Genomic DNA, 576,716 nt, shown 5'->3' with positions numbered 1-576,716 from the left:
AGTAATGTTTTTGATAAATACAGACCTAAATGTCTCCCAGCTCACAGTTAGAAGATGGATGAAGATTTACAATGTAAAATTGACTAATACTGTACATTTATCTTAGCCAGATACACTGTAATAATGTTAGTGCAGAATTTTGATATTTGGTAGAAAGGATAAAAAGACTAAGAAGACCAATTCTGTTTGACAAATATTAAGTCAAAATGGGCAGTCACAGACAGCAGTTTGTCATATTCCTCTTCTATAGGAAAAAGCATAAGCTGTTTGAGACAGTTTAGGGACAATATGTTTATATATGTATATATAAATGTGCAACCTAGAAACAGATTTTCTTAGATTTCCAAATAATACTTGTATGACTTCCCTGATTTATAATACAGTCTTCTCAACATTGCAGGCCCATGTCCTTGTCCATTGTATCATGGTCTATTTGAGGGGAAGATTATGTTTGTTAAAGGGTATTTTATGTGCTGTGTGATTCAGCAGAGAAGGTGACATGTTGAAGCAACAGAACTGTTGTCGTGTTTGTGTTGGATGATTACTCACATCGCCCAGCTTAATGGGCCCTGGAGATCCTACCTTTCGGCTTCTTTATGTCAAGCAACGTTAAAGCCTCCTTCATGCGCAGACAGTGAAATAGGGGAAGACATGTGGTGAAATACACTAAGCAATGCACTGAGGGATATGTTAAAAAATAAAACTGCTGGAATCAGGTTGGCATAAGCCTCCGTTCCCATGCTGATATGAAAGTATAAACTGCAATGAACAGAAACAAAAGATAAATGTTATAAAAAGTTTATACTGAGAACTGGCCTTTTATTGACCTTATTACGACATCTGTTATAATGTATTGTGGCATGAAATATGATTATTTCAGTCACAGGAACGTTTCTGTAAATTTTAGAAGGATACATTAAACGTCTTAGATCCTCAACAGGTGAGACCTCTTGGTTGATTTGTATGGTCCAGAAGTCACTGGTTGAAGTCCGGAACATGTTCAAGATTCCCCGAATAGCAGGGACTTTGGTGGCCTTGAGTCAGCCAGGTCCTCTCAGTTTCTAGTTAAGGCCTGTAGCTGAGGAGACTTGTAAGATACTGGCTGCACCTACAGGCTTGATGCAGTGAGGTCAGTGACAGTGGTTGCTTGCTCAGCATGTTAAATGGCAAAGGGCTCTGACAAATGACCATGTTGGAGGAGCATGCCTAGGGAACCTCATCTTCCCTGCATAGAACAGAAAGAGCACCCTGTTTAGCTAAATGAAACAGCCAAGTTTTCAAAACAATAATTACCCACTTTTTTTTTAAATCGCAGCACATTGTACTTATTATTAGACCGTAATGAACTGCATTACGGCATCAATTTTTTGTTTTATAACATTACAATATTAAAAGTATTGATCAATCAGACTGGAGTTTCTGAAACCCGTATCCTGTAAAAGACATCACAAATATATGTACTTTAACTTTAAGAACTGTGACGAATATATGCACTGTTCTTGGAATGAAAATTCTTTCATTTCCTGAAGCATTTTCATCCTGATAGAGCATGCCAAAGCAGACTTATGGAGGTAGATTGCAACAGCAAAGGGACAGAATGCAGATCACAGAGAAAAGAAATAGTGTTTCTATATGACGTATGAGCTGAGCTTCTTCAAGGGCAGTGTCAGCTGTTCAAAATCACTTCACAAAGGCAAATGCACTAATGCATTAGGCATCACAGGAAAAAAATAGCGTTTATGATGTATCAGAGGCACTCAGTGGTTAAAAGCTTAAAGTTAGCACTCAAGAGTTGGAAAAATGGTATTGAGCAGAAAACAAGTATTTGACATGCCGTAATCTGTTTATAGAATCGTTTAAGAGCAAGCACACAAAAAGAGGACAACTTCTATTGTAACATAAATAGCTCTAATGTAATCGACTTTGACGACTCACCCGCATGTTAAATGGAATTAGAGATTCTGTTTTTTGGCAAGAATCTTTTTTTTTTTTTTAAATCAGATTCTTTTCTGTGAAAGGAGGCATAGTACTGGCAATTTAGGAACGATGTTGGCTGTGACCAATCCAATTTACAATGCCAGTGGCTAACAAATCCCACTTGCCTTTGAGTGGCTGTCCTCGATTAGGGAGCTTGACTGCATTATCCCCAGTGGAAAATTGGATTTCATTAAACCCCTTCTCTGTCAACCACTAAGAAAATATATATTTTTCATTTTCAATTTTACTGCGGCCAAACCAATAAGCTTCCTTTATGAAAGTGAAAACATTTCTTTATCTGCTATCAATAAATGTCATCAAACACGCTTAAAAGGTTTGAGGTTCTTGTGCTTTTATTAATAGTATATCTACCTGATGATCTCTAATATTTTTTTACATCACATAAGTTTGAATTGGTTCAGATATACAGTACAACAACCAATCCGCTAGTCACTCCCAATATATTGCACCCAGCAAAGTCTTGATATTTATCATTGGCAGTAACAGTAATGTACGAACTGTGACTTCCACTTAAAAAAAATCACACTAAGAGTGGCTCACAAAAAAATATAATAACAAAAATGCAAACAATATTTGAATACTATTTGCAAAAAGCACATAATATGCTCTGGCATTCTGATGCAACATAATGCAAAATTAATACATTAATAATACATTAATAACAAAACCATGAAAATCTAAAACCTAAGTTGTACTTCAAATAGAAATGTGTCTAAATGATACAGCACAGGGAAAAGATGCTATCCAGTGAATGTAGATGCAGTTGTTTTGAATATTATGTCTCGGTTTGTCTTATTTTATTTGGAATATATATTAAGTAACATCAGCAGGATAAAAGCAATGTGAGGATGAAGTCACTTTAATTGCTAATTAAGGTGATGGATGAAGTAAGTGATTAATTCCACTGTGTTTGCTTCAGTGTGCTTTTTTAATTTGTTCTGAGTCACAGCCTGTGGAGTTATAAACAGATGCCCTGGACTGGCAGGAGAGTGTAATTCTTCTGAGAGATGAAATGCAATACTGCAATAACAGTGACTTGACCAATTGTGCTGCAGAGGTCTAACTGTATGGCACACGAGCCAGAACAGAGGAAGGAGATTTGAAATGGGCGAGATTAGCATTGGCACACTGGAACAGAACAGATGTGCTTCCCACTTCTGATTATTCCTTTCTCCTTGACAGCAGTGCAAGCACGGGGGATTGTTGTCATTAAACAGGCAGATTTTTTTGTCTCTTGCCTGTATATCTTAATTCCACGCCCACAAGTTCCAACTTCAACACGTGTATTGCCTCCCAAAGGTGCCTTCTTCTTGGTTTTTGCTTTTTTGGGGGGTTTGTTCCCACACGATCGCAAAGCCAATCAAGAACAGTGGAAACAGAACCGTACAATGGGCGCACTTTGGTCATGCAGTCCAGAGTGCACAATGAAGGGACGCCCGCCGTAACTTTTCATGTTTTAACAACAAAACATCCCAGTGTGACAAGATTAAATATGTTAATTCAGATTAAGATTAAACAGGAATACGGTCTAGAAAAAATAAAGGAGTAGATGGAATTCCGTCTGGAGTCTTTAATCAGACAAAGAAAGGGATGAGCAGTCCTGATGGAGTGGACAGATATAGTGGATCGGGGAGAATTCAGTGTTCAGGGTCATCGATGGCAGGGAGATTCTGAGCAGGAGTAGGGGGAAGGGCATTAGATAAAAACAGTTATTTAAATGGTTTCCTGTTTTCAACCATCATTCAAACGCTCAGCCTTTCACTTAGCTGAGCCTCAGAAAGGCTTTCTTGCTGAAATATTTAATAGTCTCATTTCCGTTTTGGATTTCAGTTTGCTTTTACCATCTGTGTACAGAAGGATGAAAGTATTTAGCAATCTTATGTCATGGGTATATCCAATTATAGCAAAAAAAGTACAACACATACAAATCCGAGTTGTGAAAGTCATCCACAGATAAGTCCTGGATATGACTAATAATGAGTATATCCCTTTAATTTGTATGCTAAGTGTTCTTGTTGCTCTAAAATATAACAAGCTCAATATGCATTTATTTGTTTCATACATATGTATTTCTAAATAAAAAGCATCACTTACAACTATCAACATATCATGCATCTTTTAGAAACTTTTCTTTTGAAATGCCAGCAGCGTGTTCATGCATCAGTTCCTGAACAATGCATGCTGTTCTTCATACTTTAAACTGTCAAACCTCCACTGTATGAAGCATTTAATTATTATCTGAACTTTGACAGGGAGAATGTAATTCCATTAGGTGATTTTGAAAAGATTCAGGAGGGGCGGAGGATACATTTCCTCAGCGGCAAGGGTGCAAGTCATTTATGCAATCCATTAATTAGATCTTTTCCCCATTTGTAATCCACAAATGAACCTTTGAAATATCACAATTCCATTAACCATGTTTTCTCCCATTGTAATGACTGCCGAGTCATGCATGGAGTGTTCTGCAGCAGATGAAAGTACGAGGAGATTAAAAACAGCAATCACATCAGAGAGGACCTGTCAGAGATGGTGAGCCGGCAGTCAAATTAAGAGCCCCTCAGCATCAGAATGGAGCTGTATTCCAGACTAGGGTGTCAATGAAGACGAGCCTAATTCATCTTTTACGTTCTTTGATAGGTGTTCTACAGATCCCTCACCAAGTGCTTGCATTGTGGATATTGTTAGTGGTATGGAAACATTGGCCTGTGTGGCTCAGAAGCAAAAGCAAACCACAAATTCAGATTATTCTGCACTGTGTTGTAATTGACAGGTTAAGAGGAGAGCATGGAGGTTTAGTGCTGCTGACTCCCATCCTGGGGCTCAGGTCTTATGTGTGAGGTGAACTTGATCTCCCTGTTCCCTGAGATTTCTTCAAGTGCCACTGTTTCTTCCCACATGCCAACGATGTGTTGACTAGGTTACTCAATCGTCTGTGTGTTTGTGCTCTGCAAGGGACTGCTTACAGTCCAGATGCCAGGCTTCCACAACCCTTGCTCTTGTAGCGGGCTTTGTAACAACAGTTAGTGGTGCACATTATCCTAGTGAGTTCTGTCTATGTTCCAAATCTTTCTTTACTGACTTAACACTCCACTTCATTTTTATCATTTTAAAACTTTTATATTTTATCTAATGCATGTATATACGGTATATGCAGAATTTATAGACTCTAGGACTGAGGGAACTAAAAACAGTGAAAGAATGCCTAATAATACTGTGATTGCACTATTCAAAATAAATATTTCTGAGAACAAAGTAATTTAAAAAATTTAAATTAAGTTGAGACAACGTCCTGTTATAACCATGCTAATCTGAACCCTTTGGCATTGTAAGTGAAAAAAAAAACATTAATCAGCGAGAAACAGAAGATTATGACATACATCAGATATTCTTGTCAGTTGCAAGCAAGCAGTGATTTTATCATAATGCACATTCTGAAGAGAGACCCTTTGATTTTGCTCCTGCTTTAAAGTATATCTCTTCTGTAAATGAACCTGTCTTTTAAGACTCACAAAAGCATAGTGCTACTAAGACAATGTCATTGGCTTTGACAAATTCTTGCCTGTCCCCTGTTTTACTCTTAATTGTATCTCTAATCTGCATGAGGCCATTTTTTCATTCAGAATTCAGTAGAGTAAAGTAGGCTTTACAATTAACTGCAGAATGCTTCAAACTCCAAGGTGAATACAACCCCACTTATAAAAGGACAAGGGCCTAGGACAAGTCGTTAGGGTAAATGAACTCTAGAATATGTATGACATATGATCATACTTGTTATTACAACATGATGCTACATAAACAAAATGAAGATCTTTTAACTCTGAGAATCTGACACTCTAAGGCCCAAATGCCATCTACAGAAGATTAGTAAATGACTTTCCTTATTCATACCAATCAGTAACATGATGTAAAAAACTGACGAGTGACTTTTAAGCTTTCAGCCACTGTGTTCTATTAGGAAAGTCCTTACTGAAAGCCCAAGGAGAAGGAGAGATTAATGATTATTCCTTAAAATGCCCTTTTTTTTGTATTGGATTAAAAAAAAACAGCAAAACAAATAAACTGTTCCCCCTTTCTGTGCTGCTGTTGGCTTGGTTGTTTTTTTTTTTTTAATACAAGCCTACGATTTCTCCAAACCCTGAGGAAAATAACAGTAACTCAAGGCTCCTGAGGCAATTCTGGAAAAAAAAAAAAAACTTTTTTCAACACATAAATAAGCAAATGCATGAAGAAATGAATAAGAATAAAAGATTAGAAAGGGTAGAGACCGAGCAAAGCAATATTTCAGGGAAATGTTGGAGCTTGCCAGCGGTGCCTTGTATTCACACCACACACTTTACTGATTGTGCCATTTTAATCTGAACTATCTGTCCTGTGTCGTTGAACCATGAACGACTAGGGAAAATCATTTTATGCATTTCTCTACACCTAATCTCTGGGCACTTCTACACCTCTTTCCCCCCACAAGAATAAATCAACAAAGAGCCTTCAATGCCTTGTCCTCACGGCACCTTCAAGGTGATGTCAGGTGTCCGTGCATGGTACAAACCTGGCATGGATGGATAACAATAATCTACAGGCGACAAATACATTTTTAACTTCCAGAGGATAATGGAACAGGCACTGTCTGCTAGCCCACACCTAATCAAGATCAGAAAATTATTTATATGCTACGCAGCATGACTTTTTCATAGTGGGAACAGCATCTGTGTGCAGATGTATTCGTGATTGTTTTTTTCAAAGCTATTCAGTAATTTCACAGTTCAGGGTTTCAAAGGCACATTAAAAATAGAATAAACAGCCTGTGCCCTTTTTGCAGGCATCATGCATGGCGAATAATTATTAAACACATGACAAATTAATCTTAGGACGCTGCAAGTATTATAAGTGGAAATACCCTTTTTAGTTGTTTGTCATTTTTAGTTGCTTTCTTGAAAAGGCCATGATTTTTTTTTTTAAATCACACATCGAGTGTTTATAATTTAGTTTGTAGCCTATCAATCTAACATGAACTAATTACACATGAAGCAAATCTGCCTGAATGAAACTGCAATGCACAATATTTTGTTTCTGTCTTAATGTGTTTGGTGTCACAGTTAAAACTTACAAACGATCCCGGCATTACAATTTATTCTGTTTTCTTTAAGCTCACTCACAAAATGCTTTAATAACCTTAACTGGATTCTGCCCCAGTCACCTCAGCATCGATCCTATAACCACATTAACCAATCATGTCATATGTACTGCAGAGATCTGTGACATTGACTTAGATCTCAGTCTATAGCCATACTGTCAATAATTTCTTGTCTGCTTTCATTAGCAGGAAGTTGTTTCATGAAACTATGGAATTTATTTCAGTGCTTTGCTTAAAGAATGCAGGAAAAGAGGGTGGAATTTCTGCTCAGTTTCAAAAAATAAAATGCTGTTTCCTAGGCAGACAGAAAAGGCTGTTTAATGTACCTATTATGCTAGTCCAAACTCTTCTAGTAGTCTATGTTTGTCAAACACCTCTTCTGGCAATCTGAGTATCTATGGGCAAGAAAAAGGGGTAAACTGTTACAATCTCATATGTGCAGTGCAAACCGATTTTGTTAGCAAGTAGGATTACCAATGACTATGATATTGCATGCGATAGTTGGAAAAATGTCTAAACTGCAACATTGAGTTATGACATCCCACATAAAGGAATGGAGTATTGCCTTTGTGACACCCTGTCTGAATGGCCAAGAATGTCCTTCAGAGCCGCAAATGACAATTTAAAGCAACACAGAAAAGTAACAAGACAATTGCAAAGTGCAAATGAGCTCCAGAACTTTCCCAAAAGTTGCGAGTTTACCCGGAATTTGTTTTGGCAGTATAACTGCTCAAGATCAGTTTGTGCTGGTGTCTACATCTGGAGATTTCTTGAGTCCTCAGGAGCAAATATCCAACACACCTCACTCATGTATTCTCCAGTATCCAGAGACAATATAGTGCTATTTACCATAAACCACTTCTCAGGAGCATATAGCTGCTTGAAATGGAAACCGTAAGGAAATAAGCAATGTGAAGCTGATTAATAGATTACCATAATTAATTTGACTGTCATAATGATATTCTGTCTCATCAGCGCTTCTGGATTAACAAGATAAGAGTTTAATTGATTAATTTTTCATTACAACTAGACTCATGTCACCCTATTTAGCTAAAACGAACAGCTAATATGCAACATCATATTGGTAAAAAGGAGACCAAGCAGCTACAGCAGTGGTTTGAATAAATCACAGTCATAAAGCAAAAAAACAGGGCTCTAATTAAAACATAACACATCATAAAAATAAAGTAAGTGTTCTCCCTCCAATATCACTAACGCTGACAACATTTCTTGACAGAAGCACTCAGCTGTGACTGACAGTTCCTTAGGAGTAATTTATGCAGATGTTTAATCTTTGACCACTGTTTAGGTCTACACTTTTGCTTGTGTAACATTTTATTACGTTGGACAGAGCCTGCCAGTTCTTTATCTATGAAGGTCTATGCAAGGGCAGTGAAATGAACAACTGCCAGAAAAGACACGACTCTTTAATGCAAGTTGTTACCTTGTTGTTTCCTTCTGCCAAATTATGAAGATAGAGGGGCCAAGCTCACTAAAATGAAACAGAAGCACTTTTGGAATCGGCAAATATGTTTTAGATTATTAACACACACACGCCCGTGTGGGATTGCTAATTGTTTCAAAGTCCTACTCTCTAGCAACGACTCCCATACAACCTGGGAGATACAATGAGACATTTGCTCTAACAGACCCACTGATAGAGACTTTGACCAGTTAAACTGGCTTAATGAATCTTTGAAGACACACTCTTCAGAATTAAAGTGTTTTCAATCTAGATACTGTTCCCAACCATCCCTCACATATTTACACAGCTCTTATATAACCAATTATGAAGCCTTATGTGAATTCACAAATTGATGGAAATGAACTAAATCAACAACCAGTGAAGACAGACTGATATACTGTACTTCAATGGCACGCTCATGAGTTCAAGGCCTTTCAAAAGAGATGCAATTATTGAACATTGCAGCATGAGTAACAGTTTATTTTCTGAGCAACTGCACCCAAGCCGGGCCACTGTTTGATAGTGGATACAGATTCCTGAGAATTACAACATAAATTAAATTGTTTCCAATAAAGCACAGAATACCATTCCCACAGGGTACTTTATTGTTCCGCAAAACTCATCACTCTAACAGATCTGGCAGTCCATTAATTTCCCTTGGAAATTATATTACTTCAATCAGCCAAGAAATTGCTTCATTTTCAAGAGATTATGAAAATCTATGATAGATTTTCACCGCAACCCACATCAGTAAAGCAAACTTTGCCTCCTCTGAAAAGTAATAAGGAATTGGCTGCCGATATTCAGTGTCGCTGAGCGCTGGGTTTTTATTCTGGATCAGAACAAGCCGCAGGGCAGACAATGGCAAGATAACAAATTATCTAAACAGGGGACTGATGGGTGCCAGTATTCAATTAACTGTGGCAAAATACCCACAAGGAAAAGCTAAAAACCATACAGAAAAAAATCAGAACTCACAATACTTGCTGAGTAATAACTAAAAGACTTTGCACATATGACAACAACCATTCAGTATGGTTTTACACTGATGGTAAAAATCTGTACAACAACATTTAGAAGCTAAATTGGATTATCTGTTTGTATACTCTGTTGTTGAGCTTCTGTACAATAAAAAAACCTATTGACTGCTGTGCAAATACAGGGATGCAACATCAAAGCTTTGCACAACCCTCATAGGCCCTTCATGCCCTTTTATTTGTTGTGAGATACAATTGTCATTTTAACATTTTACTACATTTTACTACAAAGTGAAAGATAATCTTATTCTAAACTGGTTGCCTGTAAAAGTAAAATAAATACTGAATGGTTGTTTTTTATACAATACAAAAACAAAATTTTATTTTAAAACATGGTGATGTCTGAAGAGTATCCAGTAATTCTAATATACAATGTAGAAAGTGTTAGTAATGCTTGAAACAAACTGGTCAGATATCAGTTTGCTTATTTTATCTTCATTGCGACCTGTACGTCTCTCATACAGCAATGTATTATCTTAAGAGAGCAAGAAGTCAACATTATGTGACAGGACAATGGTTGAACCCATCTTATATTCTCTATCACAATATAAGATTTATTTAATCATCTGTGATTAATTATTTTCATTACACGTACCGGTTATCCTAATTATTATTTTATTGACGTCTCAATTCTTACAAAAACAATCCAATAAACTGCTCAATAATGATTCAACAAAACTACAGCGGGGAATGATTTTCTTGAAGTGATATTTTATTTGAAGCAAACCTAAAGCTTCAAGGTAGGGCTAAACTCTGTGCAGATACATATTTCAAACATACTTACTAATAAAAGGTTGGGTTTTTTTTAAAGTTATTCTAGCATCAATTGTTCCTTTCAGGGCAAAATAAAATGTAGCCTTTAACACCTACAGAACATTCAACATGAAATATAAAAATATATACATATTGTAAAACTTCTCTTAAATGTTGTTTATGAAACATTTTAAAGCTGGATCACTTCTCCTCCCTGAAGCCTTCCCATCAAACCACTCTCTGTGTGGCAGTGCTTATCATAATGAAATACCATTAGTTCTGATGAACGTAATGTACTCATTTCCCTGGCTGTCATCAATAACAGAGTTGCAACACAACTCCCTACTCACTTTCTGTCTAATGAATCTCACAGAAGTGCATCAATGCTCCTAAGAAAAGCTATTTTGTATTCTGCAGGATTATATTATCATTTGTATTATTTTATATACTGTACTAGCAAAATATTAGAGAATGGTATGCTCGATAGTTGTGTCTAAACTAGAGGGAAAAACTCATCTTGTGGAATATCTGGCGTCACCTGGGGACTGTGAACTAGAAGCACATTCTTCATCGTGCTGTGTTATGGCAAAGCTGGTTCATCACAATATAGGTGACTTTACAAGAGGCTTTGGCTGTTGGGGCCATGGACCCCTGCTGAATCAAGAAAGGTAACAGAAGACCTGGCTAATTTGTCAATTCAGTGGTTTGCCTCGATGGTTTATCCCATATAATATATATCTTTTGTAAGTAGTTAGCAAATAACACAAAAATAATACTTGAAGTACAATTGAGGTTGAAAGAAGTCACTGGATTTCTCAACACAGCCTTGTCAACTGCCATGTCTTTCTATGGACATCTGAGAATATCAAGGGGAGTTGTGACAAACTGCAACTGTAATCAATACTGGTGCATCACCCACATTACTGTAGGTGTATTGTCTTTTCTCGCGGATCACTAAGTCATTATACTGTAAGTGGAGTTCTATAGTGACCAGACACTCCCCCATCAATCTCGGAAAGTATCATGACTTGTGGTCTCCCAGATTGAGTCCTGTCCTTGACAGACTATTTTTGGCTATATCGTTTCACCAGTTTAGACATTGCTTACTGTGAGCATCCCAGACAATAACAGTGGGAAGACTAAGTCCAGCATCCAACATAAAATTGACACAAAATTGGCATTTTTCTCCTGAGAAGTGTCAAGCTCAGCCGGACCTCGGTAGATTGGGATCCTATGCGAGGCACCTCTGATAGCGAAGGTTAGGAGTTGAGTCTGTAGGCAAAGACGAGGTCGAGTACAAGAGCTGGGGTCCAAAATCCGGGAAGGCGTCGGGAGTTCGCCGGTTCCAAACCGGGAGGCGAAGACGTGGTCGATGGAAGGCGTTGAGTCAGAATTCCAGGGATCAAACAACAAGCAAAGCAGGGTAGGTAACGTATGAGGACGCAGCTCAGGGAGGAGACCTCAATTGTGAGCGAGGAAGGGAAGACTAGTGAGGGTTTAAATAGTGCTGAGAAGATTGGTGCGTGGACATTTAGGGAGAGAAGAGCTCGTGGGAATGTGGGAGCGCTAACATGGCCATGTGCAATTCGTGACAAGAAGTGGGGCATTTTGGCTTGACATTCAACAGTCTGGAGCTTATCAATTTACCTACATCAGATATTCTGTGGATCATACCTGTAGAATGTGCCAGATTTACTGTAGGATTCAGTTCTCTGAAGCAGATTTTACATACATACATCAGATTCAATTGCCCACATATATCATATTTGCTACCAATTCGTTATATTGGGAGAAGTATCTCCCTCCCACGTTACTGCATGAAAAGCTGTGGCTGATCAAAGCAATACAGAATGAAAGTAAACTTACAACAGAAGGAATGCAGCTGCTCGTCAAGGCATCATTAATGAGCATCACTTCATGATGGAAAATCACCTCTGAAAAAAACCCCACAAGATTAACACAGCAGGCAGAGCACCAGACCACAGACTGAAGTCCATGTGCCTAGTCTGACACACATATTGAAATGCAAGGACAAAATACTAACATAATTACTATGTTCCACCTTTTCAATGCTGAAACAAGAAATAGTTAACATATCTTGTCGCATTTCTTCGTTTCCAGTCGTATTAGAAGTTAATTGCTTTTTGATGGTGTAAACTTATTTGTCCCGGCTAACAAAGCAAAATCCTCACGGACACTGGCTACTGATAGAGTCAAAGGGCTTTGATTTAATAAGATAAATGCTACGCAGGTTTAATAACACTGTTTGTGGAGGTGGTGAAATAATGCTATTGAATTATACAATAATGACGTGCCTTGTAATCAACATAAAAACCCAGAAAAAATCAATTACATCAAAAAGTGTTACTCAGCAGTGATTTATCATTCTTGGGTACTGTAGCAAAATGACAGAGTATTTAAAAAAAATTGGTAGTTATACTGTATGACACAAGTTGTTTGTCATATACAGTGCATTGTAATATACATCTGTAATATAGATCTTTACATATCTAAGATCCAGCCAAGAATTACATGTATACATGTAGAGTATATGAGCATTAATAATTTACTCAAAACCTGCAATCGTGATCTCTATTATTATTACAGGTTTAACTGTTATTAAAACATATTAAAATGGGTGAGAAGAAACCAAACTTGGAATTTAGAAAAACATATACAGGTATGGGCAGCCAATATGAAATGATATAGTAGCTAATCCATCACTTTTACCAAATCTAATGGACTCATTGTCAAATGTTGTTATACCATTTGTACTACACTGGACACTGCTCTTCTTCCACATCCAAGACCTTCCCAATGGTTTTCAATGTCAAGCCGGAGAAGACTGGGGAATCAGTGATGCCGCATGTACGTTAAGCACACTCTAGCCTCAAAGATCTGAGATCTGTCACGGTGAAAAGTGCGCTGCATATAATCAAGTGTGAGAAAAACACATCCATAATCCCAATCAAAACACCAGTAAGGAAGGCTTCTCTTTAGCACATCATATACAAATGTGAGGAGGTGTCTGATGGTAGTAATTATCCAGCCCCACAATTTCATCCTTCTGCCTCCTGACCCGTATACGGGTCATATTTATACCTCGTCGGAACCGTCTTGTCCCATAAACGTTATTCAGTATGGGATTGGTAATACTGTATAATAGCACTGCACAATTCGCAGATCCTCAAATCAAATCTCAGCATTCCGGTTAAAAAAAAAAGTTTAATCCTTATTCTGATGCGAGTACTAGAATTCTGGGACCTCATGTCTAAAACAAAAATATTAAACCAACCAAAATTGTACAATGGCTTTAAAAGCAGTCTGCCTTTAGTTTTCACTTGCACGGAGAAAACATCCCCGCTTACTCATCCTGTGGAAGACACGCCTGGCCGACCTTTGTGCTTAAGCGAAGAACTTGCAGAACCGCAAGCATTTGAACACAACGTAGTGTTTTTATTAATTCTGACCTAATATTTTGGGGGAGAATACGCGCAACTTTTCAGCACTGTTTATTTCATGTATAACTGCATATACTGAATGAATTAATCGCTATATTTTGATACATATCTGGAAAACACGGTAGGCAACAACTCTGCGAGGTTTGCAGTTGGCACGGCTTGAACGACGGAGAGTAAAGGGGAGAGTCAGTTTCTGTACAAGGGTATTGTTTCTCACCTAATTCAGTGTTGCGAGTATGTTCTGAAAGGTCACTAGTGCCCTCTAGCAAAAGATGTTCAAACTTCAGGAATTTTGGTGATGAGGTTCGTTTTTTCAAATTGTACTGATCAGAAATTAACAGAATCACTCTTACATAATTAAAGCACATATTGTTATGACGTAAGGCAAATAAAGGGAATATTTAATACCTCCTTAACACCTTCTCACATAGCTGTTTCAGAAAACTGCTAGAGCACATGCCTCTGAGTACTGTGTAAGAGGTAGTCAAGTCATAGCTCAACAGAATGAATGGGTTGAAATTTAAAAAAGCACTCTTTCTCACCATCTCCACGCCTACTTCAATCGTACAAATCTACTTGTAAACAAAGGGCTGAGTCTTCTGACTTCCTTAGTTCTGCAGATGTTCAAGAGACTATGAAGAATGAGTCAGTCATTTCACTGTATCTTTTTTTTCCAATCAAAGCACCAGCGACGCAGTTAAAATGAGCATGATCGTTTTGTTACATCTGAACGATTAAAGCACAACGAAGAATAATGAAAGGCGCATGCTAGTCACCAATGTGAGCCCTGTAGCGAGGATGAAAAAAAAAACGTACAAAGCTTAGAAAAAAAAGTCTGTGATTAATATTCTAAGTAATTTATTGCAGTGCAGCTACATTGGCAGACTCTCTTGATTCAGTACTGGGGAAAAGAGAAACCCTTTCTAAATTAAGCCATGGCAAATACTTTACTCAAAATGATATTATAATAGATATATATATATACACTGTTTCATTCTTCAGTGGAAATGAAACACAAACGGTCCCTACAATCATCATTTTCAATTTTTTTTACTTTGTTTATTTTGTGTTTGTGGTTATCACCACCACATTTTGCCAGTCACACGGGATAAGGAATCGGGTATTTAAGCAGCGCGTTCAACAAATCTGAAAACATATATTTAACAGGATGTCCTGTTCCTGCTCACCCAAGCCCACAAAGAAGCAGTATCTCCTGTCTATGCAAGAACTGACACACGCATGCTAATTAAACGGGGTGAGATGAGTCTGAGTAACTAGATCAGTAATTTTGCTAGATAATAAAGCTAAGAAGAGACCCAGTTACATGGAGCTGCGATCCTAAGTCTGATCCTTGAGGTTTCCCAGCGAGTAGCTTCTCATAATAGGATGCAGTGTTCTCAGAGAACGGATAAAATACTATTCGATTACTTTCCAATGGTGAGAAAATAATTAAATCGTGTCACTCGTTTAAATTTCAGTTACAGAGATTTTTTTTCTAGTTCCTAGCATCCAACGAACCTAAGAATTTAAAATACTGTAAACTCTTGGTCATGTCCTTTTTTTAAAAACAAAATGTATTTTAATACTACATCACTTTTCATGCCTATTCTTTTCCACACAGTCTGTGGTGATTATAGAATATGGTTCCTAATTAAAATCGTAAGTACATTGTATTACCATATAAACTGTTTTTGATAACTCCATCTTGTTTTCCACCTCGGGAGATTCTATAACCTCAGATTTTTTTTTAAAAAAAAGCATAAAAAATATTAAGCGACTTCCTCATGAGATTCAGCCTCTTTCTTTCTGATACACGTGTCTACAGATGGGTAAGAAGTGGATGTTTAAACAGCTATATTTTTCATTTTAATTTGTGGGGAGATCATTCAATACATAACAAAGAAACATAAAACTGATCACAGCAAATAATTACGAGTACAACCGGTTTCGTTGGGAGATTAAAAAATAGATTAAACGACAGATCGACGAGAGATTTGCTAATTAATACGAAACAGGTAACAGCTACGAGGATCTCCGTGCTGTTCTGACACTGGCTGCCCATGTTGCCGAGTACCTGAAAGATCGTTGCTAGGAAACGATAAAAACTTCCCTCTCGCGAGAGTCGGAATACGTAGAAAGCCATTAACCGGAGGCTCTGAGACCCTCCCATTTACTCGGTTTTCTCAGGGGCACGAAACCACGCCTATGCATATGCGCGAGGAAGCGTCCTTTAGTTGCCACGGAGACAGGGCAACCCGGAAAACGTGTTCCCGAAAGTTTTAAAGGGACAGTAACTAGGAGTTTCAGTTAAACCGTCCGCTCCTGGTATCATCATCATCACCATCACCACCACCACCACCACCACCACCGCTGTTGTATATTCTAACTTTTAACTTTACTCCGTAACGTTTTATCTGCTAGATACAATAGTTTTCTCACATTTTGGCAGTCTTCGTCCAGTTGTTGGAAGTTGGGGCTCTGTGAGCTGTCAGTTAAGGTTCCTAGTGGAAAGCGTCGCATCTGCCACAATGTAAACAATACAAGGTAAGATTACGTCTCGTCGTGGCCTGTGTGTGTTTATTCTTCTGGAAGGGTTTTGAACAGGGCGAGAGTCTCGGCAACCAGGCAGCATCGGGAAGCAATACAGTATATTGACCTGGGAGGAAATGTTTGAGAGAGCCAACTGTCAAACCCGGTAAATGTCACATGGCCTCACACATACAGTATGAGAGATGTTCTGATTTTATGATCGTTCAGCGTCACAAACTCAGCTATGTTGATTTTGACATTGTCAGTTTCCGTCCTACTCAACACCCGAGTCCTCACGCCTCACATCTGACTGAATTACAATCCCAGCAACAGTAACGCAGCAGTGGCGTTGATGCTATCGAAATGTCTTCGATCTAGCTTGCTCTTTCCTTATTCTTCAGAGAAATAATGTGTTTAAAACGGCATAAACCGTAGATCAGAAACTAGTGGTAGCTGACTAAAGGGAAAGCAGAGTGAAAATGGGAAGTTCAAATCCTGGGAATTTTTCAAAGCCTATCCATGGAAAATACCCAAATTTTCATTTCGTCTCGACGACTGGGATTTTTTTTAAAGTCCTGTCTCGACGAGTTATTTTGCTTATACAATTGTTTTTTTTTTTGTGTGTGTGCGTATGTGTTGTTGGTAAACACGCTGTCTCGATTCCAGTACTGCGTTATTTGCAGTTTAAACGTACCACACGGTGGCAGTATAATAGCAATGTTATAGCACAGGGGCATACTGTCAGACTCAGATCATAGTCCCCTGAGCGCACTTGTTTTGTTCTACAAATTAATAGTAGCGTTTTCTTTATGACCACATACTGTAGCTTCTGGGAATATTCTTTCTTTCCCCAAAGAGTCACTTGTGCTACGTTTTACAGTGGAAACACAGGGACGCTGTTGAGTATCACGTCTAGTACTGCCCGTTCACTGTGAGAAACTACAAGACTGAGTAAAAAACCAAGATGAGTTTCTTTGATCTTTTTTTTTACTGTAATAACGCTTTAATCATATTTCAGTTTCGATATTTGCATGGGTAAGCTGTGTTACTGTCATGACTGAAAAAAAGAGAAGGAAGTTTTTATATTGTACACGAGGATTAAATGAGTTTAGGGCAGCATATCTTTCATGACGTTGCGGACAAAAATCGGGTGTTTGTGTAAAACGTGTGAGGATGACGCGATCACGACGTCAGAATACAATGCAGAATCCAAGAAGATCTATAGTTCCCTGGTCAGCTGTGCCTAACCACTTAGGAAATCTTATCTGGGCCACTAAATCCACATTGACAGAAAGTAAACAAAAATACCTAACTGTAGATCTCACTCAGTTTTATGGGCGAGATCTCAGTGTTTACTGACAATTTCTAAATGCGCTTTAGGCATATCTGGTGTGGCATACAGAACGATTTTATTTTATTTCCTTTCTCTGCCTACTAAAGGCTTTTGTTTGTTTTTAACACCACTTTTAATGCCTTCATAGTGAAGTCACTTCCATTGGTGACATCAGGGTTGAGCATGCTCTTATGTGCTAATGCATAGCCTTATAAATAAATCTACTTTTTGTGTGAAGATTGTAAAGATTTGGGTAATGAGCTCTTTATTTTCTGTCCAACCCATATTTTTGGCAGGAAACAGCTTTCTCCTGCAAATTGTTTCAGGTGATTTCCATCTTTCTGTATAAACATTTCCTGTTTAAAGTGCAGTGATGGCTGTAGAGCTTTGAGGTTCGCTGTAGCTGTGCTTGTGAGCTGAGTTTCGTATCGCTGTCCTTCATTCCCTCAACAGGAAGCTTCAAAAATATCCAGCCACATATTCTTCGATTCACTGAAATTAATTGTGTGGGCGTTAGAAGCGTTCATTTGTTTCTGAGGTTTAAGTTTTTTTTTTTCAGAGAGAACTAAAAGATGGGTTAATGACAATACTGTATCTGCTCATGGTACGGATTTTAAATGTCAGAGAAATAAAAAAATACAGGCATATGCAACAGTTAAAAGGCGGAGAGGTTGTGGTCTGTCTCTTATTGGTGGTTGCATATATTATTTTGCTAAATTTGTATACCTCAGTGTTTAATAAAGAAATATTTGTGCCAAGTTAAATCACCGCACTGACCCAGATAAAATGCTTTTCAGAAAGTTCAAGGAGCTGTTTATTGTTGTACATTCCAAAAGCAAGGATACAAGTGGTTTAAATAACTGGGCATGAATAATCACATCATTATCCAACATCCATAATCCAACCATGAAATGTTAATATGGAATCCAGCATTGTGCAGATGTTGCACATTAACATTAGGTTTTGGGGAATGAATAAATCTAAATCTAAATCTATAACTGCCTATGGGTACTGTTATCACATAACAACTACTGTTCCGGTGTCTGGAATCTGGAAAAACTGGATTTGGGGAAAATCTGGATTTGGGGAAAAGGCATGTGGCAAAGTACCATATTATATGTATACTGTATATTATATATATGTAGTTTCTATATTGTATTATTTATTTGTACTACATGTTGGGAGTGGTAAGCCATCTCTTATACTGTACATCACATTCCTGTGCGTAAAGTTTCTTCTGGAATTACCCAAAACAGGGAATTGCCAACTTAATGACAAACCAGAGAGAAAGTACAGTTTAGGTCATCCTATTTGTAAGTGATTACAAAGAGCAATAGAAAATGAGTCACAGAGCTGGAATTGGAACATGAAAACAAGAAGACAAGCTATAAAAATACTAATCACACAGAGCAGTGGAGAGTGATGCTTGATGGACTAGTGTCACAATGGATTTGAGGTGTTTTCATACTAAACTAAAAAGAATTGGAGAAGAGGAAGGATATCAAAAAGGCAATTCTACAAGAATTAGTCAGGCACTACTAAATTTATTCTTCTTTTGTAGTCTTTTGAATTGAATGTGTCTGTAGCAAAATAACATCAACTTCAATGCATTTTGAATGTGTGTGATTATCAGAGAAGCAATAGACATTTCCTTCCATTCTAATAGATTTGTAAACATGCGTGGCGCATTATAAATTTCTCCCAGATGCTGTATATGCCTCTAGGTCTTTTTTAGGTAGGAACTTTCTTACAAATACTGACCTACAGTAGCCCACTTACTGCATCCTCAGCATAATTCTCTGTTCTTGTTCCCCTGTGTTTGTACAAGGTCCCCAGCACCTGAAGGTGTTGTACGTGCCTTAACTTTAACTTGGCATCCATGCTAGTGATGGACTGCAGGCTCTAGTCTTTGATGTGATACACCGACTGTCTCCACATCAACACTACCACTGGAACAGAAAAAGAGCTCTGGCTTCTTGGTGTCAAGTGCTCTGATAAAGGTCTTCTTTCCAGCAGCCTCGTCAATGAATCCTCTCTCTTTTCTTCTTTTCTTACTACTTGTGCTTACACCTTAACACAGAGGTTTTTAAGTGCTATGGTAACTGTAATACATGCAACAAATACATATTTCTTTTTTAAAATACCATGCAGTAGAAACTGTACCTGGAATGTACTGTATATAGATAAAAACAAATATGTTTTTTTCTATGAAAAATTAGGTGAAATGTCATATTGATTTACTTTATGTACATAGAAAATAGATATGCAATTACTCATATTTACAATGATATCATAAATAGTTGTTCTGTAATTGACGTCAGGGTATACACCACTGTAAAAAAAGACATTTAGCATTGCCCAGCTCTTTTTTCAACACTTAATCTGGATAGATCTGTATTTGTAGTACAAAAAGTAGCCATTTAGCTTTACAGGTGCATAGAGAAGACAACATCCTGCTAATGAAGAGGAACACCTCACAATCAATCAGTCTGATCTGATGGTAAATGTGATGAATACTCATGACGCTTTTGTTATAATAGTAGAAAACACTACTGGAAGCTTTGAGTAAATTGTCAAACTCCTGATTATGTCCAAGGTACCCAAAGACATTTACATAGCAGTGTATTTACTCTGTAGTTTATATTCCATTACAAAATTAACCAATAATTACACTTATACACAATACCATAGTAATATACAGTAGTTAGTACTTATTATTAGTTATTATTAATATTTGTATACTTAGAGCTTGAAGTGTTCGGCGTTTATTTTCAAGAAACACACCTTCCCTTTGAACCAATTACTGCTTTTTAAGCAATATGTGTGGCTCAATTAGGAAGGAAGTCTGTAAACATGCACCACATGCATTTCAGAAAAGTAATTAAAATCTTATATCCAACAAATTGGAGTTTTGAATAACGTTCAAGTACATGGCTTTATTTATGCTGACATAAATGTCAGCATAAATTGTACAACACTTCATAAAAATAATCAAAAGCTCAAAAATACACTAAATTAAGTGACTAGAAGAATATAAGGAGTGATCAGTACCTCCTGTCACTCATGTTCCTGTTACAAAAAAAGGGATATTTGACCAGCAGTTCAATCAATACCCAAAGCAAACCTTATTTCAGAATTGTTTAACTGTTGTGCTTTTGTTTCATTATCAAACCAAATTTTCAAATCAAACCAAATCACTTAGCAATAATTTTGAATGAGTTTCGCATTAAACAACAATAAAAACAAACGCCCCTGTATACTTAAAGAGCAAGTGTATATTTAATATTATATTTAATGTTAAAGGTCACCAAGGTTTTTATTAAGATTCTGTCCAAAAATATGGAATGTTTCTTTTTCCCCAACCTTGAAATATACATTGATTTGTTCCATAAAAGATTAGTTTTTCCATAAAAAATATACATTTAAAAAAATGCAAAATGAAACAAAACCAAAGAGTAGCACATGTTAAAGAAAGCCAAAAGCATTAAAATTGGATGATGGGGTTGTAAGTAAGTAGCTCATCACACAATGGGAGTCTACTGATGTCTGCTGAGTTTCAATAACATCACTGAAATAAGCCATTGTTCATAAAATTGTCTTTAACCTGATTAGCTAGATAACCTCTAGTACAGTATGTCATATATCTGTGTGCCACAGCATGTTTTTTTGGTATTGTTGTAAAAGAAACAGGCTTAACAAAGACAATTCCCTCTCTGTCCAGGGCTTCCTCAACCTTCCACATAGCCACAAGAGGGATTTCTGCTCAATTCAAAGATCACATCACAGTAGATGAATTTCAAGAGCTTCCTGTCTGAACCACTGCTGAGCTCTATTGTAGACCCAGCATTTTTATGTGCTGTGAGTTATAAGCATGAAGAGCCAGGGGCAGCTGTTCTTCAGATACAGTGCAAGACATTGAATGAGGTGATACTGTATACATAATCACAAAGTTCCTAAAATCACTTAGTAAGGACATATATTTTTTCATATACTGCAGTTACATCTGAGGCAAATGTGAAGATGGTTCACTGCACAATTGAGCAACTGTTGCAATTAACTTTCATCACCATACTGAAATTAAACTGAACCTGTTCAATCTGATTTTTCCCAGATATGTATAGTATAATATATCAAAATACTGAGCATATATGCACATTTTCAGATTATATATAGATCACCTTTTTAAAGACTTGTGTGCATTGAGAAAAGTGTATTATCATTTATCAAAACCTAGTGGGAAGTTTTAAAATCTTTGCTTGATAAGTTAATTTTTCATATAAAAATAAATGTTTGTTGTATTATATGTTATGATTCCTAGATTGTGTGGATTATTAAAGACTACCTGCCATAGTATATGCATTTTCACAATAGCTGTAAATATTGAGAAAAAAATGACCATAACACTAAAAAGATGCCTGTGGAGATTAAGTAGATCTTCAATTAAATATGAAATATATGTGATCTTGGAATCTTTTTTCTTTATTTGCTACATCTTGTTCACATGGCTCAAGCAATATATGTCACAGACTGCTTATATTTTAATATTCTATATTATTTATTAATTACATCAGTTATGTAAGGATCAGTTATCTGCAATACTACAATGGCTACGAAGGAATAAATATCTAATGCCAGAATGTGTATCATGCAATTACTGCACAAGTAAACATTGTTAACGGTACATTAATGGTTAATGCAAGTTAATTTTATGGAAAAGCCATAGGAATAGAATGTTGGAAATAAAAAGAAAGCTTATGTCTTATTCAAAGCTGTTTATTTGATATTTTCTTTTGTTTAGGAAAATAGGTCTGCTATTTTTAACTATTTACAGGTGCAAAACTGAGTGAAGAAGGAAAAAAATAATTTGCTTGTTTTTCTCCTTGGTGTAAATAAAGTGGTTTAGTAGTTTGTTTTTTTCTCCTATAGTACTGAAAGCCTAGAAACCCTTCTGACCTTTTCACTGTAACAGGTTTCACACAGGGCAGTGCACTCTGCAGAACATTCATGGAAAATGCTTTTTCTGTACCTATACATCTCTGCACGCGTTTGCTGCCTGCAAGCGACGCAAAGCTGATACTGTGGTAAGGGAAGCTCTAGACAAGAGCCTTTGACCTGTGCAAAATGCATAGAACTGTGTGTATGAAGTCAGGCACCTGCTGACCTCTGCATGTTAGATGAAGCTGAATGTTAAACCCTTTTGTGCAGTGGTTAAAGAATACCCTCCGAGACTGTAAGAACACCACAGACTCCTGGGGTTCCACACGCCATGACTTGACTGTCTCAGCAGTAATTCTGTGGATGGAGAATCCGAATTCTTGCTGAGCACAACCTCAATATGAATGTTTTTTTCAAAACACATTTTATTGTTCTCCTGTTAGCTGTTGTACAACAGGGGTTCACGTTAATAGACATTTGATAATGCTGGTACAATTGAAACATAAAGCTAAAATAAAGCACAGAACATCGGGTTGTTTTAAATTCCCTGGCTATGCATGACAATATCATATCAATTTTCGTTTTTTATGTTGCAGAGTCAAAGAATAAAACGTATCAAAATGAAAAATTGTACTTTCACAAGAAAATGGAACTATAAAATTGAGGTAATGTTCATCTCTTTAGTGTTTGCAAAATTCTGTGTATTTATTTTGTCCTGTTTGAGTGATTTAGATATTTATATCACTGTGAAAATGAATTTCTGAGATCCTGGGCAGTGATGACGGTGCCCTGAGATACACAGTTCTCCACGTTATAACCACAGCTAAATATGGACAAAGAAATAATAGCACATTGCAGCATAAAGCAATTGCAGCTTTCCAGCAATGTTTCTTGCCATTTCATTCCTAACCTTTCCATGTCCCCTTTCCGTGCTGTAAACACGTTTTAGCCCTAACTACTGTCGTGGTTTGGATAATTGGTGAAACCTTGTTTAAAAAGCGTAAAATCCTTTAAGATTTAAGAGAGTGCGACAAGCGTTTAGTTAAAATAAAACAATGAGTAAACTCATCTGTCATGATGACCCAAAAGATTATATAATATTACAGCTACAGTGCTAGTACTGTAACAGATTGCAGAGCGGTTTCAACACGCATCATTTCCTTTTTCCTAAATCGTGTCGAGATGTATATTTCAATGGAAAGCATGCATGCTATGAAAAGGATCTCTGGTTTGGCGTAGGAGGGAAGACTAACACCTTAAAGGCTGCCCAGGTGGCTTTTGTAGGGTTAATGCCTCTCAGTACAGTTGTATGGAAAAACCCTGTGCAGCCCTGAAGAGAGAAACCACAGTGCACTGTTGCTGCTGGTGCTAGTGGTGAGGAGGGAGGGAGAGAGGGAGGGAGGGGGCTTGTAACGGTTTTCCTTCACCTTCAAACAGAGTCATGTCTCTGCAACCAACAGCTTACAGTGGAAACTTCTTCACTTGAAAGAGAATGCTCTCTGCAAATGAGTCCTGTCAATTGTGATCACTGCTTTGATGGTCCAAATTCACAACATATTCAGGGGCAATGCAGTGTGCATGTGTGTGTGGATCCACCCAGCTCCGCTGGGAGATGTGTCTGTCAGTCGGCTGGGAGATTCCAGCACTTCGAGTCACAGAAGAGCCATGAACCAAAAGGAAAGAGCAAAGGGCAGCGGTTTGAAAATCTTGTCATCTGCGCCATGTTAGACAAAAACTCACGTAGTCTTATCGGGGCAATTTAAATACTGTAGAAGTAGAAGGGATTTCCTGAGATTCCCAAGAGGAGTCCTAAGGGAATCCAGCCATACAGCTCATCCAGAAAGGGTATTTCCCAATCAAACCTCCCCACCTCCCACCACTGTTTCTTCTTTGTGATTGGACCTTTTTAGGAACTTTTGTGCTGACATCTTTGCCACTGTATTCTAGTTTTGCTTTGGAATGAGTAAGGACTGGATGAAAAGGTTTGCACTCTCTTCTTTGTCTTTAGTTTACTGACGTGCAGCACAATTTTCAAATCAATACGAGTATAGTGTATCGCATTATCTCTGTTTACCTGATTAACAAGCCTTCAAATAAGTGCCTTCAAATAAATGTATTTTGTTTTTCAATGAATTTTTCAAATATGTAATAATAGGGCCACTCTGACATTTTTGAACCTGAGAACGGGCTTTGTTCTTAAGAACAATCTTTAAAAAAAAAATCTTTCAATTTCAGAGTAACAAGTACTATCGATATTTTATCGTGAACATGGAATGTGCTGTTGCAATTACTTCATCATCTGATAATAAGGTTCCACTTCAAATAGTAAGCACTAAAGCTTTGTGGCGTTAACTATAAGAAACACTTACATTTTTATTTTTATAACAGAGTCCAAGAATCTTGAGGTAAGGACATCTGAAGAAAAATATAAACCCAACAAGGAGAAAACTCAGCCACAAGGTAATAAATTCTACTCCTAAAATATTTGGCTAAAGCAAGCTGATGGAAAATGCTAAATAGTATTAGGTTATTGAAAAGAAGTAGACCTATAAAATATTTTGACTGCTACAGTATATCAGAACACAACTCTAAGTAATTGCAAAAAAAAGTTGAAGAATTAGTTAACTAGTTTTCATTTCGTGTTTTATGTAGTTTCAAATGAATTCACTGAAGCTCCGTTGATCATCAAAATTTAAATACAGCTGTTGAAATGCCTTCTAAAAAATCACTAGCAACAGACTTTGAATTCTTCTCATTTTTCCTGGTTTGGGCTTTATTGATTTTATTGAAAATAAATATAGTTTTGCTCAACACATTAGTACTACATTCTGCATTCTTTTTACATCCTGTTTTAATCCACGCCTGAGTTACTTTGCTTGTGTACTGCATTGTGCACCTGCAATGAATATGTTGGGTAAACGGACAGATACATTGATAATCAAACATTCTATAGCATTTTAGCAATTCAATCCAGTGATCACTGGGTAAAAGATCCAGCTGTTACAAAGTACCACATGTATGTCTTTTGGATCCCATAACTTAACATTTGAATTAGACTTCAATATAATGTGACAAATTCTAATCAGCATACTTAGAATATTTGGTAACTCTTTATACTACAGGTACTTTGTCTTCACATTAATAGTTCCACCATAACAAGACTTATTCATTACCTTTATTGTGAACAAAATTCTATGCTCATGGTTTATCGTACTATAAGGTTACTGTATATTGAGCAACCTGTAATTTTGTTGTTCATACGCTACGTATAATATAGTCTTTAACTTCTGTTTTGCTCAATATTTATGAAGAAATACATTTCTAACTCCAAACAGATGTGCCTCGGCTATCATGTTCATTTACACATTTCTGTTAGAAACTACAGTATATTGTCTGAAATGTTTTTCAGTGTACGTGGCTGGTAAATACAGTATGTACTCTATAAAGCACATCTATAGATATTACAATTAAAATCTACTGATACTATAATATTTACCACTTTCCTTTTATTGTTGTTGCTTGTTTTTCCATACTTATAAAAAACATTTAAAAACAAATAAAGTTTTATTTTATGCATTGATCATCATATATCATACTGTACTGTATAATTCATTTCTATTGAGTATACAGTACGTACCTTCTAGAGGGTAGTTATTGGAGCTCTGATCTTTAATACTGTATGTACCAGGTCATTGCTATTCAGACTGCTGATGGTTTATGTAGAGAGTACTCATTCAAATAGACTGTAATTACATAAATATTTATTTAAGATACAGTAACTCTCCCATAGATCAATTTCTCTGGTTCAATCCTTCATTGTGTGCAAGAGCTGATGACACAATGACTGCTTTTTCTTTTTTTTTATTTCACTATTCAATTGATTTGCTTGTTATGTCAGAAAACTAATTTGTTTTTCAAAATCTCCTGAACTCTTAATTTGAAATAAAAATGTTATTTTAATTTCCTGTATGCGGGAACATACAGTATCTCTTTTACAACGTGCTACAGTAAAGTACAAGAAAGTAAAACAACGTGCTACAGTAAAATACAAGAAAGTAAAATTCTTCTTTGCAAAAGGCAAAGGGTTTACCCCTTTAAAACCAGACGCATTTTCTTTTATCATCCACTATGATTTGAAACCAGACATTTTTTTTTTACTTGGAGGGTTACAATAAGTAAGAAAGTCAGCAACATAACCAGAATAATGTCAGTTTTATCTCACTTCACTACTACCCTGTACATCATGTCCCTAAAACAGTGACACAGATTCAAGTGGAACTCAGATCTTGAAGATTGTAGCTTGTCATTCAATGGAACTGGCTCAGCTGTTGTCATTTGTGCCCGCATCTAATGAGTCATTATTCTTAAAAAAAAAAAAACATTTTATCAGCTGGTATTCAAAGCATGATTACTGCACATAGAAATGCGGTGATCTGAACACAAACATTTCCTACCAGGTGGTCAGCACACTACGTCGTGTGCTACTTACGACAAGGTCTTACAGCTCTTCACCTGACATGATTGAGCTACTTTATGTCCCGACTCTAAAAAGCCTCCTGCATGGTTCCAAATAGAAAAAGTTTTAAAAACCTCACAGATGTCACACAAATAGATACACCAAGAGCACAAGGAAAGACCCACAGAAGCACTCCCCTTCAGCGTTTTTCACTGTGGCTATGAGGCACTGCTCAGTAAAGCCTGTTTTTTTTTAAAAAACGGCAAATCTTTGATTGGAATATGACAATCTCGGGAAAGACTGATGACCCAACTCCCATTTATCCAGGTACCCTTCTTATGGCATCTGTGCCTGCCAGGAGTGTAAAGGAATTGCATGGAGGCCACACACACCCGGCTTGGTTGTGCACTAGAATTGGGGTAAAAACCTTTCTTTCCCCACCCCAGCTTCTTCAGTGCTTGAATTTCCGTAGTTAATCAGCAACTGAGCTAAAAAGAAAAAGTATAAAAGAATGTTTGACACCTAGGTGCTATTCTGTTTAATAGAGACCTGCTAAAGAGTGCACATCCTTAATTATGATTTAGGCATCATGGGTAGTTCCTGTCATATAAGCGAAAGGATTTTCCTATCATAGAACTGACGTTACTTTCTGGTAGAAATTTAGTTTCTTCCCTTAAATGTGGGTGTAGCACCCAAATGGGTCAACTGAAGAATATGACATGCAGGCCTGTAACCACAAGAGGGAGCCAAAGACACAAACTGGGAGGTGGGGGGGGTGTCATTGCATAGTCCTTGTAAAAGGGTTTGCAAGACAATCTAAACTCGTCTGAAACTGCGTACGGAAGGATTTCCTCTTTTTTCCTTCTAAAAAGCTTTTTTAAATACTATGTTCTTCACAAAAGTTGTTATTTTTGAGCATGTAAACCTCTACCGTTTGCCTCAACTAATATTTCAGCATAGATGAAATTTACTGTCCCTGACTTTGTGAAAGGTTTGGTGCAGTATGTTGTGGTCTATCTGCTTCGTTCACATTTTCAGCGACTAGAAATTACCTGTGCCCCTTTTCAGTATATTTTTGGAAGTGGGGGCAAGTTCATCCTCCTCCATCATCTTGACAGGCAAAGCTGATATACTGTATATACTGTCATTGTACTTGTCATATTCCAAGATCATCATCTGTTCCCCTGCTTCTCTCTCTGATCACGATCTAGAATAAAATCCAGAAAAATAACACTGGATTATTACCGTCTTGAAATAATCGTTTTCCGAAATTAGATTTAGGTACATAAAACTTACAACCTTACAGGTGACCCTTAATGAACATTTTATAAAGACTTAACAAATGTAAACTTTTCATCATTTTTTTTTAATGTTCCAGGATCCAGATCCATTTTTTGTCATTCGTTTTTTTGTCCACGCAAGGCTGCATTTCATTCCAAGTAAATGTCATGAAATTTTACAACAAAAGACTTATAAGTAATAAGTAAATGATTTAATAAGTAAATTATTTACGGTGATCTCCTGTACAAATCCTGCTATATGGCCACTACAGGCCACCCATCATAGTGCTTAGATTTGAGCTGTTATAAATATGTGTGGGTTTTCTCTCTGTTTCTTTAATATGTGATTATTTTTATTTTTTATTTTTCACATTGAAGACAGGAATGTTTGATCTCCTTTACAATTTCTGACAGATGGAATGGGTATATTTCCCTTGTAACCTATCAATCCAGCAAAAAAGAAACCAGTTTATACTATATATTAACCACATGTTTTTTCAGTACTGTATATTGCATGTGGGCACTCGCAAATTTATAATAATTAAGAATCATAGTTACAAATACATTAGTTTGAAGCTGAACAAAATGTAATAGCAAAATCAGCTGTGTATGGTTTGAAGAAATCATAGGACGCCGTGGTCATTGTTTTTAACACTCTAGAACTGCAATATAATTAAGTAATATAGGAGAGCACAAATTAGTAACTTGGATTTTAAAATAGTAATGAGAGCACAGAGAGGAAATAATGGACTGGGAATTCTTAAATTGCGTTTTTCTTTTTTTTATTTGTGATGGTCATTACATAGAAGGTGGCATCATGTGTTAACTCCTTACAGTATAAATGATTTGTGCACAATATCAGTTTTAAAAAACAATTCAAATAATTTAATTTCTTGCTCTTTCTTGAACAGTGGCTAGAGATGTATGATGATGCTTGTGCATTATCGAATGCACCCTGAGTAAGAACTACAGTAAATACAGTAAAATGAGTAATCTTAATAAAGTTGTAGAAATTCCATTGCATGAATTGCAGCGCATCAAGCATCGGTTTGTTTTTGCGTTATTCAACTTGTGGTTTTCCGTGTCTTTCTAAAAAAAAAACATGCATACAGGCTCGCTGCTGTATGACCGCTCTTGTCTTTCAAATAATAATTGTTGTCAAACAGCATAAAACACGCGTATCGTGTATTTCTAGTCTCGGCTGTGAAGTCCTGTCTGTAATCGATTGCCGAGTACACGACGGCCGCTCTGGGGGATCCGTTTCTCTGCGTTAGACCAGTTTCCCAGAATAGCCACTGCTCGTTCGCCTGCCTGGCTTGGAAGATGGAGGAAGTGCAAACAGGATTAACTATTGTTATAGATGTGTTATCTTTCAAAAAATAGTTTTCTTTTGTGCAACAACAGTAAAAAAAAAAGGAAACTGGCGCAATGTCTAGATCTAAAGCAAAGGTAATGGGACTGTTTCACCTCCTGCCTTGTTAAGGTAAAAAAAAAGAATATAACAGCGTTATAACAATATATTCCAGGAGGTATCTGTCTTAAATGAAATACTCCAGCGTTAACAATGGTGCAGAATTTACAGGACAACACAACCTTTCTGCTGTCACTCTGATCAGTCACATCGCGAAAGAGTCTTGCATCACCAAGACTGAATTTCTCTTGTGATATGTCGCCTCGCTCATCGTCGATCGTCACACTTGTTGCTGACCCGTAGAAAGAGGTACCGATATGCCTTAGGAGCCGGGATCGTGTTGTAGAGTAAGACGCAAAAGTTGTGCTATTGCATTGGTTCACCGTTGCTAATATGAGGTCGTATGCCTCCGGCTTGTCATTCCTAATCAATCAGTTAAACCGGTGCTATCGGCGGGCTAATTTCTACAGCACATCCACATATCCCAGAGCTTTAAGCACTGACGTATGTCGAGCGCTGATGCATACTGTACAGTACGTTCAGTGGGAATGGAGACGCGATACAAGTGAAGATATCGCTGTCTGAGTGGGTCCAAAAATCTGTCTATTTGTGATCTGGGGCCACAGAACCCAAGAAGTTAGCCTTGACTCGTTGGCTTCAGTTTTAACATATAGGCTGCTCCCCTTTTTCTTTTTCTGGGCTGATTCCTTAGAAACCGGTGGATCCTGTTTTTCCTTGGTTAATCGCTTTCTTATGCACAGCTGCGAATGACCTTCCCTTCTCCTATTTAATAGCCATCCCTTAAAAGTTCGTTTTCTGTCTTCTTCCTCCTCCTCCGTGCGTCTATGACATGATTTATTCATACAAGTCTAATCTCAGGGGGAAAAAAAAGGACACCCAACTTCTACAGGTGCGGTGAACGGACAGAGCTTTTTCAGGTTTTCGGGTACAGTGGAAATGTTGACAGGCTAGTTTAGTTCGGAGGAAGTAACCTAAAAGATTTTGTTGAGGTGTTTTCTGTTGCTGTGCACTTAACCATTTAGTTGGTGAACAGGCTCTCTTCCTGTTCCTTCTGACGCATGTGGTACTTTGCCAGAGTTTAAAGAAAGCTTCATTTTTTTTTCTTCAAAGATTTTCAAGCAGGAAAAACATATAAAGAAGACTTCCAGTCGTTTAAACAGATGCCTCTTCTATGAGCTGGTAGCCGCGTTCCCCCTGTTGTGCGTTTTTTTTAACTTATTTAAATACATGATTATAATTTTCATATTAGGATCATCAGTAGTAATTTACAAGGGAGGGGGCGTGTTGTCATTGTTTCCTTTGGGGGGGTTATCGTTGAACAACTCGGGAAACGAGGCGGGGTGAAAGTTTTTTAATTTTTTTTTTCTTATTGAGAATAGCAAGAAAAAACGAAGCAATCTTACCTGCCTACTCAAATAAACAGAAATCGGAACTTTTCAGAGGGGACAGACTACAGCTTTTAACCTGGGACCTGTTCGTTCTGACTCGAAGAACTGACGTTGCTTTTTTTAAAAGTAAGTAGAAGGCAAATCCCAGACAACGCGTTATCTTCAGGGCTCTGGTCAGAGGCTGACAGTCACAGGCTAATCCCGACAGAGCTACGCAGCAAGAAAGATATCCTTAACCTGTTGATTTACTTGGTGCAGTTTCGTGTGCTATCGTTTTTAAGAAATTATCAATTGTTACGTGTGAAGTATCAGCAGAGGATTTTCTACCAATGAAATTATCTCAAGTATTTTCGGTACTGTATGTGGTGGCATCTAGGGTCATGACTCTGCTTATAGTTAAAAAAAAGGCGAATAGTAGTACCAGATGGAGATTGTATATATTTATTATGCGTTTGAACAGCCCAAGGGTATAGGCTATGTTGATAGACTCAGGTCTGAGAGGCATTTGTGCTTGCCAGCATACAGTGACTGAGCTAACTGATGATAATGTACGTGGGCACTCTGTTTGTAGAAACCGATGCCTAGAGACAAGAACTAGGCAAGAGCAGGTCTGCCTCCTCAGTCCTCTCTTTTCGGACATGTTATTTTGTGACAGTTTTATTTTATTTACAGGAACTCTTTTTGTGGAAATTCTCCCAGAAAAATGTTGGTCCCTCGACAAACTCGAACACGTACAAAATACGCAATATGTTAGGCAAGAGCCGAGTTTGGATGGTTTTAAGTGACATTTTACAGGATGGCGTGTTGATAAAAAAAAAGAAACAAGCTGTTCAGGATTTATCATGAAGCAAGTCCAGTAGTGTATTAATTTGTTAATACTTCTAGAAATCCATTGCTAGTACAGTAGCTGTTGTTACTGTTATTGAAATCAGGACTTTAAACATTGTCTGTTTGAAGAGTTTTTTTAGTTTTTTGGTTGCAAGCGTACCATCTTTAATTTGGCTATTTTGGAAAACCATTTGAAAGTACAGTACATACTTAAATATTTAACATTATACTAGAATTTGTTGATTTCACTGAAGCAAAGGTTGCTTAATCTTTTCACCAGCATGCTCATTTGTTACAGTGTGAGTGTATGTTTGTGTGCTGTGCACCTGTTAGCTGGTACAATTTGTGTGTGTGGGGTTCGTGCTGTGTTACTATGGATATTCACAATCTGATTTACAAACTCTTTTGTTATTAAAGGGCTGAACGGTATGATTCTGGATAGGCAGACGTTTATAAGCCTGGCTTTTAAAAACGTTTTAAAGCTCGTTGCATTTAATACTTAAGATTTCTGAAAACAACAACGAAAGTGGCCATATTTCAAATGTGATTTGTGTAGTAAGTATGCATGTGAAGAACAAAATGGTGCACATATTTTAACACCAAAATGAGCAAAGCAATATTCTAATTCAATCTTTTCACACTTCACAAAACATTGTTTGAAATGCTACAAATTAATTGTCCCATTTTGAACTGTTAAACTCGAAAGTTAAATAAATACAGATTTCAGAAGAACAACAGAGGATACAGTGTGTTTATATAAATTATGACAGACGCAGAGCTAGAATGTTGGGTCCATGAAATGTAAAGCAAAGGATTTCTTCTAGAGCTTAATTGGAAAGGATTTCAGTAGGGTTGAAACACAACAATTTCCTCTTGATCGTTTTTTAATTTAAATCGCTTCATTGTATGAACTGAGTTAGGAATGACTACACAGGTAATGCCATACTTTGGATAGATCGCACTATCTTGAGTACACATCTAACACACATTTCAGTCCGTCTTCAGGTGATTTGTCTGTCATCACAAGAAGAGGAAATGATTTTTGTGTTCCCCCTCCCCCAACAGGGTCCAATTTGGTATATCCTTTTATGTCTACCTAATTTGGTAGAAAAGGCTTAAGGCACGTTAAGTGAATCTGTCTGATTGCTCTGGCCAGCCAGGGCTTCTGTTTCTCCAGCAGTTCATAATCGGCATGTGTTGCAAAACTAATGAGTGACCTATGGGTCACAGCAATTTCCAATTTCCTAATGGGCATCCACTCGGGGAAGAGTTATTGTGGGAATCAGAAAGCTAGCAAATGTTTTCCCTGTAATACCTGGCAGAATTAGAGCAAGAGCAGTTTGGGGATCTTGGGGTGGTACCCATATGAAAAGCTTCAGGCATCGAGGTCCCACTTCATTGATGGGCATTGAGATACCCGACTTCATTGATGGGCACTTTTAGTGCTTTTGTGTGCTCCAGTTGTGTCTACGGTAGTGTGTCTAGATTGATATAAATATATGCTGCTTTTGTTCAGAGGAAAAATTCAAAGAAACTGAAGTTGTAAACAGAATCTTCTGCCCACGGTTGTTGAACAAAATCCCGTGTAATTCTCACTTTGCAAAAACTTCCGGCTGCAGCAATGAAATACAACACGTGATTTTTAATTATTATTATTCGATGTATTCTGAACTGCAAAGGAGTGGAATAATATGTTAACCTGTTTTTGATTCTTGGTGGAAATTGCCGGCCCACTTCGCATAGCATCCTATGGAAAGAAAAAAACGTCGTTTCATCCCCACTCACAGAGTGAGGGCCTTTGAGTATAGAGAGCCGTGGCATGTGTGTTCACCCTTGACAGTTTCTTCAAGTCACAACACCCATCGTTACTCAAAGGCAAACCTGAAAGATTGAATCAGTTCAGAGGACGAAATGTTAATGGCTTTCAGATCATTTCTGCTTTCTCGTGCCTTATTCAATAGTAATCCTCTTGGATTTCCTGCAAAGAGAACCCCAAATACTACAGTACATCCACGATTCTGCGTCAATCTTACAATCTTGTTTTTCCATCAGGAATACAGTCTCAAAGCCGGCAGCATTAATATTTAAAATAGAATTTGCAAGGTCATCAGCTTTCATCATCCTTTTTGATTGGTCTATCTGAAGTAAATAGTCAGTGTCTCCTTCCCTTGTTCAATCAAAACTTCCTCCACAGGTGAGTTGTTCCTGCCAGGTCCCGTATAATAGTTTATTCGAGTTTTGGTGGTTTTAAATAATGTTCTACAGCATAGTGTTGTAAAAAAAGAAACAGAAAAGAGCAGGAGCAGGTGAATATTTGTTCATACTTCTAAGAAATGCTTCACTGTGCTCATGTGATTACATTTTAAATTGTGAAAAGGCTCATGACATCCTAAAGGAAGTGGGACATTTTACTGATTGATGCATGAAGTCTGTTATATATTTTTTATTTATGGTTTTTACCAAAGAAAATTTGTCTTTCTTTCTGTGCAGTTACTAAGTGGATGTTTTAACTAAATGTAAAAAATAATCATACAATTCCAGAAAACGTTCCTGTTTAGTCCATATTATGCATTGTATGTAATGGCCAACGATTTATTTTGTTTTTACTATTACCATGAGTTTATTACATGCATAATACATGGAAATTGTTTCCAGACTGACATATTATTTCATAACATTAGGAAAAAATCTGTCAGCATCCTATAAGACCGATTACCTTAATACAGGAGTACAGTATCCATTTGAGTGGGATTGCTGTAAGTGCTTCAAGGTAAATACCATATTATTGTTGCTCCTCCCTTACTGAAATGGTTGTAGTGAAGTGAAGAAAGAAAAACATGATGTGTTTGACTACTTTTGGCCCAGCTAAAATTAATGACTTCGATGTCCGCTCTTCCTATCGTTGAGAAACAGAATTAACCAAATATTGGATTGTTCATCCCCTCACGGGGAACACGAGCTGGGTTAATTTGCTGTGAGACGGGTTCATTTTACCCCACCAATGATGAGTTATCGCGATTGTAATCCTACTGAGTATAAGAGAACCGCAGGTTCAGACATTTGGTGTCTGTGCTTGGCTGAGGAGCCAATGGTGCAAAACCACCATCTGTGGGATTATGACTGAATGCCTGTAAAGGAGAATTCCCCTTAAAAGAGGGTGATTTAACGAGACAGGTTTATTTAAGGGAAATTGTATTGATGGAGCAATAAAGGACAGAGTGCTGAAGTCACACATTTGGGTGATTGGCGGTTCAGAACCTTTATCTCTTTGCTGTTTGGTTGAGTGTGTTGAAACATGTTAAACCAAGAGGTGAAACTGTTGGTGCACTTGTCAGTTTTGACATTAATGTCCAGAGTGGGAGGATACCTTAACTAGCCAGTCAGTGTGATCCGAATCTATTTACCTGTAAAACAGGAATACTATATTTTCAATTTCTGAAGAAAAAGAAAACGAAGAGGACAGGATTTTTTTTTTTACCTGTAATGGAAAACAAGTTTTTTTTTTGTAACAAATATTTACATTCAGCCAAGTTTTCCAAGGTTGCCTGGGATTAAAATTATGTTTACGCTGTTTTATAGCCTTAGGTTCCTTCAAGAACACTTAGACTGACCGCCTTCAGAAGAATTCAAAACCAGTTAGTTGAGAATAAATCTGCATTCATAAATATTTTTTTATTTTATTGATTTATTTGTTTGGTTTAGTGAGAAAGTAATTTCAGAAAATATGATGTACATCTTTCTGACTAGGACTCCATTAATGTGTAATATATTTACTGACCAAAAATAAAAACCCAAGGTCCATATGATTTTTTTTATTAAAGGTGCTTTAAATACATTGAGGAAGTTGTGTAACTCAGTGCTAAAGTCCTGAGTCTTCAAACCAAAGTGGTTAATTCGTAGTTCACCAGTACTTTCAGAAAGATTTAATTTTGGTATTTAACCTACATTAAAAGGACCTGAAACTACGAGGATTCTTACATTCAGTTTAGAATCCTGTTTCCAAAGATATTTAATCTCCCTTGAGAGAGTTTGTCCATTCTTAAATAATGGAGTAAAGTCTCCTTGGATTATCCTGTATCCTTTATTTTGTCCATAGTGATGGAACACATGTATTGTAAATAGGATGTTCCTGGAAACTGCTCTAAATTATTATCTGTTGCTATATCCATCATATTGCGAAATGTCTGAGTGTTGATGGTTTTGTATAGTTGTGTTGCATAGGGTAATGCAGTCTTGTGCTCATCCTGTAAACTGGTCTGTAGTTGACAATGCATGAAGAATTACTGTCACTGATGTGAATGTGCAGTATATAGGGTAGTGCAAAGTTTTTAATTGCAAATCTCTTCATTATCTGATATTGTAATGGGCTTAATGTGACTGATTAGCCTAGATTTTATCTTTGTTGCTTCACATATGCAACTTTTAATTACAGCATATTAAAAGTGACATGTCCTTGGATTAAATTTGAGCTGTAATAAAAATGGCATAAAAACAATATGGGTTATTTTTTTAAATGAGACATGGTTATCTAAGCATGATTTATGTGAAGTTACCAGAACTAACAAATCACACCACAGTAGTAGTTAATAATAAAATTGTTCACTTTTATTTGCTTGAAACCTAAAACCCTTTGTCTTAACACCAGTGGAGGTGGAGATTTGGAGATAAAGTACATTAAAAAAACTGTCGACATAATCATCATAGATTTCTTATACACACTATTAATTATTGCTATGAAATCAGTATTATAATTGTATTAATTGTAGAGTTATTTAAAAAATCAGCTCCTTTTCAAATCAGTGACATTCAGATTCCACTGAAGTGAGATTTCAATAGTGAGTTGCTTATCTGATATGTAAGAAACTGCTGCAGTAGTGAACGAAAGTGTGGTTAAAATCTTTTTAATAAATACTGTCATGTTGGTAAAATGATGAAAAGTTTGTTTTACTCTTTACTGGGTCATTGGCTTGAAACGTGTCGACAATTAATATTGTCTACATTCTACTTGATTTTGTTACCTTGACAATTCAGTCATGTCAGGACACTTAACACTGCTGATATCCTATCATACATTATTAATATTTGGAAAGGTTTAAAAAGGTGCAGTGGGATCCTTCTGAATTCTGATTTTAAAATAGTACATTCCTTGATGAAATGCATTCTATTTCTGGTAGAATAATTCTTTTCTTACAGCTGTAGAGCTCTTTTTAGAATCAATTGTCTAGTATAGTGTAGATGGATAAAGTCGCATATTGTACATTTTAATCAGGTTTGACCAAATCTCTGTGAAGATCTAATTTTAAACCTCACTACAGGGAAGAAAGACCAGCCCTTTTGTTTTTAAGAGCCGCCAGTAAACTTTTTTTTATAATAGTTTAACACATTGCTAAAGCTTTAACAAAGTCCACGTTCCAGCTGAAAGAAATCATTCTTTTGTTTAGGGTTAAATTTGAGAGTACTGTATCTTTAGAAAACACTTCATACTTAATTCACATTATCAAAGATATGACAGATTACAAAATATTTTTTCTAATGAGATTTTTCGCTTTGATTTCTACAGTTCTGATCCCTGAATATGGAAACAGAGGCTACAGATGGCTATCTCGCTAGTAAGTTTAAATTTAATAATCTATATGTAATTTAACTCATGTAATTGGTGGTGGTGGAGGGGAGTCCCCATTACATGTAAAAGCGCTTTGAGTCGAGTGTCCAGAAAAGCGCTATATAAATGTAAGCACTTATTTTATTTTTATTATTATTATTATTATTATTATTATTATTAACTCACTGAACTAAAAGTATATTAGCATGATATTACGTTTAATATTAAAAACACGTGTGAACTTTTAAATTCTGAAATGTTATAAAAATAGATTACATTGGAGATTATATTATGTGGTCTTAGAAATATCCTTTCACGTAAAAAAGGAACATATTTTATGGGCTATTCGGTTCTTTACTTGCACAATTATAATGATTAGCTTTCTGTGTTTTAGAATTAAAAGGTTAAGCTTCTGAATGTCTTTGTGATATTCTTATCTTTGTTACATAGAATGATTGTTGCTCATCCAGGCTTGATAATGGTGTTGCTCAAATGACCCCTAATTGTAGTGTTTTCCTTTGATATCCATTGTTGTTACAGCTGTCAGGCACTGTAGACTGAGTGAGTCCTTCATTCATTTACAGATTCATTCATACCACTGGGTCTCTAGCTGCCTGCTAGTATCACAAAACCAAATGAGCTATAAATTTTCCTATAAAAACTGAACATTAACAGTTGACAAAGGTTAGGATAAAGCTCAGATATGCTGTTTTCTCATTCCCTTCCTGTTTATATACTGTATATAAATTGATTTTATACAATAAAATTTATAGTGACTCCATTAGAACACCTTTCAGAAATGTTCATGCGACATACTCAGTTCTAATTATACTGTAAATGCAGTATATATGTACAGTAACTGCTGTACGATATTGTGTTTTTTCCTTTGGGTAGAGGGGTTGCTATCTCACACCCCATCTACACTACATGTTTCCTTCTCTGGTTTTCTGTAGGCGCCCAGCATTGTGAAGGTATCAATAAACAGTTTTGATCAGATAATGTTTGTTTGTGAAAACACAAGGGATTTTCCGATTCCTAATAGAAGAATTGACCTGCAGTGCAGGTGGCTTAGACGGAGAAGGAGAGGTTCATTCCAAGAGCAGAGTCTGTGAGCAGAATGAGTCAGCGAGGACAGAGGCCATCTGTGACTTCTATACAGACTCCAGTTTGGAGATGAGTTTTCTGTTACAGTGTTCTTGAAAATTTTTCATCGTGTTAGCTTCAGCATTTCAGAAGAGACCTGGAACGTTCCTGAACAGTCACGTCGCAAAACTCGCCGGATAATAAAATCTGACCGGGTTTCCAAGTTCCAAAATTGTGCCTGACAGGGCCCAGTGAAAGAAAGTGACCCCCGTTCAATTTTCAGTGTTGTCCCGAGCTGTGTTTGTTTTAACAGCTTTTAAGACAAAAACGATGCATCACATTAAAACAATGAGCTTATGATTTGCATGTCAGCATACTGTATATTAATATAGATTGCACTAAATAGAATGGTTATCATATGTCCATGGGGTGTCCAGTCAAGGGTATATAAATGTGAAACTTTTGCCACTCAGGTTTTTACATGGATCTGAGAAAAACCCTAATTAAAATTCTGAATTAAAATTAATTGTAATAAAATCCTTTTGCGGATTTGAAGGATCTTAAGTTCCAGCTCCCTGGTGGGCTGTTTCCCAGTTACCCCGGAAAAAATATTTGGGACTAATTACAGTCGTATTACAGTCGGACGCTTGACTATTATTGTAGCTCCGAATGTCAGAAAAAAGGCTGCTGGAAGACTCTTCTGGCCAAAGGAATCACTTGACATTTAATAACATGTTCGACTCTTGACAGTTAGTTATATGTCCAGGAAAACAATATCCTGTATCATGTTATTTACTACTGTACTTGGTACAGAATGATCACAAAGGGATCACAAAGCCTTCTCTCGTTTGTAACCTTAATGTTCTTCATGTTACTGTTGCTATAGACATGTATACTCTCCCGTAAGCCCTTAGATATCCAAGCCCTGGTTTCAATTCCTCTGCAGAAGAGGTTTCCTGACAACCTTTCGCAGGGCTTTCTTGCTTTTGTCCTAATCCTTCCGTAGAAATACTGTGTGCTTTCCATTGAAGGTGCCACCATTTGGATGTTTTCTGTATAATATATTGCTCTTCACTGTGTGATTGATAATGAAGATCAAAGCCAAAGGTGATAAGTAATTCTGTTTCGATCTCATAGCTAGGTGATAACCCTGGGACTGCTGTCCGATTTATTGTGCAGCTTTAGTGCTTCGATTTTTTTGTTTATTTCTGTTTCTAACTTTAATAAGGTAAATGAACTATTCATCTGGTTGAAAATAGTGGCTGCATTTTAGTTACAGAAGAAAAAGATGTATCGTATTTAGATTCAAAAGTGCTATCTTGTGTTTTCCTGTAAAAGTTATAATCTGAAGGGTGGTACTGTACCAGGTGTGAAGAGGTACCATCCTTGCTCTTTGCTTTGCTTTCAGAACCATCAGTTCAGAACGTACAGTACTGAGTTTGCCTTCAGAGCACTAAATCCTGATGATATTTGTATAAGAGGTTCTCTCTTTCCATAAGTAGAAAAAAACAGGGTGTCTCAGGGTGTCTTGTTTTTCTAAATTTCATTTCCTTTTTTTTTGTTAAGATAAAACAACTCTGAGCTTAAGCTGACACATTAAAATTTTAGTCCATGGGGAGAAGAATGATCTCCTATTAAATATTCACGGATCTAACTAAAGTCATAGCTTAAAAACAGTTTATGCATTTGCTGACAATAGACTACAGTCTGTGACATTTGCAATAGTGGATAAAGATGTTAAGTACAGTATGCTTCATTTTAAATTCAGTCAAACAACCTTTCTTGTTTTTTTGTGCAGGAAATTTTTAAGTCAGAGTTAATGTGCCAAGGGTACCCTGAATGAATGCATCAAATGAAAAATGAAAACACCTGTAATTCTAACAAATCTTTTATTAGGAATACAAAGTTCCAAAAATAAGCTATGCAGAAGTTTAGTATACTAATACTGTAGGCATGTACTGTAGCAGGAATTTTTATATGTGACAACAGGCATTCATGTACAGTATCATTATTGTTATTGTTTGTCTATGTAAAATACATAGAAACCATTACAGTACTGTATGTCTTATAAAATATCCTTAGAAAGGTGTGTTATAGGTTCATAGTATATTCATCTAAGAGATAAAAACATTTTTAAAATAGTAATAGTAATAATTGAATACTGAATGGGTTCTGGACAGACACACTTTTTAATTTATTGTACTGTCATGGTATTTGTCATCCTTATTAATTCAACTCATTAACATTCATTTAAGTAATGAGAATGCTGGCCATAAAGATGTTTATTTTTCTCTTAAATCTAAAATATTGAAAATTATTTTATTTTAAAGCCTGTTATGGATAACAACTAGCCAAATGTAGCCAAATATCCAAATTATCTTATATGTTCTTGGGATATGACTTAACAATACAGAGATTATCCTAATAAAAGACAGTCTAACTCCTTAATGTAGCCTTAATAATTCCCAATACCACTGCACTACCCCATTCAAAGCAATGCCATTGTGATACACAGAGCATAATAAACCTTGTGTGGTTTCTTCTGTGCACACATTCTAGCATTGCTAAATGAGACACAGAGCTAAATTTCATCAGACAGTACTCTGTTCTAATATTGAGTAAATTGTCATCAGCTTTGATATGGTAACGACCGTCAGGCAGCTTGATGTGATGGCTTTATGTTGGGGGGAGGGTCTGTTTTGGCTATTGGCAGCAGATTTATCAAGTGGCTGCAACTGGGTTAAAGAATCTTCACCGTTTATGTTACCAGCTGCAGATAATGCTGTGACTAAGTGATCCCTCAGGTGGTCTCTCCATTGTTATTGCACACAGTTGACCAGGTCTAAGTCAATCACAGGTGTTTCCTGTCAGTTGGTGTTGCTGTGGGGGGGGGGGGGGGGGGGTTAATGATGTTAATGACAGATCCTGATTGTCTTAGTGACTTGATATTGTGATGTTCATGACGGCAACAATCCCAGAGCATGATCCTTCTGGTGGCATTGTTTTAGGGTGATTTAAACCACTAAACCTGTGTATCTTTTGCACATGCAACCATCCAAATGGGAAAGTGAGCCGTGACATATTCTGTAGCATATTGCAATACTGTATAGTGCTCAAATGCTGTGACCGTTTAGTACTGCAGAATTAATCAATAGTAGTAAAAACACATGCTGCATTTCTGAAGAGTTTCAGTGTAGGCTTTCTTCTGAAATTAGCATAGATGACTCAGGAGATACCATAAATGAAAATACATCTTCAACTCTTCGCAGGTAATCGTGCAAAATGCATCTAGTCTGCGGAAAAACATCAGAAGCACAAATCCTTTTTTTTGTCTGTTCCCTACAGCAGTAGCGTCCACAGCAGGCATTACCTGCCTGACAACTGAACTGGTCTTTTGTTGTCTGTGTTGTTTTTCTTTCTAAAATCTGAGAACCTCGGGAGAAAATAATAAAATTGTAGATCTCCACCGTTCGGTTCAGGAGAGGATCTTACTAGTCAGCCTTGTTGAGGTTAGGGACCTACTGTACCTGATGAGGGCTGGGAGATTAATTATTGAAATCTGAAGACTCATTGTAACTTCAGTCTTCAGTCATTTAAAAAAAAAAATCGGAATTTCCTGCAAGGAATGTGCGCTCTATAGACACGCTGAGGGATGGTCAGGAAGAATGACACTTGGTGGGACAGGAAAAACCAGATCCATGATCACTCTGTATTTTGAACTTGCGAAGACTAGGTGTTGTTTGTTTGGGGATAACTCCTGAATATTTCAGCGGCTGTTTGTTACGCCCCATTGTCCTGACTAGGCAGCAGCGCTGAGCTGTGGTTAGAGGTTCTGGATGACGCTGCTGTTGTACCTGTGAGCAAGACACTGCAGCTGAGCTGTCCAGTAAAGGACCCAGCTACATGAATGGGTGCAGATTTAAGTAGGTTTAAATAAAAGCATCAGCCAGATATGTTAGTAATATTGTAAAGTTTCAGCTCCTGGCTTCTGTCCCATCTAGCTCTGGGTTTATTCAATGCCAATGACTTTGTATAATACATTTCACATTTTCTTTCTTCTTATTTAATTAGCAGTTTTAGTGGGAAGCCCTTTACTTTTACCGTACTGGTCTGATATTGGCTTAAATGGACGATACATTTAATTTAGTATCTTTTTGTTGATGTAATGTCCTAGGGCAAAATGCAGTAAACTCATTGGTACCATGACAAGTAACTGCAAGTCGTGAGTGGGTCATTTGCATAGACTTAGCATATTTACAGTGCGATTACATCCACATTCTTCTTGCACAGATTTTTGGAGTACACCAAAAAGTATAGACATTAGGACAGAGCAGTTATTTTCTCAAACATATTCTCAAACATCTGGAGTGCTCACTGAAGCTACTTATGCATCAATGTAATAGAAGAAAATCCATTATTAACACTCTAAAAGAGAGTTTAGTCTACCCTATATAAACTTTGATAAATATGATGTTTATAGAATATTTACAACAGTGTAGTTGTATAAGTTGTGCATAAAAACTAACAACAATTATTGTCCTGGCCAAAAAGTCACATTGATTAATTGTGAAGTTGGATATTAGTGGCATTATTTGATTAGAATTGTTATTAAAGTCTGGACAATTGTGCCAATAGCCTTTTGGTGTGAATGCTAGAAGAAATACTAAATAAGATTTTGGTAAAACTGTGTATACAGTTATATGAACCTTAATTAAGAGGTTTTTACTCTCTGTGCCTTCGAAATCAAAGAGTTTCTAAGTACAATGCTGTGTGAATTATCCAAGTTCATTGTGGATGTTAAGTACATAAAAGTCTCCATCATCTTTTCAAGCTCCTAATACTGACCTCCATAGTGAGCACTAAGCATGAGATGAAAAGAGATTGCTAAAAGTGCTTGAATGACTCAGGATAACACAGTCTGATTCAGTGTTTTCATATCACTCATACGGTCTTTTACAAATCCACCTAAATACAGCAGAACCACAATTTCGGAATTAATACTGACCCCCACATCACCACCACACCCACTGAAAAGAGTGGGAAGAGTCTTGAATTCTCCTAAACACAGCCCAGCTTACAGTCAGTAAATGCATCTAGGGTTCTAGGGATTCTGAGCTCAGCTGTGTGGTCATGGAAAATGAGCTGAGCCGCTGCTACTGAAATCTGGACTGTGACATTGCTGTTGCCAGGGGAGGTCTGTTACCTGAGATTTCCTACATATCCGCTGTCACCCCTTCTGTTCACTGTCAGCGTTTCCAGTCTTACTAATACCAACTTCAATTGACTAAAAACGATAAAGATAATCACGATATAAAAATAATATTGTCTAAGTCTTAATGAGAGCATAAGATAAATAGCTGCTTTTAAAAGAGCGCCGTAAAATGCACTAAGGTTTGAAGTCTTTATTTTAGCAAAGCAGTGCAGTTGAAGCGAAATCTGGGGAATATTCTTTTACTGCCTTAGTGGAAGGATGGTGGTTGTCTTTTACTTTAAGGATGCCTATATTGATCAGCAGACAACAATACAAGAAGGTCCCAAACTAAATAGTTCAGGAAAAATGAATGTATAGTTTTATTGGTGATTTTGTGCCATAGTCACTTCTTCAACACAATTGACTTATCTGTAATAAAGTGAGATGATTTGTGTTGATGTGTAAGATGATGTGTAAGCTATATATCACCATGATCATGCGTGTAAGCATGCTAACCTCATGTACAAAGCTGGGAGGCCATTATAATCGTTCATCTTGTTTGGTTCCCAGTAGCACATGGATCTGAGAAAGATGAAAGGAGGCAGGATATTTGTTTCAACAACATGGCTGAATGGATTGTTGTTCCAGACATCCACAAGTCTTTTAGTAATGAACTGTCTTTTATTCTCAGTTTTAAATACTTCCATGCAGAGTCCTGTGGTTTGTTTTTCGCTGTTGGTCCTGAAGAAGTTTAACAGGTTTATACCTGTCATTGTTTGGAATACTTGGATTGGTTGCTTCGTAGTCTTCTCTTATGAAGATGAAAAAGATTGCGTTCTTTTAGTTTGTTGCTTTAGGACATACCTTTAAGCCAGGGATGTATTTGTTTGGTCTTTCCTGGAGTGATTACAAAGCAGCAACATCTTTCTTGTTCCTTGGTGAACACAGTTGTGAGTTTTCCTAGCACATTATACAATTTTAACATTACATCATCCATCCATTCAATTTTGGAACTGCTTCTTCCAATTCAGGATCTCGGCAATTAGCGGGTGCAAGGCAGGGTACACCCTGGACAGGACACCAGTCCATTGCAGGGAAAAATGCAGAGAAACACACACACACACACGAACACACACACACACACACACACACACACACACACACACACACACACACACACACACACACACAAGCTCAAACTCACAGCAGGGCCAATTTTCCCAGAAGCCGATTTAACTATTTAGTTAGTGCCCTGGGCCTGGAACTGAACCCTGCATTGCCCTAGCACTGCAAGACAGTAATGTTAACCCGTGTGTCACCATGCATTACATCGCTTAGTTTGAATTCTGAGGCCCTTAAGTGTTTCTGATTCCATCTTGTTTATGCATCCCTACATTGTCTGGAACAGTGGCTCACAATCCTGGTCCTGGACTACTCCTGAGTCCTGGAGTGTCTGCGGGTGTTTGTTTCCACTTGACCCTCAATCCCAAATCGACACCCGTTATTTAGATGTTTTTCAGGATAAAAATTCTGTTGCGACAGTGAAAATAAACTGTCACAGACGTTCTGAGGTTCATAGTGCTGCTACTGTAGTAAACCTGTCTGGACAACTAATCAGTTGTGTGAGACTAGAAGTGTACTTTGGAGGGGGATATTTGAAAGGACAGGTTTTGCCAGGGTGATCTGAGTACCAGTGATTTGAAGGCAGCGCCAGAGCAACGTTTTGAGTAGTTTTGCTTTTGCAGAGAATCTTCAGTGTGTATAATGGAAAGTGACTTTAAGGTTGTGTGGGGCAGGTAGCCCCTGCCCAGCTGTGATTTCATCCAACGTCTCTCAGACTTCTGCCATCCCGACAAGCTAGATAGACAGCATCACCCCTGACAGACAGCGGAGGGCAGCCTTCTTGTCATGAGAGAATTTAACACTATAATTCACTGTAACAAGTGTTTGTACAAGATCTGTTACACTTGTGGAATGTGAACGTGCTGTGAAACGGAGTGTGGATTTCCAGTTTTTATGGATGATTTACCTTCTAAATTGTTTATCATACTAAAGTTACTGGATTATAGCCATGTGTAATAGTCAGAGAATTAAAGAAACACCCAGTATACTGTACAGTATATACATATATTGGCCAGGCTGGTCTCTAGTAGGGCATTTAGTAACAGTGTTTAGCAAGCATTGTTGCCAGCACCCTGTGCTTACACATTTGTATTGCACTAGACCCCAACCCCTCCTACCAGCTTGGGGTAAGTTTTATTGCTCAGGAGCCCTTCATCCTGCTATAGGATTAAATAAGGCTTGATATTCACTTTTATACACACACATATATACAGTACAAGCTGGAATCATATGTAGTGCAACATAAAGAAACAATATATAGATGCTGGGAGAGCAAAGAATATATTGCCTTCATAATTTATGTGTTTCCTGTTTTTACTACTTTCTTTACATTTCTGAGAATGGAAAAGTCTTGCCTTTCATAATTCAGTGCAGATAGTTTCATAATAGGGCAATGTAGACTCCTACAGGTAAGAATGCTGTTATATAATATGAAGTGTGGTAATGCAAATTTGCTGATCAGTCACGGGGAGTTGATGTTGGATATAGGTTTTTTATTTTTAAATGTGCTAATACTGCAGCCTTTTTTGTTCCCTGCCAGTTTGGAATTGACAGTTGATGATCAGCTCTGCATATGAATATGACTCTAGTAGAGCTTTGACTTAATTATATTTGAAATGAAATATGGGATAGTTGTCTCACTCATCTTGCTGCAAGCCTGCTCGAACCCATAGACGTAAGCCACATGGATCACTGCTGAAAAGAATTTGAGCAATATCCTGTCAAGCCCAATCATACTTAAGAGATTGTAGTGAATCCCAGTCACAGTTATCTTTGACCAGAGTGATTGCAGTATTAATGTTTGTTATGGGTTGGTGCACATTGGAAATGTGTACAATAGTGTACATTGAAAATCTTCTTGGTGTTTCATTAAATAATGAGGTACAAGAATGTAAACTACATTTTCACCACACTTACTGGGGAGTATCCAGTAGGAACAATAGTAAAAGTATAGCAGTAAAATAGCTTTACTAAAGGCATATATTTGACATATAAAATGCAATTCCAAATCTTACAAAAGCTGTTCTCTTCTTATGTGCTTTCTGGCTCTTCAGTTTATTGCAGAATATAACTTTTTCTCATGATCAGTTCTGTGGAATGGCAAATTACTTCTTTCTGCTTACAGTTAACTCACATGAGAGCTGCTACACTTAGCATGAACTCCTTTTAATAAAGACTCAGTCACAACTCAGAACCAATTTGGCAATTGGCTTCTTTTCCAAACAGGGCTCTTTATAATACTTGACGGATTTGCTGAGAAAGCTGCAGGATTCATGTCTGATGTATGCACCTTATATTGCCTAGTGGAACACTAGATAGTTCCATTACTGAGTTCTGCAATTATATAGAAAAGCACATTTGATGTAGATTCCAGACAACAATGTTGTGGAATACTGTACTCTTATATATTGGAAGCAATGTTTTACATATCTTGAACTAGCTCTTAATTCTAAGTTTAAAATATTCAATTCATAACAAGAATGATTTGTATAAATTAAAACTATGAAAAAAAAACTTTGGCATGTGTATTGTCCAGAAAGAATATTCTGTCTACAAAGTTTGTTAGGGTTGTGGTCAGCGGGTTAACTTAAAGAGGGCTGGCATGCAAAAGGCATGCTATTGGAAAGGTCTTAGCAAGTTAGCACAAGGATAATACTTTTTGTTCCCCTGGCTGTCATTTTTCACCAGGGGATTGAAAACGAGAGCTCTCCGCGTTCCTCTGGGTATCAGGTTAATGCCTGAAACTCCGCAGAAAGGTGGAGTTTTCCCTGGGGCAGCATACCGAGATCCATCATCTCATGACCATAAGACCTCTGGAAACCTGTTCTTTACATTTGAAAAGCACAAACACAGTAAGGGCTGCTCTGGAATGTTTTACTAGTTTATGCATATGTGTTCCTGCGAAGGTCTGGGGTCCTATTCAGAGTGTATCCTGCTTGCTGGGATAGGCTCTTGCTCCTTGGCGTACTGTATTGGATAAAGCAGTTTAGAAAATGGATGGATGTATAGATGTTCATTTGATGCACTGTACAGCTGTACACTGTACACATACTTTTCCTTTCCAAGAGGACAAGTCACATTTTTTTCATGTAACCAAATAAGTTAATTGATAGCATATCTTCATTTCCCTTAACTGCTTGGAGATCCACTTACATCAGGAATTGAGAGACTCTCAAATGTAGTCCATTTAGGAGTCCAGTGCACTGGACCACCTGTTCTATGCTGCTGCGCAAAGGACCAGTGAGGACCCCGTTAGGTTTTGAAAGAAAGATGTTAATGCTACCAGTCTTTGAGCTGTTTCACCAACCTCAGTAATAATTATAATAAAACATGAATTAACATTACAAAGATGGAGTTTTTCATCTATAGATTTGGAATAGTATTTTTCGATTATCAAAAAAGAACTACCAAAACAAGATATTGTAGGTTGTGTATGAGATGTTAATCCTTCTTGCTCCTTGTTTATTTTATTTAATAATTTCTAACAGGGAATTCTGTGTTATTCTGTATCTTATTCTCTGCTTCTTGGGTCACACATCGTGCTGTAAACAGGACAGCCCCAATATGTTACTCTGTTATTAATATAACCCAGTAACTTATTAATAACAATATAATAGCTGGGTTATTATCACTCTCACATGTGGAATGTGGAAGGAGTTCTGCCAAACCCTGCCAAAGTAACTTTTTTACTAATAACCTATGCATTAATTCAGTATTCTGGTTTTCTGATGCTTTTTTTATTTATATTACAGTATGTTTATTAATCTGTGTTATAATACAGATGTGGTACAGATACAGTCTAAAGTATACAGAAAATACAAACAGTATCATTCTCAGGAGGTTCTTATATCATAATTCATCACTCCCATACAGTAATTACCTCTCTTATCTCTTGCTGGTGGGTTTTTTTTCAGTTTCAAATTCATCTGTGAACGAAATGTACATATGATGTTTGTACTGTATGTGATGCCCAGAATTTTAGACGAATTGTTACATTGTTAAAGTTTTTAAGGGTTGGTCAGTACGTTCAGTTAATTTAGACAATGTTTAAAACAATTCAAAACAGATACAGATTACACAGAAAACAGTCTGGTATACACAAGGTCTGAATTGTTTATGCAAATATTGTTTGGATGAGAGATTATTAATGCTACACTTTGAAAGGCAGTCATTTTACTCTTAAATAAGTGCCCTTTCTCTTGTCTCTCAGGTAATGGTGACTGTTCTCCCAGGAAAGACCACTCCAGGATGGTGGTGGACCTCTCTTCAAATACACCCAATGGGCGACACTCTCCTCTAGGACTCCACACCAAGAGTGAGTTCATTTTCCTTCATATAACCTCTGTGAGTACTCATATGTATATGTACACGTATATATATGAGACTCTATGTTAAAAATATTCCAGGTTAGGAGAAATAATATATACACAAAGTGCCCTGCAATGTTTTAGGACAATAAAATCAACTATGTTATATTTGTTTGCAGTCAAACATTTCTGTTTGAGATTAATATGAATGAGAGGATGATACATTTGTTTTTGATTGGTCACCACTGGAACTATCTCACATCTTTAATGATGATGTAACTAATGATGGCTGCAGCAGAATGAATTCTGACATTTGCGGAAGCATTTTGTCTGCTTATGTAGAGGAAATTGCTTCCATTCCTGTTGGGCGGCACTTCTTCATGCAGCATAGCAGTGGTCCAAAACATAACGTACAATGCAACCAAGGTGGTCAACAGGAGAAAATGTATAAAAACCAAGTCAATCTTCAGACTTAAATCCAATTGAGGATGTATTTTACATGCTGAAGAACATACTGAAGTCAGAGCACCGCAGGAATGGGCAAGAACTCATGCTGACTGCAGCAAATCATTTCAAATGATTCTACAAGTTCGGTGAACTCTGTGGCTTACAAACTTGTTGCAGTTCTTGGCACAGGTAACGAAAAACTGACTTTTACACTCAGAAATGTGCTTAAAGGGAATGTGTCCCAATACTTCAAGCCACTCAAGATCACTGTATTGAACCAAATTGGTTTTGTTCAAATATCATGAATTGTAACCATGGATTTAACCAAATATACAATGGCTGTTATGTAATGCGTTCATATTAGCTAATGCAGTACAGTGGAAGGAGCCAGCAAAATAATCGGTGCAGAACACCTTCAGCTGGCAGACATCTACATCAAACAAATAGTGTGGAAGGCCAGTATAATCACTGACTCTCATGACCACCACCTGCACTGAACTTGAGCTTCTTCCATCAGAGCATCAATTTAGACTACATAAATTTAAGTGCTATGTCCTTTTTAATTTTATTTTTTCATCATGCATGTGATGATCCAGTTTCTATGTTTTTTATTTGTGAAGGTTACAGTACTTAAGCTGCTAACCTTTTTTCTGCTCGTATCCACGTATGTTTCTTAGTTGTTAATGGGTTCATGTTGTGTTAACTATATTGTGTATTGTGTTGTCTTCTATACCTGCCTGTAGGATAATCGCCAGTCTAAAAAATAAAAGTTTAGACTTTGCTGTCCCAGTGAAAGGAATCATCTTCAGTTTTCTTTAATTGAAACCTGTGTTTTTTTGTGTATCCCTTGTTGTTTTCTGGTAGTCCACATAAGCGCATGACAATTCTGAACAAAGAAATGAAATGTAATTCATCTCTGAAGTTGCACTGTTGTGCATGTGAACGGAGCAGACATTTTTGAGGCCAACACAGCTGGCTTTAATTTCATGTCATAACCTTTTTTTTCCCCTTACCCGTTATCTGATTGTATAACCTCCAGTTCCAAAATATCTCATCCCTAAAGTGAACTGAAAAACAAAGAACTGATAGGCAGTACCAGCCATCTGATAATGTTGAGCATGTCATCGTGAGATGGTCCAATGAAAAAGGGAAGCACAGCATTCGTTATTAATCAGCATCTTGCAGGGACAATAAAAGCAGGACTCTGATCCTGCGATTGATATTCTAATACTGTTATTCACATTTCTAGAGAATGGAGGTTTCTTACAAAAACACCTACTGTGTCAACTTCTGTGGAAGAAACATATTTTGTCATATGAGAGGAAGGTGCTGGTGTACCTTCATGGCAGGAGTTGTTGATCGTTGCCTAATAAAGACGATTTCATCTTCCAGGCAAGATGGCGTGCCCCGAGAAATGGGTACTGATAATTGCTGCACGGTCCTCTGATAAAACATGCTGGGACAGCACGTTCATAGATTTTCAAAGGTGAAAAAATGTCTTCAATGGAACCAGTACTGAAAAACAGCCAGCAGTTTAAAACGTGACTCACAAGTCCCATGTTCTCTTTTGTCTGTTGAGCCCTGTGACGTTCGAAGCTTGCGCAGTGTTGCTCTTAAAGGGAGTGACATATTGTGCTTTTTGCTGATTTCATGCAATTCCCCTACTGTACGTGACATACAGTCGATGGCTCGGGCTGGTGTCAGGTACTGTACGTACTGTAAATCCATCTCAGAACTAGCATTGTTGTGCATTCAGCTATTAATTGGGACATACAGTAAGTACAGTATACAAGTTCATGCATGCTATGTAAGATTTCTAAATAGACCCCAACATGATTTAAGCTGTGGGATGCGGTGAATTAAATATATCTCATGTAAGTACTTAGCATTTATGTACAATCTGGACTTTACTGAGAAAAATGTATATGGCTATTGACTGTGTATTTTTTAAAATCCCATAAGGAAGGTAAACACAATGATTGATTTATTCACATGTACATAACTCCATATATTAATATTAAGGTCTGTTATAGTAGGATACAGTATTTTCTTGCTGTGTGCACCATGCTAGTTACACATGCTGGTGAAAATGCACCCTTTAGGAATGAGCGTGAATTCAATGTAAGGTTAAAAAAACTAAATGTGCAAATCCGGGTATTTGCCTTTGTAGCTTTTGAGTTGTAATTGCTTTTGAAGTGTGAATTTCGTTCACTGGCAGGTACTGTTGCAGCTCCTCTGCAAAAATGTGTAAATGGGGTGCACCTACTGTAGGCTTCAATCACACTGTTCTCTTTTTTCTTTTGCTCTTTTGAGCTGGGTTCCATAGGCACTCCCACTCGAAGGTATGTGCGTGTTTCTGGCTCAGGAGGCTGTACTGTTTGGCTGCAGGCCACTGGTGTCAGGAAGGGGCTGGATGGCCCTGCAGGCAGGCTGGGAACAGGTTTCTCAATACTAGGGTTGGGGACTAGGCTAATGGAGCCCTCTTATCTGTGCATGGCACAAATTGTTGCTTCCAGCCTAGACTTTTATGTCAGCTGGTATTGGTCTGCCTTTTTTCTGCACCTAACTTTATAAAAGTGATAGGAAAGTGAAAGACTGCATCTTCTGAGAAAGGTTATGAATCATCTTTTGATCCAAATCTGACTTTTGAATTAGTTTATTTCTGTAAGAATATAGCCATTCGTGTGGGAAACAAAGGTGATATACCTACATGAAAAAAAAAACAAGTAGCTGTTTGATATGTAGGCTAATTGTCTAATTTTTACACTCAGTATGTAAGTAAGATTAAATAAAAATGTCTTTGATATCTATCTGATAGACGCTACAAGGCAATACAAAAATTCAAATGCAAGGGCTCTTTTAACTTTCTCTAAGCTCTTTGTTGGGATAGTGTTGTCTGCAGGTATATTTGCATCACATTAAGAAAAAGACATAGATTTTTCTGTGTGGCACATTCTCCACATGCGTACTGGCATTGTGATCTTCAGGCCTTAATTTGATCCTTGGGAGAGATGTTCTTTACTTGGATTTGTCTCTGTGTTCCCATGGAAACCATTTCAAGTTCTGTTAGTACAAACACTGTAACACTTCATGAAGTGCACTGCCCTACAGAACCTCTAAATTTTCTGCACTGTTGCCAGGATACAAAAACAGGTTTAGAAATCTATTCTTTCTTGAGAAAAGTTAAACAGGATGTAATATACATCTGGTCACATAAATCCCTTGTATTTGTGCATTACCATTTGTTAGTGCATGCCACTTGTGAGGTGGGCAGCATTAGGAAAAGCCTCAGAAGGGCTTTTCTTTCCTTTCCACATTTTCTTTCTTTTCCCAATTTAGTGTGAAATGTTTGCTTTGAGTTTTACACATGCGTGATGAACTACAGTTTAGTTAACAATGAAAATATGGTTCTCCTTCTAGTTGACAAATAACAATCTGAAAAAAATTACTGCTCATTTTGCTTGGTGGTTGTCTTTAAATATTTATCTTATTTAGTTGATCTTCACACAGACAGTGTACAGTATATGTGGTGTGGGGGTGGAGAGAGAGAGTTTCTGCGACAGCCTAGGTTTGCCAGTGCAGAAATTTCGCCATCAGTACAAAGACTCTTAAACTGCCATGTTTAACAAAAACAAAAAAGGCAGGTTTGATTGAACAGTAGGGGTTTAATTATCATGTCACAAAGAATGTACAGATAATTTAGTATGATCAAAGATGAATGCCTTTAAGTGGTACATAACTTGATTCCTGAAATTTGCTAAAAGGTTTATCTTAAAAGGAAACAGGAATTGCTAGATTTCGAAGTGTTCAAGGTAGGTATGTTCAGTTTTATGATCAGGTAAGAATGCAAAAATGTACGTGTGACTCCTTTTCGTGGTACAGGTGTTCCAGGAGGAATTAGCTTTCATCTCCAATTTGTTTTTTAGAGGATTTTATTAGAAGTATGTTTGGGGTCATCTTCATGGACGTTTAATATTGAGAGGATTAGATCCTGCCTTTGTCAGCTTTACATAGGGTAACGTTATTTTTTATTAATGAATAGTAAAGTGCTCAAAGTAAATTTCAACATCAGTCTTGTCTGAGCTCTTCATGATTTCAAAAGAAAACTCAAACTTGAGTTTAGTAATAAGTGCACTCTTTGGTTTTGGAAACATCACACAAAAATGTCACCTGATTTTTGGGGGTATGTGTGTCTTCACTTCTGCCACACAGGATGATATAGAAGCAGAGTTTAATAAGGTGCTCAGATCTAAAATTAGCTAATAAACTCTAGCATTTTAACTATCACTTTCTTGAATTGAGTGTTCAATACTTTCAGTAGAGAAAATATTAGACAAAAAGGCCAAGCTAGAGTTTAATAAAAATAAGAAATGCATAACCTTATTGTTTTATTATTATTATTTTTAGATGGAAGGGGATAATATTTATGTCTGCAGATGAATCTCTTGAATTTAAGTCATGAAAGGTAATATTTTTAGAGAAGGAAATGTATATCCTATTTGTGCTGTAGTGTAGTTTAGGAACCCGGCTTTGTATATTGTTTCAGCATTAGCAATAGTGACAGTAGTCAACACAACTTTTTAGTCATGAGTTCATGAACGTTACCCAGTGAATTTGGCTTTGAAGATGGCACAAAGGGTATAAGTGTCATGTTTGCTTTTTATAAGAAGCCTTTTCTCAGCACAATCCACAGGGCAAACAAGTCTGCAGACCACACACAGGGCCATTGAACAGGAACTGCAAAGTTCCAAGTCAAGAACATAAGTTGCACAAAAATGAAAAGTCACAGAAGGAAGACAACACAGAGAAAAAAGAAATTCATAGAACTTAAGTGAGGATTGTGTGTGCGCAAGTGTTGATATTTGTATATCAGTTTGTAAATACTGTACATAAGAGTCTGATCAGCTATTGACAGACACTAATTTTAGTGGTATTCACTTTTGATTAGACTAACAATGTAGTGATTTGGCTAATGTTTTAATCCAATGCAATAAGAGATTTACATTTGTACGCATTTCAAGGTTTTACTGTACCCATCTCAGGTTCCTTGTTCAGTGCTACAACAGCAGTGCTCCACCTGAGATTTGACCTACAGCCTTGCCCGTGTGTGAGACTAATCCAGTGCTGCAAAAAGATACATAGCATACTCATCGTTTATCAATAATAAATACTAGACTAGAAAATACTACTAATATTAGACATACACAGTAATAGGTTGTTTAAAGGGGAAAAAAAGCTTATTTGTTGAAGAAGCTGATATCATAATCACATAGTCTTTTTTCTAATCACAGGGCATTTGTAAGCTGCCTTCAATTTTGAAGAAGAAAATTATATTCAGTATTCTGAAGAAGGCAGTAATTGTACTTGTCTCAATCATAAAGCTGTCATTCAGTTAATACTGCTACCAAATTATTATGACATTAAATAATTATTAGATGGATTCTTTCAATATTAAACATCTGTTGTTTAAATATTACAGCCCGGAGAGTTGACTAATTATATTTTAATTAATTTTTGATGAATGTTATACCATGAAATAAAGTCAATTAAGGTGCAGATGCTGCTAATAATGGGAATATCTAAAGTGCATTTATGATTGATTAATTGTACAAAGTAATAAAATCTTCATGGCGGTTTCATATATTTAAGAATTTCACATCTATAGTGTTTATCGTGAGCAAAACAGAAAAGAGAAGAAGCAACGCTCATACATACTCAGAGGTGTTAAAAATGATTCCGGCTCTCTTTTGTTGCATATTTATTGCTTCTCAGTATCTGCCAATCAGACATACAAATTAGTGTTTAGAAAAATTACAACAGAAATATGGAGGGTGTTTAACAATTTTCTCCCTTTCCTGCTGAGGATGGGCAGTGTTAATCACATGCCTTGAATCTCTGATTTCCTTGCCCCCTGCCTCCTGTAGACACAGCTCTGGCAAATGTTTTCCAAGCCACTCTTTAAGTTGATTTGGAAGATGTGAGCCTGTGCTTCTTGCAGCCCTGATAGTGTGTCCTCAGCTTTTCTGTAGGATGCAGTAGGCACTGTGAAACCAGCATTTTTTTCCTTTCCTACTTGCCTAATGCCCAATCAGTGTAGGAAGCGGGCTCTTAAAGGGTATGGCAGCAAATCATGGTCGGCTACCAAATTTCACCTCCTACTCTGCAGTGATTTGTTTATTGCAAACTCATTTCACTCTCTTTCCTTTGTGATTGGAATTACCTACAGTATGTTCAAAGACACTTGGTACAAGCCTCTCCCTCTGGCACTAAGACGACACAGTTGGTGCCCACGCCCTTGTATGCAGTTGTCAAATTCAAGCCGATTTCATTTGTTCGTTTGTTGGCCTACATTATCAGGACTTCACACGACAGAGCAATGTAGCCCTCCCAAAAGACCTATAGTTTATTCTAAGAGAAAAACAGATTATGAAATAATTTAATACATATAAGATAAATAGCCTGACTGCTTAACAGTATTAAATGTTTCCAAGCTATTTACTTTAAAACACTTCTACCTGATGTATGAGGTTAAGCAATCAGATAATCCTTTAATATACATCTTTATATCAATCTTCGAAGATAACACTATTGCAAAACAAATGACTGGCGACACCAAACCGATCTTTAGGCTTGACAGGATTCTTTAAAGGGAAAGACTGTTTTACCATCGTATGTCTAGTCCATCAAGAAAAAGTAAAAAGTTTAATATGATAATAATAGATTCAGAAGGAGAATCGACTTGCAATAATACAGTTACAAGGTATAGTGTAAGCTGCATTTGTTAGCTTTTATTCATGGCACCCAGATCACGGCTGCCTCCCTGACTCTTAACATGATTTCTTAACATGTCAAAAGTGTGTCATGTTGCTGTGCTTGGTCCCTTTTGGTGTTCATGCACAGTTTTTGTGGTGTGGCTGTACATAACCTCCTGTTGATAGTCTCCATTTCTAGGCTTTAGCTGACACTGCACCTTCTCACCCATGAGTGAGAAATAGTGAGAGTGCTGAGGCACAAGAGCAATTCTTTCAAGTGTCCTATTAAGCTCCGCTGTGGCCGTACAGTTCTTACTCACAGGCTCCTAGGACCTGAGTTAAGAGAGCTGTGAAATGAGCCACCAGTGTTTTCTACTAAATCTCCCATTTTTGCGAAGAAGCAGTCAAGTGGAAACCTTGTGAGGCTGACACCTGTCTCACTCTCCCACGTGTGCTAAGAGGCTCCCCACTCAAGTGTGACAGGAACAAGATGTTTGTGTGAAGGAGGACTGATAGATCGTGAGACAGCCCAGGCTGGGATTTCACACCAGGGTCTCTGAGGACTGCGGGTGTTTATCGGTCTTACTGGTCAATCTGTTTTCTTGGTTACGTCAACTTTATGACTTCAGTGTTCATTTTGTTATACTATGTAGCTCTGAACATGAGCTCTTGTGGGGTGAGCATGCTATTCATCTCATCGGTATTCTCATCCTTCCTATGATTGTCACAGGGTCATGCTGAGTTCTGAATGCTCCAAGTATATAGGCCTCCAGCAATCATTAATAGTAGGTGTAAATGAGAAGAAATTCTGCATGCATTAGAGAAGAAAAAAAGTTGCTTGGGATGAGTAATTTATTTGAGCAAATTCAGTTCTTAGTAACTTAGTTACTATTAAGGTCAATAAATAGTTATGACCAACCCTACACTGGTGTTGTTTTACAGCACAGATCAAGCAGGAGGCTGGGACAGAAGAAGAGGTGGAGAGGCAAGCTCTGGGCCTTGAGGAGGTGGTCCCAGGCGGGGAGGAAGGAGCTGGATTGGAGGATCCCATGATTGACAGCCCCAATGGCCTGCAAGACAGCGGCCAGGGAGGGGAAGGGCCGGGTGACGCAGGGATCCGACTGCCCAACGGTAAACAGAAATGTGATGTGTTTGGGATAGAATGTTTTGAGCCCAGTGTCCTTAAGAAACACTGGAATGATCACTGTTGGTAAGCAGCCAGGAAAAACGACCTATCAACCTATCCTTTTCCTATCAACTATACCCTGAATGTGCCTCAACACTAATTTTAAGACAGTCCTTGTCTTATTAGTTTTGTTCAGGCGGCAAAACCCTTTTAAATGTTGGTCCACTTCATCCACATTGGTGTCTACAATGACTTTATCCACATTGATATTGTCTCAGTTGACCAAGTATAGTCAGCTGGCCATGACACCTTCAAAAGTAGTTTTCTATGTATCTATAGTGCTCCTCCCATTTACATTTCCTGACAACCTAGAGTTGCTCTTACAATTTTATGCAAAAGTTTGGGCACCCCTTGCCATATTACGTTTTGTTGATTTTCTAAGTGAAAGAAGTTAACACAACCTTAGCACTGAATAACCTTAAATAATAATAATAATAATAATTAATAATTGCTTACATTTATATAGCGCTTTTCTGGACACTCCACTCAAAGCGCTTTACAGGCAATGGGGACTCCCCTCCACCACCACCAATGTGCAGCATCCACCTGGATGATGCGACGGCAGCCATAGTGCGCCAGAACACATCAGCGATCAGTGGGGAGGAGAGCAGAGTAATTAAGCCAATTTATAGAGGGGATTGTTAGGAGGCCATGATTGATAAAGGCCGATGGGAAATTTGGCCAGGACACAGGACACCCTTCTCTTTTCGAGAAACACCCTGGGATTTTTAATGACCACAGAGAGTCAGGACCTCGGTTTTACATCTCATCCGAAGGACGGCGCCTGTTTACAGTATAGTGTCCCCGTCACTACACTGGGGCATTAGGACCCACATGAGCCGCAGGGTTAGCGCCCCCTGCTGGCCCCACTAACGCCTCTTCCAGCAGCAACCTTAGTTTTTCCCCAGGAGGTCTCCCATCCAGGTACTGACCAGGCTCACACCTGCTTAGCTTCAGTGGGTTGCCAGTTGTGAGTTGCAGGGTGATATGGCTGAATTTGACATGTTTCTGTAAATATTAATGCACAGTTACTATTTCTTTGCTAAGTTAAAGGATTGAAAAAAATAAAACAGTAAATGTGGCATGTGCAAAAGTTTGGGCACTCTTCCACTAGTGTTATTTTTTTGTGAGGTCTCAGAACTTAATTGACTCATTAGGCCTTAATCTAAGTCAGGTGATGACAATTCCAGAGCTTCATAAATTCTCTGACTCTTCAAACCTCTCAGGTTACACTCAACAACCATGGGCTCCTCTAAGCAGCTGATCAGAAAATAAAGATAATTGACTCTTACAAAGCAGGGGATAGCTCTAAAAATATATCTAAACGCTTCCTGCTTGCAATTTCCACTGTCCGAAATGTCATTAAGAAATGGAAGTTAAGGGGAAATCTTGAAGTCAAGACAAGATCTGGAAAACCAAGAAAAATCTCCAATAGAACTACTCATAGACAGGTCAGGAATGCAAAGCAAAACCCCCATATCACTGCAAAGGACCTGCAGGAAGGTTTAGGTGGCACGGGAGTACTGGTCCACTGGTCCACTGTGCCGCGTTGCTGGCAAAAACATGATCTGCATGGAAGAGTCATCAGAAGGAAACCTAACCTGCGATCTCATCACAAAAGTCAATGTCTGAAGTGTGCAACTAAAAATTGAGCTCTTTGGCTACAATCACCAAAGGTACATTTGGAGAAAAAAAGGAGAAGCATTTGAAGAAAAGAACACCTTGCCAACTGTTAAGCATGGGGGTGGATCTATTATGCTTTGGGGTTGTGTGGCAGCCAGCGACACAGGAAATATTGTGCGGGTAGAGGGAAGAATGGATTCTACTAAGTGTCAACAAATCCTGGGAAATATTTCCTAAAGCAAGAATAGAAGGACTGTTAGCTGGCTACAAAAAATATTTGGAGGCTTTGGTTTCTGCCAAAGGGGGTGTTACTAAGTACTGACTGCACATGCCACATTTACTGTTTTATTTTTTTTCAACCTGTTAAAATCAGCAAATAAATAGCAACTGTGCATTAAAATTTGTAGAAATGTGTCAAGTTTAAGTTTGTTTGCTGCAAAGTGCTGTTATTAACCTTGTGCATTATAAGTGTTTTTACATAAACGTTACATGTTTTTCATGATTGCTTGTGGTCTTGCTATGATTGCTATGATCCTTGTAAAATTCTCAAAACAGTAGTTTAAAGGGACAAGGGGATGGCTGATATTCAGGATAAAATTAATCCTGCTTTGGATGTATTATCAAGGAGAACATTCATGGTGTCTTCCCTATCTCGTTATTGTCTTACGGTATTCTTGAGTGTCATGCTTTAGCAATGGGAGATCATTTAGTTTTCAAATGCCACCAGTTTAAACAAGATTTATACAAGTAAATATCATGTTATTTATTTTAGTAGCAGTCTCATCCTGCGACTCCCTCTGGTTTAGCTCTATAGTTTAACCACATTACAACGTAGATTTTGTGCTCCTTATTACGAATTAATTTTGCCTGATGCATTTATCCAATGCAACTCAAGTTTGCACCCATTTATACAGCTGTGTATTTTACAGGAATGCTTTGGGTAAAGTATCTTGCTCAAAACAGCGTCTGACCCACAACCTTTCAGTTAACAGTCCAGAGCCCTACCCACTGCTCGACACTTCTGCCTGCCTAGCTCTCGTCTGGGCTCGGATTTTACTTAAAGGAAACCGCCGCATACTGTATGTCTGGCTTAACCTTAGTCACGTTTTACTTCAGACATTTTGGATATATAATGAAAACGGACATTTAATGGAAAATCCTAAGAAGGTCCATTATATTTGAGTGTACAGCATTGCCTCTACAGCTATTATATTGTCTTTGACATTACTAGAAAAATAATTACTTAGAAAAACAATTATTTAAATTTACAACTAGTAGTCCAAGATAATTACCTACTCGGATCTGGGAAACTACTGTTTAACTAAAATGGGAGGACTATGTATATAAAGGGCTGTGATTCCTATATGGTTCACCCAGTATAGACGTAAATACCCATGAAGTAAAGCTGACATTCTGCACTTTAACCTTATAGTCTTCGTTTCGTTTCAAATCAACGTTTCAAATGTGCTGGAGTACAGAGCCAAAACAGCAAAAATGTTGTCACTGTCCAGATACTTATGGACTGCACTGTATGTCACTTTTTACAGCTCATACATGAACTGGCTATGTGGGAGGAATGTACATTATATTAAAGAGATTGTCAAGAAAGGCATTTCAGAGTATTGTGTCTGTTTTTGAGCAATAAGGAAAATTAATCTCAAAAGGCTTGTTTACTCATGCAGAAACAAATCTATTTATGAGTTGGTATAAAATTGATTGTGGCTCTTTTTTCAAACCATAATTAAAAGACTTGCATTAATTGACTTATTAATTAATTCGCTATTAAATTACCATATGCTTTCTTACAGTAGCCTTTTTGTTAAAGAGTATAACGTCAATGCAGCTCAATATTGACAAAAAGCAACAAGTGAAAGTTGTGGCATTCATCCGGACGTTTGTACATAACAGTATACTGTAGTTCTTTACTTTGCACAGATTGCAAATTTCTTCTCCATCTTTGGCTTAAATATCAGATTCTACTTCGAAAGAGTTTCCGTTTCAGTATGTCCTGTCAGAAACAATGTCCTGTTAACCATGTGATTGCTCTAACATTAGCTAAAATCTCATTGTTTCTTTATTGCCAGTGTGGTTATTTATTACCGATAACAGTTCTTGAGGATTGCTGTAGTGTTGAAATGCAATATGGTGTCTCTTGACACACTTTTTTCCCAAGTAAATCTACTTATTGGTCATTGTATGGTCATTCCTAAATGTAGGACTGCATTTCATGAGTTTCATGTGTTTGCTCAAGTCTGAGATGTGCATTGTTGTGATGCTTTTACCTTGTAGAATATGTTTCTAGCCCATTTTCATGCTGACATATCATGGTTCCTTATCAAAATCCAGGTCACTTAGGACACAGTCCCTTTGATGAGAAATTCTTCTCATTTATAAAGATCATAAGAGGACCCTGCTGAAATAGAACAAAATTCATTCAGAATCCTGCTCCAATAAAGGATGGAAATATCCTCCTTTGAAGAACTATGTACCATGCAGCATTTTAGAGTATTCAAACTCTGCATACAGTTTGTATGCTCATATATTCATTAAATGGTATTTGAATGTTTATATATAAACCCATTAAGCATGTAGTATTTCAGACTCAATGGTTTTGAGCACTAGCTCCATACAGAAGTAAGTGTGTTAACTAGTCTTTGGTTTGCCCTGGGGGACCCATGGAACAGAGCGAATGAACTATGTACTTTTCTAATGAGAGCCTCCTCTGTTTCAGGTGAACGGCCTTTCCTGTGCAACCAATGTGGTGCCTCTTTTACCCAGAAGGGCAATCTGCTGAGACACATCAAACTGCACACGGGGGAGAAGCCATTTAAGTGTCCCTTCTGCAGCTATGCCTGCCGCCGGCGTGATGCTCTGACCGGACACCTCCGGACACACTCTGGTTAGTCCTCCCTGAGCCCTCCAGCCTACATTCAAACCCCGACCCCATGTTTCCCAGTCCTGTAAAATGTTTATCACTGTTCGTATCATATTACTGCTTTCATATGTGCCAAGAATTTCCTTGAAGAGGGTGTGGCTGGTCCCATACCAGTTTGGATTTAGTCAGTAAGTGCTGTATCACCCTTCTCCGGACGGAAATAATTAGAAAAGGAATAGCTCATTTTAGGTTCCTATGACTAATATAAAGTTATATACGGTAGTACAGAGAATAGCCACTAGCAACATTGAACCCTTCAGCTCAGAGCAAGCAGGATAGAGGTTAGAATATTTTGTTGTGCCATCTATACACAGTTCCGGTGCCCTAGTCTTCTTAACAAGAAGTCACCAGGCCCATTCCTGGAATAACACGTGAAAGAAGCGACATTTAAATACCGCACTTGGTTATTAGTATAGTGGTGAGGAGGTAATTTTTCTTTTTTTTTTCAACTGAATCATTGAACTTTTTTTACATTTCCTGTTGAAGTTTTTGACAGAAACCAGAGTTTATTAACTACAGTTTCTCTGTTGAAAATATGTATATACATGGAACGTATCTGTATCCATGAACATTCATGTATTTATATGTGTTATGCTGGTGTAACCGTTCTCCCATTAGTCTAGAGAATAAAGAGAATGAGCATTTTATGAAGAGGAATATCAGCAGCAAGCCAATTGTAACAGTAGGGGACAAATGTCAAAAACATGAAACTGACATCTGAAAGCGAAACACCTTTATAGAAATATTCAGTACCACCCACTTTATTATCCTCAGATAAAATGTATTTTTTTCTTAACATTAAGGCTGTTGTTAGCGCTGAGATACTCTGTTCATTCAGTCATCACAAAAGCAGTTTCCAAACGTACAGAGAGGCACAAAACACGAGGATCAAAATTTCCTGCGTCTCTGTCTCTCACCCCCTGACTGTCTACCACCTGAAAGAGACTGGAATGTTAGGAACTCTCTAGCTGCTGGAGAAACTGGTGCGTCTCACAGTGTACTTACGCAACACCCTGAACATAAAAGCCTGGTCTACACTCCCTTTTTCTGGGAGTGTGGTGGCACTCATCCCAGATAACAGGTGTAACACAGAAAAAAAACAAACCCGCACAAGCTTTTAAAGTGCCAATTTTGTGTACGAAGGATTGTATTTCACCACGGTGACAGCAAAAGTTCTTTTTTCCTCCTTCTTCCTCATAGAGCAACTTGTGTCAAGGGAAATTGTGAGGTAGGAGGACAGAGGTAAATTTTAGAAAAACTGTTTTGCACTTTGTCCTTGTCAAAAGTTTTCACCCACTTCTGTCTGTCATGCAGCATAACAAGAGAAGTTGTGTAATAAAGATCAAAGCTTCATTCTTTTGTTATATTTTTAAAAAATACAATAAAATAAACGAGTTTGCATGTTTACCCTGAAGACACCCTTTGTGTGTACTGTAGCAAATCCTTGCTGAACTTCTTAACAGAATTGATTTTTTTACCTTGATTTCATTTGCGTTTATATTTTAGTTTGTATACTGCGTAACTCTTTTCTTCTATTGTACATTTAAGTGAAGAAGCTTAAACAGTCCTTTTATTCTGAAAGTGTGATATGTGTTGTTGCACATAGCCCAAGCTCTTTCTCTTTCTGCTGAGAAAAAGTTAGTGTCTTTGTGAAACAAGGGAAGGTCTTTTGGTAATGGATCAAGCTGCTTCAGAAATGATTGAACTGGTGAAACGTAACCTAAAATTTCACTTTAATATTTAAAACATTTGGACAGGATTACATTTAATCTGTGTTTATGTTCTATAGATGACATGTTGCCTTTATTCATTAGAATTCTTGCTTGAAGCCTTTTTTCTTTTGCCATCTAATGACCAGTCATCCCAAGACCCCCTATTAAAGAGGAGTTCTAGTATTTATAGTGTGCCTTACACATACAGAAAGCTGATGTGGGTTTGCAGTTTTTAGGTTGAAGAAAAAAACACAAGTGTTTTACCTTTTTCATTTGAGAACAAAGCCTGTGAAAAACAAAAACGACTCAGTGACAGTGAAAGTGAAGTTACAACTCATCTTAGCTTTGTTGAAGACATTTTTGGATAGGTATATTTTTGTATTTATTTGTCGTAGATATCAAAGATTTCATTGTTTTTGACATTAAGAGGTCTTAGGAGGTGTTGCGTGTAACATATGCTATCTCTTGTGTGATTTCTAAAATAAGAAAAAATCTTTCCATAGTAGAAATCTATGGGTTATTTTGGTTGCTTCTTAAGATGAGATGCGTCTCTGCTTATTCCAATATTCGTATTAATTTGTAACCAGAATTCATCATTCAAACAGCTTGCAGATACTTAAGAGAAACAACTTCTTTTATAAATACTAATACTGACTGTAAAATAATATTGTATGTATAACGTATACCATGGAAAAAAAAAACAAATTGGGGTGGTATGAGCAGTGCTTTTTGATGTATTTTAAAGAAATCATGCATGAAAGGTCAAAAAAGAGGCTGATAGATTTTCTCACTTTCACTTAATGCATCAAACTGAAAATAGGTTTTGGCTTTGAACATAGCTTTTGAAAATCACCGAAGCTATGTGGTTAAAATGCCGGGATTATTTTCATAATCGTCAATTTTTACAGATAATCACATCTGTTTCTAGTAATTGGAATCCTAATGATGAGCTCATGTGTTGTATAAGGTATGTTGCGTGTGCCTAGAAAGTTCCTCATTGATTCAAGCATTTCTGAGCTTAAAGCTTCAGAGTTGCTTTTGCTAGGCTAGCAATGTCAAAGGACGACATTAACAATAGATGTTTTAAGTCTTTAAAGCGTGTTCACTATGCAGCGTTCATAAGCAACCTGTGGACTCACGGGGAGTGATATTCACAGTTTCACCAACCATTCATTGATTCATAATCTTAGAACTCAGAACATACTGTAAGAGAGGATACAAATAAGAGGAGGCCATTTGGTCCATCTAACTCATTTGGCAATTAGTAGCTAATTGGTCTGAGCAGCTCATATGGCTGTTTTTTATAAGAGGCCAGGTATCGGCTTCAACAACATGACTGTGTAGCCTGTTCCAATTGAACAGAGGCAGAGAAGGCTGAGAGCAAGTCGAGTCCTTTTCTCCAGTGTCTTGGAGGTTGAAGCCAGTGAACGTTGCACTGTGCGAAGGTGAACCATTATGAATTTGTTTCAGCTGAGATAATGAGCAGTGACCTTCTTTCTTCCTTTTTTGGAATCGGCTGGTCTTTGTTCCTATAAGGAAGCCACAAAGTCCACACTAACATTGAATTATGCAATAAAGTTGGGTGGTTACCTGAAATTTCTTCTCCACATTGAGCCCCCATTGGAAACATGTGGCACAATCAGCATCTTTTTTTTGCACAATCGCCCTAACGTTAACAATGTATAATGTGGTGCTGAGAGTATGAATCACTGGAAAGTAGAAAGGAAATCAGAAAAACCTACAGGTTTGCAGAGAGAGAGAGAGAGAGCTAGAGACAGCACTGCTACGAAGAAACACTGCTATGACCCACATGAGGTTATGACAAGACCTTTTATTTTCCTGTTGCCACTGAAGTTTTCATTCTGAGCGAAAGAGTTAATTGGTGGTTTCATACTGTAGTAGTGAGCCCTGAGTTGATCTCAACAAAAGTGGGTTTTCCTTAGCTTGTCACCCACTTATTATGTCACCAGCTGAGTTAGGAGTAACCCTACGGGATTGTTGAGTCATTGAATCGTTGAACCAGACACCACCAACGCAACTCCTACTAGATTTTTTTTCTTAAATAGTCTCGCTGCTTGTATCTACTAAATTTATTCTGTCAATCAGCTCTTCTGTTATGATCTTTTCCAAACATTCTGAATGACTGCTGGCAATTCACTGCTCTTTGAAGCTTATCTTAGCCACTGTCTGGTGCTGTGGCCCTCAGCCGATTTAAGATAATGCAGAACAGGTACAACATGGATTGAAATGACTGGGCTTTGGCTTCTTCCACAGTGGGCAAGCCACATAAGTGCAACTACTGTGGGCGGAGCTACAAACAGCGCACGTCATTGGAGGAGCACAAAGAGCGCTGTCACAACTACCTACAGAGTGTCAGTATGGACGCTGTGCCCCACGCTGGACTACAACAAGGTATGCTGACACATCACAGTGGAATGGGTATCAAAGCTGATTTTTGGATATCTTGGTAGCTGATAAAGTCTCACACTTCAGCTAGCTTAAGACATGCTTGATTCCAGCAAGATATACATTTGTTTTTAATGCAGCACATTAATACATTTTGTATTTGATTATATATTATAATATATATATTTGAATATATGTTACTTCTTCTCATTTTTGCATTAAAGATGCTTAAGTCTACAAGACTTGCTTTGCGAAAAGTTCACTTTAAAATGAAAAGTTGCATCTGTGTTGAAGTCTTAAATCATTATCTGAGTGTAGCTTGAAAGATGCAATAATGAGACATTATTGCTTCATCAAATACAGAATGTTTTTAAGATCTACAGAAGGAATAACACTAGTTGTGACTTTCCATTGAAACCTGATATTTGGAGAAGGTTCAGGATTGTTCCAGATCAGTAAATGTGAAATTTGTTTTACTTGAAACCTAGGTGACACAGGAAAGGAGCAGCAGTCCATGATGGAAGGGATGTCGATAGTGCCTTTTGACAGGCCACCTGTGATCGAAAGGCTGCAGAGCAATGTGGGTAAAAGAAAGAGCACCACACCACAGAAATTTGTGGGTAAGTGTGGCCATGATGTTCAGTCTTGGTACCTATATGATAAATGCTATTGTAGAGGTTTACAGAGATGACGGTCTTGTTGAATAGTGGACTGTCAACAAAAGCTTAAGCTTGCTATTGTGTTTCATGTGGGTGACTGAAAAAACAGGTCCCTTTTAATTTCAAAGTGGATGAGTAACGTATACAGGCAATACTTGTAATATTTGGAGAATATCATCACCGCAACATGAGTAATTGAATGATGGAAGTTTCAGGCTCCAGTACCACATACACTTAGTCACACAGCGTTAGTCTTTCGTTTTTACCATATTTATGGTTTTTATCTTCCTATACAACTCTGCGATCACATGTATGTTTTCAAAGCATAATTGTGCATAACATAATAATAATAATAAGTAATAATAATTGCTTACACTTATATAGCGCTTTTCTGGACACTCCACTCAAAGCGCTTTACAGGTAATGGGGTCTCCCCTCCACCACCACCAATGTGCAGCATCCACCTGGATGATGCGACGGCAGCCATAGTGCGCCAGAACGCTCACCACACATCAGCTATTAGTGGGGAGGAGAGCAGAGAGTAATGAAGCCAATTCATAGATGGGGATTATTAGGAGGCCATGATTGGTTAAGGCCAATGGGAAATTTGCCCAGGACGCCGGGGTTACACCCCTACTCTTTTCGAGAAACGTCCTGGGATTTTTAATGACCACAGAGAGTCAGGACCTCGGTTTTACGTCTCATCCGAAGGACGGCACCTGTTTACAGTATAGTGTCCCCATCACTATACTGGGGCATTAGGACCCACGTGGACCACAGGGTGAGCGCCCCCTGCTGGCCCCACTAACACCTCTTCCAGCAGCAACCTTAGTTTTTCCCAGGAGGTCTCCCATCCAGGTACTGACCAGGCTCACACCTGCTTAGCTTCAGTGGGTTGCCAGTTGTGAGTTGCAGGCTGACATGGCTGCTGTAACATAAATATACATACAGTACAGGTATATATATTCTAATGAAAAATGGCTTCTGAGAAACAGTGAGTAGTTTTGAAATCAAGGTTTATTTTTTGTTCCACTGATGTTTAAATGTTTGAAAAGCTATTTTGCTGGTCTTGTGCTGTGCAGGAAATTTCACTATGAACAAATTCTATTTAATTCTGTCACTTATGGGTTAGTGATGTCAGAACATTTGATGTGTTCTGCACATTGCTGTGTGAAGTTTCTGTTTCACTAATGAATGGCTGAGGCAAAGTGAAGCAGGCTGAACGGCCCATTTCCTTCTGATTTATAAAAACAGGATTATTTCACATTTTCATGATTTACTCTCATAATGTATCATATCATCTGTATTTTTAACTGTAAATCTGAAATGGAGAGAAATATCTCATGTTTTTTAAATGACTTGCTGCAGAGAACGGTTTCTCTGCGACACTGCACATTTGAGTTTCTCTCGGCCCCAGTGGCCAATCTTGTCTGAGGGCTCTAAGCACTGAGGAGGGGAAGGAAATTTGACTTGTTGAGCAACATAGCTGAATGCACGATCAGGATAAGAAAAACGTGGGAGGGAGAACGATGAATATCCAAATTAAAAAATAAGAAATTATTCTTAAAAAATGGAAGCAAATACTAAGTAAAACTAACAAGCTAATGCAAAAGACATCCTTATTTTAATTTTTTTGTTAATGATAAACAAGTGTGGAAAATCCACCAGAAATGGCAAACAGTGTAAAGAGTGCATTTCAGTATTTCCAACTGAAATTAAGAGAGAAATACAGTATTCTGTTTTTGCAATCACAGAAATGAAGCTAGAATCAACCAGAGAGAAATGTTCTCTGTTTTATATATTTCTGATATTTAATTTTAATAACATATATATATATTCTTTAGATACAGAGGGGCATTACAAATGCAGCAAGTGTTATTGGACTCAGTTCTCTTTTGTCACATTTTTAGTGTCCTTCTGTGTATACGGTATGTACTTGTAAAGGTTTCTGTTTAAATTATTTTTTTAAGTCTGAATGGAGATATTTTTCATCGGTCAATACTTAGTAGAGCTTTGCCCTTGTAGCGCAAAGATAGAGTTTAGTGCTTGCTGGTCCCAGTTCACCAGCCTGCCTCCTGACCAGTGTGGAGTGGGCAGCTGCCTCGGTCAGACTGAAAGGGGTTAGTCATTTTTTTAAATTGATTTGCTTAGTAGGATGTTTGAGATTGTCATGCTTTAATTTGTCAAATGTTCCTGGTTGACATCCCCACAAACCAAGTGCATTCTAAATGCTTGTATTATGATACATTCAGTCAATGAGAATGTTTCCTCGTGTGTCATTATGTACATTGTTTTATTTTATTTATCTAATGTTGACAAAAGTATTGTAGACGTGTAAAAGACAGGCTTCACCGTTTTAAATGGACAAAGTATACAAAATAAGTCGAAGAAACAGAGAGCAGTAGTTTAAGAATAGGACCGATTGATCCATAAATGTGAGTTTGCTTTTATGCAGGGTGGGGACAAGTCAGGACATTTTTGCCCTTCTTTCCCTGTCCCCCGTTGTACGTATTCTCTGTTTCCTTTCTTGTTTATTAGAGTTCTGTTTCTTATCTCGTTACCAAGTTCTTTGCTGAAAGAGAAAAAGAAGCAGAGCTGAAAAAAAGACCTGTTTTTCACTTTATTGTGGTTTGGCACACCTGTAGCATTGCCATTGCAGCCTGTACTTTGAGAAAAGCAAAACATCTTACCGCATCCACGTTTTGCAAGGGTTAAACACTTCTTTTGGGCTATTTTGCTCACACGGGGCTTTCCACCATTATAACCCCATGGCCAATAAAATGCACAATAAAGGCACAAATATAAAAGCACGATGTGTATTAAACGACTAAATGTATTAAACGTTAAATAGCACCGCCATAACTCCATGCAACTTCATAATTTAAGAAAATGTAATAAATCGATACCGAAATTATGGTTTTCATAAGTCAATTAATAACACAGTGCTACAAGCCTTTATGAATAGCTATGCACCTGTAATGGCATTTGCACAAATGGTTATAAAGCATTGTGCATGTTGTTATTTTGTGTGTTTGAAGCAGTTATAGTGGTGTTATTCATTGTAATTCGAGTAAACATAAAAAACAACAAAACACAATAAAGAACGTATTCTCGCACTGCTCTTCTTGCACCCCATGAACATTCCTTCACTTAAAATATTGCCAAAACAGCTTTCCTGATATGTTGTGTTTTTTATACTGATATCCAGGGATTTCAGTCTCCCGATGTCTGAAAGGAAGGAACTGCCTGATTTCAGTCATCACACATATATTTAAAAAATGCATATGGGATTTTAAAAATTAGGGAAGAAGTTATGGCTTTACATTGTGTCATAAAGTTGCCTAAATGGTTTAGAAATTAAAATTAAAATTAATTGTGGTAAAGGAGGCATATTTTGATAAGAAAATTGATTTATCTGTATTGCCTGTCACTTGACTTTGAACTAATCTCAGTAGAAAGGACATTATTGCACCACTATGAAAAGGAAAAAAGAAAATAACATATTTATAAATCCCTTTTAATATTTTTATCTCTTCCACTAAGGAGGATAGAATCTACTTCTGTTACAGCTTTAATGTTTGAAATAAAGAAGTTTAAGTTTTAAACTTTTTTGTATTTTTTTTAAATTGAATACCCATATTACATCTTATCCATAAAGCCTTTTGGAGTCTTTTGGAATGTATAGAAATGCAATGTCTGGAGTGTTATTTATTATAATCATAACTGTTTACATTTTTTAGGTTATTTTTAAGAAACACTGTGACAGTGAAGAGTGATATTTGGTGCAATATTTCCATTTTAGAACTCTGATCGGAATGACAGATATCAATGTAGAGTTGGTAATTGTGCTAAAATAAAGTGCTGTTGCAGAACACCGTTCCAGATTTTGAATCAGCCTCCTGAAATTGTGTGTTATGTGATGAAAGTCATGGTTTTCCTGTTTTCTCTCTTTCTTTGATTCAGTATAGTTGATTTTTATCTGCCCAGTCCATCCTGCACATTGTGGTATTTAAAGGATTTATTTGTATAAGAGGCTCATTTCCGTTAAAGTTTATGCTAATTTTATTTTATTTTTTTACGTACAAAATAGTTTGTATAAATACATAGCCTTCTCTTTAATAAATGTCTAGCAGATAATAAAGCACTGAATGGCAGCTTTTCCGAACAGATTTACCATAAAATAACTATCACATCTATTCCTTATTATAAAATGATATTTTATATATATCATTATATATATATCATTTTATAATATGAAATTCACCATTTTACATGGAAGGAAACTTGCAAACTCTGTAGCGATTAAAAAAATAACCATGCATTCAAATTCATTAGTTTAGAAGCCCTGGAATAGATATTTTGCCCCTTTCCTCCTCCAAAAGATGGTCCAAAATGATTTTCCATCTTATTTCAGGTGAGAAGCTGGTTCGGTACAGTTACCCAGAGATGCGCTATGATATCGGAATGAAGTACGAGAAGGACGCGGAGCTCATGCAGGCACATATGATGGACCAGGCCATCAACAACGCCATCTCCTACTTGGGGGCCGACTCCCTGCGCCCCCTTATGCACCCTCAGCACCTCTCGATGGCCGATGTGGTTCCTATGATGAACCCACTCTTCTCTCAGGTCTACCCCCCGGGCCGTCTGGAGAGGCCCAGCAGCCGAGAAGCCCCATCAGCGAACCACGACTTCTCTACAGATGGCCCCATCTCTCTCATCAGACCAAAGAACCCCCCAGCTGAGCGTGAGGGGTCGCCTAGCAACAGTGGCCTAGACTCCATTGACTCGGAGAGCAGCAGTCCGGAGGAGCGCCACGTGTATCCTGGAAACCAGGCCTCCCAGGCCAGGACCAAGTCCATCCCAGGCTACAGCAAGGATGATGCCCGGGGTCTGGAAGCCATCAGCAAGGCCGCAGTGGAGGCAGCGGCGGCGGCCGCAGCAGGTGCTGCCTCTTCTCTAGGCCCCTCCAAACACTCCTTCCGGGTGTTCACCGGGGAGGGCGTGGAGGTGAAGGCCTTCAAGTGTGAGCACTGTCGGGTTCTCTTCCTCGACCACGTCATGTACACCATCCATATGGGCTGCCATGGATACAGGGACCCTCTGGAGTGCAACATCTGTGGCTATCGCAGCCAAGACCGCTATGAATTCTCCTCGCACATTGTCAGAGGGGAACACACCTTTCACTAGGTGCGCAGCCAGTGGAGAAATAAGAAGACGTCTGTGCATGTCTGTGTTTGCTCATGTGCGTATTAGAGAACTTTGAAATCCTCCCAGCCCAGGAGGAGGTGGACCAACCACTTTTGGTGCTGCAGTTTTAAAGGTCTTTAGTACATATAGGTACTCGTATATATGGATACGTGTATATGCATTTATACGCACCAGTTTATGAAGGCATAGGTCAGTGACTTATCCGTACGTTGTATGAAATTCTGTTGTATGAAAGACTTTTGAAATTGGGGAAGGGACAGGGATGGGTATGGGAAGCAAGCTGGGTTTGCTAGTTCATTCATCCTCTTTATTTCCAAAAAGCAATTTTTCAGTGAACTTGTTGAAGTCCTCTTACACTTGCACCTAATGTCTGTTATTGCCAGAGCAGCTATAAACAGGAATTTCTGTTGCATTCATTCTCTTATTACACTCTAAAAACACTTCTCCTCGATAAAATGGTGTCCTTTCGAGTTTGCAGTTTACAGCTTAAAATTTCGGGTATATGTAAGAATTCCTTGTGGAGCTTCCAGATGATGTTAGCAGAGCGTGATGTCATCATTGTGTCAAATATTGAAGCACATGCGGACCTCAGGCATGCCTGCTGAAGAGCTGTAGAAACAGCCATTGACTGTGTTTTTTAGAGGCATTTTCATGCTTATTACATGGTAGGCTTTATATGCTAACACATGATAGGCTGTTGTGCTATGGAAGTTGTATCACTTATCTTTACCTATTGCTATTTTTATATTTATGTAGAACTGGCGAACTGTTGCTGTGGTAACATCCTTAAAAGTGCCTTGAAGCAATATTAAAGCCATGTCAGGTACACTGTCAGCAGGGAGTTGATAATGTTACTAGGCAGTTATATTTTGATACAAAAATAGACAAGGAAACATATTTGTTAACATTTGGTGGTATTCAAGCTGCTAACCCTCACACCTAGAAATTCTCCCCAGGCAAGTTTGAAAACAATGGGGTGATAAAACTGTAGAGTTAGGTTTGGTAAAGTTGGGTATTTCTTCCTTCATGGTATGATCTATTTTCTTGCTGTCCTAGAGCATTATTATGAATCAGGGGTCTTTCATAAGTAACATGGTGCTTCCTTTTTAATTTAAAACAAACTCGCTTTCATGGAAATGGGATTTTTCCCCTATACTGTATGTCACTCAACAACGGCATACGGTATGTGTTATGTAGAACTATTTTCCAAAATGTACCTGGATTGACACACTTGGCTGCTGGCAGTGTCATTTAAAAAACGACTCCGTTGGTAGCTCTCCCTAGGCTGCTGTTGGGTCAAAACGTGAGAAACCACAATCTCTCATCGACAGGATTCTTAACCCTAGATAAGCCTAGGGTTTTCTTTTTTATTGTAAATATATATGTGTGATATTGGAGGAGGTAGTCTTTTTGGATGACACTGGTCTATGGGTACTACTTGCAATAAATAGATTATTTAACAACAGGTACTTAGCTGTTTTTATTTTGTCGAGAACACTTGGAGCATGAATGTTACCATATTGTTCTGTCTGTTCTTCCTAGTTGATAATAGGTAAATTTCCATCAAGACAGTTTTCAGAGTTACACATTAACAGTTGCTTTCCATAATAATTGTTAATTGCTTAACACATTCAAGGAAACAACAAAACATCAAGCTAGAGATCAGTGCTCTTTGCTTTCTCTTTCAGCCCCAAATTAATCACTGTTTTCTTTTTTTCTTATATCCAAATCATCAGTTTTATATTTAAATGCAAAACCTTCCTTAACAACAGAATGAAGAAAAATCTTTTCAGTGTGCACACATCTAAACATAGCAGAGTAAGTCTTACCTCACCTTCAGTGGCAACTCTTTCCAATTCCAGAATTTAATCATAACTGATTTCTTTATATTGACTTTTATAGTGAAGTTCATATTCCACGTCAAGAACATACCCTTTACAGATTTTGATTTATATTGTTATTGTACCCTGTCAATGAACAAAGTGTTTTCATAGTGATAGATTAAAAAGAATGGGAGTTAATCTCATGGCTACGGAAGACTTTTAGACTTTTTAGAATTTTTCTAAAATATATTTTCCACTTACCTCACTCTCTTGGAGAATCAGCTACTGTGAAACCTCATTTCTAAGAAACCAACTGGAACCTTATACCCAGGTTGTAGTGATGAGTAGTGAGGGAGGAGTAGATTTACTCAATGAAGGTGAATCTGATCACTAAGCTAAACTGAGCCAAACTGAACTGTTCAGACTCTCAGAACTACATCATCAGCCCTCAGAGAATATATAAAGTACAAGAACAGTGGTGACATTCAGCCCATCTTTCCTATTTAGTTGCTAATGTAGTTGCTAGTTGTGGTCAACATCTCTTGGAGAACATGGCTGGGTAGATTGTCCCAGCATCTCACAACCCTTTGGATTATTTTCAGCACCTGTAGTTATGAATTATTGAGTTCAGAATAGACTGTATATACGATCGTAAAAATGAAATTAGAAAATGATATGAATGTCAAAAAAGGAAGGCAAGAAATATCTCAACAACACTTGGAAAGCATCGCTTTTCGTTTCCTTTCCTACATTTATTTGAAAGTTCTATCAAACCTTAAATTGTTAAATGCAGTAAAGTCACTTAATTTGTTTAATCCCAGTATACCTATAGACTAAGTTCGAGCAGCTGCGTCAGCATGTGTAGGCTGCAGAGGAACAAAGAAAAGAAAAGAGACACAACGTTTTGACGGTGGGTCCTTCTTCAGGCGTCATTAAGAAGGCTCCTCAGCCGAAAAGTTGAACCTCTTTTCTTTTGCTTCAGCATGGAGTAGACCTTTACCTGTTCCTTTGCTACCTGTAGACTAGCCATTTATACTGTATGAACTGGGGTTCCATGTAAAATCTCCTTCCAGTGCACTTAATAAACACAGGGCTGGGCATTTATCTTTGGAATAGGAATAGGAATAGTTTGTCTAGAAACAAATTGCCTAGAAAACTGTTGAGTGAGCCTAGACTTGATCCATTGCTTCCTGGGAAGATATTTACATTAAGGATTAGAATACTATGAAGTGGCACTAAGAGAGCCCTTTTATTATGCTCCTTGTAGATCAGACTACAGCCAAGCAAAGAACCTGGATATCTAGTCGACAATATTGTCCTTGTTTGGAACTTTGACCAATCTGAATAGTTTATTGTTGTTTTGATGTGTCTTTGTCAATCGCGGAGATGACTGACACAGAAAGCTTGTAGCATACTGGGCAAAAAACGAGCTGGAAAGTACACTAGTTATTCAGAGGAGTTTGAATATGCAAGGCTAAATATGCCTTTGAATATAATCAATTAGCTTCAAGGGGATTACTGTCCTAGATCATGATTAGTTAATTAGACTAAAGATAGAAAAAAAAACATTAAAATGGTAAAAATAGGAAAGACTTTTAATGATGTAGGAAAGGGGTGTGTTCATACTGACTAACACATAACCCTTTAACCACTTTAAGCTGCTTAGTAGCCATGTGCAGGGATTTGGCATTGTTTTGTAACGGAGCATTATGGATGAAATACATCAGCATCTGGCATATCGTTATACCCATGATATCGTTTCTACTCATAATAGATTGCACTTTATGCCAGGCACTTCTTCTGGTTAATGGAAGGTGAATAATCAGGGTAGTTTAGTGTTCAAACTCAGTAGGCGTGTATGGGAATGTAGTGCACAGTCTGGCAGGTAAGGCACACATTAATTGCCTTTGCCCGTTGCCCAGCTTTCTTTAGCTCTTTTTTGTAGTTTTATCTATGGGTTTACCTGCGTCTCTTGTGTAGGTATCTCTGTCTTTGACATTGGCATTATTTCCAATAAAATTCAGTGTATAGGCCATGTGTTCATTTATACAGTGTGATTAATGTATTTGTTTTCCAGACCACAGTTATCTAGCAAACCACCAGCATTTCTCCTTCGAACCTTTTCTCTGCTCACTTGATGCACAAGTAGAGGCTGGTGTTTTCTCCGAGGCTAAATGATGCGCACAGTTAGGCAGTTCGTTATACACTGAATTTATCAGTATTCACACTTTGCATGATGTGGGAAGGGCTTGTCTTGTTGCTAATATACTGGCTTAAAAACCTGTTTACAACTTTTTTAAAAATGTAGTTTTGTACGTTATTAATGTAAGAGCGCGAAAAACAACTGAAAAGGTACTGTTATTCATCAGAAGGAAGGGGACCATGGTATCATTGCCTGTTTCCTGTGCTTTCTAAATGATGCAGATATATGTGTTTTTATTTTGTACATATTCTTAAATTAATAATAATATATATCGCATATTGCAAATGTTGTTTTTTTATGGTAGGCTGAAAGTTTTGGTTAGGTATGTAATTATTAAGATGCATCATATTATTTTTTAAAAAAAGGTTTGTTTTACATTTTAACATGTAACCAGAAGTAACATTTGGGGTTTCAAAAACTCCTGTGTAGACATTACAAAAAGGAAAATGCCATGCATTCTCTTAATTTTTAAGGTTGTTAGATGTAGGATTCATGAGGCATTTTACACTTTTATTGAAGTATACAACAGCGTCAGCTTAGTGGGGAGCAAACTAGTTTTTAAGTAAACACAGTAGCTTTGGCTCTGTGGAGAGGGCATTGATGATTTAAGAAGCACTGATAAAAGGTTAATATTTTATTGATCAATGTAATTCCTATCATTTCTGTCTGTGTATGGTATGTGGGTTATTGGATTAAAAGTACATTTTGTCTGTACAGAGACAAAGATGGAGATAGTCTTCATTTTTATGGTCATTACATATTTTTATTCCTCCAGTAATTCACTGTTAATACTTAGAGGTTTTCAGAGAACTATAGTAAGTCAACACCCTCCCTCAACATGCTCCCATCAGTCCTGAAAGGTATAGTCTTTGCCTCCCTTCTTTTTGAAGAATAAAAAGCATTTTTAAGGAGTACAGGGCTTCTTTCATTATTTTTACTTTTTTAATTTGAATGCTCACATACCTTCAGTTGCAGCTTTGACTCCCCTCCATTTAAATGTAACACTCCAACTTTGCATAACTTTTTTTTTCTCATTCCTGGACTCATTATAGTACTGGCAAAACAGAGGAGAAAATGAATAAGGGATTTTTTTGTTTAAATACATTGACTGGCTTTAAAATCCCATTTGGTATTTGCATCTCATTTCATCAGGAAAAAGATGAAAAAACAGTTTAAAACATTGCAAAAACATTATCACCCCAGATTATATGGGCATAAAAAAATAATACACACCAATTAATTTCTAGAAAAAGCATAGTCGAAACTGTGAATTCAGCACAGCATGTATGTAAATAAAGAGTTTTTTTAGTTTCTAAATTTACAAGGACGTGCACTCTTGTGTAATATTTGGTTACTCTGATTGGAAGAACACTTCCTGTGTTATATTAATTATTTCACCTTTAAGTAATAGTTTTACAAATCAACCTGGTAAAATGTTAGAGGCACAAAAGAGTGCCTCACTTAGTGAATTGATTACAAAGCACAACAAGAAAAGTTTTATTTTATTTAGAGGAGGATTAATGTTAAAAGTTAAACTCAATAAAAATGTTCTAGATGATACAGTATTCTTTTCAATACAAGTTATTGAAGTCACAATGTTAGTTTTTTTTTCTTTCTGTAACAATGTAAAATGAAATAAATCCACAGTTCTGACGTTCAGGTTTAAGATTTTAACATTTTGTCTTTGTGCAACAGGGTTAAGGAAATTGTGAAACAGAAGAAAAAGCAGGTTGTTTGCACTGTGTTTTGCAGCTACAAAAAATCATTTCTGATAACAGATAATGGGAAGCATATTCATGTACCGAGAAAGATGACCACATCTATTAATAAAATTACTATTGTTGGCTGAGTACACTTAAAGTGGAGACTCTCACAAAGAATCAAAGAAGTGCATTTTTATTTTTTTTTTAAGTGCAATAGATCACTATTTTTGCTTCATAATTAAATGTACATAGTTTGTGGAAATTGAAGTAAATAACTTTTGAAATCCATTAACGACTGCGGACTAATGAAATAGTAAAAGAAGTTGAGTAATTTTTTAAAAAATATATATATATATTTTTGGTACCAATTTAAATGTGGGATTTGCTGTTACATTGTTGTTCCGAATGAGCCGTTTACTGAAATAAATTTCGGGATCTCAGGTACATTTGCCTTCAAAGGTGTGTTTGTCATTTATTTCGTAAAATGGGTGCCTTCTTTTGTAAAGACAGTTATAGTACAGTCATACCATAGCAGTGACATTGACTTCAGGCATGTGTAAAACGGACATTTACAAAGAGAGAAACATTGAAATTCTTCCGTAAACTGTTATTAATAATAATTTAAACCTTGCTGCAAAACTATTCGTGTTTTTGTAAAAAAACAATCAAAACCCAGATTTTCTGCAGACTTACATACTGTAATTTATGTTATCTAAACTTTTATGGACAACACATTTGAAGTCCAACTGCATAGACAGATTTTATGTGAGTGGCAGGCTATAAATACACATTTATATTAATAAAGAAAAAAGTTCAGATATGCACGATACCATTATATCATTTCATGTTTACGATCAGGAGAGAGTTTGTTTTAGATTCCTGTTTATCCCAAGTGAATAAGCACCTTTACTTACACAAATTGCATATTTTGATTCCTTTTCTATGAAAAACTTAATTCCACATCTGAAACTTCAGTGTTTTTACAAGCAAGTACTGTAGCTGTAGGAAATATGTTTCATTTAAACAACCTATTTCTGAATATTACTTTTTATCACAGTCCTAAACGGGATGCACTTTTTAAAAATATTTGCAAGTGCAAGTGCGTACAAAGGCAAAGGGAGGTGTTTCCGAAAAAGCCTGATTCTGCAGTTTGATGATCTAAGTAAAATCCCATAGGTTCTTAAAAACAACTGCAAGTTTTTTTAGAGTAGTTTAGGTGCTTCAGCTGTCCTGTAGAAGTGACACCTTAGCCCAAAGCCCTTTCAAAAAGAAAGACTTTCAGACTAAGTGACAAAACCTCTACTTTACTTGACTGTGTTGTCCCCCTGTTTCGTCTTTGCTTTGAAAACCAGATATTTTGCATGAAGCACCGTTATGTCCCTGCTCATTAAACAAGAAACCTCATTGACTGAAAACACAGAAACATGCTTAGTCTGCGCTTGTGTTTTCACTGTTTTTCTGCCTGAAAAAAATAAAACACTGAAAAAAAGACAGTGTTGTCAGTGAATCGCTACATCAGTCTGAAAGTTGATATGAGTGATTTTCTTACCCATGTTTTACTTTAACTGATAAAACATTTACCATCACATGTAGAAAACACAGATTGAAATGACTGTAATTAGTTTTTTTCCCATAGCTTAAGTCAAAATGCAAAAACATTGCAAAAGAATGACTAGTGTTACAAAGCCTGCTTTACTTTCTATTGTGTACTTTCTAACATTTGAGAACACTAAGCTCGGCTTACCACAGTTTTCTGCATACTTTTCAGAATGCATACGCGAAAAGAGAGCTTGAAATCTCTCACATTTGTCTTTGTTTATATGTGCCATTAAGGCTTGATAGAATCCAATTATACCTCATAAATTCTTCACATACTCTGGTTATATATCCGGGATTATGTTTGAATTTTCCATTTTTCCTTACATTATATTTTTAACTGTAAAATCAAAGGTGGGTGCCATCAAAAATTTCCCTGCAATGCCTCAAGAAAAGAGCTCTAGAAAGAAAGACTTAAGACCCATGTGAATTTTAAAACAATGAGACTTTTCTGAGTTCTACCTGGTTAATTCTGGTCATGGCTCAACGTTCTCTGACTCACTGTGACTGTAATAAAAGCATTACACAACAACATTACCTAGAAGTACACATTTATGAAAATTCAACTCATAGTTTGTTTCCATTTTTTTTTAAGCACAGTCTAAAAAATTCTCCCAATTAACTTGGTATCTGAAATTAGGGCTAGCAGAATTACGTGTATAAAGCAAAGATGAATAATAGCCCTTTATGTTCCAAATATCTGCACTTTTTGTACCAGGTGGTGAAGTCTCACACCTGTGAATGCCATTGTTTTTTGCAAATACCCTATGTGGAATGGAGATAATACAAAGATGATATCGCCAGCATGTGCGTTACTAAAATACGAGAAGCCTAAGAGATAAGCAGGTTTCCTAAGTGATGAAACTTTTGTAATCAAATGTGCTGAAAAAAAGGGTTTCCACAGAATTGTGCAAAAGCACTGTATTTTGAATGGATATTATTACAGAGGTCCTTCCTTGCACCCCATGCTTGCCAGGATAGGCTCCAGCAACCCTGCATTGGATAAAGGGGTTAGAAAATGGATGGAGGGATTATTACAAAAGAGAAACTTTGTTATTGATAAAAGCAGAAATACAAAGGACAGGGATTTCTTTCCTGTGTTTCCAATCCTATATAGTGGCTGGGGGACTCTGGCTTTTGGTTATCTTCAGTGCACAGTCCATGCAGTGATTCAATCAACCATCTCTCCAGCAGCACAAGTGCTGGCTTCTGTGTCCCTCGCTGTGGTGCTGTATCTCTGGTCTGTGAGAGAAGTATCCTCCTTTCCCTTCATCCACATTCTTGTGAAAAGGTCTTCCTGCTGGGTCTTTACAGATTGAACAATGTGGATCTGTACTCAGTTTGTCCTTGATGTAAATTAATTTTGAATGAAATTAATTACATTTAATGAGACACCAAGCTTCTAATTTTAGCCCAGATGAGCAATATTGTAACATCAAAGTCAGTGGTTTTCAAATCTGAATGTTTTGTCACTAGAACACTTTATACTGATATACAGTACCAGGATGCTTGAGGTAGTGGTCATGTTGTAGCATGTCCTTGAGTTGATTTTGTTTCAGATTAATAATCCAGGCTGACATGCAGTCTGCTATGCAGGGGAGTCCTTGTCATTGTGCTATAATTTGTCGTGACACTGACAGCCCTTGACCAGTCATGGGTGCCCCACGGATTGTTTGAGGTAATCCTTGTTGAAGCATTGTCTTTAACCGTTCTCATGTAGGAAGGGTGGCTATGTCAGTGTCTCTTGTTGGTGTGTGCCAGGACTCTGTGCGAAATGTGTGCAACTTGTCCACAGTCCTTTGGTTAACACATATCGGGCTAGCTACTTCTCCAATCTGAAACCTTTATCTAGATGGAAACAATGTCAGGAACTGCATCCCCTGATAAAGAAGAGTTTCACTTCCAACTGCCAGCTGCCTTATCTCAACCTCTGCAGGTCTAACTAAAATCCCTGTCTCAAGGACTCTTGATGCTGCTGACCTGACAAGCTACCTTCTACAGAATCAACACATCAATGCAGCATTTTAAAATGCTGAAGATACACCGGAAGTCCAATTTTGCAGTCTGGGGAATAATGTCATTTCAATGCTTTATTGAAGTTTGGGCTACACTTACAAACTATGTGTGATTTTTAGTAAATCAACAGTCAAAGCATTCATCAACTACTGTTCAGTTCCACCCCCAGCTGGGACTGTAGTGTTAAGCATTTGACAGCTTGTTCACAGACAATTCTAAACACTGTGTACCCAGAATCTTAAACGGCAGTTCAATACAATATTAAAAATACTGCACCAGCATGTTCATTAAGGTACAAAAAAGTTACGTGGGATATATACTTGTACTTAAACACAGAGCTTTCAAATTGTGTTGCTCTTGTGAGCATGTGTAATTAAAAAAATGATTTTTACTGATATTTTCCCTTAATCTCAGAGCACCAAGCCCCTAAAAACAAAAGTCCTGTAATAAAATAATCTGTCTTGCTGTTCAGAAATAGTGGACTTCAAGGCATTGTTGTACAATGGCAAAACATCTGGCATTTTCCATGGTTTACCCAGGTAAGCCAGCAAGTCAAACCAATATTGACCAGAGATTGCAGGGACTGCAGTTTCGCTCGGCATGCGATTGCTTAGCAGAACCCCTGTTGAATAGGTTACTGTCCAGACTCTCGGCAGGTGAAGATATGCAGAGCCTCTGGGCAGTGGAGGGGCCTTGTGTTTCTATTGCACTGATGCAGTCTTGGTCTTGGGGTCACAGATTCTCTCCCATTTTCAAAAACACATGACAAAGCTAAGTAAGTGTATTTCTAAGATGAGTCAGGTTACTAGTGGGATATGAAAACCTGTATGGAAGTCACCAGCGGTCTCTCAGTCTGTACGGGAATTCTGAAATGGGACTCCCAATCATTTATAAATAGTATTTTCCTAACTAACTATACTGACTATACATTCAAATAATTAAAATACAGAAACATACTTGTAGATTTTTGTGTGACACCTCGGAACAGTACTTCAATCTAGATAAGACTGTTCTGGCATTTCTGGCTGTTTCCGGCAAGACTTGTTTAGCTGTCAGGCTTTAAACCCATACCTTGTGTAACGGTTCTTTGTTCTTTCTTCCAGCCTTGCCACTCCTGCCCTGCCAGTTCGTCCCTCACTGCCTGGGCTCGAACGCAGGTCTCCGGAGTCACGCAACAGGGAACTTGCCGGCTGAGCTAAAGGAGACCTCCCTCGGCCCGGGAGGCTGAGATCCCTATTATGCGCGGGGGCGTATTCGTTACGCTTGCCTACGAACTGCAGAGAAACAGGTTGCTCATGGATTCCCTACCTGGCAGGTGATCCTGTGGAAGAGATGGGTGGGTGTCACTTGGCGGCTATGGAGGTGCTTCCTAGACCCGCCATTCTGGTTTTCAGCGAGGGATCCTTTCCCTCACCATGGTGGACGAGTTGGGAGTTCTGTCTGGCTATGCCCTGCGGTTCTTGCGAAGCGTAAAGCCATTTTTCCAAGCATGCAGCTATGCGTTCTCGGACACAGACTGAACGAAGCTGACTTTACCGAAATGACAAAAGTATATTTAAACAAATAAACTGAAACACTTTAAGATTCTCGTACTTTTCAACTTAAAACAATAGCCTACATTGTTTCTTTTGTTTGTTTGTTCTTCTGTGGTTTTCTGCCAGGTATTATTAAAAACAGCATGTGTGGACATGTTGCAGGTTGACAAATTCCTTGCTAGAGCAGTATAGGTCATGCCCGGGTTTAAGGAAAGTAGTGATGACAGAGTTCAGTGCCTGGGAGCGTGCTGTCGTCGCCCACTTCAGTGTGGATTGTGAATAAGTAAGAAGAGTTAGATCTTCCCCAAGTCTGTGAATGAAATCCAAGCCATCAATCCACACAAAAATTATTAGTCATTATCCACTAAACATTACTCGTCTCTACCACACGTTCCCTGCAACACACAGAAACCAACACAGTTGTCCTTATTAATGCTGGGACACCCAAGCACACAGGTTACAAAGGAGAGGAGGCCGTTCAGTCCATCTGGCCTGTTTCATAGTCAGTAGCTTATTGATCCAAGGATATTTTTCAGCTGTTATTTGTAGGTTGTTAGTTATCTTATATAGGGGGTCCTGTATACATCAGGGTTAGGAAACAGATGATGTAAATAAGAGAATTTCCTCCATAAAAACAATGTAAATAGAGAGATTAGGAACCAAAATAGTGTAAATTTAGCAAAAGGAAGGGAAACTTTTCCTATTGGAAAAGGTTGGTATAGAGCAGGATTTAAGGACTATAAATTAGATAAGTGTGTGTTTCACTTGTAGCTACCAAGACATGGTACGTGGCATAGCATTTTTAAGATGTTTTTTCTCTAACCTGTCACTTTTATCTTGACTTAACCAAGCATTTTAATGTAACATCATTTTAAACATTCTATTTTTTAAACTTAACAATTTCCTAAACACTTTATTTGTGTGCTGTGTGCCCTTTCTTCTAATGATGTGTGTCGAAAACACTCTGTAGTAGCAGTGCTCTGTAAACCCAGTATCGAACTGGTTGGTGGCGAGAGAGGTTATTTCCAGAGAGGAGCTTTTCGATCTGGAAACATGTGATCTTTCTTTCAACAAGCCAGCAGAAGCCTTTCTCGTGGAATCAGGAAACAGCACTGGCTTAAATGCGATTGTCCCTCAGCAGGTTCTATGTTAATAAAACTTCAGTGGAACAGAATCTCCTTTTCTCCCAGATTATTGTGCAATCCACACCCTGCTGTGACATTTGTCTTGTTTTTCCTGAATAACAGAGGCAGAGAGCAGTGTACTGTACCTGTCAATGGACACGTTCCTTTTGCCCTTGGTTTTGTGTGGTTATACGAGGTCTGTGTTCTGCGAGTCTCTGCTTTGTTATTTTTCTTGTAGGACTTTAACTGAACAGCCATTGCCCTTCTTCCTCAAAGTTTCCAAGGCACTTTTGGGAAGGACCGTCTTGAACTTTCTCCTCATTTTTCTGCCTGTAATACTTTGCTACAGTAGTTTTTCTAACCATTTTGCAAACATCGGGAAGTCTGTAAAATCACTTTCCAGCATAAATCACTGATGAATTACATTTCCTCTTTCCTCTTTCCACCCAGTACCAAAGTATTTCTTGAATCAAAGAAAAGGATGAAGGAAATGCATTGGTACCAGTGTGGGAATGATTATGAACAAAGCAGAATTTTATCAAAAGCCATCAAACTGTTTCGGGTCTGCGTGAAAAACTTTCTATCTGGCTCAGAGTTTGAATGCAATGGAGGCAGAGTTCAGTGAGGCGTGTTCCTTTCTTTCACCAGGGAGTTACATGCTAAGCACCATGTATTGTCTGGATTGGGGAAAGGGCGGAGGCGTTGCACCAGGAAACAGGGAATCCAGCTCTACCTGTGTGTGCGGTTGGCTCTCCCTCCATTGGAATCAGGATAATTACTGCTGTTGCTTCAGAAAAAAAGACACTTCTTCACTTACCACGCAAACACAATGGAAGCCTGACTTTGATTGTCCAAATGATCCAGGCTGCCTCTCAGCTGACGTAGAGACGTTTCTGAGATTCCTGCACCAAAGACTCGGCAGAGAGTATTGCTGCATACCAGTGTATGAAATGAATAGAAGCTACAGTGTATTTTTTAGAACAAGAGGCACTTCTTTACACCAGGAGTTGTGTCACAATATGGAATAATAATAATAATTATTATTAATAATTGCTTACCCTTATATAGTACTTTTCTGGACACTCCACTCAAAGCGCTTTATAATGTATGTAGTTGGGATTTATGCTGCCATTCAACACAAAATACTCTATAATATCAAAGTGAAAACAAAATTCTATAGATTCTAATTCTAATTATGAAACTGAAAATAACTGATGGCATCAATAACTGCACTTATGATTGCCTAGTGTACTATATGGTGTGACCCAGTCTCAGAGCTGAAAGGTGGAAATGGTTACAATGGTTACTCATGAAGTTCTATCCAGGATTCCACTCTGCTGTAGGGGGCTGCTGGCGACAGCAGCAGAAGAAGCCACAAAAAAAAGAGCTAGCACTGCTGCAAAGACCTCTGGGTAAGGAAGCCTGGTTTGTGGTTGAGCAATGCAGAGAAATGGCCTGTGATCCGCTCAGTGAGGGGGTGAGTGCTGAAGACCTCCATCTTCCTTCCTTCCCCTTATCAAGGGATGCATCTATTTCTTTTTCTCTTTCAAGGTCCAAGACTACCGGAAACCTAAATAGCAATGCGATGCAGATTACATACTGTATATTCTCAGCACCTCAGCTTTTAAGGTCAGAGATTAATGCAACATGGTCGTCGAGTATAGAGGTTGAAATGCCCGTTCCCCTTTTTTCTGGTTGATGATACTCCATTCTGAGTTAACAAATAACTCTTTCATTAAGACACAGAACATTTTGTCTTCAATATGACACTAGCTTTTACAGCAAGCACGTTTAACACCTTTCTTCTAGCTAGTTCTAGCTTTAATTGGGTTAAAATATTCAAAAAAGAGTTATCTATAAAGTGCTTTTTACTCGCCTACACTGCCAAAGTAAGGCGTGTGAAAAGAAGTGTGTTAAAGTTATTTTATTACTCAAAAGAGCAACACAGGCCAAACCGTGACACTTTTTTCCTAGCAATTTTATAACGGGGTTCAGGTGAGGAAGCTATTTCTTTGGTATTGACAGACATCAACTGGATCTGTGAGCCAGGAGAGGACTCTCCTTCATGGAAACTCCACTTATATCCCGCCCCTGTACCAAACAGGGAATTGCACTGATTCAGCTAAAAAGATACCCATCATCTGCACAGGTTTGTGCTGTTTTCAAGCACCATGAATAGACCAGATTGATTGGTTTGCAGAAATTTTTAATTTAAGTCTTATTTTCCAATTCACAACTATGTGACTTGTCATGTATAAAAAAGAACAAGCTTAAGGACACTAACAGTGATCTTAATAGATCTTTTGCTCCAGAGCAAATTCACTACTATAGTAATTTTGACACCCTTTTTGAACCCCCCTGGCTTTGCTTTGTCCTCTCCTCATGCCCAGACTGAATGAGGTCACACACTGCCAGGCACATGGCCTGAAAAGAGGTCAGAGCATGAGTTTGCACAGCTCTGGTACCAGACTGATGTTCTGTGGCACAGATTTCTTGAATTCCATTTCACAATCCAACCCTTGTCTTTGAAGCAGGCTGAATCAGATCTCACACAGACAACGGTGCACTTTTTTAATTTTAGGGACAATCCCAGACATCAATGGGCACCCACTACATGTAGCCAGTGATCACACTTCACATTTTTGTCAGCAGCAAAGTATTTGTCATATTCCCTTATAGAGAACTACGAATTATGCACTGTGGCAAGTCAGTTACATAAAGCATCCTTGATGGTTTGGGGACATCATTCCTAACAATTTATACAGTATAGAAAGGCTTTGTGATGCTGCAAAGGTGCAATATAAGAATACATGGAGCTTCAAGCCTCAGTTAAGCTGCATGTTGAATGAGCAAGATATTGTGATGCTTAGATTGTATGCTAACACTTTGAACGATTAAAAAATGGTGAAACTGTTCCGAATACAAGTACTAATATACTAACACTAATAGAGGATGACATTCCAACCTTTATTTCAGAGAACATTTCTCCATGTTTTGCAGCTCCAAATCAGCTCCAATTCATTTTCCACATTTTCCCCTATAACAAGCTTCATTTGTTTCTACCCCTGGCCTCATCTTCCATTTTATCCAGTCTTTAGAAAACGGGCAGTTAATTTTGCCTGGAAGCAAAAGAGCTCTTTGCCCAGAAGCAGACACTATCTGTGCTTTGTGAAACAGCAATGGAAAACAACTTTCTGACAGATCGAAGTGGGGGTTAGTGTGCGGCAGAAACAAGAGCAGCGAGCAGCGCAGGGCAGGTGCGCTTGGAGAGAGAACACCTGCTCTGAAGGAGAGACGGAGACGACAGACTGGGAAACGAGAACTGGCCTGGGAGGGGAACCCCACTTCCCGGAGAGGGAGACAGACACTGATGTGGTTTACGCGAATGGGTACACAGCTGGCTCTGGTTGAACTGAAAACGCAGTCAGACAAACTGAAAAAATAAGTGCTTTCCAAGCTTAAAGCCATGTCGGTATTTTTTTTAAGTGATATCATGTGAACTTTTATCGCCCTACTCCCCACCTCGCAACCTCCGCTCTTCAAATTCTGCTCTCCTTACTGTCCCCCAAGCCCGTCTACATTGTATGGGCGACAGGGCCTTCTCCTGCTATGCCCCCAAGCTCTGGAACTCCTTGCCCAAGGATATTAGAGAGTCACCTTCTCTAAACTCCTTCAAATCCAGACTCAAAACCCTCCTTTTCAGAAAAGCCTTTACTTAACTGGTTCCATTCTTCACCCCTCTGGTCTTCTTAATACCATCTTCCACGGTCTCCTCTATTGTTATTGTTGTATTGATGTAATTATAATTGTGTCCTGTCTTGTGAAATTTTCTTATTTATTGTTGTAGTCTTCTTATTTATTGTTATTGTCATCCTGTAAAGCGCTTTGAGAAGCCACCTTTAAAGGCGCTATATAAAATAAAGTTTATTATTATTATTATTATTATTATTATTATTATGTGATAAAGGTAGACATTCAATGACAGGTATTTGTAAACGTTAATCATTCTCTTTGCACCCACAGTTTGGTGCTTAATTCCTTTGTACCTATTAGAATGGTATTGAATAGCTATCAAGATCTGGATTTCTCCACAATTTTATTTTTGCATAAAATGGAAGCTATGTGTGCATGAGCTGTATCCACCGCATCCACTCATTTAAACCCACGGTAACGAATTTTGTACCGGTTTGGAAAGAATCAAAATAAAATCTGGAAGATTTCTTTTGTCCATCTGTGGTAGCTGCTTGACTGAGGCTGTTACAATAAGACATCCTGAGCATGACAGCATATTGCTTTTCAGCTCTGCAAAGGTCGCAGAGTGTATCCGACCAACATCCTGGAGTTCAAACATTACATACCACAACGCTGAAATGCAAAAACACCCTACTGTCCTGTCTCGTGTGCCTCAGCCACTGCTCAGACTCGGCGATGAGCGTTTCTGTAGTGGCGTTTCTGTAGTGGCCTGCCTGAGTTTGCAGAAGATATGGGCTGATCTCCCTCCCAAGCACTCATTCACCATTACCCCTGTCATCCACCCTTCACTCAGGCAAATGCTAAACCCTAAACACTTCAGCTTCATTTCAAAAGCCTTTGGCCTATATTAACCAAGGCAGAGCCCAAACAGAGCTGTGGTTTATGTGCTGCGTGTCTCATGAAAAGCCTGTCAAGAGAGTAATTTCTGAAGAAGTCTGAAGCTTTTTGGCTTTTTCCCCTTTGAAATGTCAACAGTTTCATTGTCCTTAACCTCTTCATCACTTCACAGTGCACCTTCGCTGTGGCTGTAACACTCTTATAATCACGAGGCAGTAACTTCATCAGCATGTAAAAACACTGTAAATGCAGAAGAAAGAAATATTAAAAGTTAATACTTAATAAAGCATATCATTTGTTATATTTTAATTAAAACGCTCCATAAATCCTGAATGGATATTAAGTCAGGTATTTTATTATAATGTGACCTGTACAGACAGTACACTTCCTAGGTATCAGCAGTGACATTAGAATAAAAAATGTCTAAATGTCCAACAAGAACAGTCATAAATTCACACAGGTGTGAATGTCTTTTTTTCTGGACTGGAGTAGCTATGCCAAGCAGGAAGAGAAATTTGAAGGTCTTAAAAATATGTGAAAATCATTATTTTCTGGTCTCATGCAATTTGTAGTTTTACAGCTGTATAAAGGTTTCTATATTTATTGCAATACATATTTCAAATCAGTTCTTGATATCCGAAATGACCCTATACCAGTTGCCATAGGATACCCACACCCACCCTCTAAATTTGTCAAATGTACTAAATAAACCATAATTAAATGGCTGAAGGACCACAGATGCTGCTTAAATGAGCAACATTTAAAACATTAAAATCCAGAAATATAGCTTAAGGTCAAAGGTTACTGTGTACTGTATTATGAAGTAGGAAATAACTTCTGCATTCTATAGTTCAGGCTACATGGAATTAGGCTACGTCTAATTCCAGTTCCCATGTAAACCTATTTTTGATATGTAAAACTGTGTTTCTAGTACAGGATTCTGCATCAGTGATTTCTATTACATAGCTCACAGCTTAACCTAGAGTTTGCCGTTATAAATAACCCAGCCAGCTTCTTCAGCAAGTATTTAACTATCAATTTTAGATCAGTAGGAATCTTGGCTCACATTATAATATTTAACATGATCTCTAGATCCTGCCTTAGATGAGGGTGAGGCTCTGGCGTCCACTGTGACCTTGCATTGATAAAGAGGTCAAAATAGAATGGATGGATGATCCCTAGTGGAACTGTACCTCAGTACTAATGGAACCTTAGCTTACGTGTATATAAAAAGAAAAAAATATAAATTCATTTGCTTCACAAATTCAGGCATATGTACTATTTTATTGAAAGGTTTAAGAAGTCATTGCAATTTATGTTATGTTCTTTTACAAAATATATTTTGTGTATATTAGATAGTTTTGGAGGTGACACAAGGCAATGAGAAAAGGTTGCTTGGGGCAGTACATTGTGCTTGTTAAGTGAGTGCAACTTGGGTCAAAATAGTAAATATTTGAATAAAAAGGTTCTTGGAACATTATTTGCCACTGAAGACTCTTTGATCAATACTTGGTGCACTTCAATATTTGAAGAAAACTGCATTAAGAATTAACAACTGGTGTCAGTAGTGGGATTTTTCTATTATTTTGTTTTTCATAAGCCTGATGTAAGGATTGTGAGACTTGGAATTGGTGGGTGAACTGTTACTATTTCCATGTTACATCTCTATCTAAGTCTAGCAAGTACAGTATGACAAACAATGGAAAATGCATTAAGTCAGGATGAATTTTCCAAGTTAGTAGCAGTAGGTGAAAATAAAATTATTGATGAGCCCATTCATGCAGAAAGACACACATGTAATACAAGTAGAGACTATTACTGTGTTGCGTTAACTCCATAATTTTATGTAGATGGGAAGATAACATTTGTGGAAGTCTAATCTGGGATTTATTGTTAAAATCCTCCGGTCAGACATGGACTACGATCTTATAACAATCCTACTCGCACATTTAATTGAGGATGCTTGCTTATAGTGTTTCTTTACCCCTTGAAATAGACAGTAAAGCTATGGTGAAACTGTAAATAAATTAAAGTGTTTGCAAGAAGAGACCACTTACTGCATTTTTAGACTTTTATGAATTCAAGAAGTGTTTTATGGATGGTCTAGGTCCTGCACTACAGACTAAGAGTCACGAACATTGTTCAGGCAGTTAGGAAGAAGCCCTAGATAGTTTTGTGCACGTGTTAACAGGCATACGGAGCTATACCTCCAAATTTCTCAAGCATAACACAGGAGCAGATTCTGTGAAGAGATTCTAAAGGTTTAACAGAAAAAATGTTATCTGAGCTGGTGCTAAGTAATTCATTTTCATCTGTTGCTGAACATGCCCCCAAACTGTTCCAAGGTAGTGTTGACTTATCAGCAGATGGCAAAGATTTTAATCGGTCAGTTAAATGAGAGACAAACTGGTCTTAGACAAGACCGCTCCCTTGTGGATATACTTTTGTATGTACTTTATAAAGATAGTTATCTCCATGCCAAGCACATTTATAGATTCATGACTCCTGGAGCAATATCAAGACAACACTCTTCCTCTACGTCTTTTTCTCCATACATTTATCAAAAGGAAAGGCGGTTTCCTTAACCAGACAGCTGCATTATCAAAGATATATCAGTCCTGGTCATTGCTGTCACTATTCTTACATAGAGTGGTGCGGCAAAATCTAACTGCTCATCTGCGTCCTACTCTAGTCAAAGCTAAACACATTCAAGAAAAAAACATAGTCCCCATAACAATGAATATCATTCTGCTTTGATTATGAAGACAACACACAAGGAGTCAAATGGTAGCAGGTACAGTACAATAGGCCAGGTATTTGCTACAGTTAATAACAAGGGGCCAGAGTTCTACATCAGTTCTACAAAACTCTCTAACACTTTCCATTATTGAGAGTACAACAGTTCATGCTTTAATTCATATCTGTAAATACATTTTAAGAATGTTAAAAACACCATCATATGTGTAGAAATGATCTGAAACTTTTGGGACTGTAACCATTACCACTTGACTTGGGGAAGAGATGTTTCAATATGAAATGATTCAAGTAATTCTATGTTCCAATGAAAGCTGTCATCTTTGGCTGGGACATTCTGTGAAAACACCATTTTGCTAAAGAAGATGGACACCAATCACTGCAGAAGTGGTCATATCCAGTGTTGTTTTCCAAATAAATCATGTTTTTTTTCATGCTGAGTTTTTATTTCATTTATGATCATTTTCATTTAATTTATTTATTCCGATATCCTGGTCCCTAGTAACACAGCACTGGGGCAACTTGAACTCCCTTATAGACCAAGTACAGTAAGCAACTGAAACGTCAACCAGCCAAAAGTGATAACCAAGCCCTAAGTGGACCTTAGCCTTTCTAACCTCTGAACAGAACAAAAGGATCAGTTGGGAAAATTATTTTCCAAGTTGGGAGATGTATTCAGAACATGGCTATGGATCACATGGACAGGTATTTAAAACTTTCTTTGGTCTTTCCAAGTGGAGAAACAAGTGCTGCAGTTTCTGCCCCTTCATGTCTTTAGCGAAAGCTTCAGTTCTTGTACTTTTTTCCATCGTGTTGGTTATGTAGAACGATGACAGTTCCGGTTATCCTAGACTCCCATCTATTGTCATGGACATCAGGGGCATTGGACAGCCTGTATGTTTAGTTTTGCTTCCCACATTCAGGAATATACATAATTTCATAAAGGAGTATAAGTACATACATATTGTATTGCTTTTACCCTGATGTGTTCATACATACATTAAGGAAAAAACATTGTACGTCTTCGTGTTAGCTGGATAGTTTTGGAGGTGATTTGATAGAAGTAGATTGCACAGCTGGCCTGGTGTCGTGTGTTGTTCTAGTTTAATAGCTGCAACTGGACTGAAATCAATAAAAATGCTTCTCTGAAAATTACTCAAAGGATTCCTTGATCAATACCCAACATGCACTCAAAGTCCCCAAAGAAAGCAAAATTCAGGGTAATGCCATAAAGTATTCCTGAGAAGACACTATTTTCTGAAACTACTGATACTACAATGCTGTATAGCCTTCAGAATAATCACTTCTGTTGATTACAGGTTTTAGTGAAATGTATTTTGATTAGTTCCTTATCAGACCAGATTCTATGAAGAGATTCTAAAGGTGCAACAGAAGCAATGTCATCTGATCTTGTGTTAAACGTCATTTACCACTACAATGGCTGTAATTAGAACAGACATGCCACTAGAGGCCACTATACAGCCTCTTAATTGCTTGCAAATAGCTACCATAGGAATTAAGTAAATATCAATTAATAGATTAAGGGTTTAGGAATTCACATTCTCACATGGGTGTAATTAAGGCTTGGTTTGGTATATAAAGGATGTCCACAGGTGTGGTGATGTTGAATGTTTGTTATGTTATATGGTAAATCCTTGTAAAGAATGTCCTTTTGTCATCATTGTGAGTTTGTGACTGCAGACACTGGGGCCTGCTGAAGTAAGGTCTGTCTCTCATTCCTACTATAGATATAGCTATGGCATATGTGGTTCCATTCATGAGTTGAACTGGATTGTTCATTTCTCTGGCTTAAGCATATTCCACCCTGAAAGCTGTCCAGTACACAGGCAGGCAACAGGGTGGATGAAAAGAATGGTCATGTGACCCAGCTGGTTTCCCATGTCCATCAACCACCAGAGGGTTACCTCATTGCAATGAGCCCACAGTGAGGGAGTCCTGGTACATAACAATATTAGTTACCAAGTGTTCTTAAATTTCCCCTATTGTGCTCTCGGCTCAAGTAAAGATCTCAGTGTGATCACAACTTGCAAATAAAAGTAATTTAACTTATTTAATATGAAATGGTAAAACCAGACCAGTTTTATTCACCTTATTCCCTCTAGAATGTATTCTGTGGATGAATGGGTAGATAGAGAAGTGTAGGTTCCTTCCATGCTGACAATAAAAACTCACCACATGATGTTTCAGGTATGGAGCCTTCTTCAGGAGAGTCAAGGAGGGAGATCAAAAATGAGGCAATGTCAGTGAAGCAGGGAAGACAAAAGAATGAAAATGGGTAGGGGAAATGAAAAGGGAGCTAAAGAGAAGAACATTGGTTAATAAATACTAGAGAAGATGTGGAAGGGAGCAATCTATAAATGAGACTCTTCTACAATTGAGTGCTGGTGAAATGTGACCCACGTTTAAGGATAATTTGGGCTTTTGATGTCTTTTGAGTACAGGAATCATTGAATTCTTGTGGCTGGATACAGAAAGATCAGAGTAATCATGGTTGGGAGAGGTAAAATGCAAAACTAGGGGCTTGAAGAGATCTCACCGCCTTAAATAGTCCATTTTCTTCCTATTCCATCAAAGTAAGTGGTAGGACATGCCCTGCAAGAAATACAATGAATGAGATTGCTAGAAAACAATATTCCCCTTTGGGTGGATTTGAAATAGCCAGAGCAGCTGCATACTATTGGGTACTGTATGTGTTTGTAGGTGGAACAGTGGCCTCTGTTGCAATAGAAAGTGTCTGGTGTGGATGGTGACTTTGGACAGCTAAGGGAACTGAGGACAGGAAGGCTGTGCAGATTAGATGTTTGACAGTAAATGATAATTGGTGCATCTGGAAAGTTTTTAGAATGGAGATGGTTGATTTGATGACTTGGGGAATAGCAAGGATTTCAAGAGGGAGCCTTGGATGTGTGCACTCCTGGTGGGAATGATCCTCTGAAGCCTGTTTTTGTCCCAGGTGAGGGTCCTGTCAAGTGCTGCATGAAAGATAACTGTACACAAGGATGGCTTTTTTAAGGATTTGTTTTTTGCATTTCATCACTGCATTGCCAAGGATGTCCAAGGATCTGTGAGAAATGGAGAGCTTTTTGTGTGTTTGTGATGGATGGAGCAATGAGGGAGGGAGATAGCTGTGCATCAGGGTGTTTGTAACACACAGAAGGTTTCAATAGTCGAGATAGTCAATAGAGAGGTTAATGTCCAGGAAAAGGAGAGTGGTGTAGGATACATAAACAGTGAATTTGAGAGATGCAGGAACAGTGATGAATCGCTGTAGAGCGTGCTGTAGTTGATTGCTAGTGCAGGTGGTGGCATCAACAGAGTCATTGACCTATGAACCACAGAGTTCAGGGATGATGCCACTGTAAGGAAGACGAGAGCTCTTCTACCCAGATGAAAACATATTAGCATAGTTTGGTTCCACACACTCACTTCTGATGGCTCATTGGGAGGAAGGGTTGTTGAATGAAAATATATTCCTGGTTCAAGTCAAGTCTGATAAATGACTATGTGCACATTGGGGGACCACGTACTGCATGTTTGTTCCATGTGTGTTTGAGAACTGTGACCGTCCAATACAGATCCAGTACGGTCCAGGCACTCATCAAGCCATGATGATGACGAATCATTTGTTGACCCTGAAATTCAGGATTGACACAGCTAGGGAGTGATCTCATTAAGGTGTTCCTAATTTCTCTATACATTTACACATATCTGTCTTCCACATTTCCCCTGCAAACCTGTCGCTCAGAATTTCATCTTTTTACCCCCCTTTTTCACCTCCCCCTGTCCACATTCACATTTATTTTGTCTTTTGCCTTCCCTACTTGAGCATTTTTCTTCTTTCTTCTCCCTCTCTCTGTCTCCCACACCTGTAGAAGGCTCCACAGCCAAAATGTAACATTGTTTTTTCTTTCCTTTTCAGAAATCAGTCTTTGCAGCTTAGATGCAGCAAACCACTTTTAACTGCATTGAGTAGGATACATCATTTTGAAAAGGCACATATGCATATAAAAGGATTTGGTTTTCCAAATCGGTTTTTAATCAGTGTTTACAGACCTCAGATTGTTGACTTTCTTACTGTGCCTTTGTTACAGTAAACGTGAGTAAAGATTCACGGCAAAGTAATAGTCATCTGGTCTCATAATTTGAACATTAGATACAAAACGACAAGAGTACACATGTTTTCTTCCTATCGTGAATCTGCTGTATAAGCCCAGTGACGTTGCCTTCTCTGTTTTACTGTAGTAATTATTTTATTCAGCTGCCTACCCACATTTCCCCTGCCTTTGTCCACATTTTTCCGAGCAAGTCAAACTTCACATCTGATTGGGCTTATTTTCAGTGAGCTCAAACCCTCTCTTATCAAGGAACACAACCCCCTGAAGCTCCATCTGATAAACTCCAGGCAAAAACGGGGTGTTCCGAATCACAGCTGAGGTCATGAAGGGGGTGGAAGAGGGTGGCTTTCCTTTGTGTCTGGACACCACTAAAGATTGACAGATAATTATTGTTATTACTGATTGTTCCCGTTACTGGTATTTGCTGATAAAGTTCCACTCAATGCAATGATTCAATGTGATAGACACTCTGAAGATATTGCATACAGCAGCTCATTGCTTGTACAAAAGGCTAAGACCTGTGTCACTGGGCTGAAAGAACGTGTCTCAGGTCACAGAGTATATTTTGCCTGTGTGGTTACTTTCCAGATTAAAATGATGAGATAACTGTATTAATGAACAATAAACTCTGATAGAACTTCAAAATTCAAACAACAAAAGAACATGTATGCAGAGAAAATACACTTTTATTATGTGAATAAAAATGTGAATTTGAATTTAACCACCAGCGCGTAATTTGCTTTTGTCTTTTCACTTAAAAATACCTTGAACAAACTCACCCTCTGGTGGTAGATTTTCAGAACATTTTATTTAACTTGTTTTCTGTAATTTGTATCTATCATCCATCATTTATATCAAACAATATATTATATTCCAGTATATAGTTAAAGGTCTATTTGTAATGATATTTACAAAACTGGATTGATGTTTAATAGTCCATGAAAATATCAATATATCTGTGAATTAAAAGCATTTGTAAATAATTTGGGCTATATATATAGTATATTAATATATTTACACCACTACAGATATAATAACCAAGTCTAAAGTAAAATCCTTACAGATACTACCAACTACATAATACAGTATATAGCATCTGCACTAGATACAAGCATTTTTTTAATATTGTGGTATAAAACCAGAATTCCAGTAAACACAAAAAACATTTAAGAACATAAAAAGGTAAGAAATGAGGAGTCCCGTCTAGTCCCTTTGGAACTTAGTAGCTAAATAATCCTTCCGTTTCATTAAGCTGTTTTGTAAATGAAACCCAGGGTATTTGATTCACAGATTCAACTGGGTGCTTGTTCCATACTCCCACCACTCTTTGGATAAAGAACTGCCTCCTGTTCTTTATTTTAAATGTATGATGAAGTTTCTGATTGCATCCTCTGGTCCATGTTTTACTTTACTGAGCACTGAGGATTTATATATTTGGATAAAGTACCCTGGAAGTCTTCTCTGTTCTGAACTTAAAAGGTTCAGTTCTTTTAGCCTATCAGTATTGGGTATTATTATACACCTGAAATATATCTGAGAGAGTGCTCTTATCTAGAATGCTTCCAGCACAGCAATATTGTTTTTGTAATGTTAACTAAAACTGTGTACGATAATCTAAACAGGGTCTTAATACTGACTTATTTAAATTTACCATAAAAAGTCCTTTAATTTAAATTCTATGCTTTGAACACTATATTCTCAGTTTATGTTTCCTCATGTATTCCCCACATTGCCTAGAAAATGTCAAACTGTCAATGTCGATACCCAAGTCTTTATCTCTTCAGACTTGGTGTTCATTTTGTAATTATAGTTTGCTTTTTCATGTTTTGGAAGAGCAGTGGTCCAGGAACAGATCCCTGTGGCACTCCACCAGTTACATTGCCCCAGTGTGAGCATTCATACCTAATCTGTTTTCTCTCAACCAATTCACAATCCAAACGAGCTTTCCCCTGAATGCCTAAACCCTGTAATTTGAGAATCAGTTTTTTTTTGTGTGAGGTACTTTCTGGAAAGCCTTCTAAAAATCAAAATACATTACATGATAAGCTCAGTGTCCATCGCTGTTGTTAGTTGTGATTGTATTTGAGCCACTGTAGGTTATAAAACATTAAATAATAAGTAACAGTTTATTCCATGCTGAAAAGAAAAGAAACACAATGTTTTGGCTTTTGTGCCTTCTTCGCCAAAACATTGTCTTTCTTTACTTCTCTTTTTAGCATCGAATAAACCTTTACTTGTTCCTTTGCAGCCTATGCATGCTGACACAGCTACCTACTTGAACATTCAAAAAAACTATAAATATTGATGATGTTTAGTTTAACTTTTTTGAAGAACTTGACCGAGTACTTTTACTTGAAAATGCAATGTTTCATCAAAGTGAATTGAAGACTTATAAAACTTAATTTAAATTCATGCTGGATACCTTGTTGCTATATATAGCACAGACGCACAGTATGTTCATGTACTTGAAAGCTCTAATTCTAGAATTATTTTTAGTTATTTTTCTCTTGTTTCTCTCATTCTGCAACAAATAAGCCTTTTTTTGACTTACCATTAATTTTCCCTTTGATTTTGAAATATTATGCCACAGATATTTAAATAAGAAAGTGTCTTGTGTGTCACCAAGAAACCAACACATTGTTGTGGTGGGATAGTTAGACACATACCTTCAGTCACTTAAGTAAGTTTGTAATCGTGTTTTCTTACTGGTGTGCATTTGCTGAGTAAATCCACTGAATTACACAGCTGAGATCTGCTGAGACATTTTTTGTAAAAGTCACAATTCAAAGAAATCCTCTGGCCCTAGTTTCACCACATCATCACCAAGCAAAGTACCATATCTGACTTTCTAAAGATGTCACACCCCTTTCACTTATCTGAATTCAGAAGCACCTGGCCTCCACCACCACAAAGATCATCTTTATCACAAACAACACACAGAAAATCCCTTCACCTTTTTTCAGCTTTGCTGACTGACCTTGACAAGATGTGTGTCACCAACAAGCTTTTCATTTTAGATTGTCTTATCCTATTTTTTATTCTCATCTTTGAATTAACTTTTTTCTTCATTTTTGCTTTGAATGGCTAGCCTGTCCCCATTTGCTCCAGGAGAAAGTAGGCTGTGTGAATGAAAGGAAATACAGTAAGAAAAGGGTTAAATTCAGTCAACCAGTCATGCAAAGTGCCACTGATGAGAAGGGGAAACAACAAGTCATAATGGAATCCACACCGGAGACAGACTCATTCTGTCACTCCCACTCTGAAAAAAAAAAAGCCCTTAAATGAGATTGAGAAACATTTGATAATGAGTGTCTTTCCCTCTCTCTCTCATCCCATAGTGGATGTGACAGACACTAGCTCTAACCACAGGTTGACCCACACGTACACACGCATACAGTACATGCGCACTCATACACCCTAGATATTTACATCCACTGACTAATACACACTTTGAGGAGGAAACCAAGATCTTGAGCAGGTTCTTTGCAGTAGTTCCACTGGAAAGTGTAAAGATTTCCTTTAAATCTAGAAGGCACATCCTGCAGGGTGCTGTAACAAGATAACACTATTTCCTCACCTACTAGTCAAATGAAGGTCAGGGTCAGGTTCTTCAGTATCAGTGCAAGCTGAAAGTTGTTTCTGAGAAGCACCATGTATTTCTCAGCAAAAGGTGTACCGCTGCTCAGTTGACGGTTACTCACAGGGCTGTGCAGAAGAGTTAATTAAAAATGAGTGTTTAGAAGGACCATCAAATCATTTTGTGAGTTTGTCAGGAAAAAAATCTGTTTTAAAAGTGCAATAGCTAAATTATTAGTATAATTTAGGACAGGGCCTACAGGTAGATAATTTTACAGGTATGATTATATTTGTTTTAACAGTTTATTTTATGCACCATTGGTAAAAATGCAGTAAATCTGGGGCTTCCTGAGTGAATATACCAGTAAAGCACCAAGCATAGACTGACTTCTGTAAGCATGGGTTTGAGCCTGGGTCCTGTCACTAGCTGACCATGACTGGGATTTCTCATACCGTGGAGCACAACAGGTTAAGCACTTCTGAGTCAAGGGGGTGTTGCAACCCCTGTGGCCTCCTGGGTACGTCGCCTGTACTGTATGACTACAGCACAGGGCGGCGCTGCCTGTGACGCGTTAGGAGACAAGTGGCTCAAAGGTGGGCGGGGCAGAGAAGTCTCGTTCTCCCTTGTGTGCGCTGTGCTGGAGTGCATGACTGTGAGACGTGAGCACAGATGTTCAAAATTGCACAGCTGGTGATTCCAAAATAACTGGGTATAAATAACCCCAAAAATGGCCATTCAGAAATGAAAGCAAAAACATAAAAGTGTTGGAAAGCACACAGTACAATCTTATAAGTATAGAGAAGAGGGAGAATGCAGAAGAGAAGTAGATGACAAGATGCAATGGCAGCCCCAGCATATGAGAACTAAAAACACCATGTAGATTCACCAAGGCAAACTGGCAGATGGGGTTACACTTCAGGAGAGAACAAGTGACTATCTGGCTTCATTCTCCCCACAAAAATATGTGTAACCACAAACCACTCGATTCCAGTTGCCTACAGATGAAGACCGTTCCCCCCCATCAACTCCTAAGAGATTGCAAGCACAAAGATAAGATAAATACTTAGGCATTTGCAACATTTCATTTCAGTGCACTGAATTTTGGAAGCTTTAAAAAGCTATTTCAAAACAACAGGAAGCCCTTTTCTCAACCAGTCTTGTACCTTGCAAGAGTTGTGCCAGTATGATTGGAGCTCTTTATCTCTGAAACCGCATGTGACAAGCCCTTGTTAGCCACAGTGCCACCCTGCCTTCAATGACAAAGTGAAGGAGTGTTATCTGCACAAAGGTTATCGGCACTGAGGACTCTGACATCTCTCACTGTCTGCCCTCTCAATCAGCAGCAGTTTAAAAAAACTACCCCAGCTCTCCACACCCCCCACCACTACACAGACTCACTTACCTCCCCAGCAGCCTGCCTGTCTTTCCACACGCTTGTCTGTCTGGCTACACTTTACGCCATAACCACAGGATCCTTAACATTTTATCCAGCTTCCCCCTGAACTGTTTAGCTGAACTTAGTTTTTGCTTAGTTCTCTGCTTGTGCCTTAGAGATCAGTTGATTTTACAGCATCACCTGCTTACGGATCCTTTGCAACACCCCATGCTTGGATTTCAAGGGGCATGTATAACTAAAAATGACACTCTATTCATTGGCTGTCCCTCACAGTTGTCTTTCCTGAACCCAAAGATGGGCGATACGGGGCTATACACACTCGCTAGGCAGTTTGAGGAGATGTTATCTCAGGAAATGTCAAAGTAATGCATTGTGAAGTCCGGTCACGATGAACTGTCTTCAACTCTGCTTTGCTTCGTATTCCTCTGTCAACTTTGGGTCTCAAAATCCTGGTCCCCTTCAAAGATATTCTTACTCCATCTGGTTGGATGGGAAGACTGTAATTGCCCTGGACGAGTTATCCGTGTCACAGTTCTTTGTGTTTAGTTTTTACCACACCTTTGAAACCCTTACTCTGTCCTTCTTCTGGCCAAGCTGTGAAGCTGGAGCCTCACATCTGGATAATAGGAGAAACCAAAGGTGGCTGGCAGCAGATGATTATTGCTTCAGTCATTGTGGTGAGTGGAAGAGAACAGCGATGTGGACGTCTCTGTCCTCCCATTTTAGAAGACAAACCTTCTGCAAACAGCACTGGTGATGCTGCTCCAGTCCTTTACAGTGTCTCCTGAATGTCGTTCGTGTTTCAGAGTAAAGCACGCATGATGTGTCACTAGGTACCTGCAGACAGAAAATCCACATGGCTATGGCTGCAGTTCTCAATTTATTAATCATTTAGTATCAGGGCCTGTAAGGGCACTGAGGTACAACAGTCACATGGCTGAGGCGTGGCAGCCCTACAGCCCCACTGCCCCACAGATTGGATGAAGAAGTCAGAAATTGCTTCACTACATGAATTAAGGGGTAATTAAGTAGATCAGGTTGTGCAAGCACAGAGTGCTATTTAGCTACTGTACTACACAAGTGCTAACATCCCAACTCTTATGATAAGCATCATATGATCTTTAATGACCAGCTAGTCAGAAACTAGATTTCAAATGTCATCTGAAAGACAGCATCTCCTTTCGCACAGAAATAACAACAAGGCCAGTACAAGTAATATCTTTATTTTATTGCACTTTTCTGTGGTTCTCTCTTTTAAAGTCTCTATAAAGTTCTTTATTAAAATGGCAAACCCCACCTATTAATCTGCTGTCTAACAGTGTCATCTAGTGGTGCATTTGTTTGGGAGCTTATATTTGTCTATAGCTCCTGGAGATTCCCCCAGATTATAATGCAGTGCTGTATTTCCTTTTCAAATCTCTCGCGCCCTCTAGCAGTGATCTTGTATGCAGACATCAAAATGAACAAAAGGTTCATAATTTGTAATAAGGTAAGAATAACTCATTTGGTCACCAGGATAACATGGCTTACAATAAGGCCAGGCAATAGATTATAGACACATTACAATGAATGTCAGGTTATTACACAGTAAATACAAAATGAAGACATAAGAGTGCAACACAAATTCAATACCGTTAAAGTACAGTGAAAATAAGAGCAGTAATGCAGAGCAATGAAACAGACAAGATGTGTGGAACAGGAGTGGAGAACCTATAATTTCATTAGTAACAGATGTGGTGCTGCAGTGTGCAGAGAAATTAATTTGTGTTGTTATAGCAGGGTCTTAAGATAGAATCACTTTATTGGCCATATACAATTTCTTGTATTAGGAATTTGTCATTTTGCAGACCCCAGCTTGCTCTCCATGAGACACACAGACAGGGAGAGAAGCTTTGGGGTCAGAGCGCAAGGTCAGCCATTCATACGGCGCCCCTGGAGCAGCTGGGGTTAAGGGCCTTGCTCAGGGGCCCAACGGAGTAGGATTCCTCTGCTGGCCGCAAGCCGCTACAGCAAGCAAGGGGTTCGAGCGGAAGGAAAAGACACAAGGGGTCGATTGCCAGATGAGAAGCTGAGAAAGCAGGACTGGATGGATAGAGGGAGAGATGAGTGGCAAACAGACCAGGATCCTTGAACTGTACTCAGGCTTAGCTGTGATGCCACCGCAGAATGGCTTGTTTTTCTTTTCTAAAAGAAATTGGCACAACATGAACCTAATTGAATGTAAACAGCAAAGGGTGTTAACAATTAAAAGTCAAAACCAGTTAAATAATCTCTCTCACTACCGTGGTTTGTTTAGACCTCAAAGTCACGAATCCTGTACGCAACTCTCCTCTCACTGTGCTCTGAAACTACAAAGTACACAGTGTGAAGTGGAATGGAGTCTGTTCTGCAGAAAATATCTCACCACCCATTGACACAAGCTGTCAGTATTTGTAATTAAACGGACATTTATAGGGTTTCAATGCTGCATGTATGAAATAAACCATTTGTCCATGCCTTATGAAAGACATTTCACACAACTGTATCTCACACCCCCAGCATACGTGTCACATAATTATAAGATTATTTGTGTATTTTAACTACAAAATACAAACTTGTAAAAAACACTTTCACCATTGTTAGACTTTTGAAAACAGGCTGAAACGGTCGACACCTTACCGAAAACAGAAATTGCAAGAAACCACAGAAATCGGATTTTCTTTTTGTTTTTTTTCTAGAAACTGTCTCTGACTGCAAATTTGAAAATACTGGGTTGCTAGTGATTTCATTATTGATGAGGCTTTGTAGAACCATTATGCAACAGACGTTTGCCAAGCCAACGAATGATGTGAGAAATAGCGCACTGCTGGTTATTTCTCTGTTACAAAAGTGACAAAACTAATGTGAGATGTGATTAGACTCATCCGGCTGATATTTTCAAATGGTTTGTTTTTCCCTTTTTTAACAAACAGCATAGAAAGGTTATTACAGGATCATTCCCTGAAAATTAGTACACTCCTGGCTGCTAACCTTATCATGTACTGTACTGTACTGTATGTAAATCCAAGAACTTGGAAAAATGGGACAGGATTAAAAGCAGTCTTGTTGCTTGTTTATAGATTTTCTCTCTTCAGTCACATCTAAGAAAGATGTCTCACTCAGAACAGAACTGGCAGTAGAAGGGCATACAAATATAAATCAATTTTCCCAGCAAAATGCAGACTAACATCTGCATGGCCTAAGACAAGACAACCTTCTTTCAAGACACTGCAGGACAAGATCAAGATCCTCAGATTGAACAAATATTATGAACCAAATTGTGAAAATGGGCTAAATTCTCTCATTTGTAACCTGTCTCCTGTCCGTATGATGAAGGTCTCATTCATGGGCTGGAATAGCGCGATTTCTTCATGGGGCTTGCAGTCACACCTCTTCCACCTCTAGGCCAAGAACTGTCCTGGAAAATGAGAATATTGTGGAGAAGGCAGAGTACACAAGCATGGGGGAACAGAAAACCACCACTCTCGTCACCAGAGCATGGTGGAAAGCCAGATCAGCCCAAACAGTGACAAAAGTTGTGAGCTCTTTTCAGTCCAGCATGTCCTTGTTTAGCCAAGGCGACTGATTGTGCAATTCGCCCATTAGGACCACCCTGTGAATGCGACACAGGCTTTGGATAGCGGCTATAGGCCCCCTATTGTGAGATGGCAGCACGCACTGCTCTATACTTTTCAGGGCACATCCATGGTGACACACCACCAGGAGGCATTTCGGTTGCACTTTGGTGAAGAGGAAGCCTGCCTCAAGATTGAACAGGTGTTTATCTGTAGAAAAGCTGACATGGAAAGTGTTGTCATTCTCTGTAAACAGAACGGGACAGAGTGAGTTTGTGCCACGAGAAGGTTTAGTGATGTCGCCTTCGCAGAACCTGCGTGACTCAATCCAGGCAGGAGCAGAGCTGCACTCAACATGTGCTCATAGGACAGGAGTCTGAATCATTCACAACATCTCTTACAGAAATAAGGAGAATACCGCCACAGCCACTGAGCAATTCTGCGTTGCTTTTGTTTATGTATTGGTCAGATGAAACATTACAACCACACTGCAGTAGTAAGGTGATCCTGGTAGGTGTCATTCTTCATTATATCATCATAGGGGAAATTATGAATAACGTTCAAATACCTTGGTGTATATTGCAACTGAGAAGATGTACAGTAGATTGAGTAGGGAGGAAAAAAATGGCCATTTCTTCAGTTGTGATGTCTTTCATATGAAGGTAGATGTCATTACAGACCTTTTCTACAATCTCTTCTCTGGTAGTTCACCACTTTGGTCATCTTACTGTATGTACAAATCATTTCAATCCTGAAACCAATTCTGAAGTACGCAGAAATGTCCCAGACCACGACCAGAGTCATAGCTTGACGACCACCCACTATGCATGACTCTGTACGTGTACTACTATATATAACTGTATGATTAATAATATAGGTTTGAATCACCAAGTCAAGCCACACAATAGAAAGACGAAGCGTATCAGATTTGGTTATATACTGTACAGTATTTGCCAGCCCGCCTGTCGTCATTGACGAGCATTGCAGAGGTCAGGAGCCTTTGGCTTCAAATAAATTAGCACTAGTTTTCCCGCGGACGCTTTTATCCAAAGGGACTTAAATTCGCAACCATTTACCGGAATAAATCGGTTGAAGTACCATACCCAAAAGTGCCTCATACTCAGCAGTGCCTCACAAAGGATTTAACGCCACAACCCTCCAGGTACGAAAGCCGAGAGTCCTGATCAGAGCTCCAAGCGAAGTAATTTCAAACGTCAAACTCTCTTCACCCCGCTGCTTGCGACTGCGGCCGAGAGCCACGGTTCCGGTCAACACTCGTCTTTCTCCCTTTCATTATTGATCACTTCCTTTTGGGGCACAATGTTAGCCAGTATTGAAAGAGTGAGACATTATGGCGTTTGTGTTTATTCAGGTGGAAAGTTATTAAACAGAACGATCCCCGATCGTTAGCAACAGCTATACACTGTATTTCTGCAAAGCCGCGTGGCACGTATTACAGTGATATAACTGTTGCAGAGGAACCGTGAACATTGCTTAAAACGTATTTTGTATTGAAACTCATAAAATGCATGATTAGTTTAGCTAATGAGTACTCGGTTTCGCTATTTGCCTTAACAAAATTGATTATTCTGCCAATAGTCTCAGGAATTTTGCTTTCAACGCTGATCATTGTGCAATTACGCCACAAGGTGGAAGCATTACCCTGATAAATGTGGGTCCCACTATACACTAAAAACAGATCCTCAAACGTGTGTGACATACACTTTTGTGAAGTGTTACTTTTAAAAATGCAATTCATTACAGTTACAAATTACCTGTAGGAGGGATTACTTTTTAATTAAAAGAAGTTTTGGAGGAAGTGCATGACTTTACAGAGTGAGTATGAACTCACTGCATAGATCACTGTAATTGATAACTTTTTAGAATTATTCTCCGCCACCAGCTTATTGTTAATTAAAAAAAAAGTCATTCTTTACGCAAGTGACTTGTAACTTGTCCACTTCACCTGGCTGTGCACAGCTGGGCTTATTCAATAATGTTCACAAGTCCACTCGTTTCAGTATGCAGAAGTTAGCGAACTCTCCAGCCAGTCTGCACCAGTCGTTTCCTCTCCGGAGTGGAGAGGACGGGTATACGTGTTTACAGGGGAAATGGACACAAGCACCGTGGACAGAACCTAATGTATTTTGAAAGCATTTTGCAGTTACCTACGTTAGAGCCACTTAGCTGAGACAAGGACACTTATGTCAGCTTCACTATTTTGTTGGTTGTGATGGGTCATTTCTAATAGCACATATACTGCAGCATGGGGACATTGTCTGACACAGTCTGTAACTCGGTGAGGAATTAAATTGACATGCTTTGCTCATCAGATTGCTCTCCCCAGAGAAGCATCTCCACAGGCCAGCAGCAAGACTTGTTAGACCCATAGCAAGCATGGCTAGCTCAGAATGAAAGGTTTAAGGAGCTTCTCTGCCCAGACACAAAATCACCTTGGAGATTGTGCTATGGTATGTTATTGACAGTTCATTTCCGAAGTACTCCTCTTGCACAGTTTTTGGACTGGAGATAAACAGTTTTCCTCCATCCATCTTCTAACTGCTTCATCCAATAGGAGGTCGCAGGGGAGCCCGTGCCCATTCTGGGAAGCAGAAGGTGCAAGGTAGGACACACCCCGGATGGGACACCAGTCGCAGGGCCCACACACACACTCACACCAGGGGCCAATTTTCCCACCTTGGACTGCGGGGAGAAATCCATGCTAACACAGGGAGAACATACAAACTCCACACAGACAGCACCCCAGGTCTGGAACTGAACACAGCTCTCCAACCCTGGCAACGCAAAAATACTACCTGCCAACTGACTTTCCTTCCAGAAGAAGAAAATACCAGGTTGTGTCACAAAACTGACACAAGTCGCTGTTTTCATGGGGAACCTCCTGTGTTCTTGGGTGTCAATACAGACCCTATAAAAACAGGCTGTAACAAATATTTCCTGGATCCTGTTTAAGAATATCATATTTATGTTTTTCTCAGCAGAAAGGGATTGGTGTGTTTAATTTGCAAAGGTGTGACAATTTTGGTTAGAAGCGACTTGATAATTAACCTTTTTAATTATGCTGGGTCTTTCTAAATGAAACTCCAACAGATGGCATGACAACATCATATTCTGATATGATTTGATATTCATTCAAAGATTTGCTTCATTTCCGTCAGACTGTGCCATGAATGTTGTTCTCTCCCAAATTTCAATTTAAGACAAGGTGGCATTTCTTAGAGAGCAATGTTCAGCTGAGCACCTCTGGGACATAAGAAAACAAGCAGCTGCTCCTGTTTCCCAGAACATTTTGGAACAAGTATAACTGTCATACTCCTGTCGTTCACAACTGTGACTGAAAAGAAAAAGGAATTCATTGTGACGTTCTGCTCTGTTGGCATCTAATAATTTCAAAGGGAACATGAAATATACAAATTCCCTGTGAAACTGGTACAGCCTTCCTGATATTTATTTCAATCATCCTCTATTACTTTTTATTTTGGGTGACGCTTGGTGCTGCTGTCTTGTGGCTCTTTCTCCCGTATTCAGTTCCAGGCTGAGGCTCGTTCTGCACGAGTGTGCAAGTTCTCCCAGCGTTCACGGAGGATGTGAAAAATCTTTGAATCCCATGATCCTCAAAGCACAGCTTAATTAAGTTCATATTCTTTTGTTTTTTTTTTTCTTGGAGACGAGCTGAATCTTCGATATTTTCACATTGTCTGGTTTGGAATTATTATTTTCTTTTTTGGGGGGGAGCACCTCAAGAGGTTCAAGTCCATATGTCTAGATGGGCCCAGTGCCCCGTGCTAGGAAAGGCTGAAGTATGGAGGGTTTGGCTGATGTAGGCTGAGGTTCACTGAAGAGGGTCTTAATTATTCAAAAGCTTTGTTATCTTGATAGTGGCAGTGCTGACAGATGAAAATGTTACGTGTCTCCCTCAGGCTAGGCACAGGTTAAGAAAGAGAAATGTGCCTGGAATAGTTTTGTACAGCAAAGGCTTGTGTTCAAATGGGCCATGGCATTTGACACTGCAGCCAGGAAAACAACAGTGCAAGGGAACAATGTTTTCTGGGGTGATTTTAATGCTAACAGGTTCTACCCCACCTCCACAAAACACCAAAAAAGGGGGAATGTATATGTGTCTGCTGCTACTGAAGGGTTTGAAAAAAAGGCAAAAGGAGCTCCTGTTTTCTTTTTAATCGAAAATACAAAGCCTGTTATTAACTTGCCATGTCTTCATCAATTCACTATGAGTCATTAAAGGGAATAGAAAATTGTTCAGCTCTTTCTGCTACTCACTTTAGATTCTTGGCAGTCACATTCAAGAGGCTGGCTTGAACTCATGTTCTTCAAATCATCTCCTTCAAAATCTTGTTTTTCAAAAATCCCTGCACGACTGCAAAAAGATTTAAAAAAAATTAATAGATATGCAAATGTGGGGTGGTTTACACCAAGAACCATCCTTTCTGGAACTCTTTGTCCTTGGAGTCCCAGTCTTATCTCGCTCTTTTATTGGGGAACCCTTTCAAAAACAAGTCTTTCATGAAGAATAAAAGGAGAGCAGCTCAATTGGTCCAACTTTGTTTTTAAACTACTGTTGGTGCAGCTCTTTAAAGGGAAGGCCTGCTTTTTTACAGAGCTGGAAGACTCGGCATCCTTCTTCCTTCTTCAAGGCAAAGAAACAATAATGTCTGTCCTTTCCCAGACAAACTGGGGGAATGAGCCATCAGAGGAAGCAAAGCCACTACCAAGTCCAACACCATCCCCTCCCTCACACCCGCCAACAGTTATAATGAACTCATCCCCTGCAGCCAATGCTTACTAATATAATATTTTATATGTGGCTGATTTGGTCTGTGGAATCTATTTGTTCATTTTGGTAGTCAGTAATACATAATAATTATTAACAAATGAAGCATAATAATAAGTAAAAACATGCAAGTAAGAAAGGTTCCAAACAAGAGGAGAACATCTAGAAGATCAAACATGTCTGGTAGTTAGTAGCTAATTTAACTTCTTTGGTTGAGACTAAAAAGGTTCAGTTCTTGAGCCTGTCAGTGTTGGACATTCCTTAAGCCTTTAATTCCTTTAATGTGTCTAGTTGCTCTTCTATGGACTGATTCCTTAGATAACGTTTTTATGACACTGTGACCAGAATTGTGCACAGTATTCTAAATGGAGTCTCACTTGTACATGAATATCAGGTTAATAATATGATATAACACTGAATAATTATCGGTCATTAGTAATGGCCATTACTGCTAAATATGGTATAATTACAGGGAATGGTCCTGTTAGGAACACTTAATTGCTTAACATTATGACACTGTAACTGCATTGCAGTCTGGTTTCCTGTGAGTGGCAGGCAGAGGCCAGGGAGCAGACAGCACTGAGATTCAAACTTGTGACTTCAGCACTACAAGCAAGTCTAAAACAGCTATTGTAAAGTGGCCTCCTTCTCTTTATTCATAGTGTAAGACATATTTTTCAGCAATGTTGAGCAAGGAGACAGTTCATCACTAGCTTGAGTAATATCTCTTTATGACTCAAGGGCATGTAATATTGTAAATCTGCAAAAAGAATTGTGAATTATGCATGTTTAGAATTAACCTGAGACTATATATAAGCATATTAAACGCATTTTAATATAAAACTTCTTCAGAACTGTCTTTGAAGAGTACAGTATGTTTCATGCTGGTTGCCTGTGGATGGCTAATTGAAGAGTTGAAGTGTTTACAATTACTATTGTGTTGCTGCAACTGTGTTATTAAAAACAACACCTCATTTTTATCTCTGCTCACAGAGACTATTTCGACTCCAATGCTGCATCTCTGCCTTATGTTCAAATCTGGGTTGAGCTGTCTGCTATTTGGATATCATGAAAATGTTCAAAGAGAAAAGAGACAATCGGTGCTGTCTTGTAAAACATATTTGTATGTATCTCAATCAGTCTAACTTTAAGTGGGTTTTCACAGTATTTCACAAAATCATACTACCATGGGACAGAATAACCCCAATACAAAAGACAGGGTTGTGGGAGTGTGGAACAGGCGATGCAGACGTTGCTGAAGCAGACACTGGCCTCTTTCAAGAAACGGCAGGGTGAGATCATGAGATCAGTTAGCTACTAACTGCTGTACCTGTCTGACTACTTGGGCTGAAAGGCCTTCTCTTGTTTGCAACCTTTCTTACGTTCTAAAACAAAATAACTGAAGATCTGGAAAAGTACACGTAATATAAAAGTCAATAAAAACAGGCCCGGTTTTTATAAGGCCTTAAACCAGCAGGTAGAGGGTTCAATTCATGGTGTTCGACTTTTGAAAGTGGATGGAAACATTCTATAGGGAGGCATACATCTGAGCTCGTTCAGTGCATGAAGAGGATGTAAGTGAGGAGCTGATGACAGGACCCTTGTGTCAAACCATACATGTTATTTATGTACATGTTATTATGTTATTTATGTTATGTTATTACATGTTACTATTATTGCTATTGTGTAACTGTCTATTGTCTTATCTTCTGTCCTATTTATATACTGCACCTGAGTGACTAATGAGAAACACTTTTCATTATACTACGCACCTGTGTAAGTTTAATGACAATAAAGTTGAATTGAATTGAATTGAAGCCAGCCTGTGCCCAGCTCTAGGGCTGTACAGGCACCTGCACAGGTGGACTGTGTTTCTGAAGCATGTCAATCTTGCACAACCTGAAGGGATTTCTTCCTGGGATCGAAGGGGTGGTTTAAACTCTTTCTGCATCCTCATCTCCTTTTTTCATTAGGTGTCAAGTGCTCACAGATTGTATTTCTAAATGCCTTCTTCCAAAACCCCCCTGTCCATTTTATTTCTCCTTCGCCCCTTGAAAGAGCTGTTAGGTCACTCGTTTTACTTTAAGGAAATATAGTTTTAGAAATTAAAATACATTTTTAGCCCATGCTGCGATTCTTTATGGGATGGATGGGTGTCTTGATGTGCATCAGAAAATCTGGATTTTTGTAGGGTCGGTCACCCGGGGGAACTCTGGGTATTCATCCTGGGGTAAAGCTTTTCAGAACTCCTACAGTATGAGATGCTTTTTCCTATTATGTGCCTGAAAATGTGCACGTTTCCTGTGGCAGATCGAGCCAGAGTGCAGGGGATTCATAGGAGTGAGTTATGCAAAATGTAATAAAGCAGTTTTATCATTTGCATTGTGTTTCTGAATATATTATGATAGCCAGAGATTCTCAAGGTTTCCTGTTATTAATGCTTCTGCTTCGCTGCACGCTCATCCATTAAACAGGCTCTGACTCTCCCGCTGAAATTATAAACACATCCACCTTCACAGAGCTTGCTTATAAACTACAGTAATTCTGTGTAGTTAATTTTTGTATTCTGAAAATATACAATGTTTAATTGACGGTTTGAGAGAGGTACTATCTAAGCAGCACTCTATTAAAAAGCTATTGCGTTAAAATTAAATTTGTTATTACGTTAATCAAGTCTGGACACGTGGGGTGCACTTACTAAAACCCTATTAAATATGACTTCTTCCTTTGATATTTTGATAATCACCCACACGTTACATTATTAAAAGCACATTACATTAAACATTTAATGTGTCTTAATAATAAAAGGCCAGTATCCGAATCATCATAGTTTTCAACACGGTATGAAATCCGCATCGTCCTTTACTCTTTTCTTGACCCCAGAGGTACTCAAAGGCTCCCCCATCTGGATTAGGGACGGCATTACAACAACGCTAACTGACTGCAAGTTTTAATAGCTGCGGAGGGCGTTTCATTTGACACACAAGTACACGCACACATGGCCTTCGAATGTCAGACAGGACCCTAAAAAAATCTACCTCTTTTGGCTGCCAGGCCAGTGGGTCACTTTGATGAGAGTAATTTTACCCTTCAATGTGTAACCTCTTCCTCCTCCTTTCTAAATAATAAATATAATTAAAATAATTACACGTTGAAAGTACACCAGCAGACGGCAGTGGGTTTGAAAAGCACGGGATAACAGAACAATGCTCTCTTATTTTAAACACAAAACTGTTTAATTAAAAACCGAAACTGAAAACTAAAGAAAACTAAATTATCTATATTATAAATAGTAGACCCACATTCCAGCGCTGAACAAAACATTAGTTCAAATATGAGTTACCACCCTCAGAACAGTCGGCAGGAACCCTTGCATTCAAATCTATAATATTTTCTGGTGTTAGAGCAAATAATCTAACTACACAAACAAAATTAAAAAAAAAACATTAACATCTGTGCCCAAGTGATTAGTAAGTATTTTCCAGCCAGCACTAGCCTGGCTGAAGCACAAATGTTGCTAAATTGAAATGATAACTCAAGACAAGTCTCACTGTTCACTCTCGCAGTGTAAAGTACTGCACCGTGACTGTCCACACAGCACATTGTTCTTTAAGGTACAAAATCTTTTATTTTTGTTTAAAGGCAATTCCAGTCATAGTGCGAAACACAAACTTAGACAATGATGGATAATGTTATTTCCTCCCTGAAGCTGAGGTTGTTTTTTTTAATTATAATTCCAAGAATAAGAAGATACGAATACAAGAAAGACTGCAAATGAGAGGAGGTAGGTAGCATCTGATCTAGGGGTCTCACAAATTCCACAATATTATAATCATCATCATCATCATCATCATCATCATCATCATCTTTTGAGAGTCTGTTTATGTCTTTGTGCCCTGTGATAGTCTAGGGTGTATGCTGCTTTGTGCCAGTTGCTTGCCAGAATAATAGTAATCCTTAGATTTATATCGTGCCTTTCCAGACACTACACTCAATCATCATATCATCATCACCTTCATCACAGACCCCATGTGAAGTTCATCCACTAGCGAAGTGTAGCCCTCACCAAGCAGGACACTGGGAGTGCCACAGCACTGCAGTGGGAACTCTGCTGACCACATAGCCAGACACTCAGCTGAACATCTCATCCAAGGGACAGCATCTCCTACAGCACAATGTCCCTGGTTTACATTTCTGGAGACCAGAATTTGAATTGGACATTCGAATCCAAACAGAAGAACACCACCTAATGTTCCACACACAAAAACACACACTTGCAGCAATTGAAACTAGAAGGTTAAAAGTTTATTTAAAATCTCATATTGGTATTTTACATATTTATTTTGCCTTTCATGAACAACAGTTACAGGTCCCCCAACCGAATACTGACCAGGTTCAGCCTTACTTACTGTACCTTCTAACATCTGACAAGAGTTGTTTTTTAGATGTTTTACTAATATTTTGATTTCTACACAAATGTGATTTTTAAGAATGCTAAGAAATGCAACTAGTGTAAAAAGAAAGAGACTTAATTTATCTTCTTCTTTGGAATCTTTATAATAAAAGTTCATCTGTTACATACTGTATGCTCTGTATTTATTAAATGTATCTAATGATGTGTTTCTGAGCATGATTTATGCATATGCAGCAGAAACATGCAACTGCTTGTGCTAAATTTTCTGAAATGCAAACAAACTGTCTTCTCATGCTGAATGTCTTCTGTGAGTCATTTTAGGATTATCGTGGATGTTAACACTCATGATACTGCAGAGGGTTAGGCCAGCCAAAAGGCAGAGTTTGGGCCAGATGTTCCAGCATATTGTGATTCAAAGCTGTGTGTATCCCCCTGGCAGGGACTGAATGGCAGGTGATGGTGAGAATTATTGGGAGGACATGTTTCTGGGATTTTAAGGACACAAGTGAGCCTAATGCCAGTGGCTTATCTTTTGTGGTTTCTTCCACTAAATCTTTTTCATGTTTCTGAAGAGAGGAACCTGGAATCACTTACTAGTGGTCTGAACAACTTACCAACAAAGGACACAACACAAAAACAATTGGAGAGTGACACCAATTGGACTTACCAGCAGCCATATCACCCTGCAACTCACAACTGGCAACCCACTGAAGCTAAGCAGGTGTGAGCCTGGTCAGTACCTGGATGGGAGACCTCCTGGGACAAACTAAGGTTGCTGCTGGAAGAGGTGTTAGTGGGGCCAGCAGGGGGCGCTCACCCTGCGGTCCATGTGGGTCCTAATGCCCCAGTATAGTGACGGGGACACTATACTGTAAACAGGCGCCGTCCTTCGGATGAGACGTAAAACCGAGGTCCTGACTCTCTGTGGTCATTAAAAATCCCAGGGCGCTTCTCGAAAAGAGTAGGGGTGTAACCCCGGTGTCCTGGCCAAATTTCCCCCCTGGCCTTTACCCCATCATGGCCTCCTAATAATCCCCCTCTATGAATTGGCTACATTACTCTGCTCTCCTCCCCACTGATAGCTGATGTGTGGTGAGCGTTCTGGCGCACTATGGCTGCCGTCGCATCATCCAGGTGGATGCTGCACATTGGTGGTGGTGGAGGGGATCCCCATTACCTGTAAAGCGCTTTGAGTGGAGTGTCCAGAAAAGCGCTATATAAGTGTAAGCAATTATTATTATTATTACTTACTGTACACACGCAGATACACCGTGCATAATAAATGCGAAATCAGCAGGACTTGCCTTGTAGGAGTGTAAGAGAAGTACAAAAGAAGCACTTTTGTAAAGAATTATAAGTAATATAAAAGAATCGTAAGTGGGTTTTAAAATCCACCTGTGTACTTAGTGTCATATACGAACTATTATGGACAATTGCGTTTGGCTTGATTACAGCCGTCAGTATAAATAGTTCAATTTAAAATTGTTCTAAATAGTCCACCGTGCTCGTTGTATCACTTTTGCAATCAATTTCTAATAACTGTTACACGTAGGACTCTTACTTTAGTATGGCTTATGATATCTTCACCCATAAAGGTGTTCTTTGAAATCGTCCTTCTTCCGTGATAAGACAACGTTTTTTTGTTTAATCTACAGTATTACTGTATTTATCAGAAAGCTTTTTAAAGGTCAAATAATGCGCTTCTTAAATGCTACGTTCCGATTATTCCAAGTCTGGGAAACAAAATTGTATCTCTGATAATAGTATTATTAGAAAACACTACCAGGTTGACGCCAGAGACCCCAAGAAATAACACATTAAATCGCGCCGACAGTTGCGCGTTCACCTGACTCGGTTCTGCCTTTGAGACAGGTGTTTGCGCTGAATAAAACAGCAATTTTTGGGAAGGCCTGAAGACCCAATGGGAGCGCAGGAAGGCGTGGTTAAAGGCGGGGACCAATTGTACCAGCCGCCTTTGGAGCCAATGCACGGGGCGATGGGCGGGGAAACTCCCTCAGGGGGCGTGTCTCCAGCTTTCGAGCGGACGCTGTGTGCTGAACTCTGCAGAGAGTAATGGCATGAGCTTAGCACTGCAATCAGGGCAAGCTATACCACGCTGTGGAAAGTACATTACTACTGTGCGAACTTCGGCAAATCTTTTCAAGGCATAAACAGGACTAAGACACACCTGGAGGAGACATATTTACGTTTCAAACCGTGCATCGAAACCCTGTCATCAGCTCAAGATTTCTTTTGTCCATTAAAAAATAAATAAATAAACGGGATATGTTGCTGGACATGTGAATTTAAGGAGTAACTGCTACCCCCCAAAAAATGAAGCCAACCACTCTGTACTGCTTCGGCTTGCTGTTCAGTTTTGTGATCGTCAGGATCAGCTCATCGCAGTCAGGTGGGTAGGATATATTTGTTCTCGTATCGTGCGCAAGGTGTATTGTTAAATGTCATGCTCCAGCGTGTGTCGTTATTGGGCTGTGAGGTACTGTTGTTTCTCACTAGTCGGGCTAGTAGTTTCTGCGCCGTGTGGACTCTACAGTTGCTAGTAACGCTGGTCACAGTCTTTTATTTCTCATAATCGCCAAATGTGTGATATTGTACATTGTGGACCACAAGTTATGAATGGAATGACAGTCAGTAAATGAGAGCAGGGATGTGTTGTTTTTAAGGCTCTTTCGGCTCCGACACTCCTCTTTCACTACGATGTCGATCTTGATACTGTTTATGCTGTACCTGTTTTTGAGAGACTGCGGGATTGTGTTATCGCGCCTTGATTCCTAGGGGTATGTTAAAGTGCGTCTCGGAGACTCAAGAGAATCAGGATGGTTGGGTTTTTAGAGAATTGGACATGGAGTTCACGCCGCACGTGTCCCGGACACACCGGAGAACTATTGTCCACTCACTCACGTTTCCCCCCCGTGTTTTTTCGTCCCTTGAGCAAAAAGAGGCTTAACCAGTTCGTTTGTGTTTCTTCCCGCTGCCTTCTTGAGCGATTGCACCTGACCTACTGCCTTTCCCGTCGTCAGTGATTTAAAAAATGCCAGCAATTTAAGAAGGACGAATGGAGGTGCTAAAAATACGCGATTTTAATAATCGATGCGGTGTGAACGATTTCAATATCTGCGGACTTACTATCAGCATCCTTAACGCCGTTTGGTGTTTTACTAGAATTAATTTAGATTTTCTTCACATTGTATGGCATCTTCAGATGTTGTTCGTTGTCATATGGTTAATCTGCGTAATGAAACGTAAACATGTATAAAGAACATCTAATTAGTCGTTAACGCCAGTTATTATTATTAATAATTATTAGCTCATAGCTTTCTCGCGTTTCGATTGACGAAGCTATAGTTCCCGTTCAAAGACACCGAGCCTCGACTTGCGCATCTGAAACATTATTTACAGAGCACAACAAAAACTTCTTCGTTCTTTGGGTGTTCAATGGTGTTTATGAGAAGTAAATAAACTAAATTTCGGAAGTAATGTGGCAGTCTGTTCATAACATAATGAACAGATTGGGAAACATTCGAAGTACCCACACAGGACCTGTAACATGCGAGTAATAACTACTGTACATTTTTTTAAAATAAATTAGCAAGTAATACACTAATTAGCACTCATTACTTATTACTCATTTAATGGTTTTGCACCTGAGTGGTGGCATATCTTATCTTACGCGTCTCCAAACGTTTGGGATCACAAAGGGTTTTGATACTTTGTTCTGTATTTTCTTTACTGTAGTCTCTGTAGGCACAATGAAATGCACCGTCTGTGCCATATACAGAATTTTGGCTGACTGTTAGCTTGGTCTATTGGAGGACTGGGCATTATTACGCTGCAAGAGATCGGGCTGTGCTGTTTAAACAAGTTGAGATATAGTTTTGATTGCTTGGGAGAAACAACCGCATCTCCACACGGTGGTGGTATGATCCGGAGACTCGCAGTCCTTTCGCGCTGTGTACAATCTGAACTCTGCAGCCTGTGGCGTCTCTTGTCTTATACTGTATGTTTCGCAGCTGATAGGATTCAGGCTAAAGGGCAGCCGAGCCTCGCCGAGTGTCATAGGTGTGTGTTTCCCTTGAGATCGTGCGCCGGAGGGTTATTCGCGAATGTGTGTAACTGCAAGGTGTGGAAATCTTGCGTGGGTCAGAAAGTGGAGAAGTTTCAGGTTCTAGCGAAAAGTGCGTCTTACTCACTTCTCAGACAGTGGTATATGCCAGTTCATAATTCTCCCTTATACTCATCTATCTACATTATTATGCAAAGGTGTACTGTATATATGTATTCAAAACATTCCTCGGAGAACTTCTAGAAAGGAGTTCTTCAATACTTCAGTGAGATTTTGCATCAGTTTACTGTACGTTCAATATTACGAGTTAGCGTTCCGTTGTCTCAAGAATTGTTTAATGAAAAGTAGGCGAAGCGTTCTCCTTTTAATTAAATGGCAGTTCTGCTGTTTCACCCCCTCACGAAAAACAAATCCTCACATTAAGCGAACGTCCTTTTAAAGCGTACTGAACTCTAGAAATGGGTTACAAACGTTGTTAATGATAATAGTAATACTATACTTCTAGCCAAGGACATATTCTGCACGTGTACAATTGGAGCCTTGGTACGTGGTTCATTAGAAATCTCTCCCAAGTCCGCAGCAGGCTCTTTCGGTGTTGTGACTGTCCCTGGACTTAACAGGACTTCACTGTCATAAAGGACATGAGATGACGGGTAACACATTTACAATGTGCCCTTTCGTCTTCTTTATTAATGTTCAGTTCATAAACTGAAACAGAGATAATCTTCGGGATTCCCTGAATTGCTTCTAACTTTATGATTACATTATGATGGGTACTGTTTTAGTAGTGACAGTAAAAATCCATAGACTCAGACGTCTGGGTCTTTCCTTACGTTGCTTTAATGCGTTCACCCTGGCACGTCTTCGCTGGCTCCCCATCACACAGCGCATTCGGTTCAGAATTTTACTCTTAACTTATTAAGCCCTACACACCGAATGCCTGCATTGCTTAGCATCTCTCGTTACTCCCCATGTACCAAGCAGGGCTCCTGTACCTTCTGAGAGGCACGAGGGTCTCGGAGCGCGCGCGTTCAGCCGCCTTGCTCCGCTACTCCGGTGCTCAAATCTGAGAAGTGAGACATTTAAAACCTCTTGAACAGGTTTTCAATCCAGACTAAAGACTTACCCCTTTAGTTAGGCTTTTAATCAGTGTTTGCCTTTTCTCCGTCGTCCAACTTTTTATCTTTGTCTTTAATGCTTTGATTCCGTTTAGACGATATATCTTTTTGTTGTTGTTTTACCCAGTAAAGTGGTCCAAACACTGCCGGTGTACACGAGCACTGAAATACATCCTCGAAATCCCTGAACTGTATATGCTTACGTTCGGTATGCATTTTGCTTTACAGCCGTGGCTTCAGATCCCTGATATGAATATGAAGAAATAAAAATGTTGAAACGCACTGCGCGCAGTTACGCAAACTTAGGCTGGGATTTGAATTTAATCGTGTGGGTGCTAAACGTTCCCCCCCCGTGGATGTTCAATCCGTTCTCCAAAGTTTCTCCGTGAGCGCTTGAGCCCGGAGTCGTTGCCCATGGCGGTAGCAGAACCTGTCAAAACCCTGTGGTAGTAGCGGTAACTGAGAGACTGCTTCCTCATCTTCTTCGTTTCCCATACAGATGTAGTGGAGGGCGTTTGACAGAAGTCTGTTCGGATGCTTGCTCGTTTCCTTCACGAACCATTCGCGCATTATCGCAGGCTAAGCTGAGACGAGCTCTCTCCGGCATTCGTTTGAACTGAATTAAATGAGCTAATATAGGTTTAATATAACACGCTGCAAAAAAAAAAAAGGCAGTATCTATGTTATAGAAAACTTGACCCCTTGTCTGTTCGGATTAATATTTTTTTTTGCCGAACAGAGCTCTTCATAATATAATAATGCGCTTCAATAGTATGACTACATTTATTTCTGATAGCCGAATTCGAATTTGTTATGCTGGTGAAGTTATGGAAATCACGGCTTGATTTACGAACTGCATCAAACCTGTCATGCAAATACGTTATGAAAAAAAAGTTTTTTTAAAACGTGTAGTCGGATTTTAAGAGAAAGAGCACGTTTGTGGTAGTTAAGGTCAGTATTATCAGTTTTTAGCTGATGCAGGACATGCGGAATACGCCTATATTAAATTCGATCGTGCGTTAGTCTAACTCTCAAGACCGTAACACAAGTATCTTTAAAGTTGTTACGGTTTAATTTGTTACCGAAAAACGCACTGCACAATCTTAATACCCATTTCCCTTATCCAGTCGCTTCTCTGCCCAAATACACCAGATACCGTATGCAGAAGCCAAAGGTCAAAGGTAACGCAAAATGTTTACAATACTGGGTGTTAAGCGTCGGTTGAGTGTGCGTTCGTCAGGAATTATCGACTAAACATGATCGATTGCATTTTCCATTCGTAAAATGCAGAAGCGTCAGACATTTTAACATGGATTCACATTGGTAATAAGCAAGGAAACGTGTCTTTTCAACCGATATTTAGGTACGTTTGAGCTTTCTTGTTTTACGTAAGGCGTTCTTGATTAATTTTAAAGCATGCTATATAAATGACTGAAGTCACATTTTCAAGTGTAGGTTAAATATAAACGACTAGCTAATGCAAAGAAAGTTTAGCAATGCTTTGAGATGGCATTTTAACTCGGTTAATGACTGCACCACTAATCTGTGTTGTTGTGTGCTGCTGGCCAGATTCTCTCCTGTCTTCAACAATGCGATTCACCCTCATGCTCTGTGCAGTATCTGATAGTCATGCCCTTTCCTATTATTCAGAGTGGCCCTATCCCAAAGGCCGCAGGAATACACCAGGCGACAGATATCGCATGTTACCCAACGAGGCTGTGCAGTACATGTATACCGTTAGATACATGTACTGTAAGTGCTGTTTTTGCAAAGACGGTCATCGCACAAAACTAATATCTCTCTAAAGCACTGCTTCACACGTGAACGACCCTCTCCACAGCAGAGCACAGCAGGATAGGGAACAAAGCGTCGCTTGAGACGGCAGTGTTCCCGGGGGGGAATACCACCAAGGCAGTATAAAACAGTTACACGTATTTTAAATTGCAACGTAGGAAGTTGTCTGCCCTCACCAGCAGGTACACATCAGTACAGGAATGCGGGCAGACGAAATCGATTTATTTTAAAAATCAAAATATCCTGATAATCGGAGCACAGCCGTCATCTTTGCCCGATAGTCCCAGTGCGCGTGTAGTCTGAATATATAGTACGGTGTGGTTTCACTTTCCAAAAAAGTCTGGGCTTCAGATCAAGGAAGAGGCGTGTGATGATTTATACTGTATATACCCATACTTCAGTGGAAAATTGTAGGCTTACTGTAATCAGGCTTCATTTATACAATCAATTAAGTTACTAATGATTGAGACAGTTAAAGACAGAATAGAACAATTGTTTTTTTATTTCCTTTTTTTCTGTCGCGTGTTTAATTTTAAAATCCACTGACGGGAGCGATTTGTTTTTATTAAGCTGACACTTGCTGTATACATCAGCAGCTGTAAAACTGCGGCCTTTTGTTATCTCAATATTTTTGATTGTGTGCTTTGCCTGCTTAACTAGTTCAGCCTTTTCCGTGCGCCGAGAAAAAAAAAAAAGGTTTCGTCGTTTTCCCGAGAGGTGCAATTAGGAAAGTATTAAGAGGGATAATTAATAGATTGCAAAACGTGCCAATCAGCAGAACACCTGCACCCTCCACCTCAAAATACTCCTGACAGGCAAACACCTCGAATCGGATGTACAAAACTCCAAATGAGAAATTAAGCGCACAGAAGTTAACCCGGAGTGCCAGAGGGCGACAAGATGTTGAGTGAATTGCTTTTAGATGAAGCAAATTAAGAAAAAATAGGCTGAGAGAGACACCAATCCGCTGCTTACATTATTAGACACGCTTTGAGTTCAGACAAAGCAGAATAAGTGAGATGCTAATTTTCTTAAGAATCTGAGCTGTGCACCTCATTTAGCGATCTGTGTGCGCGGAATAGAAATGAAACGTATCGCCCCATGCACTACGTCGAATGGGTTACTTTAGAAACTTCCTCCAAACCAGAGGTCGTTGTTCACACGATGGCGACGATCGTGGTTGATATTATTAACCTTTCTCACCACTCCTTTATTTTGAAACCAGTTGCCTGCTGCAGATGTATTCTGCGCCGTGTTCCACGCCATATAATCGTGGACAAAACACCATGAGCTGTCACAGCCCCCAGTATTTGGCTGGCCTTAACTGGAGAGAAGGAGATCAGGTGACATGACCTACTGTAGCCACCTCTGTAAATAGTTTTTTTTGTAAATCGTTGCAACATTCTGTCAGGTTTCTTGATAGCGTCTGGTTTTTACAGAACAAAGCTCCCTTGATTATTCTTCCACTTTAAAGACCGGTGGGAGGCGGTTACAAATGTTTAAACCTGTATGTATCACCCCCTTTTAAGAAAAATATTTTTTTATGATAAACGACGATGGCTTCGTAGACGATAATCTCACATAAATCAATAAAAAATTGTAATAAATTACAGTACCTCTTGTGACTATACCATGAGCCCACTAGCACACAAAAACGGGTTCTTTATTTGTGACCTTTCAACAACCAGAGTTGTCGGGTGATTACCGTCTGACTCATCGGAGAACAGCAGCACTTGTCTTACCGATTGTAATTTGTTGCACACCCCCACTACCACTCTTCACGTAAAGAAGTGCCATCGGCCATCCATTAAGACTTGATTTCTAAGGAAGCTTCTAATTTTGCCTCTCAGTGTCTAGGATGATGGGCAGTGCGCGTCCTTTGTCATATCCTACCGGAGTGTTTGTGCCATTAGTCAGTTCTTCCACGTCGTCCTTTTCACAAAAGAAATTACATTAACCCAAATGCTCCCCCCCACCCCCGCTCGCTCCCAAACAAAGAAAAAAAACCGTGCACGGAAAAATATGGAGTGTCTAGAATGATTTGAACTGAAATGTTTAATGTGGAGTGACCTCGGTTTGTGTAATTTTGCCATTTTATGTTAATTCGAGCACATACAATACAAAAAGGGGGGAAAACATTTTGCAGGTAGTATCTGTTTTCTTGAAGCCAGGGAGGAAAGAGGAGGGAGAGCGGGGTCGTCGCTAATTGACTCCGGTGCTTCATTTGTGCGTGTTTAATGCGGAGCGTGGCCAAATGTCCCCCGCCCAAAAGCCCGTGTACAGAGGCGGTTTAGAAGAGCTTTGGATATCCTCACCGTAATCCTCTCTAGCAATCTGTGACACCGGTGATGGCTTTCAAGTGCCCGTCAGCTCAGTTACAGAATAAAATGAGTGTAATTAAGCCATTTCGCTATTATTCCCCGAGATCCAATTCCTCTATTCTTTATGCATATTAGCACAGTTCTTTTGTTTCTTAATCTAGATGAATATTTAACGCACTGATCAGCAAAAGCCATATTTTTTTTTTTGCTCTTCTTCAGTGCCGTGTGGTCTCTGAAGTGCGGAGCGCTTGGTTTAGTATGATTTTGATTTGCCAAGGTCTAGAAATGATTTTTCATAAGTTGGCCACTGTTGTGAGTTTCTTAATTTTCTTTTACTTTAAAATACCAAATACCATGAAATTTCCCGGAGGTTTGAGCCTTCAGAACCCATTTCAGCCTTTTCTTATGTCTTCCATTAAGAGCAACATACTTTTTAAGCGAATGCAGTGAGTTTCAAAGATTTTTTTTACTTAAGATATAAATTGACACTGCTTCAATAAATACAAAGTGAAAGGATTCTTAAGAGACATTTTATTTGCACTGCCACATAAATGGACCTATTATGAAGATGCTTTTCAGAACCACAGACTGACCTTTTTATTCATTTCTTGTAAAGTCACACTGCTTTCTCATCACTAAGAATCTGAAGGCGGCAGAGCTAAAAATGCATGTACTTACACTGGTACAGTTTTTATTAAGTTTAGCCCCGAAGGTTGCATCATAGAGTTAAAAAAATCATTATTTACTAAATGTGTTGCTTCACATACTTCATAATCAACGGACTGTCAATGCGGTGTGAATCAACAAACACATAAAGCAAAAACCGAGGTTCTCCAAATTTTGGATTCTTTGTTTTTGTCTAGTGAAAAATAAATTGTGAATTTTGTCATATGTACAAAACTGTAGCCAGCATTTACTTTGCAAAAGGTAATACTTTCTTATAATATCGGCAAAAACGATAATCGATCACAGTGTCTCATCTCTATAATGGATAGAATAGGAGCATTGATTTCAGCGAGCAGCCTTTTTTTTTTAGCAAAGCTCGTCATTCTCAGCTGTGCAGGAATGTCTCGTTCAAAGGCAACAGGACCCTTCTTTTTTAACAACAAGAATACTGACAGCATCTTTAAACATCAGCTTGGAAAAAAAGCAATAAACTCGTCTGTAAGCCTCCTGTCTGCCGCGCTGTCTTTGAAGGAATTCGGCGAGAAAGCGAAAGGCCAGAGGATTTCTTTTCAGCAAGTGGAGGGTTTGTTTTTGTACCCACTTGTAATTCCTCTCAGAAACAAATATTCTGGCCTCGGAGTCTGGGTCTGTGCCGCTGACCTTCTCTCTGGAGCAGGGCTGGCTCCATTCACCAATCGCTGCTTTAACTCTTCCGGGGCCATGTTGAAGCACAACAAGTGGGGAAGATATTCGCGCAGATCAACGTAGGACGGAAACATTTGAACTGCATACTGTATAGGCAGTTCCTGCATTTATTATTAGAATTAATTTCGATACTCATATATATATAGGTACAGTATAAAATGCTATCATGGAGGTTCTTTAATTGAGCTCTTTGTACAAATAAGGGAAAAGTGCCGATAAAAATGGCTTATGAGTTTTAGTATTTTTGCTGTGTCAGTATGAGTTACCATTTACTCCCTTTCAAGGGGAGGCTAATATATCAGAGATGAGAGCCTTGATGTGTAAGGTTGCCATGTAAAAAGAAATACCATAGCTGTTTTTCAAATTGTGTCAACTGGTAAGGAGGAGATTAAACTAATCTTCCTTCAAAAACAGAATTAGTAACATTTGTAAAAAAAAAAAGTATTTCAATAAGCAGAAGATGGAAGTTCTTCCAGAGTGATTTTTGGAATAGAGTTAACACCTTGCCTGGTATGACAGTTTGACATCTGTGGGCTGGACTTAAGGACAATTCTTTTTTCTACTGGGCTTGAAATGTGCTTTAAAACTGTGCTGCTCAGAACTGCGTTTAGAGATCTCTCCAGAGAAGACAAACATAACATTGTGTTTTTGATGTCCTTTATTTGCTTTGATTGGGTGAAAACAGACTCACCAAGGAGGGTTGGACAGGAACCACTAAGAATGTCACTGCATTCATTTTATCGAGCTTGATAATTTTTTTTCCGTTTATAAATGACATTTAATTTCTTGAAAGGCATTCTGAATTAAGGAATGTGGAGGCACAATGGGATATTTAGAATTAAATATGCATCTTTGACATAAATTGCCATAGTCTTTTGTGAAAATGAGGTGTGGGCTCTGTTATGATGTATAGATGCTTTTCCTTAGGAGGCGGTGTATAAATAAACAAGTGGAACAGAGACAGGCCGGGTCTGATCTGCTTCTTTGTGGGAGTGGAAAGGCAACTTAATTAGATCTAAGACTTGGCCCACTTTCTGAGAGAGCTTTGATTGGGCTAATTTTTAATTTCAATTAGTCTAACTAAAGATGTGAGGTCCCACTTTGCGATAGTGCAGACAGAGCAGTGTAGTCACCCTGTGGGAATGCAGCTCAATTTGTTTAATTGGGCCTTAGTTTATTGTTTTTACTCTTATTGAATGTTGTCATTCTTTGTGCGTTAGTCGTGTAGATCTCCCTGTACTTTTGGATTATGCTTAAGTGAAGCTCGTTATTTTTATTTATGATCTGTGCTTACTGGTGGAGTAGAGGTTAGCGCTACTGTCTTACAGCTCTAGCATCTTACAGCTTTAGATTTGAGGCCTTTGAGGGTCTATCTGTGAGGAGTTTGCATGTTGCATCACCCCTCTCATGTTCATGTGGGTGTTTATCATGGGCTCCTCCCTCCTCCCTCCTCCCAAATACATGCTGGCTAGGTGTGATTGGTGATTTGGAGACTCTGACTCACATCAGCTCTCACCAGGATTGAGTCTCTTTCTGATTATGGCTCAGCCTCTTTGTCTGTACTTAAAGACCATTGATTTGTTTCTGGTGAAATGACAAAATATCTTTCTAGGCATGAAACAATATCTACGGGTACATGCCTTTCAGAACAAGTACCTGTTGAGCTTTTATTCCAATAAAATGTACAAAAGTAAATGTACATAAGTAGAAGCCTAAGTCCCATCCTTTAAGTGAGACAAGATTTTTTCCTTTTTTCCTTCTTTCTTCTTTTCTTTAGAACATTTTTTTAAATTATCTAAATATTTTTTTGGGGTGGGGGATATGCTACCGTCAATTTTATGCTTTTCATGCAGAATGCTTAAACAAACCTTTGAAAAGTTTCAAACACGTGTCTGTTTTTTAAAGAAGAATATACAGTAAGTTGCAAAGGACCAAGTCAAGGTTTATTCCATGCTGAAAAGAAACACAACATGGAGTGGGGTGGCCGAAGAAGGCTCCACAGCCGAAATGTTGTGTTTCCTTTCTTCTCTTTTCAGCATGGAATAAACCTGTTACTTGTTCCTTTGCAGCCTACATATGCTAACGCAGCTCCCTACCTGAACTAAACAGTAAGTCACTAATTAATATACCTTCAGTTGTACAAAGTGCTTTTTTGTGTTTAAATAAAAAATACTGGTGTGTGTTCCAGGAATCTTTCCTGCAGCTCTTTTGTTGTTGATGTCCGACTAATTTTATATTTCTTCATTTGAACCAAAAAAAGGCTACAATTGTTTTTTGAACAGTTTTACATCCTTAATATGTCAAGGTCACTCCCCGCTAAAAGCCAGAATTAAAGCTTGATTTGTGATTAAAAACCTATAATTTGACAATTTATTACACCCGCTGTCTCGTTAAAATTGCACTAAAATGAAATGGCTGCTCTGTCTGGCGCTTTAGAAAGATGTTGAAAGAAGTCCGTTCCGTAAGTACGAATTGCCAAATGTTGAGGTGTTAACAGAGCTGAAAAACGCAGGAGACCTAATATTGCTTATTTCTTTACATTTGTAGGTTTGATCCCAGAAGTATCTTTTAAATTGTTTAAGTAAAGTAAGTGCTTTAACATTTTGTCCTATATAGGGTAGATTATTGTTTTCTAGACTGTATTAATTAATAACATCATATAATAAATAATAACATCATAAAATATTACCACATATTATTCTTTAAGAGAGAAAGATATTTCATTTTGTGTACCACCATTTTTAGCCAGTGCCGTTTGACAAATGTAGCTCAAGTGAAAGTCTCTTTTTGACAGCCATGGGCAGAGCCAAGCTTGTATTGGAAAAACAGAGATGGAGAGATCAGCACTACCAGAGAAAGAGGAGGCAGAAAATGCACAGTGACCCTGACATGAGGACTCAGGGTCCGTAGCCAATGAAAGAAATAGATCATGAAAGAGGGATTCTGTAGGAAGGGTAAAGCTGATAAGAAACTTGAGAGAGAGAAAGACTTGGGCAGGTCTCCAAAAGAAGCTAGGAAAAGTAAGAGCCCATCAAGAATTCTTGACGCTCTGCCTGTGGGTGCAGATAATCAGACTGATGCCACTAAGCTGAGACAGGAGCTCCCAGTTAGAGCAAAAACATGCAGAACGCTTTCTCATGAAATAAAAATTCGACAAGGGTCAACTGGAGTAAGTGTAGGAAAAGTAGAAAAAGAAAGCATCATACAGTAAACTTGCAAAGAAGCTTGCAAAGTACAGCACAGGAAGTTCTTAATAGGTCAAGGACTTGACCCAGATCCATTATTGCTGTGCCTCTCAGTGCTGGTCCTGGGTAAATCCTTTGTCTCCTGCTTTTAACCTAAATGATCATTGTGTTTTGTTTTCCAGTAGGTTTGGGTGTATGTGCATAAATTCATATTTTGTTTTATTTTGAAAGTTGATGCCTAACTTTCTGTTTTTTCCAAGACATGTTTCATTTGTGGGAAGATTTAAGGAACCTTTCGAACAGCTTATACCTCTGGATAGAGGATCAAAGCAAGAGATTTCATTGTTCAGTGGTCTGTTGTTGTCCACAAAATATTTATAATCTCAGACCCCAAGTAATATGTGTGATTTGATCTAAAGCTTCTTAATAAACCGCTGCTGTGTTTTAATAAGAAAATCTTTGTGTTCCTTGAAGCAACTGTTGCTGGACAAGTACTTGGCATCACCCCCATGCTAATATTAGAAGTATTTTTGGATGAAATAATTTACACTTCTGTTTAAAAACTATCACAAATTGTTAAATGGGTACTCAATTTGTAACATTTAAAATGTTTCTTATTGGATCAGAAAAAAGAAAAAAAGTCCCTTAAAGACATTGAGTTTTACATTCGATAAAAATAAGAACATTTTTTGCAAGAAAGGTTGCAAATGAGAGAAAGCCATTCAGCTCATTTAGTCTGTTGGTAAAAAGTAGCTGACTGATGTGTGGATCTCATCCAACCGTTACATGAAAGATGCCAAGGTATCAACCTAAACTACATGGCTGGGTAGCTTGTTCCATTCTCCTACCACCCTTTGCGTAAAGAAGTGCATCCTGTTCTCAGTTCTAACTGCACTAACCACTTGTGCCCTTTGGTTCATGTTCTGAATACTTAGTGAAACATACAGCAAATCAGTATTGGGTGTGTTCTGCATATGGGCTCAGAAATAAAAAGGCCTCCAACTTTTCAGTTCTCGTGTGGAACTCAATATGTTATTCATCTTCATGAAAATCCCTTGAGCAAACCCCTGATTAAAAAATAAAAGAAGTGCACAAAATCTGTTATCAGTTGCATTACCTGTTTTTCTTAAATATGATCGAATTCTGAACATCAACCAAAAATGTTTAGTTTGTGTTGTGGCATACTTAAATCCATTTATATAATTTGATAAATATTACGTTTGGATTTAATTTCTATAAAAATTGTCTTTGTGATTCCATGAGGTATCACACACAGTGTAATGCTGTAGTGTCAATACAACATAAGCCCTGATGGATGTTATTTGCTCACAAAGGTACAGATGATAAAGCTATTTATTCATTAGGGCACAGTTGATAAGTCATATCAAACGTCTGCAGTGAGGCGATAAATGTACACAGAGCTCAGGCTTCTGGGAGCTAGTGCCAAATCTTGGGTTTCACTTTGCTGTTCAGCTGAAACTCCAGAGAAGGGCTAGGAAACTTCTGATCCACCAATCTTTGGGGACTGGTTCAGGTGGTCCCTGGAGTCACTATTTTTGTTTCTTTGAGGATTTTTTTTTTAAAAAAAAACTGCTTTAGGAAATGTGATCTGAAGAGTATTTTTTAATTGGTGTTTTTAAAATGAGATGAATTTGTAAGGATGACTTTTAAAAGGGAAGGCATGGTGGTGCAGGGGTCAGCATTGCACCCTCACAGCGCTAGGATCTTGAATTCAATTTCAGACCTGGGGTTCTGTAATGCATGGAGTTTGTATGTTACCCTCATGTTCCTACTGGTTTTCTCCAGGTGCTCAGGCTTGCCTCAACAGTCCAAAGGCACAGTGGTAGTTTAATTGGCTTCTGGGAAATAATGGTCCAGGAGTTGATTGTATTCAATTTCTATTGCATTATTATCTATTATTTTGTAACTTTAATTTTGTGATTGTTTGTGTAAGAAAAGACATTCCATTGCCAGCAACTACTGCTGCATGCTGTATTGTTGTGCATTTGATAAATAAACTTTGATTGATTGATTGATTGGTGTGAGTATGTGCATGTTTGTGTGTGCCCTGTGACATCCAGAGTGTATCCTACCTTGCTCCCATCGCTTGCCAGGATAGGCTCCGGCTCCCCCACAACCCTGAATTGGATGGAGCAGTTACAAGACAGAAGGGCTTTTAAAAGCTTCTGATCTGGGCTTTTGCATTAGCTGCCTGTGACTGCAGTGATGCATGGGAATCCCACAGCTGACTGAGTGCCATGAGGGTTGGGTCAGAGGTACCCTGTGCTTGGCGTGCAGAAGAGGCCCTGTGGTCTTCTGGGCACCTGTGAGCTGACGTCACTACTGGGCAGAGCTGTATCTGTTCTCTTCTCAATTTTCCCGCAGTGTTGTTTGGCGTTGTGACCTCAAAGAGTGAGAATAGGTGGACGTCCTAGTGCACATTTCAGAGGATGCAGCAAGATGCCACATATGTTATAAGGGTTTCCTAGTGTCTTTTTAAGCTGGAGGATTGTGAGAAACAGAAACTAAAATGCTCCAACTAAAAGGCCATTTCTGTTTTTTTAGGAAGTCAGTTTCCTTTTTCTGTTGCTTGTTAGTAATGTCGTCTCATTCCAGATAGCGCCTTCTGACTTTACCCTATGAAATCTGGGACCAAAAATGCTCCAACACAAAGATAAAAAATATTGTTGTGAGTGTTTTCCATGTTCTACAGTATACACAGTTTTTCTTGATCAAAACCGCAGAGGCTAGTGGGGCAGATGTCCTGGCACATGGGAATTTTCAGGGAATAATACTGTGTGGTGTCCCAGATTCCCCTTCCCTAGTGTTCAAGTTTGGTGAATTTCTCCAATTGAGGGAGCCCTCGATTTACTGCTGTTTGCTAAGAAGCAGAACCATTGATTTCGTTGGCCGCCTCCTTCAACACAGCCAGCAGACAAGGCCAGTACAGCAGCAGTATTTATGGCTTCGGCTTTGGAGATCTACTTCGTGTTTATCAACTCACTTTTTAGAGGGCTTATTATAACCAGTGCCTGGGGAGCTGTAGCACCAAGCCAAGAGGTGGAGAACACTGCAATTCGATTCTAATAGATCACAGGCTAGTGTTGTCAGAGTCTCTTTAATTCTTGAGGAGTTTCGCTTATAATTCAGTTTGCTAAACAGCAGCCTGCGATCAATGAAAGTCTCTCGCTGGGAAAGACTGTCTTTTTTAAACAGCTTTAACTAATTTATTGGTTTTCTAACTGCTATATAAAACACTTCTTTACCAGTTTCAGTGCATGGGGTCTATTATATTTCTCTACCCACACGTTATTACATCACCATGCATAAAACGATAAAATGTAACATTGCTGCAGATGGATTGTACATTCCTTACTACTATAGTCAAGTGTACTGTACTGTTCCTGTAAATACACTGAGTTCAGCCATTTTAAAATGAGCACCCCTGAGCTCACTATGCCACTTCTTCTGATTCTTGTCTCTCAACGCAGCCACTACAGTGGTGACAGTGCAAATGCGAATTAAGAACTTAACATGTCTTAGTAAGGATCAATTCAAAACCTGTCAAGTGTGTCTGTGCAAAGGCATGTTTATCCTAACAAACTTTTCAACGCGTGGGTGTTTAGTTTAGTTTAGATTGTTTAGTTGGGCTGTGGATGGCCAGCACATGTCCTTCCCTTTTCGTCCGACCAGTGTGAATTACAATGTGTGTGTTTTGCTGTTTAAAACTCTCTGGTTTTGAACTTAATGCCCCCGTTACTGCATAAATTCTTGAGGAGTCGGAGAAAAGAAATCAGGCCAGTCTTGCCATCAGGGGTTGATGGTAGTTGGCGGTGAAAGAAAGAATTGGTTCCTTTTCCTGCATTGGCAGCCTATCAAAGAAAAGAGTTGCTTGCGGGCTCTTTCTTGGATGACTTCAATTATTCCCCTCCTAGAGCACTAAAGGGTCAATTGTGCCACTCTGAACTCAGAATTCAGCTCAAATCAGAACTAAACTGTCCCTTTGGCGAAGCGAAAGCTAAAGATAACATGAGCTGGGTTGGTTCGATAAAGGTTTCTCACAGGTTGCGAGTGTGAAATTATTTGATATTTGTGTTTCACTCAGAAACGGAGAATTCGATTTTTTCTGTCCAGGAGAAGCTCTTAATAACACTGTTATTAACACTGTCCCTTGTGCCTTTCACTTTGGGTGTAGGAGTCACAGGCTATGGCTGGGGCTCTCGAAGCTCATTCCTCCGAACTTAAGGACAGGAAAGCCGGTTCTGTGGGCTGCATTTAAAATAGCTGCCCGTGAGCCCTGCTCTACACTGCAGCTTGCTGGAATGCAGTCCAGTATGTGTGCTATTGTTGTGCCGTTTGCAGCCTTTGTCCGCCTTGTCTCGGCAAAGAGGAACTTGTTTTCAACCTGCCTGAGATTTCTGTTAATCAAAGATTGAAGGCTGTAATTGAGTCACCCTGATAATAATAAAAATAATGTTGCTTTATTAGCCCCTATACAATTTCTTGCATTAGGAATTTGTCTTTTCGCATACCCTAGCTTGCTCTCCATGAGACACAGACACACAGACAGGGAGAGAAGCTGGGGGTCAGAGCGCAGGGTCAGCCATTGTACAGCGCCCTTGGAGCAGTTGGGGTGAAGGGCCTTGCTCAGGGGCCCAACGGAGTAGGATTCCTCTGCCGGCCACGGGATTTCCGGTCACAGGCACAGATCCTTAGCCACAGAGCCACCACTCTGCCCCTTTAGTAAGAGTCACTCTGGGGGACAGGTTCTGAACGCTGCCAGGGTGGGAAGGTCAGGGGGGTCTAGTAACACCCAGTAACACCCAGTAAAGATCAGTGAACACCAGAGGCAAGGACCTGGACTTGATTAACTGTGATTACAAGATCAAGTGGAAGAGTGGGTGGACGCTGTGTGGTCTGATAAACATTACAGTCTTCTCTACACCTGAGACATGCTGGCAATCCTGGGTTGCATTCCTGCTATCGCACTTTTTCGGCTGACTGAAGTTATTGCCTGAGCAGTTTGTATGAAGAAAGGCCTGGGCCTGAAAATATTGAGAGAAAAAAGAAATATGGCCTGTGATTGACAGTGTCATTTCAGTAATCCACAATGTACCAGTTTACCGCGTTACTCATTCTGAATGTAAGACCTTTTTATTTTCCTTCTTTATTCTTCCCTTTTGTGTGCAATACAAAGGAATGAATTAAAATAACAATAAAATTGTCTAATCTCAACAAAGGCACACTCATTACTTGAATATAAAGAATTAAAAGAAGATAATTGTGGGACTGTAATTCCTTGTCTATAGCTGTTATTTCACTGCAAAGGGGGGTGACATCTCAAAGAAGTTTTTTTCTTCCTTTCACTAATTAAATGAATAAATGAAGGAATAAATATTAGGCTGGCAAACTTGTAAAAGCAATCAGTGTTGAACTTTTGAAAACGTGTTTGTGTTGGATGCACTAAGGAGGAGAGAAAAAAAATATGTTTCTTTGTTAAAACTGTACTGAATTGAATTGTGTGCATTTGCAGTGCCATAACAGTACATTTGATATTGATCCCTTACATTGACGTGAAAAACTTTTTTTGTATGCATGCCAGTTTGCATAAGCTATAATAGCTGACGTTAAAAGAGTTGTGCTTTCTTTTCACATATCTTAGAGGAAAAGAGTTGATTTACCTCGGAAATGTGCCTGTAATGCTATTATAATAACGTATAATTTCATTTAAGCAGCCCTCTCCATGTAACATTCTTACTGACTGCATGATAAAGCTCCACACTCCCGCGTCCAAATCAGGCTCGGAGTTCTGACAGCACAAGTGGGCTGTTATTCCTTCTTTGCACTAGAAGCAGTCAAGTTTTACTTGTGTTCTACTCCCCTATTTTAGCTTCTATTATTATAATTATGCCACACACAAAGAAAAACTCTACGGTAACCCCAAAGTTAAATAATGGGTCTTGCATTTAAAATACTTAAAGCCCCATAGGAAGCAGTGTGGATTTAAGCGCCTACTTGTTTTGAACGGAGGGCTGAAGCGTTTTTAATCATTTTTTTTTATTTTGACCCAACAGACTGTGGCACGTAACGGTGATGTCACGGTTTTGTCGCGTACCAGAGGTGAAAACAAGCGTAAGATAAAAAAAAAATGTAATTTGGCTGATGCTTTAAACCAAAGCAAATTATGGTTGTACCAATTTATACCGCTGCGTGTTTTACTGGAGCCATCTGGGTGACGTGCCTTCCTCAAGGGTACGAGGACAGTGCCCAACCTGACATTAGAACCTACAACCTTCAGAGCCCTGGCCACTCTTCCACGCTGCTGCCCTGCGTGTTGTTTTCTCCTCCAGTGCGGAGGTGAACCTTCTTACCAGCCTCCTAGTGTGTGCACAGGTGACCAGGGGGGACACGTGAGCTCCCTGTGAACCCGGAACCGAGGAACCTGTCAGCCACGTATTCGATGCCCTTTAATTGAGCTCAGGCAAACACTGATATTTCCCATTCTACATGTAGGTCAAGCGGGTTTTGTCATTCGTGTGACATGCGAAAATACCAATGTCTGTCTTGTTTTGGAGGAGGGTGAGCTGGCCGTTAGTCGTCTCCATCCCTGCTCAATTTCTGGAATAAATCATGAAATTTTTAGTCCAGTTCCGAAATACTGGCGTTAATGGATAATGCTTAAAAAGGCATTTCGGCGTTCATTTTCTGAACGCGGGGAGCCGACTGAGGTATTGCTGGAACAGCACTTTGTCGTCTGTCCCCGTTCTCGTTTTCTCTTGGTGACCTGTAATAAATGAACGTGCTGCAAGAAGCGGTAGCTGTGAAGGGGAGAGCGACGGCGAGCGAGGGAGGAGGGAGAAGAGGGAGGTTTTGCCTGTGGACGCCATGCAGGTCTGCGGGTATGTGTGTGTTTGATCTGAAGCCCCCAAGTGAAAGCCCCAGATACACGGGCGGCCTGCGGTGTTTCCTTGGGCTTGAGTGACTGTGTGCGCTGGCTGGCTTTGCAGTCAAGTAGGGGCAACAGCTCTCCCTTCCTGGGGGGGGGGGGAAGGCATTTGACCTTGGCTGGCAATCTGTTACACACCAGCTCAGAACCCCACAAGCTGCAGGGGACTATCTGTGACGGTGGCACGTATCGAGGCGCCTCTCCTCAGAAGTGTGCCTGTGGGACGGCAGAGTTGCAATCTCAGAAGGATCTGAGACGCACAGGCCTGGAGCTGACCGAATTCTGAGGTTCAAGGGGTGACGAGCGTCATCGAGAGCAGGAATGGTGAAGCCAGGCTGGTGGAATTCATTCGGGTTCTGTTCTAAAGCTCATCAGAATCGGGAAGGATCCAGATGCTGACAAGTGCAGTCCAGCTGCTCATCTGGTTGTTTCCTGTACTTTGGCTGTGTTCTGAAGGGGTTTTGGGGTTATCCTTACTCCCAGCTCCTGGCTCTCTCACTTTTCCTTGCAGTCTCGGCGTTCTGCACAAAATTCTATTTTAAGAATTAAAAAAGAAAAATTCTAGCACGAGTCCAATGTCAACATCAATGCGTTTTTCCCAATGTAGTCGTTTACCGTTGACAGTAGCACTTAATCTCAGGGTAATGGCCAGTGCCTGCTGCTCCATCTGAGGGTTAGAGAACAGGTGCAATCGCACAACACTCTCTGCTCTGCTGGTGAAGGAGATAAATTGGAAATGCCTTCCTGCCATGCCTAAATGTTGTGTTTGCTTAGGAAATCTATGATGATTGCCCTTTTCAGAGCTCTGCTTTCTGTTCTATCCCTCTGTTTCTTTGCTCGCTGCGGTTTCCTTCTGTGACTTTCTTCCGTGATGAAACACCATCCCCTTTGGCAAGGTGAGCTGGTGCTGATGCAGGTTCAGTCAGGAGGCAAAAAAGTCTCTAATTTTAGCATTAAGTACTTGGAGGTAGGGGGGTGGGGTTAGCAAAAAAAGAAATGGCAGTGGAGAGTTTCTCTGAGGCTCTGGTGCTGTCCCCATATTACTGCTTCCCTGTGCCTATTAATCACACCTCTCCAGGGATTCGTCCTCCACAATGGAGAGAGCTGTTGAGCTGTGGCCACACAAATCCGGGACTTTCGTCCACATCCGTGCAGGCGTGCTGAAGACTTCGGTTTCTTTTTTAATACTTTGTGTTCTAGTGGAAAAGAAGACGGGTTGCTGTGTTCCTCTCACACGAGCGTAAACGCTTTCTGACTTTTGAAATGTCTTTTTTTTTCTCAAAGCAAAAGGCAAATTTGTGTGATTAGAGTCCCCGTGTTAATTACATAGCACTAAACGCTGAAACCTCCCTCATCTGCGCATTTATCAGTTCATTCGTTTTAAGGAAAGCGGCTCTTTTGTGAGATTGGTAGTCTGGGCAACTGGAGGAGATTACACCTGCGCTTGTGAAATCTGTATACCTTCACCTGAGGTCTGAAACGGTGGGGGATTTGGAGTCGAATTTCACGGCAGAAGGAAAAACAAACACTTTTTCTCCCTGTCCCCTGTCTAATTCTCAATTTAGCAGAATGGAGACGTGAAATATCTCTGCAGTTTCCTTTCTCAGGTTGTTAGTGGGTCCTATTCCCTCAGTTGAGGAAAGTGATTGATTGATTTTCTGCTGACATGCCCAGCTTCACAGGTGCAGAGCAAGGACGACAGTGAAATTTATGACAAAGGGGAGACTTTAAACTTTCTGAGTTGATGCACTGAACAGGGCACAGCGTACAGGCCTGAGTGGAGCAGAGATTAAATACAGTTGCCAAAGTTTGTTGTGAGGCAGACGGCAAACCCACAGCTGGCTCGGTTTTCACACCAGAGCTCCTTTTTTTTTTCCCTGACACCCCTGGTATAATAACATAATCAATTCAGAAGTGTCAGGGGCAAGAGCTAACAGGAACACCTGAGCAAGGGCCACGCACCTTATCAGCGCGGAGGGCTGTTACATCGAGAGGCATTAACAATGCCTGCCAGCAGGAACACAGCTCTCCTCCATGAGTTTTGTGGCTTTCCTTTCACAGTGAAGTACTGTATTCCCCCGGGGGGGCAGGCCTGGCTTGTCAGACAAGATCTCTCATAAGTAGGGGGGCAGGGGTGAGCAACAGAAACAGTGTTTAAGTGCTAAATGAGTGGTGTCCCACCAGTACAGGCAAACTGGTGTGTTTGAAGTACAATGTTGGAGAGGATGTCACTGCCCCTTACTCTCAGCCAGTTTGAGCGTTAGTCTCAGGGCTTGTGGCTGTCTTGAGCACTGTGTGTGTGTGTTTGTGTGTGTTTTCTCCAGTTTGTGATTTGGTTGAGACCTTTCAATGGCTCTGGGGGGGGGGGGTGTGTGGAATTTTTATTGCGTCAGGATGTTTTTTTTTTCGGGGTTAGGGAAACGTTCACTCCACAGCCTTGCAAATAACAAAGAGCTGTTTGTGTGTCCGAGCTGAACAATTCCAAGGCCGGACTCATCAGGTTTTGTGCCAAACGTTTATTGATTAGCCTCAGTTCTGTTCGATAAAAGGAAATCTGAATATTTAACTAAAGTTAGTTTATCAGAATCATTTTTAAGCTTCATTGATGACCATACAGTACATTTCACTTTTTAATGAGGGTTTTTGGAGCTCTGTCCTTTTTGAAAATACGGTGCAGACAAGATGTCCGGGTACTAAACTTCATCCTTTAATAACTGCATGTGTAGAGCAGGACATAAACGAGCATAAATCATCCACCTCTCTGCCTCTCTTCTCTATCTATCATTCTGTCAGTCAGGTTTTGTTTGTCAAGGTTTAAACTTTAGGACAAATCAAGTGCAGGAAGAATGAAATCCTTTCATTTTTCTTGTCCAGAACCACATAGTCCCCTGCTGGACTTGCACCAGGCACGTAAAGACTTCTACAGACTCCCTCCGGAAAGCGAAGACCGAATTGTGGAACCTCGTGAACTTATTTGTTTTTCTGCTTTTGGTGCAGTGTGGCAGTTTTTCAACACGAGGCAGATTGCAGACCATATTCACATTATGATGAGGCCAGACCCTGAGCCAAAAAGCTCCACCATTTATTTTCAATTAGCCCACCTCTTCAATTACAGTGGCTGGGATTCTTTTAATTAGCTTGACATTAAGATGGGATAGGTGTTAACCAAGCAGTGCACAGCTGCCAGTTCCAATCAGCCTAATAGGAGCTCATAGTGACTGCCTGCAGGGTCTGAGCAGGTTGGGCGATTTACCCAACAAGGGGCTGTGAATCCATTAAAAGCAGGGATATGCCAGAGTTGTTTTATGCTGATGAACACTGGGAAGATTCAACTTTTTAGAACGTGCTGTGTTATTCTGGAGTTTTCTTTGTATGTTTTTCTTTGATATTAGAGCACTAAAACTTTTAGACTAGACATTAAGTTCTCATCTCCCCAGGTAAGACTACTTCAGTTTGAAATATATATATAGTACATTTTAAATATGTCAGTAAATAATAATCATTTAGGGAATTTCGGTTTCATGTTCTTGTTATAACACTTGGTAAAAAATGAAAACGTTAAATAATTTCTTGCATTTGTGCAGCTTTTTCATCTTAAAGGGTCACAATTCACTTTACACATATAATAGTGTAATACAGAGGGACTCTACTTCATTCACCTGAGTGATGTGCATCAACCATCACCTGTCATATGCTCCTGTCTTTGTGCAAGCTGGGTTAGCACTCCTACTCTCTCATATATAGGAGCTGCACGAGTTTTTAATGAACAAGGAGTCACAACCTCAGTTTGATGTCTGATCCAAAGAATAGCAGATCCTACAGGACAGTGTCCCCACTTACCATACTGGTTTGTAAATTGGCATTTGTTTGTAAATTCTTATTCAGATGTCCAGAGGGAAAAACATCACCTACTGGTCCAACAACAGCATGTACAAAAGCATCCTGGTTTTCCTCTGAGATCCCCCATCCCAGTAAAAACTTGCATAATTGCTCAGGTCTGATGAGATCAGGTTACTAGGTGGTAATGGCAGTAGCTGCTGTAACACATATGTTATTTATAAAACACCTTAAGTAAATTTGACATTAAGAAGGGACAGATGCTAAGCACATTTTAAAATTATTTTAAAATATCTTTCTAGCTAGCTTCAGAATTAAAAGTTCGTTCTTCCCGTCTGTCTCTGTCTTATCTACTCTACAGTGTTATGAAATAAAATGTTTGGTTTTTATTGAGCCTGCTTTATGTTTTAAATTCAGACTAGTCAGGTGTGTATCTAAGTTTCTAAGTGAGGAACTGAGAAGTCTTGGTGCTTCTATATCACTGTCAGCATCTGTGTCTTGTCATTTTACACTTTAGAAATGTTTTATTTGCTATATATAAAAAAAATGACTCATGTGTTGTATCGATAGGTTGATTTGTTTTTTACACTCTAAAAGTTAATGCTGACAATACAGATTGCAAGTTTTATTGACATGTTCTTCTAATGTTGACATTAGTTTGACAGCTCTCCTCACATTACTGTTTTAATCGAAGCTCTTTTGTTGACACATGTCTTGTACATTAATTGCATTATTCATAATTACTGGGCCCTTGTAAATAGGGAAGAAAATCTGTTTTGCTGCCCAAAAGTGGAGTCAAAAGTGATCAGCAATTTTTATATAAATATAAATATTAACTTTTTTTTACAGAAACAGTACCCAGTTATTCTTTTGAGACCGAAGTGCTTGGGTTATAGGTATGCAAAAAGCAGACAAAAAAGTGTCAGTTTGTAGAAAACAAAGCTATTTAATTGATAGTTTTAATACGTACTCAGCTTAGATATCTGACTGATTTGAGAATATAGTTAATTAACATTTTATTTACTAAATGTGTTCTAATAGTGTTATGGGTAAAGTTGACCTTTTACCAGATTCCAGTTACTCTATTCAATGTTTATAGATTATGCAGAAATCAATACATCTTCATTTTAATTAGCCCGTGTGCTTATTCACTTTTATTTCTATTTGAACAGTTTCTTTAATTATATTTGTGAGATGTACATTTTCGCTTCTGCTGCTATTTACCTTCACAGTGTTAGATTTTATTTGTTGACAGGACTAGACGTCTCCAATCACATTAAATCCGCAAGATCACTTATAATGTATATACTGGTGTACTGTAATGGATACAAGATTATTAGTGCAGGATTGCCTAACATTAGAACCAGTAAGCTCTTTTTGAAAGGCTTATCATCTGTTTTTTAAGGATTTAATCAGGAACAATGATTAAGATAGAAACATACTGTACATGTGGTGTAATGTTAAAACACAAAAAAGTAAAGGTATGTTATGCCTTGAGTAGGTTGTCCCTCCCTTAACTTCTCTTTTCTTCTAGGATTGTGCATCAGTAACCCTGCTATCCTTTTTAAAATCTTGGAAGAGTGTGACTCCGGTACCAATAACCTGCTTGCGTTCAAAATGTAAAATGAAAATTGTGCTCCGATTGACAGAATGACGGAAAACACAGGGATATATACATAAAAATATGTAGAAAGCTACTGATAAGACAAAGAAGATTCATCATGTGTATTTATCTGTGCAGGTTTATATACTGTATTTATTTCCCTGTTTCCATACTTTCAATCCACCCACAGTGCCCGCTACTGAATGGGACTCATTTACAATAAAGCTATACTGTATCCCAGTGTCAAGATTACATCTGCTTTGCTCTCTTTGGAGGGAGTGCGAGCCTGAATACGTTATCGCGAAAGCAGAGTGACATGTCAAGCCCAGCTCTGAGACCCTGAGGGAGGCTGGGTGGTCCTCTGTGCTCGACTGGACCAAGGAGATTTTCGGGCAAGACCAGAAGAACCAGCTCCATTCCTATCCCCACCTAAGGGGGCCACGCATGGCTAGAGTGTGGGAAAACAGATAGGGGAAATCTGCCGTTGACACTCCGTAATGAAAGCAATTTCCTTTAACGGCTTTGTCATTCCATACAGTGGCTTTGATTCATCTCGCCCTGCATTATGTTTTACTGCATCCATGGTCAGAGGGATTTTTCATCAGCCGCGAATTGCATTTGTTTCCTTCCACTTCTCCCTGCTGAATTATCTATGCGCCAACAGCAGTGCGGTCTGCAAGGAGAGCTAAATATTAATGTAGTGTCATGAAGTCTATAAGATCCGGCTCGGCTCTCGGCTGCTCAGAGAGTGGGGCTGCATAATTAATCTTAATAAGCACAGCTAAGAATGTATAATCGGGAGAAAACACCTGGCCTTTCGGGCCTGCTCTTCCACACTAGCGGGCCCCGTCGTGTAGGGGGAGCACTTCAGTTCGGAGGCCAGGAGGGGTGTTCTGAGACTCATGCCGGCATCGACGAAATTGAGCTGCCCCGACACTGAAATGGCAACTTCAGCCAAAATGGAGCCAACGCTAAGTCCATCGCTCACAGCTGGAGCCAGGTGTATCTTTTTCATGATACGCAGCGCTTTTCCAGATGCATCTGGGTTCAGCCAGTCACCAGTTTCACCTAAAAAAGCGATGAGTGGGATGGAGGATTACTTTGAAAGGGATTTTAGGAGTTGAATAAGGAGTTGAAAGGAGTACAATGTATTAAAGAACGTGAACCATTGATAATGACATTGCCTGGCAAAGAATAGAGGAGTGTGCTAAGACTTAAGAGAGAGTCTTCACATAGGTGGAGGAATTATAAGGGTAATTAGCTGTGAAACCGAGAACACAGTGAAGGGGAACAGCAGACTTAAGCAAGCCGGGACAGGTAGAAGCTGCAATTAAAGTAATTACACCTCCTCCTCTATAAGCCTTCCGAAAAGAGCAGGAGAAGCCAGTTTCTGTGCCTGCCAATCTCCCAGTGTTACTGTGTGCAGACTCTCTGAAGCCTCTCCAGCCGTTTGCTGGGGGTAGAGTGCGTACAGTCCAGTGTACCTTGCAAGGGTTCCTTCCCCCCTCTGCAGTTTCTTCCTGGGCTACTTCGCTGTCTGTTCTGCACGCCATTCCACAGCTCCGCGGACATCTGTGACTGGAGCGCTCCGAGCGGCTCCCAGCTCCGGAATATTCCTGGGCTAATCAAGAGGAGAAGAGAGCGTAATAATTTCACCCATCTCTGTGCCATCTGCCTCCGCATTTCCCTAATTAAGTCAATTAGAACAACAAATATGACAACAACTCTTTGTAAGTCTGCTCATCTGGGGCTCCAGCTTGCCATTAGGGGAGCCTGGTGTTGGAGATGACTCTGCTGTCAGGAGAGCTGGTGGGTGACAGGTGGAGGCTCGCCTCACCTTATTCTTCAGAGAGAGGAGCTCATCTGTCAAAGGTCCTGCACTTTCAACCATGCTAGAGGGGGGCAGCAGGACTCACTGTTGTTTTTTTCCCCCCTTTTAATCTTGTGAACTTTTGTCATGAGTCTGTTTATTCAAGTGTTTCACACAGGCTTTTCAAGTCTCATTTTGGGACATGGAAAATATTTAGAATCGAACTTTAGGACAAAATAAGTGTACACCAAGATGAAATGAATGCACTTGCTGTCCTTTGTACCTTTTACTGTACATTTTTTTTCGAAAGTGCTATATTGGAGAGCCGAAGTGGGAATTTCACTGCCAGCCTCCTAAAACTCTGGCCTGGATTTCCCTAAATTTCGCTGTGAAGTTCTGAATGAGGCCATGATTTCACAGAGACTTAATAGATTGTTTTTGGAGGTTGATGGAAGGAAGACAAAGTAATACTGAGCAAAACATGGTGCTGTTATGGCTATTGGTAAGCTGAGACATAGTGAGCATTGCCTTGCAGCACTTCCAGGGGAGAAGCCCTTGTACATGTACAGTACCTGCTAATTTGCCATGAAACGAGGGTGATCAGCTGCACTCCTCCAGTATCCAGTCGGTTTACTTCAGCTCCTGTGTCATAGTGGAATTACACTTCCTTTAGCTCTACAGCCCTGCCTCAGTTCACAGCTCCATGGTGCCTGTGCTGAATGAGCACAGCACTGCAGGGATTGAAATAAAAATCCCATTGCATAGCAGGTGTCCTGCCTCTTACCTTATTGTGAGACCTCATAAGACAGACAAGGAATCAAATCAGCATTATAATATTACATGCAAAAAATACACTTTTGCTCTTTTCTGCTTCACCTGTTCGATTTACTTTAGAGCTTGAAATTTGGAAAGCCTAAAATGGATCGTACAACTGTGTAATACAGTAGGAGTCTTATTTCCATTTCTGCCCTGCGATTAGAGCTGACAAGCACATATTTTATATCAGGAGTCTTTTATTCAGGGTTTTCTGTAGTGGTCTGTGCACTCACTGGGGTTTTGGAAGTCAGCAGCTGGGTGAAAGGGTTATCTGTATATTAAGATGTGCCTTCATTTTATCTCCATGGATCACAAACAGGAGAGAAAGTTCTTGTTGAATTGTACCCAGTATAGCTCACCTGCGACAGAAGTCAGCAGTAAATATTTCTTTCATAAAAATAAAGACTTGTCTCTGGCTCCTAATATAGGTGTTGGTGTTGTTCTGCTTGCTAGTAATCTGAGGACTGGCAGTGCCAAATTGGTTGCAATGTCAAGATTCTTTGCCTCTGTAGCTAAAAATGTCATCAGAGTTCACATCTCACATCAACCTGGCATCTTTGACAGAAGCTTCAGCTAAAAGACCATGCTTGGATTGGCATGGGATCTTTTCACTGTACAGTGTCAGTCAGTTGCATTTTTTTCATTATTATAATTCATGCTTTTGGGGTTTATATTGAACTGTATTCAAAACTGAGTCTTTTAGATAAGCTCTGCCTTGCTGCCTGGAGCCGAATGTACTATACAGTATGTGTGTGTGAGTGAATGCAATTGTATTTTTTTTATCCATTATGGGATTACAAATATCAAAGTAGGAGAACAAAACTAAATAAGGTCTTGTCTTGTAACTCTTTTGAACTTCTTTCTTTTTTGTGTTTCTTAATGCCTCGGGTCAGTAAAGTTGAGAAAATAAATAAGCAGATCAAACCTACGCAAAGGGATAAATTGAAGTATGAAGTTAGCTGTGGACATTGCAAACATCTCAGGCTGTTCTGTAATGTTAAAGCAGAGGGTTTTGATCCAGTGAAAGCTAGCCTTAAATAGCAGGGGAAATCAAATTGGGTTTGAATTGTTTTCCTTTCACTTTAAAGGAGAATATACCTAAACATCTCCTTGATGAATGCCATAAAGGATGAGATCGACTATGTGTCTCAGTTTACAAGCTCTATAATTAGAAATTTGTCACTATTAACTGGCCAACACCTTCTGTGAGAAGGTATGGATGGGAATTTTGATTTTAACACATACTGTACACTGAGGATTCACTTACAGTTTTGTTCGATAGATAACATAAAAATTCAGAATAGAAGAAGTCCAGAACAGAGAAAGGCCTTTTTCGACTGATCACCCCGCTGTCATGGATCAGCTGTCATGGATTAAAACATGTAAGTGATTCAAAATGGAGAATTAATGACTTTCATTGCACTGGATCTAAATAAGGACAAATTAGAAGTTGAGTTTTCTTTGTTTTTCTGCTGGGCTCCCGCAGGTTTTACTCTATTATATGAGAGGTCTCACACAGGTCAGCTTGTGAGACAAAGTTCATGCCAGGGTCATCCTGACCTACAGTTCATTACTGAACCCAATAAAACAACAAAGGCCCATGTGGAACAGGGCCACAGCCTTCAAGACAGAGCAGCTACAGTTAAAGCAGCATTCAAAAGTGTCTTCTCCCACGTTTTCACTTTCCTCCCCTCTCTTTAAGGTCCACAATAAACCCGCCATGAATACATTTATCAGAGGAACCTAATTGTGGTTACGTGTCTTTTCAAGAGTGACAGTCTCTAATGTACAGTGCCTGATTGATCATGTAAAGTATCAAGTGACGCTCTGAGGTGAAGACACCAGTGTGCTGCAAGTTGCTACTCTGTTCCTGAAGATGCAGGAGTATAATTTTCAACCACTTTGGAGTGCCTGCCCTTCCAGTCCACAAACCCCCATTTCGGCCATGGTCTTACCACAAAAAGCAGTGTAATTTTTTTTAGTCAAAATCAAAATCAATGGTGCACTCTGGCTGCCCTTGCATCATCCAGGTGGGGCTGCACTCCACTCAAAGCACTTTATGGTATTGGGGACTCCCCTCTGCAACCACAAATGTGCAGCCCCACTTGGATGATGTGATGGCAGCCAGGGTGCAACAGTCCGCTCCCCACACACCAGCTCTCAGTGGGGAGGAGAGCAGAGTGATGAAGCCAGTTCATACACAGGGATTATTAGGAGGCCAGGATTGGTAAAGGCCAGGAAAAAAAAACAAAACAGGATGCCAGAATAGCACCTCTACTCTTTCCGATTTGATCCAGGCCACATTGTTTTACTGATTAAACAAATCCCTTTCTCTTGGGGTGATCCTGAGGCAGATGCCCAGTGGAAACACTAAGATGAACAATGCAATTGAGCCAGAAGTTTGACCTCTTATCTACTGGGACCTGATGTGGCTTTTGTTCACCTGTTTTTGTTGCAGTTCCACACCGTTATTCCAACAAACCTATTTTACGTTGCACAGAAGCCCGCTGCTGCGGTCTGAAAAGTGCAATTTTATTAATCGCAGTTTCCAACAGTTTCATATGCAAACACAAAGCACAATCAGTGAGGACTAATTTAGCAATTTCAGTGATTCATTTTTTCCTGATAAAATGCTGGCCACCTGCCAGTACTTCATGCTACAGCAGAAAGAGGAAATTATTTCAATATGTATTTTAGTATAGGGTTTTCCTTTGGAATTTGGTGGGTAGCATAGTGTTGTTACAATATGTTTATGCAAACATATGCATGCTAAATACTAACAGTGGAAAGCAAGGCGATTAGTGAAGTGGAAATATCTATACTGTTTTGAGTGGCTGAGTGTCAGCTTGAAACCTAGGTGTTGTTGTGCTTCCACGAATGAATACGTGAATAAATAAGTAGGTACACTAAGATGGGTTAATAAACTCAAAAAAGGAAGAACCTGAATCTGGCATAGTAACAGTTTGAATTGTAATAGACCTATAGTCTCGAACGGAAAATAATAATAAATAAAGTGGGCATTCATATTTAACAAACTTGCCTGGGGATAGCCTAGAGCCTTAGGACACTGCTGACTGGAGCAGGGCTGTAATAATAGGTTTGGTTTGTGTGTGGGGACTAGAGAGAGCAGTTGTGATTATGTTTCAGTTTGTAGAGTATTTCTGTGTTTGTGAGTATGTTTTTGTATTCATGTTTTTGGTCTGCTTATGTAGAATATGTCAGAATGTGCATGTGTTTATAGACAGTGCCTTGCAAAAGTGTTCAGCTCCTTGCATAGTTTTCACATCTTTCACATCACATCTGTGTTACTTTGAAATAGTAATTAATATTTGTTATGTACACAACCTACTGAACACATTCAATACAAAACTAAATAAGTAAATATGAAAGAAAAATGTAAAAGGCATGATTGCATAAGTATTCAAACCCTTAATCTACAGTAGGTGAACAAAAAAACAGCACTTTAATGAGTCACACAGTACGCTGAGTGGCCCCAGTCTGTGTGGAATAACAGTGATTCACATGATTTCAGAATAAATACAGTACATCTATCTCTGTAAGGTCTTCAAGCACAAATTTAACCACGACGACGAACGAGCGTTCGAAAAAACTCAGGGATAAAATTGTTTAAAGGCAAGGAGCCTCCTAGACTACAGTCCCAAAACATTCCCCCAGGACTTTGAGGGAGCTTCAACAAATCTTCCATGAAGAATTGGAATAAAATGTATCCATCTTTTGTGTGAAGTTGGTAGAGACTCACCAAATTACAGTAGGTGCGCAACTTTAAACACTACTAAACACTACTAAAAGTGCTCCCACCAATTCCAGTTCACAGGTCTGAACACTCATACAGTTAACATATTTCAGTTTATTTCTCTTTAGTTTGTGCTGAGATTTATTGTAACTTATCTTACCCTCAGAAGTCATTAGTTTTAAAATTCCAGTTTTGTATCAAATATTAAGGTTAAAAATGTGTATGAATGGTTTTGTAGTTTCATGTAAGTGGACATCATAGGAAAGGTCTGAATACATTTGCAAGACACTGTATACTTCGCAGTGTGTGGTTTAAACCCAGGCAGAAGGGGTAAGTTAGCTGGGGAGAAAGGAAGTGCACGACTTTGAAATTGGGCTCTAATTAGCTGAATTAGCCTTAGATCAGACAATTAAGAGTTGTGTTTCTTGTTGGGAGGCGAGTCGGGGCCTAATTTGCATCACAACACATGTTCTCAGCGGCCAGTGAAGTGATGAGCAGCTCATTAAGGGAAAAGGGAACAATATGGCCTCCGAGATTGGCCAGATTGTTTGTCATTCCGAGGCCTGGTGTACAATTCCTGCTGGAAGGAGGCACAGAAGGCTCTCTCCTATTGTTTTTATTAGCAGGCCCGGGCAGATTTCACTTTCATTTTTAATTTAACTTAATTAAGGTGGGAATAAATTCTTCACCATTGCTTTTGTACATTTTGCTACCTCCAAGGTGCGTTCACCATTTATTTTCCTTGTTAGGAGAGGAGTATCAAGAACAAGTCTTGATTTGTAGAACTTTTGAATAGTGTAATAAGAAATAATTGAACGCCATAAGGAAAAACAAGGATTTAGGACGAAACTGTAGGCAGAGAAGCAGTGGTCTTGGGTCTCATCAATTTAATCCAGTGAAACATGCAGTCTGATCTCTTCTTACAAATGAAATGAGAAAGAAAGAGTGAAATCCTCAGTTCTGGCTCGATTTGTCTTGGAAAGTTTTTGCACAAGTTGCGTAATTTTTAACATAACTTGTCTACAAAATGAAATGTGCCCATCTTACATGCCATCATCTGTCAGTGGCAGAAAGATATAGAAGAGAATTGAAGGTGTGCCAAAACACAGTGAGTGACATGGCATGGCAGCTAAATTCATCAGATTTGTTTCTCCGAGCTGTAGTTTGTCTTGGCTGTACACTAGCTTGTACAGTACATACAGTACACACACTACATTCATACAGTACCTTAACAGGATATGTTAAGGTAGTACTGATATTGCAGTCCATCCTAACTCACCCCCCCCCCCCACTCTAGAGCTCTTCTGGCATCTTTCCCCTATTCTGTGCTAGTGCCTAAGAGGTCGTGTGTTAAATGAATGTGTCTGGAGCTAGTTGCAGGGCCATTTATCAACTTCACACCCGTTAGTCCAAGGTTCCGATAAATAACTCGTACCTCCTATCATGCTAGTGTTCCCTTCAACAGCCCAGATTACTTGTCTCAGCCTCTTAATTATCTGAGTATGTGTAATGTCTGTGAGACTGAGTTAATTTATTTAAAACACACTGCTAATTGTGATAAGGAGAGGCAATAATTGCTTTGCATTTAATGCCTCCCATTCTCTCGCGAATAATGCATTATGATCTTGCAAAATGTGACTCGCAGTATCGGCGTCGAACTTTCGACTGGGATTGTAATGTCTGCCGAACAGAGTCTTCAAAGGAAGCTCAATCTGGGCACTCTCTTTACTTCAGTAATGTTTTTATCCCCAGCACCACTGTAAACATACAAACAAGGGACGGCCCTTCTAATGCAGGCAGTGTTAGATATGAATACTGTGTGGCATTAAAAAATTACCTGCAGTTTTGTTTTCACTTCAGCAGTGTACAGATAGCTAAGGCTGTAGGAGAACAGAACTAGAAAGCAGTTAAGAGGAGGAAGGAGCAGAGGCTTGGAGGACTGCTGGACCTGCAAGCTGGCTGTTCCTGGAGCTGACAGCTTGAGCCCCACGACCTTACAACACCTGCAGTGTCTGAGAAATCTGTCGCAGGTGTGCAGTAGTTAAATGCTGATTGAGTTCCAGTTCGTTTTCTGCGTTCCTGTGGAATTACATGATTGGCGTCAAAATTTGTTAAATCCACTTGCATGCAGCTGCTGACGTATTGCAAGGGAGGGCGAGACAGAGTGCCTGAAAGTGGCTAAGGGCAAGAGGCTCACTCAGACAGAGAAGATGACTTTAAGACATTCAGCAGACTAATGGGAGATTTAAAGCACAATTCTGCTCACACTGCTCATTTTCATACAGTATGTCAGTCCTTAGAACCTAAGAACATTAGAACATAAAAAGATTATAAATAGAGAGTCCTTTCGGCTCATCTGGCTCGTGTAATTATAAGCAGGCAGTTGACCTGAGAAGCTTAATCAGCCTTTTCTTAAGAGAAGTCAGGGTATTGGCATGCGTATCTTGTTCCATACTCCCACCAAGCTTTATGCAAAAAAGTGCCTCCTGTTCTCTATTTTACATGCATGTTCCCAAGGTTTACATTTGTATCCACTGGTTTGTCTGAATCTTGAGTCAGGCGCTATGGTGTTCCTTGCTGTTATGTAAGGACAAAAATGACAAACACACAATTCTTTTAGCAGGAAACCCATTAATCCTGGGACTCCCCTGAACTGATTTGACATTCAAACAATTTTTGTAATGTGACCGATATTGTACATATTGTTTTCTAAAGGTATTACCTGCGCATCATATTAACGTACATTCCATTTATTTAAATTATTTTGACTATAAATCCTTTCATTGCGTTCTTTCTGTTTTTGTATCATCTACAAACTTGAGATGTGTTCTATCTATGCCAAATTTTAGACTACTGATGCAATTTAGAAATATTTCTAATACTAACCCCTGTGGCACTCCACTAATTACATCCCTCCAATTTGAGCGTTCATCCCTTACCTATACTCTGGTTGCTATCCACCTATCAATTGTCAATCAAGATACATGCATTACTTTAAATATTTATCACCTTATTTAAGAATTATGAAGCAATTTGTAATTTAATAATTGATCTTTCGTGATTATTATCATGATATGTATCATTTCTTTTGAAAATCATATTATCACATGTCATAAGATGTTTGCATTTAACTGTAGGAAGGAGATCCTCCATTTTCTAAATATCCCTTTTTATGGTGCATTTAAGGGCTGCATTAGACCATATAACAGCAGTAGAAAGATGATACTCAGTAAATCAGACATTGTTCAGACAGGCGAGGCGGAGAATGCCAGGCGCCCTGTAGCACACCTTAATATCCTGAATTAAAAGGTAGACATGAGGTACAGATAATCTAACCGATCTGCTATTGTTTCCGCGCTGTAGTTGGCCTGCTCCCAGGCTTATGTCTTGAACGTATTCAGGTCTTTGCTGCTGGTTTCCTGGTGAACAGGGAGAGAAAATAATCACCCAGTTCACGTACTAATATATTGCACAGTTCATATGCAAAATTGTTTTGTGTAGCTTATATGATAAAGCTCCTACTTGGTTCAGGGTAAAGTGACCTCTGATGTCTCTGCACCTTGGGCATGTATTATGGCTGGCTCTTATTACCTATTTTTCCCTTGCAAGGTGGTGAGATGTGTTTTCTATGCAAAGCTCTTAATTGCATTTCTGTTTGGCTCTAGGGAGAGGTGCTGCTGAGTGATATGATTAATAATCAAATTAATGGTTGTGCACGAGTCATCTGTAGGTCAGTTGTTGTATTATTATATGTATTATATTTTATTGGCTTATTTATTTATTTTTAAAATTGCTTTATTTAAAAATAGTTAATCTGAATTCACCTTTTCACAGGGGCCTATGTCTGATTGCCCTACACTTTAATTGTTTTGTAATTGTTTCTTTTTCTTATTATTTTATTGTATTTTTTGTCTATGTCTTTCTTTATCATTTTGTTCAACATCCTGTTTGGAAAAGCGCTTTATTAATGAAAAATATGGTTATCTAATTCTGTCATTTCCCTAGTTGTAAACTATTTATAACTGGTAAAAAAAGTGGATATCAATATCACGTTAATTGTTGCTGCAGAGGCTATACAAATTTTTTTTTCTGAAAGGAGCAAACTTGATGATAGAGATCACAAGGACATGACCTTGTGATCTCTTTTATAGATGCGACCAATTTAATTAAACAGCTGTTTAGAAAAAATATATACATTTTCAATAAAGGAACCCATTGCACCTGAGCACCATGTGCAGTGTACGAATACCTAGGTGAGCTATAATAAAGAATGTTTTGCTTTCTTCCTTTAATGATTGCTCTGTGGGTGGAACTGAGGGTTGCATCAAGGTCATGTCCTATGACATATTTCATACTTTAAAAGAAGAACGAGTGCCTGTAGCCTCAGAAATGACAGGTGCGTGTTTCCATTTAGAAATAATTTAAAAGCCCCCTCCAGACAATGTCTGGAAAATGACCAAATCAGATTGAATCATTTGTGGATCCTGACAAGTGAGTACAGGTATTTAGTAGTATATTTAATGTTTTATTCATGTGGGCTTGAATAAACTCCAGCCCAGTAAAGTGTTAATTTTTGGGGGTGAAATTCAGCTTCTACCATGCGCGCATTCATTTTTTAATTCCCAGTAATAAGAGTTGTACATTGCAGCACATCATCAGTTTCACAGGCTAAAAAATGCCTTTTTCAAGTGGATGTATTAATGTGCTTTCAACACTGTAATAAGACTCTCACGCCAGCCTTGTCACCAATGCCACATATGATCCAGCTCTAAAATGTTTTACAGTTTCTCTCTTAGTTGGCGGTTTTATTTGGCAGGTAAGTTAAATTTGTTAAATAAGTTACATCATTATTCTGTTGTCCAGTCATACTGAAAAATGATTTGTAGGAAGTGACCTGGAATGACAAGCCAGGGAAGAATATAACAAGAGTCTTTAACAGATGTAACTGGCTAAGCCGCTGAAAATTGGCTTGTAAATCACACAGGGCTCGGCTCACTGAAGCTGACAACCCCTCTTCCTTCATTTAACGACTGCTATTTGCTTGGAACAAGGGGAGTGCTCGCAGTGTGTCTGTCTAACTGCAGGAGGCGCTGTGCTGCTCCCTGGACAACACTGCCTAGAGAGCAGACACAGTGAGAGAGAAGGACATAGTAGAGAGAGTCAGGCGTTTTGCTCCTTACAGTCCCTCGTTTCTGAGGTGCTTCAAATCTTCTGTACTTCATTTTTCTGTTTTTACCCTTTTCCTTTCCTGCCTTTCTCCTTCTTTTGATTTGTGAAAGATATGATGAGAAGTGCCAATCTATTGCCGTGTTATCGTTACTGAAATCAGCCATATCAGTCGAGGTGGAACTGCTGTAAGTACAGTACCTTGAATTTATAGAGTGCTTTTGATCCCCAAGAATGAATCCGAACTTCTCTAAGGGCTGAGGCTTTGCATGGTGATGACTGAGCTACTGTACATGTAGAGAAAAGACATGGAGGAGAAGAGGAGAACCAGATCGAAACCCATGCAGGCCTTCACACTTATTTGAATGGCTTTGCCAGGTTACTCGTTAACCAAATCAAACCAAATGTATGGTACAGTGGTATTTTGTTAGGGATACATTTTACATAAGGGATGTTTAAAGGAGTATTAAGTGTCCTGTCGTTGTATTTTTTTTTCGGAAGAATCGAATGCAAACAAGACACGTGATGAAAAGGCGCTGTGTTAAACAAACAAAAAAAACAACAAAGAAATACTGCTCTGAAATACGGCGTGCTTTGTCAGTAACGTCTGTTTCAAGGTAGATTATGTTGTGTGAACAATGGAAGTCCAGGATACATTGCTTACGTTGACATAGAATGAAGAACTCTGGAGAGCAGGTACTTCCCAAACATTTCTTCTTAATTTAAAATAACAGAAAGGCTTTCAACATACTAAGGTTGAAAATCAATGTTTTCAGCAGTTTCGCGGCTCAGGGCCTTCCCTTCCAGACTCAGTAGCTTACCACCAGCAGTGGCCTCTAATTAGGGCTGTGTTGCCTAATTGTATTCCTGCTGCAGATACATCCCCAGGGAGGGCGTGATGCTAATTTCAATAAAAATAAACATGTAATGCTGCTCTTTCGCTCGACACATCTTTAATTAGACACAGCCCACGAACGGCCGGAATCCAGAGAGAGAACAAAGTGCAGGAATGAGACGGAGAAGGCAAAAAAACGGTTATCTGGAGCCATCGAAGCGCTGATGTTTCCTGTATTCGTGTTGCCGTTTTTAATTTAATCGTGCGGGGATCGACACACAGAGCCGCCTCATTTGCAGCGAGGAACGGGAGAAGTAACAGGGGAAAACGGACACTTAATGAAGCAACACTTTCAATCCACGGGCAGGTTCTTTTGTCTAATTTATTTATGAGACTTCAGTTTTAGACGGGTATAATGTTCATGAAACATTTATTTGAATTAATTGCTGGCCTGTTGTTGTAAGGGTATTTAGCATCTTGGGGGATGCAGGGCACCTCTTGCGTGACTAATTCTGCTAGCCACTCTCTCCCTGGTCAGTTACTATGCTGTCCCTAAACCCCAGCCAGTAGCATGCTCCTCTGTGCCGGCTTCAGTGAGCAGGCCTCTCCACCCGTCAGAGGCAAACTGGAATTTAATTGCGCTGTAGCAGACGAGCCTTGACTGCCAACTACACTGATTTAATATTTAGTTATGCCAGTGTCTTGCAGATTTAAAAAAAAGTCTTGGGTAGTGGGGAACGGGAAAATGAACTTTCTCCCTTACTCTTTCCTTATTCACATTTTTAAGTGTCCATTCTGCAGGCCGGTCTAATCGTGATTTTATTGATGGAACAGATTTTTTTCCTTCACCAAAATTAACAAAAATTTGGAGTAGAAAATGGTTTGAAATCCAACTGCACGTGCTTATATCTTAGGGAATTCGGTTTAACTGAAAGTATTAAAGCCGGAATATTTCTAGGAATGCAAAATGATGTGGGATTCGATCATGGAAAAAGCAGCAGTAACTACAGGCACTCAATGCACTACCTATACAACAAACAGTTTAACATGTAGTCTAATTGCTATGTATTATAATTTTTTCCTCTGCGGTTTTAAATCAATTATCTAACCAGACTGGATTAATCTCATTAAGAGGAAGCTTTATCAGCTGGTTCAATAGAATGTGTGTGCCTATAGTGTTCTCCGATTAAAAAAAAACATCTACTGTTTTCCGGTTCTCATACAATGTAAATCCCCAGATTATAATCCATATCTTTGACTATCTTTTAATTAAAACCTTAGCCATCTTTATTGTGCGCGTTCATGATTAACTGCATGTTGATCATTCCCTTCTCTGGTGCCTGATTATTAGTCTTTCACTGGAGCAGTCAGAGAGGCCCACCCACTGCAGATTAATGGCATTTTATTAGGGCCATTGTTGTGTCGGTCTCATTGCGCTGGCAGAGAGGACATTCTTTTTGTGCACTGCCTGTCTGCCCTCCCGTTTCACTGTTTGAATTATTGGACAGGCACAGTGCTACCAAGCTGCTTGCTTTCACATTAGAAGTTGAGTTATTCAAAGAGGGGTTTGTTGTACAGTACAGGATAGCAGTCCAGGATCAAGCTGCTATAAAAGTCTGGTAACTAAGAATTTGCATTTGCTTGCATCTGTAAGAAGCCCAAACCTGAATTTTTTATACCTGAAGCGCAAAGAGGATTCTATTTGTATCAGAGAGAGTTCTACTATAAACCTGCTAGAGCAGAGACAACTAGAAGATGTAAAGAAAAAAACACACAAAGTGGCAGGTTAGACCAAAGCAATTCCTAGACTTGTTTTCTGTGGCATTGACCAGAATTGCCTTTATTCCAGTTAGGAGGCAGTTGCTGTATATGTATATTAAAGGAGTCAAAAATAGAAAGAGATGCACAGCAGAAAATATTGTGAGTTGAGGTGGGTTTAGGTCAGGGGGAGACGGATCATCTCAGTGGTGGGAGGTGAAAGAGGAGGAGACATATTGAAATCCAGGAACAGTAGTGCGTCGGGGAAGGACAAAATCATGCAAATGATGTACCTTGAGTGCAGAGGAGAAAATCATTAAGCATTCGTTCTCCTCAAACCTTAATGGATAAGTCACTATCAGGTGTTTCCAAGCCAGAGAATGTCTGTAACTGTCCATCTTTCTACACAGTTTAGGACTTGTTGCTGGAAGATGCGTGATTTTGAGCGTTTCGGGGCAAACGAAACCGATCACAATGGGAAGCTCTAGCACAGCAGTAGGTCTTCATTGTAGGTGGAGAGGAGAGGATGAGAGGAAGGAACCGGGGAAAAGCGTGTCTGAGCCTGGGGCCGACAGGGCGAACAGGCCTGACAGTGACTGCAGCAGCCCCAGTGGAGCGGGGCCTTCGCCGAGGCCTTCGGCACCCACCCACCCAGCACCAACATTATAATTCCTGTCAGAGGTGTCCCGAACAAAACTGTTATAGTCTAAACAGCCCGGCCCCTCTCAGCCGGTCTCCGGTGGTCTCCCGGAAAGGAGCAGGCGGCTGGAGGGGTTCCTTTTGTGCCTGAAGCAGCAGCCGAAAAAAAAAAAACAGCATCTAAATTCCCCCTTTTTCTCCTTCACTTCCCTGCACATCAAAGCCGTCTCTCTTCACACGGTACAGCAAGAAACAAGGCCCCTTACAGCGCCTGTGTACTGAATTTTGCCTGCCTCTGTTTTTAGTCCCAGCTGCCTGTCAATAACTACCTCTTTTTCCTTCTTAATGTAGCCCTCCTGTGAATAGTGGCATTCATACTGTCGTCCGTGTGTCCCTGGCCCTGCTGCACTGAGCATCAGCACTTTCTCTGCTCCTTTCGAAACGCCCATCAAGGATGCGAGGCAGGGCCGTTAATGAGCGCTGGCATTCTGTTCCCCTCTTTCTCTGCCCGTTTCCTTTCAGAAAAGGCAGTGCTCTTCCCTCCGCTCCCTACCTCTCTCGAACTTCTTTTTCCTCCTTCCAAAAGTAATTAGTCCATCTTAATTGCAGAATTACCAACTGTAAAACCTGTTAAATATTTACTGCCAGCTGGAGCAGATGCTAGAATTGACAACAACAAGAACAACTGTGACCAAAAAAAAAAACCCCAACAAAAACACAGAAAAGAAGAAGCAGGGGAGCTCCTGGAGAAAGGCGCTGGAAAAGGAACACAGGCCTAGCCAAGTGAAAACAACGACAACAACGACAAAGAGGAAAAAGGGTTTGTTCCAAGTTTCAGCCAATTAGGCAGCAAAGCCTCAAATGATTAGCACTCCCAGGAACTCTGAAAACAGTCGCTGGCTTAGTTCATATAATGAGGAGGAGCTCTATTTTTGGTTCACTTTGGTCAAACTGCTATGCTTTCATATACCTCTCAACCAACTTTTTTTCACCCCAGTTTATAAAGCTGCTGGTTTTGTTATTTCTCTAGGGAGGCAGACAGGCCAATATTCTTGTTCTGCACTAAATTAAACTGAGTGGAACAGAAAATATTAAAGACGCTCATCCGACGTGTTCTGGAGAAGGGTTTTGCTGGTTTTTACTTCTTTTATCTTGTGCATTGTATGGCGGTGGAAAGAGACGAGAGTCTTCTGCCTGCAGATACTGTACATTTCTAATGTTGGGAGATGCTGCTCAGTTGATTCCATGTGTTTTGTGAGGGCAGGTGGGTGGCACAGATGAGCAGGGGCTTTGCTGTCTGGTTTCCTGCTCCAGCCTTGCCTTTGATAGACTCTGAATTGCAAATGCTACTTCAAGGTCTAGAATTGCATCTTCTTTTTTTGCAGGACTTGTGCTAATACCTAACGAAAAGCATTCATAATTGTCCATGCATATTTATGGTAATCCCCTTAGTTTCTTTGTTTCTTTCTTGTACAGTGCAGATTACCAATTCCCATTCCTTAGCAAGCCGTATACTTACAATACTTTAAATAATACGTTTCCTTTTAAAAGCCTAGTGTAATCTTAGTCAGGTACATCACCTGTCTAATGTGTTAGAAGGCAAGCTCTTATTCTTTCTAAGCCTTTTGCTAGTGTGGGATTTTGGCAGCTATGAGATCCCAAAGGCCAGTATGTGTTATGATTTCCAATAACTTTAAAAACACAAATTTATCTTCCTAGAACCAATAAATGTCACATTAAAAGTGTTTTTTAAAATAATTTGTTTCTGTCCTGTTTAGCATTTTTGTGGTACGCATATAACATTTTTTATGCACACACTGCTCTGATTTAGAAAGTAAACGATCAGCATACAAAATTTCTATTTAGGTTATATAGAGGAGATCACTTTTTTTTCTGCTTGTTGCTTTGGTGGTAACATCAGAAATTAGCTTGTGTCCTTTCTTCTTTTACATAGAAAGATGACTCAGTGCAGTTCATAGGCATTGCTGACCTTGTGTCTGTGATCTTTCTTCCTGGATACACAAAAGGAGACGATGGATCAGTGCCCCAAGGAAGGGGTTCTATTCAGGGAATGGCTTTTTTCGTCTTTGCTGACTGATAAGTGCCAAATGCTGGAGTATCCTGAATATTTAAGTGCATGTGCAGTTTTTATTTAAACTCTACGGAAGGAGAAGATTTTGTTCTGTAAGGCAGGCAGGGCAATTAATGCCCAGATTAGTGGAGTAATTAGCTGCTTAGTCACGGGCATTTGGACTAGATTTCCATTCAGAGTCTTCTCAATTGCCAGTTGTAGACTGTCATTGCTCTACTTTAATTCTGAACATGGAAACTCCCTTAGTGACACATTAAGAGTTAGAATTAAAAAGATTGGTTTGTTGTTATTATCTTTTTATCGTTTTTTATAGCCTCCAAATGTATTCTTACTCTTGATAAACTGGATCCAAAAGTTCATTTAGCAAAGACAATGCAAGTGTATATCAGGTCTATTTCATTTATGAGTTAAATCGTGATAAAATGTTTAAAAAGCAGTACTGGACGTGTCAAAAGTATAACATTGTAATCTGAATATGGTACTCATACCCTAAATGCGTTGAAAATAAAGTCTATACATTCGATTATTCCAAAATTCACAAAGCTGCAGAAAGTTCAAGAATTTATGAAATATCCATGAAGTTCAAAGATAGTTCTGGAAGTCAACATCATTGCCCACTGACTTATTAAAGGATGCTGAACACAGAAGCATAACACTTAGTACCTCATCATCATGGGCAGAGAGTTACCCAAAGAGATTATTTACCTTAATGGCTGATAATAGCTGTAAAAAATCATAAGACAACCGTATTTCAATTCTGGTGTCTATCATGAAGAAGTTCAAGATGACTGCTACTCTACCAGGAAGAGGTCAAGTAGCTTTTACCCAAATGTAGATCTCTGAAAACTGTTGCATCCCAAAGCACAACCATTACAGTAGAACTACTGTGTCTACAAGACTGTCACTGGAGGCCGGCCTCATGAATCTGGTGTGTGTCATCAAAGCTGCATGACAACATAAAACAAAACACCATCAATCTGGCACATACAGTATCAACTCATTGATCGCCCAACTCAAGTGGGAGGACATGACGTAGATGGATGAAACAAAATCTCAGAATTTTTGGCCACTCTTTCCACTGGTATGTTTAGCACAAACAAAGCTCATGTTGCAAAAGAATGAATTATCTTCTGTAAAGAGGAGCAATGGTATTGTTTCAGGATTTTGTCACATTCTTTGCTTCTGATGCCTTTGTTAGAAATGAGAGACAGACAAAGTTTACTAGGCTAATTTTGTCCAAAATCTGATACTCTCCGTAAAGTATCAAGTTTCTGTCAAGTGCAGGCTATTACAAAAATGTGCTTTACTTTTGAACAAACAATATAAAGCCTGCCTCAAACTCAATGACCTAATGTGAACAGCAAAATCTGTGCTCTCGATTGGTCATCAAAAGTTTAGTTGAGTACAATGCTTATGGTATGAGCTGAAAGAAGCAGATCACAAGTGCAGACCAAACAACCTGGAGAGGCTGGATAGGAATCTGTAAGGGGGAGAGGCTGAATATCTCTCATGAGGAGCTCCAGAACCTCTTAAAAGGCAATGAAGAGCAAGTCCTCAAGGTTATCAAAAGGAAGTTCACAAAGTCCTGATTTCCATGGTGTGAATACATCCAAATATCCTGCATTTAGAAATTCCTATTTGAAATTAATTTCCTATTTTATAATAAGTGTATAATATTGCAAGTATTTTTTTTTAGTTAACAAATTGTGAGTGTACATCTGGAGTAAGGGTTAATGCTAAATCAACATTTAGTTACTGTTCATGGAGGGTAATAATAAATGAAGTGCACTATTGTAATTCGACTTCTCCAACTTCTCTTGCTTTTAAAAATGAAATGTTTAAATATTCCTACGCGCAGAGGTACAACTCACAAGGGAGCCTCTAGTTAAATGTTACATTAGCGCTAGCAGAGAAAAGAACTTGTTTGATAATTGATCTTTGCTTAAGTCTTCATTAAAACACACATGCTGTTAAGTCTGAAACCAGACCAGATCAGCTGTTGTCATTCCTGGGGTCTTTTTGTTCACAATTATTTTTAAATAGCCTACTGCTTTCTCTGAACCACATCTATGTCTATAAATCTGAATTTGTAGTGGCATTGCTACCATGAATCTTGGAAATTTCACATTATGTTATTGAAGTTCACAGGCTGTATGGGTCTCCCTCCTCCTATAAATGTAATATTTATATACAAACTGTAAATCGTTTTTATTTGCAACATTAACTCAGAAGGTATGTAATGAATGTTGAGAGGCTTTTAGTCACGCTGACGTTGATTGCGCAAGGTGTCATGAAAGAGGGTTGTCAGGATTCCTGACAGTGCTGTGTCATTACAAATCTCCTGCCTAATTCTGTTGAAATATTACATCTGCTGTTTTGAAAGGCAGCGTTGCAGCCTCCTTGTCTTTTTCCAACCTGCAGCAGTGGCCATTTTAGCTTTCTTTGTTTAACCTTGAGTTGGGTTTCTTCCTGTGGTATCTCCAGGCCTTGTGGGGTTGCCACAGCAAATAGTTCTGGAGGCTCTGCTAAGATGGGCTGTGGGTGTCTTCTGAGAGGATCGATGATGATCCCTCCCAGCGCCTTGGGTCTTCAGTCTGTCAGCTGATGAGAAGGCCATGAGAGAAAGGGTGCCAGCCCCTAGTGATGAGAGCTCTATTAATCGTCCAGCAGACAGGCAGAGAAATGGGGTTAATGGCCCTTGTTTTAATCTGCTGAATAGGATCGGTAATGGTTCAGGGGAACGCTGGGACAGGAGTATGAAAGAGGAATGGAGAGAGAGCCCGTTGATGCTTTCTCTGTTTTGCCACGTTGAGGAAAAAAAAAGGACAGACTGCCATTGAATCCTTTTTCAGGAGTGTGTGAACGCATAGTAAAGACTCGAGATCACTAAAGGAGAACAAAGCAGATTTGCACAGAACAGAGCATTTGTATATAAGCTTTTTATTAATTGCCATTCCCTGTAATGTTTTGTAGGGGGAGGGAGTGCACAATGTTGATTAAATGTGTATGTAAAGAAAATAACAAAACCATACCTCTTTTGAAATAATCATTTACCATTAAATTATTTACCAATAATCATTATTATTTTGTATACAGTATAGTACTTTTTTTACGTTAGACCTGTCAGTAGCTGTGCAAGAGATGACGAATGGTGAGTAAAAGTAGATAGTCACAGGGCTAGATCAAGATGTGATGTATGCATGGACCTTAGACCTTGCTGCCTTTTCAATGAACAATGAGTCTGCCATCATGTAAGTGTGTGATTTTCTAAGACAAGTACTGTTTATAAAGCAGTAACATTGTTAGGAGATGTCAGAAACAATGAAAATAATTCAAAGCTCTGTGAAACAAACAAAAAAGATTTTGTGACTCTTGACCAGTGGCTCTCTCCGATGCACCTTATAATTTGAGCAGAACTTGTGCATTTTGTTTTCCAGGAGCCAGAGTAACTTTTTCGCTGCATTTCATTTTGCCATACAAGGCAAGTCTGTTAAATGTCAGAGACTCAGAATGTTCGCCTGCTCTTTTGAACAATTATGCTATTAATATCCAGAGGCACTGTACACTTGAGGCTTTGTAGACCTGCTCACACCTCTGGGGTCAGACAGTCTGCTTGGGGCCATGAGCAAGGGGCTGCCAGCAGGCAGTGTGTGTGTTGGGGGCTGGGATGGAGGGTCAGTAGCTTCTATGTCACAGAAACAGACAGGGCAATTTATATAGTAAGTCTCTTATGAGCCCTCAATCCTGCCCCATGAAGGAATTGGACATTATTAATATCTGAGTAATATTTTTTAACCTAGATGAAGAAGAATGTCTAAGCACGCTCCTTAGAGGCTCAGTGAAAGAACTGAAACTTTTTAGCCTGAAACAGAGGAGAATACTAGGGGGCCCGATGCAAGTATTCAAAATCCTTAAAGGCACTGCGAAGTCAACCCAGTGGACTTCTTCAAAATGAGCAGTGAAACACGAACCCAGGAGATACAAGAGAAAATTAAGGGGAAGTGCATTTAAAACATAAAACTACTGTTAATTTCTTTCTTAGTTTTTGTGCCAAACTCTAACAATACAATTTAGGTCTATGTGTTAGCACGGCAATGCTTCTCTTTGGAGATGCTCAGTCCTTGTTTTAATTCAGATTGACTTGGAATGGTCAGGTTTTAATTGGTCTAACTTGTGGTCCCCATCCCTTGTGGCAGTGTGGAAGATGGCACCAGAGCCTGTGCATATCTTCCTCTAACTTGACCACCTTTGAGCCACTCACCATTTCCCACATGGTGAGCTGCACAGTGCTGAGAGGAGGAGTGATTCGCCAGTGTTTGGTTGGTACCACGATGGTGCTGTTGCATAAAAGGACTCTAGCCCGCTATCCCAACAACTCTCCTTGCAAGGAGTGGTGCTTCTGGGGAGACCCTGGCCATCTTGTCATGCTTGCCCCTGCCGGAGCGCTACGGAGTAATCTACAGTAGCATTAGCCTGGCACCAGGCCATGCCTCTACTCACCTGTCAGTCATTGTCGGTTGCCTTGGTTACGCAATTTTTCAGGAAGCCTGTTTCACCTGTGGGCAATTATTACCTTGTGCCCTCAGGTTTGTGTTTCACATTATAGTGAATAGATCTAATCCACTGGATTACCCCACAGTAAAACCCATTATCACACTTCCTAAACAATTAACTTCATCCCTGAAATCAGTTACAGAGGTGATTGTAGATAAACATGTACAGTAGACCAATGGTAGATTCCTTTTTTTTCAGCCACTTTTTACATCCCTTTTTTACCTTCTATTACATATAGTGGTTGTTAAAGGCACGCACGTGCGTACTATGAGTCCCTACCAAAATTGACCTGCCTCTGCAGTTCCCATGCAAATATTGATAACACTAACAAATACATGAACGAGTAGCATAATTTCCACTTTCCTCACTTGTATTGTGTTAGTCCTCCACGATAAAGAAAAAAATGTAGAGATCCAAACAAAACAACATAAAGCCTCCTCAGTCTGTGTCTGAGAAGACGAGACTCCAGGAGTCTTTTGTGTTGATATTTATAATGGAGATTTCTGCTTTGACATCATGCTCAAAAGGGGAGCCTCAGTCTCTCTGTGGAACAATGTTCAGTTATTTCTGTTTGTGTTGGCATTTTCTCAGCTAACATGCTGTTTGCGTTTCAGGCCAAGTATTACTGCATTCTGGTTGGTTGTTTTATTTGTCTGAAGCTTGCCTTGAGTCTGTGTTTTTAAGGCAACTGTGATATAAGTGTCTCTTTCTGAGAGTGTGTCAGGCTAGATAGGCCATCACAGGCAGTTGCTGAAGGGCACTGGAGGATTGCAGGTTATAAAGGAGAGGAAGGGAATAGGGAATAAACTTAAATACTTAAAAAGACAGCCAGGACATGGACATGTTTTTGTTGCTTATATGTAAAAGTGTTTAAAGATTTTTTTTCAGAAAGGTTAAAATATGTAGCTTTTTACTATAAAAAGACAAAATTGTCAGTTGTGCGAATGTTGGTTGTAGAAAAAGAAGTCGTTTTAAAATGGTTATCCCAAAATACTGTGCTATAAAGCCTTCCGTCTGTGTGTCTCTTCCACTGGTGAGAACACCGGCTGTAGGCTACAGGTGGGCTGGGAGCTGTGTTTCCCAGCTCCCCCAGTGGCAGCGCCTGCTCTCCCCACACACACATGGTCTCCCTCTCCCTGGCTGCACACAGGAATGCGCCTGCCTCCTTGTTTATACACAAACACTGTCAGCTGGCCTCACCCCCTCCTCTTCACCATAGCGGTGAGAAGGAAAGCTCTTTTACTTTCCATATGGCATGTTCATGCTTAGGTGTTCAGCTCTCAATTGGCACCTACTGTACAAGCATAGCACCACAGTTACACGGATGTACTGTGCACCAGAGGTGCCTTATCTAACGAATGCACTGACGTTTGCTAAAATTCCTGTTAATAATAATAAACGCTGGCACAGTAACGGTTCTGTAAGATAAAACAGTAGAAACAATGTTATTCTATTTTATTTTACAGGGATGGAAGGTATTATGTCAAAATAATATTATAACAATAGATTGTATACTAAAAACCTTTTAGTATACAGAGCAACAAAAACCTGGTGTGCCTACTGTGTTGATTCTTACATTGGAGAACAGCACTTGCAGTGCAAGTTCTCGGAGTCAGATCATGGTGTTCACTGAGGAAACTTCAGTGGCTGTTTGTAGCTTGCCCCTCTCTGTTTTCTGAAGAGACTGAAAAAGAAAAGCAGATAACCTTCCACAATCATGCCACTTGAAGAAAGGGAAGACCTCAGGTGAATCAGAAACTTCTGCCTCCCCTGCCAGTCTCAGAATTTTAACTTCACTCAATAGTGACTGTCTGCTCTCTGGGGGATTCTTGCTCGCACCCAGTGGAATTCGTGGATTTTGAAATTTTGTCTATTGCCTTGGAAGATGAAGGTTTTATTCAGGGAATATGTTTATAGAATGATACTTGTGTGCCTAGGAAGCAATGTAGTGGGAGAAAAAAATATATTTTCACAACATAAAAAGAAGAAATCGAAGTGTCACAACGAAGGATTTGGGATAAAATATACCTATTGGCTTTATTTCCCATTCTGGCTGCAAGCCCTTAATATGGCTTGTATAATTCATATTAGTCCTATTTAGATTTTCTGTCAATGTCATTAGCTGTCAATATCTTATTCATCCTCACCCCTTATCTCAGGTGTTTTTTTATCTTATCATCTTAGCATCTCCAGTCCCAGGAGCCTAATCTGCAAACAGTTTTAGCAATTACGAATCCTGTAGCAAACACCTGTGATGGTTTCAACGTTATTCCTCTCTATGAAAAAGTCATTATTTCTTGCTGAAGCCATGCAGCATTGTGTTATAGGTGCAGAGCTTGGTTCTGATTAGGCAGCTAAGCTGTTTCCCTCACTAATGAAGAGTTACTTCATGGGTTGAAACCCCTTGAGATCAAGGGATGGATGGACAGCTTTCTCATTTGTTTTAGAATTAACCACCTCCGTCTTGCAGAACTGAACTCTTTCTTTGTACTTGTAAGGTCGGGGACAAGGAAAGAGGAATAAAGTAAATGCAAATTGATTCTGTTTGGTGAACAACAAACAGGATTAAACGTCGGCTCATTGCATGACTTCTTGTGTATCCTTTTTTCCTTCGCGGTGAGATGAAGCAGCTTCCTATTGGTTCACGGATTGATGGGTATCAGGGTGTACCTGTCTTTTATATTCAGTGGGGTGGCTGATTGTTGGGTGTAAAGGTGCCATTAAACCACGTCATAAGACTATAAAAATAATTACAAATGGATGGAGGCCTTTTGCCTCATCTATCCCTGTTGGTAGGTAGTAGCAAAGGATCTCATTTAGTTGTTTCTCAAAAGAACTTTGCTGGGTACCTCATTCAAGCCCAAGTCGAGAAAAAAAAAAACTCCAATAGATGAGCATCATCATACATAATCGTAAGAACAATGCACTCCACTTGATCCAAAGCAAATCCTCAAAGGCTCTGACAAAATCAATACACTGCACTTCATATTGAAAATGATAGGGAAACACATACTGGAGGACTAAGTAGAAACTGTGTGATAGTGTATTTAAAGGTACAGTAAGTGCAGAAGACATATCTTTACTCTAGGTTACAGGAGCACAAAACAAGATGTCTAGCCACTTTGTTGAAGCAGATGCCCTGGCTTTATTAGGAAACAGCTGGATGTGATCTTGAGATCAGTTATTGAAGAAAGACAGGCTAGATGGGCTGAATGGCCTCTTCTTGTTTCCTAACTGTTCTTAAATTCTCTTATGTTCTTAATTCAGCCGAGCAACAAAAAGCTACAAGGTATGGCGCAGACCAGTCAGAGCCCTTCAGTCGGTAGGCCGAGCTGCATCATCTTTTTAAAGTGGCTGAGTAAATTCTCAAGCTTGTATGGCAACATGCTTGAAGTTGCTCAAGTAGCAGCGGGCTTAGTGAAAGAATAGCGCACAATGGGGTATTCACAAGGGACGCCGGAGCTAAATTCATTGCTTAAGTGACGGGAACAGGAGTCACGGTTGGCAACTCGTTTTGGGCAGAAAGAAAGCAGGATAGAGCCTGGCACGGTCCCAAGGTGCAGTCTGTTTTTAGAAAGTTATTCTTCAACTGTGAGGAGTTGTACCCTCTTGTTTCCAGTGGGGTCCTGTGACTCCTGCCCTGCAGTACAACTGTAGCCAGAGCTGAAGAGCTCAGAGTCCAATCAGTCATTGCCTGTATTTATTCAGGAGGGAAGGCCATCTGAAATTCTCTGAGTGGTCGATAGGGCAAAGAGTAGATGAGTGGGAAAAAAAAAGTGAATTCACAAATTTCAGATTTCCAAGCAGGAATGCTAGCTTGGATGAGGAATTGAAGCAATTTTTTTAAATGCAAAGCATGCACGAAATCCATGCTTATTCATGCAGTATGTCACCAATGGGCTTTTTTTCTCAGCTGTTTAGCCTGTCTCTTACTGCCCTTACTAGTGCACATTGTTGTTGGCTCTGACAACACACACCAGAAGCCATGAATGCTTGTTAAAAGAAAGAATTTGAGCCTTTTAGAAAGAGCCTGGTACACAGTCTTTTGTTGAATAACACTGGGGATTGCTGCAAATAGAAACACAGTAAGAGTCGGACAGGCTTTGTGCACTGTTCTGTTTGTGGTGCCTTCAGTTTATATTCTGATAGATTTCACTTTGCGCTATCAATGCAATGTCATCTCTTTTCTGCAGTTCTGCCAGATATTTGAACGATAATAGAAGATAACCATCTTTCTTTCCATTTTGGAAAATGCTTCTGTTCAAAGCAAAGAGCTGTTACAATCTGAACATTAAAAATCACAGTAACCAGCATTATTGTGACAAAACAGTTTCTTTCAACAAATTGGTACTGCATTTCAGTGTGTGGTTGATGTTGTTCACTTTACCAGCAATGTGATCTCTGTTTCCAAGTGTCTCTGAAACTACTCAGTTCAGTGTTGATAGAGTTTAAGAAATGAAAGAAAAATATATTAGCATCTCTGCCCAGGGTCATGCTCGGACCAAATATTTAACAATGAAAGTAAGAACAGCACGAGGACCACCTATCACTTTTGCTGATAGCCTTAAGGCAGGACTTTCATGGTGATTAAGTGTGTTTTTTTCATGAATATTGTTGTACTTGTCTGTGTAATAAATTGGTACTAGGCTGTGAAAAAGAGAATTAAAGAATAGTGTTTTGTTTCTTGTACGAGTGTGATAAAATAGGATGGAGTATGGAGCATCCCAGGAATTGATTATTGACCCATGCAGAGATTAATGCCTGAGCTCCAGCACGATCATATGGAGTGCCTGACAATGGGATAAATGCACTAGGTGATTGAGTTTAGTTGATGGCTTCTCTCCCTGGCAGGGGCTGTTGGGGGATGCTGTGGGAAAACGCGGTATGGTTGGGCTTTATCAACTCAAATGATCGATCAGCAATTTTAATTTTGCAGACATTCCTTTTTCGTGGCAAGCACCAATGCCACCCACGTCCACGCGAGCCCTTTCGCATGACCTCGCCGGGCAAGAGCATGTCACGGGTTACAGGTGCTCTCAGAAATTGTGCAATGCACAATGAGTGTGAGTAAATGACAAGGTGCGGGGCGATCCAGTTTCCGAAGCCGAAGACGATCCTGTGGCGCTGCCCTCTCACGACGTGCTCCACTGCGCGCTGCAGCAGGAGTGGGTTCGTGCGGCATTCTGCTCCCCCTCCTCTCTCACAGGATGCTCTTGAAAAATGAGTCTCTCTCTGCATCTCGCTGCGACTCATCCCTGGTGAACTGATTTTAATAAACAAAATGAATAACCAAAATAACACAGGCGTTAAGGCACAAATTTAGCAGAGGTTAAACACCGTCAAGCTGAGATTTTCCCAGATGTCCTGAAAATGCAGTCACTGTCATATTATTCATTAAGGCTTGGAAGGCAATGCAGAAACCTTTAACTCTGTGGAAGAGGACATAAGCTGCCCCTCTTAATATTTTGGACTGAGTTTATCTGCTGTGTAATGTGGAATGAATTCAGGAGTAAACTGATTATTAACCTGTAGAGTATCCTATGCCTTGGGAAGTCATTTGTGTGTGTTCAATACATCGTATTATTAACAGCTGATACATTTTGAATAAATGTACAGGGCACATCATGTCAGTAAACAGCAGGGATACAGATGTGTGTTGAGGTGTGGGTGTAAACTAAACTGTAAAACCAGTGACCCTTACAACACATTGTCCAGAAAGGTGCTGTGATTGACTGATCGCAGACTAGAAGAGCACCAACTGGGTATTCTGTGTGTGTGTGCGTTTGCCTATGTGGGGGATGTTCAGCCTAGGGTACAGATGAAGAATAAAGGAGGCAGCTCATATGGGTTTCAAGCAGTAAGACAATCTGTTACATAGGAACTACATCCCTCACCTTGCCTTGGAACACCACATGATGGGTAGGTTCTCATGTGGAGTGAAAACATGGTATGCAATTCTTTTTAATATCTTGTGACAGTTTTTGGCTCTTGCTATTGCTTGCATGCAGAACTGAGATGCAGTGTTTGCACCATTTCCGTAGCATGTTGCGAAAAGATGAGGGTACCCTGTTGTGTGGAAACTGAAGGCTTGGATGGTGATGGCAAACATGAATACAGTCTGCCTTTACATGCAAAAAATAACTTACTGTGTTTGAGTCAGAAAAGGCTTACAGAAGAAGGATAACATACTCAATTCATCTGACTCATCTGATTGCTATTATCTCATTTGACCAGGAACCCCATCAATGCACATCTTGAAGGCCCATAGTGACCAAACACCCTCAGTATAATGAGAATCGTCCCATACGCAGGCAACATTTTTGAGTACAGGAGTGTGTCCCGTTTTCATTCTTTGATTTAGCCTGACTTTATTTCCATTTGTACCCTGTGGTGCTCGCCTTTGTGTTGAATTGGAGGAATAGGTTGCAGCTGATTATGTTTCACTTCTTCTTTGTACTTTCAACACCCTGATCAAATCTTCTAAAAATCTCCTTTCTTCCAGGCCATGGAAAGATTTGATTTTTAAAATCTGTTCTGGTAGGATTATATCATTTATATAGATTGACAGTAGCTGCCTATTTTCAAAGCCCTGAGGTTCTCCAGAAGGCACAGGTTAAATAGCAACGGCAATGAAATCTGCAGAGACAGCTGAGAATTCAAGAAGGCTTAGGCTGGTTACGTTTATTTCAGGTGTTTTTTGTTTCTACAGTTCTTTCCATAGATCTAATCTCTAGTGTCACAATGGAACTGTACAGTTTTGTACAGAATTTTCCAAACAGTAATATTTTGACTTAATTGGGAGAGGCTCAGTTGCCTTGGGGTTAATGTGCTGGATAACAGAAAATAAAACTTTTGGAACAGCAGCTACTTTTCTGCGTGTGTGGTTATGGTTTTTATTTTACCACATGATTGTTTTATACAAGGTGTGCATACACCTTTATACAATTATAAGTTTGATACATGTTTTCAAGGAGAATGAGTGAGAGCATAGGAAAATGATTCAACTACAAACAAGGACATAAGAGTTCAATAAACAGAAATATTACATTACTGTATGTTTGGTACAACTAAAAAAAGAAGCATTTCTTTTTTCACGCACAAGATTGAAAACTTTGCAGTGTTCACCTTGAAAGTGGCCAAAATTCCATTTTCACACAATTCCAGTCACACAATTCCATTCTGTCTATCCAAGAGCTGAAATCAGGCCAATGTCCATCTCAACTCTGCAGTCTAATGGCTGCCAGGGCTGAAGTCCAGATTCAGAGTTCCTAGAATTTTTTCTACTGGTAGGACTTTCAAGTCCGAACAGGTCATAATGGTTTTTTATCCTAATAACATATTCAACACAGATATATTCCACGTACAGTAGAGAGAGACCAGGTATGACTCCTATGTCCTGGTGCCTGTCAATATTCTTGTACCACAATGAAAATGTTTTTGAGTTATATTTTTTATTAAATGAAGCCTTCTTGCAATATAAAAGCACTTCTTCCTCTTTTATATAGAAAAACAAAAATCAGGCCATTAAGGGTTAAAATGGAGCTACTGTATTTCTTACAGTCTGCAACCAGCACCTGAACATTCACTTGACATAAGAAATGTTGCTGTGAATGTGGGCTTCTGGCCTGGCAGGACTGCGGGTAAAGTCAAAAGACATTAGACTGCAGAGCGGTGAAGGACACTGGCCTGCGTAAGTAACTAAGATACTGGCCTTTGGTAAGGGTGTTCAGTATTTGACAGTGTATCATGGAGTGTGGATTTTAAGAGACTCTCCAGGACTGTACCAGGAGAGAAAGGACAGTGGGAACAGGTGGTTTCAGCCCTGTGTTGTGAAAAACAATAGAAGAAGAGTTGCTGCCTCATTTTTCCCTCATGACACCCCCCCAAACCAGGTCCAGTGTGGGGTAACTGCATAACTGAGGGGTCATGCACCATGTGACATCTGGTCTGATAATGAGGCAGAGAGCTGGAGTTCGCCAGGCTGTTGACAGCTCTTGTCTGTCATGGCACTGACTTGTTGCCCGTTTCCTATTAGTCAGTTAATCCATTTTCTTTCATTTCTTTTTTAGCCAGCTGGAGCTGCATAGCCTTCTTATGACCATGAATTGTGTCTACAGCTCTTCTGATATAATCTTGCTTTTTTTCAAGTTTTTCTGTTTGAATACCTTGAACAGGAGAATGCTGTCTCTTGTCCTTGTCCAGGTTTTAAATGAACAACAATGTACAATGGCTTCGCTTCAATGCTTAACACCGTCACTGTGGTTTGCTCTCTGAATTCTGCTTTGTTCCCTTGTCTGGTGCTTTGGTTCACAGTCAAAGCCATTGATGGGTGATGAGAAAGAAGGCCACAGTATCGCATTAAGCGGTGACCTGGCTTTGAAGTGCTGGCCTTCCTGGTCTTATTTTTGACTTTGCCTCCAAAGTGTTATTGTTCTAGAAAGTTGTTGACAGTTGATCCCCTGCTATATTCACCAATATAAAATATTGGACTATTGGACTAATGTTGGAGAAGAAAGAAAGTAAAATTGATGAGTTAGTCTCTAATGAAAACACATTTTTTCATTCTGATGGATCAAGGACATTGATTTAATCAATGGGGTGATATGGTGATGATGAATTGTTTCATTTAATGTTCTGGGCAGTATTTCAAATTCTCAGGCTTATGTAATGGTTTCTATTCTTTCTATAATGTCACTAATATTAAAAAATGTGTTTTTCAGTGCAGCGTTAACATAATGTTGTTGTGTGTATTTCACTAGCTTATGTAGTTCAATCATTGTAGGTTGGCAGTGGTTCAGATTCTGCTATAAAAAAACAGAGCAATATCCCCTTTCTTTCCCTGTGTACATTAGTTTGGTACGGTAGTTCCAGTTCCCAAAAAAGTATCCATTCTCAAAGAGTTTCACCAATTTTGAAGTGCTGTTACTTTGGGTGTGTACTTTTAAAGGGGGAGTGGCAGCATAGTGTGATTGGGAAGTCTCTGGGATCGTGCAGTAACAGGTGGGTTGTGGGTTCGAGTCCACCCATCTGTATAAGTGGAGAGCTGCATTGCTTTGGGATGTGTGGACTGAGGTGCTTTTCAGGGAAGAAAACATTACAAAAACAGGGGTGTTCTCTGGCCCAGTGGGCTGATGTAAACATTGGCCACCTGCTTTTAAAGGGGAGATTGGGATTTCACTTTTTATTTACACCAACAGACACAGAGTTTACAGAGCTCCCTTCCTTTGTGTTGTTGTTGTTGTGATGACAATGCCTCTCCTTCCCCTTGTTTTCTGTGCTTTTGGAGAAAGAAACAGAAAATGTCATAATCGTTTCCCACTGAGCCAAACAGGCCATCGGGAACTTGCTGAGATGGCGAGTAACTGTTCTGTGGAGGTCATTCGTTAAATATATTGACCAATTTCAAACTCCGCTGGGTTTTAATGAACCGAAAACCAGAGTGCTGAAATGGAAGTCAATACTGGGAAATAAATAATTAAGCGCAATGAGATTTTTATTAGCTAATTCGTGTTGTATTGGAGAGTGAGAGGGCAGAGGGGAAGTGAGGTGGTTTAAGGGAAGACTGAGCCACAAACCCTGAAGTGAACTGGAGTCCAGTTCCAGTCCTGCTTCGCCATGCTTCTTTATTTCTTCACAGAAATGCTGTGAAAATACGTTCCTTCAGCTAGTCTTTGATGCCGAATTTGAATCACCTCAGTCGGGGGACAGGGGGAGTGCAAAGCAGTATAGATATCAATAGGTACAAGAGGGGGATCACACTGGAAGGTCAGGGAGATTTTGTGTGTGCACAAGTGTTCTGAGGTTCCCCAACAAACACATGCATTGGTTTTCTTTTCAATTCAGCTGTAATTATAGAACCAGCCATTAATCAAGAAAAACACTCTCATGTTGTATTATCAGTACAAGTTCCATAAATGGTTCAAAGAGGATTGTTATTATTGCTGTTAACATGATTATGTAATGGAATGCCGTGTTACTGTACCTGCGTAGTGTAATGGTAAGAATACTCTGACAAAAGAGCTAATTCTGCTGTCTCTCTGTACCCCATTAGTTGTTTTGTTCTCGATTTCTACGTTGGCTACAAAGAACTTCAGGCACCGTCAGTGAGCCCTGTTCCTTCTTTACCATTGTACTGTCATTGTGAGATTATATTCTTTTCTTCCTTCAACAAGTGGAAGACAGCAGATTTGAGAGTGAGGTTCAAAAGTCTGTGGTTTATATAAATAAAGGAAACAAGGCACAATTCAACTGCTTGCAACATTTCTTTTTACCTTGACCTTGTTGGTGAATGGGCTCAGAAATTAAATGCATTCAATGCGCTGTGGCTTTCGATAACAAGACAGTTCAGCTGAAGTGGTGCTGAGGCTAGGTCTTTTGAAACCCCAGATTGTTATGCACTTAAACCCCTGGCAACCACATTTTGCTTTTGAGTACAGAGCATTCAGCGCTTTTTATCTTGTAGGGTTCATGGTAAAATTAGGATGTACATTCGCAGTTTATCACACTGTCAGACTTGTTTTGGGCATCCGTCATAGTTCATGCAAAATATTTGTTATATGCACTTCTTAGGTAATTATTCTTGCATGTGACTTGCTTAGCCTTTACTGTGTTGTAAGTACCTTTATATTAGATATTAACAACAGCTTGTACAGGAATTATTATTCCTGATGCTTAATACCTAGAGAGTTGAAATGACAAGTATTATTATTTCTGTAAAGAAGGCTCAGTTTGAGGTGAAAACATGAAATGTAAATGTGGGCCCACTTATTGTGAAGACCTGACAGCTGTCAGTGGCTGTGAGGCAACTGGTGTCATTGTGTTATATTATTGCGGTGCTGCCTGACGCTGTATCAAGTGCTATTACATTGTAGAGATAGTGGTACCAGGGCACATTTTGAACAAGATTACCTAGTAAAGACCCTTCGTCTTGCAGAGAGGATTTTATTGCACAACTCCATCATATTTTGGCTGCCACCTGATCTGGAGGGCTTACAGCATCTTTGTGGTGGTTTAACTCAGCAGTGTGGCGTATTAGCTCTGGAATCTGGACTGTGGGGTTGTGGGAAAGATAGAAACATGATAATTATACATAGGTAGTCAGAAATGGGCTTAATTAGGCCTTGATTGATCTCCTCCTGAACTTTCATATAAAACTCAATTTCTGTCTTTCAGTCAAAATGTAATTTAGATGGAGTAAAGGCATGATGTGAATTACTTTGCTTTTTAGGATTATATTGTCTGGCTGAGGGAATGGCAACTTTGCAGTGAAGAGGCTATGGAGCCCTCAAAAGAAGGGAGAGGGACCCCATGACACTGATGCATGATTCTTATGTAGGTTAAAATAGAACACAAATGAGGATATTGTTAGCGGATTGATGGAAAAAGAGGATATGAAAATTCCAGTTAATAACCTCAATGACATGTCCACGTCAACTAGGGAGTTCAGTGGTAAGACAACAAGTCTGAAGAGTATTGTTTTGGTGACAAAACCGTTACTATGGTATAACTTTCAAATGAGGAGGGAATGAAGTCAGAGTGTTTGGCCCCACGTAGAGCCTCCCTAAAAAAAGGCAGAGATACAGATGGCAAAAGTCTGATCAGGGATCAGAAAGGAGAACTGGAGAGGTTTCACAAAGTCCTCGAGCTGTAGATTATTTCTTCTGTAGCCAAGTTATCTGCACACTGGTGAGCTGGGTTCGCAAGTGGAAAAGGTTGGGGAAGAGGAGGTCAGGGGCTGAGGCTGCACTATGTAGGACACCAGCAGGGGAAGGGAGGGGAGACCCGTCTCCACCACTGCCTGGGACCAGACCTGATGTGTTCTCACCTGCAGGCGAGAGCGCCTGCTAAGAGACTTCCGACCAGGCTGGTGATCTGAAGGAGACGTAGGGCAGGAGGAGGAGGATTCTTGGCCAGGAGAAAAGCTCAGGTGTGGGAGATGGAGAAATGGATGAGAAGAGCTCGAGGTCTAGCACAGGCCATAGCGGATTGGAGTTCTAGGGAGCAGTTCAGCTTCCCAGTCTGGTTGGAGGTCTATGGCTTGCCGAGTCCACAGGAGTGCCGCGGTTTGGTGTCCTTTGAGCAGTGGAAGAGGAGGGGAGCTGTGGAGCGCAGCACAATCTCTCTGTATTTGGCAGGGGCGAGCGCTCTGATTGGTACTGTGTAATTGAAGCAATCAAGAAGGTAAGCTAGAATCGGGATATTTATGGGTAGGCAGAAGAGGGCAAGGTTAGGCTGTGACTTTCTCCTGAACTTTTGTTTAAAACTCCATGGATGAAAGAATGAAACTAACTTTATATTAGTATAAACTGATGGAATCACTGTGTATCATATTGATTTACTTATTGCAAACCTTCAACTATTCTTTCTTTGTCTCTTAAAATGATTTAGAGCTCTTCTGATTTGTTTTAATTTAACTGAATAATTTATGTTATTTACATCTTCTCTTTTTGCATATGGCAATAATGAGGGCTCCTAATGTAAACAATGGATGAAGAACCAGAACACAGTGCAGTGAAATTTGAAATGGAAGTACATTTTCATATTTAAACAAACATCACCATTATTATTATCCAATGTAATAAAATACATTAAGAATGGGTCCAGATAGTGATATATACAGTATATAAATATTATTAAAATATATTAAAAAATAAGTACTGTATAGTACTTTTCCCAGTACAGTTTGGCAGTCATGTCAATGAAGTAATGATCACCTTTACCAGAAGCCAAAAGAATAGCATTCTGAGCCCCGGCCTGCATTCTTGCTTTCCTGATGTAATAATAGGTCTGGCCTTCTAGCAAATCGTTGTGTTCTCGCACAGTTTGATCCTCGGCCAGGAGCAAACACACACACCTGACCTTTGTTTGCAAGCAGATTGATAAGTGGACTTCTTCAACACCACAGACCATTAACCTGTAGGTCTGATTAGAGTGGTAATGATACCCTCCATGCTGGTCATCCTCATTGCGGTGGCGCAGGCCATAAATAACTCACAGTTTACACCTCTAATTGCTCTCATTTCCATTCGATGGGCGTGCGGAGAGTTAGAAGTCAGCATTTGCCTGTGCTTTCCCATTCTGGAGGTGATCCACAGGAACTGTTAAGTGTCTCCTCGCTGAGGATTCCATGTGAAATGGGAAAGAAAAGAGAAGTATATTGGATAACCCCGAATCATTAAATTAGTCTTGACATTGTTCTTGTTCTATTCCCGGGACTCCCATCTCATCGACTCTGGAAGTTATAGGAGATTTCAGGAGCTGTGTTGTATTATGAATGTAAATTCAATCACTAATTCTTCTGTAAAAGTTGGTATTTAGGTTATGAAAAAGTCTTGGTTTTGCATTGGTATTGCCCAACCAGTAGGAAGAACTTGTTTCTTTGACCGACATCTCTATCATTTATTGCCAGGGATATATCAGGAGGTTTCCTAAGGCCGCAGCATGTTGCACTGAGTTCATTGACCTTTATTAGACTTTGTTCACATATATATTTTATTTCTGGGGCTAATTCACCTTGGGTGGCCTGGCAGTCCCAGGGGTAAATCCCAGACCAGCTCTCTGCCCCTTTCAACATGGGGCAGCCCTCATTTTTGAGGGATAACTGTTACTGAGTGGTACCAGTCACCCCTGGCAATGGATTTGTAATGTTGTGTTGGAGTTAACATTTCATTTCAAATTTAGGTTTTTTAGTCAAAGATCACAATAAAATGAGCGAACTGCATATATATCACCCGAAGAAGGCTCCACAGCTGAAACGTTGTGTTTTCTTTCTTCTCTTTTCAGCATGGAATAAACCTATTACTTGTTCCTTTGCAGCCTTACACATGCTGATGCAGCTACCCACCTGAATATACGTAGTAATTATTAACATTCGTTAATAATGTTTAATATATTAAAGTCAATGCTGTTAGGATCTTGACATATGACCTACTGTAGTTACTTGTTCTGTCTCAAGTCATGTCTCCTAGCAACATGAGCCATGTGTTCTTCAGAAAGAGGTAAGAACACGCGGAAAATGGAGGCTATACCAGGTGGCCCCAGTGAGCGTAGCTCCTGCCCCTAGAAAACATTTAGTTGTGACTATGGTCTTTAAACATAACTAAAACATCCTTAAAGATGTGAACCTACCTGATAGATTTCCATCACAGCTTCTTATTGTTGGGACACAAGATCTCACTTAATTTTCTTAATAACTCAAACAGTATTTTCCATCCCTCCATTTTCTTAACCGCTTTGTCCAGTACTGGGTCAACAAGCAATGGGCGCCAGGAGGGATACACCCTGAACACGACACCCGTCCATCACAGGCCAAATTTTAGCTTGGTATTGGCTGTAATAGAATCGAAAAAAATCAACATGGAGTCTGGCGTATCCTGTTCAGTTATGTTAAACTCCTGTGAGATATAGAAGCACTCACTGGCCACTGATCTACACAGCCCAGCCCCAGTAAATCGATGGATTAGAACATGATGAACGACTGGTCTTTAATTACAGCTGAAGGGCCAGCAAATACCCAGTTTTACAGTTAAAGTAGTTCATTTTTGTACTGTGGTATATTTCAGGGCTTCTGGTCCTGAAGGATCACGTACCTGCTGGTTTTGGTCCTAACCAAGCCTTCAGTTACAGAATTGCACCCTTCGCTGACTTAATAATAGGTTACGTTTGAACTGTTTTCAGCTCTTAAACACATTGGAGGTCACCTTTTAACTATAGCATTCCATGAATAAAATAACATAGAATTCCAAACTTTTGAGTAGAAACATTTTTTGAAAATTTTCCAACCTAACCTGCTATTTCAATTAAGACTTCTATTAGGTAATTAAGCTTATTGGGAATTAAAACCAGCACGTGTATGGGCCACCAGGGCCAGGACTGGTAACCCCTGTTATGTGTCAGACACCCCTTAAACCCTAATAAAATATATGAAACAGTTATTAATATAGAAGACTGACGTCAGATTTAATAAAAAAAAACAACTTTTTGATTGTTGTTTATTATTTCAAGAATAAGTGACAAAAGGTTCCAAGTACTTTGCTGCCAAGAGGAAAGCCTTCAGATTTCCAGTTAATTAAACTGCAATAAGAGAAGCTGTCTTTTCGGTTTTAAATTAAAAGGATGTTTTTCCAAATAAAAAGAAAAAGCCGCCGTCCAACACTACCCCACACTTGAGATTTATGTCGAAGCGCACACACTCTTTCTATATTTAAAAAGCAAACCACCTGCTCAGTGTCTGACACACTTCACTCCAGAGATAAAATTGGTGGGACTGGACATCTGGCCTTAGATATAAGAGCAAAAGTCTAGCTCTGGCGGAGACCTCAGATTGAATTTACTTTGGAGAAATGATAAAGTTCAGCTTATTGGAAAAAGAAGAGTGCTTTTGTGTTAGATTTAATACAGTTCATATACCCCCCCCCCCAGTTGAAGGCTTTTAAAGGGTGGGTGGGTGGGTGGGTGGGAAAGTCTTCAAGATTTATGGACATTATTTTCTTCACTTTTCTTCCTGTACTTTAATATTAATTCCCCTCGAATGCTAGCAGTTGTGTTTCTCAAACAGTTAGCCAATAACAAAACGGAACACGCAGACAGGAGGGATTTCAGGTCTCGTGCCGAGCAGGGGCCTTGCTGTTGAGTAGTGTCGCCCAGCTGGGTGTGCAGACAGCATCAGGGAGAGCCTTGGCTCTCTCCTGAGGGTGGCAGGCTGGCACAGTGAGCTCTCGGGGACAGTGAATGGAGGGTGCCAATGGTGAAAGTGGGCAGCTATTGCCGAAGCAAAAGCAGAATATGCAGTTAAATTACTGCAGATTTGCTATTCATTACTATAGGTTTCCTTCCCCACCTCTAATTTATTTGGGTGATGCTTTTATCCAGGTCAACATACATTTGTACTCATTTATACAGCTGGGTTTTTTACTGGGGTAATTCAGATGAGGTGCTTTGCTCGAGCAGTGTCTCACCCTGGGAGTCAAATCAACAACCTTCCAATTATGAGTCCAGACCCCTGACCACAGGTCCACACTGCAGCCCCCTGTGCTCATCAGCCCATATCTGTGAGACAAAAACTGGTGAAAAGATTAGCAGTCCAGCATAGTCTTCACTGCGGTAACTGATATGAAGGGCTTGGGTTTTAATTCTTTTAAACCTCCAAATATCAAATGGTGAATCGACGAAGTAGAGTTGTCACACTTATTCTCAATTCATACCTGCTTTTTTGGTCTGAAATAAAATTAAAATATTTGTTATTACATTGAAATCATTGTTAAGACATCATTTTATTTTTTCTTTCGTTTAATAAATTAGCTGATGCTTCATTTTTCTAACAAAGAAAAAGAGCTTTAGAAAAAATGTAGGTTACATTCGGCAACACTATCTGTAATTATCGTTTTATTAAATCTAATAAGCCAATTGATCAACACTGTCTCAACTTGTGTAACTCGATACACTGTCATTTTAACCCCATTTGTGTTGATAGGATGGGTGTAAAACACCATTTTTGTCACTTTAAACTGCAGCTGTCACAACTCAGTGGAGAGGTTAATGTGCAGGTCATTTTCCAGATCCACAGCAGTCTGGAGAAAAGAGCAGGAGTTTCTCTCATTTAAATTAAAAAAGAATCATGTCATTCCTGAAGGACTATTATAAAGATACTATGGGAATTGGTGATGAAGTGTGGCTGCAGTGATCCAAATGAGAGATGGAGGAAAAAATTGGTAATTGTGTTAACATGACAGATAGCAGTGTTGCTTCTCAAATTTCGGGTCCGTGTCCAAGCTGGCATACCTTTCTGTGTGGAGTTTGCATATTCTTTTTTTGTTTGTGTGGAGGTGGCACTGCAGATTGATTATGCACTCTAAATTGGACACTCGATGAGCAGAAAAAAAATCTTGAAGATGTTGGAGTCAAGCAATCTGTTAGTTCAATAAAGGCTTCAATTAGCTGGTGTATGAGGTGGGGAAAATTCCAAGAGTCGGGCACCTTTCTTTCTAGCACAGGAGCTCTCGTACAAAGCTGACCACAAATTCGTTTGAGTAAGATTTAGATGAAGGCAGAGAAGAAAGTTTGTGAAAAGTGGGTGGACAGGTATAGACACAAAGAAACATCAAAGGTAAGAAAGCTGTCAGTTAGAAAAGTAAGCACTGATCTACTTCAAGACTTCAGTTGTTTTGGTAAAGGTTTATAGATTTAATCAACTTGCAGAAATACATCTTTGGAATTGCATATCAATGTTGGTCTCCCTTATGTTTTTAATGCAGCATACAAGAGACCAACAGCAGTCATTCCTTTTTCTACCTGATGTAAATGAAACAAAGGCAACCGAGTCAACATCAGACAAAAGCTTTTCAGGTCAGCCTAAGTCCCAATGCAGAGAGTCCTGCAGTCAGAAGAGGCCTTCATCTTCCTGAGTGAATGTATGAGAAAGCACGTTAAACCCCTAGATTCCCAATATCACCAAGTTTCTGGGACCAAGCTTAGACAAAGCCTTGCACATTAGGGATTTTGTGCAGCAATGTTGGCAGGCATTAGTTACCATGGTTTTAGAGAGCAGCAGCGATTTGCAGTGCCACAAGCACAGGCAAGGAGCTCACTGGAGGTTTTGCCAATGGTTAAAGCAGCTAATAGATTCTGTGTCATTCTTGTGTTCAAACTGAATTTCCCCCCTGAAAGCAATAGATACAGCAATCAACGCCTGTTTGTTTACAGTGCAATAGCTGACGAAAAGGGGGAAAGGGCTCCTGACCACGTGTCCACACTCATGGAAAGAGACAGATCATATCAGGTCAAGTTTCCAGCTGTGGTTTAGCAACAGACTGAGAATTATTATTAGGACTGTGTCTTTCACAATATCCTTTATACATCGTTTAGGCTTGTATGTTGTTCGTTGCGGACAATAAAATTCAGGTCATCCTCTTGCAGTTCGATTACCTGATCATCGGATTACAGAAGCTGGTCAGGTGCTGGCAGTATGGCATTGAACAGCTGAGGAGTGAAGCCATTTCCCCTGCTCGCTCTCCCATTATACAGCTGGAGTTCTAAATTTCAGCTGTCAGGGCTCTGACACCGCATCTGCAGAGCATTTTGAACATTTAAGGACATGGAGAGTGTTACTTATTATTGTAAGCAGAGGTAAAAAAACACCCATTTGAAACTAACTTCTGCAAACCTGCTCTTCCATGCAGATCAGTGTCTTGTTTCTGAAAATTCCCACTCTTTATCTTTATGATCTGCAGCATTACGTCAGCATCATCAGAACAGAATGTTACAAATGAGGGGAGGCCATTTCTTCCCAGCTAGTTTTGTAGCTAGTCAGGAGCTAATTGATCCAAGGACTTTATCCTACTGTTACTTGAAAGAAGCCAGGGGATTGGCTTCACCAACATGACTGGGTAGACTGACCCATCCCACCCACACCTTTGGGTAACCAAGTGCCTCTTTTTCCCAGTTTTAAACTTTATCCACATGGCTGTTCCCTCTAGTTCATGATTCCCTGTTTATTCTGAAAATGTCCACAGGGTTGTCCTTGTCTGTGTCCTTGAAGATTGAAGACTGAAGGTAGTAGTCTCGTAATCTTCTCTGATCACAAATAAAAATGTTCGGTTGCTTCAGCCTGTCAGCAGAGGACATTCCCTTTGGCTCCGAACACCACCTTTATGGATGCTGGAATGGGACTGAATGTGTTTTGAGTACAAACTAGTAATTTGCTACATTCTTCATTGTCACGATCGTAAGCCCCCCCTCTTAAGGGCGCACCAGCTCTTTCTTGTTTGTCTTGATTATGTGCACCTGCCTCCAATCCTGCCCCTCCTTAAAGCCAGACGCTCCCTCTATTCCGGGCTCTGCACAGGAAGACGGACGTCTGGAGGCCTGCCTATCACCTAGTCGCCCTACACCCGCAGCTTGACGGCATAGGCCTCCTTTTGATGTCCTGACCCAGCTGAGTCCAGGGCTCAGAGTGCCTGGCCTCGTCACACCCGTTTTTATTCCCCGTGCCTACACCAGACCCTGTTCCGGTTTTTAACTGTGTCTTGTTTTCGTCTCGTCTGGATTTCCCTGTTTTGGACTTTTGGACTTCGCCCCGGATTTCCCCGTTGGACTCCCTCGGACTTGATCACCTGGACCACTCCCCCCCCGAGCACCAGTGCACACTCGTCACGCCCCCCTGTTCGTCAACCTGCCCAGTTCCTCGGCGTCTCCTCCCCTTGTCTGTTTCACTCCCTTCCGGATTCTGCTGTCTGCAGAGGCTTTCCTGAAAAACGCTTCGTGACATTCATAATTATACACATAATTATTTCCATGTCCTTTTTTCTATTATTTGTTAATCACCCAGTCTTAACCAGTATGAAATTGTCAGTCTAGATATTATTTCATAGTACTACTTGTCATTGCATCCTGTTTAGATCTTATAGAAGTCATGCCTCTGTGGGTGTAAAGTGAAGAGAAAAATGATAGAAAATACGTACATGAAGGGACATAACAGAAATCCTAAGGAAAAGCGGAAAACAGTGAACTACAGTTTTTGTGCTTCTAAAATATTCAAGTCATTTCAAAAGTGAATCCATAACAGAGCTGTCCCCCCTTCAGAGATGTTCTCTTAGTACAATATTTCGTTCCTCCTGTTGGAATTTTGTTCTGTGGAGGCAGAAGACGAGTGTGATACAACAATAGCTTACAGTAATCTAACGGTTTCATCACGCCCAGGGATCTCAAAGCACTCCTCAAACAGCTTCTTCAATCTAACAGCGAAGCTAAGCCACCTCTGGACACAGCTACGTTGCACAGCCTGCTTTTCCCCTGTGTCAGGTTAGGCTTGTGTTATTCACATACAAAATATTTTTTGAATGGCTTTATCACAATGTAGTTAATTCCAGAGGATCTTCACACATAGGAGGGGACCCACTTCAGCAGCTTTGCCAGAAGCCATATCACCCTGCAACTCACAGCTGGCAGCCCACTGAAACTCAGCTGGAGTGAGCCTGGTCAGTACCTGGATGGGAGACCTCCTGGAAAAACTATGGCTGCTGCTGGAAGAGATGTTAGTGGGGCCAGCTGGGGGCACTCACCCTGTGGTCTATGCGGGTCCTAATGCCCCAGTACACTGACGGGGACACTGTACTATAAAAAGGCACCGTCCTTCAGATGAGACGCAAAACCCAGGCCCTGATTCTCTGTGGTCCTTAAAAATCCCAGGGCGTTTCTCGAAAACAATAAGGGTCTAACCCCAGGGTTCTGGCCAAATTTTCCATTAGCCCTTACCAGTCATGGGCTACTAATAATTCCCATCTTTAAATTGGCTTCATCACTCTGCTTTCCTCCCCACTGAGAGCTGGTGTGTGGTGAGTGTACTGATGCACTATGGCTGTCGTCACATCATCCAGGTGGGGCTGCACACAGGTGCCGGTGGAGGAGAGTCCCCATTACCTGTAAGGCGCTTTGAGTGGAGAGTCCAGAAAAGTGCTATATAAGTGTAAGGAATTATTATTACTAGGGATGTGCAGGAACTGTAATGCACCAGGAGTCGAACTACACAGCACATCAAGTGGAAAAGCGAGAGGTTCTTTGCTAATTAAATTAAGGGGGACCTTCAGGAAGACCAAGAAAAATTCACCTAGGATATTAGGGTTTACACTCCTATTATTATTAACAGTACCGTGGGATCTTTAATGACCAAAAAATCGAAGCGTCAGTTAAATTGCAGCACTCTGTCCCTGAAGTGATTTTTATTAGTGTAGATAAGAAGAGTAGTAGTGAAACCTACTTTCTTAAGGAAGCAACAGATGTGTTTAAAATGTCCTAAAAGGATTCAAAGACTTGCTTTCCAGCTCTTTTCATTATAATAGTCTGCAGGATTTTAGAGTGATGTGTTTTGTGTGGAAATTCATATTTTTTATTTTATGTATCCTGATAAAAACAAAATAAACACAATATAAAAGGATGGTACAATTTCTTTGGCATTAAATAAATTAGAAATTGGTGTTGAAAACTTTTTACTTTAGTGCTCAAGAGACATACAGTATGCAACTGTGCTGAGTTAACAAAGTTAAATCTGTTGGCCAAAAAAATTAATACACTAGTCTGAACATTTAATAACAATGAATTGATTCAGTCATTCAATCACAATAACTTTACATCAACTAAAAAACAAAAGCAACATAATTAAAATAGATATTTTGAGAGGGGAGGGGTTAATTCATTAAACTAGTCAATGTTAATTTAATTTACTTAAACCTGATTGTTTGCATGGGGATAATTTGGTTTTGATTGGCATTGATCTCTTTCTGAGATGTTATTATGAACACATGTCCCTATTATCTGATGTGCATTGCACTGCAGAAGCTTCTGGACTTCTGTGATCATAATATACATAAATCTGTCATGTCAGGATTCAGGAGGTATGATCAACAACAGTCATGACAACAGCAAGAAGATCAGATAACAATTAAAAGATTTTTTAAGCTCAAAAGAAACACGTGTGTGATTATTTCATCTCCTCACCATCTCCAATGAGCCATGTGTCTGTAGGAGCCTGACTGGTATCTGGGGTTACACTGGTGCCCAAGTCATGTGGTAGAGAGTGAGTCTACATTTGAATCAATTGTTTGATGCTGGAATAAAAACTTTCAGTTTTGATATATGTTGTTAGTAAAAAAAAGAAGAGAATGAAAGTATTTGAAATAGTTTAATTGTGTGTATGACTTAAAGAAAACACACATTTGGAAAATCAGAAACATAACCAGATCTCTGTAAGTATAAGCTGTATTCTGGTTACATAGGTTCATAGGTTTGTCATGTAGAAGATCATTGAAAGAGTACTGGCTGGCCAGATTAAGACTGTTTTGTTTTTGTAAAGAAAGAAATTGTGGCCGGGTTCAATGGCTTTCCCTCCTCTCTGTGGATAACTGAAGTTTTAATCCTGAGAGGAACACTCTCTGTAATTTGCTGGGCTGTTTCAGCTGGGTACTGCCTTCCATCCCTGAAGTAACGCCAGGATGTCTCTGAACGCTGGGTAATTTCGTGCCTGCCCCTCAGTCAGCATTCTGACGGAGCCCAGGGAGATGATTAACAGAAATAGATGGTGTGTGAGTGTGCTTTTTTGTGGGAGTGGGGGGGGGGTAATAACACATTTATCAAATGAATAAGTTTGAAGAAAACAAACTCAAGAATTCACAGATGGGAAACTGAACAAATGGGCAAGCAAACAAGCACAGCATCAAAACCGATTGAAATGACTAAGCAGTCCGTCTTAAGCCTGTGCTGATCTAGGGCTGGATTCCCAGCAATGCCAGTCAAACAGGGTCTGATAGGAGGGTCAAGTAATTTTAGCTCCCAAGTGTTAACTCCATTATAACATGTGACACCTGCTGGACTCTGTCAGCTGCAATCACCAGCCCAGAACAGATCAGCCGGGGAAAAGGAGTTTTAATCTAAGTATAGCCGGTAGCTACACTTGGAGGAAGATTAAAATAAGCAGTAATTGGTACTGTTGTTTCACCTCTTCTTTACTATTGTTCCTTCTTGTCTGTGTGGGTGAGTCTGCTGTTCATTTTCATGTAAAAAAAAACCCCAAAGTGTTCATTTTGTCGAAGCAGCAGTGGATGTCTACTAACTCATGACTGATATTTTGAAAGGCCAAAATAAATTTCAGTGTGACATATGGGATTGTCTCTTCTCTGTTCAGTTCCCAGTACTATTTGTCTTTGTGTTTTTCCCTCTTTAAACTACAGTACGTTGCAATGCCGGTGAGAAGAAAATATATTTGGTTTGCATTTTGTTTTGTTAACACTTTTACACTGTTTACATTGAATATGGGCTCTCTGTTTTTGGGTGTCATGTGACAATAGTATCAATATTGGTCACAGATCTTCAAATAAACATGTTTATGCATGGGCTGTGTAAAGCGAAGCTCTGAAATGCCAAATCTTGACACCCTAAATTAGCCAACAGACAGCCCTTAATCCCCTCCACAGTGGCTAATTACAGTTATTCCTCTTCTCTGTTTATCAGGTCAACAGTGTAAATGAGAATTTGTTTTCACTGGGCCTACCTTGTCAAATAAAGGATTTGATGTATTTGATATGTGCTACATGATTAATGTCTTTGGCCTCAGCAAGTCATTTCATATATCTGACTATTTGCAGTGATGGTTTGGGTAGCTCATTGAAAAACCAAGCAACAGCTGTGTCCAAGACAATATTGCATACCTGCACTAAGTCGTCTTGTGCTGGCTGTATCACAGCATTATTTGTCGAGATTTAACCCTCCAAATGCCTTCCTAAGACTTATTCAATGAGATAGACTCTTCTGTGTCTTACTTATTTTCCAGGATGTCACATATCCATTGACATACAGTACAGTAATACTTACCGACATATATATTATCTGCCTCGTACTTGTTACTTATTCCTTAGGGAAAGTGTAAAATGTCAGACCAGAGAAATATAGAAACATAGTGTTCAAATGGCAGTGGAGCTCTGGCACATGATGGCTACCACTTGTAGCCCAGGTGGGTGTAGCAGTTCAGTGCCGATTGAAACAGATCCCCTTCTGCTGTATATACAAATACTTTGGAATGCCAAGCACTATACATTTCTTCAGGTTACTTACACTCAGATAATATAATAATGATTAGGATTTGGATTTTAATGAAGATTGAAAGTTGGGAATGTATTGTATGTATTCCTTGTATGTAGGAGTAAAAGACTTTATTTTTATTTTACAGTTTAGGCGTAATGTGCCAGGGTTAAGGGGCTACTTGGTGAAAGGTAAATGGCTAAATGAAAGTTAGTCACCTAATTTCCGAGTAAGGGGTTATCCTATCTGCTTCCCCTTCCCTGTGCTTATCTTGGAAATAAAACCAAATAGCAAAATAGCACTGGCAAGAGAAGCTTTATTTTCTCTTAGGAATTTTTGCATTATATAGCTAGAGTGGAGAATCAAATGAGGTGGACACCCATAAGGAACTGTCTTTCATTTTCCCTTTAGTGAACTGCCTTGAGCCAGAACATTAAGCTCTGTAGGGAGAAAGTCTTAAGCTTCTAAAGAGAACAATAAAGTGTGCCAGGAAAAGAGCACAGCAAGGCCACAAACTCCGCAGAGCTCTCAGCCACCTGAGGCTGAAGAATAACTTGTAGCAGCTGAAAAACTGCTGGCAGTCTTTGCTTGTTGAATTTGTGCCCCTTTTCAAAATTATTAGTATGGAATATTTGCCACTTCTCTGTTAGGAATAAATATATAGCTCACAGAGTTGAATTAAAATGTAAGGGTTTTATGTTAAATTGTTCAATGATCTAGTCAGACCTCAATAAGGATATAGTGCACAATTGTGCTCAAGACAGTATAAAATATTGTACAACTCCTCCAGAAAGTCCAGAAAAGAGCAAGCAGAACTGAATCTTTTTCATCTTTGAAGAGCCAATACTTTGAAGGGACCTGATTCGGGTTTTCATAATCCTCAAAGGCATCGACCAGGCCAATCCAGTGGACTTTTTTCACATCATCAGTGAAACACAAACCAGAGGACACCAGTGGAAACTGCACGGAGGCCTGGCTAAAACCGAGAGGCACTGGTTTACACAAAGAGTTGTGGTAGTCAGGAACAAGCTGCCTGGCTGTGTTGTTGAAGTTGCACTACTTCCAACAAAGCAAGGTAGACGGGATTCCAATAATTGGTAACCTTCCTAATGTTCTTGTTAAACAATATTATTAAACAATATTATCCATCCAAAGCCAGCAGCCATGTCACCCTGGTATAAAAGTATGGTATAAAGCAGTTTGGTAAATGACATGACATTATCTATCCAGTGATACTCTTACCCTGGTGAGGGATGGCATATACAAATGTATATATATATATGGGCTAGGTGGCCTGTTCTCATTTGTAACCATTCTTACTGCTGTCTTTGAGGAAGAGAGGCAGCCAATGATCACAGACCTTTTGAATAAGAACTCTAAGTACTTAGCAAAATTTCCACAGCCTTGCACAGGATGCCAGAGTCTCTTATTCCACTTTCTGCCTGTTGGAGGAAGGGATGGGCAGGGGTTCTGTGCAGCAATGCAGACACCTTCCACAGCCTTTTGAAAATCCTCATAGCGCATGTGAATGTCACATGCCGTGGTCAAGCCGCGAAGCTTGAATTCTGCAGAAATAACCTAGAGCTTTTACAACTGATGCAACTGGCAAATATTTTATTCTTGTGACAGCAATCAAACCAGACAACATTTTTGCCAAAGAAAGAAAAATATACTAAGAGATCTTTTTTTTTTCCTGTCCAGGTATCAGATGTAGCTTATAGAATTTCTGAATATATGAGATTGGAGTAACTGTGGTTTTCCTGGCAGTGCCAAAGACAGCCTGAACGAGAGTTTGAGCCCTTTCACTGCCAAGGCAGTGGAGTTGTTCAGCTGGAAAGACCTAGGAGGCTCCATCCTCTCTAATCTGATCCTGGTTGTGTCTGTAACATATAGACGGAAATGAAGAAAGGTGCCTCAGAGAAATAGGAAATTATCCTTCACTAAAGCAGGCGGTCTGGTTTAGCAGGTAACTGCTTCACTCCACAGCCTTATGAATGTTCTTGTTGTTAGTTTGTTCCTTGTCTAATTATTGTTAACTAGGAGTTTGTTTAAATGAAAAATATCACAAATTGATCCTTTTTTCTCCTTTTCAATTAACGCTTATTGCCTTCATTTATTTCCACTTTGAGACATTTTGACAATCTGCGTTTAATTCACGGATCAAGATTATGTGACTTCATTAAAATTCTTCGACTTGATGTTCCAACACTTATTCGTTTTCCTCTCACCTCTAGGAGTCTGGTAGGAAATGTATTCTCCAGCGATGTTTTGGGAATTAGAACTGGAGAAGAGAATGAGATGAGTTAATGAGCATTCTGTGACCTTGCAGGGGTGAGAGAGACAGGACACAGTGGAGCTGGATGAAGAGGTTGTGGAAATTGGAGGTGATATGCCTCAGTTGTCATGATAGATTCAGGTTGTGTCAGCTGTGATGCCCAGACATCTCTTCCACATTCCTGTGTACAGTATGTTAGTGTCCAGGGAGATCTGGTTTAGTGTGGGATGGCTGAGCAAACCTACTGTAGTAGCCTTGAGGTGTGGTAACTGGCTGGTCAGTGGTCACAGACCAAAAGAAAAAAAAATAGCATATGTTAAAAACATAGTTCTGTAACCTGAAGATAGAATAGCTTTAGTTATCGTTAAGCTGATTTATTTTCACTTCAAAATTCATAGTGTTTTGTAAATAGGACTAAATGAACTCAAATGTTACAGTCAGTGTCTACAGATTAAACCTTTGTCTTGACTTTGGCAAGTGACATTGTTTTCCAAGAGCTGCGTTTTGCACTCTGCGCCTTCATTTTACTCCGCAATGAAAGACGGGCGCGTTTTTCAGCAGGAAGGCAGCCGGAGGAAAGATTTATGAAGACTGTATTAGAATTATCAATAAACATCTGCCCTCTAAGAAGATTTAGCAAGAGTGCAGAAGAGAAAGCGAGGCTTTTGTGCTGCTGTAACTTCTGGTTTCTGAAGGTAGAGCTCTGATTTGCATCCACATTTCTTGATTCTGCTGTACTCTTTGGGCTGAAGGCTGCCCAATTTAACATTAGAGTGTGATAGCCCTGTATGGTTGACAGTATATTCTCTGCTCTTTAAAAGTCATGGAGGGAGACTATCCCAAGGAGCATGCCAGAACAGAACAGACAGGAACTGATAGTGATTTACTCACTGAAATATATCAGATATCCAGACAGGCAATTTCACCTTAAATACGTTTTCTGTCATACGCTAGAATACCAGCAGGACTAAGACTGCAGCCACTTTCTTTACATAAGAAGATGATCTTGATATGGGTCTGAGAAATAGCAAAGCTAAAACAGACAACTTTGGAGAATAATTTGTGTGGCGCTTCAAAGCCAAAGTAAAAATACAAAAAGCACCTTGAAGAACCTAATTTCGCACTGAAAGGTAAACAATTACACTAGAAAAGCTGTTAACAAACCTGTATACATTTATTTTTACTTTTCAGTGTGGAATTAGCCTCTGCCTGTTCCTTTGCAGCCTTCCACTCAAGCCTCTTTAATTTGAGCCTTTTCTTTTGAAAATAAGAGATTTTTGTCATCTAAAGTGAAACGTTACGAATAAGAAATTCCCAGAAAACTGTAGTTTTTTTTTATTTTAGAGCATGGCAACATTGCGACAAACAAATAAGCTGGGAGACACAGCGCTGTGACTGGTAGACGGCAGAGCTACGGAGCAGAGAAAACATGAATGTGGTTTACTTATCTTACTAGAAAATAATGACTTTATGAAAGCTAATTAACTGAACACTGTTAATGGTAAGTGGAGCAAAAACTGAATAAGCTCTGCAACCCTGTTGATAGAGTAAGCGTCACAAACCACGACTAAAGTGGAAGAGGGGAGCTGTGATGGTGGGATCATGGCTTGTTTAATGAGAAATGGACAGCCAGTGTGATAACGTCTCTGCTTATTCTGCTCTAGAATTATTTGTGCCCAAAACTATGAACAAAAGAAAAAGCCTTCAGGGCAGAAGTGAGGCTGGTCTTTACACGTGGCATGTAAGAAGTCCTGTCTGGCCTGTTTGTTAGTTACAGTAGTAGTGAATTGATCCAAGGATCTCATCCAGGTGGTTTGAAAAGAAGCCAGAGAATGAGCTCCATCATTATCTGTGGGTAGCTTGTTCTATACTCCCACAACTCTTTGAGTAGAGAAGTGCCTCCTATTCTCTGTTTTAAATTCACTTCAAGGTAGTCTGCACTTGTGCCCTTTGGTTCCTCTGGCACAGGGCCCCTGTGTGAGCTGCAGCAAGCCCCTGGAAATCCCCTGCTGGAGTTCTGTGGGAGAGGCAGCTGTCAGATGTGAGGAAGCCTTCTTCGTAGTTCCCTTTGTTTCCCAGCCCGCCGGTCGGCCCTGTGAGCCACGGGCGGGGAATTCTTTGCCACCTCACCTGTTCTTCTGCGGCGTGTGCAGCCACTGCTTCTGGCCCCCGGTGATATCTACCGCCGCTATGAAACCTCAGGGCCAACACAACCGCTAGCTAAAAATACACCCATTTTCTTAGCACACAAACGTCACATTTCCACGTGGACAACAAGGGTCTGAACAGACACTCCCAGCTCTCTGTCCGTTACCGAGACTCCTTAAATTGTCTTTGTCTTCTCCTTTAACTGCAGTTTGAAAAGAACTGTGAGACCAGTGTTTTTACAGTATATGTTAAAAAGTACTTAATTTTCTTAATTATTGTCAGTGGGGCAAGAAGAAAAAGTCATCTTTATTCTTTGTTGTTTTAAGGTTTGCTTAAATGAATGACCACTTTTTTTTGGTCGGGCCTAAAAACGAATTTCTTTGACTCGGTTTCTGTTTTCTAAATTGAAGTATTCTTGGTTAAATGTGCTAGGAATATGTAAACAGGTTCAGTATTTGGCCCATAATAAATAGGTTCTGCTGTTCAGAATGATAGTATGATAGGAATGTGGAATGGCCGTATGCTGAGTGACGCACAGCTGCAAAATTCCTTGACAGGAGCCAAATGGGGTCCGTGCCTGTGTGTGTCTCAGTCACACATGCTGTATCAGTCCTACAGTTTAGGCGAGTGACACAGTCAATATCCCCCCCCACCTTGACTTGGGGCTCAGGTGCCTGTATTTGACTTAGGCACAGATTACATTCCTAGTTTAAACCCACACGCTAGCCACAAATTACAAACTCGGTACTTGATGGCACATTTCCCACTGAGCTGAAGGAAGAACGCTAATGAAAAATCAGATTTGTATTTGCATTGGAGTGGGTGGGTAAAGGATTGTGTTTAATTGGAGTTTTTGCTTATGGGACAACATACTCGCCGTTTTTTTGTTTAATTATAAAACTGATCCCCAGCTCAATGTTTCTCTCTCTCTCTTTTACTCCAGCTTTCCTGAAATCTGATATCTGCCCCTTTTTCAAAGCCACTCTCTAGTCTTCAACTGTCTCCTTGTAAGTTTCTTAGCAGACTGCGATGTCTGTTGAGTGTGCTCTATAATTAGTTCTGAAAGCTGATACACATGCTGAGAGTGCCAGCTGTTAAGGGGTTATTTACAGTGTGGACTTCTGCCCACTAAAACCTGGGGTAGGTACTGTAGCTAACAAACAAACCGATAAACAAACCCTCCTCAGGCAGTGGAAACTCAGCCAAGCAGAGTTTAATATGTGAGGCTGTGACAGACAGATCCTTACCTTTCTTTTATACTTAACCTTTTTACTGAAAAGGTTGCATCTCAGATGTGCCATGCAAAAGAAAACTAGTTGTAAAAGATTTTTTTAGTATCAGAACTTCATGATTTATTCTTTTTGTATTCCTGGTACTGCACTACAGTATCACCAAAAGAGAAGTAAAACTTTGCAGGGGAAAAAAAGTTTCAGTGTACTGTATATGCTGTGGCAGAGCTTGACGATTTCCAGTACATCCCACTTGCAGTTAATATTACCTTTGGGGAAACTGGATCTTAAAGAAATGCTTCCTGATTCAGCTGAATCGACAGGGCTCTTTATTAACACGGTAAACAGGCAATGAGGAATTAGATTTTATTACAGGTGTGAATCTGAAGTTTTGAGAAGTTTCTGTAGGTTCCAGCTCCAGAAAGTGAATTGTTCTAGGCGTTCTGAGTCTCGGTCCTAGGAACCCTCATACCTGCTGGGTTTCATTCCAGCCAAGCTGGATTTTGAATTGAACTAGCAAGTTGCTTAGCTGGAACCTTGGTACAGTAGGTTATTTTTTATTCAAAATTTGGAGATTGATACTGCCCGAATGAAATAGTTTGACATGTTTAGGAACTGCAAGTCAAAAGATCAATTAATCCTATTGATAGGTCAACTGTTTTCAATTCAGTTATGTCACTGAGAACTCTGCTGCGGTGTGTACGTTGGCAGAAATAAGGCTGGGAGCCCCTGCTCTAGGGTAGATTGTCACATGATAAAAACAGTTCTTACTTCTCGCTCTTTGTGTCTCCTTTAAGATTTCTGTAATGTGAAGGTACACTTTAGAACAGAAACACATTTTTTACCACACTGTCCTACAGATGCACAATGATTTGAGCAAGATGCTTACTCATATTTTATCACTAGAATGAAAGTGTTCCGGACTATTCATTGTTTTTGTGAACGCCTGACAAAAAAATATGTCTTCGCCTAAGATGAAAGAAACTAAAAAAGTCAAACAATGGATTATTAATCAACGGCACAACCAGCTTAATTTAATTTACACTCCAAGAAAGGGTCTTTGTTTGGGGAATTACTTGACGAGGAGAAATAACACAGAGGCGCTCTGTAGAATAAATTTCTCATGTTTCTGATAGTGGGGCTGCACAAGATGCTATCTATAATTACTATTGTCTGGAACATGACCTGCTGGTTTAGTGAAGGAGACCAGCTGCACCATTTGTTTGTGCAGTCTTTCTGTGATTATAACACAGATTTGATACAGAGCTCTGTGTCAAAGGAGTGGATTCATTGAGTTCACACTCCAAATTGCCAGAAGTCAAGTTGAGAAAAGTTAGGGAGCCCTGTGAGTTAACGTAAATAAGGAGCAACTTTGTTCTTGTTTTCAAGGTTGCTTTTATGCGTTCTGTGATGTCATGTCACACCTATTTTTAAGCCTCTGGTATCTATACAGTAGATCTGGAGGATCATGATGTCACTGAGATGTACTAGATACGAGATGTCAAGTGTTACAGAAAAGCATTTCAAGAGGGAGGTGTTGTGTGTTGTTGACTTTGGAAGAATCTCAGATATTTTTCCTTCTTTCCTGAGCTGCATTTTTATCCCTTACAGGGTGCTAGACTGAGCTGGTGTTTTTAGTGCTGCAACACGGGGAACATGGCAGTTAAGATTTCCTCTGGCCACACTGTCAAACTGTTGCATCTCGACAGTCCTGTATGGTAGCTTTTGTAAGGAAGACACAAGCTACTCCATGTCTGTTTCTCTATCTCCCCTTCACCCACTCCTTCTTTTACTCTCTGCTGATGTCGAAAATAATAGGGATACGCACTTGCTCTCAATCATTTTATCTTGTACTTTCCTTATCTGTGTAATATAACACTACCTGCTTCTAAACAATGACTACCTGATTGAACTGTTAAACCATGAAGCTTTTTTATCTGGATGGGGTGACAGGCTAATAGTTAGCAGCTTACCGATTCAGCCAAGGCTTGTGACGTTCTCTGTTTTTAAATGTTACAGTTCTTGAACATTAAAGATAAACACGCACCTTGGCATTTAGAAATTGCTTGATAGGTTTCAGAATGTATGGGAATATTGCTTCTGTTTTTCTACTTTCAAACTTAAATTATTCTACAAAGAGAAACTATAGTTCTGCAAAAAAACAGTTTTTTTTTACCGGCTCTGAAAAAAAAATCTGTTAAAAATACTGTTAAAGCCTGTTTCTTATTATATTGAGGGACGTGAAGATCAGGTGTATGGTTCCATCTTAATTGATCATTATTGACTGATGTGTTTGCTATAATCCAGTTGCTAACCTCTCTTCACTACTGCAGAAATATAAAGAAATGGCCTTTGACATCTTCAAAGATCAGAGACACCCAATGAATGTGCACATTAAAAAGATTTACTTATGTACTGAGTGGCTGGGGAATTGATCTGCAGCTGTAAATGTTTGAATGTTGGGCCATTCAATTATTGTGCCTCATCATTTAAACACAATCTTTCAGATCGATGGCTGACACACTGGCTTGTGATATTGGATTATAATTAGCACTGTTAATTGTTTTCATTATTTATGCGTTCATAATCGGTATGTTGTGAAAGAAGGCTAATCAGCAGGACTAACCTGATGTGCGCAACTGGAAAGCCCAGTGCCTTACACCCTCTGTCTCATTGAACATCTTCTATGTTTGGATTGAGACAGATATTAAGGGGATAGTTAAGCATGAAAGCCATGATAAACATGTATCCTTCAGGTTTGGCAGGGAGTAAGAAACAGACGTTAATATGCTTGCTTTACAAAATAAATATTTTGATATGTGCTCTTTCACACTTTTTCGAAAAAATAGCTCTAGTTTTAAAACAAAAACATACATAAGTGTAAAGTGTACTGTAACTTAAAAGATAAACCAAGGACAGCCAGAAGGATGTTATATCAAATACAAATAATACTGTATGTGTAATCTATGTAATCTGTTGTTTCTGTATAATAAGGATATGTGGCCTTTTGATATACTGTAACAATCTTCTATCTTAAGTTAAAGTTAAACTATGCTTATGAAGGGAATACAGTCCAAGCAGTCACACTCAAGCGCTGTCCCAGCATTCCTAATGTTGAGTCCCGCAGAAGCAAAGAGAAAGGATGAATTTGTGCTATGGTACAGTATATAAGAGAACCATGAAGAATATATGGAATAAGTAATTCCTCAGGATAATGTGACATTTTTATATGCTGGTGGTGGTTTATAAGGTAACTTTTTATGGGTGATTTTTTTGCTGGTGCTCTAAAATCAACTTACAATCTTAATGGGAGTAAACAGAGTTACAAGTTGGTGAAGCTTCCTCCCAATATTCTATTATAATAATTCTTTTAATCCACCTTCTTTAGAGTAATTTTCCTGTCACTACACCAAAGGAAATCCTTCCTTGTCGATAAACTTTGCCTTATCGTTCTATCCTGGCTAACCCCACATTTAAATATACCAGTGTGGCATTTTGAAAAATTGGGAGATGCATTAAACAGAGCAATGTGCAATGGGTAGCAATCTTAGTGTGTGATAAGAACCTGAAAGACCACATTAAATTAGTAGTACAAGCATGGTGAGCCACAAAATTGCCATGCAAATTGATTGTGCTAAAACCGTGATGAGGGAATATGGCATGCTCAAAGTGACTGTCATTACTCTCAATTAAGGATTTCTTCCGGGCGGGCAGCGATGCTGATTTATGATGAGAGGTGGACCAGCCTCAGAAGGGAACAGTCTTTTATCAGCAACATCATTTCATGCATGGGCACCTTGAGTAGGAATAATGGGGGTCACATTGAATGTAGCCTTTAACTACCCCCTTTTCTACTCACACTCTTGGGTGCTGTAACACTGACCCTTATTTCAACACAGACCATAAAGAGGCTGCCTCCTGTGGCTCTAGTTTTTGCCAGTGCGTGGGTAGAAACGTGCTGCAAGTTTACATTACGTTCGAGTTTGATAGCCCTGTGTCTGAGAGCTCGAAAACCCCTCTCTACACTGCTAGTCACAGAACCCAAAACAAATAAATATCATTTTTTGTCCCTCTTGTCTAGTAGGAGATAAATCTGGCTAAATCTGTCACTCAAGACAAGACCAATGAAGAGTAGGATGCAAATGGAACTCAAAGGTTTGGGTCAATGTGATGAAAAGGGTTGTCTTCAAGATACCTGTGTAAGGAAATCCTCTCTGAGATACAATGTTGTCTTTAGCCAGCCAGTAACATGTGCACCTCTGGGCTGTAGCTCTCCAGACCAACTTGCATTTTGGTATGTCTCAAGGCAGACATTTACTGTAACTGCCCTCAGACTGACGTGGCTGTGTGTGCGTGCTCACTGAATATGGCTTGACTGAGGGCTACCGCTCCCAGGCAGTTGTCCTGCATCATCTTTCCAGCATTCCTCTCTAATCTGGCTGTTGCTCTAAAAAGAGCACAGGACAGCCTGATAACCCCCCCATCCTCATGTATACTTACTTCCCCTCATAGGAGGGCACTGGTGAAAATTCTGGTCAGTGCAAAGCTATTTCTGGAACGAGGTGGTTTCCACACATTCCCAACCAAATATAATAAAATCCAACTGGTGACTAGGAATAGTTCCAAACCGATTTTAATAATTCAATTTAATTAAAAATTTTCTTTTACAAAAGACCAGAGCCTTGAAATTGATGAAAGGTAAATAAATAATTCACGGTTTGAGAGCCAGGAAATTCTGTTAGCTGACTGGACATTGGTACCTGGTAAATGAGCAGAATAAGAAAAAGACATGCCGCTGAAGACGCTGTTGGAGATAAGCATGCTCATTAGTATGCCAGAGATCACAAAACACTGTGTGGTTTTTTGTTTGAGGAAACCTCTGGAGGCTTACAGCTGAAGGATTACATCTCCCTTGGGTGGTATGTAGTTGGGTTTAAAGATGTCAGTTTCTCAGCTTGCATTTTATAGTAACTTTATAGTTCTTCATCTAACCGAACTGCTGTAGCTTCATTGTGACTTGGGTGTTTTGTTTTGTGTAGCATTTGTTTAATAACAGTAAGGCATGCTCCTCCTGGTGACTCTCTGCTGTGTGCAAGCCAGCTACTTTGTGAGAGAGGTTTATTCATTTACACATCTTCTTGATAAGGCATGCTGTCTGTTGGTGCTGAAGATCACAGCTGCCAGGAGCAACTCTGGGAAATTTTATTAGACATTATTAGAATCTGCGAAACATGTTAGAATTGATTGATATATGAAAGGTGATGGATTCTGTTTCGGCTGCTGTAACTAGTGTTTCAGATGGCAGGTTCAAGGTTTGTTGTTCTACATATAATGCACAAATCAATACGGCTTACCTTGAAGGTGTTCAGCGGGTGTGTGGAACTGGTGCTGTCCCAGGTAACAGGCTCCTGACATATCATGCAACATATCGTGACATATCATGCAACCTTCAGGTATAGCCAAAAATACTTCTGTACATATACCAAAACTGCAGCATGGAGGCACATTGGTTAGCAATGCTGCCTTGCAGTGCTGGGGCCCTGGGTCCAATTCTGGACCCAGGGGTGCTATCTGAGTGCTGTCTGTATATTCTCCCTGTGTTTGTACGGGTTTCCTCTGGGTCCTCCTGTTTTCTCCCACTGTTTGTAAGCATATTGGTAGGTTAATTGGCTTAACTGGGTAATTGGGTAAACTGAGTTGAGTGTCAGCGTTTGTGTCTGCCCTGCGATGAAATGGTGTACCCTGTCTTGCACCCTTTGCTTGCCTGGATAGGCCCCAGCTCTCCCCAGGACAAGCTCCAGACCCTGAAGTGAATAAAGCCGTTAGAAAATGGATGAATAGATATACAGTACCAAAACTAAACTGTTTTTGAAGGTCTAAAACCCCTGTAACCTTGGGATTCTGTTTACCATTTTCATCAATAAAATGAATCTTGCTGTGTAATTTTTCCTCATTTGCAAAGTTAAATTTGACATGTTTCTCCTGCTGCCGGATTCTATTACTTGGGCTTGTGCAGAAGCACCTACGTTTTTTTAACTTTATCTACATTTTAGCCTTGAACATAAACAATGCGCATTTTAAAACAAAACCTCATTACCGTAGGCCCAACTGCTCAGATTACTCTTCCGTAAATGATTCTTATCTGTAATGCAGAACCATAAAAACCTGTTTTGATTTTGTGCATTACATAAGCAGTGATCAAAGGTTACCTATACCTCTGGTGCATAGCAGTGTATTCAGTGTGTCCAATGAGCCTGGCTATGAACCAGCCTTCATGCCTTTCACTAGAGCAAGCCAAGTTTTACATAATTCTCTTGGCTTTTGTTTAGTCTTCAGCACATGCTAAGACTACTATGTCCTATGGATAATATCTGTTAACGAAGTATTCTGACTTTTTATGTCAGATACAGTATCTATTCAATAGTGGGAAAACCCTCTCTGATCCGATTTCAGACATCTGGTTTTGGACAACACAATCATGCTCTTCCCCACAAATATAAGAAGGCTGTGTCTTGCACTGGCAAAAATCAGAGATTTGTTGTTCCTGAAGAACATGTTTTTCACCATGCGTTGCCAATCTGCAATGTGTCAGATGTCAGAGGTGTATCAGATGAAAGTACGTTTTTCAGTGTCTTTTTTTGTCTTGTGAAAACTAGCACACACACGGTATAAGTTGGGATGAAGAATCTTATTTCTTTTTCATTGTCGGGGAAAGAAAGTTAATTTATTTGTCCCCACTTCTGTTGGTTTGCACTTAGCTGTCTGTGTAAATACTTTGTTTGCTAGGATGTTTCCCCAGATTCTGAGGTGCCTCAAACCCAAGGCACGCCTTTCTAAGCAGGGTCCAAAGCATTGTGAGATGCAGATAGATTTAAACTTGTATTTCATAATTCTGCACTGACGTGTCTCATTAAGATTGATGCAAACTCAATGTCACGCCTCAGCTACCTGCTGGTGCTGACAGAAAGTGAGGCGGTGCATTTCAGTGGGTAATTACCTGGTTAAATATCTAATGAATTAGCTAATTTATTCATTTATTCTTTAATTTATTTATTGACTGAAATTGGAATATTCCAATTAAGCCTTTTGGGGATGGGTGGGAGTGTCCATTTAAGTTATTGTTTCACCTTTGCTTAGCCCAAGGAGAAAGAGGTTGATCGATGCTACAGTGTCCCCTGTGAGCAGTGAGCAAATCTGAGGAATTGAAAAAAGTTTTTAGAGTTCTGAACATGTGTGTTTTAGGGCAGAATAACACAAGATACATGAAGTGGGCACTGAGATGATGAAGCGCCATGTTTCTTAGTATATACTTCTATGAGCTTAGAATGGAACCACCACCACACCCCTCAACAAAGATTGGGCACAGTATAGTAGAAGATGTGTGATCTGCTAAATGCCTCATTGAGACAGCTTTTGAATTGCTCATATTCAAAAGGGGTATTTTTAATTGAAAAAATAAATGTTATTCCAAAATGGAGAAACACTGCATGAAACATCCCTTGGCGTGCATTAATTAGGTTATTTGTAATATTGTAGCTATTGTGTTGTGTGTATCTTTAAATGAGAAAGGCTAAGAATGTGAGCAGACTCAACCCATTGTGCCCATTTAGTTGCTAGTAGCTTATTGATTCAAGATCCCATTAAGCTGAAGTCAAGAGCTTGGCTAAACACTGAGCAGTTTGAACTCTGTGTCAAGCCTAGGTTTTTCAGTTTGGAATGCACCTACTCTTAATTTACTTTTGTGAAGCCTTTTGTAATAGTTATTGAAGTGTAATGTCAGTGTTCTGTCTCTCACATACTGTATGTCACATTGAGGGCTTTTCGTCAGGCTTCCTTCTAACCCTTTACTTAAGTAAAAACCTTGTGAAAAGTAGCTGAACAGACACAACGAATGTAAAAGCAGCTGCCTGGAGGTCTTTCTCCAGAGAGTGGTTGAAATCGCACTGGATACCCTTGGCGATTGCTATCAAAGCAGCACTCTGCTATGGATATCTCAGTACCTTTAATCACTGCAGCCTCTGGCCAACATCAAAGAGACCCACTTTACTTTGTCAAGAGCAGCTGCCCAGCCAGAGTATGGGGCTCCACTGACAGCATGTGCCCGAGTCTTCTTGAGTACAAGGGAAGCCTGGAAAACTCTGCCCTCGTCCCCTCACCCAAATACTCTCCATCTTTAATTTCCCTGGCACGGCACACGCAACACAGGCTGCCTGGACAGCCAAAGTAAATGTCCTGTTGTGTGATGTGTGCCTGCTGCCTGCCTGCTGGTACGCAGAGATCTGTGGCATGTTTAATTGAGCTGTCCTTATGATTCTAAGGAACCTGATAAAGGAAAATGGGTATCTTTTCCTGGCATGAAAAAGTAGCACACAGCAGCGCCAAAGGGTTTTCAGCTGGGTGAATTCATCTTAAATGATAGCCGAGGAATTAAAAAAAAACGGACGAGAAAATGTCCTAAAAGAAATAGCAAAGATATCTAAGCACAAGGCTTAGAGTTCTTTTATTGTATTTCCAGCCTCAGAGGCAGCAGTTTTCCAGATGCCCCAGTGAGCGTTACTCACTTGGCTTTGCAGATAAGAGAGCAGAGAGTAACGCAGTGCTATCTGAAGTACGTGGTTTTTGTGAAATGTTTTCTTGTAGAATTATGGTAATGAGGCTTAGGGAAAATGCATCACTCTCGCTTATATATATATATAAACAAATGGCAGTAAGAATTCAAATATTTATTTCAAAGCTTTCAAGGAACATAATAAAGATTTGAAACATTTATTTACGAACCACTATGTCGTTAATCTGTTATAGTTTAAATGGTCAGGTATATCGCTCGTGCTTGACACAATACGGCAATGCTGCAGTGGTATTTCATAACATACCTTTAGACTTGTTCCAGTGTGTTGGATCAGTAGGGAATCATCCTGCATTTAATCAAACCTCTGTCAGTAATTATCCTGTGCAGGACCTTGGAAAAGAGGATTACCAATATCTGTGAGATGCTCTTTTCTTGTCCCTTGGGGAGGACGTGTATAGGCTGAACTGTTCAAATCATTTTCTACAGGACTATATTCTCTTGCATTCATATCATAGCTGAACAGAAGAGTGGTTATACCCCCATAATACTGGTGTGAATTGCTTTCAAATGTCTGCTGTTAAAATACTTCTTACACATAACAGTTACCTGTTTCTGTACCCAATCATAATGTAAATTAAATCTAAAATATACAAATATTATAAAACTTCTCTGCTGTAGTTATAAACAGTCCTTGAAGCTGCATTTGTTGAGGATTTTTGTTAACAGGCCAGGGAGCTCCAGAGTAGCTCAGGCTGGGAGTGTGCCTGTTTTCATGCAGCCAGCTTGTCCAGTGAGGCACATCGGCTTTATGACGAGCCAATGGTGATTTTCTAGGGGTCCCTGAGGTGCAGCCGTCAGTGGAATACTCTCGTGAAGTAAATAATAGCATCTCTACAGGTCAAAGAGACACAAAAGCAGCCATCACATTAAGTTTCACAGCTGCCGAGTGTGCACACAAAGTGATTTGGAAGTGGAAAACAGCTGAGTTGTCTACATGTTTATCTGTAATGTTTTTTCCAAGTTATGACAAACAGGCAGAATGCAAGCCCCTTCTTCCTGCCTCCTTTTAAGTGTCATACTGTAACATTGTGGTGGCCCTAGGCACTTAGGGAGTAAATGTACCTTTCCTGCTGACAGACGTTGCTTGTCAAAGACTCCAAGAGCTGTGTGTCATTTTTAATAGAACGTTTCAGAGTCTGTTTAGTGGAGTTAGTCTGTACAGGCAGACTCATAACTGTTGACAAAGTCTTAAGGGCAACGAGCTTATCGATTGATTTAAAGGTGTGAGAATGTTATTCATGCATGCTATTTCTATTCCTATTATAATGATATGCTAATGGCTGGAAAGTTTTGTTAATTGTTCTGATAGCACTGTTTCTTGGCACGACAAAATACAGAGCTCAAGTTTCATAAAAATGCCAGGTGAGTAAGAGTCTTGTCTAAACAACTGCTGAAAATTACATGGATTTGATAAATGGAAGATATGACCATGGGCTCTTTAGAGCAATGAATATCATAATAAAGACCTCTGTGTTACTCCGCTAAGAATGTCGTCCTAAATGGATCCTTTATCTTCATTTTTCATCTCTAGTTTCTCTCCATTAACAAGCTCAACAGTTACAATATAGTAACAGATAGCTCTAACAAGTTAAGCAAGAACTTATTTTTCTAATGGGCACTCCACTGATAGATCCTGCCCCCTATGTCAGGATCTGTGCCAGTTCATTCCACAGTCCAGTCTCTTGTTATTAAGTGAATCACCAAACATGTCTTCAACACTATCACCAGTATACAGTACTGCTGTATGGGTGAGTTTGTATACGTACATGTCTAAGGCATTGCAAATAAAAATGAGTCTCGCTTGTGCTGCCTGAGACTATTTTCAGGGCTGTCTAGGATTGCCCTAGAGTCTCTGGGTAGGTAAGATTAATTTCCTGTCTTCTCTAACAAGAGATCCTGCAGGTATAACCCAAGGGAATTGTCACATAATGTGACATTATGATGTTTTAATCTCTTGGCTTTCCTTTTCGGAGTATTCCATTAGCTACTAGCAGTCAAATGAACTATATGGACAGAAAGGCTGCCTGTCGTTTGTAAGCCTTTCTTGCATTCTAGTCCTGACTATCACTTTGGAAGAAAACATTACACACTTAGGGGTCACAGGTGACAAAGCAAAACCATAGTTAAAGCAGGGGTACTCGTTAAACAGACTTTGCCTATAGGCACATCAAGAATGTGGAAAGTTTTGTGCAATTACAGAAACTTGCAAACTATTTCAGGTCCTTAGTAAATTTCTTTATTCTTTTGTCCATCCAGTATCCATCAGTATGAGAAGGCCTGTTACGAAACCTAACTGTTATATGGGAGCGAATCACTTAAAACTTTTCGGTAAAATATTTGAGACACAACTGTAAAAACTGTGCTTGGCAGCAATTCACTACAGGTGATATTGTTGGTTTTTGCCTATAAGATCACTTTATTAACCCTATACAATTTCTTGCATTAGGAATTCATCTTTTTTGCATACCCCAGCTTGCTCTCCATGAGACACACAGACACGGAGAGAAGCTTGGGGTCAGAGTGCAGGGTCAGCCATTGTACAGCACCCCCTGGAGCAACTAGGGTTAAGGGCCTTGCTCAGGGGCCCAACGGAGTAGGATTCCTCTGCTAGCCGCAGAATTTGAACCAGCAACCTTCCAGCCACAGGCACAGATCCTTTGCCACAGAGCCACCACTCTGCCCCAGCTAGCATAGCTTGTCATGCTAGAGTGAATGACATGCGGTACGAGAGTCAAAAGGCTATTAAGGTAATTGAGTTACAAGCACTAGACAGACAGAGGTGGATTCATATGAGAATTGAGGCTTTCCTGGCAAGTGTAGGTGGGTTTGTGGCAATGCTGTTTTTCCTGAAAGCCTTTGGCAGCAGCACATTAGCATTGCTTGCATTTGAAATTACTCAGCTTTCCATCCCAAACAAATATGGTTCATCTTGTAACATGCAATTATATTCATGTTGAATTATTTTCATGTCGAGTGTCTGTTGAGAACAGGGTGCTGCATATAAAATACCCACTTCTTGGCCCATGGTGTCTGTACAGACATTTTTGTACTTATCATTCGAGCTTAAGAGTTCTGTAGAAAGCTCTGCCCTGAGTAATGTACTAGATTTCTGAGAGGAATGAATAACTTAATTTTCTTTCTTTGTTATCTGGGATTTGTAGTTTTGCATTTGGTCTGTCAGGGAGGACATTTGTAAATAAACGTTTTTACATTACTGGAAAATAAAAAAGCATACATGTTCTGAGGAACCATGCACAGTTCTGAGAAAAACGTTTGTGAAACCATCCAAGGTGGCTTGAATATTCTTGAATATTTCAGATCTTCATAGTTGCACCTGCTTAAGCAACAATGCCATCAGTTAGACTTTTCCTGTGTATCAGTCTCTTGAATATTTTCCATTTGTAGACTAGGAATACAAATACTTTGTATAACCCTCTTCAGACTGAAGAGCATCACCTGTTCTATTTCCAAGCTCCTCTGTAATTCATTTTGATCATGGCATGATGTGTTTCCACTAACCTGTATTCCGAAGACCATATCACACAAAATCATTCCGACCATTATATACTGTAGGACAGGGCTGTCCAAACTCAGTGCTTGTTTCTTTGTTACAAAATTAATCAACCACCTCATTCTAATCACCCCCTCAATTATGCCAAGTAAATTGGGAGCCAACTTATTATTTCGCATACACTGATTCTTACTTATTCATCTTTCTCTGCTTCATGTCTCATTGTGTCTCTTAAAGCATTGAATTGCTTTTGGTTATTTCAAAAAGACCAATTTCTTAAATAAACAAAGGTATTATGGTAAGAAATTATAACTCTCATATTTATATTGTGGGTTCACAAGCATTTTCATTGGCCTGTAGCCATTTAGTTAAGCAAGGTGTTAGCTACTGTATACAGATTTTCTAGAGAGATAGAAAGATTGTTGTCTCTGAGGAACCACTTTTTTTGCCAAGGGCTTTAGGGTATTTTGTATGTAAGGACACATACAGATATGTCCTCCTCCTTTTTTTTTGGTAGAAGTGTAGAATAAGTCCCCTTTTAGTAATGTGCTGACAGTGAAAAATTTGCTCTCATTGGTGAACTGCCCCTGCTGCTGCTGTGTGGCTGGGCAAGACGCAGAGCTTTTTAAAAGTCAATGACTGGAACTGGAGTCTTAATTGGGCACTGAGCACTCGAGAGAAGCATTGCAAGCATTGTTAAAAAAAAAAACCCTTTGGCACACCAGCCTGTGATTCGCTGGCCTCTTCTGCCTTTCTGCTGCTCCAGCACCAGCATCAAGTCAAGCACTCCTGAGTTAATCAAGGCTCTGTTCAATGCTACCTGCACAAAGGATTCCTCAAAAGGCCTTTCCTACCCATTGAAAATAATAGTTGCTATACTGCTGTTTATTCATTAAGACCTTACTCCCTTTTCTTTCCTTTTTTTCATTTAGAACACTTCTAAAAAAAACTGTAACACATTCATATACTGTACAGTATAGTAAAGCTAATGTGACAAATAAATTACTCCTCCCCAGCCTAACTGCTGCAATACACAGGATAGGTAATTTGCCCTCTTAAACATTAAATTTGCTCAAATCCTGTGAAAAGCTTCGTGCTTCCATTTTGAGTGTGACTTTTTTAATGCTGATAAAATCCAACTTCCTTGATTAAGTTTTTGGTTTTAAACCAAAATAAACACCTACTGGCTATGTGTGAATAGCACCTCTGGAACTTACTAGGGAAAAAGTCTCGGAGATTACGGTCATGTTCCTATAGCAAACAGAAGTCCTTGATGTCTCAGGATGCAAATAACTGGAACCACTGAAAAATAGAGATCTTTTCACATTTAATGTTTTCTTTCTTAAAGTATGATTTGAAAAAAAAAGAAACAGACAGGCCTGGTGTGTTATCAGTATTATGGTACCTAGACCAGACAGGGCTTTTGGCTGAACCGTGTTAGTCTTTCTCTGCCTGGCAGTGTAAAGGGTGTTTGGCTGGCTGCTCCTTCTTGGAGCTCTTCAGTTCTGTAGATGTGCCTGTATGTGCCTCTGAATGGGGCAGTCTTGGCTGCCCACTCCAGGATCCCTGCTATCCCAACTCTGAGCCTCTAGCGCTGAGACGCAGGGGAGGGCTATATCTTATAGAACAGGGTTCCAGGGAAAGGAAAGAATGAATTCTCAAAATAAAAAAAACAAAGTTATTGACAGTCAAGCTTCTGTTTTATATAAGCCCGGAAAAGGAAGAGGTACTGTAGCTGTCCAAGGAGACAGAAGGACTTGACAGGCTGTCTTTTCAGGAATCTCTGCGATATATAAAACTAACAGGACAACAATCAAGCTTCAAAAAGAATTCTGTGTTCTGTAGGCAAAGATAAATACTGTATGCTCTTTCCAAATAACAGCACAGGCTTTTTATTTTATTTTTGCAGCCACACGAAGGATTAAAGAAAAACATCTTTTTACATGGCTACAATAAAGTTTTGGGTGTTGGACCTTAAGGTCTTCAGATCTTTTGGGAATCCCTTATCTCTTCGGAAGAGGTTGTTTGCAAGGGCTTAAAAGCGCAAACACAGCTCAGTTATCTGGAAATGATTCAGATAGCTTCTTCACAGCTTTGTGTGTCCCTGCTGGACAAGAGAAAGCCAAGGCCCGATTATATCCTGCAGAGGGGAGATCAATAGGACTTAACTGGGAATCCATTGATCAGTTGATGCATACCAGCTAATTTATGGCTATTACCAGCCTATTCTTTTCAGCAAGTTACTGGACTGTGAAATTCAAATTATTATTACAGGCTTGCAATTACATTAGCCAGAGATCTGCACAGTATATTATAGGCTTCCTCATAGGAAATAACTCATTTTATACTCAGCTAAGACAGCTGGGAATTATTAGCTCTGTTAATCACCAGGCTCTGCATTTGTTAATCATTTGTCTGATAATTTATTTTATTCCATTTCTTTTGAGCATTAACAAAGTAGGAACCCTAAAAATAACATCCTCAGTGGATACTATGCTACAAGACTTAGAATAATGGAAAAATAGAGACCAGAAGAAGAGAGAGAGCTTAAAAATAAAATTCTATCTTTGCACAGGATTTAAATAGGAGCTTAGAAGCAATAGATTCCATTGTGCCACAGAAATAGACAGGGCAGCTATGGACAGCGGTCTGTGAGAGTGGACCGTACATCCAAATTGCCAGCCCTATTACCAGTGTCATTCTCTTTTCACAGGAGTGACCTTTTTTCTCTGTCATGTACTTGCTCTGAAAAGCACTTTCTGAGGGTTCCCAGCATGTGAGAAAAGAGCAATAAGGGAAAATGTTTAGTTAATGATGATTATTGAAGGGATGTCAAGGCTTCTGCTGCTGCTGAGCCACTAGTTCAAGATCACTTTGTGAGCCCCGGAATAATGCATCACTCACCGTGAGAGAGAAGGAAAATGGCAAATTTGATTGCTACAGATCTTCCCATTTATTGCCAATTTGGGTTATTGCCATTTTTTCTTGTCTTTGTCCCTTTTTCAGTGCCTAGTGTTTAGGACGCAGGCAGGCAGTGTGACGTTTCAGGTAGCTCCCAGGGTCGATTGAGAGTATACATTTCTAATGAGATCTTTTATATGAAGCATCAAGCCGTGTTTTAAAGGTTGCTGTGCTTCTGGTTAGAGCATCATGCACAGGTCATTTGAAAGTATTCCATGTTCACCATTTTAAGTTATCTTTTTTACAGTATCTGCTGAAATTCCTTTTGCTCTTAATTATGCCATTTGATATTGTTCACTTGTCCTAAATGTTTGTATAAAATGTTCCTTTTAACTACACAAAACACCAATAGCAGTACAGTCTTTTTCCTGCCTGTTCTGTGGATTGAGACTGTTGTCAATCATGTGTAAACTGAGTCTGCCCTCTACACACTCTTGTCATGTTTTTAGCGCCAAGCTGAAACATGAAGCTCCGAGTCAGTTCAAATATGAAATTATTCTCCTTTGGCTACAGCTGCTGAAACCTTGCAAAACTCCTTTTTGTCTCAGTTACAGGGTCACCTCCAGTTGGTTAACCTGTTCTAGAATGAAGTGTGTTTCTGGGAAAATTCCTGTGAAAGAGGGCAGGTACTATGCTAAACCTGTTGTGCATAATCCAGTAAAAGTTAGAACATAAGAAAGAGAGAGTAGCAGAATGAAACTGTCCTGAAGGATTTAATAGGAGGCTGTTACTTGGAGTCACAGCCCTCACTTGGAGTCACAATTAATTAAGGCTACATTACAGTAACAGTAACTGGTGCAACCAAAGTCTATAGCATTTTGCTCAGTTTAGAAAAAAATCAGTTGTGTCTTGATTGAACCACTGCATTTTTGCTGCTGTATGGTTAAGGAAACTGCCGTCTTTTACTTCTTCTTAGTGAACCTAGTGGATTTTTAAAAATTTGATCATGGCCGGTCAGCCGTCTGCACTCGTTGGCCAGTGGTCTGTGACCCAGAAGAACAGATCAAATCTTAAAACAACAACAACAACAACAACAACAACAACAACAACAACAACAACAACAACAACAACAACAACAACAACAACAACAACAACAACAACAACAACAACAACAACAACAACAACAACAACAACAACAACAACAACAACAACAACAACAACAACAACAACAACAACAACAACAACAACAAACTCTTAACCTGGCAAGGGGAGAGCTGTGCATACCACACTGATTCAAGGGCCTTAGATGACAGAGATCAAGGCACTTCATTTGCTGTGGTTCCTGCTGCTTCTTGGGAGGAATTCAGAGGGAAAGCCTGTTTCGAGAAGACTCTGTCCCCCAAGAAAACAGTGGCATGAACTGAAGACATTTTTCCTGAGGCTGGGGGCCCCGCCTTTTGTTGTTAGTTGACCTCAGTCTGAGGAGGTGCTGTGCAACTCGAAGCTGGGGTGTTTCTAGAGCCTGTGATCGAACTACAGCAGGGGGCGGCGGTGTGCAGCCCACTGAGCCCACTTCTTGCTGTTTTTGTTACCAATAAAAAGTGTTTGCCATTGTTGTTTCACAGGAAGGACACAAAGATGGCTGCTCTGCCTTTATAATGACTAAATCCCAATTAATCAGTTTGCATCTATAATGAAATGCAAAAGCAAGCAGGTTAATAAAATACTAAAGGGCGACAAAATGGCTCTAATAGGGTATCATCATCACTACTGGCTCTCACACAGTGAAAAGAAGGACCTTTTAATTTATCTTTTGATTTCTAAGTGGAAATTAATTTAATATTAAACACACACAGGGGTTAAATGTTAATATTAAACACACACAGGGGTATAGTTAATGTTTGTGATGTTGAAGAGTGGTGTGTGTGCTTGTGTAGTGGCCCATCCTAGAACAGGGGGACCTGTAGTGGCCTAAAGCTACTTGTACATATAGTTGATGGAGGGAAATGTATTGCTAGACGATTCAGAGCTATGATTGCTACTTTGATAGCTGGCAAGGCAGTTAGGTGTTAATGGAGAAGGTGTATCAGGGTGGCTCCCATATGCTAGCCAACAATTCAGGGAAGGCGTTTACAAGTTTAAAGTTTTGTGTGATTCTTTTGTAAATACAAATGCATGAGAAGCTAAACTCAGGTACCAAAGTGAGTGATCGCCCTCCTGCTCCTGACCTACTGTACAGCAGTCTGCACCCCAGGGAGGGTTACAAAGTGCTCCTATTGTCTATGATGTCTGCTGCAGAGATCACACCACTCTGAACATGCCCTGCGGCACAGAGTAATACACTGTCAGCGCTGCAGTTATGTTCGAGATGGCGTCTGACAATGTACAGTAGCTCTCCACTCACTAGGGCTCTAGCTGAGATGTCTCGCAGCCATATTGGTGTGTACTTAAACATAAGACTTCGTCCTTATTTGCAAATATTGCACAGTTTTCTTTTTGTGTTGTGTTCCCCTTCCAGAGGAGATGTTGTGCTAGCTTTCATGCTGTCCCCATGTTGGTTTTAAATGCAACTGGAGTTTCCTTCAGGTGTTGAAATACTCAGTTCTATCAAGAACATACAGTACAGTAAGACCATAAGAACGGTCATGAATGAGAGGAGGTCATTCAGGCCATCTTGCCTATTTGGTAGTTAGTAGTTATTTGATTCAAGGATCTTATCCAGCTCATCAGCTTCAATAAGGTGGCTGGGTAGCTTGTTCCATTCTCCTACCATCATAGGGGTAAAGAAGTGTCTCCTTTTCTCAGTTTTAAATGCACTTCCAGATAGTTTCCATGTGTAGTCCCTGTTGGCAATTTATGAGATTAGGACAGACTGAAGTGTATTTCCTGGGCAGTGCAGTGGTGTCACAGTACCAGGTCCTGAGTTCCTTACCTGGAGTTGGGCATCTGTCTGTGTGCAGTGTTCATGTCGGCTTACTAGCTAGTGTTTCTAAAAAGCCCATGATGAGCTGGTGCCCTGCGCAAGGTGTGAACTGTTGTCCCTGTGCTTCTGTGACATGTTTCCTCCAGTTTACTCCAAACGGGGATAAGCAACTTCTGATACTGAAATCTGTTTAAAATATGCCTCTTCGTACCTAACATGCTTCTTCTGTTGCTACGTCATGACCTAAATTGTAACTATTGCGTTTATAAAGAAAAAAACGCAGTTACATTTATTCGCGTGCTGTTAATATTCTCTGAGTCGCCTAAACTGAAACAGTTGGTGATGTTATACATGCCTGCGTTTCAAGTAGAAGCTTTGCCCAGTGGAACATCCTGTATGGTCTTTCATTCTTGCACACAATTCATCATGGAATACTAACCTCCCCTTCCAAAAACCGCAACACCCACAGTTGTTCCATAAAATCCACTCTAGACTCAAGACGAAAAGCAATCTTTCATGAATGACTCCTTGAGTGCAAATGACAGACTGAGCAGAGTCTTGACAGCCGTGAGCCTGCTGTCTGCATAATTTGCGGTCTGGGTCTAGCTTTCTAGCCTGCCCTGCAGTGAGCTGCTGCACATGACAGGAATCCAGTACAAAAAGAAGAGAATATTAAGTTAATTTTAATCAATACTCTTTAATATACTTGAGCACTGAATCCTAGCAGCTGATTGATGCTTTCTCAAATCCCAAGTGTGCATTTCCCCGCTGTGGCAAATTACTGTTGACTCTGCTAAACTGTACATTAAAAAGAGATTACCGAACACCACGTTGGAGAATGAGATCTACGCTAAAAATATTTAAGAAGCAGAAAAAAAAGACAGGAAGACAGGCTGGATTTCTGTTGTGCTAATGAAATTGAACACAGTTTGAGTGGCAGCTCCGTGAGGCCTGGAGACATCTTGCAGTGTGGCAGGGCAGGCTTGCTCCCACCCAGATGCTCGAGTAGGAATTTGTTTGTCGGGGCTGGAAATAAAATAGAACAGTGCACCTGTGTGCAGTGGTGCTGGCTTGAAGCAGTGTAGAAAATAAGATGTTTGTCCATTACTATTCCAGAATGGAAACTGCTGCAGTAGTATCCCAGTCCACAAACTCATGGATTTTTTTTAAGACTGAACACTACTGAAGTACACTTTTTTTCTTATTTTTCCCAGCACTGGAAAACGCTTGCCCGTCAAAGAAAGTGCTGCAGTTGTATTTGTTTAAAAGTTATTTAAAAGATTGTTTGTTTAAAAGTTAGGCAAAAGGGCTGAGGGGACAATGTTCCTCTGATTAGCTCAGCAGCGGGCTTTGACCACAACAATCAAACCAAAATCAACAGCAAAATGCAAACAGTGCTTTCTGATGTTCTTCTTGTTCAAATGTACCTGGAACTCTTAGCCAATGTCAGCAGCTGCTAGAACCCTAACATGTGGCAGGTTTCTGTGCAAAACCTGAGGTTTTGTCTAGGATGAATTTGAGGGGAGGGATGTTTGTTTGGTACTGTACATTTTAAGTGGATAAAAAAGCCACACTCTTACTATAAGGGCATTTGTCCCCTTCTTTCAATAAGCAGGTACAAAAGGGATACTGTTACTGTTTCCAAAGAACATGTTCATTTTCGTTAGCTTTAAATTTAGTTTCCTAGGTTCTCTCTGCAAGCTCTTCGGTTCAGGGGTGCTCAACCTTGTTCCTAGGGACTCCCACAGCTGCTTGTTTTCGTTCCATCTGTGCTATTTTAATTAAAGCCTCAGCTGATACTCTCTTAACAACTGTAAGATCTCCAGTGTTTGAAAGAACCTGCAAAGGTTCTAGTGAAGCGACTGATTAGTTCAATTAAGGACTCAATGACGTACTGTATAGAGCTCAGATGGAAGACGATGTGGAAGTGTGGGGGTCCCCCACAGGTAAGATGGGTGGGGAACCCTGCTCTGGCTTGGGTGATTAGCTCCTTTTTGTTATCCTGTTTGCTGCTTGCTTAAGTTTTCCCCTCCACCTTGATAGATTTAGATATTGAGAAGTGAGGGTCAAGCAAACAGTTCTGCATAGTAAGGCTGTGTTATCTCTTCCCTGCCAACTCAAATACTCTACCTGTCCCTAGGGAAAGCTGTATGCTGTGGTGGCTTGGCTTTAGTCCCTTTTGAAATTTAACCCTTACCTGACCGGCTGTACTCGAGAAAATAAATTGCTTGCTGCATGTTAAATGAACAACGGTCACTTTAATTTTTCCCAATTTGCTTTTAGTGCAATATACAAACCTTTGTTTATTGTAATTCTTTGTAATTCTGGTAATTAGGTCTTATCGGCTAAAATATGTGCTGATTCACTTACTGCCAGCATAAACGCCTGTGCCTTTTCTTATAATATAGCATATACTGTGGTATTAATAGTTGTAAGAGCAAAGCAAATTGATGTAATGTGTGAAGTTTTGTTGTAGGAGGGGAACAAAATGCTAAATATCTTTTTCTTTCTTTTACAGGTAAAGTGTGAATCTTTTTTCCCCCCTGTGAGGTCTTGGGAATGCTTCTACAGGCAACTGAGACTTGTGTGTGTTGTATCGGCAAGGGTAAAGTACACGACACCCTTTGTGAGAGGATGAAATTGAGAAAAAGAGTTTGGCTTCCTGCTTTGTCTTTGGGGACTCCCTTTCCCCTCCACTATCCTCAGGTGGTCAGAGCTGTGTATGAGTGCAGTTAGGTTTCCAGTTAGGGTGATACTTGTATATCCCTGAGGTTTCTCTCTACCAACAGAGAGATGTTCTTAAAGGCTGAGACCCTGAGTTGGGAGAAAGTATGTTAGGAAAAGGCAGAGCAACAATTGCTTAGTAAGAAGTTAGTTATGTTAAAAAGAACAGTAGAACTACCCATTAGTAAAATAATAAAAGAGCTTTATCTTTGCATATTTCTCTGCATGAACCTCTTGCATTATGTGGTGCAGTCATTCCAGAGCAGACCTGACTGATTAATTTTATTAGTCTTAGCAACAATAGGTGTTTTCTGACACAACTGCTCCTGAGTTTCAGCTTCCTCGTGGTGCTCTGATTATGTAGCTAACAGGGGTGTTTCATTACCAGACAATAAATTGGAAACTCAGATGGAGAATGAGTTATGAGGGCATATATCCTTGGGTGGGTGTGTTTGACTAGGAGCTGCATTAACTGGGATTTTGATATAATATAAAAAAGGACCATAAATAAATAGCCTGCTTTTTCTCAGTGTTAGGACGAAGAGGCATCTATGTTAAGTTGAATCAAATTGCAATGGTCACGCCTATTACTCGAGGGGGGAAAAGGATCTTTGCATATCCATGTAGAAGCATTAGGAATGGCCTAGTAAGCATATCAGCAATGTCTCCAAGGCACACAGTTTTCCTTGTTGAAGCAACATTGCAGGAATTAGGTCTATTGACGCAGCCCTTGTGTTCCTGTCAGCACATGACAGACAAGGGCTCCTTCCCTGTACAATTGTCTGCAGGAACCTGCCCCTCCTGCACTCTTATCAGGGAGACCAAAAAAGATAAGGCTGCACAGTACTGTATGTAGTGCTGTATGAACACAGTTATGTACAATCATTCTGCATGCATTTTTGCATAGAGATTGATGGACCTCTTGGGGTCTATGCCTTCAAGATGATAGCATGTTTGCACAAGGCAGCTAATTTAAATAATAAGGAAATGAGAACATAGATACTAAAGCATTAACAAATATTGTCTATGCAATGATAATGGTGAAAACAGTTGCTGTCCTCTCCTGATTTAATAGATTTTAAGTAAGAAACATAGAATCCTGTTTTAATTGTAACTGAGAATGATTGATACTTTTTTTATTTCACACCTGCAGTCAATCTTTTGTGAATTCTGAACAACATTCAGGATTTTTTATGTTTAGTGTTGTCTCAAATGTACTATAAGTGGTCCAGCCACCAATAATTGTAGAAGCTGTGTTTAAGTGGAGTGAGGGAATTTATCTGGAAGGACTGTTTTGCTGTGTAAATTCCGTAAAGCATTTTTTCAGAAGCTGTGATTTCACATTTCATCAAGATCAGTGCATGTTTGCGTGTGCAAGTGGTATTTTCTATGCAGAGATGTTCTCCAGGAATGAAAACAAAATATATTTAATAGAAAGGAACTTAACAATGTACAGTAAGTCTCTATCTTGTCTGTGTAACCTACTGTTCTGTGCACCTCTTTCTGCATCCATAATCCAGAAATAACCCATAATAATAATATTTACTGTAAATCTTTGAAGTCTGGTAATTTTCTTCTGGATTGAGGAAACTCCACAAAATTGCAAAAAAGTATTCCTCCAGAAACTTAGAAGAGGGACACAGATGATAAAGACTGTTAAGAAAGATCCGCAGTTTAACTGCAGTATTTACAAACTGGGAGCTTACAGAACTTTTTTATCGTAAGTCAGAGCTGAATGTTTTGGCGGGTGTGTGCAGCACAGTGCTTTCCCTGAGTGCGCCAGTGGCTTGGCGTGGTGTGTGGTGACTGGGAGACTGGTTTGTTTTAAAAATAATTTTACCACTGTCCATACTGTGTCCTGCAGGTAGAGATGGCAATAGGGCTGTGGCTGTGAGTGTGGTGATTAATGAGTTTCACTACAGGATGTTCCTGTATACAGTATATGATAGGCCGTTTATATACAGTTTTTATACAGTGAAAGAGTTTATTAGACCACATAAATGGCATAAGAAATTCTGATATTCAGAAGGGGCTTTATTGTACAATTGTAAGTTTGACCTCTGCTTTGTTTGCTGAAGTCTTTCTGAAAGCCTTTTTTTAGTTTTTTTTTTTAATCTGTTGATTGAATATCTTAAACCACAATGTGATCCAGTGACAGAACGGAAAACCTGTGTAACAGGTGCTGAATTCTGCATGTCATCTTTAACAGCTCTGTGGAATGATGTTCACCATATTAGGGGATTTATCTACCATCAAATGCAAAAGCATTACACAGCTTAAGTTGCTTCAGTAATAAAAAGGAAATATCTCAGAAGAAGGTTTCGTTTTGTGGCAGGTTTGTCTTTAACAAATGGCCAATGTGAATCTGGGTGTTAGTCTCTCCTCAGGCTCGAGTGATGGTGTATGTCCAGAAGTGTTGCCTCTGCACAGGCCTGGTGACAGGCAGAATGATAGATTTAACATGAAAGCTGTCAGCAAGCAGACCCGCAATATTGTCAGTAATTATTCACCTAACTTGCCAATGCTGGAGTGAGTGTAATTATCGTAGCTCATAAAGGGGCTGTTACGCAAGTTAAATATTAAAGAAAGGAATCAGTTTGGTCTTGAAGAGCCATGGAAGTATCAGCGGAGAGCAGAGCATTGTTGTTCGTTGCTACGGATACCTGGCTTCGTCCCAAAAGACATTGTAAAGGTGAACAAGCGCACAGGTATTTTAAAAAAAAAGAGAGAAAAACAAATTGAGGCACAACATCTTTCAGTCCCTGACATATAAAATTCAGTTCAGTTTATCTAGTTATTGTGCATTTTAACACAGGAATTGGGTGCTCTGTCGGTTCTGTTAGACTGCATCACAGTGTGAGCTTTGTTGTTAGTGTGGTGAGAAATTCCTATTGATCTGCAGTTTCTAATTAGAATTGCACAAGAATGGACAACTTTATGGGATAAAAACTTTTTTTTTATTTATGTACGAGTGTTTACATTCTCATTGGAAGCCTAACATTGACCACATAATGCTTTCCCACAAGAGTTTGTTTTAAGGACAATCGTGAATATCATTCTTGTTCCACCCCGCTCACAGGAACAATTAGCCTTGACTAGAGATTATATGGGTCTCCCTGGCTATAGGAGGGCACCCTGGCTTGGCCAGACTCACCCAAAAAGTCTCCAATTCAGCGCTGCTACCTGGGTAGGAGTAGGGGATTCCAGGTTGAGTTGGTTATTGACTACCTAAAGACTACCAGACCTAAAAATGCTGATTTCTCCATCACACAGATCAGCCTTCACTCTGAACAGGTGCCTTTCCTGGGCGAGCCCCTGAGACATACAGTACAGCATAGGTGCAGAGCTGTTCATAAGCCCTTCTCTGTGGTGCGCAGCTCTGCTCTGCGTTCAGTTTGAACCTGTGACCTAGTTTCCATTCTTGTGTATCAGTAAAAACCATCAGGAACAGATATGCGAAGAAGCGAGGCTTTACCTGCTCTTACGTGACTACGGGACAGCTGGGCTTTACAATCAAGACGCAGACAGAACAGGTCAGGTAACTTCCACATACCATCGCACAGAGGCGGGAATGGGCTGCGCGCCAGGGTGCCTCACATTTAAGTGCGATATAGATTTCACGTTGTCAACAAGCTTGTTTTTGTTCCACTGCACTGGAGGTGCTTCTGCAAAGGGCTGGCTGCAACAGAAAAAAGGATTAACGCCATAACTTATCGTAACAGTATCACTCAAGACACCTGTCCTGTGGGCAGTAAAACACATACTGTACCCTCACCGTTCAGACCAATCAAAGTCAATAGGTTGGAGGGTAACCTTTTAACCTTAAAGTTCCTCCCTGGGTGCCATGACTCAGGAATGGAAAAAAAAAACGAAGCTAGGAAAAAATAAACAGAATTTTTATAAACTAATATACGACTGCTGGGTCACTTTTTGTTGGCTTTTTAAATGAATGGTTTTGAAGGCACGTTTTCCAGGTTGCTTTTTTTCTCATTTATATTTGGAGCTCCATTGCTGAATGTTTTTTTTTCCCTCAGTATGACCGGTTCTGAAAATTGTAGCTGCTGGGTCCTGAATCGGATTTCGGCCTGCTAGAAGCACTGGGAAACATGGTGATACTCCAGGGCTGTGCGTGGTAAATGAGTTCACTAACTCATATTGCTCCTGATCCATCTGGGAATTTCAAAAAGCTGCTTCAGTGAGCTTCACAGAGCTGGATGAGCACTAGGAAAATGAATAGCCTGCTCAGGATAACTGGAACTTGATTTTATTGATGAAGTCCTAACTTACTGTAACTTTTGACCTTTAGTTCTTGTCCCATTTCAGCTGGCAATGTTTTGCTACTTGCAGTTGGATGCAGTTCCTTTATTGTACTGTAGGAGTCATCATTCTCTCTAACAGGAGTGGTGGACATAAACTGTACAGCTTATGTTTAAGGAAGGCCCAACTGTGATTTTGCAGTCCTGATTAATGATAGTAGTAGGTAATGTTATGTGTTTGGTTTAGATTGACTTAGTAAGACTTAGTAATAACTCAGAACTGTGTGTATATTGAAAGTATGTGACAAAGTTAAAAGTATTGAACTATTCTTCAAATCCACAATTTACTTTGAGAAATGTATCATCTTTAAAGCGACAATAATTTACTTTTTTTCAACTATTTTGCTGTTTGTAAGTTGTTATGGGGGAATCTAGGACAGTTGGGTAAGGGGGTTGCAGTTTATTCAAGGTTTGTGTTTTATTAACAGTTCACTTATTTTGATTTAATCCTTAAGCTCATAGGGGATCCAATGCAGAAGCATCTACAGAACCGATTATACAGTATATACTGTACATCTGCCTATGATACACAAGGCACATCACAGTATTTTAGTAAAAAAACAAAAAAGAATGAAAACGAAAAAGAGGAGAAATGTACTAGTGATAGAAGCTGTGTAGTCGAGTTGTGAACCTTTCTGGACATCCTGTATGCTCATAAAACATCAAACTCTTCAGAATAGTCTTCTTTGCTGTTGTTAGCCCCGCTAAGAAACCTCGCTTGTCGAGCATTGATAGTGTTTGCCGTGATATATCAAGGAGTGACAAAAGGTCTGGGGACTGAGAGACAATAGTACCTGATAATATAACCCAGCACAGACCCTATGTGTGTCCCACGTATGTGTTTTACCAGCAGAGCACTATCTTGCCTGCTGTGTATGGAGCCACTGGCCTACAAGCACAAATCCACTTGTGAAATCATGCACTGTGCACAGCAGACCAGGAGATATGATGCCAGGCACCTGCTGCCTCTGTGTGGCAGTGCTGTGAGTGGCAGGGTTCTGCAGTGGGTGCCTTACAGCTAGTTCAGCGGTAGGTGTTACTCCCCTCTTTAAAGATCTGTCGATTGTAACTTACTGTAGGTCCATTATGTCATTTTCGCTTGCATTAGAACAGCAGACAGTAAATCCTATTCCTCTGCTAAAAGCCAGGAGAATCGAGATCGTCTCCAAGCCGAAAAAAAATGTAACGATTAAAAAATATATTTTTCTAACCTTTTCTCTTCAGCCTAATCACGTGTATAAACAATCCATTTTCTAACAGCTCAAAAGTAAATGATGTTATGAGTGTCTGCTCTCGGTGTCTGTTGGTTCACTTCAGTCCAATCCTCTGAGATCACTGATGAGCTTTCCTGGGAGACCTGCTGCCAGCAGGACTGTGTGTTGTGCCAGGGAGGAGATATGATAGTTTATAGAAAATAGAAGGGAAAGTTTTTAAAGAGATAATTTTTTGTACATCACTAAATTAATCTTACATACAGTACAGTGTATCAAAACTATTTTTCAATTTAGGGCTGATTAATACTATTCTTACACAAACTGAAATGTGATAAGCTGTTATTTTAAAGTTGAAAGCTTTTTAGAAAAATACCGATATATTTTCAAGTATAATATATTATAACTCACAGAGGTTTGGGAGAACAGTGTTTAAGATCTGTTATGCACCGTTGCCAAAGCCTGCCATGGCCTGCTTTGGTAAACTGACTTTACTACAACCCTAGACTGGCTCATGTGATGCATGTTCTAATCAGCTGAATCACCTGATGTTCACACAAGGAATGTAGCGGGTCCTCCTTTGTGCTAGGGCAGTGGTATTGCTGCAGCCACATGCATTGAACCTTCACACAATTCCAAAAAATGAAAAAATAAGAAAACAAACACCTCCACTCTGGTGTCTTGTTTTGTGTGTGTCTGCGATCAACCTTCCAGTGAAGTAGGCATGCTGTTAAAGTCATTAAAATGAGATTAGTTTTAACCAAAAGAGCATAAAGACAGATTGTGTTGCTGTTTTCTTTTGTTTGTCCTTCTTTCCCGTAATTCGTTGGCTCCTAAAGACACATATCAAGAATAGTACCATGTGGTCAGCCTTCTTCCTTAATGTATTTCCCTTTATCTTTGGTCTACAGAAGAGCATTGACATTAGAGTGACAGATGATGTCTATGGCATTAAGAACAAAATAATATATATTGTATGTGTGCATTTATCTGAAGAGTTTAAACTCACTCATCTTAGCAGGTTTTGAAACCACTGTAGTTCTATGTCAATGGAAAATGGATTTCTAAGTACCTACTGTACAGAACAGCATAATAAAGTCTTTTCTTTGTCCTGTAATTTTATACACTAAATATAAATTCTGAGTAGAATTGTCATTACTGTATAAGATTTAAAACAATACTATTTGGAGTGGAAATCTTTACCAATGCTTCATTAATGACGGAAATAGGAGGCACTTTGTTACAAATGGGTGTGGGTGTCTGGAAGCATTTTGTTGAAGCTGATGCTTCATGATCACTTGTGAAACACCTTGATGAGGCTCTCAGGCCAACATGCCACAAGCATAAGAACAAAAGAGCTGATACAAACGAGAAAAAGAGTCCAAAGTCTGACTTAAGGCAAAATCTGTATTGGAAACTTCTCAGGAAAGTCATCGTTTCCTGTGGTGATTTGCAGTTAAGCTCTCATTGGCACGACCTGCAGAACTGTCTGGGCTCCTTTATGTGAACACAATGGGTTGGCCCCAGCACTCCTGTGTTTGTTTGCCAAGAAGCCTACTTTAATTTTGGGGAGCCTTATTGGCAGGTTGTCAGTCACCCATCCTGCACAGAGTTCTACAGCTACCAGCAGGTTTCACCTCTGCAAACTGTGAAGCTTTGTGGAAAAGAAACCCAAAATATGAATTTGTTTTTCACCTCTGTGACCTTCATACCAGCACGGCAGGAATGAGGATGTGAGCTTTTCTGCAAGCACGCTCTGTCTCACGCCGTCTGCCATTTTTCGTGCTGTGATTCCCGTGGTGCCCACAGCAGAATTGGCATCACTTGCAGAAGTGATGCCGCCACTGATCCACAGCAATGCAAGTTTGGATGCACCTGGCAAGTCTCAGTGATCGCTGTTGTGTGGCATTACAATGGCAATATGGTGTCTCACCTGGGGAATCCCAGTCAATGAATTAATTCATTCAAACACGTAATAATTCCCTAACCCTAACCCTAACTGGTGGTGTCTGTATAAAACGGTTAAATAGGCACCACTACGAATGAACAACTTTCCTGTCTCAGGAAACTCTCCCCGTGAAATATACAGTTGCTTTCACATGTTAGAACGGAAACAAAGTCTCCACGCTCAATGATGCAGCACTAAACAGTTTTTTTATTAGTAGGAGGTCAAGCTATAAAGTTGCAGAGCAGTGGACTCCTCTTGAAACTGTTCTGATTATTAGGAATCGAAAGCACTGGAAGTAGCAGCTCCCCAGTTTTGAAAGTGCTCGTGTTCGTAAACCAAGCAGCCTGACAACTTTGTTCTAGATTAGTATTCTGGGAATAGGTGAGCTTTTAAATCTGTGACTAAAATTCAAAATCCATAACAATCAGGTTGGCATTATAACAAACTATGTGTCTATCTAAATCCATTTTCAAAATCTTATCAGCTGCTGGGCCGGTTCAATTGGATCTCCGTAGCTTTCATCGATAAACCTCTATAAAGCTAGCATCTGAAAAGTTTGCAGGATAGTTTTTATGTCTGCGGGGTCAAATCATTAAAGGGAAACACGGCCCATGATACAAACTGTTTGTGCGATTAACTTATAATACCAACAGAATAAATATATGTGAATATGATGTTCCTACTTTAATCAAAATGGCTACCTGACCACCGTTTCTTTTTCTTTAGTCTTTTGACACATTAATTCCACATTAACTCCTGCTTTTTAAAAACCATTTGGCCTGTGAAGTCCAAACTTAATAGGTATCAGTCTTGTGACTTGACAGTTATACAGTACATACTGTATAGCGTGATGAAATGATTTCCTGCATAAACCACCTGTCATTTTGTTCATAAAACTCCTACCATTATCATGGGAGCTGGTCTGATCTGAAACTTGACACAAAATGTCCAATATTTAAGCTTGTTTAGAATAGGTTGATGACCAATGGGAATTACAGTCCACAACTGGATGAAGTGAATTGGACACATGATTTGGCAGTCATAGAAGACCTTCATTTCCATTACTAAGGAACAAATATCAGAACACAAATAAAACGCTAATACATCTAATTTTATTGCTAGAGATGACAGTGCCATTACTTAGGGAGGCCAATTGGTGAGGGCTATCAAAGCTTATTTCTTCACTTCTATGACCTGTGAACGACATATATTCTGTACATATATCTGGAAACGCCTTTATTCCCTGCCGTGGGTGGGTGAGGGTGGGACTCTTAGTTGAATAATGTCAATTTGTTATTCAGGATTAGGCAGTTGCTTGTTGTTGAAGGTGAGCCATTATGTAGAAACAGAACATGTCCTGGAGAACATAGACTCTACACTCAGGGGCTGAAGAGCTGAGTGACCTATTTCGAGTGCATAAATCTCACATTGCAGAATTAAGAGCAATGGTATGGATTCAAAAGGGTGGATTTTTGTTTATGCCAGGAAACCTCTAAAGACCTTTGCAGTTGACAGCGACAGATTTCGGAGACTTCCGAAGATCCAGAGAAAGACATTCTTTAGAAACATTAGTTAGACCGGAAATGACACCTCTTGGTTAGGCAGCAAAGACCACCAGAGCTGGTTGTGGCACTGCTAGAGGCTCAGCCTGTCTTTGTACCCATCCAGCAGAGAGAAGAACAGGTTGTGCCAGCAGTCCAAAGTGGCAGTATTTGAGCCTGACATCTGCAGCTAAGCCCTGAGCTAGCATTATGATATTTCCCACAGGAGCTGGGGACCGGGATATAGTATTTTAGCTCTACAAGGCTGCACAACCTAGAGTAAGTGACGACTCTAATACTGATAATAATCCTCTTTTCACAATTAGACGTCGGTGCGTTGCGGGAGAATGCTTGAGTGATCCACTCCTTCAGAGGGACCGTTCCCAATAGAATTGTACTCTTCTGTTCACCCGCTCGGAAAACACAGCGTATTAATTTAAAGGGAAAAAAAAGCAGAAGAAGAAGAATGCTGCATAAACGAGTGGCCCTGAGGATAATGGAACTGGAGAGAAAAAAGTAATTGCAAGGAAATCTTTTACAACACACTTATTTTCATCTAATGAAGGCCTCCCCTGGCAGAGTGCAGACATGCTGAGAATCTCTGATGAGCTCTGAAGTATCTTTAAGCTGTTAGCCAAGGTTTGCAGTGCTGTTCTGTTCTACCATCAATTTAATCACTGTTGTTTAATCTATATCATTAGGGCTTTATGCCACTCGTTGGACAGTTAGCAATGCATTATCGTCTTGCAGACTTTCATTCAGTGCCTTGTTGCCAACTTGGGTACCTATGTTTCTGCACTCAGCAGTGCAGATGGGCCCTGGATGTTGGAACTTCCACCAGTGGAAGAGTGCAGTCTTGTGAAATAGCCAGGACTCACAGTAGCTTGCTTGCTTGGCTTAAGCGCTTTCTATATTATATAATCTATATAATGGGCAGAGCGGTGGCTCTGTGGCTAAGGATCCGCGCCTGTGACTGGAAGGTTGCCGGTTCAAATCCCGCAGCCGGCAGAGGAATCCTACTCCGTTGGGCCCCTGAGCAAGGCCCTTAACCCCAACTACTCCAGGGGCACCGTACAATGGCAGAGCCTGCGCTCTGACCCCAAGCTTCTCCCTGTCTGTGTGTCTGTGTCTCCATGGAGAAAAGCTGGGGTATGCGAAAAGACGAATTCCTAATGCAAGAAATTGTATAGGGCTAATAAAGAAACATTATAATAATAATAATAATAATAATATGCGATGCAGCAACAAAGAGTCTGAACTACAAACCCCAGCTAGAGCTTAAAGATTCGTTATTGTGCTTTTTCTTTCCATACACTAATTGCACAATAAGCTACAATGCAGCTGAAGCTGCTCACTATGTACACACACTAAACACAACCCAGTCTTGTGATAAAACACTTTACATACTGTAGCTAATCATTTTTGTGTTGACTTTGTTTCTTTCAGTCAGTGTACATTTGAAAAAAGAGAAAAAGGCTCTGTGGAGCCTTCTCAGCCACAGTAAGATGGGATATTTATAGTTACATTTCCTCCATTCCCTGAGCTGCAGTGACAGTCTTTAAATGAACTTTCCCTGCTTTGATGAGAAAGAACCTTCAGTAATATTCGGAGAATATCACATTGTCTAGCAGGAAAATGGAAAGATATGTGTAAGAGTGTGCAATAACTTCCTTTTTAGTGATGTAAAGCTCAATACAGTATAGATTTATTTAATGCTGTAAGGCACAAACTTTCCTCAAGGCATTTTAAAAAAGTAAAAAATAAATCTTCAAAGACACAGATACAGACGTGATCTCAGATGTAATTTAGGAGGAGGTTCCACAGGCAGGGAGCTTGGAAACTACCGTACTGTAACTGCCATGCTGCCTGCTGTTTTCAATTGCAAGCTGGGAACAGTCAGAAGTCCTCAACTGCAGAACGATGCCTTGTTTAAGGGATGAAAAGGAGCAGGTCTGTGTAGTGATTGCAGCTCAGTCAAACAGGGAGGTGCTGTGCCGTGTTATGTTAACATTGTTTATGGAAAGCTGTGTAGTTTCTATAAATTAGAAAGTGAGGATCCAAATTATGATGTCTCATTTATTTGTTGAATATACTGTACATAAATAAATCAGGCAATTTGAAAATTTCCCTTGATTTGATAGAAGTTTAGGACACCAAATGCAGTACAGAGAACTCTGGTGCATCAAAGCAGTTGGACTCAGAAGGTTTTGATTCAAGTAATATTAATAAAAGTTGCCCTTTTGAAGGGCAGTGGAATTAATTTATGGCCAATTCCATGATTTGGCATATCAGTAATGTCATAATTTCAGCTTGATAGTGTCTGAATATTGCAGAAAATTGCATTACCAGGCTCTGAATATCCTTTTAGAAGTTGAATCGTTTTTTTTCAGTCTGTGCTCCACTATTTAGTACTGTACAGTATATGGAGTCGGGTTCAGGATGGTGGAAAATCATGTGCACAGAAAAGTACAAACAATTACCCACATGCAAGAATCTCCCCAGTGGTTGAAATATGGTGACTTTGTTTATGATATGCAGAGAGTTATGTCTTCAATCTTATTCTTTTTTAGCTTTTATACTGTAGGTGTACACCAACCCCTGTAGACACCCAATGGATTTGTGTGTGTTTGTGCCTTTAAAACGCTGCCCGTTCCTAAAAGTGTTTTTTAAGTTTGCGCAATGACCCTCAAATCAGCCGCATTAATGTGCGTTACGAAAACAGTTGAAAGGCCAGGGAACAGGTTACTTTTGCAAACAGGCTGCTTTTCTCAGCAATTTGTGGTCAGATCCGCTGTTTTTTTTCTCGGAACAAGGAGGCTGTTCACCTGCCCAGGCTGTTTAAATGTGAATGCGAGTTGCCAGTTGCTCTGACAGCCGGGTCGGTGAGTAAGATTGATGAGCCTGGAAAGTGGAGTGCACAAGGACTTTTGCATCTCACAAAACGGTAATGACACCCCTTTCTTTGCCATTTCCCGGAGCCTTGGCTTGCGCATGAAAATGACCCTCTCAGGGTCTGCTGTGCTCACCAAGACAGACCCCAGGGAGAGTGGCACCACAAGGAAAAAGGGTTCTATATCTCATTGCTCGGAGATATAGGAGCACAGAGCTTTCCCTCACACATACAGTATCTGCTTCCTACAATAACCAGTTTCTCGAAACAGCTGTGTGGGTGCAAACTCCTTGAATATCAATGTTCTGGAGAAAATAAACCATCCATCCATCTGTCCATCTCGGATGCCATCCATCCATCTCCCGTCCACTGTTTTTGACGAGGGTTGCAACTTGAAAATAAATCAGCACCATTTCTGTCACAATGACCTTTCACATGCAGAAAAGGGAATTTTTATTATGTTTCTCAGACTGCTGCAAGTCCATTGATTGAGCAAATAAAGCAGTTTTGTTATTGTAGCCCTGCTATGAATGGAACACTAAGTGCAACTCATAGTATTGTATGTCTGTTGTGTTTGTTCAGCATATACAGTAACAGCAGAGTTGCCATGGTAAGGGCCTGAATAAATATGAAGAAAAACCTAATTCAAATAGAGATGATGCGCACTGCTCTGTTTATTCTGATTGGTAAAAGAGAAGCCTGTTTGTTCAATTTGTTCAATTGCTTGTCAAGTCTCCTACTGTTAAAGAAACTGGACTTTCCTGAAGTATCCTGTGCATCTTGTGTAGTGTCTTTCTTCAGCAATCAACACCATTTATCTGTCGGATTTTGGAATGCCCTTATTATTGTACATTTTGTTTCTTAGACAGTATTTTTCTCTTTTCGCTTGTGGTCGTAGTTTTTTTGGAAATTGTAAGGCATGATATTGAGGAAGCCCTGAACTCTTTTCCTTAGAATGCTTAAGCTATTTGACTTATTTTATTCAAAACAACTTTCATTTATACCAATATATACAGTACATACTGTATATGGGCATTGTACTGGAGCAATTGGAGTGAAGCACCTTGCTCAAGAGTACAACGGTAGTGCACCGTCTGAGATACTGTATAACCTTCCAGGGTTGAGTCCAGAGATCTAACCCCTCCTCCTCATTGTGGCAATAATACTTTTGAGCAGAAAAGTTCAAAAGATTCAGTGAGTTTTCATGACACTTGCAGGAGAGTGTGACACAAGATCATGCCGGATTTATGTACTAGGTGTGTAGTACAGTATGTATTACTGAGTGATTTGCGCCTACAAAGGAACTGTAGTAGCGATTCAGTTAAAATACAATTGAAAATTCCTGATACACTGAAACAGTATAAATCAGTCTAGTAAAGACTAAGTTATTACCATAGTCCATACATCTTCTGGACACATAGAGCAGGTGTCTGGGCAGGGGCTCTAAAGGCAATTGACAAGAACACCTTGGGGGAAGCAGAGCTCTGAGACTGTGAGTAAAGAGCAATGTATATTTTATTGTTTCTCATTCTGACATGCTACATGACAAACTCCAGAGGTCCCCTTGGGAACAGCCACCCGCAGCCGTCTGCACAAATTAGCTTTGCCTTTTTTTCGTGTGTGTGTGTGTGCGTGCGCGCGGTTGTGTTCTTTTATACACTGTATAATCCACACTTGTATCCTTGAAGATCGCGCTTTCAGTAATGACTTAGGCATCAGATTCCATTACACAATAGAAGTTATCGCTCCCTGCTTTCCACAAGGCAAGAGTCATTATGATGCATGTGCTTTATGTATGATGAGAGGCTAGGAGTGAGACTGGGGGGAAGGCGGGGGGGGGGGGGACCGAGGAAAGGGTGGAATGCTGGCGGTGTGAGAGAAAGGGTGTGCAGAGGGAAGTAAAGTAGAGGGCGAACGTGTTTTCAAGTCAGTATAAGAAAATTGGAAGTTTGCTGACTGAAAGTGCGCCGGAGGCTCAAGGACCTGTTGGTGCTACTGGTGAGCAGTGAGATTTAGGCCACTGTTGGATGCTGATGGGCTGAAACTAAGCCATAAAGCAATTAGCCGAGGTGAGGATTTGAGAAGATGACTTCTTCTGGACCCTAGTGAGGAGGCAGGCCAGGCCTGAAATGTTGATTATGCACGTCTTCAAGTTTCAGGATTAGCTGTCTCTCTATAGTGTTTTGGGGGATTTCTTTACAGGGCTCATGGCAAGAGTGACAGGTGACAGGATGATATGTTAGGCAGGGCTACTGAAGTGGACTCACCCATGTCATCCCACTGATTAAAAAGACTCATCTTTCCTGTCCAGTGGGGAAATAGGTAAACAAACAGAATTCAATCTGTTTGTCAGGATGTGTGAGGTTTCAGTAAACAGGAGGGAAAAGCAACAGGGAGCCCATTACCCTTCTGTTATTTTGCAAGACCTCTTGCAAAAAAAAGAAAAGGAACCAACAGTTTAAAATAGGCACCCTACTACAAAAGAGCCCAAGAGCAAAGAAAAATAAGAAAATCAGCTGCACGGATTTTTGGGATCTGCATGTAACCATAAAATAGAAATAAGTCAACTACTTTTTGTTCTTTTAGATTTCTTATTGTAGTGGTGGGACCAAAAGTTTTCATATGGGACAGGGAGACTTGCACTCTTGAACTGCAGTAGAACACTGTTCCCAGAAATTAGTTTTTGTCCACGAAATGTCCACACTGTTCCCTTTGCACACTATTTTCACTTCTCCTGTTTCCGAAACCATCTGCTTAAAGTTCAGTTGTATTGTTAGGAAAAGTGGTCAAGTCTCCAACTCACCAAAACTTTTCCCATCAAAATAATGTCTTTGAGCAAGCTACTGTATTTCAGTATGTGAGCCCAGAGTAATTTAATTGAACAGCCTGTTGGTACTACTGTAGATGAAGATGGGCTAAAGGAATATGACTGAAAAGCAGTTTATTTAAAAGAGAGATGAACAATCTACATATAATAAAGTTCAGTTTAATCCCAGATGGAACCATTAATACACATGATTTCAGGTACATTTTTCTGTTGTGGTATGCACTGCATTATTGTTTTGCTGGTTTATTAGAAGCTTGTCATTTCTGAATGCGAACAGTTTCACAGTGGGAGAATGATAATGTATTTCAGAAAGCGAACTGAAGTACAGATGACACTTATTCATCTTTTGTATGATGGATGAAATTATTCATACTTTCCAATGGTATCTCACATTGGGCAGAAGGATTAATTTGCATGGGAGGAGGGGCTGGAAATAGCAGAAAAAAACAGCTATTAGCCGGTAGAACAGTTTACATTGAGCTTTTATTAGATGCTAGATTGAGACAAGGAGATGATACAGAACCATGATTGTGTCATAGAGTTCAACCTTTTCATTTCAGATAGTGTGTTTTTCTGCCTCACACAAACTTCAAGTCTTAGCTGTGTTGGAAGGAGGGTCATACAGTTAGGGACTGCCTTGTGTAGACCTGCAAAATAGGACTGTCATACATTTTAAATGAAAATGTGAATTTGATGAACTTCAGGCCACAATTAGAGCAATCTATTTCACATTAGTGAGACAGACTGTAAATGGAGTCGGCTATGAGTATGCTGCTACTGTACAGTGTATAGATTAGTCTGAGTGGCTGGACTGATTAGCTGAACAAGTGTGGGTGGTATGGTGTGTGTTCCTGGGTGTGCAGCTCTATTTTTGTGTTGCTCATTGTGAGAGGATACTGTACTTGTGTGTTTTGTAAAATCGCTTGAATGTGTGCATCAGGAAGGAGGTGTAAGTGTGAACCAGGAGCTTCATGGAGATGTTTTCAGCATTGAACCACATTAGACAGGTCATTTCAAACAGTTCTATTCATTGATACAGCCTCACAGCAAAATTGTCATACTCCAAAAAGTGTAGTCGTCAAAATTGTTGTCTGTTTCCTTTTGAAAGGTGATTTCTTGCAAAGCTGATTGTTTTAAAATCATTCAGTGTTCCTGAATGTTTGGGAAGATAAGTGCCAGCAGCCGAAAAGGTTTGGGGAGCACTGGTGTAGAGGAAGAAACATTGTTCACACTCAGGTGAAAGGGAGAGTTGAGAACAATCATTCATATTAGACATATTCTAAGACATGAGAGGAAATGGCTTGTCTCTGCATGCACATGCATACTGTATGAGCTGGCACATGCTGAATTCTGAAACACATGCATTTATTTCTTTTGCAGATACAATGCATATTCAGGAATCTGTGCCTACATTATGATCTGTTTGCAGTTTACAACCTTTCATAGTACTTGGAACTAAAAATAAAATATGTGCACATGACAGAACTGGTTGGTTCTGTATTGGTGTACAAGCCTGTGCTTTGCTCTGTGGTTAGATGATAGTGTGAAAAATGTAGCATATGATTTATTGTATAAATTACCAATGAATAGAAACAATATATTGTATTTACTTGTTAGAAGTACCTAGAGTTTGTCTAAGCAATGTGCACCTGTTCTTTGTCAGGTGTGTGTGAGGGTGAAATGAGTTTGATGGGATAATTCAGTTCATGTTAATTTTATGTAATGTCATGTGCTTTGCTGTTAAGCTTGGCCAAGTGCCTGACAAACTAAAATATAAAATTATTAAAGGTAGAGTTTGCCTGAGTTTACTATAGCACACCACAGTGAAAGCAGAATTTCTATAGTAAAGCATGCTGAAATCATGGTAAATGTTAGAGCTTTTAGAGCACCACTTTTAGAGGTGTGATAAACAATGATGAAACCATGCACTGTGATTGCGTGTAAAGCAAAACTGGACAGATTTAAAATAGCAAATTCTCATTTTTTAGAGATTTATAAGTGCCAAATATCTTTGACAGATGAAGTTGGGCAGGGGAGGGGATCTTGAGCCAATGCTATAGTCGACTATTCTCACTGAGAGGACATCAAGAGGTGTTCATCACGGAGGAAAGTCCATGAAAAACCTTGGACATGAGCATGCCAGACCTCCTCTCTGACCCAGGAAGCTCGAAGGGGGTCCAAAAGAACAATGAGAAGTGAAGCACAGAAAATAGCCTTCATGATACAGCCCCTCATTTCTGTCTTCTTCATGAGACTCTTTGTCAGCTTTTTCCAGGACAAAATGAAGAGCACTTGAGAAAAGAACGGTCTGTGAAGAACTTTTAAATGGAGCCCATATGATGGAGTTTTCAATGTAAGAGAGGCATGACAGCAACCAAGTTCCATCTCTTCCATCCCAGCTGTCCTAACTTGTAATCCTCCAAGATGTCACTTTCTGAAAGCTATAAGTTCCAGAAAGAATCTTGACTTTCTCACGTACAGTACACGTATCCCACCTCTACCCCATTTCCACTTCTGCGGCTGTCCCTCAGTTCATTCTGCGTGGGGTCTTAACTTTCTCAACCGACAGTTAGGGGACTGGCCCTCAGCCAAATCTTTCCATGCCCAGGGGGTATTTTTAAACCCCTCAGAAATCATAGTTGTTCATACAGTGTAATTCTTGTTTATGTTATTGATCTGGAACATAAATACCATCGTAAGACATGTCTAATAAGTATTTTCATACTTAATTTGTGCCATAACAGTATTACACAAGTCCAATAGAAGCTAAAAGCTACTGAGTTTTCCAGAGCAATCCGTCATCGCTGTGGTAAAGTTTATGATATTTACTTATCCTTGACAGAAAGGTTACTTGTATCGTGCTCACTATAAAATATAAGCACACAGAATTTAACGTTTTTGGGAAGCACGCTTACAGTGTTATCCGCTGTCATAATGACTGGCAATACAAAATCATTTGTGTGATCTTGTTTTGATGTAACCCAGCACCAAGTTTCAAACAATTCTTGGTTCCCAATTACTTTTGAGAACTACTTAGAGACTAAGGAAATTAAAAACAGCATTAATCATTCATGGGTCCTTTGTGAGGTTAAGAGTTAAAAACAAATTCGAGAGCGAAACAGGAATACTCTCAGCTAGTTCTGTTTGAGAGAAATGTTGATACAATTGTACTGTCTTAGTGGAATAAAATGAGCATCTCTAGATTGATTTAATTTGCTGAGTGGCTTTTAACCCTGACTTGCACACCCAGTAGCTAGGTTTTAACATGGGGTGAGTACTGTACAGTAATATACTGTAGAAATAAACTGCATGGCTGTAATCTTCAGTGGGAACAAAATATCATAATAAAAAAGTACAGTTGCTTGAAGTGAACATTGAGGGCAGCGGTGCCAAAACATTGGATAAATTATAGCAGTAATTAGAGCCAGTGCTGGCAGCTCGTTTATTAGGAAAAGAGGGAATGAGGTCCTTCCTGTATTTGGAGTAATGCTCATTCCCACTTAATAACTAGGTATTTTACTGCCCTCGTGGGAGAGCATCATTAATGAATCACAGTAGATTTACACTTTTTAGTTGTTTGATTCACCTTTGCCACACCTTAAAAGGTGTTATATGCTTATTCCCTGTCAAGAGTCTAGATTACATTCAGCTCTGTAAAAAGAGAAGTGGCAGAATTTGCTGTTTCAAAACAATGAAATTATTGCGTAACCAAGAGCAGGAGTTTAAGAAACAAACAAATGCTAAATGTCTGGAGGAGTCGAAGTGCTGAAACGAATGCTTAACAGTGTATGACAGACAGAAGGAGGTGGTACAGTAGTTGTTTTATTTAAGGATCAGGAGCATCATTCTCCATAACAGGATTGCTTTTTCTGGAGTGGCACAGTGACAGTGTGGGCACAGGCAGCTAGGCTGCGTGTCATTGAGCTTGGCACTGGATTGGCATCGCTTGGCTTGCCTGTGTTCACACAGATGGCTGAATAGCCAGTGGGAAAGGAGACGGCGGTGCCAGCTGATGGAAGGGTAGTGAAGTCACCCAGTTCTGCTTGTTTACAAGAATGCAAGTGAAAGACAGAATGCTTTTATATTCAGCACAGCTTTGTACGGCATCCCAGTGCCAGGGCACTCCCAGAGAAGGAAATTTCTTTGTGTTTAGATAAGAAACGCTACTGTACAACAGGCAAGAGGGATATAGCCATGTCGGTGTAGAAACTGAAAATAACAAAATAATTCTCTCGCGCTGTTTCTTGTCTCGAATTTACAATTACCCAGATGTTGCCCTTTTTAGGCTAATTCTTTCCTGTAGTCTGTTCTTAGAAAGTCGAGGGGGTGAGGAATAGGATGTGTTACAGAGTGTAAACTTTCTTTTAATGTTTTTTCTAATTCTCCTTCTCTGCTCAGACAATAGTTTCTGTGTACTTGATTCTGCTTTGCAGTGTTTCTGGGAACCTTTGCTTCCTTTCTTATGTCTTTGCATTCTTATTTGCTGAAAGTTTAAAAAAGCAACTTCACTTATATACTGTAATTACAGTATACAGTATACTGTATATAGAAAACAATTTATTAGTAAACATGATACATGTATTATCACATGCTTGATGCCAATGAATTAATTTGGCTTACAGATAAGAATTGACAGTTCACAGTATCTAAGAATACAAATGAATACCAACTAGGTTTATTTTTGAATCCAGTAGGGTTCTTGTTTTAGCAGTTAGAGTTTTCATGTGTCATAGCTTGAGAAAGATGAGGAGATAGGAGTCAGCCAGCCTGATGTTAATGCCAAGCGCGCTGAGCTGGTCAGAGATGGTCATGCCGTTCTACAGCTGGGCACGCTGGGATAGAGCTGTCCCATGTTATACGGAGAGGAAGAAAAAGGGGGATGCACATTTTGGGATTGATCTGTAAAATACTACAGGTAATACCACCAATGATCAGATCAGAAAAAAAATGAAAACAATGGCAAACCAGTGCACAAAGGTGCTTTCTTCAGTTGCTTTCAGTCTGTATTCACAATATTTTTCCAATTGTGGCACAAGGGCTCATTAATCAATAAAGGCTGAGTTCCCATGGTCAGGACTTGCAGGAGGGGAAGTCTCAGCTTATCTCTGTGATTTACAGCAAAACATAGTGCCAAAGAGAGTAGGGCACAAGGCATAAAGCATAAACAGTGAAGACCTGATCCGAGAAGGGATAATGTTTTTTAAAGCTCTGTGCCATAGTGAGGACTTGCTCTTGCTCACTTTGTTCAGGACAGATGTTGCAGGGATGGTGGTAGGTGGGGGGACAGGTTATCATGCATTTATTCTTTACACTCGCCAATGTGTCAGTGTTAGAACATTGTCAGAAGATGGGAAATATGCTTTGAAACATGATCTGACTTTACACCTTGGGAGTCAAGGTAGAGCTAATGGATGTACTGAATGACATGGTAATTAAACATATGAAAGTGATACTGTCACCGCGCTGAATTATTAAATTGTCAGAGCACTCCGTGGGATGGACTTGTAAATCTTTTCATTTGCTTCACCCTTTGTTATGGAACTACTTTAGATTTGCATGGCATAGAACTACAGCAGTTTTAACTGTAGCACGCCGAGGTCTGGGATGCACAAGACTTTCACCATTGTGTTTCTGATCAAGCCTGGATATCCATGGTGTCAATGTCACTGACAAGAGACTTTGTTACAAGTGGCTTGTTTACATTACCATAAGATACCGTATGTGGTCAGGTAGAGCTTACGGCAGAAACAGCAATCTGAAACCCAATGATAGCAGTCTTGAAAAAGAAACAAGTCTTCCCAGTCCTTCTTGGCTAATTTGCATGTCAATCCGAATTGTTGTTTATTTCCTTTGTATTCTGTATATTAAAAACAAAACGATTGACACCACCAAGATTGTGTTTATAGTTTATAACAGATCTTTGTGCTTACACCCATGTCATCCTGCTCCTTTGACAAAAATAAATGTTTGTCAATCATGGAGATTAGTTACCTTCCCAATGGCTTTGTCTATGCAATGAAGACTTCATAATGGTGCTGCTAGCTGCCTTTCCTTTGTTTCTTGTAAAGTGGTGATATTTGTGTTTACTCAAAGTCTCTCACAATTCACTAACAGAGACACATTCACACAAATCTCTGGGTGTTTTGTTTCAAAGCATTTTTTTTTTGTTTGCAGACTGGATTTTCAATTGCTTTTGAGGTGAAGGCTATTCATCCTGCAAAGAACCTACAGCATGTTGACTTTAAATGAATAAAGTTTAAGAAAACAAGTGAATCAAATCCCAAAGATGAACTTTATAAATATATGCAGCTTATATGTATTCATGACTTCATATATCTGTAAGACACAAGACATTGCTCCCCAGCTGCAAGAGCTGGAACTTTGAAGATTCTGAATATTTGCATTTTGCAGGGCAGATTCCTGATTTCATACATTGCAGTACATCCTTCTTCTTCCTTGCTCTCTTGCTGCAAAAAAGACAGCATGTGCTAGCAGTGGCCAGTGCATTGAGTTTATACTGACTTTATCTAGAGCATGTCTCTCTGCACAGCCTCCCAGTCGCAAGCACCCACTGATGTCCTGACAGCCCCATCACCCAGAGCTGTCTGGCTCTGACTGACTGGTGCACGGGCTGCCCAGCTTGTACAGTTGGGGTCCCCCCAGTCTCTGTCTTAGCCTGTTTAGGATGCAGTGAGCAAACTCAGTGTCCTGGGCCCATTTAAGTGGCTGCTCGACTGAATGAGTAGAGAAGGGATGACTGCACTAACTCAGGGAGAGACGATAAATTGTGTTTGCGAGCCAATTAATTTGTTTATAAGCAAAATACGCAGTCCCAGTGACCTTACCATCAGTTGGAGTGGATTGTGTTTAGCAAGCTGTCGTCCTTCAATTTATAATTGGTTATAAGTGCTTCAGAACCGATCCTCTGAAGGATGTGATATCCCTTTTCAGCTTTGACACGGGATGTAGCCCTTAACATTAACAGCTTAACCATTAGTGAGACCTAGCTTCATTCCAACTACATGAACGAGAAGCACGGAAGTTTTAATAAAACATTTGCAAGATCAGAGGACATATTTCCCTCACTGGCTCAGAATATTCAATTTTTTAAAAGGAGAGTTTTGATTTTTCTTTAAATTACTTTTTCGGTCTTTGAATTTTACTAGCACAGCAGTTCATTAAATGAGGATGCAAAGCTAGGCACAGGTCAATCTTATACTCAGAGCGGGATTTTAAAGTGCCAGCTCATTCATTTGGTAAATATGAACAGCACACAGAACCTTGATTGTCAAACAACGTCGCGCTTGCAGCTGAATAATGGAGTGGCTCCTCTTCCCCTCTCCATGTCCCATGATACCCCATGTGAGTGTGGACATGCTTCCATTTCGGAAAGTTGGAGTTCCCAGATCTTTCTGACCAGGTGACCCTTTTTTAAGTCAGAAGTTTAAAAAAATGGACCAATCTGGGCCAATTTCATCTGAAAACGAATGTAAAAAGTTAAATTTTCATATTCAAAGTCGGAATCAAAAATAAAACCAAGGCTGCATAACAGCAGATTCCTGGATGTGGTTATTTTATTTCTGGGTGTTTTTTGGGGGGACCTGCTGCACGTAAACACTTTAGTTGTCCATGGTACTGTAGCTCTCCATACCAGGTCGCCTGTTCTGCAGAGGAAAAAAGCGAAACCTTAGCATCATGTAAATAACTTTGGGTTACCTTGCGAAGAGTGAAACAAAAGTTGACATGAAAACAGCAAATAATGCTATCTGCATAATTTAACCAGTGGTAGTACTTGCATCATGGCATGTTGCTAGGAGGAGGAATTTCTAGAGATTGTTGAATTAAACTGGATTGTGGTGTTCTCCGAGTGCAAGCCAATTATTATATCAGAAGTTAATTGACAGTGTCAGGTAGCTGTGTGATGGATTGCTTGATTACTGGCTTGGCAAAGGTGTTATGACTGAAGGACTGGCACTGCCGTTCCGCACAGATGGCACATTAGCTTCGGACAGCTTCTCCCACCCCAACCTCACCCCCTTTCTACCTCTCTCACTCTTGAGCCTGTCCTTTGCTTACCAATGCCACACTCCCCACACTCCCCTTATCCTTCCAGATCTCCATACTGCTCATTAGTCACTGTAATTGCAGAGGATCTGAAACAGATTAGGGCATTTACAGTGCAGTGTGTTTACACAATGTGTACATGCTTGCTCCTTGTAGTGCTTTTCAGAGATTACATCAATTAAATTGGATGCATATCTGTTCTAACTGCCAGACAACAATGGTAATAGAAATATGCCTTTTTTATATTAGTCTTACAGTATGTAATAAATTCAAGATCTTAGATCTCTTAGCTCTTAAAGTTGGGTGTGAGGTTGCTGTGCGTGAGTCGTCATGTGTACTCTGCAGGAGAGGAAAAGTATGGCGAAAGTGAATTGAAGGACAGGCTAGCAGGATTAAAACAGGAGCTGTGTGACTATGCACACTGCCGACTTCTTTCTGTCTTTTAACTTGTTGAAAAGGTCGTCCTCTTGTTGCTGGCAATGCAGTCCCCTCCAGCAGTGCCCAGGCTGGAGTAAGAGCAGAGCGGAGCTGGTGCCTGTGCTGGTTTTCAGCTGGCCATGCTGTTCTACCGAGGCTCCTGCTGCTCTGTAAAACAAAGCCAGGCAGTCTTTTCAAGAGAATATTTATGGAAAGGCATGAATGGTAGGCAGGTCAATACAAGCGGTTAGTCTGGCTCATAAGAAATCTAATAATAATAATAATTAATAATTGCTTACACTTATATAGCGCTTTTCTGGGCACTCCACTCAAAGCGCTTTACAGGTAATGGGAACTCCACTCAAAGCGCTTTACAGGTAATGGGAACTCCCCTCCACCACCACCAATGTGCAGCCCCACCTGGATGATGCGACGGCAGCCATAGTGCGCCAGAACGCTCACCACACATCAGATATCGGTGGGGAGGAGAGCAGAGTAATGAAGCCAATTCATAGATGGGGATTATTAGGAGGCCATGATTAGTAAGGGCCATTGGGAAATGTGGTCAGGACGCCGGGGTTACACCCCTACTCTTTTCGAGAAACACCCTGGGATTTTTAATGACCACGGAGAGTCAGGACCTCGGTTTTACGTCTCATCCGAAGGACAGCGCCTGTTTACAGTATAGTGTCCCCGTCACTATACTGGGGCATTAGGACCCACACGGACCGCAGTGTGAGCGCCCCCTGCTGGCCCCACTAACACCTCTTCCAGCAGCAACCTTAGTTTTTCCCAGGAAGTCTCCCATCCAGGTACTGACCAGGCTCACACCTGCTGAGCTTCAGTGGGTTGCCAGTTGTGAGTTGCAGGGTGATATGGCTGCTGGCTGGTAAATCTGGGGGTAACTCCATTTTAGTCAAACCACAACCCTTTGAAAATCACATACTGCTTCAAGCTGCCTTGAGTGTCCTCACAATTCACACTGTGAAAGATGCTACAATATCATGGCTTGATGTCATATGTACAGTATGTTGCCTGGTCTCCAGTGTTGAAAGAGTATATCCAAAAATAAAACTACTGTAATATGTGCCTTCCCTTAACCCTGTGTCCTGCAGCATCCACCTCCTGCAATAACGACAGGCCTCTTTAAGGCATTGTACAGTAAGCCCTGCCAGCACAATCTCATGGGCTGGGACTTGCAAAAAGCCAGCCTCTTCGTGTTTAAGAATATAATTATGCGTTCGGCATCCATTAGGGTAATGGAAAGCGAATCAGTCTCTGTTGCAAGATCCTTATCTGCAGCAGGGGAGTGCGATGCAGTGCTGTGGGATTTTGTGAGACTTTGCGCCTTCAGTGGTACTGTGTGTAGGAAGTGTGGAAGGCAGAAGCGTGTCCTGGCCTTGCAAGGTCACCTTCCTGATGATTAACTTGCATGTGGCGCAAGAGAGCTACATGCCTGATGCCTGTAAAACATTCTGCTGAAGCAGAGGTTGCGGTTTCAAACAAGCCCCTATCCCTGACTTACACTCTACCGATATGCAATTGTTTAAGTGAGAGGAATGGCTTAGGCTTAAGCAATATAGCTATGAGAGTTTTATAAGGTGATCTCCTCCACTACTGGGGAGCTCAGCCGCCAAAAAGAGCTCAGGGTTTCAGCTCTATTGTGTGCGGTACATTGCTACAGCCTCCACGTAGACTTTCAGCCATGAACATCTGCAATTGAGGTTTTATTCAAAATGATCTTTAGCATAACTAAATCTGCATTATTTGTACATTCTATTTTTTAAAAGAGTCACTTAGTACAGTAGCTGAAACCTTCTTTGATCAGTTCTTTATTGACTATGAAATGCAACAGTATGATGTAAAGAACTGCACTAGGATGCACACTACTGTATGTGTTGGAAACGTCTAATACTACTGTCACTTGCAATTACTTGTGAAGAAACACACTTGAGAGTTGCGCCACACTCAACTAAATGCTCACAAAAGAATAATCCAATGCTGAGTAGGTTCCAATAATAAAAGCGTGTTTGCCTCTGCAGAATCGTTGATGCCAATGTATTATTGTATTGTAAAGTGTTGTATTTTACAGTTCTTCGTGTGCTTAGATACTATCCATTTGCATGCAAACTGCTTGGATAAGCACAGTTCTGAGCACTGTGAGAAAGGCATCAGATGTACAGTGTATTGTGCTATACACTGATAAAGAAAAAGAATGAATTTGAGACCTTACTCTCCATATGTCACTCATCTCCCCGAAGGTGTTGCAGTCATGCAGCACAGATAAATCTTCTTCCATGCTATTCCATGCAGATTCAGGAGGGATTACTAAATGGGGGTTTACTGGGAGACCTCTCTCTTTCACCCTCCATTCCTCTCTGCTTGGGCACCTTCATTATGCATGCTTGAAGTGAATCACAGAAAGCACTTCCTAATTCCAACACTAGTTTCTCCTTCTATATACTTGTTCCATTGTTACAGCCCAAACCTCCTACCCTCGCCAGCTCTCCCTCCGCCCCTCCCCGCCACCCAGATCCCCCCAACTCCAATCGCAAGAGGCTTAATTTCAGTAATAGAGCTCGGTGCTTCTGTCTAAGCTTGGATAGTTAGCATACCATCTGCTATAAAGCAGGGATTTAGGAATCTTCCCAATGTGCGGAGTAATTAGTGTCCGTTGTCAGTGTTCCAGCTGGGTGAGAATGAAGTGGCAGGTGAGCGCGGTGCTGTCCTAAAGCATGGTGTCACTCAGCCTGTGGTCTGAGACAGAGTGGGGAGTGTGAATCCAGGATTGATTTGTTTGTTAATCGTCACTGCTGCCGACAAGTTTGCCGAAACTCAGGCGACACCTCTGGCCTCGCAGGGGTACCGTAGGAGCGGAGGCAACTAATGGGGCAGCCACAGAGTTTTAGCAACCACTCAGACACAAATGAAGATGGGAGGGAGGGTTTACTAACGACTGGGTGTGGTTTTCCATGGGAAATGACAATCCTAGTCTTTAAGGGCTGTTTTGTGCTGCCCATAGCTTTCTGCGTTCCGTTTCCTCTCTGTCTTTTCATGTATTTCATGCTCTAGTCTGCACAAAGTATTCACAAAATCTGGGTATCAGGAGCATTCTCAATGCTGTTTGCCAGGCAGGTGTGTAAGGGATAGAAATTATTTTTATTTTTTGTTTTGTTTCATGTTAATTGGATTGTTTTTATTTGCTTTGGCAACACTGATTGTACCCATCGGTCATGCTAATAAAGCACCTTGAATTGAATTGAATTGAATAGAAAGATCAGTGATGCAGTTACATTCCACCAGTGCATTCAGGCATATAGCAACAGTGCATCACTCAAATACTTCCCCCGGCTATTTCCTGCTATTTTCTTCGCGTTTCAAAATGTATCTTCAGTTGCTGTTTTGTGCTGGAGTGGTCCCCATGACAAAAAATAAATGACAACCACTTAAAAAAAGCATTTTGATTTTTAATAGATGTGAGAAAGCACCCTTGGCAAAATAGTTCTTTAAAACATTTCATTATAATAATGTTGTTTTACAGTACTATGTGTTAGAATCTTTTAGAGATTTAAAGGTGCAGGTAGGCTACATTATTTAACACCTTAAATGATATTCTAAGCAATTTATTTCAGTGTTTTCAAGTACAGGTGACTTTAGAGATAAGCCAAGTTTGCTGAGGATTTGTGTTTCTCAGCTAAAATGTTTTTTTCTTCTCAAATCTGGTGCATAGAGGTACCCCAGCTCCCACAGTATAAGGGTATCCCATTGATCTTGTTTATTTAGTATTTTGGCAGGAATGCAGGCGAGCAGAGCAGGGAAAGTAATGCAAGATGCTTATTTATAGTGAACTGAGATTCAAAGGAACTCCTCTCTCTGGTAACTTTTCAAAGGATGTATAATGTACTTTGAAGATGCCATCAAAACCATGTTTCTTCTTAAATTCGAGATTTAGGAGTTTGGAAGACTTTCTAAATTCTTTCATCCTCAGTTTCTCACAGAGAATCCTCTGACCTCTTTGCTTAGCGGAAATGTACATGTCTCGTGTTTTGCCAGCAAAATACTCGTATGTTTTTTTTAAGACGAGAACCAATGTTTGATTATCTTTTTGATATTGTGCTTAAACATAAGAAAATAAAAATGGATCTCCCCTAAATGAATAACACAACTATACTGCCCTATTAACAGTGTTCACTTTGTTCACTCGTCTTAGAGTGTGCTGTATTGTTCCATCTCAGTCATCTGTCAAAAGCCACTGAAGGCATTCTCTTAATCTTCTACAGCCTGCCGCAATGTCAGGAAACTCAGAGGCAATGACATGCTCCTACTGGTTTCTCAAAAGCTAGAGTCAGGAGAAATACACGCGTACGGTCAGCAGTGATAAAGGATGTCCCCTGTTCTGAGGGGATCTTTACTCATTAATCATGGCTTACATGCACCTGCCTGTAGGCACCATTGGGGGGCTGTAAGTGAGCACTTTAGTGGAAAAACTGCCCCTGATGCACGAGCCCTGTGAGTGTGTTTAGTGAAGCTTGCCTACCTGAGGATGTAAAATGTGAACTGATAATCTGCATACACAGGCATCAGAAACACTGCCTTGGACAAAACCTAGCTGATCCGTGTGAATCAAGGTTGTGATGTCAGTTTTGAGAATAATTTTTAAATTGGAATGAAGATCCAGGTATTGGTACAGTACAAGCTGAAGAGCTAAAAATCACACACTAGTCCCTGAAAGTGAACAATCTATTGCTAGTTGTTGCTTAGGTTTTCCTCTAAAAGTTTGGGTGGAGAACATGATGTGAGCTGCATAGCATACACCCCCTGAAGAGCCTCCTTCTTTGTACCCATTCCTGCAAACATTTGCTGTTTCTCAGACTAGTTCTAAAAAGCACGTTTCAAGAAATCAGCTGGCAAGCGATTATTATTGCAAGCCCTAGTGAGCTCTCAACAACCATTGTGGGCTTGTTGGAGTGTTGCTCTGTTTGCAATTATGGGACACGTGTTCTAATACAGCACAAAGCAAAGGTGAAAAAGTCTGTGGCGACCAACCCAAGTTTGCTGGTGTTTCTGTCGAGGGGGTGTTGAAGTTAGTTTCGCTGATAAACTGACGAAGTGTGATTGTTGCTGTGGGAACAATATTCAGCAGAACAGTGCTTTAACCCCCTCTCAACAACCCCCCCCATTGGACTTCATGCAGTCCTACTGCACCACCCAGCTCCCTCCTCCCTGTGATGGATAGAACTGCCTCACCAAGGTCACTCAGAGGCCCCCTCTTTATATCAGCTATAAATTTCAGCCAGGTGCCAGAGATTGGAGATTAATGTAATGGCACTGCGGCGGGCGCTGAGGCTTGTCTTAATTATGCTAAGGTTGCCCATTCTCCGTTCCTCTTCAACTCATTCTTTATATCTCTCTCTCACCCCCTCCCTCCTTTCCTTCCCTCCCTCCCTTTCACCTCCTCTTTGTCTCCTGGTCTTTGTCTTCAAGTTACAGGCTGTAACGCGGGCCTACAGTAGGTGCTGAGTCACGGGCCACTTCAGCTCTCGCCATTAAATTGGTGAGCTGAGATCCCACCCCTTTTCCAGCCAAGAAAAAGCTTTAACAAGCCCGACAAAAAAATGCATCTGTATAAACACAGGCAAGGCCGAGGGAAGAAAGAGACGAGAAAATACCTCAAGGTTGAAACTTCCTGTTGGACCTTCGTGGCCTTGATGACAGGGTTCAAGCCCATTGTGGCTTCCTCCCTCACACAGCTGGACTAGTGTGGAGGCTGGGGTGCAGAAGAGCACTCCCATCGCACGACTGGCCTGGTTTCCGAACATTTATTTACCGATCATTTTGAACTTGAATCTGTATCTCCAAGAGTGCTGCACAAGCAAGGGGAAACACTTAATCATCTGTCATTGACATGGGCCAGACTTTCCCCACCACTGAGCAGCTAGGATGGTGGAGCAGTGAGGAGATTTTTAACGAGTTAATCCAGAGGGCATAAACACCAATTTATTATTGGTGGCTCTTATCTTAAAATGCATTCACATTAACAAAGCAATCCCTGTCACCTTAACACAAGCTTGCACCTCACCTTAACACAAAAATAAAGCGTTTCTTAGTTTTTTTAGTACTAAAGGAGGTGTGTACTGTACATTTGCTTTGTGCACCTGCTAATGTATTTATTTACAATGTCCTCAATGTCCAGTGAATCAGAATCTGTGTTTTATTTTTTTCATAAAACTTACCATGTTTTTGCCTTACACACCTTACACGTTTTTTTGCATTTGCACACATTATTTTTCTAGAAACTGTGACAGTCGGATTGGTCATGCTTCCATAACAATTCTGTTGCCTCATGTAATCTGTCAAATCCATCCTTGATAAATGCAAATTCTGTCTTTGTAGAAAACTTTATTATTCCCCTACCTTTTGTGTTTTAATTATCAGTAAGGATAAGCCTCATGATTGCTGATTTCCAGTTTTGCTGAATTGTCCAGCATTTCCTAACTTTTGTCTTATTGGTAGATTGCTTTCTGTTGTGATCAGAAGTCACGTTATGTGCAGATACTTGTGTTCTGTTTTTTCTTGGCTTTCCAAATGATAAATTAGTTCATTTCTGAAATATTCAGCTCCTGTTATGTTCACTTGTTGGCAGCAACTATCCTGCCTGCACACTATTACAGGTCAAAGTACTTTGCTTTTGATTTACTGATAAGTCATTAAACAATAAATCAACTGAATCATACAGTAATTATCTAAAAGTCAGATAAGTAGCTATGGAGTAAGGGACAAGACCTAATAATTATTTAACACAATCCAATGCTGATCTCCCAGACACGCACATGTGAAATTGCTCAATGTAAAAAGGCCTCTCCTTAATCAATAATATTATAAAACATATTGGGGTGCTTGAACACTGAAGCATTTGAGTACAGGTGGCAATTAAACAGGGGAAACATAGGCAGACCAGACTTCAGATTAAAGCCACTAACACAAAGCCAGAGAATGATTCAGAAATATGGTACTTTATCAAGCAAGAGTTCTTCCAACATAAATTGTCACTTTCTAAGTTTGCAAAATGGGAAGGTATTCTATGTGTCATTGCAAGTGAATTTGTAATGACAGGAATTTTCTTTCTTAAAATCCTGATCAGTGCTTTATCGGTGTTTATAGATATATGAAGACTGTTGTATCACTATAGTTTATCTGTAATATTAGGATAAATATAACAATGAAACAGTTTGTTTTGCAGCATTAAGAGCTTGGTATTTTCTTTCACCAAGAATCTTGTTTTTAAAAGAATTGGAGTTGAGAGGAAGGACAGGTTCACATGAACGGTCAAATATCACCTGTATAATATTAATTCAAAAAATAATGCATAGTCACTTTAAATTAGGTTTTTCTTGCTGGTGTGTATCACAGAAAGCTCTTTGCAAAATGAAGGTGGATGGTCGTGTGTTTTATTTCAGTAATTAATGTCATCTTCAGTTTGTTATTATTGATTAACCTTAGCTTGCTTTCCAGTTGAATTAGTTTCGATTGTCCCTTCACCCTTGTTTTAGACCTCCCCAACTCTCCCTCGTTTCTTTAAACACAAATCAGAACTACAGTAGTTAGGACAAATATGTTAATTACTTGCCATCTCAAGTTTTTAAATAAAGCTGTATATTTCACCACAGGGCAAAAGTACAAGAATACTTAATAAGTGCCTCAGTTTTTATGGTTTTAGAAAGGATGGGTAGTAAGAGTCTCTCTTCAGTGGAATGGCAGGTAGGATTGACTGGCTGTGACAGGTGCTCATTATTTTTTATTATCTTCACTTATCGGGCCAACTCAATATCTGGGGTGAGGAGGGTTGCTTTGGATGAGGAGCACACTTTATTCAGTACTGCCTCTGACAAACCTAGTGCTTCAAAGATTAGTGCATGCAAAACATTTTTAAACATCTTTTCAAAATTTTTTTTTCCAATTCAACAAATGTAGCTGCATACGGAGCCCGGGAGGGGCCATCAATAGGGAAAAAAAGTTATATCGAGGAAACGGTTTACAATTCGTGCGCACGAAATCACTAAATCGTTCTGTCGTTTTCTTTCATTCAACGCGCACGAGTTGTCTAACTCTTTCCTCCATTTGCTTTGTGTCACGGTAGTTGCATGCACATATTGTAGAAAGTTTCTAAAACGCCAGCATTATCCCCGACTCCTGAGAACAACTTTATCAAACGCTAGTTAACACGTTACCGTGTCTTTATATTAGTACAATAAAGCCTAAATGTCTGACATTGCTGTAGATTAGGATAATGGATAAAGATGAACTGATTAAGTTTTATTTTAGTTTGGGGATAAGTTTTTAGGGCATTGTAGTTACTGTACCATTGAACTACTAGTTAGGACTGCACCTCTCTTTTTCACTGCTAGTGCCACAGCCTGTCCTTGCAAAGGAAAGAGTTAGAAAGCGTTATTTCGTGCACACTAATTAAAGAAAACGAGGGAACGATTTAGTTATTTCGTGTGCACGAATTGTAAATCGTTCCCTCGATATATCTTTTTTCCTGGCGATGGCCCCTCCCGGACTCCGTAGTTGCATGATCAGTCAATACATGAAAAACTTGTTCTTAACAGCTTCTTTTGGCAAGGGTTAACGATGTTGAAATAAATGGAATTATACTGTAAATTGACTTTTTAGATCTCTGTCACTTCCTCCTCTCATTGAGCATGTCAGGTAGTTCTATGGAGGTTCACCCTCTGCTTTTTACTTCCTTCTTCTCTACTGGTGTGCCCCAAGGCTCTGTCCTGAGTCCCTTCTAGTTCTCAGTCTACACCTACTCCCTGGGTCCTTTCGTCTTTTCCCATGGCTTCTTGTATCATTTGTATGCTGCTTTCTGGCCTCCTAACCACACTCTCTGCCCACTGCTTCAGCCACAGGTCTTTGGCTGGCTTTTCCTTTCTTTTCTTTCATTTTGTCATGCTACTCCCTGTCTTCCTACACCTCTTCTCACCTTCCCTTCTTCCCCATTTCCTCCAGACTATCAGTATAGTATAACCCATTTCTGGCTCCATAGTGCTAGAAAAAAAATCCCATATAAATCACCCATATAGATGGTGCCAGTGACCAGTGCCAGCTTTCATCTGCATCCTTAAGTAATTCTTCTACTGTATTGCACTAAGGATTTTAATTCTCATTTAAGTAGAGTCATTTTCTGGGTGTACTTGATCGTGATCAGAACACATACCATGAGGGTGTCAACAGTACTGCTTTGTATCCATGCTGCCTGTGAATGCTTTGCTGTTGTTTCATTACTTACGATATTGTTTTTTTGTTGTGTTTTTACAGAGCATGAGTATTACACTTCTAACAGTTTTGTGCTTGCATTTATTGTAATTGTTCAGCTGCATTTGCTTCTTGTAATATTTATCTCCTGTGAGCTCACAAACTGGCTGTTTAATTTTGTGTGATCTGATGAAGCACTTTTGTCCAACCCCCACACAAGGCAGGTCACAATTGTTTTAGTGTCTCCCTATTTGAGTGTAGTAGTAGGAGACCATTGCCAAGCAGAGTCACTTCTGTCTTTCTAAGATCATTGTAATGAATGCGTCCAATGTAATCCTTGCATAATCTCCATTTATGTGAATGAACATAACCTTTTTCAGTCTGATAAAGGAGCTTTGCATTCAGTGTGTAACCTGTGCATTAGAACAGAAGGTCAAGAAATCTATTGGATGTGATCAAAACATAAGGCACAATAAAGCAATTTGAATATAAAATTAACCATATTGCCTATGTGCTGTAAATCTGCTTGCTTTAATGCAAGAAAGACTTGCAACAGGGCTCGTAAATTATGCTCTCCTCTTCTTGTGTTTTATGAACTCAGAATCAGGTGGCTAAATGAACAAACACTGATGTATCGTAAATCCACTGAACTAGAGCCAAACCTTTAGGTTTGGTCCCGTGAGGATAGTCATTCCAGCACAGAGAAACAGCTCACTCAATGGACAGGTCTGCAGTCATTTTTGTCACAGGCCACATTTGCATCACTGCCCTTACAGCTTTCATAACCAGCAATGAAATCAGTTAATTACTTCTTGTTTTCCCAGGGTGATGAAAAATACACTGGGATTTGTAGGACAGAGTAGTCATATCTATTTAAACCAGGAGAATAAATGCTGGTTTGCTGCACAAGGTGGAACATTCCAAGGTTACTGGGACAAGCAGAAAAGGTTGAACAACAATGAATAAAGCAGAAGAGGCCAGAATCTTCAGTATTGCTGTACGAAAAGCTCGGGTTCGATAGCTCAGCAGGAACATTTCGGTATTGAACTTTGTCACCTTCAGCAATTACTAATCCTATGTTGTCACTGTAAGGAATATAGTCATTGTTTCCTCAATATTTCATTTCAGGAGTGAAACCTCCTTAATTCATTAAGGAGAGAACTTGCCATTGCAATGTAAAGAAATACATTTTTGGTATATTTTAATAGTGAGCTTTCAAGTGACAAAAAATGAAAAACAGATGAAAACATCTAAGCCAGAAAATTGAAAAGCTTTAGCAACAACTCCAGGTTTCCCTGGATTTATCACAGTTTATTTTATCATTTTTTCCCTGTTCTGCCCCTTGTATTTGTTTCTGCTTGTATTTGTAAACATTTGTAATGAGAGACTGTGGAGTGTGACATACTGTAGTGAGGTAATGTGAGCAAAGACATTCCTTCCACAACTTCGAGCACTGTAAATCTAGTACTTTGGCCTTTGCATGATATTACAAGTGCACACATAGTTTGACATGTTCTAACTTATCAATCTAGAAATTGTGAACTGAGTAAACAAAATGCACTGTTACATGCTAACAAGATAAAGTGACTTTAGCCCTGCAAAGTCTTCTTTGTTTACTGTAAAATAACAAGAAAATCAATCAGAAAGCTGCAAATCTTGTTAACTTGCTATGTATAGTAAGTGGCAATTTCATGAAATTGTGGCAACTCAACTCATGAAATGACTTGGAAGGGAATATCTGTCTAACTCTCTATCTGAATTTGTCTATCTCCATGTCTTTCTGTTGATTGATTGACGTGTGTGGCTGTTTTACAGTATATTATTTACAGTATATTATATAATATAGTTTAAACAGTAAATGCATATATTTTATAATTAAACACACTGTTTATTCTACAGTTTGCTGGACTACTGTAATTAAAATAACAATTTTGCTTTGAATGTGAATAAAAGCATCAGCAAAATAATACTATTTAGCTCTACAGTATATGTATTATCTGCTTTTTAAAAATTTGCAAATCATGTGCAAAATAAAATTTGCTGTTGCGTTTTAAATAATGAAAAAAAAAACATTTGCCTTTCCCATCATTTTCTTCTTTTCTGTAAAATCCTGTAAATTCTGCAGATGTTTGCTCTGTGACAGAGACTTTTCAGCCCTGACAGCACTTGGGGAGGAAAATAACAGCTCACTCGGAGAGCTGGGATATGAGGATGGAGGCCCGTGAGGAGAATCCTGATGAGCATGAGGCAGGCTTTGGGAGTGGGGTCACAGTTGCTGGCGAAGGGGACAGCCATTGAAGGGCTTGGGGGGAGAGACTTTCTCCGAACTGTCAGCTGGTTAACCATTTCACTGGAATCTTTATTACCTATCAAGCTGCCCATCAAGGTGCTGTTTGCTCATTTATTTGATTCTGAATGAAGAAGCCCCGTGCACTGTGTGGTGCACTAAAACGTGTAAAAGACACAGAATAATAAATGAAACTCTGTCTGGTATCAACATCCATCTTAGTATCGCATTCGTATTAATGTTTAATAGCTTGTTTGGAGTCCGAATTTTAAATATATCCCAGTGGAGACTCACTGTCTGTCTCTGTCAACAAATCACTCCAATTCGGAATTCACTGCACTGGCTTCCTTTAATATTGAAACTCATAAGGGACTCTGGCCCAGCTTCCTTAATGGCTGGTCATCCTTCCTATTATGAGCTGTGATTACTGAATTAATATAATGCCAGACTGCTGTTGGAGTTGTGAAGATGTTATTATCTGAAGAGAGCAAAGACTTTCTCTGTATGTCTAGAGATGTGTATGGAACTTTTTAATGTGGAAGGCTGCTGTTTCCATCATTAAGAAATTGGAATGGAAAACACACTATTTGGGCTATAAGAGGATTTCTGTGTTTTTGACATTCATCATGGTATCTATGCAAAATTGAAAAGTCTGGCAGCAAGCATTTAGACATCTATGTTCTGTGCTTTTAAGCACATGCGGTGCGTGGCTTTTGCCCCAGGCCTTTTTTGGAACTGAATATTTTATTGGTGTGTAGTTTAGGGAGGCTGAAGATGAAACAACACTTGTGAGAAATAAAGATACTATAGTGCTGAGAAAATTAGAACAGGCAGGGAAGGGCTGAGTGGGCCCAAGAGCTGAATCCCCTAACTTTGTCTGGTCATCATCTCTGAAAGACTAGTTTCATAGCTTGCCTCCATCCTCTGTGACCTTCGGCGATATCATCCCGTATTGTAGAGCTGTCTTTTTTCCACATCAGAGCAGAGGCAGTAGAAAACTCATCCAGTAGAGCTCCAACTGCATAGCAGTTTGACCCATTTCAGGGTTTATGAGCTGCAGCCTCCTGTAAAATTGCACTGATGAAGCAGAAGAGGAGGAACGCTTAATGTTGTTTTAACTGTGTCTGTCAGAACAAATTGACTCCAAATACATGCTTTGAGTTATACAGGAACACCCATTTTGTAAAACCAGAAATGGATTGAACTGTTATGTGAGTGGAGTTTGATTTGTTTTATGATTGGTTTCCCTGATACACCGTCCTTTTTCTTTTTACTTTTGTAAGTTGTAAGTAGTCTGTTGATTCGGACACCAGACACTTTATGAACTTTATCATAATAATTTTCTGTGTGCGTGTGTCAAGGGTGTGTCCTGCTTTGTGCCCGTTACTTGCTAGAATAATAATAACTCTTACACTTACACTTTTCTGGACATTCCACTCAAAGCGTAATGGGGTACAGGTAATGGGGAGTCCCCTCCACCACCAATGTACAGCATCCACCTGGATGATGCGATGACAGCCAAAGTGTGCATACTATGTTCACCACATACCAGCTATAAGTGGTCAGGAGAGCAGTGTAATAAAGCTTCTTCATTGATGGGGATTATTACACTTTGATTGGTCAGGGGGAAATTTGGAAAAGACATCAGGATAACACCCCTATACTTTAGCATTAGGACCCACACAGATTACAGGGCGAGCGCTCCCTGCAGGTCCCACTAACACCTCTTCCAGAAGCAACCTCAGCTTTCCCAGGAGTCTCCCATCCAGGTACTGACCAGGCTCACGCCTGCTGAGCTTCAGTGGGCTGCCACTTGTGAGTTGCAGGGTGACAGGCTTGGTATCCCCTGCAACTCTGTATTGAATAAAGTGATTAGAAGATGGGTGGAGGGATAATAATACTTGCAACTACAGTTATTAGTCAGAGCAGGGGTGTTCTCCTCTGACAAGACGTCAGTCTGGACTTCCACACTTTGATTGAGCTAAAGTTCTCCTTTATTTCAACTGGAGAAGTAATTTCTCACTCCTCCACCTGATCTGTTGTTGAGTGAGGCGGCTGGTGCAGAGGACCAGCTACGACGTCACCCACATGGGTGCTGCACTACTGCGGTGGCCGGAATGAATCCCCTCCTCCATGAAAAGCACTGTGGGTTCCTTTGGTATGAAACGCACTACAGAAATGCAAGGAACCATCATTATCATTAGGGGACAAAAACAGCAGGGTTATATTGCAGTAGCACAGAGAAAATATGTAGAAAAATATATATAAGAGACTATAAGATAAGGTAATGTCAAGGCATGTCAGAAGAGGGACAGCGGGTGCTGTAGTCTACAGCCTAGTGTCTGCTGGCTTCAGCAGTGTCTCATGAGCAGTCTCCTAATGGAAATCATGGTTGATCCTTTTATTTAATGACTGGAACGGGCAGAGATTATCCTCACAGCAGCCTGGAGCTGACAAGCTGATACAATACAATAGGTTCTAATCCACAGTACAGGCAGTAGAAGGAGCATCAGTCTGTCTTACAAGTGCAAGAAATAAGATGGCAATCTTTTTCATGTACTGTAGAAAGCCATAAGGCTTGGCGGTATCTGGTTTTTGTTGTTGTTGAACTTCAGAGGCATGACTCCTATCGTTCCTACTTCTAGTGGAGATAATTTAACAGGGGATTTCTCTGCCAGAAAATTTCTTAGAAATCCAAGATATGGTGCCCACACCACAAACATTGACTGCAAACTATGGTCTGGGGTTTTAAGAAGACTTTCAGAGCGTGTGTGATAAGGTATTCGATTTAAACTTCTGTGGTAAAGCAAAATACCGTGAGTGCTCTGTCCCAGGGCCAAATGAAAAAATAATTTTCTATCTTGTTTACCAGACCTGACTAATTGTATCAATGCTTCTTATGGTATAAAAAAATGCTACAGTACATATCTAGAATAAATGTACCATCACCAAGAAGATGGAGGGGTTTAGGCTGTGTTGAATTTGGAACTTGTTCATTCTCCATTTTTGTTTGGATTGTGAATAAGAAGTCCCCAGAGGACAGGCACGTTTCCAGGACTTTGTTTTCCTCCCTCATGTTGCTGTATTTATTTTTTTGTCTGTTACAAGCAGCAACATAGGTGAAAAAAAATAACAGTAGCCTTTCTGGCTAGTAACTCTCTACAGAGTACAAGGAACAGAGTACTGGTAAGAACAAGGACTTGTTCAGCCCTTTGTAGAAGAAAGCAGACACCAGAACGTAAGAGGCAATGTGTCATATTGTAAAGAACATTTTGTAATAAATGTTATGGCTTCAGGTTAAGGTGTAGCCTGTTTTTTTTTGTGCTTTATTACTATTTGTATTAAGGTTTTCTCGGTGAAGCACATTAAATCCCATTAAGACTCCATCTGATAGAAGCTGTTGGAGGATAGATATTAAAGTTGCCTGAATTGCATCATTGCCAGTGATTTCTGTATTATAATGGCATATGGAAAATGCAATCAAAGTGCAAAAGATTGTATTAGGTAATATGCTATTTTTGTGTTTGTTGTTTCCCCTACAGCTACCATTCTAAGCATCGCTCTCAGTGGGTGTCTCCTTGAGCCTTTCTTTTCTCTGCATGCTTGTGTCTCCTGGGCTCTGTTTCAGTTTCAGCTCTGTTCTCTGCTCTCTCTTTTACTCTTTCCGTCTTCTCTCCCTCACCCTGGCTGTGTCCACTTGCTTTGCCTTCCCCCCGCTGGGATTTGGGCAACATCATTTGAATTTTGTTTGTACATCTGGTCTTATGGCGTTTTATTGGCCTCGATTAGTGCTTGTGAATGAAGCTCTTCTGAAAAAGTGAAAACCATGCACTGAGAACAGGACAAACCATGAGCATTTCTGTCCAGTGTACACCTCAAGACTGATGTGATTACTGCCTATATCTCGTCAAAGGTTTGCTGCCAAGCAGACTCAGGCAAAGCCTGCTTAAACTTCATTTCTTCTGGAAAGTACTATTCACCAATGACGGTCCAACCAGTGACTCCTAAATGTAATTTAGCATCCACCTGACCTATATTTGAACTTGTGACATCTTTACGGTGTTAGGAATGCTTTGGCATTACAGCATGTGAAAGATGTCCTTTTTTTGCAGAAGCATTTTCTGACATTAGGCGAGGAAGAAACTGTCCAGCTGATCGATCAAGTTTTGTCGTGTCCGTCAAAAATCGTGGTCAGTTTAGCATCAGATTATATGATATGGCAAAAAAAATAATTCTGACTACATTTACCGAGCCTTGGAAGAAGAGTCTGGTAGTTGTAAATTAAATGAATTATGTGTCAGTTTAGGTAGCTATAATTTTGATTGACAACAGGCCTGGAGGGAGCTGAAGCTCAGTCTGAAATGAGCTGCGTGCTGTGCCAATGTGGTTGTGCCAATATCCGGGCAGGAGATGGGTTTGTGATGAAGCTGGTTTGTCAGTACAGATGGCTGGAGTGATTCCTTACCTCCCTTCCTCTCGGTCCTGTTAATTAAAACCATTTTCTTCTTTTCATCTCTTTCGAATTCGGAGGGTTTGACGATGGTCTCTCTGGACACAGCAAAATTTGTTTTAAGGACTGGGGCTCTGACAGCTTTGCACTGCACACCTCTCTGCAGTTCATTTTACCTATTTTTTTTAAAAACTGTTTTGTTTTTCGCTGTCTTGTCCTTTATTGCGTTTGGTATCAATGAAAATGTTGTAATGTGCTCGCGGCATTTAGAATAAACAGTGACAGATTCCAATTAAGTTATAAAACATAATTTATGAGTATCGTATATTACTGGGTTACAGTGTTATCGTTTAACGTAAATTTATACAACCGCTTGAGGGTACTTTTTTCCCTAAAGCTTGTTTCCATATGACAGATTGAATCCAACCCAACCCAGTGTGCATAAAAAATCATAGTGTATTTAACCCTGTGACGATTTTCATTCATTCTCTATCCATCCATCCTCTGTTCTTCAGTAGGCTGTCGACTGCGTGCTCTTCCTTCAAAAGGAGAAAAACAACGAAAATGGCCTTGGCATTTAACAAACTTCAGGGAAATTAAATTGGAAGGACAGAATATACTTTTTTTTTTCCTGGATGTTCCAGTACAAAAGAGTTGTATATATATCTATGAATTTCCATTGTGTTGAAAATAATTTCAGTGGTGCAAATAAACATACAAAACGTTGAATTGTAGGCCTTATATGTATTTGTTACGATCAAGGAATATAAATGTAAGAGGATATGGTCTTTCAGACATTTATGAGGAACAAATCTGCAGTAGCCCCTTCCATTCAAATATTGTTCACTTTTCTGTAGATAGTCCCAAACAGCTTTTTCATGTACTCTGGGTGTGTATTACATTTTATGGAAAGCAAACTTTGTCAGTTTGGTTAAAAAAAAACACTAATATTTTCATATACAGCCTTTGAAACACTCACAGATAAAATGGAAGGCATGCAGTACCTTAGAATTCAAATAGTGTGCACTTTAATCTGTGGTTAGTTATCAAAGTTGACCTGTGCTTTGCTTTAAGATGATTGGTATACAGTCTGTATGATAATGTATACTGGTTTGGTTCAAAGAAAGTTACTTCTGGTTCTCCTGACCCTTCAGGATCAGTGCAGACGGTTTTGAATCTCAGAGATAATTGCTGTCACGATTTAGCTCTGCTTTGATGCATCACATATCGGCAGTGTCACAAAGATGATTGCTTGCAATCCCCACATCTGCAAGACGTTCATTGTGCCTGTAGAAGGAAGTTGCATGTAGTTCTGCACTGGTTATTCAAACCATATGCCCCATGCACACATACTGGTTGTGCCCTGTTGCAGTAAATATAACTGTAAAGTATAATTTGTTTTTTCTGGGGCCTCTCTTTTCAGTGTGGATGAAGGCAAATTCACATCCATACTTGAAGAACTTTAAATGAGAATATTTTCTGATTAATTATCTTTACAAAAAGTATACACTATTTTCTTTTTTCCTAGGACACATACTGTATAGACTCATATTGTTTCTATGCAGAATCTATTATTATTTAAAACCGATGAGGATTTTTATCATACTTTGCACTTGGGATTTTTCTATAATTGCAGATTCAAACAATGGCTTTGACACGGACGCACGAAACAGACAGACAAATTGATACCAATGATCGATCGGCAGAGAGATGGTGGGATATTAGTCTTACTATATTACAATATATTTATATCCCAGATATTAAAATAAGAGCGTGTTCTGTAATAGAAGAATGGCAGTGACAAATGAGGCACGGTGAAATTATATGGTAATAATGGAGCAGATTGGAGGCCAAGTGCTGTTCTCCAACAGGAGTAGAGAAAACGTATAGTTCACCATCTGGAGGAGTTGGGGGTTGTGAACATCTCTGACAAGGGATGGGGGGGGTGCATTTGTCAGCTGTGGGTTATGAGAGCTGTCACTGGGAGACATTCAGAGTCTGGGTCTGCACTGTCTAAATATTTATCTCAGGTACACGTAGAAACCAATCCCAAGAGGCAGCCTGCTGTCTGCCACCTTCGTAAAGGACTTTTAGACATTCTTCTTACTTTTCTTGTTTTTCATCTTCTTTCCTTCATTCTTCCCAGCTCTCTATGTCATTTACTCTTTGTCCTTGCCTTTTAAACATCCTCTGATTTTCTTTTTGTCTTGGCCCTTTTATCTTTTCATTCTCAGCTGTTTGCAGTTACTGCAGGCCTCGACTTGCCATTAGGACCAGGAAGTGACAGGGAAAGAGCAGTCCTCCTGCCCCTTTTTCTGCTGGGTTAGAGAGTTATGTACACTACCTGAGGCAAAAGGCTCACTCCAGAGTGGGGTGCAGTCACCATGAAGTCTAATCATTGCAGCAGCTGCTTGAGCACTCACAGCATACAGCCCCTTCAGCTAACAGTGTGAGCAGAGCTCCTGAGAGAAGACAACGTCCACTTTCAGAAGCACTGAGCCTTAAAGAGGTCTGAGGACCAGGGACACTAATCAGGTTATCTGGGCAATGCAAGCAGAGCCCCGACTGATAAATATCCTGTTTTCTCGCAGTGAGGTCCTCTGTCAGATGGAGTCTGCGGGTACTGCTGCCAAAATGCTGCTGCTCTCTCAGTAGGTGCTCTTGACTGCTCACTTCCTGTCAGAGGTCATATCAGGCACAACATTTCATATTAATAAAGAATGACGTTTGTTTTTTAATCGTTTTGTTTGCTGTAGTTGTCATGAAGAATACCCTTCAGCAAAAGTGTGTGCTCTGGAATGGGGGACAACTGAGCTGCTTTGTCAACGCCTCACAGTGTTGTTTTGTGGTTGCTATCTGTTGTCTCTTGCTGAGCCTCCAGCTGCCTGCAAATAGTTGCCAGAACAGCCAGCAAATTAACTGGACAGCCAGACAACTGCCCTTGAAAACTCTGTCTAGCTAAATATCTGTCTGTCTGTCCAGTACCTACTGTCTAAGATAGTAGCGGTCACAACTTTGAATAAAGCAAATTACCATTTCTTTTACTCATAAAGTAAATTGAATCGCCAAGCCAATCAATAACCAAAATGGATACAATTTCTTCTAAGTGTCCGCAGCCCTGCCATGCAGATTACAGAATTAATTTCTATAGAAATGTCCTAGGATAGGATTTAGATATACCAACCTTTGACTTATTCAATTAACAGGAAGTCATACTGACAGTAATTTTGGATATTTAATGCATGTCATCATACAGTGCAGCAGAGCATGCAGTGTGTTAGATAGATAGATACTTTATTGATCCCGTGAGGGAAATTGCAGTGCAACAGCAGCTTTACACAGACAACACAGCCACAAACGAATGATACAATAATAATAATAGTACAATACATACAATACAATCAGTACAGTGAGGGGTGCACTAAAAGAGTTACTCACAGTCCGGACACACAAAGAACAAACTAGAACAGAAAAGTATGCAGAAAAATTGTATCACACATATGAATATAAATATAGATGTAAATATAGATATAGATATAAATGTATTGCACGGGTCCCTGGCATATATTGCACAAAAAACCGGTTGTAAACAGGAAAAGAAAGAGAGCAGATGTAGCAGTAGATGTGTAGATGTGTTTAGTCTAGTTACAGAGGAGGTAGGGAAATTCTATTTCAGATTTAAAGATGGCATACTTACTGGTGATTGTACTAGGCCTGCATGTTGGCAGGGAGAGCTGTCTCTTTATTCTGGGCTTGGAGCTGAAGGAATGGAGGTTGGCAACAGGATTGGGACAACAGGATAGTTAAGAAACTAGATATGTCAAACTGCACAGTCCCAAAAATGTAAGTTTATCTGTTTTGCTGGTTGTGGGTGGAGGAGCCACATGGCATCAATTTCCGCTGCTTTTCAAATGGAACAGCAATTCAGGCATTGTTGAAGTTAGAGTGCTCGTGTACAGCTGCACTTTCTTTGTGAAGGGGTTCATTTCGTGCAGCATTTCTCTTTATAAACCGAGCTATTCATTCACAACGCCTGCAAGGTTATAAGCAGAAGCCCTGGGCCAGTCTTATTCTTTCAAATAATTTTTGCCAAATTAGTTTGGGACGTTCAGAAATGGCTTCATTTGACAAATTGGGAAAGTTCAGCCACCAAGAAAGAATTCTTCGTTTGCAGGCCTCTCCACTGCTACACGGCTATACAGTTGGGATATATACAAGGGTAAAATAAGAGTACAAATATTCTACAGCTTATTCTGAATATTTGTGAAAAAGTCTGTATGCCTGCAATAATTTAGAGTAACAGCTAATCAATTAATCATACGGATAAGTAGTCGAAGAAATAGTGATAACAGGCGCTAAACATTTTGTCGAGGTGTGTTTGGGGCAATCTAGCCTCTGAGAGTCCCTGATTCACCTGTATCGTTCACGTAACCAAGGCCGTAGTTTGTTTGTTGTTCTAGGTAGTCACCTCTCATTTCCCCCTCTCTCCACCTGACATGATAGATGGAAGGGAATTAAGGCCGGAACAATCCATTTGTTTTGTTACGGAAATGAAAGGAGAGAGGGAGAGACGTGCTAGGAGAGACTGACGCAAGCACAGCTAAGCAAAAGGAAGGTTTTTATCTAGACACCTTTAATAAAGAGGTACTAATAGATTTTCATTTTATTCAGAGTTCCCTGCCGATCAGATATCCGTCACTGCCAGGCCTCATTAGGCAACAGAAATTAGCGTCAGCCCATCACGGTCAGTGCCTCTCCTTGCTGCCAACCATGAGGCACGCTGTCCCTCAGGAGTGGGTTCTGCTGAGCCCTGACTGTGTGCAGTGATTTACTATGCCATTCCTACATCACAGTGAGTGACTTTGCCTGGAAAAGGTAATTGATGTGGTGTACTTTGTATGGCTTCTGATTTCTAGAAATCATAGCAGTAGGACAAAAAGTGATAGGAAAGTTTAAATCGGATTAGTCAGGTTACTAAAAGGGTAGCAATCAGTTTTCAAGTTGTACATCCTGAACACACAGACTCCTTTACAGTACGGTTTACCCAGCTGTAAGACAAGTTCTGAGACTTAAAACCACCCCAAGATATTTTTCATTTCCTTCCACTACTATAATAAGAATCTAACGTATTACAGACAAGATGTGCAACATGATACGGGTTTATGTGAAGAGGTTAGCTCAACTGGATGTGACACCGTATTGGGCAAGATTAAAGAGGGTATTGTTATGGACCTAGGCTGTGGCACAGCCTCTGCCGTATGGAACCTTGTCAGTAAAATTGCATAGTTCTTTGAGTCCTTTGGAGTGGGCATGAAGGGGCCATTTTCCAGTTGCTCATGGGAGAAAATGGTGGCCAACTGAGTGCTTCCCTTGGAGAATTAGGTACAGGTGTTTTCAATTAGGGTTCAGAGTTTATTAGGGTGTGGTTAAACCAGGAAGGGGAGTCCTTTTTGGTGAAGAAAATACTGTAAAAACTGGAAAATGCAGGTTGGTGAATGATATTAGCGTTCCAATCCGTTCATTGGCTTTGCATTATTTAATTAATGAATTTATTAAAGTGTTGTTAAGACTGCAAGGAAAGAGAAAGATTTTAATTTAATGTTTTCCTTCTGTGGGCTGTAAAATATGTGCTCCTTCATTCTTGTACATAAAAGCATCTAAACAACAGCATTGCAAACTTGTTCCAAGCCTATAGCCTCACTTCCTACAATAGTGGACAAAACTAAAAGACCTTGGATACAGTGATCGGCAGTCTTGAACCATCACATGGGTTGAAGCATTTTTTGCTGCTCTAGTGTCAGTAGTTCAGTTGGCAAAACAGAGTAATTTAACATTACAGGGTTCTGAACATGACAAAAGAGTTCCTTTGCACCACTTTTCCCCTTGACATTGTCTTCATACTGCAGAGTCCTATGGCACCTTTGCACTGCATCCAGAACTTCGTCCCCTGCCTGCAATGAACCAACTCTGTTTGAGCCAGTATGAACGAAATGAATTCAGGCTTAGGTTGTTGTGGTCACAGCAGGGCTCTGAAGTGGTAATACCAATCAGCCGCTGATGTGGTCTGGGCCCCAGCTGTGGTAATTCATTCAGGCCTACACTCCATGGGGGGCTCACAGGCAATGTCAACGAGCATCTTCAGAAACAAAGGTTCCAGTCTGTGTCGTCAAGCGATGACACATGGTGCATTCATATTTCAGTGTTACGTGGAAAGTGTGTTTTGATCAACATTTTGCAGAGGACACTGATTTGGCACAAGATAGGCATGAACCCATGTGGTAAGACGTCAAACAGGGAGGAGGTATGTCGATATGCAAGCTGCAAAGAAACAAGTACGGGTTAATTCCAGGCCTATAAGTAACATTAAAATACCTGGCGATGTGCAATGGAGAGAAGGAGAGGGGTGAACTGTGCTGTATTTAGGACTGAACCCTTGGACAAAGGGAAGTGGCTTTGCCTTTTTTGTTTCCAGTTATTATTTTTTTATTTGATTCACTGCTGCACGCCATTTCCACCGTGATTGTCCTTGATGTGCGCTGTCTTTCAGTTTCCTCTTTGAAGTTGCGGCTTGGCGCAAGAGTTCGAGGTTGTTCATTCTGTATCGTCACTGCCAAGGTTGCCTACGGATAGCAAGCCATCAACTTATCTTAGCAAAATGGAATTATGTACCATGTAAAAATGCCCTCCTGTTTCTGTTTTCATTAAGATTTAATAAGGCAGAAAGGTATGCTATGGGAGGCTGGTGCCAGTGACAGTGTTAGGAGTCAGCCTTGATTGAAGCTTCATGCTTCAGATTCCCTTTTACAACAACTAAGAGGCCAGAAGGGAACATTTGCACAATTTTGGAAAAGCTTTCCTGACAAATTGATTTGTGTGTTCATGAAGTCTGAAGTATGACCAGTCCTGTGCTTTTATTGTTCATCAGCTATTCTGCTTTCCTGAATACAAGGTCATATTTGCTTGTCTTCAGGGTCAGTCCCTGACATGTTATTGTGTTCTTGTTGACCTCATGTAATCAGAGAGGATTTGAGTATGAAAAATCCCTGCATTTTCTTCTTTATCTTTGGCTGATTATCCTTTTTACAGTGTAAATTCTGCTGTCAAATGAATTGATTTACTGTAGAGTTAGGCAGAGAAGCCATTGCTAACTAAAAATCCAGAAAGCTAATGATGATAATAGTATTGCAAGGCTGTCTCCAATGAGAAACACTTGAGGAGCTGAGGAGATTGTAAGTGGTCCACAGAAGAATGTGAAGGAGACATAGCCTTCACTCATACAAAAGTGTGGTTATAATATGCCCAACAACATGGAAACCCTGTTTATGAAAATTATGATTACTGTATACCGTATGACCCAGATACAGTAACTCACTGGTCTTCACCTTCCCAAGAACTGAGATACACCATTGTACCCATCATCACTGATGCACTGAAAAGAGACATACAAAGTAAAATGTTATACATACCTGTAAGAATAATTTGTCACTGGGTTACATTTAAGAACTATCAGAATTTATTTCCGTTGTACTTTTTGTTGCAGATAATTTCAGCATGTCTTTGTTCTTTGTATAACCTGTGCTTGGTAAAATATTTCACATGTGCGAAACAGTTTAGCATCTTCATTACAGCTTTCGTGACGCAACCCATAATATAGCATTCAATCATTGTATTTTATTATTCATTTTATTATGTGTTATCTTTCAAATTATTTGCATAGATCTTTTTGTGATAAAATGCAAAGTTAATTTGTAACTTTAAAATACCTTCTTGATTATAATTTGCATTTTATGCTGAGAGATTACAAAACTAATGAATTTTAATCTACCTGTCTCCCACTTCTCTCTTGCGTCTAACTAATGAGATCCAGACTCCAGTGTGCATAAACAGGGTGACTGTCTGCTGCAAGGAGGGCAGGTTGCTCATAATGGAGAAATTTCACCTGAAATCTCTGTCCAGTGATTTTGTTAACATTCCCTAAAAAGAAACTTCTGACTGCATTAGGAGTAGGAGTTCACCTTTGTTTTTAAACTAACTGTTTAAACTCCCTCTTTATACTCTGCACTTTGAAATACTGTATGGTGTTTATTGTCTGAAGATTTCTTTCTAAACTGGCCTTGCAAATAAATGTTTGCAAATTGGTGCAACACTGTCAAAACCTTATTGGAAATACAGCAATGATGGACAAATTCACTTAGCTTATTATGTATTAGCTTCTGGTGTAAAAAAAGGTTGGAGTATGAAATGTTGGAACATTAAAAGTGACAAAGTTAATAAATTTTGAAACAGAAAATGTTTATAACCTCTGGTTTATCACATTTTGTTGTTTCACTATACATTTTTGTCCTTTCCAATAGAAGAATTTTGCATTCAATTCTTTACATGTCTGTGTTGCAGATTCCAATTGTTTTTTCATAACTTTATATTGTAGTTATCTTTGACTCAGGCAATGTTTAAGGAATCAGATAGTTTCCACTTAAATTCTCTTTCAATTTGTGTCACTGGTTCAGTGTAATTCTTTTAGACAGTGCTGTGCATAACTGCATGCATAGTTAATTTCTCTGTGAAAGCAAAGTTCTCCCTTAAAGAAGCAGGGATCCGCCAGACAATCCACAGGCAGTGTCTGTGCATAGTGGCCTTTGGTGAAAATTCTAATGCACTTTTAACCTAGGAGGTTTGGGGAAATGTGTCATTGTTTCCTGCTTTTGTAACGAACATGGTGCGATTTTCACACGAAAACAAAGTGAATGAAATATATTTGCAGTCTTTCGTCATCAGGACCTTTATGGCTTTATGGTTCAGCTAATAGAGTCCTCCCCTGTGAAGCTGGCCCACTAACAGCAGGCATGTAGGCTGTGACGCCATGACAACCCCGCTGTGCCCTTGTGTGAGCTGTGTCGTGAGTGATGTACGCGTGTGTGTCTGTTCCTCATTTTTGCAACAGCCTCGCTGGGGCCTCGAAAGAGCGCATGGCTTTCCCACACGGCGCGTCGTCTAAACAACTTTCATGATTCGAAAACACTGCAATCAATCACCCCTGACGCGTTCTGTCTCTCAGCCTACCTGATGGGGGCAGAAGATGAAAAGTTGTTTTTTTTTAAATAGCCCGGCATGTTGCTTCTGATACATTTGTCACTTATTTGGCATCAGTTATCAGTGAGCACTGCTGCCGCAGCCCGCCTCATTCTGAGTCTAGAAGTCATTGCATTACTGACAAATACTTTGCCTTATGTACCAAATAAAAAAAAGGATTATTTTATAAAATTGGATTCTGTTAGTTGCAGCAGTCTGTAGTTTACCTCAAAACAACCACAGAATACTATCTGTGCAGAGAACTACTTGTGGGGGCTGGGAGGAGGGATTATTATACACATGATGTGGCTACTTTATAAAGAGACTCAGCCTGGGATAAATGCAGACCGATGACTATGGTTTTTAATGGCATGTACTGTTCTGTACTGCGGACCATAGACTTCCATCTTCCACTTCAGACGTGCTGTTAATATTTGAGTTTGTGGGTTTAGAAAAAGGCGGCCTATGGAGGAATGCTGGTTTTATCGAAGATGTGGAGTCCCTGATGGAAACTATTTGAAGTCTGTCTGCTGAAGGGAGATCTATAGGAGCCAGCCTCCAGCACGTGAGTGCTAGCAGCCCTGGCTCCTCTCGGTTCCTGTGCGCTCGTGTTGCATGATAACCTGCTGATGACGCCCTTCCCCCCCCCCACCCCACAAAACGGCACTTGATTCTCTCTTTGGTTTTTGAAAGTAAGCCAATCCCTCAGTATCTCCACAGCTCAGTGCCCGGGCTCCAGGACAGAGAAAGGCATAGTAAGAAGGGGAAGATGTGAAGTGCGGCGAGAGCTTTTGTGCCAACAGAGGGGCCTTATGCTGTCGCCCCACACTCTGACTGGCGATGTCCATGCCCCAGAGCCAGCTCAAAACTGGTTCAGCCCAATAGTTTTGCTTTTTTCCCCTTTGCAGTCCAGTCACTTATTTCTTATGAAACAGGTTATTTCGGAAAATATTGAAATCCTATATACTTATATTTTATACCGGATATACTGTATATATCCCCAATCAGAAATCAAATATGTTGGAGAGCAGGAAAAAAAAATAGTGGTCAGTCTCGCAATGCTGGAGGTTGAGCTCTGTATAGCTCCTTGTCACTCAAAAGGATCAGTGTCGTATTAAATTAATTTAATAACTCCCTGAACAGGAAGTCATCTCTTTAAATACGGATTCAAATATTGAATGAGAACCCCCCACCCCCATCTCAAGTCATTTCACAGTCTCCCCTTTTGGATAAGGCTTTATTCCAGTTTTCTTCTCTCTTTTTTTGTCTCTTCATTTTTTGAAGAGACCACAATCATCTATACCTTGCTGAAAATGCATGAGTTAGAAATCCGTGACGTTTCATCTGTTGCCCTTCGGATGGTCTGCTTGCTTCCACGGCAGAAGAATTAGCATGGTTCGGTTTTCATTCTGAATTGTAAGTGGCCCGGTGATCCTTGATTGTGTAGGAAGTTGCATAGATGGGGCTTGTGTGGCTCTGCTAGTGTGTGGTTTACAGACCGCAAGGGAAACACAGCATAGCTTCAGTATTGAACTAGAGAAGCTCATGCCACCATAAGTCAGGAAATTGGCTAGGAATCAGATATTTATTGCTAAAAAACTCTTGTTTCTCTTACCCTTTTTTTCCACAAGAATTCCACCTTTTAGATAAAAGCAATATGAGTAACAGAGCCTTGAGGTAGAACAGTTCAAACAGTGGTCTCTGTGTCTCTGATGCCTGGAGACAGCCTGCTCTGTCAGTGCACAGCAGTAGGTATGGGGCTTAGAACTGGTTTTTATGCTATGAGACAAAGCTTTCCTCCCCAAGCCTTGTTTTTCAGCCCTTCGCCCTGATTGGCCAGAGTACCATAACTCATATCAGATGAACCTGAAAGGAACTAGTTTTGCATCAGAATGCTCCAGAGATCTCCTGCTGAAACCTCCAGAATCATAGAGCACATCCTTGCCCTTTGCCCCAGTAATAAAAAAGTGTAATTTTCAAAGCAACAAACCAGAATTAACATCCCAGACGTATTTCTTCCTCACAAACCATTAAGCAATTATAAATAAAAGCTCGTGATCATTAGGCGAGCTAATTCTTAGCAGTACAGTGATAATGCAATTCTTACACGGTATGCCCCAGCAATTTCCACAAAAACAGTCATTCAATTGCATGTGCGAATTTCAGTGAGGGATCTTAACTTTAGCTGCTCCGACAATCTCAAGAGCACAGAACATCAGAGAAGCTATTGTGCTGTGGCCCCCTCAATCGTCATGGCTCATTCTTGCAGAGATGCCGTCTCTCTCTCGTTCACGGTGTACTGTCACCCCAGCCACTTGACATTTGCCGCCCTGGAACAACTCTGTAATGGGATCAGAGACAGCCAGCCGGCCTTCTTTACAGTCCACTGCCTCACAATAATGGGAGAGGGAATCTACAAGCCACTTTTTCAGGTTTTTTTCTCTCGTTTTGTTTGGGTAAACGCGGCGCTTACCTCAAAAAAAAAAAAACTTACTGCTGCTGGTGCCCTGCTTAAATGTGTCTCCATGAGGGGGTGCAACTATTTTTGATTGAATGTGAAAGAATTGGTTCTACTCTTTTTCCACGGTGATGTGGTAGGCTGGTCACGAGGAGGGTTTTAGATGATTTATTGTCCTCTTCATGCGGTTAACCCTTCCTCCTTACTCGTGCTTCTGAGAGAGGCTCATCTGGTGGAAGATCAAACACTGTGCTTCTTATTTTAATCAGGACAAAATGACATTTTACATTTTAAACAGCCTGGTTCAGTTCAGTTTGGCAAAGAACGGGCACCGAGATAAAATCAGTATAAAACCTGATGATCCATGTTCTACAAAGGATCTAGCAATTAAAATGCTTAGTGCTTATGCAATGATGTTGGATCTACTTCTTAGGAAGATAAAATCATCCATGTCATTTTTAAAAGCAGAATTGCTGCTTCAAAATGTAAGTGAGCAACCAGGATCATAACCACAATCGCTACATTGCATGCTTTTGTCATGTTTGGTCCTGCCTTGAAACGGTGAAGGGTTTTTTATTACAGCACCCTTCTTTCAGCAGTATGTGTTTTTTGATCCGTCACCCTCCTGTTGTTTAGTGATTTTCTTCAGGTGAGTTGAACACACCACTCTGTGTATCGAACTGCACTTCTCAGCCAGCCATTCCGGTCTCCTGAAGGAAAAAAACAGGTTTGCTCACATGCGACTGCCAAAGTTCTGGCACTCAGCTGCAATATTTTTTTTCACAGTGAACATGCTCAGCACTAAATAAAATGTTCATTTTAAATAAAAAAGCAGAATGTAAACTATACAAAAATATAGATCATCCTGGGGGATTCACAAACGTATCCTAGACACTGTAGTATACAGTACATAAGCAGCCTACAGCTATAAGCATGAAAAAATAGTAATGTGTGGTTTATAACTTTGATCTGCTGTTTAAAAAATGCATCCGTTGCACTGTAATTTTTCCACAACCTGTCAGTTCATTACCACACATGCAGCGTATGGAAAAATTCAGCAATGAAAGGTGTAGGGGCTTGTTGTAGTTCTACACTGTGATTGATATGAAATGATGTGAGAGTGCAGTTTATTAATTTTTGCAAGTCTAAGTGATGTGAACATCAGTTACAATTTGGCAAGATGGCAATGAACATGAAATGATAACAGAAGCTGTTCAATTGAACGCAAGACTTCGTTTCAATTAGAGTCATGCAGAACAATTTTCAGTTTTAATTTATACCACAGCATCCATGCAAATGAGATATTATCAGAAAACAAACAAATGGAAAACATTTTCAGCAGCTGTCTGTGTAAAACATCCTGTCACAGGGAAACATCTTTATTTTAAAATTAGTTTTTATCACCAAAACATGTTTTCTAATATTCCGGAACACAGCTGTAAGTGCTGTTTATTTAGTTTTAGGAGCAGTTATACTGACCTTGGTCTTTCTTCCTCTTTAAAACATTGAACCTTTGGACAGCACTGTCTGCGGATGGAAGCCTGTGACATGTTGGTACTGAAGATCAGATTGTTACATTTTACCATTGGAAGTTGTGGTCATTTTGGAGGTAGATGATTGAGATCATTTTAGTCCTTTAAAAACTCTACACCCATGTCACTCCTTTCCTTCCCTAGGAAAAAAAAGGTTCACGGTCCTTTCTTGTGAATAAGTACAACAACACTCGGAGGATATGATCCTTTCCTTGCAGAATGTACCCACTGGCACAGACGTCACGTTATTGTATGCTTGGGTAGTTTGTGGAGCAAAAGCCAGAAGAGACCATACAGTTGGGATAATATGATGACTTCATATTGGATTCATTTATTTTGTTTCTTACAGAATGGTTCTCTCTTCAGTGAGTTCACTTGGAGCTTCACCATAGGCTTCTGTTATTCAGTATACTATGAAAAGCCAAAGCCATCAATCACTGCATTTCAAATTCAATGTGTTTGGCCAAGATATTGTGTCTGCTAAGTCAGAAGTCCTTTAAAGTGAAGGTTTACTGTAACACTGACATGTAGTACTGTATATGTAGTAAATTATTATTAATAATAATCATCATCGTCATCATCATGGTTAAAACAACAGGATTACAAGCTGAAACGCTAGCTATCACGTTAACAATGAGGAAAAGAAAAGATGTATAAGTAAATTACAGTATGTTTTGTGCTGTTCTTATATTAATTCCCAACATCCCAAACCTACAGTAGGTATTTCACTGGAACAGCAGGTGAAGTTCCTTACCTAGGGATACAGCGCCAGTGACTCTCCCGTTTTGTTTCAGATGCTGCAGAAAACAAGCGAACTGGCCTCATGCAGTCGCCTGTACTAAAATATTGTAGTAGTAGACAGTACCTGTATTGAGAAACACCATACAACAAAATGTGCACAATATATTATAATATATTAACAATATTTTTTGTTTTCAAATTAAAATGGTATTTTGGAAAGCTTGTGGCTCCATTTCAAAAGGCAAAAAAAGAATTAAGCTGGGGAGGCAGCTGTTAGTTCCATTTGTTGTATTTTTTAATTGAGGTTTGCAATATTATCAAAGCTGTCACATGGCTTTGTGCTTTTTTCACTTGTGCTTCTGGCCTTCACCATTAATTCTACTGGTGAGGCAATTTCTCACTTTTTCCACCTGATGTGCTGCGTGGTGGGACCGCTGGTGCCTAACAGCTGTTGTGTCACCCAGGAGGGTGCTGTAAATCAGAGGTGGCTGAAATAGTCTTCTTCCCTATGGAAAGCGCTTTAGGATGAAAAGCACTTTATAGATGCGAACAATTGTTTACTGCTTCTTACATTATAGCAAGGTTTTGAATTAACTTTCGCTCATTTGAAGCATTTTTTTAATGTATTAAAACGGTTAAAACATAAGAAAGCATAAGAAAAGTTACAAAAGAGAGGAGGCCGTTCAGCTCCTCGGCCTTATTGGTCGCTAATAGTGAAGCGATCCAAGGGACCAACTCTTTTTTGAGAGAATCCAAGCTGTCATTATATATAAGATATTAAATATATGATTTATAACACTGTATATAATAATGTAATTTTGTATATTATTACATATATAATATGTTATTATGTATACTATACAGTGTGTATAATAACAAAGATTGCTGGCTTGTTCCAGATCCCAACAGCACTTTGTGTAAAGAAGTGCCTCCTATTCTCAGTTTTAAATGCAGTAGTTTCAACTTGTGTCCTCTGGTTGGTGTTTCAAGACAGATTTTAAAGAGGTTCACAGGGTTGACTTTGTCAGTGCCTTTGAGAATTTGTAATGCTAGAACCAGGTCCCCTCTTAGTCTTTTCTGGTCAAGAATAAAAGGTTAATTTCTTCTGGCCTGTCAGTGTACAACATTCCTTTAAATCCAAGAATGGTTCTAGCCACTCGTCTTTGAACTGATTCCAGAGTGACAATTTATTTTTTGTCTTGTGGTGACTGGAATTGTACGCAATACTCTAAACAAGGTCTGACCAGTTTTATTGTTATGTTCAGGAGCAAACACAGCAAAAGGTAATACAGAGCAGGGAGCTGGTGCGTGCTGGATAGGCTGTGCAGTGGCAGTCTGAGAGGGCTCAGGTTTAATACAGGAAGTGTGCATACCTGCCTCCCTCAACTCACTCTCTCTACCTCAAGGGCAGAGTTGCCATACATCCTCCATACTCAGAGCAGGCATTTGTGTGATAAATCTGGCATAGTCTACCTCAATTTACTTCAAACTGTAATCACATGAAAATGGGCTAAATATTTAATCGTCCTTGAAAAGGGATCACACAGCTTTAATATTAAAAAGAGAGAGAGAGTGAAAGAAGAAAAGCAGGCAGCCCAATACACACATTACTCACAAGCCATTGAGTTCATTATTGCCTTTCTGTAATAACCATTTCTCAGTCGCCAGTGAGGGGATGCCAGATTATAATTCAGTTAATTCCATAATTATTGATTTTAGTGGCAGCTATGCAGAAAGGTCAATATTTTCCTGCATGTACCTGAACTTCATAAAGGAGATCTGAAAAGAAAAACATGCCAGAAGGCAAAATTGCCTTAATTAAAGAGGGATAATTAAAGTTTGAGAACCCCGCATCTACTCACAGAAACTCTAATCTTATGCCTACTCAGTACACACATGTGCAGTGGTCTAAGGGCATGACATTTTAAGGCTTTAGTGATTGTTGTGAGGTTTAACTAAGCTGTAAAGATCATAGTGTCCAGTGGCCCAGGAACACTTTAGAGAGGAATTTTCAAAAGTCCATTACCAAAAACTCTCATATTGAGCGTGAAATGTTAAGCTGCAATACTTTAGGCAAAGAAATTCTGATCTGCATTTCAATAGTAAATATTTGTGCTACCTCTGTAGGCCTATACAACATCAAGTTGTTTTGAAAAATTATTGACTTTTTCTCCCAGTATTTTGTTCTGGGGAAATGTACAGTAGAACCACGTAAAAGTAACATCTCTTTGAATAATATCCCATCCTCCACCTCACCCCAGTCTTGTTCATGGGTCAGCATGTGTGCTCATTGCTGAAACTGTGAGGACAGGGATTGCAGAAGTTGCTGTGCATACAGAATACAAACTTGGATGCAGTTTCAACTTTGTATTTTATGCATCCACCTGTCCTTTTACTTCTGAAACTTAAGAAAAGAGAGCTTTTTACACTTGTAAACTGCATTTTTGTACTTACTATTTGAGCAATATATACTGTATATTCTTCCGTATTGATTGACTTTTCTTTAGTGATGTATATAACCTTTTAACAGAAGCATATTGCAGGCAGTGACAAAAGTAATCTAAAGAATGAACTATTCTAGTTTTACCTTTTTTTGACTGCTGTTGCTTGGCCTACATCACAGCACATAGGTTCAATGAGACTTCTGAAGTTTGGAGGTTTGCTGATAAAAAAAATTGTCTTGTGCCGTACCTCATTGAACAACACTATTAGCACATCTAATAGAGAGCTGTAAGATTGGAAATGAGAAATTTGGAATGAGATTTTCTTGTAAAGTAAAATGAATTTCTTGCAACGAACCCTATTGAATATTTAGAACGCTTCACCGAACAAGTATCAGTCCTACTCTATTCCTTAATTTGATCATTTCATGCAGAACTGTGTTTGGATGGTGGACCATACCTGTTCAACGATATTATTCTGCTCTTTCACATTTACTATTCCCGGGCAGTCAAATTGGACTTGTTTATCTTTAATATGTTCTTGTGTTTTTTCCTCCTTATATGCAAATCCCATTAGCTTCCTTAAAATGCTGAGCTAAAAACGATTACAAAATATTCCCCACACAGAATTTAACTTTGCCTGCCACTGTGATTAATAATAGTGCCGGCGCAGTGTGCAGATATCAACAGCCAGACAATGGCTCACTGTCCAATGTGACTGAGTTCCTTGAAAGGCTGGGAAACATTTTTGTGCTGATGGTGCAGTGTAGCGTCAGCTGTTGTCGCCTTCTGGGTTGCATTTCAGCAGGGGTAAGTCTTGCATGGACTCCACAGGGGAGCACAGTGAACCTGTGTTCAGCTTGCCCTCAATTGCAGAATCCCCATTCCCCTTAGATTGGCCACATGGGTTTTAATGCCATGGGCATTTCATTCTACAAAAGGTGAAGGTTATGCTTTGGTTGCATTTTCTCCTATTTTGTGCGACTATTAGTCTTTACATTACTGCCTGTGCATGACATTTTAAAAGATCTGAATTAATTCAAACGTGTGTTAGAATTCTCATTTCAAAGCTTGTCCTGAAGGATATAGACTAATGAACGTCTTCATTTTTAGTTTTTGAACCTTTACAGTGATGAAGGTACGCCAGTCTTGTGCCTTGCTTGTTTGGAAGTTTCGCTGGGCCAGATTCCTGGCACAGATTCCAAAGTCTGCCAGCCAGCCGCTCTGTGCCTTGCACTGAAAGGCATTGCCTTAAACCTCTACACAACAACCGAGAGGTCAGACACGTAGACAGGTTAGTGTCTCTGTGTTCCCTAGAATGGACGGGCGCAGTGTGAGAGCAGGCGGCAGTCTAACCTCCCTGTCAGCTGCAATAAGGGTGCTGTACCATCATGTACTGCCAACGTAGCGCACTGTGCCAGTTCACGGCTCTCACTCACACAATTTCTTATGCCTGCAGTTGTACACTGTGCAACCTTACTGTCACGGATGTCTGAAAACGGGACGAACCGTGGAGAGGCAGGAGAGCAAAAATGACCCTATGCGTAGCGGCGAGACGGGAAAAAGGCCCGGGCTCGTTAGTGCAAAGAGTTCAGGAGTGCCGTATAGATACCTATGCCCTCAGGTAGCGGACGGGGGGCGACCTGGTGCTAGGCAGGTCTCCGGACATCCGAACGTCAATGCTGAGCCAAGGCAGAGTGCAAGACCTGGAAATACATAGCTCCAGAGAGAGAGAGAGACACCGGAAGGACAGCAAATAACCGGAAATGAGAGACGGGACAGAGAAGGAGCGCCCTCTGGCTGAAGAGGGCGTGACACTTACGGAATGTACTCAAGCGAAGTTTTATCTTGGGAACCTTTTACTTTTCTTTTCAGGCAGCTGTGGCTTGTGTCTACCTGCTGTGCGATTCCTCCTATAATCCTAAAGGCTTTAAACTTTAAACTTTTGAAAGAAGAAACTATGTTAGTGTCACAGTTGTTACAGCCTAAGACAGAGGATGCTGCTCTGATAGAAAATGGATTGAAAATGTGCACGGACCACGTTCTCAATGATTAAACTGGCTAACTTGGCTCTATTTAGGGTTATGGTGTACACAAGTGAAATCTGAAAAGGAGAATAAAAGCTGGTCTATTGACTTACTTTTCGATAACATATTGCAAAGTTAACGCTGTGGCATATTTCCCCTTACTTTATCATCTATCCCATTTTGAATGCAGCTGGTGGTGAACTGGTTTTTAGCCTGAAGTGAAAGTGTGAAACATTTGTATTGCTACTACTGTAGGGGACTTCATGCCAGCTGAATGAATTGGTTTCATTTTCTTAATTTCCTTAGTGGGCAGATGTGCCCTCTGTGATGAGATACATTGCCAAGCACCTATATCAGGAATCTTCCAAAGAGATCAATGGAATGGGACCACAGGCCTTAGGCTATATAGGCTGATTCGATGGCAGGATGGCTGGCACACAATTGTTAGGATAAAGGCACCCTATGCTTTCTCTGTCAATGTGCTTCAAAGATAGAATTCCATATATTATCATTTTTATTTTATTTGCTTTGCAGACACCCTTATCCAGGGCATCTTGTAATATAGAATAAGGAGATTTTTAAAGAATTATTTATCTTTTGTGTTGGTTATATAGTTTTATCATTCATGCAATAAACTAATGGTTCCATTCAAATCAAATTTCACAGGATTGCAATATCAGCAGATTACCTGTTTGTTTTATATTACTTTAATGTTTGAGGTAGCGTGGGGCTGTGTGAGCCTGGGGCTCGAATAAGGAACACGGGTGCTGTCTCTGGGTTGAGGGGTACCAGCAGAGAGAGGTGGGAGCACGAGGCATTTCTTGAGTGACACAGGCGAGATTACAGCACCTCAGGGCCATACAGGACTCAGCTGCCTGCTGCTGCTCTTTCTATATTCCAATCTAATTACCTCCCTCGATTAGGCTGTTACTGGGAAATGCTCTGTGTTGCCAATTGTTCAAGGAAGGAAAAATTCAATCAAAAACTACAAGGTTCTCACTTGACTGCTGATAAGGAAATTGCAGTCTCTTTAGAGCTGTGAATAAGTGCTTACAGTTAGGGTAGCGAACCACCAGCAGGGGCATCTCCAGACTCCAGACAGTGCTAAGGGAGAAGTGGGGACAGAGGACAACAGTGCGTGCCAGCTGTGGTCAGTGGAGTGTTCAAGCCCTGTGGGACAAAGAAATGGAAATCTCACAGACTAAATATATTTCGAAAATTGGCTTTAAACAGAACACAACCTAATGTGGGGGTAGACCAGAGGAGAAGGGCCTTTGGTGTACCCCTGTTCTTGACTGTGGGATATTGCACCTCCAAGAATCCAGTTTTCCCTTTAATTAGCAGCTTTGTGCAGCACGGTCTATCACAGGGTATTGGTCAGCAAAGCGGGCAGCTATCAGCAGGGCAACGTGCCATCCTGTGCTTGGAAAACATCTAAAGAAGAGGCACACTGCACAAACTCTGAGAGCTGCTGGTCTGCTGTTCCCTGAGCCCTCAGGTCTCTGTCTGGCTGCCTCAACTAATTAGAAATAGAATATCATTGCCACCTCCTGCCTCCTTCCATTCGCCAAACACCTCATAAAAAGTCATCTCATAGCACTGCCAGGTACTTCATTAAACTCTCAAGCAGATGTAACAGGTAATTGTTTTGAGTTTTATTAATTGTGACTTGTTTTTCATTAGCACATAATTTTCCGTCAGGAAACATAACTGCCTCGAGCTAAGGGGATATAACAATTACAGTATATAAAGAGTTTTTCATACTAAAAGAAGTGCGTCTTTGTTAATGTGCTTATTGGTATTTGAAATTTGATGCACGTTGACCTATTTGTATATTCGGGCATTTGTATGCATAAATAGGTCTGTCAGCTGACTGGAAGAGAACTGAAATTGTGTAAGAGTGACAGAACAGTGTTTGGTTTCTAGCATCTAAGGCAAAGCATGAATACAAAGCAAATCAACCTAGACCATACCTTGAGTCTATTAAGCATGGATTAGAAACTGGCATAACAGATAAGGTTTATGATTATGTCTCTTCCTTTTTCCCTTTTAATTGAGACTCAGAACTTGTTGAATTATACACAGCTGCGTGAAAGTCTTGTCTTAGACATTTTGTATTGTGCTACTATTTACACTGAGAGGAGAGGAGCAAATTATATTAATGACAGAGAATGCCTTATAATGTGCCAATTAGATTTGATTGGTAAATATTATGGATTAGCTGCTGCAACACTGCATATTGGCTGCCCATATCTGCTTAATCTTGAATTAAAGGTTGCTTGTGTTTTTGCACTCAAATTAAGCTATATTAAGAAGAGTCAACATTATTATAATTATCATAAACACAGTCTGGATAACTTGTTGATGATTAACAATTTAGTTGTAACTCCAAGCTATATCTAAAACTATTGCACAGTAATCTTTATTTTTAAATTGATTTGGTTTTTTTTCTTGTCTACCGTGACATAATCTTTAAATCCATTTTGATTTTGTATTCCCTGTTTGACTTACAATTTTATGCAATGTGAGTTGCATTTGTACCCTTTGACCCCTTAAATGGCCCATATTTGAATTGAGATCTGTAGACTTATTTGAGATGCCACAGATATAGATACTGCCAAACTCTCCGGCAATATCTTGACCAACACGTCCACTAGTACATCTAACTTTGAGTGTCTCTAAAGTTTTCAGCCTCCTCTCTTCTCTCTAAGCTCTGACTCCTTCAATGTTATCTCTGCTGACCAAAAGTACTGAGACCTGGAGAGTGTCAGGGCTCAAGGAGCATCTGAATCTCCACAGACGGATCATCACAGACACAATGTCTGTCCTTTTTGTCCAGGTCAAAGAGTTGGCTGTCCACCAGTCATGTTGGGTTCCATCTAGGAAATTGGCTACCAGGGTTTATTGTTCCCTTCTGTGTCATGGAGCAGATTAACAGAGCCATTTATTAGCTGGTGCTTCCCAGTCATCTTGAACATCGGCCTTCCATACCTCGCTCTTGAAGCCAGTAGGGAGCAGCACTCTCAAACCTGCCTCAACTAGGTCTTCAACACCTCCCTTTGAAGGGTTTCATGACACAGTGTCCTAGCACGTCCTGTATTCCCGACGGGTCCAGAGTAGAATTCAGTACCTACTGTATTATGATTAGGGAGCTTCTCCCTGGTATGCTCCTTCCACTCCTTATAGACTGGAAGACATCACCCAGCACCTGGTGGATTCTTGCTGAGGATGGGGTACTGTCATACCCATGGGAATGTGTGTAACACTCCTTCCTCTGAGACTGGCCATGTCTCCACTTGGTCTGCCAATTCACCAGTCGCTATGGTAATGAAAGTGGGTTGGTTAGCGAAACCACCAGACTTCTACTGAGCTGATAATTACCTTGCCCCAGTCATCTCTGTCATCAAGTCATTTCTCCAGTCTTGGCATTACTCTCTTGCTTGCTTGATTCCACAACTTACTTACAGTACCTTTTGTCTTCAATCACTCCTCTTGGAACATGACTGTCTTATCTGTGTTTCGACCTCTGTTTCCCATGAGCTCGATCAGACTGACCTTGGTGTTTAGACCCTGCCTGCTCACTGGACTTACCTTTGTAATCTCCCTTAACTGTTGCTCTGATTACTCAACCTAAAAACCTGCTAGTCTGACAACTTTTTCGGTTTGAGTTTCACTTCTATTAGCCATGATAGCCTGCACTGCTATGGGCTCGTGGATGTTTTCCCCCTGTATCCTTTACCAGCTTTAGTAGCAAGCCTCACAATTTACTGTTTGGATTGAATCTTATTGGTGGTGGTGGAGGGGAGTCCCCATTGACTGTAAAGCGCTTTGAGTGGAGTGTCCAGAAAAGCGCTATATAAATGTAAGCTATTATTATTATTATTATTATTTTTATTATTATTATTATCTTAGTGAATAGACTTCTCTTTTTAGTACTTGTTCTTGTCAGATGCTCACCTTATTCTCATTTAGGGTGTATCACGTTTAAGAGACTATGGTGCAAAAACAAAAATTCAGATTTGACTCATTTTTTCTTGACCCAAGACAAAGAAATGAACTCCCAGTCCTTATCTAATCTTGTCAGTCAGCCATCAACTTTAAACTCACCTAGCGTATGTACTCTAACATTTACTCTTTTTTAAACATGATTCTTTTGTTCATTATACAGCTCCTCGGGACAATATACCATGAAAGGCTTATATATGTATATAAATAAAATGATGATTATTATTATTAGATTTAACCTGAAAAAGGGCCAGCTTGCAAAGTGTATTTTAAATACTGCATATTGCGTTCAGGTGAAAGTAGAATGCACTGGCAAACTAAAACGTTACTATTCAAGTATGAAACCCATATCCTGTACAACACGTCTCTGAGCCTGGAGACTGTCTGTGGGAGTGAAGGCAGAACTGGCTACCTGGCTCCTCATGAAGAAGAGGGCATAGAGGGTTTAATGGTAACGGACAGATAACAGTAGCCATACCCTGATTAATGTTCAAGAGAGGCAGTCAAGCGCAGCGCTGCTTTGATACATGAAGTAGTGTAGAAGTTTCCCAGCTGTGCATCTCTATAAATAATAGCCCTGTGAGTCTGTGTTTAACCTCCCTTGCACTCCTTGCATATATTTCCTGAGCATTTGCTGATGCACACTGAAGTTGCCTGTCAGTCGTGTTGGGCTAAAAATGGGATGTGGTCAAAGTCTTTAACACAGTTAAAGACCCCGCTGTTCTCCAATCTATTGTTATTCTGGCAGCAAGACTTTATTCATTCTTTCTCACGGCATGTTACAGGCTTCCTCAGTGGATGCATTACAGTACATGCTGACTTCACATGCGTGGAGGGGGATCGGGCCTTCTGGGGAAGTGTTTTGCAGCATAGATGAAAGCAAGGTGATGTTGCTCGTCCGCACTAGAGTCTGGTTGACAATTTGCCTGCTTCCTCTGGCTATCCTATGTACTGTACTTTCCTTGTTTATTGTACGGGCAATGGTGTGTTTTTAACAAGGGGTGACAGGAATGCAGTATGAGTCCCAGTCACAATGAAGACAACACGTGGACACGTCTTTGCAAATGCTGTTTGTTTTTTATTGTTGCCAGTGTCATTAAGATTTAATTAGGTTGGCCATTTTCACCAAGGTCTTCCCTTTGTAGTGGTCAACCGCTTGCATTCAGCATACGCTGCACAGATGAATGAAAAAATCTGCCTTCGCAAGGTCATGAAAACACTCACAACAATCCATCTTCTGCATTTGGAATAGCTTTTCACGAAGCAAGGAGAGGACCATCATTTCTGTTTTGAAAGGAAAAAAAATCCTTGGAACCAGGAATAGACTTTTAATTGAAGTTTGTAACACATTCTGAGACTGAGGTGCCGCAAAGCTGAAAAAGATTGCTGACCTCATTTAGCTCCGTTCACTGTGACTGCAGTTTGAAAATTCAGCGAGCAGCTATCCTAGATGAAACAATTAGTGGATTCTCAGCCTAGAGTAACAAAGCAGTATCCCCTAGAGAAGCTATTAAATTAAAGCTAGCTCTGATCTGGTCTAATGGTTGCAAACTCTCTTTTGGGTAAAGACAATAAAATCACCTTGGGGCCTACAGGGTAAATGAAATCCCACTTCGCCTGTACAGGAAAACACCTTTATTCTCTAATAATGATGATGGTGATGATGAGGATAATTTCCACTCGTATGCAGTACTGTATATCTAGCACTTTTATTTATTTAATTTTTTGTGAATGGTACTGTATATAAAATGTCACAATGGCACAATTGTAATTGTATTTATACAAGATATTATTGCAATTGCAATTTTAGTCACCGGTTGTCATTGTAAGAGTATTGTAATAATAATAGACAGGTCTAACTGCACCTATAGTAGAGAACGCCCTGTTTAGTCTCGTTAACGTGAGTACTGTATATGACAAAAGAATTAGAAATAATTATAGAAGTTGTCTACTTAGATGTAGCTTGAAGGGTGATGATTGTACTTTTTAAAAGCTTATTGTGTTTATACCGCAATAAAGGTAAAAGCTGAGTGAAGTATAATAAACTCAGTAATTTTATAGTAGAAGCCTAGTATAGCAAGATACAATCGACATACTGTACAATGTATGGTAAATATATAAACAAATACAGTGTATTCATGGAAATCTTAAAATACTGTGGCAAACTAGTCATCAGCACCAGTTGAAATGTTTCCCATCTTTTTGGAGCTCTGAGACACCAGAATTCAAACAAAACCCAACACAACAATACAATCCCAGGTTTTAAGTAAGAACTTGTTCAGTCTAATGGGGGAGTAGGCTAGGGTAGGTTACACAAATGCCTTTTCAAATTTGATTTAGAAGACTTCCTTATGCCAGTATTCCTAGGGATTCGGAATAAGATATTAGGACCAACTATACAATGTTTAAGGTGCTAGCCCCCATCCTCTGATAATAAACATCCTTCGTATAAATCTAGGAATTCACTGTTCAGCAATCTCAAATGACCCTTCTACAATTTTGTTTAATGTAGTTATACAGTAGCAACTGATGTGCAGAAATGAACATTAAAACAAAAAATTAAAACTAATTTCAAATGGCCTAGAGCAAGCTGTCACTCAGATTCAGTGTCTGAAACCTTTTACAATTGGGTGAAAAGCCAGCACATACTATGCTGCACAGTATTGCACAGGGACGTGTCTGTAACAGTGACTTCATATCTGGATGGCAGAGAACTGCACCAAACACAAGTCAGTTATGTGCTCTCCTGAAGCCAGCAGGTGATTGATCTTACAATGCAACAAAGTGGACTGAGATGCCGCTGCAGGAAAAAAAAAGTGTTGCCATGTAGTAACAAATTTGGGGCTTAAGACCTTGTTTTTCTATTGTTTATTTTCAATATATCCAGTCATGGTGATATTGCAGTTTTCCAGGCTATTGGTGAAGCATGGTGACAACAGACTCATGCCAGTGCTCTTTGCAGACTCCAGTCTGCCGTTTGCAGTAAAATCCAACTCCTCTGTTTACCCTCGGTGATGAAGGCCTCCTTCTGCCTCCAGCTCAGGGGCTTCTCTTAATGTGCAGCTCCTTCAGTTGAAGTGATCGACCTGGAGCTATGGAGAGGGATGAACTGACAGTCATACTGTGTGTTTCAGGGGACCTAATCGGTGAAGGATATGTGTTTACCTACTAAATTATTCTGTGTGGATTTCAGGGAACGTCATCACACAGCAATTTGGAACGCGTCCGGAGATAAAATACAGCAGAGCCTCCAGAGGGGGAAAGTTCTCGCTCAGTGTGGAGGCCGAGCCAGTGTGGCCCAGGAGTCATGGCATTGAATTCGGGTCAGGTCTCTAGCCAGCTGCAACTGGGATCCCCCAGACAGGTAGCAGGTGGAGCGCAGAGGGCTGGCGAGGCTGCCTATTAGTCGTTGCGAATCTTCTCAACTTTTTGTGAAAGGAGCAACTCCTTTTGCTTGCAGGACCTGTTGGGTACCCAGGACCAAGTCGTCTATATACTGTAGGTGAACTACGCAGTTGCCTAGAGTGGCATTTGAGCAAGGGCAGCCAAATGCACTGTAACGAGCTCGGGTTCTTGGGCTTGTGATCTCGACTCTCCCACCCCAGTTCGTCCCTCACTGCATGGGCCTCCGGCCGAACCTGGGCCTCCGGCATCGCTCAACAGGGAACTTTCCAGCTGAGCTTAAAGAGACCTCTATTAGCCCAGGCGGCCAACTTCCCTGCTACAGTATGTGCAGGGGAGGGCGGTAATGTCACCGCACTGCAACCGGCTCGTACAACTTGTATGTTGGCCGTTTGTTACAATACCATTTCAAACTATTCTGCGACCTATTAGAAACTTGATCGCAGAGCACGTCATCCTACATGCTCTCTCTGATCAGTCTTAATGGTCGAGGAATGTATTAGTCCTATCTTGGGGCGCCCAGCCGCGAGCCTGTGGCACTGGCGCCAATTTTTTTTCATGTGGACAGTGAAGTGCAGCATGTCAAAATGCCCAAAACTGTCCGGCTGCGAATACAAAAGAGGAGACTGTTAAAAGAGCAGACACTCCAAAAACAGAAAGGCTCATTCTTAAAATCCATTGCCTCAGAATCAGACTCAGTTGGCAAGGATGATAATCCGCCAACATCAAGTCATCAAATCACTGATTCAACTAGTAACTTTGCTCTGTTACAAACAACTGTGGACGTGGAGGGCTCTGCTTCCAAGGATAGCATTAGCAGCAACTGCGTCTCGTCCAAAACAGAGACTCGCCAGCCGCTAAGGAAAATTTGAAAGATCCCGGTAAGTGGCCGACAACAATTAACCAAGGACTTTGAGAAATTTTAATACAGAGGGGACCGCATCAAGTCAGAAGAATCGATTTTCCTAGGGACAGCGGGCACAGAAAATTTTCCACGTGCTGTTATAGTCGGACTTAAGCAAATGGGAAGAAACTGGAGAGGCCATGGCTCATTTATTCAGTTAGCAAGGATGTTACGTTTTGCTTTTGTTGTAAACTTTTTGTTGAAAGTGAGAGAAAAACAGCTCTGGGAAAAGAACGTGGCAAAGATTGGAAAAATATGTCAAGCATCTTGAGCGCCCACGAAAAGTTGAATGAGCGTATAGAATGTTTTCCTAAATGGAAAGAGCTGGACACAAGGCTGGCGTCTCAAAACACTAGATGCACAAAATCAACGGAAAACATTAGCTGAGACAATGCATTGGCAGCAAGTGTAGCCACATTTGGTAAGCCTAGTAAGACTAATGGCCATGCAAAATATAGCATTCCGTGGCGGCACAGATAAACTGAGCATGATGATGGCAATTTCCTGAAACCTATAAAGACGATTGGTCTTTTTGATAATGTTATGGCTAAACACATTAGGAGAGTAACTTCTGAAGAAACGTATGTTCACCACTTGGGTAAAGGAATTCAAAATGAAATCAAAGCGATGCTAGTATCCCAGATTCAGCACGAAACTCTTACAATGTTCACATCAGCTAAGTACTACTCAATAATTTTAGATTGTACGTCCGATGTGAGTAGAATCGAAAAGATGACAATGATCGACAGTGTGCTTTGTTACAACACAGGGAAAGCAGCGTGAAGATTAGAGAGCCCTACAGGAGCTGGCATGACTGTGACATTCTGATCTAGAAACTTGGCGAGTAGGGGATTGATATTATGGACAAAGGTTGGCTGAAAATATAGTGAATTACAGCGATTTTGACCAATTGGATCAGCTTTTTTGAAGTGGGCAGATTCAAAATTCAGTTGCAATAGCCAATAGATTTCAGTTTCCTCCAGGTGTTCAGGTGAGTCAGGCTAGCCTTGTGTGAATCTACAGCTGCTCTTACAGAGGCTCCAAAGAATGTAAAAGTATGGGATATATTGTTTGATTGTTTTGCAATCGTTTTGCTGGCTTATCGATTACTTATAGATTAAGATTACTTTTCGACGCACGGATGCTGAAGTGCGTCTTCCGATAAAAAAAAAGTTTTATTGCAATCGATTGCCGTGGTGCTTTTCAGGTCTGAAAACAGTTTTGTGAAGCTCCGGTTGTCTATTTTCGATTGATATACGGTAAAGGTCATGCGGTGGTGTTTGTTAAACACGATGAAGTGAAACGCACGTCCCAAATGTAAATAACAGGCTACCCCGGTCCCGCGGTGCACTGCGGGAAGGGGCGGGGCGATTGTGTACCGCCTAGAGCTGCAGAATGGCACGTGCCGGCCCTGTGAGTACCTGCAAGCTGTCAACGATGTCAGTGAGAAGCGCGCGCCTCTCTCTTAGTTACAACTAACTCTCCAGTACGGCACTGTGGAGCTTGCAGCTCTTAAAGGATAGTTCAGGTGGGTAGCTGCGTCAGCATGCGCAGGCTTTTTATAAGATCACTTTATTAGCCATATACAATTTTTTGCATTAGGAATTTGTCTTTTCGCATACCCCAGCTTGCTCTCCATGAGACAAACAGATATGAGACACACACCTATTACTCTTTATTAAAAGATTATTGTCAGTTCTATTTTTTTTAAAAGCCCATCATTTTGAGCTTTCTGTTTCAGTCTAGAATACTGTATAACATCGGGCCTGAATGGTGCACTGGGCAAATTAATCATTCATTCAGTCCATTATTTCAAAATCCTTTTTCCCCACTATACTACTGTTTCCTTCACATATTGTTTTGCAAACAGCCTGCTCTTCTTACTAATGACATCACTCCTGGCTGTGGGAGGTAGGTGGAACCATTTTTAGTTTCCACACATTCAAAGCAAAAATAAATAAATAAAAAAAGGAGCAATGTATGTGAAAGTTAATATAAATGAAAGAAAAATGAAAAAGTCAGGATTGAATAAGTATTCAAATCTTTTGCTCAGGCAAACCTAAATTAATTAAGCAGGGGTCTGTGTCAGCATGCACAGGCTGCAAAGGGACAGGTAAGGTTTTATTCCATGCTGAAAGGAAACAAAAAGAGACACAATATTTAAGCTGTGGAGCCTTCTTCAGCTGTCTCCCAAATTAATTTAGGTGCACGTGTTTCCTTAATGAGCCACATACAGTAATTAGTTGAGTGACCTCAGGATTTCAGAATAAAAACACCTTTCTTGGTGAGTTTCCTTGGGTGAGTTGTGGACTTCAAGCAATGATAAAACCGTGAAGACTAAGGATTTTTAAAAGCAAGTCATGGATCAAGTGTTTTGAAAAGCACAGGTCACGAGAGGAGTAGAGGAAAATAATGTATGAAAGTCTGAATTTCTCTGTAAGAAAGTCAATATTTCAGTTTTTTTCTCTATAGCGTTTGCTGACATTTACTCTGACTTACCTTACCCTTCAGTTAGAGCATGTTTCGTTTTGAACAAAATATTACATTTAAAAATGTGTATGCATCATTTTGTAATTTAACAAAACAGGACACCTTATGAAGGGTCTGAATACTCTTCCCTGCTACTTTGATTAGTAAGTCTTTGTATGCATTAAAGCTGAGGGAGTTATGTAGAAATATGTTAGTTGTAAATTATGTGCTGTTTGAATGTTGTCTTGCCTGAACATCACATACCCTTTTGATGGTGCAGAAAAGATCATGTTGTTTAATGTTTTTATACTTGTTTTATTAAGAGCTAGAGCACAGAGGAGAATACATGAACAAGGAAGGTGTACTGTGTGATCAGTACTTCTATTGATCCCCAGTCACTGGATGAATATGGAAAGTTGCAAGCAATCCGGATGAAAGGTCTGCATTGCACAGTGTGTGGCTGAGCCTGTGTTTAGAGGACTGTTTAAGCAGGAATCCTCTGTACATGCACATCCTTCCGGCTGATTTAAGTAGTCAGGAAATTGATGCCTCTACACTGCTTGGCTCATTAGAGGGAGAAAACAAGGCAAACTAATAAACTGGGTAGAGTTCACTTTATCAGGCAGCATATCCTGAATAATAATATATAAATAAAAATAGAAAAAAACACCACTTTATTTGTTATGGGTTTTTTTTTTGTTATTCTGTAATAGGGATATAGATTGTGTTGAGCGTTTAATTCTCTTTTTCAATGTCCTTAATTATTTTCAGTTGCATGTTGGGTTTTATTTTTTAAATTGTGGATTCCGGCATTTCTCTCCTCGGCATTTAAACAAATTAATATTGATTTAATAAGTCCTGTCGAATGTTAAGACGGCAGTGTCTGAGAGCAAAATACAATACAAAAGCACAGATGACTGGAATCAACAAGGAGTCTGGGAGCATGTAGCATTAAAATTGCCTATTAAAAAGCAGAACATACACATACCATCTATTCGTAGCTTTTCAAATTGATTTTTGTTATTTATTTTTTCTTTCTGTTGTGGGGTGTACAGATTTGTAAAATACATGCCATAAGTGCTTGTGTTGTGCTGCTTCCATTCCTATATGACGCGACAGAAATCGAACTTTGGCTGCAGCGAAGGAACAGAATATAAAACTAGCGGCAGATGGTGTTGGACCAGTAGATGATGCTCTTCCCTCTGAACCAGAATTTCAAAACAAAGTCCAAGTATGGTGATTCGTGGACCCCCTGCTGTAGGAGGCGCTGTCCTTCACATACTATGTTAAATGGTCCTGCCTGCTTGCCCAGAAAAGATGTCTTGGTCCTTTTTGGACATGTGTGGACATTGATGTACAAATAATCTAGGAAAATGAAACTGACCACTTAATATAGCAAATGCTATATTTTCTTTAAAACACATTTAAAAGTTAAAGATAAGAAGAAAACAAAAAAATTGCCATGTCAGATATTGTACAATCTGCACAATTTTCATGACCTAAACAGTGTGCACAGGGCTGGTTTAGGCAGTTTTCCAAGTTCAGTCTCTCGGGATTTTATGCTTAGTGAAAAAGGACTTTTTTGGCCTGCCTGAAACGTGTCTGTCCACAGTTAAAGCATTGACACTTTTGTTCCAGTTTTACACTAACCGATGGAAGCTGTCTGCTGGAGTAAAAAGTACAGTGATAGATAGCTGCCTTTGAAAAACGGAAAGCTTCCCAGTGAGACAAATCGCACTCTGAAACTATATTTACACACTTAGCACAATCCTGTATGTTATATATAAAGCTTTCCTGCATGTCTATGTGTCTGTCTAAAAATGGCATAGGAAAGCAAGTGAGGATGTCAAAGCAGTGGGGAGGAGCGGAATGAGACAGGGTGTATTTTGTGGAAGACAGGGGTAATATGTTTTAGTGTGCATAAAAGAGAGTGGTGATGGGGGCAGTCTGAGAGAGAGAGAAGGACTGGCACAGCACTCCTTTCTTTGCTGTGCGCCTGTCCTTGAGCCCCCTGCCTGGTAATGGTAGCTGGCGGTGAAGGTCACACAATCTAATTGGGCAATAATGAGTCTGCTCTGCCTTGCGTTCTCATACCCACACAGCACCGGCTTCGACAAAGCCACCAGCCAATCACTGCACACAAAGCCCAGGTAAGAGAGGGAGAGCGAGAGGCAGGGAAAGAGTGATGAGGAGAAAGATGCGAGAAATCAAGGGGGAAAATAAGGGGAAAACATGCACGACCAAGGTCGTATTTATATGGCTAATATACTATATAATAGTATACTTTTAAGGTCAGTCTTTGATAAACAAGAGTGCAGTTTTCCATTAATGCAATAATAGCAGTTTACTTAACCGATTCTGTTGGCTAAGTGTGGCTTGCTCGGGTAATTATCTGCTCCTTTTCTGTGCCTTTGGCTGCTTCTACATTTGCGTCGTTCTTTGAAGACGTATAGAATTTCTTATTGTAGCAGTCTTTGTAATACAGTTCTAAATTAGTAAGAGGTTGTAAATGGCACTTGAAAGCAGAATTTACTAGGAGACCTCGTCCATTTACGGCGAGGGGCCTCTTCAGTGTAATGTCTTGTCTATAATGAGGGCTGCCTGCTGCGAAGGGCAGTCAGGGTCTCACACGCAGGGTAGAAGCTGCTTTGGTGTACTGGGAGATAGGAGGAGAAGAGAAAGGATGAAACGCACAAGTCTCTGTAGGCAATTGGGGTTTAATGGCTCTTCCATGTTCTTAACTTGTTTTGGGCTTAATTTTATGGCTGTGGACAAAAAGCCCAGGCTGTACCATGGCCTGAGAAATGTGTTCTTATGTTTTCCCTCAGCCGGCTGTGCAACAATTTAATTGGTTTAAAGAAACAGGCAGTGGAAGGGTCCCTGGGGTTACATCTTTTTACCCCAACAACACCACATTGTCAACCAGGTTTACATCTCGTTTTGTTTCCCTAATAAAGAGACAATAAAATGCAGTTCTGAAGCGTCAGGTAAATCTTACAAGCAAGGAATTCAAGACCGCTGGGGGCCAGTGTAAACGTTTCTCTTCATTCTGCGACACTTTTCCAAAATGGTGCCGGCAGGCGAGCATGACAGAAAGAGATTTGTGAATTAGAAGAGCCGTAAGCAGGGAACGTCGCTGTTCTCAGTCCTGGCTGGGATGAGTGGCTGATCTTTGGTGGAAACCCGTTCAGCTGGGGCTGATGTGCCTCACTATGCTGTGGCCATGGGGGTGCAGGTAGTGTTGCTGTAGGTGTAGATTGCTCTGGAGAAACCCCTGACACCATGGCAGATCACAGCACTGAGCACATTACAAGAACATCTGGAGCTAGGGAGAGCTGGTCAGCACTCCTTTGACCTTACCGTGAAATTAGAATTGGTCCTCCACCATGATCAGTTAAGAAATTGGTTTATCAGTGATTATTAATAAGATGAAAACAAACCATGTACTGTAATTCTGCCCATGAATGTGAGATGATGGGGGGGAACACTTGGCTTTGTCTTCATGGCTTTGGGGCTCACCTGGAAAGTGTGTGCACCTGTGCTGGGTTGTCACGAGTTTCCCTCCTCTGATGTGTTGTGAAAACCATTGCAATGATGTGTCTCCTGTGTGCAAAATTAAAGACAATCACGGTTTCAGATTTATTGTAATGCAGAGATAACTGGGGATTGGGATTTGTATCCTCTCCTTTATTATGTTTACTGATAGATAAATACAGATTAACCCAATAAGCCATTTATTCTTAAATTATGCAATATTATGAGTAACACTGGGAGGATGGTGATACAGTCGCAGATAAAGTAGTTGCTCTCTTCCTAATATGGCTGTTTTAATCTGCCTCTTTGATCTTTAATATGTTGTATAGTAGTTTTGTGAGGAATGTGGAAGACAACAATATGCAGTGCTCTACTCTGTGGTGGCTGAGTGTTACGTAACGTTCTGTGACGCCAGCCTTCTAAAAGCACATTCTAAAAAAAATGGCCCTTTCATTTAAAAACTTATTCCGAAAACTGAGAACTCCTCCGGCGGGTCCAGCCCATGCCACCGATCACTAGATCACTAGCATGATAGCCTTGTTCCAAGGAAGGGAGGAAGAAGCCTGATAGAAAATGGCAGAAATGAAGCATTAATTCTGTACCATCTCTCCCTGTCCTGTGACACAGCAGCAGGTGACGCTGTGACGCTGTGGAGGAGTAATTTCGCATTGAATGAGGGAAGCAATTTTATCTGAACAAAAAAAAATAAATGTCCTTTTAATGACAAAGGGAAGGCAGGGACAGCTAGTGAATGGTATAATTGATTACGATTATTTGGATATGAGATTAAGATTCATCGTTCGGCCATGCTGTGGGACGTAACACACTTAAAGCATGAAGGATAAAGCGTAGCACTTTGACCAAATGGGGTGTTATTGATGGTGCGCTGTGCCTAGGCCTCACACTTTCAGTGTACTGGAAAAATGCTAAAAAACCTCTTTAAATCACACCGGCCTTATACGCTCATGGTGTATAAAATATTGTAGTCATTAGAAAGATCCCGTGATATTCTGTATAACCTCAAATTAAGGCTGGCCCAGGCAAAGATTAAGTCAGTTAACACTTCAGTTATTATGGTGGTATGTATCTGATTCTAAAGGTGTGATAATCAGCCTTGTAGAAATAAGAAAGGAGAGGATAAGTACAGAAGGGTTTACTAAGTGCCAAAGGAGTAGTCGCTAAACATACTGTTCATGTGAGTGAATTTAACTGAGACTGCAGAGGTGTGTTTTGTGAAATATTACTTTTTGTGTTAATTGTCCCAGTCGTGGTAGTAGTACAATTTGTATTAAGAAAATGAATATCACAGACAAGCCTATGAAAGAGCACGAAGGATTATTTAAATTTTAGATGCAGGTTCAAGAGTTGTTATTTCCATCTGAAGTGGGATCAAGGTATTTCTGTTTTCCATGAAGTTGTTTTTCCAAGCTGTTCAGAACATTCTGGGACCTTGCTGACTCCTGATTAAACTGCCACACAACCTGTTCTCTAAGCTATTCACCCCATGGGACATGTACTCCATACCCCTCCCCCCACCTCAGTGGAAGGCAAAAGCAGTTAATAGTGATAATATGTCACTTACGGTCCCTCGGGTTTTGAACTTTTCACTTCAGTGGCCTGCAACAGGTAGCCATAAACAAGGTCACCATGACAACAAAAAACAACAAAAGATGATCGCGCATCGTTTAGTGCTGAATTATAATGTCAAGGCCCAGAAGAAAGGGGTGTGATGTCTGCTTGAAAAAAATAGTCATAGCCTGGGATTCCAAGAGTATGTTGTGAATTACTTTTGTGATTTATTCTGTGGCTTTCCGCACATTCCCAAAGCCCCTTTTTGCACTTCAGACATTACAGTCCTTTTCTGCAGGCATCCCACTGTGTTCCAGGACCAGGCTGTGCTGTTTGACACTGACAGACCTGGGCTTTGTGCGTCAGACAGACCCTCACTAAGGCAGTTCCTGTAACTTGCTTGTTCTCCTAATTGCTCTGACCAGCACTTCTAGGTATTAAGTGATTTAATTTTGGAACTTTACCAGGAAAGCATATAATGGGCAGAATTTTAATAAAGGACCATATTAAAAAAAGGAGCTAATAACCTCCTTTCTGCTGACCATAAAGGCATGTTTACTGAATTCATATGCTTTTGTCAAGTTCCTTTCTTACTTTTCATTATCACTTAACATTTTTTCTTATGCTTAGAGGACAGAATTCCAAATAATAGTAAAGCGGACAGGCATTTCCTCTATTTTGTGGTGAGAGCAAACAATTGGGGAGCAGGTAATTGTTTGTCAGGTGTCACTTAATTTGATTGGTCAATAAATTCCAGCCACAAAAAAGGAAGGATGGCTCAGCACTCTGTATACCCTGAGACATAGAACAGTGGTTCTTAACCTGGGCTCCAGCGAAAATGGTGCCTACTGCCTTCATTGTAGCTAAGCTTTAATTGATGACCTAATTGATCTGTTTGCTTGTTTAGACTTTTATTTAACATGTTTCTTAAGTTACTCCTGAGTGTTGAAAATACCCTACTTGAAGGGTACTGTTTCCCGTGGTTCCTGCCTATAGGACTTAACACAGATGGTCCTCAGTTTGCTTACTGGTATTATCTGGTGAAACAGCTCTTTCAAATTGATCGGCTGATGCTGCACTGATCCAGGCAGAAATTACACTGCATCAGATGTGCCCGTACATGGTTATATTTCAGGCAACACACTTGAATGCAGGTGGCTCTGATACTTGGAAATCGGTACTGGGTTGAAACCAATGAACAGATTCCATTTGACCTCTTAAGAGCCGAAAACAAATGTACAAATATGCCCTAGATGGGAAACCAAAATCAATTAGCCTGAGATTAAGAACTCAGGTGGAGTCTACCAGGGTTATCAGTATGCTGTTTTATAAGGGACCAGTAACTGATAAAAGGACACAATTAAGAAATTATAAGAAGAGGAGGCACTTGATTACACAAAGAATTGTGGGATTGTGGAACAAGTTACTTAGCCATGTTGCTGGAGCTGATACTCTGCTTTTCAAGAACTGGCTGGATGAGACTCTTGGATCAATTAACTACTAGCCAATAAGCTAGATGGACTGAATGGCCTATTCCCATTTGTAAATGTTTTGTTCAAAAACTGCTGATCACTGAAAACCAGATAGGACTGGAAACATATTTTCCATTTTGGAATCTCCCTCAGTCCTAGCTGTGCTAGATATTAGTGTTATCTCTTGTTATTTAGCGTAGGCGGTGCTGTGTACTGGGTTTAGGTTTATAAAGTACTTTTGGACCTAAACATATTGTGCTTCAAGGACATGAACTGCAGACTAGCATTCTGTAATGAATCAACACTCGTACTGCTTGCACAATAATAAAGACGATGAGATTTAAAAAACAGGCTCGACCTGCTTTCGTAGACATGTGCTAAGTCAGTAGCAAGGTCAGTGCCAGAGAAGAGTATGCACGCTCTACTTTAAAAGCAAACATCTACTTTTGTACAGATTGTTCATCCTTTACCAAAAAAATGAAATGGCCAGTAGTATTTATCCATGGGATCAGTGTTAGTTGCAATCTTCCATTGAGGAGACTTTATATGTCATATCTTCAATGCCTCATAGTTGTGAAACATAAAATTAAATATTCACAAGAAGAAATGAAGAACAGTGCTTTTAATGATTGTGCAAGCTGACATTTGAACAACCAGATATAGCTGACTAGAGAATACCTAACAGAATTAAAAACCCTTTCCTAATTAACTGCACAGTGTCCCTTTTAGAAGTCAAATGCCCAAAGGGTAACAGTCCTCTTTGAGAGATATACCGTTTATGGTTTGATTTGGAGATAATGTTTTCACATGATCCAATAAGGTACTGCACCTGTGTGCACATGACCTTTTACAGGTGAACCCCTCTTTCTCTCTGCCCAGTCTATGAAAGAACACTGTCTTACAGCTCTTAAACTCTTAATACTAAACCCTACATGTTTGCTATTGATTTTTATTTTTCTTTCACATCTGTTCTGACCTTGCCAGTGCTCGGTAGGAGACTGCAGATGGTGTGCTCCTTTGTTCAATCAGCTGTGTGCGGGTTTCGTCTCCTGGGCTCGGCTACAGAGCCAGTTGAAGGGTCAAGAGGTTGTGTGTTATACAGTATAAACACCTGGGCATGTGTGCAATTCATACACATTAGCAGGTGAATGTGGAATGTGTTGGTTCTAATTCCCCCTCTAGTATCAATAAGGTGCCCTCAATTATGCAGCTCTCTGTACAGTGTATAATCTGGACTTGCCTTATATTGAGAATATTCTGCTGTTGAGTCACATTTACTCTGTAGTAGGCTGTAATTGGTGTGTGTCAGGGGGCAAGCTAGGCATTTGATTTATTTGTTTTCTAGTTGCCATCTGTCCATTCATAAGCTAAGTGATACGTAAAATGTATTCATTTTCTTTTTTATGTATACTGTATTTGAAATACCCGTTTTATGCTGAAGTGGTTGTGATTTTTTTTAACACTAGGATTCAACTATTGCATTTGTATTATGTGCCGTCCCAGTATGAAAATTGTTTAGGGTTAGTGGTTGTGTTGCACAGGAAGGCCAAGAGCCTTCCAACGTGCTCCGCTGGTCCTCTGCTTCCTGTGACACTGCTGAAGGTTTAAAATGGGTTATATAGGAAAAGAGGCTATTATACCCATCTCTTTGTTTGGTTGTTAGTTACTTATTGATCCAAGGATCCCATCTAGGTGTTCCTGAAAAAATCCAGGGTATCAGCTCCAATTACATGGCTGGGAAGCTTGTTCTGTACTTCCACAACTCTTAGGGTAAGTGTTAAATGCACTGGTGCTTTTAACACCCATTGAAAGAGCAGTGTGCCTTTCACTTACACCACCCCAAGCTTTCAGGTGCCTGATAAGTTAAAGCTCTCAGGATCACTGAAAGCCGAGAAGGACTGGGTTGAAAAATGCATTCCCTATGCATTTGGTACCACCTCCTGTGGGGTCCTGGCCACGGTATGTATCACTGGAGGGTCATATCTTGGTCACAAGGCAGTCTATACACTGAGCTTGTGTCTTTGCAGTTTAAGACACTAATAAACCCCTGCATGAGAACAAAAAGGCCACATTTAGGGCATCCCAGCTCCTAGCATAGCATCCTTGTGACTAGAGGTTTCTTCACAAAAGCATCGTGTTCCTGTGCATTATTATAAATGATATCCTAGCTTGTACTGTACAGTATATTCCCATTGCTGTGTTCTGGCCAGTTTCATATTTATAGGCTTTAATAACATGGTTCTGCTGTAGGTGTGTTGTGAGTTATGGTATCGCATTTGTTTTTTTTTCTAATTATACTGTAACAGGTTCTCTGTGAAAGGGTTTATTCTCAGTGGGGCATGGAATCTTCAAAGTCATAGAGTGCATCAGTTTGCTGCCCATTGCTAATCCCTTCCGCTACACTGCACCTTCATATCTGATAGCTGAATGCTGAACCGTGGATAGAGAGATTAACCTGAGCACACTGCTCTTTAATACAACAGCTGTCCTGCAGTCAGGCCCTGGGAGAGTATACAGTACCTCCATTTTATGGTTAATACACCTTATCTAGCTACTGCATGAAGTCCTGATAAGAACTGGAGCTCCAGATCTCTTCTCCCTCTTCTGCAACATACTGTATACCTGCAAAGCCATGGAGAATGCACTGTTTTTGGAGAACACAGAGGCTGGTGTTTAAAGAGAGTCTCTCTTGAACATTATCCATGCCAAACATAATCTCCCTTTTTCATCTGAAAGAGCAGGTTTGAGATTCACATCTGTTATTACCCCTTGATAACCCTGACTCCCACCAATCTTTTGCCATTAGTGTTATCTTATTAACAAACTAAGTAGGCTACTCCGATATATCAACAGAGGATTTATTAAGGTGTTGTGTTCTTGCAGGGTCTAACAAGATAACTTAGTGTCACAGATTCCCATCTAAAGTAATCTCCTGTAGAGCTCCAGTTTCTCCCTTTCAGTTTAGTGGTGTATTGTGGTAGCCCCTTCAGCTACACTAGAATATGTACAATATTTAATGTAAAATACAGAGCTGTACCATTCTTCCTGCCTTCATGGAATGTATCGACATCCGTAATGTTTATAAATCTGACCCCCTGAAGAAAAGTCTCATTGATCTCTGTAGCTCAAACTGGATTCACTGTCTGCATTGTTATACTGTCCACTGTATTTTCCCCTTTGTGAAGAACCAATCGATATTAAGAGGGAAGCTAAAATGGATTCAAGTTGAACACAATGAAGCTTCACATTGGTAATTCAATGCTGAAGCAATGAGCTATTTTAGGATCTCGAAGCATAAAGTAGGTACAAGTCTATACTGTATATACTGTTTCCCGATACATAGACATTTTGTACTTCTAAAATGTGTACATTGTGAATCTCTGTGCTCATGCTTTTAGCACTTATTAAGCAAGTTTCATTTTATGTTGTTAAGTATTTTTTCTTTGCCTTAAAACTTATGAAAGTTTACCCATCAAAAAATGTGAAAGCTGTGGTTTGTGTAACTGTCCCCATCTGACTAGTGGTAAATGTTATTTCTGGGGGTTGGAAAGTCATCCCATTGGGTGCAGTTTCAGCTGATGTAGGGAGAAGTGTGGAGCCACCTTGCGTTTAGAAATACATGATGTCCCAATACCTTTCATTTTGCAGCGTCTGTGTTGCCCCTACAGTATAAAGCCTAGACTTCTGTTCTGGGTGGGTGAGAGCAGGCAGAATACATCACTCCCTCCTTGGCTGGGTGCGGAGTGGCAAGGCTTAGGTTTGGTCTGTAGGGTGCTGGAGGAAGTCAGTAGGACAGTATGCCTGTGGCTTCTTCACACTGCGTGGAACGTGTTTCAACATGTTAATTGAATCTGCTGCTCGTTAAGGAGCAAGATGCTGGCTATCTGAGAGGGAAGCTTTGCCTCTCGCACTCCATGTACAGCGAAGGGGTCAGTGAAGCAGAGGGAGGCCAAACTGGAAATTAATATTAATGAGTGCAGACAGCTTTGTCTCATACAGCACCATATGGGGAATGAGGTGGATGCAAGGTGCGCTGGATAAACAGGGAAGGGAGAGCTGTTGTGAGGGAGGATGTGTGATGTCCGAGGGACAAAAAGATTGGACTGCTTTCCAAAACAGTTTGGAGCTCTGAGCTTTCCTTTGCCCTCCTAATAAACTAAAAACCTTTTTCTCCCTGCGTCATTGAAGTACTGTGCAGCAAAAGCAGTTGCCTAGCAGTGTGTCCCTCCACACCCATTATTACTGTTACTATTATAATTACTATTAATTTTCTGCCTTTTTTTATCCAAGGCCATTTACACTGGGCTTAAATATGTACTGTAACAGGGCTCACCAATGTTTTCCTTGGGCTTTGTATTTTTGTAGTCAGGAGTGACTAATGTTGTCAAAAAATGTTATGCGGCACTTACGTAATTCAATAGTAATAACGCATTCATTTGTAAAATGAACATTACTGATTTAATCTCTATCAGGGGTAGGCACTCCTGTTCCTGGAGAGCCAGTGTATCTACAGGTTTTTTTTCCAGTTGTACTGGTTTAACAGGACCAGTTTAACAGCTTCTCCCAGCTCCTCTGACACTGCTGCTTTAATGAGACCTACAGGAGAGCACCCACAGATACCCTGAGCACACCTGACCAAGGCTAGTTGCCCCTTCTGCAGACACTGCATGCAACAGTACAGAAAAGTGGCACTCCACATGGAGAAAATGTACCAATATACAGTATATCAAATTCAAAATACTGTATTTTACCAGTTATTTGTATAATACTGTACCAGAATAATAGGTTTAAATGTGCAAAAAAGTATCCTAAGAATAGTTGGAACGAGGACTGTAAAATACCGCTCCTACTGCTAGGAGACACTTCAAAATACAATCTACACAGGTAGTACTGTTAAGCACTGTTTTGTCATGCCAAGAGCCCAATATGAAAACGAGAACAACAAAAAAACATGGCAAGGAAAATAAAAGTACAAGCAGGGGAAAAAAAGAAGAAAACTGTGAAATTGCAAAAAAGTGCAGGCTCATACTTTACAGCTGTGAAGAACAAACACCATTGCTATTATCTTAGATTAGAAGAGAAGCTGTGCTAAACCCCACAGAGTGTCACAGTAAATAATCCCCCTGCACTCTATCTGAGACATCTCCTGGAAAACAGATTAGGCTATATCCGTGTGAAATAGGTTTTACAAAACTATGGAAGACTGTAATGTATTAAACAACACTGTTTTCGACCGTACTAAATAGACATCTATCATTGTCTCTCTGATAATGAAATAGTTTAAGCCTGCTTGTGCAGTAAATATTTACCTCTCTATGATGAATGCAAGACTGAGCAATGATGTAAGCATAATGGGTTTTTTTCTCCTAGTGATTTATATCAAATGAAGCAGAATTCAAATCAAGCAAGAGAATTATGTTCCCACCTTTCCTACACTCATTCAGGCATGGTTTGAGTTCTCTAAGCTTTTCATAACTGCACATACTGTACTGTATTAAAAACATAGCAGTATAAAATAGCTGTTGAATTCAGAACATTCAATCTATTGCTCATTTAGTGTTCTGTCTGACATAATAATTACTTGCATCTAAAAGGAAGGTTACCAGCGAGAGGTAGCTTTTTTAGCCCATGTACAGTAGCTCCTTTGATTTCTAATAGCTGATTGATCCAGGGATCTCATCCAGCCATGTGTTGAGAGAAGCTGGTGAATCCACTACAACAGCAAGGCAGCAAGATTCTCATAACCCCTTATGTAACAAAGTGCCTTCTGCTCTCAGTGTTAAATGCATTTCCCACAGTTCCCACTTGTGCCCCCTGCTTCAGGTTTCACCATTGATGCTGAAGAAGTCAATTATCTTGACTTTTGTCAAAGCCCTTGCAGATTTGGAATCCTTGTAGCTTTACATATAGGAGAGGTGTAACTAGCCACCTGATGTAGTGAATGATCGCTGCACCATTTGAACTGAAGGGGAACTTTAGGAAGGGAAGGTTGTATAATACCACAGTGGAATTTCACCAGGATACTAGCAGTCAGACGACTCTTTCGAAATGTACCATGGGACCAAGGGCAAGTTGTCAGGACCCCGGTTTAAGAACCTACTGTATCTGAAGGACCTACTCAGACAACACCACATGTGGTCGCAAAGCAGCATCCTGATTTTAGTGGTTTCCCAACCTAGTACTGGCCAGACCTAGCCTTTCTGATCTGACATTTCTTAATATCAGACTATTATTATCATTAAGGTGATAATGCTACAATGATTTTATGGAAGGTGCATTAAATAGGTGCAGTCATTAAAATAGGACTTTTGATAAAATCTTTAATTTCTGTGGCATGCCAGTGTGCAATCTTTTGAATTACCTTGGAAGTTGTCACTGTAGAGTTTAGCTTAGAGATCCAATTGGACATACAAGTCACACGACTTTGATTCCTTCTATACTGTACGCTTACTTTGAAAATCGCTATGGAGTCATGAGCAACCCATATCCAGAGTGCAGCTATGGGGTGTTTCTATCCAGATTGATCCTGGGCACATCTCTGAAAGTCAGTTTCAGCCCCATCTGTTTGATCTCAGCTGTGTCTGCTAGGTGGCCTTTTCCCAAAATGGTAAAGTTAGAGTTTTCTAAATAGGAGCTAAAGTGATTCTGTAACATTTTGGCCATTATGGCCGCTTTGTCCAGTGAACCTTAGATGTGTGACTTGTGGTGTGTTTCATCTGTGCTTATCCAATTTCTCAAAAAAATAAAGTGCCTATCTTTTGAGGATTTTAATTTTCCTATTGTTTTCCTATTGCATATCATATATATTTCAAGTTATTGCTCCTGACGTTTGGCCATGAGGGTAATATCACCCCCTAGCACACTTTCCACATCTCTGATGTGGGTTTCTCACTTGTCGTCACAACAAGAATATGGGTTGTAGGTAGCGGAGCTGTCTCTTGTTGTGAAACATGAATGTGGAATACCGAGAATTCTGAGTCTCTTGTTTAAAGCTGATTTAAACTGGCAATTCTACTGATTTGATGATGTATAGTAACTGTTGTATGTTGTTATATTGTGTCTCATTATTTTGTTCAGATGTTATTTTTGTCCAAACCTTAAAAAGGTTTTTCCCGCTGAGCTTTTGTTGTACAGAGCTTTAAAATACTCTTTATTGTCTGAAAGGTATATTCTAAAATATAATTTCGTATTAATATTATAATATTTTGCTTGAAGTGCACTTTGGGTAGTGAAGTAATCCTCAGGTTGTGTGTCCAGATGACATTGCGTGTTTTGCAAACTCAGAAGCACAGGAAGCAAACCCTTCACCCTGCGACTAGCAGACAGCGGCACTAGCCCATTCTGTCCTGCAGGCAGCACACTAGAGCAAGAGCACCACGAAGAGGCCCATACAGGTTGAATTGTATGCTGACCAATGCTTATCAGAGACCCTCACAATATTTTTTTTCTTTGAACTGTAATATAGCCTAGATCTCCTGGAAAAAAAAAAAGTTTTGTATGGCAAATGCAGATTTAAGCAATAATCTATTGTCTTTAAATTCCAGCCAGTCAGTTTCCTTGCACGTTTGCATGGCTCTCTTCTCATTCAAAGAGCCCCCCTCTGTTAACTTATTAGAGAAACAAGTAATAGGTTAATTCGATGCTGAAGAAAAGAAGAAAGGAAACACAACGTTTCCGCTGTGGAGCCTTCTTCAGTTGTGAGGCCGAAACGTTGCGTTTTCTTTCTTCTTTTTTTCAGCATGGAATAAACCTATTACTTGTTCCTTTGCAGCCTACACATGCTGACGCAGCTACCCACCTACAGTACCTTATTAGAGGTTTACATACCAGCCTCTGAGGTATTTCTACTGGTGTTAGGTGTTAAGATTAAAAAAGGACAGTGAATTGCTGCAAAGAGTTCTGACCAGAACAATGGTGAATTCAACAGGAATGAACAAAGCACTGTTTAGTTATGAAGCCTGGTGTTGAAGTTCTTTTTTTTTCCCTCCGACGATGAACTGATATTCCCTGTCCCGGAGCACTGAGATAAGAATCCAGCAAAGAAATAGAACCTGATCAAGTGTGAAATGTCCAATGATTGATATCATATCAAGGGGTAACTAATTAATCAATTTCTTACCTAAACAGCAACAACCCCATCATACTGTATATTTAAACCTCCAATTGACTAACTACAGTATTGATTTCTTAGTTGCAATTTGTTGCCTTTTCTGCCATTTTCTATCACACCAAAAATATCATTTAGAAACTTAAGGAGAGTAATTCAGTCAGACTTTATTCAATATAATTATTACATACTGTAGGAAAATAAACATCTGAACTTGTACCGCCCGGTTAGTGTAACTTACCCAATACTAGAATACATGTGTAAGGAAGAAAAATCCATTGTATCCGAGTGCCAGAGCTATTCCCTCAGAAACAAATGAGTTCTGTCAAGAAGAAGGCTTCAATTTATAAATGACACTGTTGTACAGTAGATTGCTCTCCTATTGTACTTGTTGGCAGCCGTGTTCCTGAGGATTTCTCCCAGTGTAAACAGATGTTTTCTTCAATACAGTGTGTTAGCAATAATCCACATGGCATAGAATTTATCATTCCAGCATGGGGTGAGATAGAATGTCCTGACATACCGATATTGAGAATAAAAAAAACTGTATATACAGGTATTTTCACCTACACTGTAAAAGTAACAAACTTTAAAAATTGCACCCCACCACTCTAATTTGCTCATTTGTATTGCCCATATACCAGCAGCACTCTCCAGTGTGCAATACAGGTATCAAGGATGTGATTCATAGTACGTTTTACGCCATTCAGAAAGTTGGCTATTCCTTACACTGATGAATGCTTTAATTTGAAATGTGGCGTAAATAAATGGATATTCAGGGAGATTTTCTTTCCCCTTGATGGTGCTGTTTGTTTGATCTTTCTAAAGGATCCTGTTTCTCCCAGAGTCCCACGACATCTAATTCTAATGTAAGATTTGTCAAAGGTGGCAATATAAACTTCCCACCTCACAAGACCTGCTTCTACCTCAACTCTTCCATAATCTCAGCAAACAGCCCCCAGGGGACTAATAAATGCTTATTACTACGCGCTTCACTTTATAAAATCCAACACTCCTAATGCATGCTAACGGTTATTGAGAACGCAGAGATCTATCATTGATTATACCCGGCACTTTCTAGATTTGTATGTATGCTCTCTGCTTCTTGTAATTTAATAATGGATCACAGGAATTGTTTGAACAAGGTCTCATTTGTCTTTATAGCTTGTGTCGCCTTTTGGGTTTTCTGAGATGGAAAGAAAAAGTTATGAAGGAAGAAGGAAAAGATCTGTGGCTCGTGTTAAAAATATCTGATGAGACGACATGTGCCTGTTATTTATATTGTAATGCAATGGGGGCTCAGGCGGGCGCCCTTGCCGCATAATGTCGGCCCCCCACCGTCTCTCTTTGGCTCACCGGGCTGGGTCCCTGCTGAGTGACACGGGAGTCTCGGGTTCGAGCCCCCGACGGTGGGGGGCCGACCTAATGCGGCAAGGGCGCCCGCCTGAGCCCCCGTTGCGTTACAATATATATAGTGATGGGGAAGATTTTGTTGGCCATGGATGTTAAAATTGGGAAATTTCAAGCAATCACCTTAGCTTTAGAGTTAGGCAAAACAATTCAAATTACATTCATTCTTGCTCTCCCAGGTTCTCGAGGAAAGAAACCTCAGTAAACACTAAGCATCTTCATACCTACTGCAATGTGATTTGTGGGCCATAGCCCACCATTAGAGCTGGGTCTATTGAACTGTGAACTGTGATTCTCACTCTTTCTAGCATTACAACAAATGCTTATTAGCTTCCTTCATTTGGTTTGAAAACGTCCTCAGTATGTACAACACAAATATGATAAATTAAAAACATGTTTTAACATTTTTCAATAGGTTTACTCATCCTGATTATCCTACAGTACCTTACCAAATGTAAATTTAGGCAAGAAAGTATAGAACCTTTGCTAATCAAGATTTGCAAAAGTACCCTTTATTTGTGAAATTATAACCGTGCCATTGACAATGGAAATTGGTGTCTGCATGCATGTTGTTTTTTATTGTTTTTATTAGACTTCAATGCTTTGTTTTGTTTTTGTTTTTTAACTTCAAAAGGCAAAGGTTGCAGTGTCGTGCTGTGGAGTTAAAGGGTTTGCGAATGTTCTCTGTTTGCCCCTGCCTGATGTGCTCAGACGCTGATCTTTCCAACTGTTAAATGGAAATCTGGGCTTTTTTTTTTTATTTTGCAGCTCCACTGCTTGCTTTCCTCTCAGCATTGCCACTATAGCGTGGCGTAATGTAGTGTGGCAGCGCTGAAACTGACACAGTGAAGTCACTGGTGGTTTTGGCTCGAGGGTGTGTGTGTGTGTGGAAGGGAGTGCATGCACTGTATATACAGCAGTAGAAGACACTTTGCCTGCAGCTTCCATTCTCCCTAATGGCTCATCAGTCACCCCTTGGAGCTGGCACTCCTCGCCGCAGTGTTTGTGTACAAGGCGCGATCACTTTGCGCTGATCAAAACTCGCACGCTGGCTCCCAATTCGAGCGGGCGGCTCTGCCCTGGCAGGCAGCACCAGCTGATGGAGCAGATGGCGAGCGACTGGGTTGGGGAGGTGTTTGATGAGTGGAAATGGTTTGTTTTAATTACTTGTCAAGTCTAGTGCGGAGGCCAGAACTAAGGGGCTTGTCTGTTCATGTGCCCGGGGCAGGATCAGGAGCTCATAGTCCTGGAGCTGTGACAGATAAAGAGGGCAGTCAGAAAAGAGTGACAGGTCTGCATATCAGAGAGCATCATCTCTGAATGAAGAGCAGAATGACAGACACTTGGCTTAATGTATTTCCTCTTATTGGCATTTGTTTTGCATATGCATGAAAGAAAGCGGTATTTTATGATGGTGAATCAGACTGATTTATCCTGTATGTGCTCTCAACTGCTCCTGCACATGTGGTCATTGTGCCCATTAATTGGCTCCCAAGGGCAGGGGTGAGAGGGCAGGAAGGGAGTGGTCCTGTTCCAGTCAACTGGAACGTGACGTTCTGGTTGCAGCCGTTCCTTTTATGTGCTGTCCATTTTGTGGAGTCAGAAACATGTTAGCATTCATTTTGAGCTTTGCTGGGGTGGGATTACGCAGAAAAGGCCAGTTAGGTGTGCAGCCTATTAGGGATTTATTTTTGAAGGCTATTATAAAAACTGTTTCCTGTGTTTTGTCTTTGCAGTATGTGCTGGGACAGAAAACAAGCTGAGCACGCTGTCAGACCTGGAGCAGCAGTACCGGACTCTGCGCAAATACTATGAGAACTGCGAGGTGGTTATGGGAAACCTGGAGATCACCAGTATTGACCGCAACCGAGACCTCTCCTTCTTACGGGTAGGACTTAGTATTTCCTGAGCAGAACAATACACTTCTGCTGTACTGGCTCTGCTAACACAGACATCAGATCCCCCATCTGCTCTCAAAGGCTGACTCGGAAAGTTGCACAGCAGAAGGAGTTCTGAGGTTTTTACTGTTTTGCTAACTCATATCAACTCATAACAAATCTCTGGATCCCTGCCCTGTCCTTTACATAGCCTAATACAAATGCATTTAATTATTTCACACGCTTAGTGGTAAAATGTGTCAAAAATGCTCCAGGTAGCTATGATTCCAAAAATACCCGTCTTTGCTGTCAATAGAGTTGAATAACACCAAAAGTTTGTTTAGTTTCTTTCTCTTTCACTGAGTCCTCGTAATGCAGTCTAATTAAGGAGACACTGTTCTCACAACCAGCTCTTCCTTCAGCCAGATTTTTTAGTAGTTGACAGAGCAGATGAATGGAGATCTCTCAGAACTTGGAGCAGTTTCATCACAGTAACAGCTAATCACATTGATTCTGGACCTACTCTGCACTGCACAGTGTTATTTTGAGACTTAACACTGTGCTGAAGAATGCAAAAATGAATTCTTATCTATTTATTAAATGTGCCGTTTAGAGCAATTAACCAAGAAATCTTCTACATAATTATGTTCCTGGGATTCATAAAAACTGTTCTGCATTATAGGAGAAAATGAATACAGAGGGACATGTTCTAAAGTATGAAAGCAAAGTTCTGTCATTTGTTGTGAGAGAATTCTATTACACCTGACCAGATTAAATGAAGTCCAGAAGTAATATGGAGATACAACTGATCTGATCTATTGTTCATCCGGCTGCTAAAAATTGAAAGTTATACTTGGTAGATTTCAGTGCGATGGAGGTCATCTAGTCAGCCTGCTGTGGTTCCTGTACAGCAGACTGGGATGGATTAGACAGTTAATGACGTTATGATGGTGCACCAGGAGCTCCAACAGCGGCCAGAGGCTGTGGATGGAAGATAAGGGACTGTGAAAGGGAAACTGAAAAAAGGAAAGGAAAAGGCTGTTAATACTGACGTTGCAAAAGTGGCTGGTACAGTTGCAGAGATAGACTACATTATGGCTGAGGATGATAGTGTCAGTATAAATTGTATCTGACCTCTCTCTCTGTCTCCGTTACACAACAATACTGGCAGATGGAATTTCAGGGGGAAAAATAATAATCCAGTGTTTCGGAAAAGGTCAGGGATTTATGTCAGGGAACCGTTTCAGCAAATACAGTGCAGTGACTTTTTTTTACAAGCATTCATGGTGTTACTCCGCTCAGTGTCTGTATATTGTTAAACTATTTCATTTAACAGGTGACACCTTCTCCACCGCTGTGGTATTCAGAAGAGGCTTTAGGTCTTTAATTTGTTGTTTTGGTGTAAATTTCACCTTTGAGGTGTTGTGACAGCTGAAGAAATGAAAGGCAAGTCCTCTCAACTTGGACGCTTAAGATGCTCCAGTATATACTAGCTCGATTTTGAGATACAGAGAGTGCTCAGCACTCTTTAATTGTCCTTAAACTTTGATCACACCTTCTGCCTTCTCTCAACGACAGATTCACCTCCTTCTAATTTCTGTCTATTCATTTGCAGATTTCGATTTTCTCAATCTCTCCCAATGTTCTCCCTGAGTTTGGACACTCATTCTCACCTGCTTTATGCCCATTTCCTCAATATTCCCTGCCCCTTCTTACCTACTCTGCCTTTTGTTCTCCTATTCCATTTTTATTTACGACTTTCCCTCTTTCCATCTCGCCTGAAGAAGATGGGAAGTGTTTCTTTTCTTTACTTTTCAACATGGAATGAACTGTTCCTTTGCAGCCTACACATGCTGACGCAGCTCCCGGCTCGAACTCTTTCATTACTGTAGGTGCATCGCAATACCTCAAGGTTTACAGTAGCCAGCAATGATGAAATCCTAGAGAAGTGTAATAAACCAAAGTCAGTGCATTTCTGGTGCTGGGTCACAGTTGTTTGACAAGCTGGTGGCATTCAGTACTCTGCCAGCTCCAATCCGTCAGCCATTGGAAGTCCTGACTAGAGGCAGCAAGACAAGTGATCTACTGTAACCTGGATTGTGTGCTACAGACCAAACACTCTCCTGCTTCCTGTTGTCTTAAATGTTTTGAAGACATGGAAGAAAAATTCACAGGAAGGACCAGAATCACAACATGCACCAGACCCCGTGAAAATGTCTCGGGGCTCAGGAAAGGCGGTGCTTGAACCAGGACTCAAAGAGAATCATAGATCACTGATAATTGAACATAAAACAAATATGTGCAAGCTGTCACGATACTTGTGCCACAAAAACATATGTAGTGCACTAATAAGCAGCTTGCACAGTTAAAAAATGCAATAAAGGATTTACAAATAGACCCCTACTGTGCCAACTTACTCTGGGACAGCAAAATACATTCAAACATGGACTTTTTATGGTTTTGCAGTGCATGGTTAATCTCTAAGGTAGCTGCACTACCAGGAATTGTCACATGCATGTGTAAATGTACTGTTCATGTAATAGTCATAAGCAGCATATTAAACGGAATAGAAATTGGCTGATACTACTGTAGATATCTATAGTTAATATTGAGGAATTGTCAGCTGGAGGCACAGGCAAAGACCTGAGTCATTGCTTTGAAGAGCACCATCCCTCACCTGTGAAATCACGAGGGCAGGATCAAAGTGTTTAATAATATACATGATTTATGTGGTAAAAGGAGAGCAAAATTCACACTTTATATACAGTAGAATATTAATCACTAACACCATAAGGTAGAACAAATTGCAAGTCTGTTTTTTTAAGCACATTAATAAGCCAGAACCTGTGGACCTCACTGTCAGAGGGTAGAACATCACCTTGAAAAAATTATCCCGCACCCAGGTCCACTGTCTCCTAAAATGATTGAAACCTATGTTTTTTCCCCCTCCTTATTTTCAAAGATAGCCAAGATTTATTATAGCTTCTTGAACCTCCAGAAAGATTTATAAGCACCTCCTAAAATGCATCAATGGCTGATGAATGAAATCCCACGTTTGATTGATATAAGCATTCCTAATTTCCTTTTAGATATGTGTAAAAAATGCTGGTGCAATGTACTGATACACATTTTCATAGAGACTTCTTTCAGATTGTAAAGTGCTTTTTCAAAATTGCCAGTGCCTCAGATTTGCTGTCATAATTATTCTTTATTCAATATAAGCTTTCGGTATTAATAGTATGTAGCTATGTCTAGACTTTTATTGACTACTTTTGTTATAGCCTGATGAAGTCTCATAGAGACAAAATTAAACTATCTATTAGAGCATCTAGAAAGCAAATAACCTAATACACTTCTTAAACCTCAGTGGTGCATTATTGCAAATAAGGCGGTTTAGGCCTTAGTAATGAAAGATGTGCATATTTATACCTGCTGCTTGCTCAAATGTGCAGATCCAGACTATTTGATTCATGCACTGTTCTGAACTGACAGTTGGCACTCGTTTGCTAATCACCATTCCTGTTTGCTCCTCTAGTATTTAATGAGCTGATATGCTGCTAATTACCACAATATCGTTTGCAAACGGAAACCATAAACATTTCTATTAGGCGTCACACCATTAGCTCAACAATTAGCCAACATGGGGATTGAAATGGAATATTGGTGGGTATGACGTTGAGATAGTATTCTTTTTTTTACCCCCACAGCTCGGTTTGTTTCTTAACGGTGATGAGCTGTTGAGCAGCTAACAACTAACAAATGTTAATTCACATTCTTTTGTTTACTATTTAGTCTTGATCTTATTTCCAGAAGGGTTTCACTGTTCATTTTTTTAAACCGAACAGTCATGAATTCAGGCTGCAAATCCATCTGTCTGAAGCCACATGTAGGCTGGCTTGGATTGGTCACTAGTGTCCAGCAAGAGGCTTCCAGTCAACTAAATAAATAAGACATGCAGGTTGTCCTTGTGCTGCTTCATGGATTGTATGGTCATCTATTCATTGCTGATGTATCTCAAAATATAAGAGGTATCTGGAAACAAGAACATCTGTCTGAGGGAATCAGATTTGAACAGAGAAGATTATTACAAGGGGACCTGATACAAGTATTCAAGCAAAGGAAATGCATTGGACTTTTTCAGAATGAATAGTAAAACATGAGTCAGAAGTGCAAACTATGTGTAAATGCATTTAGAGTACAACTGATAATAGGGAGCATGAAACAAGCTACAAGCTACCAGCTATTCTGCAGTGTTGTTGAAGCTCATATCCTCTTCAAAACTCTATAAGCTACCAAAAGGGCTAGAACAGCCTCCACCTGTATACTTGTATACTGTGACCTTTCTTAACCACTTAGTGATTTTCTCACTACCAGATCAACAGCCATCTCTGTAAATCATTTCTGCCATGCAGAAGAATTATGGGGAAAAATGCTTCACAAAGTTTTTTTTGTAAACATGTTTAAGTTTATGAGTATACCAAACCAGAACACTCATCTGGCAAGGTCTAAAGGTGCAATTAACAAAACAGCAGGCAGTGATGGCCCTTTGGCACTGCTGTGAAAAAGAACAGAAGCAGAGAAATCATTAAAGCCCATGATTAGACGGGCACAGTGAGGGCTGCAGAAGGAGCTCTTAGGAAACGTAGCCCTGCCATGACCTGACCTCCCCTACACTGTGGGCAGAGGAGAGAGATGGCCCCACCTACTGTACGAGAGCACTTCAAGGGAACTTCTTTTCCCTTACACATGAAGCCATCTGGAAGAATGTGTAGCAATGGAACATGCAATCCACAAATGAGCACAGTTGTGAAACCAAAGCACGGAATCCTTTATTCATGCAAAGCATGAAGGAAATAAATTACTATGGTGCCTCTAATTAACACTTTCAGACTTCTAGGTTAGAATGACTGTCTTAAGACAACAATGAATCTTCATTGTTTGGAGAACAATAGAGCACAATAATGGGTGTTTGTAAGGACTGGGATTAATAAGCCTGGAAAATGAAGTGTATTCCATCCTGTCCTGTGTGGGACAGTGCCACAGTTTAATAGGAGAGGAGTTGTGGTGGCAATAGTAAGGCAGAGACACATGAGCAATGGGTGCACTTAATTGTCTTATGAACCCTGCTTTCCCTTGTGGAAAATCTGTAGATGCCCCACTCAATGGAAAATGAATGAGAAGTTCTGAATGCAGCCTACCCACGGGGAAAATCCGGCTATACCTATATTGTAAGATACATATAGTGGTAGCATTTACATGCAAAATGTTATATAAACTCCCATGAACTATTGGAGATATTGCTTACATAAGAACGTCATTTCTGGCAATGAACTGCATGCATATTCAGATAAGCCTAGAAAAACCTTTCCTTTTCCTTTTAATATTAATGAGTCCTGATTGAGAGTCCTCATTGTTGAAATAGAGCTAGATTGGATTGACAAGTGCAATTAGCATGTTCTTTGGTTCATTTTCATTCACTTGAATTTTACTTAATCAGGGGCAAAAAAGAATATGCAGACGTTGGAGTGCCTGTTTACAATCAAGGCTTAGGAGAACAGTTTATTCATCATTTTCAGTCAATGTCCGTGTTTGTCTGAAGTAAGGAGAGGAGAAAATGTCTGGTAAGCCGGTCTCATATCATGACTATTGAGGTTTTGCTCTGGCTGTGGATGCAGGGTGTTACCGAATTGCATCAAAGATCCTGCACTGTTGAAAGATTTGCTATGTAGGGGCAGGAGTTTCAACTGATGGAGCTAAGCAACCCTTGCTATGCCTTATTTTTTCTGAAATCTTTAATATTGTACCATTCATGACACATCAAATCAATGCTTTACAATAATACAAGACCAGAAAAGGCTCTTTAGTTACATATCTGCCTAAATCTGACTCCTTTTCTTGCATGCCTATTGTTTCTATGGCTATTGTGGGTAAGATTTGTGTGGGTGTTTTATTAATCCCTGTCATGATTTTAAACACTTTAATTTAGTGTGCTGTGAGCCATGAATACATTTCTTCCCCTGAACAGATTCGGAGCTCCACCTTGTTGCTCCTGCACTTCACTCAGCCTTGGTGTTTTTTAAACTGCATTCCTAAACTCTTGTCAAAACTGATTAGCCTTTTGCATTACAAAAAAAACAACACAATTCTGTCCCTCTCTACAAAACATGGGAAAAAAGTGACATGCAAATGTCTTGGCTTTCAGCCGTTCTGTTAAGCATAGCCAGACCACTGAAGGCTCAGAAAACAGCTCCCGCTTATGGTGAAAGCAAACTTTGAAATTCTACTCAGCCAGCCCCAGTGATGCTGTGTGAGGGCTCTGTGCTCCCTATGCCCATCATCACAGCCAGAGACTAATGGAGTAACTATCACAGGCTCCAACGAAGCAGTCTAGTGTAGCTTTGGGTACCTGGAGATTGATGTTCCGTGTTCATTTTAAGAAAGCATCCCATCAAGAAGGTAACATACGATGCTAGGCGATGAACAGATTTGACAGTCAATAGTGGCAGCTTTACCATAATGTCAACCCTTAACCCTACCCTCCTCTTGCCTCCTCTTTCTCGGCTCTGCTCTGCCAGGATTCTCCTACAGAAGAAGCCGAGAGGAGCGGGGTGACGGGGGTGGGGAACTGGTTTAGACCTGTCAGAGCCTGACAACCAAATTAATCTATAATAATATAATATAATAATGTTTCTTTATTAGCCCTATACAATTTCTTGCATTAGGAATTTGTCTTTTCGCATACCCCAGCTTTTCTCCATGGAGACACAGACACACAGACAGGGAGAGAAGCTTGGGATCAGAGCGTAGGGTCTGCCATTGTACGGCGCCCCTGGAGCAGTTAGGGTTAAGGGCCTTGCTCAGGGGCCCAACGGAGTAGGATTCCTCTGCCGGCCGCGGGATTTGAACCGGCAACCTTCCAGTCACAGTCGCAGATCCTTAGCCACAGAGCCATCTACCTCGGTGCTCTGTTCCTTTAAATGCTATGTCTGTCAGTCAATCAGGACAGACAGAAGAAAGGGAATCATTTTTTTTTCGGTCTGTCTGTCTCTCTGTGCTGCTGCTCGGAGTCTCCCCCCAATTCTCAAGAGTTCATGCAGTGACACCATGAGAAAGAATCTAGGTTTGCCAGTCATTGCTATTTTAGTACCTTCAATGTATGTTTGTCCACAACCATGTGTACAAACCATGTGTACACAACATGTTTCAAATTTTCAAAAACAAATTTGTCATGTTATGCCCCTGCTTTACTGAAATAACGTAAAATAAATGTATTCTCAACTCAGTGTTAAAAGGAGTATGAAAGAAGGGAAGTTTAAAGCTTGAAAATTAATTTCTTAATATTTTCACTAATTAGATATAAGTAAAAGTCTCATATGAAGTGTCACCATTGGGACAGAATGGGGAACATTTGTGTTGCACACATTGGCTTCCTGTGATGCATCCATGAAGCCAATGCCCAGAAGGATCTGAATTTCTACACTTTAAGAAGTAAACTTCTGTGCACTTTTGTTATCCCAATGACACTTGGCTTTACTTGCAAACTAAAGCTGGTTCCAGTGCTGCAGGTTCTGATGTTAAGATATGGATGTAGCCAAACTTTAAGCTCAACAGCAATAAAACTGACATTATGCTTATTGACTCTCATCAACAGCTACACACATTTGGTGAGTTAACTGTCCTCATTGATGTGGCTGAAATTTAACACTTGACTTATAAGCTTTGGTGTTATTTTTGGCCCTGTTGTGAACTTAAAATCCCATCTTAGAAATGTCACTAAGGTGTCTTTTTCTTTATTCTGTGCAATATTGCCAGTTAAGGTCCTTGCTTTATCTGATGCTGAAAATTTCATACATGCCTTTATTTAATCAAATTGGACTTCTGTCCAATTGCTTGGAATGTGTCTAGCCATCAGTATATCCAGAATTTGGCATCCTGTGAATTTGGTACTCTAAATCTGCTCTGCCCCAGCATGTAACTTCTGTCCTGTATAAATTGGCACCCCATTAAATTTCGGATGGATTTTCCTGTTTGATTTTAAGTAAATCCATGTCTGTAAAATATGTGGCATGTAAAAAACTATCAAATTTAATCTCCATCACTTTTGTCTCCATTAAATACTATCTTATTTATTTATTAAAACCAAATAACATGCTCTGCCTTATGACCTACGATGTTTACACCTATTTAAAACCATGATTCAGGATGTTAACACTGGCTAACAGTTATATTGGCTTCTGCTAATGCAGAGGGAGTGGTGTCTACGTCTACGTACAGCACAGTACAAGCGGAGAAGTTCACTGAACAGAGAAAATGACAAAAATACTTGCTTCATGTCAAAGGAAAAAAAGGGACAATGATCTGTTAGCATCTAATAGTTAGAAAATGATGCTCCAAATTAATGGTAATATTTCAATGGCCTTTGAAACTACTACTTAAAAAATGCATTTGTAAACTCTTGAGCCCTTTTTAAACACCCATTCATTTTTGCGAATTTAGTAGGCCTATGCAGTGCAATACACTGAATGGAATGTCTTAACACCAGTTTATCTTAAAGATCCAAAGTGTGAGCATTGTACCATGCTTAATCTGGGATCTGCTGACTCAGGTCTTCTTATTTTATCTAAGACCAGACTCCACACAATGGTCAGTAGAGTCTTTCCTTAATAGATACTCAATTAAAGGCTTGCCTTTTTGCTATAACTTTTAATGTCTAATATTATTTTACTCTTGGTTTGATCATTTAACTGTGTGATTTGTTTCTGTTATGCTATAGGTTATGCATATAAATAAGCCATGTTGTTGTAATTTCTTATTTTTCTCTTAACCTAAGCACAATAAAGCAGCTCCCCTCTCTCGTCTTCCAACCCACTTGAGGTGCTATAGAGAAAGATTCTGATCCCTGAATTGCAAGTCTGAGTCATGGTCCAGACATCTTCATCATTCCCCTGCCGATACTCATTACTGACTTCTTGTTTTTGTCAATAGCTCCCTTTTCACAGATATCTGGCCCGCCTGCTTCAAAAAGATGCATTGTCTGATGTCAGTACTCAGCTGGGATATAGGCTACTGTCCTAGCATGATCCAATGACATTACAGACCTTCACCGAGTCTTCATTAAAAACCTTTGACTGTTTTCTAATCAATTATGTTATTGACACCAATTCTGCTATGATGAGCTGCACAGTGCGAGATTCCGAGGCTGTCAAAGATTCAAGAGCATCAGGTTTCATGCAGACAGAGAATCTATGGTCAGATGGCTGTTCCTAAACCCCAGATCATTGATTTTAAGAAGCGAGAAAAAGGCTGAAAGGCTGTTGGTCTAATGCTGTCACTGCCCCAAGCACCCTGAACACAAGACTTCAATGTTACATTAGCAGGGGGGAGGAAAAATTCTTAGACAGATTCAGAGTGGCTCACTAGAATAATTTTAAAATGATGAAAAAGGTGGGTCAAACATCTCTTCTTGTTTGTAGCTTTCCTTTATATGTTTTTATGATCAGACTCTGCCCACAGGGAATTAATCGATATAAAAATACAGAGCCCCGAGTATGAAGCTCCAAACCTGGCAATTCTCTCCGCAAAACTGGAGTTATTAATCAAGTTTCTATCACCTAGAAGGGCTCAGGGCTGCTTTCTTCATAAGCTTTACACAGTTCATGTCTAGACTGCAACAATAACAATCCTTGTCTGACGACAAGTCTGAGAACACAGAGCCACTTCAAAACCATGCGCGAGTATCACAGTGCTTTACGAGAGATTACATCTCCCAACAGAATATGTCATTAGTTGAATCATAGATAAACTTAGCTTAAGTAATACTCCTTCAAATTAAAAGACTCAGTCACTGAATTAAGTTGAACATAAAAAATGGCAAGACTTTTCAAACTCCTCAGTAGCGTAAACATGCATGAATCTAATTCAGGTTCATCTCTCCTTGAAGGTTCTGGCCCTTGTCCTCATTTTGCCACCTCTGTGTCCCTGTTTCTTTCTCTCTTTTCCTCTCTCTGTTTCCCCTATTCATGTAGCTTTTTGCTGACCCAGAACTAAAATGGAAATGCCCCCAGTCCCCTCCCCCTTCCCTAAAGTCCTATCTGTCCAGCCCATGAACTCCATTTATTTAAGCAGTCCCTTTCCCAAAAGCTATTGTGGCTTTAATAGTTCTTTCCCAGTGGACAGCCGCGGTTTGCTCTCTTTAGTGTGGAGCCGAACAGATTCCGCGGGCGTGATGGATGAGCTGAATGGAAAGTGATTAGATTTTAACAAGCCCACAAACCCAGCGACAATAGCCACTGGGGGGAGGGCTCTTCTTCAGCCCGGGAATCTCGTCAGACTATTGCAGCGGCTGTGGGCTGGAGATGTGGCCCTGATTGATCTGGGAAAATGGCTGTGCTCGTTACCGGTACATGGAGAAGAAGGAGAAAAACGGTCTTCTGATGTGATGGCCGCACAGGGCCTTTTTTTGCGTGCTGAGGAATGCTGGGTAATAAAGATAGACAAATTGCGCCGCTTAACAAAAAAAATAATAGAATAACTGTTAGATTTTTATTTTATTTTTTTCCTTCATGGGGCTTTTGACTTGGCACAGTTTTGTGATTGAGATTAATTGCCTTATGGTACGCTATTATCAATCAGATGAAAATAGGTTGAAATTCTAAAGCTTCTCTGTGGGTTGAAAAACCTTTATTTTTGTTCCTGGAGTCAAATTCTGATTGCTGTGGAAAGGCACAGGAGGAAGGTGCTGCCTAATACTGTACCTCCTCTTCCCCTGGTTCCCCAAGCGCACAAATGTTCCCTTGTGTGTCATTTGCTCGCTGCTTTGCAATGCGTCCCTACACAATGTGTGTAGGCCTGGCAGGAATGCTGAACAATTGTTAAACGACGCTTGTCCTGAGAAAGGCTGGGACCACCCACCCTTGTAATTAACTCAGTTGTGAAGGTGACTCTGACAGCCGTGCAGAGAGCTGCAGGAATGCCCGAGCTGTAATTGAACACTCAGAGCGCCAAGTTAGGAGCGAGGGCTATTGTGCAGCGTATGAATGTGTGACTGCGGCAGACACAAAGGAGCTACCCCAAAGACAAGATTGACATTTTTATGAGTGAGCGGCAGACATGCTGCTACTGTGGGCAGAGGGGCATTAAAGCTTATCTCACAAATACAGAACCAAAAAGGGAGAGTTAATGAGCACAATAAGTCCAGCACAATAAACGAACTTGAACTGCACTTAATCAAACAATTTAAGAATATCTTTGCATTGAATGACGAGAGTTGCTGTCATTAAAAAAAAAAGGCACCAAGAAAAAATCTTGGTTTTAATTGAAATCAAATTAAACTAAATCTGTTATACCACCAGCTTTGAGAAATAATCAGTGTGATGTGCAGATCATTGTAATGGCTGAATTCTGAAGGCAGTCACTACACAAGGCAGGACTATTGCGGATAATTGCCAGTTGCTTTTAAAATAACATTGAGCAGCTAATTTGAGATATTGAAGCCACTCGTGTAAATCTCTGTGGGGGTTTGTGCAGTGTTTAGGATCTTCACACATCTGTACGCATTCAGCCTTTATGCTGTTTTAGATTTGTGGTAGACCTACAGATGTCCTGGGGGAAAACATTTCTTTTGATATCCTTGTCCTTTTAACTACAACTATGTCCTTGATCCATACAGTACATCAATAGCAATCATTAATGGCATGTCTACTTGTAATCAATCATATTTAATTTAATCGGTAAAGAGGTCAGGACCTCTTGACTTTGCAAAAGAAACAGTCTCTTTTGGTCAAAACCAGGAATGATGTGATTTTCAATTAAGAAAAAAAAATCACACCACTTAAATTTTGCTTTCAGGTTCAAGAGAATATTAATCGCCAGGCTCAGACTGGGACTGCGTATCCGCAAAGCTGGTAGTGATGACCAAGTAATGAGTAGAAGTCCCTCTGGCAGACCTTTACTGCTCTTTGTCATTCTCTGAAGTAGTAAGGGATGACGGGAGTTTTTTTAGCACTAAAAATATCGCTAATTCACTGTAATCTTTATTGATCCAGGTCTTGGCAAGATCAGGTAAATGCTGACTGAGCTCATTTGTGCACTAATTTGGGGATAATTAACAGTATTGAAGGGAAAGGTAGAGGAATCAAACGCCATGCATGAAGATGTAGTACACCTATGTGCAAAAATGTATAATTATAAAAGTACAGAAACTGTTACATGCACATCTTTTCTCCCTGCTGGGCCATCATGACTGTTTCCGTGAACTGGTTGCATCCAGAAATCTTGATGGATCAAGCTATTGGGTGAAACTTTCAAGTCATCTTATTTGATTCTAAACTAGGAAGCTAAGCAGCAGTGCCTCCTGTCTGTTTCTATTAGTGTGGGGGCCTTGAGAGAATGGAGCAGATCTGTAATGATGATTGGTGGGCCCCGGAACAGCAGATTGACCTTGTCTTGCTGGATGGAAAGAGGGAGGTTGCTTGATGATCTGCTGTGAAACCAGGGACCATTTGTTATTCTTAGAGCTGACGTTTTGCTCTAATGCAATGTGTAATGTTCTGTTGCATTTCGTTTAGATGAATGTACAGTACATCTGATTGAAGTGCATAAGTGGAGCATCTGTCCATGCAGAAACAGAGTCCCCAAATCAAAGATGTCTTTTTGTAATCTATTTTCAAACTGAAGTGGATACAGTTTAGTCAGGGTAGTGTGTTATTAGAAGGTAGGTGAATTTTCATAATAATATGGAACATGACTACTTAGAGCAGCACTACAATATAGTGGCCTGATCTCTCAGAAGCTAAGCAAACTTGAGCCTGGTCAGTATTGGAACAGGAAACATCTGTGGAAACCCATATTAGTAGAGTATTGTTCCTGGAGGGCTAGTGTATCTTGTTAGAGTTAGAATGAAAGGACCAGTAGATGGCACTCTTTTTCTTGACCACCCAGTATGGTGACTGGAGACACTGCGCCGTGCAGTGTTCCATCCTTTGGATGAGATATTAAGAAGAGACCCTTACTATTCATCACACGTGCCATTGCACTGTTTTGTATAGGTGTTAATCCTAGTCTCCCTACTGAAATCAATTTAGAATTTACTCGGACTCTTCTGACTAAATTTTTCCAATCTCCATTCATTTGGTGAAACTATTGCACAAGTCTCCACCTGATCTGCTATGCCGCGAGTCTACTGATGCATGATGATGCTGTGTGCCACCCATGTAGGCAATGTACTCAGAGGTGGTTGAAGTGGGTCCCCTTGTACATGGAAAGCACTTTGGAATCCTTTGGGATGAATACTGCCATATAAACGGAAGGGATCATTTATTACTTTTAAAATAAGAAGGTTCTGAGAAAGTTGAATAGAGGACACACTTTGGAAGGTTGGTGGGGGGTTTACCTCTGGAGGTATCAGCTGGGACATACACCTATACAGTACTTCACACCTTCAAAGCCACTGCTTCCAAGTGTGTTTTTATTTAAACTGAGCTTCATTAGGACCACACAAGAACTGTGTTTATGTTTTTTGTTTTGGAGTGTGTGTGTGTGTGTGGGGGGGGGTACATTGAGTGGAAGAAAAATGGCGACAGTGTTCCTGCAGCCTTGTCTTGCTTGTAACCTCTGTGGCATGCTGTTCTTATTTGGCCCTTTCCCGACCACACTGTCTGCTAGGCAGACTGTCAGCAGCAGCGGCTCTCCACAGATGGCACAGAGAGAATAGTTATCTTCTAGGATGAATCACACTGAACAGGCGTCGGTACCAGCCCTGCCACACTGCGTTTGTTGTGGCTGCCTTCTTCTCCTGCTTCTTCTTCTACACACTAACTAGTCAGTGTTTGAATAAGACCTCATTAGGATTACATAGCCATTTAGCTAAGTGACATTCAGTGTAATTGTATCATCCATCAACTGCTGTGCAATAACATACTCGGAAGAACTAAATGTTGATTAGCCCTCGGGCAATTTCACTTGTAGCTGAAAATAATGACTGTGAAAAGGGCCGTGGTGCACACAGAGGCACTTCAGGAAAAGAGAATGGACGGATGTGCTGAAAGAGAAAAACAAATCTGAACTCTCAAAAAAATCCCAATGAATAACTTATAAGCAAAGCAAACATGATTCTCTGCAGAAAGGTCTTTGTCTTCCACCAAATGGGCTGCATCCACGCCTGAGGGAGCACTACTGCTCGTCTGAGGTAATGTACCTGAACTTTTCTGCAAAGCTGTGCACCTGGGTTTTGGATTGCTTTATTAAAAATATCTCAGAAACCCCCCCCACCACCTCCTTCCTGGTAATGACCCCCTGAAATGCTGTTGCCTGCTCCTGAAGCTGCTTGTAATTACAATTTAACAAGGAATCCAGAGAGTCATTAATCAACCTTGCCAGTATTAGCGTCTGTCCGGCTGACCTGCCTTTCTGGCAGGAGTGTGAAGTGATATTTAAATAGACCTCATTCTTGGGATGGGGTGCGGCAGGCTATGTTCCGCTTCTCTGCTTGACCGAATAAAAAAGCTCTCCTGCCATTGGTCTTCATTGTGCTTCTTTATAAACTGTTGCATTTTTTTGGTAATCCCTGATAAAGGAGTAGGTTTTGGTGGGTACATCAAGAATTCTGACAGGCTGTTCTTTTCCCAATTTACAGATGTTGCAAGACATTCTCTCTAACCCAGCTTTGTCATAACTGCAACCCCTAGAATCCTTACAAAAATAAAAGTAAGATCTAGTATCACACGAAAGCTGGCCGCCTTGTGTCTGCACCCTGTAAATTCTATGACTTTGTCTTTATTCTTCACCTACACGCAAGAAGTAAATTATGGAGATGTTTTCCCCCTATGAGCCTTGAGGCTTGCCAGTTCTTCTCTTCTGGAAAATGACAAGGGGAAGATTGAAGAGGGCGACCATTGAGTGGCCCGACTGTTAAGACCACTTGTGTGAGAGCTGATTGAGTTCTACAATCACAGGTTTAAGCTTGGGTTAGGCCATGAGCTGACTGGGTCCCAAAACAACGAAAGTGGAGTTAGTCAGGGCTCTCTGGGCTCCTAGCAACAAAGCGACCCCTGCAATCTCCTGGGTGCTTTCTCCTGGGCCTTTCATTCTGTGGACACTGAGCCACAAGGACAGGACTGTGCTGCCTGTGATGTGCTAAAACACGAGTGCCTCGAAGGTGGGTTGGCGCTGAGGAGTCAGCCGCATTTCCTCATTCTCCCTTGTGTGTGGTTATGGAACCATAGCTACAAGCCAAGACGTGCAAAAAGACAAGTGGCTATTCCAGATCAGCAGGTTCCTTAATTGAAAAAAGCAGCCTTTAGTCTGCATGCACCTTGCCCTGTGGAATTCTCTTCCTGGTCCTGTTCAAGACTCAGAAGAAGTCTCGTAAAGAAAGTTAATTAGTACAATTCTCTGATTTTCTTTAAATATACCTTAAAGGAAAATAAAAGATAAGGAGGATTTTGAGCAATTCCTTTCTTCTAAAAAGAGTACTAGAATAATTTAATTGCTCATCAGCTAATTATGCCGTTTTAGTGTTAATATCCCTCCATTCTGGCAGTATAATAGATGGAAACAGAGCCATGCAACCAATGGAGGAGTCAATGTGGAAATCGCTAGTGAGAGCAGAGCTGTTAGTGTAATTACAGTGCTTCAGCGTGAAATTAACGTATTGTTATGCCGAGTTTCATCTGCGTATGTTATCTGTGACAGAACCTTGAGAGGACTTAAGGATATCAATAGCTGAGTAATTATATATTTTTTCTTGTTTCAGTCGACAAAAAAATAAGGCTGTCATGAAAAGAAAATTGCAGTTTTTGTTTCATGGGCAATATGATCTTAAAGAAAGAAAACCGATGAGATATATACTAATATGGGAATATTTTGCAATAACCCTAAGACACCAATGTACTGAAGAGTGTGCCAAACCGTGGATGTGTTATAGTTTTAAACTAGTGTAAATTCTGCTTAACTGGAGATATCACACCATGTTCCCTTTTACTAAATGTTCATTAATATACAGTCTTTTCCAGTGCTATCACAACTTTGAAAAGATTTAAAGGGAATGTTTTGTGCTGTTGCAGAATATTCTATTAAGGTAGATATGCATTAACACTTTTCATCTTTGCTTGTGGAAACAACTACAATAAGCAATAAGCGATATTTTCTGAGTTAAAGGAAATAACATAAAAGAGGTTACAAATGAGAGAAGGCCATCTTGCCTGTTTTGTAATTAGTAGTTAAGCCTTTCAAGGGTCTTATCCAGCTGTTTCATTTCTTGAAAGAAGCCAGTGTATCAGCTTCAACAACATGGCAGAGTAGCCAGTTCCATACTGTACGCCCACAATACTTTCTATAAAGAAATGCCTCATATTCTCCGTTTGAAATGCACTGCCATGTAGTTACCGTTTGTGTCTTCTAGTTGGGTTTCAAGTGTGTTGACTGAAGTCTGCTTGACTTTGTTAATGCATTTGAGGATATGATTTTGAATAAATGTGTCAGGTTCCTTCATATTCCTTCTCTGGGAAACATTTTCATGCAAGTACATATTTTTTCCCAAGACCTCCTATGGAAAACATGGGATTTTTTTTTAGACTCTGGTTCCTCCTGTCTTCCTGTGACACCAGTAGACCTCAATCGCAGCTCATTTCCTTTTAATAAAAAGATTTGCTTACTGATCATTTTTGCCTGACACTTCATTCATCAGTCAATAATCCTAAATGGATTTTGTCCTGCTGGCAAGGCAGGGGAAATAGAGGCGTGAATCAACAAGCTGAAGAATTAAACAAAAGGCTACTGTAGCAAATAAGCATCATACATCATCTGGTTTATCCCAGCATGACATATTCTTATGATGTGGACTACTGGCATTAGAAAATTGAAATATATCTCTAGATATTGTATATATCTGCTGCAATAGTCTACCAGTTATAATCACCCCACTGCACAGTATCCTCATAAGAAGACAAACGATTCAGACAAAGAATCAATGATTAGTCTCAAATAAATAAAAAATTACACTGCACTGCATGTGCATGCATGTGATACAGCATACAGTATGTAGTTTAATTCCTTTTTCCACAATGCCATCTTTGGAAAAGGATGGCATGGGATTATTCATTTTAGCAATTTCATTTGGGGACTTTTAAGAAAGAAAATGTTCTTTGGGGCATTATTGCAGTAGTTGAGTTTGTGCAATAGTCATGGCTTGTTATACTGCTAAATGTGGATATCGATGAATAAATATTTAGCTTTGCTGTGATTGCAAATGACTGTATCAATTCATAGTGCATCAGTTTTTTTTCTAAAATGTTCCACTTAGCTGAATGTTATAAACCTGCAGGTACCCCAGAGTATGTGGTAGCATTCACTGGGCCAATCTTTTCATTCAGTGAATTTCTCAGGTGCTAATGTAGTATGGCCCAGCAGTTTCTTGTTGACCTTTGTGCCTGTGAGGGGCTTTGAGAGCAAATAAATATGATCCGGATACACAGTTTAAGCGAATCCCATGCTGGCCAAGGACGAAGACTGCCGTTATTTTTTATGGCGGGTGTCATCTCACTGTATTGTACAGTGTGTAGTGCCTTGTCTCTGTGGTAATACAATAAGCCATTGCAGGAAAACAGCAACTGAACACAGTGTTTGAATTTATAGTGGAGCCACTGCCATCAAATTTTATTAGCTAATAACATTGTTAGACCCATTATGTAAAACTGTTTTCTCCCGAGGAATGTTAACAATCCTGGAGTGCTGATCACTGAAGTTAATGCCTTTGTATTTCTGCATTAGAGCTTGATTAAAGAATTGCCTTTGCTCTTATCCAGATTTTTGTCCAACTTGTGCAAACACTGGCCTGACAAGGGATGTCAAAATATTTCCTTGAATTCTTTTTTTCAGGAAGGCATACTTAAATCCTTCCTTGACTCTAGAACTGAATTTGCCTGATATGTTAAAAAAAATCGTTCCAATATATCTATAGATCTTCCATATTCTGAATTCTCACACCAAAATACAAAAATACACTTTCAGATAACACAAACGTGTAAAATTCCAGATCTTTCAATTGGCTTTCATGGTTGCAAGGTGTGGAGGACCTACTGTATGCACATAATCGCCTGTTATAGGGCACCTACACCCTGTTTGGTGTAACCTGAAGTATAAACAGTTGGAAAGTGTGAAACTGGGATTGAGGCCAGACCAACCCTGGTGTAAAACCCTACCCACTTACACTTGATCCATAACTTGTTTTACCTCTCCAAGCTCCCCAGTAAGGTCTTCACCAGAAAGGCTTGGACTGCCTGTGTCACCCAGTTTTTCCAGTACTGTATGTCCTGACTGTGGTCACTGTGCTGCAGTCAGTCTCTGGACAGCTTAGTCTGCTTGTCTCTTCCTGTGTTTATGAGCAGTCTGTGGTCACTGAGCCTGTCCTCTCTCAGCTTAGCACTTAGCTCTGTAGTGGATTGGTTCAGACATTGAGCTTGTAGCTTGAAGTTTGTAGGTTCGGATCCTGGTGCACTGCTTTTGCTCTTGAGTAAGGTACTCTGTGGTCATTAAAAATCCCATGGTGTTTTTTTGGCATCTTGGCCAAATTTCCCATCTGACTGTACCAATTTTGGCCTTCTAATAATCCCCATCTATGAATTGCCTTCATCGTTCTGCTCTCCTCCCCAGTGACAGCTGGTGTGTGGTGAGTATACTGGCTGCTGTTGCATCATCCGGGTGGGGCTGCACATTGTGGTGGTGAAGGGGAGTCCCCATTACCTGTAAAGAGCTTTAAGTGGGGTGTCCAGAAAAGTGCCCAGTGTGAAGAGTAAGGAATTATTATTATTATTATTATTATTATTATTATTATTATTATTATTATTATTATTATTATTATTCAAACTGTACCATGGTATTCCACAGTACACCTTTATAAGTGCATCTTAACATATTGATTTCTGTATAACTGTTGTATGATTTAAATCAATAGAGTAATATACAGTAGCATATTAATATGATGATGGAAAGTTATTAAATGTATCTTGTGAAATAAAAATTAAAAGTGAGGGAGTGGGTGGTTTTTGGACAGTGAATATGGAGGCAGATTTATTTGAAAGAAAATAAGTTGAAATTTAATCATGACAAATGGTCGCATTAGAACTACAGGAATACCTTGATTTACCATAAGAGCGAGCTCATACATTATAATGTTTGACTGTGTAGACCACCGGTGAAATGGAATTAAAATTAAAGGTTGTTAATTTGGGAAGAAAAGGCCAGAGATGAAAATCTTGCTAGTTCATTGCACAAGTATTAATCATAATTTAAGAGCTGGGTTTGTGAAATGACATTAGGTTTTTGGATGGTAAAGAACTATTTTCACTTTGCATTTAACAGACCAGTTTCAGATCTCATGTCTCTAGAAATGAAGAAGTACTGGTATCAGTCATAATGTTGGCAAAGGTTTAAATGAAATACAATATGATGTGACATTATATTGTGAGGTCATAGAAATGCACAAATATATGTATGAAGATCTTAATGGGCTTTATCCTTAAAGGTATAAAATGCTATGTACTGTAATTGAGTCGTTTTGTCTTAAAAAGGTCTGTAACAAGGTCAAAAGAGCTGGCCATTTTTGAAGCCATAAAACAAGTTGTCATAGTGAAGATATTGTTAGGATCAAATTCTGAAAAAGATCAGTTACCCTCCCCTTCCCCCCAAAAAACAGATACAGTATGTTAGTGAGTTACTGTTTTCTTTTGGGGAACAGATGCAATAAGTGATTTCATTTTATTTTGAGAACAAATCATAGACAGACATACAGTACACTCTACCCTTGCATAACCAGAATGCAGGACATGAAACTACATTATAAAAAAGTATAACAAGTCATTTCAGTGCTTTCTTAAAGGGACGGTATAAGAAATTCAAAGGCCTCATATTCTTCTTTTGCACCAGTAATGAGTCGGGATTCATTTAATCTTTAGTCAAAGCTCATTTTATAACCTACACCATTTTACAAAGGCCCTTCTGAATCAACAAATAGCGATATAAAGGAGGAGGGATATTTGTTTGTCCTGGCTCCTGGCAGAGATGACAAGCACACAGAGGCCCTATCATAAGAAGGCAGTGACAAACATACTGTTGTTGTCTCTATGCCTTTTTTATTATGATTGTTTTTGTTGCTTCTGTCAGGGAGGTACTGAAATGAGCTGCGTATATTGAATCTGTCTCTCATGTCAAGTTCAATTCCTTGCATGCAAAATGCAGGCAGACTCACTTATGCCTGATTTCTTTATGTTGCTTGTGGTCAGTGAAGCCTTACATTGGTTAATCTCTTTTCATGCATTCATTTATTCATTCATTCACTTTACTTAGAAGCTTGCATTTATTCAAGAATGTGACATTTACATATTAGACAGTTCACATGTAATAAGTACTTACAGAAGTAAAAAGTTGTTACAAATTTATTTGATAAATGGGAATTATAGATATGAATTGTAAATTGCTCTTGGCATTTTACAGCGCTGAGGGGTGGAAATGTAGTGATATGCATAGATCCATAGAGGCTACATGCTCTCACATGTACTGTAAGTCTGAAAGCTGTTCCTCTTAAGATAGAGATTGAACTGTTTTTTTTTATAACAACAGCCCAAATTAACTGAAGCCACCAGTTAGATACAGCGTCTCAGAGGGCTGTTGGTTTGCTGTTGTCTTCTGGCAACCTGGTGCCCTGAGACTTTTATGAGAAGCTCGCTAATACAATTGGCCTTTTTTGACAAAGGAAGCATGCACAGAGCTATCACTGTGCTACAAGAGTTATGCATCAAGCCCTCTGTTTCTCTGCCTCCCAAGCGTCTCTTGCTTTTCGGTGCTTGAGTCTTGTTATAATCACGCAATCAATAGACAGCAGTCCTATGTGTCAGTCAAGATTATTTAAGCGTCAGGCCCCTGGGTTCACTCCTGCCCACCCTTGCTCTTTATTTACCCTACACCCAATCTTCTCCTGTCTATCGAACTTTGAGATGCTCTGTTAATTACTCCCACACCTAACACAACTGGTTAGAACTTACCTTGCTATTTTGTTACAGCAGCGTCATTTCTGGCTTAGTTAACATCCAATTGATGTTCAGTAAAGGACTATAGGTAGGTACTGGAATTTCCATATTTGAGCCACATAGCCCATTGGATTTTATCCATATACAGTAGCCCATCCAGCAATGCCCATCCTCACTGACAGTATACAGCTGACGAGACTAAAGTAGCAAAAATTAAATACAGTGCACAACTGCTAATATGTTGCAGCTATTAACACAAAAATTCTTTAAAATTGTATTTTTCCAATTAGATATAAGAGGGATAAGAGATATAAGAGGTAGAAAATGCTGGTATTGAATATATCCTCTCTTTTGTTTTTCTGCTGTGACTGTCTCACAGTGTTTGTGGTGTAGATTTGGATCAGTGTTCACGTCTTGAGTCCAATGATTTTGTTGTACTGTATTGTTACTGTGTTGTTGTTGGTAAAACAATGGTTTGCCTCCCAGTGCTGCTGGAAAAATCCCGATCTCGCTCACACGCTAATACCCACTTAGTGCTAATTTATACCCACATCCTGTCTGTGGCGCATCTGCAAAAAACGAGTTGCTTTTCCTGCAAAAACTCAAGTTGACAGTATCCCAGTGTGAAGAGGAACAAAAACGTATTTCCTTTGGAAGCCGAGTTATAGGAAGCTGCTCTGACTAGGGGCACCAAGATTATATCCTTGGATTTCTATTATTCAATGGCTGAAAATCCTTTACTATACGCGTCTTAAAAGTTAAACCTTGAGAAAATAGTTTCATTGAGTAAAACAAACATGAATGAAAAAAAGACGTATTCATGTCATGTCAGGGCTTTAGGCTAGATCCTACACGCTTGGCAGGGTTGTGTTATGAGAGGAAATTACTGTTTTTAAGAGACTTTGAAACACATATCACAGTAATCCTCAGCGTTTTCCATCAAGGGAAAGCTTCAGACTTGTGATGGCTAGACAAGGCTGAGTTGAAATAGTGTCAGGAATATAATTGTACCCCTTCTAAAAGTCCCATTGTTAAGGCCACTTCCAAAGCTTGGCAGCCTCTGATAATGTAGGAGGGGTGTTAACCTAGGGTTATTTCATTCTACCGTATGTTTCCGATGGAACACTTTTTACTAAAGCATTGTTTTAAGGTGACCTATGTCCCCGAGATTTTCATATTTAGGGCTGTTGGCTGGCCAACATCCTGACCATGATGAGGAGCCACACAATGTTAATCCATAATTTCAATCTTGAATGCAACAGGGACACTTTCACAGGCACAGACCTAGAAATGGGCAAATTTGCCATTTGTCCATCTGAAGATAGGGTACACATCAGAACTAAAAAGATGCATTGTTTCTGTGTGCCATTGGGACTAAGCTGATAACATTCTGAAATTAACCGCTACAGTCTCTAGGAACTCTGCAGTGCAAAGAGAGAAATTTGCTTTGGGTCTATACAAATTGTTTAGTTAGTCAGAGGAAACTGCCTCGGTACATTTCAGCTTCTCAGAGTATCCTGTTAAATGCAGAGAAGGGCCTTTTGATAGAATAACAATTTTTATTTCAGATGGATTTCTTTAATCCTGAAATCTTTTCAAATTAGTGGGTCTCTGAATCAAAGGAGCCTAAAAGTTTAACTTTTTAACATGCATAGCCATACAGTATGTGTATCCGAGTGCATTCATATTTATTTTAGGCCATGTTATGTACTGTATAACAGCACCATTTTCCATGGCTGCCTTGTACTCCTTCTCTCGAGACCATGTGCTAATATTTTGGAGTCTGTAATACCTCAGTTACTACACCTTAGTGTTGCTCTGTTAGAGCCCCTTTCCAAGTTAATGCCCCAGGACCACTGAGGGCCAGAGAGCACATCCCTAGAGGCATCTTTCTCCAGAAGAGTACTTTCCTCCTGGCCTGAGCTTCATAGACATTTCTATAGCTTATTGCGCAAAGCTAGAGCAAGATTTTAGAGAGGGTAGAGTAAAGGGATGGATCTAGTAAATGATCATTCGTGGTTACAAAACAAAAATCTAAAAAGGCAGGCAGTCTAAAGGGTCTGAGTACAGTCACATACAGTAGGGGTTACATTATAGCCAGTTTCCTAATGAGGAAACTTCATTAATCACCCCTTCTCTGTGGACATTGCCTATTTATTGTAGTGTAGATAGCCCTCACATGGTAGACATCAGGAGGACAAAGACCACACAGATGGATATTTTTAAAACACAGCCCTTAATGCTTTGTTTGTAACCTCATGGTACTTTATTTTATCGTCTTTAAAATATCAGCTTTTGGGAGGTTGGATTTTGTAACCAATTAAGTTTTATTAATTTGCAGCTTTAGTGCACACTATTTAGAATATAACTATAAGCATGTCAGACTGCAACTACATGAACACGCTATCTTAAGGTAAAGTATTTCCTAGTACAATTTAATGGAATGTGTCTTACTTGTTGATGAGATCTAAAATCTGCATCTTTATCCAGCACCAGCACATGTTTAACCTGAATCATTGCCTTACTTCTTCTAGATAACTGTACTTTACCAATCAATATGTGTTACTTTTAGAGCAAGCCATGGTGCACTGGAGTGAAAGGAGTGTGTGAAAATACACAAATTAATTAGGCAAGGTTTTCGCAATCAACGTGTGTGTGTCTGCGTGCTCAATGAAAAGGTTGAATAATGTTGAATGTGTATAATCACATCATAAATAGTACAAAAAAATAGCATTCCAATCATTTTTAAAACTAGGTGCTCTGAAGAAACCGTTGATTGATGCATCCGTGGGTACTCACTGAGAGGCAGAATGTGGGACTGTGTAGCATTTTTTACATTTTTAATGGCCCACTCATCAGAGTTGTGCCTCCGACAACAATTCCTTTAATTATTGTTCATTTGGAGAGAAGAATCCGTGGAGTTTGCTGTAGGTGTGGAGTCTCATTGTACCCCTCTGTGTTTAGATTTAATGGCCCAGAGCTGGGGGTGGTTCTAGGCTTTTGTAATGCAGTGTTTACAAAAGGTCCCTTTTAATGGTTGTGATTTGTACAATTTCAAATCAAACAAAAGACAGGCTCTTGTTGCAAAGAGAAGAAACCAAGGAGCCTTTTATTGAAATGTCACATGGTTACAGAGTTAAATCTCTAGGTCTGCATCAGCTTAAACCTTGCCTCTAGGCAAGTTTTTATGAAACTGCGTGCTTAACATAACTGGATTTATTTGATTCTCTTTAATTGTAGTTGGTTTTTTTTTCTCAAATATTTTTAGATTGTGCTTGGACTGCTGTTTTTAGTATAAAAACTTATTTGTCTTGTAGCTTCATGCCATGCCCCCAGGACTTGGAAACAGTGTAAAAGCACCATATGACTAAGACTCTAAGACTGACATTTTCATTTGAGAAAGTTTCTGGCAGCCTTTTCTTAGTCACCAAAACAAATATATGATAAATGACCTCGGCAGAGGATCAATCGGCTCTAAGATTCCTAAAGCGAACTATGCTTGTACTTCAGTAAATGATTAAAGAGAACGTACTTGGTCAGAATCCACTCAGATTTAATCGTTTCAAACAATGCCTGTGATTTAGAACCAGATAAAAAATGATAAAAACATTGTATAGAAACACTAAATGTTAATTGAAAGCTATAGTCCACGGCACAAAAAGCAAGAGCAAAGAACAAAATATGAAATCCTTGCATTTATGTACTGTAGCACTGCGCATCCCGAAGAATCCCAAAACACTGTACGCACAGTGTAACAAGTGGACCTACTTCAGCTACCAGCAAAATGCAGACCCCACCTGGGTGAAATAGTGTAGCCATTGCATGCCAATAGCTCCCTAAGGCAACAGTTCAGGTACAGTAGAGAAGTAAAAAATTGCAACACCAGTTGCATTAAGGGGATCTGTAGGAACGCCAGATTATTCAAGGTTACAGTGGAGTTTAGCCAGGACAGCAAGGGTTACACTCCCTTGCTCTCAAAAAGCACCACTGGGATCTTAATGACCAGAAAATTAGAACCTCAGTTTAATGTCTCATCTGAATGATGGCACCTCCCACAGCACAGTATTCCCTGCACCATACTTGGGGCTTTGATTTAGAAAAGCACTTAGAAAAGAAGTGAAAATCACTTACTTCTGCTGTTTCTGTGATCTGTTCAGAGCTTGTTCAGATCAAGCTACAAAGCAGTAATGCTGCTGTAATGAGAAGATACTAAATGAGAAAAGAGATAGTAGCAAAAGTGTGAAAAGAGCAGAAGAAAGGTCCTTACTGGTACAAAGTGCTGACTGAGATGGAGAAGAAAAATAAACAGTTGTGCTACTTCATTTCTGCTACACGAAATCAGTTGTCATTGAAGTCCAGTTTCTTCTACCCTTGCAATCCACAGGAGAAATTAATATTGTGGTTTGCAGAACCAGCAAGGGCTGAAGTGTGTTCTTATAAACTTTTGGCTATAGTCTGAAAGTAAAGTCTATCCTTCCTCTCCATGCTAACAGTTTAATAATATTATTTTTCCATCTAATGCTCTGCCATGTACTGTATAAAGCTTTTTGTTTCTAAAATTCTTAAGTCAGAAACATACAGTAATGCTGTCTAGCAATGAATAGATTCTTTGGTCCAGACGTCCTGAATTTACTGTAGCTAACAGTCGTTGTCTGCTATCAGTGCATAGCTTGTACTCATTTGAAATACTCTGGCTGTCCACTCTTCCAGACTGCCCGTCATGTACTGTATTGTCATATTTTCTATTTTACCCTGTTTAGATGAAGGAAGAGACCACAATAGTAAATCCTCTCTGTAAAGACTGAAGTTTTACAGAAAAGCGTACAAAACATGTTGATGTTCAGAATGAAGAGCTGCCTTATTCCAGGACTTCTTCAATTAGAGAGCTTCCGCAGCACATCTCCTTAGGGACAGAAACAGAAATGTCATTGTAACTTCACTAGAGCTATGAATGAATCTATGAATTGGCTACATTACTCTGCTCTCCTCCCCACTGGTAGCTGATGTGTGGTGAGCGTTCTGGCGCACTATGGCTGCCGTCGCATCATCCAGATGGGGCTGCATATTGGTGGTGCTGGAGGGGATCCCCATTACCTGTAAAGCGCTTTGAGTGGATTGTCCAGAAAAGCACTATATAAGTGTAAGCAATTATTAATTATTATTATTATTATTACTAGCATACTATAAAACCTTAAGGACTTTAACATTAGAAGACTTACAGTATAACTCAGTTTCTGATGAGTTCCAGTTCAACCCCATTTCAATGGATTTCATACAGTTATGTTACAGACAAGGCTAGGATGACATGGTCTTCTATAAAAAAACAAATTAATTACACTTGTGGGACAGATTATTACAAACACATTGCTCATTCAGAGACCTTCTGCAGTTACAGGAACTGTGTTGCTTCTCCTATTTTGTGTCATCTGCATTGACAAATGTGTATTGGTTGTCATTTTTCTTCTTAACTCAAGTCAACTTCTCAAGTCAAAGTCAACAAGTCTTTTTTTGCATGGCAGTGTGATACACATGTACCTATATGCTGTATATTTAATGCATACGACACTTGACACTTGCTAGTGCAAAGAATTTATTTTGTTCATTTTCAAATCCTCTTACATTCTTAGCAGTGTATTATAACCATCTCTGAGTCAGGTGATTTGTAAACTCCTTCTTCTTCCACGTGTTTGTGTATTACAGGATGCATTAAATGACAAGAGTGGGCAGATCATATCATTAAAAAGGTTGCAAGTGAACATTGCTTATTCACTCTGTTTCTCATGGTTCAATGATCGAGGAACTTTATTGTTGATTCTTGAAGAATCATAGGGAATTTCCTTCAACACCAGTACTGTTTTAGTTATTTCTAAACACCCCAGGACTCTTTGGAGGAAAATCAATGCCTTTTGTTTTCAGCTCTAAAGACACCAGCACTTAATAGAATGTCCTCAGCTTCAAGCACTAGGCTAGACAGCCCATGCGTGTATGCATTTGAGATCCCTGTTATATGCAGGGGCATATTCGTTACACATACACTGTAAGGTCTGGTGGACTGTGGCTCAAGGAGTTGAGACTGAAGTGAATCATGAACTGAATGTTATTCTGTGTCAGGCTTGTTCCTCTCTCTTTGCTAATCCATTGTGCTATATTATCTGCAGCCTGTTGTCCAGGTCTTTTATCAGATTTGGGATGCTAGGGTGGCAAGCATTGCTGCCTCGCATCACTGGGGCCTTGGGTTCAGTTCTGCATGTGGGGTTTGGATAAATCATAACCAACAGCAGCAGTTAAGGTAGATGGAACATGTAATAGGTTTATTCCATGCTGAAAAGAGAAGAAAGAAAACACAACGTTTTGGCTGTGGAGCCTTCTTCTGGTGTAAGCAAGGTTAAGGTAGAAGGTTGATTTAGTGTTTGTAACGAGTGTTTTAATTTTCCATATACTGTAAGCCTTCAGTGATCACCACACTACCCATACTTACGATCATTGAATCTATTTCATATTTTAAAGGCTGTGGAATCTGTTTGTCTCTATTTTGTTTTGTAAGCACATTTATAAAGTGGACTTGGCAAATAGACCTCTATACATGCCTACACAACTACAGTATGTCTCTCAATGTATCACTCAATTCATTGAAGAATTGCCAGGTAGTCTTTAATGTGTGCTGGGTACATCAGATTAGTGAGTGGCATTTGTGCAGTCTCTTCCATATTATCTGCCAGATTTTTTCCCCATTTCTTTCTTTACAATGTCTTTGGAAACAGTTGTCAATGAATCTACATTTGCTCTTAAATTTGCAGTAAACGGTAAACGCAGAGCTATACCCATGTGGAAGATTGGAAACTATTACACATCTGGTGAATTGGAAAGTTGAGGATTAACCATTAAAACATGAAGTGAAGTTGCATAAAATTCATCAGTATCAATTTGTGCATTCATCAGCGTAAATCAGTTCGCATAAAGAAGACAGAATTGGCTCCTAATACTGCTGGACTTAATATTCTGCTAAGTACACTCCCTCATGCTAAAATCCAGTATTATTCTTGTACCACTTTGTCTGATTAGAATTAATTCATTTTCTTCTCAGAATTAAAGATAATCAGAACAGAAACTCCATATGATACCTGTGTGTGTCTGTGTCTGTGTGTGTGTGTACAGTGTCTGTGTACTGTATGTATGCAGTACATGTTCATGTGTGGTGGTGAGAGTGTGTGAATCTGGGCTTAATTGCATGCCTTTGTTGGGGTATCCTGAAGCCTAGCTGGTGTGTCACTCTGCAGGTTTGAGAGATGGATCCTGCCTAGGCTGTAATCTGTTACCAAGCTCAGGGGGAAGTAAACACAGAGAGGGTGGGGAAAATACCCACAAGGTGGCTAAAACAGAAACCACAAAGATATCATCACAAGTGGGCATAAATATTAACTGCTGAATGGACTCCAAAATTGCAAGTTATTGGGTGATAGTGTATGACTTATATTCCTATGCTCAGTATCATTTATCATGGAAACAGGCTATTTAATGCCAGGACTGGCCTGGCTCGTGCTCCCAGCAATAGTGCTGACAATGTATGCTGGAGCCAGGCAGTGTGACTGGAGGAGTGTATTGCCTCCCCCAGCCCAAAGAACAGTGGATATTGCTATTTATCCCTTTGTTATAGAACACTATCAGCTCTCTTTATCTCTGTCACTGGGGCTACACACCAGGAGTAATATTTTACTTGCAGGGGCCACTGGGGGGATTTCTCAGCTCAGACAGCTCATATCCACACACTCTGTCACCACCACCATCGGCAGAGGAGTAAATAATCCCACTGAAGGCACAAATTTGTCTTCCTTATGATGTTTTTCCTCTTTTTTCTTATCATCTTTCGATACTTTCGAACCACAGTGTGAGGTCTCTTGGCAATAAACTGCACGTTTGGGATGAACGCTGGCATTCTGACAAAACGGACACTTCAGTTTAACCCCATTGTCTCTCAAACCACTCCATCTCTCACCTGTTACACTGCCATTAAACTGCAATCCTCCCGGCTCTGAAGCTGAGAGCACTCATAATATGTTAGCTACACTAACTGCAGCAGATGTAAGGGAGTTCCGCTAAAATACCGGAACATGTCCCCTACAGAGAAAGTGATACCTGCCATAATAGTTTGCAGTGCTATATTATGATAAAAGCAGAATAAAGTGTAGCAAATTACAGTAAAAATCATGATGGTAAACCATGTCAGCCACAGCAACACATCATCCAAGCAAGTAACTTTATAAACTGTAACACATTCTATTTTCTAGCTCTAGTTTCCAAATTCAGCAGTTCTGCTTTGCTATTTGACATCCTTGGCACCCATCTGCAAGTCATGTGAAACCATAGAGCAGCAAAGTGTCATAGAAATAGTGCAATCCTTGTTAAACCATGGGCAAACATGCAAAAGTACAGTGCAGCTTAAGCACATTACCTTTCATTAAGATCTATTGATGCATTCAGCATTAATTGTATCCCTAGTAAACATGGACTCTTCATGCATTTCTTGCACAAGAGAATTTTGGAATTTAGACTACTTTATGCATGGTATAAAGACATTTCGCTAATCATTGGACGACCTTGCCACCCTACCATCCCAACACTAACTGATAAAAGACCTAGACAATATGTTCATATACAGTAAATAGACTGACAGGCTGATTGTTGCACTGTGTCCCTTATCTCGCATTTACCGGGGATTGCATCTGTATTCAATACTTTCTGCCAAAGGTTAAAGAAAATGAAGGTACTTTCTGCTTTTGAGAGTTAAACTGTCATTATTGTCAACTGGAGTACCAAGCTCATTAAGCCCTGATCATCCCCTTGTCTGTCTGTGCTTTCACCAGTCTGATGTGCAGTACAGTTTACTAGAAGCTAGTGCAAATCTAACAAGTGGCTTAAAGCACAAAGCACAGTCTATTCCAAATTCTACAATTGTTGCTGTTTGGAATTCTGGTATGGAAGTTCCAGTGTAATGTTATTCTTTACTTTTAAAAAAATCACACATTTCTGTGTGGAGCCCTACGGGTCTTTCAATGGGGGATATACAGTAGTTTTGGAGTAAGACATGATCAGTGGTGGCTGATCAGAGAGGGTAGAAGCAAAGACTGACAATGTTACTTCAGGGAAATTCCCATCAGCAGCCACCAGGCCATTTTAAAGCCAGAAGAGACATGGACACAAGCAACACTGCACAGTAAGTGAAATGCAACCTTTTACAAAGTGATTTATAGCGTGAGCCTTCATAATGCTGTCCTTCACGAGACTGAAATATTACATTTCTAAAAAAACAAAATAAGGGCATGGTATGCATCATGTTGCACAACTTCTGCCTCCACAGAAAAGATGTTTAAGGAAACCATTTGTATGTATGGCTTTGTGAGTGCATTATAGGGTGTTGATTTGTTGAATGTGCTGAGATGCTAAAGCAGGCTGGTGTGTACAGAGTGTTGAAGCCAAGAGAGGTGCTGGACATGCACCTGCATGTACTTGCAGAAACAGACCTAATTACCTCCAGTGTTTCACCCTACTGCCCATCACACCATGCATATCTGTTGAAGGTTCTCTGGTACATGTGCAATGGCTGAGCAGCCCCATTGACCAACCTAATCCAGGAACTCGGCTATCCTTACAATTGTACTTTTCTACGAAGGGAAGTGATACTTAGCCTTCCTGTACTAAAGAGAGCAGCTCCTCCAAATTGTGGTCTAATTGTTGTAATCCCACTCTCATCTAAATCCACAACTGAGATACTGTAGGATGCCTTAGCAGCTTTACAGAACCCCTGCCAGAAAGGTCTACTTGCCACTGTAGGGCTTCTTTAACAGTTCTTTGATGAGTGATGCATCTCATTTTCATTCCCTTAAGGTTGGGCAAACTACTGCTGAGATTATGTGGGAGAGGAGAACTAGCTGCTAAAATAGCTGCTGCTTGTTAAATAAGGTAGCTGGGCTGGACTTAATAAAAAACTGGTACATATTTTTTTCTCTTAAAAGAGAGGAGAAAATGATCTACTTTTTCATTGCCAATAAAAAACAAAACAACCAGTAACTACAGAGTGATGAAAGTCAGCAGGTATCTGTTTTTGGTTTTCATCTGTAGTGGTGAACACAAAGAGGAGTCTCACATGTTATGGGGGAAACCTATGAAAATGTAATGTAATGATGTTTGGATCAATTAGTGACCAGCAACCACACTGTCTAGTTGGGTCAAAAGGCTTGGCTTCTCATTTGCAGCCGGTTTTATGTTCTTCCATTCTTTTGCTGTTTTGTGTATGTGGTGAGGGACATGTCATGGAAAAATTGTAGTCAAGTTACATTTCTTCAGTTGGAATAAACCAGTAAAAAAAAGTTTTCATTTTTGTAGTAAAGGCTGAATTTTGTTTTCCAATCAACGCGCAAATTACAAAGCGGAGTAAATGTGTGATATACTGTTTAGCAGTTGCACAAAATCTGGTATGAGCTCTTAAAACCCACTGAAACATGTGCACGAGACACATTCTGTGTGTTCTATATGTAAATGAGAAGTAATCAGGATAATACTCAGGCTTTCACTTGTGAGTAGTAATAGTGTCATTACGTTCACTCAGCCAGGCACCTGAAACAGGTACAGTACATTATTAATTATGCATTAAAATATACAAATACCCTCCATGTTCCACTTGACTGTGTTCTGTGTTCTCCCTGATTAGTGTACTCCAACTGCATTCATTTTATTCTGTCTCTCCTATCCAGCTGTGACTTTTAAACATTAAGGACTTGGTTTTTATATCAACACATGCGAAATAATTACAGATCTCATCCCACCGGTCTAGTATTGAGCATGCTGTGCCTACTGTATATTGGGATGTAGCCTGAGAGAATTTATTTTCTTGGTAGACTGGTTTGTACAGTTTAAGATACTAAACTGTACTTCTTTCTGGAGTTTTAACAGCTAACTCCCTAATGCACTTGGAGCAAAGGTCAACTGTACTGAGCTTGATATGAAAAACCAGGTGTAGGTTTAAAACCTTGTTTCTGATTGTGGAATGTACGGGATGTCAATAAAGCTATTTTCATGGACCGGAAGGATGTTTATATTCCTGTTTGAAAAATGTTGAACTGTTGGAAAGATGTATTTTAGTCACTTTTGGGTGAATAAAGGGCAGTGTATTTTATCAGACCCTATTATAATCTATTTATTTTTTCCCCATAACATACAGAACCAGCACACGTTCATACTGTTATCTAAAGAACACACTCAGCTCAAACCATCATAAAACAAAATCTAATTTTTTACTCTTATTAATACTTATATGTTGAAGCCGGAAAATACTTATCTACTGAAGACTCTTGGTAAAGCAGGGCCTTCTCTGTAAATCCTCAGCTGCCAAGAAAAGACTGATCCCCAGTCTTGTTCACCTCGGCTTCCATTTGTGCCACAAACAGTGTCATGGTGAGGTAGGGGGGGTTGAAATATGCAAGCAATAAACAAATCCTATAAATATGGCTGATGAACTGCTAAACATGAAGGTAGCACACCTCAATAAATCATTATGTTGGGCTGTTGGATTTTCAGGTGGCTGAAGAAACTCAGTCTACATCTCTGCTGTTATAAAACTGCCGTGGCCTAAACACGAATAGTATCCTTCTGGAAAATACTTCAAATATCCAAAGTGATTTTTGACATTCCATCTTTTCATGCATTGTGGCCTTGCTAATTGTTCTATTGGCATGATGTCTACTGAGGACTGTATTGGGAGTGGAACAGGGACAGCTTTATGGGAATGTGCTTTTGGGAAGCAGAATAGTTACCACGCTAGCTCGGGGGCATGTAACGCGCCCCAAAGAATAACATCAAAGCCCGGACAGAAAATAATTTTCGATCAGGGGAATCATGCAGCTCCAGTCTTAAGAAACGTTATTGAAGCGGTGTGATTCAGGACTGTTCAGGAAGGATCCCTCATTTCTGCATGCCATCCTTCTGTGAGTTGCACTTGTCCAAGATTACACATTGAGATGTGTGTTTTTAGGTGATTTTTTTAAAAAAATGATAGTATTGTGGTTATGAAAAGTGATACTGTTGTAAAGGGCTTTTCAGACTCTTTGAAATCCTGATCTGATGAGAGGCACATCATTATCATGAATTACTTTCATTTGAAATTCAGTCTTTCATTCAATCAGCGTGAAGCAGCACTGAATTTCCCAGCAACTATACCGTTAGGGATAAAAAAGCAGACAAGATGGATGAAGGGAGAGGGAGTGGTGGTGGAGAGGGGTGGGAGATGGATATTGTAGACATTGCAAAAAGTTTCACAAAGGAGAGACTCGCAGTTGCCACATAAATACCTGAGTAAATATTGAGAGGGTAAATGTGGAGCACAGCTAATTGGATATGAATAAACTGGCAGAATATTCCAGAACTAACAAATACTCAAAATGATCACGCTCATGTGCCGCGTCTTTATTCCTGTCTTAGTCCTTTATCCCTGGTTTATTTTTGAAATGCCTTTTTTAAAGCCTTTACATACAGTATCTTCTCTCCCTGTATGCGTCAATGAATGAATCAGCACAGACTGTGTTTTGTTTTTTTTAGTCCGACTGCACTCAGTCTTGTGATACAGTGCAACACACCACTGCACCGTGCAGGTGGGCCACCAGAGCCTGAATCAAGAGTGTGTAACCCAGGGGAACCTGCCTTGCTCCCCACTTCTCCTCTGCAGCTCTGTCAGGCCCAGCTCCAAGGCATGACCTCATCGGTGCATCTGTGGGGTTGTGATCCAAGATCCCTGGCAAAGGGAAGAGAAGCCCCAGTGTGTGTTCAGCAACATGTTTACTTACTTACCTCCGAGGAGTCCAGGGAGATTAGGCCTGCCATGGTGCATATAGCAGCTTGTGTTTGCTGCACAGCAAGTGTCTACACAGGACGTGTCTGGGCAAGAAGAGAGGAGGTTCTCCAAGCTGCATATCGAACCCTCAGAATTCTAGCACAATCTTCTTTCTTTCCCTCTCCTTTCTTTCTTTGCCTGTTTTTGTGTTTGTTTTTCTCTTTGGCTGTGAAATATCTCCTTTTGCCGAGGTTTCCTTGCTTCTGTCCCTTCAGCAAGCTGAAGTAAATGGAGGATCAAAGCAGGGAGGATCCAGCAGCTGCCTGTCTTTAATGTGCTGTAAGCCAGGTCTTCGAGGGAGTGAGCAGCCTGTAAGCCCTCTTGGCCCTTCGCGGAGATGCTGCATGTCAACAAAGCGCAGCAGCAGACGCAACCTTTGAAAAGTTTAGAATCAGTCAATAACAACTTCAAATAAAATCCCCTCTTAGACAGAGTGAATTTAGAGCGGTCTGCAACAGTTGCGGTAAAGAGTTTCTAAACAGATGCCACTTTCCAGAAAGTAGGCACTCACAGCTCAGCACTGCAGCTCCCAACTCACCTTAAGAACATTAGTTACAGCCACAAGGAAGCCTTTTTAGCTCATCTGTTGCATTTGGTTGAGATCAACTAATTGATCCGAGGATCTTTTCTTGAAGTAAGCCAGGGTAACCTCTCGCACCTCCCTCAACACTTTAAAAAGTGTAAAAAAGTGCATTCTGTTCTCAATTTTAGATCTACTTCCCTGTAGTTTCCACTTGTGTCCTCTGGTTCATGTTTCTGTGTTTATCCTGATTAAATCCATAAGGTTGACATTAAAAATGGAGTCAAGACTCTCTGTTGTCTTGCTGTTCAAGATTACGTTCTTTTAGACTGACTTTGTAGGGCATTCCTTTAAACACTTTAATGTATCTAGTCACTTTTCTTTGGACTGATTCAGCAGTAGCAATATCTGATTTGCAACCATGAATGTATGCAATTTTCTAGATGCGCACAATAAGTGTGACATACTGTACTATAAAGACAGAAGTAAGGATTGTTTATCAGTTCATATATGGTTAATTAACAGATCAGCAACACTGTTAGAGGTTTTATGAATAATGAGAAAATTGCTTTTCCCTTATCCTTTTTTAATAAAGAGCCTGCATGACTCCGCAGAGGAATGAGAGTCATGACAGCTTTCCCAGGAAGCCCACCCCTTGAACTGCTGTACCGCGTTTTCTCTCAAGACTCCTCGTTTTCATTTAATCCCAGAGGGAAAAGGGGGAAATAAAGAGAGATGGGGGAGAGTAAAAGGCGATAGAACTGGAAAAGCTGTCACTGTCTCACAGACCTGACTCTTATCCAGGCCTGCAGTTATTGTTTGTCGGCCATGGGAATCGATAGGAATACCTCTGTGTGTGAGGTAGCAGGTCGATTCTGCTTTAATAAAAGCCTGGAGAATTCCTTCATGAGCATCATCACTGCCAGCCATCAGTCTGGCCAGGGGCTCAGTGAACGCTAATCTCATTAAAGATGACTATTGGCATGTAGGAAAAAAAATGTTATATACTGTACAGTACCATTTATATTTGTGACTGGCTCAGAGTACAGTACAGACCTCTGGTGTGGAAGTTGTCCTTACACCCATGACAATGAAACAGAGTGCATTTAAACAGATAAACATTAGACATACAGTACATGCTGCTGTGTTAAGGTTGCTCCCAGCTTGTCTTCTTTGACAGTTTTATTAGTTTAATTCAGCAGAGTAATTGTCAAGTCGCTCATCAGTTAAAAAAAGTTGCATTTATCATATGTTGTGATGCAGAAGCAAGTTGGAAGTTTTGAAACCATAACTTCAAATACTGCAATAAGAACAGATATTCTTCCAATTTGCTTCTGAATCACAATTGGAGTAATTGTCTTGTATACTGTAGGTGGCTTTTACCTATTTAGTGTTTTCAATTACTTGTAAGTGTCAGGGTGTGGACTTGATGAACACAACATCTTTTAATGGAAATAATTCATAAGCATACAATTCAATACCATAAAGCTTAAAGTACTATTTCCTCCCTTGGATTGCATTTTTAATTTTACTTTTTGCTTGTTGCAATGTTATTATTCTTAAACTTTTGATCCAAAGGATTGAAAATGCAAAGGAAAAAAAAATAAATAAATGAAAGAAGTACAGAAAACTATACCAGCAACAAAATAATTTTGAAGGGAGGGTGGGGGGTCGGGGAATACGGGAGTAAAACAAGGTAATGTTTTAATTGATTGTGGAAAAGTACAACAAAGATGCTATCTTAGAGTTGGCAGTTTTCCTGGTTGCTAAGTAACAGTGAAGCAGTCTCCTTGATGCACTATAGAACAGACCGGCAGGACTGTGTATGCGTCTGTTGCGTTTTTAAAGTCTGCCAGAACACAAGGACTTCAGCTGGGCTCTCTACTGGCCTGCCAGGGTCAGAGTGACCTCCTCATGTTATGCCCAAGTCATCTTCACAGGGGGCCCCTGTGATTCCGGATCAGAGAGTCGGAGCTCTGCACGTGTGTTATTTATTTAAGATGCCCGGGTTGACTTATTAACAAGAAGCAAGTCAGCATGTTTAAAAACAGTGTGTGTTATTATGTCACATCAATTAATTAATCGTTACTGTTTGTTGGAGGCAAATTCAATGAAACCTTTCATCACTTCAGAATGAACAATCTTCAGTTCAGTCAGTGCATTCAGCCTGTTAACCCCAGCGACAAATTTCAATTTCCAACTTTTCTCCTGTTGGTAAGTTAACCTTAGCGTGCAGTGCCCTCCAAAAGTACTAGGAAAGCAACTATTATTTTTGCTTTAAACAATTTGTTTTGTAATCGTGAGATTAAGATGAACGATAAGTTCAATAAATTTAATGTGTAGGTAGTTCCATACATATAGTTGTTTGTATTGTAACAAAAATCATTTTTAGTGTAGTTATCACCTCTACCGTTTTTCTTCACAGTTTTTGTTTGTAATTCCTTTCTCCACGTTTTAACTTTTCCATCACGTTGGTTAAGTTTTCTCTTGGTCTCATCTGTCCATAAAACTTTGTTCCAGAATTCTCCTGGCTCATCTTTGTGCTTCCGAGCAGATTCCTGTCTTTCTTGTTCCTGGTGTCGATAATAGGTTTCTTGTGGTGCAGCCTTTGAAATTTTGATGTCTTGGCCTTCAGCAGTCTTTGGATTTTGATACCCTCACCTCTGCACTGTGGAGCTTGTTGGAGGTTTCTCCAGTGATTGTTTTTAGGGTGTTCCTCAACAGATCTGATCATTTTTCTGTCATCAACTGCACATGTTTTTCTTGGCCAACAGTCCTGGCTGATGGGTAGTTATGCCTGTAACTGTATATTCCAGATTGTTGCTTTCAATACTACAGTTTATTTAATGATCCAAGAGAGAAGAACTAATTCTACATTTTAAAAATGAAATTAATAGTGTTGCTTTTAAATGAGAAGTGATGATGATGATGATTGTTGTTGTTGTTATTATTTTATATAATAGCCATCATCATCTTCATGGTAAGAATCACAGTTTAGACTTTACTCTCCTAAAAGTTTTGGAGGTCACTGAGTCTGCTTATGACAGTAACTGCAACATATATAAGCTAAAAGGGCCTTGTTACTATAGTTTCCGGAACTTATACAGTACCTATTGCTGGTGGTCACTATGGCTCCTCCAGGTTAGCCTTTAGGCACTGTAAGGATAATCTGTAAAAAAAATAAGTAATGGGAGCTACAGACTAACCTTCTTTTAGAATGCCATACTGTGTCTGGTTCAAAATTTGAACTAATTAGCTACAGCACTCAACACAGTGTTGTGAGTCTGCAGTGATGGATTAGTTTAACTACTGTATTGAAAGATCCACTCACTGGGAGAGGAAATGAATAACACCACTTGCAAGTACTGGGAGGCATTGCTCTTCCCTAACCACTGCTCATTGCTCCCCATGGGAATGTCCTCAACTGCAGCCAGTGTACATTTCTGTGAGTCAGCTGGGTTAGCCACCTTCCTTCCTCAATAGAGCTGCTGTGAAAAGCATTGGTGCCGACAGCTGTCACTGATTGTAAGATCTACAGTGTCAGCTCTTCAAGATTAATATTTCATAACTGCTCTGCACTATCTGTACAGGTTTTCACTGTTTTTTCCTGTCGTTGCTCTTGCTGGAATGAATATCTTCATTTAAAGATTCTTCTGTATAATAATAATAATAACTTGCCACAGATCTTGCATCTTGGAGTGACTGTTTACTCCATTGCTGCCTTTCTGACACTTTCCTGTCTGATATTTGCAAAAATTGTACTGAATTAAATGTATGACTGAATCATGTTAATGACCATTGTGAAAGTTGAGCTCGGCCTGACCTAGGTTTTCAACTCATCTATTCAGTGCAGTGTTTAACTCTGTGAGAGAAGGGGCCATAATGTTCATTGTTATGTCTCTGCTCTTCTTTATGCAGTCAATACGGGAGGTGACAGGCTACGTGCTGGTGGCTCTGAACCAGTTTGACTACTTGCCACTGGAAAATCTGCGGATCATCCGTGGCACTAAGCTGTACGAGGATCGGTACTCCCTGGCCATTTTCCTTAACTACCGCAAAGATGGCAACTTTGGCCTGCGTCAGCTTGGACTGAAGAACCTCACAGGTATGCCCCCTGGTGCCCACAGCCAGTACTGTGATTGCACTGATCTCTGAGCAGCCTGTTGATCTGTGATCATTACTCCTAATGATGGTGTTCTGTAAAGATGCACAGACAAGTTAAATGCTCTCTGAAGCTAAATTTGTTAAACTGTGTTTTTTTTTTCACATTGAACAATGAGATTCATTCTGTGTGGGAGCTGTGTTTTCATTCAGTTTTCAAATTACCTTATAAAGAGTATTGAGTCAAGGGGCATTTGGGAATGTCTGCATTCTGAAGCTGCAGGGTGCCAGTAAATGAAGGATTTCATTTTTCTAATGAGGTGTGACAATTGCAAATAAGAAAAGAGAGACACCTGCAGTAAATTTGTCAGCCTGGTGCATTTGAAAATAAGCTTAATTGGAATTCAGATCTCAGAATCCCACTATGATAATTGTTTTCTAGTGACACTCAGTAAAGACAGTAAACCTGAGAACTGACAACCTTTCAGACAGTTATGTTTTCTGCAATAATAATAATTTGTACAGTATATAAATACTTGAAATCTTGTCTAGCTTCTGGTTCTGGTTCAAAATGTCATGGAATGAATATGTTTTTATACTTAGGATGATGCTGTGAGGCAAAGGACTTGAATTCGCATCTTGTGAGGAATGTCAGGCTTCCTAAAATCTTACAGGAACAGGGCTGGATTCAGTCCTATTTCAGTCTTGCCTGTGTTGTTGAAATCTGTTAGAAATTGATTTTACTGGCTTCATGGATTGTACAAGGATTTCCACTGAGTGTGGCCAAGGATGTAAACGCAGGTTTAAATTTACAAAGCGTTTGTGCTTGAAAGCGTCTGAATCCTGTCACTGAGAGGGTTTCAGATCTGCTGTATAGCTCTATCATCTTTACATTGGCTGGTAGCACACACGGGGCATTTCCTTAGTTGTTTGTTCTGCAGCGGTTCATTTTCATTTTGCCAATATGACTGGGAACTTAGTTCACTTAAAAATCATAAAGGTCAGCACTGAAGTGCAATAAATCTGCTGCCAGTGGCTACAGGACAGTACACACTTGGCCCTCCTTTAACCTCTAATGTTCTTTATCTCGGCTTTATCTCTCAGGCTATTCTGTATTGTCTGAAGTTCAGATACATCAAAAGGTTTTTTTCCTTTAACAATACAAGGGAACTGCATCAGCAAGGACTAATTTCATATGGTTTCATAATGAGGAGGGTGAAAAGGTGGATTGCTAAAGAAAGAGGAAAAGGGAAAAGAATGACAAAGAGAGCAAGCTCTATTATTTATTCTCCTTCTTGTGTTTCTTCCACTTGGCCCCTCTTTTCTCTTGGAACTGCAGTGTCCACTAGTGCTTTTCTACATCACTACACTGTATATGAACTGAAAATATCAGCCAGCTCTGGAAAGACTGTTTCAAAATAGCAGAATAGCCAAAGTGGACTTTTCCACGAATAACAAAAAAAGTGCCTAAATATTTTTAACATTATAACTCGGAATAGAATAGAAATTGTTCTCTGAGTTGTTGGTAAATACTCTCTAAAACCACGGGGTGCCTGTAAGTGGAGCTGTCTTGTTTGAAGAGGCCGCGGCTCGAGGAAATGAGAGCACACCTGTGTTTGATTTGTCAGCCCAGTGCTTCTGAACACGAGCACATTAGCGATTGAGATCTCAGCTTCCCACTGCGATAATTGGTTCCTATTGGCAGTAAGCAGTGAAACACGTTATAAGAGGGGAAAAAAAGAATGCTGCAAGATATGGAAATGATTGTAGCTTAACTAATTGAAATAAAAAAATCAACAAAGTGCTGCTTTTCAGGCTTCATTGTTAACAGAAATACTGTATATCCATTCTAGCCCACGAATGTCATTTATTTTAATCTTAGTGAAAAGAGTAGTTTTAACTAATAGAAGTCTATTTTTATCACAACACAAGTGACTTGCAACCTATTTATATGAACATGATTTATTTAAAGAGGAAATATATTTATATATGGTGTATTTTTTATTCCATAAATGCATAGTACTCAATTCTTGTCTCTAGTACTTTGTACTATAATTTTGTATAAACTTATTTAGTATGGCTAGCTGTAATCTCTTTTACACTGTTTGTTTATGTATAAATGGTTCTGAGACAGTGAACAACGGCAGAGGTCACAAGTGGAAACCAAGATTTAAATCTAAGGACTCAAGGTCCTTCTTTATACAATAGATTGTGGCAATATGGAGCATGCTACCAAGCCATGTTGTAAAGCTGATACTCTTTCAAGAAGCAGCTGGTCAAGATCCTTAGATAAATTAGCTATTAGCTACTAACTACCAAAAAGGCTAGATGGGCCAAATGGCTTCCTCTCGTTTGTAATATTTCTTATGTTCTTATTTCTCAAGTGGCTTATTTTGAGGAGCAGCCAATATTGATGAGGAGAGGAGGTTTCCAGGACAGCGCTCTGAGTTTCAAAACAAGACAGGAGATTTATTGAGGGCACCTGTATTTATTGTTATCAGCTTTTCAGAGTGCTTTCAACTTAATTTCCAAGCCCTCCAAACTCTCAGTAAAACAATGCAATTCACGGAAGTGCAATACAGTTCTCAGCCAGTTGAACCCAAAAAAAGACACAGGATTAAAAGACCTTTCAACAACCCAGAGAAAGAAAGCCTCCTCCGTCCTCTTGTCTCTTTTCATTTAAACAATAGCTTTTGCAATTTCCATTTGTACAAATACAGTTCATTGTGCTGTTTGTTTTGAAGGGAATTTGTGTGTTTGGTGTCTGCTGTACGGTGTCTGGCTTGACCTCTGAGTTTGAGTGAGCAGTGAGTTCAGAGCTCGGAGTGGTCGCCACAGGCCTGTGAACTGTGGGGCGCTGTCTTTCACAGGCGAGGAAGAGGAACAGGCACTGCCACCACTAATCCCCAGCCCTGCATGGACGGCCGGGTAACCACGCAGTTAGTGGCTTTTCAAAGTGCAGAGGTGCAGGCGGGTTGGCAGGATTTGGCTTCTTGGAGGCAGTTAACGGCTTTGCTATAAAAGTAACTTTTCACTCTTCCGGACGGATACTGAGGCTTCCAGCACTCTAGGAAAGGAATTGGGATAAACTGCTTCCTGTATGCTACATTCTGTTTGTCAATTATCTTTAATTATAATGTAGCTATAGTTTGTAGGTCGCAGTGAGATAGAGGCAATGAAAGATGGAACTCCATAAGTATGATTATACTGTAAGTACAAGGAAGGATAGCCTATAAACTTGTCACTTGGTATTTTACTATAAAACCATGAGTGAATGAGATTCTGCCTTGTCTTCAAAACACAGAATAAAAGAACACAGAGCCATTTTTTGCCATATGATGCATTCTTTTAAACAATTTAAAAACATTTAAAATTGACATTTGCTTGTTCTCACCCGTGTCGTTTTCTCAAGGTACTGTACGTTTGCCCAAAGACGTGGGCTAGATGTGCTTGATGGTAGATGTATCTGTAGTAGTACAGATAGCACTGTCCATTACAGCTCATCACAGTGATTTCATTCACCCTGTCAAAACCATCTGCTGCAGTACTGTCTGTCGTATTTTCCCATTAAGGAATATCGATGAAGAAACAAACATTCTAGAAGGAAATATATTATATATGCATATTTTTTATTTGCATTTGGAAATGTAATCAGTGTAATTCACACAGATTCACATTCAGTATAGTTTTCATGTGCACATGCCAGCAAAAGCCTGAGCAGTCCAGAACCAGTCCAGTCCAAACCAGAACCAGACCAATCCAAAAACCAGACTGGTTATGAGCCCCAAAAGGAATCTGATGCCTGCAAGTTGATTAAAAACTAAATTAAATTCATCATACACACATTTGTCACAAAAAAGAACTATACTGTATGGATTGATGTCAACAATTTATTAAGTTAATTTTCTTAACGTTGGGCCTTTAGCACCGCAATGCTATAAGGGCCTGCAAATTTCAAGAAGCGAACTTCATGAAAAGCTGAGAGTCTCATTTCCCTGTGGTTATACACGAGCAGTTTACCCCAGGCCAAGCATGTAATCCAGTTCATTATTCCTGACTCCCACACTGTAATAACTGCACACAATAATCGCTTTGATTTTACGACCATTGAGCACTTAAAAAAATGATACTTGGCAGAAAACTTCAAGTCATATTAACTGTTTGCAGAACAGATCCTGCTTACTGTCTGCCTTCTAAAGCTCAATATTCTTACAATTTTATAGTTTTATTAACGGCAAGTGCCCCTGTTTCTATTATTTTACTAAAGATAAAGTGGGACTCAATGTGTAACACTGAAGAATAGCCCCACACTGTCCTTTCCAGCAGTGGGTCTTTTTCACAGCTTATCTATTGTATAGAGATTGAATCTATTTCAGAATTTCATAAGCTTGGGCTCTTGTACTAATTGTACTAATTAACTATATATAGTTTTACTTCAATATGCCTTAATCTGCCTGCATTCAGTACCTTTTATAAAAAAGCATGAACAACTTGTGAATTCTTTAATTTATGCGATGGCAGTTTTATTTCAATAGGAAGTTTAGGAGTCTCAGCAGGGCAGTTTAGCCATGCAGGTGTAACAGGGCTCAGTGCGCTGAGCGAGTTACAGGAGTGATGTCACCCTCCTCTGAATCCCGGACAGTGCAGAACTCTGCTGAGGCAGGGGACCTGGTCTTTTTGGTTGTACTCTGTCTAGAGTGGAGATCTCCATGCTCACAGTTCGTGGGCGATTGGGATGGAAAGCCGGCTGGGACAGGGAGAGATTCCCAGCAAGGAGAATATGTCAGGAATTTACTCTTGCACTCCACAGGTCTTACACCTCAGAGGTGACAGCGTTATTTTTTGCTTATTATTTAACGGTTTTACAACTATATACTGTACACAAGTACAACATATGCCAAAATGTGAAATCCTGCAGCTTTTGTTGTGGTTTTGATGAGTTAGCTGTAACAACATTTACAACCTTAGTAAGAAAGCAGTGATTAAAAAGTACTATAAAGCTCAAGATAATTACTGTTGCCTAAGGCTTGTTTCGATATCATTATACACCAAGTAATTCATTAACAGTGTTCGCATATTTGGAAATATTTTTGCATTATTTTGAAGGTCATGTTTACTTTTCTAAAGTACCACGATTCCTGATGCTTGATTAACCCACATCAACACAATTCTATAATAACTGAATAAATTGCTTAGCCAAGTAACTAAGTCTGACTGACTGTCTTTCACTATCCGGACATAATCATCACCAGAAAATGGTGTACTTGGAAAATTATGTTAAATTGAGCGAACAGGTTTGCAAAAAATCAGATTTATTTCACTTTCATGAAACATGTACAGTAGTGTAAGAACCTGGTTCTGCACGACCCCTGTGGCACAGAGAAGCCTGTAGTATGAAGTACTGGTTAGAGACTCTGGGCCTGTAACAGAAAATGTACAGTATCGTGTCCCAGGTTGGCACTGCTGTTGTACCCCTAAGACAGGTACCTTGCTCAGTTTGATTAATAAAACCTTCCAGAGGAGTTACAGTATATTCTCTGTCCTTCTAGTCCTTCAGGTGACTATTTGCAATAGTTGGAGAAAGATGTTAATAAAAGGCAATTTTTTGTTTCTCAGAGTCATGTTCTCAGCTCTTTGGATTTGAATGGGTTGAAACAGGTGACCTCTGTTCTTGGATCTGTAAAGTCCCAGTCCTTCAGGTGTTTTTGATGTCTTTAACCTGTGTCTTTTAATAACTATTCTTATTAATAACATAATCTTGACTATTCAAGCTAGTAAAGGATTAAATAAGGTAACGGTTTTAAAAACAGACGACTCTGTCCCTCTGTAAGACCTGTGATGGAGGTGCAGGGGTTACAAGATGCTATTTGGATACCTTCCATTTAAGTATTCGTAAGGTTATAGGGCAGAGAGTGGCCAGAAGCCATTCTCATATTTAGGCAATGAGATGAAGAAATTGTGTTTATGAATAATAGTGTATGCATGTTGTTCTCCGGCCTGCGTGTGCACATCTAGCATTTCAGCAGGTAGAAAAAGTGTTTTTCCTACTTCCCTCATCCTTCAGAAGCAGTAGATAGTTACAGATGCTTAAGAAATATTTGTTTTCATACAACCCCCGTGTTCTGTGCTTTGCTGCCATTTAAAGGTTGTGTTCTGCTGACCAAAAATGTCATCTCAACATTTTAATTAAGGTAATCTTCAAAAGGAGTTGATTGAGGCAGGAGGTCGGTGGACTAAGTATTAAAATATATTAATTTCTACAACAAGCGAGGCTGTCTGAGCTCAGTGCTGTGCTCAGCCTTGATGTATTCTCCTCAGAGCTCCGCGGATCAGTCTGCCAAGACACTGTCAGCCCAGGCAGTGAGAAATGTATACAGAACACCTCATATTTAAGGCTTTCTAGTGCCTCAAAGAATATACCCAAGACTTCAACAACAAAAAAAATGCCTGTGGTTACGACCCTAGTGCAGTTGTACTCCATTGGATCATATCAAAGGAAGGGATCACAAGTAAATGAATTCTTTTAGTGTGGTTTTCATTTTTGCAGAGAAGTGTTATGCCTGAGCAACGATTACAGCAAGGAGAATGATTTCTATCATGGTCTATACATTAGAATCTATATAGGTTAGCCTGCTGTGCACTTTAGTCACTAAGGCTACTGCTTTGGACTTTACTGTGCTGTGTGTTGTAAGGGAGGTTAGGTGGTCAAAAGGTTATTAATTAGACTGGACTAGTCAGGTTGGTACAGTGTGAAGTTTGGGAGCAGGAAGGGGTCAGTGTTGTTGACTTCTTTACACAAGTCTGCAAAACCCCAAGAGAAACTACCTCAAATTTAGGTTATGCTGTGGTCACGTTCACACAATGCCGTGTATACAGTAGTAATGGGTGGTGTAAACAAACATTCATATACATACTGCACACACTGTAAACAGTACACAAATACCAACAGAAATGTGCAGAAGAAAGTTTAGAATGCTCCTGCAAGACCCATCTAAAGCACCAATTTTTAAGAAACCACCACTACTTGAAGAGGGGACAAGAACGTTAAAATACTTGGTACACAGAGAGACATGTACTCCTGGGAAGCTTAATAATGGTACCTTCCCTTGCAAAATACCAAGATTAACCACCTGTGAAGTGGTTAGAAAATCATCCTCCAGCAAATGTGTGTCTGAAGAAACAGTTAAATGTAACCAACCTACAGAATGTAGTTCAGAATCTAAATAGACATTTAGCTGACGCCTTTGTGGAACATTTAAAAACCAATTAATAATTAATTAGGATCAATCAATTCTAATTAATACCACAACATTTTTAGTTGTCTGACACTTCAGGAGCAGAAATCATACTGCTGAAGATTTTCAGATTTTCACAATCTGTGGAAAAAGTAAGGGTAAAAGAACAAATATTTTTCACAAACAGAATGTGGTACTTTGGAATCATTTGGAATGAATGTTTCTTCTGACGTCTGTTACTTTTTTTCAACATCAAGTTTAATATATTGTGTTTAGATAGTTCCTTATACACAGCCAAAGAACCACTTTTGTGTGTAAAATCCTGAAATAAAGGACATTGTAATGGCTTACACATCATTTTTATGTATGGCACAAAAAGTCTTTTCAAAACTACATACTGTACATGCACTGAAATATAACATTTGCTATTTTAATTTAGCACCATTTTTTGATAGAGTAATAAAAGGAAAGAAACACACATGTACTCTACATATGTTGTCACTAGATTCTGCAGTTCATACAGTATGGAAAATATGTTTACAGGCATATAGCCAGCATTAACAGCAGAAACATTATGGACAAGAGAAGTGTATGGCACACTCTTGGCAAAAATAAATCTGTGGGTAACTTGTATTGTTTTCAGAATAGACAACAGTATGGTACAGTGTTTCTAAATGTATACTGAGTGTCATCTACTATTATTATATCGCTACTATTATTATTATATTTAGTTTTTCATTACAGTGGATTTTTCCATAATATCATTTACATGGATACTCGGGCCAAAACTTGTATTAAGTGACAGAATCAGTTTTCAGTTGCCAAGATGAGATGGAAGCGAAAGGCTAGACAAACACATTGTCAAATCCTGAGCTATTTTTATACGCGGGGACAGCTGGCTTGCCTGGTGGCTTCTTGCTGCAGCTAGCAGGAATGCAGGGGTTCAAGGAGCTTTTATCCCAGCTGTTGTGAGCAGGAAGCCCAGATGATTCCAGAAGGAGAGGAGAGAGCTGACAACCTGCATCACGGTGCAAATTGCGCAGGAAGGCTCTGAGTCACAGTTCATTTATCCACTTCGTCTGTGTCGATTCTTTTTTATGGTCTCCACTATAATGCAAATTACTGTACGTAAATACTTTAGACTTTTCAGCTTGTTCAGAGTTCCTTTCCCATCCGTTGTCATCTTTATTTGACTGTTTGATTTTTCTGTGTTTCTGCCACAGACAGTCCCCTACTAGGACTGAGGACCCCTAATGTACTTATACATTTTCTTTACAGAATGAGTCAAGTCTGTCCCTCTGGACCCCCACTTATAAGTGACTCAGTACATCTTTAATCTTTAAATCATCCTGGACAAGAGGTCAGTCCAAAGCAAGGTACACACACAGAGGGACAACCTAGAGGCAGCATCATCTATGATTTTGGGAAAAAAAGAGTTTCTGGTTAAAACTACTGAAGATTGTACAAACTCTGCACAGAAAGAGTCCCAGTCTGGAATCAAACCCAGGTGCCAAAATTGTGCAATCCTGTTATGAACAGTATAAAACAACTTACTCAACTTACAGTATAGCATACCTTACTTTCTGTTTTATTTTCTTTTGAGAGTCTTAACACCGAAGATGAAATATGAAATTGGCCCTTTCCTCTTTTTTTCTCTCTCTCTGTTTCTGTTATGCAAGCTGTTGTCTTGGCTACAACACGTACACAGAATGGGCACAGTTTTAATATTCTGAAAGTCTCAAAAGCAGATAGGATCAGGGTCATTGAACATTGTTTTTTTTTTCTGACTGCACTCTTAATAGATTGCCATGATTTTTAAAATGGAACAATATTACAATTTAAAATGTCTGTTTAAATAATATATGACTTGAGACTATTAGCATTCATGTAGTGGCAGACTATAAATGAGAACACATTTACAGTATAACTCTGCATTTGAGGTTAAAAGCAGAGGCTTCAAAGCAAATAGTGGTAGGATTCTGCAAAAATGAGTAAAAATGGTTTCCTGTATAACAGCCGAAATTCTACTGCTGCCTTGTAAATTTCTACATAAACTTACATTTCCTTACCCGTTTTGCACTCAAAAGTCCCTTGGCTTACTCTGAGCATTGGCAGGCATTTCAGAGCCTTCCCTCCTTAAGGTACTACTCTACTCTTAATATCAGTAAGACTAATTAAAGTTCCTTTGTTTACATTATCTTGATGATCTCCTTTGTTCTTTTTGTATCCATGTGCTCATTAAATATGAATCTCTTAGTATTTATGAAGAAGCTTCATAAAAGTGAAATATTACTTTATTAACAGTGGAACAGGGGTTGTTGTGGTTTTCATTTCACGCTACTGAAGGGCTCCATAAAAGAGCAATGCATTAGGCATTAGGTCTTCAGAAGTGGAAAAAAACATGGACAAAGAATGATTTCATGGTCTAGACTATACTGTGTGCCCCTAACCTTGAGTCAGCTTAATGTCGGCATGCTAGCATTGGAAGGAGCCTTCTCAGAGGTGGTATCAGAGTGCCAGCGTGTTCATTGTGAGCCAGTTTTGTACACAGGAATACTGTTCAGCACTGTGTAATGGTGCTGAGTTCTATAGTGCTGTCTCGTGGTTGCTTCAAAGCAAACACTGGAAGGACTGAGCAAAATGCAGGATAATGCTTTAAGATCCAGTGGTATTAAGCATAGTTTGGGGCTGTTTGTCTTTTTTTTCCTTGCTTTGAACATGTAGTGAAAAGGACAAGGTCTCTCTGCTCGCAGGTTTAATTCAGGTAGACGATACGGGCTGGCAAGGTCTGCCTTTCCTGCTAAACTCAATATCGTTTCTCTAACCTTAGGGCTCAGAGTGCTGGAAAGATTCCCAGTCCTCGCACTGTTGATCATGTTCAAACACTCGCTGCCTTTTTTTACCCTTAGTTAAGAGTGAACCCACAGGAACCTAAACAGATTGCTTCAGGAGGCAAAGAGGACTGCACAATGCCATTTTAGCTGCAGAGTAATAAAACACAGTGTGCACCAATGCAATGAAGTAGAGATGAACCGTCAACTGACTGAGAGCCAAAATGTCTGAGAGATTTGGTTTTGTTCTGCTGTTATACTGAAGGTACAGCTAAAGTCTGTTTCCTACGCAGGTCACAAATCTGAGTCCTCTGCAGTTTAGCTTAAGAACTGGAAATGCAGTTTTATTATCCTGTGCCCTGAAATGGTATACTGAATAAAAATAATAATTTGGCTATTACAGGTGATGCTCTATTTATGTTCACTTAATTTGTGCCTTTTTATGCTACAATAATATTTACTGCTTAATTGAGGTTGAATTAGTTCTCACTTTAAGACACTTGGGCATAGCCAGCAACAGGGAACTTGAAGACGTGTTTGGGACGATATAGACTGTGCGTACCCAGTTGTGAGCTGGGATGAGCAGCGTCACTTTTTGGGCTGCCTGTCTCTTTGATCTCCTAGCCACTGCTCGTCCCCCATCATCTCATGCTTGCTAAATAAATCAATCACTTCTTTAAAATAGTCAATATAGACTTTAAAGTCTTAGTCTGTCACTTATGTTTATGTGGTGTAAAATCTAAAACAAAACAAATAAAGCCCTACAACAAAGTGACCATTCTTAAAAAAACAGAGAAAATAAAAGATAGCAGCACAGTTGAGATTTGTCTTCCATCTCGTTCGTCCCTAGCAATTCTCTAGCAATTTTACATGAAACTGACGTACAGTTTGAAAGGGCTAAACAACATTTCATTTGAAATCTTTTTCCTATTGGGTAGTTCAGTGCTCATGCTAGGAGTGGACCCAGAATACATCTTCCCGATTTGCAATGCACTCTTAAGGCATCTTTTTCTTTTTCTTGTCTTAATGTACAAGCTGTTCTTCAGGAACACATCAGCAGTGTACAGTAAGTGGAGAACATTTAAGCAAAATGTGCAGCAAAGTGCACTGTAGTGTCACTCCATCTACCACTGAATGCAGCACTCTCAGGGGTGATGTGCTTGAGCCATTCTGTACCAGCAGCCCCAATACACAGTGGATCAGTTGGAGAAGTGAGTTAACTTAAAGGGAACACATTGCGCAAACCCATAGTAGAATTTATCCAGGGCACCAAGATGAACACATCTATTCTTACAAACAGTGTCATGGGATCCTTAAGGGACAGGCAGTCAGGACCATATAGTAATGTCTCACTCATCCAAAAGAAGGCACTTCCTTCAGCACAGTGTCGCTGTCCTGGAACACTGGTTTGAAAATGCTCATCCAGAAGAAAAAGTGCCACCTACTGGTTTACAAACACCACTAGCAGCAACACCCTGGTTTTCCATGGACATCTCCCAATCCAGTGCTGACCCAACATTTCTTAGCTTCCGAAAATTGATAATCTTGAGAGATTAGGCCAGAAGGTAATGGGGGTGATATACTGTACAGTGTCCTCAGCCTTTGTGTTATCTGCTTTATTAAGAAGGAGCCAGAGGTGTTGCTTTTTATTAATATGAAGTTTGAATCTATAAAATAACTGCTCTTACAGCAGAACCTGGGAGCGTTCGTATAATTCGATATGCTCTGATATTCTTTCTCATGACTCAAGAGCAGCTATAAATGAACCGTTGTATGAATTCTTACTCTTAATAAACCATTAAGATCAACCGTATATGAGAAACACAACAATGTACCTAGAAAATTATAAAGTAGTCTATTTGAAAGTGAATTTTTTCTTATGCAGATAATCTGACAAAATGACGTCTGTAAAAGTAAATCCATTTCTGTTTGCTATTTTGGAAAGAAGTTACCAGAAGTCTTATTTCTTAACAGTTTCTAGAAAGCATCTCATGAAAAAAAAACAAAACTAAACACTGTCCTCACCGGACTGTGCATTGAGCCATTAACATCAGAAAGGAAATTACAGAATTGTAAGAAAAACAATCTAACCCAGGTTTACTACTCACTAGACAGCAAATATAGGTCACTTCTGATAATCATACATGTCTAAGTGCAGTACTGTATATGGAACATGCTATCAGTGTTTACTGAGGTTACTGATTAGTAGGGTCTGGCAAGAGCCAGATGATTAGGCTTATCACCAAACTCTCCTGCCCCTGCATCCGAGATTGTTGCCCTTCCACAGAATGCCTTGCTTGGTTTGGAAAACACCTCTACTGCTTTGTGTTAGGCTTACAGATGAAGAAAGATGTGAAGGAAAAGCTAATAAGATCAGATAGGAGAATTATTGGTATATCACATGGGCCAATCCTGATAAATGAGTACCCTTGCCCTCTTTCAGACAGAAAACATCATGAAAGTGTTGCCACGGCTTCATAGTTACTGCTTAATGGAATTAAAGATCTTCATTACAAGCATCACAGTCAGGTAGCCATCATCACAGAGGCCAAGCATGGATGTTACACTGTATATCATCTTAAAATTGACATCTACATGCACTACCTTCTTTGTCAGTAAGGAATGCAAAAAGAATTACTGTCAGCACTGATTTTTCTGTGCTCTCTGAAACAAAGGTTTAGGATTTTTGCTCTGTCTGATTTGTGCTTATAGTGATATACTATACAGTAAAAGCTGTGGCATGTATCTGGTCTTGTTTCAGCGCTAGTCTCTCAGCTGGGTGCTGCGTGCCTGGGAAACAATCGCCGGCATTGCTTTCCGCCAGCCCCACTCCGGCTCCTGGCTCCTTTCCAGCAGGATTTTCTTTTTCTTTTGTTTTTATTTTAACCATTTGCCTGAAAGTCGATGGGTAGCCATAGCCACTTACCTGTCCCTCAGAGCCCCACAGAAATCAGATTTTCCTTGATTTATTACATTTATCATCAATATTTCACTGAGAACGACAAAATCAGCTATTCTGAAGGACACTTTGAGGGACGCTTCCACACAGGCAGAGAGAGGGAGAGAGGCACATTGCGATGTAATGAATGCAGCCTAAAGCACGTACCACATCTCTGCCAAGCGGGCTGGGTATTTTAGCATGCAAAATTCCTGAGAACCAGGGTTCAGACCCTGCCTGAGATTCGGAGCAGAGTTAGTTGTGGGAGCTTAAGGATGACCTTTATTTGACCTTGGGATAATAATAATGAAAGAAGTAAGAGTGATGCCAGTGCTCTGACTGTCTCAGTAGTGTTCAGAACTCCACCCAGCAAGGGACTGTCAATGGCAGGCATAGGTTCAAATCCTGCCCAGGACTTAAGAGCAGCAATCGGGGTCAAGATTGATGAGATATGACCAGCTGTGGAGCTCTGTGTAATCGGGATTGGCTTTTAAGTCTCATTGATAAGCAATTTCTTGGGTAAGCTCACAAGACAAGTTTACATCAGTAAGGGGATCCTTTGGTCTACTATGATTGTGTGGATGTCTTAATCCAAGGAAACACTGATAAGAAAAATACTCCCCTGCAATTTTTATGCTGCCTCCATAGGAGATGTCATTTTGCTGGAAGGTGTCTTCTGCTCCCTGTGTTGGGATGTTTGTTCCAGCTGTCTGATGATGTTTGTTCAGGTGCTTCACTGACAGCTACAGAGGGATTTGAACTACAGGTAATCTTGTATGTTGTCGAAATCTACCTAAAAAGGTGAAATTCAAAATTCAAAGGTCATAGTACCTCCTCATTTAAACACCGATACCCTAACCTTATGGTAAGTAAGGTTAAATTACAGTAAGTGTGTTCAAGCACGATGCTAACTTTAAATAACAATCAAGCATAATTTTTCTTTTTTCTTTACAGCATATTAGAAGGAACTACAACCACTAGTCCTACTACCACATTGACTGCACCACCACTTACCACTTGCTTCACCACTAATATCCAAGAATGGCTGAATACAAAATAATAAATATTACAAATATGAGTCGGTGCTGCTATTCTGAAGGCTTTCAAAAAAACCTTGCTTTTCAGCAGTGCAGCCCAGAATGACATTAACAGCTTTAAAGCCATCTTATACAGGTATGTGCTGACTGTGTGCCTGTATTTCAGGCACAGTATTTGACCTGTATGTCAGCCGTTTGCTTGAAACAAGTGTATAAACTGCTGCCTCTGCCTTTTCTGAACCCCAGGACTCTCTTAAAAAGAAGATGATTTGTCTTAATTACACCAATTCCAGAAAGATAGCAGAGGTTAAACATTGCCATTCTGCCTGACATTTTCAAGTGCATCTGGTTCATTATTTAAGATGAATTATAGATATTGTAATGCTTATGCAAACTTTTTAGGGCCACTAAGAGTCTAGAAGAGTGTACAATGAATTCAGATACAAATTACCACCTGCTGGGTATGCCACATAGCAAGATAAAATCCTACTGCTGACTAATATTTCCATTAGAGCATTGTTTTACCTAAATATGTTACTTTCAATTTGCTTTGCCTATTGTTCTGTAAAATTTCACATTCTATCAGATGCATTGTTGTGCTTAAATAAACTAAAAATGTCATTTTATTTTTGTATAATGTAAATGGTCAAATACACAAACTAAACCAGCAGTATTCGGTCCATCTAGTCACTAAAGCTCTGTGTATACTGTACTTTGTTTTCCATTTAAAACTATTTATTTTAAGTGTCATGAATTAATAAGCTGTAAAAACATAAAAAGATTCTATTGGTACGCATACATTATTTCAGATGGCAGCATGAGATAAAACCAACTTTTACTTTGAAAACTACATATGCTGTAAATAACACAATTTGGAGAAATAAGTAATAACAGAGGGAAGCCTCTGCCCTGTGCCTAAATCGTAGGATTCTCTCTGTAGTGGCTTGGTGACTCATATGCACTCAGGAATTAGCTAGATGCCATGCTGGTTACTGTGGTTCACTGAGTGGATAGTCAAACAGCAGCTCATACGTAGGGGAGCCAAAATATATAGGAAAATGTAAAGCATAAGTGTACAGACAGAAGTCATGTTTGAATGCTTCTCTGGAGTGCAGAGTGCATCTTCCTTGAGTGAAGAACTACAGAACCCTCTATAGACAGACATCCACTATAGCAAGCACTTACTGTATAACATCACTCTATGCATGGTATACTTGGCAATGTATATAAATACAATGGTCTTCTTGGCTACAAAAGCAAACTGAAAGGTACTAGAGAGACATAGACATTACAGAACGGTTCACCAGTGAATCTGTCAGTACTTCAAACCTCCATTCAGATTCAGATCAGTGAAATGTCTGTCCTTGTCGCTAATGCAGTCTATGTCCCTGAGCAAAACGGAAGCATTAAAGGTTTTTCTTAACAAAAGCAAAACCAAAAGAAGATCTGTCAGAAGTACACAGGTGTAAATGTGGTAAAAAAGAGACTGACTGAACACTGTCCTTGGAGAGCCAAGAGCTCAGTCCCTGTGAGACCTCAGATACATTGGAGAGGGACAGCAGGGATGTCAACATTTTTATTTCATCTGGCCTTGATATGCAGTAAATACTTTTCTGTTTTTCTGTCTGAAAGGAAGGGAAAATATCATCCATTGATTGTCAGTCACTTTTAGTTGCAGCATACAAAGAAAGTCTAGTAAAATGCCAGTGAATAGAGATCTTTGCAGTTGCAAGGCACAAAAACACATACTATACTGTATATTAGAGCCACCGACAATGCAGATGAACATTTAGACCAGTAGGCCTCTGCTGTGTAGTGTTGTTTTCTCGTTAAACTAACTATGCATTCTTCCAGTATATGTAATCTGCAATAATGCATCTTTAATTGTTTTGGTGTGAATAATATTTCTGGCCTCTCTGCAGCGTTAACGGTGTAGGCTTCGCTTTTGCTGATGGAATTATCCTGTGTCAGCATTTCAGTACCACAAATGTACTAGGCAGAACTTGGATCCAGTTGTGAGGACATTATGGATTTGTGTGTGATTGTGTGTTTAGAGGTCTTCTTTCCTAAAGCTATGAAGAGTATACAGTAGGTTTGCTTATTCCACTCGATTCCTTTGGAGGGTTGTTCTCTTAGTGTTCTTTAGCATCTGCTATAGACATGTCTGATTTTCTGCTAAAAAAAACTGCATATCCCACCAGCCTTTTCATTGAGGGGTACCATTTGCAGCGTGTTCAGCTTTACCCATGTCTTTCCTGGCAGTTCCTGGTGCATTCTGAAGGTGCTCTTTCGAAGAGAATTCCACCCCTTTGTGAGGTGCCGAGAGAAATCCTTTGACCTGGAGTACACTGGAAGCCTTGTTAAACAGCTACTGTACCTTTTGCAGGGGCTGTTCCCTGCTCAGAGCCTGCCCTCAGCCAGCCTTCTCCCCAGGAGAGCCTACCTGCATGCAATGAGCCATGATCTAGATAAGAGCAATGAACTAAAAATTGAGAAGAAAATGATGAAAGAAGGAGAGTGCTGGAGAGCTACTGAAAGAAATACTGACATGTCCTTCCTCTGGATATCTCAGAATGGGTCTGTGGCATCAGAGGTACAGTATTAGAGAAAAGGGTCAGGTTTCTTGAAGTTATGAAGTTATTGTTAAATGTCAGCCATCTCGAATCCTTTAGTAGGCTTTGAAGAGCTCTACTGTTGCCACTTACTGTACCTCTTCACTTGTGACTCTTCACCTTTCACCCTTTGATGATGTAATCAGTGTATTTTAACAGAGTGCTGTCGCTCCAGCCCTGGCTTCTTGGTAAGAGAGCTTGCTGTTTTTATTTCTTTATTTTTTGGATGAAAGCTTTTTCCCTCAGAGCCAGACATGGCCTGTAGGGGAGATGAAGACATTCATCACTCCCAAGATAGCTTAGCACCTGATCTAGTCAAAAGATCTTTAGGTTTGTATTCCATGCTGCAGTGGCCTACACACACCTCCTGAGGGTGGCTTGGCCTGTGCACCATGTACTGTACATAGAGCTCCTTTCACTAAACACAGACTGCACTGAAAACAGCTTGGAACATGCATTAGAGCAAATTGGCCTCTACATTAAATGAGAGGATTGGTTGGGGGAAAAAAAAAGAATGTATTAACCGGAATTGGTTTATTTTAGTGTTTCACAAAATGTTTTGAAACCACAGATGGAACAACTCTATACTTCTAATGCATTGTATATAAAAATGTACTTGTCTTAAAAAAAGCCCATAATTATGAGGCTGCTTTCTGACGACTCTGAAAAGAAGCTGTCAGATCAGTAAGAATAAAAAAATAACTTTATGCTTTGGTATATTTAACCCTTGCCATGCATTACCATACCAAATTTTGACTTTTTAAAATGTGTGTCTTGGATAACTGGGATTACAGTGGTTTAACAAAAAGGTACTGTAAAACTGCAGTTCGGGGTTCCAAATTTCATATTTTAGGTTACTTGTAATCTGTACTAAATGGCATTAATAGTGTGGCAATAAGGACCTACCTACAGTATGTTAACAATCGATTGCAAGTGCATTGACAACATTCATATTGTTTGCATATATAAATGCATTGCTAATGCATACGTCACTGACAATAACTTATTAAGCATTTATTACATATGATTTGCCTTTGGTAGACTGAAGTATATTAAGAAACCTTTTGGTTTTGGCACAAATTAGAGTAAAATAGAATATTAATACTATAGTATTACATTTTTGGGTGTCGTCAGTCTTAGTAGATTCCAAAAACATATTTTTACTAATTTAGTGTTCGTAAATGTACAATCTCTGCTTTTTTGGAACTCCAGTTCAGTTCAAGAAGAAGAGCATCCCTTGTGGGAATTGGGTGAGCTGTTTATAAATAACAGTGTTTTCCCTTAGTGTCTGTTCTTACACAATTGGAGTTGACACCAATGATCAGCCTTGTAACACAGCACCTTCTGAAGCAGTAAACACATGTTCTTCCACCCTTTGCAGCTCCTTGTCACAGTATGTTGAAGACATTTGTAAGAAGGTCTGTTTGTGGGCAGATTTTCAACCAATTGTGTTTCATTTTTTTGTCCACTTTGAGAGGTACATCCTTTCTTCTGGCTCCTGCTCAAGGGGTTCAGAGATGAACACAAACACTGAACTGTTCTCTCTGGGTCTAATTTAAAAAATATCCTTAATTTCAAACGAGCTCAGTCTTGCCTTTAGAGTGCATCGGCCTCTGCTCTACTATTTCCTCAATTTTGTGGATTAGTGTAATTAAAATATTGGTGTTGCAAGACAGATTAGAAATGATTGTTGTTACTTGTTTTGCATTTTGTCACTTGCCTGTGTTTTTTTCTTTTTTGCTGACTTAGTTTTATTTCATTAATGATCCCGTGTGGGAATTGCACTAGCAAGAAAAGGGAAATTAATGAAATATTAATAACAAACAGCAAAAGGAGCTTTAAAGTCCTACTATTTTGAGAGAGCTGACCTCTCTGCTCCATGAACACGATAAAAACAAGCTGATTAAAAAAGTTTAATTGTAGGTTTGCAAAGCCCAAATTTCACAATGCCTTTGTCTGCAGATTATCGCACTGGCAAGTTATAAAAGCAACTGGACCAGATGGCAGATCAAAATGTTTAAGTTGAACATGGAGTGGATGAAAGTGATGTGGTGCTCAGATCTCTATCTCCTGTGTTACATAATTGTAAAGGAATACTTCTTAAAGAGGCCTAGATATTTAAAATAAAGCACCATACTGCTTCCACAACTCCACTTATCGTCACTGAAGGAGTTTGCATTTTATCCAAACAGGAGTTTTTGTTGTTACTTAAGAACATAAAAAGGTTTGAAAATAAGAAGAAGCAATTTGGTACATTAAACCCCTTTGTAGTTAGTAGCTAATTACCAAGGATCTCATCCAGAAGAACCAAGAAGTGTCTACATACAATAGTTTGCACAGTGGTTCACGTTTCACTGTTAATTCTGAAGAAGTCCACTGGGTTGACTGTACTGTCAATGCCTTTGAGGGTTTTGAGTATTTCACCCCCTCTGAACCCGGGAATGACTCTGATCCCTTTTCTCTGGATTGATTCCAGAAAAGCGATAGCTGTTTTTATACAGAGGTGACAAAAATGCAAAGGTGCAGATTTTGGAAGTGGTTTGGATCAGTGCTGTAGTCATGTCATGTGTAAACTTTGTGATTGAATTGGCAGTCAAAGCTCAATGTGGCATTTCATTCCATAGACAATCCAGCCTTCGAACAGAGAACTGTACAGTTCTCTATCAATGTGTGCTAAGCAGTACCTTGACACTCATGCTTCTTTTACAAACAGCTGGTTGAGTTTCTTGGATAAATTAGCAGCTAGCAACCAGTCATAAGACATAGAGGTCATATGGCCCAACTAGCTTATTTATAACCTTTTTCATGTTCTTGTGAACTTAACTTTGAGATATGAGCTTCTACCCTGGGCCCTGAGCTGAACCTGAAGTCATGGTTTGACTTATTGTCATTGATTTTAAAGACCTCAGACAATTCTCCAATATCCTATTCAGTAAATCCATAAAAACAAAACATGAAAAATGGGGGCATACAAATAATTCAAAAGTCATGTTAGCACTTTATTTTTTTTTGCTTTCCATGAGATAAAAAATCAATGTGCAATAAAATTTGCTTTCCTATTTTGCAAGAAACAAGCCCCAGGGAATACAGCTGATAAGCAAGAATTTCACTTCTAGGGCCCTTTTATTTAACATAAAACTTGTGATATAATTTGCAAAATCGCTGTAATTACACAAAGATCAAATGGAAAGGCTTTGCGCTAATGCTAATAACACCATACCAGCCTGGGCTCTAGCAGTACTAGAGGAACGGTGTGGATGAATAATTTATCTGGTGTCATCATTAAGAAAGTGAATGATTAAAACATATCTCCCATCTTCAAACACCTCTTTGGTTTTCAAAAACCCTCTCTTACCATCGAGTTAAGTCAAGAAACGGAACTCAAAACAGAAGCGTCACATCTCAGCCCAGGAAGAGATGTACTTCCAGAACGGCCTGTCGGGGCAACCAGTTCAACTCATGCAAACTGACTGGCACCACACAGTCAGCATGTACAGTATAGGGAAGGAGAGTCCAGGTAAGAGAAGATGGTACTGATGCTGTAAGAATGATCCACTTTTGCTTCATCCCACTGAAACACGTAACCACATCAGGCACCTAACTAATAACTGCTGTCACAGCTAAAACAATTATTCAGTTTAAGGAATGTTTCAGTACAGTAGTTGGCTTTTTCATTGCTGAATGCAGTCTATACTACAGGTTACTGCTGTGACAGATGTCTGTCACTTCTTAATTGGTGCTACTGTATGTTGTGGGTGACTGGATAATGAAAGGTTCATAGCTGGATGTGTATTTCTCAGAGCTGCAGAGCATGCTTATCAATTTATTAGGTTGATGCTTTATCCAAGACAAGTGATATTTGTAGCCATTTCTACAGCTGGAAATTTCACTTGAGCAATCTTTGAAGTATACTGTACAAAGGTACAACAGCAATGCTCACAGCCATCTGAGTCAGAGCCCTAATCGCTCCTCAACACTGCTCTCTTATAATGTTAGTGCTGCATATTGGTTTTGTTCATGATTTTAAATGACTGGTCCATGTGGACCAAGTTTATGAAATGCATACCCAAATACAGCTACTGTATGGATTTTTACCAGTGACAGAAAGAGAAAACAAAACACTTGCAACAGTAATCCAGATTCTCAGTTATGAAATAAGTATAAAAAATTACTTGAAGCCCTGGTCATGCAGTTAAACAGTTAAACAGTTAAAAAAATTGCTAACTTAAGTATTCACCCCCACTGGGCAGCTGTAAATTCTTTTATACACCATATGATTTTATTGAATCATTTGATCAAAAGTTTTGTTTTTCCCATGTACAGTACAATGGCAGCCAACTTTAAAACTAGGAACAGTCAAACGTAGTGGCATTATTAGGTAAAAGAGAAGAGAAACCTGGGTCAATCCTATAATGAGGAGTTCTAATATGGATTATTTTAACAGAACGTAACTCAGCATAATTAGGCTGTTTCATTGGAAAACTTAAACTTCAAGTAATAAAGCAATGAAAAGAAAGAAACTACAGCCTCTTTGAATTTCAGTCTCATTGTGTGAAGAGAAGATAACACATTTCATTGTACTTCAGCTGTTTCAAACTGGTCAATGGATGTTCAAAAATCTAGTAAAAAATATTAACATATAAAAGATACAATATTTTAAATACATATGAAAATAAAAAGGTAAAACCTAATTATCCCTTTGCACAAAAACAAAAGAGATTCACTTATTCCAACATGTTTCTGGTGTTTAATAATACCCTTTGAAGAGTTATGGATTGGTCTTTGGCTGTTACCTACAGTAGAATATATTCCCTATATAGGGAAGCCTGGGAAGAAATGGACTATCTCTCACTTATCATCTTGGGTTCATTGATCTTCTTATTACGTTCAATAGCTGCACTTAGATCAGAGGTCCTCTGCTGAGTTTCATTCCTCCTGGTACTTCAAAAATTGAATCAGTAAATAAAAACTGGTTAAAGTGCTCAGTAAATAATGGTCAGGTTGAAAAATAGAGTATCTGGTTAAGTGCTGGTTCTTCAGGACTCAGTAGCTGTTAACAGGTTATTTTTTAGTGTGAACTAATGAGCTGAGTGGAGAATGGAGTCAGTGTGCTAATCTGCAGGACAAGCACGTTACACACAGAGCCGCATAAACAGGAAACACAGATTATCTCTCATGCTTTTTAATATTCGCAAGCTAATTACAGAAAAATTAAATCATGCAGAGACTTTCTCTCAGTCCAGCGAGGCTCTCCCATCTGAGAAAATGAAAAGTTATGATATTTACTGTCCATAAACATTGATTGTGCAAGTAAGGAGTACAAAAGTAGAAAATTACAGGCCTTGAAGCAAGTATAAAATGTTTGTAGGCCAGTCAAGCTGGTTAATAATTTATTGCTGGTGGCGATTCTGACACCCCAAAGCAATGATAATTGGGGAAACTTTGCACCTGTGAAGTACTTTTCTGTTTTACACTGCCACATAGTAGAATACAGGAGGTCCATAAGGTTCCGTTTTCTCAGACTGAGTTGCAAAAAACTCTTCACCTCTTCACATCACCACACAGAGGCTTTTTAGACACAGAGCTCAGTTTTTGCAGCACATCTGAACCCATACAAAGATATTTGTGTTTTTAAAAAACTAGCTTACAGTCTAAACGTGCCAAGAATTCAGAAGGATGTAAGCAGAATAATATGAATCGTTTACATTTTAACATCCCAGTAATCCAAGGACCTTTTATTACATATATGTAGTGCAGTAAGTTTAATATGATACAGTCCAGAAAACAAATGAAGAGAATTTAGACTGCTAACAATAAAACATGCAACTGCTGCTGATGAGGACTGCCCTTGTATTGTGCTCTGAACTCTCACAACACGCTAATTGGCAACAACTTAACCAATTAAAATGTCATGTTTTTCGTTGCTTGCTCTTTCCCCATTGCGTTTTAATTGTGCCTGTACTTGAAAATGCAATTCACTTTTTTGGACCAAAAGTCAGCTATCAATATATTTAATTTTCTCCAGTTATGCTGTGCTCTGCCATCCTTCTCATAAACATTTGTAAATCGCCCCTAACCTTTGGCAATATACTCAGAATGTTGTTTTCCCTGCCGCAACTGTTGATTCTACTGGGAAAGATAATAAAAGCCAGACAGAAACTTTTCTCTAGAATGCTTCAGTATATTTTCTTATCCTGTAGTATTTCAGAGGGCTAACACAGTGATGTTAATGAAACACTAAAGAGGGCTAAGCCAATTATTCTTCAACTGCCAATCTCAGACATCTCATTTCTCAAATGTCAGAGAGGAGAGAAAGGGAATCTGATGGAATAATTAGCTTTTGGAGAGGAAATGCCATTGCCAGTATATCATGTAAAGTAGGAGGCACATAGTAAAGGTGACAGAGCGGGGACAAGATTAAACAGGAATGTGTGGTGTGGGCTGTTTCATGCCAGCTTCAGTGCGTCGTTTAATGTGTGTAACTTGAAACATTTATTGTGTGTTTTTTTTTTATGTCAGCCAGTCCTTCTGAGAGAGACGTGTTATGACCCACCTGTGACAGAGACACGTCCGGTATCTTGATAAACCTGTCCTTTAATGAGAGAAGGTGTTGCCTTAAACATTTTTTATATTAATGTTAAAATCCTTGTATGGAAACCTGCGGCAGAGCACAATACCTTCTGATACCAAGCGTTAGCCCTCCAGCAGACAGTGCATCCTTTCGTCACTATATTCAGAGCATTGCCTGGAGAGCAAGCACAGCTACAAAGAGTCACGGGTGCACCACTGCTCCTCTGCAAGACTTTCAGTTTGCAGTTGTTTGCCCTTTTCCGAGTACTGATTACAGAAGATCTGAGCCTTCTAAAAAGATGTGGTCTAAGCCAAATGCTAGATTCCGTGCTTTGTTTAGTAGAAATGCATGTTGTTAACAGAAAACTCTAAAAACTGAAACTCCAAGGAGGATTATGGCTAGCAGCTGCACTTCCTATCGGTTTCCTGTGTCAGTCAGTGCACAGTAATTTAAGAATCTTGTCAGTGCTCCAATGTCCTTTACTTAACCACGAGACAATAATATAAACAGCTACAGTTCCTTGTGAATCTGTCTCAATTATTATTCTCCCTTTGACTTTTCTTGTCACGTTAAACTAAAAAGTACACATTAATTTTACTTATCCTATTAATAATTTTATTAATAAAAAGCATTGATGCATTCAGTTTGCTACAAACACATGCTATCGCTTGCTTGAGACTTTTATGCTTACTGTAAACCTCATGTTGAACAGTACATTTAAATATGGTGCATGCATAGCATATCGACCACTAAAAAATGTAGTGTAAATACCGTACTGATTTAAATTGTTAGTGTACTGTAGTTTAATGGGAGAGAGTGTCAGTTTAGCTATAACTTTAAGTAGCCACTTAATCTATTTAAATTTTCTTCCCTTTTAATAAATTAAAAAATGTTGTAGGATCATCTTGAACAAAACATCAGTAAACCATCTAATTGACAAATGGTGATTGATTATGAAATAATTTTGGTTAATGGACTTTTTAAGCTAACAAAGCATAACTAAGTGCCTGGAGGTAGGATAAAATACTGAATACAGATGTCTGCTCAGACCTCCACAGCGTCCTATAGTATGTGTATACCATCAGGTTTGTGAATGGATATTGCCTACTGCTTGAATTTATGAATTGTGAGCATTAGAAACAGATTGTTGCTACTTTTTAGTTTTATTTTTTTCCCCTTCAATCAAAGTACTAATGTGCTTTTGGAGGTTTAGCAAGCCTCTGTCACAAGATAACAGTTAAGCTAACAAGTGGAAACCAACATTTTTTTCAGTAAAAGCAGGTGCTGGTTGTCTAGTAAATTTTGCACAACCCTTAACAGATCTTATATTTAAATGCAACGTCTGAAATATTCTTTTTTGCCTCTAGAAAGGTTGTGGTCTGAAGTGAATGACATCTGCTCAACTTTGTGTATCTGAAATCTTGCTTTGTCTCCCCCAAGTGCTATTAAACCTGTCAATCAGGACTGAGAAAACGTGGACCACGGGCAGACATGCAGACAGGAGCAGTTTGCTGGAGTTATCTCCAGCTATGCTGTGGTATGCTTCATTTGTTGGTATGGCTGTAGCAAAGGGGCTGGATCATTAGCATTCTGATTTGGTTTGCTTTTAAGTATTTCAGTTTTGTTTCAAAGTTGAATTTTAAAGGTTTGGCTAATTTAAATCCTGCTGGGAGCAATTCAGACAAAGGAAATTATAAGAGAGGTGCCCTAATGTTTGGAATTTGGATTTTACATGAATCTGTTTCATTATTTATATTTATGAGCCAGTGTGTTCTGAAATAATTGAGTTAAACGTAATGTCAATTATAATATTCTAATTATATGTAATTTATTTACAGTATAATATTAAGGATGCGATTGTGAGCAGAAATATTCAAACAACATCTGGATACTGATTTAAAATAATCAATAAGCATCACACAAAAAGTCCAGTGCTGCTGCTTTGTAATCAAATGAAGTGTCTGCTTTCAGACATCTGTTCTGGTAGAATGAATTGATTGAAGAAACAGACGACAGGTGTAAAGCATTCAGAAACAAAATGTATAATATTCTTGATTGATTGGTTGGTTGAGTAGAGATACAGAAGTTATTTCACAATATAGTGCTTAATTTAATTACTTTATACAGTATATACAAAAGGAAAAAGAAAGTGAAAAGCAAAACACATTTTTTAGTAAAAGCAGATGTGTTCTTTCTAGTAAAGAAACACTCACAGGCCATATTTCTTTTCATTTAAACTAAGATGTCCTGCCTGTCGCCGGCAAATCGTAGTGTCCCACTGTTGCCAAAGAGCTGTCTTTCACAGCCTACTGCACTGTCAGCATTAGAACAAGCATTCTGTTCCAGACAGCTCTCCAATTTTATCTGTGTGCTCGTTGGGAAATGCGGCGGTTGGGTGAGATCCATAGGTGTTACAGAACACTTAGGCTTTCCTGTGCTTTAAATTCAGAAGCAGGTACAGTACCTCTTCGCTCTACCAGGGATGACAGAGAGGCCGGTGAAAGAGCTTGCTCCGTCCTGCTCTGCGATGCTGTTTTGTGTACTGATGTGCCACACAGAAGGCAAATTCTGAATTCTAAACCGATGACCTCAAAGATCTCTGTGGTCTAACCAGGGGAGGCTTCATTTTCCCTCTGGTTTGGTTTTATCTCCCATCATTAATATCCTCTCGTTCCTCCACCTGTGGATAGCATTTGTTATTCCTTCTTCCCCGCCTACAACAGTCACACTCCACAAATCACGCTCATATCCCTGATTTTTTTTTGCCATGAGGCAGAGATTAATATGGCTTTGGTTTAAAATGAACAAAGACCCCCCTCCACACACACCTTTGTTTTTACTTAAGCAGATGCCTTAGGTTCTGGAGAATTCACTAATCCTTTAATCTCTGGCCATTTTTCATAAAGATGCATTGCAAACAATTGCATCTGAGATGGTGAAATTTAATCAGAAGGCTTTAAACACAATTATTGTTATCAGGAAGATGCTGTGCGAAAAAAAAAGGATGGTGCTGCACCACCTTCATCCTGTCTGCTCATTTAGCAGCTTTCTCATTTGTTATAAAACAATCTTTTTCCCCATTGAGGCAATATTCAGCCGGTATAAAAAACTTCCTCAGCCTGTGCTGAAATGTAGAAGTCTGTCTGCAACAACATTTTCAAATAAAGCAGAAAATAGCCTCCTGTTCAAATATATCATTGCTTGCTTGATAATCATGGCTCCCTGCCTGATTTTTATTTCATTTCTGAGCTATTCTTATTAATAACCCACTAACACCTTTATCAATCTAGAATGAATACCTGGTTGCTCTGTGGATTCTGGGTGCATTTTCTGTGCAATTATTGTAATCTGCCGAACAAATAACCCTGCTATTTGTAAGATTCGGTTCCCTGTAATTTTCTGCTGCATTCTTATCACTATTTAACCCCTTGTTCTCTCAGAAACTCCTCTTTCCCATCAAGGCTGACATAATTACCTTTTTTATTTTGGAAGCATGATTCAATCTTTTTTTTTTAATCCCTTTAAAAGCTTCATCATGAGTGACTGGATTCCATTATGTGTGGTTTGTTATGTGCCTCATTCAGTTTGTTTTAAAACTTGTTGACTGTACTTCCTGCAATTTCTTTTTATGTGTCAGCATTATTATTTTCATGTTACCGTATGCCCTGTGGTACTCATCTCTTGTTGCAAGGCACTTTCCGAGAATCCTCAAGATACAGACAAAATGCAAACGTTTTGATTGCTATTCAGGCCTTGTCCTGTAGTGGGCAGGCATGTGCCACTTGGTGAGTTTGTCAGATCACGACTGGATACCGCTGCACCTTCTCAGGCTTGAATGTCAGCAGAGCGAGTCCTTAAAAGTGCATCGGCTTGTCCTGTCATATCCTCGACTCGGCCCTGCCGTTCACATGCCACCTGAGAGGATCGCTGTCTGATGGAAGGCCCGTGTTCTCTGGTGCGAGGGAGTCCCATCCTCAGTAGGGAACTATTTCCCCAGCCTCCAGGCTAACATATCATAAAGCATTTATATAGTTGAATTAATGCAGTTGTTCTTTTCAGGTCACTTGTTAAACACATAAAATTGCAATTACATTTGAATGGAAAGAGGCTGTATTTCATTCCCCAGTGTTAAAGACATTAAATTTGCCCCATTTCAGTAGATTTATGCGGGATGTTTCTGCACTGACCTTGCATAAGGTTTGAATGGGGAAGTTAAGTGAATCAACCCTGTAGTTGCCACCTACTAACTCTGGATGATTGTAATTGCACTGGAGATATTGAGGTTATTGTTTTGTTGGTCTGCTTGCCGATAGGTTTCTGTGCTTGTTTTGTGCCTGGGTTTGCTTTTTGTGGTATTTCTTCTGTTTTTGGCTCAATGTTTTATCTTGCTGAGACACCGTCTGCTTTTTTCCTAAATTATGATTGTAGGAATAAGAATGAAAAAAAACTTAATTTTATATAGCACCTTTAAATTGGCTTTTCAAAACGCTTTACAGTAAGGAAAAAAACACACAAAATGACGGGAGACAGCAGAATTACAAAATTTCAGAATTACTGAATACAGTAGGAAAGCAAAGGGGCAGACATCGAACAAGTTAAATAAAAGCGTGTCTAAAGAAGACGTTTTTGAGTCTTGATTTGAAAGAGCTCAGGCAAGGTGATGCTGTGATATTAGGTATAGAATTCTAGGGCTCTGGGATGCAGTGCAGCTGCAGAGAAAGAGGAAGTTTACTTTTAGAAATTTGGTGTAGTAGACGTTGAAGAGAATTCAAATTTTAGTGGGGATTACTTTAAATGTTAAATTAGTTTTAGACTGACACTATCACTATATTAATATCTCAATGTAGCCCATGATTTTAATTACATTATATTACAGTAAGTATACGGGTAGCTGGTATTATTTTTAGTATTGGTAGTACTGTAGATGCAGTGTACAATAATCTCTTTCTTTCTGCCTAAAGAGGAACATTAAAAAATAATGAGTAATTCAATGCTTTATTTTTATTTATTTCGTTATAGTTTCACTTGTGAATACTATAACGAAATGCACAGACCCCATGTCTGTGGGTAGGTTTGTGAAAGAAGAGATGATGTTAAAAGTACAATTCTGCTGAATCTGTGTCATTGCACTCAGATTCCCAGGATTCCTGCAAAGGCTGCCATTAATATATGCCATTTAGTTCCTGTTCAATGACATTTATTCTCAAATTAACAAATCAGTCCCTACGTATCGCTCAATTAGTGCTGTTTAGGAAAGTGATATGTTCTTAAGCAAATTAGGTGAAGCCATTTAATAATTTAGAAACAGAGGAATGTTTTGGCTTAATTAAAAGGTGCTGTTGTGTCAGTGTGCCAAGACCCAAGTCTAGCCTTTTAAATGTTTAATTAAAATTGATATTCCCCCAAGGAAATGAGACTCTGGTCTGAATTCCCCTCGAAATTAAATTAGTTTGATCCTCTTCTGAACTCAGGCAGCATGTTTGTTTGCTTCCGATCATATGAGACTTTATCTTTCTTGCTGAGTTAGTTGACCCTATTCATTTAGGGTTCACAGTTAGATTTTCTGTTCTCTTTCAAGGAATGAAACTTTTACAGTCATTTGCAAACCTAGACAATGGGTGATATTTTTTTTTTTTCTGGGAATAATGCAGCACTGTGAAAGCAGACCCTTTGTCAAACAGACCCCCAAATCTGTAGTTAAGAGTATATGGTTAATAATACTTTAACAGTGCATGCATTATAACACAATGGAAATAAGAAAAAATGTCAGACTCTCAAAACTGCACAATTTCACATTGCATAGGGTACATACTATACAGTTTATGCCAATGAAAACTGCATATTTAATGCCAATGCGCCTGCCTAACAATAAAGTTACAGTAGCTCCCTAGCAATGACACCTACTGTATACCGAATTGCACAGAGTTCATAACAGTGCCACATTCCCTACAGGCCTGGGAGGTGGACTCCTTGAATTATAATCACACTCACTGAACTCACAGGCTGCAAATCTCAAATCTTGTTAATTTCTCCCTTTATTTGTAGTCAGATTTACACAGACAAGATGTCAATGGCATACAAAATGCCATTGAAAAACCAAAAGAAATTTGGTTTGGAGCGTGCGCAAGAGAGGTGGTTAAAAGTTTTTATTTAATCTGGGCTGTGATATTGGAGTGCAACCTGCAGTTTGCAGAATGCTTCAGTATAGGTTTCAAACTCCACTTCTATCCTGTAATTGACACTCGACATTTGGACAATGTGGAGATCTATTGCACAGTTCCTCATTCAGAATACATAGAAATGTAGAGAGATTTACAGTATCATTTGGCTCTTCCCCAGGTATCACACTTGGAAATTATAGAGGTTTTAAAGGGTGAATGTTGGCACATGCTAATATTTTTTAACACTTGTAATTTGTATGGCACTTGTTCAACATTTTTGTGTCAAATTAATCAGAATACTTTTATCAGAGATTTCACTGTGCAATCTAGTTGTCTGTAGATCTGGTCATTTGAGTAAGTTACATGTACTGCCTTTCCAAAGATGAGGTATATCGTTTATTTTCACAGTACATTGTACAGTACATACTGTATTATGTGTGTAACAAATATGTTTGTTACATTTAACCATCATTATTACATTAAGAAAGTGTTATCTCAAGTGAAAAGTTACTTTACTTGACTGAGATCAAGTCATTTTGTATAATAAAAACATTGTTCCATGTTAATCATACATATGTTTCACTGTATCGCTTGTAACTTGTAACTTATTGTTCAATGTTAATCATACATATGTTTCACTTGTTTTGCTTGTAACAAGCAAACCACTCTGTGGTTCGCTTGTTACAAGATACAGTAGATGAGAAGATTCAATTGATACTCCATGTATAAAGGTACAGTATGAATAATAAAGGAAAAATAACAGGAAAGTACAGCATAAAGAAACAGGAAACAGAAAAGAAAAGTGATAAAAAGAAATCTGGATCAATTGTTCTCAAGCAGGGCCAGAGATTGGTTTGAGCAGAGCCCTAAATGTATCAGTAAAGTTCATGATTTGTTTGCATCTACCCAAGGCAGCATGCTGGATAGTTGCTTTGTCAACCCTGGACAATGCAACTGGAAATCCCATTTCAGAAAATAGAAATGCAGCCCTTAAGGGACTTCATGTCGGGCTCATAGAGCTTCTGTCAGTGAAGTGTAGAGCTTATTTGTCAGTCAGGGGTTTTTACCTTTTGCGCACTTTCTTTAAACAAAAACCATAAATTATGATTTTTAAAATGTCAAGAAAAGATTTTACGAAGCTGCTGACTCCCAGCTCAGACCCCTTCTCTGAATGGTTCTGTGTACAACGCAGTGTACACAGAACAGTGCAAGAGGTGATGTTCCTGAATGATAACAAGTGATGACAAATTGTTTCAGGTACAGAATAATTATCTGAGAATTGAAGAGGTGGGGTACAAGTGCTCTAATAACAGTCCTGTAATTATAGTAAAATAGAAATAACAATACATGACAAAAAATAGCAGACGGGAAAGGCAAACAGGAGTAGAGCAAAATGAGATGGTGAGGTTTGATAACACTAGAAAATGAATTAATAAACAAAGATAACAACAGGGGCAAAACTAAATATTTCATAGATAACACTGTGTATTAACATACAAATTTAGCACCATGTATCAATCATGTCAGTTTCATTTTACTAACAGATCAGTACCCGACACACCTTGTACTGGCTGAAGGTGTATTAAGGCTCAGTAATGATTCCTCCAAAAGGAGACAGAATTTTTTATTTCAGCACATGGGGAGTAGACAACTTTTCTGAAAGACAGGGGGCTATAAACTTTCTTTCAAATATTAGAATTCCAAACTGTGATTATTCATATGTACAGTAAGAGAAGGAAAGCCTTCTTATGAGACCTGAGTGTTATTTTTTTTTACATTGTCGGCACAGTCTTTACAGGCAAGAATGGAGGGGACAAGTGTTCAAATTGAAATTATGATTCCAATGGCACTTTCTCCAGTGCTACTGATTTCTCTTCACCAGCAACAACTGAGCCAAGAGACTCGAAGGTTACACTTTTTAACTGGCTCTCAGATCTTTCACATTTCTGTGCTGGTCTGGTGTGCTTCTCTAGCTGAAGAAGTCAAGACTACAACCTCCATCCCATTGTATGCCATAATAATAAGTCTGATCGAAATTTGAGCAGTGTTACCCCCTGCTTGGATGCTGTCACTGCCTAAGAAACTAGGCATTTTTTTAAAGGATTGTTTTTCCAAAAGCAATTTTTAAGCTGTTAGAAATTCTATTTTTATTTAATATGATAGTCTAATTAATATTTTGCTAGGAAGGGGCTATTTGAGATTTTAACTGCATCATCATAGAAAATGATCATTAATTGCAGCTTTTGGCTATCTCTGAAAGATAAATCCATGACTTAATTGCTGAATCACGCCTGCCAATTTTCAACCAGGCTTTGTTGAGTTTGGCTAAAATGGCAATAAATACATGCTTGTGCAGGGACAGTAGCAGGTGACTCGAGTATTCCTGCGCTTAGCTGTTCTGTTTCTCTGCCTTTTTGGGATGCAGCTATTTTTATCCACAAGGTTCCCTGAAGAGGGGATTTTGACAAGGAATTCTTAAACTAATTAATATAGAAATTGGGGATTATTCTCAAGAAAACAAGCCAAGATATTAAGAATTAAGCAACAATATGTGTGATGTGCTGTAAGTAAGATAAATGAGTTTTCTGATGTGAGGTATAAAAGATTATTTCAGAGGCCAGTTCCAGGGCATTCAGCTAGCGTTGAAGTATTGAGAATCTCTGTGTGGCTTAATATTTCTCTATTTTTAATAGCATTTTTATGTGAGTCTGTGTGAAAGGATGATATATCAAAGATTCAACCATTGTTATCAATGACAAAAACCTAATTGAAGTGCTCTGCACGTCTTGAATACTCGTTTCTGAAATCCCAGATCATGGGAATTTTCTCTTTACCTAAAATGCTGTTAATCCAGCCTTCCTTGTCCACATCCCATGTTTTCCTTGTAATTGCTGATCCATAATGAGGCACTTATTCACCATACCATGTGGTTGAAGCTGATGCTCTGACATTCAAGAAATGTCTGGATAAGATTCTCCGATCAATTAGCTATTAACTACCAAATGTGCTAGATGAGCTGAATGGCCTTCTCTCATTTGTAACATTTCTGAGGATCTTTACTTCAGTGAGATGAATTACATGTTTAGCTGTAATTTTGATTGTAAATGTTCAGGCCTCCGTGTCACAATTAGGGCAGTCAGTGAGACTTAAGAGATTCTACAGTACTTTGCCTGAAGTACTGCCAACACCGTTCTTTGGTTTATATAAACCTGCAAACTGTATAATTTTAGTACTGCTTAGATAGATGGTAGTATTAAGTTCCAACTTCGGTGAAATTACAGATTTGTTCACTAGAATCTGGAGAACATGTTGTGCTGATCTTAAAACTTAAGCAAGGCCAGGTATAGTCTGTACTGAAATGGAATAGCTCCAAGGAAATCCGGATTTTATCTGCTAGTGATGTGCAGTAAGTGGACCAGTATGTGGCATTCTTCCCCCTAGACCAGAGTTTTCTAAGACTATGTCCAGTATGGAGAGTAGGAACTCTGCTGTAGGTGGTGCCATTCTTCAGATGAGACATTAAACAGTTTGTAACTTCTTGGTCATTAAAGATGCCATGACAGTGTTGGGACTGTAAGTATAAAGATGTTAACACCAGTGTCCAGGCTAAATTCCAATCTGGTCTTGCACAGTCCGTCCGTCCTCCCTAACCTTCCCATTTAATTCAATGAATGTGAAACTATTTCTCCCTTTTCCACCTGTGTGCTTCCCCGTTATTCTGTTCCTTGTACAACAGCGACTCTTCCGTCAAACTAATAAAGTCACTAATGATGCTGTGACCATGTACAGTATAGGAGGAAGGGGAGGCGGTCGGTATCAGTGTGTGCTAACAACAACCTGGAGCTTAATACCATTAAAACAGTGGAAATGGTGGTTGCTTTTGGGAACCTCTCTGTTTGGTAATCAGTGATGTAGTTTGATTGTAGTCCTTTAAGTTTTTGGGAATTATGATCTCTTCTACGCTTAAATGGGACATGAATAGCACCGATATCATAAAAAAGCACAACAGAGCATGTATGTTTTCCAGTAACTGTAAAACATTGGTGTCTCTCAACCAACCAACAGTTTTACAGAGCCCTTATTGAGAACATTCTGACTGCCTCTGCCTCTTTAACTGTTTGATCTCCCCACTCCAAAGGCAAACTGCAGAGTGTTTTCTGCTCTGCGGACAGGGTCATTGGATGTCATCTGCCCTCCATTGATAATTTGTACAATTCCAGAGCAAAGAAGCGGGCAGGAAAGACTGCTGATAACCCTCCCCCTCCCACCCAGGTTACCACCTGTTTCAGAAACTTCATCAGGAAGACGCAACCAGTCGATTAAAACCAGAACCACCCGGTATTTGAACAGCTTCTTTCCCAGCTCCGTCATATTGCTTAAGCAGTATTTCTAGTTATTTGTGTTTTTCTTAATGAAGTCTATTAGTCTTGTTTGTATATGACATGTCTAGAATGTTTTAAGAGCACCAAGTACACTAGAGTAAATTTTTTGTACATTAAATATCCTTGAAGAATAAAGATGATTCTGATGTGCTGTATAGAATGGCTGCCGGCACAGAATAATACCATATGTTATCCAGGTGGGCACTGCGTTTTAGTGTTGGACGTAATGGGTCACCTCCCATACTTAAAGAACTTCAGGATCCATTGGGAAAAGCACTGTATAAGGTGTTATTATTGCTGATATTTTAAGTGCATTTAGGATTCTGTCCCTCCCACACTCTACTACTGAAATTGTTGCTTTCTTATGGCGGTTTTCTGTTGTTTTTGCTCTCAAACGAGAAGGGCAACCATCAATAACAAAAGATCATGAAAACAGTTGAGGTGTTTGATTTGTCTCTTTCAAACCTATCTTGCCGTCCTAACAGTACAGTGGGAGAAGGTACTTGGAGATAACAGAGCAGTGTCTTCCACAGAAACCGAGAGAGAACTTAAAGTGCTTCCCCAAATAAACCCTCTGCAACAGTGGTCCATCTTCAAACGACACCACAGAAATAATCCTAGCTAGGATTGCTCAATGAATTTCCACAGGACTGATCTATTCCTTGGGGGGGAATTTCGCCACCAAGTGAAACATGCGAACAGCAGGTGCCATGTGTGGCGGTAACAAGTGTAACACAACACAAGCCTACCTTTGATGGCTTGTTGTTGCACAAATTATTCGGAAACCTTGCAGGTATTCCGGTGTGCACCTGTGGTTTCTAAAACAAGCCCTGTCTGGAAATTTGGCAGGGATTACTGACACGTCTGCGAGCCCCCTCCAGAAAATGTGCCTGGCAGAGGGGAACTGTGATTTTGTCATAATCACTTTTCAGCACTGGGGAGGAGAAAGCTCTGACTGTGCCAGTGGAGCAGCATTGATGAAGTTCCCATTGTCTAAAGCCAGTGTGTGGGAGAGAGAATATGTATGTGCGTTCTGTAGAAAACTTGCAGCCAAGTCGTAGGAGTAAAACCCAACCTACCAGTTTATTAGTCTGCTTGTTTATTTATTTGTAAATAAATACACACTTAAAGTATTGTAAGCGTGTTTATGTAACTGTAACAGTTTCTGTTTCAGTCTGATCAAAATGGAATTGTACAGTTCTGTGGGGTCTAAATGTAATTGTGTGCAGTAGAATAATTGTTCTAAAGTGTCGTGATCTGTGGTGGTTTGGCTGTACAGTAGGTCACTGGCTAGACTTCAGAACATCATGCATTGTATTATTGTAAAATGTTTTTTTTTTTCCTGCAAACACTCATACCAGTGGCCTATCTAAAGAGAGAAAAATAAAAAATGTAATTATCTGGTTATTTTTTTACATGAATAAATATATTATCCAAGAGAGATTCACGTATTATGAACACTGATTGCTCAAACAGAATCATTCTAGCCAAACATGAGTCTGGTCCACACAATTCAACAAAAGGGTACAGGAATCACATTAATATTTAATAGAACGTTTGATGGGACTATAAGCTCCTATACTTACTGTACAGTATATGGACCCTGCGGCTGCAATATAACAGTCAGGTTCATGATTCAGTGCAGTAAGTTAAACACTGGAAGGTCAATTCAAAATATTCAGGAAGGCCAGCATATGTTTCGACAGCCATGCATTTAAATAGTGCTTTGTGGTTATTACTTTTTATACCGCACAAAATTGCTACTTTTATTGCAATCTAGTGTGTCGTATAAAAGAAGCCTGTACTAAAACTGAGAAGCCCGATCAATTGTGCTCACCAGGGATAAATTCTGATAAATTGTGCAAATGAATACCCCTGTGAGTTTGTTTTTTTCTGCACTAGAACCTACAAAAGCTACTGAGCACTTGTGATTATGAACAGCACAAACTCATTTTTATGCTACGTGTTTGTCAGTAATTGTTTTTTTTAAATTCCTGTCCCTTTGCAGAGTTAATAAATGTATTCATGATGTGCTTATAAAAAGTAAATTGTTTGCTTCTGTATTATTACACTGCAAACAGTTTTTGTGTTCTCATCAGTTAATATTACTTTTTTAATAACCAAGGAAAATTAAAAGAACGCTATTGTTTAAGGATACAGGATTGACCCCGTGGGACCTGTAACAGCCAATGTTGATGTCGTTGACAGTTAATGCTCTAATTAAGAGCACATTCTCTCCAAACCTCTTTCAAGCATTGTAATTAAACATGTAAAACACTCACAGAGGGATCTGTCACCAGTACTTATTACAGCTAATCAAGCACAAAAAAGACCCTAATACACATTTAAAATGAATCTACGCAGATTCGGGAAATGTGCAGTTATTGAATTCCGGTATCAGAAATCAAATCTGCATAATGAAAGTGAGCATTTGATGAATTAACAAATTGAAAGTGTTGGAGCAGTGGAGCAAGGAGGGAGGTGGTGTCGGCGGTGGAATATTTAGAGGTTAGTCCTTGTCTTTCCAGATCAGGCTTCTCGTCTGTATTAAATGGAAGGAACACAAGAAACTATGGAGGTTATAAAAGAGATGGCGCTGTATGCGCTCTCTTACAATGAAAAAAGGTTCCCATGCAAAACAGTAGCAAAGCATTCAATAACATAGCCAATCAAGTGAGTACAGTGCAAATCAGGCCCTGAATATGCTCTTCGCTCTTGAGCACAGAAACAAGCCTTTGATTCTTCCTGCCTACTTATCTGCATGATAGGAACTTTCCCAACATTAAAGGTGCTTATCATGCCTTTGCAGTCTTACTTTTTACACAGGGGTACAGTATCTCTCTGGGTACTCTGATGCACTAGTAAAGCATTCTCAGTGAACAATAGCTCATGTGATACCCAGCAGAGAGAAGGCAGTCATGAGCTTACCATGTGGCCCTTCCCAGTGAGTCAGATGCTTGTGCTTCCTTCTCCTCCAGTACAGATGCTGTAATGTCCCGGGCAGGAGTTCAGGCTCACACCAGTTACAAAGCCCCATAGAAATCTAGCTTGGGAGCTACTGTTGCATCTGTGCGGTGTTCTGTTTTTGCAAAGTTAGCTTTCTTTGGCTATTTATTTAGAAAAATTGAATTTCTTCCTAACAGTGATGTGCACAATCTCTCTCAGGGAGAAGAGGTTTAATCATGGGCACCAAAGGCAGATTGAAAGAACATAAGGAAATTTGCAAATGACAGGGGGCCATTTGGCCCGTTTAGCTTGTTTGTTTGCTAGTAGCTAACTGAGGCAAGGATCCAGCTGTTTCTAGAAAGAAGTCAGAGTATCGGCTTCAACAATATGTCTGGGTAGCTTGTTCCGGACTCCCACCCCCCTTTGTGTAGGAAAGTGCCTTCTGTTCTCAGTTTTATATGAACTTCCTCTGGGTTTCCATTTGTGTCCTGTGGTTTGTTGGTGTTGGTTCTGAGGACGTCCACTGTGTTGACTTTGCCAGTGACTTTGAGAATTTTGAATACTTCATACTTTTGAATACAGATCTTTTGTTTTCAAGACTAAAACAATTCGGTTCTTTTAGCCTTTAGAGTAGGACATTTCTTTAAGCCAAAACATACACTGTATATGGTTGTTCTCTTTGGATGGATTCCAGAGCAGCAATATATTATTTGCCATGTGGTGACCTAAATTGTCCATAATATTCTAAGTAAGGTCTTACTGGTATGTTGTTCCATTCTAACATAAAATTCCTTAATTTAAATTCAACACTATTAACTTAATATCCCTACATTGTGTTTGACTTTTTATGGCTTCTCCTCATTGTCTCAAAGTTAAAAATGCTGTGTCAAGTCTTTCTCCTAAATTGTTTCTTCAAGCACAGTATTTCCCATTTAATCTTTGTAATCTGTGTTTTTGCTACGTTCATGTAATACTCTGCATGTGTCCTCATTAAGTCTTGTTTGCCAGGTGTTTTCCAAATCTTTGGAAAGCTTCGTCAGTGTTTGATAATTCTCCTAATTTGTCACCACCTGCAAGCTTTACTGTGCTAGAATTCAGATCCGTAAGTTAGGAAGAGCAACTGTCCTAATACACTGTAGACACCTGTATTGCAACAACCACCCAGTGTACAGATCTACAGTTCTTCGTCAACGCGCATGCATTTTTATGAATGCCTGTCATTTGTACTTTGAGAATTTTAATGACTTTTTTAAGAAACTTTATTAATTTCTTTCTGAAAAACTAAATGCTCTATACCACAGGCTTAGTACCGGTATGTATCCATTACTGCTTATGAGTTCGAATAAGCACGAACACAGCAACAACAAAAAAAGAAAATACAGTTGTTATCATATTTAGTTAGAAGGGGTAGGCATTCCTTTTTTTGACCTTCTAGACTCCCTAGTAATTCGTAATTACAGTAAAACCTTTTTATTGCTTCTCACCACACCTTAAGAGAGCATGGTGTTGACAATGTGAAAGCTGATGGTCATGTGGAGCTCTGGCAGATGGGGAAAAAAAATTGAGAAGTCTTTAAACAATTAACTAAAATAAATAAATTTAAGAAGTCTTTATGGAACCAAGCTCTGGCAAGCAAAATCTCTTCACTTCCTTCCTCGCATGTCCCAATGGTGGGTTTCTTTCTGGAACTCCAGGTGTGTTCTGTTAATTGTGGTCTGATCTGTACAGTCACACACTTGTTGTGAAATGCTTCACTGTTTGCGCTGCTGTGTTTTTATGATGTACAAATGGCAATGTTTCCCATTTGACAATAAGATTTCAAAACTGTGAGCTGTGTTTTTAGATTTCTCTGTATTTTAAGGAACCCTATATTTCTACTGTCACCACTACCTACCCAGAAAAACCAACAACATGCAGTTAGGCTGGAGGTTTTATTGTTGCTGCTTGCTTTGTTTGTCTTGTTTTAACTAGCACTTTAATCTGTACATTTCCTTGAATAGGGAATAAAGTCAGTGTAACCTCTCATCATGTGTAGCCAAATATGAAATTAATTTAAGATGAAAGATGGGTCTCAAATTCCCATTGAAAAAAATACAATAGTCTGATCACCAATCATCCGTGGAACAGAATTTAATCAAGTCTTTGTTGGACTATTAGCAGAGTCCTCTAGCCTTTGGTTATTAATATGTCTCATCTGTATCCATGCCATCCCTATGTTGTTAATCTGCTTGTGGGGAAAAAAACTCAAATGCTGTAAATTGTGTAAATCTGCTCATGTTTTTTTTTTTTCAGTGGGATCAGGATTAATTCTATTGAGTCTTTCTGAGAAATTTGAAACCCTAATACTCATTGTTGCATTCATCGTCTGAACAGAAACACGACCCTACATTTGGGGAAAACAAGATTCATTTCCAGACATCCTGTCACATAGCTTAATATTGGACGATTTGTATTAAGATGGGGATATCTTTTCATTTTCTTAGAAATGTAATTTGAAGTTAATAACTTGTTTGTATTTTAAAGACCAGGATTAATAACCCCAGATTTTAAATGTACTGTATGGGTTTGTATAAAAAGTGTTTATGTCTTGAGGGTCACTGTTATAAAAAAAAAACAGACTTCTTCTTACAGTATATTAATTATAATAATATTATTAATATAACTTATGAATGGTGGTATTCATAGCAATAGTACAGTTATATATAGCTATAAGCTATATCCAATTTCTATTTATGACTTTTTGCTTTTTACAAAAGACAGCAGACAACAGCAAAGCTTGGGTATCTGAGGATGTCAGAATGTAATTAGGACCCAATAACAACACTTCTCGTCTCTGTCTATTGTCTACAGAAATCCTCAATGGCGGTGTGTATGTGGACCAGAACAAGTTCCTGTGCCACGCCGACACCATCCACTGGCAAGATATTGTCAAGAACCCACGCTCAGAGCTCCTAGTCGTGCCCACCAACAGCAGCATTGGATGTGAGTATCCCAGCCATTAGAGGTTAGATCGGGGAACGGCTTTGGAATGAGGGCTGGAAAGGTACAGGCAGAGCTTAGTGCCACTCAAAAGGGTAGAAAGAGAAAGATGTACAATGTTTCAGCCCGTGGAGGAGCCCTGCTCAGGTGGGTAAGGAAAAAAGAAATAGGAAAGTAAAAAGACAGAGGTGAGAGTAGAGGTTAGAGTAAAGGAACAGTGAAACAGATTCCCAGAGGAAGTATTACAACTGTTTGTTTTTGGAATTTTGCATTTGTCCTAATATTGTGGGTTTTTCTTTCAAAAAAGACATTGAGTTGAATAGTCCAGATAACAAAAAGCAGGGTTGTGAGGGAATGACCTAAAACATAACAACAGTAGGGTTGTCATTCCTGTATGCCAATGTGTGGGACATTTAGGCTAAATTGTCTCTTTTTCTCCTTCTCATATAAGGAATCTCATTGGTTCATTCTTTATATGCAGTACTGGGGGTCCTCTGTCATCGTTGAATGTCCATGTGATAGCGTAGGCTTCTAAATTTAAATTCCCTGTAATTGCATAGTTTATTAACTCTTATGAAATACCCTTTATAATATATTCTCACTAGATTTCAGATATATTCTGTTAACTCGCAAAAACAAATACATAATCTTGTCATTACCGTATAGTCTAAATGTACTGCAAGCTACTGTTGGATCCAGTGAACTAACCAGGAGATGCATAGGAATCCAGTTTGTTAGCCTGTAGCATCATGTCCACTCCCAGCCTCTCCTGGGGCTGTCCTTCCGATAAATAAGCCAAAGAAAAGCAGGAGGGAGCAGATTTCACCCTGGCAGGCCATCCTATGTGCTGGGCTGTAGTGCTAAGAACAGCTGTACGCAGAGAGCATGGGGTGTTAATTAATGAGGTCTAATTACCTCGGTGCAGGCTAGGCGAGGCTGGCATTGTCTGGAAACAGACGGCATGTAGTGGGGTCAGAGAGAAACAGCAGGAGACACCACAGGGGACCCTCACGGTGAAGCACGTGGGCAACGATCTCTTCACCACGCACGTGACTGGTTCTCACCTGGCAGGCTGCAAGATCCCGCCTTCTTGGGTCAGGGTTAGCTCAAGCACGTGTATAATAAGTTATACAGTAACTATAGTAATTGCTTGCATTTATATAGTCCTTCCCACATAGGAGGGAACCTACTTCATTCACCAAAAAAAGCCAGTAGACTCCAGCAAAGTAAAATGTAGTCAGGACTCCATGGATAACACCCTTTTTTGCAAAGGGTGCCATGGGATTGTTTTCACAGAGGCTGCATCTGAGGAAATTGTTAATACTCTTAACGGAGTACGGATATTATAACCTCTGATTGTGTTAGGAAAGACTTTTAATAACAGTGCGTATAGAGTCAATCAATTCAATATTTTTGCAAGTGTTGCTTTAAGACCGTCTTGAAACTAGTATTGATGTTCCCATAAGAATCATTTACTTATTTTATTAACATCTACAGTATGAGTCTAATCTTTCACCAGAGGCTTCTTCAGCTTCCAGTGCACTATTTCCCTGAGAATCTGTTACTGGTGTTGCTTGAAATCATTTTGTCGGGACTTGCTCATGAGGATCATACGAGAAGGAACAGGTCACCGAGATTTATTGAAATTATTATTGTGAATTAGACATGCATCCTGCATGTCTTCTTTCACTGTTACATTTGAACAGATTGGTATAGTACAGTATGTGCAGCTGCAACTGCTGAGTGTTTGAAGAGCCTATGAGAATGTAGAAGAAAAGCATTGCTGAGACAGATGGGTTTCTTTGTAACTAACCTTTTCTTCACCTCTGTGAGGTCAGGAGTCTCACACCTGTTTAGTACGTAGGAAGACAACAGGCACAGCTGACTCCAAGCCCACTGTGTCATCGAGTTCACCTTTGTTCTCCATTGTCGTGACAGCCTTTCAAAACAATAGCTCTGTTCAAGAAATCAGCTTTGAGATGTGGTCAAATAATAGCCGTTATTATGGCTCAGAGCTATGCTGTTCATGCCAGATGGAAACAGCTTGTTTCTCATCATTTCCTTCTTTTAATTGTCAAAGGGGTATATTGACAGCAGAACTGTCATAGCTAGGAGAGCAGGTGGCAGAGAGGTGGAAGTGGGTACAATGAATGTGATGGAGGGGTGGTAGTTGGATAGTAAATGACAAAGTCGGCGTCGATGTTATTTCTTTAACATAATTACTCTTTAAGACCTTAAATACTAGCTGGCTTGATCTGCAATCATGAACCTGTCAATTAAATTGCAGTGAAACCTGCATGGAAAAAACCTAAGATATTTCCATTTACACTTCTCCTTCATGCTGATGTAAAAGAGTTTTATTAGCAGGGTTTGCTGCGAGTGCCCACTCTTTTTCATTCATCAAAGTATCTGAAAGAAAGCAATTAGATCTAGAACAGATCTCTTGCTGCCTGTGTTTTTTTTTTGTATTAGCCATCGGCAAGTACTGTAGCTTACTCTGCTGTTATCTGTCACGTCAGACCCTCAGATCTTAACATCTTCATTTACACCCCAAGACACGAAGGCTGGTAACTGACGTTTCTGCTCCTGTGATTTGAACAGAGGAGTGCCGATGTGGGCACGTGAATGTCAAGAGTCTCCAGAATCCCAAGTTCAGAGATACTGAGATTCAGGCTAATGATGTGCTGGGCCGTGTCACCCTGCCAGTCAATACAGTCTGCCAGCTGAGAGGAGCAAGGCCTCACTACAGAAGGCTGTGTCTTCAAAATCACTTAGGCGCCCACAATTCTTACTGTTGGGGTTTAAGCATTCCAGAATGTTTTTTTTTTTATGGTTGAACGTTGGAGATGATGCAGGAAGCTGTTGTCTTGTTGCCCACAGGTGGGCGGTGCCACAGGTCGTGCACAGGGCGCTGCTGGGGACCGCGGGAGGATCAGTGCCAGAGCCGTGAGTATACAGTAGATCCCACCTGACTCGCGACCGCTATGACGCGGGGGGTGGGAGGGCGGGAACTCAGACTCATCTGCAGTGTACGCCAAATAATTCATAAATGACTCCGCAAAGACATCCCTGGGATCAATCCATGCACTTCATTTTAATATTTTTTAGTGGGACATTTTCCGAATTGACGTGACAGATATGGAGATGTACAGATGTAGTAGCAGTGATGCGCACCTCAGAGCTGCGAGCTTCTCACTTACCCCAGGCACCCTTAAAACACTGCTCGTCACGCAGCTCTGTGTGTCCTTTGCGCGTTGCCGACTGGCGATCAAGGAGTGTCGTGACCTTTGCATTCTGGGCCGGGAGAGAGAGGGCAACTGTCAGTTCAGAGGGAAAGACAGAAGCCTCATTGCTATCGTTTTCAAGGCAGACGTTCTTGCTATCAATGACCCATTTAGAGTGCAGCCCTTCCACACTAGCTAATTGCAGGGAAAATCACTGCTCTTAAGCAAACGCAGCAGGGGTACTCACCGCTGCCTCTCACCTTCTGCAGCAGATAAGTGCACTTAAACACTTACCGTAATTATATCTGGCCCAGCAATTTAATGGAAAAATACAATGAAGTAGGATGCCACAAAAAGTAGGCACGCTTGTCTCTCTTCCATTTTCTCTATATTACATTTTCTTCTTTTTGTTCTGTAATGCAAGGACAGTTTCTGCCTGCCTCTGTTCCCTGGCTTTCTCCTTGAACCTGAGATTGAACTGTTTTTTTGTTTTGTTTTCCTTTGGATGATGTTTGCTTCCCTTTTGATAATACTCCTGTCATTTTAACGAATGCCAACTGCTTCACGCTGTTGTTTCATCAGCTCTAATGCATTAAGCAAGATGGTTTGTTAAATAAGATGCAATTACGCTTTGCCTACAAAGAATTTGCACAATATAATCTTTATAAATAACCCATAACCTAATTTTTTCATCTCTAATGTGCTCCTTTTAGGCAACAAAGACAATGTGTTCCCACTAATTCTAGATACATTAAATAAAACCTTGGGTGTATGAATTAGTTGTCTCTTTGCTAATTCAGAAAAAATACAAATAACAGAGCAGAAATTAAGACTTTTCAACACAGCAGCAGTTTGATGTGCAGGAACATCAGAAAAACCTCTGAGTCAAGGATTACTTCTCTGCTCATGCTATTTCTAAGCCAGAAGAAAGTATTTGATGCAGCTTTTAAATCTCTGTAAAATGTCAGCCTGAAGAAAAGACCCTACGTTGCACCAGCATTCACACACACAGAGTTGTTTCTGGCAGTGGAAGAGTAGGTGCTGGAGCATTTTTACCTCATTGACACCATCTGCATTGTGTGGTGGTGAGCCTCTTTAGGGTAGGGGCAGTATTAGTGCAAAAGAACAATGCTTTAAGTTTTTACACACGGGAAAAACAACTCACATTAGCGATGCAAATCTAGCAGTCTTCAGTGTAGTTAACTGGACTGAACATCTTCATTGGCCCGGGGAAATCAAGCCAGGCAGCTATGCTGGTCACTGGCAGTATAAACAAAGTTTATTTTAATAAGATGCTGTAGACTGCCAGATTACTCTGAATGGGTCTCAGACTTTCTCTTGGCCTCCCTGCAAGAGGTTCTCTCCCTTTTCCTAATCTTCTGCCTCTCATTGTCTCCATTTGTAGGTCAGTCCTTACTTTCTTTACTTCCTTGATACCACAAATTTCTAGAGATCTGCTCTTTTATTAAAGCAACAGTTCAGAAGCTCCTTGGAAGCATTTGCTTCCTGGTGTTATACTGTCACATACACAATCATCTTCCTCAAACTGGTTAAGTCACAGCAGGTCACAAGTTATACCCCCAAAGATTTCTGGGTCCCATCTTGCCTTCTCCTGTCACACTACCTCAGCCTCTCACTTATGAAGCTTTTGTTGAAGGTCTGATTGTCCTTGAGCAGCACACAAAAAAGTCTCAGGAAAGAGCTAGAACTCATTACAGCAATACACCTGCACACTACTGTTCTGTTTCACTGACTACAATATGCACCTTGTTCCAACCAAACTTGGCTCCAGTTTACTTTTGTAAATATACAGTACAAATCTAAACTATTTATGGATAAGGTATAAAGGCCAAAATGTAGGCTATGGCTCCTTTACAAATCTCATTTAGAGTTTCTCAGAAAGATTAATAGATTAACACAGAGAATTCATCACTAGGATCAATGTTTAGGGAGAAATGGTCACATATTTAAGATAAGTTATTTCCTCTGTATACTGCATGCACAAGACATGTCTATGTGATATGTCTATCACTTGGTGTGTGCCAGTCAAGAAAACAAATATGGTCTTTGTCAGGGAACCCAGAAGGCATTATTCTTACCTGAACATGTCTTAGAGGACATTACTTCTGTGAAAAACGTTCCAGGCATTACGTAAATAGTACTGGTATGAAGATGTATCTCTCTGGGAAATTTTGACAAGAGTCAAACAATGTTTTTAAGTCTTTTAGTCAGGCTTAGTGTATGAATGCACCTACATGTCCTCAAACATACACACAACCTCACCTACGCATGATATTGTTCTGAGGAGGCAATTAAACCACGACTTGATTACACATAATGTCAGTACTATGTGTTTTAGTGATTGAATGACTAGCTGCCATTGTTATTAGTGCTGAGATACAGAAACCATCCTGTTATAGCTTTTGACTCTCACTTAAATACACCCTACATACTGTTGCAAATGGGGGTTACGAAAATGGTGAAAAACAGGAAATGATAGAGTGGTGTAGTCAATAGGTAAAATAAATATTCATAACCACCAACTTGTACGTGATTTCTCTAGAATATATCCAAGCAGTTGGTATAGTTGAAGGCACTTGAATTCTTTGTGCTCTGGTATAGCTTTGGTGTAGTAATAGGAATAATCCAGGCACACTTTATCAAAAAAATGTTTATTAACAATGACAAGACAAACACATATTACAGCCAACAACACACAGGTTACTTTATGTGTACAGTATTTACAGACAAGCATTTCAGAGACCTAATAACTAATCACTCAGAAAACCTCAGACTGCTACTAAGTATTGAACTCTTAAATAATGCCCACAGAAGCCATAGTAAGAGATAAGCTGCTTTACAATGCAAACGTCAGTTAAATCTCTCTTTCTACAACCCTGGGTGCCACAAAATAAATGGGAACCTACTTCCCTATTCTAAAAATGCACCCACAAGCCAGAAAGAAGTCTCTTACCAAGGTATCTTTTACCCAGGAAACCCAAGGTCCCTAAAAGCACAGAATAGAAAGCTTTCTCTAGCAAGGTTTAAATAATTTGTTATCAAATTTTGTTTGGATGATCATAAAATAGAGACTCTCACCTGGCTCAAGCTTCAAGCTCCAACTCCTCCTGACTCCTCTGTCTTGTGGCCTGACCTTCCTTCCTCTCCTCTTCCTCCCTTCTGCTGTCTGATTCTTCTTCTCTCCCTTTCTCCTTTCTCTTTTTTTTTCTTTCTGTGTTCTTAAAGTGATCTTATATGGTGTGTTTCCACACTGCTCATTGACAATCATGAACCCACAAGGTAAAACAAGGTAAACTTTGCAAGTGTTTTTGATCAGGGGACTCCACCATCTCAACAAACATCCTGTCTGCTTTGAAGCTGGAAATGTTTACAGTGCCAGGTGTCACACACTCTATCTAAAACTTCCAGAGACACTTCCTAGTCACCTCTGGTTGTAACAATACATTATCATGAGATTTCAGAAGGCATCCAAAGGATTGAAATTCTTTATATTTTGCTTTACTGAAAATTCATTCTTTTCATTTTTTGTGTGATATTATTAAATCTAAGAAACTAATCAAGGCTGGGCTTGGTCAGTACTTGACTGTGAGACCTCTAAGGAAAGCCAAGTTCCGGCTGTAAGAGGTGGTCACGAACCTTCAGAGAAGAGAGGGTGTTATTTTCCCAGGGTCAGAATTTCTATCCATCCGTTTTCTAGCAGCTTCTCCCATTCAGGGTTGTGAGGGAGCCAGAATCTATCCAGACAAGAAATGGGCGCAAGGCAAGGTACAACCTGGAGAGGATGTCTGGACCAGAATTACTGTACTAATAATGTGCTATTATGGTCACTGGCAATTCTGTGCAGGAGGAGGTGCCATCCTTTGGATGAGATGGCCTTGGCATTAAAATCCCATCACACTTCATTCCATATGTACCGTATAAGGGTGTTAACCCAGTGTCCTGGTTAAATTCCACTCTGGGTTTACACAATCTGGCCTCCCTAAATTTTCACCCTTAATTCAACTAATGAAACAATTTCTCTCTTCTCCACCTGTATCTGCTGTGCAGTTGCTGGTGCACAATGACTGCTGTGTGTCACACAGATGGGGAATGAAGTGAATTCCTTCCTATATGTACAGTAATATAAGGATCCTTTGGGATTCTTCCAGATAAGAAAAAACACTACATGAATGCAAGTAATTATTCATTATATAGGAGACAATTGCGTAATACTTAAAGGGGAACTGCAACACTATTTTATATTCCGGTTTTAGAAACAATCAGCATTGATGAGTGCATTTTGAACCACAGCAGAGGTAAAAATCTATACGGTAACCTCCAATTTACATCATATAATAGACAAGATTTCCAGGTACAGTATGGGCGGTATTCTGCAATGCAGAACGAGGCAACAAAACTTGAGGTGACTTGAAGTGGGCCTATTACATTGTAAAGAAGCAGGCTTGTGAATACATCTCCTTTAATCCAATAGAAATCCACAACCTTTAATTATTCGCTCGTAAGTCGCATTACATTAGTCATTACAGTGACTAGCGAGCAGCAAGGCGAGACCTGGGGTTGGCGACAACATAGTGACTTACAGTACTTTCACAAAGTTCACTATTTTGTGCCGAATCAAGAATCTGTAACGTTTTTTCTATCCCTTCAATGAATTGATTTTGGTACCGAGATTTAATAACCAGTCTGAGAAACTGGGACTCCGGTTCCCCCATTAATAAATGAACAAACAGAAGTCCTTTTCTCGGCTGGTGTGCAGAGGTGGTGCCACTCGAGTATCATCTTCCCCTAAGAGGCCCTGCAGTTAAAAGCATTCCCCAGCCACTCACAGTACCCCCACTGCTGTTGCCACTCTGAAGGATGCCTGCCACATCTCCAAGCGCTAAATTACAGGCCCCCTCCATTCTGCATTACATGCAGGGAAGTGGCAGCATGGAGAATGCCAGGCTGAATGGAGAGGGTGGCGGGATGGCTGTAAATTGCATCTCTGTCTAATGGAAAATAACAGAAATCGATACATAAATCTTATAAACATGCAAAGTTATTACCGAAATACACGATTTTTAATCAAAGACACGGGTGAGCTGTTAAGACACTGTGTAACCATGATTGATCAGCAGTGCTGCTTCAGCCTTTTTCCGTCTCTCTCCCCCTCTCTCTGTCCCTCTCTCTACCCTTCTCTTTCTGCTGAGTGACAGGCTAGGATGAGCTCCCTCCCTGCCCGCCTTACTCGGATCCTCCATATGGCACAGTGCTGGGAATTACTCTTAGGAAAATGTCTAATAAACGGCAGTCTTTAAAAGGCAGGACTTTCGGAGAGAAGAATAAAAATAAAGAAAGAGAAATAAACGCAAACTCCCGGTACCATTTCCCTCCAGTCTTGTATTTCTCTGTTACTCCTCCCTCCATGCTAATCTGCAATGGATTTGGTTTATTTGCACACATCAAAAAGCAATCCTACTACATATGCATTTGCAAATGCCAACACAGAACACGACAAAGCTAGACAAACACCAAGCAATGGAGGACAGGGCCAACCTGCTTGGCTGTGGCAGCTGTCAGGTGATGAGGTTTTGAGTCTGTTTGCATAAGAATAGAGTGGCCAGCAGCACTGAGGAAAGAGGGAACCTTCCAGAGCGAGGTCCACTTATAGCTGGTTTTTTGGCTGGACGGTTTGAGGATTTTAAAAGTACAGATGATAACATCTCAAATAAATGGAATTTAGTTGCTATGGCTATTAATAATGATGATGCTCAAAACAAATTAGCATTCTAAATTTAATTTGGAGCTCTTAAAAGTGAGTCAGCAGCTGTCTCTTAGCATGTACAGCAGCATGCACTGGCAGGGCTAGTGCTAAGATTATTTACGGACACAAAATAGAAGACTGGCTTTGCTTGTTTATGTGACATAGAGACACACAGGAGATTCAGCTTCAGACAACAGTATTGAAGACTGAATGGAAAACTTGAAAGAATGAAAACCTGTTTTTTGTTGTTAAAGAACCTTGGTACCCATACAGTACCTTTATTTTAAGTATTTGATTGTTGCTGTGGTAAAACACTTGCTAAGGTTAAGTGGCAGAAAAGCTCACAAAAGCTGGAGATGTAGTTTAAAAATAATAATAGTAATAATGGGAGAAAAACATAAGATGAAAAAATAAAGGCCTCTTCACTCCAATGACAAAGAAACATAGAGAATCGAACTGTCTACACATAACCATACTGACCTCTCTGAGCAAGCTGATTTCAGATAGTTCTCAAAGGACTGAACAGGCCACTGCTTTAATACCATTAAATACGGCAATGCATTTAGGAAGCCCCATCATTCCTATTACACTTAATGATCAATCAGCATCAATCAGTCCCAAATTAAAGGTACCCAATTTTCGTTTTGCTGTTTCAATTGGTTTCATCATGCTGGAATGGTGTAAGCCTTTTGGCCAATCCTTCTTTGCAAATGATAATTGAGTCTTCCTGTGAAAAAGTTTTGAATATTTTTTTTCTGTTTCTCGGCTATTAAATCTGCTACACTGTATTTGCAGATTTAAAATAAGTGTGTAGCTTTTTCCCAGAAAGTAATGGGATTCTTCATTGTTAACTGGATTTAGTGTCTCTGTAAATTCACTTTAGATTTCAGTTTGTGTCTGCTAGAAAGCCATAGAGTCTCAGCATTTCTCGCTGTGTATGTGAATATTTATCTGAAAAAAAAAGGTGTGTAATGAAAAATTAATTCAAAAGGGTAATTTATAGCTATTGCTTTCAGGCAGTCTTTTTTTTTTGTCACACGCACACAGAGACACACAGAACAAGTACGATGTAGTTACATTGCCATTACAGGCGATTAGTCCTAAGAGTCCCCTCTGGGCTTGTAAAGAGAAGTGGCTGTGAAGGAATGTGATGGCAGGGAATTGGAACATTAATGTGTGATCCAAATCCACTTGCAGAACACTTGCACAGGCAGCCAGAACTTCGCTTCCTCCATTCCGACGACCTTTTCTACAAATTGCTTACTGTGTTTTTTGTTATAGCTGTCAGCTGTAGGCTGAATTGCAAACCAGGCAGACACGAAAGACATCAAGAGCCATATGCTACAATATCAGATGATTGTACCGATCAGGCAAGGAAATTCAAGCAATTGCAAGATGCTGTTTGTTTTCAAGATGGAGTATTAATCACAGTATGACAATAATCTACACAATCCATGAATGCGACAGAGCGGAAAGCAGAGGGCTTGGCATGAAGGTTCAGGAGTGTCTGCCCTGTCCTCTGATGGATGTATTTTTACATGGTATTTTTTGCTAGCAGCATGTGCAGTACTTGCACTATTAAAAGCATTCCTCAGAATTTTATTCAAAGAAACCCAATTGTTTTGTTACTTTCCCTGTCTTTTTTGCATTTGGATGGAGTCTAGGAGGAAGTCAATGGCCCTATTCCTGCATCCCACACTTGAGTTTTGGAACTTTCCTTCCCAGCATTCTTTGCTCAAACATTCTCTCCACTACAGCTTTGACACGTTTTCTGGGGGTCCTGGCTGCCTCATCCACATGGCTATGCCGTTGCCTCTAACATCAGACAAACTGAACTCATAACATGTCCTTCATTATGTGGTTGGGTATTGTCAGAATCTCCTCTTTTTTTCCATTTAAAATACTGCAAGTGCATTTAGGTTTAGCTGAAGTTTAGATAGTTTAGATATAAGATACTGTATAAGATAAATTTAGATTGAAATATAAGTTTAGATTTACTTTACTTTATCAGCCAGTGGATGTATTAATTGAGGACTTTTCAAAATAAGGCCAACAGAAAGCAATTGTTTTTAATTTGGAACTGTGTTCTGTATAATAATAATAATACTTATTATAATAATAATAATAATAATGATGATGATGATGATTATTATTGTTATTATTATTGTTAAGTAAGTCAAAGTAGGAGCAGTAAGTATATCTGCAGCAGTATTAGTAGTAGTTTTGCTCTGAAGTGAATTTTAAAATCAAACCAGTAGGCTTCACAGCCTCTGTGGGTGATCGGGATTTCTGGTCAGCAGAGAGCTGGCTCTCAGTGTTCATTAGCAGAGCCGCTGGGGTAGGTGGGGGGCAGGATAGTCTAATTGCTCTGTCTCTGCTGACACAAATGACATTCACACTTCACTCTCCCGGGACCCCCTCACCTGCCCACTGACTATTTAGCTGTTGTTGTTTATGAGCTGGACAGCCACAGATGCTACAATTCCTTCACGGTGTATGTGCAGTGCTTTACTTGTAACTAGCACCTGAGCAACCATTAGCAAAACTTAGACCTTTAATTTTTGCACTCCATTCCATACGGAAAAAAAATGCAAGCCTCATTTTGTTAGGATGCTAAAAGTAAAGTACAGATTGCATTGAATTGCATCACTCATATATCTAATAATACATGTAATAGTCTTCATTATACTTTTAATAAAATATTTAGCATTGAATTCCAATGTACATAACTTTAAAAATTCACAGATCTACATCAGTTTGTATGTGGCGTACTACTGTATGTACTGTATGTTCTTTCTTGATGTTGTACTTTTCTTTACTCTAAGGCAAGGCCTTTCATTTTATTCTATCCTGGAGACCTCTTTTAAAAAAATCACTCCCAGTGTTCGCGCTCTCTCCCAGCATTTTATAGCAGTATAAAATATTATGATTTTTTTAATTAAACAATATGAAAATATTTACTTAAGGTCCGAAGAACCATCTTCAGTGTTGTAAGAGCAGATTAACTTTGTGCCAGTGTTGTTTATACTGTACATGCTGCAGGAACTGGGGATGAAATGTGTTTCTGGGGACCCCTTTGACAGTCTTTTACCCCCAGACTCCTGTTTAAGGACCCCTAATCCACAAATACAGGTTGTTTCCCAACATTTAGGGATTCAGAATTATTATCCTGCTGGGAAGCACATTGCTAAATGTAAAAAAAAAACAACAAAAAAACAAGCTGGGGCACTGAAGCTGGGCTGTTGTCATATTTGTTGCTTCTGTGGTCTTTGTGGATAACTTCATTGAGTGCTTCTGGTTCGGTGAGAGGTGTGACTCAGTTCTTGTTCCACAGTGACAAAGACCGTATGCGCAGAGCAGTGTGATGGCAGGTGTTTTGGGCCATATGTCAGTGACTGCTGCCACCGGGAGTGTGCTGGGGGCTGCTCTGGGCCTAAAGACACCGACTGCTTCGTAAGTGAATACCCCTTTCTTTCCCACTATGCACTGCAGCCATGAGGGATTCAACACCATTAGCAGCTCTCATCTGTGAGTGAAAATATACTTAACGTAAAACACCTAGAACTACAGAGCTATCTTCTCTGCGTTCCACGAACAGTAAGATCTTGTGTTTGCAAGAAAACACAAGGTTTTAGAGAACAGACAGCAAATAAAACACTGTTTTATTATTTGTCCTTATTTGTGGTGCTACTGATGAACAAAATAAGCAAATAAATACCAGGGTACAAGCCCAAAAGGCAAGAGTAAAATTGTAGAACGTCTGTTCCTCTGTGTGCAGCAAATCAACAGATCAACTTCGCAGAGATTTGTCTTTAGTTCAGTCTTGATAAAATCGATACTGAAAGCACAGTATGTAACCTGCCCAGCTCATGCATTTTTTGCTTTCTGTTTCAGGCCTGCACAAACTTCAATGACAGTGGGGCCTGTGTCACCCAGTGTCCACAGCCCTTTGTGTATAACCCCACCACCTTCCAGCTGGAGCACAACCCGAAGGCCAAGTACACCTATGGAGCGTTCTGTGTCAAGAAGTGCCCACGTAAGATTGGAAATAAACATGGCAGGCTCTAACACTGATGATGCAGAATTGCATGAGTGATGAGTCTCCCATGATTTCACATCCAATGACAGGAAAGGGAGGTGTAATGTCAGCAGCAGTGCACACTTGGAATTCACACCCCTGCGAAAGTCACGTCCAAGTGGGAATGTCTTTACTATATTTACGTCTACAGTTTTCATCTCTTTTCTACATTTTTGAGAAGTCACAAAACAAGTTGCGGCCTCTGATTTAAGATGAGTGCTGTACTGTACAGTATAAGGTTCTTTCTTCAGTATTTTCAGTATCTTCAGGTTTATATAGTTTTCTTCTTAAGTAAGGTTTGTTTTGAACAGTTTTTGGTGCACTGCGCACAATCATCTGTATTTCACATCATCAAACTAAAAAAAAATTAATCAATGGCAAAGTAACCAAGATAAATCAAATTTAATAATATAATAATGGAACACCAGTGAAGCCTGGAACACCAAAACCACAACCTCGGTTATATATACAATAATCTTAAAGCATAGTTATTAAGACAGGGATATTATATTATGTCCTTGTATTCTTAGAGTATTTTAAGAATCTGATGAATGGTTATAAAACAATGGTCATTCCCCTTCAGTGGGCTGAACTGCAGATTATGCATTATGAATAATTGTTTTAAATACACACCAACAGGAAAACCACAGCCTCTGTCAGGTTTTCAGTCGCCACTGTAGGCTGGTTCTGAAACAGCTGTAATTTAGACATCTGTCTCCCAACATCCGGTCGTGAGACAGTACAGACTAAACTCTTTCTTGTGCTGGCCTAGGACTCAACCCTCAGTCACAGCAGCTTCTGGCTGGGTGCGTGGATTTGTGATTAAAACAGAACACATGGTTCTGTCTCAAGCAGCTTCTGTATTTCCAGTGGGATTTCTTTCTTCCATGCGTACACGCCCCAGCGCATGACTGGCTGCTTTGCTACCGAGAGCTCTGTAATTGCTTTTATTTTTTAATAGTGCCAAAGATCCACGATGATGTATTTTCTAAACAGATCATGAATATTATAATGAAAGTGCCACATCTTTTCTTCTGTTGTGTTGAAAGCCCAAATAGTGCTTTAGCTTTGCATGATGAATGTGCTTCTCTGACTACATGGGCGCATAAAATGAGAAGCTTCATCAGAATGTAATAAAAAGAAAAACTGATAGAATAAGAGGCTGAGGCTATTACATCGAAATTTGATGTGTCCTTATTTTAGTTGATAGTGTCTGAGAGATGGTCTTAGTAAACTAACGTCACTGGTGTTATGAGAAACACATCAACAGCGTTGTTATTGATTTTGAAAGCTACAGATGTGTACATCCCCAGATTTAAATCGCAAATTAAGTCTATATTTGCTCTGTGTTGTCTTCACTGTTCAGAAAGACTTATTAAGCCTTGGTCATTCCAAGAAAGGCACAAGAAAGCACTTTTTCTAGTGTAAGAGAGCCGGTGTCTCGGCTCAGCTCTTTTCATGGGGTGTGTGAGAACGTCTTTATTACGTTTTAATAGCACCTGTGAATTATGTTCCAGACAACTTTGTGGTGGATCACAGCTCCTGTGTACGTGCCTGCCCCAGCAACAAAATGGAGGTGGAGGAGAACAGGATTAAAATGTGCATTCCCTGCACAGACATTTGTCCCAAAGGTACCGTCACTCTAACCAGTGTCTAATTGGCTTCTATCACTTTGACTTGACAGAGAAAGGCAATCCTCCTCCTAGCAGGATTGACTTTGATTTGTTTTACTTAAGGCCTAAGCTACAGTCAATATACAATGCATGTGGCTGCATGAGGAATGGTGGTTAGAGCACTGGATTTTGGATTAGAGGGCTGTGGGCCCAAATCCTGGATGAACAGTCCAGTTGTATTGCATCACCCCATATACTGTATCTAATAATGTAATAGTCTTCATTATACTTTTAATCAAAGATTTAGTATTTAATTCCAATGTAAAGTTTAAAAATTCACAGATCTACAACAGTTTGTATGTGGCGTACTATATACTGTATATTCTTTCTTGATTAAGCAATTAACATCACTTTGCTGTACATACCTGTAGTCTCCAGGTTATCACCCTGAATGAGAAGGCATAAGGGATTAGTGTAGAACAGCGGATACAATAGGATTGTGGACCTGTAACTAGTAGTCTGTTGGTTGAAATCCCACATGTGCCACATTTGTAACCTGGAGCAAGGTACTGTAGATCATTTGAAATTTACCAAGGTGTAAATTAATGAGTGTGAATACCAGTTGGATAATAGAACCTGTGTTATTGTAGTTTCATTATAATAATACTTTAACTTGTCTTGTGCAAAAGGTTGAACAATTCTGGTGATTAGCAAAAGCTGAATTAATTCCAGATAGTTACTAGAATGATGTGTGACACCACGCATAAGGTCACAAGTGAACTATAAATGTAGTTCCTTCAGCAGAGATACAGTATAGACATGCTGAGCATAGTCTGTGGTTTGGGGTGTGCCGTGGTATTTGCAGTCATAAATCTGTGCGCTTGTCTCTCTCCCTGCTCTCTCCCTCGCAGCTTGTGATGGCATTGGTACAGGCAGCCTACAGTCAGCACAGACCGTGGACTCCAGCAACATAGACAAGTTTGTGAACTGCACAAAGATCAATGGGAATCTGGTCTTTCTCATCACAGGCATAAAAGGGTCAGAGTCCACATTATTGCTTACTGTCCTATATTCATGTTGCTTTTACTTATAGATATTTTCTTTTTTTTCTTTTGGAAGTGGTATAATGTTGACCCATTGTCACAGCACCAGCAATGTAATTGTGTACATTGTTGAACCCTTTCCCTCTGGAGCTGGCTACTGTAGTTTGGAGCCACATAACCACACCTCAGAGAAAGCCCCTGCCTCAGTACTGTACATTACACACTGATCCTGGTATCACCAGAGCCGTGATCAGGACAGTCACACTTCAGAGTAAATGATACTGGAGTGCTGAGCACAATGTCTGGTTGCCTCTTAACAGTCTTTGCAGTGCTGCAGACTTGAAACTGAAAGAATATAATCCTGTTAAATGTTGGCAAACTGTGGGCAGATTGCACACTCCATTGGAACTGGATGGGCGCTTTGCCCAGAGGGAAAAAAAAGGGTCTTCTACATTTCCAGAATTAAAAACTGATCTAATTCTAGTAATTATTAAATCGCATGCATCTTAGGCATTAAAACATCTGGCTGCTTTACATAGCCACGTTTTGATGCATTTATTTTTGAGTCGGGAAACGTTGAGCATACCAGTAGTTATATACACTGGCAGGATTATACATGTTTAATACACCCTGTATATAAATTATGTATTTACTGCCTCTGAGCAGGGGGTCGTTTTCCTGTGCGCTCAGTTTTATAACAAGCTTTGTCTGCAATGCTGAGCGAGCACTTCATTGCCGAAGTGTATGGCTTGCGGCACCAGCTCGAACAGGTGTCTCCATGGACCCTAGCTTGCTAATAGGCTGAGATACTCCACCTCAGCCTGGGGGTCCCTGAGGCTGGGGGGGGGCGGGGGGCGGCGAAGAGAGATTGTCAGAACTCATTTCACCTCTTGACCCCGACCCCATTGCCCTCAGTGCTGCAAGGAGGGCTTTTATTTCACTAGCCTGGCTCCAAACCACGCTCTGCCATCTCTGAGGACTGGGGCTGCTTGATGCATTTGTGAGCTGCTTGCTCACTTACAGATAGATACGCTTATTCAAACAATACCTCCAGCCCTGAAGGGAACCCTCCTGACCCACTGCCTCTGCTACCCTTTTTTTGAAAAATAACTAAATGCAGAGTGGGACTAGCCATTTCCAAAAGATGCAGAGTTGGCAGAAAATTATATACAGTGTCAGCCAGACTCCCTGCACAAGCGTCTTTCAGACTCATGTCAGGGTTTGAACAGACCCCTGGGTCTGGGTACAGCTTTGTTGTTCATGGCTATGCATTTTATACACACTGCATGGCATTTGTATAACAGTGTGAAGTTTCAGTAAATAAATGCACTTTCTTCTGCCTCGTGGACCTCATGACATTTTGGTTTAAACAAAGACGCATTTGCTTTATGTACAGTACACAGTCCATGTATGTGGCAAATCAGCCTTGACGTGTACTGTATACATCCTGTTTTCCACAGGTACTGTATGCACGAGCCAAGCTTTTCAATTGAATTAGCATCTGAATAAGAATCAAGATAGTTGTACTGAACATCGAATAGATATGCTGCCACCGCAGCCACACTCTCTGTCTGTACAAATTGGATTTCATTTCACTTTCATTCCCAAAAACATTGAAGCTGAAGTGGTATAGCCAGGCAGCCAAGATTTCCCATTTCATGCCTCTTTCCCGTCTCCTCTCCTTCCCTCTGCTGATCCTCAGGGATGTGTATCATGGCATCGAGGCGCTCGACCCAGAGAAGCTCAATGTGTTCAAGACCGTACGAGAGATCACAGGTGAGACACCAAGGCCTACATTCCTTGTAGGGAGAGGAAGAGACTGACAAGCACTGTGACACAGAGCAAATGGCCTTCATGGTTTTCTACTGGGGAACAGAGCCCAGTGGAAACTCGGTGTTACCTGTGCTGTTATATTAATATGAAGAGCCTGGTCAAAGTTAAATAAAAAACATGAAGCTGTGTGTAACAATAGAATACCTGCATAGCAAAAAGATAAAAGAACAATGAACAAATACAAGGCATGATGCAACACGGCAGCCTTTCATTGGCATATTGTGTGTTGCAGTGAGTACTCTTTCGTGATACACTTAATAATAGAACTCACACACGCCTTCAGCATTCCACTTCATTCCTGTTGTTTTAGAACACTGAGGGAGTCGTGGGTGTTTTGTTGGCCCTCAGATAAAGATCTCATTTCACGGGTTTTCTTAAATTGTTCATTATACCGTCTGTCAGAAACATCCAGTGTTGACACAGTTATCCTACCGAACCTGTTTTTTTTTCTTTTAAAGTTTAGTGCCCAGAAAATTACGATACAAATCTGGCACTAAAATACAACAAACAGCCTTTCTGTTAGCGTTTATACAGTAGTTGTTAAGCATCACAATGATATTAGAAATCTTCCATTTCTGCTTCAGAAAAGAATGAATGATGACTGTCCTTACAAAGGGTAGAGACTGCTGCAAAGATCAAAATATTCAATTAATTTGGCAGATGTAATAAATTCTAAGCCAGTAAAATGCAGCTGAGGGCATGCCTTTATTACCGATTTATCTGTGGGCTCTGTCACTCTGCACTCTCTCTTGGCCTGGTGTTTGCATTGCGCTCTGGAAAGCAGTCAGAGACTCAGCAGGCCATCATTACCATCATTAGGAAGATAAAGTTTCTGGAGATCAAGCTCAGGAAAAACTCAGTTGCTTAAAGAGCTGATTGTTGGGCTCAGAATGACTTCCCATTTCAGCAATTTAATCATTAAAGCAATTAGTGTCAGCACACATGCTGTAACAACACTTCAGCAGTGCTGGAATTACAATAATATCTATTATTAAAAAAATGAAAGAAAACAGAGTGAGCCGTGTATCTCTGGTTTTGTGAAATTATGTGTGTGTGTTAGATTGAGTGGGTGTCCATTAATTATGAGGTTATGTTGTTGATCAAAAGATTTAATCTGGTCTTAAATTACTTGAACCTGCAGTTTCTTAACACCTAAGAAACTATCAAGTTCAGAATTCCCTTTTGGCTGTATGTTATTGTTAGAAGTGAAGCTATTTGTTCTTACAAAATGTGATGAGAATATGACCGATAATTCCATATGGATGCTTTTCTACTTATTAACCAGGATTCAGATCTAATGCCTGGGTCGACAGAGGTCTTAAATGAAAAGCCTACTGAAAACATACTGTATACAATGTTGGGTCGAGGGACCTTTAACCATTTCCATTCAGCAGAACTTTGTGCAATCATATTGCAATGAATTCTAGAGAAAAACGTGTTCTATAAGGCTGTATTTGGAAAGGTTTCTGAATATGCATCTGTGATCTGACTTAATGTGCTTGAGATAATAGGAAAATAAAAGCAAACAAACCTAGTAACAGAGCCAGCTAAATAAGTTATAAAATGATCTCTTTTCTGATATATGTTCCTAGTTTATTGATTGTATTTAATAGCAAAACTGTTAAATTCTAGTTCTTTGATTTGATTCTTTTCAGCAAGCACGTGCTCTCTGAGAGTTTAGTTTTGAAAGAGTGGGTGAAGTATTCTGTTTCTCTGCCAGGCTTCCTGAACATCCAGTCCTGGCCTGAGAACATGACCGACTTCAGTGTATTCTCCAACCTGGCCACCATCGGGGGCAGATCATTGTACAGGTACACTCACTGTGTGAGGGGCACAGGGGCACAGTGTGGGCTTCCATACTGTAGGTCTCTCTGTTCAGAGCTGCAGCCGTTGTGAAAATCCTCATCTGGGTGTCTGACAGCATCGCTTAGCTTGCATAATAGCCTCAGCACATTCATTTTACATTGTAACAATTATGGTATGTCACAGAATATATGAGAAAACAGCTTGTGAGAGGTGTAACAGAATGTTTGGGTTTTTTTTCTGTCAGTAAAAAGGCACACTCCAATGCACTCCATTTAACTTTAAGTTAAACATAAAAAATATAGCAGATAAAGATTTTGATGCTCCTGTAATACATTCATCAGGAGACCTTTTTTTAGAGAAAAAAATCCAATTATATGTTTATTGTCTACATAATTGGTCTTTTTAATGAGTTATTTTATTTTTGTGAAGTATATTTTAGCCGTCTTCCATTGCCTTCTCAAGATCCACATTTTCAGACTGTTGGTCCTGTGATTTATCCTGCACCTGCAGGATGTGCTGGACTTTGTATTGTTGTGATTATCATGTAACGTATTTCACAAAGATCCAACCTCATTGTTTGTTGTAAACTTGCACTGGAATCTTTTACACATCAGTAACTGCTTTAATATGTCACACTTATTGTAAGTGTGATAAAGGTATCTACAAAAGTGATCATTTTAATGCAAATGTTTTACTAGAATAAAATTAAATGAAAAGTATCAAGATATTTCAGTATCAAAGGCAGTGGAAGGCTATAAAATTCTGTTCCTTATTGCATATCAAGATCTGCAAGATCTGTGTCACTGCAATCTGAATACTGACCTTTGACACTGGTGTGTTTGACAGCGGGATCTCATTGCTGATCCTCAAGCAGCAATGGATCTCCTCTCTGCAGCTCCAGTCACTGAAGGAGATCAGCGCAGGGAACGTCTACATCACCAACAACACCCAGCTGTGCTACTACCACACTGTCAACTGGACCAGTCTGTTCAGGACCAGCAACCAGAAGGCCCTCATCCGTAACAACCGAGACTCCAATGAGTGCAGTGAGTCTCGTCCTCTTATACTGTAGCAAGGGCAGTCAGCTTTAATATGTACTCTAACCAGCGCTCATTTAGAGCACAGAACATTTAGAAGTACGTAAAAAACTTACAATTGAGGAAGCCACTCAGCCCATCTGTCGGTTTTAAATATGTTTTCACATGAGAAACACATTTCTACTCCAAATATAGTTCCAATTGAGATCTCTGATTTCTCTGGTTTGATTTGAAAGTTTTTTTTTTCTGGAATTAAAAGAAACTTTTTGATATAAGTCACAGTGAAAAGAAAAGGGCTTCAACAGCCCCCTTTTCACGCAAAGCACTGCATTCCAAGATGGGATTGAAAGGAACAATGTGACATGTTGTTAACAACAGGGGATCGTGACACAGGGGGTGACAGGGCACCCAGAGCTTTGGGTCAGAGAAAAGGCTTCGCACTGGTTGAAATAAAATTGCTGTCGAATGAAAAATGAAAAGCTGACAGGAAAGAGAATCACTGTGACTTGCTGCAATACATCATGTATGCCTTTAAGCACCTGGAAAAGATTTCAAGGTCGAAAGCATCTTTCTCTTATTGGTTCCCCCCAGTCTTGACTGGCTGAGGACTGGGAAATGGAGCACATGATGATATGGTCTTTGCAATATGAAATGTAATAGCATCTGAACAATAGCAGCTATAAATTGCTTTAAAACCACTCCATTGTCTAACCCTGTGGACAACAGTCTCGCAATTTTTGCGTATCTAGAATAATGATGGACAGCTGTTTGTGCTCTCAACAGGTTGAAAAGTTTAAGGAAAGAGATTTTGTTCTTTTTCTATTGGCATTATTAAAGTTGACCATGTCTGAGGTCAGTCACTGTGTCCTGAATAGAGCACTGAGCACTGGGTGAGAATGTGGAGTTTTTCTTTTTTTTTCTAGAAGAGGGAACATTCTTTTATTAAAATAAAAAGTGTGAATAGCTTTGTAATGAACTCGCATTGTTTTGGGACCATATTAATCAACCCAAAAGAGCTCACATTCACGTCTGAGCACTTCAAATCAGGCGTTAATGCGCCTAGGCCTATTAATTAATCTGCTCCTTAATCTGCCCTTCTCTGTATTCATCCATTAGTCTATTATATAGCAATTGATCATGGAACTGATACACCTAGCCGGCAGCCGTCTGACAGCACAGACAGTGATTCCTCTCAAAGGAAGAGAGCTGGATGCAGCCCAGAGAGTGAACACTAAGGCAGTCACAGAAAGCAAGAATCTGGAGGGCATGCTTACTGCTTCTCTCACTTCAAAGAGCCAGGTTTACATTGATTTTTTTTGCCTATTTTAGGAGATTCTCTATTTTTCCAGTTGTAAAACTGAAAAGTGTTAGGTTCACAGTGGAAGGGCTAACTGCAAGCTGAGCGGTGACATTGATGTGTGGATAATCACCTTTTTAGCTTTCTGCGGCAGTAGCAGTCGGCCCTGCACAGGGTTTTGTTGTTGGGGAATGCCTCCATATAAAAAAAAAAGCCAGCTGGAATCCTGATGAGCAGAGTACATCTTAAACGTTTAGAATTTACCACATAAAAACATGACTGATAACTCAAAGCCCTTCTGCATGCCCCATTTGTGGTAATATCTCTCACCGCAAAGGAGCCACCCAGAGTAATGGAAACAAACCTGGTTACAAGCCCACATCAAAACCTTATTGGTCACAGGACCTGGGTTCTGCTGTTCTGTGCTGCCTGCTCTGACGTGGCTGTACCTGTGTGTCTCAGTTGCAGACAGGATGGTGTGCAACCCTCTGTGTTCGGATGATGGTTGCTGGGGCCCAGGGCCAGACCAGTGCCTATTCTGCCGATTCTTCAGCCGAGGGAAGACCTGTGTGGATTCCTGCAACCTCTACGAAGGGTGAGAGAACTTTGCATTTCCTATCGTCTTACTGAATTACACAGCAGTACCGAAAACAGACAAAGAAATCCTCTAAATAGCTTAAGATTATAGGTGGCTGGTTACAAAACAATAGGCTTTCACTGTAACAGTTGCAAAACGTGTTGTTTGAATAAACGATGTCCAAGTTTTGAAACAATGTGAAATTGCGAGATACAGTAGAAATGTTTTTAAACAGACTACTTTAAAGCAGCCATGCTGAAGTCTTTTTTTAGCTGAATAAGAATCAATGAATAAAATGAAGGTCTCGGCAAATTTGAATATTAATGGTTTCATTTACATTTTGAAGGAGAATTACTCACTCTAAAACGAAGCTGCTTGTGCTTTAAGCCCATTTTGCGTTGAGAAAAAATAGGCAGTGTTAATGAGGTATGATGGAAAAAGGTGTTCGCTCACTTTGTTTGCATGAGAACATGGTTGGTCCTGTTTGATCATTCACAGAAAGTACAGTACTTTACAACATGGAAGTTGGGAGGTGTTAAGGTTGCAGATGAACAGTGATTTAAAAAGCACCCCACCGAGGAGTGCAGCCAGTTTCTACTGACTGTAAAGCAACTGTGTACAAAAGAAAGTTCACACAGAGTTGAAGGAAATTCTGTGCATTTCCTTCAAATATGGCTTTGTGTGTACCGATTCAGTACTTGCTGATACTGCATAAAAATAAGGGTACAGGCTTTGTGGCAGCTTGTCCCTGTTAAAACGATAATGATGCAGGTACCTGGATTTCTTCAGAGCTGAAACTACTTCAAGAATACAATATTCATACAGACATACAAAACAGTACCTTTGCTTTGTCTGACTCCTTTGTATGAATTGATAAATCCTTCCTGGTGTGTGAATAAAATAATGCTGACATGAATATCAGCAATATAACTTTTCAAATATGATGCATGAGGTTTTTTTTTATAAAAAAGAAGAAAGTAAACTCAATAAATTAATCTTAAATTAAGCGAGGGACTTAATAGCTGCTCATGTGTATTCATAGCTGACATATACTGTATATACTGTAAAGTGTTCGGGTATCATTTGTTGTGCATTGTGGTAGAATTCCTTTAGTATTTACCTGTATACTAAGGGATCACTTCAAATAGTGTGTTCAAAACAAAACCTTGACTAATGTGCAGTGTTAATCAAGGCACACATGAAGACTGTAAGTCTTGTATGCACCCAATGTTATGTGATGGCGTGCACTCACACAGTTCAGAAAAACACTGAGGCTTTGTTAATGCAAATCTGCAGCTCTACAAGATGTACCCCCTCTCTCCCAAACCTTGAACCATCCACTCCCCGGTCTCATGTCCTTCTGAATCCTTTTCTGTGCACTCTCTGCACAGCCTCCTGAAGCCTCGGGGCTCTCTCTGAGAAGCTGACGTGTTTTACTGTGAGCAGACTCTCATTTTCAGTTGTGGATTGCTTTCACTTCAGTTGCAGTGCCCGGCTCTGACAGGAGGGGGCGATATATGTTTTGTGTCCTGCTGAGAGGTGATTAAAGAGCAGAGAATAAAAAGAATGTCAAGAACAAACCTGTTTTGAAATTTCTGTTGGGAATTCCCGAGAATTATGCACGATAAAAGACCAAAATGTTTAATTAAAAAAATCACTCCTGTGGATTGACTAACACCGCGGTACTGCATGTCAGTGGGGAATAGCCCGGCTCTCACTAATCTCTTGCTAGCTCCCCTTAAACTTGGTGAAAATTAACACCAAAAAGAATTCAATTAGAAGAGAAATTGCTTATTAGATTGGAAATGAAAATTAATTTCAAATGGGAACAAAGGCTTTGTTGAGGCTTATTTTACAAAGCAAAGCCCTACACTCTGTCCATAGAATGAGTTCCCCACAGCCAAGCCCAGCCCCCCCCTCCAGCCACAGCTCCTGATAGAATTTTAATTTTCTGCACAAATCTGTCTGTACTGAAAATGACACAGGGATTAAAACTGGAGTCACAGTTAAAGCTTTAAGCTGCAAGACCCTGATAAAAATGCATACGTTGTACACTTTTTTTGTAGCCCACACACAGGGATTTTCTGAGACCGCGGAGACCCACTATGGTTGAACTTCCACACTATCATCTTTCCTTAAACACTGCCGTCTGTGGAGTGGGGTAGGGCAGCCAGTGTTCTCCCAGCTCTCAGTCATTTCCAGTGATTTCTCTGTGCTTGGTGAGACACCGAGCCACCTCATCTCACTCTATACTCAAAGACTGGCACTACTGCAGGTGGCTGAAAGCTCTCATAGGGAAGTTTGTTACATTTTTTCTGATATTGTATGATTGAGGGCTGTTTATAGAATTGTTTTTTGCTGGCTAGGACAGAGCTTAGAGAAACAATATTGTCCGTGGGGGCAAACCACAGCAAATTATATTCAGTACAGCAGTGTTCTGGTCCAATGAGGACTACAGTACAGTATATCCAGGTGGATATACTGGCCTACAGGTCACCTGGTGGCCTGGGAACTGTAGCTTGCAGGTAATAAATATTTCCTAGTACATACTGTAGGAGGTTTATCAGGACACAGCTCCAGATTGAAAAAGTAAATGGGTTTGAAAAACAAATGACACCACTTTAGTGCTGTTGTCCAATTCAACTGTTAAATGAGAAAAAAAACAGTTTGTAATATCCAGGGTTGGTAAGACTCACTGAATAAGAAAATCTGAGTTTTTTTTTTCTTTTTTGTAATAATATAAAAGAAAGGTTTTAAAACTAATTTCCCAGGATAAAGGCTTCAACAATGTAGCCCAACATTTGTTGCGTAGCCCAGATAAACAGTAATTAATTTTAATTCATTTTTTTTTCTCCCACTGAGGCAATCCTTTTTAATTAAAAAGTAACATTGCCATACGATGCGCACTCTGAATGAGATTTGACTTAATCCTCCCTCGGAGTGCAGACAAAGGTTCGGAGGTTCGAGGGTGAAGGTGGCTGATAATGCCTTTGACACCCTTATCAAGCCATGCGCAGGGTTGGTCTCTCCACAGGCGCTGGAAACAGGCTTTTCTCCACCGGAGAGATTAGGGAAGGAGGAGGCTGGAGGTGGCACTGTGAGGTTCCACTCGGTGGAGCTGCCGAGTGTCGTCTCACACATGAGTGGGTGCCAGGCTGGAGACTAGCACTATGGCAAGGTGGCATTGCGAGACAGGCTGTGGATGTGTAGCATCCTATGTGGGGAAGCCAGGTTGCAGAGCAGAAAATTGCATAGGTGGGGGTTCTTGATTATGCCTGAGAGCAACACGAATGCAGTTCAGGATCCTGCACAGAACACCGGCTACCAATACAGCACAAAGATCTCCCAGGAAAAAAAATGGGTTGTTTTGAACAGACCCATTCACGGTGACATTTGTGAAGGCTTCCGTTTTTTTTCCCCATGGTTTGTGCAAATTGTGGTGCTGAATTGGGTCTCCCTCCCTCCAGTAACACTGGAACTCCAGTGCTGAGGCCACTCCACGTCACACAGCCTTAGTGTGGACAGATAGTTCGTTTTAACAATGTAAGAGTACAATTCTTCTGACAATGTTCCGGGGTGTGGCCAATGGCGGAAGTGGTGGGATGAGGCATGTTTGTTTTTTTTGTTGTATCTTATTTTGTGAAAATGAACATAAAAAAATGCAAAGCATAAAGGAGCTGAGAGATATTACCAAGCAGATGGAACCCAGGTTCTTTTCCTTTAAAAGTGTTTTTTGCTAAAGACCGAAGATTATTCCCAATGCATTATTGCAGAGTGCCATGTTTTTGAGACCCTCAGCTGGAAAGATGTGCTATGGAATTGTATTGCCAGGCTTTCTGTTGTAAAATACCCCATTAGAAACGACTCTCTTCTCTTGGATTCATTCTCTGCATTTTCAACACTCTCCAGCACAGTTTGTTTAAAGTGAATTGTGTGAGGTCTCAATTTAAATTCTCCTGATGTAAATATAATTTATATGAATCGCCATTTCTTTTTTTAGTTCTGTTTGCATCGCCTTAGGCATAGACTGCCTCCCAGCATTCCCTCCTGCAAAATAAAGGACCTGCTGTGCATTTCCCTATGGACTGTATAGGCTACATGTTTTGCAATTTATTACGCATGTCTTAATTATTCATGACTTTTTTTTTACTCCGCTATTCAGAATATTGATCCATTTTAGGCCTTTGTGGGGTTTTCTTTTCAGTAATATAGTTAGGTAATTCCACTTTTTGCTGTTACATTATCTCACAGGTGTAACATGTGACAAGACATTGGGGTGAATGCATACTGTATCTGTTACTTTTGTAGGAGCAAGTAACATAAAAAGGTTACAGATTAAAGGGATTGTTCAGCTCAGTGAAACAATGCTCAACTCAAACCAGCTGTTGATTCCGTTGATCATACCTTGTGCTTTAAATATACTTTAGGAAACACCCTATTACCAATGCCCAATGCTTTTTTTAAACCACAATTTGAATTTAAAAGAATCACAGGACCAGATTAGAGTCAAGAAAAAAAGATATCCTGTACAGTACACAGTTCAATTCTTCCTAGAGCCCTTTAGCATTTAGCTTTAAACATTCAGGGCTGATACAGCCATTGCAGCTAAGTGGTGTTACGTCTGATTTCCTCAGTGTGTCCACATTCATGCAGGTGTTTAATTCAGCATTATTGCTTTCATTAGTTGCCCCAGACTAGTCTTAATAAGCTCCTTGTTTAATTCTGTTCAGCCTCTCTGTGAGGGGTAAAATGAGTTACGCATGTGGTTCCCATCAGTGCCACCACTCGTTCGATGTCCACGCACACAGGCGCTGGCGGTCTGAAAGGGAGAAAGCAGAACTCGAAAATGCAGCTATTGATTTTTTCTTTTTTTTTTTTATTCAATTTCTCCATTACCCAGGGATATCCGGGAGTTTGCCAATGGATCAGTGTGCCTGGAGTGTGACTCCCAGTGTGAGAAGGCAGAGGATAATATGTTAACCTGCCATGGCCCGGTAAGATCTGTACACATTGCAGTGATTGATTGGAGAAATGTCAGTAATTTGTAATTCCCTTCCACACCATTCCCTTGTAATGTAATGACATTTTACCTATTAGTACCTGTTAGTAATCTACGTTGTTTTTTGGTATCATAATGAGAGTCCATGGCTCATTTTCTCATGTAATATCACATTAACTTCAATCCATGTGACAAGGCCGTATTATAAATATTATATTATTCAAAAAGAGGGAATATCACTTCTTCCTCTTTTTCTAAAAATAGTTTGTTTACAATCAGCGCAACCAGAGTTTAATCTTCACAAAGTTTTTTTAACCGATCATAAGCTATTAAGTAATATATTTCTGTTGTGTTCTTTAATCATAGTTATTCTATAGAATATTTTGTGTCAGCTATGCAGGACCCATTTAATTTCATTCCATATTTAATCATTTTCTGAACATATGGAAACTTCACCATCTGTAGAAATCTCTGAGGATCCCTGCCATGCTAGGAAAACAAAGAACGGATTTGCTTCACGGTTAAAGGGAGACAGGGAAAGCCATTAAGACATGTAATGAGTGGTTACAGAGGGATAAGGGAGAACTGAGTCTCGCTTTAATTGAAAAGTTAAACCATACAGAAAATAGCCTGACACAGATTTCATCGCAATTGCTATTAAAACCAAAACGTCATCTTACTGTACATTTAGGCATTCTGCCTGCTCCCCCATGAACCCTCTTTCTGTCCCTGTCTGCCCAGTGACAGTGGATGGCATGTCTGCATGTTAATGTCTGAAAAGCAGATTATACCTTGTAGCAGGAGAATGGCATGGCATCAAGTGATAGGAAGATCAAAGGTGATGCTGACTTGATCATTTTTAAAGTTTCAGAAGCTTTTCTTAATTAATCCAGCTTTTAACTGTTTTGTATTTTTTGTTTTGTGTGGAAAGTGAACACATCTAGCACTCAAAAGAGCCTGAAGGCAAGGGACAGCTCATTGTGCCCTACGGCCTGTACAGTAAAGCATCTATAGCTGTATGTCAATTGATTATATATGGTATCAAACTATATATATTTTTCTGTACAATGTGTCTCATGGCCTGTTTCTTCCTCTCCACTTCCATTTGACACTCTCTTATTAGGTAGTAGACAGGTTTTGTTTACTGTCTGACTTAATCTTCCCCAGCTACAGAGCAGATATTCCATAAGAGTACAGTATGACACAGACTCATTATGGGAGACCCTAATGAAATAAAATTCATGGTCACCTTTGGACCTACAGGTCCACTGTAGATTGACAGAAAAGATATTTTTAGGTCATGGCATCTAACACATCAGCACAAAAATCTGCAAAGACATTGCTTAAACTAAAGCTATACTATGTTTGGTTTATGTCTGTATGAAGACGAAAGAATGGAACCAAAAGCCTCGTACTGCGACTGACAGTGTGCACAGAATTTCAGCTATGAAGTTACTACATGGTGCAATTGAAATTGTTTCAACAGAAACCCATATAATAGCGCTGATGTTCCAAGTATGACAGTTCAGTATTGCCATTATACAAATTATGCCAGATTAAAGCCACTCACAATGCTCTGATTTTGAGAGCAGCAAAATCATTGTTGTTGTCAGATTAAGAGAAGTGCTTGATGCTTTTGGCTCAGAGCTGTTTGTAGAGTAGTTCACAATGGAACAAATGCAAAATATTGCAACTTTTTTCAGTGCCATGTGACTTAAACCAGGGTTCAGGACTGTATGTGAAAAGTATGAGATGTCTAAGAGTCCTCTTTTACTACTGAATCTATGGTGCCTGTGTTAATGGGTACATACAGTCAAACTGTTCTATGGGAATGTTTATTAAGTCTTTCGTGCTTATTAGTTCATTAATAATAATGTGGCTGTAGAGAGTGAGAGTTCATAGGACTGCTTTAGTGTTTTTAATTGGATAAAAACAAATTGATGTTCATATCAATCGCTCACTGAAACTGTATGCTATGAGCATACCCCATAAACTGGAGTTGTTAACAGATAAATACTAGTAGGTTAACTGTTGAATGCACTTTTGTGAGAAAAATGTGGTACCTCATAAACCTTTCCACAGATATCTTGTATAGACAGCCCTCATTTTTCCCAGTACAGAGTTTGAGGGAGTTAACACTGTCATATTCCCTGCCTGAATAAAATAGAATGAGTTCTGAACTTTGAATTAGAAATATCGACACTAACATAAAAAGGGAAAGGTAGCTCTGAAAAGTTCATGATGTATCTACTAGGAAAATAGCCTTTATGATGGCCTGTTAATCATCCCGCTGCTATCAATGGCATCAGCTGGTAATATAAATCATTTTTTATGACAGATCTACAGAAGATCCTCTCCACACCATAAAAGAACAGGTTGTAGATTTTGATTCAGAATTCATTAATCAGTAACTTTCAGCAAAGAACCCAAGGCTTCTAGACTAGTTCCAGTACTGTCAAGGCTATCCCATGCTGAAATTTTTCATTAGTTCAGCTATGTGATGTACAGTAGCATATCAGAATTTATTCACCAAAGTAAGTCCATTACACACCATTTCAAGAACATAGACAACTGACATTAGCAATCAGGCCAGCTGGACTGTTTATAGATTAGGCAAACTAACTGACACAACTAATAGCTACAAATACAAATCTGAACTGAAGTAGAAGATAATGGCCTACACTGTACATCACTGCTACTAGTAAAAGTCATTCAAATTAAAAAATAACCTTGCTTGAAGATTTTTGTTTTTTGAATATCTGACTTCCAGCTGAATATTCCAGTATCTGCACCAATAGCTGATGATGTTTTTGTAATTTTACTGCTTTACAGGTCATATTTTCATTTCCTGCATAGATAGTGCATTTTTTGCTAGCTCTTTACTCATTTCGTATCGATCCATCTGTGAAAGTGCTTTTGTATACAAAATCATACGTTTGTATGTAAATAACTAAAGAGCTGAACAAATGAATAACTAAAGGATCAAGAAACAAAGGGTATCAGTCTTCATTTAATGCCAGATCTTCATTGATTTTGTTCATTCAGTTCAAAACTGAAGTTCTTTTTTGAACACCTTTGTGTTGGAAATAAAAACAATATTTTCCACCGTTTTAATTCGATTTTATATTCCCTTCAATTTGAAAATTCCCGTCAGATGTTGATTTTTTACATTGATTGAACGAGGCAAAGGTAAAAATCTAATAACAGAATTCTCGTATATTTCCACTTTTGCACTCGGCCTCATCTTTAATTTTAATGTATTCATGCTCTGTTCTTCCCCTTCTGTGTTCCAGTGTTTTGTTTTAAATAAAGCTTGAATCGGGGAGCTAAACCATGTTTTTTTCTTTACTCTGTTTCTCTTTTTATGACCCAAGGAGCTTTAGATTTTGAGCAAAGTGCTGCTCTGAGTCAGCATTTGTCTTCGGAGATGATGATCCCATTACTTTCCTTGTGCCCCCAGCGGAGACTGGAGCACCTTGACGAATCAGCTCTCTCTCTTTTGCCTTCTCCCTCCCAGCTCTGAGCGTTTAAGCTCATATTACAGTCATAAATTTTGTATGCCTTTTTATTCCTTGTCCTTTTGAATGATGGTTATTATGCCAGTGTTATTGGTTTTATTTGTTTCCTTGTGTTTTTTCTTTTATTTTTATAGGGCCCAGATCACTGCGCGAAGTGTTCTCATTTCAAAGACGGCCCCAACTGTGTGGAGAAATGCCCCGATGGCCTGCAAGGTGCCAACAGCTTCATTTTCAAGTACGCTGAGGCCAACAATGAGTGCCACCCCTGCCACTCCAACTGCACCCAGGGGTGAGTCTCCCTCTTGCCCACATGGGCAGTAAAGTGAAGCAGTGTGTTGGCCAACAACGTGTTTGTTCCCAAGAGCAGTCTGATGAGATTTAGCATCCCTCTTGGAACAGATATGCACGACGCATAACTCACTGAATGTACTGTGGGTTTGATGATTATCAATCTAGGCAGGCTTCTGTCAGTAGCATTACCGCCTTGTAGCCTGAACTTGTCAAAAAACAGTACCTAGGCAAGGCTAAGCCTGATAATTTCCAAGCCAATACCCCAGTATATTGACTGGTAGCACTGTTCTGAAGGAGGTGCTGTTCTTTAGATTGCTAAGGTGAAACTGAGGTCCTGACTACTTGGTCATTAAAGATCCAGTTTTAACCCTGGTATCCTGGCTAAATCCCACCTTAGGTTTACAATGTGCAGAGTTTCCACCACCTAATCAGTTATTAGCTGTAGATGTGAATACCCTCCCTAATGTTGAAGTAATGTGGGTTGGATGAAAAGTGCAAATGCAAGCTCTTATTCTTATTCTTAAGGGAGATGCTGTAGGTAAAGCCTTATTGTGTTGGTAACCCATTCAACTACTACTGACCTAACATAACACACATTTTGAAAGAATCATATTTGCAAGTCATTTGGTTGAGTACTGAGAGTGCACCCGCTATCTTCAGAAGAAAGCTTTAACAAACAAACTGAAAGCATCAGTAACCTGACACATACACCAATAAGCTTTCAGTGTTCTCCAATACTCCAATAATGATGCAGTATTCACAACCAGCTTCTTTCCTTATTGAGTCCATTATTGCTCGAACTTTCAACATCATCAGCAATGTGCTCATGCCACCTGAGCCACTCCAGACATTTTCAGCACGATAAACAAAATCAAAAGCCGCGCAAACAAGCTGCAGTGTTTCTAGGAGACGTTGGTTTGGAAAACTCCTGCTGAGTAAAGGACATGACGAAGGGAGAAAATACCACATTAAGGGGAGGCTGAGTAGAACAAAGATACAGTATATGATTCCGAAGTGAAGGTGTTAATTACATTCTCTTTCATTGTTAGCATCTCACAGCTTGCAATTGCATTTTTTGGAACCATGATCAGATTTGTTCTATTCTTCTAGCTCTTGCTACACATACTGTATCTGTCAGGTTCAGTCAAGTATTCAGTGATGTCTACCATTACAGTTGCAGCTACTGTACATGACCACGTTGAGGTGAACTTATTTTGTTTTTACTTTGAAGCCAGGTAATTGAAGTGGTGATTAGTGCCGTGTAACCTCTTATTATCCCCCCATTTTTGAAGGGAGGGCAGAATTTCTGAAAAGAAAAAGTGCAGAAGAGAAGTAAAAGAGGGTATGCTGACACCAGTGTCGCCACTTTCAGCAACACAGTGAGAACTCAACACGTTAAAACAACATCATAAAGTGTGCTGAAGAAAGATGCAGACGATGTATTTACCAACACAAGACATGTTGCATGTGTTCTCTCATTCACCTCCACACTATGATGCTGTGCTTTTTGACTATAAGTGCTAGGCTGAAGAGAAGTGAAAGACAAACTCAGTGTTTACAGTTGAGAATGGGAAAAAAATGCAGCACAGGCAGGCTAAAGGCTAAAGCACTGATCCTAGAAGAAGCCCCGTAAGACTGGATGAGGATGAATTAATCAGTGAAGAAAGTCACTACTGCTTTGCTTGATAATCCAGCCCCCTCCTAAAACAGATTTCAGACAATGTACCGTCTTTAAAAATACTAGTTACCTCTGGTTAATGAAAAAATCCTGCTATTTTAGAATCTATTTCTACAGTATGTGAAAGCCTTTCTGTGCATTATAATTTTTAAATTTGAATGTTTGAAGGTCAGGAGCTGTTTTAATGTTTATTTTGTAATCGTTAAAGCCTACAATAGAAATGATAACCACACCTTGTTCCCAACAGAGCATTGGTTTTACCTAGAAAGAGCCTATAGGCATTTCTTACTGTACTGTACATTGTTTTTTTTCCTAATCCACTGAGGAGATAATTGGTCACCCAACAATGGAAGTTAACACTGCAAAGTCTTTCTTTTTATTCATTGTGTGAAATGAAAACGTTGAATTATTGAATGTGCACTGCTACAGTCAACTAAGACTGCAGTCCTTTCTGCTTCTCTTTCGGTTTAATTAGAATTCTGCCATCAGGGAAAGTAGCAGTGAATGTCTGGCCAGCAGAGTGATCAAAACAAACTGGTGTCAGTCTGTGTCATTTCTGTGGAAGAAAGAATAAGAATCACAGGAGAAAACAAAAGAGTGGGGTTATGAATTGAACAGTACCCTGTAGCACTAATTGCACTTTTAAAAGCTCACATTTAAACACAACTTTATGACTAGGAACCTGTATTTCAGCTGCTTTTACAGCCTCTTACACAGACGATTTGAAGAACAAACGCTCACCATGCATCGACTTTAAAAGACCATTTTTATTCTGTATTTTATCTTTGTTAGCTTTTTATTATACCCTTCATTTAACTTGCCTGTGTCTCTTGTTCTACAGAGACTGCCATCCTCCAGAATTACACTTATTCTGATGAGAAAAAGTACCCCCTTTTTAAGTCTTATTCTAATGAGGGATGTTATTTTCTATTTCAAAATCCAAAATAGATTTTATGCATAACTTCCAGGCCACATTAGACCTGAAGTTCTGCTTTTGAACAGTCTTCATATTAGTTGGTTGCCTTTCAGCATCTATAATGATAATATTTTTTGGTGTAAAACTGAGTGATTTAATTGTCGTATGCACACATCTTTGAAATTTTGACTCTCAGGTTGCTAAGAAATGTCTCCTTTTGGGGAGATGGACTGCCTTGGACTTCTGTACAGCATAAGCTGACAGAAGTTGGCAGGAGAAATGTATAAAAGGTTTTGTTTCACTGATTAAAAAAAACAGCACGTACTGTATCTTGTCTACTGCGACACATTCCGTCCATCAGCGGCTGGTGAAGCTCTGTGCGACGCTGCGCAGTGTTCTGTGGCAGGAAAGAGGACAGATAAAAGACCGGGGCCAGCAGGTTTGTGTGCCTCAGAAAGGTAAGTGTGATGTTGCTAACAGCTATCATTAAGGAGCAGCAGTCCGTCCCCCAGATTAGTAGCGTAATGGTGGTATTTGGCTTCGCTCCCTCTGGCAGACACAGAGAGATAACGGAACTACTTTAACTCTGCTCTTCCCACAGGTGCGTCGGACCACGAATCCAAGACTGCATAGGGATGATGGATAGGTAGTCTTTTCTATGTTGTTCTCTCTCCATTGCTATCTCTTTCTGTTTTCCGTGGATGGCGTGCTGTGGTTCGACTGGTTGTCTGCCAGGGCAGGCCCTGCCCTCTGGTCGGTGTGTGTCCTTTATTCTCTGTATTTTATTCTAATTGCCTCACAGGTGTAGAGGGCCGAGTAGTGCTGACTGCACATATTACCCTTGGACAGGCCACTCCATTTTACCACATCACACTAGGTAACATCCCTCGGTCTCCTTACGCTCCTCCTTCTCATGGATTACATCCCGGCTTCAGCCCATCCCTGTCCAGCTACTCCTCCACTCCCAGCTTCCCCCTCCCCACTGTCTGCCATGACATTTCTAACTGTACTGCCCCTCGGCTCGCAGATCCAGAGAAATGGGATCTGTGCCATAGTTTTTATTTAATGAGACATCATGCACAAGGCCTCCTCGTCTGGCACGATCGATTTCTAATGTGGTAGATGAGATCCCTTCTACCACCAAAATTAGACTGTTGACTCACAATGAGTCCACTGTTGAACAGCTGTAAGTGCTGCCCCCAAATCGTAACACTTGCATTTAATTTCTTTGTTTTTGGTATTCTTGTAAGACGTTTCTGTGCTTCTCTGAAATTTCTGATGCATCGGCATTAGGCATCATGTCAGGAAATTGAACAGTTGTGTGGTATTCTTTACTCTTTTGATTCAGTGTTTAGAGAGCAGACATAACACAGCAGGGTGTCGCTTGTACATGTGGTCCACTGAAAATCAGTGTATAACAGCCTGTCATGTGTGAGGATTAAAACTGTATTTTATTTTCTTTAGTAAGTAAACAGAGACTATGTGCAGTTGATAACACAAAACTGTCTGAAGGTTCGGGAATGAGCTGAAATTTCTAGTGCACACACTGTCAGGGTAATGACATTTGCCACTGTGGTGCAAGTTGTTTATCAGCCCTGGAGAAGATTGGCTCGACAGCACATAAGGCCATTAGTGTTTTCTCTGCATGGAAAAAAAAGAGCTCTCCCTGCGCTGAAGGTCAGTGACAGACTGTATGAGAGGCCTGAGTGCTGATAGCCTGGCCTCCATGCAAAGCCCATAACTCTGCCATGTGGCATAAGCTCTGATTTGTGCTCCAGTGACTGTGTTCCCGGGTCTCTTTCCCACTGTATAACTACAGGGACCATGCTATGTGTACGTCGCATTAAGCAGGCAATTAAGACTGGCTAACAGCACACTGTTGGTGGGGTGGAGGATGATGGAAAACAATGAAAGAAAACTGGGGGTGAAGTCCTTTCACAGGGCCGTGAGCTGTGTTTTTCATTGAGAGGGTTGAACGCAAAAACATAACATCAGTTATAATTAAAACAATAATGACAGCAATATGTCTATTTAACTCAATTATCAATATCATTTTGCCAAAGGAAAAAATAAAGTTAAACAGTGGCCTGGGTATTCTCTTAAAGAGTTGTTTTCTATCTCCTGTGTCGTGTGGCCACAGACACCGAGAAACAAGAGCCAGGACTCTCTAAGACCATCAAAGCCAAATGCGGTTGGCACAGGGTCCTTCAACAGCATGTGGCATTTTCCCCTGTTTTTCTGTAATCTCTTCAATCTGGCCTGGTGCTTCTTATTTGGCAAGGGCTGATGAAATACACATGCAGAGCAACACCCTCACTGGAGTCTAGATGCTGCTGGAGTCTAGATGCTGCTGTCTTGTCTTGGCATTGGCAATTGAGGAGGGAGGTGTTCTGGGTGAATTGTGTGGGGTGGGGGGTTGTTTAAAGGTCATTATTGAGGCTATGCACAATTAATTAAGACCCCCTGTCTCTGTCTGATCCTGGGGGACTTTGCTAACCAGAGACAAATGGCAGTTCCCTAAATAGCACCATTCTCTCTTCTTTTTATATCTATTTTGGTGTTTCCACTTCCATTCAGTAAGAAAAAATTCCAGACAGCCTTGCATGCATCAGCAGAACAGTGGCCACAGGTCAGTTGTCGAAACATCAGCATTTCTCAGCAAAACCTCTATTCCTCCTTTCTTTTAATCAGAAGGTTTGCTTTGACAGGGAGAGATGTGGTGCTCCTTTGTTATAAAAGAAGGCAAACGGGTTATCAGAAGACAGTGCATTGGCTCCCATTGTGCCTTATTGTCAATTGTAGTTTGGCTACAGTCCCAGAGCTCAACCTATAGCCTGTACTTTGGCTGCAGTCAGGGCTGAAGGGAAACCCTCCTATAGCTCTGCTACATGTATTGTATGCAGATTTGGTTTGGAGGTACAATGGCTGTATTGTAAGTTGTAAGAATGCTGTGTATTTGATTAATGCCAGAATTCAAAACAATAGTTACGTTAGCACATGTATTTAATCCTCACACCAGTGCACATAACCCCCTCCACTCACCCCCTTACTCCCCTTCTCATATCATTGCATACAGGGAACAGAGTTGATTCTGAAGCAGTTCTTACTACACCATTCTTCTTAGGACACCCTGCCACAGAGAGGGTCATGATCTACTGCCATGACAGACTCCGTTTTCTAATTGGAAGATTTTTCCTTAGACCTTCAGGTTAACCATGTGCAGATCTCGAAGGAAGAAGGTCAGCACTCTTTAGAGAATATGTTATCACAAAGTCATCTCCCCCCATTTTATAATGCCCCCAAACACACAAAATCACAAACACATACAGGATATGCTGTCTACTATGAGAACAATTTAGACTTTCATGGACTTGTGTTTGGCAAGCACAGGTCTATATCAGCTATCACCAGTAATGTAGATTTCTGGAACATGCTGTACTGTAAATATGTACTTTTTAATCTGTAAAAAGCAGCTTGGCTATGAGAAATTATTTTTTTGCTTTTCTTATTTGTCTTGCTTCATTTGTTTTTGTTATTGGAGTCATTTCTATGAAAAGTGTTAACACCAGGGGGGAAATAAAGATAAAGTTGAAACTAAATGAAGAGTTTATGATTAATAATAAACCAAAACAAAAACAACGTAGGGCTTGTACTGTACTCTAGTCTTGAAAAATTGACGGAGTTTACTGTATTCTCTTAGGGGAGAAAAAGAGAACTGCTGTATACGATTTAAAGTAAAGGGGTCAAAGAGACTTATCCCTTCTAAATGATATTTCACAGAAATGAGAAAAACATCAAGTTAAATGCCTTTACTGCGCAGTTAACTTGAGATTAATAAGATAAGAACTAGGCATTCCTAGGCAAAATTAAAACTGCATATTATCAGCAAATGGCATAAAAAAGCATGATGCCCACTGAATCTACCATGTGCAAAATTTAAGAGCCCATAATAGTGGATAATTTATGGAAAGGCATAAAACAGTCTGAAGAGTCTTAGATTCAAGTGATTTCAATTGATTAGGCCCATCAGAATCAAATATTCTACCCAGAGTGGTTGGTAGATGAATTCTGATGATTAGGAAAGAACAGAGCTCTGAAAGAAGAGATAAAAATCCAACAGTCTAGTTCATTAAGCCTTTATTCATATAACAGTTGAGGAGAGTGTGAGTGGTCAAGGTTAGTGACACTTTTGCTAAACCACAGTGGCTGAAGTTGTACTTCTATACCAGCCATGCCTACTTTACTGTATGTATGCATTTCTGAAAACTCCTAGCTCAGAGAGTCAGACCTGAGTTGATTAGATATTGTAAAATATGGCATGCATCCTCTTTATAGACACAAATATTCTTACTGAGACCATTAATAACCAAAAATGTTTAAAAAGCTGCTTTTATAGTCTTTTCAAATGTTCTACTTGGTCTTTTTGTCTTTTACATCTTTTGCCAAGATTTATACATCTCGTTCAGAGCTTGATTTGCATTTCATTATCTGTGATTCGATAGCTGAAGAGCAAATAGCTCAAATTTATTGCAGTGCCAGGAAGGAGAAATGATGAGTTTTTTTGCAAATAAACTGACTGAGGTACTCCTGCTTTACTGCTATTGTTGCATATTATGAAGCAAATGGGCATCATACATACTCTATTAGGATAGTTATAATGTTAAAGGGGACTACAGTACATTTCTATGACAGGTGCAACACTCAATTACTAATTTATCACTGACAGTAGCAATTAATTATCAGAAATGTGTAAGCAAAATCATAGCATGTCTGCTTTTTTATACAGTATTTATACAGTATATTTGTTTTTTTAAAGCTGTATTATGCTGTACTATACATCGGCACAGATGCAAAACCTCTTGAGATGCATCTGACTTTTGTATCAGCTTCTGTTTTCACGTACAGAGTGTACAGTGCCTTCCGAAAGTATTCGGCCCCCTTGAACTTTTCAACCTTTTGCCACATTTCAGGCTTCAAACATAAAGATATAAATTTTTTATTTTATGTGAAGAATCACCAACAAGTGGGACACAATTGTGAAGTGGAACGAAATCTATTGGATTTTTGAAACTTTTTTAACTAATAAAAAAATGAAAAGTGGGGCGTGCAAAATTATTCGGCCCCTTTACTTTCAGTGCAGCAAACTCACTCCAGAAGTTCAGCGAGGATCTCTGAATGATCCAATGTTGTCCTAAATGCTTGATGGTGATAAATAGAATCCACCTGTGTGTAATCAAGTCTCTGTATAAATGCACCTGCTCTGTGATAGTCTCAAGGTTCTGTTGAAAGCGCAGAGAGCATCATGAAGACCAAGGAACACACCAGGCAGGTCCGTAATACTGTTGTGGAGAAGTTTAAAGCCGGATTTGGATACAAAAAGATTTCCCAAGCTTCAAACATCCCAAGGAGCACTGTGCAAGCGATCATCTTGAAATGGAAGGAGTATCAGACCACTGCAAATCTACCAAGACCTGGCCGTCCCTCTAAACTTTCAGCTCAGACAAGGAGAAGACTGATCAGAGATGCAGCCAAGAGGCCCATGATCACTCTGGATGAACTGCAGAGAACTACAGCTGAGGTGGGAGAGTCTGTCCTGAGGACAACAATCAGTCTTACACTGCACAAATCTGGCCTTTATGGAAGAGTGGCAAGAAGAAAGCCATTTCTCAAAGATATCCATAAAAAGTCTCGTCTAAAGTTTGCCACAAGCCACCTGGGAGACACCCCAAACATGTGGAAGAAGGTGCTCTGGTCAGATGAAACCAAAATCGAACTTTTTGGCCACAATGCAAAACGATATGTTTGGCGTAAAAGCAACACAGCTCATCACCCTCAACACACCATCCCCACTGTCAAACATGGTGGTGGCAGCATCATGGTTTGGGCCTGCTTTTCTTCAGCAGGGACAGGGAAGATGGTTAAAATTGAGGGGAAGATGGATGCAGCCAAATACAGGACCATTCTGGATGAAAACCTGTTGGAGTCTGCAAAAGACCTGAAACTGGGACGGAGATTTATCTTCCAACAAGACAATGATCCCAAACATACAGCAAAATCTACAAAGGAATGGTTCACAAATAAACGTATCCAGGTGTTTGAATGGCCAAGTCAAAGTCCAGACCTGAATCCAATCGAGAATCTGTGGAAAGAGCTGAAAACTGCTGTTCACAAACGCTCTCCATCCAACCTCGCTGAGCTCGAGCTGTTTTGCAAGGAAGAATGGGCAAGAATTTCAGTCTCTCGATGTGCAAAACTGATAGAGACATACCCCAAGCGACTTGCAGCTGTAATCGCAGCAAAAGGTGGCTCTACAAAGTATTAACGCAAGGGGGCCGAATAATTTTGCACGCCCCACTTTTCATTTTTTTATTAGTTAAAAAAGTTTCAAAAATCCAATAGATTTCGTTCCACTTCACAATTGTGTCCCACTTGTTGGTGATTCTTCACATAAAATAAAAAATTTATATCTTTATGTTTGAAGCCTGAAATGTGGCAAAAGGTTGAAAAGTTCAAGGGGGCCGAATACTTTCGCAAGGCACTGTAGGTATGAGTTGGGACAGCTGTCCTGGATGACGTATTCTTCAGTAAATTAATATTCTGTGACACACAGGTAACTCACAACACAAATACCCTCCACAACCCAACCTTTCTGTGTCCAGGGCCTATGCACCTTGTCCGCACGGGCCTTTAGATCAATACGCTATTAACCAGAGAGAGCCTCATTCAGCTCATGTGCTGTCTTTGGTTCTCTTTACATTATATTTCTTATTTTTTTGTTAATTTTACTCATTCATTTATTCATTCATTATTATTTATTATTCATTCACATGCACCCTGTCACTGCACTTCCTAAAGGTAAAAAACTTGTTTTTTTTTACCAAATAAAACAACAGCAGTTACTCAACAGCTGATCTTTTGTGCCACCATAGAGCTTCACTCTACAGACAGTGCATGCCCAGATTAGTATTCACCTTCTTCCCCTTTCCTATATTTTCTTCAGTCAACAAGACTCGGTACTTGATTGAGATCTCACTTCATTGTCACGATTCCCCAAACTATTGCCCTGGTCCCCAAACTCACATGTCTTTATACCATCCATCCAATCAAGCCGGAGCCTATCCCAGCAAGCAACAGGTGCAAGGCAGGGTACACTTTGGACAGAGTGCCAGTCCATCACAGGGCAGACAGACACAAACACTCACATCAGGGCCAATTTTCCCAGAAGTCAATGCCTTGGACTGTGGGAGGAAACTTGAGTGTCCTCATACCTTTCTTTTTTGTTTACGTTTTATTTAAGTTAAGTTTTAATCATGCATTATTGAGAGGGAAAAAAATGCAGTTAACATAATTATACATACTGTACTATGTCACAACATTTAAGGGATCCACCTTATACAGTATTTTATTTTGCAGTGGCTGGTATTCCACCTGGATCTCTTGTATATGAAATTCTAAACAGACTCATATTTTTATCTTATGTCTATGAGGCTTTGTTCTGTGTATTCCTATTGTTAAGGGATACTGATTGCTATTCAGTTCATTAATATCACCCTCCATTGCAGTAATGAATGTTAACTAAGAGACTTCCCTTTCAATGGCATGTAATGAACTATGAACATGTCATTGATTTGCGAGACCTGGGGGATCATCTTACTGTGTCTAACCTGCCGTTCTCTGACACTCACACAGGCATACCCACCACATTGACTCGTCTCCCGATGGTCCCTTTTTCATACATAATTGGGCCCCAGAAATGTGGATAACTTTGCAAAGGCCAACAGCCAGAAGCGAGAGGTTGCTTGTTTTTTATGAGACCCAACCTCTGTGCTGTCTTCGAAGCCACAGGACTGTGTGCAACAAATAAAAAAAATCTCATGTGACTTTTCTCTTAACTACAGCACTGACCGCCACTGAGTGTGTGCCTTCCGGGGTTTCTTTAAACTCTGCATTTGTGAGCAACCCCTTTGTCCTACAGCTTTTTCATTTTTACTTCCAAAAACTATAGAAGTGCAATAAATGTCCCACTGTCAGCATTCTGCTGTAGGTTGAGAGACACTACACAGCAATTTAACAGAACATGATGACTGAACTCAAGAATCCCACATATAATTCCTCTGCTTTAATAAAGTGCTTAAAAATGACAACAAACATTTTTCTGGGGGTCCAAATGCGTTTAATTTAGTGATCCCTGAAGTTCACAAGCCACTGCACTCAGTAGCTGATGGAAACATGGGGGTTGTTCTGTGAGATCTGGCTGTGCTGTGTGAGTTGTCTCTCTGTGTTCTGTCCTGGAGTCTGTCTGTCTGACAGTCTTGTGCTTTCTGTCTTGCTAATGCTTTTTGCACCATGTCAGCCCCGTTTAACAGCCATTACAACTGGGTGGAATAAGGAGATCTATTCACACCAAATGTAAAACTGAATGAGGAGAAATGTAAACAGAGAGTACTAAAATAAAGGAAAGTACACCATATAAGGATTATTGTGATTTAAAATAGAAAGTATGAAATAGAGTGCAGTAAATCTATCCTTTGTTCATGTCTAACCAACTAAAATATGTAGGACCCCATACAGAATTCTGCACTATCCTGTTAAAACAGAAATATTGCAGTTAGTGAGAAGTTATTCTTTCTTGATGAACCATACTTCTCCTTGCTATTTCATTAATATATAAATTGTAATGCTAACTGAGTTAGTGGTACCAAACATATCAGGCACATTTTCATGTCATCTCTATGAATTGGACTGGGCTCCCTATCCACAATGTGTTGACAGTAGAATTTAGAAAGAAGTTGTGTAAGCAAATGTAACGCAAATCATATGCCAGTATTCTGTTGTTATTATTATAACAGGTCTGAAATGGAAAGTGTCTGTATAGAATGACAGGAGCATTAGCAGTGACAGCAGTGGGAACTCGGGGAATTGTGTCCTTGTCTCTCAGCTCACGCTGCCTCTCTCTGTGACTCCCAGGACTCCCCTCATAGCAGCGGGTGTGATCGGAGGCCTATTTGTGGTAGTCATCGTGGCACTGAGTGTGGCTGTTTACATTCGCCGGAAGAGCATTAAGAAGAAAAGAGCCCTACGAAGGTTTCTGGAGACAGAGGTAAGACATGGAGCTCTCCAGTCAGAAGTCATGCTACATGGGACTTCTAGTACTCTGTTTGGAAACATCAAGTAAAGGAACCACATTTCCTTGCAGACTGCTGACAAAACCTTGTTTGCTTTTGCTTTTGGCTGACGATAGTTTGTACAATTGCCTTTCCAGAAATCATAAACCTTACTCACTGTTCTCAGCTGTCCCAGCCTGCCTAAAAACAGTTTTTATCCTACTGATCATGTGGAACAACAGGGGTCAGTCCTTTCCTAATCTGCTTGTTGTTTCTTGTCCAGACACAAAATAAACTCATGTTTTTCGGTCTCAGGTTGAAGGGTACAGGTGAGGAGTTAAAATAAAAACACTGGGAAGTTATAAAGTGATAATTAGTCCATCTGTGCTAAAGAATGTTTAAAATAAGACTTTTCTGAAATGACATTAATTTTCAAAACCTTCAATGTGTTTAGCAACATGTAAATCTTTACTTTTCATTGCACTTTTAATTATATGACTGAAGCTACTATATTATATGACTAAAGCAAGACAAAAGCAAAAACTAAACAGAGAAATTCTCATAGTGACGTAAACATGATTTAAAGATGGTATATACAAGTGAGTTTGAGGAAAGGTTTTGAATACGCTGACTGACCTGCTAGATCTGATGCTGGCTGGGGGATCATTCCACAGCCTTGGAGCAACATAAAGTCCTAGAGTTCAGCAACCTTTTTTTGCGAACAGAAAAGAGACCAGTCCAAAGAGTGCAAACAGAATGTGTCAGGAGTTAACAGTTCATTGAGGTAGTCAGGATCCTGAATATTCACTGGCTTAAAAGTGTATAGCAATATGGATTCCTAAAATTAACTGATCATAGAGCCAGGATTGTGGAACCTTTACCTACTCCAATGAGCACTGCAGGTTCCGGGCTTTTATGAGTGACACCTCCTTTCAGCTGTACAGTCCCTTACCACGTCACTAGCTAGATCCAAGGTTATACTTTAGTATAACTTCAGTATAAACAACTGGAAATGCCCTGTTCTACAGTAAATGTTGGTTTAAAACATTTCATATCAGTTAAATTACAAAAAACATCTACTTAGGTGTTAATTAAAACTGAAATGGCATACCAACATTTCTTTTAATCTGCGGTGCTATTAAGCATCTCAGCAGATTGCTTGGTCTAAAGGCAGCACTGTCATTGCTTTCCAAATTAAGAATCCAGGCAGTGAGGTTGGGATTCACTTTCAGGGGAATGTTAAAAATATACATATGCAAGCACATAATCTGGCTCAAGGTTTGCTTTTCCTTTTCTGTACTCACAGCATTTCCGATATCAGAGAAATACCTTTCAGTTTTCATTTCTGTAATATATTGAAAAATAATCTAGTGTTATTGACATTTGTCAGGAATTCCCATCCTTATTTCTTTAAAAATAAATATGTTTCACAAGCTAAAGGGTGATTTAGAGAAGAGCTATCAGTTTTACTTACAGTATGTGAAGAATGAGGTATGAAGAAAGATTGTATAAAGTAATATGACACAACAGTTTTGATCTATCCAGTTTAAACAGATTTCATGGATCTGTGGTTTACAATATGTGCTGCTCACTTTGAATATGTCTAGTGTTGTAATATTGACCAGTAACGTGGATGATTTATTAAGGACAAATCAGTTTAAAACTCTTGCAGAGACTCAGAAACAGTATCAACTTAAACCTTAAATCTAGGTTGGAATGTCTTTTAAATAAGGGTAATGTTTTACCATACCATCTTGACAAATTAGTGAGCTGGATCTGGTTAGAACTGCAGTGTTTTGCAAGACTTGAATGGACCTGTGGTCTGTGAATAAGCTGGACCTAATCAATAATCTTCAGAACCAAAATGTGCCATGTGCTTTTGCAGGGCTGTATTAAACCATTACTAGGCATCCCACTCCACTCTCCAACAATGTTGTGCACAATATGACGGATACCACTTGTTCAGGACTGTGAAATGGCTGGAGATATTATTTGTGGTGGGTTTAATGTAGCTTTATTGGTGGCTGCTGTCTGCCCTGGGCTCTCCACAATGACTGTGATGGTAGCCACTTCATGTGATGAAAATTTTACATTAGCAATAAATGAGGTAAACCACAGCAGTTACAGTGTATAGCTATAGTTTGGGTCTCTCTCCTGGGATCGCTTGATGAAAAAGCAATCACTTTTGTTGTAAATGCAGCCCCTAGTAGAGGTAACAGAATTATATTACTAAACGCAATTGACAGCTAGTCTAGTGCTTTAAATGGAACAGTAGGAACAACAAGTGCTTCTCACTGGCCTGCCATAACAAGACCCTTCAGAAGACCACATCTCCTTGTTTCTTTTACAAGGCAGTAATTCATTTGAAATTATAAAAGCAGCCGCTCTGTGGACTTGAACTTTCGCCTCGTGGTGTTCCAATCTACAGAGTGAAATTCTGAAGAGCAGCTCTTTGTGAGTGTGGCAGCTAGTTTGCAAATCCATTATCCTCAACACGCGCCTCTGCTGAATGGATGTCTTCTGTACATTCTCATGCCACAGAGCAGAGAACAGTCTCTTGGCTCGCAGTGCTGTGATTTTTCACTTTTGTATCAATATAGGCGTTCACTGGAGGTGTTTAGATCAGTTAGTGCTTGAACAGGATTATGGAAAACAATAGGAATCACTCTTTTAAAAATGCCCTTTTGTGCATTTTGTTCAATTAAGAAACATTCAAGTTATAGCCTAACTCCTGAGCTGTTCAAATCTAGAATACAACTCGGATCGTTCGAATGGTAATGAGGTTTTAATAGCTTCCTCTCCTTTGTTACTTCTCACATGGTTTTATGAACAGAACAGAATGGCAGGTTGTTGTGAATGAGATTTACCAACGGTACTGTCAAATGTGACATGTAAGAAAAAAAATCCCTTTATTTAGGAATATCAGTGCAAGCCAGAAACTCAAAAATGTAAATCAAGAAAACCGTGGCAGAACGCAGAGAATCAATCCGTTTAGGTTTCAGAACCACATGCTAGAGTGAGACTGTGGACAGCTCCTCCCAGCATTTCAGCAGTCAGCCCACATGGAAGGCTGGACAGCTCCATTTGGCCATAGTACAGGAAGGTGGTTTCTGAACCTCTAATAATACCACAACATAAGGCCTTATTACAGTGGTTCCCAGCCCTGGTCCTAAACACAGGCTAACTGATTTCTGTTTTCTTTTCAAGGATATCTGAAAATTTGGTCTTAAAAGGTCTAATGGGATTTGTAATTGGTATAAACCCTGATTGAAGCTCTTATGCTGAAGGTCTTGGAAGAAGAATTGCCCTAGTTAACTAAACATCTAAACAAGCAATTAGTCTTCAATGAGTACTTGCAATTTAGAACTTGGCTGTAATGCAAACCGGCAGACTCAGTGGTCCCCCCAGGACAGGGGTTAGGAACCACTCAGTTATTAAACTCGGGCTCTAAAATAGCCAGCATTTGTGCAGACTGTGCCTAGTACAAACCACTGTGGAGAAGAGTGCCATCTCTTGCATGGCTTGCGTGACACAGGATTGTGACTAAAGTGATAGAGAGCATTTGGCTATGAAGTGTGATCCTGCAAAAAGAACATTCATCTCTTTGTAAATCTGATGAGATGTAAAAGAAATGTAGCTAAACGTGGAGTTGTTTCTTTCCTGTGGTTAGGTCTGATGCAGATCATTTATAGGTAGCCCGTATTTTCAAAAGTAGGTGGTTTGAGGGTTACTCTTAAAGATAAGATATTGATTCCTGTACTTATGACAACAGTGCTGGATAAAGTGTCCCTGTGCACCCAGGTTGGATCCATGTGATTGAAACATGTTTTCTAAAAATTCACATTTACTTTTATTCAAATAATAATTAAAACAAGCTCTTAAAGTATGACTATTGTGGTAATCACAAATCCTACAATACTAGCCGCAAAAGTGTGTGGCTTTCACTTCCACCATGTGTTTTAAAAATAATAATGCAAGTATGTATAAGGAATTGTGTCATAAACATGACATGTGTTGTCACAAACTTAGTCTTAAGTGAAAGAAACACACAAAACATAAGACAAAGAAAAAAAAACTTTTACTTAGAGTGTGCAAGGAAAAATACTCAAAACAACAACAACCAAATCAAAAGTCTAGACCGCTTTTTGAGCTACTGACTGACTTCTATCAGTAGCTGTTTACAAAGAGACTCTTCCACAGCCTTACATCTGCTCTTGCACATGTTCTAATCTCCACTTGTTGCTCAGTTAAAAGCTTCTTCTCTCTCGTCTCTAAAATGTTGCTACAGACCATTTTCATTAGGCACTGCATCCATCTGTACCAACACAGTAGGAAAGCTGTGCTTCTGATGTTTTTGCTGTATAGCTCTAGGTTCTGTATACTGACTGCCTTCTTATTGCTTGATTATTGACATCTCACTTTGACACTTTTTGCGCTGTTTCTATTCACAGGTGTTTTTGTTGGAGGTGGGATTGACTTTACAGAAATGTAAATCTCTAGACTAGCACTGAGCTGCAGGATCATTGGGTTTCGAAGTCGGGGCACATTGAATTGCTCAGAAGTTCCCTTTGTTGTTTACCTTTTCATAACTTCTGGGAGCCTCAAGACATACTTTGGGAGGTCATTTCTTCATTGTGTTCTCTGTCAAGGAATTGTAAAGAGCTTCCTTGATATGTTTCTTGCATTACTGTGACCAAGTTTTAAGCATTTTCTAGAGCTTTTATAACTTGCCATATGTTTTTTTACCCTGATATGTAGTTTCTTTCTAAGCTTAAATATTGCGTTTGCAATTGAGATCCGAACAACAAACATCTAGTTCCTACATTTTTACCAGTCTGTAACACATTACAGCTGTAATAAATTATGTAACTGTAGATCTCATTACTTGTTGATGGAAAGTGCTACTAATATAGTCTGTACCAGGTTATTCCATGTTTATCCCAGAACAATACAGCCAACATGTCCAAGGCACAGAACTCCAGATGATCAGGACCTGGGATGACAATATAAACTGTTCTGGAATAAAAAAAATCCTTACAGAGAGGAAGATTTTGAAGATAAGAAGACATGAATAAATGACACGCATACCAAACATAAGCTTCTACTGAGTCTGCTGGTAGACTCAGTAAAATGATGCACAACTATGAGTAATATGAAAGTGAAGGGAACCTATGCATGATAATATCTTGTTGCAGAAAAAAGTAAGAAAATACATAGCACTAAAATAAATGTTTTTTTCTCCACTTTGTTGATTTTTCCTTTATCTGCTTATCTGCTTTTCCTCAGCTGGTGGAGCCCCTGACTCCCAGTGGCACGGCCCCCAATCAAGCCCAGCTACGCATTCTGAAAGAGACGGAGCTTAAGAAGGTGAAGGTGTTGGGCACGGGGGCTTTTGGTACTGTGTACAAGGTAAGAGCTCAGTCTCGTTAATTTGATGGACACAGCATTCTCCATTATGACCTCTACTTCCTTTATAGCTGCAAAATACAACATGAAGGAGGTCTACCACACCCTTTTTATAATAACTCTGATAGGCAGTCTTTATAGACAACATACTTTTCAGAAGTACAGGTACTCTAGGTAGACACACCGTCGGAAGCTGTCTTTCTGGTTGGATGCAAATATTTTTATGTGAATAGTGTGGATAACACGACAGCTTTATGAAAAACCTACTTGCAAATGCTGTTCTTTCAAGGGTTATAATGCATTCATAGAAACCTGCGCTTGAATTAATGACATATAATACAACGTGTGACCATGCATTATTCATCCCATATTTTCCTTAACTGTGGAGGAAGTAGAGATGGGTCTGTGTGTGAGAGCATGTCATCCAGGAATTACATGTGCTGTTTTTCTTAATTCCTAGGGTATCTGGGTTCCAGAAGGAGAGTCTGTGAAAATCCCTGTGGCCATAAAAATCCTCAATGAAACTACAGGACCCAAAGCCAATGTGGAGTTTATGGATGTAAGTTCCTTTCTAATACCAAGAAGGTGCTGTCCAGCCTAGTAGGGCTTGGCATTGATGAGTCTTTGTGTCTGTTAAATAAGTGATTTGAACAAGCTAAGCAACCTACAACAGGCATTATAGAAATACCACACGTGTATAAAATTGAAGTGACAGTGATCAGTTAAGGTGAAGCAAAAGAAGATAAAAAATTGAAACATGAAGTCAGAGTATCAGAACGTGATGTGACTCCCGGGTAGAAGAAGTTTAGGAATAGATTAGGAAAACACTGCAACCAACATCTAGGCAAGGTAGGGTTTGTTAGAAAAAATGTGCAAATCCCTCAAAATGAGGAAAGGTACAGTACAGATGTCTCATTAGAATATGTATTTTCCTGCACAGAAGCAATACTTTTTATCTTTCCTGTCTATTCACTGGCCAGCTATGGGGTGGGAGTGTCACTCCTACAGCAGAAGGGCAGCTATTGTATATGCAGTCAGGTCCGGGCAGAAGGAAAAGCAGTCCTTGGCATGCAGTTGCAGCAAGCCCTTTTTACAGTGCCTTCAGAAAGGCACGCAAGACAAGCCAGGCCTGTTATTTATTAAAATGCTTTAGGTCCTTTGGATTCAATTGAGGTGTCAGATACAGCATCATTATCTGTGGTGAAATGCTGCTTAGTGTTCTGCTAATGGTGCTGGTGGCTAGGTGCTGGGGTCTTAAGTCAACTTACAGTACATGGCTGCGTTCAACAGATGGAATAGGCAAGAATATTAATGCATGTGAGTTGTAATGTGTACACTGTATTGACTGTGTAGACTGCACATGAATGTAATTTGATGGATAATGCTATGAAGAATTTAATCACAAAAACACCATTATTTTTTTTTTCATTTTCATCAGCAATCAAACGTTTGGTTTTGCATAGGAGAAATAAATTTGACAGCTCCATTGTTAACGCTGTAGGATAGCAATTGTGTTAGCAGTTAGCAGTTAACCATAATGTTATACATAGTATGTAGGGGTAGTCATTAGGGTACTGTAGGTGTGCATAACTGTCATCTGTTTATGACTTGTTTTGAATTTAATATGTGGCTTTGATGTCTTTTTCAATGTCATTTTAACTCATGCAGCTTGAAATGACCACTAATTTAATCTTCTCTTTTGAAACATTGCTCATGATGAACTGTGTAGTACATAACATCATCATTAATAGCTACAGTATGTATAATTACTGGGTAGCCAATGCAATGCAGTTGCACTTAGAGACAATTGCATTAAGACCCTTTTTCATGACAGAATGTTCTTCTGACACTGGTTTAAAAAGCCAAGCATGCTGATGCTCCACATACAGTACAATACTGTATCTCCAACACAACTCCACACCATCTGCAAACAGCACAAGCCTCCCTTCCATTACCTACAGTACAGTACAGGTCAAAGGTAATGTGTGGCACTGTAATGAATGTATGGTAGATTAGGTACCATGTTAGATATAGGGACTGTGGTTTCCTTGTCCAGTTACTGTACCTTGCTTGCTTTCATTACATCACATAATACTGTATCTTTTGGGAATCATTGTTTCTATCTGGGAGAGCGAATTCATCTGCTGAGAGATAGTCAGCCTTTGCCTAACAGACACACACATACAGTACACTCACCCTCCTCCCCTTGTCTCCCAGGAGCTTGTCAGGCATGTTAATGAAAGCCAGTCTTGCGAGGTGGGGGAGACAGAAGGACATTGACAATAACAGAGTGCATTTTAGCCCAATGAGAATATTAACTACAGTATGGTTGTGTGAATGGCTATCCAACAGTGAAAATTTTGAAGACATCCTCACACTGGCTTTATAATGATTCAGCGTTAAAGAACAAAGACTTATTCTGATTGCTTTTACTGTTAGCAGTAACAGAAGTTGTTACAGCTCTAGTCTTCCCAATCAAATCTCAATGAAATATGTTTCTGTTAGCATTAATATTTTGGGTGTCCTTGCACAAATATTTTATATTGTATTACCTTAACTAATACTACTATATACAGTACTACCTGAATTACTGATGCTGTCCTAAGCATAGTAGCCTTTATAACTGTTCCTGGTTGCCCAGCCACCTACTGTACTTTCAACTGCTTCATAATTTTCTACACTACATTCTAAATAAAATGGGTCTGAAAATCCAATCAAGCTAGAGATGCTGGAGGGGTTTCTGAGATTCAAATTACGTGAAGCTCCAGGCTGTGTGCGGAGTCCCACTGCTGTTGTTTGCAGCGCTGTGTGGAACCGCGTGGGTGATTAGGTGACAAGACAACTGTAAAGTGCAATAATAAAATGTCTTTGAAAGTCCCCGCAGATGAAATTGTCTTGAAGGTATGTTTAATTACAATTTGCATCGTGGCAAGGAAAAAAGAAACCCTCACAGTCCCTTACTGGAGATTCTAGTCTGCCAGTGCCTGGATGCTGCGTCTCTTCTTTGGCACTCAGTAATAATGCAGGGATGGCTACAAGCAGCAGCAGTCTGTCATTAAACTGCTGTGCCAGAGTTCCAATGGGCAGCTATGACAGTAGACAGATTTCAAAGACAAATTCCTCCTCTTCTGTCTTTTTAAAGACAATCTGTCTGTCAATCAAATGCCAGTATCCGTTGGTTGTTCTTTTTCTCTGTAACGTGAGCAGAACTTCTATATGTTCTGAGTTAACTACTCTCCACTTTATTGCTGTTTTGTCTTTTCTTTTGTTTTTGCTATTGGTTTTGCTTGCTACTTCTAAGATGAAGTCTGAACTTTTTTCTTCCCAGCATGTGGGTAAGGGGCTTTCTCGTTGCTTGGTGGGTATGTCTCTGTACATGACATGCCCTACGGTACTGTACATCTGTCTGTCTCTTTCTTCTGTAGGAGGCTCTGATCATGGCCAGCATGGAGCATCCTCACTTGGTTCGCCTGCTGGGGGTGTGTCTAAGCCCCACCATCCAGCTGGTCACTCAGCTCATGCCTCACGGCTGCCTGCTGGACTATGTAAATGAGCACAAGGACAACATTGGATCGCAGCTGCTGCTCAACTGGTGTGTCCAGATTGCCAAGGTAGGGACTATTGCCTCAGTGCTGGCTTCACAACAGACTGGGTGACCTTGTCAGCCCTGTGCTACAGCTCCGAAACTCTCTGGCTTCACATAAAGACATAATGGTCTGAGCAGGGAGGGCAGTGGGTGTTAAAAACTTGACCTTCTTTCTTATTCTCTCAGCCTTATATAGTAGTTTGGGCCACATCAGAGCAACTCACATAAGTGTAATTTATACAGTAAAGTTAAATAAGCAAGAATATTACATTTTCTGTGTATTTCATCTTTTGCATGCTTACTGTAAGTTTGAGTTTCTTTTGATATTGAAATGATCAAGTGGGCTCCTCAGGATCATTGGAGATCTCAGCGTGTGTTGGGCATGAAGATGATAAAGCTATGTGTGCATGCTGTCCTGCTTTGTAAGCTTGATTAGTGAATGTGAAATGAAATTACTTTTCTTTCTTTCTAGATTATTCTCGATTTAAAGGTTAAACTGTGTTTCCAATTGATTTGATGTCATTTCTCTTTAGTTGAGTTGTGTTGTTAAAGACTGGGGCAAAGAAGCGGTCCTTTTTATGTATTTCAAAATAAGACTAAGGACATCCCACTGCACTTTAAGGAATCAACGTTTTTTGATGAAGACGAAAGCAAGGAAGTCGAGTAGTTAAAAAATGAAAGTGCTCTCTTCTGAACACTTTTAAAACACAACCTTTAGATCTTTAAGAATGTTCATATATTCAAAAGTATCCATTTTTAAAACTTGCTAAGTGTTTTTTTGTTTCATACAATATCACTTTTCTTTCACAGTTAATAAGAATACGTTTTAAGAAGTACTCAATTGTTTTGTTTTCTTTATTTAGCTTATTTTGGACTCCTGTGTATGTTTTAAGGACAACCATAATCAGATGTAGAATGAGGCAGATAATTGGTGATTGGGCGAGTGATATAAGATTCATATCTTAAACAACAAAAATAAGGAAGATCTATAGAGCAGTCTGTTACCTGATTTAGTTTCTAATGGCATTTCTGAGCATACTAACAGTAACAGTGTTATATTCCAGATAATACACTCTAAAGTTTCAGATATACTGTATCACCCATCAGGGGAACTTTTAATGAACTCCTCAGCTAGAGAAAAAGCAATTGATACAAGATCTAAGTGTACAAATTTAATGAAGCAAAAACAGAAGTAATATTTATTTGGACTGAATAAGCTCTTGAACACCAATAGTGCAGATGCATATCTTTAGCTAATCTATTTGTTTATTGCATGAATAGCTCATTTCCTAGACTTGACTTTTCCCAGATCAGCGTGAGCTGATTATTTGGGCATGCACTGTGGTGGGTCACCTCACCTTCTATTTCTGTCCTTTTAGTTGCACTTCGGTTGACTGAATGGTTAAATAAACTGTACTCTTCAAATTATTCAGGGCATGAAGAGGAAATGATGCAGCAATGTGAATAAACTCACTGCTATCATTATCTGGTGTAATGTAGCTTCATTTCGTAGTTTCTGTATGTTTTTTCTGGTTTCCTGAATTAGTGGCAGTCACATTTTATGCAAAAGTTGAGAGTCACCACCTTACAGCATTACAAATTTACAAATATTATTTGTAAAGGGCTACAGATTCACAAATATGCACTGCTGGGAATCAGTGCATTTGTCATGGGCATCCCAGTACAAATGGGTCCTAACTGGTCTGGATCTTTCTCTTCTGTTCTGATCTCAATTCATAACTATTTGGAAGTGTTCAAGGATCCCCAATAAGTCTAGACTGATCTGCACTATCCGTCTGATCACAAGGGTCCTGTCCTGTTCCTGTCCACTGGAAATTGATTTCTACCTTGTCTTAGATGGGCAGCAACTCTTCATCACTGAATGGTTTGGGCATTGATTTAATAGCAACGATTAATCACCAGCCTCTGCCCTGGGGGCAACACCACGATCTGCTGGCGTTTCTTTCTCGACGACAGTTGTTCTCAAAACTTTGCAAGTCATTTTGCTATAAGTTTAGCGCTGTTCTCAGGCACAGGTCTTTGGTTTAATTGAGAAATTGAATTGTTTTTTTTTTGTCTTGCTTCCAGTGAATAACGTGGAAAGTGGCTTTTAATCTGTGCTGCTCCTGGGCATTGGCAATGCTAGTTCTGAGGATTACTATTGTGTTTACATGAAGAAATGCAGGGCAGTTGTTATTAGTCATTTAGTAAGCAGAGCATTACATTTAAGATACCCTTCCTATTTGTAATCTTCACCACAAATCTCCTTTCCTATGTAAGAACACAAAAAAGACCATTCAGCCAATTTGGCCCATTTGGTAGTTACTAGTAACTTTATCCAAAGATCTCATCCAATAAGTTCTTGGAAGAAGCCATAGCATTGACCTCACCTACATGACTGGGTAACTTTGTTGCATATTGCCAGAAGCCTTTATGTAAAGAAGATCCTCCTGTTCTCAGTTTTAAATGCACTTCCACATAGTTTACACTTGTGCCCCCTGGTTGGTTTTCCACTGTTCCTTCTGAAGAAATTCAATAAATATCTGCGTCTTCCATGTATAAAAATACTCAGATTTACAAAACCTTCATTGTATACAGTAGGTATTAAATGAGAATGACTAATTTAGGAAATTAAACAGCCTTTATAAACAACTGTTCATAATACACTTAGAGATTCATAATACCTGGGCTTAACACCTTCACTTGACCTGTAGTTAGATTTCTTTTGAGTGAGAATCAAAAATTGCAATGCTGAGCAAAATGATAACAATGTAGGCTTTTGTAAATTTTGCCCTGTAACCATCCACAAACTGCAATGGAAGTTCAATTTAATAGAAAGATAGGGTTTCTGTAAGGTAGAAAAAGAGGTTATATAAATATAAAAATAGCATTGGAGTTCCCCTTTAAATAATCTCTGATAAACTCTTTTTGTAACCAATGTACAGTATACATTACAGGATATTATTTTCCCAAAATGTGCCATTATATCCAGTTATTTTACTCTGGAAGGGCAATCATGTTGTACTGTTCCTGCTTAATTTCAACTCGGCTAATAACTTTTTTAGTCATTTCTTTTAAATATATTTTTTCTTTGCCTCCAAAGACAATATCCAATAATGGATAGCTAATCTAGAAGGGCTTAATGTAGCTTCCGGTCATTTCCTTGTGCAAATCAGTTTCCATCACTGAGCAAACACATATCTCCTGAAGTGATTAGACGAAGCCCACGTTCTTTGATGTCCTCTTTCTGTCTCTGTGATTGCAGTTTTTTCTTTGCTCCCCATCTGGAATCCAAATGAGAGGATCCTTGCTGACTGGTTGATTTCCAGTCTTCTGAATCCCTTCCCCTCTTTGCAGAAGAAAAAAAGAATCTGTGCGAGAGAACACAATTCACATTCCAGGCTTGCCTTGCATAAAATTGTAAAAACAAATCTGCTTCTTTTTTTCATTGCATCATTCACTTAGATAGATAAGACTTTATTGATCCCGTAGGGAAATTGATGATTTACTTACACAGGTGAATCAATTGAGAACACATTTCCTTTTTCCAGGATGACCTGGCCAGGAGTTTTACACAACTGCATTACAGAAATAAAAACAGTGAATGAAAAAAGTTCAGCTTATACCATAACAGGACATACCTCAACTGGACATGACAGCACTAACAAGTTCAAGCATTAATGATTTAGCCATTCAGCTCAGAATGCCCTGAGGTTCAAAAGTCAATAATTTAAAAATAACTGGGCAAATAAATCCTCTTATTAGCAGAGGAATGGTGAAATGAGTTGCATTCCCCAACAATAGTTGTTCACGAATGTTTTAATTTGATTCTTTGATACCAGTATCGTAAACAGGAAGATTGTACAGACAGGAAGGAGATTTCCTAATTAAAGTTCTGCAAGTTAGCTTAATCTGTTGAAGTGTTTGTCCAGATTTCACTGAAGGCCAGTCAATCATTGAGTAAAGTTTATAATGAAGAATGTGATAGGGGAAAATTATGCTCTCTTAGTGATTTGAACCTTTCACTCTATTTCACCCAGTCTTTTTTCACCACATCTACTATATTCATATTTAAAAGCACGGCAAAACATTTGACCTTTATTGAATAAATTGAATCTATAATTGACTGACTGTTGCACTACATTTCTTTGAAGTTTTTCTACTTCTGTCAGTATCTTCACTCTTAAAATGTTACAAGAGCACATCCACTTATAGGAAATAGTAATAAAATAAAATAACATGGTCCATGGGCAGACATACAGTAACTGTAAATGTGTGTTTGAAACATTAATTATTTAATATTGCTGTTGTATTGTTAATTTTTTTTATTCATATAATTTCCTATGTTTTCATGGTTTCCATAAAAAATATTTATGACAGAAGAAATATAGTAGTTCTTGGAATTGAGATTAGATATTGATTCTTTTTCAACCTCATAATTTGTAGAGAAAGCACAGGGAGACATTGCTGGAAGAATGCTTCATGCAGTTCGACAGTAGGGAGTGATTGTTGGAGAGGTTAAGAGTATTACGGTAGTCTGAGGAATGTCTGGTTTATCAGTTTCTTTATAAAATATGTTGTTTTGTGAGTTAAGCAGGTCTCAGTGTGAGAAAGTAGCTTAGTGCTGAGTTCACAGAATGGGAACTAGGAGGATTTAGGCAGATAAGCCCAGACAATTTCCAATTACTGGACAGGATCATGCACAGTAATGGATGTAGTAAATTTAATATTTTGCCAGATTTTAGGATTGAGGAAATGATGAATGGGTCACATCAGAGCCATGTACTACAAAGCCAAACTATTGTCTGCGCAGAATAAAGATATCTGCACCAGTATATTGTAATGCATATTCTTAATACTTAAGATTGTTTCCGTTTTGTCTTTTCTATCATTTTATATGATTATTCTTAGCAATTGCAGTGCAGTTGCATGAAAAGATTAATATCATCATACAGTATGTGTGCATATTCTTCCTAGACCACAATGGAAGCACCTTGTTTTTTCTACAAGTATGTCGCAGTACTGTGGCAGATGTGTTAATAAACAGATGGGAGTCGACATGGAACCAGAAAGCCGGTGCATCAGGGCTAGAGCAAGGGTGACGACATTAAACATTTTACTTCTCCATGACGATGTTAAATGTCTTAAAGCAGGCATAGCGCACATGATGAAACTGCCTTGGCAGTGTTGACAGACAGCAGATCAGTCAGAATTAAGTCCAAGGAACCCTCCTACTCTTGAATATTACCTTGTGAAAATGCTCTTTTGTCACCTCAATGTTTGGATTGTGTGTACAAATTGGTTGTTGGAGCATTGAAAAGGAGATTTTGGTCAGCAGTGTTTGGTCTCCTACACTGGGCCACTATCAGTCTGGCGGGCAGGCCTGGACTAACCCCTCCACCCATACAACAGGAAAATCACTAGTGGCATTTCATCATCTGGAGCACAGTGACAGCCAAGAATTAATACGAGAAAGAGAAGCTGCTCCATTTCTCACCTAGCCAGCTCCAGAATATATATAAATAGGCACGGAGTCGCCCCCAGGCCAGACTTCGTTTACGGATAGGTCACACAGAATGGATGAGAATAGGGAGTGTGGGGATAATGTTGACTAATGCCATCGGTCCCGGTGCCACCCAGCACATCTCAGTGACATTTAAAAGATATAATTCAATATCTTCAAATTGAACAACTGTTTGCTCCAAAATATTTCTACTTAAGCTGGTTGTTTTTTTTTTTTTGTGACTTTCTACAGACAAGTCCGTCCTTTGAGATCAGGCTGTGACATTACTGTGATTAGGGTCGGATGTGTGAGACATGGCACTATAGCATCTGTCACGTCCTGCTTTCGGTAGTGTTGTCTCCTATTCATGAAAGGTTCTGCAGTGATCTTATACACTAAACACTATAGCAGCCCCGTCCTGCCCTGTACTCTGTATGAAAAAGTGATCCAGTTTTCCTAAGCCCTTGTTGCCTCACTTGTACATAGAATTGGAGATTACTGATCTCAATTGGAATGCCTGTGCTACTGTAAGTCATTTTAAAACATTTGACCCTTTTAAAATAATATTATTAAATTCGGATTAATATTGTTCGTATTTATTTTATTTTTGTCTTAATATATTGCCTTCAAAACCATAAATAAAAAAATATGGTCATAAAAAGCATCACGCAAGGATGAGCCTTTGGTGGAAAATGGAAAATGGATTTGTTGTGTTTCATTTGGTAGTGGAAATGTATGATATTTTGACTTCAGGTTCAGCGTCACGGGAGCCGGTTGTTTTAAGACCCTATGCGTGACGGTATAATCCGGAAGTGTCTGGAGAAGCACATCAGGGAAGAGACAGCGAGGTTAGGCTGGGTCGACAGATGGGGGACGGTGACGGTGGTGATCCGGTGCAGAGGGAAGGCCGAGGCGACAAATCCAATGAAGTCCAGAGGGATGGTTAGAGCACAGTCCAATGTCTATTGCCGAGAGGTCCATCCGAGACAAACAAAGGAACAGGGAAGTAAGAACACGGAAGGGTAAAACCATAACGAGGCAAGGAGCTCCACGCCCTGGACTCAGAGCTCAGGACGTCTGGGGATAAGGCCTTGCCTGAGCCCGGTGGATAGGCGGGCCTTCAGATGTCCGTCTTCCAAAGCTACGGGCTTAAATAGGGAAAAAGAAACAGGTGAAACTAATAAACTAAGATGAATACAGAAAAGGGTAGGAGCGCCCTCTAGAGGAGGGATGACGACCGTGACATTCAGAATCAGCCTTCCATTTATAGTTCTGGATGTGGAGCTGCAGTGAGTTACTGTACTGTCAGTCAGCTGTAGCTGATATTGTTTTACACCTCAGCCAGAGTTAATGGTCACCCGTGTAGTGTGCTGCTCTAGGGTGTGTTAGTGATTTTTTTTTTATGTTTAGAGGTACACCGTCCGCGTTTTTCTGCATATGTTTTTAATTCACAAAATTAATGTTGTGTTGAAGATGTTAACATTTGAAGCCATGGTCTGTCTAAATGAGTGAGGGGTTCATGGTGGAGGTAATAAACAAAAGACAGCATGCTTTCCTGTATCTGAAAAGGAAACCCATCTCCCTGCCCTCAGCGGGACCTATGTCAGCCCAGATTACAGCTCTCAGAATTAAACATGTCTTCCATTAGAGACCCAACAGGAGTGCGTCTATTGATTAGTGAAAAGAAGCCACAGTTGCCTTTCCATGATGGATGCCACGCTGTAGAATACTAAGTAGCAGCGCATTCTGGGGGACCCTTACTTGTGCTTTGTAAACTTTCCAGTGGCTCTGTGAGACAGCTATTTGTGTCTGGCTGTGAAAGCAGATGGATAGGCAGGCTGGGTTTCTGTGTCACCAGCTATTTTTTGTGTGGTGTGGCAGGTTTTGTTTTCTGAACCTCAGAACTCCTGCATGAGGGGTTCAATTCCAGTCAACTTGACGGCATCCCTACTGGAAAGAATGAGATCAGTTTATCCTTGGGTTTCATTTGTACCTCTTCATCAGACAGAATGTGCCGAGCGTTTACTAAGGTATTGGAAAAAGAAAATTGTCAAGCGGGAATGAAAGAGATTTCCTTTTTGACACTGCTGTCTCCCAGAGGAGCTTGCCTGGTGTATGAACTTTTTTGTAAACATTTACTGCTGAAATTGAATTAACATTAGTTAATGAAATCCTGTAGTCTTTGCTTCTTTTTGTTTCTTTCCTGTCTTCTGTTTGCATTTTGCATTTTGCATTTTGGTGAAAAGCTTCAGGAGCTCAATATCTGGTTTCAAAGCGATCCATCTCTTCTTCTGTCATTTCATGTTACTGAAGTGCCTGTAAGACCTAGCAAGCATGGAATTGATATGTCATGTGTCAAAGTGGAAAGACATTTGAGTAATTATTCACAGTTATTTACAGCACTGGAAGTGTTTACCTCCTGAATGAGATGCCTGTTAAATCAAATCTGTTTTATTTGAAGCAGGAGAAAAATGAAAAAAACGTCCGAAAAAAGATTGTCCCTTCCACACCAATAACCAGATCTTGTCTTCTTTGAATTGTTGTGAATCGAACCTGATGGAAAGATTAAGGGGAATTATGCCAAAAGACGAAAAAGAACAGCTGTGGTGCTATGGTTAGAAATCCTTCTGATTTATACATTAAGATTACCTTAAAAAATGTGTGTTAGAATGCTCAGGAAATGTAAAGCTTTTCAAACAAGAGATGAGGCTTCTTATTGAAAGAGAACTTTAGACTTTTTTTATAAATGCAATTACTGTAGCTTGGTTTGTTAGGCATTTAGAAAGCTGCTGGAAGAGGTGTTAGTGGGACCAGTAGGGGGCGCTCACCCTGTGGTCTGTGTGGGTCCTAATGCCCCAGTATAGTGCTTGGGACACTATACTATAAAAAGGCACCATCCTTTGGATGAGATGTAAAATCCTGACTTTCTGTGATCATTAAAAATCCCAGGGATTTCTTGAAAAGAATTGGGGTATTATGCCATTGTCCTGGTGAAATTTCCTAGTGGTTTTTACCAATCACAGGCTCCTAATAATCCCCATCTATGAGTTGGCTTCATCACTCTGTTCTCTTTCCCACTGATAGGTGGTATGTGGTGAGCGTAATGGCGCACAGATACTCCACCCCACCTTGAGCCATTAGGATGTAATATTCCTCACTCCAGGTCCTGGAGAGCATTACCTCTTGTGTAGTGTGACGCAGGTGTCGGAGGTGAAGTTCGGCAGCAGGAGGGGGTGTACAGTCTCTGCGTCTCTGCCAGTGGCCTGTGCCATCACCATCGTCTTGTCCTAATCGTCTCTGCTGTCCTGCAGAGAGGGAGGCTGAATCACTGCGTTAAACCCCTTTGAACAGGCTCCCTCAAATTACTTTCATCCAGCAGGACCTCAAATCTGACAGTGACTGATATTAATAAGCCAGCCAGGGAGACCAGCTAATCAGCTAAAATCCATACTAACCACATGCTACAGAATAAATCCCCAAAATGCAGATTAGTTTTTTTCTCTGTTATTTATTCTGTTTAATTTTGGTTCTTTAATTACAATGTGAATGCAAAACACCAATTGATTTTGTTTTATAATCTTTGCATATTCGTATTTTGAAATGAAAATCAAAATTCAGGCCTCCTTTTCACTGTACATTAAACTTACTCATTTTGTAAAAATGTAAAAAGTATTTTTTTTAATGATCTGTCCTTTGGACATTTAATAAAAGACGGTTTGGATGCCCTGAAGAATAAGCTAATTATTTTACTGTATAAAACAGTTGGGTTGTACAATGATACAAATGTTTTCCTCCTGTACCACAGTGCTGCCTTGGCAATCAGCTTGTAAACAGTTAATGCAAGATTTTTATTTCTCGAATAGTGCTGCAATCTATTAACTGATTTGTAATACATCAGGTAATAGGTTATTATGCCAATTGAAAATGAAGTGGGAATGTCAACAATTTAGTTTTAATTCATTTTCAATTATCCGGGTGTCAAAATCAACTGAATGGGAGACAGAACTTAATGGCATTGACCTGGGCTGAACTGCATTGACAGCCAGCCCCATTTTGTGCATGACACTACTGTGTGATGGGTGCAGGGAGATCTTTCATTTCTCACTCAAGAGATGGTTGGGAGTGAGAGGGGAGGGGAATGGACAGAGTGGGCTCTGTGCTCTACACTGCTCCAAGAAAGCCTTTCTTCCTTAGAGAAAAACCTTTTTAATTTGGGAATAAACTTAAAATGTTTGAAAGTGTAAGCAAATACAGGAGTTACTGCAGACCCTAGTTCTGCAGTCTCCTTGATTATATACATAAATAATTCCTTGCTGAACGGAAAAGGAATTTCATTTCTTGTGGTGGTTATGGTTCTTAGATTGGGTTGATCATGTCAGGTACACTCCTACAGTATGTACAGTATATGTTTTCACTTTGCCAGATATTAAAAGTGTCAGTATACTGAGGGAGCTGTTTCAATGCTCTCTCATTGCTTTTCAGTTCTAAAATTTTGGATGACATAAAAAAACATCATTTGCAGAATATTGTAAAGATATTGTTTGCTGTCTTAGAAAACGTGCATGGCTCTGTCTGTGTCTGCAGCAGAAAAGATGGCATAATTTAACCTCCTTTGCAATAGTGTTTTCTAGATCTCTCTTGGCCTTCTAGTATCTTTTTAGAAGTGCTTGCAATTTATTTTACCCAACATCTTTTTAAACTTCTTAGACTTATTTCAGATCCATGTTCAGTGATCTTATTTAACAAAATAGCCTGGGTTAAGAAATTTACTGGAATATTTGTATGCATTCCAAAGATTTTATTAGTGTGAATCAATCATTTTCTCTTTCTCTTCTTTAACGTGAACTTTTGTCTTCAAAACATGATGCCACAGCAGTTAATTGCTCTGAAGTTGTTCTGGGTTTTTCTGAGTCCTCTTCAGTTGACATGCCGTTGTCACATCACTGCAATCAAGGAATATTTTGGTAGTATTGTAATGATATTTCAATGTATTAATTACATTTATTAATCTAAGAAAAAATTGACTTTCATTAAAATTGTATTTTCTCATCTTCCCTGCATATATTATGTATGATGGAGCAGTAATCTCCAAGATTCTTATTTAATACTTGGAAACAGACGTTTTATTTTTCTTTATTGAAAGGATCATGGTATTCAACAAGCTATTAACTTTTCATGTGGGAGGACCATACACTCAGTATTAGTAAAATTATCACTGAAGCTCTTCTGTGAGTATGATTGCAGACTTGGCTGGGTATCCACTTTGTGTTTGGAACAGACCTCGTTATTCATGTGCATAGTACACACGCAGGCTTACACTCCTCTGGGTTCTGGAGATTGTACCTTTTGCCACAGCAGAACTACTGTATTGCTTGTTGAGCTCTGTGGCTCAGGTGCATAGAGGAATGATTGAAATGGCAGTTTTTGTGCGGGATCCAACCAGGAACATTACAAGCACACTACAGTACTACAGTTGCAGAGATTTGTACCACTTCTTAACTACTGCTTGTGGTGAATCATGAGTGTTCAAGACAGTTCGAATATGTGTCACTGAAGAAGAACTATATAAAAAACTTTATTCATAACATATAAGTTTGTAAAGATTTTCACATTTGCAGCATTATGAATTGAAACGATGACTAAACCTGCCTGGCTTACCTTGAACTTTCAAGTCTTTTGGTTTTCTTGTGGAAACGCAATTCTCTGCATGACAACTTGATCACCACTTTCCCATTCGACGGGGAAAATGTGTTCCAAGGGAATGAAGACTTATGTTGTCTGCATTCTGCAGATTTTGCTAGAACATTGTTTAACGTTTAGACATATTTGTTCCTGCCCTACTTCGGACTCAAAAGCCAAAGACGTCTGCAGACTGTGCTCAGCCTTAAGCACACCAGACAGTAGTAGTGCACCAGAGATAAAGAAATGAGTAATTTACCTGTGTGCTTTACTGCCCCTTTTTATGTCCAGGTATTTAATAGGAACGCTCCTACACTTCTTTTATACATAAATTAGGACAATATTTATCTTTCAGACCTGTAATTAAGGCCTATTATTCTTAATCGTCATTAGCATTGCTGCCTCATAGCGACTGGGCCCCTAGTCCCTGGGGTTTTATCTGTGTGGGGTTTGCCTCTTCTCCCCATGTTCATGTGCATGACCTCTGGGAGGCATAATACTGTATGTAAGCAATGTATATGCATTTTAACCATCAAATACAATATTAGAACTATGGGATAAAACAAGATTCCTAGTGTTGGATATTTTTATCGGCTTCTTGGAAAATTGTCCCTGGTTTGAGTGCGGGAGTGTTTGTATCTGTGTGTGTCCTGTGGTGGACCGGTGTCCCATTCAGGGTTTATCCTGCCTTGCGCTTGTTGCTTTCCAGGATAGGGTCTGGCTCCCCAGTGGCCCTGTATTGGATAAAGCAGTCATTAAATGGATGGATGGATTAAGTTACAGGCTGCCGTCCTGTACTTTGTCAGTTAGGTTTGGGAAAGGCATCGATACATCTGAGCACCTTGGTTCTGGGATGCCAGGATGCATACAATAATAGGAGCATGCTGGCTCCAGGATAGTCCCTGAAGCTCAGTGCAGTATAATTTTATTTCTGTAAACTAAAGAAACAGATGAGGTACTTAACAGCAACATGGAGGTACAGCAATTCTTTGCTCTAAACCTTCCATAAAACTTCCATCTGTTACTGCATTATTATTTTTTGTATTCAGACAGTCTTCATATCTCTCTTATTTCTTGAATTTTAAAACAAACGTCATGAACCATTCTGCTGTTTGAGTTGAGGCTGGATGTGCTCCTGTGTTGTTTATTCATTGAGGTTGGTTTTGTTCCTGTGTTGTTTACTTTTTGGAGTTTTTTTTCTTCTTTTTTTACTTTTTGTTATCCCTTTTAAAATGTCCCCCAAAGACATTACAAATAAACAGTTTCAAGCAATCACCTTTTCAGCACTGTCAACACAACAGAACTGACTCACTCTTTGTCATTGGTGGCTTCTTACAGGCACTTTTACGGTGTGTTTAGAGAGATTGAGCTTTAACTTTTGACTGATTTAAAACATTTATCTCCTTTATCGATGTTCTTTTTGAAGACAAAGCACAATGACTGAATAACCTTAATAATAATAAAGAAGTCACTCACTCCACTCTGAATGTGTCCCCAGTTTTTTTCAACTTAAAGTCTACACACTGTTTAAATCAGTGACTGAAACTGATGCAGTAACTTCTTTCAGGGTTTAAGTGTTGTAGATGTAGAAGCAGAAGTAAATCACATGCTGTACATTATTTTTAATTGTCAGATACAATATTAGAACAGTACGATAAGACAATATTTCTGATCTTGTGTATTTCTAATCAGCAGCTGATGACCGTAATAAACCTGTTGCACATTACAAGTGAAATTTACCAGGGAGTAGGGTCAGTAATCCATAGCTAATACCCCCAAATTCCTGGATGTTTGCCTAGAAATGAGAGATAGAACTACACAATTGCTAGCTCACTGTGCAGCATTATGAAGCAGAGACAGACAAAAGCATCTACTGTCAAGAAAATGAAAAATACAGACTGTTCGAACGGCATCCGTGTTTACTCTTAATTTTCTAATTTTGTGGAAGACTTACTGTATATCACCAACAGGGGTAAAAGACCTGGGGTTTGCTCAGAATTTAATTTTCCCATTTGGCTGTTTGCGATACCAAATGAGCATTGATCACACAGACCCCTTCTGCTTGCAGAGGGAAGTTCAGCTACAGTTGTTTCCAGAGATAGAAGAGCTAAGCTGAGGTCAATTTCTTTATGTGTCTATCGGGAATGAGTTAGCGTCACACATGATCTTTCCATCTGAAGCACATTTTAATATTTCCAAAGTGTTAACATTATTGACATTTGCTCATGGAAATTATAATAAGTAACATTTTATTGCCAGCCAGTGACATTTTTGAGTGCTAATTTGGAGCATTTTAGAACAAATCTTTTTCCCACTATCTCACTCAAACACATAACCACTGGCTCATAATAGACAAATGTCATCCATTAACACAAGCAAGGAAGAAAATGTTATTGTGCAAAGTATATCTTTGTGCAAGTCTTGTTTTTTTTTTTCAAATTTATTTTTCAGAAAAGCATTTTGTGCTGCTGTCTCATGGTGCTTTTTTGTCCCTGGGTTTGATTCTGGACTCTGTGTGGTGTTTGCTCTCCCAATGTTCATGTGGGTTTTCTTCGGGTTTGCTGGTTTCTTCCCACTTTCCTTTCACTGACATGGTGGCACTGTTAATTGCAGTCTTTACATTGTTTCTGTGTTCTTGTATGGCAGTCTGCCTTGTGATGGACTAGCATCTCACCATCTACCCTGTATTTCTAGAATAGGCTTCTTTCCAAGGATTTCAGCAACCCAGGAATAATGGGCTTCTAATAATGGATGAAACCATTTATCTTATGTATTATGTTGATCGGTTCTCCAGGTGCTGTGGTTTCCTCCCACAGTCCCAAGACATACTGGTGGGCTAATTGGTTGCTGGGAAGATTGGCGCTGGTATGAGCGTGTGTGTCTGTCTGTGTGCCCTGTGATGGCATCCTGTCCAGGGTGTATACAGCCTTGTTCCTGTTGCTTACTGTGTTAGGCTCTTGGTCTCCAATAACCGTGATTTGGAAGCAACAGAAAATGAGTAGATGGATTTTCTGTCCAATCGAATTTAAAATGAGATGATGTGTTTGTAAATTGTGCATTGCATGTTTCAGACAATTACAGCTTGTTCTTTGTTTCTACAGTGAATGAGATAAGATCACTTTATTGACCATACACAATTTCTTGTATTAGGAATTTGACTTTTCGCAAACCCCAACCTTCTCTCCATGAGACACACAGACAGGGAGAGAAGCTTGGGGTCAGAGCGCAGGGTCCGCCATTTATACGGCGCTCCTGGAGAAGTTGGGGTTAAGGCCCAACGGAGTAGGATTCCTCTGCTGGCCACAGGATATGAACCGACAACCTTCCAGCCACAGGCGCAGATCCTTAGCCATAGAGCCACCGCACTGCCCCATATGAGATAATGGTGCGGTACAGTACATATTTCTGTAATATATCAATGTGGCTTGAGAAATGGAATAACATGGATCTTTATCATATTTTGTTTTTTCATCTACTTAATCATGCGGTGCTCTTAAACAGGTCATAAAAATGTTTGATCAGAATTGAACAATTCTGCTAAATCAATAAATACTGTACCTTCGCTATGCAAACACTTTAAAATTGCAATCATAAAAGTTTACAATGACTTGGCGCTGTTTAGTGTTGTTCTGCTCTCTCCAGGTTTTGTACAGCTGTGCTGTTCAAAAACCACACTCAGCCATCTCCTGCCAGCTACATACTTAAGAATTATTGCAGCCTTTTCAGAATTAAAATGCCTTAACAACTGGATAATTCATTCATTTAATTTGCCATCTCTGGACTTTCAAGAAACCTGTTGCAATTCCTACCTACAATATATGGGAGACAGGCAGTCTGGGAATAAAGGGATCACCGTCTCTCCAAGAAGAGAAAATGTCACACTGAAGTAGGGGATGTAACTGATAAGTGGGGACTGGCACAGACACAGGCGAGGGCACAGCGGTCTTTATCAGGGTGCTGTCATTTGCATTTTAATAAGCGAGCAGGCTGAAGAGCTGAACCAAGGCCAGCCTCATTTAGTTGTTTCGAACAAAAACTTAACAACAGAACAATTCAGATTGATAACTGGAAATCTCAAGTGTCTCTGGTGGCTGCTAGCCCTGCGCTGCAGAGATTAAGGAGGTATAGTTAAATGCTGTGAACCTAGAGGAAGCACAGAGGGAGCTTGTGAAGGGTGTTTCAGTCCTGTGAGTGTGTGCGGGTGAATAAAGAGCCTATTAAAAAAAATTAAAACATACTGTACAGCACCTCCGCCCAGGTGGTGGAGTACACTAATCTCGTCACTCTGAGTCAGGATGCCAGTGTATCACAGGGGAAAACTACTTCATGTTCATGTCTAATTAAGACTCTGTGCTTTGCCTAGATTATTACCAACATTCTTTGCTGCTTTCCTGCTATATACTGTCCCTAGCTCTGTTGGAAATTGTAGTACTCATATGTTTCTTATTGTACTTTAATTGTGATACCTGTGGATGTAACTGAATAGCTCGGTCAAAAGCTTCATTAAAAAGGAGCTTGAGGAACTAAGTTCACTGAACTGGGGTTACACGGGAAAACATGCTACAGTATGCCACCATATACAGTATTTTCCCATCTCAGTATTTCCACTAATACATCATCTGTCACATCCTCTGCAGAATAACTGTACCTCAAAAATAGGAAGGTATTTCTGCATTCCTGGTGAGAATCTGTCTCTTTCCTATCTCTCTATGGAATTCTTTTTTTTTCAGTGTACTGTAGGTGATTGTTTAAAGGGTATGCCTTGCAATGTTTGATTTTTAACTTGTTTTTGCTCTTGCCAATGAATTTACTTTGAGTGCACTGAGGTGCTGAGGATAGATGTGTTTTATTCCTATTCAGTGCAGTTTGGAGATACCACGTGGTAGAACTATTTTTAGCTGGAGAACTTAGAATTCTTTAAGTTTGTGGAATTGAGAGACTAGGCTGAAGGAAGGAAAAGACGAGAACTTTCCCACAGGAAATATTTGTGAAAAAGTGAATGGGCTCTGACGTGCAAATTTCAGAGGAAATCTTCCATTGTTCCCTTCTACTGGTACAAGGGTTTTAGTGCTGAGTTAGTGGATGTGGATTTGCAAATGCCTATTCTAAATTGGAGGTTTATAAAAAGATTAATTGGTAGTTCAAAAATTTGAAAAGAGAAGCAACAATAACACAATTTTCCTGTAGTGGGTGTTAACCTACATTTATGTTAAATATGACTGCTTTAAAAAGTACCTTAATTTTGAGTTATATTAAAGAACAGCTATGCTAATAGAAATGCTGGTGTTTGTGTAATTGGGGTTTTATATTGTGTATGCTTGCAATAACAGAACATAAAACCCAGCTTTGTGTTACCATTAGCAGGGCTATCACAATCTTTTCACTGCTTCTCAAAAGGTACTCAGTATACTTTTTCCCAGAAGAAAATTCTTGAAAACATGGTATTCATGGTGCTAGTGAATAAGCAACCTGTGCACCAGGACAATTGTAAAAACATAAATGTAATCCTAATAGCATTGTTGCCAGGGTGAGTAACGAATGTGTGCAATATAATTAAACAAACCGCATCAGTGTATCTGTGGGAACAGCCACTAAAAGTAGCCTGAATTAACTCTTCATAGGAAAATTAATCATTGAATCATTAATCTAAAAAAAATCATTGAGTTGAAATGTCAGTGTTCCATACTGTATTCGTGGCAGAGCAGTTTGTCTTACACTTCATGTTCCAGTTTCTGCATTGTTTTTGCAGAATGGAAAATTCATCTTTGACTCTAAGCAGAGCAGAAATGTTTTTCGTTCTTGTTCATTTTCCACATCTTTCTTTTGTAGGATTTGTTTTAATTTTTAAACTCTTCTGCCTTTTTTAATTCGGTAATTTGAGAGTTAATGTTCTTACTGGTTTGCACATGTAATTGGTGGGACTGTATTATTAATACTTAACTTCCAGGCACTTCAAGGCAGGCTGGGCACTGATACGCTACCCATGTTCCTAACATTGAAATCCACTTTTGCATTTTATAACCTGGTAAATAAAGAAGTTTATAAGGTTCTATGTTAATGTAGCATAAACTGTGTATGCTTTGTGTACACACAAATCAGAACTAAGAGAAGGGGAGGAATTGTTTTGAGTGGACTCAAACCCCAAGTCGTCAAAGACTGATGCTATGACAACATTTAGTTTGGGTCGTGTCACAACATCGTGGGATATGGTGCTTCTCAAGCCTCTCCTATTGGCTGTTGTGATAAATATGTTGTAAATAGATAGATAGATACTTTATTGATCCTGTGAGGGAAATTGCAGTGCAACAGCAGCTTTACACAGACAACACAGCCACAGTGTAATGAATGATACAATAATAATAATAGTACCATACAAACAATACAATCAGTACAGTGAGGAGTGCACTAAAAGAGTTACTCACAGTCCAGACACACAAAGAACAAACTAGAACAGAACAGTACGCAGAAAAATCGTATCACACAGATGAATATAAATATACTGTAGATGTAAATATAGATATAAATATAAATATAAATATAAATGTATTGCACGGGTCCCTGGCATATATTGCACAAAAAACTGTTGTAAATGGGAAAAGAAAGAGAACAGATGTAGCAGTAGATGTGTAGATGTGTTCAGTTCAGAAACAGGTCACTGTTAATGTTGCCTCTGCCCAGACGCAAGGTGGATCCATTGTACAGTCTTAGGCAGAAGGCAAGAATGACCTCCTGTAGTGTCCCTGTCGCACTGTGGATGAATCAGTCTATTGCTGAACGTGCTCTTCATTTCTGCAAGCCTGTAATAGAGGAGATGGGAGATGTTGTCCATGATGGCCTCTAGTTTGGACACCATTCTCCTCTCAGCCACTACCTCCAAGGGGTCCAGGTCAGACCCAATGACAGAGCTTGCTCTCCTGATGAGCTTGTTCAGCCTTTTAGAATCCACTGCTCTAATCCCAGGGCCCCAGCATACCACTGCTACCATATGTACATATGTAGCATCTTACTACATACATTGAAGGACCTGAGCCTCCTCAAGAAGTAAAGTCGGCTCTGTCCCTTCTTATAGATGGCCTCGATGTTCTTAGACCATTCCAGTCTATCGTCGATGTGGACTCCCAGGTACTTGTATGAGTCCACCATCTCCACGCCACTCCCATGGATGTAGACAGGAGTAGGTTTGACCTTTTTCCTCCTGAAATCTACCACCAGTCCCTTTGTCTTTGTTACATTCAGTTCCAAGTGGTTCTCCCCACACCACTCCACAAAGCTGCTGACCAGTCCTCTGTACTCCTCCTACTGCCCACCCTTGATACATCCCACAATTGCAAATAGGAAGCAATTAGAACTGAATACCTACTGTACATAAGCACATTGTCTTGACAGGGTATAGATCGCTTGTGTTCTTTAGAGGATATACCAATTAGTACATGCAGTAATTCCTGTGTGCAGATTGCTCCATATTGACCATTTATGTGAAACTTGGCTCCCAGTATGAATTGGGACTCAGATAGCCTTCCAATTGCAGTCTCTCTAGACGGCCATCACTGTGAGACTTTGTCCTGTCACCTTTCAGACTGATAGTGTTTCAGATGAAACTCCTGAAGTAGAGACAACCAGTCAAACAAATAAATGCTCAATAAAGATGGCTAACCTGGAGCACCAGATGATTAACAAGACACAGCCAATGTGTGGCAAATTCAAAGTTTATTTCTTCAAATACATTCCTGAAGTAATTAAGCAGACTGATGAATTCACTATAGTGGGAACAAACCTTCTCCAAAATCAGAATCACTTCCAGAATAGATATATTCTTCATTTTTTAATAGGCTATGCAATAAAAAACTATTTTCCTTTCACCTCTAATATGTAATGAAAAACAGGTGCATTTTGGCTAAACTGTAAAACCACTCAAGGGTCTACATTCTCAAATGAGATTCAATTTTTCAAGGTTTTATAAAAATATATATATTTTTTATTTTGTCATCATCAAACATTTACAGACTCCAAGAAAAGATGGAATTCTCTGCCTGTCTTAAGTGTATCTTTTAACCACTGCCAAACCAACTAAGCTTTTCAGACATTTGTCCCCAGGTCTGATCAATTGAGCAATAAATTGAAGAATCAAAGGTCCAATTAGTGGTGCAGTCAGAGGAGCTCAGATCTGCCGAGCAGAGTAAACAAGCTGGAATGGAATCTCAGACTGTTTTCCTTCATTGACATCATTAGTGGGGAAATGCCATTCGCCGTTGTTACTCTATAATGAGCTGCTGTCTGTTCCCAGGGGCTTATCCTCTATAATCAACATTGTGCTTCACTTCTTCTTAATCTTTTGCTACTTTTTTTCTCTACCAGGCAAGCAAATGGGTACCTGATAAAGCCCAGTGTATGTTCTATTCTGTAATGTCTGTTTCCATTGATTATGTATTTTAGAGGTTGGTTATTGCTTTTTGTGTGTTTTGTTTTCTTTAGTGTTTCTCTCTTGATCTCTTTGGTAAAGGAATAATTGTGGGAATTTGGTTTTCAAATACCAATTGTAATGAGTCATTTGTTTGATACCTGCTGCTCTTCAAACTCAGCTATGATATAAGCGTGCATGCTTTCCCTGGAAAAGCTTTCAGCTGTGGGTCAGTCCTTTCTGTTGCATAGGCTCTTGGAATGTGCTGTATTAAGTACAAATTGATATTTGATGTTAATACCAAACAAATTATTTAATATTTTTTATCCTTTAGAGTCTTGCCTATCTAATACACATTCCTTAAGAGCCAGAGGGAATTGGTTAAACAGACTGCAGGCGCTGAAAGATATCTTTATTTTAACCCCATGGTTGACAGAGCGTTGTGGCTATGTTTCTTTTCTTCTCCTTTCAGCGTGGAGTAAGGCTTTACTTGTTCCTTATTATATTACAAGTTGTATATTACACTTGTATAGTATATTGTTGTATGTTATACTGTAGATTGGATTAATCCAGATTTCAGATGCATGCATTGCAGTTGAAGGATCAGAATTGCTGCTGCTAGATTAAAGAAAGCGGCCAATTCTACATTTAAATTTGGGTATGCCCATCACTGCACAAATGCGCCATTCCTATTCACAGCATTCCAACCTACATTCATTAATCTTGATTCTTAATTTGCTATTGCTACCCAATTCTATGATAAACCTTTCCTGTGCACAGTGTTGTGTGGTATCCTGCCCTCTCCTCCTTGCCAGTTCGGTCTCCCCGACAGTGCCGATAATGAGCTGGCCTCTGGGTGAGGTGGCAGGATCCAGGGCTCACCTGGGCAAAAAGAATCTCATATCATGCCACATTTATGTGAAATACATTAACCAGCCCATCTGGTTACTCAGCATTGCCAAAATGCTTCTCGGGTCTTGAGGACAAGGTCATGTGTTGGTACATGTTAGAAGTCATTGCCATGTTTTCAAACGCATATGGCATCATATGGCCCTAGGGCCTTTCTCCTGCTTCTGTACCAAGCAGGGTGGTCTGGCTCAAACTGATTCTCACCAGCTGGCCTGTAAAGCATGCACAATGGGTCATACAATAGGAGTGAACCAGGCTCTACATTGAAAATGAAAATACTGAGTGTATTTGTTCTATAATTACAGTATAAGCAGAAGCAGTTCTTGGATTCCCTGAAACGATTTCTTTTCAGCAGTGTTCAAACAACATTCAAATGAAACAAAAGACAGTTTTAAAGATTGGGTATATGAAGCGACTAAAAAGAGCGAGGAAATTTGCATTTTTCAATAACAAAAAATTCAAGAAAGCCCATTGTGAAGTTTATCACAAATGCTTATGTTGAGCTTTTCATTTGCAGTATATTTTTTTTTATTAATTTTGCATTTTAATGTTTTACCGTTACTTAATTATCCTCTTGAAACTGCGACTCCCACTCGATATTCTTGTTCGTCATTTACTCATTCTGTACTGCAAGAAGACAGAGTGTAAACATTCCAAGCGCCTCAAGCCTGCAGCCTAATTGAATCACATTAGCAGGATCATATAACAAGAGGAGCCAAATCACATACTAAAGTTTAGGTTAAAGGAATGATGTCACATTTTGCCCTTGGATCTGGAATATTTCTAGTGGGTCGGCATGCTGCATAGTACTTGTATATGTTGGGTCAGTTTGTTCATCTCAGTTTAATCAAAGAAAGTTTCATTAAAGTAGATAGCGATTTTGTATCAACGCATATTCATTGCTGTGTGCAGAACTGTATAAACTGGGATGTGTCCATTTGGACCCCGCCCTTCTATGACTCGCTCTCCCATGCAGCGAGTACACTAAATAAAAATTCTAATCCGCACTTTGCAATTTAACCAGTGTAGGTGTCCATGCCTTCATTCTGTTTCCTTATCTGAGAAATGGCAGTGATCTAAACCAGCAATTCTCACTGGTCGTGGTCCTGAGGGACTCTTGTTAGCTGGACTTCAGTCCAGCTGGGCCCTTAATCACTGCTGCTAATGCATGCATGCAATTGATGCTCTTGCTTGTTTAGACTGTTTTGTGCATTCAGTCCTTGGATTCAAAAGTACCCTACTTCCATTTTTACAAACAACATCAGCATACAGACTTTCATATATTTGACCCTTAACTCACTAATTAAGACTAAGACTACTTTAGCTTCATTATTTCTGACTAAAGAGCTTTTAAAGGGCATTCAGTTTTTTATTACATATACAGGTGGGATGACAATGTATCTATGATGATGGTGTTTGTTTGTTTTTCTTCTGCTCCAGTTTACATGTTTAAATTTCTGCTAACACATTCGCTCTAAATAAAACTCCAATGAAAGGAATGAGCAGAGGATGTGCACAAAATTTAGATTTTGTCAAAGCGATATCATGGCATTTTAAAATGCAAAATTACGGAATCATAAATGATTGAAGAAGAAACACTTTGATTAAATGATCCAGGTTTTGACTCTACTCAAGAGATTCCTCCACCTTCAACCTTTTTCACTGTAAGATCTTGAACTCTACTATACCCTCAGTGTAGTACTTTGTCTGCAGTACTGGAGTATTGGGCTCCACATCATTAAATGGTTGCTTTTCCAGAACTCAGATTAAATATGTACTGTAGTTTTGGGGTAAAGACCTGTCTGGGCTCTGTTTTTATAAGGAATGCAACCCAGAATTCAAAAAGCTGTTGCTGTGGGTTTAGAATTTGTTACATCCCTACAAAAGCCTTGATCTTGTGAAAAGTCAAGAATGATTCATATTAAAACCTCTTGATAAACTGCCGTTATCGGGGGCTTTTTCAAAGGCTGACATTTTTTTCCCTTTCATTCCCCCTTCCATTATCTTTTTTTTTCTGTATCTCATTCCCCTTCCACCTCTGCAACATTTAGTTTCCCTGCCTCTGCCTCTATCTTCACTCTCTCTGCCACCCCCTGTCAACCTATGTTCTACATCCACAAACAGTTTGTTATTGAGTCACTGCAGGCCTTGAATATGGGCATTGGGGTGTGACATAGTGATGGGCATCTGCACAGCTTTGATACTAGTGCAGTCTGCCCCTGGTCTGGCCTAGGGTCACGACTGCAGCGTTCTACAATCTTATCACCTACAGTATCTGTCCCATAGAGGCTTATGTGACAGGCTAACACCTCAATGAGAGACTGTGTGAATAACTGTGTATGGGGGTGCATACAGTAGGTGCATGTACCTATCAGTGTAGGACAACCACTGAGAACTTGTCCTCACAAAGATAGCAACTGCTGATAGACACTTGGGAATGCTCTGCAGTGTAATTTGTTATATATGTTGACACTTAAAGCTACAGTAAAGTCCACACCAGAGCCACAATGTCTTATCAGGCCAGAGCTCATCCCAGTCTCTGTGGTGTTAAGTAGACTAGAGAACACTTGACTCAATCCTTGCATGAGACACACTGGTCCATCACAGGGATTATCCCTCATGCAAGACGCACTTTTACAGCAGATATTAACCAAATCTTCTTTTAAATCAAAAAGCGGCAGAACTATTTGTTCGGGTCTACTTTCACCTTGTGTGGAAGTTTTATTTCCGTGAAGCATATAATAGTAAATGGTAAGCCCCTGCAAAGGTAGAAAAACAGTGTTTAAAACATCGGCACATCACTGCAATTGTTGGCATGCATTGTCGCAGTGGTTAATGAATATGTAGATTTTGCTATAAAACACAAGAATAGCTTATATTGTCCCTGTTGTGAATAGCAGTAGTGGAAGCACTGGAAGTGATTCATCCTTTTGCCAAAATGTTTAAAATAAATGTGTAGCTTTGTTTAGTCTGCAAGAAGACAGCAGAGGGACATCTACAGCAGTTGTCGTTTTCACTTCAACAGAGGAATTAAAACATTTTCCGCAGCCAAGTTTAAGTTGTGGAGCACTCTTGTATCCATATTCTACGAGTTCTACGAATCCCGTTAGAGCTCTGAATATATATTCTACCTTAATCTCTTTCTATAGATTTAAGTTCTATTGTACCATAATCTTAAACCGAAGATATTAATCTTCTGTTAAATGCTGCTTTTTTTTTATGAACGAGACTAAAAGGAAGATTAAATCCCTGATGTATTCTTGCATAAACACTATGGGCTATATCAGTAACAGTCAATTTAATGCTATGTTCAGACATGGTAAGATAAAAGCTGGAGGTTGGCTTGTTATAAAAAGACATTGATAACAATGGCTTATTGATAAATTCACCTACGATATAGATGGTTACTAGGCAACTAACATCCTTCAGCTGTTAGTACCACAGGTGCACATGGCATTCAATACAGATGTAATCAAAGAATTATGTTTTTATTGATTTCTCTGTATTTCTATCTTGTAAACATTTGTTCAGCCTGCACCTCTTCCCAAGCAATTAGACACTTCTGCAAGGTCTAAACGGTGATTCACATGGATTTGTGTCAGATAGAATAATTTTAAGGAACGGACGAAAACACAAATGAAATATAAGAAGGGTTACAAACAGGTGATTCAGTCCACCTGGCTCGATTAGTTACTAATAGCTGATCGACCCAAGGATTTCATCCAGCTGCTTCTTGATGCACTGATGTGAAAAAGGGCCTCTTTTTCTCCTTTATTTTCACTTTTGTGACCTCTGGTTAGTTTGTCACTGTTGATTCTGAAGTCTGTTGGGTTGATTTTGTTAATGCCTTTTATTATTTTGAATACTTAAGAACATAAGAAAGGTTGCAAAAGAGAATATTAGAAATGACAGGCCCATCAGTCCTGTTTGGCTGCTAGTAGCTCATTGATCCAAGGGTTTCATTTAGCCATTTCTGAAAAGATTCCAAGGTATCAGCCTTGGTAACATGACTAGGTATCTTGATCCATCCTCCTGAAAAAAATCAGCTCTTTTAGCTGGCCAGAGTAGGACGTTTCCTTAATCCTGAAAATATATCTATTTTCCCTGGATGGATGCCAGAACAGCAACACTATTTTTGTAATGTGTGTAAAATTGCATACAACATTCTAAATGGGGTGTTACTAGTGGCTTTTACAATTTTAAAATAACATCCCTTGATTTAAATCCTGACATGTTTGACACTTTGATTGGTGGGCAACTAATAACTCCTTTTTCTTGTCTTCTGTGCATGGAACAAAACACTAAAATGTTTTTTTAGCAGAAAACATTTCTGAAGCAGAATTTTGATGATAAACTTTATCACTGATAAAATTATTGAGACCGTGTTGTATTCATGTTTTTTTTTGGTTCCCTAGTAGCATACAATTGGTCAACTACTCACCAAAATACCACTAGGAAAAGGCTTGTAAGTTTGGTGGCCTGATGTAAATGCTGAAGAAGAGTGATCATTTGTAGGAGTTGTGTTGGAGAGTGAGAAAAGTGGGACAGTACTGGCTTTGCTCTTAGAGGTGTACAGAGTGAATTAAATGCTTCCAGTGTGCAGCCCTGTTTATACCCATTCTAATATACAATGGGACTCAGACTCATCTCAGGATGAGGGCAGCGTTAAAATGGGACTCCTTTGGATTACCTGACTCAGTGATCTCCCAGTGCTGACTTGCTGTGATGGCTTTTTGCTGACATTCTTTGCAGTTTCACAGTAGGCGAGCGTCTGTATGTCTGAAGCCCTGCTAGATGAAAAAGGACTGCTAACAGCACAATTGGAGGACGTGCCCATTAAGTCTATGAGAAACTAAAGTAATGAAAACAGATGTCATAGTTAAAACCACAGTCCTTTTAATGCCTTGCAGGTTTAGTGACTGAGAGCCGGCAGTAACTGACACTGCCCTTAGCTGACTAGTATTCAACTTGTTTCAGTGTTTTGTTGGACATTGCTGCCACAGTCTGGAAGAAAATCCAGCTGTGCTTCCTTTCTGAGCCCTTTATACTCCTGCTCCTAAATGAATGAGACATGAAAATGTCACTCACACACTCATCACAGCAGAGCAGAGGCTAGTCTGTGGAGCTAAGACACAGTGCTGTGTACTGCCGTTGCACAGCAGAGACAACAGAATTAGGAAAAGGACACTTTTAATTTTTAGGCCCAGTGCACCAGAGCAGTCATCTGTCAGTTGCACGTCTCTTCAACAGAAAGGTAATGTATGCAGTGTGATATGTGCCTGGTGCAAAAAGAGGAGTATTTCTGAATTAAGTGTTGCAGAGCTTTGATTTGAAAACCTTTGCGGACTCAAGCTGTTAGAGACAAGGGTAGAAATACAACTTGGTTAATGAATGAGGGTAATAATCTCTCAGCCAAAGGCACATTAATGCTTAAAATGCCCTGTCTTGTTATGATATCTTTACTTTGCTCAAGATGTACAAAACTGAATAACAGATGACTGGTTTTCACATTTGTCTTGATTATAAGTCAGATAGTAGTTCAGGAATTCTGCAGTTTCTAGCCTCACCTTCTTCACTGTACTTTGCAGCAAGATGCCCTCTTGTTACCCTTAGTTGTGGCACTGCCATCCAGCATTTGTCCATAGTTGGTGGCAATAAATGAAGCATATTGACATAAAACTAAGCAGTTTGTATTTGTGGACAAAATCAATTGAATTCACTAAACATATAGGCACTTTTATACACTTATCATAGTGAAGCCACATGAAAGTCCTGTATATCTTACTGTGCTAATAATAGTCTTAAGTGTCTCCTGAATGCCTGCTGAGATGATACAATGTGAGGGTTTAGGTCCTCTGTAGCGCTTGTAGGATTTCACCACTGTCTCCCTTTCCTATCACTTGTATAGCACTTGACAAAGAGAAGAAGGAGGGAGAGCTCTGTGGACAGGATGAAGACGTGGTGAAGAGTACAGGGCAAAAATGGAAGTGAAGAGCTAAATGAAAGCTGGCAGTTCTCTCTGGCTCTCTAATAGGCCTGGAGATTACAGAAGCTTTGCCCATTACACTATTGATAGACAAGGAGCTCCCTGGGGTGGCTCCTCTCTGACAAGGCAATAACCAGCAGAGAGAGGGAGAGGATCGGGTCAAAGGGCCACAGTGAAGTGAAAGGACAGGGAGACGTGTCTATGTACAGTATGGAGAGCATTTGGATGTTCAAACTGCAGTGGTTTACAGTCACAGCTTCAGTGATGGCATAGTGCCAGAGATCACCATGAAAAATGCTTTTCTCATAAATTAGTATAAAACAATAAATCTCACAGCCTTTGAGCTCCTGTTTTATTAATTGCGACACAGTGGTAGATCTGCTGTTTGAAGACGTACAGTAAGGAACCAGGCTGATGGCCACTAGCCCTGCGGTTCTGCATTTCTTTCACTGCTCAGCCTCTGTATTCTCACATTAGACTAACCCTGCAATTAATGGATATGAATCAGGGATTTGTTATTTCTCATTTAGGATTTAGGGTAGCAGTAGGTATGATCATACCACATACTGCACCTCTTTCTGCTTGGAACTTTTTTTTTAATTCCTTGCTAATCTCACACACCACCTCTGAATTGAAAGATAATTCCATTTTGCAGAGTGACAAAAAACATATTTTGAAGTAAAAACCTTTCTAAAGCTTTTTAAAAGCTTAAATTTGAGTGGACATGTTCTAACTGCTGTCACGCAGAGTATGATCATCTTGAAACTGTGGATTTTGTTTTGTAAGTGCCAGTGCTGTTGCCCTTAGACACTGATTATTTCTTCCCTAGGATCATGGTTCAGCGTTTTAAAGCTACCAGGCAGGATACTGAATAAATGCGAGAAACTCAGCAGAGAAATTTTAAATTGGTTGAATCATGCCATGAAATGTTTATCCCAGTTTTATCATCGAGGATCTCCCTATAACTTCTTCTGCCCTTCCTACCCCCCGTTCACCACAGACGTCTGCTTGTTGGCCTATGCAGAGCTCTTCAATCGGCTCCCACTTCCAGATGCACTGCTTCAATTTTAATTAGCCCCTTGTCTTTTGGTGAAGACAGCCTTTTTTTTTGCCGGTCACTGGGATTTGTGGTTAGAAATTGTTCTAATAGGCCACAGAGGGAGTCTCCACCTCCAACTGGAACATCCAGAAAGGGACCTGGAGCTGTAACCCCTATTAATGCACAGAGCAGGTACTGAATAATATGAATGGCTAAACGATAAAGAGCTAATCCAACCTAAACTCCCTTCCCATGTGGGGTGAGAGGGTTTTGTCCTGTTATTCACTGTATTGTTATTCCTGTATTGCGAGCTTGTTTTTTTTTAATAAACTAAATGAACAGGAACCTTTAGATTTCTACAGTATGTTCCTGTTAAGTGTGTGTTGTGCTGCCATCAGGTTGTACCACTCTGAGTTTCGTTCTGTGATTTGAATATAAAAAGCAAACAAAACAAAATGGGAATTGGTTGGTGGGGAGCATCTAAACAGATTCCAGGTTATTCCACCTAGAATAAATATTCCACCAAGAAAAAGAAAAGATTGATTTTAGTACTTAGGGAGGGGGGTACTCTAGACCCCACATCTGAAAGCATCATTACTGTTTCTAAGGCTACATTGAAACACATCACTGGTTCACCTTGGAGCCTTAAACATAAGGCAAAGCCAACAACAGCCTCACTGAGATGAGGCAAGATTGAGTTTAAACAATAACACAATAACACATGAACCCTTCAGACTTTGGGAGCTGCCCCACATGAAGAACATAAGAGTAGGGACCCTTTAGATGTCTACATTGGCAAACTAGTTATCATTCAGTACCTTAAGATACCACATTGGTATTGAATGTGATCACTGTAGTTAATACTGAGGAAATCTGTTATAATAGTTGAAACAGTGGTTTTATTGACAAGCAGATTTAGAGCAGAATTTAATGGCAGAATTTGTTTTGTTTTGTCAAATAAAGAAATTGTTGCCAAAATGATCAGGTCCTGAAAGCTATTCTGGTGTGTTACAAGAAGACCCAATCAGTGATAATGCTGACAAATGGCATTTTGCTCAAAATTCTGAATCAACTAATGTGTGGTGTTGTAATTACTAAGAAGAGGCATGTTACGGTATACCGTGACTGAGGTTTTATGCTTAATTCTCAGGATTCTTAATTCAGGATGTGAACTGCACAGGATTTCTCATGGGGTTGTAGGAAAGTAAAAAGTTTTAGCTTTCTTTCACTTAAACGCACTTTCACTTAAATCACTTTTGTGGATTTACTGTAGATTTAATAAGCTAGCTTTGTTGAAAAGGATTCATAGCTGTTAAGTTATAACTTTTTAGCCTCCTTGGGCAATTGCTTAGTCGAATGAGACAAAAATGTTTGGAAAAAGGGAATCATGCTTTATTTTCTTATTAAGGCTGCTGTGAAATATTATTAAACTCATCACATGGCATCAAGTTTTTAAAAAGCCTTTCCGACTTCCTCTTGAACACAGTATGAATGTCCAATTCAAATGATTGACAGATGTTATCGTCAGATAATGATGAGGATTTAACCAGTGCTCTGACTCGCTGTGGTGCCCCAAAAACCTGGAAAGTAGGGTAAGGTGGAGTGTAAGAGGACTGTACTGACTGACTGAAATGTAACAACAAATTTAGGGATTACTACCCCCTCTACTGGCGATGGGAAGCGGAGAGAGTCCTTACTGTATGCTCCAACGAAGAGACAATTTCTGTCACTTAACCTGATCTATTACTTGTTTAATGGGCTGTATGTAGCTGTCAGTCAAATGTATAATGTATGCCAATAACATTAGAATGATTAATTTAGATAAAACACAAGTATCGTAATAAATGTTCCAATAGAACCATCTATTGGATGAACTGTCCACTGGGGAGTACTGAACCCCGTCCTGCGCATTGTAACCCAGCTATGTTAAGTAGTACCTGTACAGTATTCGTGCCACCAGTCTTTGCAAATAGCAGAAAAGGCAGCTCTGTCGTGCTCACATAGGGCCAGTGCTGTTGTGGCACCTCTGTTGTCTTGTGCAGAGGGAGAAAGGAAGAATAAATAGTGAAAGACTGCTTGCCAGTGTCATTTGCTTTAATTATAGTCTAGCAGTACTGCCAGCAGCAGATTGAAAATGGTAAGGAGATAATCCCATTGTAGTGTGCTTGCTTTTACAATATTGCCACAGCCTTGCCATTGTAGTGCAGTTATTTCCCCTGCCAGCAGTTCACATTCTGTCTCTTCCTTCGTGGTTATCACTTATACGTAAAAAAAATATTTTTGGTGCTTTGCTTCTAGTTAAGCTACCAATATTTGTGTCTTGTCTTATCGCTGTAAAATTGACCGTATTAATGGACTATATATTTCATTGATTTCTGATTGCTTTTAAGTAGACACAAAGGATAAATATTGCATTGCACGAGTGTCTCAAGGCTTATTGTAATCAACATCTCTATTGATCCTCTGCCTAAGAGCCAGAAGTAATCTATTTTAAATACACTTTCAAGAGTGTGTACTTGCAGCCTTGTCCTTTCCATTGTAATTGTATTGGCAGGAGGCCACGTAAAGCTACTGCAAGAATTAAAGTATTTAGCATTCATTTGGCCTTGTGAGTAACAGTGGACCTTTATATACAGTACACTCCTGCTTTACTGCTCCTCTGTGTCATATGTGGGATAGATCACTGAATACATGTATAACTTCAGTAAATACATCTATATACAGTATAAATACAGCTGGCATGTATTGTAAACACTGTTGATGGGTTAGGAGACATTAAAACAACCTGCTTGTCATTAGTAGTGTTATTTGTGTGAAAAGTGGAGAAAGTTTTTGAGGTTGAAAAGACTCAGGAGGTTGAAAAGATTCCTCTGCACCCCTTTCCCCAGATTTATCTGAAACGTGTTCTGTATGCCTGATCTAGGCAGCTTTTGCCCTTTAGCTTTTTTTCTAATATAACAAACTGCTATTTATCACTTGGTTTTTCAAAAGAAATTTTACAAGCTGTTTAATGTGAAAAACACTGCCATAAACGTTCCCCCAGTTAATAATAATAATAATTAATATTGCTTTAGTCTCCTAAGTAGAAAATACCCGGCTGCATTTTGTATTTGCATTTATGATATTGTACAGTATATACAGTATCCAGACCAATACGAGTCAGAATCCAAAGTGCAGATTTAGAAAACAGACCTTAAATGACAGGCAAATGATAAATGGTCCTTTATTTCTTATTCTGTAAATCTTCTGTACTATTGATTTGTTGTCACATTTGCCAGCAGTGGTGAAATGGTTTTGGACAAAAATGTGTTTTTAACACAATTTTGGTTGATTCAGCTTTTGTCAGTATATATTATAATAGTGTCGCAGAGACACTTCAATGCCAGTACAATAACCCCTGTCTCTGTCTAAATGGAATACCCTGTGCAAATTGCAGTTAGCAGTGCAGACATCATCTTAATTTTCATCAGAGGAATTAAACTACTATACCTCCCTCTATCGCTTGCCTGTGATTGGACTGGACTAAAAAAGCAGACAAGCTGGTTCTTTTGTTGCAGTTGTGTGATCTTCCAGATTTTTGTTATATACTTAAATACACAATAAAGTGGGGTCTTCATTTGTTGACTGCCCCAGCATGTAGTCTAAAGTACTTCTACAGGTGTGGTAGCACTGTGAATTGAGTCTCCAAATTCTAAAAATGGATTGCATTCTACACAATATTTCCATTTTAAATTCACCTCATTGTTTTCCTTAATTAACATGCATGCATTTGCAAGCCAGCAATTTTCTCTCTGCTTAATTGTCTTGAAAATTGAGAAAATTACTATGTACTTTTTGTATTCAAGTACAAGAATTAGGGTTTATTCCAGGCATAGCGAAATTCTTTTCTTTGTCTTGGACACCCACATATGCCCGCAAACTTATACAAACACCTATATGAGTCTCTATACATCATCCCAAAAGTCAGACACATACATCTCCAGTGGCACCAACATACTGTACTGTATAAACGGCACATCTGCTTGCTTGCATTACAAACACATATATGGTTATGTAAGCATGCTCATACACTCTGAATGGCAGATCCCTAAACATAAAGCCACAAAGCACAGTCACACACATGCAAAAGTACAGTCCATTCATTTTTTGGAGGTCATTTGGAATCAACATCCAGTTTGCAAAATGCCAATTAATTGCAGTTTACTAGCTAATTAGCTAATTAACATGAAGTCATAAATCACAAAGAACATATAAATATGGAGCTGGCCAGTGATTTTGCACTCATGACCCTTCCAGGTTGGTATTTAAATAGAAAGAAAAATACTGTGATGCAAGTTTGTGATTTGCATTGTCCCACTTTTTCTTCTTCTTCAATGCTGTGTTCCCGATTAACTGACAGGGGGATTGAGAACTGTGTGTACAAACATGGAGTCAAACGAGACAGGAACTGTTTGACCTTTGGGCTTGGGTTTATAGAATGAGTCCAAGCAGGTGTGTCTACCAGGTGAGAAGGGTTGTTAGTTCTCATGGTCAGCACGTACAGTACGTGGTGGCCTTTCAAGGTTATTCTTGTATGTACATTTATAGTCTCCTTTGCTGCTCAGGAGGAAAAAAGGCTAATGTTTACTAGATTATAAGCCTAAGAAGGAAATGTCTCTACAAGCTATGTTGAGTTCTTCCTATGGTCGGTGCTGTGTCTGACAATATTTCTCAACTCTGTCTAGTCAAATGTACATTCCTCTTCTACTCAGGACAATCACAATTGAATGAATGTGGAGTGCTGTGTTGTACAAGCATAGCTAGAGTGGCATAGCTAGAGCCGTGTCCAAGGAACAGTGTAGCACTTTGGGACTCAGCAATGAAATGTTCTGAAGGGTGATAGGCAACATGCTTTGTAGTTGGCCTGGGAGCAATTCCTGATAAGATTGTGATTTTGTTGTAAATTACATGACAAATGATGTAGAAAATAACAGCCTTTTTTTGAAAGAGTGCATGTCATGGGCAATTTCCAAATGGCATGTTTCCAATATTTGTACTGGCTGAAATCTTTCTCAGCATACATGCAGACTGGTTATGAAGCACTAAAGCAGAACTACAGTACATATGAATTTGAAGGCTTTTGCCACAGTTTAGAATTCAGTTCATTCTGCCTCAGAGAAAATGATACCAGATGTTGACATGCTATAGGAAAATACAAATTTTACAGAGATCTTCAATTGCCTTATGAAGAGAATCAAAGTTAATGTGACTAACCAGACATGCTAAATACATCTTATTTTATTTAAGATGTTTAATAACCTCATAATTAATTTTGATAATCTGTACATAGTACACAGTGCTTTATTGTATGGCAGATATCCCTACATGGATGGTATAGTTAGTTTAATTATAATAAAGTCTTACTATAGTTCAATGCGTCTATTGACTCTGACTTATAATGTAGCATGTTTTTAAAGTAATATTTTAAAACAGCTTAGTAAGGAGAAACGAGTCATCCTAATTTCCATTTCCTATTGATATTTTACTTGCTGAAACAAGCTGTGTACTGCAGCTGGTACGGTGTTGTTTGGTCTCCAGAGATAGCACTGATGAAGTTGTTGAGCTATTCAATTGTTCAACCCTTTAACGGGTTTCAGTCTTGCTCTTTGTGAAGCCTTGTGCAACATTTATGGTTCTCACTGGCATAAATATGTTGTACTAAGTTCTACTCCTTCAGAGGCAGAGAGACAAAGCCTTGGGGAGTCTGAACGGGTAAATGTAAGTCTCTTTGTGGTATGTTAGTGGAGACGGATAGATCTTGTAGAGTAATCCTGCAGCCTGAATGATAGAGGTCAACTGAAGTTTGTTTTTTTGTGATTGGATTGTTTAGAAATGGTGCTATTGAATTCCTTTGTCCAGCATCATCCCATGTAGTCACCTGTTTCTGTATTCTAAGAACACTCCTTCCAAACCTTTACTTGCTTAAAAACACACTAAAAACACACACTGTTCAGTACACAGGTGTACATAGAAAACTTGGTCTTTTACAGTCATGTCCATTCTCTTCATCTGGGTGCCTGTTTAGTCCTGAAATGGAATCTGTACAAGAAAGGGGCTCAGCATTTTTGCTGTAACGAGGTACACAGTAACCGTATGTTTCAGACAACCCTCAAAGCAGACCAAGAAAAATGCAATTGCATAACACCACTTCTTCTGCCCATCATTATGCATTTGTTTCCCTTCTAGCTATGAACCAGAAAAACACAGTGTGCCCCAAAGGGGATGAAGAGAAACTTGTTCTGTGGTCCTAGGAATTAGCCCTTTTCATAACTTTAAGAAGACATAAGAACAAACATCAGGTTTTTAATTTCAGCTTTACTGACATTGAGCCTGCATTATATATACTGTAGGCTGGATCCTACATATGCACATTTATTATTTGTGAAAAATTTTCCCTGCCAAGGTACAGTTTGAAGACAATAGTTAATGATTGAACAGTTACTACAAATTGTTAAAAGTTCTGAAGAGATCATTCAATAATTAGGTGACAATTTTGGTGGCAGAATTTGTATTATCCCAGATAGAGCTCTCAGCTGCTCAGGTCTATTGTACAGTAGCAGTCTTATTTTATTTTAATTTCTCAATGATGGAGGGATTACTGGAGATGATCTGGGATGGACAAACGGAACGTTTTGGGATGAGAGGCCCGTTTTCTTTCCTTGATTGTATTTTACTTGTTTGATTTGGGCGAAATTTTTTTAAAAACATTTAAATGTATTCACAAGAAGAAGGCTTATTAAGGGAGAAAGACACACACCTACTGTACACATGCTCTAGCACACTGTCTTTCTCTCTTTCCAAAGTGGCAGCCGTGAGGTCTGACCAGAAACTGGCATTTGCTTTTTGAAATTGCCTAGCAACAGAACACCCTAGTCCTCCATCGAGGCTCAAGGCAGAATAATTAAAGAGAGGTTTTCTTTTGTTCCTGGGAGTGTACGCGTCTTTCAACATAGGCTCTCTCTTAAAGCAGAAGAGGTTTTTTTCCCCCCAATTTCCTAGCCATCCACTATTTTTGCTCGTGTGATAAATTGGAACTAGTTTCTGAAACTGGGCCTCTCACTTTGTGGCCATTTGTATTCATAAAAAATTGATGACTGGTACAGGTTATTGAACGTTTGCTTTCCATTATTAGGTGTGCAGCAGAAAGATATACTGTGTGCGCTGAATCAGAAAAAAATTAACCTAAATCTAAAACACTGATGGGAGGTTTATGGTACAATCAGTCATTCACTCCAAAGAATGATGTAAGAGATGTAAATTTGGATGGGGGGGGATAAAAATTAAAATGTAACTCTTTAGGATACTTTTTGCTGCCATCAATTTGTCTTGCCTAGATCAGACAAAGAGGACAGAGGATGATTAAGACTTTCTTTAAATGACTGCAGACCTTAGAAAAATTAAAATTGCACAGAAGATGTTAAATAATAACATTTAGCATCTGGATGCCTGTAGGAGGTGATATTACCCTTTTCCCTGTAGAAAGGGTATTTTCACAAGGTCTCCCACAAGGCCCACAGTGGATGCCCTCTGGCTATAGTCTTGCCTCCTGCTGTTGTTTTTGTCTTCTGTGTCTTGCCTGAGGCACAGGTTAGTTTATAAACCCCAGGTCATGTGATCCACGTCTGCCAATCACACCACTATACTGTATACTGTATGACACACACATAGATTTCATCACATTGAGTCATTATTTCAAACAATGGATTGGAACACATAAGAGACATTCATTGGAAAATGGACAAAACAGTCTAACAACTAAGACAGCATACCTACAGTAAATGCAAATTTCAATAACAATGAGAGAGACAAGTTGCAGTAAAAATAAAGGAAATCCCACAGAAAATATAATAATGTAATAAGAATATAGGAAAATATGAATGTAGGAGCACTATAATTGTTAGGTAAAAAAGATAAAGGGAAGGTTATTCTAAACAAAAGGAAAATTATTACAGGTAATTATAATGGCTCTTCACAACCAAATAGACAGTCGGCACCATTTTCTGTTTGTTACTTGTTCTGTTTTTCTTTTGTATTAGTCTGAAGTGTTTCCTATGTTTTTAGTGCATTCTTATGGTGTAATTGCCTGCAGTTTCAAATTGCATCCACAGAACTTCAGGGATATACAGTATAATGATTTTTAACAAGAAAATAGCAAAGATTGGTTTTTTTAACAAAAGAAATGTTACCGTGTGAAACAGGTGTTTTTCTCAGTAGCCTCTAAATCAATGACATGTATTGTTCACTGCGTCTAGAAAATCAATGCCTCTGGTTTGATCACTTAGGTGTTGTTATACCAGGCAGTGCATTTCAGCTCTCAATTGAAAGTGGTTCACAATGTTTGATCTTGAGTAGCTCCTGAAACAACAAATATATTCTAAGCCTTAGCAAATCAAGTTTGTATTTTAACGTAATTATTAAAATATTTTCTTCTGTATATAATTACAGGCATTAGAAGTGAAACAAAGGCTTAGTAGAGCTTGTGATGACAGTCATGGAGACTGTACAAACAAAACAGACACACCTGAATCCAGAATCCCACATGCCACTGCCATCACATGACACAGTACAGTACAAGGCATCTGAATAAAGAAGACAGGAAGCAACAGACATAATCAAAATGCACACACATACTGTAATTTTAACATAAGTAATGTAAATATTGCAATTGTCTTTATCTTTAACTGTAGTATCCTGATTAGGGGAAGGTGGGTGGTTGAGGGAGCCCTTTGTGTTTTTGGTGTTACAGATCCCCTCCTCCTTCAGACTGAAATATCAGCCAGTGAAGCTCTCATTGGCTGGAACTACATGGGTGGGAGCAGAATGATTTGTAAATGTGCTGTAATTGGCTGGACGTAAACAACTTTAAAAAAATGTTGTGTTTACTGTAAATGTGCGTCTGAGTTCTGTTTTAAATGTGGGGTAAGAAGTAGTTGGGAGTGTGTAGTGGAGATATACAGTACAGTAGGTAGAAGTTACTGGGTGTTTAATGGAGACTTCCATTCAACAAACCAATTGCAATCTTTTCACCTCATATTAAGACTTACGATTTTGTTTTTTAAAACATCTGCATCACAGAACCAAAAGCATCTGTTGCTTTTTAAATCCTCTCAGTGCTCATACAAGAGGTTAAGGATAATTATATGGATGAGTTGTTAATTGGACATTAAGTGTGAGAACAGTTTATTAAATTAAAATCCAATCCATTCTTCATCTGCCAAGTACAAAATCACTCCTTTTCAATGTCATATTTGGAGTGAAGCAATGCAGCTTGTGAGAGTGCTATTCAAAGTGTTTTCAGTCTCAACACGAACATTACCTAATACCATCTTTTTAATCCCATATGAGGTTTAACAGCTTGCTGGTCATTCTGTAAGTTTAAACACTGTTACCTATTCCAGAACATATTTCCTTCCCCATTGTGAATGTTGTCTACTCCATAATGATTGATGTTTTAAAACTGCAAAAAAAAGTTTAGACTGTGTTTTTATGTCACTCTTCTTACTTCTTGAAAAGGACAAACATTCTGTGAAAATACAAATGTGTCATCACAGATGTTAAAAGTGTGATGTGAGAGCAACATAAATACAGGTTAACCTGAGTTTGAGTTTTTTTACTCGCTGTAGTTCTGCTTCACCATAAGGTGACATTGACCTGTGATAAACTTCAGCTACATACATAAGAAGGGTGTAGATAGTGCCTCTTCAAAGAAGAACAGTATTACTCAAGGATAAGGAAAACACTGTCTTGAGAAAGTGGAATGCAATCACTCAGACTACAGACATTTTCATATTTCCTCATCATTTACAGTACATTGAGTTCCAAAAAGAAATTAAGAATGTAAAATACAATATTTATCTTATTAGGGAAGAAAGTGTTAACGTTTTATGATGTTGTGCTCAGTAAGCCTTCAAGAGAAACATCTCACTGAAGATGTATTATTATGAAGGTTTACATGTGTCTCCATGTGTGACAGGAGCTATGCTTGTGTTTAACAGGGGATGATGTACCTGGAGGAGAGAAGGCTGGTCCACAGAGACTTGGCAGCCAGGAATGTGCTGGTAAAATCACCCAATTACATCAAGATCACGGATTTTGGCCTAGCACGCCTGCTGGATGGGGACGAGAAGGAGTACAACGCTGATGGGGGCAAGGTTAGTGCAAGGGGATGCTGGGAAACATCAAGCTAGGGATGGTTCTGTTTGTTTCCCGGAGGTGTATATGGAGTTTGGCCAACCTCTTTTCAATTGTCTCTGATTGGATAGTGTCTTCATATGACACAAGGCACCCAGTTGATATGAGAAAACACTGTCACCACATCCACGTGAACATGCAGTGTGTGATTTTCTGCAGCTTAACACTGCAGTATTTCTGGATTCATGTTGGGGGTTCAGGTTCTACTAACAGTGGGAAGAATATGCATAGGGTTATAGAAAGGAGGGGAACATCAGAAAACTGGAAACCACATAACTCATTTTTGCATGAATTGTTTTGTGTGAACTTTTAAACATTTTTTTACCAGAATGTTATGGTCAAGATAAATTTGAAGATATATAACATGCTTATTTCCCTCCAATTTTGTTTCTGGAAATTCAGAGATTGCAGAGTTTGAGTTAGTACATACATCACCGCCTGTAGTAAGATTAACCTCAGAACATCTCTCTTAATGTATAAGTTATTTACTTTTTTCAAGTTTTTAAGTTGCTTTTCACAGTTTTGTTCTTAAACAGTTTAAAATATCATCAGTTCATCTTTTATATGCCTATGTATTATTCTAGAGTGAGAAAGGACACTTATTGCTGTTATATCTCACCAAAAGTTACAGTACATAAGCTGAACCCAACTTAAATATTAATAATACAAACACTGTAATTTGTTTGGTTTATATAGGTTTTGACAATTTATTTTTTATATGCATTTCAAGTAAATCACCTGTCATTAAATTGTGTATCTAGAAATGAAGAAGGCACTGGTACAGTAGCATTGATGACTGAAAGTTGCAATATACAAAACAGTCAGCAACTTTAAGATAGGATCACAATATCACTTGTCCTGAACTTCAGGGGGGCCACAGATTCCAGTGCAGAGCGTAAGAGCTTTCTAATTAGTGTGGGAATGCTAACCCTAACCCTAGCTAGAGTTTCAACTGAGCAGATCTGCAAAAGGTCTCTGGAGTTTTCCAGTCAGCAGATTTGAAAATTTTCTTCAAGCCACAACATATGAACACAAAACACCACAATCCTTCGTTAATAGCTGAAGGAAGTTAATTTTATTCATTCATCCATCACCTTTAGTAAAAATTTTCAAAAAGGTGAAAAATGCTGTTATAATGGTATTTGAATGAGCGTGCGTTTTAGGCCAGGGTAGGGTTAGGGTTGCAAGAACCATTAAATGTTTACTGTAGTTATACTTCTATTTGCTAATTAAATGACAAAATTAAGAGAGTTTACTCAATAGAACAAGTTTTCTTCCAACTTTTGATCTGATGCAGTTTTGGGATGCAACTAATGAAAGATATGCAAAACAGGTGGCCAAAAGTCTCTGAAATAAAAACTTCAAAATAGGATCAAAATATCACTTGTCCTAAAATTCAGTGGGGCCACAAATTCCAGTGCAGAGCGTAAGAGCTTTCTAATTAGTGTGGGAATACTAACCCTAACCCTAGCTAGAGTTTCAACTGAGCAGATCTGCAAGAGGTCTCTAAAGTTCTCCAGTCAGCAGATATGAAACTTTTCTTCAAACCACAACATACTGTATGAGCACAATACACCAAAATCCTTTGTTAATAGCCGAAGAAAGTTAATTGTATACATTAATCCATCATCTGGAAGAAAATTTTCAAACAGGTAAAAAATGCTGTTATAATAGTAATTTTACTATTACAAGTTCTCATATAACTTTTGATATGACTTACAGTATTAAAATTCCACATAAAAGCTCCTGCTGTTTATTCTGTTGTTGTTGACGGTATCCTCAGTTTTAACATTTTAGTAGTGTTGTATCTACAGTGTGTCTTTTTGGTGTGCCTTACATAATATTCCATTTATCTTTCATCTTGGCAATTTGTACTGAGATGAAAGGCTTGTATTTTTCTAATCGGATGTTATTTCCTTTTCAAAATGGCAAGCTAAACAGTAGGATTCAAATGATGACAGAAAAAGTTAATAATAATGAGGAAAAGAGAAATAAAACCAGTGAATTATTCACTGTGATTATGAAAGCATGTTCCTCTATATCATCATCAGAGATTCCTGATGTTGAAATGACTGTGATCTTCTCAAAGGGTGAGATGAGTCACTGCATTGCTGCAGGAGCCCTGTAATAATGCCAGGATGCTGAAGTGGTAATCTAACTGACTGTGTCATCAAAGCTCCGTGGAGAAAACTCTTACATCAGACAGTTATAAATATAACCATTAGTTAGTGTTATGCTGATTGTTTCAGTCTGAAGAGGGAATTTGTTTTGGTTTTGGTTTTGGTTTTTTGCTTGCTGATGTTATTTGATATCCATTTGCTGGATTTCCTTCATATCAGAATTGCTCTGTACAGGTACTGTATGTGTGTAGAATATGCCTGTGTTGTTTCAGCTCTACCCGCTACATATTTAAGTAGCTTATTTTGTTTGGAGAGTCCTTTTGCCTTTTGCCCACACTGTACATGTACGTGTATTGCATACTCTTTTTCTTTTATTGTTCTTTAGAAGTAATATGGTGTTAAACAAATGTATGTATACTCACACTGCCCTGCACAAGTATTCAGACTGTTGTCAGGAGGTTACCTCTTAACAATGAGGGTTAAGACATAATATATTATGCTAATACAGTACATTGCAAAAAACATTAGCAAAACATCTCATTCTTGGTTGGCATTACTCCCCGTGAAATATTTATTATATACACAACCAGCCACACATATTTAAAGCAGTATTTTAAAATGAAAGAAATCAATAGATATTTGATATGAAAGAAAAATGTAAAAGGCCTGATTGTATAAGTATTCAAACCTTTTACTGTGGCACACCTATAGTAATTGCCTTAATTAGCTGCACAATTAGTTGAGTGACCTCTGTCTGTGCATTATAATAGTGGTTCACATGATTTGAGAATAAAACATCTGTCTCTGCAAAGTTCCTTAGTCAGATAGTGAATTTCAAGCAAAGATTCACCATGAAGACTAAGGCACTTTTACAACAAAACATGGTTTAAAGTTACAGTTACAGTATATAAAGGAGACATGTACAGAACATTTCACAGACCCTTAATATCTAATATCTTAGAAGATCAGGCTGTCTTTCTAAACTTGCCTTCCAATTTGCCGGGCAAAGGAGGAAACTGTTGAGGGACACCACTCTAAGGCCAAAAGCTACTGTATAGAGTTCAGTGGCTGAGATAGGTGAAAATGTCCATGGATTAACAAATTCCTGGTGACTGTACAAAGGAGGTTTGCTTGGAATAGCAAAAAAAAAATCTCAAATCAAATTCTACATGGCGTATACAAGAGGTATGCAACTGTGCACCTACTGTGAGTGATCAGTGAGGGGTACTTCAACATGTAGAAAAATGGTTTGTGGTCAGACAAGACAAAATTTGAACTTTTTGGTCTTAATGCAAGAAATGACATTTGACACAACCAACGTAGTGCATAATTATCACCATCCCAGCTGTCAGGCATGGTGGTGGCAGCACTATGTGGTAGTTCTGCCTAAAAAGGTTTTCAAGGCTGATGGGAATAAAGATAAAGTACTTGCACATCATAGATTAAAGCCTGCTTCAGATCTAAAACCGGGGCACAATTGACCTTTCAGCAGCACAATGACCATAAGCTACACTGTAGTGGCTTTAGTAGCTTAAGAATAAGAACGTTAATGTCATTGTAGCTTAGTCAAAGTAAAGATATTGATCATCTTGTAGAATTCTAGAAGCAGCCCCAAAGCAATTGGAGAAAACATGAGTAAATCTGCCAAGATGTTGGGCAAGAATTGCACCAAACTGGTGTGCAAGCTTGGTAGAGACTTATCAAAAAGACCTGAGGTTATAATAGCAGTCAAATATGTTTCCGCAAAACATTGAGGCCAGGGGTCTGAATACTTGTGATATCAATATACAGTATTTCAGTTTTTGCTCGCATCGTTTGTAATTTATCCTCCCCTTTAAAATCTTCATTGTGGGCACTCAGATTTTGAATAAAATTGTGCACACTATCATTTTGTTACATGTCAAAATGGGACACAATAGGAAGGGTTTTAATACATTTGCGAAGCACTGTATCCAATATTTTCTTTTGAAAAGCAAATAAAAATCCCTCAATGCTTTCAGAAGCCCGAGAGTGAAATTCAGATTTTTTTACCTAACTATTGTCCTGTGTTTATTGTTGTAAGTGCACAGAAATATGTGCAAAGAAGATGGGTAAATGCACTTTGTGTATGGGAAATTCATCTTTTTGCCTAGATACAGTATCTGTTGCAAGCAAATATTCTCTTTGTATACCCACTGTCCATCAAGGATGTGCGCTCCATAACTAAGTTGAAACTTTCCAATTGCACATGTACAGTAGAAATCTTTACAGGAAGAAGGTAATCTGAAACAAGATGATTATTATTGAAACTGTTTATCAACACATAGGCAGACAATTTAGCACACCTGTACCAGTGGAGCTGTGAAGATGAGAAGAAGGTGCATTTTGACACTTCCTTCCCTCTTTTTCAGATGCCAATCAAGTGGATGGCACTGGAGTGTATCCACTACAGGAAGTTCACGCACCAGAGTGACGTGTGGAGCTATGGTGAGTGTGGCTTGGATGAACCACTGATCCTCACTTGATCCTCGAGTATTATATAATACATGTAGAATGTTCAATCACCTTCACAACATACTGTACACAGAAGGAGAAGAGAGACACAAAAATGGGACATAGTATGAAATCACCACAATCGGCCGGAGGCTGCTTTTCTGATGTGGGGCTGCAGAAACAAAAAAATACAATTAAAATAAATTGAATGGGGATCAAATATAAAATAACTGTCTGCATAAAAGTATTGTTTATTGTCATCTGCAGAACTGTAGAATTTATAGAATTCCTCATTAAAAACACACCGGATAAGTTACTGTAACCCACTGGTGGAAGATAACTGAACTGGCTCTCATTTACACCACTTGTGCTTCCTCTAACTTTACGTGTCCCAGGAGTAACTATTTGGGAGCTGATGACTTTCGGAGGGAAGCCCTACGATGGAATTCCAACCCGGGAAATCCCAGACATCCTGGAAAAGGGGGAGCGCCTTCCTCAGCCACCCATCTGTACCATAGATGTGTATATGGTCATGGTGAAATGTAAGACCCATGTCTTGCACCTTTCTCTATATACTGTACAGTACATCACTGTACAGTGTGCCTGCAGCTTGTCTGCTCTGAATACAGTATTTTTTCCAAACTGCAGGGTATGTTCTTTACATAATAAAATTAGTGCCACAATTGTAACACTGATTCCTACTACGGACTCTTCTGAAATGGTCTGTCTCTACACTGTCACTGCACATAGCTGAGAGTTGGGATGGGACTGTATGCTCGTGAGGTAGCATCATTTTCTGATATCTGCTAGCAATCTTCAAAATGCATGCGTGCCAAGAGTCCACTGGCCCTGATCTTCCAAAAGACGTTCTTTTTGCTGTAAATCATGTGAGCACTCTGATGCCTCAGTCATCCATAAGGATGAGTGACATATTATTTGTGTTTTAACTTCTCTGGTTATTAATCTTTGCAGAAGCAATGCAGGCCCTTTGATGGAGTGTCACTCTTGCACTGCAAAGCTCAGCATGTACAATTGGTAGTGTTATATAGGCTCAGAAATATATCAGTTTCTGTGCTTTAAGCACACACTGCTTGCTTAGGAAAACATTTCACACCTATTAAGGTGTATATAGAGAGAGACAATAGCATTAGTACCACCTGAGGGGTCACCTGTTCTACTAGATGTCTTTTTGTATTTCTTTCTTGATTCTGATGGTTTTAACAGACCCTCTGAATGGAACTGTCAGGCTGTTTGAAAGACAGCCTGATTGCAAAATAGACCTAAATGTAGCAGTAAAAGATGCGAGGCACTTATTTTAATCATAAATAAGCTGCACATTTGTTGTTTGTAATGATTTTGCAATAGTTTATTGGTCTCCTGCATGTGTAATTCTGCCAGGGTGATCTTAAATTGCTGAGGTTTGCTTGCATTTTTTGAGTAGGTGAGTAATTGTGGGTAATTCAGATAATGAGTAGGTATAAACTGAAGAGTTATTAATTGTGAGGAAATTATAACAGGAGCATGGTTTATGGTGTTAATGTGTGTGCAGCTCCTGTAAGTTCTTGGAGGATAGGGACCAGTTTTTTTATACTGACTGGCACCTGAGGCACTCATTAATTTGCTTGAGGAGATCAAAGATGGTATTGAATTGAACACTAGGAGATCAAAGACTTAAAATTCTTTCCCTATCTTCCTTTGACTCTACCTAGACCTCAGCAGAGCCTCACACACTACAGATTAAACCATTTTAAGATACTAAATACTAATACTAAAAGATACAGTACTAAGATGCTAAAACAATGGGTCCCAAACTTTGTTATACATAAACCTATCCAGATACTGTATACCAACAGAGTTTTGAATCATATCCAATTTAATACCCATTTTACAAATCATTTTGTAGTTAAAAGGATGGTCCCTTAATGTCACAAACAAACTTGTTTCTTGAACCAAAATCGTGTGAAGGAGAATAGATAGGTGGCAATTTCAGCCACAAGCTGTTTTCAACCTATAGATGGTAGTGATACTTTCAGTTTTATCCCAGGGACTGCCAGAAATCCACTTTCACAAGCATTTATTATTGTGAACGGCGCTGTAGGCCTCTCTGACGTAGAGGGATGCTATGGTCACATACAGTACGTATAGTACATGTGTTGCAACAGGTGTTGAAAATAGTGAGGGTACTGTTAATTGGTATTACTGGTAGTTTAAACTTTACTGGTAAGACCTCACATCGAATATAGAGAATATTTTGTTCAGCTTCGGTTGTCATTCCACAAAAAGGATATTGTATCCTTAAATGTGAAAGAAGAGCAACAAAATGAGACAAGTGTCCCTCTTCTAGGATCTCATCCAATTGGAGAGCAAATAATGGTCGCTGATAATTTGATTTGCTAATTGTCTCAGAAAATCATCAGCCATGTTAGTCAAACAGTGTTGTTGGATAATAACACCATCTGAATAGCTTTTCTAGCCTTAGAAAGAAGAAAAGTGCCAACCAGGTCCTCTGTCACTGGTGGCATGAATTCCTCAGCTATTGTATGAGACATTCCTGACCTTGCCACTCTGTAACTCTCTTGGTGCTTGGTGCTTCAAGGGCCTTTGTCCTGTCAGCTGTGGAGCATAATATTTTCTTGCTTGGCCAAAGCTGTGAAAATGTCAAGTGGTTTTTTTTTGTGCTGCCTGTGTTTTAAATTCCAATGTCTGTGTAAAGGAGATGATTTTAAGCTGTTGTTCGAAAGCACTACACCACGTACTGTAACACACTCAATGGCTGAGCAAAAGCATTGACACCAGTCCAAAAGAATCCAACTGTATTTCAGTGCATTTTTTGGCTTTTTATTTGGTACCGTATCATTGCCTTTCTTTTTGAATATTCATTTTGTCAGTGTTTATGTTATGTCCACAGCTGGCATACTGATATTTAAGGTTTCATTGGAAGTTTGCATGTTTTTAATACTCCATCTCTAACATGTGCTCATTTTGCTGTTTAATATACAATACTCAGTCCATCTTTCACTACGTCAAAAATGATTTAAATGGGGACAATCCTTTTGACACCTAATGTAATTGGATTTAATCAGTGCACGTCATTATATCTGTGTGCAGTGTCCTCATTGGTACGCTTGAAATGAAATCAACAAAGTACATTTTCAACAGGTTTAAGCGCGGTGAGTCGTAATGGTTATAAGCTCACAGTAAAAAAAAATAGCTTAGGAAAAAAAGATGATGTTACATAAAATCTGCAAAGTTAACAAATCCGGGGAACATTACAAAATATTCTCTGAAGACCCTCTTGAGAGAACTGGTGTAGCCCTGGGGGTACATTTACCTACAGTTTAGCAATGATGCAAACCCCAATTCTGTATCTTTACTCACGTTTGTGCATGTGCCTACCTCATACGGATGTGTCTTTTCAGAGGCTCCTTGCATGGCCCAATTTGAGTGTATATATCTGAACCCTCCAAGAGGATCCACAACATGAGGAAGCAAAATCCAGCATTAAAGCAGAGAGTTTTTGTGGTGCCGTTTTGAACCTTTCCACTGTTTCTCAGGCTGGATGATTGACGCGGACAGCAGACCCAAGTTCAAGGAGCTGGCAGCAGAGTTCAGCAGGATGGCTCGGGACCCGCAGCGCTATCTGGTCATTCAGGTAAGTCCTCCCTCAGAGCCACTGTGGCCGTTACCCAGCAATGCCTTACAGAAGCCCACAGTGTGGGAGTGCCTTATTAACTGATGGGTTTTTCAAAGAACAAGGAATGCCATTTCTTTGTCTTTCTTTTTTTGTGTAATGCCTTTTTCGCACCATAAGAACTCTCTCATTCCATAGGAATGCCCCTCCTTATTTAAAGATTAAAAGATAGTTCAGCTCATTGGAGACCATGCTGTTCCCCTAACACTGATGTGAGTGTGTGCATGTTCCAGGGGGATGACCGAATGAAGCTGCCCAGCCCCAATGACAGCAAGTTCTTCCAGAGCCTGTTGGATGAGGAGGAGCTAGATGACTTGATGGATGCAGAGGAGTATCTGGTCCCTCAGGCCTTCAACCTCCCCCCTCCATCGTACACCCCCCGTCCTCGTGTTGACTCCAACCGGGTAGGCATCCCATATCCCAGCAGGCAGGCCCTTCCAAACGCCCTTGTGCTTACATTGTGCTTTAGTCTTTTTATCAGAACTGATGCTAGGATTGTTTAGAAAAAAAACTATTTTAAAGCAGATTTTTTTTTTTATGAAAAACATTTTTGGAGGGAATTTCATCTGTGCTCTTGAGTGTCTTTATTGACCAAGTCCATCTTGAATACAGAATAGATAACATTGTTCTGCAGGTACTTGCGCTTTAAAAACCCACAAACAAAAAATGTTCTGCATGTAAAAACCTTTAGAATTCCACCTGATCTGTATAGAGCAGGAGTCTCAACTCCCCTGGGGCACCTAGAGGCTTCTGAGTTTTGTTTCAATCTGAGTCGTTCAAATAACCCAATTAAGGAAGCTGTTACATATAAAACGTTGAAGTCTGGTAAGCAGTATTGTGATTCTGCAGATAAATAATGAAATTAGTTACGTAGCTGAGAGCTCAACTGGAGCACAAATGAGAAGACACTAAGCCTTTCCATGAATGGACCAGGACCTCTGCATTAGAGTATATACAGTATACAGTACACGAGCATGGGCAGGCCAGGTTGAGTGTGGGTGAAGTGCCAGGGCTGTTTGGCATAGTGCATGCCCATCAACTGGACAGAGCCCCTGCAGAGCTGAGCTCATTAACAAGACGGAGCCCCACTGAATGTTTTTCGTTGTATCCCAGTGTATCGCATAAAGGCCATGGCTTTTTAAACTCCGGCCTCCTGAGTACCACTTTCATTACTGAGTTTCGCACTTGTAAATAGCAGTGTCTTCACTAAAATGGGAGCGCTGTTTGCTGAAGGATGATGGGCTTGGTCTGCTGTTTACTTTCTGCATGGCCAGCTGTGTTCTAGCATGTCTTATTACTCCTGTGCGCATGTGACAGGCAGGCAGAGACCCCAGGGAGGCCGGAAGATGGGCTCCCTTCATTAAAAATGCAATGAGACACTCCAGTCATGAATTTAAACAAAAAGCTCATCATAACCAATGGCGTCAATGACTGCCTGGCTTATGGTAGCCTACCAGCTCACACTCCTAGACTCAGCCATTGAGCATAGAGCTTTGTGAATAAAAGAGGGAGAAATTAAAATTATTTGTCTTTTTGAGAAATAATGTTAGAACAAGAATATAGAGTCACATTATGTCATAACCAATAATCTGGAATAGCATTCAAATTGTCCTGTCATTTTTCTGATGGATTAATTATTAATTGTTCTGTTATCTTGCGCAACTCCCATGTCAAGAAGCCATCAGCCATGTAGTTATTTCCGGTTTAGTTAATAATGAAGTGTTTTCGGACAGCTCCAATTTTGTTCCCAGCTGAACAAAATAAAGCCGGTTCCTGAAATGCACCCTTTGGTGTACAGTAAGTGTTATTGGTGGTTAGGAGACATGTACAACTTGGAGACACATTTTGGCACATAGGATAATTCCTGTTCAGGGTGGAAGTAGGAAGGCAATGGCCTACTTCCTATGTGAGGAAGATAGACACTGTAGTCCCTGTAAGTATTAGGTTGCCGAGAGGGCACTACTGTATGTAAAAAAACAACTTCGTTATAAGTAAAGTAAGAATGCAGTCCTGAAGGCTGGGTCTGTGCACCAGTGCTCTCTACTGACACTGCTGACTGTTCCCAGATGCTGGGAACTGCATGAATAAGTCCACAGGCTCCTGATTGGAAAGACACAGACTCAATAATGTAAAAGGTTATGTGCTGAAGTGCATCTTTGAAAATCAGGGTTATGTTACCTCTCTGAAAGCATCCTGTTTGCTGAGCCTGACTTCACTGGAAACAGTCTGACAAGCAAAAACATCACTGACATTTTTTTCTAGCTCGTTGAGCATCTAATTCCTGTTACTTTGTTTTTTTCCCTGTTTATCCGCGTACGCATGAAATAGAATGTGTCTGAATCCAAAAATCTGTTCAGATAGTCTGTGCTTTTGAAAGAAAAGGGGATTGGATTTAGATGGTTAGGCACAGGCATTGTGAAATAAATATGACGAAACGAAATCAAATAAAGACCAACAGCGAGAGAGCAGGGATATTGTTACTTTGCAGCAGTCACTGGAATATAATTAAATACAGTATTTGAAAACCAGGTGGGTTTTTGTTTTCCTTCCGAGGGTCTTGAAAACCTCAGTGAGGAAGAACAGAAAAGTAGTGGCAAACCAGAGCTCATTTTGTTTTGCACTCCTAGAATCTGCTTGGTGAAAAACATTTGAATAAAGCTTAGGGTGAATAAAAGCCACAAAGCTTAGGATGTTACCTTTTTACCATGATCAACTTTCATGAAGGCCATTGGAATGCACTGAAGGATCTTGAGGTCAGAGAGTTCTGAGAAGCAACCAGCAGAATAAAAATGGGGGGGAAAGCACACTGTTGCTTCAGCGGGTTTCTTACTTTTCAAATTGTCACCCAAGGGACCCAGACATGCATGTTCACACACATGATCACATGCAGCCCCCCACACATACACACAAGGAGAGTACACAACCCCCCACACATACACATTAGATCACTCACGCCAACCCACAATTTTAACTGCAATAAATAAACAAGATCAAACACAACCAGAAGGGGTGTATTTCTCCCAGTCTGCCTTCCGCCCACCTGCACAGACCCTCTCCCTCTCCAAATAAGGACTGGGGCACCTCAGGGCTGCTCGTCTAGAGAGCGTGGGCAGCCTCCAGTAGGAGCTATGCTCAGTACAGTCTGCTGCTACTGTGTAAAGTAAACCCATGAATACATGAAAAACTAAGAGGCTTTGAAGCTACAGAGTAGTCATAGATCTGCATTTTTTTTAAAGTGTCAGAAATATAGTCTATGTAGCAATGATATTTAGCCTTATTGTAGGGGGTATAAAAAAATACAAATAAGAACAATCCATCCAGTCCCTTTTGCTTATGTTTGTATGTCAGAAACAGAAGGTTCCCATGTGACAGAAGTTTAAAAAAGTCATGATTTTTCAAGTGGCAAAAGAAGTTGTTTGCTGACACGTATCCACTAGAGACAAATTGTTCCCTTTCTTTTGTGGTCATGTGTCCTGTTTCAAAGGATTGGTGATGTCTTGTTTGTAAAGTTCTCTGCTTGTGTTTGAAATCACCAAAAATTGAGAAAGCCCATAGGAAGTGTAAATATAAGAGGTGTTAATCAAAGAGCGCTTGCTGGCTACAAAAAAGGAGAAATCTGAAGTTCTTTCAAGAAATCTAAAATAAAAATAAGCCTGCTGACATATTAACTGCTTGGGAGTATCATGAATATGACAGTGACAAAATGTCTTTATGTTAGTACATACAGTCAGTTTGTGAAATTGAAAATTGCCATTAAAATGCACCCCCATTTCCTTTTGCTGTAAAGAGCACTTATCCTGCTAGTTTGGCAAGAAGATAAATCTGCTTCAGTCTTCTGTTAATTAGACAGCAACTCAAGAAGTATCAACAATGCCACTGTCAAACCTTGGTTAAATGAGTAAAGATTAATGAGGCTTTCAGTATCGGGAGTGACCTAATTCAGGTCTGCTAGTGTCCAGACAAGGGCCAGAGCACATTCCCAGTTCTTAGCTCTACATGGCAAATTTGTGGAATATTTCAGACAGTTAAAATTTCATCTGTGTTCTGTTCAGAGGAATGTGTGGGTGTGAAATTAGATTTTCCAAAATAGAAATAATACTCACCGCTAGTTGAGTGATCATCTGTCTGCTTTTGCAAACTGATCGAGGCAGACATCGCAATATTGATTGTGCTTTTCTTTTTTGATATCTGGCCCTTTCTGGTTTTTTATTTTTTTTGTATGTACAGGATTAACATGTACAGTAGTTAACTCAATCATAACACCTCATCCCTGAGCTGACTGAAAATCCATTTATCTAAGAATCTGAATTTCAGTAATATAAAGCATATACAGAACATGTTTATGTACATTTTATTTTCATGTTCCTTCTCATTGTCTTGTGTTTGCTTGTTATCCCGCAGAATCAATTTGTGTACCGGGACGGGGGCTTTAATGCAGAGGAAATGATTCCAACTCTCCCACGGGCTGTCCAGCCTGGTGCCGCCCCTGAGCCTCCGGCAGTGCAGGGGGCAACCCTGGAGTCGTTCGAGGACCCGCGGTGCAATGGTACACTGAGGAAGCAAGTGTCCCCACGGCAATGTGAGGACAGCAGCACCCAGCGCTACAGCGCAGACCCCACTGTCTTCCTGGGGGAGCGCAGCCCACGAGGAGAGATGGACGAGGATGGGTACATGACGCCCATGAAGGACAAGACGCCCACAGGTGAGCAGGCTTAGACGTCAAGGATGAGGGTCAAGGATCAGCTTCCACAACCACAGTCTTCGGATGGTATCAGGCTAGGAGTTGGTTGCAATGTGACAGGTTTCCATTGTCACACCATTGGTTAAATTGAGCAGTAAAGAAGTCATCTTCATTCACCATCACAAAAGCTCCAATCAGCCAGCCCTAGTGTGCTCTTCTTCTAAGCCAATGCAGTTTTTTTTCCCTGCAAGCCATCTATGTATGCATCTGAATTGTTTCACCCAGATATGGCGTTTTGTCACTCCCAGGTCAAATTTCAGGCTTTCTTAATCATTCTTATTGTTCCTCAAATGACGTAGGTGTCTGCCTGAATTGCTATGGTGGAGCATGGAGGTTAAAACAGACTGCTTTCAAAGCACTTACATTGAAATCATCTTGCCAGTTGTCTTTACAACTAAAAGGCACAAACTGTTATAAAATTATCTTGATATTATCATGGGGTTATGTTTGGGATAATGATATCATCTGCTTGTTTCTAAATTGTTCATGAAATGGGGCTCGCTTCATATAACTTTGTTATTGTAACATCACACGTTACTTATTTGTGTGAACCATGACAAAACCTATGTTTTCATTCAGATTAAAAACCTTTTATCATTATTTTTCTTTGTCAGACTCGGCTGCATATTGCACTTTGATGCAAAGAACTTCAGAACTCAAGCCCAAAGCAAAATGTCTTATGACAGGAAAATAGCGTTTGAGAAATGCCGGCTGAGCTGTGTGCTTCAGTTCCTTTTGAGCCTTATCGCTTGGCAGTGGTGAAAGATCCGTGTTTGTGAGGACATTAAACAAGCAGAATAGGGGATAGGTTTAGTTTGGAGAGAAGTTGGCTGGGAGTTCTCTTCCAATCACAACAAATGTTTCCTGCCTTTAAATGAAATGGTTAGATTGTTTCAGTCTCTTTTCAACTTGCATAGCTCAGTTTAATTACATTAGAGAGGTACAAACCTAATTGACTCTTAGCCATTCTGTCGCTCTCATTTTTAGATTATCTGAACCCAGTAGAGGAAAACCCCTTCGTCACACGCCGCAGGAATGGAGACGTTCATGCACTGGACAACCCAGGATACCACAGCGCCCCCAATGGGCAACCCAAGGTGGAAGACGAGTACGTGAACGAGCCTCTGTACCTCAACACGTTCCACAACAAGGCTGAGAAGAACCCCGAATTCCTCAAGAAAAATGAGTTGCCCCCCCCTGTCACTGCCACCACCACGGGCACCATGGTTGACAAGAAGCCGAAAAAGACTTTTGACAATCCCGAATACTGGCACCACAGTCTTCCCCCCAAGGCCACACTACACAACCCAGATTACCTACAGGAATGCAACACCAAGTTCTTCTACAAACAGAATGGGCGCATAAGGCCAGTGGTAGCGGAGAACCCAGAGTACTTGTCCGAGTACGCTCTGAAGCCTAGCACAGTGCTGCCACCCCCACCATACCGTCAGAGGAACACTGTGGTGTAGCAGCTGGGGTGTGTGCTTTCTCCAGCTAGCAGGAGGAAGGGGCCTGGTCTTCATAGCCTTTTTCCTTTGCGAGCATTCTGAGACTTTGTGTTTCCTCCCAACTGGAAGAAAACAATTCCAAAAGAAATGAAAAGAGACGATACATCACTGGGACGCCCACTTGAAGCAGCATTCCTCCAACTAGCTGTGGAAGAGGACTTTGTACTTCAGTCAATCTGAAGCAAGCATCAGACTCTCCTGGTTACCTTCCCAATTTCTTGAGAAATGAACAACAAAAAGAACTGAGTGCTTCTTAGCGTGGCCCTCATTTCCTGCTTGCAAGAGGCAACAACAAACACAGTTTGTTGAAGGCTGGGCGTGGCACATTGGCCCTGAATAATTCTGTTCATCTTCCCCGTCTTCATACAAATGAGCAAAGTTCAAGCAATATGGAGACAAGCAGCCATGTTATATAAAGGCTGTTCCAACAGCAGTCAGTTGTTTAAACCTGAAAACTCATGCTTTGGACACTGACAAAGGAACTTTGCATTAAAACCTGCAGAGCTTGTGTAGATGAAAAAAAGAAAACCACTGGGTGGTGATTTTAAAATGGGTTTAGGTCCCCAACTATTGTTCAGTTAATAGGAGGGTCCTACTCTTGAGCTTCTTTTATAACTATAATTCCTAGCCAACTGACTGACCTTTTTATGTAAAGGAAAATGAACCAGTACATAAAGAAATATTTACATTTCTGATATATATAATTTTTTAAAATTAGTACAGTACTGGTTCGGTAGATAATTCACTTTATTTTCAGTGTACACAGCCCTATGTAATACGCAGAATGGTCAATCTCCTCGGGTTCATCAGTTTGTATGTGCTTTCACTATGCTGTTATGATTATATGATGAGATACTCATCTGCAGTTGACTTATTACTTATGGCTTATGTAATAGCACATTTATCGTCCCCCAATAAAGGTTCAGTCAAAAATAGCAAAGTGCAATATGTTATGCTGAAGAATCTCAATAATAGAATATGCATATGAATTATGGTTTTAAACAGAAGCTCTACTTGGGACAGTAACCACTACAGGTGGTTCCAATTAAGGAACAATACAGTCACATCATAAATGCAGAGAATACAATTATGGTTGTTCATATAATAACTGGAATTAATGAAGTCTCTTCCTTTGATGACAGTGTGAAGTGAACCCCCAAACAAAGCTGCAGCCATTGTCTGCCCAGTACTGCAGCATCAGAGAATACATTGACCACAAATTGTAGGGTGGCTCAATCCATAGTGACTACGAGGACATCAGTGAATGTCTTCTACAGTTACATCTTGGCTTACGAAATGAACAAAAAAGACCATGACCAATACTTTAACAAGTATTTTAAAAAGTTGCATATCATCTTTATAGAAGACATCTTCAATTCAACTGCTAGAATTACTTCATTTTTTCCAAGTTAATGGATTTTTTAATTCACAGGGAGCCATTGAACAGAAACCCACACATAGACTCGTGGACACTCAAACACACACAGAAGGATATTTCATATTATATATGAAACTTGTGGCATAAAATCTGTAATATTCCATGTTATGTACAAAAGGCTCGACAGCAAACTTTTTAGTTTGTAGAGGTTCATGGGACTGTGAAGGAAGAAACACTTACCTTTTGTGTTACCGCTTTAATGAAGAATGCAAGTGAGGTTAGGGAGAGATGAGCCTGAGACTCATCAAAATTAGACGCTGGTTTTAAAGGCACATTAGCAAGTCTCTTTTCTATTCTGTAATTAAGTCATTGCCTCATGGTGAAGCCTTGAGATCAAACTGCACTCTTGGGTCATGGCTCTCAAACAGTTGTCGCACACTGTTCTGCAAGAGGAGAGGATCAGCCAAGAGGACTACAGAAATTCCACATGAAAGTTGATTTTATTACTGCCATAAGGTCTTCAGCTGTGAGGTACAAACTTGTGAGGATGTAGCTTTAGATCTACATTCAATAGCGATTTAAAGTGCAGAACTAAGGGTTTTGGTGTTTTAAATCTCGAAAACAGAAAACGTATGATGATCAAAATAGCACCTGTGCAGTGTAACAGTATATTAAGCAGAGTAGTAGGATGAGGATTATTTGTAAACTGCTTTTTAAGGAGACTTTGATGGTGTGACAACTCATCACCTTTGAAACAGGACAGATTGTTCAAGGTGACCTCTGCAGCAGAGTTCACTTATAACACACACTTCACCAGAGCCAGATTAAAATGGCAAAACAGAACTGTGCCAAATGTTTTAAGGTACTTTCATTTAACTGTAGTTCATTTTAATATATGAAAGGGAGGAACTATGATAAATTAAAACCATTAAGAAGACCTTTTTAAATAATAAAAATCTAACAGGCAGAAATCATTTCTATTGATCGCCAGCACCTTGTGTTACTGAGAACACTGCCAGGCACTTCTTTTGCTGCTAAAATTAATGCAAGAGCATTTGAGATCATTCAACGTTGATTTATTTTGTAGATTTTAAAGCACTTAAAGCTCTGGTGCAGCCTAATCATACACTTTCGAAAATTCAAGCTAATGCCACCATTATACAAGTTTTGAGTTTTTTTTCACTGCAGAAACCTTGAGAAACAATATTGTCCATGTTTTGCTAGATCCGTACAACATTATATTTTAATATTGGAAATTAATTGTATTAATTTTATTTATGTGTGTACAGAATGAAGGTAGACCCTAGATGGAGCACTTTAATTGGTTCTTAAGATTTTAATAACACAGGTGACTGGCTGTTGTTTTGAATGTTTGCAGCCAGATTTCTTTTAAACCAGATGTAGCTCAAAAAAAGGTTAGGATGTCAGGGAACACGAGTCCGAATTTTGTAATTTGCCAAAATAATTTGTTTACAAGACAGTAAAAAAGTAAGTATATTTTCCTTTATGACAATGAATAATTTATTACAGCCAATTTAATTACACTCGAGCTACTGAATATTAGAAGTAGTTGTCAGATTGAGTCAAATGTTGTTAAATATACTGGGTGCTTTAAAGTTTCTGACACATTGTTCTGGTCTACATGATGCCTGAATTGGATACAAGACTTGTGCTTATCAACACATGTCCCGCTGTGGTCCTGTCACCATTAATGTGTTGAATTCCAGTGTGTTTGTTCTCCGTCTAGTTGGGTTTTTTACAGCCTGGTGAAAATGAAATGGATAAATGCACTTTTTGTAACCTTAAAAACAGGGATTTCAAGAGTATGAGGTGGGCTGATTTTAAAATGAAAGAATCTGGCTGTACCACACATTTAGGTAGTTACTGTTCTGTGTTGTTAAATGTTTATTATTATTATTATTATTATTATTATTATTATTATTATTATTATTATTATTGGTTTGATTACAGACAAAAGAAACATATTTTAATGTTAGGCCTTGCGATGGTAATATCTTTGTCTTTCAGCTGCATTTTGCGTCAATACTGGTGCATCGCTTCTAACCAGTAAAACAAATTCTAGCAAAACCCTGATGGATTTTCTTTATTGAAAATGTATAATGGTATGAATATTCATTCTCTGTGTCTCTCTTCTTCTTCACTGCCATGAAATACCGTTCTTACCCTCCTTATGGCCAGAATACATTTTTAATGGATATATACTGTACATTCCTTTAAGAAAATGCAAAGGTTTCTCAAAGTTTAGACAGCAAGTTGTACTTAAAAAACAGGTATATACTGTACTAGACTTGTATCCCAGTCAGGTTGTAGTTCCACCTTCCATCCTATGATGGCTGTGACCCAGGGAGACATTAAAACTGAGGCGATTAAATATCCGAATTAGAACTAAAACAGAATTGGAGTGGTACATGCAAGTCTAAGTCTGAGCATTATATATTTTCTCTGCCCGATTTTTGGAGGCAGTATCCATTGAGAAAAGCCCACTTTTCCCTTGAAAAAAATGAAAAAAATCACTAATCCAAGTTCTGATTCCTTTTCTAGCCAAGAAGCTCCCTCCCACTCATTGTCATAGAAAAATGTACTTTGAGAAAACAAAGACATTACCATTCCATTGTTAGTGTTTTCCTAAAAGATTACAGCATCAGTAACAGGATGGTGAACTTATCACCAGCCCAAGACATACTCATGTCTATAGCTGTGGATACTGGACTTTACTTTGCTGAAGGTATTTTAAATATGTAGCATACACTGTTACGGATGTAAAGTGGGTTGAGTTTAATTTAAAATCAAATAAGAAAGCAGCTACTGAGGAACAACTTGACCAATGCCTGAAGTTACTGTTGGGGCAGACCAATATATGTGGTAGCAACAGACTTGCAATTAACTTTTCCAAATCTGGTGCAGTGATTAATCTGTCAAGCTTCCTCCATGTTTGTTTGTGTATTGGAGACATTTTGTGGACACATAGTCAGAAGGAAAGAAAGGCAACGGCCCAATTTTATTCATAAGCAGAGGATGGAATATATTCAGAAAAAAAAGATTTTAAAGCTATCCTGTAGCAAATTAAGAACATACTGTAGCTGCATAATGAGAGGCAATAAAAATGCAAACAAATTATTGTTGAAACCTCTCCATATATAAGAATAGTTGTGTCTATTGTTAATTAATTAATCGCTAGTAGTGGTTACTTACTACTAGGTAGAAATTGTAGTAGTACTACTGTTTTGCTGGTCCTTTTAAATACTTTGGCAGAGCACAGATATACTGAGAGACAGTAGAGAATATTTCCCTTGCTTCTGTCATTTGCCTACAAGAAAAGACCAAACTCCCTTTTATTTGTAACAGGATATAAAGAATTTGTAAATAGAATTTACAACCCCTAGTCTAAAGTGTTACTGATGTAACTGGAATATCATGTAGCATTTTGCTGGAATTCAGCAGATGGTTGAAATTCATGACTGTTAAAGCAACAAACTGGAGCACTTCATTTTGAGTTTTCAGGTCAAGTCTCTTCTTTGTCCTGTTGTCTTCAACACCAACAGTCACACACTTCAAAATCTTTTTTTTCCATAATCAAAATTTACTTTCAGATAAAATCCGTAACAATGCTGACTCATAGCAGGCAACTGCTTCCCTTGTCTGTCAAATATCCACTAACTACATGAAGCTCCCATTAACTTTTGGGACTGGGAGTTTGAAAAGGGCAACAGCCTCATCACAGGTAACTCTTTCACTGGCGCTGGTTCAATATAATTGGGTTCACTGCACAAAGCCCAGTTCCTCTTGTAGCTCTTTTAAAACACATTAGCACAGCACAGAGTTCCTGAGAGGTTGAGAGAAGATTTCCCTTGCCATTTTCGTTAGTCTAGAAGAGAAGACAAATGGACCATTTGATAGAAAGTGCAAGTCCATTCTCACTTATGAACCTGTCTTGGTCATTTGGATTCTTTTCATTTTTCAGTTTAACCAACATCAAGCTGCCTGCTAAACATTTTCCGAACACAATCATCTCAGTTCACTAAGGTTATAATGATAAGGTTCTGTATAATGATAGCCAATACCTATAAATGGTATGTAGTGACAACAGGGAGAATATGGTTTCTGAATATGACCTTGAGTGCCAGACAGATGAGTCTGGTGGAATTGGAATTACTGTAGGCAGATTGATTAAGGTCATTAATACCTTGTTTTTAAATGGCTACTTTTGTTTAACTTCCAGGCAAACACCTTATTTCTTTCAGTAACTGAGATTTTGTTTATAATTTAGCAGCCCACAGAGAGATTCATTTCTGCAGAAACATTACAAAATGGGCCATTAGAAAAAGCTAAATTTCAGCAATCTTTCTTTAATAAAGATCTATGTGCAGGATGTCTTATAACTAATGTAACAGTGTGAGTATGCAATTTGCTTCTGCATTTCTATTCATTTCTATAAGTTAAGTAACTTGTGCGTAATTTTTATTGCATCAGCAGAACCTTATATGTTCATGATCGCCAGTAAACCGCTTTGCGTTGCAAAGATTTCTGGATCTTTTATTGCATTAAATGTTTTTATTATGCTTCACCATGTGCAAACAGGGCCATTATTTTTAAAAATTCCCTGGCATAATCTTTGGTATTCCTATTTCTTCTTTAGCACACACTGACAGATGTGGAGGAAGCACATTGTTTTTTATTAATAAACTGAAGTTTGGTACAGTTGTTCCTCAAGATTTACTGTACTACTGTACGCTAACTGAAAAATGTGAATAGTATTTTTATAGACTGCTGAAGAATTGGCCAGAGTGCATTTGTAAATAAGGGGGAATTGTTACATTTTGGGATTATTTTCTTCTCACCTTGGAATTGGTTTATGTTGAACATAATTGTCTATTAGTGATACTTTTGTTCTGTATATATCTGTATTTTGGATTGTGATTTTTTATTTGAAAAGCTCATGAATTTAGACATTTTACTTGTGACTGTGTTTAGCACAAATTGTAATCGTGTTTTTAACTTCTGCACTTGCTCATGTGGTAGGAGCTGCTTTTACTGTTTGATGTAATTTTAAGCCTTGTTTCCCTTCTCATTTTCTTTTTCTGTAAAATCAGCTGTAGAAAATACTCTGATGCACTGTTGCAATACCGGTTCCTGTTCTGAATTTCTAAGCTCTGGCGCAGTCTCTCTCCAGAGCCTTATTTCTTAGTTTGTATTTCAGTATTTGGTTCCTCCTTTAATCTCCAGTGTTTGATATCTCTCTCCATTTTTATAATTGGTGCAGTTGGGTTTTGTTACTGTGACCTCCTCCCATGTTTGAACTGGGTAGAGAGCTAGCTGTAGGACCGACAGTGGCAGAAAGCACCTACCAGTGTTGCCAACAGCTGTTCCAAAAACTGTCCGGAATAAACCAGAACGAGGTAGTCTCAGGGGCCAGCGTCAGTTAAGGATTTTTATTAATTTATGAACTCGCCAAAACCCCATTCATGTGTTCTGTTGTCAGCTGGCATCTGATATGACCTTACTAGCCACCCCCCCACACACAAACACTTTCTACATCCCTCGTTTTTCACAGGGGGAGGGGGTGGGGGTCAGTGCTTGGAGACGTCCAGACAAGCTCAGGCAGTCTCATGGAAAATAGCTTGTGACAATTTAGCCACTAATCTTTTTAAATGTGGCGTGTTTTAATTAGCTGAAATGCGGGTTAACGATGTATAATGCCTCTCAAATGCTTTTCAGTCTAGTTGTTTGAAAAATGCGTGAAGTTCATTGATATAGGGCCTGCAGGATTTTGCTCTGTTCTTCCTACAGTGTGTCATCATCCCCAGTTATTGCAAACACTTGTCGCTTAAGATAAGAGTAACAGCTGTATACTCATAAAACATGCAACATTTTCAGCTGACTGCTTTTGTAGGTTATAACAAAGAAAACCACCTATTCTTTTTAATCCAGAATGCCTTTTTCCTGAAAAGAGAAATAACAATAGAAAAGAGCAATTTCCTGAAGTTTTTCTCATTTGGATTCAGTGCATTTTCCCATATAATTTGTAACAGAATAAAGAATTACCCTGAATTCTAGTCAGGCCTTATCTACATCCTTTCTAAAAGTTAATCAGAGATAGGAAAGTCAGTCAGACCAGTACAATGTAAAATCAGCGAGCCAGAGAACAATTCTAATAAACGAGACCTCGGCGAAGCTTCACCACACAGTGCGATATCATTCCTCTGTGGTGGAGAGTCTGCATGCTCTTTCTGAAAAATAGTGTGGCTGGGGGCGGGATGATTTCTGGTATCCAAGAGCAATATCGGAAAATTTTGGAGCTACAGTAGTTTATCTTGAGGGTTTGCACGATTTAAAAAAGACTGTCAGAGAGCTGCAAAGAGCTAGACTTTAAGCTTTGGAACTGTCTTGTTCTCAGGTCCTGTAACAGTAAACGCAATGAGGAGGTTGTGTTCAGGTTTCGTTTTGGACAAAAGCTCAGCCCATGGAAAAATGAAATACTGTAGGTCCATTACAAAGTACAATCTCTCCTTGCATCCTCTCTGCTAGTCTCAAAACATGAAGCCAGGGGAAATCGATTAAATTAGTTCCTTAAAGTTGCTTTTGTCTTGTTTTAATAACAGAGTAATGCAGCTGAAATTAAAAACTTAAGTTGCTCATTTCCTTGCTTCACATTTGGTACCAGAGACAGTAAAGTCCCAGAATTAAAAAAAAAAAACATTCATCCTCTTTAATGTTGGCACCACTGGTAACAACCCCTTAATTTTAGTGAACATTTTATCACCCCTACAGCTACAGCATCTAAAAACTGTTCTGCATTTTTGTTACATGAATCGTCAAAAATATATTTTTAATTTAATATAAATAAAGTTCAATAAAATATTTAAACATGAGTTTGATGTAATTTGAAATGGTTTGAAAACAGTGACATTATGATGAGTACCTTGCTGCAGAGGTTTGCAGGAGCATCCAGGGTAAGAGTTACTACATACAGCAGATCTTTGCAGAACATCTTGAGTGGTCTTCTTTTAACAGTGCTTGAAATAATAATCATACAAGAAATTTGATAAACATCAATGCTGAGACACTTCATTATAAACTTCGATGCTTCACAAATATAACCCTATGTAACATAAAAATCTGCTTAACAGTGCTGTTCTGTACATTCCTGGAGCAGACTATTTGCAGTATGTTCATGGGACCAACTCCTTTCTATTGAAGACCAAGGAAATTGTTTGCTAAATCTACATCGTATATATGTTTATTCCTCAAATTCGAAAGCAGGAGACAATCAACCATACACAAATTTAAAATCTGTACAATTTTAAATTCTGCCTAGTGTGTGACATGCAAGTGGACATTAGATAATGGAGACAAGAGAAAAGTGGAGATTAGGATAAAATCATATTCCTAGCTGTCTTCTATCCGTTGTACAGTAGCTATGGAGAGCTGGGATATTAGAGGCGTGGGTATATCACAAGCAAATGAGTCATCGCACTGCTCAGTGCCATTCTGGGAGACCTGAGCTAACGGGGACTCATGCTTTCATAGCACCTCCTGCAGCAGCGAATAAACAAAGTCAACATGTTAGATCTGCAAACGGAACAGCCTGGACTGAGGGTTAGAAAATACCGCTGGCATTCACTGAAAGAGATGCCTTTTGTAATATGTTAGATCTAAAATGGAAAAAGCAACTCAATACATTTGTAAGGAGAGTGTGTGAAAGCCAAGCAGAATGACTTCAGTCTCAAACACAAGATATTTAGCCATTTTGGAGTAAACTGAGTTTTTTTAATCAGTAAATAGAACATTTTACACACAATACTACATTGTTCCTAAATACTATGCACATAATAACCTACAGGTTGCACAACAGCATGGTGGTGACCACTGCTGCCTCAGCTGTGGGGTTCTGGGTCCAGCTCTGGACTGGGCTGCGTATCTGCCAGGTCTCCTCACAGCTACGAAGCCCACAGCCTCACACAGTGGGGAATGAGGGCGAGTAGGTTCACTGCTCTGACCCTCCCACCTGTGGGTGTATCGCCTCCGACTGGAGGATCGGGTTGGCCGCCATCTTCCCGACCCTAACCTCCTGGTCACAGTCAGCAAGTGACATGATCCAGTCACGGGAGACCCTGCTGATTTTCAGCCTGGATCGAAGACGGAACTGCTGAATGCTGTACAGGAGATGGCAGAATACCTCATCCTCCTCTGTCTTCAAGGTACAGTACCCAAAGACACACCAGCTTCTCACTGGCTCACACAGACATTTCCAGCCTCCAACCAACAGGGACCAATTTAAAAGGAAATCCCTGTAGCTACAGTCAATTTCTTTTCCGGAGAAAGGTAAGGGAAATTTTACAGTTAATTCGTACCTAGAGTACTAAGTGGAGCTAAGCACAGAGTTGAAATTTATGTGGGTCCGTTCAAAATAAATCCTTTTCTATTAGACTGAGTTATTCCAGTGGTATATCTCTTGTGCAAATTGGTTTTCGCTTTATGTGGCAGAAAAAACAAACAAACAGAAAACTAGTAAAAAATGATAACATTTCAAATAGAAATCAGTCAATAGGATTACAGAATATTAAATCATTGGTAAAGGATAATTATCTATGATGAGAAATGTACAAAGAGGCCTATGTGCCTTCATTACCCAAAAACTATAATTATCATGCGGCTTTGCTGGCAGCACAGCAGTAGAGATGAGAAAATTGTTGTAACAAGTATTTAATAGCTCGCAATATATTGACAGAGTGATGATTGCTTATAAATGGGATTTAATCATGATTAATTTCTTCTTATTAACCCAATTCTGACTTTTCACAAAAATACATTTATTAGTTTATAATCCAGTGTTACCACTATAGTAATGTGAAATCAACAAACCCAATTATTTCTCATTTATACTAAAACATTTTTGTAAGACGCAAATCTATAATACTGTATTCTTAAGATCCACTATGAAGTGTTATAATTGTTTATTTTTAATCTGAATTTTGTTTTCTATAACATAATGTTGGAGTCAGCTCACTATCACCACCCTTGTACCCAATTAGAAGGGCATTTACAACCGAGAACAGGAGCCACTTCTTTACTCAAAGGATTGTGGGAGTGTGGAACAAGCTGATATCCATCTTGCTGAAGCAGATACCCTGGTTTGCAGGGTTCAGCCTGTAGTCCAACAGAATGGTTTTACTGGTTGTGTTGAGAGCTCAGTGCTCTTAATTTTCATTTTCAAAGTTACATGGCAGTTTAAAGCAGGTGCAGTGTCAGAATTGCAAATGAATAGGATACAGTGAATATTTTTTTCTTTCTTGTAGTTTTGAATTATTGATCAGACATACCTCCCCCAAAAATGGAAGAATCCATTTATGTATTTCACTTAATTTCATGCTGTGTCTTGCAAAAATATTCATTCCCTTCCAAAGATGTCCAAATGTGTTGAATGATGTATGGATAGAACCATAACTTGAACGCTCAATGAATGCCCAATTGTACTAGTTATTATTAAGCATCCAGTATTCTTGTGCATGTGCTGAGAAAGACCTACTCCAGTGCATTATCATAATTCATTAAATATTCTTCTAGGGCCATGTATTTCAGAATTTACATTGTTTGTCTGCTTTCTTTAATATACTGTCTACACAATCTGAGAGCCTTCAAGACACACTGAGCCTCCACACTTTCCTTGAGATAGCAATTTAGAAAGTCCAGCTGCCAGTCTGAATTAAGCACATACACCTGAGTCCTGCAGATGTTCTGTAGTCTACTGGCTAAACTTCCCAGAATTTCAAAGACTGATGGTTCCTACTTTTCCCCATACAATATTCTTTTAGAGAAGCATGGTTTGTTGGTCCTGTGTATTTGCTGATATGACTTTCTAATGCTGCCCTTGGAGATGAAAGATTAACCACCTAGCTCCAATAAACTGACCACAATATGAGTAAAAACCAAGCAAAATCCATAAATGTTTCTACAAATACATGAGCTGTATGCATTCTGTGCAGGGGATAGTGTGATAAGAAGAAACAATAGTGTAATTTGTAAGCGTGTTGTATAAAACATGGCAGAGTACATACCAGTATACAGTACACAGTGACAAAACAGGACGTTATTGAAGCAAAAGGCTGAAAAGTACTGTAAGTTCGATTTTCTTTTAGCCAGCTCTTTCCCTTGTTTATCAGCTTCTCATCCTTTTCTCATTTCTCCTTTGGCACTTGCTCTGCACTTTAAACCCCTATTATGCGACAACATGCAATGTGTTTATGATTCAGTCGACTCCACAAAGCCCCTTTAAGCTCCAAACACCATCCCCAAAGAGTTTTCATTAAGCAAAGGATATTCCATTTTTTGACAGTCAGGAAAAAAAATACATGAATTTATCACAAGCAATCTTACATTTTTCAGCAATTTCTTGCTTTTTAAAACATTTTTTGTGTTAAAAGGCAACCCATTGCTATCTCAAATATAATAACTCCTGCAGAAGAGCATCATCACAGAAAAGAAAAAGCCTGTGAAATGGAATTCTTCAAAATGTAACAAAAAGGTTATGCCACATAACAATGTTATAATTTCATGTGATACTCATTTTAATATACTATATATTAATCATTGACATGCATAAAGGATTTTAGTATTCAGGATCTTGAGCAAGGGCCTTTGCTTTAAAATAAAGTTTTGTTCTGTTTACAGGTAAATAGACCCAAATAGAAAATTCATGGGTATAACCTCCAGGTGTCATGGGACACGTGAATTCATCCAGCTTCCACAAATTAAGGAAACAATACGAATGCTGTTGCAAAAGAAAGAGTGCAGACCTCATTCACAAGGTGTTATAAGATACTGTAAGTTGAACCTTACACAGTGATAAGCCTTTGGGTCAAGTGCGCCTTATCACATATTGTAAGAACTTGTAAATGAGGTTCTGCAGTAAGGGCTGACTCACTTATTCTCCAGTCATTGAAGAAATATGACCAGTTCAGGATTTGGCCCTAACTAATAAAACATTCCAGCTGGTCTTTATGACACTGGAAGCAGTAGGATGTCCTGCTTCATAGTCTGCAATTGTGCACCAAAATAATGTAATTTAGCTACATACTGTACGTTGACCTTGCAGTAAATTGAAATAATCTAAAGCATGTGCTTACTGTATATGTTATCTTCAGCAGTCCTTCAATAAAACACCTACAGTAGATAAATGTGCTGGTACACAAATTCCACTCTGCATATTTTGTAGTTAGAACTTCACTGAAGCATTACTGAGCAGGTTTCTTTAGCAAACTGGAATGCACTTTTCTTTTGTAAATTCTGCTTAATACAAAATTCTATAAATAATAATTAAACAAGACACTAAACACACGTACCAGACTTTCCAGAAACCAAGATATTCAAAGGCAGCTAGCAAATGCATGTTAAATTATTTTATTGTATTCATAAAATTATACAACCCAAGTGAGGCATAAGGGCTTATTAGCAAAAGAGACTAGCTTACCAAACTGTAGAGTTTGTCTTCATCTGGAATCAAGCCACACACATCTGTCGCTATTAGTAAGGGAGACCCACTGAAGTTACAGTATTTCCAACTTTTTCAAAACTGGAAACCTTTCTATTTTAGAATCATTCTCAACGTATGCCTGAAAACAAATGGTAACACAAAAAGCAAATCATGCTTCAAGATGACAATGTTTCCTTTTAATTAAGTATTACTCCTGAAAGCGGGGTCATTGTTAAACTCTCCAGAACCATGCAATTAGCCTGCTCGTTTCATTCAGTATACAATGCCATGATGGCAGCTCATTTTTGGGTGACAATGGGTGTATAATTGCAGCTTGTCACATTTAGAAGTATCTTACCTTGAGCAGCACAGCAAATGACTCTCCACCTGAACACCAAAACTAAAGACTATTAAATAATCAGTTGCTAAACTGGAGGATGATGGAATCATATAGTCTTAATTACCTCCTGAGATTTTTCCTACAAAGAAATCTATGTAGGAACCTGCCAATCTGAATTCCGTACCACACTTTGTAGTTTAATACAAATAAATACAATTATCTTAAGGTCTGTGGTACATTGGAAAGCACTCTTTCACTTGACACGTGTGCTGTACACTGTATTTCAGAGCACTTTACCTCTCAGTGCTATTTCAGCCTTGAGTCTAAGAGTGTGAAGCCTGAACCGTCAAGTGCTATAGATCTTCGGTGCACATCACCTCTGGCTACATAAATGAACCAATTATTTACAAAACTAAACAAATGAATGCATGCTTCCCATATTCAAAGAGGATGTGTTAGATATTTTATTTATATTTAAAGAGGGCGCTGACTTAAACAGACCTACAGAGCCAGATAGGACTGAATCCCCCCCTCCAGTGCTACACTAAGTATCTTGTAGACCACAAATGTAACAAATGTAAAGAGATATGTTGCAGCACCAAATCAGTTTGACAAGTTTGAAAGCAAATGGCTAGCCATTTTGGAACTGGAAAAGCACTCATTATATACCAGCTGAGCAGTAAAGACATATGTACAAATATGCAAGAAAATTAAATAGGAGCACAATACACTTTTCTAGCAGATGACATATAGGAATATTTTTATGCATATGTAATGCAAATTCTTGATATCCTTAAAAATATGTCTTTTGCAAACTGGATGATCTGGTTTACACAATATGGAGATCCATACTTTTGCTCCTACAAAGTGCCTTTTCTCAAACTGCAGACATCACCCTTAATATCATTGTTTCTAACTGAAGAAAAAAAAACTAAAAATTATTAGGTTATGTGTTTTTTTTTTGTTTGACATTCAGAATGGATATTTACCATAAATAATTCATAAATCTTAAGGAGTTATTTTATTCACTTCACGGTTCAGCACAAGCAAAGACGGATATCAGATGCAATCAAATTCTGCAGAAAATCACTGGGAACAGGACTATGTAAGCGACTTTTATGAAATGCAAGGGCATGACAAGTAAATAGCTTTAAATGCCATTGTGCATTTTTATAAACCCATTTTTTTACTTTTTTAATTTGATGATTAAATCTCTTTGCAATACCTCTGTTGTACAATTAAGCTTTGTTAAACCCCATTCTTCGCAAGATGTCAAATATATCTATCCAGTCACTGGACCTACAGTACTCTGGAGAAAATGGGGCACATCCTGTAGTTTAAGTTCAGTGATATGGGGATGTGAAAGATATAAGTGAAATTTTAATCCCAGTCATCTTTTCTGTGCAATATGTTCATATGCTGAAAATACAGTATACCTAGTTCAGAAGTGATGAAAACTTTAAATTCAAGCAAGATCTGACTTGTTTTGCTTCCTTTTAACAGCATTAAATCAAACTTAATAATATTAACTGCTGCTGAAGTCACCCTTTGAAGGTAAATGCTCAAAAAATAAAATTCTACAGTTGCTCAAAATATGCTATTTCTGCACATAGAGCTAGCTCAAGTAAAGTGATGGGCAAAATCTATTTTTCAAGACATTATTGTGGGGTACAAAGGCTTTCAAAAATTTCAATAATGTTGTAAGAATATCAAAAAGATAGTACAAAGAAAATATGCTTCTATTATTATACACCTCTTAAAGTCTTTAAAAAAGACAAGCCCACCCCCGAGACTGCACACCATACATTCTAAAATGTTAAAACATTATGGGCCCAGGATTTCCTTTCAGTATCTGCATCTCCAACTAGTCTTGTGCCCTAAAATGGCAATGAAAGAAATGTACTGACACATCAAAAACCCAAATTCCACAAAAAGCATAAAAGTAAATCTGTCTCTTCCACTGATAACATAAAAGCTGGAGTCCCCCAGGGTTCCATTCTTGGTCGAAGTATGTTGTTATGCTTTTTTAACACGAACTACACTACATAAATTAAAATGATAAGGAAGTCTGCACATTATTGGCACCCTGTCATTTTCTGAAAGGATTTCAGGGGGGCAGCTTCAACAATATGGGTGAAACGTTTGTTCTATCATTTTGTGCCACATAATATTCAGCAGCTAAAGGTTTTTCTTGTCCACAAACAGAACAAATAACCCTCAGCGTATACTGAAATTTTCAAAAGAGTGCATTGGGTAGCTTGCATTGCTGCTATTAAACATAGTAGCATGGTAAAGATGTATGAAAACTATCTTCAGCATATCAGAGATAATCCACAGCAAAGAATACTCTGATACAATATGTCATTACATTCATAAATAAACTGAAGGCATTTGAAATTATATGCTTGTGTGATGCATAAGTACAACTTTAAAAGACAAATAATGTGTTAATCCCCATTTAGTTACCTTCATAAGTTTGTTTAGTAACAAAACTGCCACAAACTGTAACTGCAACAGGATTTTATTTCAGAAACATTCGTTTAGGTAGTTTATCATACCATCAACAAATTTCAATTCTTCATGCAGCATGGTATTTCTATAAATAACATAAAGCAATTAAATTAATTACCTATCCAGAGAGAAACTATCACCTGTAAGGTCAACTTAACTTTGCTGAGCATTTTGAATAACAATGAGCAATCATCAAAAGGCTATCAGATGAACATAATTTTAGATTTTTTGTTTAGCTAATTGTACAGTTGTTGATTTTTCCTCATTTGGGAATTAAAAAAGAAAGTTGGGGAAAAAATGCCTCATGCTTTCACTTGTCAGTTACAAACCAGATCTCACAGCAGGAGCAAATTGCATGGAAAAGAACCCATAAGAAAGATTTTAATTTCACCTGAGATGATCCACATGTATAAAAAAAGGTTCATTGATCAGCAAGTATTAGTATTATTGTACAGTAGGTCTGAAAAGCTCTACATGCATCAGTGATCCAGGGTTAGGACATAGCAAGATTGTTTAGAATATCCTGAAATTACAACATACTGTACCATGCAGAATTCATTTTACATTGTTTATTGAGTGAATTCTGATTAATTACATACAGAACACTCGTATTTGGCAACCTATAATCCTGCTTCCAACATTTTCTGCTGATTACAGGCCAAACTGGTGAAAATACAGTATAAAGTATTTACAAACCACATTTTAGTTTTCATCTATAAGGTGTTGTACTAAATGGTAATGCATTGTACTTTGCATTAAGCAAATTAATGTGTATTGTATGTAGTCTATTTGCGTTTTTAAATTCGAAATATTAAATGCATATACAGTACACAGTATCCAAAAGGAAAGAATGTTCAAAAACAAGTTACTGTACTATAGAAACTTTGATGGGATTATGTGGCATTTTTGAAAATCCAGCAACCCCTTCCCCTCAGGCCACTGGATAATCGATGCTCTGCTGTATTACAATGATTTATCTCAGCCACTGCGACTTAAGTTAAGTTTATCTGACTTGTTTGGCAAGAAATGAAAACAATTGCGAGAACAATAAGTCTAGGTCCCTTATATATATTATATATATATGAACACTGTACTGTGGAGCTGCCAAGATGTTCTCATTTCTAACCCCAGCTCTCTTGAGACCTCCTGAAATTCATCCAGGAAAGAGCATCTACAGACAAAAGAGAGGCGCCCCCAGTTCTGAACACATATCATCGCTGACACCCAAAGTGTGCCCATGGGCTAAACCTACTATATCACACAACATGTGCTTTTTACGCTCTTTTTATTTGATGTTTTATAACCCCTTTTCAAATCAAGATTAAAGCGCATGTATTATTTCGCAAATCTATTGTGAACTGTTTCAGTTAGTTGCAGAATATCTTCTTTAGCTTTGCTGTCATTATATCAATGCCATACCACGCAAATGACAGCAGTTTTCCGAATGGATTACAGAAACCTGTCAACATCTATCACATTTTAGCTCACACGCAGTCTTCAAAATCTTTCATTTCATTAATCATTTACTGATTTGCAGTAAAGCACCATTCTGTCAATCCGATTTGTTGAAATGTAAATTACAGCGGTTACACAAACGTTACACATACTAAACCACAGGAGAACTGCAGTCTGGTGGTATCCATGATTCAGGGCTTTATTTTAGGCACGGGAGAAGATCTGCCTCACATGGCTGGTTTATGAGCCTGTAGTATGGTTGACTGATCATCATGGACTTTCTAATTTCATGGAAGCCCACTGCTACCTGAATGGAAGGATTTCAGATTTTATTTCTTTTTATACAGTATGTTATTTACACTGTGGGGGTGGGAGCATGCTACTGCATAATGGATGATGGTGGCACAGATTACCTAGTCCAAGTTTAGACTTCACAATATCCAGGACAGAGAACAGAGGTCTCTGTAGACCAAGGGGAACTGACCTTCTCTAGGTTTCCAAACTTTTCAACCCATACTTCAAAAGGTTGATTTATTTGTAAAACATAAGAATTTGAATGAATAGGGAAAAAAATCAACTTTAAAATATTTTGAGATAAATATCTCATTTTCAGTCCACACCATACTAGAAGACATGTCTGTCATCAAATCAATTCTCCAGTTGTTTCTTGTTGTTTGCTCAAACATGACTATTGGGGGCGTTTAACATGCCCATATGGCTGTTTTACACACGGCACTTTCAGGAAGCAGTTTTCAGAACTTTTTCTTGTTTTTCAGCTGGCGGATAACTCTAATTGAAGTGACAGCTGTGGTAGAAGGCGGTACTGTCCTTTTTTCCAGGGTGAGGGCAGTGCACCTTGCTTGCTGGCATGCAGATGTTCCCCTTAGAGCAAAACCAAACACCAGCACAACAATAGTGAAATCACAGCTGAATGCCAATTTAGTAACTCCTCTTATGTGAAGAGACGATGTGATTTACAAATGACAGGAACATAAAAGACAGCAAAGATAAGTAATTGCAGGTATACTACACTTACAGTGTCAGCTACGATTAATCCAGCAGTGCTGTACTTTTTAATTTCTTGTATACAATTAAATGTTCTTTCTTACAAACAGTAGATGTAGAATAGGCTACTTATTTGTATTTAGTAACTATTCAGGCAATTTAAAAAAGAACGTCGTCTTCCAAAATTTTTTTTTAAAAGATTGTCTGCCAGATATGTCCAAATAATTATACAGGTAGTAGTAGAAACAAGTCCAAAGAAGCCTTTAAAGCCTCTGCTTTAATATTTAAAGCCTCTGCTGTAAATAATTCTGCATTGTATTTATTTTAACACTTTCAAAAGTGTTCATATACCTAGAGTACGTGAAGATTCACAAGAAAGTTGGTTCATAAACCAAAAGTACGATTGACAGCAAATTGCAAACAACAAACATGCAACATACTGTAATACTCTGTTTATAAATAATATTTAAATCTTGCATTTGTTTTGCTTTTGGGACTGTTCCAAATTTCCATGGCATACTTAATAAAGTCTGTAAGTACATCCCTGTGAAATGCCACACTCACATTGAGAAATGCTGTGCTGCTGCATATTGAAAGTTCTAAAGAAATAAAATGAACACTCACATGACACTTAATACTGCAATATTAAAAAGCACATCAAGATGGCCATCTGTATGGGTATGCATATTACCTTTTCACTCCAGAGTACAGCCTGTCAAACACATCTTGAACAGGTGCACGTCTCTCCTTCACTGGTTGGACTGCACTCATAGCCCCTGCAATCCAAATTCTTCCCTTATTCCAATAATTATGCATGTTAAAAATTGTGGTTACATTTATTTTGTCTTGAAACACATCTGTATACAGTGCTGTATATACATAAATCTGTTGCTATTTTGACTAAAGACTACATTTACAATTACAGATTATACATTGCTGCATAACTGTCGTTTTGTTAGTGTACAGTATGTACTAAAAACAATTTAGTCAAGTTTCAAAATCTCTTCGATGGGATTCCCATTGGGAATATCAATTATGGCATTTTCTTTTTTAAGCAAAGTAAGACCTTCTATTTATCTTTCTGTTTCGTAATTGTAATAAATACTGGACCTGTTTCCTGCTTTTTATATACAGCAAAATACAGAGACAAAATATTTTTGTCAGTCAGTGCATTACAGCAATTAGTAATGTTGTTAAATGTTTTGATATTATCCTTCAGTTAGCCTTATTATTTTTTATAGACTTGTTTATGAGATTACATAACATTACTGCACCTGGTTTTAATACAAGAACTAATGGCTAAGGTATAGAAGTTGTTGGTGTTCACCCGGCAATACTCATTACTCATCATGAGTATTTCAAACCAAGTTAGACTATTATCCCAAGAAAACAGTTATGAGAGAGAGTGATTGTGTTTTTTGCGAAAGAGAAAAAAAAGTTTTATAATGAATCTGCTACTAATAATTACAAAACAAGCCCCCGTTATTTCACCCACTGATAAAGTGGCTGTTGTCTTCTGAGGCAGCTGCACGGTGCTGTAATTGTGTAACAATTGTCACTCACTGGGAGAATAGTTCCAATTACAGACATTAACACGTTGAGGAATTACCCTTCCTCTCTACAAATTACCCTTGAGCCCCTTTGTAAAAGATGAATTATAATGCCGACTAGCTGCTTGATAGGAGTGAGCCGAAGAGTGATAAATTACTTCTAAGTCAGATAAAATCAAGCATGACATCATTTAATTAATTTCAGGGATTTTTTTTAGACATCCCAAGTAAAAAAAAAAGAGAATCCCACATGATTCACAATCCAAAATGATTTTTAATTATTAAGTTCAAAAAATTTTATGGCTCAGATTTCCTATTCACAGAATTGTACAGTACGTCACAAAATAGCACAACACAACAAGATCTTCCTCAGGCAAAACCGATTGGGTACAATTGTATTGCCTGTTTCATGATGTGTAGTTCTGTGATTTGTGGATTTAATATTGTTTGTGAATAATGCAACGCGTAGTTCTTTCCTTTCTGTGCCTCAAAGAGGTTTTGGACATTTGGACTCTTGTTCCTCAGCTTTTGAACAGGGATACTTCTCTTGTTTCAGTGTTTTGTACTGAAACTGAGAACCACCCCATTAAGAGATCTGGAACTCTGTACAGCAAAGCTTAGTTAGCCCATCAGAAATAAAAATCATTTTGATTCTGAACTATCATGTCAGAGTGCCAGTTTTTTTTTTCAGTCTGCAGTAGTTTGTTGCGGATCCTTAATGGTTTGGCCATTTTTACACAAACAGAAAAAGAAAATAAACAGCCAGAAAAGTGGCACCTCTCCTCTTTCCTCTTAGGCTGTATCTCATCGGTGAGCAGAGCACAGGCAGCAGGGCAGCAGGCAGCTGTTACCCACCTGATCGGGGTCTCTCGGCAGCAGGAGCTCCACGGCCAGGGAGGTAGTGATCCATCTTCCACTGCAGCTCCCACTGGCTCCTTTCCTCCTGGGCACCAAGGAAGAAAGAGAATCCAGGAGATGCACACTGAAAATTTTGAAGACAGCCCCTCATGGGGCCCCTTCACAAGAACTTGCCCAGAAAATTACAATCTGTGGCAAAAATAAGCACCCAGAAAATTTAACAAAAATGATGCTCTTAATAGGATTCAAAATAAAAAAAAAGCTGTGGTTCAGACAGCAGACAATATATTTAAATCTTGATTAATAAGGATGGCATATTGCCTTGAACCCCTCTGCTCTTTGGTGACATACAATTGATGCAAATCCCGTACCTATTCTGTACCGAGGTTAAACAAGAAGACAAATTTGTCTTGTAACTTTAATCAGATCTGAACCCAGGTTTGTAAAGGTGAAGGGCCCTAGAAGCACCTGCACCACTTAGCCCAACATCACCTTTCATCAACAAGATTAAATGAACAAGTAATAGGTTTATTCCATGCTGAAAAAAAGAAGAAAGAGAACACAACGTTTCGGCCGTGGAGCCTTCTTCAGGTGTGAGAGAGACAGGGCAGTAGGCAAAGGTAAAGTAGCGGGAGAACAAAGGTTGAGAGGGAGGAGGAGTGAGAGGCGGGAGCAGGGGACAGAAAGAGAGGCCAATCAAGAGGTGTGAAGTCAGAATGGGTGCAGAGAGGTGTGAAATGAAACTTCCAATGAATGGAGAAAATTTAAAAGAACAGTAATCTGTCGTTAAGGGAAGGGAGAATGTGTGATCCTAGCTGCAGAATAATTTTAGTTTCGGTGGTCTTTCTGATGTATGAGTTCGGAAAACCGTCTTTGAGAACACAGACGGAGAGATTAGAGTGGTCGTGGCCGTCAGAGGTGAAATGAGAAACAATGGGCTTGGAGAGATCTTTAATCTTCACAGCCCTGACGTGTTCTCTGAAGCGGTCTCCGAGTCTCCTTCCTGTTTCCCCAATGTAGATGGCTGGGCATTTACTGCAAGAGATACAGTAAATAAGGTTGCTGGAGGTACAAGATGCTGTCTGGGTGATCCGGAATTGTCCTGAGGGGCCTTGAATGAGTGTGGTGGTGAAGATTAAATGAAGCCCAAGATCACCAGATTTATATTGTCATTGTGGCAGTGATGATTCGGAACGCTGCTCACTTTCAAGCTCCTGGAGGACATGTAATTGAAAGCAGATGATCTCCTTCTTTAACCACCTCCCTGACTCCAACACCCCACCTCCAGAAATAAAAGGTGCTTTGGAGGAATTAAACATATAAATATTGCAGCAACTGTGTGGCCTGCTTCTATCCTGAGGGAGAATTTAGGGAATAAAAACCCTGTGAATACACAGTACCTTTGCTGCTATTAAGTGCAACAATGCAGTGGAGTATTTGATAATATTCGAGTGTATGTGCCGGGGAGAACTGTCATTGTGATTTCTCCCTGGTCAACACAGCCACCCCTGCTCATTAAGCGTGGGCAAATTGCCGAGCTGGGAGACAGGCAGCAAGGGTTTGGCCGTAATTACTTCTCGTCAGTTGGGTCGGAGGGCGGCCCCAGCTCCTGGCAGCTCCATTAGCAGGGTTTGCTAATAGAAGCTCTGTTTCGCTAATTAGAAAACCGAATCTAAAAAATCCTGTTAGCTCTATTAAAACCCTAACAAGTGGGAACCACCACACTTGTCTCCAACATGGGAAGGATCCCACCTACCCAATTAAACAGACCATTGATTTTTCCCTGCCTACAGATCCCTAATTAAGTGACTTTCCAAGAGTCACATCCATTTACATACTCAGTCTCTCTAAAGCTTGCACATTGAAAGACAAAGATTTCTGAATGTGCTCAATTTGATAGCTTTTCCCAAACGAAAAATAATTTTTCTTATTACGCTCATAATATTGTCCTTTGGAGACAGTTTCAACAAGACGTTTAGATACAGCCTCCTGACATCAAGCCAAATATTCTTATTAATAATTCACAACAGGTCTGAAGATCAACATGAAAAGTCCATTAATATGCTGTATATAACTAATGGGGAAGATTCAGTAGTAGAACTGAAATGAGAATCGTAGTAGATCCGGCAGTAGAATTGAAATATCACAACCAATTCACAAGGAACAAGATCCCCCAATCTGAAAATGCATGCTGTATAGGAATGTTTATGGATAAGTCAGAGCAAGAGAGAGAGAGGGACTCAGTGTGGTATTTAGAGTTTTTCAGGTAGTGATATAATAGAGAATTATGAGTTAGAATCTCGGAGGTGGGGGAGATATTGGTTGGTGGCATACCTCCCGGATGTTTGTTAAGAACTTTATTAATAATTATAGTTTATTAAATACTGTAGATGGGTGGCTTTCCCTTCTGCAGCTCTGGAACACTATGCTATCTGTAATCACACTGGGACCCTTTCTTAGAAGAAATCTCCTCCAGGCTGTCTGGCTTGGACAGCACCAAATTTAAATTTGTTTTCACATTAATTTGTTTGCATTTTAGTGAAATCTGTCAGACAAATATTTTCAGTGAAAAGTGGCACAACAGCTGCATATTTCAGAGAAGGACAGTGTAGATATACAGTATGACGTTCTCAGCAGGGCGGTTTAAAAAGATGATGTGCACTGCAGTGTATGGGGGTAATAATGGAAACATCCAATGAAGAAAGACTTTTAGATCAGATCAGATCACTTTATTGTCATATACAATTTCATGTATTAGGAATTTGTCTTTTCGCAAACCTCAACTTGCTCTCCATGAGACACACAGACAGGGAGATAAGCTTGGGGTCAGAGCGCAGGGTCAGCCATTTATACGGCACCCCTGTTTTTTAAAGTAACTGAAATACAAATACAAATGATTTTACATGCGTCTCAGATTAATTTCAATACTAATTACCAATGTTTCCACTATGAAAGATGTCTTAAATTCAACATTTTAACATGTAAGGTTCTAAAGCAATATGAGAGATCTTTTGAAAGAGGTCATAGTAGGAGCCGCCCAAATTGCAGGTGCGTCACAGAGACGACAGAATTGTTTAATATGTCAAGGGGAACACACTGAAAATCATGACAGCATACAGTACGCCAAACAAGGGAAAACTGCATGAGGAAAAAAGGAAAAGTTGTCATACACAGAAGCTCACCACCAGAGTGGTCGAAGCTCACCAACAGGGATAGGTGGGCTCTAAAAACAGCAAAGCAAGAACATGGACTTCTGAGCAGTGAAAGAAAGTCATATTACCTGATGATTTGTCTGTTACTCTTTTTAATACATCTGGATGGGTTTATGTTTGGAGAAAGTCAAAGGATGCCTTCAACCCAGCCTGTCTGTTTCCATCTGTTAGACATGGTGGTGAATCTGTTAGGCAGCCATCTCATGGGAGGCATTGGGTCTGATTATTACTCTGCACAGTAGAATTATGGCTAATGAATACAAAGCAATTGAAACCAGATATACTCTATGGTGCATTATTTCCTCCAGATATTCCCATATTACAAGATGATAACACCCCTATACACACTGCTAACTGGATTCAAGAGTGGTTCCATGACCACCTATATGAAGTCAAAAACTTTCCATGGTCTTTCCAAAGACCAGAACTAGACATTATTGAACCTTAATGGGAAGTTATGGAATGTAGGGTATGGAGTAGTAGTTTTCATTACAGCAGGGTATGCTAATCATGGAGCTGGGAAGGCAGAGAAAAAGTGCAGGCATCTGCTGGACACAGAGGAGGGATTCATGTTTTACTTAATGTTTATTTTGATTACTACAGTACAGGTTTGTGATTACTGCTGTTTTTTTTTTACTTGATCAATGTTATTTTAATTAGCTTAAAGCCAGTGCATTAGTATTTTAATTATCACATAAAGGAGGGTTACTTACAGTCTTTTCATCATACATATTATATACTGTACATTAAACAATATTATAGGGGTTACTGTACCATATATGCAGATTTGGCTATTCCCAATGGTTCTCTGCATTGAACCCCTCCTGTATTTTGTCCACCTCCTGTACACTATCGTTTTCAGAAATGTGAGTGGAATATTCTAATGAGCCACACTGAAGAGGATTTTTGGGATGATTGACTTACTTGACTTCTAGGGAATCGTAATCTGTTAAAGCTGCCAGCTGGATCAGCATTTTGAGTTCAATATCCTTGGACTTGCAAACCAGTATATCATCTTAAGGGGCATAACCTCTAATTCAGCAGATGTACTGTAAGCAGTGGTATCGCTGAGACTCGAGAGCCACTGCTCTTCCTGGACATCGTAATCAACAGTAGAATGCAAGCAGGAATTGCAGATGATACAAAACTAAAAGATGTGTCAAACAGAGTGGCAAACATAACTACAAAAAGAAAACTATGGATTAGCAAATTAAATTCAACATCGATAAGAGTATAGAAGCTACAATACACACACAGTAGGAATATACACTACACACATCTCATGGGTAATTCAGAGCTGCTGGAAGTACTGTACTGTATGTATGATCACCTGTAACCTTATTAAGAATACATGGGCAAGCAATAAAAAAGCAAACAGAATTCTTTGATATACTGTATAGTAGATAGCATGGGATTTAAATCCGGGGAAGTTATACCGAAGCTTTATCTGACATTAGTATGGCCTCTTTTAAAATACTGTGTTTTGAATACCATAAAAAATAACATTTTAGAGTTCCAAGAAGAGCAACAGGAACACAGGATCAATGACGTACTGTCTAGTCATCACTTAGTATGATCACTGTGGCAGGACTGTGTCCAGGTATATATGTCTATAAATCCATATACTGTATAGTACACACATACTGTAAACACAATTTAACATAATTTGAAAGCTTTGAATTTTGACATTGCAGAATTAACAATTGTCTGAAAGGGGGTTGTGTGGTTCCATTTCTCCATTTCATAACCACTTTGTCTATGATAAGATAAAATCACTTTATTGTTTCAGACAATTATAGCTTGTCCTTTGTTGCTTCAGTGAATAAGATCAGATCACTTTATTGGCCATATACAATTTCTTGTATAAGAAATTTATCTTTTCGCTTACCCCAACTTGCTCTCCATGAGACACACAGACAGAGAGAGAAGCTTGGGGTCAGAGAACAGGGTCAGCCTGGAACAGTTGGGGTTAAGGGCCTTGCTCAGGGGCCCAACGGAGTAGGAGTCCTCTGCCGGCCACGAGATATGAACCGGCAACCTTCCAGCTACAGGTGCAGATCCTTAGCCACAGAGCCACCACACCGCCCACAACATATATTGTCATGTGGGAACATGCACACCACAATCATACCACACTGGGCCAGTTTTCCCAGAAGCCAAATAATCTGCCAGTATGTTGTTGCACTGTGGGAGGAAACACCCAGAGGAAACCCAAGCGAACATTGAGAGAACAGAAATATCCCATGCATCTGCTGCCAGAGTTGTGCGGTTGAAATATACAAATGTGTTTATGATGTTATCATCCAATTATTCAACTGATACCATTTTCTGATTTAAACACAATGCAAACATACAGTTGTCCACACCTCTGATAAAAACAAATTAGAGTCTAACCATGACAACTGCCTGCCTTTGTGTACTACAGCAGCACATACGCAATCTGGAAATCTCCTTGTGTTATACAGCATCTGAGAAAATGTGTTGCTTCATATTGGAATTATAACCTATACTACAGCAAGTACTCATGATATCAAACAACCAGTTCAGAATGTTAAAATATGAGGTTATGCATTACATTCCTGATATTAAATTGTTATATCTTAGTTAATTTGACTTTGAATTATAAGTGCATACTGTAGTTTGTGCAAATAATCCTTAAAACTTTTCATTTAACTTTCTTAAAACTACAGAATACTGCCGCCCTCTAGTGACTTATTATAAACCTCTTCATCCCTATTGGGCTATGGCCCCTTTTCACTGTGACACAGACAGTGAAGCCACACCTTCATGCATGCTACCAAGACAGCATGTGTCACTGACTCGGCAGTCTCTAAACTGTGAGACCAGGAGACGATGTACGTCATACCAACCAAACAGGAATATTCTATAGTAATATTGGAACTTTAACCCCTTTTATTTTAGACTTACACTGAAAGACCAGCATGGTTTTTCAGCCTTTTAGCTTCAGGAAAAAGAGAGGTTTCCCAAAAGAGTTAAGAGAGGAACAAATAATGTTAATGATGAATAGCATCTAATAATGAGTCAATTTGATTTGTTCAGTAAATGTGATGGATTTGGCAACTATAATACATCACAGTGATTGCTTATGTGTGGTTTAACTTTAGTTATATTGTGTGATGGGCATTCGTTGTGTTTTTTGAAGGTTATGAGATCAAGGTGCATTAAACATCGCTAAATAACAAGCTTTCTTCTTACCCACAGTAAGCTCTAATAATAACACATTTGCTATAATTGTAGAAAAACTGGTGGAGGCGTTGAGAAATGTATTGATGCTCATAACAAAAAAACAATTGTAATTCCCAATTGTATTAAGATGTCTTAAAAAAAATTCACAGAGGTGTACAGCTCTAACTCTTTCTATACATACAACATCTAGTTTTCCTGCTTACCATGTTATGTGTGAAAGCTGGCTAATTCTAAACAACTCCGCTTTCCATTAGATAAAGTGGGTACTCTTACAGTATACTCCAGTGAGGATTGAACTTTAAGTGTTTTCTAAATTAATGACAGATGGGAAAGTGCTACAGGATCTTTAGTAATACAGTACAAGGAAATACATTATAGAGATTACAACTAGAGAAATGATATGATTTAGAGTTGACTTCATAATCGCTATTAACCATTCAGGACAGTTATAGGAAAGCACGTTACATACTTTTTCATGAGGTAAAAATGCAAAAGCAAAACCAGTTCTAATCTAGAGCAGCTCTGAGACAACATAGCCAGAAATGTACGTTATTCAAAGCCACACCACACTCACCTGGGTCATGCTATGAAGTTCAAGGAATTCTAGTCATTCTAAGTTTTAAAAATTCATGAGAGGTGTGGGGCATTTCTTTCTTTTTTTTTTCCCAAACCCAGTGAGTTTTATCAATCAGTCTGCAGACATCAGCCATGCACTTCTATGCCACCTGCCCAAGAACTCAGATATCCTGGTAATCCTGACAGGTCTCTGTGCTCTAGGTTCCAAGATGTTTTTAATTGGTTTCAATGGGAATTAGGAAATGCCATTTAACCTTCTTCTGAGGCACATAACACAGACCTGCCAGTGGCCCGCAGCTAGGTCTGCATAGCTCTGACACTCACCAGCACAGCTGGCATGTACAGACAAGGGAGCTGTCCATAGTGCTGATCCACACAGCAATGAGTTAACACTGTCCTGGAGAACAGCAACAGGGATATTTTTACACTGTTTATCTTGGCTAGCCTAATTAAAGTGTCACATCTCATTATCTGAGCTGTACTGTGCCTTGTCCTGAAGCAAATAGGATTATCAATCTTTCCATTTTTCATTCTTTCTCTATTTATTTATTTAATATCATTTATTACCTTTATGCTGCCTCTGGTACCCAAAACAGAATGAGGAATGCAGCCTTAATCCCATAGCTCTCCATTGTTACCTCAGTCCTGTCAGTCCCGAGATGTCCAACAACTGTGTCTAAGCCTCTGAACTTGCCTTTCAATCCCAGCCAGCTACAGCTCACCCATAGTTTTTAATGACAAAATGCACTTACAGTATGTCCTTTAGGAACTCTACTTAAAAAAAAATAATGAGACAAGGCTCATTCTGAAAATGTTGCTGTTGTATGACAACTCACTCAGTTGTTCAACAGCTTTTTGCATGTAGTTAACTTTAAAAAGTTGCAAAATATGCTGGTGATTATTATTTTGAATGTTACAAACAATGGTGCAGCACTGTTGAAGTGCCAATAGCACAGATATTGCATTGACAGCAGAGGTCCTTTCTTTTAAAGGAAGCACACAGCTCACAATACAAAGGTGAAACCATCAAAGGCAGTGGCCAGTGCACGAGATAAGTAAAAAAACTCTATTACATTTTTGAAGATATTAATGTAAATCTAATTTAATAAACATTTCCAAAGAATATGTACGGAATCTTTCCAGACAGGAAAGGCTGAAGAACACAACATTTGTTTACAAAAGAAAACAGATTGTATAACTTGGGAATGGAATTTATAAAGAGCAATATCTTCCTCACTGAAATGTTTTCAAAATTCTTTTTGAAGCTTATTCTAATGGGGGTACAAGATGGATCAAACTATTTAAGCAGTTAGTCAACAACTCGTGCATGTTCCAGTGATTTTTTATCCAGTACAGGGTCATGGGGGAGCCAGAGCCTATCCCAACAAATAATGGGCGCAAGGCCGGATACACTCAAGGTGCCATATCCTTAGAATGGGACAGAATACACCCAGGATGGGACATCAGTCCATTGCCTGGAAGACAGAAACAATAACAACACACACTCACCCCTGGACCAATTTTCTCAGAGGCCAATTAACCTATCAGTAAGTCTTTGGACTGTGGGAGGAGACCTGAGATACAAACTCAATGCAGGTAGCACCCCAGGAACTGAACCCAGGGTCCCAGCACTGCAAGGCAACAATTATCAACACTGGGCCACCATGCTGCCTTAAAACTACATCAAGGTATTTAAAGGGGAACGGCAGTCCCCATTTCTCAGATTGGTTACGATGTCTCTGTGACAAAATAAATTCATTGACAGCCTCTCACAATTTTACAAAAGGTGAACTTTGTGAAAGGACTCTATGGCCGCCATGTTGTTACAAACTACTGGTCTCGCCACAGGCGAGAGCGAGAGTTTGCAAGAATCGAGGCAATCATGACTAATGCAATGCAATGTACGAAACGAATAAGTATAAGCAGTGCAGCAGACATTTCACCTCAGAAATGTTTCTATGTGATCTGCATGCTGAGTTAACAAATATGTTGCATTTGTTGGCAAAACCGTCTTGATGTCAAAAGCAATGTTTCTATTGGATTAAAAAGGATGTTTTCAAAGACTAACTTGTTTACAGTGTAATAGGGCCGCTTCACCTCACCGAAATTTTGTTTGCCTCTTTCTGAATCATAGAATACAGAGCTGCGAATACCTGAAAATGTAGTCTATTTTGTGATATAAATTGGAGGTTTTCACATTACTGTGTACATTTTACTTTCATTGTGGTTTGAATTGCGCTCATCAATGATGATTTTTTCTATTTTTTTTCCAAAATATAAAATTAGTTTCCTTTTAATTACATTTTCAAGCCAGTTAAAGAGATTTGGACCGTATTTTGGATAAGACAAAAACCCAAAATCGAAGATACAGTATTAGCTAAGCTAAGGCCAGTTTCCATAATATGAGTTTAAAACACAAAATATCTACTTAACCTAAGAGTCAACTGCGTTTTTCCACAACACACTTATCTTTTACTACCAGACATTATGTAGACTACTGCAGTTGACGTACTGCATTACCAGACAAGCTAATTGCATTCTATAACAACTCAAAGGGTGAACTTGAACATTTTATTTTAAATGGTTATTCTGCACTGGCATAGGTCACGACTCACCAGTGTAAAACATCAGTGGAAGCTAAGAATCTGATGATCCAAGGTGAAATACATTTGAATTCTGTTTTTTTTATCCCTGTTTCTGTGCCCTTCCTGTACTAGAACATTCACACAACAAGGCTTTGTGTACAGCATCAAGAATAGGATTGCATTTTCTTTTCCAGAGTGTTAATGATTCTTTCTGCTTTTGTGCAGTACACAAGGGTTAGGAGGCCAGTGTAGTAGAAATTAATAAATCTGTTTGCAGATACAGTCTGACATTTACAATTAATATTGAACCAAGCAGTGCTACCTTCCGGAAATGAACACTTTATAACCACCATTTAAAAGTGCTGGATAAGCAGATTTCATGAAGTTACAAGAAAGAAAGTGAGCTCATGGATGACTAGGTAGCAGTTCAGAAGCAGATGTGCCCACAATAGCCAGCTGTTTTTGTTAAGTTTCTTGTCATAGTTGGAAAGTGTGTTCAACTGAGATCAGACTTAGATTGGGAAAATGTCATGTTTCCAAATGAGTAAAAAATAGAAGAGGAATGAAATAACTTGAACACTGTATGAATTGGTTATATTGCTCTGTGTAGACGACCCGTAGAAAATCTCTGCTGTTATACGGGCCTGCCAATAAATTAAATTGGAGGACATGAGCTTCCAGCAGACATCAAGTAATCAAAAACCACATAATAAATTGGGCAAATCAGTGCTCCTCAGATGCACATGATTTAAATATAGAATCATTTTATCATTTTAAAGTTTAAAAGAGATACCAACCTTAAACAGAAAAAAAACTACAGAATGCCATGCATCCTTTTTACTATCGTACATTTTACATTTATTTCAAATAAAAGCTTTCAAGTGGTTGTTCGACACAACAGTTCACACTGCTTGAAAGAAATCTAAGGTTGTCTCTGTATGACCACTGCTATGGAATACATACCAGTGTGTCCATGTCATACTGGAGAGCTGACCTCATTCTGTCTGTCTTGGCCAGCTCATACTCTGTGAGAATGGGTTCAATCTTGGTTGGGGTATAGTGGCCACTCTTCAGCTAATAAAAGCAAAATAACATAGCTTTAACAAAGCATCAAACACAGCAGAAGCAATAGATAATAGATGCAACAATAGCTAGATAGTGATATTACTACTAGTAGTAGTATTTTTTATTTCAGATTGCTCCATTCAAACATGAGAACATGAGTTCTGTTTCTTAATTAAATCATTCTAGACTGTTACCCATTACTCTGTTCCGACTCTACAGCGAAATACAAGGATTTCAAATTAGCACAAAAAGCAATTAGATTCCTTTCTTTTTTAATCTTATTGCACCGATACAAGTGCTAAAACCTTTTCTCACATTCTCCTCTGTGGCTTAATGTGATTCTCTGATTGGTATTTTCATGGGTGGACTTTTGAAAAGTTTTACATCTTGGAAGAAAAACTGCAGAATGAATAGACACTTTGATTTTTTAAACAGCAGGCTGTTTAACATCAGGCCTCTTAATATAATATAATACTACAGGAGAACCAGAAACGAAAATGTCTTTGCAGGTCTCCTCAGAGGATCATTTCAATTCATCTTTCTGAAATCATAATTATTCAGTCTCTTCACTGTGGTAGTGTTGTACTGTACATCTCAGAGCCTCCTTGCACCTTGCAGAACTGGGTTGTTTTGTTTTAACATCCACTGCAGGAGGCCTGCTGACAGCAGGAACATAAATCATTATATCTACAACAGAATATTTTCTTTTTCAGAATCATAAACTTTCACCATCCAAAATATTTCCTGATCGTAATTGTTTACCCAGTGAGAAAGAGCCCATTGGTATCTTTCACCTAGACTGTACAATTTGTAAATGACCTACAATTCCTCAAGGTCAAATACCAGGACATAATGAACCTAGGGACCTGCCATTATAGCTTTAGTGTTTTCTTATGAACCTCGTTAGCCATGTTTTTCTTCTGACATTTATCTAACAGTCTGCCTATCCACAAGACTGTCAAGGGATCTTTGTATAGGGATTCTAGTCCAGTAATTACTGTGTCGCTCTGCGGCCCTGCACTCTGCTATCACAGCCTCAGCCCTGGTCACATTGAAAACGATTACTTAGTGCAAGGCAAGTGAAAAGCCAGGATTTGGGATTCCAGACAAATGTATGATCCACACAGTGATGTATTAACCTGACATTAATACATTTGCTGTATTAAAAGATAAATAATGGTCTGCCTTTATACGTGCATCACAATTATGAAACTGATTAATGTGATAAGTCAGTAGCTCCACACATGGTATAGACCTTAAATATTTACCTGAAATATATTTTACCAGGGTCTATGTAACTTTATGACAGAGCAAAACATTGCTCGACCAGCAGTTTATTTTATAATGTACACAAGCATATTATTTTATAATAAACACCATGTAAACCATTTTTCTCTGTATGCTAAAAGGAAAGTGATATCGAGGCAAAGAACAGGTTTCACCTGTCACAATTCATGTTTTGTTCAAAAACAAAATTTAAATAAGATACCCAGGTCAATGCAAAAAAAAATAGCAGCAAGTGGGAAAAAATGAGTGTTTTGCAATGGAAAATGTATATGTACTGTTCCTGTTTTATTGCATGATTAATGCTTTGAGGTAAAAAATAATAAAAATACCCTAATTTGCAAAGTTCTTGAGAAACCTCCAATATAAAAGATTGACAGACATTGAAAAGGTAAAGCATTATCATGAAGCATATTTTAAAGCCAATTAAGCCGTCAAAGAAAAACTTTGAATATAGTTTAAATAATTATAATTTAAATAATTCTCACTCTTTTAATAGTAACATCTGCCTTTTGTCCTCATCCAGTATGTGAACACTCTCTGCTTCAGATGAATATATTATTAAAACAGTCTCCTGGGGTTATTGTTTAGTAAATGAATTAACAGGCATATGACATAGACCAGGCCAAATAAATGATAGTTTATCTTAATTTTCACATTATAGTGTAAACACTGTCACATTAAATTAGGCAGCTCAAAATTTATCTCTATAGTGGCAAATTCCAACTGGAAGCCTTAAAAAGCTGACAAAATTAACTGAAAACAAACATGTATAAGGTTCTGCTGAAACATGAAAGAAAACTGGAGATATATTCTGCCAGTAACACAGACTTTTCTGCAGCAGCAAAATGAGTATAAATTACTTAAACTAAACCATTTGTCACAGGTTGATTACTTTGTAGGGACAACAGGAGTGACAATTTGTCATGCTGTATGGGAAAATAACAGTGTGGAGACTCGGATGGGATGGGATGCTCCCTACCTTTAAGTGCATCCTCCATTTCACAGGACCTCCATTAGGGCAGTAAGGCTGTATGAAGCCAGCTTGAACAATTCTTGTATTGTGTTTTGTTCCCCTGTACTTTTAAATGTAGTGTCGCATCTTCATTTGTTTTATTTATTGTTAGGAGAGACATGTTTTCTGTCAAACATTATTTCATTCTGACATTATGTGCAGCAGGCAATGTTTCGTTGTTTTCCATTTAAATATTGTACAAGATAAATACCTCTATAAAATCATACCAAAAGAAGAGGTGGCAGATTACCCACAATGCACTGCGGCAAAGACCACAGTGGTCAAAACAGTTGCCACTCACCTGGGGCACAGAGACTACCCAAGTCCATGTCTCAGAGTCCTCCAAATCAGCTTTCGCTGCGCTGCCTGTTAATTACACACACAACTCAGCACTTACAGATGTTAACTACTAATTACAATGGAAGTGCTTTTAGAATTGAGAAAAGAAGTCTACAACAAGCTATCCAGCCACGTTGAATCTGATGTTTTTAGAGAAATTACCACACACGAGTTTTGGATCAATTTACTACTGAAAGCCAAATGAACTTTGATGTGAGCTTCGATGGGCCAACGGCCTCCTCTTATTTGCAAAATTTGTATTTTTCTGAATCTACAGCAGCATTCTACAGTTCATTCAATTTATCATAAACACCCTATAATCTATCTCCTGTGTTCCACACAACTGCACAATGCCTACTCATCCTTTAGCAGGCCAGCACAGGCTTTTCCATACTGTCAGTCTGCACTATATGCAAAAGCAAAAGGCTTGAATTGTGTCAAACAACCAAATCAAAAAAGCACAAGGGCATATTACTAAAAAACATTTTTGCTCTGAAACCTAAAAAGCTGGGGTTTATTTTTTAATGCATTTCAAATATACAGCAAGGCTTATGAGCATCCTGAAAACAATTTCATGGGCAATGAGTTTTAAGAAATTGAAAGTAATTATTCTAAACAAAAGGCTCATATCGCAGAGCTGTGGACAAACTTTTTAACTCCCTGAAACTTTCTAAACAATATTTTATTTTGATGAAAGGATCTAGTGTTTTTTTTTTCACTCCCAGTTCCTCTTGTGGCCTTCATTACAGGGCCTACAGTATGAAATTCTACATCTCAGCCCAGATTCCCACCAACACACACAACACGCCCGACTTCCTGAGCCTAATGTCATCTTGCAAGACTGAATCTCTTCTTCTTTCTGCCCCCTATCTCCTGCACCCACCTTTTTGCCTGGTTAGTCACCTGGATGGGAGACCTCCTGGAAAAGCTCAGGTTGCTGCTGGAAGAGGTGTTAGGGGGGCCAGTAGGGTCACTCACCCTGCGGTCTGTGTGGGCCCTAAAGCCCCACTATAATGACGGGGACACTATACTGTAAAAAGGTGTCGTCCTTAGGTTGAGACCTAGAAAGGAGGTCCTGTCTCTCTCTGAATTCCAGGGCATTCCCATTCAAGGTTCTGAATCTCTGTGAATGACTCTTTAAAAATCCCAGGGCAGAGTGGGGGTGTTATCCTGGTGTCGTGGCCAAATGCCCCCCTGGCCTCTACCTAGCATGGCCTCCTAATTATCTCCATCTACAGTATGATTGGCTTTATAACATTGTTCTCCTCCTCACTCATAGCTGATGTGTGGTTTGCTTGCAGGCTCACACTTTCTGCTGTCACATCATCCAGGTAGGTGCTACACACTGGTGTTGGTGGAATAGAGTCCCTATTACCTGTAAAGCGCTTTGTGTGGAGTGTCTAGAAAAGAGCTTTATAGGTATAAGTATTATTTATTTTCTATTTTTACCCAACTTTATACTTGGAAGTGTCTTTTCATTTCTCCAATTGTTTCAGGGAAAGCACTCTAAGGTAAAAGGCTTCTTGGCATATAAAATTAGGTTCCAGCATCATCGAAGGAAGAAGCATCTGCATAATGTTACAAACAAGCTGTATCTCCTCCTGCTGTAAACTCCAACCCAATGAGCAACTCTCATCTCTGGAACAGAAAATTAGAGCTGACAGGAGTGCCATAATTCCACTGAGGTGAGGTACTGTATGAATTGCAACACACTAATCATGTACAGTACATCTAACCTTAAAGAAACCTTATTTGGCAAGGGCATTAATGATCTATTAACTCTCATAAAGGGGTAATGATTTGTTATTATTTGGTTATTATTATTATTCTGCAATTTGTATAATCATGAATCTCACTGTTGTTAAAATTAAAAAGCTTGGTTTGTTTGCTGAAGTTATGATATAAATGCAATCACTGTATTTCTAAATGCTGTAAAAAAAACATTTTTCAACCCAATATTAACTTTTCAGCTGATGACAAAGCTTCTTTAGAAAAAGCAGACAGCAGATAAACTGACTAAAAGATTAAACTGACAGACACAATTCTGAAGAAAAGGCAGTGTTCAGACCATGTGTCTCTGTCAAGAAAGATGTGAAAATAACCGACTCCACATTTGGTATCAGTAGAGATTTTGACGTAAGAGCGTGTACTGTATGAAATATTCAAAAACATGCCGAGCTTTTCAATTCACTATTTCATGGGTGCATAATGTAGCACAGACTGCTGATCTTCTAGCAGAACCTAAAATGTGCTTAAAAAGGTGAAGTTCATTAAGGAATCTGGTTGCAAATTGATCCAATGATGTCATCCAGCTGTTTCCTAAAAAAAAAGCCATAGTATCAGCTTCAAAAATGGTTGATATTTATAGCCTTCTGAGAATTCCTTTAAATAAAATCTGAGAAATATAAATCTACAGTATAATAACATTTTGCTCTCTGGAAATTCAATGTAAGCTTCTGGAATGATATACTGTAGAGGCCCCCAAAGGTGTCCTTCTTCCCTGTTGTATAAAAAGAGAAGACACAGCACTTTGTCAGTAATACCATGCATCATATTAGGTAAGGTCAGGGAGCTCTCTGAAGGCTGCAAACAAATGTTCATTGACCTCCACAAATATGGACTGGAAAAAAGCTAAATCTACCAAAAATAATAATAATAATAATAATAATAATAATAATAATAATAATAATAATAATAATAATTCCTTACATTTATATAGTGCTTTTTCCGGGAACTCCACTCAAAGCGCTTATTATGTAATTTTAGGCCATTTGTATAGTGGTAATTATACCCAGAAGAAAAGTGTATTTGGTCACCAGGCCCAAATGGTTTGGGAGGCAACCTTAAATTGGAAGGCAACTACGGGAGATACTACTGTACATCCTACAGTAACTAACATCTCTGGGATACAAAGTGTCAGAAACTACCCTTCAGCATTGCCTACAGTACATGAGTGTGGGAGTCATGGCTGAGCTGCAAAGTAGACGTACAGTATACAAGGATGAAATTCCATTTTTCCAGACTATACCTGAATAACTGAACCCAAGTCTTTTGATTAGACAAAATGAAATTTTAGCTTTTTTTGGACAAGCTCATCATCATTATGCTTGTTTTTAAAAAAGTGAAGCTCTGGAGAAAACACGGTGAAATATGGCGGGTCAATTACGTTTTGTGTTTGTCAGGGATATATATTGGAGCCCACAAACCGGGACATTTTTGCCCAATACCTTTTCCCCTCTGCAAAGAAGCTTCATGTACTTTCCAGCATAAAAAGGATCCAACAAAGGAATGGTTGAAATAAAAATAAGAAAACGTTCCTCAACGAAAGGCCTAGAGCCATTCTGCATTGAAGAACAGGCAAAAATCCCACCTCAGATGTACTAGAACAGAACTATACAGAAAGCACAGTACAGGAAGTATCTTGTTAATATAATCCCTGCCAGAGGAGAATTTCCAAATACTAACTACAGGAGTGTGAATAAACATGACAGTCTTGTTTTCTACACTTCTTTAGGACAAATATCTTTTCTGACAGTGCAATGCTAGCAATATTGCATTTTTTATTTTTAAATAAGATATTTTATGTAATCTGTAAATATTTCTGTTATATGATGGTTTTGATCCCATCAGGAGTAATAACCGTGGAGGGTAGAGTAAGTCTCTCTATATACTGTATATATTAGCAACATACTGGACATAAACATAATTCTATTCCTGCATTCTGTCTCTTGATAAACGTGTACTATTAAACAACCACAAAATGGTGACAAGATTAGAGCATAAAAACAACTGCTATTAAACATTTTCCAATCATTTTTCCATTTAATACAGTCGAGTTTAATTTCACCAACAGGGACCAGCAGGGGGAGCTCTGTGCAATTTCTTTTTATTTTTTCTCCCCTGATTTTATTCAACTCTACACAGCAATCACATTCTAATTAAAAAGGACTGCACATATAACCAGAGGTGACTCCATTAAAACAGTCTAGGTCAAACATGTGCAAGTGAGTTACCAGATAGCTGGTGAAAGATGTTTCCTGTTTCACTATTTATGCATGTATTTAATTAATTCACACATTCATAGATCTTTAATGGTATTCAACTTTTCAGTATTAAGCCCATATAAAGACTCTGGAGGGTTGATATAAATAGTTAAGATAATCCTCAATGAAATATGTTATTCATGCTGGAATATTAGGCTGAGAATGAAAGTCAAGTGAAAAAGGTACAGTGGCTTGAGATCTTGTTACAAGGAGAAGAGAGTCAATTACTACTTTAGAGTCAAAATAAAGAATATTGATCTCTCTGGCTTTCGTCCAGAATAAACAACTGCTTATATGTCGAGATTTTGTGACATGTAAGGAGGGCAGGGGTTTGGGGTTTAAAATAAAGAATAAAGAAAAGGGAATCCTTGACATCGGCTGGGTTTTGGGGTTCCTGTGCACTGCTGACGTCATGTGGAGATAAAAGCCACCCTCATTACTACCTCTCCAACAGACACGGGGCTAGGTGAGCTGTTCCACTGTATCTCAACAGGGACACATTCACAACATCAGGGACATCCTTCCTTTATCAGAGCCCTCTAAAACCAAAGGTGGCAATTCCCCACAGAATAGGGGAAATTCTGTGTTCAGAAATTCCATTCTGAACAGGTGACGGATGTTTTACATGCTGCACTAACAGTACCGCGTTCGACAGTTTTACCTTTCAACGGGACCCTCGAAGGGTTCTGAAAGAAAAAGAAAAACCGAAAGAGCGCAAATTAGGATTTTTATTTAAACACTCCTGCTTCAGAAAGGGCTCGGGCCACAGATTAAATGAAAAAAAAATATGAAATAACAGGAATGGCTGACACTTGTTCATTCTTATTAATGAAAAAGGATTATCTTCATGCCATTTAAATTCTCACTACCTCCTTTATCAGGTAAAGAAGGGATACATTAATTTCTTCTCCCCTGTTCTTTCTTTAGTAGGATATTTTTTTGTAGGAAAAGCCATTACGCCTATCTTAACAAAGTGAGCTGGGATACAATGGTGCCCTTGGAAAGGTTATTGGTGATTAGGAAGGGTAGGAAATCGTGAAGTATAATCCCAATGGACAAGCTTTCAGTCCAGGCCTTTTATTGAGAGGACTGATACTGACGCCATTATGGATTTGTAATAAATAGTCTTCCAGTTCTGATAGTCCCATTTACACATGAATCTCTCATCAAAATTCTAAAGTTCCTGTCTAATTAATTGACTTTTTCAAATGAGATGTTCGGCGGTCACAGAAAAAAAGAATGTTTTTGTTCCTTTAAGAATTAGGGCAGAAATTTCCCAAGGCAACCCCATAACTGTGCTTCATTTACGTAACTTTAAGACCATAATAAAATTTAAAAACGAGAGTAAATCCTTTGGCAAATGTTGCTCCTTTGGTAGGTTAGTAGCCAAGCATATCAATAATGTTGATTAGCTGTTTCTTAAAGGAACCCAGAGGTCAGGCATCTACTGAACCACTTGACTGAGAAGTCTGTTCCAGACCCATTCAACTCTGTGTGTAAACATGTGCTTTCCTTTTCTCCATTCTAAATTCTCTTCTGTTCCTTAGTCTTTGTTTCACTACCGAGAATGAAATAGTCCCTTAGTCCCAATTTATAACCCTTAGAATTATAAATTGGGATTTGAAACTCTCAAATCTGATTTGTTCTATACTGAAGTACAGTCCCATGAGAAGAGGAATTATTCCTGTTTCTCTTCCTTGTACTCTTTCTAAAGCTACAGCATAATACCCTTTCTGTAGTATGGTGACAAAAACTGAATACAATATTCTAGATGAGGTTATTATACATATTATAAATGTCTCAGGAAGCATGGTGATATAATGGTTAACATTGCTGCCACGCAGTGTTGGAGCCCTGGGTTCAGTTTCAGACCTGGAGTGCTGTCTGCGTGAAGTCTGTATGTTGTCCCCATGTTCACATGGGTTTCCTCCCTCAGTCCAGAGAGATACAAATAGGTTAATTAGCTTCTGCAGTGTGCCCTGCAGTGTATCAGTAGCTAGACTCAAAACCTTCTTTTTTAGAAGGGCTTCTATTTAACTGGTTCTGTGTGCCCCTTGGCTTTCCTACTGTACTCCATACCTTAATTTTTCTTTGTTGTTTTTGTTCTGTAAAGCACTTTGAGAACCCACTTTTAAAGGAGCTATGTGAAAATAAAGTCTATTATTACCGTGCCTCGTGCCAGTTGCTTGCTGGGATAGGTTCATGACCCCGCATTAGATAAAGCGGTTAGAAATTGGATGGGTGGATTGAAATGTCTTGAGTGCTCAAGAATAGGAAACAAAGTCTTCTCCCCATGCAAAAAGCAGCTACTGTATAGACAAGGCCGGCCCAGGTACTGTCGGTGGTCCACTATGCTCTTGCTTTAGTAAACCCAAGTTTCCAAGGAGGAAAAGACACACTAAAGACCATTCTTTCTTACAGGGTTAAATCGTGCACTAACATGAAAGAGAATGCACAGATACAGGCTACATGATTGAGGAATCCAAAGTTAGCTGAACTTGCAGGTGCAGATACAGTATGTTAAAAGCAAAGATGTTTTGAAACTATTGCAGAATATGCCCTGACATTTACATCAGTGAAACAAGAGGAAGACTGGCTGATTGTTTTAGGGAGCATGGCAGAGCTATGAGGATAAAATATCCCTTATTTTACCACATCTGACCATGACAGAAATGATGTCTCTGTCTGTAACCTTTCCCATGGGATTCTAAGACTCCTGGGCTTTCATTAAAAGCTGAAATTATCCTAGTCTTGGCTCACCCCCCCCAAGCCCTCAATGATCCTCTTATGATATTCCACTCTTCTCCTTAGAACTTTTCTCCCAAATTCCCATCTTTTCATCCCTTTTTTAACCTCCACCCTACCTCTTTACCAGACATCTCTGCTCTCCCACTTGCACGCACCTTGAAGAAAGCTTGACACCTGTAACGCAGTGCAAATTTACTCCTTTTTACTTTCCAGCATGGAATTTACCTCAACATGCTCCTTCAGGTTTTAAAGATGCTTATTCAGTTGCTGCAAGTCATTTTGCACCTACTGTAGTTGCTTTAAACCCTTTCAGACTGCATCCTCTCTCTTCCTTCAGAAGCACTGTCCCAGCTGGCATCAAAGACATCAGCAGGGTGCACTGAACAATGTTTGAAGGGCTCCGCACGCTGTTATTGTAGAGCGCTAAGGGCAGCCTGTTACTAGGAATTTTCTGGGATCAGTATGATTTCAGCACCACTGGCAAAACCAATTTCTAAATCTCTGTTTTCTCTTTACTGAAAAACCTTTTAGATTACATACAGTAAGTCATTTTAAGTCTTTACTCCTAATGAAATAATGCCAGTAATGTAGCTCAGTGCACTTGACAGTTCAGATCAGAAGCCTCCCATTTTGAGTTGTGAAAAAAAAGTATACTGTGAGTCACCGTAGAATTTTTGTTATTACTGGTGTCGTTAGGCACACCCCACAAAAGGATACGCTTGACAAGTCTGATGAACAATTATTGTTTGATGCTTGGTTTACAAGTTAATGCATTTTCATAGAACTACTAGAAAGATAAAAACAGGCTGGAGGGACAAAGCCTGTTATTTGTTCTCTTTCCCAAACTGAAGGAGTAAAACACTAAATGCCAGAATGGCATTTCATGAGTTCTACACTATTATCACTAATTGAAACTCTTGCCCCGCAGAGTTCATGAGACCTTAAAACTAATAACTAAATTCAACTTAAGAGTAAATACAGTTCTATATCTGGAACATTCAATATTCACTTAAAAAAGTATAATGGACAATTACCCTTCTATTTCTAATAAAACCTTCTTCCCTGGCATTTCTTTAACCAACTTCCAACAAACCTGTTTATATGATGTGGTAATATTAATATGCAATAGATTATCACAGAAGGACATAAATTAATAGACAAAAAAATTAATTAACAGTTAAACATGTAATTGTTCACATATTGAGACAGGAAATGGGAAACAAACTAAAGAATTAATCAATTGGCCTGTTAACAACTAATTACCAAGCAATCACTACCAAACAGTTTAGTCCAAATAAATAGTACTAATAATCAACACAAATATCTATCATAAACAAACTTAATGATGTCTTTTCTGGTATTATTCTGTAAAGAAAACAGAATTGCCTATCCATTACCACAGATAATGTGCACAGGAGAGATAATGGAGTGTGAGAAGGATTTACCTGCATGGAGTAGGCCTCTTGAGAACTCTGTGTTTGTGTACAAGTCTGGTTTTGCGCACCCACCTAGCGTGACAGGAACACCCAATTAGGCAGAAACAAACACATTAGCACTCTCATCAGGACTCACTATCTTTCTCTGCAGCACTGCCACAAACTTCACTGCTCTCCTTCAGTCGCCCAGTCTCAGAGTCTTCTTACCTTTGGCCTTCCCAGTCTGGTACACTACATTGGATAGTAGAATGAATGTACTTTTTGTCCAGTACTGTGTGTACACAAACACTGTCCTGCGCCTAAAACAAAATCTTATCGTTTAAGAAAAAAGTACTGTTCTGCACAACTTTAACGTGACAATTATGGAGTCAACGTCACTACATTCACCTGGACATAAAATGTTATTTCTAGTTGGTATGGTTCATGCACACAGAAATATACAAAATAAGACAGTAAAGTGTGTGGTGAAAGCAGAACGGCACATTGGCCAGACCTCCTTTTTAGGACGTCACCTAGCAGCAGTAGTTTTGGGGGAAAAGAAAGTTGTTCAGTTCAGAGCTCTTTCATTAACTTGATTAATATCCTAATTACTGGCAGTAAGCACTCCTGTTAGATGAAAAAGGAAGAAAAGCCCAAAGAAAGTTTGGGCTTCCGATGATGATGTATCACAGCTTGCTTGGCAGATGTTCCTGAAGGGGGTGTTTTCTGGACCCGTAAAGTGCGTGAATGAAAAGCAGGATGAGGAACCAAAATAAATCGCCGCTCACAATACTATCACTTATAAAAACAGAGTAAACATCTAAGACCTGGAGCAAAAGAAAAAAAAAAGTAAAAAATGCTTACCAATGATACTGAACAATTTCTCATTAAAAATAAGCAATGTCACTTCACAATCTGTCACAATCTTGCCTTTGAACACTTGCAAGGTGTAATAGAGTTTGACGAGATTTCTCAAACACAGGTGTAGTAGCACAAGCCAGGGATGACAGCAAACCTGTGGTCTTCAGACCACATCCAGAGCAAAGCTTGAAGATTAACATGTTATAAGGGTTATAAAGTTCACGTTGACACTGAACTTTCCTCCGCATTGTTGCAAATAGATAAATCCGCAGAACAATATTGTCCCCACACTGGAACCTATAAAATCAGTAACATACTCTCCCTCAAATATCAGAATATCTTTCTGAATATTGGTAATAACAATGGTTCATTTTCTATGATTAGAACATGCTGAGAACATCATGAATCATTTATTATTCACAGAGAGCTAAGTAATTTTATATAAATTGACTTTACAGCATTGTCTGTTGTTTATTTTTTTACTCCTTTGAGTTAAGGAATTAATTTGACCCAGATTCAAGCTCCAAAAAACAGCACATCCCTTTGACTTATTTGTACTTCAGACACCTTATGCCTTCTAGCAAGACTGACATTTCTAGGCACTCGGAGTGTAGTACTCATAAAAATATAATTACAAATGAGGATTATGAATTAATAATTGATAAAGATGGAAAGAACACCTTTTTTCAGTATTTATGTTCTATTATGGAATCCTAAGTGACCCGTAACATTTAGGGCCTAGTTTCACAATGCCTGATAAGCACATACAGTGTGAATTATACTGTTTAAAAGTCAAGATAAGCTTCACTAGAGAAAAAGAAATCTTGTAAAAAAGCAATCAAATAAGGAAGTATCCAGAGGAAATAAGGGATCCTACCAATATAGGAACATCTCATGAAGTGCTGGTGGGGAAAGTTTCAAGTGTTTGTCAACGTATCTCAACATACTCAACAAACAACATAAAGTGAGTGTTTGCTCTTCAGAATGGGCAAGGACAGTTAAATCACAGACAATAACACCTTATCCTGGAACAGTCTGTGGAATATTCGAGTTTAGAGTGGAAGAGAGAATAGATGAAGGCTGCCTGTTAAACTCTACCAATTACAGAAACTATTCATCATTTTTTGAAAAAAAAAAAAAAGCTACCAGACCACACTACAGGTGTCAAATAATTTACTAAGAAAGGGTCAAAATTAAAGAGCTATGCAGAGTCCAAGGCATTAGACTATTCCCTGGCCTGGTTTAACAGACATAGTAACTTCGTAGTGTATATACTGTATTTTAAGAAAAGCTACACCTTTATAAAATGTGCAGGATATCCTCTTTTTTTTCAATTGTTTGATGAAGTTGTTACCCATACTAATTGCACACCGCATTTAAAAATTGGGCCCTGGGAGTCCCATACATTCCAATGAAAGGATCCAGCCATTTAACATTCACACCTGTTCAGGACCTGGTTTTCTGCTATTGTAGCTGCTCTGTTGCACATGCCTATTTTCAGCTCAGGGATAGTATAAAGAGCACTAGCTACTCAAGTCCCTGTACTATACTAATGGAAGCCTCAGTCAGAACATTAAATAAATTGAAATTCTATGTAAAGCTTCTTGTATAGCATGAACACTAAGATTGGGAGCCTCCATTTCCCAGGTCTACTGAGAACTGCCAGGACACATAGATTCCTAATTGGATAAATTCATTACTACATGTTTGTAGCACAATTCACGGTCCATCTGCTATGCTGGGAACAAAGGCATTCTCAGTTGTAGTTCTAAAGTGCTGGTGCTATGCCAGATATACTGTACCAGTTTGCTGTAGCACACCATAGTAAAAGCAAAGTAAAAGAACACTACAGTAAAGCACAGGGAAAGTATGGTAAATTATGACTCCAACTATGGAAACCCAAGAAAATGCAAAGTAAATGCATAGCATACAGTATGTTATGTTAAACATGAGGCAACTACAACCTGATTGTACATATGAAACATTAAATGCTTTAAGGAGATCCAGTTATTCATTCAATTTTGAACTGTAATGTATGCACGAGAAAACCCTATACTGAGTACAGGTGCATGAATACCCACAGGAAGCAATATGTTTTATGTGCTTATGTATTTTGAATATAAGGCCATATGTTAATAACTGAAAAGAGGCAACTCTTTTTTGTGACTTCTTCCCTTAGGGAATTCATTGTCTTTATTTCAAAGCTTAAGGACTCTGAATGTCAGGAACTTAGAAAATGTTCCATTGAGTTATGACAGCTCAGAGCACCTACTACATTTACTGTCCTACTGTATAAGCACTGTGCATGACGAATAAACTGAACAGAACTGTCCTCTGACAAAAGTCCCTGTGCATGCCAGTGACATTGCTAACTTAATTAAACAATTCAACAATAACATACTGTAGATACAGTTAAGCAAAGCACTGCTGCCACACTGCCTTCCTAGAGGAAATATCACACATGATGTTCAGTGCACTTATTAAGGCCATGTCCCCATTCACAAACCTGCAGACACACTCTACAGCCATCTTCTCACCACATCATTAGGAGGCTTTACAGAAAGTCAGCAGATTTCATGATCAATTAGCCAGCTAGTCACAAGGAACAAGGAAGCAGTGTGCCATTTCGCAGACTCAGCTTGTGCAGAGAGTTGACCAGGGACACTGTGCACCTGAGCAAAGAGTTGCATTATCACCCACAGAGGAAAGTGTTTAGCTTGACTGTCCCTCTAATTCTTATTACAAGACTGAAAACTCAGTGTAGATGCAGTCCCTAGGCATGGTGAGAGGCCACTCAAGATGCTATAGTTGATATAATTTTTACTACCGCTGTTGTTGCTAACAACATCGAGGAATCCTTAGTTCTAGAAAAGGTAGTTGACGAGTATGTTTATCCATTGGAGTGGGATCAAGTGTTTTCAAATCAATGTACAATGGCAATGACTATTAATGGCAAAAACTAATAGTCATGCCACATGTCTCTTTGTAGATCTTTTTCACAGGGAAAGGGTAATAGAACTGGAATACAAACATCTAATACATGTTTAGCATCAACATTTCAATAGATCTGCTAGCCTCCAGCAGTACAATTGTTTGCTACCTTATGCTCTTCAGGGAAGCACTGTTGAAGAGCATTTATACACACTCCCTATGCTATGCATGAAATAAAGCCACAATCGATCCAAAATTGAAACTGAAAAATGATCAAATAAAGAGTTACAAGTAGTTAAATCCTCATACAGTGTAAAATTCAATACTAAAATGAAAAGACAAGACAAAGAAATGCATGTCGATAATTCATCATTTTGATTATTTCTTTTCTGTCTCTTTGATGAATCCATGTGGGTGATGTCTTTACAGTGAATCACAGGAGCTTCTTTTGTAATTGCACTGTAAAAATTTCAGTCCACATTATTCCAATATGTTAAAGTAGTTTCTGATGGTACTCTGAGACTAATTCAGTTCTCTGATGAATTTGCTGTGAATATCAACACTTCTTTCACATCAAGAGACAGAACAGTTATTCGAGCAGCACTGCTATACATGAATACACATTTTTTGTGTATTTGGTGGTGACAGTTTCACATACAACCATCATTATTACTGAAACTATATATATACAGTATATATGGGTAGCATAATACTCTTTGACAGTAACATTTGCAACTAAGAAATATACAAATAAAATAAAAAACAGTACCATGTTATTACCAAAATAAGTATTCTTAAGTCTTTATTTTTTCTGAAGATCCACAACTTACTTTTGTACAGTATACCAGAGTATACTCTGTATACTCTTATCATCTAATGTATGTACTTATCATCTGTTCAGTAAAGAAATAGAATCCTATCCTATCCCATCACAGTGATTAGCTAGAAAGTAGGGAGAGACAACTTATCAAATTTGCCTATTTGCACAGGTCTTGAACAGACAATATCACAATTGATAGCCATGTGCCCTACTGACCAAGCTACACATGTTCGTACATGTGCATGTTCGTACCATATTTTATAAATGATGAAAAGAAAATAAACATATTACACAGAAGGCTCATTTGATGATTATGCTCCTCAGTTAAGACATATAATTATTTAAAGAGGCAACATTTAGAGGTTACATTACCAAAGGCTCCTGCTGCAGCCAGAAAGAGGGCAGCAATGAAGGTTCTGTCAGTTTGCGACTCTCTGTGGAAATTATCCCATAATCCCACTCTTCCTTCAAGAAGCACTGGTTCAGATGCTGACCCACTCTATGGTCCTCAGGCCCCAGGAGGGAAGAGTCATTATCCAGCTGAAACGAGAAGACTGGGAGATGAATTTTATTTCCATCCAATCAGTAGAGAGACATTCAACACAGTTTGAGAACAGACACTAAAAAAGGCATCATACACACCTCATACACATCATACACACCGACTGCAACACCATTCAACGTCTCTCTTACACATTGACCACACATCACTGGCTCCTGATATTTCTCTCACACATGTGAAGGTCATGCAGGTTACTGACCTCTTAGCAAGCTCAAATTTACAGCAATAATATGACTAGATAGATTATAACTGTTAAGCAACTTAAACCTGTGGTCATTACAGTATAGTACATTTCAGCATTATTAATTTCAACACACAGTGAAATGGAACCGTTGGGACCAGCAGATGGGTAGGAAGGCAAGAAACATTAGCTGAGAATAAATTTGGTTTAAACCAGCCTTAGACAGACAACATGTTATTTACCTGCATTGGTTTGGGAAAGCAGTGTTGATGGCGTATTAATGAAACCAATTTTCAGCATACCGTATGCAGGAATTTACATTATTCTTTCTCACAGACTTTAGTCGAACAGGTATGTGCATGGTACACTGTAGATGTTACAGTGTGGAAAAGGTAAGGAAATGAAGTTCTATTCTATATCTAATTGACCTTGTTTGATCTAATTTGGTCTTCTTGTATTCTGACAGACTAGATGGAAGCAAACATGCTTTCTTTTCATTTCTTCAGATCTCCCTAGACTGAAGATACACTGCAGGAGGATCTGTCCTCACCTTGTACGTGTTTCCTTTCATCATCTCCGTCGACCCAGCCCAGCTGTCCTGGATGAGAACATTATCCCGGGGCTCACAGCTGCAATACACAGAAACTCAGTGATGCTGACAAGTAGAGGAGGAAGAAAGGAAGGAGGAAAAGGAGAAAGGAGGAAAAGAGGTGGAACCGTGTTAAGAAGGAAAAGGAGAACAGGGCCGTGAAATATCAATATTTTTACAACATAACCACTTTAACAGAAAATTAAGTCAGAAAAACAGGTTTTCTGAAGCTATTGCTATTAGTGCCACTACAGAGACAAGGAAGAAGTGACTGAGAAGGATAAGAATGATCCTACCAACCTTGGGAAGAACAAGCAGGTGTGGGAGTGGGGGGTAAGAGCAAGAAGATGGGGAGAATGAGAATGAGAATGAGAATGAGAGAGAGAGAATTGGCCATGTAGGTCTGAGGGTTCAGATGTGGGTTGAGGCCCTGCTGTCGTGACCCTGAGCTCCCCTCGGATTCAAAATGCCAAACTGTCTTAACACCTACAAATGTAAGTTGCTGTAGATAAAAGTGCCAGCCAAATACACTTAGAAATTAAACAAAGAGATGAAGAACGAGGGCGTGAAGATGACTGAATGGTGGTAAGCAAACAGAGATGAGCAACACAAGAACGGAAAGGGGAGGAGGATGGGAGAAGTGAAGGAATCAGGACAAGAAAAGCAGGAATGGAAGTTAAAGAGCAAGAACATGTTCAGCAATAAAATGCCAAGAACAAGCCGTGAGAAGCAGGAGAATAGAAAATCACAACCACCAAACAAATAACTAGGAGAGAGAGGGTGAGGCGAAGAAGAAGAGACAACAGAAAAGGAGAAGCAGAAGAAACAGTAAAGAAAGATGCAGCTACAACATACACGATAATAGCAATAGATCCTTTGATCCCATTGTTGAGCCGAACGCCTGGATTTGAGGGTAGCTTTGATACCAGATGTCCCGATCAGAACTGCCAGTGCAGATGGAAAAGCAGTGGGGAACTTTCTACTGAATGTAGGAACACAAATGTCTTCTTTTTTCAATTCCATATCAGCACACATGTCTTTTTTTATGTAACTGAATTCTGTCAAGTTGTTTGCCTCATTAAAGGTCAACATTTCTCTCTGTTTAAAGAAATAAACTAACAAACAGCGGAGATCCACAGCTGTGGGAATGTTTTGATGATGGAGGCGTTCTAATCAAACCGGAGGGATCAAAGTTCCTTTGTGAAACTCAAGCAAGGGGGTTGCACAGGCCATCGGAACACACAATAATCAACCTTAAAATGAAAAAAGGGGATAAATAAAAGCCTTTCACGGAATAATAAAGAGAGCCTTTTCATGAAATCCTTTTCTGAAACAAAATACTTACAAAAAGACTTCCCTTCAGATTTAAACCAAAACCCTTTCTGTGTATCTTAACACCTCGTAATGCAATAAGAGTGAAGGGGGAGTGCACACTGCGCACCAAACTCTGCTGTACACTCATCAGGCATTCAGGTGTAGTGCACCTGTCTGTGGAATTCAAGTGCTGCCAACAATGAAAACTCCACAAATCTTACAGACCCCATTTCTGAACACAGTTCACAGAAAATCTGAAATATTGCAATATGCAATATTGCATAGCGCAATGTATATACATTTATATGCACAGACATATTGTCCCAGTGGGTTCATTTGTAGTAGTTATGCACGTAGGACAAAATCTATCCATTTCTTGAGAGGACAGATCCTGTAAGATAAATATACTAGGCTTGGAAGGATGCACCACTGAAATCGGCAAAAAGCGGCAATGTGTCCACTAAATTCATATTACTAATAACTACAATCTCAGGTGAATTAAGAGCAAGTTGCAAATTTAATGAAAGAGAACACACACAAGTTCCATCTGAAACTGAAACTGATTTACTTCACCTATTCAGATGTATTAATTAGCTTTTTAAAATGAAAAACTCCAGCATCACAGAATTATATGTGTTTGGATTTTCAGAGATTAGCATGAAGTTTTAAAAACAGTAAATGACCTCACTGTGAATTAGAAAACCAAAATAACTGGATATTGTAGTATTTGATGCAGAAAAGTATTTATACAGTACTCTTTTATAAATAAGACATAAATACAGCAGCGAGGTTCTAATATATCCTATTTTACTCTAAACACACAGACATGAGACAGACCTCAAGTAAATGAGAACGTTGTAGACTCTAAATTGTATTAAAAAATAAAATCCAATGCTGTTCATATAACTTAAATATACATGAAAAAAAGTTTAAAAAAGTAAAATAATCTGAGTGAAGTAAAAAGCTGAAACAAGATGCTTTACCATGGCCAAACAATCATCTTAGCAGATTGGGTGTGATTGTGCAGTATGTGGGCAGACCTGAGACAATTTACACTTCACTCAAACACTCCAGAGAAGTCCCAGGAAGTGGAAATGAATTTATGACAATAAAGCAGAAATTGTGAAGTGGCATGCATACACTGCACCCTGTAGTTAAGATTAAATCATACGAAGAAGTGAGACTGATATCAGAAGCTAATTGCTTCAGTATGAAAGACATTGGTCATGGTAATAGGTAAATAAAGCTAAATTACCATCAAACTGTACTTATTGTGTAATAGACAAATGAATGACATTATGCTTCAAGCTCGAAAGTTAATTCAATTAGGTCTTTTTATTGCAACATCAAAAGAGACAAAGCTGCGGAATTAATTCAGTGAATCATTAATTCACAGCAGCGGTTTTCTCTGTGCTTCTGGAAATTATTTTTATTCTGTTTTTTGTGGTTATTTATGTGTTTAATTATAATTAGTTTGCAAAAATGAACACCCACTGGTGCCATGCTTTGCTTCGAACATCTCACCAGCCATTTCTCTCTCTCTGTACCTTTCAAGTCTGCAAGTTCTTCCTGGATCCCACAGTCCATGTTTTCACTCACGGTAAATTAGTTAACAATTAGATAAGCAAGCAATGAACAAGCTTGTGGTGCTAGAATCCTAGAATCTTTGATGGTCTAGTTCTGGAGGACCCTTTCACTAGACTGTGATCACTCCTGTGCCTAATCGCAAGAGTTCCTTCTATGCCCCTTACATGGTCGGCTACACTCCTGTTCTGTGTTATTGGAAACACTTTACTATGTTCTGACCTGGCCCAGTATCATAGTAGGTACATGATCAGGGAGGAGCAAGTCAACACAGGAACAACCAAATTGTTTATGAATTTGACCTTTAAGATGTTAAGCAGCCAAGCAAAAACCCAGCTTAAAGTGAAGTAAAAACGTTTTGCTACGGTGCACAAGATCACCACTGCTCTCTTGCAAAGCAGAGAGTAGTATTCATTAGTCTTAGATGATGCTTTTATCCAAATGTTTTTTTTCACTGAAGTACAGTGCCTTGCTCAAAGACGCTATTGCTGTGCTTACCTAGTCATCAATCACTACTCCACACTGTTGTAATGATTCAATTTCAGTTTGCTTTGTTTGTGGTTCAGAATATTAGCTTTAGAAAATGCTGTTGAGGACAATGTGGAGTTACGGCTCTTCAGAACATACTGTAGGAATGGAAGAAGAGGTAATTCGGCTCATCTAGCCCTTTTGGAAGTTAATAGCTAATTGATCCAAGGCTTCTTGCCATTTCTTGAAAGAAGACAGTCATATAGAAGCCTGAACGTGTATTAACAGGTGGCTAGTTTGGATTCAGGGTCAATAGAACTTTTTTATGTATGAAATCTAACCACAATGATGCAGTTACTCGGATACAAAGCTATCAATACAAAATCAAAAGACAAATGTTATTTTTTCCACCACATTTGTACTATGATGGGACAGTTATTTTTCTGAACAGTGTTACTATGGGTATCTTTAGACAGGGTCCACAACACAATCCCATAAACCTGGGCAAAAGATCAAAGACTGACTGTGGCAATATATTTGTTTATTGACTTGGTATGGCCATCATTAACCCAATAGGTGGGGCCCCAGCCCAGCCACACTGGCAGTGGAAATTAGGTGTTAAACAGAGGTCTTCTCAAGACTGGCACAACCCTGATAGACTGTGACCAGTACTGTGCAGGGTTATCAGAAAGCCTTCCTTATTCACATGCATCAATGGTATAGACTTGGACTGTTGCATACTTGGTAATAAGAAACAAGCATTTCGAAGAAGATGCGACTCTTCCTGAGAGCTGTCCTGAGAGCTTGTTTACAGATCTTAGAAGAATACTAGGTGTTGAGAGATAAGGCAACAAAAAGTCTGAAGGACACAGAGAAGTGGCAGAATAAGTTTTGTGATAGTGCTTTGCAGGCTCACCTGTAAAACATCACTACAACTGTAAGCTACTGCATCCATTCTGTTTCTGTTTTTGTAGGTACAGTGTGCCTTCTATAGTTACATTATTAAAAAAAAACAAATTTCTCGAATATATATCTTGGCTTTGTCACAAAGTGCCATTTTGTCAAGGCGTTGCTTCTCACAATCAGGAAACAGCACTGCTTCTGTGACCCAGCCCCACCTGCCTGTTGAAGTGGGAACAGCTGATATCACAACCTCTTGAACAGTTCGGGTGAAGAGATCACGGAATGTAAGTTCACACAGTGATGTCAGAAATATTACACAGAAATGAATAAAACATGTGGCTGTTTGTACAGCAACACAGGGAAAACTCTCTGGATCCAACCAGTCACGGACTTCAGCAGACAATAAGGCAAAGCACCACGAGAGAGTCCTTTAACAGAGCATGACATCATCAGAACACTGGGATAACAAAAATAACCATTCTGTCAAATACAGACAAAAAAACCTGAAGCTTCAATTCATCTCCATTCAAGTGAATATTCTCTCGAGAAATGAAGTTTCATCAAAGGAAAGCAATCAAAACCCAAATATATTTTTAGAATTATTTTCTCTTTGAATTGCACTGAATAGTTCTGAGCATGTGTGTATTCATACTTAAAATGTCATTAAAAATATCTGGTCATAATGAGAAAGCCACATATTTTTTTAGTTCACCAGCTTTGATTTTCAATTTTAAGTTGGAAGCTTTTTATTTATTAATATAGCAAAAAAATGATCTTTTTTAAATGACATTTCAATCTACCAAATTATTTTAATGTATTTCTGCCTCTGCAGAATAACCCTTTTATCTTATAATGTACAGGAAGGGCATTAGTAACGTTCTATTATGAGATACTAACAGGTTTTCAAAAAAACAGCAGCTGTACACATGATTTGTTAGTTCTTTTTGCTGATGTTTCTGATGGTTCTATTATGACAACAAGAATGCAAAGGTTCAAGAGGAACAAAATGGTATTACCACCTTCTGGTATTCTGAAAGAGCTCTAAGAAAGTACACTTTGCCAATGCCCTCGAGAACGTGGAATGCTTGAATCAAGTCCCCTCATAGACTTCTCTGTTGAAGACTAAAAAAATCTGTTCTTTTAAGCTGTCACAGAAGGGAAATCCTTTAATGCTTGGACCAAGTTTGTATAAAGTATTTAAATTCGCCAGTAAATTACCTCACTAGTGTAATGTGAAAATTTAACATAACATCTATTGACAGATTTAAATTCTGCACTTTTGACTATACTGTATAGCGTAACATTTTGTTCGTCTTTTTATTCCTTCCTGGCTCTGCACAGAACCTTGTTCCTGAACAAGTCCCACTCCAGTTAGTCTTACAAATCCCCATAAATCACTTCTTTTTTAAAGATTAAGAATGCTTGTAAGCTATTGATCAATTAAGTATGAAATTATATAATTTATTAAGCGGGTTCTGATCTCCGAGAGCTGCAGGTTATTGTAATTTCTTTTCCATATGATCCTAATGTAGTAAATTAGACCCATGGGGGCTTCAGTTGTGTATTCATAAACTGTAGATTTATATTTTTTGGACATATTTACCATCATAACAAGGATTTTGGACAATATAATTTTTGCAAGGCATTGTCTTGTTGTTAAAAACAAAATCTACCTTACCCTGAACTGTGGAGCCTCAAGACACAGAGGCACAAGTGAAAATGTTTTCAGTGCCCTAACCAGGGAAACACCATGTAACAAGTCATCAAGTCCATCTGACCTTGCCCACTGGGGGAAGAGGTGACAACTACAGTAGGTTCTGAATCATAAAATCAGTCAAAGTAACAATCAACTCGACGCAAGTTATGCAAAGCAACTAGAATCATAGTGCAGACTATGGATATTTAGACCACTGCGGCGAAAGCATGGCAAACCACAGCTTAATTATGCTGAAAATGGTTATAAACACTAGCTGAAGGTAAGGAAACTTTAGATCTCTGTATTCTTGGCATTTGGAAACCGCCCTTCAGTTGAAAGATGTCAATTTGTAAAAAATTACACTTTGGCTGAAATGAAAATCAAGACTTCAAGCCCATCTCCAGTAAATATGCAATAAACAATCAGCTATTAAATATACTTGAAACTGAAATGATGCTTTCAATAAAATCAGTAATATTGTTCAATTTTTTAATAGTGAACAGCTGATAGTTTTGTGCACACAGGTATTAATCACCAGTTTTCATCTCAGCAAAGGCACTGGCTGATTTGATAAATTAACATATTTTTGTATTTTTCCAGTACTTCTTGCAATGTAACAATTGCAACCAAATTCCTAACTGAAATTTCATTTTCAGGCTTTACAAGTGGTAAGATTAAAAAACAAGGACAACCGTGAGTTTTATTGAGGCAGTGAAATTATTCAAGGTGGGAATGTTATTTTCCAAAACAGCAACTCTGTTGCTTGATGATTCAATAACACATACAGTGTACACCAAATGTTTTGATAACTTCTCAAAACCTGCAGAGTTATAAAATATGAAAGAGTCCTCAAAACATGGTGGTAGATTTTAATGGAATCAAAACTAGACCACTCAGAACTTCTGAAATGTTCATCAGTAGAAGAGATTTTTCCACATCACAAGACAAAAGATTAAAAGCTCATTAGTTTCAAATAACAATTGGGAGTTGGGAGTGGAAAAAAAAGATTGGTTTAAGATTGGTTTAGGAGTGTAAGGACCTTCTCTAAGTGTACCACCCCCTTACTTCACACATTTCCTGTAACTGTTATTTAAAATTGATTTCCAAATTGTTTTTATTGATTCCATTATGGTAACATTATTACAAACCAGACAACAGATAATTGCATTTTTCAGCATAAATGTATACAGACAAGTTATCTAAAAACATAACTTTTTTATTTATTAATGGAGAACTTAATCTATCTGCTAGAGCAGATTTTTCGATTTGATGCAGTGACATGCAAAAGACTTCCCAATAAAATAGCTTGTCTGTGATCATTATAACCAGGAGCAGCAGCTATACCGTTCATTAGCTCATACATCTCATGGATAGCAATCTGGCTTCCAAAATTATGGCAACTGTTAGAGACTTTTTCTTCTTACCTCTAAGTCCTACTAAAATATCTCTCAGAGTTAACATTACAAACTGTTCAATGTCAGATTTAATAACAGATTGAGCAAGACAATAACAAATAAAAATCAAAACACTTCAATCACAATTTGAAAGAGTACCCTTTAAGAGATTAAACAGTGTAACATACTTTGAGCAAAACTTTGAGCATACTTTGAGCAAAACTACTAATATGTTTTCTTGTATATCTTAAGATTTTGACATGTTTGATCTTTATCTTCACTGTTTCATAACTGTTTTTTTTAACAAAAACATATGCCTTTCATAAGAAAAAGTGATAGACAGAGAACATAATTATATATATTTCACTAGATTAACCAAGTGCCAAGTTGTGGTTTTAGTATCACCATGTGACATTCCAAGAGTCGTAAAGACTAAGACATTCCTTTATTCATGGGCTGGGACTGAATATACACTCACCTAAGGAAAGTGGACGGCTTATTTTCAAAACAGGAAAAATAACTGGATAATTTAGTATAACACACTAAAAAGGAGCAATAAAACAATAAATGAAAAAGAAAAACAACATCAGTCAACTCATCATGCTGGGCTGCTAAAAACAATACATATATAATGATATTAGTAAATGCACAGCTTGCTACAGTACGTAAATAAGTAGCACAGCTTAGATTTGGATTATTTCTTTTATAGGATTGCATTACGATGCACGCCCTTAAAGAGGCCATTGGATAAGTGGATATTTCTGTTAGGAGATTAGATTTCCCTCCACCAAGATGAACACCTGCATAATTTTTCCATTTGTGACAGAAACCAATAAAGCCGAACACCGGCTGACTTCTCTATGTGCTCCAGTGTCTCTCAAGAGCTGTGTGTAGATTCAGCCCGGTGCGTGCATGAATGAAACATTACCCAGCTGCAATGTGCACATTTATATGCCTCAGAAGAAAAAAAAAAGCTTTGTTTAGGGTCAAACAGTTTAATAAATAAGAGAAGTGAAAGAAAAAGGAGTGTCTGTAAGGATTTTGTGGTTCTGAGTCCTTAGAGTAATGTGTCCTGCTTCTCTAGAATCAGGAATGACAAAAAGAAATTAATTCCAAACACCACACTGGTTTCTTAACAAAAAGTCTCATATTGGAATGGAAAGTTGAAATGAAATGCTTGTACTAACACAAGAAGACTCCTACACTCAACAACAAAACTGTTCTCGAAAGCCATTCAGAACTGTTATTCTTATACAGTATGTTTGAACATTTTACCTACTCTATACCTTGCTGCTAACATGTTGGTGAAACATTTTAAATGGAAAAACATTTTAAAAACTCAGTTGGGTTTTTGCAGCTTCCCTTTTCTGCTTCTTCCTTTGACTAAATGATCCTTTGAGATTCCAACACCAGAACACCTAAATGGTGCCATGATTGTTCCTTCAAATTTCTGTAACATTTTGAAGGTTTGCAAAGTTACTGAACAGCCACATCTGTGGTCAATCCCAAAATGTGCAAACAGTGGGATCCCAGTGAAAGCTTTGTGATTCTTGTTTCCACCAATATGCCTCACAAAGGCATTTCTGAATGCAGTATGCAAATACTGTAAACTGGAAATGGTGGACCACATTTTAACTAGGAAAATCTGAATTATATTTCACCCAGGCCTCAAATATAAGTCTTAACTATGCCAAAACTTTAACTCCAAACTATAATCTAAACCCTATTCCTAAATAGAACCCTATAATTAATTCAAGCTTAAATATTTCAAGCTTAAAAACCAATTTAAGTCCAATAAATCATTTTATATTGCATGTAAGTCTATGGAAACAATTTCAAAGTGAAGTAGAGGGTCACGTGTAAGGAAATGGGAAAGAGATAGTCACAACATGGATTTAGAAAAGGCTGACCCCCTTAACTAACTTGTTAGAGCACTATGAACAAGAAGCAGAATGATACGCATAAAAATAATATGATAATAGTTATTTTTAAATTTACTTGTAATTAATGCTTAAAATGGCAGGCAGTAGGTATTTAAAAAGTAGTGCATGTCTTTGGATTAAGAGCTGGTTAATACAAAATAGACAAAGAATACATATAAGGGGTAAAATCTCAAACTGGGATCAGGTAATAGCAGAGTTCCACAGGGATGTGTTATAGGACCACTGTTCTTTATTATTAATGATTAATATGCTGGTATAGTTAGTAAACTACTCTGGTTTGTAGAAACTACAAAATTATGAGATTAGAACACATTGTAAAGGCAGCCATGGAAATCCCAAAAACCTTAACAAAATTCAACACTTGGCAAAAACTTGGCTGATGACATTTAATGTAGACAATTACAGATGATTTACATACAAGCAGCACAAATTATATATAAGATGTGAAATGCTGAACTTCAAAAGGTTAGTTATTAAAAGAACTTAAAATGTTTACGTTGACATCCATGTGTCTCCTAAACAATATTGGAAAAATAAAATGTTGATCTGAATGTTGGGATGCATAATTAAAGGTGTAGAATTAAAATCAAAAGACATATGTTGTTGAAGTCAATACTTTAGCTCCTTTAAAGAAGCAGCCGGTTGAGATGCTCTGATAAATTAGCTGCTAACAATCAAACCCGCTACATGGGCCGAATGTCCCCCTCTCGTTTGAAACCTTTCTGGTCTTATGTTCTTATCAATGTTAAAAAGATGCATCTGAACTAGCAGTGTATCGTGGGATGCACAGCTGTTGTGTGAATAAAAGAGCATCAGTATTTACTCAAGCTGCTCAGACACCTCTATCCTAGCAGTCATCTAAAGAGTGAGCTCATTAACAGAGCTGTTAAGAATACATCATATGCCGAGGGAAGCACCAGCCACATGCTACAGAGCCTCCATCCCTGGATTACAGTATTTCTGTTCCAGCCCTGGGAATAAAACACAGGTAGTGCCCTATACTTCAAACTTCAATCATCCTCTGCTGACTTGTACATGCCAAAACCATATTACAGCACAAAAGAGAAAAAGCTTAAAAGTAGAACTATTCCTTTAAGAGATGAAACACTACACTAGTCTCTCTTGGTCATAACGCTAACAACAGTGCTTTCACAGGTGAGGCACACGTCTAGTAATATTCTTTAAGTAGACATCAAAATCAGAAAATGAAAAAAAAATCCAATTGGGTGCTCCAGGAGTGATGCTCTGGGCATGAGTGTGTAGTCACTACAGAACTCAACGTGTGGTGATTGTTGCCTGACTGCATGATGCTATGTTGGTCAAACCCTTGGACTTCATTTGCTACCCTTCCTGTGGGCGAATGTCAGCGAATTTCCTTTGGCTTTATACAGGGTGACTATTATGATCCCTGTGGATATGTAAAACTGAATTAGTTATCATAAATAAATACATTTTTTAAAAAATGGCTTGAAATTGTCATATCTTTAGAAGAAACTTTCTTGCTGGGGGAATTTGTTTCACGTTTGAAAATCTCCCTGTCTTTATCTACTCACGAACTTTAGCAACAACCTCTTCTGTCCTACTTCCTGGTGGCCACCCAAAGCTGTATAAATTTCTGCTGCTTTGGAAACAAGGACAAGCATTCCTACAATGTATCCATTGAAATTAATTTTCTGTCCCACAGATAAATATTTATATCACATTTTGCTTTTTACTGCATTGCTCCAGGCAAAAAAGTGGGATTTTCTACCTGTCATGAAATTCAAACAAAGCTTTTCAAAATGCAAAGAAGTACATGCAGTGTAATGGAAGTGTAATTGTCATAAACATTTACCAGAGGCAATGCTCTGGTTACAGTGACCCATCTGGTACACAGAATCATTCTGACAGCAGGGGAGAGCTCTCCTGCGCAAGTGTGTCCAGGATTGCACTCTGACCTCAGGGAGACTGAACAAAAGAACAGAATAGAATTCAGAACAGAAGTTTCATTTCGGCTTATTCAGATGGTGTGAGAAGTCAACTAAGACATTCTTAGTTATTCAGAAAACAGATGAAACGGAGACAACAGCTTATAACCTGTTCTGCGTTCTTTAATCACATCAACAAGCAGTGTTTTTAAATACTGATTATTATTACAACAACACATATGTATTCTCAACCTAAAATCAAACTATGCCAATCTGAATACACAGTCAAGTAAACCTAGGACTCTAGAACCCTCTTCACAAATGTGCACTTCTCCCAAAAATCCAGAAATAGCACAAGATCAAGATGACACACTCACTAGGCTAGAATGCCTCCAAGCTATACAAAAAAGAGTCAAGGTTGTATTTTATTTATTTTTTAGTACACCTACTCAAATTTGAAAAATTCTAAACAATAGTCTAAATTCTTAATCTTTGTCTCCTCAAGTATGCATGTACTGTATATGTATAATTAAAAAGCACAATTTCATCACAGTATATGAGCCCTAGTTATTTTAATATTAGAAAGTTTACAAATGAGTAGAGAACATTTGTCCTATCTAGCCTATTTGGTTGATACCAACTAACTGATCTGAGTTCTTTAAAGAAGCTTTTCCATGTTACAACACCACTTCTGTAAACACCAAAACATGCACTAAAATACTGACTAAAAACCAAAGACAAGTTGTTTTACCTACCACACAATAATATGAGACAGGTTTTATATCTGAAGATTACTTTCAGGAATCTATGTACAGTAAATCGCATAGCATGATTTTAAGGTAAGAGTATAAGAGTGCTTGAAAACAAGAGGATCAACATCATGATCTCTCAGTAGTTTAATAGCTAAGTAAATCTGTTTCCAAGACTGCCAAAAAGCTTTGCGCAAAAAGAATCAGGCATGAATATGCTGAAGGTAGCCACGGCTTTTAGGATTTCATCAAGCCCACAGTGGATTATTGACCATGAAACAACTTTATGTGTGTGTAAAATCACAAGAGTTGTAGGTTAAAACCCTAGGATGCAGGTTGTGGTTGTACCCCCTTAGAAAATCCCTTCAAATACAGTAAATGGCTCCACCCTGAAACACTGGGGATATACAATCATAGTAGATAAATATCCATTTATTATTGTATGGCACCTTCTACCACACAATGGCAGAATGTTGTTTTCTCTATGGAAAGGATCAATAGTCCACAGAGAGAATATGGACATAACACACTGCAAGAAGGGTTTTAATTATGTCTTTGCTGCAGAATAAAGTATTTTAGAGAGTGCCTTCCGTTAAGTAGTTAGGTTTTGTCTTTTGGCAGTCTACATTCAGATTTAGGTGGGTAGCTGCGTCAGCATGCGTAGGCTGCAAAGGAACAAGTTATAGGTTTATTCCATGCTGAAAAAATGAAGAAAGAGAACACAACGTTTCGGCCGTGGAGCCTTCTTCAGGTGTGCTCACACCTGAAGAAGGCTCCATGGCCGAAACGTTGTGTTCTCTTTCTTCTTTTTTTCAGCATGGAATAAACCTATAACTTGTACATTCAGATTTATTTTAAAATATGGAAAAGGACATGGTAGACGTACATCAGTGATAGACTTGATAGACCAATGAAGTTCTGTACGCTGTAGTGGTCATGTTATCTGCTGATCAAATGTGTCCTCCAGCACAATAATACCAAAGCACAAAATTCAAGGATCATACAAACATTCCTTGCACAAAAAAACATTTAAACAGTGGACTGACAAATCTATAGCCAAGATCTAAATATTTACAGTATGGCTGATAGATATCCAATATAGCTCCTAACACAGAGATCAGGTAGCTCAGGCAGTGCTTCAACATGAAGTTGTGCACTGGGGGCAGTTTGACTTATAACTCTAGACTTGACGTATTCAAGCCAGTATCTGACTGTACCTGGGATTCTCCAAGTGAGGGTGCAATTGGCAAAGCACTACCAGGGGTAAGCTTAGGATTAGTCAGCATGGGTTCTCAGGTTGCAATAAAACAGTAAGTTGAGTCCTGTGGTTTCCGGGTTGCCTGCAGGCTTGCGTTGAGTGATGATGATCAATGATCACTATAGTGAGTAAAGGCTCTAGCTCCTGTCAAGTAGAACTTGCATGCAGTGTGATAAAAGATGATTGGCTTGATGAAGGGTCAAAAGAGGCACCCCAGCTCTCCTCATTCTCCTCATGTGAGTAAAGAGATAGTTACTGTGAACCGAAACAAAAGGAAACTATTGTTTCTTACACCATACTGTTAATAAAATAAAACATTCCTTTACAATGGACCATTATGAGTACACATATTATCACTGGTAACAGAAGACACAACTGTTATCAATCATGAATTACCTTGGGGCAGTTGACAAGACACAGCAAAATGATCAACCCTAGCAGCGAAGTGTATCGACTAACAACCACATGAACATAGGAACATTTGATAATACAAGTGTAATGGCTAGCACATTAGTTATACACTTATGAGAAGAAACTACATGGGCACAATGGCTTGAATGGCCTCCTGCTGTTTAGAACCTTACCTTCTTGTTGATACACATGAATGGTTAGAATTATGGATGTGGATTTGATATTTAGATTGAAAATTATGATGTTCTGTGATGTATATTTTGCTTCCAGTTGCTCATCTGACTCGTGCATTTCCTTTGAAACCTAAATTATATACAATATTGTATATGCATTATGCATACAATGATTCAAGTGTGCAGACAAAGCATAAAGTCAATTAGTTTGACTACATTCTTTTTGTGTCCCATTCAGCCCAAAGCCTGGGGTTACGTGTACTCCAGGTTAAAAGACAGGAGCAGAGAGACAAAAAAGGTGACACACTTGGTACAGTAACTTACAGGAGCAGAAGGTCAAGGAACTCATAGAGCTGCAGTCGTCCTTCTTCAGCAAAGCCAGCCCTCAGGTGCGTAATTCTGTGTGCGAGCTTCAGTGGAGCGATCGCTCGTCCGCACATCTGAAAGAGACAGACAGGCCAATTACTGCTCCCCCTACAGTTACCTGTGAGTGAAGAACAGCTAAATCTATGCTGGTTATTTCGTTTTTACACCCCAAATAAGGGTGACGTTGAGTTTGCCTTTCTAGCCATCTGATGATTACATCCACGGCTGCTCCTCAGATCTTCACTTGGTTTTGTATAAAAACTATATTAATGGTAATAATGCTAAAAAAAATGTCTATGCTAAACATAGAGTGAGTTTGGTCCTTACTGTCTGTCTTCTTACTGAGGTGGATCCGATGTGCTCATCGTGAGAAAATATACATCTTTGCCTAACCATGTATGCAGTGAATAAATCCTCTCCTAATTCTCTGGTTCATATAAAACAGTTCAACATTGTAGGTTTGTGTTATGACAATTATAAGAATAAGATTTAATAAATTATCCCTTAGCAATCGTCTATGCAGTTATTAGATTACCTGTAAACATTTTTTTTACATTGTATTAGTAGATTGCTGTACAGTAGCGCAGCTGCACAGTAACACATGGTTCACAGATCTTTGTACTGTACTTTCTTAAGCACTTCCATCTCACTTGTGCATATTATTACAGAGATGTGTTGAATTGTTGGGCAGAAAAACAAAACAACATCCAAGAATGCTGCACATTTTTGACCAGACTAAATTTATATATTCGTGAATGAAAAGGAAAATCTATCTGTAATAATACACAAAATCACAGGTCAAAGCGGTACCCAATGCGTGCTGTGACAGTGCGGAGTGGGAGGTGCCGGGGCGAGCACCAGTAAAAACTCGACGCCCCGGGTGAGGGCACGGAAGCACCGGTGTGAGGTTAGCAGCGACCAAAAATAACGCAAAAAAAAAGAGGTGAAAAAATATACAAAAAGCAAAAAGAAAGTGTTCCACTGTGCCTTGTGACCTCCAGGCTGGGCTTACCCCTTTGTAATGGGGTCCAGTCTGTTAGAGCAGAACGCGAAAGGCAAAAACAAAACACTGCATGAAAAAGATCTGCCCGCAGGGGCGGATTAATGAATAGGCTAGCAAAGGCTGTACCTAGGTACCCCGGATTGGCCAGAGTATTTTTTAAATGGACCTGAGGGCCTGATCAGGGGCCCCTGATTAGCCGGGGTATTTTTTAAAACAGACCTGTGGGCCCCCATTGGTCCATAAGAACGTTGAATAATTTGTGAACCAATGATTGGTTAGATGCAATGGGTTCGCAGGTCAAATTTATTTTGGCGGATTCTTCGGGTGATCTCTGCTGCAAGTTTACGGTAGCCAGCCTCAAAATGTGCGATAGAAAATATGAGAGTGGGGCGCAAAACGAAAAGCACGGCAGTTAAAAGAGCAGTGTGAGCAGGATCTACTTAAAAAGATCCCCAGATTGACTGGTTATTTCAAGTTTGCCGAGTCGGGACCCCGATCCTGAGTTTACAGCTCAGCGTTGCAGCCCTGGCTGCAACAACCAAGGTTGAAAAGTTAGCTGCAGCTAGCTCTAGCCTGGGCACAGTCTACATCCACGCAGCTCATGAGGACGAGCCAGCTCCCGCAACGGAATCACAGGGACATGGGTCAGAGGCAGAGCCATCTGAAACGCCACCATCTCCACAAACCCAATGAGCCGCCGCAATGGCTGTTGCACCTGCTGCCGTGGTTGCAATGGCTGCAATGCCAGCCCCCGCTTCCTACAGCTCGAACCCAGCATACGCGGATGTTGCAGCATCGGAAAGACAGCATAAACACCAAAAGAGGTATTTCTCTAAAATCCTCTTCAACAGAAAACTCGGAAATGGCGAGTGTGTGGCAAGAGAATGGCTGCTGTATTCCCCTTCGAAAGGCGCAGTGTTTTCTTTCGCATGTAAATTATTTGGGGGCTGTGATAATCAGTCTGGACTGACCGTAGGCTATAGTGACTGGAAAAATGCCGCCACATGCTTGGCTGAACAAGAGCCATAGGAAGGCTATGGTTGTGTAACGCACACGGCCAACATTGCAGGTTGTGCGAGCCGGCTTACCAGCGCGGTGACGTCACCGCCCTTCCCTGTGAATAGCAGGGACCGCAGCCGCCGGGGCTTAGAGGAGATCTCCCTTTAGCTCAACTGGCTGGATCCCTGTTGAGTGACACTGGAGCGACACATTCGGGCACCCCGACAACGGGAACTTCAAAGGTGTCCACGACGTTATCAGTGAGTTTGATCCATTCTTGAAAGCCCATATTGGAAAAAATATCTAATCATCGATGCAGTGTATTGACTGATTTGAGCCTATTGACTGCAATGGACTTGCACGAGTTTGGGAGTGTCCTGGTGTTCTTGAAATAATGCGCTCAGACAGGGTGGTCATTGGTCTCAGCTGTGCTGATCTTGTTGTGTATCGTTGGTTTCAAAGTAAGCGTGCGCATGATTTCTGTTGTCAGCTCGCAGATTGGCTGTGAATCTGATTTATTGGTTGTATTCCTGTACTTACATTACAGCCTTTTGTACTGTGAGTGTTTTTGGGATCCCTGTGTACGTGTGTGTTCCCTGCGAGTGCCACGTTACATTCCGTTTGAATAGGCGGTAGAGGCTCTTACTCCGAACTCACTGAATTACAGTCTCTTGCTTTTTTCTGGCAATGGGCCTCTGATCACCTTAAGATACATGATGGGACAGGGAAAAAGAAAAAGAACGCCTTACGCGGGTGCAAACCCCTTCAGGACTGTCGGTGTAAACTCCCCCTTCCGGGGGCGGCCCTGCTCGTCCTGTGGGAGGTGTCCAGTGCACCTGCCCAGCTGGGGCTCATCTAGGCTGTGACTACAAAGGCGAGGTGTTGCCCTTGTCCCAGGGCTCCGCCTCCACCCTCGGCCCCCACATAATGCCACAGTGCACCACGACCCACTACATTATGCCTTGAAATAGTTCAGAAGGCTGCCCAACCGCCGTATGCATCAGATCTGACTTTTTGTTTCCGCTGGATTCAACTTGAATGTCTGGTGGATTCAAAACGGATGACGCAGCACAGGCAGGGAAAGAGACTATATTATGTCTTGGCACATTTGGCAGTTCATCGTTGTGCTTCCTTCAGGGATGCAAACACATCTGCATAAAAGAACATTTCGAAATTGATTGTCTTCAACTTGAGAAAGACACAGGCCTAGACGGAGAGGTACAGCTACTCGGTTAACTAGGAATACAAGATGCTCACTTTCAGCAAACCTCTCCACACCTGTTAAATTCCCTGTAACATTTGGTTTAACAGGAATGAAAAAAATATATTGTCAAGATTTCTTATGGATTAATAAATTTTACGTATCTACTAAATAAGGAGACCTTCTAAATAAAGGGGTATCATATGTTTTCCACTTCAAGCTAGAAGCTACCTTCTAGCTACCTTTAAACGTAATGGTCTAATAGCCTCTAAAACTACCGGTGTTTGTCACCGTGAAAATAATAATAGTGCATAGCACATATTGTTTGAGAACAAAAACCTTGTGTTCTGTCCATAAGACTAGACATACTAAAAGTACAGTATCCAACTAAAGTGAACACCACACCTCCGAAAATAATTAATTAGCAGATATAAATCTACAGAAAAGATTTGCAGAATTAATGCAATCGTTATGTATGTGTGCTCTAGTGCAAGGAAAAAATACAACAAATCGTAAAAACATCTTGCATAAAACAATGCTAAAGTTAAAATAATTTCATCATGCACATTATAATTTCATCAGATATTGCTGGCTAAATTAAAACATCTATATTAGCACTTTTGAAATGCAGCTTGAATGTAACACTGTATACAGTATGTAGCATTCTACAGCAAGTTTTTCTGATGAGCTTATAATGAAATACATTTAAAAACCTGATGCAAATTCGAGTTCCTTGCATTTCACACATACAGTACAATGTATCCACAAAGGGGAATCAAAAAGCATGCAGTAACTGATTTTTAATCTGCCTTCTTTTTTTTATTTACCTATTTCTAAAACAGTCCTTGGCTCGTTCAGTTCTGCCTTGCAATTTCACAGGATCACAGTTCATTAGTTCAATATCAGAATGGTATTTAGTAGAAAAAAGTGCTAGAAACTCCTAAGCAAACCACTTCTGTCCAACTACACACTGCCCTCATAATGATCAACACTCAGTAAGACTGCAAGATTAATATTTTCTTCATTCTCAACCTTTCTCGCCAAATGTGATGGTCATTATTAAGGAGTGTTAACAGGGTATTAGTTATGCATTAATCTTTATTTCAAGGCTGATCGCAGTGTAAAATATAAATTTATCAGCAACACACAATTCATGAATCCTCAGGCACATAACTAGTGTGCCAACACAATATGAAAAAAACATTATTGAAGCTATCATCTTACTTATTAACCAAAGCTGATTCACTCATAAGACAAAAACATATAAAAAAGTAGGAACAAATTGCAATTTTATTAATTGCTATAGCAGATGCACATGATTATATTTTTTAATTATATTACAATGATAGATTATAATATTTGCGTAGTGAAAAGTGCTTTCTGGAGATTTTTAGGAGACAGAGGATTGCCTGGTTAAGTATTTTAATATATGGACATTTTGGACACGCAAAACATATTCCATTTAAATGTATAAGGGGTGCACTAACAGCTATTTACACATTATACACAAATCAAATTTGTGCTACTGTACAACAATGAATGTGAATGAACTATCTTAAGAGAATAAAATTGGACTGATACTAAATTTCATTAATGCATGGCTGTATATCTTCATGTATGAGTATACTGTATATACACAGTAGCTGAATCTAACTTCTAAACTGACTTCTGTGAAAGCAAAACATCAAACAGAACAGAGAAGGCATGGTTTGTTTTAGTATTCTCTGTGACACTAGGATAAAGCACCGGAGGTTTCAGGTTAAAGCAGAATCTCTTCACATCACAAAGGCAGTTTCCTGCAGGTATCTCCTTCATTCAGCTATTTTAATGAAGCAGCTTAGGCTGTGCACACTTTTCAAATGATACAATTGTATGTGATATTTGCTCCATGGAAATGAAAGCATTACTTTTTGTTGCTGTTGCTGTTGCTGTTATCTGCCTTGACCTCGCACAGTCATGTTGTGCTCCTTAACGAATGTTTGAATGAATAAAAAATCAGCGTGAAGGAGTGCTGGTAGGAAGCAGGTAGCTGTGGACACTACACAGGTACAAGAGCTCCCCCTGGTGCATACTGATATTGTAGTGTGTGACAGACGCAAGTGTACATTCACTGCAAAACACAGGGGTCTGCAAACATTTCTTTTCAGAAAATTGACTTGTATGGTGGAGCTGTGCTTCACATGCTGTTTTACTGCTATTGCTCATTTACATATCATTGTGCTACTTTATTGTTAATAAAAAAGGACAAGGATTCTATTTTCTAATTTTAGTCACTATTAGCAAAATTATTTAATGAGAATAATTATTAATAATTGCTTGCATCTGTATAGTTCTTTTCATCCCACTTCATGCACAATTGAAGTGCAAGACACCCTATGCAGCTATCTTTTGTCAGCAGCCCCACTACACAATGGATGAGGTGAGGAAGTGAGGAATTACTCCACCTCTGAATTGAAGGGGAAATTTAAGGAGACCAGATCATGTCAAGCCTAAAGTGGGATGTAGAAAGGATACAGAGGGTAGGTCTCTTTCTTTAAAGATTCCATGAGATTGTTGCTCTTATAAACAAATTGGGAACCCTGCTCTCACAAACAGTGCCATGGAAACCTTAAAGACCGTAAGAACCTCTATTTAATGTCTCATCCAAACTATGTGACAGCATTGTTAGAAAACAATTAAATTAAAGTCAGTGCATGCAGGTCCTTCTGAATGTGCAGTGGCAGGGCTAGCTTCACAGCTGATCCTAGTTTTAGAGCTACACACAGCTTATCCTTTAGTTTGCCTTACTTACTTGAGCATGGCCCAAATTGTAGCATCCCTAAAAAATACACATTTATAATTATAAATGTAATAAACTTATACATTTAATAATTAAATTGTGAACATCACTCCAGCGAACACTGGGTAAGCAATCTACAGAATTCTCCACGAACTGCTCAAATGGATACTGTAACGGAAAACTACATACAGTACCATGACATCTTCTTCAAACATCTCTATTGTACAGTTTAGCCTAACCAGTCTTTTACCATTTGTATAAGGCTCTGCACAGTCACTCAGTTCACGTATACATCTATATCTGCACCACTAAAGGAAGTGCTCATCTTCTCTGTGCTCTTCGGTCTGTAAAGTCTTTCCACCTTGCCTCATACACAGTTTTAACCCCCTGCTGATGCTGCCAGGTCAAAAGTCGATTGTAACCACATTATAAGACAAGTATGAGGTCCACTTCATTTTCAATAATCACCTAACCATTTATCAAAGTTCATGATCATTGAGCAAAATTATTAGCAATGCAACTTATCATTGACCAATTATGAAACTTGATCACATAACCATTAAAAGGGCAAAGAGCACTGCTTTTCATTTACAGTAACAGAATGGTGTTTAATAATAATTTAATACAACTTTAAAATTCAGAATCCAATTGACAAGCTTTTCAGCTGCAAAAACCACACTTGCCTGCCAGCAGAGCTCGTTATTATAGACCCTCACTTAATTATGTTCAGTGCTTTCCTCATAGCAGTCATCAAATTTTGGACTACTCTAGCTGGAGGTAAAACCAAAGAACTGCAATGAAAGGTGGAGATTACAGATTGAATTTATTGCAGCATGTCATGCCTCAGTGTATCACCGTGTTTTAGACAGCTCGGACTTAAAGAAATAAAATCACAAAATCAAACATTACTTATTCCTTATTACTGGCATTTTTCACCCCTCTGCTCTTCTTAGTACCACCTTCCACGGTCTCCTCTAGTGTTATTGTTGTATTGTTGTAATTGTAATTGAGTCTTATCCTGTGTATTCTTCTTATTTATTGTTGAAGTCTTCTTATTTATTGTTATTGTCATCCTGTAAAGCGCTTTGAGAAGCCACCTTTAAAGGCGCTATATAAAATAAAGTTTATTATTATATATTATCATTAAAAGTCCATTCTATGGGAGCTGAGGTATGGTTCCATTTATGTTTGATATTTGTGTGTTTACGCATATTTAAAAGCTTGTTCATACAGTTGCTATGAAAATGGATATACTGTATGAGGCTGAGAAAATTAAAAGAAACACATCTTAAGGTGAAATTCCAATCACCTCAAATTTAAGCATTCTAACATTACCTATCTGGAAGGGGCACAGCTTCCCTAGCCCTACAGAATAACTTTCTTAAGCCTGCAAGTAAAGAGGGCACTCTACAGTACTGCACTACTAATCCTTGGAGTCATATTCAGGTATTCTAGTATAAATCCCAGTATAAATCCCAGCCAGTGGCATTTCTACTTTTTTAAAATGTATATGCAACACAGAATTATATAATAATCAGCTGCCCTAGATATTAAAGGGAACCAAAACATTTATGTCTTTTATACATGTAATGTGTCATGCATTAAATTTCAAATATATCACACCTGCGGAGTTTAAAACCTAGACTGGAAACCTAACTAAATACCTGGCCCTACAACATTACACTACTATTAGCTCAGATAAACTAACAAGACTTAGCTCCCCCTGATGTTATAATAATAATAGCTTACATTTATATAGCGCTTTTCTGGACACTCCACTCAAAGCGCTTTACAGGTTGGTCCCCTCCAACACCACCAATGTGCGGCATCCACCTGGATGATGCGACGGCAGCCATAGTGCGCCAGAACGCTCACCACACATCAGCTATCAGTGGGGAGGAGAGCAGAGTAATGAAGCCAATTCATAGAGGGGGATTATTAGGAGGCCATGATTGGTAAGGGCCAATGGGAAATCTGGCCAGGACGCCAGGGTTACACCCCTACTCTTTACGAGAAACGCCCTGGGATTTTTAATGACCACAGAGAGTCAGGACCTCGGTTTTACGTCTCATCCGAAGGACGGCGCCTGTTTACAGTATAGTGTCCTCGTCACTATACTGGGGCATTAGGACCCACATGGACTGCAGGATGAGCGTCCCCTGCTGGCCCCACTAATATCTCTTCCAGCAGCAACCTTAGTTTTTCCCAGGAGGTCTCTCATCCAGGTACTGACCAGGCTCACACCTGCTTAGCTTCAGTGGGCTGCAAGTTGTGAGTTGCAGGGTGATATGGCTGCTGGCCTGTTATGATGTCTGTTTTAGAATGTGTTTAGAGCTCCCACAACTCCTAAAATCACAATAAAAACAGCTAAGCAGGAACATGGAATATGAAATTAAAACAGACCACCGCATAAAAAAAAACAATCAGACTCAGTACTACCTGTAAATGGTTTCATCATCACACGGTGTGTTGTGTTCAAGATGGTAGGTGAACTTAAAATTCTAGCCTACACCAAAACCGTTTTACTAATTTGTACTTGCAAAGAAATGAAGGAGGTTATTCATCAATTACTCCAAAGAACATTTAAACTCTCAGGGCACTACCTAGAGCCATTGCACATTTAATACTGACTCACAAAAAAGGGGACAAAGCAATTACAAACAAATCAGTCTTAACACCATTCATGGTGAGTTCTGGAACAATTATAAAAGCATGTAAATAACAGAATCATTCGAGGGTATAACATGGCTTTCAAAAGGTTAGATCTAGACTAAATAGTCTAAATAGACTAAATTAAGCGTCTTTGAAGAACTAATACAGGGAATATCTTTAGGATATGAGACATATTTGGACAGATAATATTTTGAAAAAGAGGGTACATTTAATTACTTGAGACGGGAATCTTAGTCACAAAGGGAATTACCAGAATAAAAGTCTGATAATTGGATTGACTAGAAACAGGAGCGAGTTCGTTAATGGGGTACAACAGAGATCGGTCTTAGGATCACTCCTATTCTTAATTGATATCAATGATGCTGGCACAATCACTCAACACGTCAACTGCTCAGATAATACAAAAGTAAGCAGAGGTGCTGTTACCATACAAGCAGTGCATGAAAATACAAAACATCTTAAGAAACATTTCAGACACGGCAAGATGATTGACAAACTAAATTTGATGTGGTTAAATGTAAGGCATTGCACTCAAGACATCAAAACTGTACATCTCGTATCAAAACAGTGGAACTGAACTAGAATGCAAAAAGACTGAGAGAGCCTGGCAGTATGTACTGACTCATCATTTTCATCATCAGACAGGGTGGTGAAGGAATAAAATGCCCCCAAAATGTTTGTTTATAGAAATCTTTCTGCCTTTGAATAGAGAAGGATTAGTTTTAAACTCCTGAAGGACACAGACCACGGCAAATCAGCAGACTTTCTCAAAATTTAGAGCAATACAAGGACCCCCAGAAATTAAGGTTAAGAACATTCAAGAAAGAAAGCAGAGAACATGTATAAAGAAAAGTACAAATTATAAGAGTCCAGACCCAAGCTAAACACCTTGCTGTTGAGGCATTGTGGAATTATGTATTAAAATACTTGATGGAATTATAGTCATAATTATAGTTACAAACCAAGAACCAAATGAGTATGATGTGTTGTTATGTTTAAGTCACATGCTTGCAGTCATGCCAGGTGAATCCACTCTTTTGGCAAAGCACAGGTGCATGTTACCTAACAGTCCTGTTGGGTAGGTCTCTAGCAAATTTGTACTACTTCTTGATGCTACTGTTGCCCATTTTTCCTGCCGGACTGTATCTCAGGGTTTAGTTGGGGACCACTCCTGGACAGCAGTTTTTAAGCCTTTCCACAGAGTCTCAGTAGAATTCAAGGCTTACTCTTTCTTATTCTTTCGCTTAATTCTTAAGCTTAAATATTTTTTGTGTCAGTTTTAGGTCTGGAGCAGGTTTTACTATAATATTTTCGAGTATTTTATCTATATTCCTATATCAGTCTTTCACATTCCCTTCAGGTGACAAGCAGAACTTTAACATTATGTTGACAGTAGGGATCTGGAGTGATGCAGTCACACCGTTCAGGGGTCTGCATACTTGTGCAGGACACTATATTGCTATAAAGCACTATAGTCACTATAGTAACATACTATAACTAACACAGTATTCATTACAAATGTTGACAGTGTCACAGAAATGTGTTTATATAGAAGCTCATTTCAAAGTTGAAAGCACTAAAATTAATCTTATTTAGAAATTAATGTAATTAGAGACTGTAGTTTAAATCATTTTGAGTTGGCATTTAATACTTAGTAGTTTTGACAAGCAGAGCAGTGTTTTCTCATGCTGTTTTATCTGCTGCACTGCTCTCTTTATTAGAAACCAGAGACCCGTTTGCCACTCACTGAGCAATAAGGGCATGCTAAGAATAGCCTTCTAGGATCTGGCATTATTAAAGAAATGTTTTTTTAAATATTTTTTCCACTTTGTAGTTCCAGTCCTGGTGTTTTTATATGATCCATAACTCAGAAAAATCCAAACAGTTAGAGAAGCCCAAATTCTACTGGGAAAAAAAGTTACAAATAGGAGGACTACTTTGAAGGTGATGTCAGCAATGTGAAAATAATTTTTGCCAACATACTGATGACACATGATGTGTGAGAGGGGAGCTTGTGACACAGAGGACTTCCCATCGAAACAGCATGGTTACAGACAGGTGGCATGAATCTTTAATAATAATCCTCTGTCATTCAATCCATGCACGGGTATCAAGAGCACAGAATCAGACAGGACAGGAAAGCCCTCCCTCAAAAACCACACCTTGCTGTCACCCTGCTTGTATATTTTATTCAATGTTTTGACATACACTGTATCAAAAGTCATGTAAAAACCATATATGAAATCACATCCATTCTTTTTTTTTTGCAAAGACTTTGCAAAGACTTTTTGTCTGGTTTTAAACCAAAAGGCAGCTTTTAAAATGGACTATTTCTAGATGTATAAAATAATCATGCACAGTATGTGCACTATCTTCAGATTTCAACAGCAATAGTTTAGTTTCTGATCTCACTTTAGTCTCCCAGAAAGAAAAACAGCAAATGTGTTGTCATAAAAAGCAATCCACATCCTCTAGTCAAGGCTTGAAACGTACTGTAACTAAAAATGTCATTCCTAGGAGATGAGCAGGACTGTCACAATTGTACTACATAGTAATTCTTAGCCAGCTATACCAGCACAGTCATTGAACACTGGCCACAACAAGTCTATTAAACATGGTTTGTAAATTAAAATATCTTAATTAAATGCTGCAACTTTGCCTTCATCCTCAGAGGTCATGTGTATGAGTGCTAATGTGATCACAGGTGAGATGAGTTAGATTTCAAGTATTCCCATAGATAATGCTTTGGCACAATATTAGAAATAATCCATCATGAGCTAAAAGTTTGATTTCTATGGTTTTGTCATGTTTCCTTCCCTTGAGACAAACTGTTCTCCACCTACAGTATCAAAAACTCTACAATGGTATTTCTGTGTGTATTTTTGCAGGCCCTGTGGCGATGTGGGATCTATGTGGGTTTGCCTGAGAACCTGTAGCATGTCAATACAGTATTAAGCAACATTTCATTTTTACACAAAAGCTATTCATCCAGAATGTGTAACATGTATTATACATTCATTTTTCATTTCCACAATTATTTCCAACACTGTAGCTCACAGGGTATGAACACGCATTAAGCACACTCACATGCTCTAATGACAGAATGAAGGACATACAGGTCAAGGGTCAAGGGGACCGGCTAGTTTCCTCGCCCAGCTAAGAGAAGGGACCCAAAGCAGGCTGTTGGCATTTCTTAGACGAATAATGTTAAACGTCAGGGTGGATCACAAACAAATCTCCCAGCAGCTTCCAGAGATCAGGCTATAAACTCACCAAGAGTACTTTTACCTCAGCTACTCAGGCAGGAGGTAGACAAAGTGCTCACTGGAACAAAACTGAGTGTCGTGTACTGCCTGTAAATGAGACAAGAGCTGCTTTGTGTATTAACAGTAAGCCCAGATGTCCTAGGAATGCAAAAGAGCACTCCTCTAAACAATCAAACCAGAAATCACAGCCATTTCTCAGGCCAACAATGTGTTTTTACTATTAAAAACACTAATACAATACAACCAGGATCAGAGACTACTTCGATATGAACTGCTGCTCCAGTGGCATTGCCTTTTTCTGGTATGTTGGTTCGCTATCTTTGCCCTTCTGTTCTTTAGTGCTGGCAGCATTTCAGCATTTATTTGTTGATGTTAGGAAATATTATTTATAATTTTGAGACCATTAGACAGCATGATCAAGAGCATTTTAACACTACATTCATGTTTTCCTAAAAATGGTTTAGTTGAGAGCATTATATTTACTCATTTTATCCAAAGCAATTTACAATTTGATCTGTTCAAAATTCAAAGGGTGCATAGAACAGTAGTTTGAAACAACAATTAAGCCACAGAAAACAGTAAGTGCGGCATTAATTAAGTGACATGATCTTACATGGTAATAAGGCAGCGCTGCCTGACCAGACAGGAAGCAGCACAATGCAACAGCACAAGTTGGTAATCCAGATGTACACTAATAGGTATCCTCATAAAACAACATTTACAATGCCATATGTATAAATTCTCAAATGAAAAATGACATACCTATAGTACGGTATGTTTCACTTGAATAACTGTGACAAGGTCAGCAATGTCAGGAGAGATGAAACAATATCCACCTTAAAGACTTTCCATTTAAGGAGCTCAAATACAAAACAGAAAACTGTAACTCTGCTACACCACCTAAAGTCTTTCCCACTCTGTATACAATCTCCTATAAAGGATTATGGTCACATGGCCCCTGGTCAGCCTCAGGACTGGCTCTTTGTGCACTATGAACACAATGCATCAGGATTCTCATGCTCATCAGCCTCTGCCCAGAGTGGCACACTCCAGCCCAGCTGCACGTCATTTCGAGTAAGCCGACCCATAGCGCTGCCACATACCACCTCCCACTAGCTCAAAGCTGGTCACAGTCACTGACTACTACCGTCACAAATCCTACCAATACTTTACATCATAAGAAAAAGAGTAACACCACGTGGAAGGACTAAACTGACCACAGGGAGACCTGAAGAGAGAGCGACAGGGCACACAGCAGAGATAATATCACCCCAAAGGTAGGAAATAGTTTCCAATGGGAACTGGGCATGAGGCAAGGACATAGAAAAGTAGCAGAAAGAAAGAGCATATTGATCAGAGTAACCACAGCTAAAGAATGAAAGCCGAGCACTGGGAGTGTCAAAGCAACCAAACAGGAGATCTTGAGCAGGACTCCAGGAGTGTGGGCCAGGCCAGGACTGAACGGTCCCCTGTCCCCTGGGACAGGCAATCTGTTGCTTTCACCATTTGGTTGAAGCCAATACCTTGGTTTCTCCTCTTCCAGGACCTTTAAGTCACACATGCAAATGTAAGCCTGGCATGAGAGGACAGGTTGATCTTCATGGGTGAACTCCTCATTATCCAACTAAGAAGCCCTGAACTCAAGCTTATGGCCACCAAAAAGTAAGAAGCCCTGAACTCAAGCTTATGGCCACCAAAAAGCTGCTTCCGGCTTCCTGATACTATGGTGCAATAGGAACAGACTTTGTCTGTCCCATAGGTCCTGTCCTATCCAGGCCATCACACTCCAGTTCTCACCTATGATGGGATTCTGCAGTCTCTATCAGTATGGCAGGGTCAAGCCAGGGAAGCATCAGGAGACATAAAGCAAGGTCCATTATACTGTAAGTCTCAAAATAAGGACTTACATTTAAGTGAATTAGCTCACACACAAAACAAATTGCCTCAGCTGTTATCTCTGTCACACTCTCCTCCTGGCTAAATGGCTAATTAACTAAACACTGAGAACACAGCAATGCATCTGTATCCTCATACTGGTCAATCAGTCAGTCGGCCTCCCTGAGAAGCGCCACACTCCGGCGCACATGTACTCACCTTCGGGTAGCACAGCCAATAGCCAACATACAGAATATGATGTGCTTTTGAAGAAGAGAGGAGGTATTATGCCTTGTAGATTTGTGTGACAACAGCAGCACTGCAATCTGGGGGAGGCCACAGGATGCATGCTGGGCCCTACAACCTTCCACAACTATAACTTCAGCTTTTGGCTTCGTTCTTCCTGCACCAGTAGGTCAGTTTTGTACGTCACATTCCACACACGTACAAATAAATAAGCTCCATTTATCCGACATCATGCTTTCCCTTGCAGTAAACAACAATCTGTAGGACAACACTGCTTGGCGGAAACCCCATGTAATGGAGAAAATAGAATCCAAAAAACTTGCCTTTTTTAATAGATATACTGTATACTCAGCTGAGGAGTGAGATGCACATGTGCACCATTTTGTGCTTCCCTATTTCTTAATGAGATCAGACTGAATCAGACAGCTCGTATTCACTGGCTTTTAATTCCCTTTACTGCTAGGCTGTGGAAACCATGCTTGGGGGAAGTCTTTAATCCGACTGATCAGAGCAAGGGCTGAAAACCCAACGGTGGTACAATGCTAGCAGTCTTTTTTTCCCAAAGCTCACTACTTATGATTCTGCTTTTTTACTTAAACCCCCCAAAAAATGCCACTTCCAGCAGACACAATGAAAGTCATTTTTTTTTAAAGTGCCCCGGCCTTTAGTGCCATGTGCAAATGAAAACAATTTGCTGTCTTATAAATTAAAGTCAATGCATTTTTTCTTTCTATCATCAGGCGCAGGTAGTGAATATCAATTACCTGCCTGCCAGGCAGCGTTCTGCTTGGCCGGCCCCTGTCAGACAGGAGGCAGGATGGATGGGGAGAGACAGAGAGGGATGAGACTGTCAGGCCTCTCCAGAGCGGGGCGGTTTTCCCTCCTTCGTTTACATGTATAAAGAGTTACTTTGCATTCCAGAGACCTCAGGGGTTTATCGGTGATGAACAAAGCTGCCTCTCCCTGATTTAACACTTAACACTTCTCCTCACTGGCTGGCTTCGGTTTGAATCTCTTCCACTGAATCCCTAGAAAGAATTAGTAGAATGAAGTGTTCCATGCTAGTTACTGCTCTTAAGCCCTGTGTGCGTGTGCACGTTTATAGCAACCCTTCTGTACAGTGAAGTATGAGGCAATGAAATTTTCCATTGTGCTTCAAAGCAGCGATAAATTCTTCAGTAAAGTAAGTTTAACAGCTAGTGAAGGTGACAGCTGCCCCCTTCAAAACCAAACTGCTAAAAAAGACAGACTGACTTTTATGAAGAAAAGCTGTAAATACTGGAGCTAAAACCCCTAAATGGCAGTAGGTGAATTTTATACTTTTATTCCAAGTTTATTTCACTAATTAAAGCCCCAGTTGTACAGTTTATACAATTCAAAACCAAGGGTCAGAGAAGCAGCGGTCTATACTGTCTCAGGATGATTCCTGTAGTCAGATTTTGTTCTTTTTCTGAAACACACACTAATAGATTAGCTCTTAGTGTAAAAAAAAACATTTTTATACTACTTTCTCACTTTTCCACCTGATCTGCCATAGTCAGGCAGCCACGCATCACCCATTAGTGGATGAAGTGAATTCCTACTGTATTTTTTTTAAAAGAAATTTTGGATCATATAAATTATAAGCATGAATAACAAATGCTATTCAAATAAATAATTCCTTTCCTTCAAATGGATTCTGGGCTAATTTAATAATTTTATAGAGGGCCTTCTTTCTCCTCCAATTTTCTTTTCCTTGATTTATTAAAACCTATAGGAACATTATTTTCTAGACTTATTTACTCGTTGGACTGAGAACTGCTCTGTGCTTCAAGCAGAATATTGTGACAATGCTGTCATCCGTTATCTGCTGATTCCATGTCTAGCCTCTCCTATTTAGTTCTCTTCAGCTCTGTCTCATTCCTTCATTGTAAGCTTTCTTGTAAAGTCTAAAACAAAAGGTTTATAATTTAATGTACAGATTCAAAATATACTTGAATACTTTTATACTTATCTCACCTCTGTTCTCCTTGCTCAATCTTGGATGCTTGGAAAGACTAGATCAACCTACTGTAGGCATTCCATCTAGCCAGTGCTCTGACCTAAGTAAGCAGCTGTTAGCTATGTCTGCCATTTCAATTTCAGTTGTTGACATTCCTATTGGTTTCTCCCATCCTGTGTGTGAAAAATTAAAATCTCTCATGATAGTCACTTCTTTTTTAAGAACACTTTAGGGATGACACAAAAGCCTTTTATAATGTAGTGAACAACATCTATCTAAAATATCCTTAAATATTTTACTAGTATCACAAAAGTAAGCTAACACCAGACAACAAATAACATACAAAGAGCAAACAACATATCTGTGGTAGAGAATATAGATTCTGAGCTAAATCTTTTTTTCAACATGTGGCAACGCCAGAGATAAAGGAGGAATGGGGGAAGCATCTTAAGACTGAGTAAAAAAAACAATGGCACACTTCCCAAGGCCTGACAAGGAATGAACAGTGCAGCAGTTCACAGGAGGAGGAGGTGGTGGCGTGTTGGCTGACATCAGACTACTCACACCGAGTCACAAAATCAGACAGCTTGACAAATTCCATTGGGGGCGCAGCGATGATTTCTGAGGGCCTGCGTGGGGCTGTTTCTAATTGCTGTCAGGATCCATCTTTAGATCTGATCTCGACAGAAGAGAAAGCATGTCACATCTCATCCCTAACAGTCAACTCCAATCAGTCAAGCAAGTGAGCCTGTGAAAGGATCCAAGATTTCCCTCGGACCAGACCTATTAATTAGAGAAGTGAGGCCAAGGCAGAGACCCCAGGGACTGGGAAGAGCATTATATTGGTCTCCAATATGTAATTAAACTAAAAGTGAGAAACACTGAGCAACCCATTTTCAAAGTACCAGACTATGTGCATACAGCATATTGGTAGACCAAATGTCAGTTTGCCATGTGGTCACAGAGTGATATTCATGCACATAAAACAGCTCCAGCTCGTCACTAGAGGCAGGCAGAGGCCATATGCCACCAGTCTATAGAGAAGACAATGTGTCAATCTAACTTTTCTAAATACACATTTATTTGAGTGCATACATGCTTTCAAAATCCTTAACTGTGTTTTTGCCTGTAAAGATTATATAGTATCAGGAATTCACCCAGGCACAAAAACATTAAGCTAAAACCAATTTCACACCGAAACAGTTTCATAAATATTCAAAGAAAGCACACCTTTTACTGTGTGTAAAATACATTGAGGGCATACACAAAATCATAAATAACACAGAAAATGTCTGCAGTATTTATTAAACAGACCTATTTCATTAAGCTTCCTCTGAAGAGGCACCCTGTACTCAAACATTAGTGCTTTTCCAAATAAAATGTATCCTTGCTAAAAGAGTTTTGCAGTTTCATTAATGGGCAAAACCTCTAAAGACTCTCTTTACTATTGTAAATTGATTGATTGCTTTTCCACACAAAATAATTAGGCTATGGACTTTGTTTAAGCAGTGTTAAAATCTCTCCCTTCCTGTGAGGAAAGCCCTGTTATTTTTGGTAAGAGCTCCCTGGGGTTGGGTCTCAAGTACAGCAGCATTTACTTGACAGGAGGAGGAACTGGAGGGATTAGCTGAAGGTTAAATAGTGACTCAGTTGGGACCCAGATTCAACCCCTTGTCTCTTCAAAACCAGCTCCCACCACCCCCTGACAGACACTTGTGAACATGTGCTGGAGAGGAGTTCAACTGCATAATGAATTTACAGTGGAGACTGCCTACATCTACCGTACATTACTGCATTCTGCCAGAGGCAGCCAACTTCTGTAAGACATGGTGAAATTTATCCAGCAATGTGAATAAATCTTTGGAAAACAAGTGCGCATCTCTGTGTGACAAAGAGGGAGGGCCACATGCTACGTATGCCCATCATTGTGATTCAAATTCTACAGCATACAGAATGGTGTTTTTACTGCATGACTGATGTAATATCAGACACCTGGTGTCTTCTGTATTAGCTAAATGTACGGTATACACACATGCCTATTCATTTCATATGCAGTGGATATCAAAGGTCTAAACACCCTTATTGGAAATTTCAGCTTTCATTGATGTCACGGCTGAAATCGAGACAAATCATGCCAAATCTTTTTTCACCTTTAATACGATCTTGTCTTAATTTCACCCATCAACAAAACAAATGATGCCCCATTTTGTTGAATTATAAATTATGTGTACACATCTTTTCTTAAGCTAATATTTTTAATCAAACTTTAATGCTCATGTGTACTTTGTGTGAAAAGATATTGTCAATTAAAACTATACAGAAAATAAAAATAACTGAAAATGTATTGGTTATATAGATATCCACACCTGAGTGAATACTTCATATTAAAATGTGTTGGATATCATTTGTAATTAAACAAAATGGAGGATCACTGAATAGGGGGTGAAAATTTTTGCAAGACATACAGTATATAACCAGCAGGCATAGGCAGATGTAGTGAGTGGCATTTCTTAAATTCTAGAAGGGAACTGCTGTAGTCTCTGGAGGTTGCTAGTTTATTTTGTTTACGGTTTGTTGTGTTGTGCTAAGGTTTCTACAACCAATTTTTAGTAGCTTGTTTAAGTTTATTAAATGCCCAGCATGAATTGAAAATACAGAACAATTTGTCTTTGCTGCTTCTACAGTATCCCTGGGTCATTTTCAAACATCTATCTCCGTTTGCTAAAGCATGGTACTGTATATCCCTTCTTTCCGAAAAAACTACTTCTCAGTCGGATTCTGCTCAGTATGGTTCCCTGGCCCAGCTGTAACAGGGTTTATCTGAATCTCAGATCTCTATGGGTCCACTAGCCCCTTCTCATGTCCTCCATTAATAAATCTATTTTATAAAGAAACCTGCTCAACTAAAACACACAGCCCAATGCCAAGAAGCTAATTTCTAAACAAATGCAAGTTGCCTGTAAATAAGATGCTAATTTTCAACTTAGATGGCAAATCAGCCTTTTTGCTTTCAAACTTCAGGGATGTCTGGCCTTGATATGAATCACTAAGCAGAAGTTTGATCTTCAAACTTAAAGGGGCCTTTCCCTTCAAGCTATTCTAAGACACACGCAGGGAAAAAAAGAAATGTGCTGCAGCAAGAAATCAATATAAGATGATACTGAGTAGGAAATTAAGAAGGAACACAGACAAGCCTACAGTATCCCCATCTTTACTCATTCTGTTTGTTTACAGTTCCACAGGATATAAAATTTCAGTTTCCTAAAAAGAGATTGGTCTTCAGAGTCTTGTTCTGTAATTAAGATAATCAGTATTTATTAGTCCAAATATTAAACTGATACTTCAATGTATGGGAAAAATATGCCCTGCAATAGCAAAAATGTTTAGGCAATAATGTACTATATACCATGGTGTAAAAGTGTGAGGCACCTGACATTTTTCTGGGTATATTGCTTCTGTCAGAATGAATAGCATATATTTCAATTTGAACTTCAGGATAGAGTGTTCATTGTGTTGGAGCTGTGCCTCACTGCTGTCAGTGTTATTCTCCTTCACCCTCAGTCTCAGTATTGTACAGTTCTTCAGAATCTCAATTACAAAAAAACACAAACTTCAGGATAAAAATCTGGTAATGATTCAACCATTTTCCAGGGGATCATCCATTCTTTCAAATGGGTAATACTTATGACAGAATTTGGTGACCCTGACATGCAGTATTACAAGAATTCACCATGTGTGAATCTATGCACATGTTCGAAATGTGCTGAAATAGGAATAATGTATTCTCAGCAGTGAAGTACATATACCCTTCAGCAAGGAAACTACATAGCAAAGAAAGTAATTAAAAGTCATGTCTAATTTAAATACATGCCTATTCTCTAAAATATCTATGCAATCCTGAAAGGCTAAAAAATGCTCCTTCCAAGGGTTTTGATGCCATATTACCTGAGGGAAACTCACACAGCAAGTAAGAATTAGGCTTCTCTTTGACTTTAAAAAAGCAAAGGAGGAGAAAATTACATGGAGAGAGAAGTGACTAGATGTTTCACGTTTTATTTTAAACTAAAAAATAATTAGGAGACTGTGGCTCTGTGTGCCTCTTTGTGGATCTTATTATAAGCCCAGCTGTACAACTGTTATGGAGAAACAGGACAAGTCCTTTTTATCTGGGAGGGGTATTAGATCACACTTTCTCTACAGTTAATCCACTAATAATGTGTCAGTTGCCATTAAAAGTCCAAGGCAATAATTTTTCAAATTCCACATTTTAACAAATACATTATGAATTAACTACATGGGAATAAATATTATATTTCAGTATAAATACTTCACAAATTGAACAGTTACATTGAACAGTCAGTCCCCATCCCCCTTTTATCAATAACAGTTAAATATATTTCAGGTTCTAAAAATGTGATTTATTAAACACAGCCAACTTATCTTGGAAGATAAATACATGTGTTGTGGCAGCCAGAGCAGGTATGCACTGCACACTGCACAAAGCTATGTACTCTGGAATGATGTCTGCCTAGCCAAGACAGTCATTTACGTGCCAAACCACAGTCCAAACAAAACAACCAGTGTGGAAAGACTAATGTATTTCTAACTCTCCACAGCACCTCAGTCTCCGCAGTTAGTCCACTAAAAACAACTTGTCAGTTGCCATTAAAAGCCCAAGACATTTTTTTAGCTGATTTGCATATGCATATACAAGAAAGGAAAAAAAATGTGACCCTTGCTCCAAATGCAAAACTTTATTTTTAATAACGAAAGATCATAAAATTCTGATGCTTCGGGCAAAACATCCAAGCTTCAGTAGAGCTATAATGTGTTTAGTCTTACAACACAGGTTTGTTTCAGACATTAAAAAAACATAATTATAACCAGCAACAAGAACCTGAATATTCATTGCAGAAGGCTTATCGGCAAGGTCTAGTACATTGATTCAATAAATCCCCTACTCATGCCACTGAATTGAGGAAATAGTAGTTCAATAATTAGGAAGGGCACAGTAAGTGAAATGGGAGGTGCGACTGCGAAGAAATCTTTGCACTGATGGCGATGTCTATCAAATGCTTTAACAAAAGTCTTTAACAGAAGAGTGGAATGTTGAAGAGACTGTAAGGGAAAGACAGGAGGAAAGGTAAAAAGAAAGGGAACCAGACTAGATGGAAAAAGATACACTGGCTCTGACAATGTTGTTGCCAAACTATTGAGTTCTCACTCAGGGCTCAATTAACTGCCAAAATTGATCAGAGGAATCAGCAGCTAAACAACATCTGAAGCTAGAACAACGTAGTGAGAAAACAGTTTCTTGGTCACCTGGTACTACAGGGCGAATCAGCTGAATTAAGCAATAGAGTCTTGGGAGTTATTAAGTAATAGCACTGAAACGAATAATCTGACGTGTCATTTTCAAATAATCTAGGATCATTTAAGAAGCATCTAGAACTGCTCTGTGGATCAGCTGCCTGCTAACAATTAAAGGGACGACCGACTTGACAGTCTTTCCTTCGTTACCTCTAATTTCCTCTGAACAACAGGAGAACACAAATTACACTCTGGCGAGTTAAGAAAAGAAAGAATGCCACAAAGCTCTGCAAGTGTGTCAGTTCTAGTGAAGGAGTAGAGCATAATGATTTACACACACCCCTCAGAGGAATCCATAATAAGGGACTCCTAACAGAACTTTTTATTCCAACTGTCCTTATAACTATTTTCCTTAAGTGAACCCATTTGTTTCCAAGCTATGAGGCATTCCCCAAGCTGTTATCCGTTACTGACTGCTGAAAACAACAGAGTTGGGAAGGGGTAGTGTAAATTAGGGAGACCATGTCAGTAGGCAATTGGTCATTCACTAGTGCAGGGTGCCTTATTACTAAAAGATTTACCATTTTCCCCACTTAGGGTTAAGTCATCAGAAGCAATTTTCCAAATATATGGCAAACAAATTCCAAACAATGCTACCTGTCCGACAGTATTGCTCATTTAAAAAGCTCAGGGGAAATCAAACGTACACAGGTAATTCTTCAAATACATTGTGGAACCACTGCTCCACAATCTCCACAACTTTCTCCTAGTTTTATCAATGCAAAAAGTGTGAATATCTGATGTAGGCACAAGCACAGACAGGACAACTTCTAAATCTTTTTTCTCAGGTAGAATTTTTTGTTTCAATTCTCCAGGCCAACTCTTTTCCAAAACGTATGCTACACTAAACTAAAAATGGTTTCCTTTTATAAAAAACATTTTGTCTTCTGCCAGACTTCCACCTTTTAACTTAATTAATTACTTTTAGAAAAGCATTACAAAGTGCACAATTTCATCCTAGAGCAATCACATTTGCATGTCATATATAAATGAGTACCAACGCTACCTGTCACAAGATCAAGACTTCACAGGCTTGCTATTGGGACATTTAAGTTTAAGCAGTGGTGCAGTGGCAGAGTGGTCAGCATTGTTGCCTCACAGCGCTGGAGCCCTGGCTTCAACTCCCCTGTCTGTGAGGAGTTTGTATGTTCTCCCTGTGTTTGCATGCAATTCCTCTGGGTGCTCCGGTTTACTCTCCCAGTCCAATGCCATACAGGTAGGTTAATTGGCTTCTGGGAAAAATTGGCTCTGGTGTGAGGGCGTGTGTTTGTTTGCTAGTACCCTAGGGTGTATTATCCTGCCTTGCACTCGTAGCCTGCCAAGTTAGGCTTGCGCTTCCCTGCGATCCTGTACTGGATAAAGTTGTTAGAAAATGAATGGATGGACAAATTCGTTAAATGTTCAGATCAACTGGTCACACCCATGGCAAATGCAGTCACTGTCTTTCAGAAATGCAAGACAAACGGTGGTCTTAGAACACAATCTGAGGATAAAAGCAATTGGTTGCGAAAACCACTTCTAAATTGTGCAACAAGTTTGTATTAAATATGGCGGCACGTATATTAGAATATTAGAATTCTACCATGTATTTTAATATAGTGATTGCACAGAAAGTAAGTATATACTGTACAGTATGTAAATTCTGAAAAAAAGTGCTTTGTTTTTTTTAAATAATTGATTGCATTCAAGTATTAAACCCCTTGAGTTTTGATTTACAAAGCTACAGTTAGTCATAGTCATGCACAGAAACTCACATTCCTAAAAAGGAAGATCTGCAAACAGCCTTTACAAGTTACAAAATGATTCTTCTGTTGATACTTATTAGTGTTTTGGTGTACTTTCTAGAGCACTCATGTTTTAGATTTTAACAACATACCTATTACTCATATGCTGCATTAAATTTCCACAGAAAAAAATAACTTAATAGTTCACACTAAGGAGCAAGCAAAGAAACCAATTGAGCTAATGAAGAAATGGATATGCTCCCAATGTTGAGATTGAAAAACGCATGTGCACAAAATGAATTTCAAACCAAAGATCTAGAATAACAACATTAATAGATAATTGTTTATGTAATGAAAAAGGTCTATTTGCTTTAGAGGTACTGTAACTGTACATCTGTGACATTAACCAACTCTACAGTTCTGATTACAAAGCCAGTCCTGCCACAGGAACATGATGAGAGAGAACAAGAGGGATTAATGAGATGTCAATAGTTTGGCTGTTAAGCACCATCTTAGAGCTTTCTATCATGGAGAATTGTTTTTCTCATTTCTGAAAGAAATGCAGGAAAAACTGCAAAAAGAGCAAAGAGGCTTGGTTGTGCTCATCCATATTGTCTCATTGTATAATCAATGAGAGCTCCCTGGCCATTATTAAAGGCACTTGTTTCATCAGGGGGGCAATGCACATCCTCTGCTGAAGATCATTCTTCTTCAGCAGAATTAACTTCTGCAGACTACTCTGTCAAGGATGCCAGACTTTATGCTTCTTAGCTGCAGCGTTATAAATGTTAATGTTCCTTATAGCTACACTGTGTAAAATTAAAAGTAAAATTACTGTCGAAAGCAATCTGCAAAATTATAACTCAGCAAGACTGAGTCTACCATGCTGGTACTGACACATTTGCTTGAATTAACCCTTCCTCTCTACTATTGTATGTCAGCATTCAACTAAACCCAGTTGCAACAGCCACTACCCTCTATTTCATTCTGCTGTCTGTATTCTCTTTCTGGTCCTAGCTACTTTAGAGCAATGGGAATGTGGTTTGTGGCTTTCATTATATTTTGCCAATATTTCGTCTGTATTTAAATTAAAATTAGATGGGGAATTAGGCAAAGATGGGCTTGCTTAATTTTTTTAACTCAAAGGCAACTAACATCGACTCCTTTTCTTAAGCAAGCAGATCATTAGGAAGTAAAGGTATCAAAGTGTGAAATGTCTGTAAAAATGGGTAGTTTTTATAACATCAAATAACATCAACCTGGATTTGCAACTGTTGTCTTCTTGAGGTCTCTAGACCAAGCTCTCAGTTAAAGGCTGCACATTGAGCCAGGATCTATGGAGAAATATGGCACATTGAAAGCTGAGTACAAGAGAACAAATATTTTATTACAAAAAGAATGAGCAAAATAAATATTCCAGAAATCACTTACATTTAAATCATTGGGTAATACAGAATACATATAAACTTATTTAAATGAACTGTAACTTGACTGAATAATTGTATTAAAACTGCTGTACAGTACTTTATTTAAAAAGGTTATACTTGTTAAGAAAGGAAGATAAGCTGCCTGCCAATTATTTTTTAAGGCCAGTGAACTTTTGTTGCCAGAGAACTCAATGAATTTCTAAGCAGGTATGTTTTACACCATCTTATTATGATACTTTTAAAAGTCCTTAAATTAGACAGGGAAAGTCTGGGACACTGTGTTGATGCAATTCAAGTTCTTCCAGCTTCGCAGAGCTGAGGGAATGGAAACAAACCTAGTGTATAAGCAGAGACAATGGAAAACAGTCGGAGTGTGACTCAAAACAACAGTTGCCACTTCCATCTGTCACAGGGAAAGAGAAAAAATTGGTCTGAAATTTGTTAGCATGAAGCTCCCAGTGCTGCTGGGGCCTGTGATTGACAGTAAAACTATCCACCCATCTATGTTCTAAACCACTTTATCCAGTACAGTTGCTGGGAAATTAACAGTGGTCAATGGAGAGTGCTTGATAACCCACATGCATGTCAATGTTCAACATGTGGTAGAGAGCTGGCAAAGCGAATCAAAGGTAGTTCATCCGAGAAACAAAATGCTATACATGCTCCAGACTTTCCAAGAATGCTGCCCACTTCATTTGTCAAATCCAAAGAATTAGCAGACAATTTCCACGATGAAGCAGAAAAGACAAAAAGAACAAACCATAGAACACGCATTGTTTATCATGTCTTTGGTTTAGTTCCAGCCTGGATCACCTTCTGATCTGGAGTTTGCACATTTGCCCTTATGGGCAGTTTCCACCTAGTCCAAAGACATATTGGCAATGTTAACTGGTGTCTCTGAACCTGCGCCTCATGACTGCATGTGTGTGCATGCGCTGGGATGGACCAGCAACCCATTCAGGGTGCGTCCTGCCCTGCGCTCTGGTCTGCCAAGTTAGGCTCCACCTTATACAGAGCCTGGACTGTACTAAGAAGGGACTGAATGCAGGATGTTTCCATGCACCATTGTTTTTAGTAGTGTATTTAGTTGTGCCTGGGCTTGTATATGTGTAGGGATTGAGTGTGCATCGACAGCAAAGCCCTAAACCCCATCTAATCTTCCAACAGAGGAAAACACAGAATGTACTGCATATTCGGGAAGCTGCCGTTTTGAACACCCCTCCCTGACTAATGCTATCTTTCAGAACAACTGTAAACAGCCCCAGACCATGAAAGTGCTCATAACTCAAAAGGAGTATTATGGCCTATTTCACTTTCTGCTTGACTGAGCGCCACAATCAAAGTCATATATTTCTCCAGGATCTCTTTCTTTGCCGGTTGCTGGCTGTGCTAAAAAACAAATTACTATCACTATAAATATTAATATGTCAAGTCCCAATGCCCAGGTCAGCGTTTTTAAATTGTCTACCCCCAACAATGCAACAGCACAGTGTGGGTGACCTATTAACTAATGGCATGTAGCCTGAAGAAGATACCCTGGACACCCTCTGCTGACTGTTCCCAGGGGATGCTGAAGCCAAGAAACCATTACATGTGATGGCCACAGGTTTCATGCAAACCTTCTTGTCTGAGGGCAGCCAGCTGCATGGCAAAAGTGATTCTAAGGGGGGAAAACTGGAAATTTACTGTTGCAGATATTTCCTGATGAGGTCATTGCTTTTGTAGCGGACTGTTTCATTGTTTCATTTTGGCTTTTTATTGAACGTGTAATGTTGCCCTACGACACATATAAGCATATAAGAAAGGTTACAAAGGAGTGGAGGCCATTCGACCCATCTAGCCTGTTTGGCTGGTAGTAGTTATAGATCCCAGGATCACTTCTAGTTTGAGAGAAACCAGAGAATCTCCTTCAACAACATAACTGGATAATTTTTCCTTTTTTTTACACATGGCCAGGTCTTGGCAGAATGTGTTGCTAGAATTATAGGCAACGTCTCAGTCAATGATACTTTCTCCCCAGATCTTATGCAACGAGACCTCTTCTCTCCAGGAACACTCTGCAAATCTCAGTTTGTGTTTTCAGATTCATGCTCTGACTAACAATGTAAAGTTGCACTGTCAAATACACAAGAGCCAACAAAATAATAAATGCATCACATACAATGTAGGTGTTTGTAAACGGTTTACATCGATGCTTGTAATAAATGCAAAGCTTCTTTTATATTTGCAAATTTAAGGTACAAGCACAGAGTATTCAAAACAGGTACACAGAATCACCGTCATAGATTTTATAACCTAATACACATCCATATTCTCTTCTCCTATAAACTCCTAAGATATTACACAATTCAGAAATCCAGTCTGGATTTAATCTTGAATCTATCTCTATCTCAATCTCAATCTAGTCTTAATAATACTCATAGAGCTAACGGCTTCAGAAGCTTGAAGGCACATAAGCAGGTCAACATCTAAGCCAAACAGTTAATCTACAGATTGTTTAAACTTTAAACCAACGATGCTTCAAACTAAACCACCAACCTGTCAAAGTGCATATAACTACAAGCCAGCAGGCCTTGAACAAAGGTCATTAGATGAGAAATGTCTGTGCTTTAACAAACCCCTCTCTGTACCACAGCTGCCTGTGGAAAAAGCTCACGATTGTTATTTGCCACTTTGACGCCACACTTGATTTTATTTACAAGTAATTGTTTTAATGCCACATTTTAATTCAATTGATTATCGTCTCCTACCCATAACGGAGTGCCATATGTTAAAAGGCAATAAAGCGTCTGGCATGACTGCATTGCAGCCGACCTTGAAAAAGGCACTCAAGTAGAAACCAATGTGCTGCTTGTGTTAAATTATGGAAAAGACAACTATTATTGGAGCTACATTGACACTGGTAATGTCTTCTAAAGTGTACAAAAATTCTGCCAAATGTGGAAGCTTATAAGAGTACGGAGGAGAGAGGCCACATCCTGGTGTCACCAAAATATCTGCATGAGAAACCTGACCTTGTACAGCTTTCTCTGCAAACACTTTCAGAAAAAGAAAAATAGATAAAATGACTGCAACTTTAAATACAGCATCTAAAAAGGGTTTAGCTGTACTGTATTATGAAGAACTAAAGTCAGAAAGGAGAGTGGGATGAAATCATGGCCCAGCAGTGACCCAAAGGAAGTTCATGAGCATGACAGACATATATATATATAACTCGGAAATATATTCTCCTACTTCATTGTCAGCCCTGACCGAGGTCAATTTGAGTCCCAATCATATCTGTGAGCCTTATTTATTTCTCCATCGGCAGCAGCAACCAACTATTTATTGATTTTTTTTTTCTCATTCTTCCTCATGGCAATAAAACAGTTTTTTTTTTGTTTTACATCAGACACATAGCAAAAAGGCTGTGGTATTCTGTACAGTTAGCAGAAAACAGCCTCTTTCATCCACTCACTTTTAATTTAGCATCACCTACTAACAAGTCTACCAAAGTCCAGCTCTTGCACAAGCCGGTGCACAATCCTTTTGATTTGCAGATCAGCATATCTTACTTTGGGTGTAAGTGTTGCAGATTTCTTCATATAACTGGAAACTACCAATCGGAAGCTCAAACTGATAAGACAATCAGAATGTTTGCGAATTAGAGGAGACCATCATGCACATTTGGTTGCTGGTAAATTATCTTTAGATATTATCCAGTGTTTCTTAAGATTCCCAAGGTGTTTGGCTTCAGAAACATGGATTGTCAGCTTTTGCCAATCGTAGTTCAGGTGGGTAGCTGCGTCAGCATGCGTGGGCTGCAAAGGAACAAGTAACAGGTTTATTCCATGCTGAAAAGAGAAGAAAGGAAACGCAACATTTCGGCTGTGGAGCCTTCTTCAGGTGTCGGGTGTCACACACGAAGAAAGCTCCACAGCCGAAACATTGTGTTTTCTTTCTTCTCTTTTCCGCATGGAATAAACCTGTTACTTGCTCTTATGTCAATCTTATGATGTGTTGTGCTCTGTCCATATAATTTGTATTTACAGTAGCAATGCTTAATCATTATAAAATATCTAAGTATATTATACAATATAAGTATACATTAACTAACCCATGGGGGAAAGAATAAACTAATATTTTTTATTTATATTTGTTTCAGTGTTTTTTTTTAATAAACATTTCAGTTATTATGTACAGTACAAATAATGTTAGAAGTTTGTCTCCTGACACCAATTTTCTAATGAAATCCGCAACACTCAGTGCAAGAGAGCACAATTATAATGCACATATATGATCTGAAAAGACTTTAATAAAGGTTTATTTGGGCTACATTTCTCCTTGATCTTTCGGGAAGATCTCATTATCTTCTATAGAACTCACACCTCTAGAGACTCTGAGCTTGTCTCACCCCATAGAAGTGAAGGTGGTCCAATTCAGTCCCGTTTCACTTTGTTAAATGTTTTCTATTTGTTTTATTTTTATTACAACTGTATATATATTATAATATATATATTAAAATATTATGTATTTATATAATATATTATATATATTGTAGAGAATTCTGAATACCACTGCCACATATTCAACCATTTCTTTATATTCATGTTGTGCTTCTTAAAAGCGTAGGATTCATTGCTCTGTGCTATATGTCTATTAGTTTCATTACTGGTGCTGTGTTTGAAAAGTTAAGTTTCTTACCTTGAATGCTCTCAGCAACGTCCACTGGCTCAGCTTCATACCTTTTTGATCCAAGCTCTCGTAAACCGAGAAAGCCAATTTTGCCTCTTTAATCTCCGTAAAGCTGGAAAGCAACAAAAATAAATTTATAAGGTACAGGTACATGCTTTAAACCTAAACACGAGACGGGAATATGAGCTTTAATTTCTTGTTGTGACAGAGAGAATTAATTAAATTTAAGTTTAATTAAAATTATGTTTATGCAATAAAATGACCTGGGATTTGCTATTTTCTTCTCCACAACTCTAAATACAGGGGTTAACATTTTCTGTGCTGTTCTTATTAAGAGAGAGAAAGGTACTGGAGGTGTTTTCTCGTTTAAGTTGTGACATCTGAGTTATAAAGTCCAGCTCACCTAAGACTCTTGCAATCCAGCAGATTGATGCACTTCTTGAGTGTTTTCACATTGTGGATCCCACTTTTCATATTATAGGAGAAATTCAGAGCAGCAGTGAAACAGTCCTGATCTATTAGTCTCTGCAGGTCCTGCACAGAGCCAACAGACTACTAAACAGTCCATTCTGTTAGATTCATAGTGTGTTTCATCATCAAAACCCCAGGTCACTCAAAAGCAGTAAAAAATAATAAAAACACTGTTCAACAATCTAGCACTGTTATAGATTCCCTTTAATTAGCTATAGAAAATCTGCTGCTGTATTCTGACATACAGGATTTAAATCTTCCATGCCCACTTAAATTTAAAATTTTGAAATTCAATTTAACAAATATTAAATTTTTAAATGTATTTAAAATTTTTCATTTTGAACCAATTTTATTTTAAAGCTCTGGTCGAGCAAACGCTAAATCAATAACATCACCAGTGATAACAATAATAATTCTCCAGCTGTGTTTTTAACATGTGAAGAACTGTGGCACCTGGTTGTTGCCACAAAATAAAAGATGTAAATTTTGAATGTTTCAAGAGAATATATTTATACACCTTGTGGGAATGAATACTGATATGTTCTGCCTTTTTCACACTGTGAAGAATCAGGAATGCTGCTGGCTATTCTAATGTCTACTTTTGTTTTTGTATGTGCTGTAAAAGTTAGAAACTAAGGACAGCAGTTTGTTTCTATTTAGAAACAAACTAATGCAACTGTTTCAATGGTCAAAGTTAGCTATGTGGCACTGATGAGCCCCAGCAAGCATGTACTGTAACAGCTGTCTTCAGCTGCTAGCTTTTACTATATAGACAGTATATTTATCCAAAAGGCACTACAAGTCAGTACTGAGAAAATCCATAAGCTAATTAATACTCATTCCCAAATCTGACACCAACGGCTTGGAGTGCATAACATATTGTGTTTATACTGTATATTGTACCTACAATAATTGCCTAAATTATATAGAAAAAGAGGGCAACAAAAATTACATTACCTTGTAATGTAACAGCAAAGCAGACATACAAAAGCTAGCATGATCACGATAGGCATTTATGTAAGTAACCCGCTCTTTTGTTTTTTTAACTAAGGGGACAGAGATACAAAACAAATACAACATAGAAAATCACACAAATTTTCCATCCCAAAAATTACAATAACAAAAAACATCAAAATCAAGCCATTTGTATTCGTGATAGTTGATTGTCTGCACCTTGTGCAGTATTGAACCAGTAGCAAGCATGTCCCCAAGGGGCTTCTCAATGATGGTACATTTATCTAGTAAGTCTAATAATTAATGTTTCTTTTCTATCTTCCACATATTTCACTTGGAAAAGAAAGGACTGGGGTTTGGAAATAGATGCAATCTTGATGCTAATCATTTTCATGGTACCCAACTGGCAGTAGAACAGGCCTCTCTCCGTGCTAACATCATACTTGATTGAATATAAGGACAACGGGACACAGGTTTAGTGCAAACCAACCACAAGGGGCTTTAGGAATCCCAAACAACCCTAAACCAGCTGCGACCAGAAGCCTACACCCGGTGTGAAAAGCAATCAGTCCCAAATTACCTGGGAGCGGAGGCCCAGCTCTCCCTTAACCAGCTCTGATGGCAGACAATCAATGAGGAGACAGCTAGGGAACTGGGCACAAAGAACAAACACATAGACACACAAAAAAGAGGATTCAAAAAGCAGTATTAAGGTGAGTACTGTCAGGAGGGACCATCTTTGAAAACTTCTGTGCGAGAGTCGTGTGCTTTTTCAGTAGTAAACTGGATGGTTAGGGTAATAGTTCATAGAAAGTTGCGAGGCGCGAGGCTCCAAATTAAGTGGAAAGGCAATTGCATTGTTTCTTAACATACTGGGTTTATTCAAATAAAAAATCAACTTCTCTCAATGTGTGTGACCTTGAGAAGTTATGTACTTTTTACCAAACCAGATATGCTCCATATTCAGCAGGAATTTTAGGTAGAACTCTATGTGGCACATCCTGCATGAGTTAATAAGACCAAAGCAGTTTAGTATTTCAGTACTTAATAAAGCTTCAAAAAGATGCAAGAGTGAACTTATGTAATGACCCTGCCATAAACACATTTTGCAACGTATCATTAAACATGTCCAAAAAAAGCAAGCAGAATTCTCCTACCAACTTGAAATTGATTATTCTCTGTGTACTTCTGTAGGATAACAGAAAAAGACCATTTTGTGAAGGAGAATGTTTTTCAGATTTTGAAAAGTCTAAAGATAATGTGCAACTGGACAACCACATGAGATCTTTTGCAATCTGAATATGAGTACAGATTTCTATCATGCCTAATTGCCATTCCTAAGCTAAACAAGGGAACTGATAAGACTAGAGCAGGTTTTTGTTATGCTAATTATAAAACGTATCATTTTAAGCACATTTTCTCCCTTTGAAACATGCAAATGTTACAAAGAAAAACTGCCAAATGTATTTACTTTAATGACAGATTCCTTTTCATGTTAATGCTAATTAAAATGAAAAAGCAATTTAAAAATGCAGTAATTCTGGTGGAAAACAGTAAGTGATTTCTGTAATAGCATCAAGTAAATGGATGAAGGATTTCATGTCCAAAACAAAGAAAGGTAATTAGTACATATCTTTAAAAACGGTTCCATCAAAACCCATTCAACGTCACAGGAAGAATACAAATGCGTAAATAGTTGGACAGCTGTTTATGATCTCCAAAGATTATGTTGTTTTCAGTGTACAGTATGACTTCACAGAGGAATGAGAGAGAGCAGAGGAAATAAAAAATATGGAATAGATTCTCAAAAACAATACACTTTAGAGAAATTGGGCTACTGTAAACTAAAAACTAAGCTTTGAAAGTTGTGAAGTGACACAAGGGCTTTGATCGTTCTACTCACAATTATATAATAATAATGACAATAAAACTTTATTTTGTATGCTGTCTTCAAATGAAACTTCTCAAAGCACTTAGTATGTGAATATCATGAATACCACAAATCATAAAAATGTAAGAAAATCACTAACCCAGGATATAACAGATGGTGACAAAACAGTCTGTCTGAAAAACTGTACGAGAAACCATGTCATGAAGATAAGCAGAAGGATCTTAAAATACGCATGACACTTGACAGGAAGCCAGTGCATGGACTCCAAGACAGAGGTAAGTGACCTACTGTAGTCAGGATTCTAGCTGCCAAATTCCTAATAGACAGTAACATATTTGAAGTTTTGCTGACTCCTGCAGGTAGGGTATTATAATCATCCATCCATTTTCTAAACCTATGTACAGTATGCAGTGCAGGAGCCAGAGCCTTTCCTGGCTCATAGATTTGAGTATCATCTGCATTGAAATTGTGCTTTATACCATGAAATCTTAGTATTTGACCATGGTGAATAACAGAGAGCCCAATACTGAGCCCTTTGGAACACCAGATGCAAGCCATCCAATTTCAGAACTAAAACCAGCAACAGAAAAAAAATGTTGATGTTCAGTAAGATTCAATTTTAAAAGCCATTTAATGGTAGTACCAGAGATGCCAAGCAAAGCTGTGTAAGTATGGATAATGTCCTGATTTTCAGTGAGTTTATAAATACCGTACCATTCTCAATTAAATGTTTCAAGAATGATTTCTAGGTTTAGGAGATCCAAGGTATTCAAAGGGTAGATCTACTGGTGTGGATCTGCCTCACTGTACTCCAGCAATCCAGTCATATAGGGTAGGCCTGTAGATTTACAATTCAGCTAGAATTCACTTAAGTGATACTGCCTTCTTGTTGCTGGGTATTTGCAGTAGGCCTTGTGCACAAATTAGATTCTTTTAACATAGTTACCCTTTCCATGGCTTAAAAGTAAAATTACCTGGAACCATAAGGGTAAGGGTTTAAAACCTGAAAACAGACTATACAGTATATGAAAGCGAGATTATAGATGAGTGCTATCCTGTTAATACTGTTTTGTAATGCTGTATTACAGAACGGTTAATGTTTATATTGAGGCTAATGTGTTTACAGATAAAACCTATAATACTACAAGTTAAAATACTAGTTCTAAACTGTTTTGCGTTACATGCAAGTTGTATCACATGGCGTTTTTAGTGAATACTTACCCCAAGAGCGGCTGATAACATCCTGGGTGAAAAAAGCGAAAACATTTTATTAATTTTAAATGCGAATATATTGTAACATATACTGTAGCAAGATTTATTGTTTATGTAATTCTGACATTTTAAAATATAAACTGATTTATAATGAAATTAATTACGCACTGAAGGACGTGCTTTTAAATGTATAGTTTAAGTAAATTACAAGATCCCGTAACTGAATTTTAAAATACTTGGCTGCCTCAAAATGCGCATCACCCACAGAGCAAACTACTGTATATCTCAAAGATTATTCGAAACACTACCGCCCTCACCTCAGTTCAAACCAACCGTAAAACCTGGATGTGTTTGGATATTTTAAGCAAGTAGCAGACATTTCCAAATATTTTAACAAAAGGAACACATACAGTAAATGCTTAGTAAAAGCGGTTTCTTCCTTTCTACTGCTAACCTGTGTGCACTAGACACTAGTAACCATGTTTACAGCAGGTAGTGATACACATTGTTGCTGTTCAACACCTGGGTCCTAGCGCCCGAAATATTAGTGCAGCTTAACACTACTGTCAAAGAGAAACTATGTACATGTACTGTATGTTCCTTTTTAACTTATTCTTCTCATGCAATACAGAGTAGAGGCATGTGTAAAATGGGCGTTACATACATTTCTAACGACAGGATTCACGCTCAATTTTAATTTTAATTGTTTTGCTTGAAAACGTTTAAACTTTTCAACTTTTAGCATAGGACCCCAAAGTTTTGCGCAATTAGCACGGCTCTTGCGCAAATGGCAAACGCCAGAATTTGATCACGGGCAATTCGGCTACGGAGATACTGTAAGAAGCGACTCTCCATAGACCGTGAAGTGGAAAAGCTCGTCTACGGCAAAAGAGCACATGTCCAGCTCTCGGACAATATGCAAAACTATTCAAATTTCAAGTAGGTGACCTCACTTTCTCTAGCACGCTAGCTGCCTCTGGGGCTGTGTTTACATACAGTACTGTAGGGAAGCGACGATTACAGTTCTAGATTTGTAAATGGAAGGTTGTGGGTTGTCAGGTGAAACGGCTGTTATATCCTTGAGCAGCATGTATTGTAGTTCCAGTGAAAAAGCCAGCTACTGGATGGCAAAAAGTGCAGTTTTAAGTCACTCTGAACAAAAAGTGTAAGTTGAATGT

The 576,716-nt window shown here is 39.3% G+C and overlaps 3 protein-coding genes across 22 annotated transcripts; 2 read left to right on the top strand and 1 right to left on the bottom strand.

The window, feature by feature from the left end:
* Positions 1-16,123: 16,123 nt before the first annotated feature.
* Positions 16,124-78,449, top strand: ikzf2 (IKAROS family zinc finger 2). 20 transcript variants are annotated; one of them, XM_088605763.1, is made up of 10 exons: positions 16,124-16,389; positions 25,031-25,102; positions 37,587-37,635; positions 47,713-47,876; positions 49,235-49,339; positions 57,473-57,661; positions 62,071-62,238; positions 66,261-66,398; positions 66,881-67,012; positions 71,466-78,449. In XM_088605763.1, the coding sequence occupies exons 4-10, from the start codon at positions 47,759-47,761 to the stop codon at positions 72,239-72,241; spliced, it is 1,626 nt and encodes a 541-aa protein (XP_088461889.1). In that variant the 5' UTR covers positions 16,124-16,389; positions 25,031-25,102; positions 37,587-37,635; positions 47,713-47,758; the 3' UTR covers positions 72,242-78,449. The 20 variants fall into 20 exon arrangements, with proteins under 20 accessions (XP_088461889.1, XP_088461891.1, XP_088461896.1 ...); XM_088605765.1 differs by lacking the exon at positions 47,713-47,876 and adding an exon at positions 38,169-38,189 and having other exon boundaries at positions 16,125-16,389; XM_088605760.1 differs by lacking the exons at positions 16,124-16,389; positions 25,031-25,102 and adding exons at positions 30,153-30,699; positions 31,190-31,324.
* A 37,136-nt stretch (positions 78,450-115,585) lies between these two features.
* LOC148649289 (receptor tyrosine-protein kinase erbB-4-like) lies at positions 115,586-487,868 on the top strand. The gene is made up of 27 exons (XM_088605758.1): positions 115,586-115,942; positions 297,206-297,357; positions 335,685-335,871; positions 375,431-375,562; positions 378,440-378,505; positions 387,882-388,000; positions 388,442-388,583; positions 390,143-390,256; positions 391,150-391,276; positions 392,984-393,057; positions 394,835-394,925; positions 395,767-395,966; positions 397,717-397,849; positions 402,732-402,825; positions 406,483-406,637; positions 409,835-409,879; positions 418,201-418,333; positions 423,624-423,746; positions 424,204-424,302; positions 427,169-427,354; positions 464,878-465,033; positions 469,584-469,659; positions 470,061-470,207; positions 473,220-473,317; positions 473,590-473,760; positions 477,758-478,058; positions 479,085-487,868. The coding sequence occupies exons 1-27, from the start codon at positions 115,867-115,869 to the stop codon at positions 479,564-479,566; spliced, it is 3,879 nt and encodes a 1,292-aa protein (XP_088461884.1). The 5' UTR covers positions 115,586-115,866; the 3' UTR covers positions 479,567-487,868.
* Positions 487,869-495,319: 7,451 nt separating this feature from the next.
* LOC148649288 (uncharacterized) lies at positions 495,320-576,041 on the bottom strand. Its single transcript, XM_088605757.1, has 15 exons — positions 575,856-576,041; positions 575,548-575,569; positions 573,016-573,087; positions 571,414-571,544; positions 571,020-571,122; positions 541,751-541,866; positions 527,588-527,666; positions 526,667-526,834; positions 521,713-521,775; positions 518,181-518,205; positions 513,439-513,503; positions 510,737-510,847; positions 500,191-500,278; positions 498,477-498,561; positions 495,320-497,662 (listed from the first exon to the last, which is right to left on the bottom strand). The coding sequence occupies exons 1-15, from the start codon at positions 575,915-575,917 to the stop codon at positions 497,533-497,535; spliced, it is 1,320 nt and encodes a 439-aa protein (XP_088461883.1). The 5' UTR covers positions 575,918-576,041; the 3' UTR covers positions 495,320-497,532.
* Between the last annotated feature and the right edge of the window lie 675 nt (positions 576,042-576,716).

This window comes from Lepisosteus platostomus, chromosome 14 (genome assembly GCF_059453375.1).
Source record: "Lepisosteus platostomus isolate fLepPlt1 chromosome 14, fLepPlt1.hap1, whole genome shotgun sequence".
Taxonomy (NCBI): Eukaryota; Metazoa; Chordata; class Actinopteri; order Semionotiformes; family Lepisosteidae; genus Lepisosteus; species Lepisosteus platostomus.
Note: the sequence above shows the minus strand (reverse complement) of the source record. Positions and strands in the feature narration are given on the sequence as shown.

Bases quoted from the DNA above. Each gene is read 5' to 3' on its own strand.
- ikzf2 (XM_088605763.1), top strand. From the start codon at position 47,759: ATGCCTGAAACTCCGCAGAAAGGTGGAGTTTTCCCTGGGGCAGCATAC. The intron at 49,340-57,472 runs GTGAGTTCATTT...GTTGTTTTACAG, and splicing joins TCTAGGACTCCACACCAAGA to CACAGATCAAGCAGGAGGCT. The intron at 67,013-71,465 runs GTAAGTGTGGCC...ATCTTATTTCAG, and splicing joins CACACCACAGAAATTTGTGG to GTGAGAAGCTGGTTCGGTAC.
- LOC148649289 (XM_088605758.1), top strand. From the start codon at position 115,867: ATGAAGCCAACCACTCTGTACTGCTTCGGCTTGCTGTTCAGTTTTGTG. The intron at 388,001-388,441 runs GTAAGTGAATAC...TTTCTGTTTCAG, and splicing joins CTAAAGACACCGACTGCTTC to GCCTGCACAAACTTCAATGA. The intron at 391,277-392,983 runs GTCAGAGTCCAC...GCTGATCCTCAG, and splicing joins CTCATCACAGGCATAAAAGG to GGATGTGTATCATGGCATCG.
- LOC148649288 (XM_088605757.1), bottom strand. From the start codon at position 575,917: ATGTCTGCTACTTGCTTAAAATATCCAAACACATCCAGGTTTTACGGT. The intron at 510,848-513,438 runs GTGAGTGGCAAC...TGCTTTTATTAG, and splicing joins GGGTAGTCTCTGTGCCCCAG to CTGAAGAGTGGCCACTATAC. The intron at 500,279-510,736 runs GTATGTATTCCA...CTTGGTGCCCAG, and splicing joins AGTATGACATGGACACACTG to GAGGAAAGGAGCCAGTGGGA.